General features: G+C 39.7%; 13 protein-coding genes and 17 non-coding genes across 42 annotated transcripts; 8 read left to right on the top strand and 22 right to left on the bottom strand.

Moving 5' to 3' along the window:
* Positions 1 to 10,782: 10,782 nt before the first annotated feature.
* On the bottom strand, positions 10,783 to 15,086 carry LOC130907274 (uncharacterized). The gene is made up of 3 exons (XM_057822154.1): positions 14,686 to 15,086; positions 12,214 to 13,472; positions 10,783 to 11,319 (listed from the first exon to the last, which is right to left on the bottom strand). Exons 1-3 carry the CDS (start codon positions 14,848 to 14,850, stop codon positions 11,259 to 11,261), a joined length of 1,485 nt encoding a protein of 494 aa, XP_057678137.1. The 5' UTR covers positions 14,851 to 15,086; the 3' UTR covers positions 10,783 to 11,258.
* A 23,557-nt stretch (positions 15,087 to 38,643) lies between these two features.
* Positions 38,644 to 38,715, bottom strand: trnah-gug (transfer RNA histidin (anticodon GUG)). Its single transcript has one exon. It is a non-coding gene; the product is annotated as a tRNA-His (tRNA).
* Positions 38,716 to 39,181: 466 nt separating this feature from the next.
* trnah-gug (transfer RNA histidin (anticodon GUG)) lies at positions 39,182 to 39,253 on the bottom strand. The gene has a single exon. It is a non-coding gene; the product is annotated as a tRNA-His (tRNA).
* Positions 39,254 to 39,659: 406 nt separating this feature from the next.
* Positions 39,660 to 39,732, bottom strand: trnar-acg (transfer RNA arginine (anticodon ACG)). Its single transcript has one exon. It is a non-coding gene; the product is annotated as a tRNA-Arg (tRNA).
* A 2,018-nt stretch (positions 39,733 to 41,750) lies between these two features.
* On the bottom strand, positions 41,751 to 41,823 carry trnac-aca (transfer RNA cysteine (anticodon ACA)). Its single transcript has one exon. It is a non-coding gene; the product is annotated as a tRNA-Cys (tRNA).
* A 3,556-nt stretch (positions 41,824 to 45,379) lies between these two features.
* trnar-acg (transfer RNA arginine (anticodon ACG)) lies at positions 45,380 to 45,452 on the bottom strand. The gene has a single exon. It is a non-coding gene; the product is annotated as a tRNA-Arg (tRNA).
* Positions 45,453 to 45,553: 101 nt separating this feature from the next.
* trnah-gug (transfer RNA histidin (anticodon GUG)) lies at positions 45,554 to 45,625 on the bottom strand. The gene has a single exon. It is a non-coding gene; the product is annotated as a tRNA-His (tRNA).
* A 13,479-nt stretch (positions 45,626 to 59,104) lies between these two features.
* Positions 59,105 to 59,176, bottom strand: trnah-gug (transfer RNA histidin (anticodon GUG)). Its single transcript has one exon. It is a non-coding gene; the product is annotated as a tRNA-His (tRNA).
* Positions 59,177 to 61,996: 2,820 nt separating this feature from the next.
* trnar-acg (transfer RNA arginine (anticodon ACG)) lies at positions 61,997 to 62,069 on the bottom strand. The gene has a single exon. It is a non-coding gene; the product is annotated as a tRNA-Arg (tRNA).
* Positions 62,070 to 67,706: 5,637 nt separating this feature from the next.
* Positions 67,707 to 67,778, bottom strand: trnah-gug (transfer RNA histidin (anticodon GUG)). The gene has a single exon. It is a non-coding gene; the product is annotated as a tRNA-His (tRNA).
* Positions 67,779 to 72,827: 5,049 nt separating this feature from the next.
* Positions 72,828 to 72,900, bottom strand: trnar-acg (transfer RNA arginine (anticodon ACG)). Its single transcript has one exon. It is a non-coding gene; the product is annotated as a tRNA-Arg (tRNA).
* Positions 72,901 to 74,962: 2,062 nt separating this feature from the next.
* trnar-acg (transfer RNA arginine (anticodon ACG)) lies at positions 74,963 to 75,035 on the bottom strand. The gene has a single exon. It is a non-coding gene; the product is annotated as a tRNA-Arg (tRNA).
* Positions 75,036 to 77,097: 2,062 nt separating this feature from the next.
* On the bottom strand, positions 77,098 to 77,170 carry trnar-acg (transfer RNA arginine (anticodon ACG)). Its single transcript has one exon. It is a non-coding gene; the product is annotated as a tRNA-Arg (tRNA).
* A 4,331-nt stretch (positions 77,171 to 81,501) lies between these two features.
* Positions 81,502 to 81,574, bottom strand: trnar-acg (transfer RNA arginine (anticodon ACG)). The gene has a single exon. It is a non-coding gene; the product is annotated as a tRNA-Arg (tRNA).
* Positions 81,575 to 83,636: 2,062 nt separating this feature from the next.
* On the bottom strand, positions 83,637 to 83,709 carry trnar-acg (transfer RNA arginine (anticodon ACG)). Its single transcript has one exon. It is a non-coding gene; the product is annotated as a tRNA-Arg (tRNA).
* Positions 83,710 to 85,433: 1,724 nt separating this feature from the next.
* On the bottom strand, positions 85,434 to 85,505 carry trnah-gug (transfer RNA histidin (anticodon GUG)). The gene has a single exon. It is a non-coding gene; the product is annotated as a tRNA-His (tRNA).
* Positions 85,506 to 86,623: 1,118 nt separating this feature from the next.
* trnar-acg (transfer RNA arginine (anticodon ACG)) lies at positions 86,624 to 86,696 on the bottom strand. Its single transcript has one exon. It is a non-coding gene; the product is annotated as a tRNA-Arg (tRNA).
* A 2,805-nt stretch (positions 86,697 to 89,501) lies between these two features.
* On the bottom strand, positions 89,502 to 89,573 carry trnah-gug (transfer RNA histidin (anticodon GUG)). Its single transcript has one exon. It is a non-coding gene; the product is annotated as a tRNA-His (tRNA).
* A 7,769-nt stretch (positions 89,574 to 97,342) lies between these two features.
* On the bottom strand, positions 97,343 to 139,790 carry gopc (golgi-associated PDZ and coiled-coil motif containing). Of its 3 annotated transcripts, none has more exons than XM_057823330.1 (9): positions 139,280 to 139,790; positions 135,311 to 135,475; positions 118,740 to 118,763; positions 112,183 to 112,358; positions 107,541 to 107,706; positions 107,365 to 107,460; positions 101,511 to 101,675; positions 101,270 to 101,441; positions 97,343 to 98,277 (listed from the first exon to the last, which is right to left on the bottom strand). In XM_057823330.1, exons 1-9 carry the CDS (start codon positions 139,538 to 139,540, stop codon positions 98,171 to 98,173), a joined length of 1,332 nt encoding a protein of 443 aa, XP_057679313.1. In that variant the 5' UTR covers positions 139,541 to 139,790; the 3' UTR covers positions 97,343 to 98,170. The 3 variants fall into 3 exon arrangements, with proteins under 3 accessions (XP_057679313.1, XP_057679312.1, XP_057679314.1); XM_057823329.1 differs by having other exon boundaries at positions 97,344 to 98,280; positions 139,280 to 139,787; XM_057823331.1 differs by lacking the exon at positions 118,740 to 118,763 and having other exon boundaries at positions 97,344 to 98,280; positions 139,280 to 139,785.
* A 7,760-nt stretch (positions 139,791 to 147,550) lies between these two features.
* Positions 147,551 to 163,689, bottom strand: alkbh1 (alkB homolog 1, histone H2A dioxygenase). 2 transcript variants are annotated; one of them, XM_057821985.1, is made up of 6 exons: positions 163,541 to 163,689; positions 161,315 to 161,426; positions 160,912 to 161,074; positions 158,622 to 158,712; positions 155,316 to 155,509; positions 147,551 to 148,559 (listed from the first exon to the last, which is right to left on the bottom strand). In XM_057821985.1, the coding sequence occupies exons 1-6, from the start codon at positions 163,676 to 163,678 to the stop codon at positions 148,148 to 148,150; spliced, it is 1,110 nt and encodes a 369-aa protein (XP_057677968.1). In that variant the 5' UTR covers positions 163,679 to 163,689; the 3' UTR covers positions 147,551 to 148,147. The 2 variants fall into 2 exon arrangements, with proteins under 2 accessions (XP_057677968.1, XP_057677969.1); XM_057821986.1 differs by having other exon boundaries at positions 147,559 to 148,559; positions 161,315 to 161,423.
* Positions 163,690 to 163,943: 254 nt separating this feature from the next.
* slirp (SRA stem-loop interacting RNA binding protein) lies at positions 163,944 to 171,202 on the top strand. Its single transcript, XM_057823363.1, has 4 exons — positions 163,944 to 164,033; positions 168,434 to 168,492; positions 168,591 to 168,698; positions 170,980 to 171,202. The coding sequence occupies exons 1-4, from the start codon at positions 163,967 to 163,969 to the stop codon at positions 171,043 to 171,045; spliced, it is 300 nt and encodes a 99-aa protein (XP_057679346.1). The 5' UTR covers positions 163,944 to 163,966; the 3' UTR covers positions 171,046 to 171,202.
* A 9,225-nt stretch (positions 171,203 to 180,427) lies between these two features.
* lbr (lamin B receptor) lies at positions 180,428 to 245,118 on the bottom strand. Of its 2 annotated transcripts, XM_057823248.1 has the most exons (14): positions 244,979 to 245,118; positions 232,508 to 232,675; positions 224,212 to 224,424; positions 215,654 to 215,737; positions 205,615 to 205,780; positions 197,265 to 197,461; positions 194,105 to 194,159; positions 193,674 to 193,868; positions 193,495 to 193,598; positions 189,683 to 189,808; positions 188,400 to 188,568; positions 188,231 to 188,311; positions 187,518 to 187,640; positions 180,428 to 182,198 (listed from the first exon to the last, which is right to left on the bottom strand). In XM_057823248.1, exons 2-14 carry the CDS (start codon positions 232,670 to 232,672, stop codon positions 182,038 to 182,040), a joined length of 1,839 nt encoding a protein of 612 aa, XP_057679231.1. In that variant the 5' UTR covers positions 232,673 to 232,675; positions 244,979 to 245,118; the 3' UTR covers positions 180,428 to 182,037. The 2 variants fall into 2 exon arrangements, with proteins under 2 accessions (XP_057679231.1, XP_057679232.1); XM_057823249.1 differs by lacking the exon at positions 215,654 to 215,737.
* An 18,949-nt stretch (positions 245,119 to 264,067) lies between these two features.
* LOC130907543 (protein enabled homolog) lies at positions 264,068 to 534,442 on the bottom strand. 8 transcript variants are annotated; one of them, XM_057822770.1, is made up of 14 exons: positions 534,073 to 534,442; positions 414,503 to 414,668; positions 399,843 to 400,020; positions 371,087 to 371,159; positions 337,028 to 337,365; positions 314,914 to 315,681; positions 303,381 to 303,715; positions 297,151 to 297,293; positions 291,994 to 292,042; positions 286,991 to 287,042; positions 284,481 to 284,553; positions 276,748 to 276,832; positions 272,025 to 272,082; positions 264,068 to 267,589 (listed from the first exon to the last, which is right to left on the bottom strand). In XM_057822770.1, exons 1-14 carry the CDS (start codon positions 534,075 to 534,077, stop codon positions 267,552 to 267,554), a joined length of 2,361 nt encoding a protein of 786 aa, XP_057678753.1. In that variant the 5' UTR covers positions 534,078 to 534,442; the 3' UTR covers positions 264,068 to 267,551. The 8 variants fall into 8 exon arrangements, with proteins under 8 accessions (XP_057678753.1, XP_057678752.1, XP_057678751.1 ...); XM_057822769.1 differs by lacking the exon at positions 534,073 to 534,442 and adding an exon at positions 478,028 to 478,599; XM_057822768.1 differs by lacking the exon at positions 534,073 to 534,442 and adding an exon at positions 429,232 to 431,815.
* Positions 433,650 to 435,053, top strand: LOC130907547 (antihemorrhagic factor cHLP-B-like). Its single transcript, XM_057822780.1, has 7 exons — positions 433,650 to 433,895; positions 433,980 to 434,090; positions 434,156 to 434,240; positions 434,310 to 434,479; positions 434,552 to 434,668; positions 434,742 to 434,822; positions 434,879 to 435,053. The coding sequence occupies exons 1-7, from the start codon at positions 433,683 to 433,685 to the stop codon at positions 435,020 to 435,022; spliced, it is 921 nt and encodes a 306-aa protein (XP_057678763.1). The 5' UTR covers positions 433,650 to 433,682; the 3' UTR covers positions 435,023 to 435,053.
* LOC130907545 (antihemorrhagic factor cHLP-A-like) lies at positions 438,482 to 440,008 on the top strand. The gene is made up of 7 exons (XM_057822777.1): positions 438,482 to 438,793; positions 438,875 to 438,985; positions 439,066 to 439,150; positions 439,218 to 439,387; positions 439,446 to 439,559; positions 439,696 to 439,776; positions 439,835 to 440,008. Exons 1-7 carry the CDS (start codon positions 438,497 to 438,499, stop codon positions 439,976 to 439,978), a joined length of 1,002 nt encoding a protein of 333 aa, XP_057678760.1. The 5' UTR covers positions 438,482 to 438,496; the 3' UTR covers positions 439,979 to 440,008.
* LOC130907548 (alpha-2-HS-glycoprotein-like) lies at positions 444,910 to 446,320 on the top strand. Its single transcript, XM_057822781.1, has 7 exons — positions 444,910 to 445,160; positions 445,244 to 445,354; positions 445,427 to 445,511; positions 445,580 to 445,749; positions 445,822 to 445,938; positions 446,012 to 446,092; positions 446,149 to 446,320. The coding sequence occupies exons 1-7, from the start codon at positions 444,948 to 444,950 to the stop codon at positions 446,290 to 446,292; spliced, it is 921 nt and encodes a 306-aa protein (XP_057678764.1). The 5' UTR covers positions 444,910 to 444,947; the 3' UTR covers positions 446,293 to 446,320.
* LOC130907551 (antihemorrhagic factor BJ46a-like) lies at positions 449,360 to 450,824 on the top strand. The gene is made up of 7 exons (XM_057822783.1): positions 449,360 to 449,630; positions 449,710 to 449,820; positions 449,887 to 449,971; positions 450,039 to 450,208; positions 450,269 to 450,382; positions 450,510 to 450,590; positions 450,651 to 450,824. Exons 1-7 carry the CDS (start codon positions 449,427 to 449,429, stop codon positions 450,792 to 450,794), a joined length of 909 nt encoding a protein of 302 aa, XP_057678766.1. The 5' UTR covers positions 449,360 to 449,426; the 3' UTR covers positions 450,795 to 450,824.
* Positions 458,004 to 459,796, top strand: LOC130907546 (antihemorrhagic factor cHLP-B-like). 2 transcript variants are annotated; one of them, XM_057822779.1, is made up of 7 exons: positions 458,004 to 458,256; positions 458,336 to 458,446; positions 458,516 to 458,558; positions 459,049 to 459,218; positions 459,289 to 459,405; positions 459,478 to 459,558; positions 459,621 to 459,796. In XM_057822779.1, exons 1-7 carry the CDS (start codon positions 458,044 to 458,046, stop codon positions 459,762 to 459,764), a joined length of 879 nt encoding a protein of 292 aa, XP_057678762.1. In that variant the 5' UTR covers positions 458,004 to 458,043; the 3' UTR covers positions 459,765 to 459,796. The 2 variants fall into 2 exon arrangements, with proteins under 2 accessions (XP_057678762.1, XP_057678761.1); XM_057822778.1 differs by lacking the exon at positions 458,516 to 458,558 and adding an exon at positions 458,897 to 458,981 and having other exon boundaries at positions 458,005 to 458,256.
* Positions 461,551 to 464,133, top strand: LOC130907552 (antihemorrhagic factor cHLP-B-like). The gene is made up of 7 exons (XM_057822784.1): positions 461,551 to 461,824; positions 461,903 to 462,013; positions 462,089 to 462,173; positions 462,242 to 462,411; positions 462,472 to 462,585; positions 463,818 to 463,898; positions 463,958 to 464,133. The coding sequence occupies exons 1-7, from the start codon at positions 461,627 to 461,629 to the stop codon at positions 464,099 to 464,101; spliced, it is 903 nt and encodes a 300-aa protein (XP_057678767.1). The 5' UTR covers positions 461,551 to 461,626; the 3' UTR covers positions 464,102 to 464,133.
* LOC130907550 (alpha-2-HS-glycoprotein-like) lies at positions 468,200 to 470,095 on the top strand. The gene is made up of 7 exons (XM_057822782.1): positions 468,200 to 468,476; positions 468,554 to 468,664; positions 468,729 to 468,813; positions 468,893 to 469,062; positions 469,124 to 469,237; positions 469,769 to 469,849; positions 469,918 to 470,095. The coding sequence occupies exons 1-7, from the start codon at positions 468,267 to 468,269 to the stop codon at positions 470,056 to 470,058; spliced, it is 912 nt and encodes a 303-aa protein (XP_057678765.1). The 5' UTR covers positions 468,200 to 468,266; the 3' UTR covers positions 470,059 to 470,095.
* Positions 534,443 to 537,475: the final 3,033 nt, after the last annotated feature.

Here is a 537,475-nt window from a genome sequence, read left to right as displayed (position 1 = left end):
TTTTTACATGGTAGAGATTGTAATATGTATATAAGTATTCAAAAATATAAACGTCCAAGAAAATCCTGTTAGTACTTTGATCTTACAAATGTAATGCTTTATGTTACATATGCAACCATTTTGTTTTACTTTACATTTGGCAATCAGCTATTGCAAATTAAAATATTCTGAATTATAATACCTTGTTATACAGATAGTTACCAAAACAACCATTGTATATATCATGTTGGGATAGTTTCATTTAAAGAAGAATATTTTTTTTCCCATATATTGCCATAGACTTCCACCATCTCATAGTGAAGTCTATGATAATGCCTAGGTATGCGATGGGGATTCAAAATCAGGTGAACTCGCACTTGGGTGCAAAAATATGCGATTGAGACATCTCTAATTGTAACCTTGTAATTGAAAAGTTACCTTAAAATAGTTTCAATTTATATAATTTGTTCATTACCTTCGCAGATCCTCAAGACACATTGGAACAATTGGTGAAATTCTCAGTTGGCTGGGAGATTCCATTGGAAGATATGCAAGTGGAGATAGTTGAAGCAGAGCATCCCACATCTTCAACTCGCCTCCCTTTCCTACGATTGCCCAGTCACTACACTACTCAACTTGAGGACTTTAAACAGAGTTGGAAGTATTGCAGTGCATCAGTAGATTATCTATTTTGGAATTATAGCGTATTGCTTTTGTATAACTGAGTATTAAAGCTAAACAAAAGAGGGAAAAAATGCGACTACGAGATTTAAGTCGTAGTATTAGTACAAGAAAAAAAAGTCATAACATTAGAAGAATGAAGTCATGTATTGCAATATTAAGAGGATAATCTCGTGGTCCTATTTTTTTTTTAAATTTGTTTGACCTGTCGTACTAGACCAGGGGTGCCCAAGTCCAGTCCTCGAGAGCCCCTATCCAGCTTGTTTTCCCATGTCTCCCTCCTTTAACAGACCAAAATCAAATGATCAGCTCATCAGCAAGCTCTGCAGGAGCCTGATAACAGTCGTGATTATTTGAGTCAGGTGTGTTGGAAGGAGACATGAAAAACAAGCTGGATAGGGGCTCTCGAGGACTGGACTTGGGCACCCCTGTACCAGACTGCTTTTGCTAGGGTGCTGATCTTCTTAAAATATTTGACAATGGTAAAACAGTAAATTTGTTACATGTTCCCTGTTCAATATGGAGGTCCAAAGCCACCAAAATTAAAATTTTTACCTTGATGCATTTCCATATATTTCATCTTTGAATCTTATGTTTCAATCATTCTCGTTTTCATATGCACTTTTATTTTTCCTTAATTTTTAATTTTTGCAGCACTGGTCCTCCATAGTACAAATGTTCCAAGAATTGCTAATGAAAAATGTTGGTGAAATAAAATGTTCAAAAGGTACGTCATGTTTCCCCCAATTTAAAGGGCGTTTAATGAAATTATACATATTCAATGTACATGCATTACAGTGTCATAAAAAATGTCTGCACCAAGATTACTTGATGTTAGTGGGTCCAAAGCATCAGCCAATCTAGCATGTTCTGCAGTCGTGAATTGGCATTCAATATGTGGTATGAAAATTCCAGAGTTTGGCTCACTTGTTGTCCCAGCTAAGCCGGAATCTAGATCCTGTTAAAATATAATGCACCAATTTGAGCAATAACACAAGAGGTAATACTGTATATGAGCATTGTGACATGGTTAAGTTGCAAGCAAAAATCCAAAGACAGCCATGACAAAATTCAGTGCATAATCATGACAGTCATACAGTTTATACACAAAAGTTTAATATTTACGGAGGAAATTATTCTTTGTCAATGATTTTTTTTTTTTTTTTTTTTTTTTTTTTTTTTTTTTTTTTTTTTTTGCTTTAGTTGCATTATTGAGTAGCAAACTAATACACTTGGCAGGCAATGATTAATGAATGCAGAAGAACAGTAGAATACCTGTGTGTGAAAGACCTTAGCTAGTTACGGTACGCGTCGTCGTTAGCTACTTTCTATCAAATGTTTTTCCAACTTCTTCCCATCCTTCGCGTACGTGTCACCCAGGACCTTACCAAGTTACTGTCCGTGGCCATGCAAAGGCAACATAGCTAACTGTGGCTAACTGGCTCGACATCGATTTTCGTGCCCTTCTTTAAAAATGCAAAATCAACTGATATTGAAATTGGGATTACATTTGCTTGAAAAATCATTTTAGTACATGACACACAAGAGAAAACAAAGTAAACTCCTTACCTAAGGGGTTTCGCCATTTCTATCATCATTATCATCTGCCATCATATGGAAGTGGAAGCAGAAGCCAGCAGGTCGGCAATGGTGTGTCCCGCCCTCCGCCTGAACAATCGCCGTTCTGATTGGTCAGAATTTTGGCTCACATGCTTACCCCGAAATTTAGTTGTCGGTCTTTTTTTTTTTTTTCTGGGGCTTTTTTTTTTTTTTTCCCCCGACTTTTTTTTTGTTTTTGTTTTTCTTTTTGCTTTGACAGAAAAAAATATTTCGTGTCCTTTTAGGGGCGCTATTTTTTTTTTTTTTAACGTCAACATTTTTTTTTCCTGTCTTTTTTTTTTTGTCTTCTTCCATGTCACCTTAGGGCAGTGCTTCTCAATTATTTTCTGTCACGCCCCCCCAAGGAAGACGTAAATGTTTCGCGCCCCCCCAAACTCTCTGCCGCCACTGTAAATAGTATCATTTGTCTATAAAATTACTATTATAAATACGCATCTGCCTAATATTGTGTCCTTTTTTTCTAATTTTTTCTAATTCTAAAAAGTAACATAGATCAACTTATAATTACGACGGAGGATTAGGGCCAAATCAAGGAGAGAGAAAAAAAAAAGAAAAAGGACGACGAGATTAAAACCGTACTGGTACTACAAGACTAAACTCATTACATAGCGTAACCGCTACGCACATTACGTACATGTACCGTAGCTGAGCGCTACGACGAAGCATCAATATAAAGCAATCTATTGATTATAATTTTATGTAGATGAGCCAAAAAATAATGTGTTTCTTTATTTATGAAGCAAATTATAAAATATAGGCTCAGGAAAAGCACAATATCACCCCAATACGCTATGACGTCACTTACGGCGTACGTAACGTAATATTGAATTGGAACAACAACGTGCATCTCGAGAGCGGTGGTGATTCTGTACTTCTGGATTCTGTTTCAAAAAGACGTTTTGGTGCATTGGCATCAAATTACAATCAATATAAAGAGTCATACACGTCGTGGCTCCCAGCCAAGGTAGGGTAACTTGTTATTTTAAGTACTTGACGTAATATCCATCGTAATCACGCACAAATCTTTCACTTCATTAAGTTTTCACCGTCAATTGCAGCCAATGAGAAAATACTGTGATAGGGCCAAATGTACGTTTTGCTCTATGTATTCATATTAAAAGCTAATAGTCAAACGTACGTTTTGCTCGATGTATTTCTATTAAAAGTAATAATTTATGTATCGTGAATCTTCACAATTCTTCTACATGGTGTGTCTGTATATCAATTTTTCATAGTTCTTCCCGAGCGCTTACATGTTTTGCATCTTCTCATTTTTGTCTTCCGAGTTCCCGATTTTCTTGTTTATTCAATTCCACTGATCCAAGATGGCAAAGAACTTGTTGGAAATTGTGACTTTCCTGAGACGTCGGAGTGTATCAGAGGAAACAATTGGATTGAACAGCAAAAGGTATTTCTTACTTTTTTTTACCTTTTCATCAGTCAGTTCATGTCATTTGTAAATAACAATGCTTCAATATGCATTTGTTTAGACTATTTCTCCGTCTCTTGTTACTTTTCTCATCCGCCTCTCCTCATATGCACTTTCCTCTTACCATCCCCATCTTCTCACCCGCTTCTCTACTTCACTTCTCACACAGTATCTCACAAAAGTGAGTGCACCCCTCGTATTTCTGCAGTATTTAATTGTCCTTTCACGGGACAACACTGAAGATATGGCTTTTTCAAAAGGTGAAAACGAGTCGGTGTACATCTAATAATACAGTGTAAATATATTCTCTCAAAATACAGCCATTAATGTTTAAACCACTGGCAACAAAAGTGAGTACACTCAAGTGAAAAATCCCCAAATCAGTACACCTTTTTCCCTCCCCAGCGTAACGTTAATCATTAGTGTTACGTAGAGGAGTTCCAAAAAATCGATTATTACATGCATCGCGATTCGACACGTGACGATTCGATTACGATTCATAAAGGTTAAAAAACGATTATTTTCACTCCTAACAACGCTCGTAGCGAAACGAAATTCAAGACACGTCTGCGGCCCGGACACCGTTAACGGACGCACACACAACGTTATGATGGATGCTCCCAGTTACTGGAAGATAGATTTACTCCTTTTTAAAAGACTGGAAAATAAATTTGTGTATATGGCAGGCAGGACCAGAAGCCGGTCGCGCTTTTGTGCGCATTTTTAGAGCGAGAGGGGAAGAGAGATAGTTCTTTGCTCGTTGCTCCTTGCCTTTCAGATGACCAGCTGTAGTTTTAAGGCATTTCAATTAAAAAAAATATCCTGAGTGTGTTGCTAAGACCCGTGTGCATCTATAAGAGGTGAGTACAAGAACCCTCTTGTACTGTTTAGCCTTTATTGTTGTTGTTTTTGAGATGTTAATAGTTAGCGCCGAGCGCTAAGCTAATGAGCTAATTCGCTAACGTGTATTTCATATGCAGAACTTGTAAAACCATGATAAAGTACAGTGGTAACACTACAAACATGCGAAATAGAAAGAGAAGAAAGTGCGCGCGCTGTAATGAGTGTGAGTGTAGCAGTGTCAAGACCAGTTGAGATTTCCACCTGTTACTCCAAGAGGTAACACTGTGAAAACAAAGTATATTGGTTAAAAGAAGTCTTATTTCTAAAGACACTTTGTTTGTGTCCAGAAAATGTCGAATTCATTCCACCAGTGTAAATTTCATTGCATTGTTGAGAGAAATGAGTACTCCCTTTAAAATAGTTAAGCATTTTGCACTTTCTTGGAAAACGAAATAAATAAAAAAGCAGCTTAAGGGCAGCTTTTTGTTGTAGGGGCATTATGCCATCTTTCCTGTTGAATCATAAGGATATTTTAAATAAATAATGGACATAAATTTGCCTGGCTGCTTTAGTAATCAGTGCTGCACGATGCATCGATAATCGTGATAACCGCGACAACCGCGATCATAGACGATATCGCGATAATCGATTAAAAATCGAATCGTGGCGTCCTGAATCGTAATCGAATCGAATCGTGGGGTGCCTAAGATGGCACACCCCTAGTGTTACGTGATCTTAGGTGAAAATACTGTAGGGAGCAAGAGTGTCAAATGTGGTATTACTGCTCCTCTCTCGTTCAACATTAATGGCTGTATTCAGAGACAGATCTGCAGTTTCGTGAGATACTGTACCTTCTCTTTTCCTACAAATCTCCTCCTCCTTTCTCCTCATTACCCCCTGAGCATTATAGTTACCTAGGAGTGATGTATACTAGGGCTGAACGATATTGGAAAAAACTGACATTTCGACTCTATAGGGGTTTACGATGTATGTTGTGATATTGAAACGAAAAGAATTTTCACCAAAGAACTTGCATAGCTCTATTTGGGAAGACTTTGGTTGACTCACCTTGACAACACTGTATTCATATGATACCGTTAAATCCAGGCTAAGGTGGTTCATCTGTGAATGATGAAGATTGCTGCAAATAAAAGGAATCCAGGAGGACATGTCTCTGCACTATTGCTGCTTTTATGATGCAAAACAAAAATATACATGTCCAAAAAAATAATAATAATGAAATAAAACAATCACACGTCCTGCGATGGGACAATTGTGCTTGCGCACATTGCAATGGCGATGTTCAAACGATATATTGTGCAGGCCTAATGTATAGCCATTTTAACTAAAATTGAGAAATGAAAATCGGGAAATTTGGAACGTTCTGGAAATCAGTGGACTTAATAGTGTTATGAAATAGAGTTCTGGATGAAAGTTACGTTGTCCTTTTTTTTCTTTATTATGATGATGTGTCTGTCTTATTTTCAGATTGACAGCGAGGTCATCCTACTGATGGAAGATGCTCAACTGGCGAATTATCTCCCATCATATGGAGACAGGATTGCTCTCTTTAACTTTTGCAATCACCAACCACAGTCATCAAAGCGAAAGCAGGGACTATTTGAAAAGCTAAGTGAGAAGCTCAAACTTAGAAAGGAAAACCATACAGAGAGTGAGGAAGCAATCACCTCCAATAAAACAAAAAGACCTAAACCAAAAACAAGAAAGCTTGAAATAGGGTGGATTCACACTGAAGGCCAACTGACCAAACAAATCAGAGCAAAACAAGGCGGAGGGACAAGAAAGATCTCAATTCGAAGTGAAGAAGGTTATAGTGAGATACTAAAACAAGGAAAAGTCACTTTTCTTTCGATACTTTTCTAGTCGATATTTTGACGACAGATGTTGCTGTCTGATTCCATTCAGTCTGAAATACTCAAACTGTTCTTTTCAAAATCACTCCATGAAGGGAATACTGTATTCACATAAAGATAATCAGAAACACAATTGTTCAATACCAACGTTTACAGTTTTACTACGTTAAATGTACAGTAGTCTGCTACTGCACCATATTTACAGAGATGAGTTTTACTGTTACACGTACAGTATATATCACATTACGATGTTGTGTACGATGTTACAGTTAACCTTTAAAGAAGACCAGTATTACAATGCTACATGTAAACAGTATATGTAACTGTGTTACAAATCATTCTTATTATTTACAATTTACCATTATATACCATGTTATATGTATATTTATGTAACATTGGCTTGGTAATGTAACTGTTTAACAGTTAATTATGCTATTTACAGATAATGTGAATCATTGCTTAAAATTTCACTGCTTCTTTCTTGGGGACCTTGGCTGAGTGAACATTTCAAAGGGTCGCTCGCATTTGTTTGTTTTTTTCCACAAGTTCTATTTACTTTATTTGTTCAATAAAAGGTTGTAAATACATCTACATTTTACTGTGGTACATCCATAAAGCATAGAGGAATGCCATTTCCAATATTTCCACACTTTATGTATGTTTGACTATTTCATTCCTTCATCGTGAATAGAGTTCTACTGCAGCATATGCATCTGAAGGAGCATTCCAGCCATTTTCCTCCATAAGGAGACTGCAAAGCTCAAAAACCGTCTCATCGCAGAGATATGGCCCTTTCGGGGTGCAATACTCCTTGCAAACAGCTATTTCCTTAGCATGGACAGGCTGCAGTTTGTCGTCTGCTGCATACAGCCATGCCATGCTGAACATGAGGATGGGCCGTCCTCCAGGCGTCCCATGGGCAGATCTTGGTCGTATTTGGTGTGTGTTCCAGCTCCTTACCACTTCATCCTATTCATCCTGCATGACAATTAATAAACAATTGATAACCAATCAATAGAACCACTGTAAACTTTAAAAAAGATAGTGTTTTTTTAACTGTAGTTGTGAAAAAGTAGCCTTACGTCACATTTCGTTTTGGCAGATGTTTCAAAGTATTTTTACAAATGATATTGGATTATTTCCATCAATTCGCCTGCTATATATCTCTGTGTATGTTTATTATTCCTCCTCTTTATGTCTCACTCTCTGTCTGTCCCAATCTTTGTTGATATTATTACAGTACATGGGCAATAACTTCCTTTGTTTATTGAAATAGAATAGATTACAACTATAAACATGAACTATTCCTTTTTAACCTCTGTGATGGAGGTGCAACATGTCATTTCTCGTAGTGGAAGTAACAGTATGACTTTTATTCTGGAAGTAACAGTATGACTTTTATTCTCGAAGTAACAGTGTGACTTTTATTCTCGAAGTAACAGTGTGACTTTTAATCTCATAGTAACAATTGGAGTTCTATTCTCGTACTAATAGGGTGACATTTTTCTCGTACTGTTACTTCAAGAATAAAAGTCGTATTATTTCGTTGGGCTAATGCTACTTACAGGGAGCTACGACAAAGTGTTGATAGCCTGTAAATAATGATGTAGATGAGCCAAAATATGAAGGATTTCCTTTTCCTTATTTGTAGATCCGATTCAAAAACACAAGACGCTTTCAATACAAAACAGTGTAAAAGCGACGTAAGGTAAGTAGCATTAGGACAACTAAATAATATGACTTTTTTGTCGTAGTAATAATATGAGAAAAAAAGTCATACTATTATTACGAGAATAAAAGTAATACCATTATTAGGAGAATAAAAGTAATACTATTATTAGGAGAATTAAAGTCATACTATTACTACGAGAATAAAAGTCGAACTGTTACTCCAAGAATAAAAGTCGTAAAATTACATTGCGGTGAAGTTGCTCTAGTCTCCCAGCACTGCGGTGAACCCCCGCAGTCTCCCAGCAGTTACGTCGCGCTCTACGCGCCTCTATTAAAATGAACAATATTGAGCATCTCGTGAGACAGTATTTTAGAATAGGTTTCTCAAATAAGGAAATCCTTCATCTTTTGGCTCATCTGCATCAAATTATAATCAGTATAAGGACTTTGAAAAGACTATGCAAACGACTATGTCTATTCAGAAGAAAGAACCACACGGATTTGGAAGAAATTGCCTCCTTTGTGGAAGGGGAGCTGGCTAGTAGCGGTCGACTGCAAGGTTATCGTTGGTTACATCTACGTGCCATTCAAAGGGGTTTCGTAGTTTCTCAGGAAACCATAAGGATGATAATCAAGATGTTTGATCCAGAAGGAGTCGAGCTTCGGCGAGCACGGCGTCTGCGGCGTCGCCAGTACAACAGTAAAGGGCCAAACGCATTGTGGCATATGGATTCATACGATAAACTGAAGCCTTATGGCATTGCGATTAATGGCAGTATTGACGGTTTTAGTCGTCACATAATGTGGATGGAAGCATACAAGACCAACAGTGATCCTAAGGTAATAGCGGACTATTTCATAAACACAGTGACGCGCATTGCAGGCTGCCCACAGAAAATTCGAGCCGACCCAGGTACGGAAAATGGACATGTTAGAGACATGCAGATGTTCCTGCGGAGGAATCACCAGGATCCTTTTGCGGGAAAACGAAGCTTCATTTATGGATGCAGCACGGCTATTCAAAGGATAGAGTCATGGTGGGGGATCCTGCGTAAACAGTGTGTGCAGTTTTGGATGGACATTTTTCACACTATCAAAGACGATGGGCATTTTACAGGAGATTTTTTAGACAAAAACTTGATGCAGTTCTGCTTCCTCGACCTCATACAGGTAATTCATAAACATGCAAACCCACATTTCACATGAGGTAGTAATACACTTAAGGCACTTATCTAACTCTTCAAAATTGCTGCCATTGCTCTCCCCCCATCTATGCATACACACACTATGCCTACGTGACTCAAAATGCATTGTCCATATGTGGAAGGCAGAAATGTATGAGGTTAACTTTTTCAAATTCCCCCAAATAGTCACTTGCCATATTAAGGGTAAAGGTTCATTTCACACAGGTGGGCTGCACACAACGATTATTTTTGTAATCAATTAATCGGACGATCAAATGAGCGATTAATTGGATAAATGTCACTTTTTTCAATTACCTTCCCACTTTACCTTGAAGTTGTTTCAGGCATGTTGTAAGTAACAATGTAGACAAAATGGATGACTATTTCCTTCAAAAATAATATCTTATTACAGCTTCCTGACTTAACTGTAGTCTACAACTGTATCAATTATCAAATTTGTTAGCAAATAATTTATTAATCAATTTAAATGATGAGTTGTTGTAGCCTTATTAAGAAGCTAGTTTAGACACAAGGACTTCCAAAAATTGGCAAAAATGTTGTTTTCCAAAGTAAAAGCAGATTTTTGTTCATGTCCTACTTTGACTTAAAAAAAGTAAAATGAAGAAATCTGGTATTTACAACTGAAATGTTATATGTATGTTATAATTTTGATAATTTAGACAAGTTTAAGGTGAAGAAGGTGCTACACGATAATTACTTATCAAAATAGTTGTACATTAATTTGCCATTTGATTAGATGTCTATTAAATGATTGATTGTTGCACCTCCATCACACAGGTTAAAAAGGAATCCTTCAAGTTCATCTATTCAATTTCAATCAACAAATTATAATAAGTTATTGCTTATGCACTGTAATATGAGTGAGAAATACAGAGGAATCATAAACATACACAGAGATAAATAGCAGGCGAATTGATGGAAATAATCCAATATCAATTGTAAAACTACTTTGAAACATCTGCCAAAACGAAATGTGACGTACGGCCACTTTTTCAAAACTACTGTTAAAACCACTATCCTTTTAGAAATTTATAGTGGTTCTGTTGATTGATTATCAATTGTATATTAATTGTCATGCAGGATGAATTGGATGAAGTGGTAAGGACATGGAACACACACCAAATACGACCAAGATCTGCCCATGGGACGCCTGGAGGACGGCCCATCCTCATGTTCACCATGGCACGGCTGTATGCAGCAGACGACAAACTGCAGCCTGTCCTTGCAGAGGAAATAGCTGTTTGCAAGGAGGATTGCACTCCGAAAGGGCCATATCCCTGCGATGAGACGGTTTTTGAGCTTTGCACTCTCCTTATGGAGGAAAATGGCTGGAATGCTCCATCAGATTCATATGCTGCAGTAGAACTCTATTCACGACTAAGGAATGAAATAGTCGAACATATATAAAGTGTGGAAATATTGGAAATGACAGTCCTCTATGCTTTATGGATGTTCCACAGTTAAATGTAGACATATTCACAACCTTTTATTGAACATATAAAGTAAATGGAACTTGTGGAAAAAAACAAACACATGCGAGCGACCCTTTGAAATGTTCACTCAGCCAAGGTCCTCAAGAAAGAAGCAGTGAAATTTAAAGCAATGATTCACGTTATCTGTAAATAGCATAATTACCTGTTAAACAGTTACATTACCAAGTCAATGTTACATAAATATACATATAACATGGTAAATAATGGTAAATTGTAAATAATAAGAATGATTTGTAACACAGTTACATATACTGTTTACATGTAGCATTGTAATACTGGTCTTCTTTAAAGAAGATTAACTGTAAGATAGTTACATAACATCGTCACGTGATATATACTGTATACATGTAACCGTAAAACTGTCATCTCTGTAAAGATGGTACCGTAACTGTAACATAGTTACATAACATCGTACATAACATCGTAATGTGATATATACTGGATACATGTAACAGTAAAACTGTCACCTCTGTAAGTATGGTGCTGTAACTGTAACATAGTTACATAACATCGTACATAACATCGTAATGTGATATATACTGTATACATGTAACAGTAAAACTGTCATCTCTGTAAATATGGTGCTGTAACAGACAACTGTACATTTAACATAGTAAAACTGTAAACGTTGGTATTGAACAATTGTGTTGCTGAATCTTATCTTTCTGTGAATACAGTATTCCCTTCAGTGAATGGTTTTGAAAAGAACAGTTTGACTTTTTAAAACTGAAAGAAATCTGACAGCAACATGTCGCCAAAATAGCGACTACGCAATATCCATTACCCTGACGTTGCTCTCGAGGATGGAATTGAACTCGCCGCGGAAGTCAGGGAAATGATCATAGATGTCAGGCAGTTGCAAGATCATACTACATGTTCGTCCAATAGGCCTTCTGGTGAAAGTAGTTTGAACAACAAACTCAATTTGAATAACACCAGTTACCAACAAATCAGAGCCTGTACAGAACCTCAAAAATCTCCCAAGCTTTTCCTCATTAAGTTCCCTGACATATCTTTTCAGATGATGTGCCACTTCCGACTGCTTTTGTGTCATATCTGTCGGAAAGTTTAATGTCTCTACCACTTTCTTTGGGGTTGGTTTGAGGTCACTGTACATTTTGGTCAGCTCCCCACAGTTTAAATGGATATGCGGCTGAATGATCTCCCTCCAACAGTCAATGACAAACATTGGTTTCTGCACCAGTTCCTTGTGAGATATTTCTTTCAAGATTTCTGAAAGAGAAGAAGCAGTGACCCTCTTTCTACATTCATAAGTATCAAGCACTTCTAGAAGGTCATCTTCATCAACAGCGCTAAATTCATGCATAGCATGCCTGAGGACATCTCGGTCTTGTGAGCCCACAAAATTAAGAAAACTCGTCTCCAGGTCACTGTAAACGGATCCCAAAAAAATTTCCTCAAGGAAAGGAGGGGCAAGTTTTATTGGCAAGTATTGACAGTCCTGAAATCCCTTTAGAAGAATTCTCCCGATTGATTTCCATGTAGCAGCACTGAAATCATGCCGGACAAAGGGAACTTTCCAAGTTGTTCCAAGAGTACAGCGTTCATAAAATTCTGCCCAGAAGCTAGAGAATACATCTCTGACTACACCTGAACCACTACCCATCTCAACAGAATTGTCAGGTAGTAGACGTCTGATTTTTAATTTTTTACCCAAAATTTCAGGGTCTGAAAATGTCCCAATCATTTCATTGAAGCTGTTCGTATGGTGCAAGAACAAGCACATGTCAGGAACATCAAGAGGGCCTTGAGGTAGCTCATCTGGCTCATAGATCAGTGTGTCACTAAGTGTGCCATCACTCACTGTTTGAGCTGCACCAAATATGATTTCAGGGTCATCTTCCAGAGCCCCATAGTTGGTATTTGTAGGGAAAGCCAGAGGATCACCAATGACACGGGTTCTATTTTCTTGGCTTGAACTCTCACAGTTTTCTGTTGCTGAAGTTTCTGTGACGGTTTCACTGGAAACAATTAACACATCTGGAAGGGAGTCATGGGACATTTCTGTCAAATATACTTCATCAGTTATGTCTATTGACAGTCCAATGTCTGGCTCATCAGCAATCATCAGGTCTCTGTCTGATTCTTCTGTTACATCAGAATCTTCTGTTGGCTCTGATTTGGGATATGTTGTGATGTAAAAGCGTAGAATTGGGAGTTTAACAAGTTCATATACCTGTTCAATGGAGAAATCCTTAGGAAAAGGATTATGCTTGAAATCCCAAACGTCAAAAACAAAATTGCATTCGGGACCTTTTGTTGATACGCCATCTGGAAAGAAAAGTGACTTTCCTTGTTTTAGTATCTCACTATAACCTTCCTCACTTTGAATTGAAATCTTTCTTGTCCCTCCGCCTTGTTTTGTTCGGATTTGTTTGGTCAGTTGGCCTTCAGTGTGAATCCACCCAATTTCAATCTTTCTTGTTTTTGGTTTAGGTCTTTTTGTTTTATTGGAGGTGTTTGCTTCCTCACTCTCTGTACGGTTTTCCTTTCTAAGTTTGAGCTTCTCACTTAGCTTTTCAAATAGTCCCTGCTTTCGCTTTGATGACTGTGGTTGGTGCTTGCAAAAGTTAAAGAGAGCAATCCTGTCTCCATATGATGGGAGATAATTCGCCAGTTGAGCATCTTCCATTAGTAGGATGACCTCGCTGTCAATCTGAAAATAAGACAGACACATCATCATAATAAAGAAAAAAAAGACAACATAACTTTCATCCAGAATTCCATTTCATAACACTATTAAGTCCACTGATTCCAAGAGCGTTCCAAATTTCCCAATTTTCATTTCTTAATTTTAGTTAAAATGGCTATACATTAGGCCTGCACAATATATCGTTTGAACATCACCATTGCAATGTGCGCAAGCGCAATTGTCCCATCGCAGGACGTGTGATTGTTTTATTTAATTATTATTATTTTTTTGGACATGTATATTTTTGTTTTGCATCATAAAAGCAGCAATAGTGCAGAGACATGTCCTCCTGGATTCCTTTTATTTACAGCAATCTTCATCATTCACAGATGAACCACCTTAGCCTGGATTTAACGGTATCATATGAATACAGTGTTGTCATAGTGAGTCAACCAAAGTCTTCCCAGACAGAGCTATGCAAGTCCTTTGGTGAAAATTCTTTTCGTTTCAATATCACAACATACATCGTAAACCCCTATAGAGTCGAAATGTCAGTTTTTTCCAATATCGTTCAGCCCTAGTATACATCACTTCTAGGTAACTATAATGCTCAGCGGGAAATGAGGAGAAAGGAGGAGGAAATTTGTAGGAAAAGAGAAGGTACAGTATCCCACGAAACTGAAGATCTGTCTCTGAATACAGCCATTAATGTTGAACGAGAGAGGAGCAGTAATACCACATTTAACACTCTTGCTCCCTACAGTATTTTCACCTAAGATATCGTAACACTAATGATTCACGTTATGCTGGGGAGGGAAAAAGGCGTACTGATTTGGGGATTTTTCACTTAGGGTGTACTCACTTTTGTTGCCAGTGGTTTAAACATTAATGGCTGTATTTTGAGAGAATACATTTACACTGTATTATTAGATGTACACCGACTCGTTTTCACCTTTTGAAAAAGCCATATCTTCAGCGTTGTCCCATGAAAAGACAGTTATATACTACAGAAATGCGAGGGGTGCACTCACTTTTGTGAGATACTGTATGAGAAGTGAAGTAGAGAAGCAGGTGAGAAGATGGGGATGGTAAGAGGAAAGTGTATAGGAGGAGAGGCAGATGAGAAAAGTAACAAGAGACGGAGAAATAGTAGAAACAAATGCATATTGAAACATTGTTATTTACAAATGACATGAACTGACTGATGAAAAGGTAAAAAAAAAAACAAAAGAAATACCTTTTGCTGTTCAATCCAATTGATTGTTTCCTCTGATACACCCCGACGTCTCAGGAAAGTCACAATTTCCAACAAGTTCTTTGCCATCTTGGATCGGTGGAATTGAACAAACAAGAAAATGATTTCAGTGAACTCGGGAGACAAAAATGAGAAAATGCAAAACATGTAAGCGCTCGGGAAGAACTATGAAAAATGGATATACACCATATATAAGAATAGTGAAGATTCACGATACATAAATTATTACCTTTTAATATAAATACATAGAGCAAAACGTACGTTTGGCCCTTTCACAGTATTTTCTCAGTGGCTGCCATTGACGGTGAAAACTTAATGAAGTGAAAGCTTTGTGTGTGATTACAACGGACATTATATCAAGTACTTAAAATAACAAGTTACCCTACCTTGACGTGTATGACTCTTTATACTGATTGTAATTTGATGGCAATGCACCAAAACGTCTTTTTGAAACAGAATCCAGTAGTACAGAATCACCACCGCTCTCGAGATGCACGCTGTTGTTCCAATTCAATATAACGTTACGTACGCCGTAAGTGACGTCATAGCGTATTGGTGTGATATTGTGCTTTTCCTGAGCCTATATTTTATAATTTGCTTCATAAATAAAGAAACACATTATCTTTTGGCTCATCTACATAAAATTATAATCAATAGATTGCTTTATATTGATGCATCGTCGTAGCGCTCAGCTACGGTACATGTACGTAATGTGCGTAGCGGTTATGCTATGTAATGAGTTTAGTCTTGTAGTACCAGTACGGTTTTAATCTCGTCGTCCTTTTTTTTTTTTTTTTTTCTCTCTCCTTGATTTGGCCCTAATCCTCCGTCGTACCTTAGGGCAGTGCTTCTCAATTATTTTCTGTCACGCCCCCCCAAGGAAGACGTAAATGTTTCGCGCCCCCCCAAACTCTCTGCCGCCACTGTAAATAGTATTATTTGTCTATAAAATTACTATTATAAATACGCATCTGCCTAACATTGTGTCCTTTTTTTCTAATTTTTTCTAATTCTAAAAAGTAACATAGATCAACTTATAATAAAGTATAACTTTATTATAAACATTGTTTTGTTTGTAACAGAGAAGACTTGATGTGCATCAATTTGCCTGAATTAAAAAAAAAAAATTCACATCCAAACTAAAAAATACACTCAAGGTACATTTTTGACCATTTGATACAGAAAAATAAAATGTAATAAAATCAGTAAACAATACCAAATTAAAATTGATTAGAAACATTCACTCATGAGGACAATGTGCCAAAAAATTTGACCGAAAAAACAAATCTGAATAAAAGGGGGGGGGGGGGGTGTCCTTGGACAGGACAGTTTTTATTTTTGCTGCTCACAGTATTTACCTCCTTTGCAATGATGTGGAGTTATTTTTCAATTAACATGCTAACAATGCTCACTGGCTTACTGATATAACACTGACAAAGCAGGACGATTGTTGGCAATATTCGGCACGTTTTCACTGAAAAAATCAAGCGGCTTAACAATGAGATTGGGGTCTAATGTCTTTAAGTGGCGTCTTAATTGATTTGGCTTCTTGCTGTCTGCTATAATTATTTTTAGACACAGTAAACAGTGGTCTTTCATCATCACCCACTGTATTAAAAGTCAAAGCTAAAAGGCAAACGGCACGAAAAAAGCGCATTCACGGCGGCCGAGGTAGAACCGTAGGTGAGGGCAGTCGTCGTGACGATCCCAAGCCGAAAATGGCACTTCTCGGGCGGCGACGTGAGAACCGGACAAGACAGTGGGTCGCTGCGTGAGTGAGTCCGGTCGGAAAACGGCTTTCGAAAACGGCGGTGGCACATCTGTTGTCTGTGTGTGCTGAGTGCTCTTCCTTAGTTCAAAAATACTGCGCGCATTCTGAAAATGAGAGCGCCACTGCCACCTACTGAGTGGATGTGCAAGTACACTTTATTCCAGTACGGCAAAAAAAAAAACCACATAAAACATGTTCCCCGAGGTCACATGCGCCCCCCCTGGCATTGCGCCCCACTATTTGAGAAGTACTGCCTTAGGGGCTCCGTAGAAAACACTTGTAGATCATTAAAGAAAAAACACCCGAAGAACTATTCACTAGATTGTGTTCTTAACGTCTTCTTTTGACCACGACTTGGAATGATATTTTTGTGTTTGTTTTTTTACAACAGATTATTTCGATGTACAAGTAGATTTTTTCATCTTTGGTTACAAGTGACTTTTGTCTCTGAAAACGCGACAAGGGGGAGACAAAACTTGCGAGGTTGTAAGCAAAGAAAAAACACCTGTAGAACAAAAAAAAATCACTTGTAAATGGAAAAAAAACACTTGTAGAATTTTTTTTATATTGTGTTTTTTTCATGTTTATTTCACAACGCAAAATTTGGAAATACAAGTTGTTGTTTTTTTGTCATACAAGTTAAAATTAGTCAAATGTACAGGTATGTTTTTATTTTAAGACTAGGTTACGAGTATCTTTTTTTGGCCCATAAAACTCGACAAGACTGTGACAAAACTTGTGCACTTGTAATTGGTAATTTTTAACCCGTAGTGATGAAAAAACACCTGTAGAACAAAAAAATCACTTGTAATTGGAAAAAAAACACTTGTAGAATTTATTTTTTACATTGTGTTTTTTTCATGTTTATCTCACAACGCAAATTTTGGAAATACAAGTTGTTGTTTTTTTGTTTTACAAGTTAAAATTAGTCATTTTACAGGTATGTTTTTATTTTAAAACTAGGTTACGAGTATCTTTTTTGGCTCATAAAACTCGACAAGAATGTGACAAAAAAACTTGTGTACTTGTAATTGGTAATTTTTAACCCGTAGCTAAGAAAAAACACCCGTAGAACAAAAAAATCACTTGTAATTGGAAAAAAAACACTTGTAGAATTTATTTTTTACATTGTGTTTTTTTCATGTTTATGTCACAACGCAAAATTTGGAAATACAAGTTGTTTTTTTTGTTTGTTTTACAAGTTAAAATTAGTCATTTTACAGGTATGTTTTTATTTTAAAACTAGGTTACGAGTATCTTTTTTGGCTCATAAAACTCGACAAGAATGTGACAAAACTTGTGCACTTGTAATTGCTAATTTTTAACCCGTAGTGAAGAAAAAAAAACCTGTAGAACAAAAAAAATCACTTGTAATTGGAAAAAAAACACTTGTAGAATTTATTTTTTACATCGTGTTTTTTTTCATGTTTATTACTGAAGGAATTTAGTCCTCCCAGCCCAAACCGCACGGGGAGGCCGGCAACAGAACGGAAATGTGCTCCGCCACTCGACGCCCCCGAGCGGAGCCAGGCCAGGAGGAAGCTAAACTCCGCGCGTTCCTGTGTTAACCCTTTGCACACTGACTCCATGTTTCAAAAGCTTGAAGAACACTCGCCGAAAACAGGTTGACAATTTATTCGTCGACAATGGTCAAAGACAAGGCAAAAACAGACGACGGAGGGACAATTCTGGATCCAAAACAAGGCTACATGTTTCCGAGCAGAAGAAAATCCGTCTTATCTCAGTGTCCAGTCTTTTTGAAGTCTTTGCTGACGCGGGTCTCGTCGAAGGCGTTTCTGGGCGTTGCTTTGGGGCCGCCCCCGCTGTGGCCGGTTTTGGGCGGTTTAGGTTCGTGCGCGGATTGGGACGCCCGCTATCAACTTTGCTGTCCGGGCTGGTGGTGCTTGTTTTAGGACAAAGCGCTTTGTCCTTGGAGTTTGCTGAGAGCAGATTCCCCGAGTATGTGCGTCACTCTTGTGATAAGACGGCATTGTGTATCTTTATTTCTTCTCCTTAAACTATGGTGTGCTATTTATTTTATATTAGTAGTGTAGTCCTACCGTAAATATGAAAATGATACACATTTCCTGATTAATTATATTACGTGTGTTAGCCTAATGCAAACAGTTAGACGGTGCCTACGAAAACCTGTACCATATGTATGTGTTAGACTATATATGTGTTAGACTAATGCAAACAGTTATATGGTGTGTGCGATGACGATATCGTTTCCCCTTCATTCCCCCTCTCGAGCCCCGACAGGGGATCGAAAAAACATGGATGTGGCCTTAGAACTTAGCTTTGTCAAGTGGTGGAAGAAATGTAGCAATTGATGAACAGTTTAAACAGGGATGTGCGAAATTTGTCCCCCTCAGGACTCCTGTTAAGTACTCTTTAAAACAATATGATACCGCCTCAAAGGGTTAATCCTTGGTTGTCTTCGGTCCCGTGGCTATAGGCATCAGCTCACAGTGCCCTCTTTGTACAGGTGCATTGAGACCGATTTTTCATGATCAAATAGACGGGCTACCCATCAAGTTATTCCTGTCGCCAGGAAAAATGAGATATACATTCAGTTAAATTAAATTAAATTAAATTAAAATAAATAAAAATAAAGTTAATCTTTAGTTAAGAAAAATGAGAGACACACTAAGCTAAATTTGGTCCATTGAATAACAACCTTTAAATCAGGAAAAGTGAGAACCGTACTGAGTTAAATTTTGGTCCAGTAAATGAAAATTTAAGTGCCCCTCTTTTCACTTCCGTAACGTTAGGGTCAACCACCACCTGTAGTAAGAGGGAACAGTGCGCAGCCCTGAAGAAAAAGGAATGCAACAGTGTGTCAAACATCTCAGAACAGCTTTTAAATGAAGAAAAAGAACAGCACTGGCAAACTACTACATCTAAAAACATAACACAGCAAAAACATTCCCCCATTGACTAGAGAATGGTGAAAAAGCGGTACTGTACAAAAGCGGAATGTTGCCATACAGAAAAACTTGGACACCATGAACTCGAAACTCGAAATAAACGTCTTCACCCCTTACCAGTTGTTGAAAATGATGGACACAGACGCCTGTAGGCAAACTTTATTCCACCCCAATTAAAGAAAAACTTTATTCCGCCCCATTGACCAAAAAATGAATAAATATCCTAATCAAAAGTATATAAAAATAATAAAAGTTATATTCTCCACCCCAAATGACAAATATGGCTAAAGGCTAAAGAATAAAACTGGGACTTAAAAATGGCACAAATCTACCGAGTACTATGATTTAGAACCTAACGAAAAAATAGTAGTCTTTGAACAAAAATCCCAAGAACGAAAATGAATCTATGGTGATTGTGGAGATGTAAAACAATCCAGTGATATGACATGTGTCGAGGAATTACAAAACCCAAATGTGACTGCAAAAGATCGAAAAAATGTGACGGAAAAAATAAACCCCACTACATAAACAATGTGTATTCCCACCACTTATCAACAACGCCAGGGGCACCTTTCCACACCACATTTCTAACAGCAACATCCGCATGTGAAATCAATAAAAGGGAAAAAAGGAAATAAAATCCAAACCTTTTAGCGAAAAATAATATTACAAAGAACAAATAAACGAGAGCACTATAGCGACAGGGACCATGACGCTAAACCTATTTATTTCCATAATCAATTGTCGCTTCCTAGGACATGGGTCGTATGGGAATTTGTTTATTTTCTCCCAGTCCGGATCCGTCATGGTTGCCCCCCACCCTAGTGGATCCTAGTGTAGCTGTAATCTGTTCAACTCAAAGGAATACAGAGCCTCCAACATATTTTAAAACACTCCCTAATTAAAGCATAGAACGACTTTGCCTTTGTGTAGAACACAAACAATGAGCTTAAGGTGTCTAAAATATAATGCGGTACCTACAGGAAAGTTAATCATTAGAAAGTGAAAATAAAATAATAAAAGTAAAGAATCTTAATCAAATACATCTGGGACTATGTGGTGTACTTAAAATATGCCACGTACTCACATGTTTTAGTTTTTTTCCTAATGCTTGTCGAGACGTCTGAGGCACGGTAATCTCTCTAACATTTAAATACTTTCTCAAATTCAAAAAGACCGGAAAACACTCACCCCGACGAAACACAGCATCGTCAGCTGGGGTGAGTATAAAACCGTGGGGACAGTCGTGACGGCTGTCCCTTGGCGATGAACCATTATTTTGTGAGCACCTGTTCTCACACAGCCACCAGCTCACGGCTCGTGCGGTACCGCGGTCACAGCCCTGAGGGAATAGGTGGGGTCTGGAATCAAACCTTTGATCCTCCAACCATTGGCGATCCCTTCTCCCACCCGCGCAACCGGTGGTCCGTGTGCCGGTGCGATGGCTCCGCTTGTCACACCTAGTCCCAGCCCTGCTAGCGTTCAGGGCGAATGTCCTCCCATCCTGTCAACATACACATCTGGTGTTTCAGGGGATCGATAAACAGAAATAAGGATAAACTTAAGAATAGACAATTTGTCATACTTACTTATCATAACTGGGCCTATTTGTAACCTTACCACCTGAAACGTCCCAACCGCACCAGTCTCAAAACTCCAACATGTGATGTGGCAGATTATTATCCTTAAACCTTGAAATCTTTTGGGAAACAATGTGGTCAGGGAAAACTTTAGATCGTTGTAATGGCCTCTGCGTGCTCCTAAAATATGTCGTGCTATTAAAGCTAAGTGAGATTATGAATAGTATTATGTTTATAATAATTTACTGTTTGTTGGGCCTAAGAACTGTATGTTTAGAGTTGAACAGACTGTACAGGTCAATAAAAATTTACAGTTGTCCGCATCCATATTAACTTTCAGTAATAATGTTGGTGTTATCTTGGCCCACTTAACCCCCTCTAGCCATGCCCACAATTGCAATTGTAAGCATGGCTATATCACTCATAGCTACTACTCAAAGTGCATTATGAATACCCAGTACATGTTATCATTCCCAAGTTACATCAGCTTGTGTGATACCCCAATTATCTAGACCAAATCAAAAACTATCCCCTATGGTGGTCTAAATGCCATCATTTGAGATTCTAACTCCTTTTTTTTTTTTTTTTTTTTTTTTTTTTTTTACCAATAAGCTTAATAATATTGATCGTCAACAACCCTAGTCACAAGGAATCATTTTGTCAAAGGATGGGAGTTGTACATTCATTTCTACGGTGTGTGGTTGTCTACTACACGTTTAAACTGTTCAATGGTTCCCATTGCAACAATCAACACAAAAACATTTATATGTCTTATTATTTCCAGTTTACAAACCCCTCATGTCCAATTCAGATCCCAAACAAAGCCACTCAGCAATAATTAAAATATTTATGTCTTGGAAAGTGATGCCTTTTCCTTTGTTCCTTATGTCATTCAAAATATGTATCTTTCTCCCCTTTTGTGAAACAATTAGGTCCCCCGAAAATAATTGCAAAATAACAAACCAGTGAATAGGATCAATAGAATAAATGCAAGTCAACCAGTTTGACTTTTTATAAAAAATGGAAAAGAATAGAAATAGATGAATAGAATTTTTAGAAAAAATTCTAAAAAAATATGAAAAATACAGTTAGCACAGACATGGAACTAAACAACACTTTCTCCACTCCTCCTTTTTTGTTTGTTTTTTTTAAATATTATTCAAGTCCTTAAAAATAAAAATCTGTTCCATAAAGGTGTCCAAAGGAATGGAAAAATATCACATGAGAGTAATTCATCAAAAGATCAAGAACAAAAATCCAAAATGAAAACATAAAAATTGTCTTATACTGGGGAAATTGTATTTATAGGCAGTAGACTTGGAAAGGTATTCTGAAATTAAATTAACTCATCTCTAGATTCTGTCTCATTATCGTTGTATCGTTCGAGTATTATTCTTAACTTTTAACATAAGCAACTTCCCCAGCATAATAAATTGCATTTGGCACGATGCCCGTGTTTGTTTACGTTCTCAAATTTAATTCCTCCCCTCTTATGTAATTTGTTAATTCGATTCCTACTGTGGTCTTTCTCTTAAAAAATTGGTTGCTAATTTCCCCTATAATTTCAAAGCACAAAATTTACCTACATTGGTCTTGTCTTTTCATCCCAGATCATGAAATTGGTGAAAATGTCTTATTCCCCTTTTCTATTTTATTTTATTCATTTCTTGATTTCTTTTTTGCAAGGATAGCCCAATTCTATCCGCAGGTGACCCAAAAGATTATATTTTAGTGAAATCTGGCATTTTCAAGTCTTTTTAAAAACCTAAATCCACTTTTACATTGTCCCGTATATCAAAATTAACACATATAGGAGATTCTCCCTCCGCATTCTTCCGGGAGTCAATAGTGGCTAGGGAAGGACTGTCTTATCTATTGTTTTACCAAAACAACCAGAGACTTGAGCTTGAGATGACCCACTTTAAAACTTTGCTCTTTCCTAAACTTTAACCCTTTAGGCAAGGCATCTCAAACTTAAATTAGCTTCTATAGACTCCAAATTAAACGGAACTACAAAATAACTCCAAAATCAGTTTTACGAAAGTGCAAAAGGAAAAGAAAATATACTAAATGAAATTATTTCCTTCAAGTGTCAACAATGAAAAGAAAATATCCAAGTTAAGATAAAAATAAAAACTAATAAGACTTACTATTTATCTCATTCTGGGAACGTTATCTCCGATGTAAATTTGGAATCGTGATAAGTGTTATGAAAGAACCATTTGCTTTTTTTTTTTTTTTTCTCAAAGATGTTCTAGTTACTTTAAGGGGTGTTATGAATGTCAATTAGCTCAAATATTTACAATTCTTATATTGCATTGTTACATGTTTTATTGTGGCCCCCTATTTGATAATTTGTCAATTAACTTTGGTCATGGCCTGTCTCGACAAAGTTGGCCACTTATTTCCTACTCTATTTTCATAACAGCAAAAATTAGTTCAATTTTAATTGTCTTCTTATATCAAAACTAAAATCAATAAAGTTATCCTGTTGTTCTTTGGATCCCAGCTGAATTCACGACAGCCAATTCTATCAACATGTGATCCAAAAGTGACACTTTCCCCATATTCATCATGCTTGAATCCCCTAAAAATTACATTTCAAACTATTCGTCATACTAGAAGCGAGCCATGATATCAATTCCCCGTTACTAATTTTAAGGTGTTCTTTGCTGGTTCGGTTTGCATGTTTGTTATTCTAATAATTGTAAGTTCGTGGTTGAACGCATCACTTTAATATTCTTTTGTTTCTCTACATTCTTTTGTGAGTAAAAATCTTCTTGTTAGAAAAAGCTTTTTTTTTTTTTTTTTTTTTTTTTTTTTTTTAAATCTATAACTTTACCAAACATCCAGGGACTTCAGCCCTCCTTGCTCTGCTTGGCCTGAACAAGAGCAAGAGGGGCCTCCCGCCCATCGGCCCGCGCACCTCATTTTGAACACTGTGTTCCTTTTCTAATCAGATCTACTGATTTTTTATAATTTTTTACATATTGTCCCTTTTTTGGCTCTCAATTTTATCTTAAAATGTTAAACAAGGACTGGAAAATTCCCAGCTTCAATTCTAGCCTCCCCTTATAATCAATTTTGGCAAACAACCCAGCGGATGCCGTCGAGGACCCCATGTTGCAAATAGGGGCCACCGACGGCCCGCCCTCCTTATTTTGAACACAGTGTTCTTTTCTAATCAGATAGCCCAACTCCAGGCGCCATGCCAACGGCTGTCTCCCAGAACGTTAACAGGGGCGCTTCCTATTTTTTCGGCTTCATTTCGAACAACACTAAGCAAAACAAAACGTCCACTTACTTTAACAAGAGACTACACGACACAACAACTCGTCTAATTTCTTCCCTGTACCCTCACAGCCCTCCTTAGCGCATTCATATAGCCATTTGTCACGGGTCCCTGACCTAAATCTCCGCTGGGCGAATGTGTTCATGGCCATGTTTATTGTTCTGCTTACCGCAAGCAGCGAGGCCCTCTTTGCTGTTGGGCGTCACTTCCAACAGCGGGCTTAATACCTTTATTCTTTTTTAAGGGGGGACCACTTCCTAGGGCCTCCACAACCCAGCTCTCAAACCTCCGACTCGTCAGCCCTGAGGTGCGGAACCGCTACGTTCCAGTCCCGGTGGCTTTGGCCCGGCCTGACGCTGCCCGCCAGCCAAACCACCACAACCTTCAGGACAAGTATATGTCTATCCAAATTTATATGTATACCTCTAAATATACATATAAATGCATACACATATTGCGCGTAACAGACCCCTCATCTAACTTAAAAAGTGGGTCGTCGCATCTACTCTATACTCAAATATACATGCCCATATCTATCCCATACACATATCTTTGTATGTATATGCATACATGCGCATGTATATATTACGTATGTCCCACCACATCAAATCGGGAAACAACAACCTGTTGTCTAGGAGCCAACCAGCCTGAGCGGGAGGGAAACGCTGTGTCCCAACCTGTGGTTGGGAAGCGCGAGTGGGGAGGGTGAAGTTGATAAAGGGGTGGGGGTCTGGTGTTCACGGAAGATTGGTGTTTAAGTATTTTCTAAATTATTGTTCTTTTATTTAATATTTAGGAATGAGTAGCCAGTAACTGGCTAATGGTTTTTTAGTTTTTAGTCTTAGAGTGTTTTTTTTTTTTTTTTTTTTTTTAGTATTTTCTAAATTATTGTTCTTTTATTTTTTATTTTAGCAGGATCCTCTTCTATATTTATTTTAGCATTTTATTTAGTATTTGTGATATAATTATAGTATTTTAGTATGTAGGAAAGGAATGGAGAGGGTCGCGCGGTTGCGAGCGCACATAGACGTGCGCGCGCAAGTGCGCGCGACAGGCGCAGGCAGCGGCTCACAACCTCTTTTGTGTTGTTAAGTTTCTCGCAATTTAATGAGGCTCCGGGGACACCGCTTCCTAATAACCTAAGCTTGTCCTGTTTTTTCTTTTTTTTTTTTTTTTTTTTTTTCTTCGCCCAGCCTAAACTACGCGACGCATGGCGTATATGTTGCACTCTTTCTGAATCTACCCCTCTAGTGCTAAGACTAATGAAGACTGATGTTACACTACACTTGTTTCCCCTTATTCCTTCAACCGAATGCACAAATCACAGTTAGACAAAACACAAAATGGTCGAAGGTCGCTTCAAGCCAACTTTCACCCGCCTTAAATTATGACAAAACGTCTTTTTACCTTTTCGGCTTTTAGCGGTGCACCTAAAAGGGCTCCAGTTGACTCTTCCGCAGCCGTTCGTCCATCCCCTCCGTCGTCTGGGCCTATCACGTCGTCAAACCATCACGTCAGGGTCACCAACTGAAGGAATTTAGTCCTCCCAGCCCAAACCGCACGGGGAGGCCGGCAACAGAACGGAAATGTGCTCCGCCACTCGACGTCCCCGAGCGGAGCCAGGCCAGGAGGAAGCTAAACTCCGCGCGTTCCTGTGTTAACCCTTTGCACACTGACTCCATGTTTCAAAAGCTTGAAGAACACTCGCCGAAAACAGGTTGACAATTTATTCGTCGACAATGGTCAAAGACAAGGCAAAAACAGACGACGGAGGGACAATTCTGGATCCAAAACAAGGCTACATGTTTCCGAGCAGAAGAAAATCCGTCTTATCTCAGTGTCCAGTCTTTTTGAAGTCTTTGCTGACGCGGGTCTCGTCGAAGGCGTTTCTGGGCGTTGCTTTGGGGCCGCCCCCGCTGTGGCCGGTTTTGGGCGGTTTAGGTTCGTGCGCGGATTGGGACGCCCGCTATCAACTTTGCTGTCCGGGCTGGTGGTGCTTGTTTTAGGACAAAGCGCTTTGTCCTTGGAGTTTGCTGAGAGCAGATTCCCCGAGTATGTGCGTCACTCTTGTGATAAGACGGCATTGTGTATCTTTATTTCTTCTCCTTAAACTATGGTGTGCTATTTATTTTATATTAGTAGTGTAGTCCTACCGTAAATATGAAAATGATACACATTTCCTGATTAATTATATTACGTGTGTTAGCCTAATGCAAACAGTTAGACGGTGCCTACGAAAACCTGTACCATATGTATGTGTTAGACTATATATGTGTTAGACTAATGCAAACAGTTATATGGTGTGTGCGATGACGATATCGTTTCCCCTTCATTACACAACGCAAAATTTGGAAATACAAGTGTTTTTTAGTTAAAATTGGTCATTTTACAGGTATAATTTTCATTTTACAACCTCACTTCTTTTGGCACTATTCTATCTCCATACGTTCCCCCGTCCTGCTCTCGCTCCGTATCTCGATTCCAGTGCTCGCCGTTTTTTTTCTCTGCGCGCTGAGTTGAGCAAACGCGTTACCAACGTGTCACGAAGCCAACCAATCAGAGAGCTGGTGGAAGTATACTGGCCCTCCAATTAGATCACTTGTTGCAATCGCCCGGAAAAAGCAAAGGTGACTGACTTCAACGGGAGAACGGCGACTTCGTTGAAACAACGTACGACACTATTTATTATCCTAATTACTGTCTCGTGTACTTTAGTGATGTAATATTAGACCTGCCTTATCTAGGTTTCCTCATATTTTAAGACGGTAGCATCCTGCTGTGACTGACGAAGACTTAATCCTTTCTGTTTTGGGAACCGTTAAGGGAAATAACGTCAGGCGAACAGCAACGACAACAACAACCGCCACATGTAAGTAACGTTACTTTGTGCTTCCCTTTTTTTTTTTTTTTTTTTAAACAAACTGTGTTATAAACATTTGTAAAGTTGTTTTTACGTTAGTTTTTAACCATTGTTGCAAACTAGCCGTTAGCTACCTCTAGTTAATGTAATGTCAAGTAGTAACTAATAATTCATGTCAAGATAGTTTCACATCTTGATTAGGCAAGTATTCATTCTATTTCCACAAATAACGGTTGAGGAAGGTACTTTAGTGTTGTCGGACATTTCTCTCTGCCAGTAAACAAATAAACAAAATTAAAGAAAACAGTCTTGATTATCTTCATGTAAGATTTAAATGTTCTAGTGTTGCAGTCAAATATGATTTGTAGGTATGCATCTCTTAAGTCATAATCATCTCTGAATAGTTTGGCATTTATTGAACTCTAAGAAAAAGGTTTTCAAGCACTTGCTGCAAGTCATCAATGATGCTAGAAGGGGTACTGTAAGTGTAACGTTACAAGCTTCCATTTGTCATGTCTGATGTTACAGAGGTGGACAAAGTAAATAGTAAAAATGTGGCAAAGTAGTCCTGTCATGCTTTGACACACTTGTGAACTGAAAACAAATTATTTCAGTGATTACCTTACCACACTTGGCTGATGAGTGCAGATGACATTTTTACTGTTTCCACCAGCATATCTATATGACTGCATAATCATGTTCCTTCATTACCTGAGTTCTTTCTGTTCAACAGAACTTGTTGAGACAGCAGTTGATGGAAGGACTTCTTACCAAACTGCAGTCTGCCATCAACCAGCAACCACTTAACTTGGATTATTTAGAGTTCTTGACTCGCCATCACCTCATTCTTTTTGAATCATTCTCTGAACAGATAGGCGGTTTATCGGAAATTACAGAAGCTCTACAGAACCTCCATCATGCTGTTCAGTGGGAAACGAATGTCAGCTCTGCACCCATTGTGGAACAGCAACTGGAAATTGGTCCAGGTCCTGGTCACCCAAAAATTGTAATAGAGAGAGAAAAAATAACAAGTCTGCTGGACACACATCTACCGGTCTCCTGCATTGCAAAATGCCTTGGTGTTTCGAGTAGGACTGTTTACAGAAGAATGCAGTCATTTGGCTTATCTATAAAAGGATCATACAGCACAATGACCGACACAGAGCTTGATGGCATTATTTCAGGTATTAAAGGTCAGATGCCAAATGCTGGTTATCGAATGGTTCAAGGCCATTTGGTTTCAATGGGGCACCGCATCCAGTGGTGGAGAATGATGGCCTCCATGCATCGTGTTGATGCAGCAGGGATCTTCTCACGGTTCTTAAAACTAGGGTGTGTTGTGAGAAGAAGTTATGCTGTTTGAGGCCCTCTCTCTCTGGTTCACATCGACACAAATCACAAACTCATAAGGTAAAATAGCCTGTTAATGGAAATAGCTACATACTGAATGTTTGAAGTATGGGGCATATCATAAGAACAGTCGTAGTTACATTGTCTTTTTCCCTACTTCAACAGGTACAATATTGTGGTCTTTGGTGGAGTAGATGGTTATTCAAGGAAGGTAATTCATTTATCCTTGCTCCCCGAGACACATGCTTGAGTTTAACTGTGCAGAATGATGTATGTGAAACAGTAGGCTACTGCCTTTTTTTTTTTTTTTTTTACCCGAAATGAAATATTTGCATTTTTATAGATTCTAGAATATTTGAGGGAACAGGTGTGGGTGTAATTTTAAGAAGACAATTTAACTGTGTGGAATAAATATATCAGACGTATTATTATTTAATGAAAAGTCAATGTTACGATATATGTCTGTTACTCATTATTTTGAGATATAAAATAATGCGCTTTGAGCGCCTTGAAAGGTGGAAAAGCGCTATATAAGTTTAACACCAAGTTTAACACCAAACATTCTAGGTGAACAGTAACATCTTTGTAAGGCTTGCAGCAAAGCTATTTACAGAAAAATTGCAGTTGCCAGTAGAAATCTGTATTATAAAGTACAAGGCATCTTAGGTGAGCAAATAACAAATGCCTTAAATATCTAAGCAAACTAATACAGATGCTTTAAAAATATCTTACATATTGCTTTGCAGAAAGCACACAAAAAAAAATATTTTTGTAGCTACTTTCAAATTTAAGTTGCATGTGGTCCCTATTAACAAACACCTGCTTGCAAAGTTTAATCATTCATGCAGCTGTATGTATAGGTATTTCAGATCAAATTAGTTTGAGTGTACATCTTTGTGTAAAGATGTCTGATCTACTTGTATATCGTTTTATGATATAATACTATAAGATGTAAACCATAAGTCTGATGGAACAGCTGAAAGATGCAGTTTTGTGTTTAAATTGCAGATCATGTACTTGAATGCTGCAACAAATAACAAAGCAGCAACAGCATTCGCATTCTTTATTAGATCAACCCAGGTTCATGGCTTACCATCCAGGTATTCTGCCAAAACACATAGATAAATGGTTGTTTTAGATGTCATATTTTTAAAAAATCATTTACTAGCAAAAATAACCCTCATTTGATGTCTTAAGTTAATGCAACCCTTGTTGGATCATTAAATGTATTGTCGTTAAAATATGTTTTCATTTTAGGGTCAGAGGGGATCAAGGTGTTGAAAATGTGGACATTGCATACTACATGTTTTCTACAAGGGGAACAGGAAGAGCAAGCTTTATCTCTGGAAAGAGTGTATACAATCAGAGGTTTTTGTTTTTTTTAAAATAAATATTGCAGATTTTGAATGCCTAATTATTGTAGTTGTTGCTGTATTATTGGTCAATAAAAGCATAAATTGCAGTATAAATTGAAGTTGACCAATTAAAATTTCTTTCTAGAATTGAGCGACTTTGGCGTGACGTCTGGGTTGCGGTCACCAGCAAGTACCATGATGTGCTACACTCTTTGGAGGAAGATGGCCTGCTTGACATTTCTGATGTGGTACACCTATTTGGTGTGCACTACATCTTTGTCCAGGCGGCCCTTGACACCTTCGTAAGAGGGTGGAATAACCATTCTTTAAGGACAGAAGGAGGTCTCACTCCAGAACAGCTGTGGTGTCTCGGACATCAACATCTAGATGAAGGGAAAAGACTTGAGGTACATCATTAAAATTATTTCACATAAGTATGGCAAGGTGATAGTGTATATGGTTATGTCTGACCTGGTTATGATTTGTTTAGATGGCACAGACAATTTTCACCAACAAACCGTAATGCCTTTGTTAGTTGCAGTGAATGAGAGGAACAAGATCATTGGCAACAGTTCAATAACCAGTTTTAATTTCTATATTAAGTATAAACAGACTAATGAAACAGGATTTTTTAAACAAAATACAAAAAACAGTGCAATATTTTTATAACAGTCTTTAGTCATTTGTCTTTCTGGATCTTGTAGGAAATTCAAGACCCAGACATTGACTGGGAAAGTGCCCTACTGCAACAGGACTCAAATGGAGCTGTTGTCGTTCCTGACATCGCATGCCCAATGGATGGAAGTCATGGAGGAACTTCGGAGAACTCTTGATCCTCTGGAACATTCTCACTCACATGGTCGTGACTTTTACATACAGTATTTACACAAGATGTCTGACATTAGAACATGAACATTATTAGAAACATTAGCTGCTTATAGTAAACTTTTTGACAGACATTTCCAGCCAATAGAATTCAAAATTTCTGAGAACTGTGAAATTAACAAATAAATGTATAACAAAACTTTAAAACCTGTGGGTTTTTTTTCCGTGTATAGCTAAACCTGTTACACTCTGTGGAATCCACCACCATATCGCAACGCTTCACTCATAATTCTTCTGAATTCCGTGTATGTGCCAAGATGCTGTATCGGAAAAGTCACAGTCTGAGTGCATGCACTCACAATTGGGTAACACACCAAGTGGTCTCCAAGCCTTTCCCCGCATTCATGGTCAAAGTTATATTTTATTTTAAAATGTCTCCTTTTATCAGGCAAGACAGGAATGTGGGATTAGGCTGTCCTGCCTAAACCTTTTGCACAGTACTGTATATACACACACACACACACAGAGAGAGAGATATCCCAATGAGAAATGTAAGAAGGTAATTTTATTAAAATTAAATGACGTTAGTACTGTCTTAAAACACTTACCGAATGATCCTCTCCCTGCTGTCCAGTTTGATCTGGCTGGTGTAGCCGCAGTTGATAATTTCATCAGCATAAGTCATTAGAGACTGGACATCTGTGGAATCTTGGACCTGAAATGTGCAATGTAGATGTAGAGATGATGCAAATAATACAATAGGTATGTATATTAGAATTTTTTTTATTATTGAACAATGCCTAAGAGCACTCACCCTGCTGATGAGTACACAGGACTCTGAATCAGCCACATCATCCTTAGACAAAGAGTGAAAATCAATCTCTCCCAGGCAGAGGAAGTTGTAGCACCACTCATTCAAAAAAGCAGGAGGTGGGCCACCTTGAGCAAGACTGACTGCCATTATTTCACCAATAGTTCTGTGTGGAAGGTAGAAAAAGTCTTACAAAAAAAAAATAAAACACACACACCAATTGGTAAGAAGTGCTACCAACCTGAAATTCTCATTATCAAGATCAGTTACAGAGTATTTGGGATTTTTTCCCTGGTTCTCAGCTCCTTCGAAAAATCTATTTTCAATACCTGAAATCATTTCTTAAGCAAAAGAGCGTCACATGGATTTTGATGATCAATTGGTTATCTTTGTTGTTTACATGACCAACCTACCAGTCAGAAACTCTTTTCTGAGTGCTCCTGTATCAATACCGGCCTCTCCTATATAGACCACCTTAAGAGCACTGGTAGGAGATGCAGCTTTCTTCCTTTTCCATTGGATAATAGCCCTGTCCAGAAGGTCTTCTCGGTCCACGCACAGTTTAAATTCTGTTGTGGTGTCAATTTGTTGTGCAAGAAGGAGCAGCACATCCTCCTCACTTAAGAGGACAAGAGAGGAAATGTTATTACACTTCCAAATACTCCAACAAAGTTTGTATACAATAAAATAGTTTGAAAGTATGTGATGGCTAGCTCTTGTGCAGGTGAAAACATGTTTACAGTGTAAATGTTGGTACAAAACGTGTTTACAAAAAATAAACACATGCAAAGGACATCTTAATACATCTTACCTTTTTGGTTTGGACTCTTGAGGTTGAGCACTTGTACTTGGACATTTCTCTGAAGACAGCGTGCATTCGAACCTGCACATGAAACAGTCTCAAACACTGGACACTGTACATACAGTATACAGTAGAGGTGTGCAAAATTTCCGATTCTTAGATTATTCGCGATTCAGCCGTGGAAGATTCGACAACGATTCCCAAACATCCAAATTCCGATTATCGAAATATGCGAAGTAAAGCGGAAGTACAACACACTCAACGCGCCGCGCGGTCTTCGGGACGCAATGAGGAACAAAGCGAGAGTAACTAAACATCATGCTTCTCATTACCCGGCCCCTCGGGTAATGCCAATGCTCAACTCACGGCTCTAGCTCAACTCATGCCACGAGATAAAAAAACACAACAACATACCTGACTGCTGCCGAAAGCTGCTACAAAGTACATCCACATAATGTTACAGTAGATATCATTTATATAGGACTAGATGCAATAATGATTCGGTAGCGTTAGCAGCACATCTACAAAAAGCTAAATGCAGGCGTCAGTAACCTTCCAAGCGAACCTAATTAACTTTTTATCTAAAATACTCCTAAATCGGTAAAATATTGACTTGAATCTATCTTTAAAATAGTTTTCAAACTTTCACATATCGAAAGTAGACAAAAGGGAAATTATGGAATAACGGGAGCAATTTTAACAACTTTAACGGTTGAGTCACAACATTGAATTAATTGAATGTAGTTTAAAGCTGCTGAAACAGAATGGGGACTGGAGTTTTTTTATTTACTGTTATTCTTGTATATTTTTTTACTGCTATATGTTAACTTGATACTATAATAGTAGTTTGGTTTAGCCTGAGAGTATTTTTGAACAATTTTGGAACTAATGTACAAAACATAAAAAAAAAAAAAAAAAAGAGGGGGGCGCATCAATAATCGTTTTATAATCGAATCGGAGCCTCTGAATCGTAATCGAATCGTTAGGTGCCCAAAGATTCCCAGCTCTAGTATACAGACGTTCTTAAGGTCATTTAGACTACGTATATACGGACCTTAGTCTATGGGAATGGTAATTATACAACCAGCCGGACAAAGCCGATTACCTCTCTCCACATACGCTCGCATGGACTGTAATCTCGTCTTCTGGGAATTCTTTCGTGCAGATTGGGCAAACCACCTGAAATTTAAAAAGAAAAAAAAAACTTGTTTAATGTTAAAGAAAAAAAAACAGCTGGTGCAAAGCAAACCAAATATATCTAGGATTTTAATGATATGCTATAGTTACCTTACAATTGCTGTCCACAACACATATGTTATCAGAGAACTGCAAGATAAAAGAACGGTAAATTAAACTGAATTGTAATTTATTTTAAAGAAAAAAAACAAGCAATTTGCACTCACCTCATCATCGTCATGATCCTCAGACATTGTGCCCATGCATGTCTTAAGTACAGTGTAAGTCAACGAGATCATAATATATCGTATAATTGTAAACTTATATTTATATAGCCTCAATTCATACCCTCTTGGTTGAGTCCAGCTTCAGGATGCGACCATATGTGGACGTAATCATAGCCCTCATCTCCCTTTCATGGCTCTGAATCTCAACTGCATGGGCAGTCTCAAACCACTGGGCTAGTGGCAGTGGGCAAAAGGGTGGTGGGTCAGCATAAAAAGCTGAGGACTGAGTAAGCACCGATTTCCTGTGAAGTTCACAGTCAGCAAGATAGTCAGTTGCACGCGGTGCCCAGTCCTCGCTGTGAAGCTCCTGTAGTGCCTGGTGGAGATAGCTGGAGCTGTTTCCCACATTTCTTGGCTTCAACAAGGTCATGCATTTCTTGTCCAGAGCATGGTGAGCTGTGAGTACTGCTGGGAATTTGTTTCTATGGGAAGCATGCAGTTGTTCAAGAATCTCAGGGCTCCATGGACATAGAGGGGTTTTACATTTGGCATTTCTGCAGCGGGGGTAGTCACCTCCCACCAGATAGTACCGGGTATCCACATCAATTACTTCCCTTACCCTTGTATAGATGCCAGAGTGCTGCATCATGCCTTTACAGCTCGGGCACCTTAGCGGGATGCCCCACATTCTCATGGGAGCCCATAGGAACATTCTTTGTCGGAAGTAACTCTGTGGATCTGGAGGTAATGTGGTTGGTTTTGGGGGAGCTGGAGGATGGAACCAATTAGCTGAGAAGTCTTGCTTGTACTGGCCCGTTCGATCATAAAGACACTGTGCAATCCACTCTAGGTCACCAGGTTTAATTACTCTGCGGAACTGCTCGGGAAGAAAGTGTACCCAATCAACACGAGGAGGCTGCAGTACAATAGATGTTCTCCCAGGTGCTGAAGACGCAGGCTGTGCTTGAGGTGCTTGTGGTGCTGAAGACGCAGGCTGTGCTTGAGGTGCCCGTGGTGCTGAAGATGCAGGCTGTGCTTGAGGTGCTTGTGGTGCTGAAGACGCAGGCTGTGCTTGAGGTGCCCGTGGTGCTGAAGATGCAGGCTGTGCTTGAGGTGCTCGTGGTGCTGAAGATGCAGGCTGTGCTTGAGCTGCCTGTGGTGCTGAAGATGCAGACTGTGCTTGAAGTGCTTGAGGTGCTGAAGACGCAGGCTGTGCTTGAGCTGCCTGTGGGGCAAGAGATGCCAGTGGCGCTGGACATGGTGCATCACTTAAAACTGTGTGAAAGGTTTCAATGTGTTCAGCCAGTCCTAGTGCCGCCCACACTTGAACACCGCACTGCTCACAACTCTCCTTGACATGATAGTCTGACAGATGAAGAGTAAACTCTAGTCTTGTCACACAGGCCGCATGTTAATATATCCAGCTTTTTAGCCGATTCTGTCGCTATGGGCTGGGAATTAACTATACATGGCACCTGGGAAGAGGCCATGTATTTGAGCCCTGTCTGCACAGATGATCTTTGTTGATCGCCATCAGTTTGGACGGCTTGTGTCTGCGCAGCTGAACTGGTCTCAGCATCCTGGTTTGGTGAGGCCATGGGGGTTTGCCCTGACTGTGGAGACATTTTAACTTCAGACTGACACTACAGAAATAATAGCAAGGATAATATTAACATTGGTGTACAACAAGCGCACAACCAACAACGTGACTGCATTTTTCTGTACAGGCTTACCTCAAGATGATATCCACAATTACATGCTATTGGTCTCCCAAATATATTAATTTTTTTTGCAGCCTGGTTAAAAGCAGGTGTCAAGGGACATAATTCGATCCGTTGCAGGACAGCCCTCCATCTCTTGCTTCCTGGCCTTTGGCCTGTGGAAAACCGATGTTTTCCTTTGGAATAAAGGGACATTATTCCTGCCCAATAGGAATCTGGCTTTCCAGTCTTTGTCATTCCTGCAGACAAAACAGAAATATAAAAAACGCTGACCATAAAGAAATAATATTGATGCATTAATAATCTTAATATAAATGCAATTCATGAAGATTAATCAATTGATCAGTCCAACATTATAAACAGGGATTCGACAATTTACTCAAAAGCGGGTTTGTACTTAATAATAATAATAATATTTTTAGTTTAAGTTTTTACTTTAAAGGAAGGACGGAAAAAGAACATGCTCCTAAGTTTACATTTTACACATGTCCTACCTTCAAGCTACATAACCATAGTGTTAGTTGCTGTGTGTTTACCAGTTTGTGCTTATGTATCTGGAGCTTCTCAAAATCAGCTGCACTTGAAAGTGGGCCAATGGTGAAAGAGATGAAAAAATTTAATATTCAAAGCAGCAGGGTTCATAAAGAAAACAAAAGGTCAAAGAAAACGTTATTTAACCCATTTGCTGCAATTGACTAGGTAGACGTCCAATTTATTTCGAGTGAGAGGAGTGGCTGTAAATGCGCAGGCTTAAATGACTGCTTCAGTGCCATTGACGGCGCTAATTATTTTTACTTGCCTCCCCACCCCACTATCAGTCAAAATGGATTGGACGTCTATCCACGGCTAACGATGATGTTTGAGCCAGGATTGCTAATATGTTTGAAAACCTGTACATTTCATGCAAAGCACAAGCAAAAATATTGGCAAATTTGCTTACTTGTTTATTGACTTTCTGCGTTTTACGTCGGGGATGTCGTTGGAGGACAATGAAGAAAAAACACAAAAAGTGTCTCCAGGTAAAGTGCTTCGACAACGGTGAAAGTATGCTGCTCTTCTCCAATGGGGCCACGCTCGTGATTGGCTGCGCAGACTTGGACTTGCTTGGCGCTATTCTTCAGCACTCGCTCGTGACTGGCTGCGCTGACTATGACACACTCGCCGGTCATCTTCGCATTTACTCGTGATTGGCTGTGCTACGTCGACCCGCTCGCTCCATCCGCTCTCTCGATTGGCACTTATGCCTTTCCCCCGCGGAAGTGTTAGCTTTAGTTATGAAAAACATTCGGATATATCGGACATGCATTAGGAAACGTTATGATATGTTAGGATTACTTTAGGATACGTTAGGTATACGTGGGCAGGCCAATCGGCGCAAGGTGCGGCCACTAGCCCTAAGCTGCAGACTAAGGTTCGTGTGTGCCGCTGTTGAAAAGAGCTGAACAAGCACGGGGAAGTCATTGGGAATCTTCCCAAAAGGTAAGGGAAATCAGAGTTGCCGTGACCATTATTTGAACCTGGGTTCCTGCGGCCACAACGCAGAGTACTAACCACTATACGATCCCGGCACTGGGTTTCCTCACTCAACTGGACTGTCTAGTAATGGAATGTCTGTCCAACAGTGATAGCCAAAGCCAAGCTTCTACAGGCAAAACAGCTTACAAGCTAGTCAGGAGTCGAACCTAGAATTTCCTACTTCCCTCTGCTGGTTCATGTGTGCCACGGTTGAAAATAGTTGAACCAGCAGAGGGATATGAGTTAGAATCTTCTCAAAATGTCAGGGAATCCAGAAGTGCCGTGACACGGATTTGAAACAGGGTTCCTGCGGCCAAAAGGCAGAGTACCAATCACTATTCATTCACAGCACTGGGTTCTCTCACTCAGCTGGACTGTCTAGTACTGGAAACTCTGTCAAACAGTGTTGGCGAAAACCAACCTTTTACAGGCAAAACAGCTAACGAGCTAGCCAGGAGTCAAACCTACAATCTCCGATTTCCCTCTGCTGGTTCATGTGTGCCACGGTTGAAAATAGTTGAACCAGCAGAGGGAATTGATTTAGAATCTTCTTAAAATGTAGGAGAATCCAGAGGTGCCGTGACACGGATTTTAAACAGGTTTCCTGCGGCCACAATGCAGAGTAGTAACCGCTATATGATCACGGCACTGGTATCCCTCAGTCAACTGGACTGTCTAGTAATGGAATGTCTGTCCAACAGTGTTAGCCAAAGCCAGGCTGCTAGAGCCGAAAACAACTGACAAGCTAGTCAGGAGTCAAACGTAGAAGCTCGTCATCTGTCCTCTGGAGCGTCATCCATTTTACCACTAGCCCTAATCTCAAGTTTTGACTTCATGTGTGCCACACTTAAAATGAGTTGAACAAGCAGAGGGAAGTCCGAATCTTCTCAAAAGGTAGGGGAATTCAGAGGTGCCGTGACAATACACAGAATACTAACCACGATACGATCACAGCACTGGGTTCTCTCAGTCAACTGGACTGTCTAGTACTGGAATGTCTGTCCAACAGTGTTAGCCAAAGCCAAGCGAGTACAGGTAAAACAGCTGACATGCTAGCCAGGAGTCAAACGTAGAAGCGCGTGATCTTTCGTCAGGAGCTTCATCCATTGCACCACTAGCCCTAATCTCAAGTTTTGAGTTAATGTGTGCCACACTTAAAATGAGGTGAACATTTAGTCAGTTAGAATCTTCTCAAAAGCTAGGGGAATTCAGAGGTGCAGTGACAATACACAGAATACTAACCACGATACGATCACAGCACTGGGTTCTCTCAGTCAACTGGACTGTCTAGTACTGGAACGTCTGTCCAACAGTGTTAGCCAAAGCCAAGCGAATACAGGCAAAACAGCTGACATGCTAGCCAGGAGTCAAGACTAGAAGCTCGTGATCTGTCGTCAGGAGCTTCTTCCATTGCACCACTAGCCCTAATCTCAAATTTTGAGTTAATGTGTGCCACACTTAAAATGAGGTGAACATTTAGTCAGTTAGAATCTTCTCAAAAGCTAGGGGAATTCAGAGGTGCCGTGAGCCGGAGTTCCTACGGTCACAACGCAGAATACTGACCACTATAGGATCACAGCGCTGGGTTCAACTGGACTGTCGAGACCTGGAAACTCTGTCAAACAGTGTTGGCGAAAGCCAAGCTACTGTGTGTGTGTTGAAAAGAGCTGAACAAACACAGGGAAATCATTGGGAATCTTCCCAAAAGGTAAGGGAATTCAGAGTTGCCGTGACCCGGATTCGAACCGGGGTTCCTGCAGCCACAACGCAGAGTACTAACCACTATACGATCACGGCACAGGGTTGTCTCAGTTAACTGGACTGTCTAGTACTGGAACGTCTGTCCAACAGTGTTAGCCAAAGCCAAGCGAATACAGGCAAAACAGCTGACATGCTAGCCAGGAGTCAAGACTAGAAGCTCGTGATCTGTCGTCAGGAGCTTCATCCATTGCACCACTAGCCCTAATCTCAAGCTTTGAGTTAATGTGTGCCACAATTAAAATTAGGTCAACATTTAGTCAGTTAGAATCTTCTCAAAAGCAAGGGGAATTCAGAGGTACCGTGAGCCAGAGTTCCTACGGTCACAACGCAGAATACTAACCACTATAGGATCACAGCGCTGGGTTCAACTGGACTGTCGAGACCTGGAAACTCTGTCAAACAGTGTTGGCGAAAGCCAAGCTACTGTGTGTGTGTTGAAAAGAGGTGAACAAGCACAGGGAAATCATTGGGAATCTTCCCAAAAGGTAAGGGAATTCAGAGTTGCCGTGACCCGGATTCGAACCGGGGTTCCTGCGGCCACAACACAGAGTACTAACCACTATACGATCACAGCACTGGGTTGTCTCAGTCAACTGGACTGTCTAGTACTGGAACGTCTGTCCAACAGTGTTAGCCAAAGCCAAGCGAATACAGGCAAAACAGCTGACATGCTAGCCAGGAGTCAAGACTAGAAGCTCGTGATCTGTCGTCAGGAGCTTCATCCATTGCACCACTAGCCCTAATCTCAAGCTTTGAGTTAATGTGTGCAACACTTAAAATTAGGTCAACATTTAGTCAGTTAGAATCTTCTCAAAAGCTAGGGGAATTCAGAGGTACCGTGAGCCAGAGTTCCTACGGTCACAACGCAGAATACTAACCACTATAGGATCACAGCGCTGGGTTCAACTGGACTGTCGAGACCTGGAAACTCTGTCAAACAGTGTTGGCGAAAGCTAAGCTACTACAGGCAAAACGGTCGACAAGCTAGCCAGGAGTCGAACCTAGAATCTCCTGATCCGTAGTCAGGCGCGTTATCCATTGCGCCACTAGCCCTAAGCTGCAGACTAGGGTTCGTGTGTGCCGCTGTTGAAAAGAGCTGAACAAGCACGGGGAAGTCATTGAGAATTTTCCCAAAAGTTCAGGGAAATCAGAGTTGCCGTGACCCAGATTCGAACCGGGGTTCCTGCGACCACAACACAGAGTACTAACCACGATACGATCACAGCACTGGGTTTCCTCAGTCAATTGAACTGTCAAGTAATGGAATGTCTGTCCAACAGTGCTAGCCAAAGCCAAGCCTCTACAGGCAAAACAGCTTACAAGCTAGTCAGGAGTCGAACCTAGAATTTCCTACTTCCCTCTGCTGGTTCATGTGTGCCACGGTTGAAAATAGTTGAACCAGCAGAGAGGTATGAGTTAGAATCTTCTCAAAATGTCAGGGAATCCAGAAGTGCCGTGACATGGATTTGAAACAGGGTTCCTGTGGCCACAAGGCAGAGTACCAATCACTATTCGATCACAGCACTGGGTTCTCTCACTCAGCTGGACTGTCTAGTACTGGAAACTCTGTCAAACAGTGTTGGCGAAAACCAAGCTTTTACAGGCAAAACAGCTAACGAGCTAGCCAGGAGTCAAACCTACAATCTCCGATTTCCCTCTGCTGGTTCATGTGTGCCACGGTTGAAAATAGTTGAACCAGCAGAGAGAATTGATTTAGAATCTTCTTAAAATGTAGGGGAATCCAGAGGTGCCGTGACACGGATTTTAAACAGGTTTCCTGCGGCCACAATGCAGAGTAGTAACCACAATATGATCACGGCACTGGTATCCCTCAGTCAACTGGACTGTCTTGTACCAGAATGTCTGTCCAACAGTGTTAGCCAAAGCCAGGCTGCTACAGCCGAAAACAACTGACAAGCTAGCCAGGAGTCAAACCTAGAAGCTCGTCATCTGTCCTCAGGAGCTTCATCCATTTCACCACTAGCCCTAATCTCAAGTTTTGACTTCATGTGTGCCACACTTAAAATGAGTTGAACAAGCAGAGGGAAGTCCGAATCTTCTCAAAAGGTAGGGGAATTCAGAGGTGCTGTGACAATACACAGAATACTAACCACGATACGATCACAGCACTGGGTTCTCTCAGTCAACTGGACTGTCTAGTACTGGAATGTCTGTCCAACAGTGTTAGCCAAAGCAAGCGAGTACAGGTAAAACAGCTGACATGCTAGCCAGGAGTCAAACGTAGAAGCGCGTGATCTTTCGTCAGGAGCTTCATCCATTGCACCACTAGCCCTAATCTCAAGTTTTGAGTTAATGTGTGCCACACTTAAAATGAGGTGAACATTTAGTCAGTTAGAATCTTCTCAAAAGCTAGGGGAATTCAGAGGTGCCGTGAGCCGGAGTTCCTAGGGTCACAACGCAGAATACTAACCACTATAGGATCACAGCGCTGGGTTCAACTGGACTGTCGAGACCTGGAAACTCTGTCAAACAGTGTTGGCGAAAGCCAAATTCCTGTGTGTGTGTTGAAAAGAGCTGAACAAGCACAGGGAAATAGTTGGGAATCTTCCCAAAAGGTAAGGGAATTCAGAGTTGCCGTGACCCGGATTCGAACCGGGGTTCCTGCGGCCACAACGCAGAGTACTAACCACGAAACGATCACGGCACTGGGTTGTCTCAGTCAACTGGACTGTCTAGTACTGGAACGTCTGTCCAACAGTGTTAGCCAAAGCCAAGCGAGTACAGGCAAAACAGCTGACATGCTAGCCAGGAGTCAGGACTAGAAGCTCGTGATCTGTCGTCAGGAGCTTCATCCATTGCACCACTAGCCCTAATCTCAAGCTTTGAGTTAATGTGTGCCACACTTAAAATGAGGTGAACATTTAGTCCGTTAGAATCTTCTCAAAAGCTAGGGGAATTCAGAGGTGCCGTGAGCCGGAGTTCCTACGGGCACAACGCAGAATACTAACCACTATAGCATCACAGCGCTTGGTTCAACTGGACTGTCCAGACCTGGAAACTCTGTCAAACAGTGTTGGCTAAAGCCAAGCTACTAGAGGCAAAACAGTCGACGAACTAGCCAGGAGTCGAACCTAGAATCTCCTGATCTGTAGTCAGGCACGTTATCCATTGCGCCACTAGCCCTAAGCTGCAGACTAGGGTTCGTGTGTGCCGCTGTTGAAAATAGCTGAACAAGCACGCGGAAGTCATTGGGAATCTTCCCAAAATTTAAGAGTAAATCAGAGTTGCCGTGACTCAGATTCGAACCTGGTTTCCTGCGGCCACAACGCAGAGCACTAACCACTATACGATCACGGGACTGGGTTTCCTGAGTCAACTGGACTGTCTAGTAATGGAATGTCTGTCCAACAGTGCTAGCCAAAGCCAAGCTTCTACAGGCAAAACAGCTTACAAGCTAGTCAGGAGTCGAACCTAGAATTTCCTACTTCCCTCTGCTGGTTCATGTGTGCCACGGTTGAAAATAGTTGAACCAGCAGAGAGGTATGAGTTAGAATCTTCTCAAAATGTCAGGGAATCCAGAAGTGCCGTGACATGGATTTGAAACAGGGTTCCTGTGGCCACAAGGCAGAGTACCAATCACTATTCGATCACAGCACTGGGTTCTCTCACTCAGCTGGACTGTCTAGTACTGGAAACTCTGTCAAACAGTGTTGGCGAAAACCAACCTTTTACAGGCAAAACAGCTAACGAGCTAGCCAGGAGTCAAACCTACAATCTCCGATTTCCCTCTGCTGCTTCATGTGTGCCACGGTTGAAAATAGTTGAACCAGCAGAGAGAATTGATTTAGAATCTTCTTAAAATGTAGGGGAATCCAGAGGTGCCGTGACACGGATTTTAAACAGGTTTCCTGCGGCCACAATGCAGAGTAGTAACCACTATATGATCACGGCACTGGTATCCCTCAGTCAACTGGACTGTCTTGTACCAGAATGTCTGTCCAACAGTGTTAGCCAAAGCCAGGCTGCTACAGCCGAAAACAACTGACAAGCTAGCCAGGAGTCAAACCTAGAAGCTCGTCATCTGTCCTCAGGAGCTTCATCCATTTCACCACTAGCCCTAATCTCAAGTTTTGACTTCATGTGTGCCACACTTAAAATGAGTTGAACAAGCAGAGGGAAGTCCGAATCTTCTCAAAAGGTAGGGGAATTCAGAGGTGCCGTGACAATACACAGAATAATAACCACGATACGATCACAGCACTGGGTTCTCTGAGTCAACTGGACTGTCTAGTACTGGAATGTCTGTCCAACAGTGTTAGCCAAAGCCAAGCGAGTACAGGCAGAACAGCTGACATGCTAGCCAGGAGTCAGGACTAGAAGCTCGTGATCTGTCGTCAGGAGCTTCATCCATTGCACCACTAGCCCTAATCTCAAGCTTTGAGTTAATGTGTGCCACACTTAAAATGAGGTGAACATTTAGTCAGTTAGAATCTTCTCAAAAGCTAGGGGAATTCAGAGGTGCCGTGAGCCGGAGTTCCTACGGTCACAACGCAGAATACTGACCACTATAAGATCACAGCGCTTGGTTCAACTGGACTGTCGAGACCTGGAAGCTCTGTCAAACAGTGTTGGCGAAAGCCAAGCTACTACAGGCAAAACAGTCAGGAGGCGAACCTAGAATCTCCTGATCCGTAGTCAGGCGCTTTACCCATTGCGCCACTCGCCCTAGGCTGCAGACTAGGGTTCGTGTGTGCCGCTGTTGAAAAGAGCTGAACAAGCACAGGAAAATCATTGGGAATCTTCACAAAAGGTAAGGGAATTCAGAGTTGCCGTGACCCAGATTCGAACCGGGGTTCCTGCGGCCACAACGCAGAGTACTAACCACTATACGATCACGGCGCTGGCTTTCCTTAGTCAACTGGACTGTCTAGTAATGGAATGTCTGTTCAACAGTGATAGCCAAAGCCAAGCTTCTACAGGCAAAACAGCTTACAAGCTAGCCAGGAGTCGAACCTAGAATCTCCTACTTCCCTCTGCTGGTTCATGTGTGCCACGGTTGAAAATAGTTGAACCAGCAGAGGGATATGAGTTACCATCGTCTCAAAATGTCAGGGAATCCAGAAGTGACGTGACCCGGATTTGAAACAGGGTTCCTGCGGCCAAAAGGCAGAGTACCAATCACTATTCGATCACAGCACTGGGTTCTCTCACTCAGCTGGACTGTTTAGTACTGGAAACTCTGTCAAACAGTGTTGGCGAAAACCAAGCTTTGACAGGCAAAACAGCTAACGAGCTAGCCAGGAGTCAACCTACAATCTCCGATTTCCCTCTGCTGGTTCATGTGTGCCACGGTTGAAAATAGTTGAACCAGCAGAGGGAATTGATTTAGAATCTTCTTAAAATGTAGGTGAATCCAGAGGTGCCGTGACACGGATTTGAAACAGGTTTCCTGCGGCCACAATGCAGAGTAGTAAACACTATACGATCACGGAACTGGTATCCCTCAGTCAACTGGACTGTCTTGTACCAGAATGTCTGTCCAACAGTGTTAGCCAAGGCCAGGCTGCTCCAGCCGAAAACAACTGACAAGCTAGCCAGGAGTCAAACCTAGAAGCTCGTGATCTGGCGTCAGGAGCTTCATCCATTTCACCACTAGCCCTGTTCTCAAGATTTGACTTCATGTGTGCCACACTTAAAATGAGTTGACCGAGCAGAAGGAAGTCCGAGTCTTCTCAAAAGGTAGGGGAATTCAGAGGTGCCGTGACAATACACAGAATAATAACCACGATACGATCACAGCACTGGGTTCTTTCAGTCAACTGGACTGTCTAGTACTGGAACGTCTGTCCAACAGTGTTAGCCAAAGCCAAGCGAGTACAGGCAAAACAGCTGACATGCTCGCCAGGAGTCAAGACTAGAAGCTCGTGATCTGTCGTCAGGAGCTGGACTGTCGAGACCTGGAAACTGTCAAACAGTGTTGGCGAAAACCAAGCTTTGACAGGCAAAACAGCTAACGAGCTAGCCAGGAGTCAACCTACAATCTCCGATTTCCCTCTGCTGGTTCATGTGTGCCACGGTTGAAAATAGTTGAACCAGCAGAGGGAATTGATTTAGAATCTTCTTAAAATGTAGGTGAATCCAGAGGTGCCGTGACACGGATTTGAAACAGGTTTCCTGCGGCCACAATGCAGAGTAGTAAACACTATACGATCACGGAACTGGTATCCCTCAGTCAACTGGACTGTGTTGTACCAGAATGTCTGTCCAACAGTGTTAGCCAAGGCCAGGCTGCTCCAGCCGAAAACAACTGACAAGCTAGCCAGGAGTCAAACCTAGAAGCTCGTGATCTGGCGTCAGGAGCTTCATCCATTTCACCACTAGCCCTATTCTCAAGATTTGACTTCATGTGTGCCACACTTAAAATGAGTTGACCGAGCAGAAGGAAGTCCGAGTCTTCTCAAAAGGTAGGGGAATTCAGAGGTGCCGTGACAATACACAGAATAATAACCACGATACGATCACAGCACTGGGTTCTTTCAGTCAACTGGACTGTCTAGTACTGGAACGTCTGTCCAACAGTGTTAGCCAAAGCCAAGCGAGTACAGGCAAAACAGCTGACATGCTCGCCAGGAGTCAAGACTAGAAGCTCGTGATCTGTCGTCAGGAGCTGGACTGTCGAGACCTGGAAACTGTCAAACAGTGTTGGCGAAAGCCAAGCTACTACAGGCAAAACAGTCGACGAGCTAGCCAGGAGTCGAACCTAGAATCTCCTGATCCGTAGTCAGGCGCGTTATCCATTGCGCCACTAGCCCTAAGCTGCTGACTAGGGTTCGTGTGTGCCGCTGTTGAAAAGAGATGAACAAGCACAGGGAAATCATTGGGAATCTTCCCAAAACATGAGGGAGTTCAGAGTTGCCGTGACCCGGATTCGAACCAGGGTTCCTGCGGCCACAACGCAGAGTACTAACCACTATACGATCACGGCGCTGGGTTGCCTCAGTCAACTGGACTGTCTAGTAATGGAATGTCTGTCCAACAGTGCTAGCCAAAGCCAAGCTTCTACAGGCAAAACAGCTTACAAGCTAGTCAGGAGTCGAACCTAGAATTTCCTACTTCCCTCTGCTGGTTCATGTGTGCCACGGTTGAAAATAGTTGAACCAGCAGAGAGGTATGAGTTAGAATCTTCTCAAAATGTCAGGGAATCCAGAAGTGCCGTGACATGGATTTGAAACAGGGTTCCTGTGGCCACAAGGCAGAGTACCAATCACTATTCGATCACAGCACTGGGTTCTCTCACTCAGCTGGACTGTCTAGTACTGGAAACTCTGTCAAACAGTGTTGGCGAAAACCAACCTTTTACAGGCAAAACAGCTAACGAGCTAGCCAGGAGTCAAACCTACAATCTCCGATTTCCCTCTGCTGCTTCATGTGTGCCACGGTTGAAAATAGTTGAACCAGCAGAGAGAATTGATTTAGAATCTTCTTAAAATGTAGGGGAATCCAGAGGTGCCGTGACACGGATTTTAAACAGGTTTCCTGCGGCCACAATGCAGAGTAGTAACCACTATATGATCACGGCACTGGTATCCCTCAGTCAACTGGACTGTCTTGTACCAGAATGTCTGTCCAACAGTGTTAGCCAAAGCCAGGCTGCTACAGCCGAAAACAACTGACAAGCTAGCCAGGAGTCAAACCTAGAAGCTCGTCATCTGTCCTCAGGAGCTTCATCCATTTCACCACTAGCCCTAATCTCAAGTTTTGACTTCATGTGTGCCACACTTAAAATGAGTTGAACAAGCAGAGGGAAGTCCGAATCTTCTCAAAAGGTAGGGGAATTCAGAGGTGCCGTGACAATACACAGAATAATAACCACGATACGATCACAGCACTGGGTTCTCTGAGTCAACTGGACTGTCTAGTACTGGAATGTCTGTCCAACAGTGTTAGCCAAAGCCAAGCGAGTACAGGCAGAACAGCTGACATGCTAGCCAGGAGTCAGGACTAGAAGCTCGTGATCTGTCGTCAGGAGCTTCATCCATTGCACCACTAGCCCTAATCTCAAGCTTTGAGTTAATGTGTGCCACACTTAAAATGAGGTGAACATTTAGTCAGTTAGAATCTTCTCAAAAGCTAGGGGAATTCAGAGGTGCCGTGAGCCGGAGTTCCTACGGTCACAACGCAGAATACTGACCACTATAAGATCACAGCGCTTGGTTCAACTGGACTGTCGAGACCTGGAAGCTCTGTCAAACAGTGTTGGCGAAAGCCAAGCTACTACAGGCAAAACAGTCAGGAGTCGAACCTAGAATCTCCTGATCCGTAGTCAGGCGCTTTATCCATTGCGCCACTCGCCCTAGGCTGCAGACTAGGGTTCGTGTGTGCCGCTGTTGAAAAGAGCTGAACAAGCACAGGAAAATCATTGGGAATCTTCACAAAAGGTAAGGGAATTCAGAGTTCCCGTGACCCGGATTCGAGCCGGGGTTCCTGCGGCCACAACGCAGAGTACTAACCACTATACGATCACGGCGCTGGGTTGCCTCAGTCAACTGGACTGTCTAGTAATGGAATGTCTGTCCAACAGTGATAGCCAAAGCCAAGCTTCTACAGGCAAAACAGCTTACAAGCTAGCCAGGAGGCGAACCTAGAATCTCCTACTTCCCTCTGCTGGTTCATGTGTGCCACGGTTGAAAATAGTTGAACCAGCAGAGGGATATGAGTTAGAATCGTCTCAAAATGTCTGGGAATCCAGAAGTGCCGTGACACGGATTTGAAACAGGGTTCCTGCGGCCAAAAGGCAGAGTACCAATCACTATTCGATCACAGCACTGGGTTCTCTCACTCAGCTGGACTGTTTAGTACTGGAAACTCTGTCAAACAGTGTTGGCGAAAACCAAGCTTTGACAGGCAAAACAGCTAACGAGCTAGCCAGGAGTCAACCTACAATCTCCGATTTCCCTCTGCTGGTTCATGTGTGCCACGGTTGAAAATAGTTGAACCAGCAGAGGGAATTGATTTAGAATCTTCTTAAAATGTAGGGGAATCCAGAAGTGCCGTGACACGGATTTGAAACAGGGTTCCTGCGGCCGAAAGGCAGAGTACCAATCACTATTCGATCACAGCACTGGGTTCTCTCACTCAGCTGGACTGTTTAGTACTGGAAACGCTGTCAAACAGTGTTGGAGAAAACCAAGCTTCTACAGGCAAAACAGCTTACAAGCTAGCCAGGAGTCGAACCTAGAATCTCCTATTTCCCTCTGCTGGTTCATGTGTGCCACGGTTGAAAATAGTTGAACCAGCAGAGGGAATTGATTTGGAATCTTCTTAAAATGTAGGGGAATCCAGAGGTGCCGTGACACCGATTTGAAACAGGTTTCCTGCGGCCACAATGCAGAGTAGTAACCACTATACGATCACGGCACTGGTATCCCTCAGTCAACTGGACTGTCTTGTGCCAGAATGTCTGTCCAACAGTGATAGCCAAAGGCAAGCTTCTACAAGCAAAACATCTTACAGGCCAGCCAGGAGTCGAACGTAGAATCTCCTACTTCCCGCTGCTGGTTCATGTGTGCCACGGTTGAAAATAGTTGAACCAGCAGAGGGATATGAATTAGAATCTTCTCAAAATGTCAGGGAATCCAGAAGTGCCGTGACACGGATTTGAAACAGGGTTCCTGCGGCCGAAAGGCAGAGTACCAATCACTATTCGATCACAGCACTGGGTTCTCTCACTCAGCTGGACTGTTTAGTACTGGAAACTCTGTCAAACAGTGTTGGCGAAAACCAAGCTTTGACAGGCAAAACAGCTAATGAGCTTGCCAGGAGTCAACCTACAATCTCCGATTTCCCTCTGCTGGTTCATGTGTGCCACGGTTGAAAATAGTTGAACCAGCAGAGGGAATTGATTTAGAATCTTCTTAAAATGTAGGGGAATCCAGAAGTGCCGTGACACGGATTTGAAACAGGGTTCCTGCGGCCGAAAGGCAGAGTACCAATCACTATTCGATCACAGCACTGGGTTCTCTCACTCAGCTGGACTGTTTAGTACTGGAAACTCTGTCAACCAGTGTTGGCGAAAACCAAGCTTCTACAGGCAAAACAGCTTACAAGCTAGCCAGGAGTCGAACCTAGAATCTCCTACTTCCCTCTGCTGGTTCATGTGTGCCACGGTTGAAAATAGTTGAACCAGCAGAGGGAATTGATTTGGAATCTTCTTAAAATGTAGGGGAATCCAGAGGTGCCGTGACACGGATTTGAAACAGGTTTCCTGCGGCCACAATGCAGAGTAGTAACCACTATACGATCACGGCACTGGTATCCCTCAGTCAACTGGACTGTCTTGTACCAGAATGTCTGTCCAACAGTGATAGCCAAAGGCAAGCTTCTACAGGCAAAACATCTTACAAGCCAGCCAGGAGTCGAACCTAGAATCTCCTACTTCCCTCTGCTGGTTCATGTGTGCCACGGTTGAAAATAGTTGAACCAGCAGAGGGATATGAGTTAGAATCTTCTAAAAATGTCAGGGAATCCAGAAGTGCCCTGACACGGATTTGAAACAGAGTTCCTGCAGCCGAAAGGTAGAGTACCAATCACTATTCGATCACAGCACTGGGTTCTCTTACTCAACTGGACTGTTTAGTACTGGAAACTGTCAAACAGTGTTGGCGAAAACCAAGCTTCTACAGGCAAAACAGCTTACAAGCTAGCCAGGAGTCGAACCTAGAATCTCCTACTTCCCTCTGCTGGTTCATGTGTGCCACGGTTGAAAATAGTTGAACCAGCAGAGTGATATGAGTTAGAATCTTCTCAAAATGTCAGGGAATCCAGAAGTGCCCTGACACGGATTTGAAACAGGGTTCCTGCGGCCAAAAGGCAGAGTACCAATCACTATTCGATCACAGCACTGGGTTCTCTCACTCAGCTGGACTTTTTAATACTGGAAACTCTGTCAAACAGTGTTGGCGAAAACCAAGCTTTGACAGGCAAAACAGCTAACGAGCTAGCCAGGAGTCAACCTGCAATCTCCGATTTCCCTCTGCTTGTTCATGTGTGCCACGGTTGAAAATAGTTGAACCAGCAGAGGGATTTGATTTGGAATCTTCTTAAAATGTAGGGGAATCCAGAGGTGCCGTGACACCGATTTGAAAAAGGTTTTCTGCGGCCACAATGCAGAGTAGTAACCACTATACGATCACGGCACTGGTATCCCTCAGTCAACTGGACTGTCTTGTACCAGAATGTCTGTCCAACAGTGATAGCCAAAGGCAAGCTTCTACAGGTAAAACATCTTACAGGCCAGCCAGGAGTCGAACGTAGAATCTCCTACTTCCCTCTGCTGGTTCATGTGTGCCACGGTTGAAAATAGTTGAACCAGCAGAGGGATATGAGTTAGAATCTTCTCAAAATGTCAGGGAATCCAGAAGTGCCGTGACACGGATTTGAAACAGGGTTCCTGCGGCCGAAAGGCAGAGTACCAATCACTATTCGATCACAGGACTGGGTTCTCTCACTCAGCTGGACTGTTTAGTACTGGAAACTCTGTCAAACAGTGTTGGCGAGAACCAAGCTTTGACAGGCAAAACAGCTAATGAGCTTGCCAGGAGTCAACCTACAATCTCCGATTTCCCTCTGCTGGTTCATGTGTGCCACGGTTGAAAATAGTTGAACCAGCAGAGGGAATTGAATTGGAATCTTCTTAAAATGTAGGGGAATCCAGAGGTGCCGTGACACGGATTTGAAACAGAGTTCCTGCGGCCGAAAGGCAGAGTACCAATCACTATTCTATCACAGCACTGGGTTCTCTCACTCAGCTGGACTGTTTAGTACTGGAAACGCTGTCAAACAGTGTTGGCGAAAACCAAGCTTCTACAGGCAAAACAGCTTACAAGCTAGCCAAGAGTCGAACCTAGAATCTCCTATTTCCCTCTGCTGGTTCATGTGTGCCACGGTTGAAATAGTTTAACCAGCAGAGGGAATTGATTTGGAATCTTCTTAAAATGTAGGGGAATCCAGAGGTGCCGTGACACCGATTTGAAACAGGTTTCCTGCGGCCACAATGCAGAGTAGTAACCACTATACGATCACGGCACTGGTATCCCTCAGTCAACTGGACTGTCTTGTACCAGAATGTCTGTCCAACAGTGATAGCCAAAGGCAAGCTTCTACAGGCAAAACATGTTACAAGCCAGCCAGGAGTCGAACCTAGAATCTCCTACTTCCCTCTGCTGGTTCATGTGTGCCACGGTTGAAAATAGTTGAACCAGCAGAGGGATATGAGTTAGAATCTTCTAAAAATGTCAGGGAATCCAGAAGTGCCCTGACACGGATTTGAAACAGAGTTCCTGCGGCCGAAAGGTAGAGTACCAATCACTATTCGATCACAGCACTGGGTTCTCTTACTCAACTGGACTGTTTAGTACTGGAAACTGTCAAACAGTGTTGGCGAAAACCAAGCTTCTACAGGCAAAACAGCTTACAAGCTAGCCAGGAGTCGAACCTAGAATCTCCTACTTCCCTCTGCTGGTTCATGTGTGCCACGGTTGAAAATAGTTGAACCAGCAGAGTGATATGAGTTAGAATCTTCTCAAAATGTCAGGGAATCCAGAAGTGCCCTGACACGGATTTGAAACAGGGTTCCTGCGGCCAAAAGGCAGAGTACCAATCACTATTCGATCACAGCACTGGGTTCTCTCACTCAGCTGGACTGTTTAATACTGGAAACTCTGTCAAACAGTGTTGGCGAAAACCAAGCTTTGACAGGCAAAACAACTAACGAGCTAGCCAGGAGTCAACCTGCAATCTCCGATTTCCCTCTGCTGGTTCATGTGTGCCACGGTTGAAAATAGTTGAACCAGCAGAGGGAATTGATTTGGAATCTTCTTAAAATGTAGGGGAATCCAGAAGTGCCGTGACACGGATTTGAAACAGGGTTCCTGCGGCCGAAAGGCAGAGTACCAATCACTATTCGATCACAGGACTGGGTTCTCTCACTCAGCTGGACTGTTTAGTACTGGAAACTCTGTCAAACAGTGTTGGCGAAAACCAAGCTTTGACAGGCAAAACAGCTAATGAGCTTGCCAGGAGTCAACCTACAATCTCCGATTTCCCTCTGCTGGTTCATGTGTGCCACGGTTGAAAATAGTTGAACCAGCAGAGGGAATTGAATTGGAATCTTCTTAAAATGTAGGGGAATCCAGAGGTGCCGTGACACGGATTTGAAACAGGGTTCCTGCGGCCGAAAGGCAGAGTACCAATCACTATTCTATCACAGTACTGGGTTCTCTCACTCAGCTGGACTGTTTAGTACTGGAAACGCTGTCAAACAGTGTTGGCGAAAACCAAGCTTCTACAGGCAAAACAGCTTACAATCTAGCCAAGAGTCGAACCTAGAATCTCCTATTTCCCTCTGCTGGTTCATGTGTGCCACGGTTGAAAATAGTTTAACCAGCAGAGGGAATTGATTTGGAATCTTCTTAAAATGTAGGGGAATCCAGAGGTGCCGTGACACCGATTTGAAACAGGTTTTCTGCGGCCACAATGCAGAGTAGTAACCACTATACGATCACGGCACTGGTATCCCTCAGTCAACTGGACTGTCTTGTACCAGAATGTCTGTCCAACAGTGATAGCCAAAGGCAAGCTTCTACAGGTAAAACATCTTACAGGCCAGCCAGGAGTCGAACGTAGAATCTCCTACTTCCCTCTGCTGGTTCATGTGTGCCACGGTTGAAAATAGTTGAACCAGCAGAGGGATATGAGTTAGAATCTTCTCAAAATGTCAGGGAATCCAGAAGTGCCGTGACACGGATTTGAAACAGGGTTCCTGTGGCCGAAAGGCAGAGTACCAATCACTATTCGATCACAGGACTGGGTTCTCTCACTCAGCTGGACTGTTTAGTACTGGAAACTCTGTCAAACAGTGTTGGCGAAAACCAAGCTTTGACAGGCAAAACAGCTAATGAGCTTGCCAGGAGTCAACCTACAATCTCCGATTTCCCTCTGCTGGTTCATGTGTGCCACGGTTGAAAATAGTTGAACCAGCAGAGGGAATTGAATTGGAATCTTCTTAAAATGTAGGGGAATCCAGAGGTGCCGTGACACGGATTTGAAACAGGGTTCCTGCGGCCGAAAGGCAGAGTACCAATCACTATTCTATCACAGTACTGGGTTCTCTCACTCAGCTGGACTGTTTAGTACTGGAAACGCTGTCAAACAGTGTTGGCGAAAACCAAGCTTCTACAGGCAAAACAGCTTACAATCTAGCCAAGAGTCGAACCTAGAATCTCCTATTTCCCTCTGCTGGTTCATGTGTGCCACGGTTGAAAATAGTTTAACCAGCAGAGGGAATTGATTTGGAATCTTCTTAAAATGTAGGGGAATCCAGAGGTGCCGTGACACCGATTTGAAACAGGTTTCCTGCGGCCACAATGCAGAGTAGTAACCACTATACGATCACGGCACTGGTATCCCTCAGTCAACTGGACTGTCTTGTACCAGAATGTCTGTCCAACGTTGATAGCCAAAGGCAAGCTTCTACAGGCAAAACATCTTACAGGCCAGCCAGGAGTCGAACGTAGAATCTCCTACTTCCCTCTGCTGGTTCATGTGTGCCACGGTTGAAAATAGTTGAACCAGCAGAGGGATATGAGTTAGAATCTTCTCAAAATGTCAGGGAATCCAGAAGTGCCGTGACACGGATTTGAAACAGGGTTCCTGCGGCCGAAAGGCAGAGTACCAATCACTATTCGATCACAGCACTGGGTTCTCTCACTCAGCTTGACTGTTTAGTACTGGAAACTCTGTCAAACAGTGTTGGCGAAAACCAAGCTTTGACAGGCAAAACAGCTAATGAGCTTGCCAGGAGTCAACCTACAATCTCCGATTTCCCTCTGCTGGTTCATGTGTGCCACGGTTGAAAATAGTTGAACCAGCAGAGGGATATAAGTTAGAATCTTCTCAAAATGTCAGGTAATCCAGAAGTGCCCTGACACGGATTTGAAACAGGGTTCCTGCGGCCAAAAGGCAGAGTACCAATCAGTATTCGATCACAGCACTGGGTTCTCTCACTCAGCTGGACTGTTTAATACTGGAAACTCTGTCAAACAGTGTTGGCGAAAACCAAGCTTTGACAGGCAAAACAGCTAACGAGCTAGCCAGGAGTCAACCTACAATCTCTGATTTCCCTCTGCTGGTTCATGTGTGCCACGGTTGAAAATAGTTGAACCAGCAGAGGGAATTGATTTGGAATCTTCTTAAAAAGTAGGGGAATCCAGAGGTGCCGTGACACGGATTTGAAACAGGTTTCCTGCGGCCACAATGCAGAGTAGTAACCACTGTACGATCACGGCTCTGGTATCCCTCAGTCAACTGGACTGTCTTGTACCAGAATGTCTGTCCAACAGTGTTAGCCAAGGCCAGGCTGCTACAGCCAAAAACAACTGACAAGCTAGCCAGGAGTCAAACCTAGAAGCTCGTGATCTGTCGTCAGGAGCTTCAGCCATTTCACCACTAGCCCTAATCTCAAGATTTGACTTCATGTGTGCCACACTTAAAATGAGTTGACCGAGCAGAGGGAAGTCCGTGTCTTCTCAAAAGGTAGGAGAATTCAGAGGTGCCGTGACAATACACAGAATAATAACCACGATACGATCACAGCACTGGGTTCTCTCAGTCAACTGGACTGTCTAGTACTGGAACGTCTGTCCAACAGTGTTAGCCAAAGCCAAGCGAGTACAGGCAAAACAGCTGACATGCTAGCCAGGAGTCAAGACTAGAAGCTCGTGATCTGTCGTCAGGAGCTTCATCCATTGCACCACTAGCCCTAATCTCAAGCTTTGAGTTAATGTGTGCCACACTTAAAATGAGGTGAACATTTAGTCAGTTAGAATCTTCTCAAAAGCTAGGGGAATTCAGAGGTGCCGTGAGCCGGAGTTCCTACGGTCACAACGCAGAATACTAACCACTATAGGATCACAGCGCTGGGTTCAACTGGACTGTCGAGACCTGGAAGCTCTGTCAAACAGTGTTGGCGAAAGCCAAGCTACTACATCCGTAGTCAGGCGCGTTATCCATTACGCCACTCGCCCTAGGCTGCAGACTAGGGTTCGTGTGTGCCGCTGTTGAAAAGAGCTGAACGAGCACAGGAAAATCATTGGGAATCTTCACAAAAGGTAAGGGAATTCAGAGTTGCCGTGACCCGGATTCGAGCCGGGGTTCCTGCGGCCACAACGCAGAGTACTAACCACTATACGATCACGGCGCTGGCTTTCCTTGGTCAACTGGACTGTCTAGTAATGGAATGTCTGTTCAACAGTGATAGCCAAAGCCAAGCGAGTACAGGCAAAACAGCTGACATGCTAGCCAGGAGTCAAGACTAGAAGCTCGTGATCTGTCGTCAGGTGCTGGACTGTCGAGACCTGGAAACTCTGTCAAACAGTGTTGGCGAAAGCCAAGCTACTACAGGCAAAACAGTCGACGAGCTAGCCAGGAGTCGAACCTAGAATCTCCTACTTCCCTCTGCTGGTTCATGTGTGCCACGGTTGAAAATAGTTGAACCAGCAGAGGGATATGAGTTAGAATCGTCTCAAAATGTCAGGGAATCCAGAAGTGCCGTGACCCGGATTTGAAACAGGGTTCCTGCGGCCAAAAGGCAGAGTACCAATCACTATTCGATCACAGCACTGGGTTCTCTCACTCAGCTGGACTGTTTAGTACTGGAAACTCTGTCAAACAGTGTTGGCGAAAACCAAGCTTCTACAGGCAAAACAGCTTACAAGCTAGCCAGGAGTAGAACCTAGAATCTCCTACTTCCCTCTGCTGGTTCATGTGTGCCACGGTTGAAAATAGTTGAACCAGCAGAGGGATATGAGTTAGAATCTTCTCAAAATGTAGGGGAATCCAGAGGTGCCGTGACACGGATTTGAAACAGGGTTCCTGCGGCCGAAAGGCAGAGTACCAATCACTATTCTATCACAGGACTGGGTTCTCTCACTCAGCTGGACTGTTTAGTACTGGAAACGCTGTCAAACAGTGTTGGCGAAAACCAAGCTTCTACAGGCAAAACAGCTTACAAGCTAGCCAAGAGTCGAACCTAGAATCTCCTATTTCCCTCTGCTGGTTCATGTGTGCCACGGTTGAAAATAGTTGAACCAGCAGAGGGAATTGATTTGGAATCTTCTTAAAATGTAGGGGAATCCAGAGGTGCCGTGACACCGATTTGAAACAGGTTTCCTGCGGCCACAATGCAGAGTAGTAACCACTATACGATCACGGCACTGGTATCCCTCAGTCAACTGGACTGTCTTGTACCAGAATGTCTGTCCAACAGTGATAGCCAAAGGCAAGCTTCTACAGGCAAAACAGCTTACAAGCTAGCCAGGAGGCGAACCTAGAATCTCCTACTTCCCTCTGCTGGTTCATGTGTGCCACGGTTGAAAATAGTTGAACCAGCAGAGGGATATGAGTTAGAATCGTCTCAAAATGTCAGGGAATCCAGAAGTGCCGTGACACGGATTTGAAACAGGGTTCCTGCGGCCAAAAGGCAGAGTACCAATCACTATTCGATCACAGCACTGGGTTCTCTCACTCAGCTGGACTGTTTAGTACTGGAAACTCTGTCAAACAGTGTTGGCGAAAACCAAGCTTTGACAGGCAAAACAGCTAACGAGCTAGCCAGGAGTCAACCTACAATCTCCGATTTCCCTCTGCTGGTTCATGTGTGCCACGGTTGAAAATAGTTGAACCAGCAGAGGGATATGAGTTAGAATCTTCTCAAAATGTAGGGGAATCCAGAGGTGCCGTGACACGGATTTGAAACAGGGTTCCTGCGGCCGAAAGGCAGAGTACCAATCACTATTCTATCACAGGACTGGGTTCTCTCACTCAGCTGGACTGTTTAGTACTGGAAACGCTGTCAAACAGTGTTGGCGAAAACCAAGCTTCTACAGGCAAAACAGCTTACAAGCTAGCCAAGAGTCGAACCTAGAATCTCCTATTTCCCTCTGCTGGTTCATGTGTGCCACGGTTGAAAATAGTTGAACCAGCAGAGGGAATTGATTTGGAGTCTTCTTAAAATGTAGGGGAATCCAGAGGTGCCGTGACACCGATTTGAAACAGGTTTCCTGCGGCCACAATGCAGAGTAGTAACCACTATACGATCACGGCACTGGTATCCCTCAGTCAACTGGACTGTCTTGTACCAGAATGTCTGTCCAACAGTGATAGCCAAAGGCAAGCTTCTACAGGCAAAACAGCTTACAAGCTAGCCAGGAGGCGAACCTAGAATCTCCTACTTCCCTCTGCTGGTTCATGTGTGCCACGGTTGAAAATAGTTGAACCAGCAGAGGGATATGAGTTAGAATCGTCTCAAAATGTCAGGGAATCCAGAAGTGCCGTGACACGGATTTGAAACAGGGTTCCTGCGGCCAAAAGGCAGAGTACCAATCACTATTCGATCACAGCACTGGGTTCTCTCACTCAGCTGGACTGTTTAGTACTGGAAACTCTGTCAAACAGTGTTGGCGAAAACCAAGCTTTGACAGGCAAAACAGCTAACGAGCTAGCCAGGAGTCAACCTACAATCTCCGATTTCCCTCTGCTGGTTCATGTGTGCCACGGTTGAAAATAGTTGAACCAGCAGAGGGATATGAGTTAGAATCTTCTCAAAATGTCAGGGAATTTAGAAGTGCCGTGACACGGATTTGAAACAGGGTTCCTGCGGCCGAAAGGCAGAGTACCAATCACTATTCGATCACAGCACTGGGTTCTCTCACTCAGCTTGACTGTTTAGTACTGGAAACTCTGTCAAACAGTGTTGGCGAAAACCAAGCTTTGACAGGCAAAACAGCTAATGAGCTTGCCAGGAGTCAACCTACAATCTCCGATTTCCCTCTGCTGGTTCATGTGTGCCACGGTTGAAAATAGTTGAACCAGCAGAGGGATATAAGTTAGAATCTTCTCAAAATGTCAGGTAATCCAGAAGTGCCCTGACACGGATTTGAAACAGGGTTCCTGCGGCCAAAAGGCAGAGTACCAATCAGTATTCGATCACAGCACTGGGTTCTCTCACTCAGCTGGACTGTTTAATACTGGAAACTCTGTCAAACAGTGTTGGCGAAAACCAAGCTTTGACAGGCAAAACAGCTAACGAGCTAGCCAGGAGTCAACCTACAATCTCTGATTTCCCTCTGCTGGTTCATGTGTGCCACGGTTGAAAATAGTTGAACCAGCAGAGGGAATTGATTTGGAATCTTCTTAAAAAGTAGGGGAATCCAGAGGTGCCGTGACACGGATTTGAAACAGGTTTCCTGCGGCCACAATGCAGAGTAGTAACCACTGTACGATCACGGCTCTGGTATCCCTCAGTCAACTGGACTGTCTTGTACCAGAATGTCTGTCCAACAGTGTTAGCCAAGGCCAGGCTGCTACAGCCAAAAACAACTGACAAGCTAGCCAGGAGTCAAACCTAGAAGCTCGTGATCTGTCGTCAGGAGCTTCAGCCATTTCACCACTAGCCCTAATCTCAAGATTTGACTTCATGTGTGCCACACTTAAAATGAGTTGACCGAGCAGAGGGAAGTCCGTGTCTTCTCAAAAGGTAGGAGAATTCAGAGGTGCCGTGACAATACACAGAATAATAACCACGATACGATCACAGCACTGGGTTCTCTCAGTCAACTGGACTGTCTAGTACTGGAACGTCTGTCCAACAGTGTTAGCCAAAGCCAAGCGAGTACAGGCAAAACAGCTGACATGCTAGCCAGGAGTCAAGACTAGAAGCTCGTGATCTGTCGTCAGGAGCTTCATCCATTGCACCACTAGCCCTAATCTCAAGCTTTGAGTTAATGTGTGCCACAGTTAAAATGAGGTGAACATTTAGTCAGTTAGAATCTTCTCAAAAGCTAGGGGAATTCAGAGGTGCCGTGAGCCGGAGTTCCTACGGTCACAACGCAGAATACTAACCACTATAGCAGGGGTTTTCAACCCAGTCCTCAAGGCACACTGTGGGTCCTGGTTTTTGTTCCAGCCGATCCAGCAGAGACAGTTGAACCAATGAGGCTTCTGCTAAAACAAGCCACACCTGACTGCAATCAACTGATTGCACTTGTAAAACACCAGATTGGGGAAAAAGTGTTGTCATCTTGTTTGGTAAGAATGAAATCCTGCACCCACAGTGTGCCTTAGTGGAATAGGTTGGGAACCCCTGCACTATAGGATCACAGCGCTGGGTTCAACTGGACTGTCGAGACCTGGAAGCTCTGTCAAACAGTGTTGGCGAAAGCCAAGCTACTACAGGCAAAACAGTCGGGAGTCGAACCTAGAATCTCCTGATCCGTAGTCAGGCGCGTTATCCATTGCGCCACTCGCCCTAGGCTGCAGACTAGGGTTCGTGTGTGCCGCTGTTGAAAAGAGCTGAACAAGCACAGGAAAATCATTGGGAATCTTCACAAAAGGTAAGGGAATTCAGAGTTGCCGTGACCCGGATTCGAACCGGGGTTCCTGCGGCCACAACGCAGAGTACTAACCACTATACGATCACGGCGCTGGCTTTCCTTGGTCAACTGGACTGTCTAGTAATGGAATGTCTGTTCAACAGTGATAGCCAAAGCCAAGCTTCTACAGGCAAAACAGCTTACAAGCTAGCCAGGAGTCGAACTTAGAATCTCCTACTTCCCTCTGCTGGTTCATGTGTGCCACGGTTGAAAATAGTTGAACCAGCAGAGGGATATGAGTTAGAATCGTCTCAAAATGTCAGGGAATCCAGAAGTGACGTGACCCGGATTTGAAACAGGGTTCCTGCGGCCAAAAGGCAGAGTACCAATCACTATTCGATCACAGAACTGGGTTCTCTCACTCAGCTGGACTGTTTAGTACTGGAAACTCTGTCAAACAGTGTTGGCGAAAACCAAGCTTTGACAGGCAAAACAGCTAACGAGCTAGCCAGGAGTCAACCTACAATCTCCGATTTCCCTCTGCTGGTTCATGTGTGCCACGGTTGAAAATAGTTGAACCAGCAGAGGGAATTGATTTAGAATCTTCTTAAAATGTAGGTGAATCCAGAGGTGCAGTGACACGGATTTGAAACAGGTTTCCTGCGGCCACAATGCAGAGTAGTGACGGGATCTGTCGTTCACTTGAGTAAACGAATCCATTCCGGTTCGTTCAGTAAAACGATTCGTTCAAACGAATCGTTCAACGAATCGTTCGCCCCCCTCATCTCCCTCCCCACCCAAATGAATCGTTCGGTTAGTGAACGGGAAGTGACGTTGCCGAACGAATCCCCAAAGACCGCTTCGCAGTATAACTGAACGGGAAGTGACATTGCTTGGTCCCTCCCTCTCTTGCACATTGACCACTCGTCGTAGTTTCAGAAATGAATGACAGGCGATATCATTCTGCTCTCAGAGACAGCCTCGTCTCCCTCCCGCTGCTGCAAAAGCGAGGGAGAACTTCCGCGTCGTCTGTCCTAGTTTAATGGGATCAAAGTCATGGCTCGTGCTTGCATTTCGATTGAGGACACGGTTAAACATTTTCCTTTTGTGGGGGGAGCGGGGGGTTGGGGTCGGGGGCGCACGGACTTTCTTTAGCATGATCTTGCTCACATATACAATGCTGCTGCTAACAGCCAACGCGGCATGCCTGCTGTCACGAAAACAAAAATAAATCGAAAGTTTAATTTCTAATTATGGAACGGCCAACACATCATATTAACCTCTCGCTCTGTTGTATTTTTGTTTTTTATTATTAAGATGATCGTTTTGAATTTTTGCACTGGTATTAATAAATAAAATAATCCGGTCAGCTCCCCTGTCGTCCCCGCATCTCAGATCGTCAAATGCTGACGAGAAATAATTGTTTGCTTTATGATTTCGCCTTTCTACTCTCATTAGTCTGTTAAGAAAAATGTAGACATATTGCGACATCTCCCGTGTCCGCGCGCTTTGTTTTTGGGGCGCTTGAGTAGCACATGATGGACGGATTGACATAATTTGTCAAACCAACCGACACCCTCTGACACGAAAAAAAAAAAAAAAAAAAAAACCACTCGGAAAAAATTGACATGTATATACAGTTTCATTGCAAATCAGTATTATGGTGATCATACTAAATATTTTTTTTCTGTGCACATATGAGGTACATATCGCTGCCATGAAGCCTCCATATAGTGACAGTTCTCTGCCCGCTTCACTGCCGTCACGCGACCGCAGCTCAGGTTTTGCTTGCCTCGTAGCTACGCGTGTTTTAAATTACTGTAAATTTGATAGTATATCGTCATAGGCACAGTCCCGAGTCTGTTGAGAAAAGTAGAACACTAAACCATGCTCGCTAGATTTGTGTGGTGTTTTTGTCTTTTTGAGCAGCATTTGATAGGCTCCACGTTAACAAATATGTGACAAAGTCGTTTCCTTTCATTTTATGACTCGTTCACCGCATAGTCATTACTGGAAAGTCAAGTTAGCAGCAAGCTAGGTCAGGAACCGGAGGACCGAATCACTGAACGGGAAGTGACAAAACTCAGTCTTTCCCCCCTGCCTGCACGCTGGCTGCTTATTGGCCACACGTGGAAATGAGTGACATACGCCATGATTCTGTTTCCGCTCCCTCCCCTGCCCGCGATGAGGCTGGCGTCTGATTGGTCGTGTGCGATGTCAGAAGACGCTGCCGCTTGCTCAACGCCCTCCCACGCAGCGAACAAGCGCCACCAACTTCATAGAACGAATCAGTGCAGATGGTGATTAGTTCGGTCTCGTTCACCCAAACAATTCGTTCAAAAAGAACGAATCGTTCGCGACCGATACAACACTAATGCAGAGTAGTAACCACTATACGATCACGGAACTGGTATCCCTCAGTCAACTGGACTGTCTTGTACCAGAATGTCTGTCCAACAGTGTTAGCCAAGGCCAGGCTGCTACAGCCGAAAACAACTGACAAGCTAGCCAGGAGTCAAACCTAGAAGCTCGTGATCTGGCGTCAGGAGCTTCATCCATTTCACCACTAGCCCTAATCTCAAGATTTGACTTCATGTGTGCCAAACTTAAAATGAGTTGACCGAGCAGAAGGAAGTCCGAGTCTTCTCAAAAGGTAGGGGAATTCAGAGGTGCCGTGACAATACACAGAATAATAACCACGATACGATCACAGCACTGGGTTCTTTCAGTCAACTGGACTGTCTAGTACTGGAACGTCTGTCCAACAGTGTTAGACAAAGCCAAGCGAGTACAGGCAAAACAGCTGACATGCTAGCCAGGAGTCAAGACTAGAAGCTCGTGATCTGTCGTCAGGTGCTGGACTGTCGAGACCTGGAAACTCTGTCAAACAGTGTTGGCGAAAGCCAAGCTACTACAGGCAAAACAGTCGACGAGCTAGCCAGGAGTCGAACCTAGAATCTCCTGATCCGTAGTCAGGCGCGTTATCCATTGCGCCACTAGCCCTAAGCTGCAGACTAGGGTTCGTGTGTGCCCCTGTTGAAAAGAGCTGAACAAGCACAGGGAAATCATTGGGAATCTTCCCAAAACGTAAGGGAATTCAGAGGTGCCCTGACACGGATTTTAAACAGGGTTCCTGCGGCCAAAAGGCAGAGTACCAATCACTATTCGATCACAGCACTGGGTTCTCTCACTCAGCTGGACTGTTTAGTACTGGAAACTCTGTCAAACAGTGTTGGCGAAAACCAAGCTTTGACAGGCAAAACAGCTAACGAGCTAGCCAGGAGTCAACCTACAATCTCCGATTTCCCTCTGCTGGTTCATGTGTGCCACGGTTGAAAATAGTTGAACCAGCAGAGGGAATTGATTTAGAATCTTCTTAAAATGTAGGGGAATCCAGAAGTGCCGTGACACGGATTTGAAACAGGGTTCCTGCGGCCGAAAGGCAGAGTACCAATCACTATTCGATCACAGCACTGGGTTCTCTCACTCAGCTGGACTGTTTAGTACTGGAAACGCTGTCAAACAGTGTTGGAGAAAACCAAGCTTCTACAGGCAAAACAGCTTACAAGCTAGCCAGGAGTCGAACCTAGAATCTCCTATTTCCCTCTGCTGGTTCATGTGTGCCACGGTTGAAAATAGTTGAACCAGCAGAGGGAATTGATTTGGAATCTTCTTAAAATGTAGGGGAATCCAGAGGTGCCGTGACACCGATTTGAAACAGGTTTCCTGCGGCCACAATGCAGAGTAGTAACCACTATACGATCACGGCACTGGTATCCCTCAGTCAACTGGACTGTCTTGTGCCAGAATGTCTGTCCAACAGTGATAGCCAAAGGCAAGCTTCTACAGGCAAAACATCTTACAGGCCAGCCAGGAGTCGAACGTAGAATCTCCTACTTCCCGCTGCTGGTTCATGTGTGCCACGGTTGAAATTAGTTGAACCAGCAGAGGGATATGAGTTAGAATCTTCTCAAAATGTCAGGGAATCCAGAAGTGCCCTGACACGGATTTGAAACAGGGTTCCTGCGGCCAAAAGGCAGAGTACCAATCACTATTCGATCACAGCACTGGGTTCTCTCACTCAGCTGGACTGTTTAATACTGGAAACTCTGTCAAACAGTGTTGGCGAAAACCAAGCTTTGACAGGCAAAACAGCTAACGAGCTAGCCAGGAGTCAACCTACAATCTCCGATTTCCCTCTGCTGGTTCATGTGTGCCACGGTTGAAAATAGTTGAACCAGCAGAGGGAATTGATTTAGAATCTTCTTAAAAAGTAGGGGAATCCAGAGGTGCCGTTACACGGATTTGAAACAGGTTTCCTGCGGCCACAATGCAGAGTAGTAACCACTATACGATCACGGAACTGGTATCCCTCAGTCAACTGGACTGTCTTGTACCAGAATGTCTGTCCAACAGTGTTAGCCAAGGCCAGGCTGCTACAGCCGAAAACAACTGACAAGCGAGCCAGGAGTCAAACCTAGAAGCTCGTGATCTGTCGTCAGGAGCTTCATCCATTTCACCACTAGCCCTAATCTCAAGATTTGACTTAATGTGTGCCACACTTAAAATGAGTTGACCAAGCAGAGGGAAGTCCGAGTCTTCTCAAAAGGTAGGGGAATTCAGAGGTGCCGTGACAATACACAAAATAATAACCACGATACGATCACAGCACTGGGTTCTCTCAGTCAACTGGACTGTCTAGTACTGAAACGTCTGTCCAACAGTGTTAGCCAAAGCCAAGCGAGTAGAGGCAAAACAGCTGACATGCTAGCCAGGAGTCAAGACTAGAAGCTCGTGATCTGTCGTCAGGAGCTGGACTGTCGAGACCTGGAAACTCTGTCAAACAGTGTTGGCGAAAGCCAAGCTACTACAGGCAAAACAGTCGACGTAGTCAGGCGCGTTATCCATTGCGCCACTAGCCCTAAGCTGCAGACTAGGGTTCGTGTGTGCCCCTGTTGAAAAGAGCTGAACAAGCACAGGGAAATCATTGGGAATCTTCCCAAAACGTAAGGGAATTCAGAGTTCCCGTGACCCGGATTCGAGCCGGGGTTCCTGCGGCCACAACGCAGAGTACTAACCACTATACGATCACGGCGCTGGCTTTCCTTGGTCAATGGACTGTCTAGTAATGGAATGTCTGTTCAACAGTGATAGCCAAAGCCAAGCTTCTACAGGCAAAACAGCTAACGAGCTAGCCAGGAGTCAACCTACAATCTCCGATTTCCCTCTGCTGGTTCATGTGTGCCACGGTTGAAAATAGTTGAACCAGCAGAGGGAATTGATTTAGAATCTTCTTAAAATGTAGGGGAATCCAGAAGTGCCGTGACACGGATTTGAAACAGGGTTCCTGCGGCCGAAAGGCAGAGTACCAATCACTATTCGATCACAGCACTGGGTTCTCTCACTCAGCTGGACTGTTTAGTACTGGAAACGCTGTCAAACCGTGTTGGCGAAAACCAAGCTTCTACAGGCAAAACAGCTTACAAGCTAGCCAGGAGTCGAACCTAGAATCTCCTATTTCCCTCTGCTGGTTTATGTGTGCCACGGTTGAAAATAGTTGAACCAGCAGAGGGAATTGATTTGGAATCTTCTTAAAATGTAGGGGAATCCAGAGGTGCCGTGACACCGATTTGAAACAGGTTTCCTGCGGCCACAATGCAGAGTAGTAACCACTATACGATCACGGCACTGGTATCCCTCAGTCAACTGGACTGTCTTGTGCCAGAATGTCTGTCCAACAGTGATAGCCAAAGGCAAGCTTCTACAGGCAAAACATCTTACAGGCCAGCCAGGAGTCGAACGTAGAATCTCCTACTTCCCTCTGCTGGTTCATGTGTGCCACGGTTGAAAATAGTTGAACCAGCAGAGGGATATGAGTTAGAATCTTCTCAAAATGTCAGGGAATCCAGAAGTGCCGTGACACGGATTTGAAACATGGTTCCTGCGGCCGAAAGGCAGAGTACCAATCACTATTCGATCACAGCACTGGGTTCTCTCACTCAGCTGGACTGTTTAGTACTGGAAACTCTGTCAAACAGTGTTGGCGAAAACCAAGCTTTGACAGGCAAAACAGCTAATGAGCTTGCCAGGAGTCAACCTACAATCTCCGATTTCCCTCTGCTGGTTCATGTGTGCCACGGTTGAAAATAGTTGAACCAGCAGAGGGAATTGATTTAGAATCTTCTTAAAATGTAGGGGAATCCAGAAGTGCCGTGACACGGATTTGAAACAGGGTTCCTGCGGCCGAAAGGCAGAGTACCAATCACTATTCGATCACAGCACTGGGTTCTCTCACTCAGCTGGACTGTTTAGTACTGGAAACTCTGTCAACCAGTGTTGGCGAAAACCAAGCTTCTACAGGCAAAACAGCATACAAGCTAGCCAGGAGTCGAACCTAGAATCTCCTACTTCCCTCTGCTGGTTCATGTGTGCCACGGTTGAAAATAGTTGAACCAGCAGAGGGAATTGATTTGGAATCTTCTTAAAATGTAGGGGAATCCAGAGGTGCCGTGACACGGATTTGAAACAGGTTTCCTGCGGCCACAATGCAGAGTAGTAACCACTATACGATCACGGCACTGGTATCCCTCAGTCAACTGGACTGTCTTGTACCAGAATGTCTGTCCAACAGTGATAGCCAAAGGCAAGCTTCTACAGGCAAAACATCTTACAAGCCAGCCAGGAGTCGAACCTAGAATCTCCTACTTCCCTCTGCTGGTTCATGTGTGCCACGGTTGAAAATAGTTGAACCAGCAGAGGGATATGAGTTAGAATCTTCTAAAAATTTCAGGGAATCCAGAAGTGCCCTGACACGGATTTGAAACAGGGTTCCTGCAGCCGAAAGGTAGAGTACCAATCACTATTCGATCACAGCACTGGGTTCTCTTACTCAACTGGACTGTTTAGTACTGGAAACTCTGTCAAACAGTGTTGGCGAAAACCAAGCTTCTACAGGCAAAACAGCTTACAAGCTAGCCAGGAGTCGAACCTAGAATCTCCTACTTCCCTCTGCTGGTTCATGTGTGCCACGGTTGAAAATAGTTGAACCAGCAGAGGGATATGAGTTAGAATCTTCTCAAAATGTCAGGGAATCCAGAAGTGCCCTGACACGGATTTGAAACAGGGTTCCTGCGGCCAAAAGGCAGAGTACCAATCACTATTCGATCACAGCACTGGGTTCTCTCACTCAGCTGGACTGTTTAATACTGGAAACTCTGTCAAACAGTGTTGGCGAAAACCAAGCTTTGACAGGCAAAACAGCTAACGAGCTAGCCAGGAGTCAACCTACAATCTCCGATTTCCCTCTGCTGGTTCATGTGTGCCACGGTTGAAAATAGTTGAACCAGCAGAGGGAATTGATTTAGAAACTTCTTAAAATGTAGGTGAATCCAGAGGTGCCGTGACACCGATTTGAAACAGGTTTTCTGCGGCCACAATGCAGAGTAGTAACCACTATACGATCACGGCACTGGTATCCCTCAGTCAACTGGACTGTCTTGTACCAGAATGTCTGTCCAACAGTGATAGCCAAAGGCAAGCTTCTACAGGTAAAACATCTTACAGGCCAGCCAGGAGTCGAACGTAGAATCTCCTACTTCCCTCTGCTGGTTCATGTGTGCCACGGTTGAAAATAGTTGAACCAGCAGAGGGAATTGATTTGGAATCTTCTTAAAATGTAGGGGAATCCAGAGGTGCCGTGACACGGATTTGAAACAGGTTTCCTGCGGCCACAATGCAGAGTAGTAACCACTATACGATCACGGCGCTGGGTTGCCTCAGTCAACTGGACTGTCTTGTACCAGAATGTCTGTCCAACAGTGTTAGCCAAGGCCAGGCTGCTACAGCCAAAAACTACTGACAAGCTAGCCAGGAGTCAAACCTAGAAGCTTGTGATCTGTCGTCAGGAGCTTCAGCCATTTCACCACTAGCCCTAATCTCAAGATTTGACTTCATGTGTGCCACACTTAAAATGAGTTGACCGAGCAGAGGGAAGTCCGTGTCTTCTCAAAAGGTAGGAGAATTCAGAGGTGCCGTGACAATACACAGAATAATAACCACGATACGATCACAGCACTGGGTTCTCTCAGTCAACTGGACTGTCTAGTACTGGAACGTCTGTCCAACAGTGTTAGCCAAAGCCAAGCGAGTACAGGCAAAACAGCTGACATGCTAGCCAGGAGTCAAGACTAGAAGCTCGTGATCTGTCGTCAGGAGCTTCATCCATTGCACCACTAGCCCTAATCTCAAGCTTTGAGTTAATGTGTGCCACACTTAAAATGAGGTGAACATTTAGTCAGTTAGAATCTTCTCAAAAGCTAGGGGAATTCAGAGGTGCCGTGAGCCGGAGTTCCTACGGTCACAACGCAGAATACTAACCACTATAGGATCACAGCGCTGGGTTCAACTGGACTGTCGAGACCTGGAAGCTCTGTCAAACAGTGTTGGCGAAAGCCAAGCTACTACAGGCAAAACAGTCGGGAGTCTAACCTAGAATCTCCTGATCCGTAGTCAGGGGCGTTATCCATTGCGCCACTCGCCCTAGGCTGCAGACTAGGGTTCGTGTGTGCTGCTGTTGAAAAGAGCTGAACAAGCACAGGAAAATCATTGGGAATCTTCACAAAAGGCAAGGGAATTCAGAGTTGCCGTGACCCGGATTCGAACCGGGGTTCCTGCGGCCACAACGCAGAGTACTAACCACTATACGATCACGGCGCTGGGTTGCCTCAGTCAACTGGACTGTCTAGTAATGGAATGTCTGTCCAACAGTGATAGCCAAAGCAAAGCTTCTACAGGCAAAACAGCTTACAAGCTAGCCAGGAGGCGAACCTAGAATCTCCTACTTCCCTCTGCTGGTTCATGTGTGCCACGGTTGAAAATAGTTGAACCAGCAGAGGGATATGAGTTAGAATCGTCTCAAAATGTCAGGGAATCCAGAAGTGCCGTGACACGGATTTGAAACAGGGTTCCTGCGGCCAAAAGGCAGAGTACCAATCACTATTCGATCACAGGACTGGGTTCTCTCACTCAGCTGGACTGTTTAGTACTGGAAACTCTGTCAAACAGTGTTGGCGAAAACCAAGCTTTGACAGGCAAAACAGCTAACGAGCTAGCCAGGAGTCAACCTACAATCTCCGATTTCCCTCTGCTGGTTCATGTGTGCCACGGTTGAAAATAGTTGAACCAGCAGAGGGAATTGATTTAGAATCTTCTTAAAATGTAGGGGAATCCAGAAGTGCCGTGACACGGATTTGAAACAGGGTTCCTGCGGCCGAAAGGCAGAGTACCAATCACTATTCGATCACAGCACTGGGTTCTCTCACTCAGCTTGACTGTTTAGTACTGGAAACGCTGTCAAACAGTGTTGGCGAAAACCAAGCTTCTACAGGCAAAACAGCTTACAAGCAAGCCAGGAGTCGAACCTAGAATCTCCTATTTCCCTCTGCTAAATTCATGTGTGCCACGGTTGAAAATAGTTGAACCAGCAGAGGGAATTGATTTGGAATCTTCTTAAAATGTAGGGGAATCCAGAGGTGCCGTGACACCGATTTGAAACAGGTTTCCTGCGGCCACAATGCAGAGTAGTAACCACTATACGATCACGGCACTGGTATCCCTCAGTCAAGTGGACTGTCTTGTACCAGAATGTCTGTCCAACAGTGATAGCCAAAGGCAAGCTTCTACAGGCAAAACATCTTACAGGCCAGCCAGGGGTCGAACGTGGAATCTCCTACTTCCCTCTGCTGGTTCATGTGTGCCACGGTTGAAAATAGTTGAACCAGCAGAGGGATATGAGTTAGAATCTTCTCAAAATGTCAGGGAATCCAGAAGTGCCGTGACACGGATTTGAAACAGGGTTCCTGCGGCCAAAAGGCAGAGTACCAATCACTATTCGATCACAGCACTGGGTTCTCTTACTCAGCTGGACTGTTTAGTACTGGAAACTCTGTCAAACAGTGTTGGCGAAAACCAAGCTTTGACAGGCAAAACAGCTAACGAGCTAGCCAGGAGTCAACCTACAATCTCCGATTTCCCTCTGCTGGTTCATGTGTGCCACGGTTGAAAATAGTTGAACCATAGTTGATTTGGAATCTTCTTAAAAAGTAGGGGAATCCAGAGGTGCCGTGACACGGATTTGAAACAGGTTTCCTGCGGCCACAATGCAGAGTAGTAACCACTGTACGATCACGGCTCTGGTATCCCTCAGTCAACTGGACTGTCTTGTACCAGAATGTCTGTCCAACAGTGTTAGCCAAGGCCAGGCTGCTACACCCAAAAACAACTGACAAGCTAGCCAGGAGTCGAACCTAGAAGCTTGTAATCTGTCGTCAGGAGCTTCAGCCATTTCTCCACTAGCCCTAATCTCAAGATTTGACCTCATGTGTGCCACACTTAAAATGAGTTGACCGAGCAGAGGGAAGTCCGTGTCTTCTCAAAAGGTAGGAGAATTCAGAGGTGCCGTGACAATACACAGAATAATAACCACGATACGATCACAGCACTGGGTTCTCTCAGTCAACTGGACTGTCTAGTACTGGAACGTCTGTCCAACAGTGTTAGCCAAAGCCAAGCGAGTACAGGCAAAACAGCTGACATGCTAGCCTGGAGTCAAGACTAGAAGCTCGGGATCTGTCGTCAGGAGCTTCATCCATTGCACCACTAGCCCTAATCTCAAGCTTTGAGTTAATGTGTGCCACACTTAAAATGAGGTGAACATTTAGTCAGTTAGAATCTTCTCAAAAGCTAGGGGAATTCAGAGGTGCCGTGAGCCGGAGTTCCTATGGTCACAACGCAGAATACTAACCACTATAGGATCACAGCGCTGGGTTCAACTGGACTGTCGAGACCTGGAAGCTCTGTCAAACAGTGTTGGCGAAAGCCAAGCTACTACAGGCAAAACAGTCGGGAGTCGAACCTAGAATCTCCTGATCCGTAGTCAGGCGCGTTATCCATTGCGCCACTCGCCCTAGGCTGCAGACTAGGGTTCGTGTGTGCCGCTGTTGAAAAGAGCTGAACAAGCACAGGAAAATCATTGGGAATCTTCACAAAAGGTAAGGGAATTCAGAGTTGCCGTGACCCGGATTCCAACCGGGGTTCCTGCGGCCACAATGCAGAGTAGTAACCACTATACCATCATGGAACTGGTATCCCTCAGTCAACTGGACTGTCTTGTACCAGAATGTCTGTCCAACAGTGTTAGCCAAGGCCAGGCTGCTACAGCCGAAAACAACTGACAAGCTAGCCAGGAGTCAAACCTAGAAGCTCGTGATCTGGCGTCAGGAGCTTCATCCATTTCACCACTAGCCCTAATCTCAAGATTTGACTTCATGTGTGCCAAACTTAAAATGAGTTGACCGAGCAGAAGGAAGTCCGAGTCTTCTCAAAAGGTAGGGGAATTCAGAGGTGCCATGACAATACACAGAATAATAACCACGATACGATCACAGCACTGGGTTCTTTCAGTCAACTGGACTGTCTAGTACTGGAACGTCTGTCCAACAGTGTTAGCCAAAGCCAAGCGAGTACAGGCAAAACAGCTGACATGCTAGCCAGGAGTCAAGACTAGAAGCTCGTGATCTGTCGTCAGGTGCTGGACTGTCGAGACCTGGAAACTCTGTCAAACAGTGTTGGCGCAAACCAAGCTTCTACAGGCAAAACAGCTTACAAGCTAGCCAGGAGTCGAACCTAGAATCTCCTATTTCCCTCTGCTGGTTCATGTGTGCCACGGTTGAAAATAGTTGAACCAGCAGAGGGAATTGGTTTGGAATCTTCTTAAAATGTAGGGGAATCCAGAGGTGCCGTGACATCGATTTGAAACAGGTTTCCTGCGGCCGAAAGGCAGAGTACCAATCACTATTCGATCACAGCACTGGGTTCTCTCACTCAGCTGGACTGTTTAGTACTGGAAACGCTGTCAAACAGTGTTGGTGAAAACCAAGCTTCTACAGGCAAAACAGCTTACAAGCTAGCCAGGAGTCGAACCTAGAATCTCCTATTTCCCTCTGCTGGTTCATGTGTGCCACGGTTGAAAATAGTTGAACCAGCAGAGGGAATTGATTTGGAATCTTCTTAAAATGTAGGGGAATCCAGAGGTGCCGTGACACCGATTTGAAACAGGTTTCCTGCGGCCACAATGCAGAGTAGTAACCACTATACGATCACGGCACTGGTATCCCTCAGTCAACTGGACTGTCTTGTACCAGAATGTCTGTCCAACAGTGATAGCCAAAGGCAAGCTTCTACAGGCAAAACATCTTACAGGCCAGCCAGGAGTCGAACGTAGAATCTCCTACTTCCCTCTGCTGGTTCATGTGTGCCACGGTTGAAAATAGTTGAACCAGCAGAGGGATATGAGTTAGAATCTTCTCAAAATGTCAGGGAATCCAGAAGTGCCGTGACACGGATTTGAAACAGGGTTCCTGCGGCCGAAAGGCAGAGTACCAATCACTATTCGATCACAGCACTGGGTTCTCTTACTCAGCTGGACTGTTTAGTACTGGAAACTCTGTCAAACAGTGTTGGCGAAAACCAAGCTTTGACAGGCAAAACAGCTAATGAGCTTGCCAGGAGTCAACCTACAATCTCCGATTTCCCTCTGCTGGTTCATGTGTGCCACGGTTGAAAATGGTTGAACCAGCAGAGGGAATTGATTTGGAATCTTCTTAAAATGTAGGGGAATCCAGAAGTGCCCTGACACGGATTTGAAACAGGGTTCCTGCGGCCAAAAGGCAGAGTACCAATCACTATTCGATCACAGCACTGGGTTCTCTCACTCAGCTGGACTGTTTAATACTGGAAACTCTGTCAAACAGTGATGGCGAAAACCAAGCTTTGACAGGCAAAACAGCTAACGAGCTAGCCAGGAGTCAACCTACAATCTCCGATTTCCCTCTGCTGGTTCATGTGTGCCACGGTTGAAAATAGTTGAACCAGCAGAGGGAATTGATTTGGAATCTTCTTAAAATGTAGGGGAATCCAGAGGTGCCGTGACACGGATTTGAAACAGGTTTCCTGCGGCCACAATGCAGAGTAGTAACCACTATACGATCACGGAACTGGTTTCCCTCAGTCAACTGGACTGTTTTGTACCAGAATGTCTGTCCAACAGCGTTAGCCAAGGCCAGGCTGCTACAGCCGAAAACAACTGACAAGCTAGCCAGGAGTCAAACCTAGAAGCTTGTGATCTGTCGTCAGGAGCTTCATCCATTTCACCACTAGCCCTAATCTCAAGATTTGACTTCATGTGTGCCACACTTAAAATGAGTTGACCGAGCAGAGGGAAGTCCGAATTTTCTCAAAAGGTAGGGGAATTCAGAGGTGCCGTGACAATACACAGAATAACAACCACGATACGATCACAGCACTGGGTTCTCTCAGTCAACTGGACTTTCTAGTACTGGAACGTCTGTCCAACAGTGTTAGCCAAAGCCAAGCGAGTACAGGCAAAACAGCTGACATGCTAGCCAGGAGTCAAGACTAGAAGCTCGTGATCTGTCGTCAGGAGCTTCATCCATTGCACCACTAGCCCTAATCTCAAGCTTTGAGTTAACGTGTGCCACACTTAAAGTGAGGTGAACATTTAGTCAGAATTTTCTCAAAAGTTAGTGGAATTCAGAGGTGCCGTGAGCCGGAGTTCCTAGGGACAAAACGCAGAATACTAACCACTATAGGATCACAGCGCTGGGTTCAACTGGACTGTCGAGACCTGGAAGCTCTGTCAAACAGTGTTGGCGAAAGCCAAGCTTCTACAGGCAAAACAGTCAACGAGCTAGCCAGGAGTCGAACCTAGAATCTCCTGATCCGTAGTCAGGTGCGTTATCCATTGCACCACTAGCCCTAAGCTGCAGACTAGGGTTAGTGTGTGCCGCTGTTGAAAGGAGCTGAACAAGCACAGGGGAATCATTGGGAATCTTCCCAAAAGCTAAGGGAATTCAGAGTTGCCGTGACCCAGATTCGAACCGGGGTTCCTGCGGCCACAACGCAGATTACTAACCACTATACGATCACGGCGCTGGGTTGCCTCAGTCAACTGGACTGTCTAGTAATGGAATGTCTGTCCAACAGTGATAGCCAAAGCCAAGCTTCTACAGGCAAAACAGCTTACAAGCTAGCCAGGAGTCGAACCTAGAATCTCCTCCTTCCCTCTGCTGGTTCATGTGTGCCACGTTTGAAAATAGTTGAACCAGCAGAGGGATATGAGTTAGAATCGTCTCAAAATGTCAGGGAATCCAGAAGTGCCGTGACACGGATTTGAAACAGGGTTCCTGCGGCCGAAAGGCAGAGTACCAATCACTATTCGATCACAGCACTGGGTTCTCTCACTCAACTGGACTGTTTAGTACTGGAAACTCTGTCAAACAGTGTTGGCGAAAACCAAGCTTCTACAGGCAAAACAGCTTACAAGCTAGCCAGGAGTCGAACCTAGAATCTCCTACTTCCCTCTGCTGGTTCATGTGTGCCACGGTTGAAAATAGTTGAACCAGCAGAGGGATATGAGTTAGAATCTTCTCAAAATGTCAGGGAATCCAGAAGTGCCGTGACACGGATTTGAAACAGGGTTCCTGCGGCCGAAAGGCAGAGTACCAATCACTATTCGATCACAGCACTGGGTTCTCTTACTCAGCTGGACTGTTTAGTACTGGAAACTCTGTCAAACAGTGTTGGCGAAAACCAAGCTTTGACAGGCAAAACAGCTAACGAGCTAGCCAGGAGTCAACCTACAATCTCCGATTTCCCTCTGCTGGTTCATGTGTGCCACGGTTGAAAATAGTTGAACCATAGTTGATTTGGAATCTTCTTAAAATGTAGGGGAATCCAGAAGTGCCCTGACACGGATTTGAAACAGGGTTCCTGCGGCCAAAAGGCAGAGTACCAATCACTATTCGATCACAGCACTGGGTTCTCTCACTCAGCTGGACTGTTTAATACTGGAAACTCTGTCAAACAGTGATGGCGAAAACCAAGCTTTGACAGGCAAAACAGCTAACGAGCTAGCCAGGAGTCAACCTACAATCTCCGATTTCCCTCTGCTGGTTCATGTGTGCCACGGTTGAAAATAGTTGAACCAGCAGAGGGAATTGATTTGGAATCTTCTTAAAATGTAGGGGAATCCAGAGGTGCCGTGACACGGATTTGAAACAGGTTTCCTGCGGCCACAATGCAGAGTAGTAACCACTATACGATCACGGCAATGGTTTCCCTCAGTCAACTGGACTGTTTTGTACCAGAATGTCTGTCCAACAGCGTTAGCCAAGGCCAGGCTGCTACAGCCGAAAACAACTGACAAGCTAGCCAGGAGTCAAACCTAGAAGCTTGTGATCTGTCGTCAGGAGCTTCATCCATTTCACCACTAGCCCTAATCTCAAGATTTGACTTCATGTGTGCCACACTTAAAATGAGTTGACCGAGCAGAGGGAAGTCCGAATTTTCTCAAAAGGTAGGGGAATTCAGAGGTGCCGTGACAATACACAGAATAACAACCACAATACGATCACAGCACTGGGTTCTCTCAGTCAACTGGACTTTCTAGTACTGGAACGTCTGTCCAACAGTGTTAGCCAAAGCCAAGCGAGTACAGGCAAAACAGCTGACATGCTAGCCAGGAGTCAAGACTAGAAGCTCGTGATCTGTCGTCAGGAGCTTCATCCATTGCACCACTAGCCCTAATCTCAAGCTTTGAGTTAACGTGTGCCACACTTAAAGTGAGGTGAACATTTAGTCAGAATTTTCTCAAAAGTTAGTGGAATTCAGAGGTGCCGTGAGCCGGAGTTCCTAGGGACAAAACGCAGAATACTAACCACTATAGGATCACAGCGCTGGGTTCAACTGGACTGTCGAGACCTGGAAGCTCTGTCAAACAGCGTTGGCGAAAGCCAAGCTTCTACAGGCAAAACAGTCAACGAGCTAGCCAGGAGTCGAACCTAGAATCTCCTGATCCGTAGTCAGGTGCGTTATCCATTGCGCCACTAGCCCTAAGCTGCAGACTAGGGTTAGTGTGTGCCGCTGTTGAAAGGAGCTGAACAAGCACAGGGGAATCATTGGGAATCTTCCCAAAAGCTAAGGGAATTCAGAGTTGCCGTGACCCAGATTCGAACCGGGGTTCCTGCGGCCACAACGCAGATTACTAACCACTATACGATCACGGCGCTGGGTTGCCTCAGTCAACTGGACTGTCTAGTAATGGAATGTCTGTCCAACAGTGATAGCCAAAGCCAAGCTTCTACAGGCAAAACAGCTTACAAGCTAGCCAGGAGTCGAACCTAGAATCTCCTCCTTCCCTCTGCTGGTTCATGTGTGCCACGTTTGAAAATAGTTGAACCAGCAGAGGGATATGAGTTAGAATCGTCTCAAAATGTCAGGGAATCCAGAAGTGCCGTGACACGGATTTGAAACAGGGTTCCTGCGGCCGAAAGGCAGAGTACCAATCACTATTCGATCACAGCACTGGGTTCTCTCACTCAACTGGACTGTTTAGTACTGGAAACTCTGTCAAACAGTGTTGGCGAAAACCAAGCTTCTACAGGCAAAACAGCTTACAAGCTAGCCAGGAGTCGAACCTAGAATCTCCTACTTCCCTCTGCTGGTTCATGTGTGCCACGGTTGAAAATAGTTGAACCAACAGAGGGATATGAGTTAGAATCTTCTCAAAATGTCAGGGAATCCAGAAGTGCCGTGACACGGATTTGAAACAGGGTTCCTGCGGCCGAAAGGCAGAGTACCAATCACTATTCGATCACAGCACTGGGTTCTCTTACTCAGCTGGACTGTTTAGTACTGGAAACTCTGTCAAACAGTGTTGGCGAAAACCAAGCTTTGACAGGCAAAACAGCTAACGAGCTAGCCAGGAGTCAACCTACAATCTCCGATTTCCCTCTGCTGGTTCATGTGTGCCACGGTTGAAAATAGTTGAACCATAGTTGATTTGGAATCTTCTTAAAATGTAGGGGAATCCAGAAGTGCCCTGACACGGATTTGAAACAGGGTTCCTGCGGCCAAAAGGCAGAGTACCAATCACTATTCGATCACAGCACTGGGTTCTCTCACTCAGCTGGACTGTTTAATACTGGAAACTCTGTCAAACAGTGATGGCGAAAACCAAGCTTTGACAGGCAAAACAGCTAACGAGCTAGCCAGGAGTCAACCTACAATCTCCGATTTCCCTCTGCTGGTTCATGTGTGCCACGGTTGAAAATAGTTGAACCAGCAGAGGGAATTGATTTGGAATCTTCTTAAAATGTAGGGGAATCCAGAGGTGCCGTGACACGGATTTGAAACAGGTTTCCTGCGGCCACAATGCAGAGTAGTAACCACTATACGATCACGGCAATGGTTTCCCTCAGTCAACTGGACTGTTTTGTACCAGAATGTCTGTCCAACAGCGTTAGCCAAGGCCAGGCTGCTACAGCCGAAAACAACTGACAAGCTAGCCAGGAGTCAAACCTAGAAGCTTGTGATCTGTCGTCAGGAGCTTCATCCATTTCACCACTAGCCCTAATCTCAAGATTTGACTTCATGTGTGCCACACTTAAAATGAGTTGACCGAGCAGAGGGAAGTCCGAATTTTCTCAAAAGGTAGGGGAATTCAGAGGTGCCGTGACAATACACAGAATAACAACCACAATACGATCACAGCACTGGGTTCTCTCAGTCAACTGGACTTTCTAGTACTGGAACGTCTGTCCAACAGTGTTAGCCAAAGCCAAGCGAGTACAGGCAAAACAGCTGACATGCTAGCCAGGAGTCAAGACTAGAAGCTCGTGATCTGTCGTCAGGAGCTTCATCCATTGCACCACTAGCCCTAATCTCAAGCTTTGAGTTAACGTGTGCCACACTTAAAGTGAGGTGAACATTTAGTCAGAATTTTCTCAAAAGTTAGTGGAATTCAGAGGTGCCGTGAGCCGGAGTTCCTAGGGACAAAACGCAGAATACTAACCACTATAGGATCACAGCGCTGGGTTCAACTGGACTGTCGAGACCTGGAAGCTCTGTCAAACAGCGTTGGCGAAAGCCAAGCTTCTACAGGCAAAACAGTCAACGAGCTAGCCAGGAGTCGAACCTAGAATCTCCTGATCCGTAGTCAGGTGCGTTATCCATTGCGCCACTAGCCCTAAGCTGCAGACTAGGGTTAGTGTGTGCCGCTGTTGAAAGGAGCTGAACAAGCACAGGGGAATCATTGGGAATCTTCCCAAAAGCTAAGGGAATTCAGAGTTGCCGTGACCCAGATTCGAACCGGGGTTCCTGCGGCCACAACGCAGATTACTAACCACTATACGATCACGGCGCTGGGTTGCCTCAGTCAACTGGACTGTCTAGTAATGGAATGTCTGTCCAACAGTGATAGCCAAAGCCAAGCTTCTACAGGCAAAACAGCTTACAAGCTAGCCAGGAGTCGAACCTAGAATCTCCTCCTTCCCTCTGCTGGTTCATGTGTGCCACGTTTGAAAATAGTTGAACCAGCAGAGGGATATGAGTTAGAATCGTCTCAAAATGTCAGGGAATCCAGAAGTGCCGTGACACGGATTTGAAACAGGGTTCCTGCGGCCGAAAGGCAGAGTACCAATCACTATTCGATCACAGCACTGGGTTCTCTCACTCAGCTGGACTGTTTAATACTGGAAACTCTGTCAAACAGTGTTGGCGAAAACCAAGCTTTGACAGGCAAAACAGCTAACGAGCTAGCCAGGAGTCAACCTACAATCTCCGATTTCCCTCTGCTGGTTCATGTGTGCCACGGTTGAAAATAGTTGAACCATAGTTGATTTGGAATCTTCTTAAAAAGTAGGGGAATCCAGAGGTGCCGTGACACGGATTTGAAACAGGTTTCCTGCGGCCACAATGCAGAGTAGTAACCACTGTACGATCACGGCTCTGGTATCCCTCAGTCAACTGGACTGTCTTGTACCAGAATGTCTGTCCAACAGTGTTAGCCAAGGCCAGGCTGCTACACCCAAAAACAACTGACAAGCTAGCCAGGAGTCGAACTTAGAAGCTTGTAATCTGTCGTCAGGAGCTTCAGCCATTTCTCCACTAGCCCTAATCTCAAGATTTGACCTCATGTGTGCCACACTTAAAATGAGTTGACCGAGCAGAGGGAAGTCCGTGTCTTCTCAAAAGGTAGGAGAATTCAGAGGTGCCGTGACAATACACAGAATAATAACCACGATACGATCACAGCACTGGGTTCTCTCAGTCAACTGGACTGTCTAGTACTGGAACGTCTGTCCAACAGTGTTAGCCAAAGCCAAGCGAGTACAGGCAAAACAGCTGACATGCTAGCCTGGAGTCAAGACTAGAAGCTCGGGATCTGTCGTCAGGAGCTTCATCCATTGCACCACTAGCCCTAATCTCAAGCTTTGAGTTAATGTGTGCCACACTTAAAATGAGGTGAACATTTAGTCAGTTAGAATCTTCTCAGAAGCTAGGGGAATTCAGAGGTGCCGTGAGCCGGAGTTCCTACGGTCACAACGCAGAATACTAACCACTATAGGATCACAGCGCTGGGTTCAACTGGACTGTCGAGACCTGGAAGCTCTGTCAAACAGTGTTGGCGAAAGCCAAGCTACTACAGGCAAAACAGTCGGGAGTCGAACCTAGAATCTCCTGATCCGTAGTCAGGCGCGTTATCCATTGCGCCACTCGCCCTAGGCTGCAGACTAGGGTTCGTGTGTGCCGCTGTTGAAAAGAGCTGAACAAGCACAGGAAAATCATTGGGAATCTTCACAAAAGGTAAGGGAATTCAGAGTTGCCGTGACCCGGATTCCAACCGGGGTTCCTGCGGCCACAATGCAGAGTAGTAACCACTATACCATCATGGAACTGGTATCCCTCAGTCAACTGGACTGTCTTGTACCAGAATGTCTGTCCAACAGTGTTAGCCAAGGCCAGGCTGCTACAGCCGAAAACAACTGACAAGCTAGCCAGGAGTCAAACCTAGAAGCTCGTGATCTGGCGTCAGGAGCTTCATCCATTTCACCACTAGCCCTAATCTCAAGATTTGACTTCATGTGTGCCAAACTTAAAATGAGTTGACCGAGCAGAAGGAAGTCCGAGTCTTCTCAAAAGGTAGGGGAATTCAGAGGTGCCATGACAATACACAGAATAATAACCACGATACGATCACAGCACTGGGTTCTTTCAGTCAACTGGACTGTCTAGTACTGGAACGTCTGTCCAACAGTGTTAGCCAAAGCCAAGCGAGTACAGGCAAAACAGCTGACATGCTAGCCAGGAGTCAAGACTAGAAGCTCGTGATCTGTCGTCAGGTGCTGGACTGTCGAGACCTGGAAACTCTGTCAAACAGTGTTGGCGCAAACCAAGCTTCTACAGGCAAAACAGCTTACAAGCTAGCCAGGAGTCGAACCTAGAATCTCCTATTTCCCTCTGCTGGTTCATGTGTGCCACGGTTGAAAATAGTTGAACCAGCAGAGGGAATTGGTTTGGAATCTTCTTAAAATGTAGGGGAATCCAGAGGTGCCGTGACATCGATTTGAAACAGGTTTCCTGCGGCCGAAAGGCAGAGTACCAATCACTATTCGATCACAGCACTGGGTTCTCTCACTCAGCTGGACTGTTTAGTACTGGAAACGCTGTCAAACAGTGTTGGTGAAAACCAAGCTTCTACAGGCAAAACAGCTTACAAGCTAGCCAGGAGTCGAACCTAGAATCTCCTATTTCCCTCTGCTGGTTCATGTGTGCCACGGTTGAAAATAGTTGAACCAGCAGAGGGAATTGATTTGGAATCTTCTTAAAATGTAGGGGAATCCAGAGGTGCCGTGACACCGATTTGAAACAGGTTTCCTGCGGCCACAATGCAGAGTAGTAACCACTATACGATCACGGCACTGGTATCCCTCAGTCAACTGGACTGTCTTGTACCAGAATGTCTGTCCAACAGTGATAGCCAAAGGCAAGCTTCTACAGGCAAAACATCTTACAGGCCAGCCAGGAGTCGAACGTAGAATCTCCTACTTCCCTCTGCTGGTTCATGTGTGCCACGGTTGAAAATAGTTGAACCAGCAGAGGGATATGAGTTAGAATCTTCTCAAAATGTCAGGGAATCCAGAAGTGCCGTGACACGGATTTGAAACAGGGTTCCTGCGGCCGAAAGGCAGAGTACCAATCACTATTCGATCACAGCACTGGGTTCTCTTACTCAGCTGGACTGTTTAGTACTGGAAACTCTGTCAAACAGTGTTGGCGAAAACCAAGCTTTGACAGGCAAAACAGCTAATGAGCTTGCCAGGAGTCAACCTACAATCTCCGATTTCCCTCTGCTGGTTCATGTGTGCCACGGTTGAAAATGGTTGAACCAGCAGAGGGAATTGATTTGGAATCTTCTTAAAATGTAGGGGAATCCAGAAGTGCCCTGACACGGATTTGAAACAGGGTTCCTGCGGCCAAAAGGCAGAGTACCAATCACTATTCGATCACAGCACTGGGTTCTCTCACTCAGCTGGACTGTTTAATACTGGAAACTCTGTCAAACAGTGATGGCGAAAACCAAGCTTTGACAGGCAAAACAGCTAACGAGCTAGCCAGGAGTCAACCTACAATCTCCGATTTCCCTCTGCTGGTTCATGTGTGCCACGGTTGAAAATAGTTGAACCAGCAGAGGGAATTGATTTGGAATCTTCTTAAAATGTAGGGGAATCCAGAGGTGCCGTGACACGGATTTGAAACAGGTTTCCTGCGGCCACAATGCAGAGTAGTAACCACTATACGATCACGGAACTGGTTTCCCTCAGTCAACTGGACTGTTTTGTACCAGAATGTCTGTCCAACAGCGTTAGCCAAGGCCAGGCTGCTACAGCCGAAAACAACTGACAAGCTAGCCAGGAGTCAAACCTAGAAGCTTGTGATCTGTCGTCAGGAGCTTCATCCATTTCACCACTAGCCCTAATCTCAAGATTTGACTTCATGTGTGCCACACTTAAAATGAGTTGACCGAGCAGAGGGAAGTCCGAATTTTCTCAAAAGGTAGGGGAATTCAGAGGTGCCGTGACAATACACAGAATAACAACCACGATACGATCACAGCACTGGGTTCTCTCAGTCAACTGGACTTTCTAGTACTGGAACGTCTGTCCAACAGTGTTAGCCAAAGCCAAGCGAGTACAGGCAAAACAGCTGACATGCTAGCCAGGAGTCAAGACTAGAAGCTCGTGATCTGTCGTCAGGAGCTTCATCCATTGCACCACTAGCCCTAATCTCAAGCTTTGAGTTAACGTGTGCCACACTTAAAGTGAGGTGAACATTTAGTCAGAATTTTCTCAAAAGTTAGTGGAATTCAGAGGTGCCGTGAGCCGGAGTTCCTAGGGACAAAACGCAGAATACTAACCACTATAGGATCACAGCGCTGGGTTCAACTGGACTGTCGAGACCTGGAAGCTCTGTCAAACAGTGTTGGCGAAAGCCAAGCTTCTACAGGCAAAACAGTCAACGAGCTAGCCAGGAGTCGAACCTAGAATCTCCTGATCCGTAGTCAGGTGCGTTATCCATTGCGCCACTAGCCCTAAGCTGCAGACTAGGGTTAGTGTGTGCCGCTGTTGAAAGGAGCTGAACAAGCACAGGGGAATCATTGGGAATCTTCCCAAAAGCTAAGGGAATTCAGAGTTGCCGTGACCCAGATTCGAACCGGGGTTCCTGCGGCCACAACGCAGATTACTAACCACTATACGATCACGGCGCTGGGTTGCCTCAGTCAACTGGACTGTCTAGTAATGGAATGTCTGTCCAACAGTGATAGCCAAAGCCAAGCTTCTACAGGCAAAACAGCTTACAAGCTAGCCAGGAGTCGAACCTAGAATCTCCTCCTTCCCTCTGCTGGTTCATGTGTGCCACGTTTGAAAATAGTTGAACCAGCAGAGGGATATGAGTTAGAATCGTCTCAAAATGTCAGGGAATCCAGAAGTGCCGTGACACGGATTTGAAACAGGGTTCCTGCGGCCGAAAGGCAGAGTACCAATCACTATTCGATCACAGCACTGGGTTCTCTCACTCAACTGGACTGTTTAGTACTGGAAACTCTGTCAAACAGTGTTGGCGAAAACCAAGCTTCTACAGGCAAAACAGCTTACAAGCTAGCCAGGAGTCGAACCTAGAATCTCCTACTTCCCTCTGCTGGTTCATGTGTGCCACGGTTGAAAATAGTTGAACCAGCAGAGGGATATGAGTTAGAATCTTCTCAAAATGTCAGGGAATCCAGAAGTGCCGTGACACGGATTTGAAACAGGGTTCCTGCGGCCGAAAGGCAGAGTACCAATCACTATTCGATCACAGCACTGGGTTCTCTTACTCAGCTGGACTGTTTAGTACTGGAAACTCTGTCAAACAGTGTTGGCGAAAACCAAGCTTTGACAGGCAAAACAGCTAACGAGCTAGCCAGGAGTCAACCTACAATCTCCGATTTCCCTCTGCTGGTTCATGTGTGCCACGGTTGAAAATAGTTGAACCATAGTTGATTTGGAATCTTCTTAAAATGTAGGGGAATCCAGAAGTGCCCTGACACGGATTTGAAACAGGGTTCCTGCGGCCAAAAGGCAGAGTACCAATCACTATTCGATCACAGCACTGGGTTCTCTCACTCAGCTGGACTGTTTAATACTGGAAACTCTGTCAAACAGTGATGGCGAAAACCAAGCTTTGACAGGCAAAACAGCTAACGAGCTAGCCAGGAGTCAACCTACAATCTCCGATTTCCCTCTGCTGGTTCATGTGTGCCACGGTTGAAAATAGTTGAACCAGCAGAGGGAATTGATTTGGAATCTTCTTAAAATGTAGGGGAATCCAGAGGTGCCGTGACACGGATTTGAAACAGGTTTCCTGCGGCCACAATGCAGAGTAGTAACCACTATACGATCACGGCAATGGTTTCCCTCAGTCAACTGGACTGTTTTGTACCAGAATGTCTGTCCAACAGCGTTAGCCAAGGCCAGGCTGCTACAGCCGAAAACAACTGACAAGCTAGCCAGGAGTCAAACCTAGAAGCTTGTGATCTGTCGTCAGGAGCTTCATCCATTTCACCACTAGCCCTAATCTCAAGATTTGACTTCATGTGTGCCACACTTAAAATGAGTTGACCGAGCAGAGGGAAGTCCGAATTTTCTCAAAAGGTAGGGGAATTCAGAGGTGCCGTGACAATACACAGAATAACAACCACGATACGATCACAGCACTGGGTTCTCTCAGTCAACTGGACTTTCTAGTACTGGAACGTCTGTCCAACAGTGTTAGCCAAAGCCAAGCGAGTACAGGCAAAACAGCTGACATGCTAGCCAGGAGTCAAGACTAGAAGCTCGTGATCTGTCGTCAGGAGCTTCATCCATTGCACCACTAGCCCTAATCTCAAGCTTTGAGTTAACGTGTGCCACACTTAAAGTGAGGTGAACATTTAGTCAGAATTTTCTCAAAAGTTAGTGGAATTCAGAGGTGCCGTGAGCCGGAGTTCCTAGGGACAAAACGCAGAATACTAACCACTATAGGATCACAGCGCTGGGTTCAACTGGACTGTCGAGACCTGGAAGCTCTGTCAAACAGCGTTGGCGAAAGCCAAGCTTCTACAGGCAAAACAGTCAACGAGCTAGCCAGGAGTCGAACCTAGAATCTCCTGATCCGTAGTCAGGTGCGTTATCCATTGCGCCACTAGCCCTAAGCTGCAGACTAGGGTTAGTGTGTGCCGCTGTTGAAAGGAGCTGAACAAGCACAGGGGAATCATTGGGAATCTTCCCAAAAGCTAAGGGAATTCAGAGTTGCCGTGACCCAGATTCGAACCGGGGTTCCTGCGGCCACAACGCAGATTACTAACCACTATACGATCACGGCGCTGGGTTGCCTCAGTCAACTGGACTGTCTAGTAATGGAATGTCTGTCCAACAGTGATAGCCAAAGCCAAGCTTCTACAGGCAAAACAGCTTACAAGCTAGCCAGGAGTCGAACCTAGAATCTCCTCCTTCCCTCTGCTGGTTCATGTGTGCCACGTTTGAAAATAGTTGAACCAGCAGAGGGATATGAGTTAGAATCGTCTCAAAATGTCAGGGAATCCAGAAGTGCCGTGACACGGATTTGAAACAGGGTTCCTGCGGCCGAAAGGCAGAGTACCAATCACTATTCGATCACAGCACTGGGTTCTCTCACTCAACTGGACTGTTTAGTACTGGAAACTCTGTCAAACAGTGTTGGCGAAAACCAAGCTTCTACAGGCAAAACAGCTTACAAGCTAGCCAGGAGTCGAACCTAGAATCTCCTACTTCCCTCTGCTGGTTCATGTGTGCCACGGTTGAAAATAGTTGAACCAGCAGAGGGATATGAGTTAGAATCTTCTCAAAATGTCAGGGAATCCAGAAGTGCCCTGACACGGATTTGAAACAGGGTTCCTGCGGCCAAAAGGCAGAGTACCAATCACTATTCGATCACAGCACTGGGTTCTCTCACTCAGCTGGACTGTTTAATACTGGAAACTCTGTCAAACAGTGTTGGCGAAAACCAAGCTTTGACAGGCAAAACAGCTAACGAGCTAGCCAGGAGTCAACCTACAATCTCCGATTTCCCTCTGCTGGTTCATGTGTGCCACGGTTGAAAATAGTTGAACCAGCAGAGGGAATTGATTTAGAATCTTCTTAAAAAGTAGGGGAATCCAGAGGTGCCGTTACACGGATTTGAAACAGGTTTCCTGCGGCCACAATGCAGAGTAGTAACCACTATACGATCACGGAACTGGTATCCCTCAGTCAACTGGACTGTCTTGTACCAGAATGTCTGTCCAACAGTGTTAGCCAAGGCCAGGCTGCTACAGCCGAAAACAACTGACAAGCGAGCCAGGAGTCAAACCTAGAAGCTCGTGATCTGTCGTCAGGAGCTTCATCCATTTCACCACTAGCCCTAATCTCAAGATTTGACTTAATGTGTGCCACACTTAAAATGAGTTGACCGAGCAGAGGGAAGTCCGAGTCTTCTCAAAAGGTAGGGGAATTCAGAGGTGCCGTGACAATACACAAAATAATAACCACGATACGATCACAGCACTGGGTTCTCTCAGTCAACTGGACTGTCTAGTACTGAAACGTCTGTCCAACAGTGTTAGCCAAAGCCAAGCGAGTAGAGGCAAAACAGCTGACATGCTAGCCAGGAGTCAAGACTAGAAGCTCGTGATCTGTCGTCAGGAGCTGGACTGTCGAGACCTGGAAACTCTGTCAAACAGTGTTGGCGAAAGCCAAGCTACTACAGGCAAAACAGTCGACGTAGTCAGGCGCGTTATCCATTGCGCCACTAGCCCTAAGCTGCAGACTAGGGTTCGTGTGTGCCGCTGTTGAAAAGAGCTGAACAAGCACAGGGAAATCATTGGGAATCTTCCCAAAACGTAAGGGAATTCAAAGTTGCCGTGACCCGGATTCGAACCGGGGTTCCTGCGGCCACAACGCAGAGTACTAACCACTATACGATCACGGCACTGGGTTGCCTCAGTCAACTGGACTGTCTAGTAATGGAATGTCTGTCCAACAGTGATAGCCAAAGCCAAGCTTCTACAGGCAAAACAGCTTACAAGCTAGCCAGGATTCGAACCTATAATCTCCTACTTCCCTCTGCTGGTTCATGTGTGCCACGGTTGAAAATAGTTGAACCAGCAGAGGGATATGAGTCAGAATCGTCTCAAAATGTCAGGGAATCCAGAAGTGCCGTGACACGGATTTGAAACAGGGTTCCTGCGGCCAAAAGGCAGAGTACCAATCACTATTCGATCACAGCACTGGGTTCTCTCACTCAGCTGGACTGTTTAGTACTGGAAACTCTGTCAAACAGTGTTGGCGAAAACCAAGCTTCTACAGGCAAAACAGCTTACAAGCTAGCCAGGAGTCGAACCTAGAATCTCCTACTTCCCTCTGCTGGTTCATGTGTGCCACGGTTGAAAATAGTTGAACCAGCAGAGGGAATTGATTTGTAATCTTCTTAAAATGTAGGGGAATCCAGAGGTGCCGTGACACCGATTTGAAACAGGTTTCCTGCGGCCACAATGCAGAGTAGTAACCACTATACGATCACGGAACTGGTATCCCTCAGTCAACTGGACTGTCTTGTACCAGAATGTCTGTCCAACAGTGTTAGCCAAGGCCAGGCTGCTACAGCCGAAAACAACTGACAAGCTAGCCAGGAGTCAAACCTAGAAGCTCGTGATCTGGCGTCAGGAGCTTCATCCATTTCACCACTAGCCCTAATCTCAAGATTTGACTTCATGTGTGCCAAACTTAAAATGAGTTGACCGAGCAGAAGGAAGTCCGAGTCTTCTCAAAAGGTAGGGGAATTCAGAGGTGCCGTGACAATACACAGAATAATAACCATGATACGATCACAGCACTGGGTTCTTTCAGTCAACTGGTCTGTCTAGTACTGGAACGTCTGTCCAACAGTGTTAGCCAAAGCCAAGCGAGTACAGGCAAAACAGCTGACATGCTAGCCAGGAGTCAAGACTAGAAGCTCGTGATCTGTCGTCAGGAGCTGGACTGTCGAGACCTGGAAACTCTGTCAAGCAGTGTTGGCGAAAGCCAAGCTACTACAGGCAAAACAGTCGAGGAGCTAGCCAGGAGTCGAACCTAGAATCTCCTGATCCGTAGTCAGGCGCGTTATCCATTGCGCCACTAGCCCTAAGCTGCAGACTAGGGTTCGTGTGTGCCCCTGTTGAAAAGAGCTGAACAAGCACAGGGAAATCATTGGGAATCTTCCCAAAACGTAAGGGAATTCAGAGTTGCCGTGACCCGGATTCGAACCGGGGTTCCTGCGGCCACAACGCAGAGTACTAACCACTATACCAGGGGTGTCCAAACTTTTTGCAAAGGGGGCCAGATTTGGTATCGTAAAATTCTGGGGGGCCGACCTTGGCTGACGTTTTTTACTTAGAACAATTAGGGCTGTCAAAATCATTGCGTTAACGGGCGTTAATTAATTTTTAAAAAATTAATCACGTTAATTATTTGACGCATTTAACGCACATTCCCCGCTCAAACAAATTAAAATGACAGCAAAGTGTCATTTCCAATTGTTACCTGTGTTTTTTGGTGTATTTCCGCTCTCTGCTGGCGCTTGGGTGCGACTGATTTTATGGGCTTCAGCACCATAATATTGACATCAACAATGGCAAGCTACTAGTTTATTTTTTGATTGAAAATTTTATAAACTTTATTAAAAAGAAAACATTAAGAGGGGTTTTAATATAAAATTTCTATGACTTGTACTAACATTTATCTTTTAAGAACTACAAGTCTTTCTATCCATGGATCGCTTTAACAGAATGGTAATAATGTTAATGCCATCTTGTTGATTTATTGTTATTGTTGCAATGTTGTTGCATAGTTTAGTGAAGAAATAGTCCAATCTTTGAAGCGTCGGCTGTCACAGTCAACTTTTTGTTGTTGTTGATTGTCGTCATTTTAGAAAATTGGGAGTAAAGGGTCACATGGGGTAATGTTGCTTAGAGTGCTGCTGCCTTTTAGTGGGTAAATGATGAGTAGCATTTAGTGTGTAAGCTACTTCATATGCTGGTAGCAGTACTGCTGACCAATTTATTAAGTCTGTGTGCGGGCCAGACGTTATTGATTTTAGGACAGAGGCTGGGGGCCGGATGAAATTTGACCACGGGCCGCATTTGGCCCCCGGGCCGGACTTTGGACATGTCTGCACTATACGATCACGGCGCTGGGTTGCCTCAGTCAACTGGACTGTCTAGTAATGGAATGTCTGTCCAACAGTGATAGCCAAAGCCAAGCTTCTACAGGCAAAACAGCTTACAAGCTAGCCAGGAGGCGAACCTAGAATCTCCTACTTCCCTCTGCTGGTTCATGTGTGCCACGGTTGAAAATAGTTGAACCAGCAGAGGGATATGAGTTAGAGACGTCTCAAAATGTCAGGGAATCCAGAAGTGCCGTGACACGGATTTGAAACAGGGTTCCTGCGGCCAAAAGGCAGAGTACCAATCACTATTCGATCACAGCACTGGGTTCTCTCACTCAGCTGGACTGTTTAGTACTGGAAACTCTGTCAAACAGTGTTGGCGAAAACCAAGCTTTGACAGGCAAAACAGCTAACGAGCTAGCCAGGAGTCAACCTACAATCTCCGATTTCCCTCTGCTGGTTCATGTGTGCCACGGTTGAAAATAGTTGAACCAGCAGAGGGAATTGATTTAGAATCTTCTTAAAATGTAGGGGAATCCAGAAGTGCCGTGACACGGATTTGAAACAGGGTTCCTGCGGCCGAAAGGCAGAGCACCAATCACTATTCGATCACAGCACTGGGTTCTCTCACTCAGCTGGACTGTTTAGTACTGGAAACGCTGTCAAACAGTGTTGGCGAAAACCAAGCTTCTACAGGCAAAACAGCTTACAAGCTAGCCAGGAGTCGAACCTAGAATCTCCTATTTCCCTCTGCTGGTTCATGTGTGCCACGGTTGAAAATAGTTGAACCAGCAGAGGGAATTGATTTGGAATCTTCTTAAAATGTAGGGGAATCCAGAGGTGCCGTGACACGGATTTGAAACAGGTTTCCTGCGGCCACAATGCAGAGTAGTAACCACTATACGATCACGGCAATGGTTTCCCTCAGTCAACTGGACTGTTTTGTACCAGAATGTCTGTCCAACAGTGTTAGCCAAGGCCAGGCTGCTACAGCCAAAAACAACTGACAAGCTAGCCAGGAGTCAAACCTAGAAGCTCGTGATCTGTCGTCAGGAGCTTCATCCATTTCACCACTAGCCCTAATCTCAAGAGTTGACTTCATGTGTGCCACACTTAAAATGAGTTGACCGAGCAGAGGGAAGTCCGAATTTTCTCAAAAGGTAGGGGAATTCAGAGGTGCCGTGACAATACACAGAATAACAACCACGATACGATCACAGCACTGGGTTCTCTCAGTCAACTGGACTGTCTAGTACTGGAACGTCTGTCCAACAGTGTTAGCCAAAGCCAAGCGAGTACAGGCAAAACAGCTGACATGCTAGCCAGGAGTCAAGACTAGAAGCTCGTGATCTGTCGTCAGGAGCTTCATCCATTGCACCACTAGCCCTAATCTCAAGCTTTGAGTTAATGTGTGCCACACTTAAAATGAGGTGAACATTTAGTCAGTTAGAATCTTCTCAAAAGCTAGGGGAATTCAGAGGTGCCGTGAGCCGGAGTTCCTAGGGTCACAACGCAGAATACTAACCACTATAGGATCACAGCGCTGGGTTCAACTGGACTGTCGAGACCTGGAAACTGTCAAACAGTGTTGGCGAAAGCCAAGCTACTACAGGCAAAACAGTCGACGAGCTAGCCAGGAGTCGAACCTTGTCAGGCGCGTTATCCATTGCGCCACTCGCCCTAAGCTGCAGACTAGGGTTCGTGTGTGCCGCTGTTTAAAAGAGCTGGACAAGCACAGGGAAGTCATTGGGAATCTTCCCAGAAGTCACGGGAAATCAAAGTTGCCGTGACCCGGATTTGAACCGGGGTTCCTGCGGCCACAACGCAGAGTACTAACCACTATACGATCACGGCACTGAGTTTCCTTAGTCAACTGGACTGTCTAGTAATGGAATGTCTGTCCAACAGTGATAGCCAAAGCCAAGCTTCTACAGGCAAAACAGCTTACAAGCTAGTCAGGAGTCGAACCTAGAATCTCTTACTTCCCTCTGCTGGTTCATGTGTGCCACGGTTGAAAATAGTTGAACCAGCAGAGGGATATGAGTTAGAATCTTCTCAAAATGTCAGGGAATCCAGAAGTGCTGTGACAAGGATTTGAAACAGGGTTCCTGCGGCCACAAGGCAGAGTACCAATCAATATTCGATCACAGCACTGGGTTCTCTCACTCAGCTGGATTGTCTAGTACTGGAAACTCTGTCAAACAGTGTTGGCGAAAACCAAGCTTTTACAGGCAAAACAGCTAACGAGCTAGCCAGGAGTCAAACCTACAATCTCCGATTTCCCTCTACTGGTTCATGTGTGCCACGGTTGAAAATAGTTGAACCAGCAGAGAAAATTGATTTAGAATCTTCTTAAAATGTAGGGGAATCCAGAAGTGCAGTGACACGGACTTTAATCAGGTTTCCTGCGGCCACAATGCAGAGTAGTAACCACTATACGATCATGGCACTGGTATCCCTCAGTCAACTGGACTGTCTTGTACCAGAATGTCCGTCCAACAGTGTTAGCCAAGGCCAGGCTGCTACAGCCGAAAACAACTGACAGGCTAGCCAGGAGTCAAACCTAGAAGCTCGTGATCTGTCATCAGGAGCTTCATCCATTTCACCACTAGCCCTAATCTCAAGCTTTGAGTGAATGTGTGCCACACTTAAAATGAGGTGAACATTTAGTCAGTTAGAATCTTCTCAAAAGCTAGGGGAAGTCAGAGGTGCCGTGAGCCGGAGTTCCTAAGGTCACAATGCAGAATACTAACCACTAAATGATCACAGCACTGGTGGTGGTGTTAACGGTGTTAAAAACTTTTTGCACTTCAAAAAAAAAAAAAAGTTTAAATGAAAATAATATTTTCAATTTAAAAAACAAAACATTTTTGGATACGATTTTTTCTTTGATTGAAAAATTTTTTTTTGACTGAAGCAACTTTTTGGGGGATTGAACAATTTAGACACCAATGTCCTACACATTATTTTTTGATTAAAGTGACTGTTTGTTTGAAAATACATATTTTGACCGAAGCAACTTTTTTTGATTGAATAATAAAGACACAAATCTACCTCCATATTATGGATTGAATAATAAAGACACAAATTTACCTCCATATTACTCAAGAGCTTTGTCTAATATTGTGTTTATATATGTGGTATTTGAACTGTATCAATACTGATGCTATTTGTTGCTATTTGTTTACTTAACCAGAATGAATAGAATGTATGAATTGCCTATGTTTGATATATAACCTCTAACAATTTTGTATGTGTACTCATCATAATTTCCAGCTTTTTACAAGCATTTTATTTGTTACTGCAGTCCCTGTAATCTGGAACAAGATGTATTTTTTTTTTTTTTTTTTTTTCTATTTGGCTTTTATTTCTATTGGCATTGCTCTAGCTAATGGATATTAAAAAGTTATTTGCTTGCAGCAAGGAGGAATGAGAGAGGTAAGCTACAGTATGTAACCCACCTCAAGGCAACATAAACCTCTTTTAGGTCACAACCTACCAGTTGAGAAACACTGATTAATTGCATAACCGTTACAGGGCTATATCCCCATTTCTATCCAGACAAAGTACATCAGCAAAGTGTAGAAAGAGGTGAAGGAGAGATGGAAGTTGATGAGCATGATCAGAGGTTAATGGACTATCAACTAGTGATGTCCCAATTTTGATTTTGAATATTGATGGCTAAAAAACAAACAAACAAAAAAAAACTTTTTTACGGAAACTTATTTTGGTTTGATAATGTATACGATAGACTTCATAATGATATTGACGGGACATATTCCCCAGACACTGCGCCACGCCTTCAAGTAGGGGGCCCTCCCACACTCTGCTTCAGTCTATCTAAGTCGGTCACAGTTAAAAAACATGCAGCGATCCAACGCCGGATTTAGGTTGAAAAAGTACGAAAGCTATACCGCATACAAACAGGAAAGATTGGCTCAGGAGTGATTTGTTCAAGGATTCAAGGTAAATATTATATTTTTTGTACCATGCATGCATTTTGAAGCGTGAAAAAAAATCAATGGGAAAAATTAGCCACTACGGCATTGGCATCATAGTTCGCAATATTTTTGTAAAATAAATGCTAACTGCACGTTTTTTTTTTTGCTTTTGAACTTAGGCCGAGTTTGACTTTTCGGGCAGGGGGGGCACAACATGTTGATGACCCTGAAATGCAGTGTCAGCAATAAAATTAACTGACAAGAATATTTATAATAATAAATTGACAATGAGCGTTTTTTTGTTTCCCATCATTCTTGAGGGGAATTCTAAATCCGGCTGCTTAGTCAATCCTTTTCGCCAAGATCGTCAACCATTGAATATGGTATGCCTGCCGGTGTTGTGCCAATGTAGTTACCCCCGTCAAAAATTGTATCCCCTGGGCGGAGCCATATGGAGGTAGATTTGTGTCTTTATTATTCAATCCCCAAAAAGTTGCTTCAATTAAAATATATATTTTCAAAAAAAAAGTCGCTTCAATCAAAAAAAAAAAAAACTTTGAATGCAAAAATAAATTTGAAACGCAAAAGAACGCACGTGAAAGTTATTTTTCCTTGATTTAATTTTTGGGGGGATTGAAGCAACTTTTTTGATTGAAGTAATGTTGATTTGTGTTTGGGCCACATTTTGGCTAGGACGTTTTTGTCTTATTCATAAAAAAATATATATTTTAAAAAAGAAAAAACACTTCAATCAAAAAATGAAAAAAAAGTCAGTCATAGAAAACGTTTTTGAATGCAAAAAAATATTTGAGATTGAAAAATTTGCATTTGAATTGAAAACTTAATTTTTCATTGAAAACGTTTTATTTCATTGAAGAAATCCTTTTTGGGTTTGGGCCATATTATGGGTAGGACATTTGTGTCTAAATCATTCAATCCCATAAAAAGTTGCTTCAATCAAAAAAAAAAAAAATCTTTTCAATCAAAGAAAAAAATCATTTAAAAAATAAAATTGCACTCCCCTCATTTTTTATTTTTTTTGAAAATTATATGCAAAGCAAATGACCGTCTAAGGTGCTATTCACGTGATCTGTTCAAAAAATGATTTTGACGCCATTATAAAAATATATTTTTTGTTCATTTCATTCATTTTTATTGCAGTTTTATTGCTTTAAAACCTTTATATACAGCAGGAGTGTCCAAACTTTTCGCAAAGGGGGCCAGATTTGGTGTCATAAAAATTTGGGGGGCCGACCATGGCTGACGTTTTTTACGTAGAACAATTAGGGCTGTCAAAATCATCACGTTAACGGGCGTTCATTAATTTTTAAAAATTAATCACGTTAAAATATATGACGCATTTAACGCACATGCCCCGCTCAAACAGATTAAAATGACAGCAAAGTGTCATTTTCACTTGTTACTTGTGTTTTTTGGTGTTTTTCCGCCCTCTGCTGGCGCTTGGGTGCGACTGATTTTATGGGTTTCAGCACCATAATTATTATTGACATCAACAATGGCAAGCTACTAATTTATTTTTTGATTGATAATTTTACAAACTTTATTAAAACGAAAACATTAAGAGGGGTTTTAATATAAAATTTCTATGACTTGTACTAACATTTATCTTTTAAGAACTACAAGTCTTTCTATCCATGCATCGCTTTAACAGAATGTTAATAATGTTAATGCCATCTTGTTGATTTATTGTTATAATAAACAAATACAGTACTTATGTACAGTATGTTGAATGTATATATTCGTCTTGTGTCTTATCTTTCCATTACAACAATAATTTATAGAAAAATATGGCATATTTTATAGATGGTTTGAATTGCGATTAATTACGATTAATTAATTTTTAAGCTGTGATTAACTCGATTAAAAAAATTTAATCGTTTGACAGCCATAAGAACAATATATTTAAGCAAAGTTTAGCAAGCCATTCTGTGCGTCACATTTGCTTTATTATTATTATTTTTATTATTTAATTAATAATTTCAACAATCTCACAAGTAGCCTTTGTGGCGTTCTCTTTCGACTCTCGGGCTCTTGCGAAATACTACTGTGAAATAAACTAGCTTGAAGTTGCTTCAATTTCACACAACGTATCTTCCCTGTAATCTTGTCGTACATGTCAGCGTGTCTTGTTTGGTAATATCGCCTCACATTGAACTCTTTAAAAACAGTGACTGTCTCTTTGCAAATGAGGCGGACACAGTTGTTGCGTATTTTAGTGAAGAAATAGTCCAATTTCCACCTATCCTTGAAGCGTCGGCCGTTACAGTCAACTTTCTTTTTTTTTTTGTTGATTGTCGTCATTTTAGAAAATTGGAAGTAATGTTGCTTCGACTGCTGCTGCCTTTTAGTGGGTAAATGATGAGTAGCATTTAGTGTGTAAGCTACTTCATATGCTGGTAGCAGTACTGCTGACCAACTTATTAAGTCTGTGTGCGGGCCAGACGTTATTGATTTTAGGACAGAGGCTGGGGGCTGGATGAAATTAGATCACGGGCCGCATTTGGCCCCCGGGCCGGACTTTGGACATACCTGATATACAGTACATAGGAAAGTCAATTTCATGTAATGACACCTTTCGGCCACCAGGGGGGGCCTGGCCCCCCTTGTCCCCACCTTAAAATACGCTTCTGCTTTTTGACCAAGAATCGAGACTGCTTTACCTCCATATATATGAAGAATTCCGGGTTTTAAGCATTTATTCACAAGAATTGTCAAGAATTTTATCTCTTTGTAGTGATAAGGTGGCGCTACAGTGGCTTAAAGACTAGCAGCACATTCGACATATTTACGTAAAATAAATGCTACATGCCCGGTATTTTGTTCTTTTAACAAAGAACCAAGACTGTTTTACATCCATATCTATAAAGAATTCAGGGATTTAAATATTTATTCATAAGAATTTTCAACGGAAAAAACTCTTTGTGGTGATAAGGCGGCACTACAGTGGCTCAAAGACATGCAGCACATTCGACATATTTACGTAAAATGAATGCTAACTGCCCTTTTTTTTATGGTTTTAACGAAGGATTACGAATGTTTTATGTCCATATGTATAAAGAATTCAGGGATTTAAGGATTTATTCACAATAATTTTCACCGTAAAAAGCTCTTTGTCTGTGTTTCCACCCGGACAGCTCTGCACTCTGTCAATATATTATGAAGTCTATGTATACAATTTTCGCACTATAAGGCACACCTGACTATATAAGCTGCCACCCACCAAATTTGACACGAAAACAGTATTTGTACATAGATAAGCCGCACTGGACTAAAAGCCATAGCTGTCCTCACTGTATTATGGGATATTTACAACAAAAGATATTAACCGGTAACACTTTATTTGACAGTGGCATCATAAGACCAAATGAACCACCATGAAACTTTGACTGCAAAGCTTCATTGCTTCAAGAATCTTCATTTGGTCATCACTGCTCCCTCGGAGGAGACAGTCAACCTTTGCTGCCACCTGCTGTCAACACTGTTGTCGTCCAACATGCCTCCTAGCATGCATTGCAGTGCTACAGATGTAAATAACAATCAAAATTCATGTTCTGTGCTAATTATTTCTTCAGTTACTGTTCCAGTTGTTTCATTGTTGTTCCGGCAAATGATCTCCCTTTTGAATGAATGTAAACGATCCGAGCTGGACATAAATGGAGTTAGTGACATAATTTACCGGATGACTCTTTATGACATCTGTCAAAAGCATTCATTAATGCCCATAATAGTGTCGTAATTATGATGGTCTTATGGCGGCCTTCTGATGCCATTGTCAAATAAAGTGTTATCTATTAACCCAAATAAATCAACAAGTAAGCCGCACTGGACTATGAACCGCAGGATTCAAAATGAGGGAAAAAAGTAGCGGCTTATACTTGCAAAATTAAGGCAGCTTAAAGCATTATTTCTGACTTTTTATGATATATATACTGCTAGCCAAAAGTATTGGCACCCCTGCAATTCTGTCAGTTGACGCTCAATTTCTCCTCAAAAATGATTGCAATTAAGAATGCTTTGTTAGTAATAGCTTCATTTATTTTAATTGCAATGAAAAAACATAAAAGAGAATGGGTGGGGGTGGGGGTGGGGGGTTGAATGATCATTTTACACAAAACTCCAAAAATGGGCCCGACAAAAGTATTGGCACCCTTTGAAAAATCATGTGATGGTTCTCTAATTTGTGTAATTAACAGCACCTGTTACTTATCTGTGGCACATAACAGGTGGTGGCAATAACTAAATCAGACTTGCAGTAAGTTAAAATGTTTTAAAGTTGACTCAACTTGTCCTGTGTCCTTGTACCACATTGAGCATGGAGAAAAGAAGATCAAAGAACTGTCTGAGAACTTGAGAAGCAAAATTGTAAGAAAGCATGGGCAATTTTAAGGCTACAAGTTCTTCTCCAAAGACCTGAATGTTGTGAATGTCTACCGTGCGCAGTCATCAATATGTGTAAAGCCCATGGCACTGTGGCTAACCTCCCTATATGTGGATGTAAATGAAAAATTGACGAGAGTTTAACGAAAGATTGTGTGAATGGTGGATAAAGAACCTCAACTAACATCCAAACAAGTTCAAGCTGTCCTGCAGTCCAAGGGTACAACAGCGTCAACCCGTACTACTTGTCGGCGTCTGCATGAAAAGGTACTCTTTGGTATGATACCCAGGAAGACCCAATTTCTGACCCAGAGACATATAAAAGCCAGGCTGGAGTTTGACAAAACCTACCTGAGAGAGCCAAAAACGTTTTGGAAGAACGTTCTCTGGTCAGATGAGATAGATGTATAGCTTTTGGGGAAAAGGCCACAACATAGATTTACAGGGAAAAAAACGAGGCCTTCAAAGAAAAGAACACGGTCCCCAGTCAAACATGGCGGAGGTTCCCTGATGTTTTGGGGTTGCTTTGCTACCTCTGGCACTGGACTGCTTGACCGTGTGCATGGTATTATGAAATCTGTAGACTACCAACACATTTTGCAGCATAATGTAGGGCCCAGAGTGAGAAAGCTGGGTCTCCCTTAGAGGTCATGAGTCTTCCAGCAGGACAATGACCCAAAACACACTTCAAAAAGCACAAGAAAACGGTTTGGGAGAAAGCACTGGAGACTTCTAAAGTGGCCAGCAATGAGTCCAGACCTGAATCCCATGGAACAGCTGTGGAGGGATCTGAAAATAGCAGTTTGGAGAAGGCACCATTCAAATCTGAGACTTGGAGCAGTTGGCCAAAGAAGAATGGTCAAAAATTCCAGGAGAGCATTGTAAGAAACTCATTGATGGATACCGGAAGCGGTTGTTCGCAGTTATTTTGTCTAAAGGTTGTGCGACCAAGTATTAAGCTGAGGGTGCCAATAGTTTTGTCCGGCCCATTTTTTGGGAGTTTTGTGTAAAATGATGATTATTTCTTGTCCCCATTCTCTTTTGTTTTTTCGTTGCAAGCAAAATAAATGAAGATATGAGTACCAAAGCATTTGTAATTGCAATCATTTTCTGGGAGAAATTGAGCATTATTTGACAGAATTGCAGGGGTGCCAGCAGTGTAATTGCTAAAAAAAAAAAAAAAAGTGGTTCGCTCACCAGTGCCCCAGTATTGTATTAGGTCTAGTGATGGCACTGCTCTACCCAGCAAAAAAAAAAAAAAAAAAAAAGGAAAAAAATCAAATTAATAACAGATCAAGATAGAGCGCAACTTTATTTAAAGGCAGGATAAATTGCTTGGAATACATTTACTAACAAAGAGGCATAAGAGTGAAAAGCTTCAGTACAAACAATAGGAACCAGATAAAAGCAAAACAACATCATGTAAACGTGTTAAGGTCAGCAAGTTTTGGTTTACTAAGATTTCCACTTTCAAGCGGGAGAAGCACACAAAGGTCTTTCTGCGATTTCCATGTCTGTGATATTCAGTGAGTCCGAGTCTATTACAATAAAATAACTAGAAAAAAATGTACATACAGTGGAAATAACGTGACAACACATCATTAAAATGTCAGGTAATGCTCAGAACGTTTCCCACTTTCAAGGTTTGCCATTTAAAACCTTCTAAAACTAACGTACTGTTTTTGGAGGGACTCAAAAGTACTTGGTGTTTCCTTCATGAAAGGGTTTAGATAAATAATTATTATTGTTAACAAACAACCTTTCCATTTACCGTGCTTTTTCTGTTAGTTTGGGACGACATGCATAAAGTTCTCATTCGCCCTTCGAACATCACTGCAGATCTCCATTGCTATTTGCACATATGTTAAGCCACTGCTATACATGCCAGCAAATTGGGTACAAAACTTGCAGACTGTAACAGAGCTCACGACAAAGAGTCGATCCTCTCGCCAACCGCCGAATGATCGCCACCAGCCCACTCGAAAACAACGCGTAGGAACATCAATAGAAAAGAAGGGAAAACAAACTACGTCCGCTTGCACAGACTTGATTGAGGACCGGAAAATAGATTTGCACAAAAAAAAACTCCTTGACTGGAGCAGCTGAGTGGGTTTAAGAGGAGCTGAGAGGGTTGGAGGGAGTTTCCTCTGACGGGGTTTCGTTGGCCAGTCTGGTGTCTCCGTTTGCTGTCCCGTTGTTCAGCGACATATTCTCCACACCTGCTGTGTACAACACAAAATCACAAAACAAAATCACCCGCTGACTGTTTCTGAACTGTTTATGATTTATTGTAGAATAGGGAGACATTTTGGCACCAAAATTCTGTGTTTTACATGTTAAAATTTATATAACATTTCAATCTAAAAACGACGAGGGCCAGATAGCCGGCAAGACATACTGAGGGAAGAGTGACATCGGAATTCAACCTAAATAAATTGTGATTGTATATAGAAAAATACAAAATTTGCTTTTGTTTGAGTACAATTAAGATGGCTCTGTATGCTTTCTTTAGGTATTAGGTTTCTGATGTGAAAATTGAGTCATTTATTAGCTGTTGAAAACTAATCAAAATTGCACTAAATAAAAATAATTGAAGTCGTTATTTCGGGCAAAACTTATATTTTAAATATTGCTATTGATGCTGAAAATATATGGTGAGGCAAATAAGTATTTAGTCAACCCTTAATTGTGCAATTGTCTCCCACTTGAAAATCTTAGAGAGGCCTGTAATTGTCAACATGGGTAAACCTCAACCATGAGAGACAGAATGTGGAACCCCCCCCCAGAAAATCACATTGTTTGATTTTTAAAGAATTTATTTGCAAATCATGGTGGAAAATAAGTATTTGGTCAATACCAAAAGTTCATCTCAATACTTTGTTATGTACCCTTGGTTGGCAATAATGGAAGCCAAACGTTTTCTATAACTCTTCACAAGCTTTTCACACACTGTTGCTGGTATTTTGGCCCATTCCTCCATGCAGATCTCCTCTAGAGCAGTGATGTTTTGGGGTTGTCGTTGGGCAACACACTTTCATCAACTCCCTCCACAGATTTTTTTATGGGGTTGAGATCATGAGACTGGCTAGGCCACTCCAAGACCTTGAAATGCTTCTTACGAAGCCACTCCTTTGTTGCCCTGGCTGTGTGTTTGGGATCACTGTCATGCTGAAAGACCCAGCCACATCTCATCTTCAATGCCCTTGCTGATGGAAGGAGATTTTCACACAAAATCTCTTGATACACGGCCCCATTCATTCTTTCCTTTCCACAGATTAGTCGCCCTGGTCCCTTTGCAGAAAAGCAGCCTCAAAGCATGATGTTTCCACCCCCATGCTTCACAGTGGGTATGGTGTTCTTCGGATGCAATTCAGTATTCTTTCTCCTCCAAACACGAGAACCTGTGTTTCTACCAAAAAGTTCTATTTTAGTTTCATCTGACCATAACACATTCTCCCAGTCCTCTTCTGGATCATCCAAATGCTCGCTAGCGAACCGCAGACGGGCCTGGATGTGTACTTTCTTCAGCAGGGGGACACGTCTGTTAGTGCAGGATTTGATTCCCTGGCGGTGCATTGTGTTACTGATAGTAGTCTTTGTTACTGTGGTCCCAGCTCTCTGTAGGTCATTCACTAGGTCCTCCCGTGTGGTTCTGGGATTTTTGGTCACCATTTTTGTTATAATTTGGACGCCACGGGGTGAGATCTTGCATGGAGGCCCAGATCAAGGGTTATTTAAGGATTATCAGTGGTCTTGTATGTCTTCCATTTTCTAATAATTGCTCCCACAGTTCTTTACACCAAGCGTTTTACCTATTGCAGATTCAGTCTTCCCAGCCAGGTGCAGGTCTACAATTTTATCTCTAGTGTCCTTCGACTAGGGTTGGGCATCGAGCATCGATGGCAACCGGTTCTAACACGCCGATGCTCCCGGAATCGTTCGAATTTTTAAATTTCGATTCCTTGTTTCGATGCCCTGACCGCCAAGCGGAAAAAATTTGCTCGAGTTTACAGACTGATATTTATATACAAGTTAAAATAAGCCCTGTGAGAAGTTCATCTAAAAAAAAAATCATCGAGAAGACTTTAATATAAACTATGCTCCTTTTTTTACGCTGCATTTTTTTTAACCCTGCCTCTTAAAAGAATCTTTATCCAGAATCGTTCAGAACCGAAATCGAAACGTGGAATCGGAATCGTTCAATTTCAAACGATGCCCAACCCTACCTTCGGCAGCTCTTTGGTCTTGGCCATAGTGGAGTTTGGAGTGTGACTGACTGAGATTGTGGACAGGTGTCTTTTATACCGATAATGAGTTAAAACAGGTGCCATTAATACAGGTAACAAGTGGAGCCTCGATAGACCTCGTTAGAAGTAGTTAGACCTCTTTGACAGCCAGAAATCTTGCTTGCTTGTAGGTGCCCAAATACTTATTTTCCACTCTAATTTGGAAATAAATTCTTTAAAAATCAAACAATGTGATTTTCTGTTTTTTTCCCCCACGTTCTGTCTCTCATGGTTGAGGTTTACCCATGTTGACAATTACAGGCCTCTAATCTTTTCAAGTAGGAGAACTTGCACAATTGGTGGTTGACTAAATACTTATTTGCCCCACTGTACGTAGATGATGATCTCTGCATTTGGTGATTTTTGTGCATCTACCGTAAAATCTGAGAATTTTATAGCCATTTTAAGTTTTGTTCTATAAAAAAAATAATTTTATTTGGGAAGAATTAATTTTTTGATGCCACTGCTCATGGAGACTCATATGTGCAGAAGAGAGGTGCCTGTTTTGGTTTTAGGTTGCTCGCGGCTTTGGTTTTGAAAATATTCTAATTTTAAGTTTTTGAAAACGGGCCTCCTACGGAGCAGCCCCGCGCCCCGTTTCCCATGAACTGATAGTGAAGTTTACGGGTGAGTTAATAAATAAAACATAATGAACAACCACAACTGGAGTATATCAGACTCCGACATTAAAACTGTTCAGACAAAAAGGACACTGAAGATTCCTATTCTCTTTGTCTAATCAACAAAACACGACAGGTTAAATAAAAAAATCTCACTGAGTGGTTCTTCTATATGTACATAACCCGACAGCCATTCCATCGTAAAACAATCATTGAAGTTGCAATTTTTTTTTCTAATTGAATTACTCAAATTAATCGATTAATCGTTGCAGCTCTAATCGGTGTATCTGTGATTGTGAACATACCCATTATTGACGCTGCTGTCGAGTTACCACTAGGTGGCGCTGTACCATTCTCCTCCAGTTCATCCAGGTAGAGTCTGTAGCGATGCCCGTTGTCGTCTTCATACTCCACATTCTCATCGTCGCTGTCCACCTCGGGAGCCACGTAGACGACTTCAAACTCGATCTGTCCTGACTGACATGGACGAGAAACACACGTAAGAGCTTCGAGGAAACAAGTGTTCCCCGCATGTGGTTTAAATACTTGTTGCGAGAGAATGGTGACAGCCTCCTTGTGTTTGGCATCCCGCAGATTGATGCTGTTGACAGCCAAGATGGCGTCACCGACATGCAAGCCACCGCACCGGTCCGCAGGCTGGCTCGGGTGGATCTCGGAGATGAGAATTGGAACACCGTGCTCCTTTCCTCCCTGAGTATAAAAAACTCAGTTAGCCCTACATGTTCAAAATTTCTTGATCTGGAGTCTTGCACCCAAGTCAAATTTAATGCTTCCACTTCATATCCTGTTAATTTTCCGTCACTTTTTCAGTTGAGGCTCCTGCAGAGCTTGCTGATGAGCTGATCATTTGATTCAGGTGTGTTGGAGGAGATAGACATGGAAAACAAGCTGGATAGGGGCTCTCGAGGACCGGAGTTGGATACCCCTGGCCTACACTAGCTATGAATAAAGTAGTGCTATCGTTAGCTAATTGTATTTCTGGTTGACACCATGTGGGGGGGCCTGATGACCGAAAAGAAAAAGATAAGGGGGGAAGTTAGAAAGAGATATTATTAGGTGGGGTGGAGCTTACACAAATCAGCAATGAGAGGTGCAGAACCCAGTATTAGGTCAACCACTTGTAAGTGTGGATATGTTGACATCCTATTGTATGCTGCCCGATCACTAATCCTGGCACTGATAATTTCTCAACTTGAGTGTCTAATTGCAACCAGTCATGCGTGAATCACATAAGACATGCGATAGTCCTGCAGACAAGTGGAAATGCTGCGCGGGGCCGCCCCAGGTGATGAGCCAGCGCAGCCCATCCCTCCGCTCGCAGCAAGGGGGCTGCCGTCATCCCCCGGGATCCAGGGTGGTCCCTCGTACCTTCGGCACCCCAACTACCCAGCTTTCAGGGAAGGGATGACGGGTCGCGCCACTGCCCTCCAGGACCAACCAGGCCACCCGGCCCACCAGCCACCGCCAAAACCCCACGACCGACACAGTACACTGCAGGATCCCCACGGCCCATTAGGCACAGTGCAGGACAGGGTCCCCACCTCGAGTGGGCGGCACCCCGCCGACCCACCAGCACACAGTCAGCGACCCGCACCGGAGTCCAAGGAGGATACCCGGGCAGAAAAGAGAGGGGAAGGCGGAAGCTGGAAAGCGCTGACAAGCCACCCTGGGGCAGCAAAGGACCATAGCCCTGACCATAGGCTGCCCAGATGAAGAGGAGGCCACACCCTGGGAGCCACGCCATAGGGAAAAAGTGTGGGATCCACCTACCGCCTCATTACTGTGGCTGCTAGGACCCCGACTGGTAGCCATTACCCAGTACCATGATGGGACTGCGTGGGGAAGGTAGTGCAGTGTATGCATTTAAATAGGAGAGCCCGGCTGTGGGCAGTGGGACCGCCGCATGAAGTTCTTTCCAACCGCATATCCCACCGCCACTCGCCGAAGCCTCCCTGTGAAGTGTAATGTATGTGGTGCGATGAAAGAGAGTGTGGGAATGGCAGGGTCTCCAACGGGAAGGCAACTGTCACTTCCCCGCACCCAAACAGACACCAGCCGCCCCATGTCGCCGGTGTATGATGCATTAAAATCAAGGGGGAACCGGCCCGGGACTCTACGGCCCCGTTCCAACTCTCCCCGGAAACATGAATGAGTGTGTAGGTGTTAAATTCTTTTTGTTCCCACTGCCATTTTTTTTTAAATACACTAGCGCGCATGCTAGCGCATATGCTAACACGTATGCCAGCGTGCATTCTAGCATATGTTTTCACGCGCCCAATAATGTGGTGTGCCTTGTGTGTGTGTTAGATATCGGGCTGTCCCAAACGACTAATTTTCTCCCGATTAGTCAGCCGACTATTTTTACGATTAGTCGACTAATCTAATAATTTAAAAAAAATGTTTTTGGTTTTTTTGTTTACTAATTTAGCAATGAAATTTTTGTGGCGCTTATCAATTCACAAAAAACATATGGGAACACTTCAATTATTGATTAAAGTACAAATAAACACGTAAATAACAATAATAAATCACAAATAAACAATGAGTTCAAATGCTGATAGAATTAACTAGTGTAGCATCCCAATTGAAAAGATGGTCTCTTAAACTGATGGTTTACAACTTTTATTCCATCCTTGATGTAATCACACCGTAAGAGCGACGGTGCACAAAAATAAAACAACACAATTAGAAATTAACAAAAACTTTTCACCTTTTTCCTTTTAAACCTTATTTATATATCAATGAATTGCCTATATGAATTGCCTTTACCATAATTTATTACCTTATCATTGACAATCTCTCCCTTGAGTGCAATCACTGTATATACTGTATATATTTATGACCGTTTAACCTTATATAATTTTCTATACCATAAAATAAACCATAACATGAAATAAACCTTTCAGTTAGCATTAAGAACAATACTAATAGCACTTATAGGCCCATTGTCAATGAAACATTATTATTTAGTAAGGCGACAGCATCCTCTGGTGTACAAAAACTGAAAAAACAAAAAAATTTTTTACAAACTGGGTGTCGGCGCTTGAGGTGTTTATTCACGGCCGACGTGCAACCAAGCTTGGCATTGAAGAGACAGGACAGAAGAGTGTACCCTTCTTTGTTTCTTTGAAACAAATCAATGTTTTGGACAATCTGGTGCGCTTTTTTTGGCTTTGTGCCGCTTTCCCCGCTTACATACAGAGCATCCAACATTCTGAACTTTCCACGCATATATTTTTTTAACCCTTCATTAACCGTTGACGGGATGTTGTGCTCGTCGACGGATTTACGTCATCGATGACGTCGACTATGTCGACTAGTCGGGACAGCTCTAGTTAAATACAAAAATATCACCTGAAAATGAGCCTGCCCCTTTTACAGTTTTTCTTAATTGCTTTGGTACATTTCTCTTATCAGACTTGCAATTCTAAAAACTACTTGTTGAATCCTCACAATATCGCATTACTAGTGCACATCAAAAAAGCAGTTTCTCATTCCTTTGAGCAAGTTGCAGTTGTTTTTGTGCATTCATGCAAATGATTTTGTACAATTCTCTGCCGTTTCCTACATTATCAGTTGCATCTGCCATGATGGTCAAAATGGATTATCATGGGTCTTACCACACAACATCTAGTCATTACTTCATTGCATGAGCCTTTGCATGCAAAATGGATGAACATATTGTCAGAATATGTCAACATGTGTGTGCTTATTTTTTGAGCATTTTCATTACTTATTTTACATAATTATTTCAACCTGCCAAAATTTGTAATAGTTTGGGGCAATTTGAGTTTCCACCACGCCAACATGATCAGGGAATGGTTTGCAACCCACAACAGAATGGTAATGGAGCTCCTAACACTATACTCCCAAGTCCTCAATCCCATAGAAGAATTTTTCTCTACATGGAGATGGCAAGTGTATCGCAAGTAGGCATGTGCCGGTATGAGATTTTGACGGTGCGATAACCGTGAGCAAAAATACTGCGGTTTCCCGGTATCGCGGTATTGCAGTTATTGCTCCAAAATTTTGAGATGTATGGGTTTAAAAGAGAAAAAAAAAAAAAAAATTTCCACTGAACAGGATTTTTTCCCCCAGAACATATTTGCAAATTGGAACATAAATATAATGTGAAAATAAATAAACAAAAAATAAATAATTGTTATAAAAAAAAAAAAAAAAAGTAAAAACACTTCTAAATAATATTAAAAAGATATATATTCTGTATTACTTGTTTTGAGGTGGGGAAGCTCAAGTGAAGTTTCGCCATTTTCAGCCACTGTGTCAACTCTAGTCTACATGATGTCATGCCTTTGTGTGAAAAAGAGCATAAAGAATTCATTAGTTAATAAGTTAGTTAAAAATTTATAAGTTAGCTTTATAAGTTAGTTAAAATGTAAATATTGTCGAGGAAAGGTTTCATCTAAAAAAAAAAAAAAAAAAAAAAAACATTTGGAGTGAGACCTCTTTTTGCAATTAGAGATCTTTGACGCTATCTTTTTTTTTTTTTATCCCCCTTCATTCAAGGTTGTTTCTCACTCAGCGGCTGTGAGACTTAAAACCTCGACGAAGCTGGTCTCCCAGCTAAGCCTAGGCTAACATTCGTCTTTGTAAGTTTTAGTTAGTTTGAATGTTGAATTTGAAAGGAAAATGTGTGTTTTGTTTTTAGCGAACTTTTTCATGGTGCTACACTGCTACTGCTAACCTGTTGAACCTACTCACACATGGAAAAATACAACTGTACAACGTTTTAAATGTATTCATTTTGTATATTTCACCACGATTTGAGAGCTCAATAAATTGAAGAAAAGTACGCCTTGTGTTTGTTTTTGGGTTTGCTGGCTGTTTAGCAGAATAGCTTCACTGACACACGGCAACAAACGGGAAGGGGTGAGCGCTGCTGCGCCAAGCCACTTCGGCTGCATTTTGCCACATGAAAAATAGCAAATACCGTACTAAGGTATGACGGAAAATTTTAGTGGTTTTGAAACCGCGACGTTTTGACACCACGGTAAACCGTGAAACCGGTAACCGGCACATGTCTAATCGCAAGCCTCACAATCAGATGGCACTCCTGGATGCCATGAATGCAGCATGCAGTGAGATCACAGCAAATGCCTGCAGAGGCTGGGTAAGGCATTCAAGAAGATCCTCTCCACGCTGTATAGCAAGAGGGGGCATCCATTGTGACGTGGATGAAAATTTGTGGCCAAACAGAGTAGCATCAAGATGTGTAGAAAGAATGGGTGAACAATGCTGACCGCATTTGAAGTTTAGTTGTACTGATTGTCTTATGTTCACATTTCTAATTTTGCTTTTATATTTCTTTGCAATACTCAGAGCTGTCTTTTGCTTTCTGTATTGCAATGACAACATGGTCTGTAAAGGTTGTAAAAACAGTAAAAGTGTAAACTGACTCTTGTCCAGTCTCTTGATATCAATCTCCCACTCACAAAGGTGTAACTTGCAATTTTCATCAAAATTAACGTACACCATCTATCTTTAGCATCAGAGCCTTCCACCAGAGTAACAGTTCAATTGAGAGCAAGACTAAGCAATTTGACTGTCTTGTCTGTACACAATGAAACAAGGACTTATCATTCTGACAGCAATGACATGTTCAATGACACAAAATTTCAATTATCTGAGAAACGTACCAAAGCAATTGAGAAAAACTGATATAAGGAAACATTGGCACTTTTCTCAGCATGGCTCTTGAATGCACCATGTACTGTAGTTGTGCGCACTGTGTCAAGAGAAATGCACGCTACTGAGTGATTAACTTTTCGGTTTCGGTGAAGAAAACATTTATTTAGGAATGACATAAAACTAAACCAACTAAAGGTATACATTAGCAGGGTTTCCCCTAGGATTTTTTGAAGCTGCGGTGGTGGGCTACATCGGAGTCGGACTGCCTCACCATGTCGTGCCACGGCAAAATAATTGTGTCATATCATGACAATTGTTTTTTTCACATTTTGTTTCCCAAAAAGAACCATAACAACGATCTATTTGAGCAATGACAATAAAGGAATTGAATTGAAGCATTTCATCACCCAGGCTAATGTCGTAGCTCTCAGCTACAGTTCATGTACGTAAAATGCGGAGCTGATTACAAATAGGTTGCTGCTGAAACCTACACACTAGGCTGACGCTAGTTTAAAACGGCCTTAATTAATTTCTTTTTTTTTTTTTTAACATTTCTTTTTCACGGCGTGGCGGCTTTTATTTTGGTGTGGCGGTGCGCCAAAATAGTTAATGTGTAGGGGAAATCCTGATTAATTAATTGGCTGCCATTGCTGGCAATAGACATCCTATGCATTTGAGCTGGGAGTCAAAGTGCATTTAATGCATTTTCTTTGTGGTTTTGTGCGCTCACCGTGATGGAGATACCAAGACCCTCATGGTCTTCTTTGATGAGTGAAACCTTCCTGATAGGTCCTACTCCCTGGGTTTTCTTCAGCAAGTCTGGATCCTACGACAGCAATCAAATGAAATTCAGCAAAATTACTCAGAGGGGAGTATGTCAGAACAAGGTTTTACATTGCAACCTACATGCCCAACAGGGGAGGGAAGCGGTTTCTTCGGATCATTGCGCCCCTTGCATGCCCTGATAACGGTCTTGTGGCGGTGAAGGTGTATCTCTGCTTCAAGTTGGTTCCACAGCTTGTCGTGTGCCGGCCCTTTCATGTCACGGCCCAGTAACTGAATTTGCTGCACTCTAGGGGGGAAAAAAAGACTTTGTTTTTTTTTCATGTTGCAGGAAAAAATAAATACAGGTTCGACATGGATTCTATTGAAAAAAAAAATCATGACTGAAACTTTTCCTGTTTTTTTTTGTTTGTTTGATTTGTTCAACATCGCTGGAACTAAACATGGGGTGGCGGTGTAATATTGTCTAGGTTGTATTCGAGGTGCACAGTTAAGGTAAATTAACCTGTTTTCACTGACTGTTTAATGTTTTCAGTGAAACTGTATTTCAATAACCATACAATACTTCAATACCTCATGCAGTTATGAACAAGAAAAAGTGGTGTAGCAGCACAATTGTGTCTCTTGAAATCAGTGCTGCAGCTATCGATTATTTAGGTAATCGATTAATCTATCAATTAGTTTGAATAATCGAGTAATTGGATTAGGAACATTTAATGTGTACCAAAGGCTTGCTAAGATTGCACTTTCAAAAGAGCATTAAATGCCAATACAAAATAAAATTCCCAAGCGTTTTTTTTCAAACGATGCAGAATTGCACTTTCATTTCACATGAGCAATAAATGCATTTAACAATAAATGACAATACCTGATCTTAAAAAAAAAAAAATTATAATAATAAATGAGAATGAACGTATAACAAAAGAACAATTGGCTGACTTGGATAGCAAAAGTCCGCTAGCTTACCGTAAATGCTATAAAATGTTTTTTTTTTTTTTATTTATTTATTTTTTTACAATGCTCATAACAAATTATTCAAACACATATTCCCATAAAAAACTGCTAAATATACTTCAAAACTAAATAACGAATGCATAAACAAATGTTGCCACTAAAGCAGTGATCCCCAACCACCAAGCCGCGGATTGGTACCGGTCTGTGGCGCATTTGCTATAATAAATCATTTGTTAACGACCGCAATCTGGCCAGTGACTGTGGCCTGATACATCAATATCCCTGTCTACTCTATAGACTAATCCAAGTAAAGCTTTGTGTAGGTCACCATCTTGTTGTCAGCTGCAATTACTGGTGTGTTTGCACCCCTATAGCAGCCTAGCGCCAGTCAATATAAACAGTAACTTTAGCTGCTGTTGGTTGTGTGTCTCGGGCGGCAACGTCTTTCGGCAGCTTCTTTATGGGGAAAAGGCCACCTGCTGAGCCAGAAGATGAGCCTACAACAAAGTCAATTGTACAGAATATGTGGCTAAAAACTAGAAAACGAGGAAACAAAAGCGAATGCACTGAACGCATCATACCACATGGCGAACTGTATTGCTAAAGCCAAAAAACCTCATTATGCTTGCGACCTCTGTTAAAAAAAGGTTGATTCAGCGTATGGTTAGTGACATTTTTCCTGCACTTAATATTCATTTTTAGCCCCGTCGTGTTATTTTATATTTACTGTCATTTTCTGCCACATATTGCCGGTCGTGAAAAAAAGGCCCACACCGCACCGCTCCGAGTTGCAAAAAAGGTTGGGGACCACCGCACTAGAGGACAGTGTATACACCCGAATCAATAAAATTAAATGCAACACTTTCAAAACAAACCATTTTAACGTCACTCTAATTAAATCCTCAAAGTAGCGAAATTTGATTCAAAGCATTTTTTCCCGGGCGGTATACCGAAAATTTACTGGTACCGAAACTCTTCACGATGACTGACGTAATTTTGACCATGTCGGTAAATTCGGTAATTTAATAAAACACAAAAATATAGTCTTTCCATCCCACTTTGACTCTGTGTTGTTCGGCTATGTTCATTCCCTTTTAAGAAAGCAGTCAGTGTGCTTACGTATGAAGTCACGTGGCTATCAGGAAATCAAACAAACAGAAGCCCGGTAGGCTAACGCTACAAGAAAACGTGATGGAGTCGGGCTTAAGGGAGCTTCGCCAAAACTTTCACTCGACATTAAGTAGACTCTTGGCGGCATCCAGACAGGCTTTCACCCACTGTCCTCCCTGGTTCTCACGATTTTAGGAGAGGGTGCCTTCTGTGCTTTTTACTAGTAGCCAGGCCACAGGCTAACGCTAGCGGCTAACGCTACAAATGAACGTGATGGAGTCGGATAGCGGCTCTAACCTTGTCGAAACAGCTGAACTAATGAGCGGATTGAGCAGACTGGATCTAGCAATCAGTATGTTGCGTTATTTGGTATGTCTGTGTGTGAGCGATTTCTCTGATAGCTTTTACGATGGTAAAGCATTCAGCATAAAGTATAATCCAACAGTGAAGCATATAATATGGCCACAGCTTTTTTTTTCTGTATGTGCTTACTTAAATCTATGTCATTACTACCATCATAAAATCTTAAATGTTTCATTGGCATAAGAGCAATATAGCTTTAATGTGGTTATTTCTGTGTGGGGGGGTCCATGTATTTAAAAAAATGGTATTTATAGAATGATTTTTAAAAACTCATATTCTATTCTTTGCACAAATGACGCTCCTAAAATTAGGACAGCATTGCACTTTTTCCGTCATGTACAGTACATATTTCAGTCTAAGCTATAATTATGCACTTATGCGTCTGGAGCATATATTTTTTCTTTTTATGCATGTACAATTGTTAAATTGAAAGCTGGTAAATAAATCAACGAAAAACGGTTAATTCACATTTCATGCATCGATTCAGATTTTCAAATTATATAACAGTCCGCTTGGTCGACTTTATTGTCATTTATAGTTATCGAGGTAAATCTGCTCAATTTATCGTGATACGTACTAGGGCTGGGCGATATGGCCTTAAGTACGTATCACGATAAATTGAGCAGATTTACCTCGATAACGATAAATGACGATAAATTCGCCCAAGCAAACTGTTATATAATTTGAAAATTTGAATCAATGCATGGAATACAAATTAACAGTTTCTCGTTAAATTTATTTACCAGCTTTCAATTTAACAATTGCACATGCAGTCTAAACATTAAGTATTAAAAAAATCTTGTAAACAATAAGAATTCTTGTGTGAACATTTATAACAGCTTGTATGACTTGAAAAATATCATCTCTTGAATTTCATTAAATTCATTCCGCATTGTTATACACTAGATAGTGGCATACGTTTAGATATTTAGAATAGATACAAATACGACACATCCACCCGCCCCCCAGAAATTATACTTAATTAAAAAATAAAATGTTTCACAAACCTTTCCTTTCTTTTATTCAGCTCAATTATTTACATCTTATGATTTTGGAAATCCTTACAGTATGCAATAAATAATATTCCTGTTCCCAAGCACTGTGCTTACTGTACTGTAATTTTTACAAAAAATAAACAATACATAGTTACTCCCTGTCATCTAGGACGAGCCACTTACAAGACTAGCATTGTCGTGTATTACAAATACTGCTTTGAACACATCTTCACAGACAAAAGCAATGACACAGGCTTAAAGAGGTCAACTTTAATTGTGTGAATCACACTTAATGACGACACGATCTCCTGGTTGAAATAGACGACATCCACTTACCGGTAATTCAATTGAAGATATGTAATGCCGAGGCAATTTGTCAACTTTACTTTTAAAAAGAAACGTGCACTGTTTATCCAGTAGATGGGGCTCTTGCAGTGTGTCAAACAGTGATTCAATTTAGGGCAATTGTCTTAAAAGTGGTTCATTGTTTCAGAAAGCCTCGGTTTTTCCATCCCTATCTGGAACCTGTCAAGAGTTTACTTAATGTCGGGTGAAAGTTTGGCGAAGCTAACTTAAGCCCGACTTCATCCCGTTTACTTGTAGCGTTAGCAGCTAGCGTTAGCCTACCGGGCTTCTGTTTGATTGGCTTCCTGAAAACCATGTGACTCCCAATGTAAGCACACTGTCTGGTTTCTTAAAGGGGAATGAACATAGCCGAACAACACAGAGTCAAAGCGGGATGAAAAGACTATACAGTATTTTCTTCTTTTATTAAATTACCGAATTTACCGACATGGTCAAAATTACGTCGGTCATCGTGAAGAATTTCGGTAACGGTAAATTTTCGGTTTACCGCCCTGCTCTAATACGTACTTAAGGCCATATCGCCCAGCCCTACAATGGAGCCTAATAAATGACGAGAAATTAGAAGCTAAAACCTAGCAGAGTGCTGTAACCACACAACTAACCTATCGTACAAAAAAAACATGACAAGACAGGATTCAAAAACAACTGTCAAAATCACTAATGCTTGTAAAACTAATCATAAGCCCCTTCTCTCCTCCATTAAGGCCCACCAGCACCCCTCGCTGATGGATTTGCGTCATTACAACAGAAAACTTTAACCCATGCAAAGCTTTCAATTGAAGCAGGAGTGGCATTCACATGAATGTCCCCTCCCTCTTAACACCTTACTTTGTGACTATTTATGTGAAATTGCAAAAGCCAGCATATTTTAATTTAATTTTTTTTATTTCAGGCACACTTGTCGTGCATCTCTATATGCACAATAGTTAAGATGTATAATTCATGTACTGCAACATTATTGTAGTTCTATTCCTTACCGGCCAGCAAGTTCTTTGTCCAAATATTTTGCAGCCAGTCGAGCACCGTACACCTCAGCCTGTAGAACCGCCATGTGTCGACGAAGAGCTTCATTTTCTTTCTTATAAAGTCTCACGTCAGCCTCAAGTCTTGCCTCTGCCAATTTCCCCTTCTTGCTGGCCTCCAGCTCTTGTTGCTAAAAAGCCCAGATCACATATAAGAAACACGCAGACAAATAAAAGAAATCTGAGGCAAACACATACATGAGTAAAACATTTTTCATGATGAAGCACAGAAAACAGAAAGGAACATTTGTTCTTCCATAATCAAGGGCTTCCCTTTACCTAGTGCAGAGATAATGATATACAGTATCTTGCCAAAACATATATATATATATGTATATATGTATATACTGTATATGCAGTGTATCAGAAAAGTGAGTTCAGCCCTTGCATTTCTGCAGATATTTAAGTATATCTTTTCATGGGACAACACTGACAAAATGACGCTTTGACACAATGAAAAGTAGTCTGTGTGCAGCTTATATAACAGAGCTAATTTATTTCCCCCTCAAAATAACTCAAAATATAGCCATTAATATCTAAACCCCTGGCAACAAAAGTGAGTAGACTCCATAGAAACTACGTACATCCCTAAATGTCGAAATTGAGTACTGCTTGTCATTTTCCTTCCAAAATGTCATGTGACTTGTTACAGGAGTGCTGTCAGCATTGCTGCAGAGATTGAAGAGGTGGGCGGGTCAGCCTGTTAGTGCTCAGACCATACGCCGCACTCTACATCAAATTGGTGTGCATGGCTGTCAACCCAGGAGGAAGCCTCTTCTGAAGACTGTACAGAAGAAGGCCAGCAAACAGTTTGCTGAAGACATGTCAACAAGGCACAATGACTACTGGAACCATGTCCTATGGTCTGATGAGATGGGCGGGCTTTCTTGTGTACCGTCTTCAGAAGAGGCTTCCTACTGGGGTGACAGCCATGCACACCAATTCGATATAGAGTGCGACGTATGGTCTGAGCACTAAAAGGCTGACCCCCCCACCTCTTCAATCTCTGCAGCAATGCTGACAGCACTCCTGTAACAAGTCACCGGACATTTTGGAGGGAAAATGACAAGCAGTACTCAATTTCGACATTTAGGGATGTACGCAGTTTCTATGGAGTGTACTCACTTTTGTTGCCAGGGGATTAGATATTAATGGCTATATTTTGAGTTATTTTGAGGAGGAAATAAACTAGCTTTATTATATAAGCTGCACACAGACTACATTTCATTGTGTCAAAGCGTCATTTTGTCAGTGTTGTCCCATGAAAAGATAAAACTTAAATATCTGTAGAAATGCGAGGGGTGTACTCACTTTTGTGATACACTGTATATGTGCACACACACACACACACACACCATCGGCATAAATCCCCTCTATTGCTACGATTGTCATTTATTAAGCAACAATCTTTTAGCACTGACTGGAATGCACTCTAAATTGGTGTAGCCATGTTCTTATTTGAAAAAAAAAAACAGTTATATGAGATGGGAATTGAACCAAAACTGCATGCTTCAAAAGCGGAGAATCCAGCACTACACCACCAAATATAAACTTGCGATTCGGAATTAAAACAGTGACTGACAATTTTTAAATTATGAAGTGGGTGAGCTCAACACAAGTACTACATTAGGTAAGACCTAGCTACGGACAAAAAAACAATATACATTGTGAATAACTTTCACAAACAGCTGCATTGCATGTTGGGAATTGCTCTTCCTGCAATGTTAAAGCAAAACAATATATGTCATCCAAAAACAGAACACAAACAGTCCAATTTGTTCCTGTGTTAATATCAAGTAATTGACGGAACGCTGGTGAAGTGGTTAACACATCTGCCTCACAGTTCTGAAATTTCAGGTTCAATCCTTCCTGTGTGAAGTTTGCATGTTCTCCCTGCGAGGGTTTTCTCTGGGTACTCACATTTCCTCCCACATCCCAAAAACATGCATGATTGGACACTCCTAATTCTCCATCGATGTGACTGTGAGTATAAGAAGTTATTTTCCCTATGATTGGCTGGCAACAAGTTTTGGGTGTACCCTGCCTCCAGCCCATAGTTAGCTGGGATAGGTTTCCATCCATTGTTGTGTTAATTTATTTTTACCAAGATCTTGTATTGAATCATTAAATCATTGTATTCAACATGACAGAAAATCGAATAGTATGCTGACAATGTTGATTTGTATTTTCTTGAAAGGGCATGTGCATTGAATGCATAACACATTTCGCAATATAGCATATATTATATATATATACTATGACTACTATTATTACTCTTACTACTACTACTATACTGTGTGCACTATTATTAGGCAAGTAAATCTTTTGACCATATGATCTCTTTTAAAGAATTCTACTGTAATGCATCTCGGATGAAGTGTATTTGTGTAACAAGAGAGGGTGTAGCATAAGGAAATCAACACCCCATATCAAGATTTGTATAGTAAAAGTTTTTAAAAAATAGTTTCACAGGGATTTAGCACGCTTAAAATATCCAGATAATGTGAGCATGAACCAGAACCCTCAAACACTTTGTTGCAAATAGTCAACAGTGTCGCAAGAAGCATGTTGAGAAAGGCGCAAATTAAAAGATTTGAGAAGAATCAAATATGAAGAAGCCAGGAACCCATTATTGGTTGCCATAATATGGTATATATATGGCATATATGGTTACCAGTGTTGCCATAGAAAAGGGCTGAAACACAACCACCTCGGAACTAGTGACAGGCAAATAAATCCTCATGAGTTCTTGACAGTTTCCCTCCCACTGGTTTAAGAAAAGGTTCATTTCTTGAGGCTTCATGTGCACACCATCTCCCTGCTGGTCAAAACATTTGCTGACATTTAAACTGTTTTTGAGCCCTCTTGGTGCATGGGAATCACTGCTGACATAAATAAAAACACCATCAGTTGATGAAGTATGGATCCATCCATCCATCCATCCATTATCTATTGGTTACTCCGAGGTAGGGTCGCGGAGGCAGCAGCTTTAGCAAGGAAGCCCAGAATTCCTTCTCCCCAGCAACTTCAACCAACTCCTCTAGATCTGGGATACCAAGGTGTTCCCAGGCCAGAAACTCTCTCTTCAGCGTGTCCTGGGTCGTCCCCGGGTCTCCCTCCGGTGGGATATGCCTGGAACACCTCTCCTGGGAGGCATCCAGGAGGCATCCGGACCAGATGCCCTATCCACCTCAACTGGCTCCTCTCAATGCGGAGGGGTCGCGGCTCGACACAGTCACTCACAGATGACCAAGCTTCTCACAATATCTCTAAGGGAGAGCCCGGACACCCTGCGGAGCAAACTCATTTCAGCCGCTTGGATCCGGGATCTCTTGTTCACGACAGTATCCTGATCCTAGGTGAGAGTAAGAACGTAGATCGACTGGTAAATCAAGAGCTGAGCCAAACTTCACCATGGTGGACCAGTGCAGAGTCCACATAACTGCAGACGCTGCACCGATTCGCCCTCCTTCCATGACTCGTGAACAAGACCCCAAGATACTTAAACTCCTTCAGTTGCAGCAGGATCTAATCCCCAACCTGGAGAGGGCACGCCACCCTTTTCCGACTGAGGACCATGGTCTTGGATTTGGAGGCGCTGATCTTCATCCCGACTGCTTCACACTCAGCTGCCAACCGCTCCGGTGAAAGTTCGAGCTCACGGCTTGATGAAGCCAACAGCACCACATCATCTGCAAAGAGCAGAGATGCAATCCTGATGCCACCAAACCGGACACCCTCAATTTTTCGCATGGAATGCACCTGTTTGCATCCATTCATCGGCACAAAATGTTCCCACATGGGAGAAAATGTTCTATCTCGCAGGTTCCATAGAAGAATAGCAGTTGTACCCACAAATCAGATCACCAACACAAACCCACAAAGTACGAGCGTCTCCATTACCGTACTTACATACGGGCAACCTCCTGATCCACCAAGTCTTTGAACGTCATCAGTGACGTCACTAACCTTAATGAACACATGCATTGATACGCGCTCAACTAAATTTCTCGACACAGTAAGACCCATCACTACTCTGAGCAAGACGTACAAGCTGAAATGTCAAAAATGGGCCAGGAAATATCTGAAGACAGATTTTCCAAGGTTTTGTGGACGAGTGAGATAAGACTGATGAACCAGATGGGTACAGTGGTTGTATCAGTAATAAACACAGAGCTCCACTAAGATGCTAGCACAGTGGCAGTGGGGTATTGACATGGGGCAGGTATGTTTAAATACCTGGAAGTTTAAAAAAAGGTCTGCATCTTCAAAAAACAATTGGGTTTTTTACGCAACACGTTGCGCCATCACATGCATCAAAAACTAATGGCTCTCTTCTTCACTTGAAAGTAAACCTGAAATGGGAATTTGCAGAATATGGTTAATTATTTTAACTCTTATTTAGCACTTTTTTTTACCTTCAAGGTACTCAAAGTGCTTTGACACCCTACTGAGGATGCAGGATCATGAGCAATGTTAATACTGCTGCAAATAGGTATTTGAACACCTATCTATTAGCTATAATTGTGAGCCTCGAAGACCTGTTAGTCGCCTTTAAAAAGTACAACAAATAAATGGAGTGGAGGTAGACTTTTCGAGTCAAGTTCTAGGCGGTTAGCTGGATATAAACACCTGTCCACCCCATACAACCAGCAAGACTCCAAGTTCTAACATGGTGAAGACCAAATAGCTGTCCAAAGACAGAATTGTAGACCTCTACAAGGCTGGAAAAGGTTACGGGGCAGTTGCCAAGCAGCTTGGTGATATAAGATCCACTGTTGGAGCAACTATTAGAAAATGGAAGAAGCCAAACATGACTGTCAATCTCCCTTGGACTGGGGCTCCATGCAAGATCTACCTGGAAGGGTCTCAATGATCCTAAGAATGGTGGGGAATCAGCCAAGAACTACACCGGAGGAGCTTGCCAATGACTCGAAAGGAGCTGGGACCACCATTTCCAAGGTTACTGTTCGTAATGCACCAAAACGTCATGGTTTAAAATCATGAATGGAAGGTAACCGCACATGTCCTGGCCCGTTTTAAGTTTGCCAGTGACCATTTAGATCAGGGGTGCCCAATCCCAGTCCTCAAGAGCCCCTATCCAGCTTGTTTTCCGTGTCTCCCTCCTTTAACACACCTGAATCAAATGATCAGCTCATCAGCAAGCTCTGCAGCAGCCTGATAACGATCCTGATTAGTCGATTCAGGTGTGTTAGAGGGAGACAGACATGGAAAACAAGCTGGATAGGGGCTCTCGAGGACCGGGACTGGGCACCCGATTTAGATGATCCAGAGGAGTCATGGGAGAAAGCCATGTGGTCATATGAGATTAAAATTGAACTTTTTGGTCTTAATTCCACTCATAGTGTTTAAAGGAAGAAGAATGATGAGTAGCATCCCAAGAACACCATCCCTCTGTGAAGCACGGGGGTGGGAGCATCATGCTTTGGGGGTGTTTTTCCGCACATGGGACTTGACGACTGCACTGTGTTAAGGAGAGGATGACTTGGGCCATGTATTGTGAGATTTTGGGGAATAACCACCTTCCCTCAGTTAAAACATTGAAAATGGGTTGTGACTCTATCTTCCAACATGACAATGGCCTAAAGCAAACAGCCAAAATTACCAAGGAGTGGCTTCGTAAAAAACATATCAAGGTTCTGGAGGGGCCTAGCCAGTCTCCAGACCCAAACCCAATAGAAAACCTTTGAAGTAAGCTCAAACTCCGTGTTTCTCAGTGACAGCCCCAGAAACCTGATTGATCTAGAGAAGATCTGTGTGGAGCAGTGGTGCAAAATCCCTGTTGCAGTCTATGCAAACTTGGTGAAAAGGTATTTGAAACGTTTGACCTCTATAATTGTAATCAAAGGCTACTGTACCAAATATTAACATTGATTTTCTCAGGTGTTCAATTAGATATTTGCAGCAGTATAATACAAATTAATTGTGAGAAATTTATACACCGTGATTTCGGGATTTTTTTTTTAACATTGTCGATCACAGTGGACAAGCACCTACCATAAAAATTTCAAATCCGCCCATCATTTCTAAGTGGGAGAACAAAATCGCAGGGTGTTCAAAATACTTTTTTTCCTTACTGTATATGGACCAATATTGGTTAATCATAGCATGACATTTCCTTTAGCGCAGCACCATCTAGCGTATGTATAACACAACCCCAACCACTACTACTAGTATTACTACTACTACTGCTGCGCCTTATAATTCGGTGTGCCCTACATATGAACAGTTTTAAAATAGGCTACTCATTGAAGGCGCGCCTTATTGTAAAATACGGTAATTCTACACGCTAATTGTTGTCTTATAACAACGTACATACAGAACCTTCACTTTTACACCTTTAATGTTCAGGTTTGAAGTTGTTTTAACAGTTTCGATTTACCAAAAGCACTGTTATTGTACAATAAAAATACTATCATAATCTAAAAAATACAACTTGCCCATTAATTGTGCACACTGTGTACTAATAAACGCATGCAGTACAAACTTACCATCTGTTCCAGTGTTGGTGCTGGCTTTAGTGGAAAAGAGGCAGAAGAAGAAGAAATCACAGATTAGAAGAAGAATCATATCAAGTGTCAGGATTCAGTTAACACTTTTAATACTTTGATTGCTGCTCTATTGATCAGATCAATGTAGAAGAAAAAGAAAGGACAAGACAAGATAAAAGAGTGCTTGAAGCCCAATCAAAGAATGACACAAGATGTAGCTGTAATAAAGAACCCGATAGGAAACTAGGGGTGGGAACCTAAGGGCACCCTTACGATACGACACAATTCGCGATATAAGGCCCACAATAACGATTATAGAGATTAGGGCTGCAGATATCAATTATTTAAGTAATCAATTAATTTATCAATTAGTTTGTTCGAATAACTGAGTCATCCAATTTAGAACATTTAATGCGTTGCAGAATAAATTTAGGAGATGTAAAACAGAGGCTTGCTAAGTTTGCCTTTTCAAAGGAGCATTAAATGCGAATACAAAATAAAATTCCAGAGTGTAATTTCAAAGTATGCAGAATTGCACTTTCATTTCACAAGAGCAATACATGCATTTCAAAATAAATGAAAAAGCTTAGCCTCAAACGATATAAAAAAGTTTATAAATAAGGATCGAAGGACAACAAAATAACAATTAGCTAACCTGCATCGCAAAAGTCAGCTAGCTAGTTTTTACAATGGTCTTAACTAATCGTTCAAATTTATAATCCCACAATAAAACTGCTTAATATACCTTTAAACTCAATTACGAATGCATAAACCATCAAAAAAAAAAAAAACTTACAAATTTTTTGGTGGTCTTAACTAGTGGTGTCAACAATAATCGATGCGGCGAAGAATCCCGATGCGGGGCATGGACGATTCGATTCGATGCGGGCAACAAGCAGATTCGATTCAGCGCATTTTAAAATATAGACGTACGTTCAAAAATCTTCCCTGTGCAATTCCGGTGATGCAGCGGATTTGGTTTCCCCATTTGAATTATTATTCTCATGTTTCATTTTTTACACAATGCCTAACTCTGGTCAAGTTTCCCACCAACCTCATAGAAGCCAAAATGTCTCCAGATGTCTGCTTTCAATGTCTTAGGTGCATCAATAATCTTTATCGCTCCTTCTTTCTCCGCTTCAGCCATTGTTATGTTATGTCCTATCTCTTAGAGGTTAGATCTTGTGCCCGAACCCGAACGGGTTGGGTCGTGCCCAAAATGTTAAGCATTCAGGTTCGGGTCGGGTCGGGCCGCTGCGCCGGACTAATAAATTATTTAAAAAAAAAAAAAAAAAAACATGGGATAAAACCGAGAGCAGGCTCTCTGTATTGTGCATTTGCTTGTGGACGCACATGAACGCAGTGGCACCGCCCGCTTTTTCTTCTTCTCCACCGCTGTGGCGCTTGCCATTCATTACGAAAGACACTTTTATTTATGCACACAAAGGCAACACAAATGTGATCCTTTTGAATCTTCTCCTCTGTGTGTCTGCAAAATCGCATGTTTTTTTTTTTTTAAATATTAAACTTTCCCAGCGTTATTTCGTTGTGTAAATGATTTTATAATGATCATAAAAATATGTAGACTATTTAAACACTAAGAAAACTTGCTTTTTTCTGCCAACTCGAAGAAATGAAAATAAATTGCTGCTGCTGCGTTTTTTTTTTCTTCCCGCGTCACTCCAAGCCGGGTCGGGCTTCAATACCAGCGGGCCGTGTGGGGTCGGGTTGGATTTTGTAGGTCCGATCTAACCTCTACTGTCTCTCTGCTCTCTCAATTGCAAAAAACTGATATTTCCTCATGTTGAAACAGATTGTTATGGCTGCTAAAATGCTGCTGCACTTCATTTTAATTCATTATTTTTTATTGTTATACATAGTGGGCTAGGCCAACATTTTACTGTTGTTTTACATTGCAATTTAGTTGATGTTTTGTTTGCAACTGAACTGATCCCTGGATTGATATTGCGATAAAGATGCTGCTGCACTACAATATTTTCTTTGTCGTTTTCTTTCATATTTACTTGAATATTTTTATTGATAGGTCGCTGTGACTAAAATACAGTGACTGTAATTACTGATTTTGCACAGGAGTTCAGATGTTGCACTGTGTGAAAGGCTGCTACTGTGTGTAAAAAAAAAAAAAAGAGAAAGGCCTGGTCTCATTCAAAGCACTAATTAAATGCTGTGATCAGTTTTTTTTTTTTTATTTTTAAATATATATATATATATGAAAGTATTTTCATTGGACTTCAACCAGGAGTGACACAAGAGCCAATAAAAAGTTGTTTAATGTCTGACCGCTTGTGTTGCCTCATGATTCACGAAAAATATGCATTGCTTTAGAATTTTAATGCATTCCAGGCTTTAAGGCATCACGATGCATTGCCGAATCGAACCGAATCGTGACCCTCTGAATCGTAATCGAATCGAATCGTGAGGGCAGTGCCGATGCACACCTCTAGTCTTAACAGGGAGCAGCTGGATCCAGCCAAGTAAATTGAGTTATATCATATTCACTGTTTCAACTACAGTGGGGCAAATACGTATTTAGTCAACAACCAATTGTGCAAGTTGTCCTACTTGCAAAGTTTCGTTGTGCTTTTTGTAACAATGACAATAAATATTCTGAATCTGAATCTGATTAGAGAGGCCTGTAATTGTCAACATGGGTAAACCTCAACCATGAGAGACAGAATGTGGAAAAAAAAAACAGAAAATCACATTGCTTGATTTTTAAAAAATTTATTTGCAAATCATGGTGGAAAATAAGTATTTGGTCAATACCAAAAGTTAATCTCAATACTTTGTTATGTGCCCTTTGTTGGCAATAACGGAGGCCAAATGTTTTCTGTAACTCTTCACAAGCTTTTCACACATTGTTGCTGGTATTTTGGCCCATTCCTCCATGCAGATCTCCTCTAGAGCAGTGATGTTTTGGGGCTGCCGTTGGGCAACACGATCTTTCAACTCCCTCCACAGATTTTCTATGGGGTTAAGACCTGGAGACTGGCTAGGCCACTCCAGGACCTTGAAATGCTTCTTACGAAGCCACTCCTTTGTTGCCCTGGCTGTATGTTTAGGGTCATTATCATGCTGAAAGACCCGGCCACGTCTCATCTTCAATGCCCTTGCTGATGGAAGGAGATTTTCATTCAAAATCTCTCAATACATGGCCCCATTCATTCTTTGCTTTACACAGATCAGTCGTCCTGGTCCCTTTGCAGAAAAACAGCCCCAAAGCAAGATGTTTCCACCCCCATGCTTCACAGTGGGTATGGTGCAATTCAGTATTCTCTTTCCTCCAAACAAGAGAACCTGTGTTTCTACCAAAAAGTTTTATTTTGGTTTCATCTGACCGTAACACATTCTCCCAGTCCTCTTCTGGATCATCCAAATGCTCTCTAGCGAACCGCAGATGGGCCTGGACGTGTACTTTCTTCAGCAGGGGGACACGTCTGGCAGTGCAGGATTTGAGTCCCTGGCGGCGAATTCTGTTACTGATAGTAGCCTTTGTTACTGTGGGCCCAGCTCTCTGTAGGTCATTCACCAGGCCCCCCCGTGTGGTTCTGGGATTTTTACTCCCCGTTCTTGTTATCATTTTGATGCCACAGGGTGAGGAGGGAGTTGAAAGTCCGTGTTGCCCAACGACAGCCCCAAAACATCACTGCTCTAGAGGAGATCTGCTTGAAGGTATGGGCCAAAATACCAGCAACAGTGTGTGAAAAGCTTGTGAAGAGTTAAAGAAAACGTTTGGCCTCCGTTATTGCCAACAAAGGGTACATAACAAAGTATTGAGATGAACATTTGGTATAGACTAGAGATGTCCTGATCGATCGTGAGGCCGATCGATCGGGTCCGATCACGTCATTTTCAAAGTATCGGAATCGGCAAAAAAATATCGGCCATGCCTTTTTTTAAACTATATATATTTTAATTAAATCGTTTTCTAATTGTATTTAACGTTACAGACATAATATGTTACACTCATCCAGAGTCTTTTGTTCAGGCTTAGCGTAGGGTTATCATAAATATCCCGAAAACGGCAGCTTTTACTTGATTGGTAAATGAGTCACGGTAAAGTATTTAAATCTGTTAATGTTTGCGCTATACGACCCTTTCATTTGTTTTCGCACTCAATCTGTTGTGACGCCATTTTGCCTACAAAGAGAGACAAACATCAGCATTAATTGAGTATAGTGAAATTTGGCAACCTTTGAAACCGTCTCTCATTTGATTATAACCTTGCAAAGTCTCTCCCTGTAAATAGAAGTGTCATGGGAAGCAATGTGGGGAGCCAAGGTGGAAATAACTCATTGTCTTTACACCATAACACATTATTTCCCAAAGCACAGATGGTATATCCATTGTTAGCATGACTCACAGTCATGGTTTTACTTCCCATCATGGTTCCACTTTCCCATCATGCCTTGGGGCATGCTGCAGTATCTGAACTGAAAGCTCAACAAATACACTAGATGGCAGTATTTAGTCACAATACACAAAGTCCCAAGTCTTTCTATCCGAGGATCCCTCTCACAGAAAGAATGTTAATAATGTAAATGCCATGTTGAGGATTTATTGTCATAATAAACAAATACAGTACTTATGTACTGTATGTTGAATGTATATATTCGTCCGAGTTTTATTCATTTTTTTCTTAATGCATTGCCAAAATGTATATGATCGGGAAAAATTATCGGGAATGATCGGAATTGAATCAGGAGCCAAAAAAAGCAATCGGATCAGGAAATATCGGGATCGGCAGATACTCAAACTAAAACGATCGGGATCGGATCGGGAGCAAAAACACATGATCGGAACAACCCTAGTATAGACCAAATACTTAATTTCCACCATGATTTGCAAATAAATTCTTTAAAAATCAAACAACGTGATGTTCTGTTTTTTTTCCACATTCTGACTCTCATGGTTGAGGTTTACCCATGTTGACAATTACAGGCCTCTCTAATATTTGCAAGTGGGAGAACTTGCACAATTAGTGGTTGACTAAATACTTATTTGCCCCACTGTACAGGGCAGTGTATCCACCCAAATCAATAAAACTAAATACAAACACGTTAAAAACAATCCAATACAATGCCACTCTAATTATCGGCTCCGATATTTGGAAATTTGACTTATATCGGTCTTTTTCTTAATCCGACCGGCCGATATTAAAAAATCAATTGAAAACTAGGTTATTGCGGCTCAGATGCCTGAGCCTGCTGTCTCCTGCACTAGTATTGACGCCGTCCTCTGATTAGTTAAATGGTAATGGTAAATGGAGTTACACTTGTATTGCCCCTTTCCACCTTTTTAAGTCCCTCAAAGTGCTTCACACTATATCCTCTTCTACCTACTGGTGACGCAGCACCAGGAGCAACGTGGGGTTTAGTATTTTGCTCAAGGATACTTAGATGAGGGTACCAGGGCTTTCTTTTCTGTGGAAAAAATCCAGAGAGCTATTTATTTAACCTTCTAGGAAATTCTAGGAAAGTCCAGGAAATTCAGGGACTTCCGGAGTTTATTTTCTATTTTTGTGATTCAATAAACAAGCTTTAGGCATTTCAATCAAGTTCAGTGTTTGCATTATTTATTTTTTTACATCAATTTTACGCTGTCACTGCAAATTAATATCGGCTCCATAAATCGGCTATCGGCCTCCTCTAACTACTACTAACTACCAGATCTCAGATGACCTCTCATGCACAGCAAACATAACAGCTATCATAAAGAAAGCGCAGCAGTGTCTGCATTTCCTGCATGTCCTCAGGAATAACAAGCTGGATAGGAAGCTGCTGCTGGCCTTCTACCACTCATCCATTGAGAGCCTGCCAACATACTGCATTTCCACCTGGTATGGGAGCTGCACTGCTGCAGACAGGGAGAGGCTTCAGAAGACAGTCAAGGCAGCACTGTCCTCTCCCCTCCCTGATTGACATCTACACCTCCAAGTGCCTCAGCAGAGGTCTAAACATCCTCAAAGACAGCTCACATCCTGGTTTCCAGCTGTTTGATCTGCTCCCTTCTGGGAGACGCTTTAGGTGTTTAAAAGCAAGAACAAACAGACTGAGGAACAGTTCTTTGCTAAAGCCATCTCCACACTGAACAGCCATATGTAACACCACATCACCCAATGTCCAATATTCATATACATGCAATACAATACGTGCAATACTTACTATGTGCAATATTCAATGCCTTTACTGTCAACTGCTACTACTTCACTTTAATTATTTGCACTGCCTGAACATGGGACTACCTCATCCATATTTTCAATTTATTTAGATTTTATACTTTTATTCTTGCAAGTCTCTTTTGAGATGTTTACTTGTCCTGCACTGTAAAGGGAGATGCTCCAAAATTTCCTTCGTTCTATGGGCTAAGCCCATCACTCTTTCTTTCCTCTGCATCTTTCCAATCTGCATCATCACCACCATCTACAGTGCCGAGTAAATCATTGTTATTTGACGCCTAGGTTCAAATAGTAATCCTAAATTGCTACTTTCGCTGAGAATGACCTCACACTTTCGGGCTTGGGAGGTAGAATTGTTGAATGCTAAAAAACTCGCCTCATGCAAATTCTACTTAAAGTTTTGCATTAGAAATTAGCCCTTTAACCCTATACACTCCGCGCTGTACAATCGGGGACGCCGGCGTCCCCTTGATTTCTGTGGGCCAAAACGTCTGCTGTACTCATTATAGAGGCGCAATTTTTGGCTAGTAGATATGAGTAGTAGATATTTCATTCAACACCAGATGGAAGCATTGTCGCATCATAACTAAATTAGTTTTCCCGAGGCGACTGGAAAAAATCCAGTCCAAGTTTGTGTCAGTGGTCACCATCTTGCATCCACTAAGTTTTATATCCTCTCTCTGCTGGCATAATCCATTTTTATCACAATCATATTGGAAATATGGCATAACAACGACAAGGCAGGGGTAGAAGAAGGTGTGGAAAACCAGGAGAAGACCATCCAGTCTGTAGGAGGCGAGTACAAGCAGTAAATAATGCTGAGTCTGATGAGGAGTCTTGAGAAAGAGGGGAAATGGATTCGGAGAAAGATGAGTTCATAAGCAATGGCATTGATCCCCTCAAAGAAGATAATAAAATGAAAACATTCGGGCGGTAATTAATTTTTTTAATTAATCGCGTTAAAATATTTGACGCAATTAACGCACATGCCCCGCTCAAACAGATTAAAATGACAGCACAGGGTCATGTGCACTTGTTACTTGTGTTTTTTAAGAGTTTTGTCGCCCTCTGCTGGCGCTTGGGCGCGACTGATTCTATGACCATGAGAATTGTGTAATTATTGACATCAACAATGGCGACCTACTAGTTTATTTTTTGATTGAAAATTTTACAAATTTTATTAAAACAAAACATTAAGAGGGGTTGTAATATAAAATTTCTAAAATTTGTACTAACATTTATCTTTTAAGAACTACAAGTCTTTCTATCCATGGATCGCGTTAACAGAATGTTAATAATGTTAATGCCATCTTGTTGATTTATTGTTATTATAAACAAATACAGTACTCATCTACAGTATGTTGAATGTATATATCAGTCTTGTGTCTTATCTTTTCATTCCAACAATAATCTATAGAAAAATATGGCATATTTTATAGATGGTTTGAATTGCGATTAATTATGATTAATTAATTTTTAAGCAAATTAACTCGATTAAAAATTTGAATCATTTGACAGCCCTAGAAAAAATATGACTACAGCAAAGATCCAGTTGAATTAGATAAGATTTGAGCTAGGGATGTCTTGATCCAGGTTTTTGCACTTCCGATCCGATACCGATATTGTTTTGCACTTCCGATCCGATACTGGCCGATACCGACCTATCTGAGCATGTGTTAAAGTTTAAAGTTATTTAGCCTCCTTACTTAGTTGTCAGACTCATGTTGAAAAAGGTTTTAGTACTCTTGATAACAACTAGCCAGCTGAATTAGGTGAGTTTGAATAACACACAACGGTTGGTAACAAGAAAATGACCTGTTTATTCAGTGACAAACACAAAACATTATAAATAACAAACAGAAATGGCATAGTCAGTCAGTAAAACGTGCAAATAATATTGTAAACTGCCTTAAAAAAGCTAAACACACCAACAACCTCAGTGGAAAATCCCCCAAATCCCCCAAGCTATTAGATGCTTTTAATGTTTCGTGCATTAGTTACAAAAATTGTATAAAAAGCCTCTCAGGTTTAAATAAATGACTATTTCAGTATCAAGTTAACATTTTAAAACACTAAATAAAATACTCAAGTCCCCATTCTGTATCAGCAGCTTTAAACTACATTCAATTCATGTAATTATGCGAATCAACTGTTAAAGTTGTTAAAATTGCTCCCGTTTTTCCATAATTTTCCTTCTGTCTACTTTCGACATGTGAAAGTTTTAAAACTGTTTTGAAGATAGATTCAAGTCAAGATTTTGCCGATTTAGAAGTATTTTAGATAAAAAGTGAATTAGGTTTGCTTGGAAGGTTCACAACAGCCTACTAGGGAAGTCTTCTGCTTTAAGATGGCGGCTGTTTACTAACGCATCTGGTTTTCAATACTTCAATGTTGCTAACGCAGTCGAGTCTGTCGTTTTGCATCTAGTTCTATATACATATGATATCTATTATCTCCAGTAAAACGACGTTGACGTAGTTTGTAGCCGCTGTCAGCAGCAGTCAGGTATTCTTGTGTTTTTTATCCAGCGGCATGAGTTAATCTAAAGCCGTGAGTTGAGCATTGGCATTACCCGGGTCTATGACAAGCATTATGTTTACTTTCGGGACGCAATGCGATCAGTTTCTCATTGCGTCCCGAAGACCGCGCTGTGTATTAGTTCTGCTTTACTTGACATATTTCAATAATCGGAATTTGGATGTTTGTGAATCGTTCTCGAATCTTCCATGGCCGAATCGTTCAAGGATGTAATGACGGCTGGGCATGTTGTACCGTGGTTCTAAGTGTTGGATGGTGCGTCTTTATTCACGAGAGATAATGGCTCGTCATCCAGAATGAATTCTTCGGCAATGACTCTTGTTATTCCCTGGGGTTTGGGACTGTCGAGTGCCAGTTTGTCACACATAGCAAAAGTTTCTTCCAGTGTTAGTTGCGTAGGACCTTTCTTTTTGTCTTCGGTTTTCTTAACATACTCCTCATATTGTTTGTGGTGGTATTTCGCTAAATGCTTGATTAGGTTGGTTGTATTAAAACTTCTTACAGCTTGACCAGTACGCTTGACTTTATCGTGGCAAATGTTGCACTCTGCCTCTTCGTCTTTGTCGTCCTTTTAGGTGAAATGATCCCACACAGCTGACATTTTTACCGATAAAGTCTCTCGGTAAATTGGGAGACGGTAATGTAAATGTAGTGTGTTTAAGGTGTGCCATAAAATGCGGACCGGATTTTAGGGAAACCGAAGCAAAAACTGGAATGGATTATGTAAATCGGTGTGCTGGAAAACCCGGACCGGACTTTATGTTTGAACTGTTTTTTTTTTTCACTTTCATAAATTGTCGTAGAAAAACATCTAACATCTTATTCAGCATCACATAGTGCAGGAGTTTATCTGTCTGAGATCAACCAAAAGGTGGACGGCCTACACCCTGACTGGTGGCGAGCAAGTCGCAGCACAGCTATAATGACTGACAACCATTCGCATTCACATGTCAATTGAGTGTGTATTGAACAAACACTGCTTGCGCTACTATTATTGTAGAGTTGACAGAACAAACAGCTAAGGGTGAACCAAGTGGCCTGCTGTTCAGTACAATTTTCACCACAGCTCAGTACAATGGGACCTTGACTTAGAAGCTGAATTCTTGACAACACGCGTTCTTAACACAGGTCACCTTAATCCTCTTTTAAAAACACTTCTTACTGAAAAGAATGGAAATACGATTAGCCTGTTCAAGCCTCTGAGAAAAAGAACTAAGATTATTTTTTACCTTGAGTAATTAAAAAAAAAAAAAAACAGCACTGTATAATGAAATCTAAAACAAAACCAAAAAAGGAGAATGAAGGGAAATAAACTGTTCCTGTACTGTGGTACATTCATATGTAGCAGTAATGAATAATCGGTCCCCTACATACAGTACACCATCTTGGGAACAGAACACATTACATTTACATTTAAAACTCTTAAGAAGAAAACATTACGTTGCTGCAAACTCTTCAGAAGAAAACATTACTTTGCTGCAACACGGTTGCAAGCAACTCCGTGAGCCGGAGTGCAGCGGACTCTCCTGCACAAATGCAAAATTGGTGTACTGAGGACTCGAAAACATTACGAACATCACATGACGAAAACTGGATGATAGGTTAGCAAACTCCCTGTGCATGCTGCGGCTGGATGGCATGATATAGTGATAGAGCTGAAACTTGCTAAAATGTTGAAACTCAGGTTACTTTACTATGTCATCAACAGACAGCATACACAAGGTGTCAACTCACCTGACTTCCATATTCAGTTATGTAATGTTGGTTGGCATTGTTTGAGTGGGTTATTGTGACGTTTATTTCCATCCACAACTGAGCATAATATTGCCAAACATAGCGACTTGCTGATACCAATGCAAATTGATGAATGACTGTTTGATTCAAAGTTCAACAATACTATATTTTGATAAGTGGTAAATAAAACAGATTTCAAATAATTAAAAATTTACTCAATTATTTCGCCCCTCGTTGCTGAAAAAAATCCTAGAGGAAACGTTATACACTCAAACTCACGTATACAGATACACAGTCATACTCGAGACGATTTTCATAAGTTCAGAACCTTGCACACTACTGAAGCCGGCGGCTTGTGGTTAAAAAGCCACCATAAAATAGACCAAACTAATGACAGGATGTGACTTTTCTTTTTAAGTGTTTACTTGTCCCTTCAACTCTTCCAGTTTTATCCTCTGTGTAAACCAAATGGAACATACTAGTCAGTTTTTTAATTTTTTATTTATTTATTTATTTTTTTTTTTTTAAAAAACTTCCTTGGAACCATACTGCGGTCATACTTACAGTACGTCGCACATATATTGTATGTGTGTGTAAACTGTATGAGGCAATGAACATCTTTAGAGGTCATTTTCTCTCCCTCTTCCAAATAGGCTTGTCCAGATGGAAAAAATACTTGTTGCTTGTCGGACAGTGGACCGCTCAGGCAGGCAATCGGGCGGACAACCTTTTTACATCTTCCAGAAGCTGCAGTTCCAGTTACAGTACAAGGGGACAGTGTGATAAAAACCACAACATTTTTTTATGTGGTGACATATGACACTACACTTTTTTCCCGGGGCCAGGTGTTGGAGGTTGTTGCTGCAGCAATTTTTCCTTCTGCGCCTTCTTTGCACCCACATGAAAGTGAGCCAATTCCTTTGCAAGATCCACCAAGAAGTCTACCCGTTTCTCTTGCCTTCCGGTGCATGCCTTATACAACACATATGCATTCAGTGCTGCCATGTCAATCATATTGTAGAACACTGTGACTGGCCAGCTCAGTGTTCCTCCGTGTTTGACAAGGTGACAGGCCAGCTCCGTGTTCCTCCGTGTTTGACAAAGCAAAGGGAGCCCTGAATTTGCAAATATTCAAGATGCTAATTGCAGCTATCCAGAGTGAAACACCCCCTTCACAACTAGGCAGCGACTATACAGGAGTGTGTAGGGGGGTTGTATGCTTTATTGCTTGTTTGAGTGGTCTATGGTTTGACAAAGTCAAGTAGTCAGTTTGGTATCAGAGTCATTTGACGCCTTTCTGGTCTTTATCGCCCAAAAAACCCAGGACTTTTAGTGTTAAAGCTCGCCGCGCACAAGCCACCGTCGACGCTTAAGTTCCTAGCATTGCTCACGCACACATCTTACCCTACCACATCCCTATCTATCCTACCCTCCCTCTTCTTCACCTTCGGTTACTAGGTGCAACAACACGGCTGCACTTATGCGCTGTAAATGCGCTCTTCATACAAAAACTCAACTAAACTCTGAAAAAGAAAACAAAAATTTAACCGAAATGGTGGAAAAATTACTTGATCCTTATAATTCTGCATTTATGAATGAACTGAATCTTGAAGCGGAAAAACTAAGCAAAGTGAATGAATGAATGGATGGATGGACAGACGGACGGACGAACGGATATTAAAAGAATATAGGATTACAATCTAGTACTTGTATTACAAGTATGCGCAAGTACATGTGCGTAAAAGTAAACGTACTTGGAGTAAAAGTACATGTAAGCAGGGGTCAAAGTAGATAGAATTTCTTGCCGTAATTGCTTTTGTCACAGTTATAAATATAGTACGGCTGTCAAAATTATTGCGTTAACGGGCGGTAATTAATTTTTTAAACTAATCATGTTAAAATATTTGACGCAATTAACGCACATGCCCCGCTCAAACAGATTAAAATGACAGCACAGTGTAATTTCCACTTGTTACTTGTGTTTTTTGGAGTTTTGTCACCCTCTGCTGGCGCTTGGGTGCGACCCATGAGCATTGTGCAATTATTGACATCAACAATGGCGGGCTACTAGTTTATTTTTTGATTGAAAATTTTACAAATTTTATTAAAACGAAAACATTAAGAGGGGTTTTAATATAAAATTTCTATAACTTGTACTAACATTTATCTTTTAAAGCGATCCTCTAACTTAAATACATGCAGGCTCTAATAAACCACAATTGTTCTCTTGTACTAAAATATGTTGTTAGAAACACATAAAATGTTTAATCAATGGCAATATTTTATGATATTTAGTCCATATTTTGAACGTTACTTTGCGCCATGGTTTGCGGGCTCGCAGTGATGACGTCATTGGGATCTTTCCAAATGTGTAGCGTGTTCAACAATTGCTTATTGCTGCCTAAACTCACGAAGTAAAATGCCACGATGTGCTGCTTTTGGATGCAATTTCCAGTCAAATGGAAACAAGGGGAGTGAAGTGAGTGGTCAAGGTGGAATTATTATTTTTAGAGAATAAATATGCATAAGTGGAAGCTTCTCCCCCTTTTTGGTCCCTGTATGCACGTATCCTACCCACCACGCGTTACAACTGGCGCCCGAACATTCTTCCTGGATCTTCAGTCAAGTAAGGGATCTGTCTATTTTCTGGATCCGACGGTCCCACCGCGTCTGCAATATTGGTTTCGGATCTGTCCATTTTTTTGATTCCGGATCTGTCCATTTTTTTGATTCGTCGGTCCCACAGCGGCTTTTCGGATCAGTCTATTTTGTGGAATCGACGGCCTGATCGCGGCTGCAACATTGCCATGTGATTGGTCTAATTCCTGGATCTTCGAGTGAGTAAAAAAACGCAGATTTGGATTACTATTGCTATCTTTTTTGTTGACTATTCTTCGTGGGAGTTTTCCCCAAATCATACTAAATAATTAAAGCACTATGGCACGCTACAGTGACGACAGTGACTCTGACGTGGACCTTACAACAATGTTGGAGCTTGTCAGGGAACGCGTGTTTGCGTACTGCTGAGCTCTCGAGTGAAGAGTGGTCAAGGTGGAAATATTATTTTTTGTGAATAAATGTGCATAAGTGGAAGCTTCTCCCCTTTTTGGTACTTTTATACACGTATCCTAGCTACCACGCGTTACAATGGACAAGACATGGATTACACAAGGTGTGCTCTTTGGCCTGTACTGTATGTAAAGCACACGACAGCTCTGGATGCTAACAATCTACATAATTATATTGGGATAAGTTTGAAAACGCAATATGCTTAGCTTGAATATCTGCTAATAAAACCAGACAGCATACACTCTCGCTCCCAACCGGAGTTCCCCACAGGCCTCTCTCGCATCACCAGTTTTGGCCAACTTTTGTTTTATCAGGTATTTGCTGCACGCAATTTTCCCTGAAGCTCGTCTTGTGAACGACCGACAGTGCTGTCCTGCTCTTCACTTTTCAGATCTGGTTCAAATAGGAAGGGTAGAACTGACGACATGTTGGGAAAGCTAACGAGTGACACGCTGGAATTTCGGCAACAGGACCGGTGACGTCAAGCACTGCGACGTAACAAGAATGGCGACCTATCACTTAAAATAATTTTACAAACCTTATTACAACAAAAACATTAATAGGGGTTTCAATATCAAATTATTATAACTCATAGTAACATTCATCTTTTAAGAATTATTTGTCTTAAAAATATAGGATCCCTTTAAGAGCTACAAGTCTTTCTATCATCTTACTATCTAACAGAATGTTAATAATGTTAATGCCATCTTGTTGAGTTATTGTTATAATAAACAAATACAGTACTTATGTAAAGTATGTATATATCCGTCTTGTGTCTTATCTTTCCATTCCAACAATAATTTACAGAAAAATATGGCATATTTTATAGATGGTTTGAATTGCGATTATTTATGATTAATTAATTTTTAAGCTGTAATTAACTCGATTAAAATTTTTAATCGTTTGACAGCCCAAAAATATAGCAAACAATATAACACAACAGGTTTTACACACAAAGAAGTTATAGCGCTAGAGGTGCGCGAAATTTCCGATTCTTAGATTATTCGCGATTCGGCAGTGGGAGATTCCAGAACGATTCACAAACATCCAAATTCCGATTATTGAAATATGCCAACCAAAGCGGAACAAAACAGTCGGCGTGGTCTTTGCGACGTAATGAGGAACGGACCGAGAGTAAACATCATGCTCAACTTACGGCTCTGGCTTAACTCATGCCAGTAGATAATAAAACAGTAATACCTGACTGCAGCCGACAGCCGCTACAAACTAGATCTTAGATCTTGAGCCCGGACCCGAACTCGACCCGAATTTCGGGCCGGTTCGGGCCCAAAATGTCAATTATTTACTTTCGGATCAGGCCAGACTTCCCTCTTGCTAACTTTTTAAAAATAAATATATATTCATATATTGATACTAAAAACGATGTATGGATTTTAAACTAAGGAATACTTGTTATAAAATAAATAATTTGGATAAAACAAAGAAGGCGCTGTACATGCCTGCGCACGTGAACGCCGTGGCCCTGCCCTCTTTTTAATCTTCCCCTCCTGCCCTGGCGCCCTCCACGAGTCCGCATCCTGGTATTTCCTTTTCGATATGAAGCAGCAAGAAGTGAAAAACAAACTAAAGACGGGGGAAGTGAAAAGAAAAACATGCACTGCGGTAAGAGTGGGGTATGGAAAGGCTTCAAATTAATTATTGAAGTTGTTATACAGAAACCTGTCTCAGCTTCGCTGAATGTAAACGAATTTGCTCTCATATAGAAAGATATGAGGGAAATATATTTAACAAACCTTTCCGGCGTTATTTAGTTGTGTAAATGCATTTATAATAATCATAAAAATATGTAGACTATTTAAACATTGAGAAAACTTGTGTTTTTTTTCTGCCAACTCGAGGAGATTAAAATAAATGTCAAATCCACTATACTATAGGCCTGATAGAACAGACACAAAAATATAAAAGATATAAATGTTTATTGAATATCCAACTTACATTCTTGTTTCCTTGGGAGAATTCGTTACAAAAGACAGGCTTTAATTTGTTATCATTATGCACAGGCATAGTCAAAAATGTGATCACACAAAACGCAACCACCCATCTCATCCCTGCATTACCTCCTCACAAACAAAACATATAATTTCGGTTTTTTTCGGGCAAATCAAGTTAATTGATCGGGCCAGGGCTGGGTCGGGTTTAAATACCCGCGGGCCGTGTCGGGTTGGGCTGGATTTTTTAGGCCCAATTTAAACTCTACTACAAACTACACCCACATAATGCGACGGTAGATATCACATGTATAAAGAACTAACATTGCATTGTTTTAACATTTAAACTAGCAGACTTTTGCTATACAAGTTAGCTAAGTGTTCTTTTGTTGTACTTAGGTCGTTATTTATTTATTATTTATAACATTTGAGGCTATTTTAAATTATTTTTAAATGAGAGTGCAATTTTGTATAGCTTTAAGAAACACTCGGGAATTTTGTATTGACATTTAATGCGCTGTTGAAAGTTCAAATTTTTGGCAAGCTTTTGTTTCACATCTCTTAAAATTTATTCTGCAACACATTAAATGTTCCTAATCAGATTACTCGATTATTTGAACTAACTTGATGATAGATTAATCGATTACTAAAATAATCGATACAAGCAACCCCAGTCAAAACTAATAGAGAATTAAAATGTAAATTTGTAAGTTTGTAGTTTTATGTGTTTATTATGAAAGTATTTAACTGTTAACCTGTGAAAATTAGAGGAAAACTTTGAATGCTGGTTTACAGTGTACGCCCCTGAATCTTCTGCTTGCAGCCCTTAAATCTTAAGTTAGGGTCTACTGTGCTCCTAGAAAAAAATGTTAGTCTGGAGCCCTGCAATGTCTGGAAAAAAAACTGATTCTTCTTTGCCAAGATGCACCCTCTCAGCGATTTATAGTCTGGGAATAAAGCCAGACGGACACCCAGACAGGTTCTTATGAATTATAGTCAAATGGAAAAAATGTCAGGTAATCTTGTGATGGGTGTGAAAGTGCTTTTCCAGTCGAGACAAACGTTTTCTTCCAGCTACTTACAAGTCTGTCTTTGATGGAGTCGGAGTCTGGAGCTTGCCCTTGCTTGTCGTGGAGCTGCAGCTGGAGCGCGTGAAGCTGCAGTAACTGGTCATGGACTTCTCTTTCAACAACGGCCCGCTCTGCCTTGGCTTCAGTTAGCTCAGAGCGAAGATCCAACAGCTGGGCCTAGAAGGACGGATAGAGTTGTCCACTAAAAAATGTTCTGTATGCTGGGTGACAAGTACAGTAGAAAGATTACTCTAATGTCTAAATAAGATGTTGAGTCATTTTACCCCTGACCAACTTTCTCCACCAAAAGACAGAACCCATTAGTAATATAACACTGTTGCATCATTGTTTTGAGTCAGAAATGTACTCTGGTTTTTTTTATTTTTTATTATTAATTAAAAACTTTAACAGGTTTAATCTACTTAAAATTGTATGGTTGCAGACTACAGTTAAGTCAGAAAGCTGTAAAAAAAAAAAAAAAGTATTTTTGAAGGAAATATTTAACCATTTTGCCTTCATTGTTACTTACTACATGCCTAAAACAACTTTAAGTCAAATTGTGAAGATTATTGAAAAAATACATTGGTTTAATTGGTAATGGTTTAATTAATAGTCCAATTAATGGATTATAAAAATAATCGTTAGTTGCAACCCCATTGTCTATGTTAATAATTGACATTCAATGAGGAATGTATGTAATTTAGTTCATTTGATAAAATGATTAGGGGCTGTTTTTTGCATTTGAAGGTTCTATACCCGCAGTTTTGAGACTTAACCATTCAGTTGAATGAGTATCTCAAAACGTTTGAAAAAGGATGTACAACCCCTGGCAAAAAAAAATGGAATCACCAGTCTCGGACGAGCACTCACTCAGACATTTTGTTATGTAGAACAAACTTTAAAAGCTTGAAAAAAAAAAAAAGAATTAGTTCAAAAGTGCAACTCATTGGCATTCAGAAACACTAAAAGAAATGAATAAAAAACATTGTGGAACATTGTGGTGGTCGGTAAATGTTACTTTTATAGAGCAAGTGCAAGGAAATAAATATAGAATCACTCCATTCTGAGGAAAAATATATGGAATCATGAGAAACAAACAAATAAATAACAATCAAAACACATCTCGAGTATTTAGTTGCACCACCTCTGGCTCTTATGACAGCTTGCAGTCTCTGGCGCATAGACTTGATGAGTATTCTTCATCAATTTGGTGCCAACTCTCTTCGACTGCAGTTGCCAGATCATCCTTACAGGTCGGAGCCTAGCTGTGGACCATTTTTTTCAATAGGGTTAAGATCTGGGCTATTTGCTGGCCATCACATTTCCTGGATGGGTCTTTCTCCAAGGAATGCTTTAACAGTTTTAGCTCTGTAGCATGATGCATTGTCATCTTGGAAAATGATTTCATTATCCCCAAACATATTTTCAAATGAAGGGATAAGAAAGCTGTCTTAAATTTCAATGTAAACTTGTGCATTTATTGAAGATTCAACCACAGCCATTTCCCCAGTGCCTTTGCCTTACATGCAGCCCCATATCATCAAGGACTGAGAGAATTTTGATGTTTTCTTCAGGCAGTCATCTTTGTAAATCTCACTGGAACGGCACCAAACAAACGTTCCAGCATCACCTTGTCCAATGCAGATTCTTGACTCATCACTGAAAATAACCTTCATCCAGTCATTCACAGTCCATGATTGCCTCTTCTTAGCCCATTGCAGTCTTGTTCTTTTCTGTTTAAGTGTAAAGATGGTTTCGTTTTAGCTTTCCTGTATGAAAATCCCTTTTCCCTTAGGCGATTTTGCGCAGTTCTGTCACATACCTTGACTCCAGCTTCCTCCGCTTTCTTCTTCATTTGTCTTGTTGTCCATCTTGTTTTCAAGACATATGGCCTTTAGTTGTTTGTCGTGATGTTCGGATGTCTTCCTCGGTCTATCAGTACACTTAACTTTAACAACCTTGCCATGTTGTTTGTACTTGGTCCAGATTTTTGATACAGCTGACTGTGAACAGCCCACATCTTTGGCAACCATACGTGTAGCGTTACCTTCTTCAATAAGTTTAATAATCCTCAACTTGGTCTCAAGAGACATCTCTCTTGTTGGAGCCATGATTCTTTAGAATCCGCTTAGTCCAGCAGCCCTCCATGGTGTGATAACTGCACTGTTCTTAACTGCTGACTAACGAGCAGATCTAATCTGAGGCAGGGGCCCAATTAAGGAAAGGAAATTGACTGGGTGTGTCAGTATTTTCGACTCAAAATGGAGTGATTCCATATATTTTTCCTCAGAATGGAGTGATTTTATATTTATTTCCCTGCACTTGCTCTATAAAAGTAACATTTACTGCCCACCACCATGTTTTTTATTCAATTCTTTTAGTGTTTCTGAATGCCAAGGAGTTGCACTTTTGAACTAATTCATTATTTTTTCAAGGTTTTTATCAGAGTTTGTTCTACATAATAAAATGTCTGAGTGAGTGCTCGTCCGAGACTGGTGATTCCATACTTTTTGCTGGGGGTATGTAGTATGCTCATGTCAAAGACCTACACAATTACAAGGTTTCATGCAACAATTCGGGGACATAAAGGGTTCATTAGAGCCAAACTAAAGACGTATCACTAACATTACTATTGGAATATGCAGATGAGGCTTCAATAAACATTATATGAACGTTTCATGGGAGTATCTGAAGAATTAAGAACGCTTGAGTAGTTTAAGCAGGGGTCCCCAAACTACGGCCCTCCACATTTAGTCCGGCCCCCTGAACAATTTTTTTTTTTTTTTTCAATAGTGTTATTTGTTGTATAGAGTTCCTTTTGCCTACACTTATATATTTGTCAAACCCTTTCTTTAATCCCAGGCAATAGTAGGTGGTTTTATTTACCTGACATGTTTCGGCGGGAACTTCCGCCTTCGTCAGAGGGTCACTGATGTTGGTGTGACGCGTCTTTATCAGCTGATGGATAAAGGCGTGACTCACCTGTCAGAATGACAGGCGAGTCACGCCCTCTGCGTCCATTCACTCTTCCAAGATGCTGTTCCAGGTCGTAGGCCAGAGTCATCCGCACCGAAGAAAACAAACATCAGCGCTGGATCAGGGAGGCCATTAAGATCCGCAAGCGGGGCCCGAGGACCATCAACAGGGACGAGGGGGCATACATGCTCTCTACAACCTGGAACAGCATCTTGGAAGAGTGAATGGGCAGCAGAGGGTGTGACTAGCCTGTCATTCTGACAGGTGAGTCACGCCTTCATCCATCAGCTGATAAAGACGCGTCACACCAACATCAGTGACCCTCTGACGAAGGCGGAAGTTCCCGCCGAAACATATCAGGTAAATAAAACCACCTACTATTGCCTGGGATAAAAGAAAGGGTTTGACGAAAATAGTGTTATTTATTTGCTGGCTTTTTTCTGTGAAGAACTCAGAGAGGTTTATTTGGTTATTATCTATCTAATTAATAGTGTTGTTATTATTTATTATATTATATTATGTTATTATTATTTTCATTTTATTTACTTTTCTTCCGTGAAGAATCCAGAAAGAGTTATTTGATTGTGGCTTTCTGAAAAACAATAAATTTTTACATTTAGGCACTCCTGCAATCGTCACACCTTTTCTGTTACAAACTGACCCCGGCCCCTCATCAGAGAAGGGAAAAGTTATGTGGCCCTCACAGAAAAAAGTTTTGATTTTAAGGGATGGAAGGCATGTCTTGGGTCACAACTTATTTGGTTTTCACTGTAAAACAGAGTTGCCCATTAATTACGAAATTTAAACTCGTCTTTGTGTTTTTCCCAAAACATTCTCTGTGTCATTATGGAAGTAAGTTCAGTCATTTACTTTGCTTTATTTCCAGGTGTGAATTTTTTTGTAGCGTTAACATGAGCAATTTGGAACAAATTCCATTCACATCACGATATCTTTGAGGTATTTTCGTTTTATACAGTATAACAGCGTGGCGATCCAGTTACTTACCTCTAATTTGTGGTTAAGTTGGAAAACAGTCTGAGATTTGTGGCACAGCTGAGCAAAACAAGAGCTAAGGCTGGTCATTTTCTGCCGACCCTCGTACGTAATGTCCACTTGGTCAGGGTCTATTTCTCCAAGCAGCAGATCCACGTCCACGAAGGCTTTGTCAAACTCCTTTTCGAGCACTTCTAGCCAGCGAAACATTGACATACCGGGGCCGAGGGCCGCGTTGTGGCCCGCCGGGGAGCATCCAGCAGAAGCGGACATTGCTAATACACAATAATCGCTGACGCTAGGTCACTAGCCACCCGACGTATGATTGTTTTGACGAGTTTTACTGGGAGGACCTTATCTTTGGTTTTAAAAAATATTAAAATCGCAATGATATCATGACACGACCATTGTGACATGAAACATCACGTATTATTTTTTCCTATGAGGGTACTGCTGACCAGGAAGTCCCTCATCATAACACTGGAGGCGATTACTTTGGTCTGGAATGATAGAGTCCAGAGCAAAGCAATGGATTGTCGATTATTCACTTACTCGTTCACATGAACGGAACAGGTTGATCTCCGCGCAAAATATGACAGGTCATCACATAGCTAGGGCGTAGGTTTGGTCTCAACATTGGTAGGGACTATATTACCGTAATGCACATAATGCAAACAATGATCCAAATAAGGGACAGCTAGCTTGACTTCGTTGTTCCTTGTGGAGGCTGGTTTGACCGCAGTAGTTTTGCAGGTTACCAAGTTTAATGTTCTGCTAACTCTGATGCAGGTCGGACTTTCAGTAGACAAATTAGTGGTATTTCCCCCACTTCTACAACATTGACGTCTTTTTACATAGTTTACAGTAGCTGCTGCTGGCCCGAAAAAAAAATCCAAAATCCCTTCGCCCCGAAGGGGGCGGAGGAGACGGCATGTTGTCGACATGAATCTGTTGAGCTGTGTGTATCTTTGTGGAGGGACATTCGTTTGGGGGGCAAATTTAGCGAGTGACAAGAGATAAATGAAAGTCTGAATATCACAGGCAGAGTTTAACTTTTGGGCCGAAGGGGGGCACAACATGTTGAAGACCCCAAAACGCAGTGACAGCAATAAAATTAACTTAGAAGAATAGTTATAATAATGAGATGAAGATGACCGTTTATTGTTTCCCATCATTCTTGAGGGGAATTCTAAATCAGGCTGCTTACAACAGCTATACTTTTCGCCAAGATCATCCGTTGAATAAGGTACGCCCGCCGGTGTCATGCCAATGTAGTTACCCCAATAGAAAATTGTATCCCTTGGGTGGAGCCATATGGAGGTAGATTTGTGTCTTCATTATTCAATCAAAAAAAATGTGTTTGAATGCAAAAATAAAATAGAAACTAAAAAAAAATGCAGTTGTAAGCTATTTTTCTTTGAATTTTTTTTTTTAATTGAAGTCTTTTTTTTTTTAATTGAAGCAACTTTTTTGATTGAAGTAATGTTGTTTTGCGTTCGGGCGACATTTTGGCTAGGACATTTGTGTCTTTATTATTCAAATAAGTTGCTTTAAACAAAAAAACATCTATATTTTCAAATGAAAAATCACTTCAATCAGAAATGATTTTTTTTTTTCAAAAAGTTTTTGAATGCAAAAAAATATTTGAGACTCAAATATTTGCATTTGAACACAATTTTTAATTCAAAAAGTTGTCTTTTATTTTAGCAATCCTTTTTGTGTTTGGGGCATATTATGGGTAAGACATTTGTGTCTAAATCATTCAATTCCCCCAAAAAGTTGCTTCAATAAATTAAAAAAAAAAAATTCTAACTGAGAAAAAAATCATTTGAAAAATAAAATTGCCCTCCTCGATTTTTTTTTAAATAATATGCAAAGCAAATGACCAAGGTGCTAGTCACATGATCTGTTCGAAAAATAATTTTGACCCATTATAAAAATATCTTTTTTTGTTCATTTCGTTCATTTTTGTTGTTTGCTTTATTGCTTTTACAACTCATATACAGTGGTACCTCTACATACGATCACTTCGACACACGATCTTTTCGACATCCGACGTAAAATTTGAGCCGCCATTTGTTTCTACATCCGACGAGTTGCTCGAAATACGACGACATGACAGCACTGCAAACGAACGCACGGTGGATTTTCTTGTGTGAGAAATCAACACAGTTTTCAAAAAAGGTTGATACAGTTGGAGGAACAAGGAAAAAAGTAATGCTTACCTTTGAAATGAAGATGCAAGTTATAGAAAAATATGAGCTTGGGGTGCGCGTCCCTGAACTGGCTCAACAATACAGCTCCATGGTCCTCTTCCGACCACCGTTCGCCACTATTTATAAGTTAAGGTGACAATTATTATTGTGGTAACATTGCCAAGGAAATCGCCAGCTTCGTCACGTTTTTATCATTTATTTAAGAACTTATCCAACACAAAACGCCCATTGTCTTAAGCAGTTGACTGCTCTCAAGAAAACGAAAGTATTATCTCTACCGCACCGACCTATCTCACTATGACGTCAGCTTCGCGGTGCGTTCAGGGACAGTAAAAAGTGTCCGCCATATTAGAATCCAATTCGTTAGGGGTTTTCAACCCAGTCCTCAAGGCACACTGTGGGTCCTGGTTTTTGTTCCAGCCGATCCAGCAGAGACAGTTGAACCAATGAGGCTTCTGCTAAAACAAGCCACACCTGACTGCAATCAACTGATTGCACTTGTAAAACACCAGATTGGGGAAAAAGTGTTGTCATCTTGTTTGGTAAGAATGAAATCCTGCACCCACAGTGTGCCTTAGTGGAATAGGTTGGGAACCCCTGGCAGGAATAATTATTAATTATTCTTCTTCTTATTATATTATTCTGACTTATTTATTTATAACTTATTTGTTTTTCTATGTTTAATTGCCATTTGTAACAGTGCCAGCAGTATTTATTAAGAATTTAGTGTATGTTTTTAGGCTTTGGAACGAATTAATGGAATTATAATGTATTCCTATGGGAAAATCCCGCTCGACATACGACCATTTCGACTTACAAACAAGGTCCTGGAACGAATTAAATTCGTATGTAGAGGTACCACTGTATATAGGAAAGTCAATTACATGCAATGATACTTTTCAGCCACCAGGCCCCCCCTGAACTCTGCATATGCTGAATATAATGAAAATAATTTACTTAATAATGGTAGGGTCTGTTCTATCATTACAACATATAGGAAGACAATCTAAATTAATTGTATGAGCCATAATGTCTATTAGTGTTTATTTGATAATGTTAAACTATTTCTTTTGTTTAGGAGCCTGGTTATCTTCCTTTGCTTAGTATTTGACTGTCTACTTTGGGTTCTAATTGGTAGGTGTGGGCGTGGTTTTAGGTAATCAGCCTTTGACACATTTCAGCTGTTATGCCTACTTCAAATTAGGCTGTCAGAAGGAGCCAAGTCAGTTGAACACACAGAGTGAGGAGGTTAGCTGGCTCAAGGCATGGTTTCTGTTGACCGTTGTTTCACTGCTGCACGTTATTGTTTTGTTCTGTTTATCTGATTAGAAACCACAAGAAGTATTGTTTGAATTTTGAGTTGGATTAAACACCTTAAACTTCACGTTCAGTTTATGTTGAATGATTCAACGAGTCAAGAAACTCAGAGCCTTCTAAGCCTCTCGGTGGCTATTTCTCAAAAAAAATAATCTCCACATTACCTATATAATATAACTGAACTCTTTATATAATGCAAATAATGTTGCTTAAAAGTTGGTGGGGACAATGTGATTATCCTGAAAAGTTGGTAGTGTTATGTGCCTACTGTCCCTACTCAAACCTACGCCCTTGCTACATAGAATTTATCTGCATAATGATCAATGTACTGTATATGGTTGTCTTAAAATAAATTTATATTGCAGTTTACTAATGAATCAATATTATCGCCAAATCAGAATTGGTGGGTGTAGAATATTGATGTTTCTGATCGTTTATGCAAGATAAAAAAGGACGAGATTTGTATATCTTTAAACATCACTACATACTGTAGTTTGGAAAACCAATGTAATGTGAAAGGGGGAAAAGGAAAAACACTAGCGATAATTCTGATTCTAAGCGGCATATAGTGTCATATAAAAAGTAAACGTTATATCTGACAAAAACATTTGAGCTTTTAGTACAAATGTGCGGTGGAGGATGAAGTACTGATTTTTTTTTTTACTTAAGTAAAAGCACAGATACAGGTGCAAAAAATTACTTAAGTAAAAGTACAAATATATAAAAAAAAATATTCAAGAAAAAAATTACAAAAGTACTTGCGTTAAAATTTACTTCACAAGTAAAAAGGATTTTCGCCCAATGCAAAAATGTAATATACGTATATACTATGTATATACTTAGGGTGACCCGAGTCAATATTCAAAGAACCAGAAAATTCATTGACGGCTAAATTTTATTTAAAACTGTGCAGAATGGAAAAAAATAAGCAATAAAATTGACTGCACTGTAAACAGCAGCTTAACAAGCTCAGAACTCCAAAACTTAGCTTAATGGCAGATTGCAAGCAACTATCAGGTGTATACTGCCACCTACTGTACAAGAGTGGGGTGGTTTTTATTGGTCAATATTTTGTTCACCTGCCTAATCTTGCCTATATAAGTGTTGCTGCCTCTAGTGCTCAGTTATGGTAAAGTTGCACGGGGCTCATCGACTGCGCCGGAGGCATGAAAACGAAACTATCAATTCACAATGAAAAACAAACACAAGTGGCATGTAACGCAGACGACAATTTGAAAAGTAGTGAAGTAAAAAGTACCACTTTATATTTGTACTCAAGTAAAGTGACGAATACACAAAAATGTATTTTAGTACAGTAACGAAGTACTTCTACTTCGTTACATTCCAACTCTGCAAATACGATTTTTTTCCCCAGAGAAAACCCTAATTAAAATTAATTCAAAAGGATTTATGCACTATACATGTGAACTAATGGCAGATTGTTTTAAAGTGAATAAATTAATAAAAGCCCTAATTTTAGAGGAGCATACATTTTCTTAGAATAGTAGATGTGGCCGCTCTCTAAACACAGACACCAGCAGCCGGCCGTCAACCCACGGCTCCGGAGCAGCATGCGCCTATTTGATCCCTCAGACTGTGTTCAGTTTTTAAAAATACAAAATGAGTATTTGCTTAAGATGTATTGTGGCGCTTGCCAGATTTAACAAAGGAATTTAGCTTCCCTTTCGTGAGCAGAACAAGTCAAGCTCACCCTGCCGACGTCATCCTCCAGCTGGGGGCACTAGAGCGCTATAATGCCAGACGGGGCTACACGGCAGATTAAAAGACTAATTTCTCGTCATCTGCGCTTTGCGAAATTGTTGTACATAGTTGAATCGTCTCAAAATAAGATTCTAATTCACATACAGTATAATGATATTTAAGATTTTTTTTAATGCTGTCAAAGGCACTTTGAGACCACATAAATAAAATAAAAATGAAAATTGGGGAGAAGGGTTAATCTCTGTTGACTCCATTTCTTGTAGAAAACACATACTACTTCCTACTCGAGCTTTGCAGGTTAGCAAATTCACACAGTTTAATGTTATGCTAACTCTGATGCAGGTCGGACTTTCAGTAGCAAAACTATTGGTGTGGTATAATTTCCCTCCTCTTCGAAGGGGGCGGCATGTTGTCAACATGTTGCATTTCTCTCTCGGGCTGTTAGTGCGTGTGGTAGGGGGCGGGGGGGGGGGGGGGGGTCAATTCGTTAGCCAATCAAACGTGTGTTTAAGGAGGGTGGGGGGAAATGGACCAGTACATTCAGCAAGTGAAAAGGGGTAAATGTAAGTCTGAAAATAATTCACTTAATAATGGTAGGGTCAATTCTATACTTACAACATATGGGAAGACAATCTAAATTAACCTATAAATCTCAACTCATTATATAATGCCAAATAAGGTTGCTTAAAAGTTGGTGGGGACAATTTCAGCATCCTGAAAAGTTGCTAGTGTTATGTTCCTACCCTCCTGATGCAAACCTATGCCCTTGCTAGGTGAGCATAAGTGTCAGTAGCCACGTTTACATGCTGACTTTTATTCATACCGATTCAAATCATTCCGAATGGAAATTTCAGATCAGCTGTTTACATGTCACTTCATCTATTCCGGTCCAGCGTTTACATGTGTCTGCCTTTATTCCGAAAGAACGTTTGACAACTGCCGTCTGACATGCGCAGATTTATCAAAACAAAGCCTCACGTTGCAAAACATGGAGATCGATCGTTAGATCAGCTGCTGTTTTAACTTTTCGAGTGGAAACAAAACTTCAGAATGACATGCTGTTCATTTAAAAAGCTGTGTGGGCTGGTGGAGGGATTCATGGATATAAACTTTCCGCCGGACTCCAATTAGGTGCGCTGTGCGTGTGCTTGGAAGCCATGTTGCAAGTGACGTTACTTACGTCACCAAGTGACGTCACCGCGTCAGTACGGAGCATGTGCAGAAAGAACGCAACCAGACACCATTCCGCTTCCCTGTTTACATGATATAATTTTACTTCTCAATCAATCAATCAATCAATCAATCAAATGTATTTATATAGCCCTTTACAAAAACCCGAAAGGCCCTCAAAGTGCTTTACAACAAAACATGGCTCAAGATAAATAAAAGGCAGGAAAATATTATACAATGACATTTAAAAAATAAAGTAAAACAAAGAGCGCATCACAATAAAAGTCCAGCAAGTAAAACAATAAAACCGATAAAATCGAAAAACATTTAAAAAAAAGTCCTTAAGCTAATAAAACCAGGCTATCCTAATCTTTGTAAAAGGCGAGTCTAAAAAGGTGCGTTTTTAGCCGAGACTTAAAAAGACCTACATCCGTGGTGGTGCGGATTTCGGAGGGAAGGCTGTTCCACAGCCTGGGGGCAGCAACTGCAAAGGATCGGTCTCCCCACTGTTTAAGTTTTGACCTCGGAACATCTAAAAAAAGCTGGCCGGTCGAGCGAAGAGTTCTGCCAGAGTTACGAAAAGTTAAAATTTCCGATAGATATGATGGAGCCTGGCCATAAATAGAATTAAAAACAAACAGTAAAAGTTTGAAATCAATTCTAAAATGGACTGGAAGCCAGTGGAGTGATGATAGCATGGGGGTAATATGCTCACGTCTAGGTGTACCTGTTAAAAATCGAGCAGCAGCATTTTGAACAAGTTGCAGCCGAGAAATCGAGGACTTGGGTAGGCCAACATAAAGTGCATTGCAGTAGTCCAGCCTTGAACTTATAAAAGCGTGAATTGCTTTTTCAAGGTCGTGGCGACTAAGAAAAGGCTTCACTTTGGCTAAGAGACGGAGCTGGAAAAAACTTGCTCTTACAACAGAACTAATCTGCTTTTCAAAGTTAAGCCTGCTATCGAATATCACTCCGAGATTTTTAACGTGCGTCTTAAAAATGTCAGCCGGAGCACCAGAGTTGGGCTCAAGGGCTTTCATCATGGAAGGTGTGCCAAAAGTAATAAATTCAGTTTTGCTCTCGTTAAGGTGTAAAAAGTTTTGTGCAAGCCACTGCTTCACATCAGATATGCACTCCATCAATTTAGCAAGAGCAGTTTTTTTGTTAGGTCTCAGGGGCAGATAAAGCTGCAGGTCATCAGCATAAAAATGAAAAGTGATATTATGTTTTTTTATAATTGATCCTAGAGGTAGGAGATAAAGCGCAAAAAGAACAGGCCCTAAAATAGAGCCTTGCGGTACCCCGCAAGACAGAGAAGATTGTGAGGAGGAAAATTCCCCAATCATTACCGAGAATGTTCTATGTTGTAAATACGATTTAAACCATTTTAAAGCGTTACCACGGATACCTATGAAATGTTCTAAACGAGATACAAGGACTGAATGGTCAACTGTATCGAATGCTGCTGTGAGGTCCAGTAAAACAAGGATAGCCGGGTTTCCATTATCCACTTCTAATCGGTTTGGGAAAAGGAATATTCCACCCCTGTGAATCGGAATGAAATTCCATTCGGTTTGGGCCTGTTCATTCCGAATGAGGTGTTTATATGGAACACATTTATTCGGTTTGAACATCTAAACCGATTGTAATTGGAATATTTGGCTCCATGTAAACGTGGCTAGTGTCTTAAAAACTTGTGGGTACACCTTCCAGCACCGTGATAGTTGGTGAATTTATGACTGACCACAGACCTACACCATACCCAACGAAACAACAGTAACCGGATGATGCAGATAGTATTACTATGATACAATTGATTTGTGAAGAATGTGGATCCACGAAAAGCCAAATAGTCCCCGATTTGCAATAGAAATGTTTATTTTCATAGTTTTATGATATATTGTTTTACATACTGAATCTCACAAAATATAGTCACCTGGTTCTTTGAAATATCACAAAATAATTCTTTAAATGTATTCAGTGTGATCTAAACTCATGAAAACCATGTCACAGAATATTTTTTCCCACAGCAGCAGAATTAAGCTTTTTTTTTTGCTTCTTTGACAAATATTAAATAATCCTGTTTAATTTAAATAATACACCCTTGGCGTCATAGCACTGTTATATGACCATCATAATTATGAACTGACACTGTCATGAGCGTTAATGAATGACAGATGTCATTAAGTGTCATCCGGCAAATTATCTCACTTTTGAATGGATTAAAAAGATGCAGACTGGACATAAAGGGAATTAGTCGCTGTCATGTGACATGTCATAATTATGACAGTCTTATAATACTATTGTGAAAAAAAGTATTACCACTCTTACTTATTCAACTGAATGCTGAAAACTCTCAAAACCTATGACCTCGTTCTTATTTTGAGCCTTGGAAAGTTTACAAAAAGGACACTTTTTGTAAACAATATAAATAAATGTCCTTGCAAAGTCTATATCAGGTCTCTTCAGTCATAAATGAGTCACTTTTACGTCTTCTTTTCGAACAGTCTTCTTCTGCTTGGTCCTCCTCTTTGTTGCCAGGAACAGGAGGTGTTTCTGGGAAGCTCTGCCCTTGACCGAGTACCTGTCTTACAGTGATGTTAATCCTAGAACTATGAATGTACCTGGAGCATACAGCCCAGTCCTCTTCCGATACCTGCTCCACCACAGCACTGCCCTGCAAACTGCATCGATCAGTCCCAAGACCTGCCACTTCCTGGTGTGCCTGGACAATGCGAGGCACTGCGTGATAAAGAAGGCGGCTCTGTCCAGACATGACCATCAGATCCCCGCTGTGCATGTACATGGCGGTGGGAGCGTCCTGTCTTTGCGTGCCGCCAAGGAGGAAGACTGCTGACTGGCCAAAACTGATCAAAACATTTATGTTTAGTTTGTTTACTGTACTAGCACAAAAACACACAAACACTGCATGTATAGAGGTGGGTAGTAAAGCGTTACATTTACTCCATTACATTTACTTGAGTAACTTTCGGAGAAAAATGTGCTTCTAAGAGTACTTTTACCATGCCATATTTTTTACTTTTACTTGAGTAGATTTGTGAAGAAGAAAAACTATTAAGTTGCTACTTTGGGCTACACTAGAGTCCTTATATTTTTCTTCTTTATTCTACCCATTAGATTTTACTTTATTTTTGCCAGCACAGTATCTCTACCAGTTTCAGTAATGCGACGTCGCAACAATGATCATATGACTCAGTTATATCCATCGGATGTAACAATACTTTCACACAACCACAGCAAGCTTGCAATCAGAAGTCCTATGTTCACGCCGTCCTATTCAATCACGTAGTGTCTTTAAAGCGCCGTAAAAAATGACACAGAGCACTAGCATCAACATTCCTCGAAAGTAGGGCTGCAACTAGCGATTATTTTCATAATCGATTAATTGGACTATTAATAAAACAATTCATCGATTAATTGGATAAATGTGACTTTACAATTACAATTACATCGTTGTGTGAATCTCAGCAAAACGACGACTGAAGACTGCCACATTTTCTTTTTGAATTACAAAGAACTTTGGTTGCTCATCTGGCTCATCTTTAGATTGAGCGTTCGGTGAGCGGTAAAAGGATTGTGGTGCTGTCAACTCTGATCGGCCCGTGCGGTCCCCCGAGCGAGATTGGCGTGCAAACTATGCTAGCAGCAAGACGGCGGATACCATACACGCTAAACTTATGAAACGCTAAACTTAAAAAGCGTTGTAAGGAATCAGACGGACCATAAAAAAAAAGTGGCGGAAAAAAGGCCAGGAAATGGGACCGAAAAAAAAACCCAATCGTAGAAGACTCGGAGGAGATAAAAAGAACACTGGAGTTTCTCTCGCAGGACGTGAACAACATTAAAATAAAGCAAGATATGATTCTGAATCTTGTAAAAGAGGTCGCCGATCTACGTGCGCGGCTTGTGGAAAGAGACAAAAAGGTGGCGGAGCTGGAAAGAAAGCTCGAAGATCTGGAGCAACACTCGAGAGCGAATGATGTCATTGTGACTGGATTAAAGCTTCAACCGCGTTCATATGCTCAGGCGACAACAATGGGAACAAGACAAGAGGTGCAAATAAGTGACTCGGACAGCAGCTCTGCAGAACAGCAGGTGATGGCTTTCCTTGCATCAAGAAACATACACGTGGATACCAATTCGATTGAAGCGTGCCATCCTCTTCCCATGAAAGGTGAACAATCTATCAGCAGTGATCATGAGATTCACAAACAGGAAGAACAAAGTAGCTCTGATGAAACAAGGAAAAAAGCTCAAAGGTACTAATGTCTATCTAAATGACCATCTAATCAAAAGAAATGCTGATATCGCCAAAAAAGCAAGAATCTTAAGGAAGCAAAACAAAATTCAGAATACTTGGGTTATGAACTGTAAAGTATATATCAAACTTAATGGCCCACCCGAAAATGCTAAAATACTAGTTATTAGAAACATTGAAGAACTGAACAAGTATGAAGGAGTGCAATAGTGGGTCAATAAGGGTGAAACAGCTCACCAGATATTATACAGGTATTTTCGTATAATGTCACCAATCTGAATTAGTTATGTATGTCCTTCTAGAATCCTTGATTCAATGTTAAACACTCCAAACGAACAGATAGCAATTAAGGACATGGATATGGTTAAAAAAAATTCTACAGCATGGACAAATGGAACTGGAAACTGTGAAAAGATATGTGGACACTATGAATGAAGTAGAGGTTGAAAGAGACCCGGATAAGAATTTCTTTTCTTCTATAGTTAAAAGCTGTAATTATTTCACCCAAGAACAGTACAGGAACAGTGTAAAATCTGAGAACAAACTGTCAATCATACACTTTAATAGCAGAAGTATGTATGCTAATTTTGAATCTATCAAGCAATATTTGAATACTTTTTCCCAACCTTTCAAGATCATAGCTATTTCCGAAACTTGGTTCAATATGGAGAAGGGTATACATTTTTTTCTTGATGATTATGAGTTAGTTTATATGAACAGAGCAAATAAAGTAGGGGGTGGGGTGGGCCTATATATTCATAAATCCATTAAATTTACTGTCCTAGCAAATATGACGTTAGCAATTGATGGAGTAATTGAATGTTTATCTGTAGAGATTATAAATGATAAAAAAAAGAATATCATTATATCGTGCATATATCGGATGCCAGGTTCGAATATAGAAACTTTTAATGAATGGATGGATACATTGTTTTCTACTCTGAATCACAAAACATTATTTATTTGTGGTGATTTTAACATTGATTTGTTAAATCCCATGAAACAAAAAGGCATTGATGACTTCCTTGATACGATGTACAGTTTGAGTTTATACCCAACAATTACAAAACCTACCAGAGTAACATCACATAGTGCCACAATAATTGATAATATTTTTACAAACATTATGGAAAATCAAATTACCAGTGGCCTATTTATTTGCGACATTACTGACCATCTGCCTGTCTTTTCCCTGTATGATTGTAGTTTTTAAAAAACCAAAGATCCTTTAAAAACTGTGATTAAACGTATAGTAACGGAAGAAACTATTAATTCCTTGAATACTAGTTTAGCAAGTCAAAACTGGGGCGCAGTATATATAACAAATCAGAGGTGAACATTGCCTACAACAATTTTTTGGATATATTCACTTCATTGCAAAACAAGCATTGTCCATTAAGTGAATGTTGTATTAAGAAAAAATGTATAAAAAGCCCTTGGCTTACAAAAGGAATAAAGAGCGCTTGTAAAAAGAAAAACAAACTCTATAAATTGTTTATCAAATTCAAAACAATAGAAGCTGAAGAACGTTATAAGAAATATAAGAACAAATTAACTGATGTTATAAGAAGGAGCAAACAGTTGTATTACAAAAACAAATTGTACGAATATAAAAATAACATGAAGGGAACTTGGAACATACTGAACAGTTTGATTAAACATGGACCACCAAAGTCTACATATCCCAACTATTTTTTAGATAAAAGTGGAGAGAATTATGAAATGAACGAAATAGTGACTAAATTCAATAATTTTTTTGTAAATGTTGGCCCAAATTTGGCTGCTGATATTCCTGACCCAGGTTCTGACAAACACTTCTCAAATATTACGCATAATCCATGCTCTATTTTTCTTTCAGCAACAAATGAACAGGAAGTGATAAACACTGTACTTAAATGTAAAAGTAAGATTTCTACTGACTGCCATGATATCAATATGAATTTGGTTAAAAGAGTTATTTTAAACATTGCAAAACCCCTAACATACATATTCAATTTATCATTCCAATCTGGTTGTTTTCCGGCAAAGATGAAAATTGCCAAAGTAATCCCATTATTCAAAGATGATGACAAGCATTGTTTTTCCAATTACAGACCAATTTCTCTGCTGCCCCAGTTTTCAAAAATTTTGGAGAAACTCTTCAATTCCAGACTTGAAAAGTTTCTTGACAAACATCAGATAATACATGAAGGACAATATGGTTTCAGAACCAATAGAACGACATCAATGGCAATAATTGATGCATTTGAAGAAATCACGACTGCTATAGACAAGAAAAAACATGCCATCGGTGTTTTTATTGACCTTAAAAAGGCGTTTGATACAATAAATCATTCAATTCTACTAAATAAGTTGGAAAAATATGGAATTAGAGGTGTGGCTGGGGACTGGGTGAAAAGCTATTTATCAGAAAGGGTACAATATGTTAAGATGGACGAGAACATATCTGGCACACTTCACATTAGCTGTGGTGTCCCTCAAGGGTCTGTGTTGGGACCAAAACTTTTCATTGTGTATATGAACGATATCTTCCACGTATCCAATGCATTAAAACTTATCTTATTTGCTGACGACACCAACATATTCTATAGTAGTGATAATTACAGCGAGCTAGTAACTACTGTTAATAAGGAACTAAAAGCCATAAAGAAGTGGATGGATATAAATAAATTATCCCTAAATATTAAGAAAACAAAGGCAATGTTATTTGGTAATCAAATAGCTAATTCTGAGTTGAAAATAATAATTGAAGGTCTACCAATTGAAAATGTAAATGAAGCTAAATTTCTCGGCGTTATAATTGATAACAAGCTGTCATGGAGACCCCATATCGGATACACGAAAAACAAAATCTCCAAATGCCTGTCAATCATAAATAAAGCAAAACAATACCTTGATGTAAATGCACTTCGGATTTTATACTGCACTTTGGTACTCCCATACTTTTCATATTGTGTCGAAGTATGGGGGAACACTTACCAAAGTGCATTATATCCATTAATTACATTACAGAAGCGAGCAATTCGGATTATACATAAAGTGGGTTTTTTAGATCACACTCATGATTTATTTACTCAATCAAAACTGTTGAAATTTAATGATCTTGTGAAATACAACACATCAATATTTTTATTTAAAGCATTTCATAAGTTATTACCCCTCAATTTACAATGTCTTTTTACAGTGCAACAGCAATCTCATAATCTGAGAAGATTTGCCAACTTTTCACAACCAAAATTTCGTACTACTCTTAAAGGATTCTGCGTGTCTGTATGTGGGGTAAAACTCTGGAACAGTTTGGGATTACATTATAAGCAATGTCAAAGTATTCAGAAATTCAAATTGCTGTATAAACATCAGGTCTGGTCACGATATACAGAAAGAGGTCTTTAATAGTCTTGGGTGTATGCAGAAATATTACATGTTTTATGTATAATATTTTGTACATATGTAATAGTTACTCATGTATTATTAGTGATGTGTATGTACATGTATGTATGTGTATATATGTATATATATATATATATATATATATATATATATACACATATATAATGTGTATATATTGGTGTTATTATGATTACTGCAACTATTATTATTATTATTATTATCAATGTAACCATTATGATTAGTACAGCTGTTGTAGGGAAGTGACTGCATTCCTATGGAATTTTTGGAGTGAAATGGGGGTGGGACTCAAAAAAGCTCGGCTTCTTCCCACTCCTTTTCGAGCTACACGTGTATGTATTGTTATAATTTTTGTTACATTCATCATGACTGTTTAATTTTTATTTTATTGTATTTTATTTTTTCCATACTTGTTGTTTTTTGTTTTTTGTTGTTATTGCTCGAAATAAATAAATCAAAAAAAAAAAAAAAAAAAAAAAAAAAAAAAAACATTCACAATTTAACTCGTTGTTTTAGGCATGTTGTAAGTAACAATAAAGGCAAAATGGATGAGTATTACCTTCAAAATTTTTTTTATTTCAGCTTCCTGACTTACCTGGAGTCTACAATTGTACTGTTTTAAGTACATATAACTTTTAATAAAGGTTCTGAGTATAAAACATAAGAATTTCTCAGTGCACAAATCAGACAAAAGCCCTGTTCATTCAAATAATAAAACAGTGCCGCTGATTTTTTTCCTTGTGGGTAAAGCGCTGATAAAAATTGTGTCAATGACTCATTTATTCCCTTTAAACAAACTTAACAACAAAATTGAATAAGAAGGAGGCAGACTGTAATGAATCAGTCGTCTTAATAAACAGTTGTTCCTAAATACAAACCAAATCAAATTTCAAACCACACTCATTTGTATGACAATTTACAGTTTGAATGGGAGTTTGAGTTGAAAGGAGGCTCTAGGCTGTTATGTGAATGGGATTATGTATGTGGTGTCTTAATGAAATGAGACAACTTTACTATCTAACAATAACAAGTGCTAATGTGCATCTCCAAAACACAATACAAATGGACACTTAACTAGCATAATCGCAAACTAGCTTAGCGCTCCGTGCTATATAGTAACATCTCATCAACAAAGAATACAAACAATTCAATTGGCTTCATTTACTCACGTCTGACCAAGGCACATTGGATCTAACAACACAAAAGGCAATCCAACTCAACACTTTGGAATACAGTATTATTGATTCAGCAGTGAACTCCCTCTCTCCTGCTGTAATTACTAGCACTCTCACAGGCAGCCTCACATTACACACAAACAAGGACCCAAACAGGACTGCTCATAACTGTTGGCAAAAATCGAGTATCAAATTCGTTGGCAACTTTAAAATGTATTTATCGGTTTTAATAGGTTTAATCGATTAGTTGTTTCAGCCATAATCGAAAAGTGTGTGTTTCAACCTCTCTCCCAGTTTTTATTTGGGACCGATTGACCACGGAAAGCAGGACATATGATCGTTTTATTTAACTGTAGGAAATATTTTTTTCTATTAGAGGGCACTCAAGCTCTTTGGACAGGTTTCATTTCTATATATTTTAGAGTCGGAATTCAATGACTTTATTTATTTATTTATTTTTTTTGCCTAATATGGTCATGTAATATGTTTTAGTACAGTGCAATAATAACAGTTCGTATAGATTACGTTGTGATGATAATTTTTTTTTACGTTGTTTAAAAAAAAAAAAAAACTGACATTGTAAACTGTTGCGACTTGTACTTGAGTAAATTTTTGGGATGACTACTTTTACTTTAACTTGACTCATTATTAATTATTTGGAAGAACGCTACTCTTATTTGAGTAAAGTTTTTGGCTACACTATCCACCTCTGTGCACATATATAAATACGATAGTACTTTCAGTTAACTCTATCCACATACCTGAAAGACAGCAACGGTCGGCTATGATCTAATTCAGATTCATCCACATGGATTCCTAAAGAGGAATCCGACCTGTAGTAGTTCAGGATCCCAGCCTCTGCATTGAAACCCGGGAAGCCGCAAGCAGTTGCTATTTGGCCAGACAAGATGTGGAGCTCAGCTGGAAATGGAGTGTGGTGATTTGCAGAGTAGGTCTATGAAAAAGCAACAACGAAACATTTTACACATTGACCATAAATGTGGTTTCAGTATTATGGTGGTTACTCTTGAGCGTATTGCTCCCCTTCTCAAGTACGGATGTGACTATATATTGAAAAGGTGATATAACGCGATACTTTGTAACCCAAAAGGTTATTGATATGCTCCCGCCAAAAATCAATACAGTCGTACCTCTACATACGAAGTAAATTCGTTCCAGGACCTTGTTTGTAAGTCGAAATTATATTTATTATAATTTATTATAATAAATATTAAATATTATAATTTATCATAATTTTATATATAATATTATAAATAAAAATCGAAATAATAATAGTAATAATAATAATACCTGTAATAATGTAACAAATCGGGTTCTAATGCGGCAGTAGTATTTTGTGTGGTGTACCTGAACGCACCGTGGGGCTGACGGCAGAGTGAGAGAGTGGAGTTGAGATATTCCTTTCACTTTTAAAGTGCATACGACATTAGAAAAAAAGTCTTAAATAGGATTATTATGTGAATTAGAATCATATTTTGAGATGATTCGACTATATACAACAATTTAGCAGAGCGCAGATTACGAGAAATTAGTCTTTTATCTACCGGTTAGCCACGCCTACCATTATAGGGCTCTAGCGTCCCCAACAGGTGGATGACGTCAGCGGGAGAATGGGCTCATCGGTTTTACTATTCAGCCCATTGAAGGGGAATTATTCAGTACGAGGTAAACACGACGAAGATAGCCGCAAAATGTCATTGTTTCTGTCTCTCTACTTCAATATTTTTACAGGATAATCTTTTTATCCAAGTATTTTCCCCAATTGCTAAATAAATGGCTTGAGAAGGACCAGTCAGACCGTTGAGGGGAATTATTCACAACGAGGAAAACGCAACGAAGAGAGCTGCAAAAGTCATTGTTTCTCTCTCTCTACTTCAATATTTTTACAGGATATTCTTTTTATACAAGTATTTTTCCCCAATTGCGAAATAAATGGCATGGTCATGACAAATAACAGTCATGTGCTAAATGGAATATGAAATAATAAAAATGCACTTATTCAGGACGACATGGCAAAATTACTCCATAATGGTCAAAACTGTCGACTTCACCTTTACTGTCGCACCTCCCGAACGATATTTTATGACACCTAAATCGGGCTTCTGTCATTTCCCTTCTCCGGCTTCGGAGAATGTATGTTTCAAAGTCTTCGAAGCGGAAAATCACACATAACTTGCCCGGAACATTTCACATGACGACTGGGTTGTCAATTGTCTTTGCCAACCAGCAAACCACCCGGCGGAGACCAATTTTACAGCTCGTTCCCCGGAGGGCGGCTGCAATTGTTGTGCAGCTAACGTGCAGCTAATGTGCATGAGGAGAGTTTTTACATGCCTATCAATGATCAAATGTAAGTAGTCCTTTATTTAAAGAGAGTTTGTAGTGTTTACTTTGTATTAGTACTGGGAACCTTTTGAAACCCCAAAAAGGCGCACACGTTTCTCCCTCGTACAGCAAGAGTTTTCTGCAGCCGTTTGGCTGGCGTGATGCGAAAAATAAACGTATTAATCCGCAAAATCAGCTGAATCATTAGTCCTTCTCATGCAACAGTACGACTGTATAGTGAAGGGGACTCCTTCTACCGTACACGTCACAGCGCCCTCTTTCTCAACTCGAGACTGTTGCCGGAAGTCACTCATTTTCATGGCGCGGTATTAAAAAAACTAAATAAATGCAGCGATCGCTTCCACACACATCCAAGCGGTCCATTTCATTCAGGAGCATAAAATACCGCGTGTATTATGAAATAAACATACTTTTTCGTGTCACAGGCACTTTAACGTCCTATTGTTGCGGGCTGTTGGCGTGTTTTTTTTTAACAAGTTCTGAAATAAATGATTAAAAACCTGACAAAGCTAGTGATCTCTTTGGCGATGGTTGTCACCTTTACCTATAAAAACTGGCAAACGGAGGTCGGAGGAGTATTGTCAAGCAGTTCATGGACGTGCACCCCACGCTCACATTTTTCCATTGTTAAGCCTCACGTTTTTTCTTTTTTTCGCCACCTGCTTTAACATTCTTGGAATCATGTTGATTTCTCTCACATGAAAATCCGCCATGTGTGTGTCTTGCGGAAAAACGATAAAATTGCGACGCTGTCATAAATCGTCGTATTTTAAACATTTCGTCGGATGTAGAAACAAATGGTGAGTTAAAATTTACGTTGGATATCGAAAAGATCGTATGTCGAAGCGATCGTATGTCGAGGTACCACTGTCTATCATTTTTAAAAGGTGTCACTGTTTAAAAAAAAAAAAAAGATAGAAAAGGAACCAATAAGTGGCAAACAAAATCTTCCATTAGAATAATGTCTACGTTTGCTCACTGGCTGCAGTCAACAGAGCGTGAAATCCAATTCATTTTGACTGGATTGGATGTCTAATGCCGTCAACGGCACTGAAACCAGAGCATTCATGTCCCGATCACGTGATCGGATTGGGATATCCCTAGGTACAACTGTGCTAAAAGCAGTTTTTATCTGCGTTTCGGTGGCTTTAGGACAGGGGTGGGCAAACTATTCCACAAAGGGCCGCAGTGGGTGCGGGTTTTTGTTGAAACCTATCAATAGGAAACCTCTTCACCAATCTGGTGTCAAACAAGTGCAATCAGTTGATTGCAATCAGGTGCATCTTGTTTCCCTGGACCTATTATTGGTGAAACTGCATGTGCTTGATCAGTTGTAACAAAGACCAGGACCCACTGCGCCCCTTAAAACCGGTTTGCCCACCCCTGTTTAAGGAGAATTGAACCGCCCCGCACCAAAAACAAAAAATCTGGCTCTGTGGCAACCTTTATGTCAGGGGGGTTGTTGCGGCAAGAAATTGTAGCCGCTTTCACCCCTGGGCTTAGGTGAAGTTGATCCTAATTACCATAAGTCAGCTTTCCCAAAAAATGTCTTCATCTCGCTTTACAATTTTTAAAACATCAAAGTGTGGAAACCATTCAAAAAGAGTTTGAATTTGAGACAGAGCAAATACCTTTTCTAAAAGAATTGCACGAAATCACAGTAATAAAGACTTAAAGAGGAATCTGTCAAAACCTGTTACCTTGCTATTCCAGTTGTAATGATAGCCCAAGGTGACCCAGCGCAGCCTCTCTAACAGGGTTCTAGGCTCTCTTTTTCCAACAGAAGGACAACTAAAGAGAATTCAAAAATGTTTTCAAAAATGATTAAATGGATATTTATTACAGTGATGTACTATAACATTATAATCTACAAGAACGGCTAATTCGCTTGAATGAAGATAGAACTTGTTTCTGTACCTATTTCCTTATTTGGGTGACACGCAAAAAGGGTTTGTTGTTAAAGGGAAAATATGTAAGATATGCACTTCAATATTTATTAAATGGCCCTAAATATTTCAATAGATATTAAAGAAACATGTTTTTTGGAAATACTTGGAACACGGTTCTCAATGGTTGAGCTGAGATGTTCCCATTTTAAAAGTCGATTGTCAGCCCGTAAAAGTTGGGGGAAAAAAGAGCAACAAACAACCTTCAAAGCTAAAATAAGAGGTCTCATCCCTGCATTAAGGTAAGGTCTATCTGCAGCAGTGTTGTTTCACGAAAATATTTTGTCTATGAATGCTTTTTTCATGACGATGATGAAACGATAACGAGCTAAAAACGTGTTTTGGGAGACAAAAACATAACGAGATGAATGCCAGCTTTTGTCTGACGAGTACGATATGAAAATGTGCAGTAGTTTCCGTCACATGTTGACAATGTGTGACATTTGATGTGTCACATCAAATGTGTCACATGTGCCTGCATCGTAGCAGTGTCTGGATGTGTCACTCATGTGACGTGCTGTGCCCCCCCCCCCCTCAATTAACCTGTGTGTCTTCTCCAGTCTCCATGCAGGCTTGCAAACAGGTAAGATTTGTTTTCTTATCTTGGCCAGGGAGAATATGCAAAGTTGCTAGAGCCTTTAAGGTCTGTGCTAAGTGATTTTCACAGACTGGTAGCATTGGCATCAGTGTTGTTAATAACGAAGTTAGAGTATAATGGCGTTATTTTTTTTCAGTAGTGAATAATCTAATTAATTACTTTTCTCGTCTTTGTAACGCCGTTACCGTTACTGAGGATGTAAAGGCATGCGTTACTACTTTGGTTGAATGACGCGAGTAATGTCTGAGACAAGGAGAAAGCAAAGCGGGAGTGGGCAGGAGGAAAGGGAGTTGCGACGCCGTTGCAAACGCGATGCTAGGTGGTTCCAATAATACCTGACTGCAGCCGACATCGACAGCCTACAAACTACGCCCACATGATGCTACGGTAGATATCACATGAATATAGAACTAGATGCGAAATGACTGATTTGGTGGCATTAGTAAACAGCCGCCATATTAAAGCAGTCGACTTCTCAGGAAGGCTCTGTTGTAGAGGACCTTCCTAGTGAACCTAAGTAACTTTTTATCTAAAATACTCCTAATTCGGCAAAATCTTGACTTGAATCTGTCTTTAAATGATGAAACAGTTTTAAAACTTTCACATGTCGAAAGTAGACAGAAGGGAACTAATGCAATAACGGGAGCAATTTTAACAACTTTAACGGTTGATTCACAAAAAACTTCACATAGTGTGACCAATGTTTTTGTGCAATTAATGTAAACATATTTGATGTGAAAGACGTTATAGAATGGATCATGTAATAACGTGTAAAACATGAAAAGTAAAACCAGGTACTTTTCCAAGTAACTAATTACTGTTACATTGAGGTAACTGAGTTACTAACTCAGTTACTTTTTGGTAGAAGTAATTTGCAACTGTTATTAATTACTTTATGAAAGGAAGATTAACAACACTGATTAGCATAGCATAGCATTCGCATTAGACTAATGCTAACGGCGAGCGTTCTCTTAAACTCTCAAACGTCTTTGTTTTTGTGCATAGTTCGTGACGCACAGGTGGGTATAGTTAATTAAAAATAATGTACGGTTTTCCTGCTGAGCGTGTATTGTTGTCGTTGTCCTTGTAGACGCTACAATATGTGCTCATCGATCTATCAAAATATTTGGAAACCTTTATCTATTCATCTATTTTTGGAGCAAATTTTTTTTTTTTTTTTTTTTTTTTTAAATCTTACAGATTAAAATATTTTTAGTAAACGTCTACTAAAACTTGTTGAAATCAGTCTTGAGTTTTTGTCAACAAAAACTAAACGAAGACAAACACATTTTGAGATGAACAAAATAGGAATAAGAATGATATTATAGTCCAAAAGACTAAAACAAATACGAAAATTAAACGGGCTGCCAAAAACAACGCTGGACTCTGCAGACATCTCGCTTTGGTTTTTGTACACTGAGAGACAGTTATGTACACTCGCCCCACCTGAGGTTGTGTAAACTCTTGGCCCAGATATCCTGAGTATCAGTGGGAGACATGTGCATGTCTAGGTTGCAGACATTTGGCTTCTGAGGGTAAATCTTCAAACACTGTCGAATCCAGAAGGGCTGCGAGCCGCTAAGAAACGGGTTTGTGATGAATATGAACCCTGGAAAACACACAATTTATGCAAAAGCAAAATGAGCATAAATAATAAAATTGTATTAATATATAATAATTATATAATTCATGTTTCATGTGATACATTATACCGTATAGTCCTAATAATATATATATGAATTCTTTTTTTTTTTTTTAATTGATCACTAATAAATAATACCAAAGTCTGAGCTAGCCGTTCAGTATTGTCATGATCTTGAGGTTGGAGTAAGAATCTTGATCCATTTACCTGGGTAGCCCTGCAAGTTGTACGCTCTCCAGTCTTTGACAGGATGTAGTCCAACCTTGGCAGCATCTCCATCACTCACCACAGCTGGCTCTAGTTTCACTGGAACTATCTGCTACATTTAGTATACGTACATGTAAAATCACTGCTTGCCCTCACCAACATTTCTTCATGTATAAAGTACAAGGAAGAAGAGAAGTTTGCAAAACAAAATATACTGCTCACAAAAATTAAAGGAACACTTTGTTCCTTTAATTTAACTTTGTTGAAATGGTGATATATCGTAATACTTTGTATCTCAAAAGGTTATCAATATGCTTCTGCCAAGAATCGAGATTTCGTTTTAAAAAGGTGTCAATGTCTAAAAAAAAAAAAGGAACCAACAAGTTGCTACCAAAATTTTCCACTATTATAGTGTCTCAGTTAACTCTAAGGCTGCATTGACGGTGCACGGCGCCCAATCCATTTAGACTGGGAACGTTTGTTCATTCAAAACCAGAGCATTCACAGTCTTTCTGTTCGATTTTTAGGGCATTTACAGGTCATTTCCTGTTGAGTTTGAGTCACTGCCTATTCATTTGGGTGATTCCCAGCTCACTTTCTGTTCTTTAACTCAAAATAAACAGGAAGTGACCCGTAAAATACCCCAAAATCAACAGGAAGTAACAGAAAATCAACAAGTACATGACCTTAAATAGCCCAAAATTACATCAGTGCCTGGCATTGGCTGCCACTGACGACCATAGACGTTCAATTCGTTTGAAGTGGGAGGGATGGCAGCGAACCCTCCCAGTTCAAATGGATTGGACGTCTACTAGTGATAAACTCATTCCAATTCATAGCAGAAGCTTGTTTTTCTGTTTATTGGTTGTTTGTAGAATATTCTAGAATGATTTACTGACCAATGTATCGATAATCGCTGTATCGTCATATCGTCAAATCATCGTTACCGTGCGCTTTGTATCGCAAATCGTATCGTATCGTGAGGTACCAAGAGGTTAACACTCCTACTTAGTTCCATTATTTTTTGTGAGCAGTATAGATCAGACAAAGTCGTATTTAAAAAAATGTTGTTGGGAAGAACCTAGCTTCCTGGATACTCCTGAGTCACTTTCAAACAAGGGACCGTACTAAAGCTGCAACAATAATCAATTTTGGCCGGCAGCTAAGAGCAGACCCGTTTGGGTCCTTCTTTGTGAGTAATGAGAGGCTGCGGGCGTGTGCGCCAGTGATTAGAGCGAGAAAGACAGAGAGACAGGGAGTTCACTGCTACACTCAGGTTGTGTTACTGAATCAATAATATTTACGCAAGAGTTGGATTGTCTTGAGTCGTGTGTATTGTTAAATCCAGTGTACCTCCGTCAGAGGTGAATAAAGGAAGCCAATTCTTCAACTTCAACTGAAAAAGTGCCTATATTGCATCACTAAATTTATTGTTGTAATCAAAATAGTACAAACATTAGTTTTTTTGTATCAAGTGCAAGTGCATATAGCCAATAAGGCACTGCCATGTCACATATGGCTCACTCACCGCTTCTAGCTCAAAATGACAACAAAGGCACATAGCTTCAGTACAGTGATTGAGGTACGTAATGTAATTATTGTTCATTTAATTTTTGGACCATGAATGCAAATGGTCTGTTTACATAACAAACCCCAAGCATCTTAGTTTGCAGACATCTAATGGTCAATAAGCATTACTGCTGTCCTAAGCTGTGACCAGCCCTTAAACAAAGGCAGATGTCATCTATAATGATTTGAAGCCAACCTGCATATTGGCCCAAGAAAAATAATGAAAAACCGATGTCGATATTATCCGATATAATTTTAAAAGGATATTAACTCGAATAAATTATGGAAAAAAAGAAGTTTCTTTAACCGTCAACTTTACATAATATTTATTGCCTTGAATATTTAGTTTAATGCTTTTTAGGGCCTGAATTTTGACATAATCTATTTAATGACTTTTAATGATACACATAAACCCTGCTCTCTATTGGAAATGTAATAATCACAATTTATAGCAGACACATCACTACAAAAGCAGATATTCGCAATGACTTTTACAAGTTTACGCTCATAATAGTGTATAAAAATAAATATTATTATTTGAAAATAAATAAAGTATTTAATATGATGCATTTAGACCACAAAGTATTCTTTTCTTCAGATTAGAATTTCTTAAAGGCTCAACAAATTACGTTGTTTAGAATAAAATATCAAAAATACCTTATCATTCGTCACGCATTTGGAAAAATCAATAACATCGCCAAAATCCGGCGGAGGGTTTTTGCGCTTGTACAACTTGAATATTTTTCTGAACGCATCCTCTCCAGTCTCCACCACGGACGCCGCCATCTTGGCCATGTTTTGGTTTTTCACTTCTTCTTCTCTTACGTCAAAACCTCGTGTATCACTGCCATCAGCTGGTAGAGAAGCGGTATTATCCAGGACTCCCATATCCATAACTGAGATTTTATCAAGTGACGAGTGAAGAAATTTAAATAGTTAAGTTATAAATAGTTTCATAAAATTGCTTTAGAATTCTGTATGTGATAATTATGTGCTTAATTTCTTTTCAATTAAAAATTAAATTAAAAAGCGGAAGTTGAATATTGCTTCCTATGTCAGAGGTGTCAAGTGTCAGATCGAAACATGGCGGCGCCCGCTAAGAAAGTGTTCGAGGTGTTCGTTTCGAAGCTTCCATGGACAGTCGCTAGCAGTAAGTTGATGATTTATTTAGATGTATAATTTCTTAAACGTGTCGTTTTCAAGTGTGTTTTTCTACTAAATGTTGAAAATCCCTACGTGTCTAATGGGCCCTCTGCAAGTTAACATACTCATTTTTCGGAGGAGTACTAAAATGTAATTGTATTGTATCAATTTTTAAATGACGGTTAAAAGTATCCACCGGCCAAATAAACATATTTATTGAAGATGACACAACCCTCTGAGCTTTTATTGAACGTGTCCTTATCATGCTGTGCTTGATGCTGCCTTCAAGTCTCTGGGAAAAACGATGCTCACCAATTCAATTCAATTTTATTTGTATAGCCCTAAATCACAACAACAATGTCTCAAAGGGCTTTACAGAAATGAAGCAACAAAAATGAATAGATACAGTTCAAGTCCTGGGTATCCCCTATCCTTAAGACCCTCCATGCCGGCAAGGAAAAACTCCAAAAACTCCAGAGTCAATTGGGAGAAAAATGAGAAACCTCGGGGAGTACCACAGTCAGGAGAGATCCACTCCCAGGACGGATAGACAGGAACCCCAGAACTGCTAGTGGGAATTAGCAAGCGAAGTTACAGTCCGTAAAAATACAGTGGAATAAAGGAGCAAGAAGAGGTCCATCTAGCCAGATGAGACGGGGGAAGCAGCGAGGGGAAGCAGCGAGGACGTCTATCCAGCCAGGGGTCCGGACAGTCAGGAGGCTGCAGCTGTAAAATAGCCCCTCCCCAGAGGGGAGGGGGGAAAGGGGACACCGGGTGACTAGTGATGAAGAGACTAGACAACTAGATATTAACATTGGAAAATAGAAATAAAGTAAGACAAGTGGTAGGTAGAGTAAGAAAAGGAGATAGAACTCAGCGGCTGTACTTCCCCCAGCATTATAGCTTCTAGTGCAGCTTAGACTAAACTGTGAGTCTACTCCGACTTCAACTAGCCTAACCATTAGAGCTGGGAATCTCTGGGCACCTAACGATTCGATTACGATTACGATTCAGAGGCTCCGATTCAATTATAAAACGATTATTGATGCAACCCCCCTTTTTTTTTCTCTTTTTTTTTTTTTTTATGTTTTGTACATTAGTTCCAAAATTGTTCAAAAATACTCTCATGCTAAACCACACTACTATTTCAGTATCAAGTTAACATATAGCTGTAAACAAATATACAAAAATAACATTAAATAAAAAACTCCACTCCCCATTCTGTATCAGCAGCTTTAAACTACATTCAATTAATTTAATGTTGTGAATCAACCGTTAAATTTGTTAAAATTGCTCCTGTTATTCCATAATTTCCCTTTTGTCTACTTTCGACATGTGAAAGTTTTAAAACTATTTTAAAGATAGATTCAAGTCAATATTTTACCGATTTAGGAGTATTTTAGATAAAAAGTTAATTAGGTTTGCTTGGAAGGTTCGCTACAACAGCCTTGCAGGGAAGTGTACTGCCTTAAGATGGCGGCCGTTTATAACGCCCGCATCTAGCTTTTTGTAGATGTGCTGCTAACACTACCAAATCTATATTGCCTCTAGTCCTATATAAATGATATCCACCGTAACATTATATAGATGTACTTGTAGCAGCTTTTCGGCAGCAGTCAGGTATGTTGTTGTGTTTTTTTATCTCGTTGCATGAGTTGAGCTAGAGCCGTGAGTTGAGCATTGGCATTACCCGAGGGGCCGGGTAATGGGAAGCATGATGTTTAGCTACTCTCGCTCCGTTCCGTCCCGAAGACCGCGTGGCGCGCTGAGTGTTGTGTACTTCCGCTTTACTTCGCATATTTCAATAATCGGAATTTGGATGTTTGTGAATCGTTCTCGAATCTTCCACGGCCGAATCGCGAATAATTTAAGAATCGGAAATTTTGCACACCTCTACTAACCATAAGCTTTGTCGAATAGGAACGTTTTTAATCTAATCTTAAATGTGCAGACTGCTTCTTTAATACTAGTTGGAAGCTGATTCCATAAAACAGGGGCTTGGTGGCTAAAGGCTCTAGCTCCGACAGTACTTTTAGAAACCCTGGGAACTACCAGTAGACCTGCATTCTGAGATCGGAGTGTTCTGTTGGGGCGGTATGGAACCAGAGCATCGGTGAGAGAACACCACTGGCCAATTGGTCATTACGACTACGCCATGTTCACATGTAGCAACAAACAAACAACAACAAAAACATGGCAGATGCAGGCTTCATTTCTGTTTGTTGATTGGGCAAAACTGCCCCCCCCCCAGGCATATTAATTCATCTACTACAACAAGAAGAGAATGCATCAAAATGCAATGTTTTTGTTTGTAACTGAACATTTTTTATCAAACACTTGGTTAATAAAAAATAAATAAATAAATTTAAAAAAAGGTAATGAATGTGTACACTACGTCTTATCATAAAAAAAAAAAAAGAAAGAAAAACGTGAAAATTGTTGTTAAATCTTCTTTAAAAACTTTCACAACCTCTTGTTTGCGCGCCGCCATTTTGAAAAGTAAAAAGTCATCCCATATCGGAAACCCTAGTACAGTGGTCTCCAAACTATTCCACATAGGGCCGGAGTGGGTGCAGGATTTCACTCCAACAAAACAAAACCACACACTTATAAAACACCAATCTGGTCTTTTATAAGTGTAATCAGTTGATTGCAGTCAGGTGCTGCTTGTTTTAGTAGAAACCACATTGGTTAAAAGGTCTGTGCTTGATTGGTATGAATAAAAACCAGGACCCACAGTGGCCCTCGAGGACCGGTTTGAAGACCCCTGCCCTAGTATCATAATACAGGGTACCCGCGGGTTATTAAAAGTATTAAAAAAGCATTGAATTTAGTTTTCCATTATAAAAGGTATTAAAAGTATTAAATTAGCTGTCGTAAGTCTGGAATTTTTTCACCGTGGTTTTAATTTTGAAGAACATCTCAGTGCAACCTAAATTATATCCGTGACAAAGTTTTTTTTTTTTTTTTTTTTTTAATCCATAACGAAGATGACGCATAGAATTTTTACGATGCACTGCACTACAAATCATAATGCACCTCATGCGTGTGCGCTGTTAGCATCATTAGCATCAACATCACAACAGCAGGCAATCGCACAGTACTGTGTGCTAACGTAAGGAACTGCTCAGATGCCTTAGTTGTTATGTTCGACGAAAGCCTAAACAAGACAACCAAGTTCAAACAGTTGGACCAGCATGTGAGGTATTGGATCGGCGACCAAGTCGCATCCAGATACTTTGGGTCGCAGTTTATGGGTCATGCAAAGGCAGTGGACCTGCTTAACATTTCAAAGTAAGTTGCCAATTTCTCCAATTAAAATGTGTTAGATGCAATAATGTATTTCTGCACGGTTTGCCTTTCGAATGAATGTGAATTTCGTAGTTTTAACTTAAGAGTTAGCCATGTTCAATGGGGTATTGGCAGGTGCACTAGCCTTAGCATGGATAAACCGGAGTCGTAGATCCACCATCACCCTCAGATACACAACACTGTTGACACTATTATTGGAACGGGTGCGGGGTAACGTTGATCTGAATAACATGGCATGGTGATAGGCAAATTATAATGTAGGTGATAGTAAAACACCTCCTGGTATATTTAAATGTTTTTTCTTGATTGAATAAGAGTATGGATTTTCTCTATCTGATTAAAAGAAATGTCTTCAATAGCTAAAAAAGGATTAACATGTGTTTTTTATACTTCTTGTAATGTGATTAGAAAAAAACAATTACCAAGGGAAATGGTCATGTGTAGCTTTTTTATTTTGTGGTATTTAATGGTAAACTACTGCCATTTAGTGGCTGTTTTTTAAACTTTCACTGCCAATTGCAAGATTTTCCCAAGCACTTTACAGTTAAGGTGACCAATTTGACAATCACCAGTTAAGGTGAACAACTTGACAATCACCAACCTACCACCTTGACTAGGTCCTCTTAAAAGGGAAACCTGTTGTATTGCAAATGTAATTTCTGAAGTTGCTTTACAAAAATAGTGTAAAATCCATTTTATCCTGAGGAAAAAAATCTGAAAGACCTTATATTTAAATGTGTTTTAATAGTATCTTCAGTAAATGCATTCTTTTGTCAAACACACTTAGTAATTGAGGTTAAATTTGATGTTCAGTGCTTTATTTTTTAAAATATGATTCAATATTATCTAAATAATGGGTGCGAGAAAAGTGTTAATTTTCAGTTGAAATGGGATTAAAAAAGGTCTTAAAAGTCTTGAATTTAGATTTATCAATCCTGGGGGGACCCTTTAATAAAATCAGAGTTCTCCTGGGCATTCACATGCAATTGTCGACTCAACAAGTAGTATTTACCATGATTTCGACACTTTATGAAGGCATCATAGTCCCGATTTATTGATTGATGATTATGATGTACGGAATGGCTTGTTTTCCAGAGGAGATGAGGGAGTACTTTGGACAATTTGGACAAGTCAAATGGTGCCGACTCCCATTTGTAAGTAGTTCCATAGAGGAGTCTTCTTTGTAACACCTCATTGTTAGTTAGATCGTCTTCCTGTATTTTAGAGTGTTGGACGTTCTGTGCTTTGACAGGATAAAGAAACTGGCTTCCACAGAGGATTCGGTTGGGTTGGATTCAACTCGGAGGAGGGACTAAACAATGTACTGCAGAAAGAGCCACACATACTAGAAGGAGCAAAGGTAAAAATCAGGGCTGTCAAAATTATTGCGTTAACGGGCGGTAATTAATTTTTTAAAATTAATCACGTTAAAATAATTGACGCAATTAACGCACATGTCCCGCTCAGACAATATTCTGCCTTTTGGTAAGTTTTACAGCAAGGCTTTTTGTGCTGTCTAACAGCGAACTCTTGTGGTCGCTTTGCGACATGGTTTATTGTTTTCTTGCCAGTTCAATATGGCTGCACGACGTCTCGGGCTGACGCCTACGTTGTAATGTTGTGCTTATATGATCCTTGGACAAGATTTGTCCGTAAGTATGGTTGTTGTAAAGAATGTACATATTATGTTAGTAAGCGAAATGTTATATTTTTTGTATGAGACGCTTTTTGTTTGTTTAGTGAACCTGTATAGCGTGCTAAGCTAACGTTGTTGCTAATGCAATGCTTGTGTACTTTTTTTTGTAGTTTTACGATGGTCTAAAGAGGACAATAGTTTGAGACCATTTTATTAATAAATCAGATGAAAAAGAAAGAAGTCTGATTATTAAGGCGTCGTTCACTAGCTGTCTAGCTGTGGAAAAAGTAGACGCTTCGGAGTGAGGACAGCATAGACAGATTTAAATGACAGTAGAGTGAAATGCCCACTACAGTCCCTATGTACCGTATGTTGAATGTATATATCCATCTTGTGTCTTATCTTTCCATTCCAACAATTTATTTTACAGAATATATATATAATTTACAGAAAAATATGGCATATGTTATAGATGGTTTGAATTGCGATTAATTGCGATTAATTACGATTAATTAATTTTTAAGCTGTAATTAACTCGATTAAAAATTTTAATCGTTTGACAGCCCTAGTAAAAATGTTTTTGTTTGGACAAAAGAACTGATTCAATGTGAGGTCATCATTGTCAAAAAAACAAACAAAAAAACGAAAGCAAATACAGTGGTATGAAAACATTTTGGCAGCTCTGATAATTTCCATTACTTTTAAAAATCAGCTTTCAGTGTTTATTTTTTTGTTTGTTCTAATATATAAAAAGTAATAGATATAAAGTCTGGTTCACACACTGTGTGCCAATGTTGATCCTATTTTTAATATTATCAAATTAAATTAATTTCTATAGCCCTTTACAAAAAGGCAGGAAAGTATTATACAATGACATTGAAGAGAAAAAAACACATCGCAATAAAAGTCATAACAGCAAATAAAACAGATAAAATCTGGAAACATTATAACCCTTAAGAAATAAAACCAGGTTACCCTAGTTTGTAGGCCAGGCGAGTCTCAAAAAGTGGGTCTTTAACCGCAATTTAAAAAGGGTAAGATTTGTGATGGCGCGGATTTCAGGGCGTAAGAGTTTAGCGTTAAGAGGCCCCTGAAGAAGAGCCCTGCCAAGGTTAGGGAGGGATAAAATCTCCGACAAATAAGAAGGAGCCTGGCCATTAATAGAATTAAAAACAAACAGTAAAAGTCATCATTTACTGTAATTTTTGGACCAAAAGGCACACCTGACTATAAGCCACCAAATTTGACATGTAAACGACATTTGTTCATAGATAAGCTGCACTGGACTATAAATTTCTGCTGACCTCACTGTATTATGGGATATTTACTCCAAAAGATATTAACCGGTAACACTTTATTTGACAGCGGCATCATATGACTTTCATAAGACCAAATGAACCACCATGAAGCTTTGAAGCAATTAGCTGCAAAGCTTCATTTCTTCAAGAAGCTTTATTTGGCCATTGCTGCTCCCTTGGGGGAGACAGTCAACCTCTGCTGCCACCTGCTGTCAACACTGTTGACATCAAACACACTTCCTAGTATGCATTGCAGCACTGCAGATGTAAATGGCAATCAAAATCCATGGTCTGTGCTAATTGTTTCTACAGTTACTGTTCCAGTTGTTTTTTAATTGCTAGTTTTGGTATTTTGGTGACACTTAAATTGACGGTGGCGCCATAAGACTGTCATAAGACAATCATAATTATGACATGACACTGTTAGAGCATTAATGAATGCTTATAAAAGAACAGATGTCATTTAGTGTCATCCGGCAAAACAACAATGGAGGTTTTAAAAAAAAAAAAAAAAAAAAAAGTTGAGCCCTTGCTTCCATAATAAACGATTTACTTTTCACCTACAATGAATTTTAACAGAATTTTCAGGTCAACTCTAAATTGCACTAATTAAAACAGGTCATGTTTAATTTTGTATGATGTAAAAAAGTGAGTAATATCTTTTAAAAAGGCCTCTTACTAAATGACTAACTTTTTGTGATTTTCAGCTTCAGGTTCAGAAGAACAGGCAGACGTTTTCTGGATGGAAATCAATCAAAAATGAAAGTGACTGAAGCTCCATTTTATTCCTACTTTTTTTTTTTTCTTTGTGCATGATACATGTCTTTTGTGGGTCTGAGTATATCTGAATTCAACATACAAAATATTTCTCTTTACCATTAAGTCATACCAATGCAAATTTTGTCCAAATAAAAACATTGTGGATGAAGAGTTACAAGAGTTATTCCTTCAGCGTGTCCTTAACTTAAAAAAAAGTTGATTAAAATGCATGATATACAGTACAACTATGCAGAATGTATTCCTATAGTTGTTACGCATTATTATTGTTATACTGTGACTTCACCAATCGGCCAAAAAAGGAATTTCACCTTGTGAATTATGCAATTAAAAAATCATTTTGATTACATTAAAATCATCAGGTACATTTCCTCTGCCTTATTATTTATCAAGGCCCATCTTTTGAAAACACTGCAGTTTTGGAAAGCATTTTGTCCAATTGTCTGTTGATCATAAAATGCAATATTTAAACTAAACATTTTAATCCAAGATGAGAAGATACACTGAAAGTGGTATGAAAAAGTATGTGAATCTTTTGGAATTTGGAATTCTACATGAAATCACCATCAAATGTGATCTGATCTTTGTCAAAATCACACAGATGAAAAAAAAAACTGCTTTAACTTTTTTACAGGTTTTCATATTTTAATGAGGATAGCATGCAATGACATAAGGTGGAAAAATAAGTGAACCATCTGCCTAAGGTGACTTATAGAGCAATTGAAACCATTTTTTTTACCAAACTATTTAAGTCAGGTGTGTGCCCAATCAGTGATGAGTGGTTTAAATCTGTCCTGCCCACTATAAAACACACACATGGTTAGAATTGTCTAATGTACATCATGGCTCGGTCAAAAGAGCTGTCTAAAGACCTGCGATCAATGTTGATTTGTATAAAGCTAGGAAAGGATACAAAACGATCTCTAAAAGTCGGGATGAAAAACATGAAAAAAAAAAAAAAAAACTGCTTTAACTTTTTTACAGGTTTTCATATTTTAATGAGGATAGCATGCAATGACAGAAGGCGGAAAAATAAGTGAACCCTCTGCCTAAGGTGACTTATAGAGCAATTGAAACCATTTTTTACCAAACTGTTTAAGTCAGGTGTGTGCCCAATCAGTGATGAATGGTTTAAAGCTGTCCTGCCCACTATAAAACACACACCTGGTCAGAATTGTCTGATGTGCATCATGGCTCGGTCAAAAGAGCTGTCTAAAGACCTGCGATCAATGATTGTTGATTTGTATAAAGCTAGGAAAGGATACAAAACGATCTCTAAGTCTGGATGTTCATCAATCAACAGTCAGAGAAGTTGTCTACAAATGGAGGGTTTGGCAGTGTTGCTTTTCTCCCAAGGAGTGGCCGTCCACCAAAGATGACGCCAAGAGTATTCAGAGAGGTAAAAAAGAACCCTAGCGTGTCTGCTAAAGACTTACAGAAATCACTGGCACAGTCCAATATCTCTGCGCACACATCAACTATTTCTAAAACTATAGCCAAGAATGGTGTTCATGGGAGGACCCCACGGAGGAAGCCATTGCTGTCCAAGCAAACATTGTTACTCGATTTATGTTCACAAAAATGCACTTGGACACTCTGCAGAAGTTTTGGCAAAATATTTTGTGAACTGATGAAACCAAAGTTGAAGAACAAACCAAATGTTTGGGAGTCGTGTGGTAAAAAATGGTACAGCTCACCAACATCTACACCTCATCCCCACCATGAAGCATGGTGGAGGGAGCATCATGATTTGGCGCTGTTTTGCTACCTCAGGGTCTGGACAACTTGCAATCATTAAAGGAAGAATGAATTCAAAAGTTTATCAGGATGTTTTGCAGGAAAAGCAGAGGCTGCCTGTCAGACAGTTTAAGCTAAAAAAAAAAAAAAAAGGATGGATGCTGCAACAAGACAATGATCCAAAACACAGAAATAAATCAACTTCAAAATGGTTTCAGAATAAGAACATCGCTCTGGATAGGCCAAGTCAAAGTCCAGACTTGAACCCCATTGAGATGCTGTTGCATGACCTAAAGACACAGATTCATGCCAGACATTCCAGGAATCTGACTGAACTACAGCAGTTTTGTGGAGAAAAACGGGCCAAGATTAGTCCTGATTGATGTGCCAGACTGATCTGCAGCTACAGGAAGCGTCTCGTTGAAGTTATTGCTACCAAAGGGGGGACCACAAAATATCAAATGTGATGGTTCACTTATAGTTTCCCCCTTTTGTCATTGTTTGCATACTATTCTTATTAAAATATAAAGACCTATAAATGGGTGGTTTTAGTTGAAGCAATTTTTTCATCTGTGTGATTTTGACAAATATCAGATCACATTTGATGGTGATTTTATGCAGAAATGTGAGAAATTTCAAAAGGTTCAGATACTTTTTAATACCACTGTAAACGAAACGATGCAGCTTGATATGCCAGGGCCACAAAAGGATACATCACGAAATATTACAAAATGGTTAAAAGAAAATAATCATAATTATGTCATTAAAACATCTTTTTTTTTCTCAGTTGCACATGTAAATGCAGTCGAGACTACAGTATAAACGCAATGGCAATCGTGTGTCATCTCGGCTTTTAGGCTGAGAAACAATGTTTTGTAGAGGTGGTGAAATACTGCATGTACCACCAAAAAAAAAAAAAAAACATTTAAAGCCAGTCTGTGGGAAATATTTTATTTCTAAATGAAAATGAGTAAATATATGCGCTATATAAGTACTGTCCATTTACTTATAGCACTTGTTGCATTTTGTTCGTTAAACTAATAGCCTTGGGAGAGAACTTCTGCTGCCACCTGCTGTTAACGCTCTTGTCATACAACATACTGCTCTGTATGCCTCATGCCTCCCAGCATGCACTGCAGCGCAACAGATTTAAATAATGTTCATTTTCTGTTATTTCTTCTGTTACTGTTCCAGTTGTTTATTAATTACTTGTCGTGCTAGTTTAATATGTGATTATTTTAGTTTTGAAACTGAGTTTGAATGAGCTTTGATTTAATGACAAGCTATTAGTTGTCACCATTCGTGAAAAGGTCCACCCTGTTCTTCAGCCTACACATTATGAGCGGGAACTGACCCTCCCTGCTTCCTGAGTGCCACATAATGGCTTGTGGCTACTTGTGATGAAGTTGCTGGGTCAGTGCAGCAATTTTACTAAAATGTGTGTGGGCCATATTGATCAAACCATGTTATAGTACATCTAATCCGTCATTAGGAAGTCCCCAACAAAGCAAATACGCTTGTAAGAAGAATAAAAACACAAAGACAAATTCTGTCTGTAAAACTTTATTTGGGCTGCACCATGTATACAGATATTTAACCCGGTAAATTATTGTGTTGCAGTAGTACTTTGATATTCTGCTTCTTCTTCCAAACATAGAAGTGCAATTGCTTAAATACATTGTAATGAAATATGGCAGATTCCATCTGTAAACAAAACTACATTGGCCCAAATCATAATAAAAATGGCAACATTAAATATCCATCAAGACACATTACTAGCTCATATTTTGTCCCGTCAATGAAGAATAAAAGAGCAAAAATATTTACAGGTCCTTCGAGTTCAAACATTGCTACCTTGGAGCTGCTAAATACTGAGCTTGCAAACATCGGCGTTGCAATTCACCTCTGCATGTTATCACAGTATAAACGTATCATAATGACATGAATTTAAAGCTTAAATATGTTATCATTGAGGTGACAGGAAAACAAACAGTTGATAAAAGAATGCTTCAAAGGATCAAAAAAGAAAAAAGCTGTTTTTGATAAAGTAGAAGAAATGAGACGTATAAAATGATTTTACCATGATCGTCGCAACCATAAGGTTCTAAATCACATCAAATCCACTATGGAAACCATAATGTCAGGAGTTAAAAACAACTCTCAAGTCAAACGCTACGCTTCTATACAAAATTTGAGACTGTACAAAATTTTTTAATGCAAATTTCTGTTATACTTGCAGGTCCTGAGAAATAGTTGTCGTTGCAGTATACAGCTTATTTACAGTAAAGTTGAAACCACAAGTTTACTAACGGGCAACAAAAATACGTGTTTTTTTTTCTTTTTAAATCCACTAATGTTGGCTCTGCATACGAGACCAAATTTCATGACATAGGTGTACAGAAAATCAGGCTCCCACATCTCTTTAAAAAAAAAAAAAAAAACTATTTTCCATCTTTTGTCATGCAGGAATAGGGAACAGAATACGTAAATTTGGCTGGTCGCATGGTTGCTAATAAATGGAGGATAATACACTTGCTGATAGCCACATTTGGCCCATGCTTGAACCAACATCGTCCCTGAATAGCGTACCGCACGATTGCTATTTTTAGATCGCAACATCGGAATCGTAACCCGGAAGTGGATCAACATAGACACGCCCTCGCATAAAACCCATGTTATTACTGCTGGTTTTCTGCCAGTAATCTTTCAAAAAGAACATGCTGAGTAAACACTGCTGCTATGGAACTTTACGACTCTAGACATTATGACATATGAAGGATCTTTTCTTCACACGTTTCCCGAAGCCAAAAAAGAGGAACAAATGTGAACAATGCATCAACTTGTGCAGATATCCAAAAGACCAGTTTAATGGTAGCAAGGTGAAGCCATTCACCTTCATATGTAGTAAACATTTTGTTGTAGGCCATGGTCCTTCAGAAGACGAAGAGGTAAGCCATTTTGATTTTTTAAAAACTTATTTTATAGCGTGGCTTTGGCCGTGCTGCTTCTGTCTGACAATGAATGACCAGAAAAAAATTAAAATGTTATCTGACTGCCACTTGTTACATTTTCTGTTGTAAAAAAACAACTTTAGTTAGGGGGAAGTGTAAATAAATTATAGAATTAAGATTTGCTAGTAATGAAAACATTTTAAGTGTTCGTTGGCTGTCACTGAGTAGCATTTGCAATCGTTACACAAAACTAGCAATGTCAATTACCCCCAAGAACGGTCAGAGACATAAGACAACCAGAGGATATAATATATAAAAAAAGACTAGAAGAATATCATCCTCAGTGGCATAAGGCAATGCACACAAGAAAAAGGTATCGATAAAAAAGCTACCTCTGGATCAGGTCGGCTCTCTTTTTCAGCCATCAACATTTAAGCCATCTCTTTAACTGAACATTTGTATGTTCTTCCACATCTTTAACAGTGAATTTGGCACGAGCGAGATCATTTTCGGACAGAATTGGTAGGTTTAGCTCGGTAAACATCTCGTTCGTACACTATTTAGATGCATCTAGCATGAGGGACAAACGCAAGTTTGACCCCGCCCTAGCAACAGTTGCTAACGTCATGAATATTAATGAGCTAAGGTGATGTGTTACGTGCTGTATGCTATTGACTCAGACACCAAGAATCGTGAAACCTGTTGTTGAAAACAATTTCCCCCCCTCACCGTTTCATGCATAATACAGGGAATCCTTGGGTTACGATGTCCTCAACCTATGACGTTTCTGCTTCAGTAGTGCATGGTGCTTGTCTGTGTTTGTGTGGCGGGAGGATCTTTGCCTTTTTCAACCTACAACAACTAATCAATTAAATCCATTAATTGATTAATAAATTAGCCAACGAATTTGATAATCGATTTTTGCCGGCAGCTATGAGCAGTCCCGTTTGGGTCCTTGTTTGTATGTAATGTGAGGCTGCGTGCGTGTCAATGATTAGAGCAAGAGAGAGTTCCCTGCTACACTCAGGCTGGGTTGCTGAATCAATAATACTGTATTACAAAGTGTCAAGAGTTAGATTGTCTTTTGTGTTGGTGGATCTAGTGTACCTCCATCAAAGGTGAGTGAATGAAGCCAATTGTATTGTTTGTATTCTTTGTTGATGAGACGTTACTATAAAGCACTGAGCACTAAGCTAGTTAGCGATTATGCTAGTTAAGTGTACGTTTGTATTGTGTTTTGGAGACGCACATTAGCACTTGTTATTGTTAGATAGTAAAGTTGTCTCATTTCATTGCCAAATAGTTAGCAATTCTGCTAATCAGTGTCTTGTGTTTTAGAGAAGCACATTAGCACTTGAGTTATTGTTAGATAGAAAAGTTGTCTCATTTCTCATAATTAAGAAACCACATACATAAACCCATTCCTACAACAGCTTAGGCTAAGTTCATACCGCAGGTCTTAATGTACAAATCTGATTTTGTCGTGATTTTCCGACTCGAGTGAAGCTTTAACTTCTGACGATCTGAACGAGACAGATCGCATCGAAGTGGACCATTTCAAATCCCATCTGGGTCACTTTCGTATGTGGTTGAAATCCAATCTGGGCCACATTTTTCCAGAATATGGCAGTGGTCTGAACTGTCAAATCCCCCAAATCTGAATTCATGCAGCAATTAGGTCAGTAAAGAGCGAGAGAGAAAGAGCGCTATGGTGCCGATACAGCTGTGCATTAGCGTTAGCGCCTAGCTTGAACGCGGCTTTTAGAGAAGAGGCGGGCTTGACAACATTAATGAAAATACATTTTTAATTTTGGGGGGGGGGGGGCATTACTCCAAATGAGCAATATTTCAAGATTGCTTACACGGCCGAGAGTCGGGACAAAATGTCCGTATGTCTGTGCGTCATGCACGCACAGTGCGTGCAAGCTATCCATCCATATAAACTTTGAATATAAGACTAAATGGGGATTATTTATCGTATTTTTCGGATTATACGTCGCACCTGAATATAAGTCGCGCCAGCCAAAATATGTGAAATGAAAATGGGAAAAAAAACATATATAAGTCGCACCGGAGTAAAACTCGCATTTTTTGGGGGGTAATTTATTTGATAGAATCCAGCACCAAGAACAGACATGTCAGCTTGAAAGGCAATTTAAAATACAATAGAGAACAACAACAGACTGAATAAGTGTACGGTATGCTAACATTACATGACGCTAGAAGTTAGATCGGGCCTAAAAAAATCCAGCCCGACCCGACCGGCCCGCGTGTCTTAAAGCGACGCGGCCCGAGCCCTATCAATTTACTTGGTTTGCTTGTCCAAGCCCGAAAAAAAAAAAAAAAAAAACACACGAAATTTCGTTTTATTTATAGGCACGAGCCCGAAAAAACAACAACAAAATTTTATGTTTTATTTGTGAGGACTCAGGAGAAGGAGGAAATGCGGGGATGCAATGCATGGTTGCGTTTTGTGTGATCACGTACGCTTATGACGATGCCGGTGCATATATCCATAATGATAACAAGCCTGTCTTTTGTAACGAATTCTCCCTGTTAAACAAACCTGTAAGATGGGTATTCAATAAACATTTATATATTTTATATTTGTGTGTCTGTTCTAACAGGCGGATAGTGGATTTGAAATTGAATCTCCTCGAGTTGGCAAAAAAAAAAAAAAAAAAAAAAACGCAAGTTTTCTCAATGTTTAAATAGTCTACATATTTTTATGATCATTATAAATGCATTTACACAACGAAATAACGCTGGAAAAGTTTGTTAAATATATTTCTCCTACCAAAGCGCCACATTCGATTACATTCAGCGAAGACGACACAGGTTTCCGTATAGCATTTTCAATAATCAATATGAATCCTTTCCATATCCCACTCCTACCGCAGTTGTTTGCTTTTCAGTTCCCCTGTCTTTAGTTTGTTTTTCACTCCTATAGCTGCTCCATATCAAAAAGGAAATACCAGATGCTCGCGGAGAGCGCCGGGCCACGGGAGAGGAAGATTGAAAAGAGAGCGGGGCCACTGCATTCACGTGCGCAGGCATGCACAGCGCCTTCTGTTTTATCCAAATTATTTATTTAACATCCATACATGGTTTTAGTGTAAATACAGTGCCTTGCAAAAGTATTCGGCCCCCTTCAATCTTGCAACCTTTCGCCACATTTCAGGCTTCAAACATAAAGATATGAAATTTAATTTTTTTGTCAAGAATCAACAACAAGTGGGACACAATCGTGAAGTGGAACAACATTTATTGGATAATTTAAACTTTTTTAACAAATAAAAAACTGAAAAGTGGGGCGTGCAATATTATTCGGCCCCCTTGCGTTAATACTTTGTAGCGCCACCTTTTGCTCCAATTACAGCTGCAAGTCGCTTGGGGTATGTTTCTATCAGTTTTGCACATCGAGAGACTGACATTCTTGCCCATTCTTCCTTGCAAAACAGCTCGAGCTCAGTGAGGTTGGATGGAGAGTGTTTGTGAACTGGTCTTCAGCTCTTTCCACAGATTCTCGATTGGATTCAGGTCTGGACTTTGACTTGGCCATTCCAACACCTGGATACGTTTGTTTTTGAACCATTCCATTGTAGATTTGGCTTTATGTTTTGGATCATTGTCCTGTTGGAAGATAAATCTCCGTCCCAGTCTCAGGTCTTGTGCAGATACCAACAGGTTTTCTTCCAGAATGTTCCTGTATTTGGCTGCATCCATCTTCCCGTCAATTTTAACCATCTTCCCTGTCCCTGCAGAAGAAAAGCAGGCCCAAACCATGATGCTGCCACCACCATGTTTGTGGGTCAGTGGGTCATGTCAGTGGGGATGGTGTGTTCAGGGTGATGAGCTGTGTTGCTTTTACGCCAAACATATCGTTTTGCATTGTGGCCAAAAAGTTCAATTTTGGTTTCATCTGACCAGAGCACCTTCTTCCACATGTTTGGTGTGTCTCCCAGGTGGCTTGTGGCAAACTTTAAATGAGACTTCTTATGGATATCTTTGAGAAATGGCTTTCTTCTTGCCAGGCCAGATTTGTGCAGTGTACGACTGATTGTTGTCCTATGGACAGACTCTCCCACCTCAGCTGTAGATCTCTGCAGTTCATCCAGAGTGATCATGGGCCTCTTGGCTGCATCTCTGATCAGTTTTCTCCTTGTTTGAGAAGAAAGTTTGGAAGGACGGCCGGGTCTTGGTAGATTTGCAGTGGTCTGATGCTCCTTCCATTTCAATATGATGGCTTGCACAGTGCTCCTTGAGATGTTTAAAGCTTGGGAAATCTTTTTGTATCCAAATCCGGCTTTAAACTTCTCCACAACAGTATCTCGGACCTGCCTGGTGTGTTCCTTGGTTTTCATAATGCTCTCTGCACTTTAAACAGAACCCTGAGACTATCACAGAGCAGGTGCATTTATACGGAGACTTGATTACACAACGGTGGATTCTATTTATCATCATCGGTCATTTAGGACAACATTGGATCATTCAGAGATCCTCACTGAACCTCTGGAGTGAGTTTGCTGCACTGAAAGTAAAGGGGCCGAATAATATTGCACGCCCCACTTTTCAGTTTTTTATTTGTTAAAAAAGTTTAAATTATCCAATAAATGTTGTTCCACTTCACGATTGTGTCCCACTTGTTGTTGATTCTTGAAAAAAAAAAAAAAAAATTCATATCTTTATGTTTAAAGCCTGAAATGTGGCGAAAGGTTGCAAGATTCAAGGGGGCCGAATACTTTTGCAAGGCACTGTATATGAATATATATTTATTTTTAAAAAGTTAGCGAGAGAGAAGTCGGCCCGACCTGACCGAAAATAATCACACATAAGTCGCTCCAGAGTATAAGACGCACCCTCTGCCAAAGTATGCAAAAAAAACGGACTTATAGTCTGAAAAATACGGTATGTCTGTTATTTGTGTCCTCTTTTTGGAAATCAAAATATGATCACCCTTGAATGACGTTGAGCCAGCATGTGTAGTCATTTGTTTTGATGCTCCTGCGAATGCGGGTCAGTTTGCTAAGCGCATTTCGGACTGCGAATTAGTGCGCATGCGTGATACTTGAACGGGCTCAATGGATTCAGACAGTCTGAATGGCCACACCCAAATAAAAGATATGACAAAAAATCGGAACTGAGCATTAAGACCAGCAGTATGAACCTAGCCTTAGAGTCTCCTTTCAATACAAACTCCCATTCAAACTGCAAATTGTCATACAAGAGAGTGTGCTTAGAAATTGGGTTTGGATCGTATTTATGAACAACTGTTTGATAAAGAAAACTGATTCATTACAGTCTGACTCCTCATTCCATTTTGTTGGTGGTTGTTTGGTTGGTTAGTTTGTTTAAAGAAAATAAATGAGTCATTGACAATTTATATCAGCACTTAAAAATTTTATGTAATTAAAACAGTACAGTTGTAGACTACAGTTAAGTCAGGAAGCTGTCATAAAAAAAATATTTGCGGAGGACATAGTCTTTGATTTTATCTTCATTGTTACTTACATCATACCTAAAACAACTTCAAGTATCCGCTTAATTGTTTAAATAATCGTCCGATTAACCGATTATAAAAATAGTCGTTAGCTCAGTTGCAGCTATAGTGTTGACACAAACCTTACATCACTTTACAAAAAAAAAAACTGTAACGAATTGGTTGCAAGTATGCTTCAGATATGTTCACTTATTTTTTCTTGGCTGTCCCTAAACGCACCGCGTCTCTGATTGGAATAAGAGAGGGAAGGGTGGCCAGAGTGAGAAGGCTGTTCTCAGTCGTGTTCAACGTTTTGGTTGTAAATAAACCAATGAGAATCCTAACTCTTTCAGCAGTAATGGTAAGTAAAGCATCACATTTTTTTCCCCGACATGTGTTCTTTGTAAACTTCTAGTTTCAACTCTACATCCCATCCTTTAAAACGAGTGATTACTCATACATTTAAAAAAAAAAAAAAAAATGTCGCAAAAAAAAAGAACAACATGAGTGGTTTTGTTTTACCTGAAGTATAAAAAAAGCATATATACAAAAATATACATCCACGCACTCTCCTTGCACAGGTATTAATTGTGTTGTAAAATATATTTTTTTCCTGATTTCATTGAAAATAGTTCATGATTCAAACAAATCTCTGTAAAAATTTCTTGAAATGTACTGATTCACTAAAAATTCACAATCAAATTCGCTCTAAAATGGTGAACCAAATTATGACAAAATGGCGTTATTGCTGTGTGAGATTGGCGGCATTAATACTGGGTCAAAAAGGGGCTTTGGCTCACAAGTCTTCAGCAGCAGTCCCCTCAGTAGACACGTGGGATGATCCGGTAGCGGACAGTTCGGCAGTATTCGTCCCACGCTGAGCCATACTTCCTCCTGCAATCGCTCATGTCTCGAGAGTCTCGGTGGACCAGAAGGATGATGAAGTAAATCATGTAATACCACGGCAGGAGGTGGCTGAAGCCTATACGTGTGTTGATGAAGATTTGAGAATTGTTATTTTTCTAAATCACAGTGGAAGGAAAAAATGAAGTGATCTCTTTGAAATTTCTTGAAACTCTATTTAATCAGTCATAAAATGTGTTTCGTAACCCGAAGACTGTGACCCAGAAAAACGCTAACTTTTTAGCACTCCAATAAAAAAACCACAAGTGATGGAAGAAATATATTTATTCACAGTAATGTAATTGCAACCTTAAAACATGCCATTTAAGAAACAATTATGGAATCTTAAAGTGCCTATGACAGCAAAAAGCATGTTTATTAAATATTTCCCGCGGTATTTTATGCTCCTGAATTAAATGGACCGCTTGGATGTGTGTGGAAGTGATCGCTATATTTACAGTGCCTTGCAAAAGTATTCGGCCCCCTTGAATCTTGCAACCTTTCGCCACATTTCAGGCTTCAAACATAAAGATATGAAATTTAATTTTTTTGTCAAGAATCAACACGTGGGACACAATCGTGAAGTGGAACAACATTTATTGGATAATTTAAACATTTTTAACAAATAAAAAACTGAAAAGTGGGGCGTGCAATATTATTCGGCCCCTTTACTTTCAGTGCAGCAAACTCACTCCAGAAGTTCAGTGAGGATCTCTGAATGATCCAATGTTGTCCTAAATGACCGATGATGATAAATAGAATCCACCTGTGTGTAATCAAGTCTCCGTATAAATGCACCTGTTCTGTGATAGTCTCAGGGTTCTGTTTAAAGTGCAGAGAGCATTATGAAAACCAAGGAACACACCAGGCAGGTCCAAGATACTGTTGTGGAGAAGTTTAAAGCTGGATTTGGATACAAAAAGATTTCCCAAGCTTTAAACATCTCAAGGAGCACTGTGCAAGCCATCATATTGAAATGGAAGGAGCAACAGACCACTGCAAATCTACCAAGACCCGGCCGTCCTTCCAAACTTTCTTCTCAAACAAGGAGAAAACTAATCAGAGATGCAGCCAAGAGGCCCATGATCACTCTGGATGAACTGCAGAGATCTACAGCTGAGGTGGGAGAGTCTGTCCATAGGACAACAATTAGTCGTACACTGCACAAATCTGGCCTTTATGGAAGAGTGGCAAGAAGAAAGCCATTTCTCAAAGATATCCATAAAAAGTCTTGTTTAAAGTTTGCCACAAAACGCCTGGGAGACACACCAAACATGTGGAAGAAGGTGCTCTGGTCAGATGAAACCAAAATTGAACTTTTTGGCCACAATGCAAAACGATATGTTTGGCGTAAAAGCAACACAGCACATCACCCTGAACACACCATCCCCACTGTCAAACATGGTGGTGGCAGCATCATGGTTTGGGCCCGCTTTTCTTCAGCAGAGACAGGGAAGATGGTTAAAATTGACGGGAAGATGGATGCAGCCAAATACAGGAACATTCTGGAAGAAAACCTGTTGGTATCTGCACAAGACCTGAGACTGGAACAGAGATTTATCTTCCAACAGGACAATGATCCAAAGCATAAAGCCAAATCTACAATGGAATGGTTCAAAAATAAACGTATCCAGGTGTTAGAATGGCCAAGTCAAAGTCCAGACCTGAATCCAATCAAGAATCTGTGGAAAGAGCTGAAGACTGCTGTTCACAAACACTCTCCATCCAACCTCACTGAGCTCGAGCTGTTTTGCAAGGAAGAATGGGCAAGAATGTCAGTCTCTCAATGTGCAAAACTGATAGAAACATACCCCAAGCGACTTGCAGCTGTAATTGGAGCAAAAGGTGGCGCTACAAAGTATTAACGCAAGGGGGCCGAATAATATTGCACGCCCCACTTTTCAGTTTTTATTTGTTAAAAAAGTTTAAATTATCCAATAAATTTTGTTCCACTTCACGATTGTGTCCCACTTGTTGTTGATTCTTGACAAAAAATTAAAATTTTATATCTTTATGTTTGAAGCCTGAAATGTGGCGAAAGGTTGCAAGGTTCAAAGGGGCCGAATACTTTTTCAAGGCACTGTATTTAGTGTTTTGAATCCCGTGCCATGAAAATGAGTGACTTCCAGCTCCAGTCTCCAGTTGAGAAAGACTAAGGATTCAGCTGATTTTGCGGATTAATTTGTTTATTTTTCGCATCACGCCAGCCAAACGGCTGCAGAAAAATTTTGCTTCACCACGGAGAGGCGTGTGAGCCTTTTTGGGGTTTCAAAAAGTTGCCATTCACTGGTGGATATTGGCCTAAACAAGCCCTACTACTGTGGGACCATTGGAACTTAAGAGGAAGTGAGTAAACATCGTGTTTTGTATTATGTCAAATACTTGGATCATTACTGGGATCATTTTAATACGTAGGTGGCTAGCATTTTGTGGCTGACATGCTCTTTGTCCACTTGGCCGACGACCGAGTCGCACACCCCCACCCCACAGGGAGAGCACTATACTCGGTTTATTGCCTCTTCATGTGCCCGGTGTTCTGTCAAATTTTCAACCCCATCAGAAATTGCAACTTTGTGTTAAAATGGCCGCGAATACAGCGATTATAAAGTAAACCCCACAAACTTTTTTTTAAATAAAGGACTATTTACTTATGTTTCATCATGGATGGGCGTGTAGAAAAGATCTCCTAAGACACATTCTGTCTGTCATGTTAGCTGCACAACTGCATGCCGCTCTTTGTTTACGTTGTCGCAGTGTAGTTAAGCTTTATTTTTCATTATATTCGTGTTGATCATGTGGGAGCTACGCGTTCCTCTACGGCTGCTTCCCCGGCGAACTCTCCTGTCTTTAGTAGCAGGGGAACGAGCTGTAACTTGCTCTCTGCCTGGCGGGTTGCCGATCGGCGAAGACAATCGACAACCCCGCCGCAGTGTGACATATTCCTGGCTAGTTTTGTGTGATGTTTCGCTTCGAAAAGCAAAAATAAGATTGAGACGTCACTTGGTTCGGATTAGCATGTCGGCTAGCTGTCACGCCTCTTGGTTTGTTTACATTCTCCAAAGCCGGGGAAGGGAAACGACAAAAGCCCGACGACGTGGCATAAAATATCGTTTGGGAGGTGTGACAGTAAAGGTGGAGTCAACAGTTTTGACCATTATGGAGTAATTTTGCCATGTCGTACTGAATAAATGCATTTTTATCATTTCATATTCCATTTAGCACAAGATTGTTATTTGTCATGACCATTTTATTTAGCAATTGAGAAAAATACTTCGATAAAAAGAATATCCTTTAAAAATATTGGAGTAGAGAGACTGAAACAATGACATTTTGCGGCTCTCTTCGTCGCATTTTCCTCGTTTTGAATAATTCCCCCTCAATGGGCTGCATACCAAATCAGATGAAACCATTCTCCCGCTGACGTCATCCACCTGTTAGGGAAGTCACTATGCTGGTAACGTCTGGCAGAATCTCCTATCAGAATGAGCTTCAACACACACCTCCGGCAGAACTTCTCCCTTGTCCTGTGAGAGGTGGGGGACAGAGTCTAAGTGGGCCATGTTCCGCACCTCCATTGTTGAGGCGGCATATCAGAGCTGTGGCCGTAAGCTGGTTGGTGCCTGCCGTGGCGGCAATCCCCGAACCCGCTTGGTTGACACCCGTGGTAAGGAATGCCGTCTAGCTGAAAAAGTCCTACTGGGCCTTTTTGGCCTGTGTGACTCCAGAGGCAGCTGACAGGTACCGGCTGGCCAAGCGGACTGCAGCTTTGGCGGTCGCTGATGGAAAAACTCGGACATAGGAGGAGTCTGGCGAGGCCATGGAAAATGACTTCCGAAAGGCTTCAGGGAAATTCTGGTCCACCATTCGGCATCTGAGGAGAGGAAAGCAGTGCACCATTACCACTGTGTATAGTGGAGATGGTGTACTGCTGACCTCGACTCTGGACATCGTGAGTCAGTGGGGAGAATACTTTGAAGACCTCCTCAATTCCACCGACACGCCTTCCTTTGAGGAAGCGGAGTTTTGGGACTCCGAGCTGGGCTCTCCTATCTCTGGGGTTGAAGTCATTGAGGTAGTGGGAAAGCTCCTCCGTGGCAAGGCCCCGGGGTTTGATGAGCTCCGCCCAGAGTTCCTAAAGGCTCTGGATGTTGTGGGGCTGTCGTGCCTGACACGCCTTTACAACATCACGTGGACATGGGGGACGGTGCCTCTGGATTGGCAGACCGGAGTGGTGGTCCCCCTTTTTAAGAAGTGGGACCGGAGGGTGTGTTCCAATTATAGAGGGATCACAGTCCTCGGCCTCCCCGGTAAAGTCTATTCAGGGGTGCTGGAGAGAAGGGTCCGTCGGGAAGTCGAATCTCTGATTCAGGAGGAGCAGTGTGGTGTTCGTCCCGGCCATGGAACAGTGGACCAGCCCTACACCCTCGGCAGGATCCTCGAAGGTGCATGGGAGTTCGCTCAACCATTCTACATGTGTTTTGTGGACTTGAAGAAGGCGTTTGACCGTGTGCCTCGGGGAGTCCAGTGGGGAGGTGCGCCAGAAGTACGGGGTACCGAGCCCCTTCATAAGGGCTGTTCGATCCCTGTACGACCGGTATCAAGAGTTTGGTCCCCTTTGCCGGCAGTAAGTCGAATTTGTTCCCAGTGAGGGTTGGACTCCGCCAAAGCTGCCCTGTGTGACCGATTCTGTTCATAATTTTTATGTACAAAATTCCTAGGCGCAGCCGAAGCGTTGAGGGGGTCCGGTTTCGTGGCCTCAGCATTGCATCTCTGCTATGGCATCTTGTTCGGATGCCTCCTGGACGCCTCCCTGGAGAGGTGCTCCGGACATGTCCCACTGGTGGGAGGTCCCGTTGACGACCCAGGATACGCTGACGAGACTATGTCTCTCGGCTGGCCTGGGAACGCCTTGGGATCCTGCCGGAGGAGCTGGTTGAAGTGGTTGGGGAGAGGGAAGTCTGGCCTGCTAAAGGTGCTGCCCCCGCGACCCAACCCCGGATTAAGTGGCAGATGATGGATGGATAGATGGATGGATGGATGGATGGATGGATGGATAGTGAATTCAGGATGAAATTCACAGAATCCCAGCTGAGATGTTTCAAACGAAGATTTCAAGAATGCATGGATACAAGAGGACGACATTTAATTGGCGCTGTTGTTATTGTTGTTTTTTTTTTTTTTTAAACGAAAAACCCATTTTCTTAAATGGCTTTTTTAATGTTATAAGTACTATGAATAAAATATTTTTCTTCCATCACACTTGGTTTCATTGGATTGTTAAAAAGTTTTTCAACAACCGTGTTCTGGACTGGCCTTTTCAAAGACCTGATATCAACTTGGTTGAGATGCCATGGCATGACCTCAAGTGAGCTATTCATATTAATAAACACTAACTTACCACAAGGTAGTGACCAGGCCAGAGCCATGATGAGGTCTCCTAAGTAGTTGGGGTGTCGAACAACTCCCCACCAACCAGACACCAGCAGACTCTTTCCTGTTGCTGTGGGAATTGTCTTAAGGTCTGGAGAAAAATGCAAATATTGAAACGGGTCTGGTCATTAGTAATGTGTTTTTATAAAATACAGCATCACAAGCTATATGAGACAGTGTCAATATTATTAAGAGTAACGGTATTTGTATTCGTCGCATTCCACCGCGGTTAGGTGCACGCCATCAGATGGCATCAGAGGCGCAGAGCTGCCAGTGTTAGTTAAACATTTCTACCAGGGCTTTCGCATTTAACGTATTGACAACCCGTTTCAACCTATTGCTAACCTCCCACTTTTTACATTTTACAATTTTTTAAATAAAAAAGTCACAAAGGTTGCCAACTGGTGAATGCTACCTGACTTTAACTGTGACTTCAGTCGATCCCGACAAAAAATGGTGTGTTGCCTATTTTTGCACATAAACTGTGAATTTTAGAAGGTTAGAACAATAAAAACACAAATTCACAAGATTGATGTTTTCTTCAATTATTTAGCGCTTTAACAAGAGCTGCTTTTAGTTTTAGCCAGTAGACCAAACTTTCACTTTAAAATCCCAGTACCAAAACGTGACTTGTGTGTACCGTTACACCCCGGTTATTTATATTAGAAACTAAAAACTTACATGCCAGTTTGGGGTCTGATGGGTTTCTTCTGAAGGCGTTTTTCTCAGAGTTGGATTTCCTGAAGATGTAGTAGCCAACAACTAAAAGAGAAATTACATGGAGAAAATGTTTTCCTGCATTCCTGTAATAATGAATTTCCAAAATTGGCAAGTTGAGTTTTCCTCTCACGTTTGAGCAAGACGATGGCAGCGACGGCCGGAAGGCTCAGTGCATTTGGGTGGCTGACCAGATAATAGGCCTGCAGGGTATAGGTAAAAGGCACCCATACCAGATCTCCAAAAGCCAACATGAAGCCAAAGCCATCATGCATCAAATCCATGGTGGTCAAGATGGCCTCCTGAAAAGTGTGGTTTTATGCATTACATTCCATTCATGTGATTATAAATGAGGAGTGGGAACCTCTGGGTAGCTCACAATACGATATGCGATACTGGCGCTACAACAATTATCTACTGTATACAAGGTTCCGGAAATCATTCTACGATATTTTACAATCAGGGCCGGCCCAGCCTATACGCAGACTATGCAGCTGCATAGGGCCCCTGACCACTAGGGGGCCCCCAATCTGGCAATTATTTAATTTATATTCTATTTTGTTTAGTAGTTTGCTTTATTTGGCTTTTGTGAGTTTTGATACTTAATAACAAGCTTAAAAAAAAAAAAAAAAAGTTCATTGGCGCTACCTACTGTAAGTACTGACAATCATTTGGGGTGAGAAGTTTGAAGTATGCAGTGCAACAAAATCTGATTGATATACAATGGACGTATGGGTTGGATTGCATGTATGGGTTTCACAGTACACTGTGACGAAATGGTGGGCCAAAAATATGGGCCCCTTTGCATTATTTTGCTTAGGGCCCCCATATGGCCTGGGCTGGCCCTGTTTACAATGCAAATACTAAACAGAAAACAAGTTCTTTTGATTCGTCTGCTGTGAAGTGAAAATTAGCACTAGTAAACGTCCAATCCGTATTGGGCGCCTATGGCCGTAAATGGCAGGCATTTAGTTAATTTTGGGGCATTTCAGGTCAATTCCTGTTGATTTGGGGGCATTTCTGGGTCACTTCCTGTTTATTTTGGGGTATTTACAGGTCATTTCCTGTTGATTTTTGGGTTACTGAATAGGAAGTGACCCTGGAATATTCAGAAATGAACAGGAAGGGACTCAAAAGTGAAGTGACCAGTGAATGTCCCCAAAACCAGAAAAAACGACTGTGAATGCTGTGGCTTCAGTACCATTGAGCTAAAATCCACACTATTCTAGTGGAAGATTTTGGTAGCAACCTGTTGGTTCCTTTTATTTTTAGACAGTAAAACCTTTTTACAACAATATATCGATTCTTGGTGGGAGCATAAGGCTAACCTCTTGGGACACAAATATCGCAATATATTACAGTTTCGATATATTTTCACACTCAAATACAGGATCAATCTATGAGTCACTTGCATACCTCATTCCATAGGCCATCCACTACATAGAGGAGCTGGAAGACATTTACGAGGATCATAGCATGAGAGGGATAGTCCAATTCCTGCTGCTTCTTCTCCGCCAACGCGAATGCAAAGTTGATCAAGCACTGAAAAACACATCCATGATTATCAAGATGCATATAAACAGTAGCTTGCATTAATGGGCTCAATCTTATGTTGTTAGTAGAGCTGGGAATCTCTGGGCACCTAATGATTCGATTACGATTACGATTCAGAGGCTCCGATTCGATTGTAAAACGATTATTGATGCACCCCCCTCCTTTTTTCTCTCTCTCTTTTTTAAAAATTTTTAAAAATGTTTTATACATTAGTTCCAAAATTGTTCAAAAATACTCTCAGGCTAAACCACACTACTATTTCAGTGTCAAGTTAACATATAGCAGTAAACAAATATACAAAAATAACATTAAATAAAAAACTCCAGTCCCCATTCTGTATCAGCAGCTTTAAACTACATTCAATTAATTTAATGTTGTGAATCAACCGTTAAATTTGTTAAAATTGCTCCCGTTATTCCATAATTTCCCTTTCCACCGTAACATTATATGGATGTACTTGTAGCAGCTTTTCGGCAGCAGTCAGGTATGTTGTTGTGTTTTTTTTATCTCGTTGCATGAGTTGAGCTAGAGCCGTGAGTTGAGCATTGGCATTACCCGAGGGGCCGGGTAATGGGAAGCATGATGTTTAGCTACTCTCGCTCCGTTCCGTCCCGAAGACCGCGCGGCGCGCTGAGTGTTGTGTACTTCCGCTTTACTTGGCATATTTCAATAATCGGAATTTGGATGTTTATGAATCGTTCTCGAATCTTCCACGGCCGAATCGCGAATAATCTAAGAATCGGAAATTTTGCACACCTCTAGTTGTTAGTAGAGCTGGGAATCTTTGGGCACCTAACGATTCGATTACGATTCAGAGGCTCCGATTCGATTATAAAACGATTATTGATGCACAACCCCCCCCCCCTTTTTTTTTTTTTAAATGTTTTGTACATTAGTTCCAAAATTGTTCAAAAATACTCTCAGGCTAAACCAAACTACTATTTCAGTATCAAGTTAACATATAGCAGTAAACAAATATACAAAAATAACAGTAAATAAAAAACTCCAGTCCCCATTCTGTATCAGCAGCTTTAAAATACATTCAATTAATTTGATGTTGTGAATCAACCGTTAAAGTTGTAAAAATTGCTCCCGTTATTCCATAATTTCCCTTTTGTCTACTTTGGACATGTGAAAGTTTTAAAACTATTTTAAAGATAGATTCAGGTCAATATTTTACCGATTTAGGAGTATTTTAGATAAAAAGTTAATTAGGTTTGCTTGGAAGGCTCGCTACAACGGCCTTGCAGGGAAGTGTACTGCTTTAAGATGGCGGCCGTTTACTAACGCCCGCATCTAGCTTTTTGAAGATGTGCTGCTAACGCTACCAAATCTATATTGCATCTAGTCCTATATAAATGATATCTACCTTAACATTATGTGGTTGGACTTTGTAGCAGCTTTTCGGCAGCAGTCAGGTATGTTGTTGTGTTTTTTTATCTCGTGGCATGAGTTGAGCTAGAGCCGTGAGTTGAGCATTGGCGTTGCCCAAGGGGCCGGGTAATGAGAAGCATGATGTTTAGCTACTCTCGCTCCGTTCATTGCGTCCCGAAGACCGCGTGGCGCGCTGAGTGTGTTGTACTTCCGCTTTACTTGGCATATTTCAATAATCGGAATTTGGATGTTTGTGAATCGTTCTCGAATCTTCCACGGCCGAATCGCGAATAATCTAAGAATCGGAAATTTTGCACACCTCTAGTTGTTAGTATTAAAATTACAAATGGACCGATTTTTGGCTGGGCTGATTATCGGCGCCAATATTTGGAAATCTGACGTATATCGATATCAGCCTTTTTTTTTTTTTTTAAATCCGACCGGCCGATAAGAAAAAAATTCAATTTAAAACAGTTCTGTTAGCTCAGACGCAGCCACGCCTCTCTGTCCTGCCTTCTGTCTCCTAGTAGATATCCTGTCCTCTGCTTGGTTAAATGGTAATGGTAAATGGAGTTCCACTTGTATTGCGCCATTCCACCTTTTTAAGGCCCTCAAAGCGCTTCTCATATCCTCATCTACAGTGGTATAAAAAAGTATCTGAACCTTGTGGAATTTCTCACATATCTGCATAAAATCACCATCAAATGTGATCTGATCTTTGTCAAAATCACACAGATGAAAAAAACTGTTTTACCTAAAACCACTCAAACATTTGTAGCTTTTCATATTTTAATGAGGATAGTATGCAAACAATGACAGAAGGGGGGGAAAATAAAGTGACCCATCACATTCAATATTTTGTGGCCCCCCATTTGGCAGCAATAACTTCAACCAGACGCTTCTTGTAGCTGCAGATTAGTCTGGCACATTAATCAGGACTAATCTTGGCCCATTCTTCTCTACAAAACGGCTGTAGTTCAGTCAGATTACTGGGATGTCTGGCATGAATCGCTGTCTTTAGGTCATGCCACAGCATCTCAATGGGGTTCAAGTCTGGACTTTGACTTGGCCACTACAGAACGTGTCTTTTGTTCTTCTGAAGTTGATTTACATCTGTGTTTTGGATCAGTCTTGTTGCGACATCCATCCTCTTTTTAGCTTCAACTGTCTGACAGACGGCCTGATGTTTATACTGCAAAACATCCTGATAAACTTTTGAATTTATTCTTCCAATATTGATTGAAAGTTGTCCAGGCCCTGAGGCAGCAAACAGCCCCAAATCATGATGTTCCTTCCGCCATGCTTTACGGTGGGAATGAGGTGTTGATGTTCCATTTTTCCTCCACACATGACCTTGTGTGTTACTCCCAAACATTTCAACTTTGGTTTCATCATTCCACAAAATATTTAGCCAAAACGTCTGTGGAGTGTCCAAGTGTCTTTTTGCAAACATTAAATGAGCAACAATGTTTTTTTTTTTTTTTTTTTGACAGCAGTGGCTTCCTCCGTGGAGTCCTACCATGAACATTATTCTTGGCCATAGTTTTACATATAGTTGATGTGCGCACAGAGATATTGGACTGTGCCAGTGATTTCTGTAAGTTTTTAGCAGACACTCTAGGATTCTTTTTTTTTTTTTACCTCTCCTAGTATTCGGCGCTGAACCTTTGGTTTCATCTTTGGTGTGTGCCCACTCCTTGGAAGAGAAGCAACAGTGTCAAACTCTCTCCATTTGTAGAAAACTTCTCTGACTGTCAACTGATGAACATCCAGACTTTTAGAAATGGTTTTGTATCCTTTCCCAGGTTTATACAAATCAACAATCCTTGATTGCAGGTCTTCAGCCAGCTCTTGACCGAGCCATGATGCACATCAGACAATGCTTCTCATCAAGACAATTCTTAACAGGTGTGTTTTATAGTGGGTAGGGCTTTAAACCACTCATCAGTGACTGGGCACACACCTGACTTGTTTGGTAAAAATTGGTTTCAATTGCTCTTTAAGTCTCCTTAGAATGAGGGTTCACTTAATTATTTTCCCCCTTCTGTCATTGTTTGCAAGCTATCCTCATTAAAATATGAAAACCTAAAAATGTTTGGGCGGTTTTAGTTATAACAGACACTGTTTTTAAATCTGTGTGATTTTGACAAAGATCAGATCACATTTGATGGTGTAACTATTGTAAAACTTGGTGTCAGAGTCTCTCAGCAATGAATCAAGTAGTATTCAAAATATTTGATTATCATTAGTCAATCAGTCAATAATCGAGGCAACCCTAATTGCCCTTTATATCTACTCACCCAGCCGATTAGTCCTGGACGCATTTCACAGAAAAATTTCAGATCGAAATTTTTAATGCGGGGATTGAGTTCATGTCCCTTGAAGAAGTCATAAATCACATTGCCTGGAAATTAATGAATAAAATTATTTAGTATGGCTGACAGGACATAATGATATGAAACATTGTTTTCTCCCTTACCAGAGCTTCCCCCAAGTGCCTGCTGGTCTGGGGGAGCATAGCGGGAGCGGATGTATAGGTAGATGCTGAGCAGGACGGAGATGAGGAAAGTGGCCACAGCAAGTTGCAAAAAGTGGCTGTGGATGTAGGTGAGGTCAATTCCCAGATGGACAGCTGCCACAACCACTGTAGCACTCATTACAATGGCAAAGAAACCTGAGAAACATTCGAAGATTGGACATTAACCTAGCACAAATACATTGTGATGCCACACTGGCTTGTATTTGGGTAAATCGTAGCAGTCATTGCCATGGAACACCTTCTTTTAAGGGGCATAAAGTGATGTTCCCGGTTGTATAGAAAATTGACATTTACATCATATGGTATAGACCAATGATACTGAATAGCATTTAAATGTTGCTAGTATAATGTCAAGACTCCAAGCAGCTCACCATTAGTTCTGTATTTCAGCCTTTCACCAGACCTCAGTGGCATGCCCTCACTCAGCTACAAAAATAGAAAAGAGAGCGATAATCAACAGTTTCACTCATGGCGAGAGGCAAATATGACAGCGATTTAGCCACAGCTTGAATGCATTTCAAACTTCTGTTAAATGATGTTTCAAAACGCAGTGATGTAAGTACAATGTATGTTTTGGATAACTTGAGATCTGAAATAAGTCTGCACCATTTCTAGGGTTGGGCATCGATATCAATGGGAACCGGTTCTAACACTCTGGTGCTCCCGGAATCGTTCGAATTTTTCAATTTCAATTCCTTGTTTCGATGCCCTGACCGCCGAGCAGAAAAAAATTGCTTGAGTTTAAAGACTGACATTTATATACAAGTTATAATTAGCCCTGTGAGAAGTTCATTTAATTTAAAAAAACGTCGAGAAGTTAAGACGTTAATATAAACTGCAATTTTTTGGACCCTGCATTTTTTTTTTTTTTTTTTTTGACCCTGCCTCTTTAAAGAATCGGAATCGGGAATCGTTCGGAACCGGAATCGAAACATGGAATCGGAATTGGAACCGGTATCGTTCAATTTTAAACAATGCCCAATCCTAACCATTTCCCCATTTGATCTGAGGGGGAAAAGGTAGCATTGTATCTCACAAAACCCTAATAAAATGTAGAAATTCAGTTTTTCAGGTGAGATGTCTTAAGTTACGATCAATGTCAAGCTGTTGTTTGATGTTTTTATTTATTAATAACATTATATATATAATATACTTTTGACCAAGTGAACTTTGGGAAGTTGTTTATGAAATTAAGCCAAACGGGGTTCTCAATGACATCAAAAGAATTCTTTCATATTGGTATACTCCAGGGGTGGGCAAACTATTCCACAAAGGGCCGCAGTGGGTGCGGGTTTTTGTTCATACCCATCATGAGGACAGCCTTTCACCAATCCTGTTTCTTACAAGTGCAATCAGTAGATTTCAGTCAGGTGCTTCTTGTTTCCACTGATACCTCATTGGCTAAACTGTCTGTGCTGAATAAGTTTGAACAAAGACCAGGACCCACTGCGGCCCTCGAGGACCGGTTTGCCCACCGCTGGTATACTCATCAAACTATGGAGGTGAAGTGGGACCATTGTATATCTGCCCCATTCCAAGTTAGCAATGGGGTCAGACAGAGGAGCATCCTCACTGCAAATGTATTCATTTTTCATATGAATGATCTGTCAAAAAAAAACTGTACAACTGGCTGCATGGTTGGTGGTGAACCATCTAATGCAGGGATAGCCAACTCCGGTCCTCGAGGGCCCCTATCCAGCTTGTTTTCCATGTCTCCCTCCTTTAAAATACCTGAATAAAATGATCAGCTCATCAGTATGCTCTGCAGGAGCCTGATAATGATCCTGATTATTTGAGTCAGATGTGTTGGAGGAGGGAGACATGGAAAACAAGCTGGATTGGGGCCATTCGAGAACCGATGTTGGCTATCCCTGATCTAATGTATGCAAGTGATTGTGTGTCGAAAATGGCATCTGCTGCGAAGGGACATGCTAACGAAGCCCAAACTCAAGGCTATCACCTACGCGGAAAAAAAAGAAACTGCCACCTATGGTAGCATTTAAGAGAAAGATGCTCTCTAAGACAAGTTTCCAGTCGGAGTCATCGTGAAGGCCAATCAAAAGGACTGGATGGACGAGGAGAAGATGAGAGATTGGCTGAGGGGAGTGTACGACAAGTGACCACATGGTTCCACGCGTCACCATCCCTGTTGATCTGTGACTCCATGCGCGCCCATCTCACACCCCGCTGTGAAAACCAAGTGCATCTGATGAACTCGGAGCTTGCCATCATTCCGGGAAGGCTCGACGAAGGAACTCCAACCGCTCGACGTAGGTGTTAACCGGCGTTCAAAGTCAAGTTACGGCGTGGGAGCAATGGATGATAATTGGCGGACACAGCTTTACAAAGACTGGGAGGCAGCACAAGGCGAGTTACGCCACATTTTGGGAATGGATTGTGGATGCTTGGGCTAAGGTGTCTGCTTGCACTGTTGTTCGTGCTTTCGCCAAAGCCGGAATAATTTCTGAATAATTTCTGAGTAGGAGGAGACACACGGCACTCTGACAACGACAAGAGGGAGCCTGCCGTGTTTGATGGAGACCTCGCATAGCTGTTCAATTCGGATACAGAAGATTAGGACTTTGATGTATTTGTGGATTGATTAAGATTTATGTTGACCTCAGTTTAGCTCCTTTAAAAAAAAAAAAAAAATGCTAGCGCAAATGCTAGTGTGCATGCTGGCCTATGTTTTTCATGCGCCCAATAATGCTGTACGCTAGGGCTGAACGGTATTGGGAAAAAACTTACATTGCGATACACTGTGTTATGTATTGCAATCTTAAAATTAGAAGAATTTTCACCAGATGACTTGAATAGCTTTGTTTGGGAAGACTTTCGTTGACTCATCATGACAACATTGTATTCATGTAATACAGTTTAGCCCAGGTTAAGGGGACGCCTCTGTGAATGATGAAAATTGATGCATGTGAATAAAAGGGATCCAAGAGGTCATGCCTCTGCACACTTGCTGCTTTTATGAAGAAGAAAAAAAGTTTGTGTTCCAAAAATAAATAAATAAATGTTTTTTTTTTTTTAATTTAAATTTGCACGTCCTGCAATAGGACTATTGCGCATGCACATACTGTATCGTGATGGCAATGTTCAAACGATATATTGTGCAGGCCTACTGTACGCCTTTTGTGTGTATTAAATACAAAAATATCACTAATTTTAATACGGTGCGCCATATAATCACGAAAATACGGTTATATTATTTAAATTCTATGTTGTTGCATGTCAAATGAACACCAGTTTGCCTTCTCCCTCTCTGTCACCCCATTACATTTGCCTGACCTGTAATTTCATTCCCAGCTCCAGCGTGAGCTCCCGTGATGAAAAATCATGTGCCCGATTACGTGCGTCCTTCATGGATGAGTTTGCGACAGATTTGACTTGACAAGTTAAAAACAAGAACCATAGGAAAATATGTAAAGAAATTATATTTAAAATAATATCAGATTTGTTTGAGTTCTGTTTTATTTAATAAATACACAGAAATTGTTGTCTACTGTTCAGAGCTGCTTTACTCACCTTTCCGACAGGCAGGATGTAGAGGAGGACCTGGAATAAGATCCATAGAATGACGAAGCCAAACGCCCGAGAATCCCATAAATCCTCAAGGGTGGGTACAGGAGGTGGAAAGTTGACTAAACTTGGGTCCTGCAAATTGACTTGAAGAATCACAAAAAGAACCCAGGATGGCAAGAAGAGCAGCCAGAAATACGCCCCTGCAAAACGAGAAACATACAGTAATAACAAAGGTTAGAAAACCACAGATCTGTCACATCTGTACATCTAAAAACATTATCATAAAACAACACAAACATTTCAATACCATATAATACAAAATGAGGAGTATTTGGAACTAATTTAAAAATTTGAACCATTTTATTGGTCTCCCTTGATGTATTTTACGCTTCATAACGGCCTGCACATTCAAAACACTGACTTTGGAAAGGCCAGTATTGTACGGAGGTAAATTTGGTGCGAAAGGTAACTTGGGAATATTTTGGTCATGGCAAAAATACTGTATTTTTCAGACTAGAGGGCATACTGGATTATAAAATGCATTTGTGTTTCAATTTATTGCATTTGTTATGTTTTTTTTAAATTAATCTTTTAACATTGTAGTTTTGGTTTTCTTTATTAATTCATTCTTTTTTTGTTTTGTTTTATTGTTGTATTCAAGGATTGGAGAAATGATGAATGTGTGTCTTGAACACTTTACTGGAGCAGTAGAAAACAACTACGGCTCCAACAAAATAGTTTTTAGGTCAATAAGCAAATACCAGAATTCATGGTGGCGCACTGGATTTCAAGCGCGCCTTGTAGACAGAAAAATCTGGTAGTTTATTTATTTATTTAAAATTACCGGTAATTAATTTTTTTACTTCTTTTATTGCTTTATTTATGGGTTTGATGAATGATGATTGTGTGTCTGAAAATTTTACTGGTACAGTATAATAGTTATGCTCCAACAAGATAGATTTGGGGTCATTCAGCACAATCAGAATTCATACATAAGTCTAGAGCTGAAACAATTACTCAAATAATTTGAGAAACTCGATTATAAAAATTGATAAAGGAATTTTTTCAGCCTCAAGGAATCGTTGCGCGCTGACGTCATGTACGTACAGGAAGAAGACAGAAACGGCGGATATATTTGATTTCAACCATGCATGAATATAGAGATAACGATGAAGACGCCGACGAAAGCAAAGAGAAAGACACCAAGAAAAAGCAGAAAATGTCAAAAGTGTGGGAGCATTTCAAGCTGGACCAAGGCTAACACTGTTTAATGTATTCACTGTAAGACAGCACTTGCATAACACTACACCACGTTTTCAATGCGGCAGCTCCACCGAAGGCCCCCTGTTTACTTCGAAAGCAGAGGAGTGATACTCGAGACAAGGTAAAATTAAGTCAACGTAGTTCTGATTAATAAAAATAACTGTACCTTGCTAACGTAACGTTAGCCCTGCGGGGAGCTAGGTTTCAATTAATTATGACTACTGTCGATGCATGGCTAACGTGTCTTTCATACAGGCTTTATTTAATCTGTAAAAACAGCGCTGTAGAGTGATGAAGGTGTAAAATAAAAACATAATGAAGAAAACTGTCAAATTTAGTTCAGTAGTCATTGATGGATAAAACACCTATTACCAGTATGTAGTAGTAGTAGTATGCTCCAATACAGCAGGTATCATACATTTACAGTGGGGCAAATAAATATTATAATAAATAAATATATAAATATTTAGTCAACCACTAATTGCGCAAGTTCTCCTAATTGAAAAGATGAGACAGGCCTGTAATTGTCAACCTGGGTAAACCTCAACCACGAGAGACAGAATGTGAAAAAATATCACAGTTTCATTTTTAAAGAATTTATTTCCAAATTAGAGTGGAAAATAAGTCTTTGGTCACCTACAAACAAGCAAGATTTCTGGCTGTCAAAGAGGTCTAACTTCTTCTTACGAGGTCTAACGAGGTCTAACGGGGCTCCACTCGTTATCTGTATTCATGGCACCTGTTTTAACTCATTATTGGTATAAAAGACACCTGTCCACAATTTCAGTCAGTCACAATCCAAAGTCCACTATAGCCAAGACCAAAGAGCTGTCGAAGGACACCAGAGACAAAATTGTAGACCTGCACCAGGCTGGGAAGACTGAATCTGCAATAGGTAAAACGCTTGGTGTAAAGAAATCAACTGTGGGAGCAATTATTAGAAAACGGAAGACATACAAGACCACTGATATCTCCCTTGATCTGGGGCTCCATGCAAGATCTCACCCCGTAGCGTCAAAATGATCATAAGAACGGTGAGCAAAAATCCCAGAACCACATAAGGGGGACCTAGTGAATGACCTACAGAGAGCTGGGACCACAGTAATAAAGGCTACTATCAGTAACAAAATGCGCCGCCAGGGACTCAAATCCTGCACGGCCAGACCTGTCCCCCTGCTGAAGCCAGTACACGTCCAGGCCCGTCTGCGGTTCGCTAGAGAGCATTTGGATGATCCAGAAGAGGACTGGGAGAATGTGTTATGGTCAGATAAAACCAAAATAGACCTTTTTGGTAGAAACACAGGTTCTCGTGTTTGGAGGAGAAAGAATACTGAATTGCATCCGAAGAACACCATACCCACTGTGAAGCATGGGGGTGTGGAAATATCATGCTTTGGGGCTGTTGTTCTGCAAAGGGACCAGGACGACTGATCTGTGTAAAGGAAAGAATGCATGGGGCCATGTATCGAGAGATTTTGAGTGAAAATCCCCTTCCATCAGCAAGGGCATTGAAGATGAGATGTGGCTGGGTCTTTCAGCATGACAATGATCCCAAACACACAGCCAGGGCAGCAAAGGAGTGGCTTCGCAAGAAGCATTTCAAGGTCCTGGAGTGGCCTAGCCAGTCTCCAGATCTCAACTCAATAGAAAAGCTGTGGAGGGAGTTGAAAGTCTGTGTTGCCCAACGACAGCCCCAAAACATCACTGCTCTAGAGGAGATCTACATGGAGGAATGGGCCAAAATACCAGCAACAGTGTGTGAAGAGGTACAGAAAACGTTTGGCCTCCGTTATTGCAAACAAAGGGTACATAACAAAGTCTTGAGATGAACTTTTGGTATTGACCAAATACTTCTTTTCCACCATGATTTGCAAATTCTTTAAAAATCAAACAACGTGACTTTCTGGGGGGGTTTCCAACTTCCACATTCTGTCTCTCATGGTTGAGGTTTACCCATGTTGACAATTACAGGCCTTTCTAATATTTTCAAGTGGGAGAACTTGCACAATTAGTGGTTGACTAAATACTTATTTGCCCCACTGTATTTTGAACACTGCAAAAATTCAACATCCTATCAGGACTAACAATTTAGACTAATTTAAAATTTAAAGAAACACTTTGTATCTTTTCAATTTGGGTCAATTTTAGCGACGCCGGTGGACAAAAGCGGTAGTGTTTTGCCTTAAGGAAGACTGCATTTTCCATGAGGACCAGCGCACAACCGCAGTGTCGTAAAATCATAAGTCGATCAAAAATCAATCTCCCGGTCGCCTGCAGATGGATTAAACAACATTTCTGTTTCCTGCAGCTGTGTGAAGGATGAATACTAATAAGGTAATGAATCCAGTTGTGGCTAAAAAATAGCCCATTATAGTTTTTTTTGTGTGGCAGCGATATAGACCCACTCAAGATATAAAAGAGTTGTCATTAAACTAGTTTTTGGTCAACATATTTACACAAATGTTATGAAAATAGTGATGCACGATAATGCATTTTTCAACCGATACCGATAACCGATAATTTCCTCCTCATTCCAACCGATAACCGATAATGTCAAGCCGATAATTCTATTAAAAGATTTCTGTAAAATTTTAAAGTATACACAAAAGAAAATATTACTGTGCAAAAATATAATTTATTGCTCTTTTTTTTCAACATAAAGTATGAACAAGTCGTCAATTCAAACATCTAAATAATGACAGATTGTCTGACATTGTGTAATGGTAAACCTTTGGCAACAATTACAGAGTAAATACCTAAGTTACACAAAAATGCGTTTAAAAGTAAGCCATTCCTAACATATATAACATTAATCCGCTGCAAAACACACCTCCTTAAAACTAGTCAGTTTTAAGTGTAAATCTATTGGCAATAAGTGAAATTATCTGCGATCGCTTCAAGTGTATTTCTCTCAGATTTCTTGGAAGAAAAATAGCTAGCTGAAAATAATCTTAACAGCCTTGTTTTAAGCAATACATTATTATACTTAATCCTAAAAAAAAAAAAACTTGAAGGAAAGATTTTGAATAATATTCAGGCATGAAAATGGGTCAGGGGTTAAAAAGGTGAGAAGGGTGTGGAGGAAATATGTTCCGGCGTTCTGCCAAAATGTCCTCCGTCGGCGATACATGAGGCGAATTTGACAATTTTAATTTTTCACATAAGGCTTAATATTCAAATTAGCAGGGGTTTAATTAGTTGAAGGAGTTGATTTCAACCACCATTGACTCGCGCTCTCACTCCGAAGCCCTGAAACTATCAAATAACTGGCAAACTGCACAGAATTTGTTCAAATCAACTCCAGCGACTAATTGAACCCAGGCTAACTCAAAGATTAAGCCTAATGTAAAAAATTCTGAACTTCCCCTTTTAAGTATAGACCATTGAATATGACCATTAAAATGTTGTCTATAAAAGTTTTAGAGCAATAAAACAACAAAAATGAATGAAATGAATAAGAATCCTTCAAAGTATTTCATAATGGGTCCAAATTATTTTTCGAACAGATCCTGTGACTATAGCACCTGAGAGACAGCCGTTTGCTTTGCTTAGCCAAAACTACAGCTGAGGAGGCAAGATGGATATTTAGAATTTCTTTAAACCTAAGCTTTCAAAACCCTCAACAACAACTGAGCTTGAACAGAGGATTGAGCACGAGCAGTATCAAAAAGTCCTGGCTGTCTTGTTACCCGTTGTGCTGTAATTCCAGGTGGTGCTTGAATTGGATGCTTTAGCGGTCAACAGTCTTTTAGAGCCAGCGCAAGGAGATATTTTTGTCATCTTTACTGGACAAAAATGTGAAGTAATGGCTGTGTTTCCAGTGTGCAAATGCAGCCGTTTGTAGTACAGTATATCTCCTGCCTATTTAATTGCATCCTGGCGAGATAGCAAGGCAATGTTGTTTTGACCGCAAATTCCCAGCGCTCACGGCTCACGCATCATGGTAAAACACGTCACCTGTTTTTTTTCCATCCCCGATTAGAAAATGTGACACGTGATGTCACTCCCATGACTACAGTATTCTTCATTATACATACATTATGGGGCAATAACAAAATAGTAACGCATAGGCATCAAGGAAAGTAACTTTAATCAGATTACGGATTTAGAAAAATGAACGCGTTAGATTGCTCTTTACTGAAAGAAAGTAATCAGATTACTGTTACGCATTACTCACATAACGCGTTACTGACAACACTGCTTTTATATTACCATTAAATACACAAGCTTGACGCTAACTTAACGGGAGCTATTTTTTTCACCAGAGATTTGGCTAGCTCTGGTAGTGTTCAATGCTAGCTGGAACGAACGGCAGTAACTTGTCATAACGCAAAATATGAAAACGATTGAAACCATTACTCACCAAATTCAATATGCTGGCAAATGCATTCATCTAAAAAAAAAAAAATGGGAGTGAGACCTCTCCTCTTCCAGCGAACGTGAATTTGTGCTTAGAACAAGATCATCTGTCGCAATTAACGATCTTTGACGCTCTTTTCTCCCCCCTGCATTCAAACTTGTTTCTCTCTCAGCGGCTGTGATTAACCTCAATGAAGTTGCTCTCCTTGCTAAGCCTTGCCTATCATTCTGCTTTGTAAGTTTTTAGTAACTTTGTGTATTGAATTTGAAAGGAAAATGTGTGGGGGTTTTTTTTGGCGAACTTTTTCATGAAGCTAAACTGTTGAAGCTACTCACGCTTGGAAAAATACGATTGTACAACGTTTTAAATGTATTCATTTGGTATATTTCAGTTGCCACGATGTGAGAGATCAATAAATTGCAGAAAAGTACGCCTTGCGTTTGGACTGCTTGTTTTTGGGTTTGCTGGAATAGCGTCACTGGCACACGCAGCATCAAACAGGGGAAAGGGTAAGCGCTGCCGCGCCAAGCCACTTCTGGCTGCATTTTTGACACATGAAAAATAACGATTACATACTACTGTATGACGGAAAATTTTAGTGGTTTTGTAACCGCGACGTTTTAATAGCATGGTAAACCGTGAAGGTAACCGGCACATGCCTACACCCGACCCCCCCCCTTAAAAAATTTCTCCTCGGATCTACACGATTCACGTAGGTCATCCTTTTTTACTTCAAAACGGCGAATTTCGCCGAAAGGTGAGAGATTTTCATGCCTGAATATTTGTGGCTACAGAATATTGATTTAAGAATTTGATTATCTACTGTGACTGTAATTGAGCAGACAAATAAGTTAAATAATTAGAAAAGTGATTGCTAATGTTATATGCTTTGTTGCACACTGTGAAAATGATTACCTCAAAAGAGCGAGATGTCATGTACCCATTCTGCAGCGCTTTGTTTACATTTGCGGCTTTCACGACATTTGCGTTACAGCAGCTAAACTGCTACACGGCAGTACTATTTGGTCAGAGTTGGAGCTCGCATCCGCGTGCGTGTTGTTTTGTGCCTGAGTTTTATTAAGCCGAAAATAAAGGCAGCGTTACAAAGTCATCTGACCGCTCGTCATTTCACATTCTGAATGCATTATTGACTGGCTGACTTCGTTTTCTCCATGTTTAAATGATCTTATAACCACTGTGCCGTCATGATAAGCTTGCTTACCGGACATCACTTTTTCATGAAGAATGGTGGTCGTATAAACTGCATTATTTCTTTTATCCAGGGCTTTAGTTCTCGGGTCATTAAGGTAAAAAAAAAAACAAGTGTCTCGTCTCGGCGGCGGCGGCAGCTACATTCGTACCGGATAATCCGCCCGCCCCGGCCGGTTCGCCGCGGCGTATTCGGGTCCTGGCTCTGCTCGCACGCCGTGGGGGAACGCTCGAGAAACCGGGGTGTTCGCCGGAGGTCCAGAGGCCGGGGAACCGGGCTCGGCCCGCCCCGCCTATGGCGAGGCGGCGGCGGCCTGCCGGACTGGCCAGAGCGGCGGGCTCCGTCGGAAGACGGCTACTTGCCGACTATCGGTCTCCAGTAGTGCCGGTGTTTAGCCTTAGATGCGAATTTACCACCCGCCTTGGGCTGCATTCCCAAACAGCCCGATTCTGTATCGTCACAAGCCCTGTAGTTTAACTTAGTGTTTACAATAGCTTTAGCATTCCTGCTAGCAGCAGCCTCGTATTTGTTCCAAAATTCTTTATGATGCATTTTTAAATGGCCGCTGGGTTAGTGGTTTTGAATGAGGACGCGTTCTTTCTGCCTCGTGGAACTTATACGGTACATGTTTCGCAGATGGCGAGAGCGTCGTTTTTTCAGTAACAGCCGCCATAATATTCAACTACTTCTTGTCTTGTAACTCCGCCTCCTCAACCCCTCCTCCCTCAGGGGCTTCAGAGAGGGGAGGGGTTGAGGAGGCGGTGTGCTGAATTCTTTGGTTGCGCACATTTGGAGGCAAAATCAAGTATATAATTATCGGATTGCATTATCGGTTGAATTTTTTTATTATCTGGATTATCTGTGTGACGTCATAATTGCCATTATCGGCCGATAATTATCGGTGATCGATAATATCGTGTATCTTTAGAAAATATTTTTAAAAGGTTGAAAAGTTACCAAGTGCTTAAACTACAACTTAAAAATAACTTGACACAAATGAATTCCAATCGAAACACTTGGGGAAAAACACCTAGATTTTAAGTGATGTGTATTATCAAGTGTAATGACATTTTTAGGAAAGAAATTTGATTTTAATAAATCTTACATTTTTTGAAAGAAGTGATTTTTATTTTATTTTTTTTTATTTTATTTTTTTTAATGGTCACAATCTGAGATGCAATTTTTGCCTGTTTTCAACAATGTACATCTAAAATAAAGACATTGATTGTCTAAAAATGGTTCAATATTAGGTGAAATGTCTTGTTTTCTCATTTTGATGGAACTTTCAGTCGCATACTTGATTACTAAAATATTCGCTAGCTGCAGCCCTACATAAATCGCACTGGATTATAAGACTTTTTGGAAAAAATAAAGAGTTTTAAATGCGCTTTACAGTCTGAAAAGTACGGTAATTTAAATATGTTGAAAAATCTAAGTTGTCACCGAATTCCTCCGCTAGAAGCCACACGAGATTAAAATGAATGTAAACATTTACTGTATCAGTTGACCCAGGAACCTACCAAGCTTTCCCCCAAAGTCAAGTGGAGTTGAGACTGTTACTGCAGGAGCCGAAAACACTTTTGTATCGTCCGGCTGTTGAGGTTTGCTGTCAGCTTCGGCCTTTCTGCGGCGCAAATTGTAACGACTCTGATTCCTCTCAGGCTCTGGCTCCGTCTTTGCCTTGGACTTAAGAAGATAAGACAGAATTTAAATCATCAGGAAAAAATTGACTAGTTTTCCATAACGTGGCTATACATATATAAGATACAGACACAAAGAACACAAAAATTTCCTAGTCTAGAACACAACTTTACAACACCTAAGTGCAGGATGGAGGAAGTAATTATAAGTAAATGGAAAGGATCAATAGTGAAATTCCCTTCGTAATGCATCGGGGGAAAAAAAACATAATAATTCGAAAGAAAAGCATCTGCGGAAAAAAATAGAAACCTTAAGAACAGTGTTGTTTTCGTCAAAAATGACGACAAAGAAAATATTTCGCCGACGAGCAATTTTTTCATAACGATGGTTAGCTAGCTGGGAGAATAGAACATAATGAGACGAATGCCAGTTTTTGTCTGACAGTTTCTGTCATATGTTCACAATGCGTGACATTTTCATATTGTACGTCAGCCTGCATCGTGGCAGTTAGGCATGTGCCGGTTACCTGTTTCATGGTTTACCGTGGTGTGAAAATGTCGCGGTTTCAAAACCACTAAAATTTTCCGTCAGACCGTAGTAAGGTATTCGCTATTTTTCATGTGTCAAAAATGCAGCCAGAAGTGGGGTGGCGCGGCAGCGCTCACCCACTCCCATTTGTTGATGTGTGTGAAAGTGACGCTATCGGCTAGACAGCCAGCGAACCCAAAAACAAATACTCCAAACATAAGGCGTTCTTTCCTTCAATTTATTGAGCTCTCAAATCGTGGTAAGTGGAATATAAAAAATGAATACATTTAAAATGTTGTACAATTGTATTTTTCCATGTGTGAGTAACTTCAACAGATTAGCACCATAAAAAGGTTCACCAAAAACAACACACACATTTACCTTTCAAATTCAATATACAAACTAACTAAAAGGTTACAAAGACGAAAGTTAGCCTAGAGTTAGCTGGGAGGGCAACTTCGTTGAGTGTTACAGCCGCAGAGTGAGAAAACAAGCTTGATTCGCTTGAATGAAGGGGAAAAAGGGATAGCTTCAAAGATCGTTAATTAGGAAGATGATCTTGCCCTAAGCACAAATCCACGTTCGCTGGATCAAGGAGAGGTCTCACTCCCAATGCTGTAGTTTAAAAAAATTTTTTTTTTTTAGATGAAACCTTTCCACAACAATATTTACATTTTAACCAACTTTTACATTTTTAACAAACCTGTTAAATTATGAATTCTTTATGTTCTTTTTAACACAAAAGCATGACATCATGTAGGCTAGAGTTGACACAGTGGCTGAAAATGGCGACACTTCACTGGAGCTTCTCCACCCTTAAAAAAAAGTCATGCAGTATACATTTTTAAATATTTTATTCAGAAGTGTACTTTTTATAGAAATTATTTTGTTCTTGCTTTAATCTTGACCAACCTGAGCTGTAGCTGTGGGTATAGTCTATGAGTTATATTTTAATTTAATTGATGGGGTTTTTTTTATTGATAATTTATTTTAACAATATATTCATGTTCCAATTTGCAACTATGTTCTGAAAAAAAAAAAAAAAAAAATCCTGTTCAATGAAAAAAAATTTTTTTTTTTTTTAAACCCATACATCTCAAAATTAGGGCTGTCCCAAACGACTAATTTTCTCCCGATTAGTCAGCCGACTATTTTTACGATTAGTCGACTAATCTAATAATTTAAAAAAAAAATGTTTTTTGTTTTTGTTTACTAGTTTAGCAATGAAATTTTTGTTGACGCTTATCAATTTACAAAAAACATATTGGAACACTTAAATTATCTACTAAAGTACAAATAAACACGTAAATAACAATAATAAATCACAAATAAACAATGACTTCAAATGCTGATAGAATTAACTAGTGTAGCATCCCGATTGAAAAGATGGTCTCTTAAACTGATGGTTTACAACTTTTATTCCATCCTTGATGTACCGTATTTTTCGGACTATAAGTCTCACCTGACTATAAGTCGCACCAGCCATAAAATGCCCATTGAAGAGGAAAAAAACATATATAAGTCGCACTGGAGTATAAGTCGCATTTTGGGGGAAATTTACTTGATAAAATCCAACAGATAGAACAGATATGTCATCTTGAAAGGCAATTTAAAATAAAAATACAGTAGAGAACATCATGCTGAATAAGTGTACAGTATGATAATGTTACATGATGCATGAACAACAAAATGTGAACGTGGCCGGTATGTTAATGTAACATAGCTATTAAGAGTTATTCAGATAACTATAGCATAAAGAACATGCTAACAAGTTTACCATACCATCAGTGTCACTCCAAAACACCAAAATAACATGTGAAATGATATCATAATGTGTTAATAATTTCACACATAAGTCGCTCCTGAGTATAAGTCGCACCCCCACCCAAACTATGAAAAAAACTGCGACTTATAGTCCGAAAAATACGGTAATCACACTGTAAGAGCTATGGTGCACACAAATAAAACAACACAATTAGAAATTTACGAAAACTTTTCACTTTTTCCTTTTAAACCTTATTTATATATCAATGAATTGCCTATATGAATTGCCTTTACCTTAATTTATTATCATTGACAATCTCTTCCTTGAGTGCAATCACTGTATATACTGTATATATTTATGACCTTTTAACGTTATATAATTTTCTATACCATAAAATAAACCTTTCAGTTGGAAATACTAATAGCACTTGTAGAGCCCATTGTCAATGAAACATTATTATTTAGTAAAGCGACAGCACCCTCTGGTGTACAAAAAATGGAAAAAAAATTTTTACAAACGGTGACGGCGCTTGAGGTGTTTATTCACGGCCGACGTGCAGCCAAGCTTGGCAGTGAAGAGACAGGACACAAGAGTGTACCCTCCTTTATTTCTTTGAAATAAGTCAATGTTTTGGACACTCTGGTGCGCTTTTTTGGCTTTGTGCCGCTTTCCCCGCTTGCATACAGAGCATCTGACATTCTGAACTTTCCGCGCATATTTTTTTTTAACCCTTCATTAACCGTCGACGGGATGTTGTGCTCGTCGACGGATTTACGTCATCGATGACGTCGACTATGTCGACTAGTCGGGACAGCTCTACTCAAAATAACACATTTTGGAGCTATAATTGCAATACCGTGATACCGTGAAACCGCGGTATTTTTGCTCACGGTTATCGTACAGTCAAAATCTCATACCGGCACATGCCTAGTGGCAATGTTTGGGTCGTGTCACTCATGTTAGATGTGCTTTGCCTCTCCCTCCTCACTGGAGTTTAGGATGTATCTCAAGCTAGGCCGTGCTCCATCTTGCTTGTTTGGAAACACTGTAAGATTTGTTTTCTTATCTTGGCAAGAGAAAATATGCAATGGTGCTTTAGCCTTTAAAGCTCTGTGTTCAGTGGTCATCACACGCGAAATAGTCTTCCTGTCCCCTCACCCCAAGTAAACAAAAAAAAAAAAAAAAAAAAGGTGACCATTATCACCCAAAAAAAGAAAGAAAATTTGTAAATTTATTGTGTAAACCATCATGTAGATATCTATATCTGCTGTCCTTGCTCGATAGAAAATGGCGTTGGTTCGCGCATACGTAGAAGCAATCAGTTGCGATCCGTTAGTAGCCCATCAAGATCGGATAGTGACAGAAACTGTTCATGAAAATTTTTACCGCAATTTTCGCACCTTGTCTGCTTATTAAGAGTAATTAGACAACATAGCAGTTACATTGTTGCATTGCTATGAGCAGGTATGAACTATTACTGTACTTATATTGTCTTTCATATGATGAATAAATTTTCGTAATATGAAGCTTAGAAAAAAAAAAAAAAAATTCCATGCACTGAAGTAAATGTATCTCGAGTTACCACAGTACTAAATACTAAACTAATAATTATAAAAATAAAAAAGGGGAATGAACTTAGAATATATGTTTTTCAATTATTTTATTCATTTTTAATGTGTTTTATTTAATGATTTTCATGGTTTACAATTAAAAAAGTGTCAATATTGTCATGGTTTTTTGTATTAAAAACAATTCAAAAAAGGAGCTAAAGCAAATATTATTATTAATAATTAAAAAAAAATTTTTTTAAATGTTCGTTTATTTATTTATTTTTAAAAGGGGGGGGACAGTATTATTATTAACATAATTCCAGTTTGTATTTATAATTTATTTGTTTGTGTGATTGCTATTTGTAATTGTACCTGCAGCATTTACCATATTGGCCCGAATATAAGACGGCCCCCTGATTATAAGAAGACCCCATTTTTTCAAGAATCAAGTTCTAAAAAAAGACTTTTTGAACATCAAATTAATTTTTATTCAGAAAATAATTACAGTACATCTGAAACAAATAATTATAACAATATATCTGAGAGAAAAAGCATGTTATTTTGCCCCATTCAAATCTTAATATCTGAACATTTAAATATGTAAACAAAAGTGCAATCACATTCGTAAACAGTGTTGGGCACGTTACTTTAAAAAAGTAATTAGTTACATTACTCACTACTTCTTCCAAAAAGTAACTGAGTTAGTAACTTAATTACTCTATAGTAAAAGTAACTAGTTACCAGGGAAAGTAACTATTTCCGTTACTTTAAAAAGAACTTGTTGTATGTCAAAGAATTTGAAATTTTCTGAGCAGTATTCGAGTCAGCGGAATAGAGAAGAACAGACAGGTAGTTAACTTGTTAGGTGCTTCAGCAGATTTGAATTGCTTACCACAGATGTCGACAAAAGCTTTGCCCCGGGACATAAATTACACATTACATGCAGGTTCTTTCCTTTAATTTCGACAAACTTGAAATAGTGTCTATATCTCCACCTCTTAAAAGACAATTTTTCTTCTGAATGCTCTGCCATCCCGACCCTGTGCATCTGTTTTGCGTATGTTTGTTTGCCGCACGCGCTGTTCCACTTTGCTTGTGAAATCACTGGCTCTGATTGGCCTACCACTACACATGACTCTAACCCTCAGCCAATCACAATCACTTCCATCGCATCTCTCCAGGGGCTGCATTTAGGTAGGCTCGTTTCCCGACAATTCACGTCACCTTCAAAGCGCCTGCCGTCCTCAAGATGGAAGCAGAATTATTGCTGTAACGCTGTAACGGCGTAAAACTTCTGGTTTTTGAAATGTAAATAAACCGATCTATTGTGATAAAACAACAAAAAATTGCAATAACTGCATTAACTCTCAGAGTGAAGTCTAACTGTAACTGTAGTCATGAAACAAATCTGAATAAGTAAAAATATTGCAATAAAATAATGCAAACTGGTTAAACTAGTAGCTGAGAGCTGTCACGACAGAACATCGCTTCAATGATATCTGGCGTTATCTAGCGTCGTGAATGGGTATTATGTCTGCGACCGCGAACATAAGACGACCCCCTCTTTTTCAATCTTATTTCAATGCAAAAAACACCGTCTTATATTCGGGCCAATACGGTATATTAAGGATTTCATGTAGGCTTTTGAGCTGTAGAACTATCGAATTCTAATGTATTCTTATGGGAAAATCCCGCTCTACATATGACCATTTCGACTCACGAACCAGGTCCTGGAACGAATTAAATTCATATGTAGAGGTACCACTGTACTTCCACTGCCGGTTCATGATGTTACGATGTTTATGATGGTTAATGATTTAGTGTGAAATTATGTTATTGCCATGTGGCAGAAAAGGCTTTACTTTCTTTATTTCTAGATTGTTATCTGTTAGACCATGAGTCGATTATTATCAAGATCATTATTTGTTTAATGATGGAGGATACACTGCCCTCTGGTGGCAGCGTTGGTCTGGCTGGACTGTCACTTTATCACTGAGGAGAAGACTCTCGTCTGACATGGATAAAGGACAGCTGCTATCTGGTTTGGCCCACATAAGGCTGTAAGTTGTTTCAGCTAATATATGTTTGTGTATGCATTTGTAAATAAGTTTACAGCTACAGTTTGTGGAGTTATGTGTGAGCGATTTGCGATGAGAATTGTAGCTACGTTAGCATTCATAGCATTTAAGCTAGCGGACGTTTGTTAGGCAAATTAGGCTAATTTAATCTATTAAATTTACATATTGATCAGACTAGATGGACATTTGAACACCAATAGTTTTGTGTCAAGTGTTTTATTGTTAAAATGTATGTCATTTTAAACATAAGTGTACATATTTGTGTTACAGCTAAAAAAAATTCTCATGTAGACTAGAGGAAGTAAAAAGCTTCAAAAAGCACATTTGCCTTGTTTGATGTCCGTAAAGCTGAACAACTTCACATTTAGTGAGTACAGAACATGTCACATTATTAAAGTAAAGTAAAAAATAAGATACTGGGAAGTACAATAAGGTACTGTTTATGCGACTTAAAAAAATAAATAAAACAACTACAGACAGAGACTCCGATGTCCTGAAGTCGAAATCGCGTAAATCGAGTACGTGGTAACCCGGTGACTACCTGTATAACTAAAAAAAAAAAAAAAAAAAAACTTGTGCTGGCTACAGTCGCCACTCCGTAGAGCCAGTTCACATTTTACCGCACGTTACTGCAACATTGTGGTCATAATATCAACTCAAATCAAATTTATTTCTATAGCCCTTTACACGAACCCGAAAGGTCCTCAAAGTGCTTTACAACAACGACAAACATAGTTTATGATAAATAAAAGGCAGGAAAGTACTATACAATGTTTTACATCTAAGATTTGTATTTTATTGGAGGATATACAATGTTAGCTGGGTGTCGGGCAGTGCAAAAGGAAACGCACTGTTTTTTTTTTGTTTTTTGTTTTAAAGCTAAAAACTAATCTAGAAATACATGTTATGTAATCATTTAATCTGCTACTGAAGGACATTTTTAATAAATCTAAAAGAGCCAATCCTCCATGTTCAACTGTACCTCAGTTAATTTTTTCACATTACTACAACTGAGAAAGTAAAGCAGGAGCACGTGGTGGCATCCCTTGTGACTGGCTGAATGGGCAGGATCTTGTGAGGGGAGCCTCTCTCGGCACGGCCCCCCTAACATGCATGCATCATGACATTCCATTAGCTCTGCCTTACCTCTAAGCCCTTTCACACGCAGAAATGTCAAGTGCTTGTGATGATAATATTGTCTATATGACTACACGCTTTGCAAATAATTTATAGAGGTTTGACCACAAAAAAGTAAAGGCATTCTAGGTGATATGAAATGTATTTATAGTCATGACTGTTTAAATTAATATTTACATTTTGCCTTTATGATCAGTAAATAATACAATATCTGCAATATTTCCTTAAAAGTATTGGCTTTTGTATTTTTTTTTTCTTTTTAGAGAGGTAGAATTACTGATACTCGCATTCAAACATTATACATAGTTTTTAGGAATAGCTCATTGATAGGCATTGACATTTAATCATATTCAAAACATTGTTCTTATGTTTTAGACCAGTGGTGTCAAATGTACTACCCAGGGCCTGGAAACGGCCCAACAGAGGGTCCAATCTCACCCGCAAGGTTGTTATGCCTGACAGGTAAGATGTAGCTCATTCATACTGTACTACAGAATCACATGCTTTTACTCTGACATTGGCGCCGCAAAACCTTAAATAGCGTACTGCACGAATGCTATTTTTCGACCGCAGGCTGTGTGACGTCACCATCATAAACCGGAAGGGGGTCAACATAGAGGCGCACTAGCAGACAACCCATGCAGGTACTACTTTTTTTTCTGCCTGTGATCTTTCAAAAAAGAACATGCCGAGTAAAAACTGCTTCTATGGAACTTGTACAAATAGGCTGTATTGGCTGAGCGAAATTGTGTTGGTTCGTTCCACTCAAATGGATCTACATGAACTCTGCTTTATAATATTTACATATTTTGCTAATTAGTACCAAAAACAAAGTTCTACTCACGGTTTCCAGTCATATTTTTAGTAATTAGTGTTTTTGTGTCGGTCTTCAAGAACAGTTGTAGAGACGCAAGACAACCAGAGGATATCAAATATAAGAAACACTGTGGATTCGACGGCCTGATCGCGACTGCAACGTTGCCGTGGGACCGGTCTACTTCCTGGATCTTCAAGTGAGTTAAAAAAAAACGCGGATTTGGATTACTATTATCTTTTTTGTTGACTATTCTTCATGGGAGGTTTCCCCAAATCATACCAAATAATGAAAGCACTATGGCACGCTACAGTGACAACAGTGACTCTGACCTTACTTTTATGTTGGCGTTCGTCTGGGAACGCGTGTGTGCGTACCGCGGAGCTCCCGAGTGACGAGTGGTCAAGGTGGAATTATTCATTTTTTGTGAATAAATGTGCATAAATGTGGATTACACTCGATTCCAGGATTTGTTACCGTCAGATGACGAATTTAATGAGGACAGTCAGCCACGAAACGACTCCGATCCTGACTATCACACTTGTGCATTCATAGTTTTATTACCTTCAGTGAGAGTTTATAATGCCAATAGTCATGAAAATAAAAATGCACGAATGACAAGGTGTGTTCAAACTTCTGGCCTGTACTGTATGTAAAGCACATAACAACTCTGGATGCTAACAATCTACATGATTATACTGGAATAAGTTTGATCACGCAATAGCTCACCTTGAAGATCTGCTAACAAAAACCGGAGTTCTTACCAGCATACACTCTCTCGCTCCGTTGTCATTGAGACGCACTTGCCGCGAGTACCTCACCAGTTTTGCCCAACTCTTGTCTCATCAGGTATTTCCTGCTCTGCATTTTGCCTTTGCTGCTCGTCTTGTGAACGACCGACAGTGCTGTCCTGCTCTTCACTTTTCCGATCTGATTCAAATTGGAAGGGCAGAACCAACGACATGTTGGGGTAGCTAAGAGTGACACGCTGAAAGTTCGGCAATGGGCCCTGTGACGTCACGCACTGCGACGTAACAGGAATGTGACGTAACCTATCACTTAAAATAATTTTACAAACTTTATTAAAACAAAAACATTAAGAGGGGTTTTAATATCAAATTAATATAACTCATACTAATGTTTATCTTTTGAATTACTTGTCTTAAAGATCGAGGATCACTTTAAGTCATATTTTAGTCATCTCAAAATGTGTTTGTATCCATCTAGTTTTTGTTGACAAAAACTCAAGACTAATTATGTCTAGTTTTAGTCGACGTTTACTAAACGTTCTTGTTATGTCGCAGTGCGTGACGTCACAGGGCCATTTGCCGAACTTTCAGCGTGTCACTCTTATTGCGCATTTTCGTCTTGTTATGTTTTAGTCTCCCAAACCACGTTTTTAGCTCGTTATCGTCTTGCCATCATCATGAAAAAAAGTGGTCCATGACGAAATATTTTCGTTGTTGTCATCGTTGTCGAAAACAACACTGCTGGAAATGCCCTAAAATAAACAGGAAATGATTCAAAATTTTTAGAAAGATCTTAAAATCCCATTACGATAGACGTCCAATTCACATATAACTGGAAGGACTGACTGTGAATGCTTACCTTCCAGTGCCATTGACAGCGCTCAACATTCAATCCATTTTGATTCATTCATTCATTCACCTCTTCCTAGTCAAAATTGATTGGATGTCGAGTACCATCAATTGCAGCCAGTGAGTCAACTTATTTGTCCAAAAATAAACTAGTCCGGCACACATGAAATCTAATTGTCATAAATGGCCCGCAAACAAAAAACGAGTTTGACACCCCTATTATAGAGTCACATTGTGAAAGGTGAACCTGTGATGTACCTTGAAAACAAAAAAATGTAAGAAACACCTGACGCTAACACACTCTCAAGCTTGTCAGCTACTGCCTGGAACTTCTTGGTCATTATAGTGTATTTTATTTTAGAAGAGGAGAATTGCTATAAAGTATAACAAAAGACAAGATGATCATTAAACTGTGGAAAACACTGCTTTGTGACTAAGTTAAACTCACCTCATTGACTTTGTTTGAAGTATTATTTTCTTTCTTTTCATGCTTATTGTTGCTATTGTTCTCAACAGCCATTTTGGATGGGTGCTGTCAAACAATGGAGGGAGAGTATTGGAGACAAAGAACAAAAAGACATGGACAGTGCAAACGTGACAGTGTTGTGGTTGACAGCATGACTAAAAAAAACTAACCATGACTGATTAAGACTCAAATGAAATTAGAGCTGAAACGAATACTCAAGCAACTCGAGTTTAAAAACTGATCCGAGTAATTTTATTCACCTCGAGGAATCGTTTAATTTTGCCAGCTCTAAGCATCACGTTTTGCCCGGACTACTTTTAATGCGGGACAACGCGCTGACGTCAGATGCGTAGAGGAAGAAGCAATAAAAAATTATCTTACTGCAGCCGACAGCCGTTACAAACTGCGCCGACGTTGCTAAAAAACTACGCCCGCATGTTGCTACAGTGGTAGCAGCCTACCAGGTAGTGTCTGATGTGTGTCATAGATATCACATGTACGTAGAACTAGATGCGAAATGACAGACTCGGCGGCGTTAACAAAACAGCCGCCATCTTAAAGCAGTACACTTCTCGGCGCTCATAAATAAGATTAACGTTACTTTCACTCGCTCACGTAACTTTATCCCTGCGGAGGGCTAGGTTTCTATTCATTATGACCACTGTCAATGCGTGGCTAACTCTTACATACAGGCTTTATTTAATCTGTGAAAACAGCACTGTAGAGTGATTAGGGTGTAAAATAAAAACATAATAATGCTAACTGTCAATTTTAGCTCAGTAGTCATTGCTGGATAAAACACCAAGTAGCACTGGTGCCTAATGTGCTCCAATACAGCACAGCATTTACTTTGAACACTGCAAAAACTCAAAATCCTATCAGGACTTACAGTTTAGACTAATTTAAAACTTAACAAGACCTTATAGCTTGACACAAATGGAAATTCAATTGAAACACGTAGGAAAAAGACCTAACTTTTGAGTCATATGTGTAATCAAGCGTAATGACATTTTTAGGTAAGAAATATATATATACTGTATATATATATAAGATCTAAAAAAAATTTGGAGTGAAAGCAGTGAATTAGTCTTTTTTTTAAGTCACATTTGAGATGCAATTGTTGGCTGTTTTCAACAATGTACATCGAAAATAAAGACATTGATTGACTGAAAATGGTTCAATATTACATGAAATGTCTTGTTTTCTCATCTATATGTATAATTGCTCTTTACCTAAAAAAAAAAAAAAGTTTTATTCGATTAATCGATAGAATTTTCAGTCGATTACTCGATTACTAAAATATTCGAAAGCTGCAGCCCTAAATTAAATATCAAATAATGGATGAAGTAAAGCAATGGAATTGGGCCAGGTATTTACAAAATATATATACAAGAAAAATACTGGAAAAGTCACGCTGTGTACAGACTAAAAACGGAAACAACTAACCGATTAAATCGATTAATAAATTAGTTCCCAACAAATTTAATAACCGATTTTTGCCGGCAGCTATGAGTCCCGTTTGGGTCCTTGTTTGTGTGTAATGTGAGGCCGCGTGCACGCGCGTCAGTGATTAGAGCAAGAGAGAGAGAGTTCACTACTACATTCGATGGGTTGCTAAATTAGTAATATTAAGAAGTATCGAGTTACATTGTCTTCTGTGTTGATAGAGCCTGTGTGCTTCTGTCAGAGGTAGGGATGGGAATCGAGATCCGGTTCTTATAGAGAACCGGTTCTGTGTGTTCCAATTCCATGGAATCGTTTGACAATTTATCTAACGATTCTCTTATCGGTTCCAATCAGCACAATTTACGTTTTGACATGTACGCATATCATGTTTGATTCGGCAAACAAACTTACAAAATCACTCATGTAAAAACTGAATTCGCGTTGACAATTAGAGGACAAGTCATTATTCATGAGACTAGGCATGTGCCGGTATGAGATTTTGACGGTACGATAACCGTGAGCAAAAATACCGCGGTTTCACGGTATGACTGTATTGCAATTATAGCTCCAAAATTTTGAGATGTATGGGTTTTTAAAAAAGAAAAAAATAATAATAATAACTTTTTTTCCATTGAACAGGTTTTTTTTCAGAACATATTTGCAAATTGGAACATGAATATAATGTGAAAATAAATTAATGTGAAAATAAATAAATTAACAAAAAATAACAAATATTTTATATAAAATTAAAATAAATAGAATCTAGACTATACCCACAGCCACAGCTCAAGTTGCTCAATATTAGAGCAAGAACAAAATAATTGCTATAAAAAAGTAAAAACACTTCTAAATAAAATTAAAGATATATACTGTTTGACTTTTTTTTGAGGGGGAGAAGCTGAAGTTTCGCAATTTTCAGCCACTGTGTCAACTCTCTTCTAAATGATGTCATGCCTTTGTGTTAAAAAGAACAAAAAAATCATAAGTTAATAAGTTAGTTAAAGATGTACAAGTTAGTTTTATAAGTTAGTTAAAATGTAAATATTGTTGAGGAAAGGTTTCATCTAAAACAAAAAGTGAGGAGTGAGACCTCCTTTCGCAATTAGCGATCTTTGACGCGATCCCTTTTTTTTTTTTCCCCCTCCCTCCTTCATTTAAGCTTGTTTCTCACTCAGCGGCTGTGAGACGTCTATGAAGCTGCTCTCCCAGCTTAGCCTAGGCTAACATTCGTCTTTGTAAGTTTTAGTTAGTTTGTATATTGAATTTGAAAGGAAAATGTGTGTTTTGTTTTTGGCGACCTTTTTCATGGTGCTACTGCTATCCTGTTGCACCTACTCACATGTGGAAAAATACAATTGTCTAACGTTTTAAATGTATTCATTTGTATATTTCACCACGATTTGAGAGCTCAATAAATTGAAGAAAAGTACGCCTTGTGTTTAGAGGGTTTGTTTTTGGGTTGCTGGCTGTTTAGCAGAATAGCGACACTGACACTCACGGCAACAAACGGGAAAGGTGAGCGCTGCCGCACCAAGCCACTTCGGCTGCATTTTGGCACATGAAAAATAGCGAATACCGTACTAAGGTATGACGGAAAATTTTAGTGGTTTTGAAACCGCGACGTTTTCACACCACGGTAAACAGTGAAACCGGTAACCGGCACATGTCTACATGAGACTACTTAAAGAAATGGTGATATTTCCCAAAAAGTCTATTATTGGGTCTATCGTATTCCTCGTCGAATACTCTGTAAGAAAAATAGCACATATATGCATCTGAAATAATCCTAAATGATTTTATTAGCAATTTTAATACTCCTGTTAGAAAGATTCCATTGTATTAGAGGTGGGAATCTTTGGGCACCTAACGATTCGATTACGATTCAGAGGCAACAATTCAATTATAAATCGATTATTGATGACACCCACAAACCCCCCAAGTTATTAGCTGCTTTTAATGTTTCATATATTAGTTACAAAAATTGTACAAAAAGCCCCTCAGGCTTAAATAAACGACTATTTCAGTATCAAGTTAACAGTACAAAACAGTAAATAAAATATTCAAGTCCCCATTCTGTATCAGCAGCTTTAAACTACATTTAATTCATTTAATGTTGTGAATCAACTGTTAAAGTTGTTAAAATTGCTCCCATTATACCATAATAATCTTCTGTCTACTTTAGACATGTGAAAGTTTTAAAACTGTTTTAAAGATAGTTTCAAGTTGAGATTTTGCCGATTTAGGAGTATTTTAGATAAAACTTAATTAAATTCGCTACAACAGAGCCCTCTAGAGAAGTCTCCTGCTTTAAGATGGCGGCTGTTTACCAACGCCGGCAAGTCTGTCATTTTGCATTTAGTTTTCAATACATGTGCTGCTAACGCCATTGAATCTGTCATTTTGTATCTAGGTCTGTATACATATGATATCTATTACCTACCGTAACATGATATGGACGTAGTTTGTAGCGGCTGTCGGCAGCAGTCAGGTATTATTGTTTTTTTATCAAGCGGCATGAGTTGAGCCAGAGCCATGAGTTGAGCATTGTCATTAGCCAGGTAATGACAAGCATGATGTTTACTCTCGGGACACAATGCGGTCCGTTCCTCATTGCGTCCCGAAGATCGCGCTGACTGTGTTTTAGTTCGGCTTTACTTGACATATTTCAATAATCGGAATTTGGATGTTTGTGAATCGTTCTCGAATCTCACACGGCCAAATCATGAATAATCTAACAATCGGAAATTTCGCACATCTATAATGGGCATGCGTTCATTCCCATAGCAACCAGTCAGTTACCTTCTCTTATTGTCCTACATCATGCGCGCTGTGTATTCTGGGACCGAGAAAAGGCGTAAGGTGCGCATTTCGAGCAGAGAGTAATCTGTATGCGTCCATGAACGAATGGAAGTATTTCCTGTCACAAAGTTCTTATGATAAGTTAGAGCTGTTATCTGCCCTACCGTTTTGTGTTTCTACTGTTACGTCGGCTGGTTGCTCCCGCTCGTGCACGCTGCGTCGAGGAGAGCGTTGTTTACATTATATTCGCGTTGCACATTTATGTTAAGAGGGAATGTGTTAGTTTAGCATCTTATGTTGTACATCCATATGAGTGTAAAGTGCTTAGTTTTCGCAACTTTTATGGCCAAGATGACCGCACGTGCACGCAGCGTGCTTCCGGGTTGTGCGCCCCCCCACACACACACACCTTTGTGTCATTATAATATTATGAGTCATGTATGTGTGTTATTGACTACTTTACAGTCAATTTGCATTGTTTATTGCATCAGCACTAATATGATGTAATTTTCTTTCCTTTCAGAACCACACATATACCCAAACATTCCAGTCTTCTTCCACACACAAATACATAAACATCTTTCCACGCATGCTCTCATCTGCTCATTGAGTGATTGTCATATCAAGTGCCATTGCCTGTATATAGTCGTGCCTGTTGCCAAATTGGATTAAAAGTGCCAAAGACCAACTCCACTCTCCGCTCCTTGTGTTCTAACCGACACCCCGAGTCGAATGAACCATAAAACATATTGAACCCAGAACCTCATACAGTCCATTAGTCCAAATTAGAATCGAATCGTTAAGCAATTTCGATAATGGAATCAGAATCGTAAAAATCTTATCAATTCCCATCCTTAGTCAGAGGTGAGTAAATGAAGCCAATTGTATTGTTCTTATTTTTTGTTGATGAGATGTTAGTACTTAGTAAGGATGCAACGATAAAGTTAAGTCATGGTTCCGTACGATTTTCGATACGAGGGACACAATTTTCGATTCAATTCAATGCATTTAATGCTCTGAAACAAAAAATGGAAGTATTATTTGACACTGTTGATTGCTATTGCTCTCTTAGCAGATATGTTTACCACGTGAGCAAAACATCCTATTAGTGGTCCGAGTCCATCTGTGTTACATACTGAATTAACAATATTTGCTGCATTATCTATAGTCACTGGCATGGATTGATTTGACCTGCTTAACTTCCATTCAGTCACGGGGGTTATTCATTTATCGATGTAGTAAATGGACTACACGTCCCATGATCACTCTGGGCTCACGCAGCCAATGGCATGGGACTTGGGGGGATCTAACCTAGCACATCTAGGTTGCTATTTGATGATATGTGTGCGCGAGAGTGTTGTCGGGCATTAAAAAAGTTAACAAACGCCACAGAAGTCACGTATGCACAACATAAACAGGACGAGTTTTAAGTACAGCGCTCTTAATTTGCCACTCATTGTTCATCATGTAACCGTGAGTTAGCGCTCTGTGTCCCAGGGACAAGCTGCCTGTTGTGAAAGCAAGGTAATTCGTAGCAGTCACGTCGGCAACAATATTTTGGCGGATTTTGTTGTATGTATCCGTAAAGACAGTCTTTGTTAAATATGTACCAGTGGGGATAGCATCTCAGCTCACCCAAAATGCTGCCATACAACGGGTCTGTACGACATTGAAACTGGCAAGCCACCTCCTTAAGTGTTTGTCTTGCCTCACGAGCAATGATGATCCTCGTGCGCCACAGCTCCCACCTATCAGGCAGTTGGGGAGAGAAGTGGAGGAGGGGAGCTGCTAGCAGCAGAGTTTGTTATGTCAAAGCTACGCCGGACATTTTAGCGAGACAGACGACAAAAATAAATTCAGAAAATACATTTCGGGAGATTTTCATTTGGATCGAATATTTTTGCGCCTTGAATCGAAGAGGGCATAGAGAACGTTTCAATATAAAACCGAGTATTGTTGCATCCTTAGTACTGAGCAGAGAGTGCTAAACTGGTTAGCGATGATGCTTATCAGTGTCTTAAGTGTCAGTTGGATTGAGTTTTGGAGAAGCATATGAGCACTTGAGTTGTTAGATCATAAAGTTGTCTAAGTCTTTTTATAAGTAAGTATTCGACTGAAAATTCTATCGATTAATCGAGTAATCGGATACGTTTTTTTTTTTTTTTTAAGGTAAAGAGCAATTCTAAATATGAGAAAAAAAGACATTTAATCCAATATTGAACCATTTTCAGTCAATCAATGTCTTTATTTTCGATGTACATTGTTGAAAACAGCCAACAAGTGCATCTTAGATGTGATTAGAAAAAAAATGCACTGCTTTCACTCAAAAAACTTCTAGATCTTATAAAAAAAAAAAAACCACATACTGTATTTCTTACCTAAAAATGTAATTACGCTTGATAACACACATCACTTAAAAGTTAGGTGTTTTTCCCACGTGTTTCAGTTTAATTTCCATTTGTGTCAAGCTATTTTTAAGTCCTAGTTAAGTTTTAAGTTAGTCTAAACCGTAAGTACTGATAGGATTTTCAGTTTTTGCAGTGTTCAAAATAAATGTGTGATATGTACCTGCTGTATTGGAGCACATTAGGGACCAGTGCTACTTGGTGTTTTATTCAGCAATGACTACTGAGCTAAAACTGACAGTTAGCTTTATTATGTTTTAATTTTACACCCTCATCACTCTACAGCGCTGTGTTTTTACAGATTAAATACAGCCTGTATTTAAGACACGTTAGCCATGCATCGACAGTGATCATAATCAATAGAAACCTAGCACTCCGAAGGGCTAACGTTACGTCTACGTGAGCGAGTGACAGTAACGTTATATTTATTAGCAATGATAAGTCTACTGCTTAAAGATGGCGGCTGTTTACTAACGCTGCCCAGACGCGGCTGAGTCTGTCATTTCGCATCTAGTCTTAAATGTATGCGATATCTATGAGACGCATCGGACACTACCTGCTACCAAACTAGCATCATGCAGGCGTAGTTTTTAGCAACGTCAGCGTAGTTTGTAGTGGCTGTCGGCTGCAGTAAGTTTTTGGTTTTTTTAAATTGCTTCTTCCTCTATGCAAGTGACGTCAGCGCATTGTCCCGCATTAAAAGTATTTCGGGCAAAACGTGATGCTTAGAGCTGGCAAAATTAAACTATTCCTTGAGGTGAATAAAATTACTCGGATATGTTTTTTAACTCTAGTTACTCTAGCTGCTCGAGTATTCGTTTCAGCTCTAAAAGAAAGCAAACACACAAGCCCATTCATATAACAGCTCCTTTCAACACAACCTCCCATTCAAACTATAAATAGTCATACAAGAGAGTGTGCTTTGAAATTTGATTTGGATTGTATTTACAACATTATCTGGGCCTTTCCCATAGGGAAAGACCCAGATAATGAACAACTGTTTCATGAAGAAAACTGAATCATTACAGTCTGCCTCCTCATTTGATTGTGTTGTTCGGTTTGTTTAAAGAAAATAAATGAGTCATTGACACAATATATATCAGCGCTTTGCCCACAAGACAAAAAATGTCAGTCAGCAGCACTTGTTTTATCTGAATGAACAGGACTTTTCTGTGATTTGTGGACTGAGAAATTCTTTTTATGTTTTACACCCAGAACCTTAACCTTACTTAAAACAGTACAGTTAGACTACAGTTAAGTCAGAAAGCTGGAATAAAATATTATTTTTGAAGGAAATAGTCATTCATTGTCTTTCTTACTTACAACATTCCTAAAACAACTTCAATTTAAATTGCGACGATAAAACGGACATTAATCCAATTAATTGCAATTTATCGTCTGATTTATTGATTACAAAAAACAATCATTCATTGCAGCCCTAGTCCCGATCCTATTGCATGATCAGAATCCATCACGTGTTTGCTGACTCGATCGGAAAAAGACATTGTCTCCCAATCAGGACTCTGATAAATATATGAGGTTATTTTCATAGCTTTTTATTTGATATGGAATAGATGGAACAGATTGAGACCTCATTACTTCATACAGCTAAGCATGCAGCATGACGTCACTTTGCTACAGTGACACTTTGGCCAAATTAAGCAAGCAAAACAAGGAAATGGCTACTAGTGCGAATATTTCGACTGTGTGGAGGCATTTTAAGGTAGGTAGGTGAAAATAACCCTGCGCTTGCCAAATAAGAATGCAAATTAGGGATTTAAGATGTGGCAAGGGAACAGCAAACTTTATACATCACGTCAAAAACAAACACGCTGCTCAATGCAGCAAGTCAAGAAAGGCTTAATTAAGGCGGCAGGCTAGTTCTCTTACCATAGGAGTGAGTCTCACTTCAACCATTTCCTTCAGCTTTGAATCCTTGCGTGATGACAATGACTCGCTCTCCGTTATCGCTGCAGCAGCGACCGCCGCCGCCGTACGTGAAGAAGAACGACGCGTGGTCCTCGCCGGGGAACGAGAGCGGCTGCGACGGCGGCCAGGTGATCGGGAACGAGAGCGGGACCGTGGGTGGAAATCATGAGAATTCTGGAAAAGGTGAAAAAAAAGTTAAAAGCAAAGAGATGTGAATGATGTAATTAAATCAGGGCTGGTTGATACTGTATGTGGAAAAAAACAACAATAATATAACTTTTTTTTTCATATCGTTCCCTATTAAGCCTGAACAATATATCGTTTAAACATCGCCATCGCAATGTGCGCATGCGCGATAGTCCCATCGCAAGGACGTGCGATAGTTCCCCCCCCCCCCAATCCACAAACCTTTGATCTGCTTCATTCGCTCGCACAGCCTCTCTCACCCCCTTTCCCAGCTCTCAGTCACTGCGGCACTTGCTTATTAAAGTTAACGATGGCTTTGATCTGGTCAAAGAAGCCGGGCAGCAATCTGTCAATCATCATTTAACTTGTTAAACAGTTTCTGCAAAGAAGCGAGGGCTGGAATGAATGTGTGTGTCTGTGGGGGGAGAATGTGGATATATATATATATATATATATATATATATATATATATATATATATATATATATATACATACATATACATATATACATACATTTTTTTTTTCTTTCTTCTTTCTAATATCGCAATCTGATTTCGCAATATATCGCAAACCCCCCAAAAAATCGTAGCAATAGTTTTTTCCAATATCGTTCAGGCCTATTCCCTATCGATTTTCGAAATGCGTATCACGATATGAAATTATCATTTAGGAATTGCATTTTATATTTCCATGGGTTGTCTCTGTGTGTCAGTAAAACTGGTTTGATTAACTGAAACATTTGTGTATGATAAATATTAGGGATAGGGCTGGGCGATATGGCCTTAAACATGTATCACGATAAATTGAGCAGATTTATCTCGATAACGATAAATGACGATAAATTCGCCCAAGCGGACTGTTATATAATTTGAAAATCTGAATCAATGCATGAAATACAGATTAACTATTTCTTGTTGATTTATTTACCAGCATTCAATTTGATATACTGTATTTAACAATTGTACATGCAGTCTAAACATTAACTTTATAAAAATTAGGGCTGTCAAAATTATCGCGTTAATTAATTTTTTTAATTAATCACGTTAAAATATTTGACGCAATCAACGCACTTGCCCAGCTCAGACATATTTAAATGTCACTAGAGTGAAAGGCCCACTTGTTAATTGTGTTTTGCGGAGTTTTGCTGCCCTCTGCTGGCGTTTGGGTGCGACTGATTTTATAGTGTAAGTAATTATTGCCATCAACAATGGCGGGCTACTAGTTTATTTTTTGATTGAAAATTTAACAAATTTTATTAAAACGAAAACATTAAGAGGGGTTTTAATATAAAATTTCTATAACTGATTTAGAACTGATTTATTGTTATAATAAACAAATACAGTCCTTATGTACCGCATGTTGAAAATATATATCCATCTTGTGTCTTATCTTTCCATTCCAACAATAATTTAGAGAAAAATATGGCATATTATATAGATGGTTTGAATTGCGATTAATTACGATTAATTAATTTTTAAGCTGTAATTAACTCGATTAAAAATTTTAATCGTTTGACAGCCCTAATAAAAATGTATTGTAAGCAATAAGAATTCAAGTATGAACATTTATAACAGCGTGTATGACTTGAACAATGTACATTGTCAAAATCAATATGCCTGTGCAAACATGTAATTGTAACACAAATGACTTGCAGCTTGAACAGTACACTTCAAAAAGACAACTTATTGTTAATGGCTGCTGTGATATAATTATTAAATACAAGTGTTTACTTTATGGTTTAAGGGTTTTTTTTCCCCCCCCCAGTGCATTTTTTCATAAATGCACGCACAATAAAAATAGCTGGGGCCATTTCTCGGTCATTGTAAGTTTCGCCGTTGGATTGTACTTTATGCAGAATTCTTTACCATCACAAAAGCTATCAGAGGAATCACACACACAGACAGATACAAAATAACGCCACATAGTAATTGCTAGATGCAGTCCGTGCCCAATCCACTCATTAAGTTCAGCCGTTTCGACAAGGTTAGAGCCTCTATCCGACTCCATAACGTTCATTTGTAGCGTTAGCCGCTAGCTAGCGTTAGCCTGGCTACCAGTAGAAAGCACTGAAAGCACCATCTCCGGAAATCGTGAGAACAAAGGAGGACAGCGGGTGAAAGCCCGTCTGCATGCCACCAAGAGTCTACTAAATGTCGGTTGAAAGTTTGGTGAACCTCCCTTAAGCCACACTCCATCACGTTTTGCTTGTAGCGTTAGCTGCTAGCGTTAGCTTACCGGGCTTTTGTTTGATTGGCTTCCTGATGATCACGTGACTTCCTACGTAAGCACATTCACTGCTTTCTTAAAGGGGAATGAACATTGACGAACAACACAGAATCAAAGCGGGATGAAAAGACTATTTTCTTGTTTTATTAATTTACCGAATTTACCGACATGGTCAAAATTACGTCGGTCATCGTTAAGAATTTCGGTGACGGTAAATTTTCGGTTTACCGCCCTGCTCTAATTAGGGATGTTCCCAATCCAATCGTGATCGGGAATCGGGCCGATCGTGCCATTTTTCAGAGGGTCGGAATCGAGTGAAAAGGATGCCTGATCGAAATCCTTTTTATTGGCTTATTCTTTTTGTTAATCAGCCGATGTTAGAAGAAAAAGTCCATATATAGGCCTGATGTATTGGCCGGCATATATATATCGGTCCTCCTCTATTCTTGAGTTTTGTATCGCAAATCATGTGAGCTACCCAGAGGTTTCTGCCCGTATTAGCTGTATTATTAATATACAGTTGTGTTAAAAATGATTACCATTTTGAAAAAAATTTTTAACCAAAATGATAGTAAACTGTAGGGGTGTAACGGTACACAAAAATCTCGGTTCGGTACCTACCTCGGTTTTGAGGTCACGTACAGTACAGTAAGAAAACAAAATGCAAAATATAAATGTGCTAGTTGTTTATTGCACACTTTTGTGCTTTCAACAATAGGAACATTAGCCTATACCAAGCTAGAATTCTGCTCAAAAATAGAAAATATAATATTCTGAAACGTAGATATTTTGAAAAACAAAATAAAAATAACTTTGGCGAAGACTTTTTCTTTAAAAAAAAAATCTGATGTGCAAAATTGAACAGTTGCAACACTGGACAGTTACAAGTTTCTCATATTAACTTTATGACCACAGCCTCGAAAAGTATGGGTTATTAGGGCTGTCAAATGATTTAAATTATTAATTGAGTTCATCACAGCTAAAAAATTAATTAATCGTAATTAATCGCAATACAGACCATCTCTAAAATATGCCATATTTTTCTGTAAATTATTTTTGGAATGGAAAGATAAGATACAAGATGGATATATACATTCAACATACTGTACATAAGTACGGTATTTGTTGATTATAACAATAAATCCACAAGATGGCATTAACATTGACATTCTTTCTGTTGAAGACATTTTCTTTTTCTCAGCAAAAACAAACACACAACAGAGCCTTAGAACAGTAACAAAAACAGTATCATTTATAATGTGTGCAAAGTGTGTGTAGTGTACACATAAATGTGGCCCTCTTCCCTACTCATCCTCTAGCCAGTCGCTGAGGTGAGGCAAACCAACTAATTTACATTTTCTAACAGTTGTTCCATCTATATTCTTTTTTTATTTGAATTCCCCACCCAGAGGGCCACCCTGATTTTCTTCCACGTTTACATTTAACAGTTACCCACGCTGCTCACTGCACTTTTGAGTGGTGCGACGGCCCAGGCCATTTAATTGTTATCTTTTTTGAGACTTCAGTCAGCTGATCGTCGCGTCCGCCAGCTGGCTGCCTCCCCTCCCATTGTGACTTACTCTGATTGGCGACGGACGGGCAGACGGCGTCGCTGCCGCTGATGGGCCACCCGAGGAAGGGTGCCAACTTCAAAAACTAGCTGCTGTCTGTCATGTATCCATCGTGCAGCGCTTTGTTTACATTTGCGGCAATAAAGACACTTGCTTTACGGCAGCTAAGCCAATACAAGGTAGTTTGAGCTCGCATCCCCGCGTGTGTGTTGTATTGTGCCTGAACCTTGTTAACCAAATAAAGGCAGCGTTAACAAAAGTCATCTGACCGCTTGTCATTTTACAGTCAACACTCTGAGAGTTCGCAACTTTGCATTTGACAGCAACCTCCTCACCAGCTGTTTGCTCGCCATTCATTCACCTGTGCATTTGATAGCTATTTTGTTACACTCTCGCTTTTTCGGTGAAGGATTTTGTGTTCTTTCGTTATTGGATCGTTTTTGTTCACCACTGTTTAGTGAAGAAGCCAGGGTAGTGGCTGTCTTTTTGTTCTTTCCTTTTTACGATCAGGGTTTACTTAGCGGGTGGGGTTTAAGTGTAGTTTCATTTTGTTTGTTGTTTTGGCCTGGGCTTACGCTGAAGCCAGCTTCTTCCGCATTTTGTATATTTTGTTCATTGCGAGTTCGACTTGTGGGAATAAATTTTTGTCCACTTGCAACTTGTGTATGTGGCTCGTTTTATGTTACGCCCTTAGCGAGCCGTCCGTGGGACGTAACAGTGGGATTATGGGATGCATGAGCGGGCATTCTGCACTTGCGTTAAATGCCTCAAATATTTTAACGTGATTAATTCAAAAAATGAATTACCGCCCGTTAACGTGCTAAATTTGACAGCACTTTACATTATGTCAGAAACTCGTTTGGTACGCCTCCGTTTTGAACCGAGCACCCCGTACCGAAACGGTTCAATACAAATACATATACCATTACACCCCCAGTAAACTGTCATCACATTGTCATAAATTCTTTCTATTGCCACTATCATCAATTTGGATAACATATTATAAGAACACATAGTACACAACTCTACAGTGCTATTATTTTTTAAAACAGTGTAGACCAGGGGTGTCCAAACGTTTTGCAAAAGGGGCCAGATTTGGTATGGTAAAAATGTGGGGGGCCGACCTTGGCTGAGGTTCTTTACGGACAACAATATATTTAAACAAATTTTAGCAAGCCATTCTGTTTCACGTTTGCTTTTTCATGATAATTTCAACAGTCTTAAGCATGTGTTTTTTTGTTAAACAGAATTGTATTTGAGTGCAAATTACATTTGAAAAATGAAATATAACAACATGGCAGTTCAATGTTCACAGAACTTTTGAATATAATATTAGACAAATGAGAAAGTGACAATCATGCAAGGCTCATTTGGAATTTGAAATATCAGTAATTAAAAACGTTGATTGAACTTTTAAAAGTTTATTCTGGAGTGAAAACTGATAACCTGTCTGAATTTATGACCTATTTTGATCCTAACAAACAAAATCAATTCAGCGACTTACTGTAAATGACATGACTTATTGTAAATGTCGAATGACTTGCCTCCATTAATGTGACGGGTGATATTGAGATCCGGACTCCAGCACAAAGGCCAGGTCTGGCTCAAAGGCAGTGGTATTGATGAGCAAGATGTCTCACAAGTGAGTGTCCGTTAGCCGTGTCCTCACACGGCTCTTATTTAAGTTCATAACCGAGAATGTCTTCTCACACAAATACGTCGACCCAAACAAGCTGAGCATTTTCTTAGCAAATGCTCATATATCTCAAAACCAGTTCTTAACCAGCTGTCCGTAAAAGTTGACGGGAGAAAGTTGCTGGTGCCGACTGCGTTCCTTCCCTGCAATCTTGTCGTACATGTCACCGTGTCTCGTTTGGTAATGTCGCTTGACATTGAACTCTTTAAAAACAACCACTGTCTCCTGACAAATGAGGCAGACAAAGTTGTTGCGTATTTCAGTGAAGAAATAGTCCAATTTCCACCTATCGTTGAAGCGCCGGCCCTCACAGTCTACTTTCCTGTTTTTGTTTATTGTCGCTATTTTAAAAAATTGGGGGTAAAGCGTCACACGCAGTTATGTCACTCATAGTGCTGCTGCCCTCTAGTAGGTAAATGAGGAACAGCTTTTAGTGTAAGCTACTTCATATGCTGCTCAATTAAGTCTTATGTGCGGGCCAGACATTATGGGTTTTATGACAGAGGCTGCGGGCCAGGTGAAATTTGACCACGGGCCGCATTTGGCACCCAGGCCGGACCTTGGACATGTCTGGTGTAGACTGAGGAACAGCCACTAGATATCCCCATACCATCAAACCAAGGCTATAATAATTCACCACACATCACAAACATATTTGGCATTTTTGGCAGCTATCAATGTTGATAGTGAATGATCCTGTTTCAGCGCCAGCCTTCCCAGCTGAAATGGATTGAACAGTTCTAAAAGGGTAAGCACACTTCAGCAACTTTCAAATTTCAGGTTTTTTTCATGTAGCGTTGTCAGTTTGTCACGAATAGATCACATAAGCCATGAAAAATGTTTGAACTGATTTATCTTGGTCTCACTTTTTATATACAGTGCCTTGCAAAAGTATTCGGCCCCCTTGAATCTTGCAACCTTTCGCCACATTTCAGACTTCAAACATAAAGATATGAAATTTAATCTTTTTGTCAAGAATCAACAACAAGTGGGACACAATCGTGAAGTGGAACAACATTAATTGGATAATTTAAACTTTTTTAACAAATAAAAAACTGAAAAGTGGGGCGTGCAATATTATTCGGCCCCTTTACTTTCAGTGCAGCAAACTCACTCCAGAAGTTCAGTGAGGATCTCTGAATGATCCAATGTTGTCCTAAATGACCGATGATGATAAATAGAATCCAAATCTGTGTAATCAAGTCTCCGTATAAATGCACCTGCTCTGTGATAGTCTCAGGGTTCTGTTTAAAGTGCAGAGAGCATTATGAAAACCAAGGAACACACCAGGCAGGTCCGAGATACTGTTGTGGAGAAGTTTAAAGCCGGATTTGGATACAAAAAGATGTCCCATGCTTTAAACATCTCAAGGAGCACTGTGCAAGCCATCATATTGAAATTGAAGGAGCATCAGACCACTGCAAATCTACCAAGACCCGGCCGTCCTTCCAAACTTTCTTCTCAAACAAGGAGAAAACTGATCAGAGATGCAGCCAAGAGGCCCATGATCACTCTGGATGAACTGCAGAGATCTACAGCTGAGGTGGGAGAGTCTGTCCATAGGACAACAATCAGTCATACACTGCACAAATCTGGCCTTTATGGAAGAGTGGCAAGAAGAAAGCCATTTCTCAAAGATATCCATAAAAAGTCTCGTTTAAAGTTTGCCACAAGCCACCTGGGAGACACACCAAACATGTGGAAGAAGGTGCTCTGGTCAGATGAAACCAAAATTGAACTTTTTGGCCACAATGCAAAACGATATGTTTGGCGTAAAAGCAACACAGCTCATCACCCTGAACACACCATCCCCACTGTCAAACATGGTGGTGGCAGCATCATGGTTTGGGCCTGCTTTTCTTCAGCAGGGACAGGGAAGATGGTTAAAATTGACGGGAAGATGGATGCAGCCAAATACAGGAACATTCTGGAAGAAAACCTGTTGGTATCTGCACAAGACCTGAGACTGGGACAGAGATTTATCTTCCAACAGGACAATGATCCAAAACATAAAGCCAAATCTACAATGGAATGGTTAAAAAATAAACGTATCCAGGTGTTGGAATGGCCAAGTCAAAGTCCAGACCTGAATCCAATCGAGAATCTGTGGAAAGAGCTGAAGACTGCTGTTCACAAACACTCTCCATCCAACCTCACTGAGCTCAAGCTGTTTTGCAAGGAAGAATGGGCAAGAATGTCAGTCTCTCGATGTGCAAAACTGATAGAAACATACCCCAAGCGACTTGCAGCTGTAATTGGAGCAAAAGGTGGCGCTACAAAGTATTAACGCAAGGGGGACGAATAATATTGCACGCCCCACTTTTCAGTTTTTTATTTGTTAAAAAAGTTTCAATTATCCAATAAATTTTGTTCCACTTCACGATTGTGTCCGACTTGTTGTTGATTCTTGACAAAAAATTAAAATTTTATATCTTTATGTTTGAAGCCTGAAATGTGGCGAAAGGTTGCAAGGTTCAAGGGGGCCGAATACTTTTGCAAGCCACTGTATATATGTATATATTTTAAAAAGAATTGGAATAGAAAGAGGGCTAGGCTCTTTAAATATTCTTCTCCTACCTTCATGTCCTGCTCCTTGAGCTCAAGCTCAGTTCCATCCTTGTAGATGACTGTGTACAGTTGGCTTTTGACTTCAAAGCCAAGCACCTTCACTTCATAATACAGGTTGCTGCCAGGCCAGCGTCCCATTACCATGTCGCCTTTATGGTACTTCACACTTGGCATTGTCTTCTCCAACAATGTAGGATGGAGGATGGGGGTTGAGGTGGACAAGAGAGTGAGAAAATGAAACAAAGTTTAAAATATCCATTGAAGAAAGCAATAAGATCGAGGTGGTAATTGGGAAAATATTTTTTCTAAGTTCGAGCTCGGTGATCAGTCTTTTCGTATTTAATCTAACCTAACATGCTGCTGATGGACACTGACAGGTTTTGAAGATTTTGAACAGTACCTCAAAAACAGTCCATTGTTGGTGGTTTTCAAGGTTTATTACACTCTACTTAAAAGAATGAATACCAACATTCACAAACGCCACATTTTTTGCGATAGACAAGATATATGCCAAAAACAAGTTATATTAGCCATCTACTATTGAAAATAAATGAATAAATAAATAAAAGACATCAAGAAAAGCACAATTGATCCATTACCACCACTACGACTGTAATACCAGCGCTGCTCTGCGAAGGGTTGCCTCCTAGTGGACAAGTTGCGCGCACACTTAATGCTGGTCTTGTACGACAAACTGAAAGGATTTTTTCACCCTGCTACAATTCATTTTCATTTATTTCATTTGTTATAATTAGTGCTGCAACGATTAATGGATTAACTTGAGTAATTGTTATTTTAAAAAAAGCTTTGAATCAAATCTGTTTAGAGGATTTGTTCAATTAGTGTCCCATTGTAATGGTTTGTTTTGAAAGTGTTTGCATTTAGTTTTATTGATTTGCGAGGATACACTGCCTTCTAGTGGCAAAAGTGAACATGGCATAACTCATCCAGCATGGCTGGATCCAGCTGCTCCCTGTTCAGACCAGCATGAGGTTGTAAGTTTTTGTTTGAGCTAATATGTTTGTGTATGTATTTGTAATTTAGTTTAGAAGTTTATTTAGGTTTTTTTTGTAGGAATATGTGTTTGAACGATTTGTTAAGAGCATTGGAAAAAAATAAAAAATAAAGTTTGCATTTTATAGCATTTAAGAAGCGAGCTTTTGCCATGCAAGTTAGCCAATTGTTCTTTTATTGTACTTCGATCCTCATTCACCGTATTTTTCGGACTACAAGTCGCACCTGAGTATAAGTCACACCAGCAATAAAATGCCCAACGAAGAGAAGAAAAACAAAACATATATAAGTCGCACCGGAGTTTTGGGGGAAATTTACTTGATAAAATCCAACACATAGAACAGACATGTCATCTTCAACGACAATTTAATATAAAAATACAATAGAGAACAACATGCTGAATAAGTGTACAGTTTACAGTGCATGAACAACGAAATGCGAATATAGTGTCCTCACCAGGACGCTACGGCTCAGTCCTGGTTATTCAGCGGGCTAAACTCCCAAATGACGATGCTGGACGTCCGTATAATTTGCTGAATCAATTTCGTCCTCGATACCAAACAGGTTTGCATCAACGTAATTAAATGATAATTAGGTGCTTTTACAGCAATGACAAAAACAGTTAGCATGCGTTTGCTAGCCTCGTTCAAACAACCACTCAACTCGCTCTAAGTGTCTGATCGCGGGTGGAAAACACACAACAACAACAGTAAAGATGATACACACAGGCGTTGCCTCTGTAGAGGTATTTTACAAGCATAAACAATGAACGTAGGTTCGCAGCCGTGTTTCTCTCTCGCTAACTCGCCCACTCACTCAGAGCTACATAGCTGTCGGTCTTCTTCTGGCGTGTGAGCGCTCTTCTTCACGTAAACAAGTGCGAGTGCACCCCCACGTGGGCGTGAAAGCGCCACAAGCTGAAAGCATGCATTTCAGTATAAAATAGTCAATAATACAATTGAACACACATTTTCAAAGGCAGAACGCGAACGTGGTCATAGCTATTAAGAGTTATTCAGATAACTATAGCATAAAGAACATGCTAACAAGTTTACCAAACCATCAGTGTCACTCCAAAACACCAAAATAACATGTGAAATGATATCATAATGTGTTAATAATTTCACACATAAGTCGCTCCTGAGTATAAGTCGCACCCCCCAGCCAAACTATGGGAAAAAACTGCGACTTATAGTCCAAGAAATACTGTAGTTATTTTTTTAAATACCGTTTAAGGCTAAGATCAGGTATTTTAATTTATTTTCAAATGCAGTTATAGGGTTAGGGTTTTTCTTTTAATTCAAAAAATTATCTTGTACACATTACCACACGCATTCACACAGCTTGCAAAGACAAAAATGAAAAATACTTCTGTATATAGAAGACATATAGAAGTAACTATATTCTAAGATCTCTTTAGACTGTGGATACAATGTACATGTATGTGTCCCATAATTTTACAAATTCTTTTTGTTTTCCTTGAGCGATTTAAATCAGTCTTTCCATTCATATGCCTTCCGAAAGTTCCTTAATGCATTGTCTTAGCGAGGGAGGTTCCATGTTCTTAACACTCTGGAATTTTATTTGGTATTTGCATTTGATGCTCTTTTGGAAGTGCAGTATTAGCAAGCCTTTGTTTTACATCTCCTAAAATATATATTCCGCAACGCATGAAATGTTCCTAATTTGATTCTTCAATTTGCCCTTAAAGGGTAGCCGTTACTGCTAGAATGCTAAAATGCACAACAACTGAATCAAACTTAGACCCTATATTACGCGTGTTCCGCAATGTACTGTTGTTCATTGGGTGCCTTAAAGTCAAAAACAGTATGTGTATCATCCACCTCTTTGATTTTTTTTGCTAAATATTAAGTTTCTTGCATGTACTGTAGAAGAATGCGGTTTCATGCTGGAAATCTAATCTACAGTGGTAAAATCCCACCATAGTATACACTACTGGGTACAATAAGGTAGGCCCCGGCAAGGTCAGCAATATGCATCATTAGCGACAAGGGAGGTTCAGTGTGTTGAAAACCAACACTAATGCAGAACTGCTGACAAGTCTGTCCCTGATGGGTTTAACCAGAGCCATGTGTCATTCGGGTAAGGTCCATCCAGCCACTTCTGGCAAACAACAGCGCTGCCCATTATACCAGTCAATACAAAGACAAAATGGTTAATCTTTTACCATCAAATGACAATATGAATCACCTATGTGAAATTAGCCCCCCATCGCACGCAAATTTATAGAGAAAATTATGTCATTTGTTTGTGCAAGGTTTGCGCTCAAAATTTTTCAGTTGTGCTGCTATCGTAATTTAAAATTAGTTTGGAGTGATGATGTCACACAGCCCCCCAAAATGGACACAAAATGGTGCCATTCGTTTATGCTTGTTTGTGCTGTAAAAAGTTTTGTTTGTCCTTATATTGTTTATAGATATTGAGATATTAATTTCGAGTGATGACATCAATCGCAGCACCTCCGTCGCCGCTGACGAAGCTTACCAACTCTCTCAATAACAGATGCGTGTCCCAACAACTAGCACAAAGAAATGGCCCTCCTTCAGGTCCATTTTGCAGTAAATGGGAGGCTGCAAGTCACGTCATCACTCGAAATTAATATCTCAAGAATAAAATAAGATAATTGTTAATATCTCAAAAATGATAGCAACACAGACGAAAAAAAAAACTTCAGCACAAACAAGCACAAACGTATAACACTTTTTCTATAAATTTGCATATGATGGGGGCCAACTTCACAGAGGTCTCATACTCCCCCCTCCCACATACAGTCAACACATATTGTTTCTTTTTTACACTTTCTGGAGCGCTTTACATAGCGATCCAGCAGGCAGTTCTGCCTTTGCCTGGCACGGCCTGACTCCTCTCCCTGTATTTTTCAAACACTATGAGAATGGTCTGGGACCCACCTCCTTAATTGCCTCTCGAGCCGAACAAAATCATCCGTGCAATCAGATTCAATTATTTGCGTGACGTGTTCTTAACGAGCAACGTCACTCTTGCGCGTCTCCACAACAACACAGAAGGCGAACGGGAGAGCCGAGAATATGTTCCAATCCGTTGCAAAATCAGTTTTAAATGACCAAAAACACATCGACACAAGTCATTGACAACAGTCTCGCGCTAGCCATGTTAAATAAAGTTCTCCGTTCTCCACTCGCGCCGCTCTAGAGTTGTCGCTTTACCAACATGTTTGCCTGTCGCTGATTGGTCCACTCCGCTGTCTGTTTGCTGTGGTCTGCTCCGCTCTGGGAATTTGATCTGCGCTGGAACAGCGGTGAGTCGGGGGTTCCAGGCTAGTTGGGCCTACGCTATGTAATATGACATGTTGTAATTGTCTCGGTCGGGCTGAACCTGGAATGACATTTCGTTTCACTTGTGTAATGGCAAATAAATAAACCAGGGGTGGATAATATAAATGGCCTGGTGGCCTGGACGTACTTTTAAAACCATCAGGGCCACCAGAATACTCCAAACACTGGCCTAGTGGGGCCAGTAAGAATAATGCTGCGGTTGATAGAAAAAAAATAAAAAAATTTAAATCATATTTCACATTAATTCCCAGTGATTCCGTGTTTTGATGACGTTACGCTAAGACAACCTTACAGTCTATGCAGCCAGCCGTTGCTAGAGCGTTAACACACCTCATTCATTCACTCGCTCGCTCGCTCCCGCTTGAACGCGTGCAACCTTATTACTGCTGCTGATTGATTGTCAGTATCTCAGTACCCACCTAACGTTATACTACAAGACAACATATTTCTGAAACCCCCAGCACCCGGCCAATTACCGAGGGGAAAAAAGATCACTCAAGAAAAAGAAAATCACCGGATGAGTTAAGCGGAAGCGAAATCCAATATAAAAAGAAAAGGGAGATAAAGTTTCAGCCCCAGTGGCGATACTGTGAAATGTGAAGATCAATGTCCACATATGCAGACAAATAAGTTAGAGAAAAGTTAACAAGTACGAAACCTATGGTATGAAAATTACGTGATAATTAATAGAGGTGAGCAAAATTTCCGATTCTTAGATTATTCGCGATTCGGCCGTGGAAGATTCGAGAACGATTCACAAACATCCAAATTCCGATTATTGAAATATGCCAAGTAAAGCGGAAGTAGATGGTTAGTAAACGGCCGCCATCTTAAAGCAGTACACTTCCCTGCAAGGCTGTTGTAGCGAACCTTCCAAGCAAACCTAATTAACTTTTTATCTAAAATACTCCTAAATCGGTAAAAATATTGACTTGAATCTATCTTTAAAATAGTTTTAAAACTTTCACATGTCGAAAGTAGACAAAAGGGAAATTATGGAATAACGGGAGCAATTTTAACAACTTTAACAGTTGATTCACAACATTAAATTAATTGAATGTAGTTTAAAGCTGCTGTTACAGAATGGGGACTGGAGTTTTTTATTTACTGTTATTTTTGTATATTTGTTTACTGCTATATGTTAACTTGATACTGAAATAGTAGTTTGGTTTAGCCTGAGAGGATTTTTGAACAATTTTGGAACTAATGTACAAAACATTTAATTAAAAAATAAATAAATAAATAAATAAATAAAAAAAGGAGGGGGGGGTGCATCAATAATCGTTTTATAATCGAATCGGAGCCTCTGAATAGTAATCGTAATCGAATCGTTAGGTGCCCGAAGATTCCCAGCTCTAATAATTAATCCGTGTGACTATAGAGAAAATAATATTGTCATAACGACAGTCTATCATGAAAATCGTGAGCCATATTTGCATTATTCATCTCTTTGACTTCTAAACTGTTGCCAAGACAACTGAGCCGGGGGAGACTTCTAGAGGGCAGTAAACTGAAGACAGGAAAGCTTTGCCCATTGCTCCCACGGGCCTGCCTCACCCTGGAGCTCTCAAGAAATGTTTTGGGGGCTATACTGGAGTTATTATGGCATTGAAATAGGATTATATGCAGTAGATTGACGTTTTGCACCATTTTGCTGCACTTTTCATTAAATTTCCCTTCCAAAAAAAATGTTATTCAAGCAAATTGTTCTATTTTTTTGATTATTTGCAACAATTAATGACGCGTTGAGCTGGGCCAGTGGTTTTGATCGTGGCGCAAGTGAACTTAAATTGATTTCCCTTATTGCATACCCCTGGAACTATAACATTTTTACATGTGTTTTATGGTAACTTGTAGTGCTGCAATGCTGAATCAATTAACTTGAGTAATTCGATTAGAAAAAAGTTTCAAATTAAATTTTGCTGCTTTGAGTATTTGTTTCATTAAAGTGTCATTGTAATGGTTTATTTTGGAAGCGTTTGCATTCAGTTTTATTGATTTGGGTGGATACACTGCCCTCTAGTGGCAACAATGAATATGATATAACTCATTTCACATGGCTGAATCCAGCTGCTCCCTGTTTAGAACAATATGAGCAAAGTTTTTGTTTGAGCTAATGTTTTTTTTAATGCATTTGTAATTTAGTTTATGGGTATATATAGCCGTTTTTGTGGTAATATGTGTTTGAACCATTCTGTAAGAGCATTGTAAAAAAAATATCATTTTTTTTAAGTTGGCATTTTATAGCATTGAAGCTAGTGGACTTTGGCCATGTAAATTAGTCAATTGTCCGTTTGTTAAATAGAAATAGAGATTTCACAGCTGATGTCATCTAGTAGCAGAGGGGCAGGCATGCTTACTGTATATCAGTGCTATCAAGTTGTTTCGCCGGATGGATACACACAGATCATGGCCGACGTAACCTTGATAAATTTTTTAAAGTTTTGCGAGCTCTGGGATACTGGTGTTTATACTGGGATATGACTGATACCTCTCCTTGCTAAGCTAAATGGTACCTGGATGTGCGTTTGTGTGGGAATGTAGTTCACGAAGAACAAAAGAAACTATTCACCTTCTCACTAAAACTTGTAAAACACGACTATTAAAATGCCCACTATTCCTTGAAATAGAAACAGTCACTGTTTTCTTATGCAGCAATGAAAAACAAACGTATTAGTGCTTGGGAGTATAGTAAATATGCTTGCTGCTTTTCACTTCCTGACAGCATCTACAACAGGCTATGTGGCTCCTCCCGATTTGCGCTTGCCGGAGACCACTCTTCACACTGGGCTGACTTTTTTTTTTTTTTTTTTTTTTTTTTAAATTACAGTTAATGCAGAGGTGAAGCAATGAGTAGGGAAAACTTCAATACCAACTTCAACTTCAAAACCAAAGAAGCAAATCAAATGCTTAGTAGCAAAACAACTAACCCTTACTTGAAGAAAAAACAAAGCTTTTAAAACACGAATACTTACTAGCAGGTTGGCTCACCACGATTATTAGAGTCAGTCAGGCAAAACCAAACAAAATTCAGAGAAGGACAGGACACACCCAAAGTTGCTCCTACCACTAACATGTGTGCTGTTCCATATGGGACGCAGTTCCCATCAAATGGCTTAAGGCCAGGCTGTTTGAACGTGTGTGTGGGGGGCGGGGAAGTTCAAAACAGTCATATCCCCTCCTTGCTGAAAACGTCTAGCTCCATCTGGTATACCTTTATTATATGCAACATGTGAAGCAGATTGAAAAGGGTTCAACTTTGGATCTGATAACAAACATAAGGCAGCTCATTTTATGTGCCTTATAGAAACAAGAGATGTCCTGATCACATTTGTAGCTCGACAAAGTATTCAGGATAAAAGAGCACATTCAAAATTTTTTCCAGCAATACTATCGCAACATGACAGACATATTAAATGTTTAGTGCAGCAGTGGTTTAATCCAAGTAAACAAAATATACAAATCTTTTTTTACAATCAGATGCGTAGCACAAAATAATGTTGCAAACAAATAACGTTTGAATATTCTTTCTTACAAAATAAACTTCTAAAGAAATTACACTGAATGTTAGGGGTGTGAAAAAATATCGAAATGGTGTCATATCGTGATATTTTGTATCACAAAAGGTTATAAATATGCTCCTGCCAACAATCGAGATATCGTTTTCAAAAGGTGTCAATGTTTAAAAATAAGTAAATAAAATAAAACGAAACAAGAAGTTGCGACCAAATCTGTTAAGTCAATGGCTGCCTTTGATGGTGCTCGACGCCCAATCCACTTAGACTGGGAGGGGCGAATGAACGTCATTCAAAACAAGAGAATTCACAGTCAGCCTTTCTGATTTTCAGACCATTTACAGGTCACTTATTTTAGGGCATTTATGCATCGCTTCCTGTTGAATTTGAGTTACTGACAATTCATTTGGGAGATTCCCGGGTCACTTCCTGTTCTGTAACCAAAAATGTCTCAAAATCAACAGGAGGTGACCAATAAAATGCCCCAAAATCAACAGGAAGTGACTGAAAATCAACGCTTGATGACCTGAAATGCCCCAAAATTACCTCTTTGCCTTGTATTGGCTGCCACTGACGTAGAGTCGGGCGACAAACCGAAAATTTACCGTTCTTCACGATGACCGACGTAATTTTGACCATGTCGGTAAATTCAGTGATTGATACTTGAAAATAAAGTCTTTTCATCCCGCTTTGACTCTGTGTTGTTCGGTTATGTTCATTCCCCTTAAAGAAAGCAGTCAGTGTGCTTACGTATATAGTCATGTGGTTATCAGGAACTCACACAAATATGAATAGATATGACATATCTTCAGAAAATACTAATAAGTCTGTGATATCCAGTTGACTTTATAGTTCCATGGTTTATTATTACTAGGCCTGCACGATTTATCGTTTGATCATCGCTATTGCGATGTGCGCCTGCTTTTGTCTGATTTGTGTACTGAGAATGTTTCATACTTACAATCTTAATTAAAAAACTTTTAACAAATTTTATGTACTTAAAACCGCATACAGTTGAAGACTACAGTTCAGTCAGGAAGCAGCAATAAAATATTATTTTCGAAGGAAATAGTCATCCATTTTGTCTTCATTGTTACAGAAAACATGCCTAAAATAAGGTGAAACTTGGTGAAGAAGAATGCTGTCTTTGTAGTAGCCTAGTAGTAGTACATAAACCATCCAGCATGTGTACTGCCATTGTGCACGTCAAGCATGGAGAAAACACGTGACAAGCCCATAGACTGGAGGGCATATGTTGTCCCGGGTCTCAGGAACATAGGGGCCTCTGAATGAACCTTAATTTATTTTACTTTACATTCACATATTTCTTTTTTATTTAATTCATTGTCTGATTAAATATTATGTTCTACTCGATATTAGGGCTGGGCGATATGGCCTTAAACATGTATCACGATAATTTGAGCAGATTTATCTCGATAACGATAAATGACGATAAATTCGCCCAAGCGGACTGTTATATAATTTGAAAATCTGAATCAATGCATGAAATACAGATTAACTATTTCTTGTTGATTTATTTACCAGCATTCAATTTGATATACTGTATTTAACAATTGTACATGCAGTCTAAACATTAAGTTTATAAAAATGTATTTTAAGCAATAAGAATTCAAGTATGAACATTTATAACAGCGTGTATGACTTGAACAATGTACATTGTCAAAATCAATATGCCTGTGCAAACATGTAATTGTAACACAAATGACTTGCAGCTTGAACAGTACACTTCAAATAGACAACTTATTGTTAATGGCTGCAGTGACATAATTATTAAATACAAGTGTTTACTTTATGGTTTAAGGGTTTTTTCCCCCCTTTGCATTTTTTAATAAATGCACGCACAATAAAAATAGCTGGGGCCATTTCTCGGTCATTATAAGTTTTGCCGTTGGATTGTACTTTATGCTGAATGCTTTACCATCACAAAAGCTATCAGAGGAATCACACACAGACAGATACAAAATAACGCCACATAGTAATTGCTAGATGCAGTCCGTGCCCAATCCACTCATTAAGTTCAGCCGTTTCGACGAGGTTAGAGCCGCTATCCGACTCCATAACGTTCATTTGTAGCGTTAGCCGCTAGCTAGCGTTAGCCTGGCTACCAGTAGAAAGCACTGAAAGCACCATCTCCGGAAATCGTGAGAACAAAGGAGGACAGTGAGTGAAAGCCCGTCTGGATGCCACCAAGAGTCTACTAAATGTCGGTTGAAAGTTTGGTGAACCTCCCTTAAGCCACACTCCATCACGTTTTGCTTGTAGCGTTAGCTGCTAGCGTTAACTTACCGGGCTTTTGTTTGATTGGCTTCCTGATGATCACGTGACTCCCTACGTAAGCACATTCACTGCTTTCTTAAAGGGGAATGAACATAGACGAACAACACAGAATCAAAGCGGGATGAAAAGACTATATTTTCTTGTTTTATTAATTTGCCGAATTTACCGACATGGTCAAAATTACGTCGGTCATCGTTAAGAATTTCGGTGACGGTAAATTTTCGGTTTACCGCCCTGCTCTACTCGATATATACTTAAAAACTTTAACATATTAAATATTTCAAATATATTCTTTTTCCTTTTTTTGCACAAGACCCCCCCACGTCTTAGCAGAGAATGGTTTGACCCGGCTCTAGCGCACTCAAGTGCTACGCATTTTCTTGTCTTTGCCAGTTAGGAGAGCGAGCCTTCAGTAAAATGAAATAATAAAAAACTACATACGCTCCATTATATCACAGGGCACGCTTAACAACCTCGCCATTCTCACCAAACTGTACTTTATGGTAAGTTGCGGTGCTCTCAACTCCGCCCCGTAGTGTGGAGTGGACGGGTGGACCGCTCGTTTGTCATTAGTTCGTCCATGTCTTCCTTCAGGAAGGTGGGAATATGCATATAAACGCAGAGACACGTCGGATGCAGCGATTTTGCTGGAACTTCTATTAACAATGGGGGACAGCCACTCAACTCCGAGCTACCGCGCAACAACTCACAACAACTCCTATCTCACCCCCTCACGCTCGACCACCTCTTCGTCTTTGCCAAATTGTAGAGGACAGCGGCCCCTTGGGGATAACGGTACACCATGCTCTCCATTGAGCGTGAGCTTGCTCAAACACTCGATTTCACTGATGTTATAAATGACTTTGCTGTCAAAAAATCCAGACGCATCACTGTTTGAGGGCTTGATAATCCCAGGGATGTGGAGGGGGCAGACACAGGATGTATAGTTATACTGTTTTGTTGCTTAGCAGGCAGGCATAGCACTCTCAGTTGTATTGTATCCTACATGGGACAATAATTGGAAATTGTTTATTTATATTGTGTCACATCACATTACGGTCTTTTAAATTTAACCTCAAATTAAATAATTTTAAAATTTACACTGTCTTTGCTTGCAAAGCATTAAAGTACTACATATGTTGTCGTGACAAGCCGGTGGCAGGGGCGGGGGGGCCCTATAATGGTTTCTTGTCCCCAGGCCCCTGCAAGTCTGTTGACAGCCCTGCACGTGAGTATGACAAATTTGGAATGAAACGGCTGTTTTACATGGGAAAAACAAAAAAAGATCTTCCAGTGCCCCTGGGATCGGGACTCGGTATCGGCAGATTCTCCTAATGAGGTGACTCGGACTCCAGTGCAAAAATACGTAATCGGCACATCCCTATGTTCAATACATTCAGAATCCACTATCACTCAATCTTATTTGGACCACAAAAAGTAATGGGATTCATCATCGTGTCAATGGGCCAGTTATAGTGCACTTTCCCACCTATAACTCTCTTTCTACTTGGAATTTTTAAATGAAAAAACAAGGGACATCATTGCGTATGTGAGCACTGCACAATTCAAGCAAGAATTTGTAGAAAAGCTGACTTATAAATTTTTGTCCAAGTGCCTAAGTATTTACATGCTTATATGCATACGCATATAATATCATTATAGAGCGTCGATAGCGTAGTAAATAAACAGCACACGGTCGCTGTTTCTTTAACGTGAGCTTTAAACCCGAAGTAGTCCCGCTCGGCTGACAGAAGGGAGGGAAAACGTCATGCATTCAAATTGTGTCGAAGAAAAAAAATGACGAAAAATGTATTCAGCCGAGAGCCCACCCATTACCGGCGGCTTGGAGGGGGGGAAAAACAGAAACAAAACGTTCACCTCAAGAGACCTTAGAGAACCCTAGACAAATACATAGTAGCGCGATATTAGCGTTTGCTTTCAATCTAATGTTGAACGTCTTATCTTGAGTCGAGTGGCAATGTCTAATATCTGAACTTTGTACATGAACGTTGATGCATTTCAGTCGTGACGTTTATACATTTCTAACAACGCAGCGGTTCCCATGATGAATAGCGGGGTGAAATACAACGAAATGACGTCGGGTTGGAAAATATGATGCGACAGCTTGGTTCAAATCTTCACTAAAACGAGCAAAAAGAATTCATTATTTCAGGAAGTAGTCAGAGTCACTAAACCACAGCGCTAACCCCAGCTCAGAGAGCTAGCTGCAGCTAAAGCCAATAAAGTCCCGACGAAGAGAAACGGGAAGCGGTTCATCGAGTGCATCACAGACGCGAGCGAGACACGGTCGCACTTACCTCTTACTGCAGTAAATCCAAATATGGCAAAATGAAATTTGAAAAAAAAACTTGCAGAAACAAAGTTAGGACTCAGAAAATCAATCTCAATATTTAGAAATATCAAGTCCGCTAACGTTTGACGTAGTCGTGTATTGCCCGCCCTCTCGACAAAAGCCACTGGCGACCGGGAAGGCGCGAATGCATCTGATTGGTCAGCTCTCCATCATTTCAAACTGTTCTCTGAAATTTCATTGGTTGACGCGAGATTTCAATTCGGTCAGGACGCGCGCGCGCAGACACAAATAAATACAACCCGTAGCAAAAAGTATGGAATCACCAGTCTCTGACAAGCACTCACTCAAACATTTTATTATGTAGAACAAACTCAGATAAAAAGCTTGAAAAAATAATGAATTAGCTCAAAAGTGCAACTCTTTAGCATTCAGAAACACTAAAAGATATGAATAAAAAACATTGTGGTGGTCAGTAAATGTTACTTTTATAGAACGAGTGCAGGGAAATAAATATAGAATCACTCCATTCTGGGGATAAATACTGTATATGGAATCATGAGAAACAAACAAATAAATAACAAAACACATCTCTAGTATTTAGTTGCACTACCTCTGACTTTTATGACAGCTTGCAGTCTCTGAGGCATGGACTTTATGAGTGACAAACGGTATCCTTCATCAATTTGGTGCCAATTCTCTTTGATTGCAGTTGCCAGATCATCCTTGCAGGTCGAAGCCTTGCTGTGGACCACTTTTCAACTCCCCTTTTTTCAATAGGGTTGAGATCTGGGCTATTTGCAGGCCATGACATTGACTGGATGAGTCTTTCTCCAAGGAATGCTTGAAACAGTTTTAGCTCTGTGGCATGATCCATTGTCATCTTGGAAAATCATTTCATGATCCCCAAACATATTTTCAATTGAAGGGATAAGAAAGCTGTCTAAAATTTCAATGTTAACTTGTGCATTTATTGAAGATTTAACTACAGCTATCTCCCCAGTGCCTTTGCCTGATATGCACCCATATCATCAAGGACTGAGGGAATTTTGATGTTTTCTTCGGGCAGTCATCTTTGTAAATCTCACTGGAACGGCACCAAACAAAAGTTCCAGCATCATCACTTTGTCTAATGCAAATTCTTGACACATCTCTGAAAATAACCTTCATCCAGTCATTCACAGTCCACGATTGCCTCTCCTTAGCCCATTGCAGTCTTGTTCTTTTCTGTTTAAGTGTTAATGATGGTTTCCTTTCAGCTTTCCTGTATGAAAATCCTATTTCCTTTAGGCGATTTTGCACAGTTCTGTCATATATCTTGACTCCAGCTTCCCCCATTTCTTCTTCATTTGTCTTGTTGTACATCTTCTGTTTTCAAGACATATGGCCTTTAGTTGTTTGTCATGACGTTTGGATGTCTTCCTCGGCCTACCAGTACACTTAAATTTAACAACCTTGCCATGCTGTTTGTACTTGGTCCAGATTTTTTGATACAGCTGACTGTGAATAGGCCAAATCTTTGGCAACCATACGTGTAGCGTTACCTTCTTTAAGAAGTTTGATAATCCACTCCTTGGTCTCTAGAGACATCTCTCTTGTGGAGCCATGATTCTTGTCAATGCACTTGGTCCAGCAGCCCTCCAAGCTGTGATCACTGCACTGTTTTTAACTGCTGATGAACGAGAAGATCTAATCTGAGGCAGGGGCCCAATCAAGGAAAGGAAATTGACTGGGTGTGTCTGTATTTTCTACTCAAAATGGAGTGATTCCATATATTTTTCTTCAGAATGGAGTGATTTTATATTTATTTCTCTGCACTTGCTCTATAAAAGTAATATATACTGACCACCGCATTGTTTTTATTCATTTCTTTTAGTGTTTCTGAATGCCAAGGAGTTGCACTTTTGAACTAATTCTATATTTTTTCTCAAGCTTTTTATCTGAGTTTGTTCTATATATTAAAATGTCTGAGTGAGTGCTCCTCCGAGACTGGTTAATCTAATACTTTTTGCTAGGGGTTGTAGATGAAGGAATGCTTGTGTACTGTACTCATTCAGAAACGTCTACAGTGGTAGGAAAAAAAAGTTTATCCACCCCTGACAATTTAACATATTTCCATTCATATATAATTATAGTTCTATTCAAGGGCTTAAGTTTGGTGTCAACATTGGTAAGGGATGATATAACAGCATAACCTGAATGTATACGTTTTGCTGGGGACGGGACATTAATAAGTCCAAACAGATTGGGTGAACGGGGGTCAGGGCTACATTTCTCACGAATATGAACCTAATTAATTGATAGGCTAAATGATTAATGCCAAATAAATCTGGAATGACTTTTACTAACTGTCATGTGTGTTGGTTCAGGTGATACACTGTTCGATTCAACCCTTTGTTTCAAAAACAACTAGAGAAAATTTTTGAAAACCTACAAATAGAATGCTCTTTATTGTCATTGTCAACAGACAAATGAACATTGCGAAACAACAAAATTTGACATGGCATTCCAGTATAAGCATATCGAATGATTTAAAAGGTAGAAAAAATGTCTTTTGTTGGAAAAATCTTTTTTTTTTTTTTTTTTTTTTTTTCCACTTCAGCTTGACCCCCTGCCAGAGCTCCAAGGGCTGAGAGGGCGAGAAGTAGAGCCAGAGGCCAGAACAGACCCCTTCCAGGTGTAAAAGATGATGTTTCATTTCATTTCATTTAATAGAAAATGTTCTTTTTCCATTGTCATGACAATAATGTCTATTGTTTACAAACTATTGTCAAAATTGCTGTTTGTAGAATGTAAATTACTCCATGCTCATTTGCTCAACCTTGATGTGCAATATGTCAAATTAAAGCTAAAATGTTAATTTTTTTGTGATCAGTTGTCAAAACCTGGCTGAGATTAATAGTTTATCAGTAATCAAGCAATGTTTGTGATTTTCCATTTTTGGCATTTGAAAGTCTTCAACTTTAGCTGGATATGACACTTTTAAAAAATGTACAAATTTGGGTAAAAAGTTCATGATATAATATTTACATGATTTAGGAATAAAAAGATGTGCAACAAGGCATGTTTGAACTGTTTATTTTATAAATACTCATAGAAAAATCTCCCTATTTTATCAAAAAAAATGCTCATGAGTCTATGGGGTTAACATACAGTACAGTATGTGGTTATTTCATGAAAATAAAAATCAATTGTTGACAGTATATAATAAAAGGGCACGACTTCAAAGTTAACACTATTTTGTCTATACAAAGTGTATAGCTACATTGAGATATACAAATTAAAAAGTTGAAATCAGCATGGCAATTTTGGTTCTAATCAGCATAAAAATATACCACTTTTTTGGGGGTGGGGGGGTGTTTCAAATTGTTCCTCTGCGTTGCACCACCAACGGCAGCATGTGATTGCCCCAATGTAAACTGACTGGAGAACCACAAGCCAGATGCACGCTTTGTTTTAAATTCATAAATGCTTCATGTTTCGAGTTGCCCAAGCCAATTACCATGAGACAGGGAGCTCAGACTGTTTTCCTGTTTCTGCAGTGCATAGCATAACATGGCTGCAAGTCAGTCAAAACTTCAAATGGCCTTTAATGCACTAACCGACTGCAGTATGTCCCGCCCACATGTACAGAAACTTTTTACAAGCAATAAAATGGAGGACACTTCCTTTCATGCTTGAACTGACATTCACACCTGTAAGAAGCTTGTATTTTTATGAGAATATAAGATCGAGGGTTAAAATCCTGCGAGAATTTTACACCATTAATAATACACTGCTGGCCAAAAGTATTGGCACCCCTGCAATTCTGTCAGATAATGCTCAATTTCTCCCAGAAAATGATTGCAATTACAAATGCTTTGGTAGTAAAATCTTCATTTGTTTTGCTTGCAATGAAAAAAACACAAAAGAGAATGGGAAAAAAAAACATCATTATCATTTTACACAAAACTCCAAAAATGGGCCGGACAAAAGTATTGGCACCCTTTAAAAAAAAAAATCATGTGATGTTTCTCTAATTTGTGTAATTAACAGCACCTGTTACTTACCTTTGGCACATAACAAGGGATGGCAATAACTAAATCACACTTGCAGCCAGTTAAAATGGATTAAAGTCGACTCAACCTCTGTCCTGTGTCCTTGTGTGTACCACATTGAGCATGGAGAAAAGAAAGAAGACCAAAGAACTGTCTGAGGAATTGGGAAGCATAATTGTGAGGAAGCATGGGCAATCTCAAGGCTACAAATCCATCTCCAAAGACCTGAATGTTCCTGTGTCTACCGTGCGCAGTGTCATCAATAAGTGTAAAGCCCATCGCACTGTAGCTAACTTCCCCAGATGTGGACGGAAAAGAACAAAAGATTTCAATGAAAGATTGTGCGGATAGTGGATAAAGAACCTAGACTAACATCCAAACAATTTCAAGCTGTCCTGTAGTCCGAGGGTACAACAGTGTCGACCCGTACTATCCGTCGGCGTCTGAACGAAAAGGGACTCTATGGTAGGATACCCAGGAAGACCCCACTTCTGACCCAAAGATATAAAAAAGGCTGGAGTTTGCCAAAACTTATCTAAGAAAGCCAAAAACGTTTTGGAAGAATATTCTCTGGTCAAATGAGACAAAAGTAGAGGTTTTTGGGAAAAGGCATCAACATAAAGTTTACAGAAAAAAAAAACGAGGCCTTCAAAGAAAAGAACACGGTCCCCACAGTCAAACATGGCGGAGATTCCCTGATGTTTTGGGGTTTGTTTGCTTCCTCTGGCACTGGATTGCTTGACCGTGTGTATGGCATTATGAAGTCTGAAGACTACCAACAAATTTTGCAGCATAATGTAGGGCCCAGTGTGGAAAAGTGTGGGTCTTCCTCAGACGTCATGGGTCTTCCAGCAGGACAATGACCCAAAACACACTTAAAAATGGACTACCAAATGGTTTGAGAGAAAGCACTGGAGACTTCTAAAGTGGCCAGTAATGAATCCTGACCTGAATCCCATTGAACAGTTGTGGAGAGCTCTGAAAATAGCAGTTTGGGGAAGGAACCCTTCAAATCTCAGAGACCTGGAGCAGTTGGCCAAAGAATAATGGTCTAAAATTCCAGCAGAACATTGTAAGAAACTCATTGATGGATACCGGAAGCCGTTGCTTGCAGTTATTTGGTCTAAAGGTTGTGCAACCCAGTATTAGGCTGAGAGTGCCCATACTTTTGTCCGGCTTATTCTTGGAGTTTTGTGTAAAATGATCATGATTTAAAATTTTTTTCATTCTCTTTTGTGTTTTTTCATTGCAAGCAAAATAAATGAAGATATTTCTATCAAAGCATTTGTAATTGCAATCATTTTCTGGAAGAAATTGAGCATTATCTGACAGAATTGCAGGGGTGCCAATAATTTTGGCTAGCAGTGTTGATCTGAAACTGGCCATTTCCACAACACCTTCTGTGGTACCTCGTGAGAACGACAAATTCCTTCATCTGTTTTACGCGTAATCCCGACACTACAACGTTTTAATGATAATGGTATCATAATTTATTAATTTTATGTTCATTTATTTATTCATGATATATGTTATCATTAAGTAGGTTTATTTGTAACAGAATATTCATTTGTGGGGAAAAGGTGGACATTATTTGTTCACAGTATTTTTGTTGCAAAATGCAGTGCCACAAAGCAGAATATTTATGGCTCTAAATGTGCAAACAAATTTGGATAAAAATTAATAAATGAAAAATACAAATCCCAGTTCTTCGTACAACTTTTATCTTGTGGGGAAAAAACAGCATGTAACAGGTGCATATAAAAAATGGAAAATGCTTTTTGCAAATAAAAAGACACTGATGTGATCATTGTTTTTTTGTTTTTTAATATTACGCAAAAAAAAGTATTTTTTGGTATTTCTATTATTTAGAAAAAACAAAAGAGACTCCTACCAACAACTACTCCCAGGTCTGAAGTTGGTAAGCGGCTAACCACTAGCATGCTAATACAAACAACAAGTGAATTCATGAATTTCCTTTTGTCAACCTTTATGGTAACTACAGTGAATGACTCATTTGTTGACAACATATGCCAGATGTTGAGGTAAAATAGCACTTCCCTAAGTGTTAAACATTGCCTACGTGTGGTTGCTCGCAATGCAGAGAGCAGTCGCAAAGAAACTGGAGTTTGTTGCATTTAGGTGCAGCTGCATAAGGAACCTTGATACCGTACGGGGCATTAAAATGAAGGACAGTCCTGGCTAAAATCATTAACGAATCATAAGTACTGCTACTGTAATGTCCTCTTTATTTTATGACATTACTATATTAAATGTATCCAGGTTTGAATAGAGGCAGTGACATTAAAGCATGCAGACATAATGTGCAGCTTTGCAGGCACATTTTCTTCCTGTTGTTTACTGAAGGTGGATCTAAGACAAACAAATGCACAATTTCAAATTCTTCAACTAAAGTGTGACAACAAAATCCCAACAAGGTAGTGTACTGACAGTGGTATGAAAAAGTATCTGAATCTTTTGGAATATCTCACATTTTTGCATGAAATCACCATCAAATGTTATCTGATCTTTGTCCAAATCACACAGATGTAAAATCAGTGTTTGCTTTAACCAAAACCACCCAAACATTTATACTGTAGGTTCTCATATTTTAATCAGGATAGCATGCAAACAATGACAGAAGAGGGAAAAAAATAAGTAAGTGAACACTCTGCCTAAGGAGACTTAAAGAGCAATTGAAACCAATTTTTACCAAACAATTTAAGTCCGGTGTGTGCCCTATCACTGATGAGTGGTTTAAAGCTGCCCTGCCCACTATAAAACACACACCTGGTAAGAATTCTCTTGATGAAAGGCATTGTCTGATGTGCATCATGTCTCGGACAAAAGACCTGTGATCAAGGATTGTTGATTTGTATAAAGCTGGGAAAGGACACAAAACCATCTCTAAAAGTCTGGATGTTCATCAATCGACAGTCTGAGAAGTTGTCTACAAATGGAGAGAGTTTGGCATTGTTGATTCTCTCACAAGGAGTGGCCGTCCACCAAAGATGACGGCAAGAGTGTAGCGCAGAATACTCAGAGAGGTAAAAAATAGAACCATAGAGTGATCATCATCCACATTCTTCTTCCTCCAAACACTACGAGTGAAATTAAGACCAAAGTTCCATTTTGATCTCATATGACCACAGGACTTTCTCCCATGACATCTCTGGATCATCTAAATAGTCATTGGAAATCTAAAACGGGCCTGGACATGTGCTGGTTTAAGAAGGGGAAGCTTCCGTGCCATGCATGATTTTAATCCATGTCTTAGTGGATTACCAACAGTAACCTTGGAAATGGAGGTCCCAGCTCTTTTCAGGTCACTGCCAAGCTCCTCCTGTGTAGTTCTTGGCTGATTCCTCACCATTCTTAGGATCATTGAGACCCTATGAAGTAGATCTTGCATGGAGCCCCATTCTGAGAGAGATTGACAGCCATGTTTAGCTTCTTCCATTTTCTAATAATTGCTCCAACAGTGGATCTTATATCGCCAAGCTGCTTGGCAATTGTCCAGTTACCCTGTCCAGTCTTGTATAGGTCTACAATTCTGTCTCTGGTGTCTTTGGACAGCTCTTTGGCATTGCCCATGGTAGCAGTTGGATTATCACTGATTGTGGGGTCCACAGGTGACAATAATGAGCTCAAACAGGTGGTGGGTGTGTTGTTACTCATGGCCATTTTCTAGTGCTTTTGGAAGTGTGTTTTGGGTCATTGTCGTGCTGAAAGACCCATGACCTCTAAGGGAGACCCAGCTTTCTCACACTGGGCCCTAAATTATGCTGGAAAATGTGTTAGAAGTCTTCAGACTTCATAATGCCATGCACACGGTCAAGCAGTCCAGTGCCAGAGGTAGCTAAGCAACCCCAAAACATGTTTGACTGTGGGGATTGTGTTCTTTTCTTTGAAAGCCTCGTTTTTTCCCCCTGTAAACTCTATTTTGAAGCTTTTTCCTAAAAAGCTCTACTTTTTTTCTCATCTGACCAGAGAACATTCTTCAAAAACGTTTTTGCCTCTCACAAGTAAGTTTTGGTAAACTCCAGTCGGGCTTTTTTATGTCTCTGGGTCAGATGTGGGGTCTTCCTGGGTATCCTACCATAGAGTCCCTTTTCATTCAGACGCCGACGGATAGTACGGGTGACACTGTTGTACCCTCGGACTGCAGGACAGCTTGAAATTGTTTGGATGTTAGTTGAGGTTCTTTAGCCACCATCCGCACAATCTTTCCTTGAAATCTCTCGTTAATTTTTCTTTTTAGTCAACATCTAGGGATGTTAGCCACATTGCAATGGGCTTTACACTTATTAATGACACTGCGCACGGTAGACACGGGAACATTCAGGTATTTGCAGATAGACTTGTAGCCTTGGGATTGCCCATGCTTCCTCACAATTTTTCTTCTCAAGTCCTCAGACAGTTCTTTGGTCTCCTTTCTTTTCTCCATGCTCAATGTGGTATACGCAAGGACACAGGACAGAGGTTGAGTCAACTTTAATCCATTTTAACTGGCTGCAAGTATGATTTAGTCATTGCCACCACCTGTTATGTGCCACAGGTAAGTAACAGGTGCTGTTAATTACACAAATTACAGAAGCATCACAATTTTTCAAAGGGTGCCATTTTTGTGTTTTTTCTCTGCAAGCAAAAAAACATGAAGATATTACTACCAAAGCATTTGTAATTGCAATCATTTACTAATACTAATACTTTTGGCCAGCAGTGTATATAGTATTTTTGTCCCTTATCTGTGCTTTTATTTAAGTAAAAAAAAAAAAAAATAAATAAATAAATTGAGTACTTCATCCACAACTGCTATTTGACAATACATTAGAATAGAACCTTACCCAAAAAAAAATCCACACAGAGCCGATTTGTGTACACTCTACCCCTTTCAATCACGTAGCTTATAGACTCCCCCACCCCGTCCCCCTCTTTCCCTGGTCAACAGGCCCCCCACATGGTGTCAACCGGAAATACATCTAGCTGACGATCGCACCAACATAGTAGTTAGTCTCTAGATGTTCAATGTATTTCTTGTTGTTGTTTGTATTTGTTTTCTTTCTTCTCTTGTGTTTCTTTTCTTCTGTTCCCCCATAACCCCTTCCTGTTCGCTGCTTTGTCATGATAAACGAGGTATGTTGAATAATCACAATGGGAGTATGTCATACTCTCATTGTGAAACATTAAAACTGTTCGGATTTAACTTCCATTCTCCGTGTCAAACAGCAGAACAGGACAGGTTTAAAAAAAAAAAAAAAAGTCAATCTTGGAATTTTGAAAATTTGTCAAGATTTTGAATTGTTTTTCTTCATAGAAAATCAAGCAATTGGAAATAATTTGTCCCGTCAACATGCCATCACATATTGGTGGCCAAAAGTATTGGCACCCCTGCAATTCTGTCAGATAATGCTCAATTTCTCCCAGAAAATTATTGTAATGAAAAATTCTTTGGTAGTTATATCTTCATTTATTTTGCTAACCATAAAAGATTCAAAAGTTGTGGCACATAACAGGTGATTGCAATAACTAAATCACACTTGCAGCCAGTTAAAATGGATTAAAGTTGACTCAACCTCTGTCCTGTGTCCTTGCGTGTATCACATTTAGCATGGAGAAAAGAAAGAAGACCAAAGAACTGAGGACTTGAAAAGCATAATTGTGAGGAAGAATGGGAAATCTCAAGGCTACAAGTCATCTCCAAAGACCTGAATTTTCCTGTGTCTACCTTGCGCAGTGTCATCAATAAGGCTACGTTCATACTGCAGGTCTTACTGCACAAATCTGATTTTTTGTCAAATCTGTTTTTTGGGCGTGCCCGTTCAGATTGCATTTGTCCATTGAGAACGTTCAAGTATTACACATGCGCATTAATTTGAGCAAGAAGACCCGCGATGCGCAGAAGCATCAAAACATCCTTTTTTGGGAAAAGGAATCAACATAAAGTTTATAGGAAAAAAAAAAAACGAGGCCTTCAAAGAAAAAACACGGTCCCCACAGACAAACATGGCGGAGGTTCCCTGATGTTTGGGGTTGCTTTGCTACCTCTGGCACTGGCCTGCTTGACCGTGTGCAAGGCATTATGAAGTCTGAATACTACCAACAAATTTTGCAGCATAATGTGAGAAAGCTGGGTCTCCCTCAGAGGTCATGGGTCTTCCAGCAGGACAGTGACCCAAAACACACTTCAAAAAGCACTAGAAAATGGTTTGAGAGAACGCACTGGAGACTTCTAAAGAGGCCATACCTGAATCCCATTGAACGCCTGTGGAGAGATCTGAAAATGGCAGTTTGGAGAAGGTTCCATTCAAATCTCGGAGACCTGGAGCAGTTGGCCAAAGAATAGTGGTCTAAAATTCCATCAGAACATGGTAAGAAACTCATTGATGGATACCAGAAGCCGTTGCTCGCAGTTATTTTGTCTAAAGGTTGTGCTACCAAGTATTAGGCTGATGGTGCCAATACCGTAATTTTTGCACTATAAGGCGGACCTGAATATAAGCTGCCACCCACCAAATTTGACACGAAAATGACATTTGTTCGTTGATAAGTCGCACTGGAATATATGCCGCCGCTGTCCTGACTGTGTGTGGGATATTTACACAAAAATATATTAACCGGTAACACTTTGACAGCGGTATCATACTACTGTCATAACACCAACCACCATGAAGCTTTGAACCAAGTGGCTGCAAAGCCTCATTGCTTCAAGAAGCTTCATCTGTCATCACTGCTCCCTTGGGGGAGACAGTCAACCTCTGCTGCCACATGCTGTCAACACTTTTGTTGTCCAACATGCCTCCTAGCATGCATTGCAGTGCTAGAAATGTAAATAACAACCAAATTCATGTTCTGTGTGAATTATTTCTTCAGTCACTTTTCCAGTTGTTTAATTAATTGATAATATAATAATAATGATGGTATTTGGTTACACTTTATTTGACAGTGTCGCCATAAGACTGTCATTAGACAATCATAATTATGACATGACACTGTCATGAGCATTAATGAATGCTTATAACAGATGTCATTTAGTGTTATCCGGCAAATGATTTCACTTTTGAATGGATGTAAAAGATCTGAGCTGGACATAAATGGAGTTAGTGACATAATTTTCCGGATGACACTTAATGACATCTGTAATAAGAATTCAACAATGCCCATGATTGTGTCATGTCATACTAATGACAGTCTTATGACGTCGCTGTCAGACAAAGTGTTACCTATTAACCCATAAAAATCAACAAATAAGCCGCACTGGCCTATAAACCGCAGGATTCAAAATGAAGAAAAAAAAGTAGCGGCTTATAGTTCGAACATTACGGTACTTTTGTGTGGCCCATTTTTGGAGTTTTGTGTAAAATGATAATTTAATGTTTTTTTTATCTTTCATTCTTTTTTGTTTTTTTTTTTCATTGCAAGCAAAATAAATGAAGATATTACTAGTAGGGCTGTCAAACGATTAAAATTTTTAATTGAGTTAATCACAGCTGAAAAATTAATTAATCGTAACTAATTGAAATTCAAACCATCGCTAAAATATGCCATGTTTTTCTGTAAATTATTGTTGGAATGTAAAGATATGACACAAGACGGATCTATACATTCAACATACTGTACATAAGTATTGCATTTGTTTATTGTATCAATAAATCCGCAAGATGGCATTAACATGATGAACATTCTTTCTCCTAAAGGGATCAACGGATAGAAAGACTTGTAGTTCTTAAAAGATATATATTAGTTCAAGTTATAGTAATTTTATATTAAAACCCCTCTTAATGTTTTCATTTGAATAAAATTTGTAAAATTTTCAATCAAAAAATAAACTAGTAGCTCGCCATTGTTGGCGGTGACGTGACATAGGCTCCCTGCCGTTCTTCCACAGTGTCTTTAACTACGTAAGGTAGTGATTGAAATACACCACAAGGTGTCAATGGCGCGTTTTAAATTACAGTGGTACCTCTACATACGAAGTTAATCCGTTCCAGGACCTTGTTTGTAAGTCGAAATGGTCGTATGTCGAGCAGGATTTTCCCATAGGAATACATTATAATTCCATTAATTCGTTCCACAGCCCAAAAACCTTCACTAAATCCTTAAAAAATACTGCTGGTACTATTACAAATGGCAATTACACATAGCAAAACAAATAAATTATAAATCAAAATCGGAATAATAATAATAATAATACTACTACTAATAATAATAATTCCTGTATTAATGTAACGAATCGGGTTCTAATGTGGCGGACGTTTTTTGCTTCCTTAACATTAATAATCAAAATGGTGAAGGCGTGTGTGGCTGTTGGTTGCACTAACAGTGAAGATGGAAGGAGAGACTTGAAGTTTTACCGTATTCCGAGGGATCCAAAGAGAGCGAAATGGACGGCTGCAATTCGACGTGAAAACTGGGCACCAAAAAATCACCACAGACTATGTAGTAGTCATTTTATATCCGGTAAGATGCATTTAAGATATACTTAGAGGGTTTTGGGCTGACAAATAACCACAATTAAGATCATTGCGAGGCTAATCGCCGACAACATACGACGTAGTACTACATAGTTTCAAATTCAAGATGTTTGTGACTTCCCTTTCTTCCACCATCGTTATTTTTTGAATAATATTTAGCTGGTACCAAGTGAAAGAAACTGGCCTCGTCTACGGGGCTGACAAATAACCACAATTAACATAATTGCGAGGCTAATTGCCGACAACATACGACGTAGTACGACATAGTTTCAAATTCAAGATGTTTGTGACTTCCCTTTCTTCCACTATCGTTATTTTTTGAATAATATTTAGCTGGTACCAAGTGAAAGAAACTGGCCTCGTCTACGGGGCTGACAAATAACCACAATTAAGATCATTGCTAGGCTAATCGCCGACAACATACACGTATGTATGTAGTGAGAGTGCTATCGCTAAACCATATAAACATTAAAAGCCTTAACTCCATTGTGACAAACGACATGAAATACATTAGACTTGACAGTGGATGTTAGCAATAACAAAAGATTTTGAATTGAAAATTTCGTAACTCACCTTTCCAAGCACAAGATAGATTCCTGCCGAATTTTCGTGGACGAGGACCTGTTTCACCCAACCAGCAACGAAGTATTTATAAGCCTCCAAGCTCTTGAAGTTTTTCATATTTTCGTGAGAATAGGCTGATTTAGTGTGGACAAGATAATTGTAAATATCTGCGTAGCAGATGTCAGGCAGACAGGGCGAAGACAGTGGGTCGAAAAACATTGATTTGGGCATCAAATATGGATCTGGCGACTGTATAGAACGAAGCTTTTCCTCATAACGCCTTTTATGCAACAGATCCAGTGAGTTTGCAGCATCAGAAAGCACCGGGTCTTCCATGAAATGCATTTTAAATTCCGCCATCAATTGAAAACAATGCTAATACAGAGTCAAAATGACGGACAAGTGGGCGGAACCATACAGCGAGCACGTGGTTTTGTGACGTAGGTGGGTAGGGTCTATTGCGGCAGACAGAAGGTGTTTTTGTTTTGAATAAGTTGTGAAATAAATGATAAAAACGTGGCGAAGTTGGCGATTTCTCTGGAGATGTTACCACAATAAGAATTGTCAGCTTAATTTATAAAGACTGGCGAACGATGGTCGGAGGAGGACCGTGGAGATGTATTGTTGAGCCATTTCACGGATGCCCACCCTACGCTCATATTTTTCTGTCATTTGCATCTTCATTTAGAAGGTAAGCGTCAACTTTTTCCTTGTTTCGCCACCTGTACCAACCTTTTCTGAAACCGGTGTTGATTTGTCACACAAGAAAATCCGCCGTGCATTCGTCTGCGGTGCTGCCATTGTCGTCGTATTTCGAACATGTCGTCGGATGTAGAAACAAATGGCGACTCAAATTTTACGTCGGATGTCGAAAAGTTCGTGTGTCGAAGCGATCGTATGTAGAGGTACCACTGTACTTAGAAATGAAGTTAATGAGTGTGTTTTGTCACTCGACTGACGCCGTACTTCCCTGTATACTGGTACTTCACGGTCATTTGAGTGCTGGCTTCACAACGTACGAGACCTCTGATAGTTTGCATATTGTGACTAAATATTGCTATCCAGTGTATTTGTTGAACTAAATGAAATGTTTGAATAGAGTATGACCAAAGTCTGAGTAAGTTTTATATGTATTTTGCATAGCTATTTTGATTGGAAATGCCAGTTCTCTTTGCATTGTCATTTAACTGTGTGAGAATAGGGCCTCATTAATACAGATTGAAGCGCTTTTCTTTTTGTGAATATCATTTTTTTTCAAGAGATATGAATATTATTTTTGTTGTGCTTTCAATAAATGATACTTATGTAGTTGCCGAAGCCTATATACCAATAAACGGTGCCTATGTCCACTCGCCTTTCTCTGCCTCTTAGCTCTCATTGTGCAAAAAACAGCGTCTTTGTAATCTGTTTGAGGCAATGCACGAGCGGGTCGTTCCGCGCATGCGTTAAATGCGCCATTTAACGTGAATAATTTTAAAAAATTAATTACCGCCCGCTAACGCAATAAATTTGACAGCACAAATTACTACCAATGCATTTGTAATTGCAATCATTTTCTGGGAGGAATTGAGCATTATCTACATAAGCGGATTTTAAGGGGGAGGGGGGGCCTGGTGGCCGAAAAGTGTCATTGCATGTAATTTACTTTTCTATTTACACCAGTATAAAAATTGTAAAGCAATAAAACTCCAACAAAAATGAATGAAATGAACAAAAAAAGATATTTTTATAATGGGTCAAAATTATTTTTCAAACAGATCATGTGACTTGCACCTTAGATGGTCATTTGCTTTGCATATAATTTTCATTTAAAAAAAATTAATATTAGGGGAGGGCAATTAAATTTTTTCAAATGATTTTTTTCTTTGATTGAAAATATAATTTTTTTTTACCGGTGCAACTTTTTGAGGGATTGAATGATTGAGACACAAATGTCCTAACCTTAATATGGTCCAAACACAAAAACGATTGCTTCAATCAAAGAAAACTTTTTCAATTAAAAATTAAGTGTTCAAATGCAAATTTTTCAATCTCAAATATTTTTTCGCATTCAAAAACATTTTCTATGATTGAAGCAACTTATAATTTGATTGAATAATGAAGACAAAAACGTCCTAGCCAAAATGTGACCCAAACACAAATCAACATTACTTCAATCAAAAAAGTTGCTTCAATCAAAAAAAAAAAAAAAAAAAAAAAAAAAAACAAAATCAAAGAAAAATATGCAATCCAAAAAAAGTTGCTTCAATCAAAATATTTTCAAACCCCCCAAAAAATGTGTTTGAATGTAAAATAAAGACACAAATCTACCTCCATATAGCTCCCCTCAGGGGATACAATTTTTGACTGTGGTAACTACATTGGCACGACACCGGCGGGCGTACCATATTCAATGGATGACGATCTTGACATAGTAAGTATGAGTAAAGTATTGCCTAAGCACCCTGGCTTAGAATTCCCCTCAAGAATGATGGGAAACAAAAAAACGTTCGTTGTCAACTTATTATCATCAATATTCTTGTAAGTTAATTTTATTGCTGACACTGCGTTTCGGGTTCATCAACATGTTGCCCCTGCCCCAAAAGTCAAACTCTGCCGATGATTATGTGACAGAATTGCAGGGGTGCCAATACTTTTGGCCAGCAGTGTATCTTTTATTTTCCTGTATATTGAGGTTATAATGCAAATAGACTATATATAGATAAACAGCTAGTAAAGAGGTGAGGGCGACAAGTCGACTTCCTGTAATATACACACACACACACAAAAAAACCGTCATATTTTCTTAACAGTTGTTATAACTTATAACCAGTAGTGCATAATGAATCAGCTACATGGAAAGCGAAACTGTAGTAATAATGGATGGACAACAGACTTTTGTGTTTTGTATTGCAACTTTATTTAACTTGCTCAAACAAAACAAAGATGTTAGCATGTAAGAAAAGACTAATTAATATGAACACAGTATAGTACACAATGTGGATGTTAAAAGAACAAAGTCTGGAAACCCACCATTTGAAACGTGCTGTGCCTTCAAGCTCTCTAAAATTCTCTACAATTCACAATTCTTTTCCCCGCATGACAACAACCAAACCTAAACAAATGTTTCCATCATCAGACTGACAATAACACGTGAACAGAGGCGTTCCTAGTCCCGATTCCCAAATTAGGCAAAGAAAGCAAATTCGTTAAACACATTTAACTGGCATGAGGGTTGTTTTTTAATGTAACTGTTGGAGGCCAACATCTGATTGTACTTCATAGCAATAAGAAGGGGGTGAAAAAAAAAGATTCAACTTGCTGGAAACAACAAAAGAGATCTTGTTGCACAGATGTTTCCTGGTGAGGAACAGTACCGAGGTCATTGAACTCTCTCTTAAATGGAACATAGTATACTTTGCACACTATAGAAATACATGTGTATTCAATGGACAAATATTATTACTAGTCATCTATTAAATGCAACTTCGGAACAAGGCACAAACCACATGGATTCAACAGAGATTGCAACATTGAACATGTCCAATAAGTGGATGTACTGTTGATTAACGATATGATTCTGCTTTTAAATCTCTTGACATTGACAAGTGAAAAATACGCAAGGCGACTTAGTTGAGCGTGATTGTTTGTTGGAGTCCTTTGGTGAGAAATAGCCACACTGTAGTTGCGACGCGTTTGAGTGTGTTTTCGTTCTAAAGTGCAATCGAAGAAGCCTCAAAGCACTGGTAGCCTCTTGGTTGATATTTATATTAAAATAATGGATTTCAAGATGAAGTATTAAAAGAGAATTCAAACCTGTATGTTGATGCTGCTTTGGCCTGAATATCCAATATGTTTTAAAGGATAGAGTGCATAAAAAAAGATGGTGACAGGTGCAAATGTTCCCCTGCTAACCACCAAATAAATTGTTACTACGCCAACCTATACTGCATATTTTCACATACTACTAATTAAAGGAGCAATGTGTAAGATTGGTGACCAAAAATGGTACTGCAACCAAAGATTTAAGCGCACAAAATCCCCTTCCCCTTTGGACTGCCAGATAAGTTCTTCCCAATGATGAATCAAGCTCTGTAGAAATTGCGTGGGTAGCTTTGCTGTGCTGGTCGTTATACTTGTAGTACAAGTACATGCAATTACACATACTTCTAGTATAATTACACACAAGTAGACATGCTTGTAGTACTAGTTCATATAGTTTTGTACTAGGACACGCAAGTACACTAACTTGTAGTACAAGCACACGCAAGTACATGTACTTGTAGTACATGTTGTACAATTGCATGTGCTGGTAGTACAAGTACATTTGCGTGTAGTGCTAGTGCACACCAGTACGCGTGCTTGTACTGCATGTTAATGCAAGTGCAAGTATTTGTAGTACAAGTATACATACTTGTAGTGCAAGTACACAAACTTGTAGTGCAAGTACATACACTTGTAATACAAGTACTGTACATGCGCTTGTAGTGCAAGAACACACAAGTACACAAACTTGTAGTACAAGTACACGCAAGTGCATGTACTTGTAGTGCAAGTACACAAACCTGTAGTACAAGTACACAAACTCATAGTGCAAGTAGATGTACCTGTAATGAAAGTACACGTGCACTTGTAGTACAACTGCACGTGCGTGTAATACATGTACACATGCTTGTAGTACAAGTACACGCAAGTATATGAGCTTGTAACACAAGTACACACAAGTACACATGCTTGTAGTAAAAGTACACAAACTTGTAGCACAAGTACATGTACTTGTAAGGCAAGTAGACGTACTTGTAGTGCAAGTACACATACTGGCAGTACAAGTAAACATACTCGTAGTGCAAGTACACATACTTGTAGTACAACTGCACGTGCGTGTAATACAAGTACATGTGGTTGTAGTACAAGTACACGCAAGCACACATACTTGTACTACAAGTACACGCAAGTACACATGCTTGTACTACAAGTACACGCAAGTACACGTGCTTGTACTACAAGTACATGCAAGTACACGTGCTTGTACTACAAGTACACGAAAGTACACGTGCTTGTACTACAAGTACATGCGCTTTTAGTACAAGTACACAAACCTGTAGTACAAGTACACGCAAGTGCATGTACTAGTAGTGCAAGTAGACGTACTTGTCGTGCTAGTACACTAACTTGTAGTACAAGTAAACATACTCGTAGTGCAAGTACATGTACTTGTAGTACAATTACACGTGTGCTTGAAGTACAACTGCACCTGCTTGTAATACAAGTATACGTGCTTTCAGTACAAGTACACCCAAATAAACATACTTGCACTACAAGTACATGCAAGTAAACAATACAAGCTTGTAGTAGAATTGTACACACACGTATACATGCTTGTAGTACAAGTACACATACGTAAAGTAAAAGTACACACAAGTACATGTACTACAAGTACATACATGTACTTGTACTACAAGTAGATGTACTTGTAGTGCAAGTACATGAACTTTTGGCGCAAGTACACAAACTTGTGGTGCAAGTACATGTGCTTGTAGTACAACAGCACATGCTTGTAGTACAAGTACACACAAGCACACATGCTTGTAGTACAAATACACGCAAGTACATGTACTTGTAGTACACGTGCATGACTGATATGCATATCCTTGTCTTATTTCTGCAACCTTAATTTAGGAAGCCTACAGAATCTGTGTGGCAACCTGGACAAAGAACTGATCTAATAAATGGCTGATTGGTGGTGGGCGGGACATGCTTTGTAAACACAGTATCAAACCAAAAATAACGAAAACAGGATGAGTATTTTAACTTTTTAAAATGGAAAAAAATCTCTGCTTAACCATTGAGAAACGTATTAGAAGTATTTCCAAAAAACATGTTTCTTATGTCTATTGGAATATTAGGGCCATTCAATGAATAATTGAAGTGCATATCTTACATATTGCTCCTTTAAAACTAAATCCATTCCCTGGCAAAATCTTCAGTGAAAGTAAAATCTTATTTGTTGAAAGAAGACAATGAAGTGGCAAATGACAAAATGACAACATTCCATTTATTTTTTATTTTTTAAATGAGGCATATTTCTGATTTTATTAGACAATTTTAAGGAAATGTGATGTTTTGGCTATGAAATAGATTCAAACAGTAGATATAAAGTTTATAATAATTATGAATGTTTAACCTTCACAATAGTATACACATTCTTTTGACACTTCAGGCTAAAACAACCATTCAACAGATAAAAATTCACTTGAACAAAAAATTTCCCCAGTATGGCAAATTTATGGCTTACATTTAGAAGATATTTTTCCACAAATTTCAATTGTGTTCTGCAGATTATTTCATTGTTTTGTGTCTACTGTATGTTTGACGCAGTTGAATACTTAGTGAACGGAATTAGTACAAAATTTTCTATAGTTTGGACCATGGCTTTTGAGCTCATTAAATTATGTCAAAATATGAGTAAAAACATGTTTACCTAAATTATCTTAAGATTTTCTTGTGTTACCTTAAGGCAAAAAAAAAAAATTGTAAGCACGCACGGGTGAAAGACTGAATGGCACGTCGACATCCTTGAAAACACTTCACACAAAAGATTGTACTCGAGTAGTACATTTTTGTGGAAAATGAAAAAAAAATCAGACAAAAATCATTCCAACATCAAATGACACCAAAGATACAGAATGATTGGATCTTACAGACGGAAATTAGGTTGATCCATGAAATCGTGCTCTTTAGTGAGCAAACAAACCTTGCGACGTCACTGCACAAAATAACTTTCCATTCACAAACATGTTTGAAGGGGCGTTACAATAGATGCTACACTTATTGCTTATTATAAATTTGAAAATGGATGAATTTTCTTGGCAAATTTACTTTCAAACAGAAAAGATACAATTTTGAAAATAAGGAGGTACAGTCAGGACATAGAGGAAGGACATTTTAAGTCCGATCTACAGTGACCATGCTGAAGTAGCATGATGGATGTGAGCAAAATAGCACTTTTTGCTTGCTAGAGAGCTACCATGGCTGCTGTCTGACATGCAGCTTCCCTTGCCAATCAACAGAAACATACTGTAGGATGAATAGATGCAATCTGATTACAGAGGTGGGTAGCGTAGCCAAAACATTTACTCAAGTAAGCGTAGCGTTACTTCAGAGTGATATTACTCAAGTGAAAGTAGTCATCCAAAAAATGTAATCTAGTACAATTAAAAACGTATTCAGTGAAAAGAATACTCAAATAATGAGTAACAATGTCATCTATGTGAACTGTTGTCATTATACCTCAATCTATTACATGACCATATACGGCCAAAGAATTGGACAAAAATTGACAAACAATACTACTGTCAAACAATACGTCTGTCATTGTTTGCATACTATCCTCATTAAAATATGAAAACCTATAAATGTTTGGGTGGTTTTAGTTAAAGCAGACACTGTATTTTCATCTGTGTGATTTTGACAAAGATCAGATCACATTTGATGAGGATTTTATGAAGACATGTGAGAAATTCCAAAAGGCAAACAATACTTATGTCATTGTTTGCATATTATCCTCATTAAAATATGAAAACCTATAAATGTTTGGGTGGTTTTAGTTAAAGCAGACACTGTATTTTCATCTGTGTGATTTTGACAAAGATCAGATCACATTTGACGAGGATTTTATGCAGAAATGTGAGAAATTCCAAAAGGTTCAGATACTTTTTCATACCACTGTAAGTGCTTTGAGCAACATTTGAGGGTTAAATATCTTGCTCAAGGATACTTAGACGAGTTCATCAGGGTGGAGAACTGAACCTACAACCTCTGGGTTGTGGACTGTCTACTCCATAGTATGCAAACAATGTATTGTTTGCATGCTATCCTCATTAAAATAGGAAAACTTATAAATGTTTGGGTGGTTTTAGTGCAGTGGTGGAATGTAATGAAGTCAAAGTACTTTGTTACTGTACTTATGTACATTTTTGGGTAGCTGTACTTTACTTGAGTACACATGTGAAGTGGTACTTTTTACTTTTACGTCACTACATTTTACAGCACGATCTGTACTTTCATGCCACTACTTTTCAAATTGTTGCCTGCGTTACACAATAGTTTAGGTTTTTTTCACATTGTGAATTGACAGTTTTGTTTTCATGCCTCTGGCACAATCGATCAGCCCCGTGCTACTATACCGTAGTTGAGCACTACAGGCAGCAACACGTGTACAAGAAAGATTAGGCAGGTAAACAAGATATTGACCATTAAAAACCACTACTCTCTTGCACGGTAAGTGGCGGTATTCACCTGATAGTTGCTTGCAATATGCCATTAAACTAAATTTTGTAGTTTTTGAGATTGTTAGGGTTCTGATTACAGTGCAGTCAATTTCATTACTTTTTCCACCATTTTGCAAAAAATAAAACTGAGCATCAATTAATTTTCTGTTTCTTTCTTTGAATATTGACTAAGATCTCATATATCACATATTTTTTGCATCGGGAGAAAATACTTTTACTTTTTACTCGTAAATACTAAAGCAAGTACTTTAGTGCTTACACTTGAGTAATTTTTTTCTTAGATACTTGTACTTTTACTTAAGTAAAAAAGTGAGTACTTCATCCATCCACCATTGCTGTATTGTGATGTCTGATTGGTATAACGAAGTCATGTGATTAGTGTCGCGACCTCTCATTGGTGAAACTGGTAGAGCCATTGTGAGGTTCTATGGCAAAAACAAGTAATTCTCAGAATAAAGAGGAAAAAAGTAGCAGAATGAGAGTAGCGTTTTTGTTTCACAAATCTACTCAAGTAAAAGTGAAAAGTATAGCTTAAAAGTTAGTCAAGTAAATGTAACGCATTACTACCCACCTCTGTCTGATGATGATTATGGAGCTACTTGATATGGCCTTCGATCAACAGGCTCAAACAGGTACATGGTTTTCTAAATAATTTCTTCTCTTTTTGTACATATTTAGGTTAAAATAGCATTTGAGGAAGACGAGCGTAAGAGCATCCGGCAGTGGCCGAGCGCCCCATTCACATTCATTCACACTCATTTGCTCACCCCTACACACACACGCACGCTACTGCTATGGCAATACGGGAGGGGGTTTGTGGGGAATTTTCCATCCATACTTTATATTCCTGCTCTTAATAAAACGTGCCTTTGATAGAAAAATGACTAGAATGACTTCTGATTTTCTTATGCACCAATGGTCTTTACAGTATCTTTGAAGAGTTCTTTTTTCCCTTGCAAAAATCATTTGCATTAAGACATGCACTTCTCTTTCAGACTCCTGAGTCCTCCAGGATGCGATGTCCTTTGCAGGAGGGTTGAGGGAAAGTGATACAAACATCACTCAGGATTATGTTGCTCCACTCCAAATACTGTGCCCTCGTAGGTATATGTGTTTCTTTTTTTTTTTTTTTTTGTCTTCATTGTCATCATCGCTACTATGTTAATCTTGATCGTGGCCGGCTGTATTGTCTTTGAGTGACTGAAGGGGATTGGGTTTGTAGAAGGTGTATGGATCATCTATGCCGTACTGGACCTGCCGAGTTCCTCCCTGATTGCTTGGGACACACAGGAACAATTGAAAAATAAGCTAAATGCATGTTAGAGGAGCAGCCAAATTCAGGACTCATTCATAGACTTCATTACTATTGACGTGTCACTTTGTCATTGTTTGCCTAATGCCTTAACAGAGGGGGCTGAGCTTCATTTAGGTAAAAGCCGTAGGCGGCACGCGCTCATATCGGATTTACTTACGAATGGATTTAACTAGGAAAGCTGTACCGCATACAAACAGGAAGGATTGCCTCAGGCAGGGGTCGCGTTAACCGGATATTTTCCATCGTTGACCGGTTTTTTAAAACGGTGACGGAAAAAGCTGAAGTCCGTCCGTCATTTTGACAGGTTGCAATTCACACCCCAGACCACAGGGTGGCGAGTTAGCATATTAATTAGCTATTGTCTCTCTTAATGCATGACATCGTTGGCTCTTCTGTCAGAATATTGTAGCGTCACCGGGGTCTGGCGGCGGCACCGTGATTGACACATCACCGCGAGGTTCTTATTGGTGCACCCGGTGTGCCAGTGCGTCATCCAATTGATGGACAAGATTGCCAACTGTGTATAGACCCCTATCACATGACGTCACAACTCCGCCCCCCTGACTGGAGCCGCCATATCGTCATGTTTACACATTACCGCTGCGTACATGCCTCCTATTACAGCGTGTTTTTCTGCTCGTTAATATTAATAATCAAAATGGTGAAGGCGTGTGTGGCGGTTGGTTGCGGTAACAGAGAAGATAGACGGAGAGACTTAAGTTCTACCGTATTCTGAGAGACCCGAAGATGAGAGCGCGATGGACTGCTGTAATTCGACAAGAAAGCTGGGCACCAAACGATCACCACAGACTATGTAGTAGTCATTTTATATCTGGTAAGATGCATTTAATATATATTTAGAATATTTTGGGCTGACAACCACAATTAAGATCATTGTGTGACGTTGGTGATTGGAGTCTATATCGTTGCCTCTTTTTCTTTGGGGGCGGAGTTGTTGGCGGTAAGCAGAGTAAAAATACCACGACTTCCGTGTCTAATTTTTCGCCGCCAAGCAAGCGTTACAATATTAATTACAAATGAATAAAAACTAAACTATTGAATATGTCATCATTATCATTTTAAAAATTTAAGTGACGGGTAAAAATAGACTATGACCGGATTTTTATGACTCTGTCAGTCAAAATGACAGACAACGAAAATGTCTAGCGCAACCTCTGGCCTCAGGAGTGATTTGTTTGAGTATTCCAGGTAAATTTTTGTACCATGCATGCGTAATTGAAGCATTTATTCGCAGGAATTTTCTTCTTTGTTTACACATGGAGGCGGCTACTTTTTGTAACTGACTAGCCTCATAGTTAAATTTTAACCATGAATCAAGACCGTTTTATATTCATATCTATGAAGAATTCATGGATTTAAGCATTTATTCACAACAATTTTCGCCAGAAAACCTCTGTTTACGCCAGGCGGCCGCTAGCCTCATTCGCTAACAGACTAGCATTGTACTTCGACAATGTACGTAAAATAAACGCTAACTGCACTGTTTCTTTGCTTTTAACCAAGAATCGAGACTGCTTTACGGCCATATCTATGAAGGATTCGGGGATTTAAGCATTTATTCACAAGAATTTTCGCCAGAAAAGCTGTTTACGCCAGGCGGCCGCTAGCCTCATTTGCTGAAAAAGTAGCATTGTACTTCGACAATGTACGTAAAATAAACGCTAACTGCACGGTTTCTTTGCTTTTAACCAAGGATTGAGACTGTTTTACGTCCATATCTATGAAGAATTTGGGGATTTAAGCATTTCTTCACAAGAATTTTCGCCATAAAAGCTCTTTTCATGCCAGGCGGCTGCTAGCCTCGTTTGCTAACAGAGTAGCATTGTACTTCGACAATGTACATAAAATAAACGCTAACTGCACGGTGGTTTCTTTGCTTTTAACGAAGAATCAAGACTGTTTTACGTCCATATTTATGAAGAATTCAGGGATTTAAGCATTTATTCTCAAGAATTTTTGTCAGAAAACCTCTGTTTACGCCAGGCGGCCGCTAGCCTCTTTCGCTAACAGACTAGCATTGTACTTCGACAATGTACGTAAAATAAACGCTAACTGCACGGTTTCTTTGCTTTTAACTAAGAATCGAGACTGTTTTACGTCCATATCTATGATGGATTCGGGGATTTAAGCATTTATTCACAAGAATTTTCGCCATAAAAGCTGTTTACGCCAGGCGGCCGCTAGCCTCATTTGCTAACAAAGTAGCATTGTACTTCGACAATGTACGTAAAATAAACGCTAACTGCACGGTTTCTTTGCTTTTAACCAAGAGTCGAGACTGTTTTACGTCCATATCTATGAAGAATTTGGGGATTTAAGCATTTCTTCACAAGAATTTTCGCCATAAAAGCTCTTTTTATGCCAGACGGCTGCTAGCCTCGTTCGCTAACAGAGTAGCATTGTACTTCGACAATGTACATAAAATAAACGCTAACTGCACGGTCAGTTTCTTTGCTTTTAACCAAGAATCAAGACTGTTTTACGTCCATATTTATGAAGAATTCGGGGATTTAAGCATTTATTCACAAGAATTTTTGCCAGAAAAGCTCCTGTTCACGCTAGGCGGCCGCTTTCCTCATTTGCTAACATAGTAGCATTGTACTTCGTCAATATTCGTAAAACGCTAACTGCACGGTTTCTTTGCTTTTAACCAAGAATCGAGACTGTTTTACGTCCATATCTATGAAGGTTTCGGGGATTTAAGCATTTATTCACAAGAATTTTCGCCAGAAAAGCTCTGTTTACATATGGCGCCCGCTAGCCTCATTCGCCAACATAGTAGCATTGTTCTTCGACAATATACGTAAAATAATCGCTAACTGCACGGTTTCTTTGCTTTTGACCAAGAATCAAGACTGTTTTATATCCATATTTATGAAGAATTCGGGGATTTAAGCATTTATTCACAAGAAGTTTTGCCAGAAAAGCTCCTGTTCACGCTAGGCGGCCGCTTTCCTCATTTGCTAACATAGTAGCATTGTACTTCGTCAATATTCGTAAAACGCTAACTGCACGGTTTCTTTGCTTTTAACCAAGAATCAAGACTGTTTTACGTCCATATCTATGAAGGTTTCGGGGATTTAAGCATTTATTCACAAGAATTTTCGCCAGAAAAGCTCTGTTTACATATGGCGCCCGCTAGCCTCATTCGCTAACATAGTAGCATTGTTATTCGACAATATACGTAAAATAATCGCTAACTGCACGGTTTCTTTGCTTTTGACCAAGAATCAAGACTGTTTTATATCCATATTTATGAAGAATTCGGGGATTTAAGCATTTATTCACAAGAATTTTCGCCAGAAAAGCTCTGTTTACATATGGCGCCCGCTTGCCTCATTCGCTAACATAGTAGCATGGTCCTTCGTCAATATACGTAAAATAGACGCTAACTTCACCGTTTCTTTGCTTTTAACAAAGAATCGAGACTGTTTTACGTCCATATCTATGAAGAAATCGGGGATTTAAGCATTTATACACAAGAATTTTCGCCAGAAAAGCTCCTTTTACGCCAGGCGGCCGTTAGCCTCATTCGCTAACAGTATATAATGGTATAACGATAATAAAGGGCTATTCTATTCTATAATAAGTTATGATTGTACATACAATTTATTAATAATCTATTTAGATATTACTTATAATTGATTCTGCATGTTTTCCTCAAGTATTACGTTTCTGATGTTAAATTGAGTGATTTACTAGCTGTTGAAAACTAAAAACTAAGTTGCTATTCTGGTCAAAAACCTAAATGATATGTTAAATATTGCTATTGATCCTGAAAATATAGGTGATTATCTATACATTTGGTGATTTTTGTGCATCTAGTGTAAAATCTGATACTTTTATAGCCATTTTAAATTGTGTTATTCTTATATAAAAATAATTAATCTGGATTTTATAAGGGGACGACTTTAAATGTTTTTATGTTGGTGCTCATGGAGACTCATATATGGCTAAGGTTGGTGCCTGTTTTGGTTTTAGGTCGGTAGCAGCTTTGGTTTTGTAAATATTTGAATTTGAAGTTTTTGAAAATAGGCCCCCTAAGAATTGGCCCCGTTTCCCGTGTCATGTCAATACGTTATGAAGTCTATGCCCCAAATTAAATCACCTCTCGCGTTTCATATTACAAAAATATCATGCAAGTTTGCTAAGAATCCCTTTTATATACAGGTTGTCCCTGGGTTACGAACAATTTCCTTTCCTACGCTGGCAACGTAACCCGAATTTCCACTTATGGCGGAATTAACCCTTTAGGTGCGCCTAAATACCTCAAAATCTAAAAATAACTATCAAAAAACATGTATTTAGCATAAAATTGCTGCTAAAGTTACTATTGAAGTTCAGGTGTAAAAGACAAGAAGAAAACTCATTTTACCATCAATGAGCTCTTCTTTTAGCTTCGACAGCTCCTTCCTCATCTCATCCAGAATGTCCTAGAGTGACACAGCATAATACATTTTCATTCCACATCCTCCATGTGTATAATCCAACCACTATTGTGGCTTTACTGTCCCATTAATAACTTTCACTTGCAATCACATGGCAAAAATGGTTTTAATTACCGTATTTTCCGCACTATAAGGCACACCTTAAAGTTTTCAATTTTTTTCAAAAACCAACAGTGTGCCCCATAATTGGAGGCGCCTTATTTATGGATCAATATTGGTTAATCATTGCATGACATTCCCTTTAGCATAGCTCCATGTAGTGGATGCATAACGCAACCACTACTACTACTACTACTACTACTACTACTGTGCCTTATAATGTGGTGTGCCCTATATATGACAACAGATTTAAAATAAGCCATTCATTGAGGGTGCGCCTTATACTCCGATGCGCCTTGTAGTGCGGAAAGTACGGTAGTTATGCAACTAAATGAAATTAGCGTCATTTTTGGATTGTAAGGTGCTACTTTTTTCTCTTCAATTAAACCCTGCGGCTTTAAAAGCGTAACAGCTAATTAATGGATTATTTGGGAGGGGCCAAGCGAGATTCGTGTTTTTTCATAAAATTTTTTTTTTTTTTTAAATCCATTTTGTTTTCGCTCAGTGGCGCCGTGTATTGTGATGACTTTGCCAATTTAGGTGGGATCATAGTCTCTACTGACTAGTGTGAGTATTTCATAATAGCCACTTTTGGATCGTAGGAACCTGAGTACTCAGTTCCGAGGTCATTTTTTAATACGGTGCCATTTGGACATAACAGAGTGGACACTAACAGAGGGGACATTTAGTGCTAAAGTAAGCCCTTAGCCTAGCTTTGCGAGCATAGAGACGTGAAAAAATTAGGACAACCTATGGAAGCCTGTGTGTTTTCTAACATATTTGGTCATATGGATATTTTAAATTTTAAAGGGAACCACGGATAAAAAGACATGTAGTTCTTAAAAGATAAATGTTAGTACGAGTAATAATAATTTGATATTAAAACCCCTCTTAATGTGTTTGTTTTAATAAATTTTGTAAAAATTTAAATAAAAAAATAAACTAGTAGCTTGCCATTGTTGTTGCCGTCGCAGGGCGGTGATGTCACAGGGCCACGCTGCCGTACTTCACAGTCACTAAATATGTAAGGTAGTGATTTAAATACACCACAAGGTGTTAATGGTGAGTTTCACAATAATAAAACATCAAGCCAATAAGTGCGTTTTGTCCCTCGACTGACGCCGTCGCTCCCTGTTTTTGTTGTTGTTGTTTTTTTAGACTGGGTCCATTGCGATTCACGTTCATTTGAGTGGGTTAGACTCCTGAAAATGGCTCCCAGCATCATAGTTTGTGTATTGTGACTAACTATTGCCATCCAGTGTATTTGCTGAGCTAAAGGAGTTGCTGAAATGTTTAAATATAGTTTGACCAAAGTCTGAGTAAGTTTTATGTGTACTTTGCGCATCTATTTTGGTTGTGAATGCCAGTTCTCTTTGCATTGTTGTGTTAACTGTGTAAGAATAGGGCCTCAGTAATACAGATTGAAGCCCTTTTCTTCTTGGTGACATTTTTTGAGAGATATGAGTATTCGCTTTGTAGTATATTCACTATATGATACTTATGTATGTTGTGAAAGATTTGCCGAAGCTTATGCCAATAAATGGCGCGGTACGAGCTCCGAATCTGAATGCCTGTGTCCACTCTCCTTTCTCTCTCCCACTGTGGATTAAAGAAATTACAGCGTCAATAAAGGAAAAAAAAAAACGCACTCATTGGCTTGATCCCTAATTAATGTAAAACTCGCCATTGACACGTTGTGGCATATTTAAATCACTACCTTACATAATTAAAGAGTTCCATTTTTTTTTTTTTTTTTTTTTTAAAAGAGTGACAGGTGGAATTCTGGCCACGGACCTTGTGACGTCCCCGCGCTGCGATGTCAACAACAATGGCGACCTACTAGTTAAAATAATTTTACAAATTGTATAAAAACAAAAACATCAAGAGGGGTTTCGATATTAAATAAAATAACTTGTACTAACATTTATCTTTTTAGAACCAAAAGTCTTTCTATCCGTGGATTCCCTTTAAGAATCTTGAGAGAGTCAAGTAATAGAACTAAACAATTAAAACTGAATAAAAGATTTTTTATATCTTTTTGTAAAATCTCATTTTAAATTGCTGTTGAGGAAAAATTAGCACACCCCCACATTCATTCCTACTTAAAAAATCACACAACGGTGTATCACATCAAGTGCACATGATTGGAACATCATTAGCATGGTGGCCACAGGTAACGGGGAATCGGGGTTCGATTCCGTAGAGGGAGCCTGAGAAACGGCTACCACATCCAAGGATGGCAGCAGGCGCGCAAATTACCCACTCCGGATTCGGGGAGGTATACAGACATTTGGTGTATGTGCTCGGCTGAGGAGCCAATGGTGCGAGGCTATCGCCGTGGGGTTATAACTGAACGCCTCTAAGTCAGAATCCCACTAAGTGTTTTGAAGAAGGCTTGCCTTATTTAAACCCCACATTTAGTTTGGTGTGCCCCTGACTATTGAAGTAAGAGAAAACACCATGGTGAGATCAAAGGAGTTTTCTGAGGCCTTCAGAAAGAAGATTGTAGATGCTTATCAGTCTGGTAAGGGATTTCAAAAGATCTCAAAAGAATATAAAATCAGCCGTTTCACTGTCAGGAAAATAGTCTACAGGTGGAGGACATTCAAAACAACTGCCAAAATGCCCAGGTATGGCCATCCAAGCAAGTTCACCCGAGAGCAGACCGCAAGATGCTAAAAGAAGTCTCAAAAAATCCTAAAATGTCATCACTGTCCTTACAGCAGGCTCTTGCTACTGTTGATGTGAAAGTGCCTTGACAATCAGAAAGAGACTTCTCAAGCTTAACCTTAATGGGAGGTGTGCAAGTAGGAAACATTTGCTCTCCAAGAAGTACATGAAGGCCGGACTGAAGTTTGCCAGAGTGAATGCAGACAAAGACCAGGACTTCTGGAATAATGTTCTTTGGACAGATGAATCTAAAATTGGATAATTTGGACACAAGAACAGAGGTTATGTTTGGCTTAAAACCAATACAGCAATCCAGGAAAAGAACCTCATACCAACTGTGATGCATGGAGGTGGAAGTGTCATGGTTTGGGGATGCTTTGCTACAGCAGGATCTGGCCAGATCACCATTATAGAATCCACCATGAATTCTGTCGTGTATCAGAGGGTGCTTGAGGAACATATGTGGGATCATTTTTTTTAAAAATTAAAGCTGAAGCAAAACTGGACCCTGCAACATGACAATGACCCAAAACATACCAGTAAATCCACTAAGGACTGGCTGAAAAGGAAGAAATGGAAAGTGCTGGAATGGCCGAGTCAGAGCCCAGATCTTAAATCCCATTGAGATGCTGTGGGGTGAGTTGAAACAGGCTGTACACGCAAGAAACCCCTCACACATCTCACAGCTGAAAGTATTCTCCGTTGAGGAGCGGAGCCAACTTTCTTTAGTCCGATGTCAAACACTTGTAAATGGCTAAAAAAAGCGTCACACTGAAGTTATTTCAGCCAAATGGGTTAACACTAGTTTGTAGTTGTAGGGTGTCCAAACTTTTTCCTCAGTTAGAATATGCATTTTGTTGATAAATTTGGTTTAATGAGTAAAACAATGTTTATTTTTGTTGTTTACCTGCAATTAAATCACTTTCTTTTCCCGAGATAAAGAAAACAAGATCAGACATTGATATGTGAACATTTCTTAATAAAGAACTGAATATTTCATGGGGTGTCCTAACTTTTTCAAATGACTGTAATAGCTAACATGACCCTGGACATGTTTTACAAATAAACATTTTGAAATGATTCAATATCTTTGATCGATAGCTTAAACAGAGTGGACACGTTATGATCAATCACAATGAACGTACTTCATAAAACTGCAAAATCACATTTTTTAATTAAATTTTTTTTTTCTATTTTGTAAAAGAATAACATAACATTGCTTACTACAGTTGAATTTCCCAACACTAGTGTGATGTTATTGCAGAGGAGTGATATCATTAATAAATGTGGAATTTTCTTAAAGGGACACCAACACAACAGAGTGGACGGTGACAGTGGAGATGAATCGAAAACCTTTTTTTAAATTAGGTAATGTATTCTAATTTAAAAACAACACATGATTAAAGATAGGATTTTATTGTCCTGGATAAACTAACGCCTATTTGGGGATCTTTTTTTCTACTTTCTACTCTACTGAGTTATTCTATTGACTGAATTTGAATGAAACACACTGGGGACATAGCAAAATTAAAAAAAAAAAATAGAATTTAGGAGCCTGAACCTTTTAATTTATCATAGACACAAACAAAAATAATTTTAATGAGTATTTGTTCAAATTAAGTGAGAATACAGCTTCATTTATAATGGGGACACAAAAGGCACCCCTATCAAAAAAATGACCCTCCAACAACTACAGGCCTCGCGAGCATTTAGTATAGGAACCATCCTTTGCCTCATGTTTGCACATGAGTAGGGTCATATTTTCTCGTGATGAAGCTTCTATTGTGAAAAACTCGTACGGTGAGGACTCGGAGCTCGTACCGTGAGGGTCCACTGTATTTGGAAATCATGTTCAAAACGACATACAACATGTTCACCAACCTGTTTCAATCTGTCATAGTCAACAACCTCTGTTGGCACACCATTGGCACTTAAGGATGCAGTAGGTGTTGGAGTAGATTTAGGTCTGAAAGAGATAATAAGTAGCAGAGTTTAACTCACTGTGAAAAGAAAGAGCAGGAACAAAAACATCCATATGAAATCTTTGTGTTGATTATATTTACTACAACCCAAACCAAACGTAGCATAAACGAATGGCACCATTTCAGGTCCATTTTGCAACAAATGGGGGGGCTGGTTGACCTCAGATTGACCTAATAATTAATTGTTAATACCTCTAAAACGATAGCAGCACAAACACATTTTGTTTCATTATAAACAAGCACAAACCTAGCACAAACGAATGACATTATTTTTCTATAAATTTGGGTCTGATTAGGGGGCCAACGTCATTGGGTTTAACCATTGTCATGAAAAAAATATTCCACTAAATGAAGTGAGGTTACCACAATTTGATTGAATATCTCGGTGATCATTTACCACAATTTGATTGAATATCTCGGTGATCATTTGAATATAATAATAAATAGAAACAATATCAACTAATTTGGGGGCATGTATGTATTCACCTCAACATGCAATTAAAACACACCAGACTACACGCACACACAACCCCTGAAATTTCTTTGTCGCATGTCTGTCTAAAATCTCAAGAAAATCCTGTTGCTTTAAAGAGGGAGAGGAAGTAAGAGAGGAAGTAGACATGCAATAAAAGGAAATAAGCTTGCTGATGGATCAGTCATTTTGTTTGTATTCTTGGTTAAGAATCTTTGATCAAGGAACACGTTAGCATCATCGCATACAGCACAGTAATATACAGTATAGTACATATAGTACAGTGCTGCTCAAAAGTTTGTGAACCCCCTCAACATTTTGGAATTTTCTATTATTTCAACCTGATTTCCTAATCAATCAATTCAGTAGTTTTTTTTGTTTTTTTAACAGTTGTGTTGTCGAGACTAAATTAAAAAGAGTTTTCATCAACTGATGTAGGTGCAAAATTGAACTGTTTGGTCACAACCAAAACCGCCATGTCTGGCGAAAAGTCAACACTGCATACCACCAAAAGAACCTTCTCCCAACAGTGAAGCATGGAGGTGGGAATGTCAAGATCTGGGCTTGCTTTTCATCCTCAGGACCTGGACAACTCCACATAGTCCAGGGAATCATGAATTCTGAGGAATATTGTCAAATCCTAGAACATAACCTGACGCCATCTGTTTTGAAGTTAAAGCTTGGCAGAAGGTGGATCATGCAACATGATAATGATCCAAAGCATTCCAGCAATACAACCAAGGAATGGCTGAAAAAGAAGAAGATTCGTGTTCTGGACTGGCCCAGTCAAAGTCCTGACCTAAATCCCATTGAAATGCTGTGGCGGGACCTGAAGCGAGCAGTTCATGCCAGACGCCCATCAAACCTCTCTCAACTGACTGCGTTCTGCAAGGAAGAATGGGCAAAAATCCCCCAAAGTAGATGGGAGAGGCTGATTAGTCACTACAGAAACCGTTTGGTTGAGGTAATCTATGCAAAAGGAGGCGCAATATCCTATTAACTGAAGGGGTTCACATACTTTTGCACACATGATATCTGAGTTTTTCTTAAATCAACCACTTTTGTTCAATAAAGAATGACAATATAACTATTTCTTTTGTTTCAGTCCATTATTTGGAATGTCAGTATTGTGGATTTGGGTATAACTTAACATTTAATAAGGTTATTTTAGTTTTTTTTTACAAAAAATCTGACCATCGCTGTGGGGTTCACAAACTTTCGAGCAGCACTGTATATGTACAGCATAGTACATGATAATGATATTATATAAGCAGAGGTGGGTTTTAACGCGTTACATTTACTCTATTACATTTATCAGTGTAACTTTTTGAGAAAAATGTACTCCTAAAACTAGATTTACTAAGCCATAATTTTTACTTTTACTTGAGTAGATTTATGAAGAAGAAACACTACTCTTACTATGCTACTTTGGGCTATACTAGTCATGTTCTTCCTGTTTATTCGACATATTAGATTTTACTTCTTTTTTCGCCATAGACACCAACAGTGGCTCAACCAGTTTCACCAATGAGACATCGCAACAATAATCACGTGACTCCATTATACCATTCAGACTGAAGCTTGCCATACTATGATCACGCCGGCCTATTCAATCACGTGTCGTCTTTACAGCACCGTAAAAAAAAAGTATTTGACATAGAGCGCTGCAGTCAACATGGCTTGAACGCGTAGATTTTAATCCTTCTCCCAGTCTTTATTTGGCACCGATTGACCACGGAAAATATGATCCTTTTAGTTTCATTGAGGTAGTTCACTGGTAACGACGTACCCAATTTACGTGATTTCGACTTTACGACTGGACGAGTCTTGTCTCCAGCGTTTTTTAAAACATTTTTTTAGCGATGTTGACTTTTGTTTTGTGATGCATGCTTTTATTTTGGCACAGAAAGCATAGAGCAGGTAGTACAGCGATCCCTCATTTTTCACGGTTAATGGGGACCAGAACCCACCGTGATGAGTGAAAAACCGCGAAGTAGCGAACCCCCCCAACCCGAACAATAAATAAATAAATAAATAAATATATATTTTTTTTCTTTTGTGTGTTCAATATTTAATCAGATGTAGCATTGGAAAGAGCTACATATGAGACATGTTTTTCACTTTTTTCCCCCTCAGTGTATGATTAAAAAGATTGTATCTATATATTTTAATAAATGTTTTTTAAGCACTTCAAATGTAATAGTTATGATAAGTTTTAAGCAGCTCATTCAGCGGCTGAGCGGCTCACTTACACACAATGAGTTGCCACAGCAACTGTTTAACAAGTTAAACGATGATTGACACATGCTTCAGTAGTTCGTGACTCTGGCAAGATCAAACACATTCATCTGTCAATCTTCGTTAACTTTAATAAACTACTCCAGTGCATGCGTACAGCCTGCCTGACGAACAAAGAGCAGGGAGTGGGAGGGATCGAGAGGGAGACTGTGCGATCGGCTCGGGACCGCTCATCTGTATTTTTCTTTTGAATTGAAAAAAAATCCACGATGGATTGAGGGTGCAAAGTTTGAAGGGCAAAGTAACGAGGGATTACCGTACTTCCGCACGCAAGTATAAGAGCACACGTACACAGGAAGAACAATCTATTTGCGCACACGAAGAGCGCACGCACAAGGAAGAGCGCATTTGCAGCTAGTTATAAACTTAAATTTGAATTGCTGTTATTGAAGATGAAATAGATTTCTTTAATTTTTTATTGAAGTTTCATTGTGCAAGTGTTGATGTCACGATAAGATGAATAAAGTCAGAAATCCACGTCTGACATCGAAATTTCAGAGCTTAGCTCGCTGTCTAGCTAGGGCTTAGTTCCAACGTCTTGGCGAGGACAGTACAATGACGTATAATAAATGTTTTTGGAAGTTATTTCGAGATATCGGTGGTATTTAGGGGTTAAATGTTCCGAAAGGGTTAATTCCGATTTACATGTAAATTCGGGTTACGTCACCAGCGCAGGAACGGAACTCAAATAATGCTTAATTTCTGTAGATTTTTTCTCTCGCCGGGAATCAAAGTTTTTTATTTTTTTCTTTGGTTTGATGTGGTTATGTAATATATAATTGTACAGTTCATATAGATAACTTTATGCTGAAAAAATACCATTGTTTAAAAAAAAAAAAAAAAAATCAAACATCTTAAACAGTTGTTCACAATGTTACTCATTACTAATTCTATTTACCAAATACTTTTTCACTTGTACATGAGTATATTTTTTGAATGACTACCTTTACTTTTGGAATATTATTTTGAAGTAACGCTACTCTTACTTGAGGAAAATTTTTTGGCTGTTCTACCCACCTCCGTATATAAGCTCTCCATACACTTTTGAGAGCACTCTGTTCAACTTAATGTCCTTTAACATCTTTTTATTAGGGGTGTCAAACGATTAAAATTTTTAATCGAGTTAATTACAGCTTAAAAATTAATCGTAATTAATCAAGATGGATATATACATTCAACATACGGTACATAAGTACTGTATTTCTTTATTATAACAATAAATCAACAAGATGGCATTACCATTATTAACATTCTGTTAAAGCGATCCATGGATAGAAAGACTTGTAGTTCTTAAAAGATAAATGTTAGTACAAGTTGAAGAAATTTTATATTAAAACCCCTCTTCATGTTTTTGTTTTAATAAAATTTGTAAAATTTTCAATCTAGTAGCCCGCCATTGTTGATGTCAATATTACTTACACAATGCTCACGGGTGCTGAAGCCTATAAAATTAGTCGCACCCAAGCGCCAGCAGAGGGCGGCATAACTCCTAAAAACACAACAAGTACACCTTTCACTGTGCCGTCATTTTAATCTGTTTGAGCGGGGCATTTGTGCGTTAATTGCGTCAAATATTTTAACGGGATTAATTTTAAAAAAATTAATTACTGCTCGTTAATGCGATAATTTTGACATCCCTACTTTTTATACGTAATTTTGCACAGCTATTTCTCCCAAATCTCAGTTTTAAGGTTGTAAATGATCCGTTTTTCCCCCGAATCATATTTATTAAAAAAAAAAAAAAAAAAAACACACAAAAAAAACACACAAAAAAAAACCTCACAAAGTATATTCTTTATAAACAACTAAAGTGAAGTTGGCGCACAAACTGTACATGCTAACAGTCGATCCCTGACTCACGCACATACTGTGAGAGCCCTTATCTCTGGATGCCTGCTGGTGCAACAACGATAATTACTGTGCCTAGTCTCTACTGTACTGGGTGTTCCTCTATATTTAGCGGAAGGGCATACAGAAGAATGTGACGCACATATGGATTTCCCTTTTTTCAGTTTGGAGGGCAGCAGGCGGAGCAGCATGCAAAAACTATGTCACACTGGCAACGGATTAGAAATAATGCACACAATCGACAAGCAGAGCCGCATGGCAGGTTGTCAAGTAAAGTAGTCTAACAACAAAGACAAATACGGACTCATTCCAAATGCTTTTATCAAAGCATTTCAAAGTACTGTAATTGCTTTCCAATAAAACCAATTCCATGACAAAAAAAGGGGAAGGACTTTGAAGAAACAGGGTTATGAAACGCTCGCAAGTCCTTAGTCTACCTGTTGGAGCAGTCTGTTGCAATGTGATTTCTCCACGGAGAATCTCGTCTGTGTGAGCAGCAGAGACACTGGCTTAACAAAGGGCACTTTAGCATCTGTCTGCACCATAGGTGGGTACGCCATTATTTTTACTTAACTTTTTAAGAGTAGTTTTACCACGCCGTACTTTTTTACTTGAGTAGAAGAAATGCTACACATAAGCCCCTTTCACAAACATATCCCGATAAATTCCCGTATAAGGTGACCAGGGCTGTCAACAGACTTGCAGGTGCCCGGGGACAAGAGACCATTATAGGGCCCCTCACCACCACCCCACCCCACTCCTGCCACCGGCTTTTCACGACAACATACACAGTACTTTTAATGCTTTGCAAGCAATGACAGTGTACATTTTCAAATTGTTTAATTTGAGATGGACAGTTAAATTTAACAGACCGTAATGTGATGTGACACAATATGAACAATTTCCATCTATTGTCCCATGTAGGCGACATTACAATACAACTGAGGGTGCTATGCCTGCCTGCTAATCAGGCATGCTAACAATAACAATAATCCTACCTAAAATATGGGTTTTTCGCAACAAGTGACTCTCAGGCGCCAAGTCCTTTCCGCATAATAAGTGTCCAAAAGCTAGCTAAGGAGGCAGTGAAGCCTTCAAAGCTGGTTGGGAAGTAGGAGATGAAGCATCCTGGATAAATGGTGATTTTTTTAAAGGTAAAAGGCGAGCACAAAGGACAGAAACAATTACTGAGGGCGACCACATCAACAAAAGTGAATGCACTGAAAGCATACCTTGTGGCAAACCGAAACCTTTCACGATTGGAATAGTTATTATTCCTGTGACCACGGATAGTCATTACACCTACAGTGGGGAGAACAAGTATTTGATATACTGCCAATGGGTTTTCCCATTGGCAGTGTATCAAATACTTGTTCTCCCCACTGTAGATGGGACCATCTCTTCTCAACAAAACAAGCTCAGGCCTTCTACTGATTAAGAATATAGTGAGTTACATTTTCGTTCGTTCGTTTTAAGCCCCATTGTATTATTTTAAATTTGCTCCATTTTTCTGACACACATTGCCGGTCCAAAAAGACCTATGTCACACTGTTTGTGGTGCAAAAAAGGTTGGGGACCCCTGCTTTATACCAATTAGACATAACAATACGGTAACATGACTCCGTACAAGCTTGCAGTCCAAGTCCAATGCGCCACAAAAAAAAAAAACAACAAAAAAAACAAAAGCAAACTATCTCAACTAAGTGAATGTCTCAGGCAGCAGAGACTCCATGAGAGTTAAGACAAGGAGGAGCAGACAACCTGGAGGGGCAACCTCTACGTAGGAATGTACCACCACCAAGCAAGACATTGCTGATATCAAGATATATTACCAGTGGCTGGAGTACACTGGACTGACAAACAGTACAGAGACTCTGAGCATGGCTGTACAAGGGCTGTAGAGACCAAGATCTACCAGAACTGATTAGACCTTAGGTGCAGGCTGTGTAAAGATGCTCTGGAAATAGCCCAGCACATCATAGCAGGGTGGTAAGAGACTAGCTGGATCAGTGTACATGGAGAAGCACAACCAAGTTATTGAGACCAATACAGAAACATCTGTTCAGGAATAGAAGTGCCCAGATCCCAATGGGCCATGCTACATAGGGTGGCTGAGAACAATAAGACTTCAGCTTTCAGACTGACAAACAGCTCCAGGTTAAGCAACCGGACATTGTGGTGGAGGACAAAGAGCAGAAGAGCGTGACGTTGTGGCAATACCAGTGGGCGCCAACATCAGGAAGAAGGAACACTAGAAGGTGGAGAGGTACCAAGAGCTGAATTAGCAGATGGAGCTGATGTGGAAGGTGAAGATTAGCGGTTCCCATAGTAGTGCGAGCACTCAGGGCAGTAATCACCAAACTGGGAGAGTGGGTCCAACAGATCCTAGGAACAACATCTGAAGCCTCAGTCCAGAACAGTGCAGTTTTTGGAACAGCTTAGATACTGTGCAGAACCCTCAAACTCCCAGGCCTCTGGTAAAGTACCTGATCTTGATTGTAAAATCAGTGGGCCTTCTAGAGAATATGCCTACAAAAGATGCACCAATAAGATTGAAATAGGAGAGACTATACTTCAACCATAGCACCCACAGTCAACTTCATTCATTCATTCATACATCATCTGTTCTGTTTATCCTCACAGATATTTCAAACATCAATTTCAAAGACAACCCACCTGAAAAATTGCCTCATACTTGTCTCATCGATCGAAAACTATGCCACAACTGACGTACTGATAAACCGCAGTTTTCAACACTTCTGCTCATACGCAAGCAATAAACTAATAATCAGATGAACATGTTATGCCAATATAAGCTTTAGTGATGTTAGCAAGCACTGGGCAACCCCAACAGTGCATCATGCTGAACTGAGCCAAGGATACTTCAGCAATATGCCAACAGACCCACATTTTTCCAGTTATGAAGCATTTTTAGAACTATTTAAACCAAACAATGAATAATTGAAATAACTTTTGGTTAAAGCATCAGGTGAGTGGTTGAGAAGGTACCATACCTTCCTATAACTGGTGATTTGCTACCATTCATAGTACTGTTGTTTGTTCTTTCCCATGGCTTCCTTGGCATGTCTGCAGAGGAAATAGAAACAACACAAATACTGTCAGTAAAGGAAAAGGTGTGTCAAACCGATTCAACAAAGGGGGTCCTGGTCTTTGTTCCAACCGTTCCAGCACAGACAGTTCAACAAATGAGGATTCTGCTAAAACAAGCAGCACCTGACTGCAATCAATTGTAGTACACCAGATTGGTGAATGCTGTCCTCCTGTGGCCTGTACTACGAACGGAGTTCAACCTCCCCAGAAGTAATCTTGCTCACCATCGGGTAACCAGAGTTGACAAAACCTGGTTACCTCGTTTGTGGTCAATCGGTGCTACGATGCTGATTATGAGGTTGATTAGTCGAACCTGTGCCAACCCAATCAGGGTTACTGCGCGTTCACGTAAAAGGGGGCGGAGACCAGAGTCAAACATTACTTTTGACGAAGGCACGGGAACCATACTTCACAGACAAGGAATGTGCGATAACTATACAGGGTTGTGAGGAATTTAAATCCACCCTCGCCGTGAAATCCAACACCGCTTCAGCAAGTACAGCGCGACTGGTCTGTTGGCAGCGAATTAACAGATCGTGTGAATGCGTAAGTATGCCAGTTTTACTTATGTCAGTTAAAAGAAATAAAGCCTGGTGTCAGGACAATGAAATAAGATTTGGTACATTAACTGTAAGAAATAATTTATCGTATGTCCATCACCACATGAAGCAGGAGGATTGTATGTTTAGTCCCCTTGACTGTATGAGCCTATGTATGTCCTTTGAACATCTTTAGAGGCAACAGCAGCAGAAAACGCACCTGGCAACAGGTCAAAATGAAATATGATATAAGATGAAATGAATGAATGAAATAAGAATGTGGCGCTTTCCTCTCATACGATAAATGTATTTCACAAACTTTTCAAGCGTTTTTTCTTTGTGTAAATTTATAATAGGGCTGTCAAACGATTACAATTTTTAAATGAGTTAATCACAGCTTAAAAATTAATTAATCGTAATTAATCGCAATTCAAACCATCTATAAAATATGCCATCTTTTTCTGTAAATTATAGTTGGAATGGAAAGATAAGACACAAGACGGGTATATACATTCAACATACTGTACATAAGTACTGTATTTGTTTATTACAACAATAAATCAAGAAGATGGCATTAACATTATTAACATTCTGTTAAAGCGATCCATGGAAAGAAAGACTTATAGTTTTTAAAAGATAAATGTTAGTACAAGTTATAGAAATTCTATATTAGAACCCCTCTTAATGTTTTCGTTTAAATAACATTTGTAAAATTTTTAATCAAGAAATAAACTAGTAGCTCGCCATTGTTGATGTCAATAATTACACAATGCTCATGGTGCTGAAACCCATAAAATCAGTCGCACCCAAGCGCCAGCAGAGGGCGACAAAACACCAAAAAACACAAGTAACAAGTAGACATGATACTGTGCTGTCATTTTAATCTGTTTGAGCGGGGCATGTGCGTTAAATGCGTCAAATATTTTAACGTGATTAATTAAAAAAATTAATTACCGCCCGTTAAAGTGATGATTTTGACAGCGCTAATTTATAATAATCATAAAAATATGTAGACTATTTAAACATTGGAAAACTTTTTTAGAAAGCGTTTTTTTTTTCTGCCAACTGAAGAGAATAAAAATAAATGTCAATTCCACCATCCGCCTGATAGAACATACACACAAATATCAAAGATATAAATGTTTATTGAATATGCATATTACAGTCTTGTTTAACTGGGAGAATTCGTTACAAAAGATTATAATTTGTTATCATTATGCACAGGCATCGTCACAAATGTGATCACACAAAACGCAACCATGCATCGCATCTCCACATTTCCTCCATCTCCTAAGTCCTCACAAATAAAATATAAAATTTCCGGGTTTTTTGGGCTCGTGCCTACAAATAAAATATACAATTTTGGGGGTTTTCGGGCTCGGGGCTCCAAAACAAGGTAATTGATTGGGCTCGGGCCAGATTTTTTTAGGCCTGATGAAAGGCCTATAAGTGCCAGGCCAGTTTTGGAGGAGGTAGAGGGGTAGCAGTCCACCCCTGGTGCAGTGGAAATGTCAAACCTCTATGTGCAAGGGCATTGAGGTTGTAATACATGGCGTGGTTGATCGGAAACCTGGGGTTAAGCAAGATCTAACCCTGAGACGACCATGTTTGACATGTGGCGTATGTTGCCATGGCAACATTCCAATGTTCCAACATATCCACCTTTCGTGGTCCCGGTTAGCCTGGAAGTTAGGCTGCACGTGATGAAGTTACTCTCGGAGTTACCCTGATAAGCCAGAAAACCGGCTTCGTAGTACAGGCCACTGATGGGTTTGGACAAAAACCCGCACCCACTGCGGGCCTTTGAGGACCAGTTTGACACATGTGCTGTACACCATACAGACATATTTTTTCTTTGTTATCCTGGCGCTCACCTGGCGTGCTACATGCTGACACCTTCGGGGTCGTGGTTACCTCACCCTCCTCCTGTTGGACACAGAGGAGAGAGTTCAAAGGTCAGATGTATTCACACAGAGTACAAAACAAAAATAACCGGTTTCTGTCACCTAAAAATTTCGCTTACAGCTTTTTACTGCAACCACCGTGCTTCGGTGTAGGGATAGTACTTCAATACTTCAATTTTTGTCTCATCTGTAGGAGTGTGACAAGATATCGAAATGGTATTTGATACACTGCCAATGGGTTTTCCCATTGGCAGTGTATCAAATACTTGTTCCCCCCACTGTATATCGTAATGTATCCCAAAAGGTCATCGATATGCTCCTGCCAAGAATCAATATATATTGTTTAAAAAAGTGTCACTGTTTAAAACAAATAGGAACCAACAGGTTGCTACTGAACTTTTCCACTAGAATAGGCTGCCAATGAACGTTTGTTCAATCGCCCCTCCTATTCAAAAGAGACTGTATGTCTAGCGCCATCAATGGCACTGAAAGCAGAGCATTCACAACCAGTCTTCCCAGTTTTGGGGCATTTACAGGTTACCTCCTGTTCATTTTAGGGCATTTACAGGTCAATACAACTGGAAGTGACCCATAAATCCCCCAAAACCAACAAGAACTGACCAAAAATCAACAGGAAAAAAAGCCTAATATGCCCCAAAATTAACTGTGGGAGGGTTGGCAGAGAATTTGCTGCCACTCTCCCACTTCTATTGGATTGGACGTTTACTAGTAATAAATTCATTACAACTTACAGCAAGGATAAAAAGAGCTAGATGTTGTTTTTATTAGTTGTATTGTATTGTATTGTTGAATATTGGAGTGATATAATCCTGACCAATGTATCGATAATTGTTGTATCGCCACATCGTGAGATAATCGTTATCGTGAGCCTTGTGTTCACAAATCCTATCATGAGCTAACAAGAGGCTTCCACCGCTATTATAAACTGTAGTAGTATCAGGGGTGTGAAAAAATATCGAAATGGTTATAAATCGTGATACTTTGTATCCCAAAAGGTTATCGAAATGTTCCCACCAAAAATTGAGATATCGTTTTTAAAGAGTGTCAGTGTTTGAAAACCAATGAGTTGCAACCAAAATATTCCATAATAGTGTCTCTGTTAACTCTATGGCTGCCATTGACGGGCCTAGACGTCCAATCCACTTAGACTGGGAGCCCCAAATTCAACAGGACATGACTGAAAATCAACAGCAAATGATCTGAAATGCCCCCAAATGAAACTCATTGCTTGCCCTTGACTGCAATACACTGGGAGGGTGTATTCGTTCATTCGGTGCCATCCCTCCAAGTTCAAATGGATTTGACGTCTAATAGTGATAATCCTACAGCAGAAGGATGAAGATAGCTTGTTTTTCTGTTTATTAGTTGTTTTGTAGAATATCCTAGAATGATTTCACTTCAATGTATTGATAATCAAAGTATCGTCATATTGTGAAATAATCGTTACCGTGAGCTTTGTATTGCAAATCGTATTGTATCGTGAGGTACCAAGAGGTTCCCACCCCTGATTTGTATGGCCTGGTTCCCTGCTGACAGAAGCAAGAAATGTACAAATCAAGTACTACTGATTAGGGTTGGGCATCATTTGAATTTGAACGATTCCGATTCCACATTTCGATTCCTGTGCGAAACAAGTCTCGATTCCGATTATTTTAATAGGCAGGGTAAAAAAAATTGCATAGGTTATTTTAATTTCTTCTTTAACTTCTCACTTATTTTTTAAACTGTTTCAGTTAACTTTGCTATGGATTTCTCACTGGGCCATTTTCAACTTGTGTATAAATATCAGTCTTTGAAAACTAAACATCAGTCGATGTTTAGTTTTCAAAAGCTCAAGGAGAAAACATTTACACATATTCTTTTGCCTATGTTTTAGAGTGTCTTATGCTGCAGGCATTTTTTGTATTGCATTGTTTGTTTTAGGTGGTATTTCGACAAGTTAGTTAAGGGCTGAAATCTTGCAAATGTCAGGCAGGGAGTGTTCGGTCTCTTGATCTTAAATTGACTGCTTTATAAGGTTGATGTCTTTCTAAACTAATATACAGTGGGGCAAATAAGTATTTAGTCAACCACCAATTGTGCAAGTTCTCCTACTTGAAAAGATTAGAGTGGTCTGTAATTGTCAACATGGGTAAACCTCAACCATGAGAAACAGAATGTGGAAAAAAAAAAAGAAAATCACATTGTTTGATTTTTAAAGCATTTATTTCCAAATTAGAGTGGAAAATAAGTATTTGGTCACCCACAAACAAGCAAGATTTCTGGCTGTCAAAGAGGTCTAACTTCTTCTAACGAGGTCTAACGAGGCTCCACTCGTTACCTGTATTAATGGCACCTGCTTTAACTCATTATCGGTATAAAAGACACCTGTCCACAACCTCAGTCAGTCACACTCCAAATGCCACTATGGCCTAGACCAAAGAGCTGTCGAAGGACACCAGAGACAAAATTGTAGACCTGCACCAGGCCGCGAAGATTGAATAGGTAAAACGCTTGGTGTAAAGAAATCAACTGTGGGAGCACTTATTAGAAAATGAAAGACATACAAGACCACTGATAATCGCCCTCGATCTGGGGAGCCATGCAAGATCTCACCCTGCGGCGTCAAAATGATATTATAACAATAATGATAATATATAATGAAATTCTGCACTGCCAGACGTGTCCCCCTGCTGAAGCCAGTACACGTCCAGGCCCGTCTGCGGTTCGCTAGAGAGCATTTGGATGATCCAGAAGAGGACTGGGAGAATGTGTTACGGTCAGATGAAACTTAAAATAGAACTTTTTGGTAGAAACATAGGTTCTCATGTTTGGAGGAGGAAGAATACTGAATTGCAGCCGAAGAACACCATACCCACTGTGAAGCATGGGGGTGGAAACATCATGCTTAGGGGCTGTTTTTCTGCAAAGGGACCAGGACGACTGATCTGTGTAAAGGAAAGAATGAATGGGGCCATGTATTGAGAGATTTTGAGTGAAAATCTCCTTCCATCAGCAAGGGCATTGAAGATGAGACGTGGCTGAGTCTTTCAGCATGACAATGATCCCAAACACACAGCCAGGGCAACAAAGGAGTGGCTTCGTAAGAAGCATTTCAAGGTCCTGGAGTGGCTTAGCCAGTCCCTAGATCTCAACCCCATAGAAAATCTGTGGAGGGAGTTGAAAGTCCGTGTTGCCCAACGACAGCCCCAAAACATCACTGCTCTAGAGGAGATCTGCATGGACGAATGGGCCAAAATACCAGCAACAGTGTGTGAAAAGCTTGTGAAGAGTTACAGAAAACGTATTAAGATGAACTTTTGGTATTGACCAAATACTTATTTTCCACCATGATTTGCAAAAAAAATCTTTAAAATTCAAACAATGTGATTTTCTGTTTTTTTTTTTTTTTTTTTCGCACATTATGTCTCTCATGGTTGAGGTTTACCCATGTTGACAAGTACAGGCCTCTCTAATATTTTCAAGTGGGAGAACTTGCACAATTAGTGGTTGACTAAATACTTATTTACCCCACTGTATTGTTCATCTGTCCACAAGATGTCACTATGGTAACTCCGGACTCTACAAGTTTTCTTTGGTTTTGCTATGTACGCTAGGCTTCCCGTATTGGTGACTTACTGGAAGCAGCAGGCAAAAAGAACTTATTACTTTAGTTGGAAAAGAATCTTTGAGGTGTACACAAACCTCCTCTGCACTACATATCGTTGGGAACCCTTGATAAAACAAAATCTGTAAGTTTTCTGTAAGTTTTCACGTTTTAACAGAGGGTCTGATATCATTTTGGTGTGTTTATTCTGTTACTTTGCTGTAATTTATGTGAAGCGACGCAACACGTTTTTGTGCTAAGCTAAATTAGCCACTTCATTTGATTTGTTCAAAACGGAGATAGTCTTCATGTGGCTCCTCCTTCGTGGTGTTCAGCAGTTATTTTGCCGGTCGGCGGTCAGGGCATCGAAATTTGGAATCGAAATAAAAAAATTCGAACAGTTCCGGGCGAACCGGAGTGTTAGTCCCAGATCCCATCGATGCTTTATCCCAAACCCTACTATTGACAGACTATCTTCATGAAATGGGCCTGAATAAGACAGCAATGGGCCATGTGAAAAAAGTTTTGAAGTAAACAACAGCAAATGCACGTGTATGCCTTAACATTATTTGTATGGATTATTAGCAACACCCTCTTAGAACTAGGAAATGCTCTCCTGAGATGAGTGGGCTTTGAGGAAAAATGGAGTGGGCAGGTCCTTTTATAATAGCGTGATTTTAAATTGTCACCAATTTCAAATCTGGCAGTGGTTTGACATAGGAAAACAATTGAAATCAAATCGGGAAAGAACGAAAGAAAATTCATCCAAGTCACACATTAATTTTGACCTTTTATATGCATGAATTGTGGGGAAAAAAATACCAATCTGAAAACAAAGATTGGCTTCTATCTGGAGTTCAGACAGTGATAATTGTTTTCTTTGTCTACTCCTTTCTCCCCCGGTAGCTCAGTTTAGACAGGTGGCCAACTCTATGAAGAGGTCATTCCGAAATTGTTTCCATTTACGGATTGTGGTAGCCGCTGGCCTTATTAAAGTTGCAGACGTGTTTCTGTACACTTTCACAGATCTGAGTTGTACAGACAATCCCTTAGACTAAAATAAACACCTGCCTATGTTTGCTCTGACACGCACGACCAACTGCGGGACCTTATATAGACATGTATTCCTTTCCAAATTGTATCATAATTTTACAACAGGTAATCTCTGATTAAGCTAAAAACAACAAACCCAAAAAACCCATCGAGGATGACAAACAGAATATATCCAAGCTAAATTCTGAGATTCACAGTACCCATCCATCCATTTTCAACACCGCTTATCTAAACACGAAAGAAGTGAACAATATGTTCGGACAGGAATGCTGTCAGTGTATTATTAGTGAAGGGGAACTCTGATTAAACTTACCGATCTCTGGTCGGGTTCAGGTGAAGAGCCCTTCTCGGCAATTCTTCTTCTATGGAGGACAAGAGCAGCATTGAGGGATTCGTTATATTTTTTTCATCTGTTATTTCTGATTATTTGTGACACATATAAATTAGCCGAACCATGAAACAAAGATGATAGCAAGAAGAAAATAATGAACCTTTGTGACGTTGACCCCCCATCAGATGCAAATATAGATAAAAATGATGTCAGTCGTTTGTGCTACATTTGTGCTGCTATCGTATTTAAGATATTTACAATTTTTTAAATAAGTCAATGTGAGGTCAACCTGCCCCCCATTTTGATTAAAAAATGGCTAAAAATGGTATCAATCGTTTATGCTTCGTTTGTGCTTTAAAAAGTTCCGTTTGTGCTGCTATCGCGCAAAACGGACCTAAAATGGTGCCATTCGTTTATACGTTTATGCTGTAAAAAAAAAAAAATGTTTGTGCTGCTATTATTTTACAGATATTGAGATATTAGTTTTGAGTGATGACGTCAATCGCAGCCCCTCCGTCACGGCAATGGTATTGACGGGTCAGATCGGTCATGCACTGCGCCTCGCCTTCAAGTAGGGGGCCGCCCATATCAAGAGGAGCTATTCACAAACACACGCATGCAGCGATCTAATGCCAGATTTCTGTTGAAAAAGTACGAAAGCTGTACCGCATGCAAACAGGAAGGATTGTCTCAGGACTAATTTGTTGGAGGATTCAGGGTAATTACTATATTTTTTGTACCATGTATGCATGCATTTTGAAACGCTGTGAATAAAATCAATGGGAGGAATTAGCCGCTACTGCATTGGCATCATAGTTCGCAATATTTACATAAAATAAATGCTAACTGCATGTTTTTTTTTTGGCTTTTAACCAAGAATCGAAACTGCTTTACGTCCATATCTATAAAGAATTCAGGGACTTAAGCATTTATTCACCTGAATTTTCAAAGGAAAAGCTCTGTTTATATAAGGCGGCCGTTAGCTACATTCACTAACCGACTAGCATAGGACTTCGACATATTTACGTAAAATAAATGCTAACTGTACGTTTTTTTGTTGTTGTTGCTTTTAACCAAGAATCTTTTCACCGGAAAAGCTCTGTTTAGATAAGTCGGCCGCTAGCTACATTCACTAACCGACTAGCATTGTACTTCGACAAATTTACGTAAAATAAATGCTAACTGCACGTTTTTTTTTTTTTTTTTTTTTTGCTGTTAACCAAGAATCGAAACTGTTTTACATCCATATCTATAAATAATTCGGGGATTTAAGCATTTATTCACATGAATTTTCACCGGAAAAGCTCTGTTAACATAAGGCGGCCGCTAGCTACATTCACTAACCGACTAGCATTGTACTTCGACATATTTACGTAAAATAAATGCTAACTGCACGTTTCTTTTTTTTTTTTTTTTTTACTTTTAACCAAGAATCAAAACTGTTTTACATCCATATCTATAAATAATTCGGGGATTCAAGCATTTATTCACATGAATTTTCACCGGAAAAGCTCTGTTTACATAAGGCGGCCGCTAGCTACATTCACTAACCGACTAGCATTGTACTTCGACATATTTACGTAAAATAAATGCTAAGTGCACGTTTTTCTTTTTTTTGCTTTTAACCAAGAATCGAAACTGTTTTACGTCCATATCTGCAAAGAATTCAGGGATTTAAGCATTTATTCACAAGAATTTTCACGGGAAAAGCTCTGTTTACATAAGGCGGCCGCTAGCTACATTCACTAAAGGACTAGCATTGTACTTCGACATATTTACGTGAAATAAATGCTAACTGCACGTTTTTCTTTTTTTTGCTTTTAACCAAAAATCGAAACTGTTTTACGTCCATATCTATAAAGAATTCAGGGATTTAAGCATTTATTCACAAGAATTTTCACGGGAAAAGCTCGGTTTACATAAGGCGGCCGCTAGCTGCATTCACTAAAGGACTAGCATTGTACTTCAACATATTTACGTGAAATAAATGCTAACTGCACATTTTTCCTTTTTTTGCTTTTAACCAAAAATAGAAACTGTTTTACGTCCATATCTATAAAGAATTTGGGGATTTAAGCATTTATTCACAATAATTTTCACGGGAAAGCTCTGTTTACATAAGGCGGCCGCTAGCTACATTCACTAACCAACTAGCATTGTACTTCGACATGTTTACGTAAAATAAATGCTAACTGCACGTTTTTCTTTTTTTTTGCCTTTAACCATGAATCAAAACTGTTTTACGTCCATATCACCGTCACCACGTGATGTAATCACTCAAGACTAATATCTCAAGCCCCCCCATTTCCTGTAAAATGGACCTGAACGAGTGCCATTGTTTGTGCTACGTTTGCGCTAGTTGTTGGGAGACCCCTCTGTTATTGAGAGAGTTGGTACGCTCCATCAGCCGTGAGAGTTGGATACGGAAAAGCTGCAATAAATGGGGGACTCCGTGACGTCATCACGCGAAATTAACATATCAATATGTATAAAACAATAGCAGCACTAACAATTTTTTCTACAGCATAAACGTAGCGTAAACAAATGGCACCATTACTGGTCTATTTTGCATTAAATGTGTGGCTGCGTGACATCATCACTCAAAATTAATATCTCAAAAATTAGCATCTCAAAAATAATAGCAGCACAAAAGAAAATGTTTACAGCAGTGTTTTTCAACCTTTTTTGAGTCATGGCACTTTATTATATTGGAAAAAAACTCGAGGCACACCTCAAACTACAAATGTTCCAATATTACTTTCTGTACAGATATTTAAAATAATCTCTCAGTATTTATACTTACTCAGTGTGAAACTTGAACCTGTTTAGATGAACACAAAGCCAATATCCTGGCAGGAATTGAAGAAAGACACACACGAAGCTCTTCAACAGCTCTCAGTCTCTCTCTGTTTTTATTTTTTTTTTATAGCAGTTAGGCTTGAAAAGCTCGGAATTATCAGACATGGGGAACTTTAGCAATGTCTTCATCCGCATCCGGGCCGAGCATCTCGCTGTCAATGGCTTTTCAGGCAGGAAGTACTATATTAATGTTTAGGCTACAGTGGCCTGTTTGTCTGTGTTTTCACGAAGGCGAATAAAATAGTACATCGACTTGTTTTGAAGCGACGGGTGTTTTGTTTGGAGATGACGTTTAAGCTTACTTGGCACCACAGCGCTGTTGGATAGCTGCTCGTGTCACGTTCAAGAACTGCTCGGATTTCTTGCCATGGGCCCCCTTGCTGTCCTCGACAATGTGTTGGAACAAAAGACTGGGAGGATTGACGGCTGTCACATATGGATAAAATGGAAAGGACACTTTCGTGTATATTGACACCTGATGAGTCTAATCAAATGATGTACAGAAGACATGCTGGCGTCCACATTGTCGTGGACAACAAGGTGGCTGATGGCTAGAAATCTGAGCAGTTCTTGAACGCAACACAAAAACTTCGCTCATCTGCACACAAATGAAACCGAAACCTTCCACCAACTCTTTCCTTCCTACTGCAACGCGGCCCCACGACGTAACAAAAAAAAAAAGTGATATTGGAGAATTCCTCACGGCACTCCTGAGGATCTCTCACGGCCAGTGTTAGGCACGTTACTTTAAAAAAGTACTTAGTTATAGTTACTCACTACTTCTTCCAAAAAGTAACTGAGTTAGTAACTGACATACTCTATAGTAAAAGTAACTAGTTACCAGGGAAAGTAACTATTTCCGTTACTTTAAAAAGAAGTTGTTGTATGTCAAAGAATTTGAAATTTTCTGAGCAGTATTCGAGTCAGTTGAATAGAGAAGAACAGATAGGTAGTTGTGTTATAGAACCTTGTAATATTTATTGCACCTCACCAGAAACAGATTTATCCTACACTTGAAGTGCAACAAAAATAAACAAATTTGAAATGCTTACCACAGATGTCGACGAAAGCTTTGCCCGGGACATAAATTACACTTTACATGCACGTTCCTTCCTTTAATTTCGACCAACTTGACATAGTGTTTCTATCTCCACCTCATAAAGGACAAATTTTCCTCTGAAATGCTCTGCCATCATATCCCTCTGCATCTGTGTTGCGTGTGTGTGTTTGCCGCACGCGCTGTTCCGGTTTGTGTGTGAAAACACCGGCTCTGAAGTTGTTGTTTTTTTAAAAAAATTATTATTTTTATTTATTTATTTATTTTTTAAAACAAACTTTATTAACATCAAATACACATATACTTGGGCTATTAGGCGCGAGCATTTACGTCACAGAATGGGGGATCACGTGAGATTTGACAACAACGCAACAATATTGGAAGCAGGTCTGGCTCGCGGGACATTAAACTTGCCAGTTCGATAAAGAGACAAACTCGTTACTAAGCTGAAGAACAGATATGGAATCAAACTTAAGGATGTGAACAATGTTGACCCTTACGAGCAAGCCGAAGACAAATGGAGTAAAGATGTCGACGGGCTTCCACAACTACGCGAAATGGACATTCTGCTGTATTTATTGTTTGATGTATATTACTAAACTCATCAGCGATTCCAAAATTACAAATCGCTATAAAGCTACGAACAGTTTTGCTGCGGATGGGTGCAGGACCTGCACATTATGACCGTATCAAACGGCAACTCCATCATTCTTGCAAACGTAGGCTATGTGTGTTTACTATTTTCATTGCCATGAACCTGAACGCACCCCAAGTCTTGGATGACAAATAAACAAAGCAGAGTAGACTCGCTACGGCTGGTAGTTTCTTCAATTTGTTCAAAGTAACGCAGCGATTTTGACCGTCAGTAACGGTAACGGCGTTGTAACAGCGGAGAAAATAATTAGTTGGATTACCCCGTTATTGAAAAAATAACGTCGTTATGTAACGACGTTATTTATAACGGCGTAATTCCCAACACTGCTCACGGCACACTAGTTGAAAAACACTGGTTTACAGCACAAACGATTAACATAATTTTTAGCCATTTTTAATCAAAAGGGGGGGCTGGTTGACCTCAGATTGACCTATAAAAGAATTGTTAATATCTAAAACGCGATAGCAGCACAAACGTAATTTTTTTTTCAGCACAAACGAATGACAATTTTTCTTTGAATTTGCATCTGATGCGGGGCCAACTTCACGGAGATAATCAATGATAGTACCTTCTTGCCAAAAGTGCGCTCATCTCCTCCATTAGCCCGCCTCCTCCAGGTAGAGGGCCATTGCCTCTCGACTCCGATTTGGCCCCCGTACCCCCGACTGTCCCCAACAGGGCTGCTGCCAGAGCTGCCCCTGCATCATCACTCTGTAAACATTTTCCAAACGCATGTTATACAATTTTGGATAGAAATATTGGTCACTGGTTAATGTTTATGCAGTTGTTTAATTGTGTAGAAAAATAACAACTCATAGACAAACAAAGATAACAAATCATATTCAAATATTAGACAAAAAATCCCCACTACTATAATTGGTTAAATAAAGGAATTTAAGAGGATGTCTTACATGAGACCCATAGGTACAGAGAATACATACAAAAGTTACAGGACAGCTGTCTAAAAGTACCCTATTTTCCGCACTATAAGGCATATCGAAATATAAGGTGCACCTTCAATGAATGGCCTATTTTAAAAGTTTTCATATACACAGTAGACCGCATCGCATTGTAAGGCTCAGTAGTAGTAGTAGTAGTAGTAGTGGTTGGGGTTGTGTTATACATCCACTAGATGGTGCTGCTCTATAGGGAATGTAATGCCATGATTAACCAATATTGATCCATATGTAAGCATAGGTGGAGATTGAGCGGGGCAGGGGGGCGCTGTCATTGCATGCAATTGACTTTCCTACAAATTTGAAGGGGAAGGTCAGACTTTTTGACATAAAGCTTAATTTGAGTTAGCAGGGGTTTAATTAGTCAGTGAAGATGATTTCAACATATTCTGTGCAGTTTGTTAGTCTCAGGGCTCCGGAGTGGCTAAGCTAGCGCGAATCAATGGTGCCAGCTTAGCATTCCCCCCAAAAATACTACAATTATTGACATGCAATGGTAAGGTTATAACTTTATTTTTAAAACATAGCCAACATTGTTGATTGCAAGGGTCATCAGTGGTTCTCATGCGCGCATGTTTTTAAAAAAATTTATTATTATTATTTTTTTAAATTTAATTAAACGGGGGTCTCCAGGGTGAAACGGACAAATTAAAAAGTTCATTAGTTCGGGCGCTTGATGCGCCATGAAACTGCTATGGCAGCATATAGACATATTGTTCTATCAAACACAACAGTTCCTTTGGGTTAAAATACAGTAGTTTATTTTAAAGAGGGGTTGCAAGAGCAGAAACTGCTTTTTCAGCCTTGTCTGAGTTTTCTTCGGATATCTACCTCATAACTATCACTTAATTGTATTTTTTTTTTTTGTTACTGTCGCATTTTCTCCCATATGTTAGATAAATAATTGATCCAAACAAAAAAAGTTGAAAAAAAAGTTTAAAAGGGTAAATATATGAAAAAGAAAATCTCGACCAACCATTGATGTCTGCGATTTTTGCATCGCGACCCTTGTTATATTAATCACCCATTAAAATCCCCCAAAAATCCAGCTGTGGCCATTCACAGCTGTGTCTTGACACTCAGTTGCCACGTTTACATGGAGCCAAATATTCCAATTACAATCGGTTTAGATGTTCAAACTGAATAAATGTGTTACATATAAACACCTCATTCGGAATGAACAGGCCCAAACCGAATGGAATTTCATTCCGATTCACAGGGGTGGAATATTCCTTTTCCCAAACCGATTAGAAGTAAAATTATATCATGTAAACAGGGAAGCGGAATGGTGTCTGATTGCGTTCTTTCTGCACATGCTCCGTACTGACGTGGTGACGTCACTTGGTGACGTAAGTAACGTCACTTGCAACATGGCTTCCAAGCACAGCGCGCCTAATTGGAGTCCGGCGGAAAGATTGTATTTAATTCAAACTTTAAAAGAATTGAATATAATTGCTCGCTTAGACGGGCGTAAAACGAGGAACAGTGAACTATTTAAAAAAGTTCACGAGAGGTTACACGAAGCCGGAATAGACCGGAGCGTTGACCAGATTAGAAATGGTGGAAAACGCTGACAACCGGCTACTACAAGGCAAAAGAGCAAAACAGCAGAAGCGGATACGACCCCACAAACACAACAAGTGGGTTAAAGTTAAAACAGCAGCACTCTGAAGATCGATCTCCATGTTTTGCAACGTGACGCTTTGTTTTGATTAATCTGCGCATGTCAGACAGCAGTTGTTAAACATCCTTGTGGAATAAAGGCAGACACATGTAAACGCTGGATCGGAATAGATGAAGTGACATGTAAACAGCTGATCTGAAATTTCCATTCGGAATGATTTGAATCGGTATGAATAAAAGTCAGCATGTAAACGTGGCTACTGATACATGCTACATGGAGTTTTTAGATCGAAACAAAGTAGGTACGCGATAAATTTAGCTAACTTTCAAAATTGTCCGATATGCATGTGTGATACATCATTGTAAAGCTTAAAATTAGTGCTGTCAAACGATTAAAAAATTTAATCTAGTTAATCATATGTCAACTGTGTGATTAGGCATGATTAATCTCATTTCCCTCGGGATGAATAAAGTATAGAATAAAATAAAGATGAAATGTATGATGTGTGAATGAATTAATACTTAACCAAATAGAGTTTTAAAAATTTTTTTAACAACTTAGCTCGTATAAAATAAAAAATAAATTGTCTGTATTATACACCAAAGAGTTTTAACGGATTAAAGTGCCTCAGACTAACAATGTGGCTCAAGTACCGTTTGGTATATTACCCAAAATTAACTGCCAATTTAAAGAGCAGACAAGCACAATGCAGTAACAATAGTGTTTAAAAAAATGTGTAAACAACTTGACTGTTAAATTGAACATTTCACACAAATAAATGCAGCATTTGCAGTTTTACACTAAATGGCCTGAAAGCTGTGTGAGATACAAAAAAATAAATTGTCAATTTTCACACACTTAACTGAAAAACATTACACTAAACTGTGTGTAAAGGTGTTTAGAAACACTGCTTAAGTTAGCCATACTCTTATTATTATTATTTTTTTTTCAACCAACTGCTCAGGCAAACTAGCTTGCTGACATTTTAAGATAACAGAGCAGACCTTTTCTTTAGAACAGTGTGCCCTGTCAAAGAAAACAGTCTCTCGCAAGGAACATTTGTGGCAGGTGTGACCAGATACTTTTTTTGCTAGGTGGGCCAGCTTACTGTGGGCACCATTGTGCGCAGACCACCGCTGTAGTGGACATGAACCCATGCTGGCACTGCCTTGTACCTGTCTAGTGGTTTGTCATTGGTTGTTGTTGTTGTTTGTTGTCATTGGATTTTCAAGGTCCTCCTCTTCGACTATGTTAATGGGTCTACACTCAACAGTCTCTGGCTACCCATGTAGCGATAGCAGCAGTCAACCTACTTGTTGTCTTTTTGTTGGCAAGTCCGAGTCCGCACTCTGCCAGTGTAGCTTGATGACTGCGGCATGTTCCCACAGTGTTAGCGTCATTGCTAACATTAGCGAAGAGGTGGTACTTTAAGCTGGTTGAGCTTCGATCAAAGGACAGTTCATTACATCAGTATATGCACACAACTTTGGTTTTATCCAGATTTCTATTAGGCAGCTTTTTAAAACGGAATTTGGTCATCATCCTCTTTCATCCTCACTCATCGTGGCTGGCTGCATTATGTCCTGCATTGCCGCGCGGAGAATGTAAACATCAGCGTGTGGGACTACGGGAGGCAGTTGTGGCCAAACTTAGTGTGAGCGGTAAATTGCGTTTCTTTTTTTTAATGCGTTAATATTTCCAGATTAATCATGGTCGTTAACGCGTTATTGTTGACAGGCCTACTAGGGCTGTCAAACGATTAAAATTTTTAATCGAGTTAATCACAGCTTAAAAATGAATTAATCGTAATTAATCGCAATTCAAACCATCTATTAAATATGCCATATTTTTCTGTAAATTATTATTGGAATGGAAAGATAAGACACAAGATGGATATATACATTCAACATAATGTACATAATTACTGTATTTGTTTATTTTAACAATAAATCAACAAGTTGGCATTAACAATAACATTCTGTTAAAGCGATCCATGGATAGAAAGACTTGTAGTTCTTAAAACATAAATGTTAGTACAAGAAATATATAAATTTTATATTAAAACCCCTCTTAATGTTATCGTTTTAATAAAATTTGTAAAATTTTCAATCAAAAAATAAACTAGTAACTCGCCATTGTTGCTGTCAATAATTACACAATGCTCATGGTGCTGAAACCCATAAAATCAGTCGCACCCAAGCGCCAGCAGAGGACGACAAAACACCAAAAAAACACAAGTGGCAAGTGGACATGACACTGTGCTGTCATTTTAATCTGTTTGAGCGGGGCGTGTGCGTTAATTGCGTCAAATATTTTAACGTGATTAATTTAAAAAATTAATTACCGTCCGTTAACGCGATAATTTTGACAGACCTAATATACATATACAGTGCCTTGCAAAAGTATTCGGCCCCCTTGAATCTTTCATTTCAGGCTTCAAACATAAAGATATGAAATTTAATTTTTTTGTCAAGAATCAACAACAACTAGGACACAATCGTGAAGTGGAACAACATTTATTGGATAATTTAAACTTTTTTAACAAATAAAAAACTGAAAAGTGGGGCGTGCGATATTATTCGGCCCCTTTACTTTCAGTGCAGCAAACTCACTCCAGAAGTTCAGTGAGGATCTCTGAATGATCCAGTGTTGTCCTAAATGACCGATGATGATAAATAGAATCCACCTGTGTGTAATCAAGTCTCCGTATAAATGCACCTGCTCTGTGATAGTCTCAGGGTTCTGTTTAAAGTGCAGAGAGCATTATGAAAACCAAGGAACACACCAGGCAGGTCCGAGATACTGTTGTGGAGAAGTTTAAAGCCGGATTTGGATACAAAAAGATTTCCCAAGCTTTAAACATCTCAAGGAGCACTGTGCAAGCCATCATATTGAAATGGAAGGAGCATCAGACCACTGCAAATCTACCAAGACCTGGCCGTCCTTCCAAACTTTCTTCTCAAACAAGGAGAAAACTGATCAGAGATGCAGCCAAGAGGCCCATGATCACTCTGGATGAACTGCAGAGATCTACAGCTGAGGTGGGAGAGTCTGTCCATAGGACAACAATCAGTCGTACACAGCACAAATCTGGCCTTTATGGAAGAGTGGCAAGAAGAAAGCCATTTCTCAAAGATATCCATAAAAAGTCTCGTTTAAAGTTTGCCACAAGCCACCTGGGAGACACACCAAACATGTGGAAGAAGGTGCTCTGGTCAGATGAAACCAAAATTGAACTTTTTGGCCACATTGCAAAACGATATGTTTGGCGTAAAAGCAGCACAGCTCATCACCCTGAACACACCATCCCCACTGTCAAACATGTTGGTGGCAGCATCATGGTTTGGGCCTGCTTTTCTTCAGCAGGGACAGGGAAGATGGTTAAAATTGACGGGAAGATGGATGCAGCCAAATACAGGAACATTCTGGAAGAAAACCTGTTGGTATCTGCACAAGACCTGAGACTGGGACGGAGATTTATCTTCCAACAGGACAATGATCCAAAACATAAAGCCAAATCTACAATGGAATGGTTCAAAAATAAACGTATCCAGGTGTTAGAATGGCCAAGTCAAAGTCCAGACCTGAATCCAATCGAGAATCTGTGAAAGAGCTGAAGACTGCTGTTCACAAACACTCTCCATCCAACCTCACTGAGCTCGAGCTATTTTGCAAGGAAGAATGGGCAAGAATGTCAGTCTCTCGATGTGCAAAACTGATAGAAACATACCCCAAGCGACTTGCAGCTGTAATTGGCGCAAAAGGTGGCGCTACAAAGTATTAACGCAAGGGGGCCGAATAATATTGCACGCCCCACTTTTCAGTTTTTTATTTGTTAAAAAAGTTTAAATTATCCAATAAATTTTGTTCAACTTCACGATTGTGTCCCACTTGTTGTTGATTCTTGACAAAAAAATTAAAATTTTATATCTTTATGTTTGAAGCCTGAAATGTGGCGAAAGGTTGCAAGGTTCAAGGGGGCCGAATACTTTTGCAAGGCACTGTAGGTTAACTGTATTGGTTAACACTGTGTTTCAGGGTCATTAACATGTTTTGCCCCCCCCCGACCACAAAAGTCAAACTCCGCCTATGTATATAAGGCACATCGGATTATAAGGCGCACTGTCTGCTTTCGAGAAAATTGAAGACATTTAGGTGCGCCTTATAGTGTGGAAAATACTGTACATATTTACTGTGACTCGTCAACCTAGCACTCACCCTTGGCACTTTGCGGAGCTTGGCTCCTGCGAGGGCGGCAGCCAACCCTGAGGAGGGACGGTCTTCTACAGGAGAGAATAGACCGGCGGGAAGGGGAGGTGCCGGGGGAGGTGTTGGTGTTCCGAGAGGAGGAGGCTGCCCGGGCGGGCTGGTAGGGGTCCCGGTCGGAGTCAATGAAGGAGGAAGAGGTGGAGGCGGCGGTGGGGGAGGGTGTCCTGACGGTGTGGTGGGGGTGGCGGCCGGCGTGGCAGCCACAGATGTCACAGTAGAACCGGGTGGCAGGGGTGGAGGTGGGGGAGGGGTGGGTGTGGTCAGCCCCGCCGGCTGAACAATATCTGTTTATGGGTGAAGTGGGGGTGGAGAAACAAAGACAAAGCCTGGGGATTAAAACGGTTGACCTTACAATGAAAATTTGTCCCAAAAAATTTTGTGTACAATTTACTATCTTGATTGGTACAACACCCCCAAACAAACATGATCCAAGTCATTTTTGGACAGCATGCAAGAGTGCGAGTTTAATAGTTAAATCACAGTGGTGGAATGTAACGAAGTAAAAATTACTTAAGTACATTTTTGTGTATCTATGTATGTAATATGAAGTGGTACTTTATACTTCACTACATTTTACAGCAGGTACTCCACTACTTTCTTAAATTGTTGGCTGCGTTACACGTTACTTTTGGTTGTATTCTTTTTTTTTTCTCATTTTGAATTGATAGTTTTGTTTTCATGCCTCCAGTGCAGTCGATAAGCCCCATGCAACTATACCGTAACTGAGCACTAGAGGCAGCAACACGAGTACAAGCAAGATTAGGCAGGTGAACTATTGACCAATAAAAACCACCTCACTCTTGTACAGTAGGTGGCGGTATGCACCTGATAGTTACTTGCAATCCGCTAAATTTAGAAGTTTTTAAGCTAGTTAAGCTTCTGTTTACAGTGCACTCAGCAGGACCAAGAACCAAAAGTGGTATTTGCCATGTGGCATTCTTTTGCCATGTAGCAAAATTCATTTTGCCATGTGGCATGTTTTGTAAGCTTGAGAACGATAAACCGAAACGACCGGATATCTGGTTTTACAGGCGAGAGATACAGCTGTATCGATAGTAAAGTTACCATTCGACAGTAATTAGCCATTAAATATTCAATAAACCGTTAGTAGAGATAGAATTCGGCTATCGCGAGCACAAGAATCGGCTTCTAATGCCTTGTTCAATGCATTGCCTAATATGATAATAATATAGCTTTTACCTCAAATGCTGCGCTTGTGTCATTCACCACACAGCGCACTTAGATTGTGACCGCCGTCGTGGTTGCCGCAACTTCACATTCATTTCGGCAGAACCGCTAGTAGTCGCCGTCATTACCCGATCGTCACGGGCGTGTCACAACAACGCGAGAGCTAACAAAACCACTGTAACGCACGCTCCGTAGCGTTTTCTTCACAGCCCAAAACGAAACTCGTAGTGGCAACGAAGCAACATGCTAAAACAATGGACAGTTTGCGCACCACGCCAGCGACGTGCAGCGATTGATTTTCAACGCACCCCGGAAAACAAAAGTCGGACTTTGAAGTGACGAAGGCAGCCAGATCTGTTCGCATGGGACAGAGCTAGTGTGAAGCGGTACAGAGATCATGAGTTTTTAACCCTGAAAATAACCCACTACAATGGTGGAAAAGGCGGTATATTGTTTCCACGGAACGCAGTCTACTTAAACATGAACATGTGGATCAGTTGATCTTCCTCAAGAAAAATCTGCCCATCAAAAAAGATATAGACAGTGATGAGGAATAAAAAAAAAAGTGTAAGCACAGGCATAAGTGAATGACTTTCCTGTGTATAAGGTTAAAGTAATGATTATAGAACTGTCTGTCTCAAATGCCATGTTTTTTTCCCCCCAGTTATACCAGTGGTAAAGCATAATTTATTATTTATTTCTGATAACACTAGCAGGTTTAATTCTTTTTTTCTGGAGCTGCTGCATGTAATTAATATTTTTTGCTTGTAAGATGTTTACGTTGAAAGTTTGCACTTAATTACTTACCTATTGTGTTCAAAACACCAGGAAATACACTAATTAAATTACTGCACTTTATTGTTGTCTGTCACTGGAGTTTTATTTTATTATCAATCCCATCCAACAAAATGACGGTCATATAGTAAGCTTTGTTTTTTTTCTTAAAAAAATAAAAGAAAACATTGGTATGAAATTTTGTTGTTTAATTTAATCTTTAATCTTTTTTTTATATGTTTAAAATACTGTACGAACACACACAACAAATGTTTACTATTGTATCGTTTTCACTCTGTATCAAACCGTATCGTTCTTAACGATATCGAATCGTATCGAATCACTCGGCCTTAAAAATGTATCGTTTTTTTAATCGAATTGTAACCTGTGTATCTAGATACATATCGAATCGGCTTCATGCCAGAGATTCCCAACCCTAATTGTTTTGCATGTTATTGTTTGATATTAGAACAGTACTTCTCAAATGGTGGGGCGTGCCCCGCCAGGGGGGCGCAGAGCGATGCCAGGGGGGGCGCGAGTGACCTCGGGGAACATGCTTTTATTTATTTATTTTTTTTGCCGTACTAGAATAAAGTGTACTTGCACATCCACTCCGTGGGTGGCAGTGGCGCTCTCATTTTCAAAGTGCGTGCAGTATTTTTGAAGTAAGCAAGAGCACACGGAAGAGACTCATGCAGAGCTGGACTCACGCAGCGACCCACTGTCTTCTTCGGTTCTCACGTGTCCGGCCGAGAAGTGCCGTTTTCGGCTTGGGATCGTCACGACCACCGCCCTCACCTACGGTTCTACCTCGGCCGCCGAGAATGCGCTTTTTTCGGGCCGTTTGCCTTTGACTTTTAATATAGTGGGAAATGAGGAAAGACCACTGTTTACTGAGTCTAAAAATGATTATAGCGGAGAAGCCAAATCAGTTAAGACGCCACTTAAAGACATTCGACCTCAATCTCATTGATAAGCCGCTTGATTGTTTTTCAGCGAAAATGTGCCGAATATTGCCAATTGTCACAATCGTCCCGCTTTGTCAGTGTTATATCAGTAAACCAGTGAGCACTGTGGTGAATCAGCGAAAATTAAAACTTTCCTTCTGTCCAAAGACTTTTTTCCCCCCCTTCTATTCAGTTTTGTTTTTCGGTCAAATTTTTTGGCATGTTGTCCTGAAGAGTAAATGTTTCTAATCAATTTGAATTTGTTATTATTTACTGATTTTATTACATTTTATTTTTCAGTATCAAATGGTCAAAAATGTACCTTGAGTGTATTTTTACAGTTTGGATGTGACTTTTAAAAAAAAATTTTTTTTTTAACTTCAGGCAAATTGATGCGCGTTAAGTCTTTTCTGTTACAAGCAACACAATGTTAAAAAAGTTATACTTTATTATAAGTTGATCTATGTTACTTTTTTTCTTTAATAGAAAAAAAAAGGACACAATGTTAGGCTGAGGCGTACTTATAATAGTAATATAGACGAATTATACTATTTACAGTGGCGGCAGAGAGTTGGGGGGGGCGCGAAACATTTACGTCTTCCTTGGGGGGGCGTAACAGAAAATAATTGAGAAGCACTGTATTAGAACAACATATGGCTTTAATTATAATATTTTCTTTTTTAGTGCAAACCTGATTTAGTCCAAAACTGCTTAAATGCAGGATTCCAAATAGTCCATGGCTCCGTTTTTGCACTCAAAGCCAAAATGAGCCCAAATTTCAGCCTTCTAAAAGAACTAATCCAAGCAACCACTAGAGGGCGACGTACACAAATCTCTAGTCGGATTAGTCTAATGTTATTGTTACTTAAGCAAACTGTAAGGCTACGCTGCTGCGCGCTGCCAACTACTAGATGGGAATAAAAGTGCAACCACTGAATTGTTTATTTTCACCAGAAACACTGGTGTAAGGATCGATAGAGGCAGATTTTGAATCGATACGAGAATTGTGTGACGTAATATCGCGATATATCGCGGAATCGATTTTTTTTTAACAACCCTACTTAAGTACATTACTGTTTTCGCCCAAAGAAATCTAAGCAAAGAGCTAATTTTCAAAATGTAGCTGATAAAAGTACAACTTCTTCCTATTTTTCAGAACATTTTGCCCTACAACACTAATGTATTCTAATGTGGCCATGATGGTGGTTTTCTTTGAAGTAGTACTTGACTGTAGAGGGCAGCTTTTGCTAGTAATGCATTACATTTACTCCGATAAATTTACTTTAAAAAAAAAAAGGATTTCTAAGAGTAGTTTTACCATGCCTTACTTTTACTTGAGTATTTCAGTACTTTTACCTGAGTAGATTTATGAAGTTTATGAAGCTTGTGTTATCCTCTTTATTCTGCATATTATATTTTACTACTAGTTTTTACCAGTGGGATGTCGCAACAAATATCACATGACTCCATTATACCAGTTAGCCGTAACGATACAGTCACATGACCTCACAAACATGCAGTCAGAAGTACTACGATCACGTGGTGTCTTTAAAGCACTCTAAAAAATAAACGTCTTAACAGAGCGTCAACCTGACTCGAAAGCGCCGATTTTAATCTCTTTTCCAGGTTTTATTTGGCACCGATTGACCACGGAAAAACAGAGAAATTATTGTTTTCATTTCATGGTAGGAAATCTGTTTTCTCCACTGGAGGGCCTTCATGCTCTTTGGACAGGTGATTCATGTTGTTGTCCAACATGCCTCCTAGCCGGCATTGCAGCGCTACAGATGTAAATAATAATCAAAATTCAAGTTCTGCGCTAATTATTTCTTCAGTTACTGTTCCAGTTATTTCATTAATTGCTAATTATGGTATTTGCTAACACTTTGACAGTGGTGCAGTAAGACTGTCATTAGACAGTCATTATTATGACATGACACTGTCATGAGCATTAATGAATGCTTATAAAAGATGTCATTTATTGTTATCCAGCAAATGATCTCACTTTTGAATGGATGTAAAAGATCCAAGCTGGACATAAATGGAGTTTGTGACATAATTTGCCGGATGACACTTAATGACATCTATCATAAGCATTTAGTAATGCCCAAGACTAGGGATGGGAATTGATACGATTTTTTACGATTCCGATTCCATTATCGATATTGCTTAACGATTCGATTCTTTATCGATTCTCTTATCGATTCTAATTTCGGGAAAAAGAAGAACAAACATTTTGATTGGCATCGAGTTTGTTTAACCCTTTAACACCGAACGTGTCGGCAGCGACGTGTTTACGCATGTCGTCTTTGAAGCTTAGTCACGCTGTAATTACATCACCCACGCGCCGCTGGTTGGTCTCATTTGAAAGTACGGAAGTTGATGTCCACACCAGTTTTTATTTGAAGTCAATCGACTAAGAAAAACGGGAGATAATGTCATTTGAATTTTATAGTTTTATTGCACTCATAAATATGCATTAAAACGCTGCATGTACCATGTATCTATCTCCATATTTCCATCATTTCTTGTCCTTTTTCAAAACCGAAAGCAGCACAAGACTACATATCCCAAGATCCGTTGTGATGTCAAGAAGGACGAACCGAATGTGAACATTTTTAATAAATTGCCGAGCTAGGCGCCAACTAAGGAAAAGGAGGCATGAACACCGGTTGGATTGCGCGAGCGACTTTGAAACGTGCAGAATGAATCGAAAACTAATTTTAGCGCAAGCTAATGCACTTTTTCATCAACTCAAGGAATAGGATGAGCTGTATTTGTCGTTGTTTTCCTCTGATTAGTTGGCGTCTCGGCGAGTAGAAGTGACAGCAGCGCTCAAACGGCAGAAGAGTAGGCTGTGTGACGTTGTATGTGACGCAGCTCAGTGGCCTGTTCAAAAACAAACTTTATTGAGTGCGCAAAAAAAAAAAAAAAACTTTATCGGGTCACATGCCTGAAAAAATGGAATTGAACTGAACTACTTGTCAATATTTTTGAAAATACTTTTTTTTCAATGTTATATATATATTTTTTCTTCACTATGAATCTTTTTAATTTTTATATAGATGTGTGTTCGAGAAGCTTGATTTCATGTACGTATGCTTAGATAAGGTGATGGGTATAATACCTAACTTCACAAAGAGATATCCTATTTTGCACTGTATATAACCTGTATTGACCATAGTATGTGTAAAGGCCAAAAACGCCTATGACCATACCCGCTGTTTGTGTTGAATAGTCAAACATAAAACTATTCAATCTAATTTTTTTCTATTGAATGTTTATCCTAACAAGTTGAATAAATATTATCAAGCTTCAAAACGGTTGTTCAAGCATGTTTGGTTGTCAATGGGACACCAACATTAAAAATTTTGAAAAAATATTTTGGATTTTTTTTGTCTTTTTGGGTCCAAAATGTGGATTATAATTGGTCAGTGAAAAAAACAACAGTTTGGACATAAAGTTCAAGGTGTCCTGAAAAAAGGGACCCAACTTGGCCATTGTGAACAATTTTTTCTTTGAAATATAAAGGCAACATCAAATGCATGCAAATTCGGCCAAAACAGGCTTAGGTGTTAAAGGGTTAATCAGAAGTCATAACCTTACAAACTCACAACGAGGTCAAAAGAGGCCCAAAGCCTCAATGTTAACTGTGGCAATAAGTGGCAAATGCACAAGAATGTGTAACATTTTACTGAAAGATTTTTCTAATAGAAATAAAAAATATTGGTATATATTGGTATATAGGTCGTTGTTCTGCCTTTGGCAATATGTGTTAAAGCAGGGGTCCCCAAACTTTTTCCTGTGAGGGCCACATAACTTTTCCCTTCTCTGATGAGAGGCCGGGGTCAGTTTGTAACAGAAAAAGTGTGACGATTGCAGGAGTGCGTAAAGGGAAAAAAATTATTGTTTTTCAGAAAGCCACAATCAAATAACCCTCTGTGGATTCTTCACGGAACAAAAGTAAATAAAATAAAAAAAATTATATACTATAATAATAATAAAATAATAACAGCACTATTAATTAATTAGATAATAACCAAATAACCCTCTCTGAGTTATTTACAGAAAAAGGCCAGGAAATAAATAACACTACTGAGAGAGGAAAAAAAAAAAAAAAAAATTCAAAATGCTCTCTGGTATTGTTCAGGGGGCTGGACCAAATGTGGAGCTGCGGGCCGTAGTTTGGGGACCCCTGTGTTAAAGTGTATTATTTACTATTATATTGAAATGCATGCCTTTTAGTTTTTATGGCGCTTTCACGCTCAAGTGGGGGCGCCCTTGCGCTTCCTCACGCGAAGAAGAACGCGCTCATGTGAAGAAGAGTGCGCTTACACGCGGAGAACAAGTCCCGCATCCAAGCGAGTGAGCGAGTTAGTGAGAAAGGGAAACGCTGCCACGAGCCTACCTTCTTTGTTAATGTTTGGAAAAAATCTACAGAGGCAACACCTGTATGTATCATCTTTTGTGTTGTTGTTGTGTGTTTCCACTCGCGATCGGACACTTAAATCCAGTTGTGTAGTGGTTTGAACGATGTGCTAATGCTAGCGAACGCATGCTAACTGTTCGTTATTACTGTATTAGCAGCTAATCATCGCTGATTTACGTTGATGCAAACCTGTTTGTTATTGGGGACGAAATTGATTTGTTTCATCTCTATTTTTAGTTTCACTCTTCAAGTGATGGTTGAATAAAGTCAGCAAATTAGACCAACATCTTCTGCATTGTCATTTGGGAGTTTAGCTAGCTGTATAGCCAGGACTGAGCCTTCGCGTCTCGGTGAGAACAGTGCAGTCTATTCCCTCCCGATGCAGTTATCTCCACCTTGCAATGACTGCAAGTCGCATTGTTGTAATTTTTCCTCGTGAAGTGAAGACACTTTCGAGCGTTTGAACCTACGTGCTGTCATTGTTATGTTTACGGCGGCAAGGCTCATGCTAAACTATCGTAACCTTTCATTTTCACCCTCTTTCCTGGTGAAGTGTAGCCAAACTTTGGAGCGAGTGGTTCTTGGCGCCATGCTAGTTTGATGCGTCTGGACAACAAGACACGTCACGACGCAGTATGCGTCTTTAGGAATCGTTAAAGGGTTCGTTAAGGCTTTTTCATTGTGATGTCGAGGCCTCGAAACACTCGGAACCGGTTCGGAATTGGAATCGGATTTCGATTCCCATCCCTACCCATGACAGTGTCATGTCATAATTATGACGGTCTTATGACAGTCTTATGACGCCGCAAATAACCCAAATAAATCAACAAACAAGCCGAACTGGACTATAATGAAGGAAAAAAGTAGCGTCTTATAGTCCGAAAAATACGGTACTAGGTTACAGTACAGTTTAATAATAACAGTTCATATCAATGACGTACTGAGAAAAATATATAATATTTAGCAGTTACTCAGTGCTTGAGGATTCTTTTCACCGAATACTTTTTTACTTGAATGTGAGTAAATTTTTTGGATGACTACTTTTACTTTAGTAATATTATTTTAAAGTAACGCTACTCTTACTTGGGTCAAATTTTGGCTACTCTACCCACTTCTGGTAAAATGTGAGAACAAGAGGTAAATGTTGTTGAAGTTATAAACTAAAATACTGAGCCTTCGATTGAAAATATTTCAAAAACATGAACAAACAAACAGTAAAGTGATATGTACATTGCTGGATGACAGACATGCCGTTTAAAGACCAGACGTTGCAATTTCATTGAACTGTCAACCAGCTGGACGTTGACTTTTAAGCTGACACACACACGCACACATACAAGTAACTTTTAAGAGTGGCAAGAACTAAAATATTTCATCAACGAACAATTTTTTCAGGACGATGACGAGCAAAAAACGTGACTAAAATATTACGAGATAAATGCTAGCTTTTGTCTGACGAGACGAGAATGAGACGAAAATGTGCAAGTTTCCGTCACATGTTTACAATGTATGACCTTAATATGTGTAGTTAGCTTTTATCTTAGCAGTCCCTAGTTATGCCACTCATGCGACCAGAATTCTTTCTCTCAGATAATGTACTGTTTTCCTGTTCAGTGTATATTATCAGGAAGTTGGCGTCATTGTAGACGCGACAATATGTGCTAATCTCTCAATTCGAAATACAGGTAGTTACGACGTACCCGACTTATGTGATTTCGAACACTGGGCAAGAATATAAGAATTGAACTAGAAGGATCTGGAAAATGTTACTTGAAAGCAAGATACAGTGGTATGAAAAAGTATCTGAACCTTTTGGAATCATTTCTGCATAAAATCCCCATCAAATGTGATCTGATCTTTGTCAAAATCACACAGATGAAAAAAAACCGTCTGCTTTAACTAAAACCACCCAAACATTTATAGGCTTTCATATTTTAATGAGGATAGAATGCAAACAATGACAGAAGGGGGTAAAATAAGTAAGTAAACCCTCAGTTTCAGTTTATTCACATATCATATCAAGGTACACACAAAAACGTGGTCGTATACAAGCGGTTCCTCTGATAAGTTGCGTGAAAGGGAGACTCCGAATAAGCTATTTAAAGCTTTTAGTAGGGACCCACTGCCTAAGGAGACTTAAAGAGCAATTGAAACCATTTTTACCAAACATTTTAAGTCAGGTGTGTGCCCAATCACTGATGAGTGGTTTAATAGAAGTCCCAGAGAATTCTTGTACTCCTAATAGTCCCCAGCAATGGCCGATTTGGCTTCTACCCCGGAAAAAACCCAGAGGTGGCCAAAATGACCCAAGTGCTTTTGAATTGGCAAGTCGTTGTCCCACAGACAAGAGCCATTCATAAATGGGAATATTAGGAGTATTTGTCTTTGGGAAAGGCCGATTCGGCCATTGCTGGGTATTCTAGTGTTAAAGCTGCCCTGCCCAGTATAAAACACACACCTGGTAAGAAATATCTCAATGAGAGCCATTGCAGCTGCTGCTCCCCGTCTGTCGAAAGCCCTCCCAGACCACCTCATAGCCCCGCAGACGGTGGATGCATTTAAGAAAGGAAAGAAAGGACTAAAAACTCACCTTTTAAAAATTATTTTTGTATGATTTGTATCTGATTTGATCTTTGCTTTTGTCTGTTTTTGCTTTTACTCTTTTATTCTTAGTCTTTTTATCATTTTTTGGGCATGTGCACTTTGAGATTTGTTTTTCAAATGTAAAGTGCGTTATAAATAAAATGTATTATTATTATAATTATTGTCTAATGTGCATCATGTCTTGGTCAAAAGAGCTGTCTGAATACCTGCAATCAAGGATGTTTGATTTATATAAAGCTGGGAAAGGATACAAAACCATCTCTAAAAGTCTGGATGTTCATCAATTGACAGTGAGAGAAGTTGTCTACAAATGGAGAGAGTTGGCACTGTTGCTTCTCTCCCAAGGAGTGGCTGTCCACCAAAGATGACGCCAAGAGTTCAGCGCAGAATACTCAGAGAGGTAAAAAAAAAACCTAGAGTGTCTGCAAAGACTTACAGAAATCACTGGCACAGTCCAATATCTCTGTGCACACATCAACTATATGTAAAACTATGGAAAGGAAGGGGGTTCATGGGAGGGCTCCACAGAGGAAGCCACTGCTGTCTAAGAAAAACATTGTTGCTCGCTTAATGCTCGCAAAAAGGCACTTGGACACTCCATAGACGTTTTGGCAAAATATTTTGTGGACTGATAAAACCAAAGTTGAATTGTTTGAGAGTAACACACAACGTCATGTGTGGAGGAAAAGTGGAACAGCTCACCAACATCAACACCTCATTCCTTCCGTGAAGCATGGTGGAGGAAGCATCACGATTTGGGGCTGTTTTGCTGCCTCAGGGCCCGGACAACTTTCAATCATTATTGGAAGTATGAATTTAAAGGTTTTTCAGGATGTTTTTCAGGAAAACCTGATGCTGCCTGTCAGACAGTTGTAGCTAAAAACAGACTTTTTAGGATGCTGCAACAAGACAATGATCCATAACACAGAAGTATATGAACTTCAGAATGGTTTCAGAAGTACACATTGTGGAGTGGCCAAGTCAAAGTCCAGACTTGAACCCCAATGAGATGCTGTAGCATGACCTAAAGATTCAGACGGAACTACAGCGGTTTTGTAGAGAAAAATGGGCCAAGATTAGTCCTGATCTATGTGCCAGACTGATCTGCAGCTACAGGAAGCGTCTGGTTGAAGTTATTGCTGCTAAAGGGGGGCCCACAAAATATTAAATGTGATGGTTCACTTAATTATTTCCCCCTTCTGCTTCTGTCATTGTTTGCATACTACCCTCATTAAAATATGACGACCTGTAAATGTTTGGGTAATTTTTGGTTAACGCAGACACTGTTTTTTTATCTGTGTGATTTTGACAAAGATCAGATCCCATTTGATGGTGTGATTTGATGGTGATTTTATGCAGAGATGTGAGAAATTCCAAAAGGTTCAGATACTTTTTCATACCACTGTAGGAGATTCGATAACTTTTCTCAAAGACGACAAAACTTCTTAGGAGAGAATGAATAATAGCTGTTAGTGTGTAAGTCAAAGTCAGTGAAAGACAGCAGGGAGTAAGGGAGAAGGAAGTGGACTTGAAGCCTTACCCTGGGGCTGAGGCAGATCAGAGGACCCTGAATGCAGTTTGTGGGTTTCTTGGCCTGCTGCTGCTGTGTCTGGATCCCCTGGGCTTGACGGGCCCTGGCCCAGAGGGAGGGTGAGGTGCTCGGTGGACGCAACTGCAGTGACAGAGGGCGCTGTGGAGGGAGAGGGCAAACCAGGAGCATGGGATGAGGAGGGGGGAGACGAGACGCACGAAGAAGTGAATGGTGGCGGGGTTGGCGGTGGCGGAGGGGTGGGGCAGGCTATGCCGGCAGGGTGGCTGTGTGGCAAGATGGTGACCGGGGAAGGGGCAGGAAACATAGGTGGGCCGTTGGGAGACGGCGAGGTGGACTTCTGGGAGAGCGGAGACGGGGCCGCGATGGGGATGAGAGGCCGTGGGCCGGCAGCCTTCCCTGGTGGACTGCTGATCATGACCGGAGGTGACGGGGGCAAAGGTGTGAAGTTGTACGCTGAACACACCACAGACTTGGCTGCGGCGGCAGGGTTGGGGACCGGAGCCGGAGCAGGAGGTGGTACCTGGGAGAACGCCTGCTGTCTCCTTGGAACAGTGGCGTAGTGGGGAAGGACAGGGTGGAAGGCCGAGCCAAGCGATGTGGCAAAACGGGACGCAGAGTGCCTTAATGGCGGTGTAGGGGGTGTCGTGGAGGAGGACAAAACGCCTCCCGGGATTGAATGTGCGGATGGAGATGTGGGCGTGGATGATGTTCTGCTATACTCCTGAGGAGTGGGACTGTACAGAGTGCTTTCAAATGCTAGTTGGACAGACAGATATGTTGAAGGACAACAACAAGGGACAGTAGGGAAGGCACCGACGCAGGAAGGAGGCAGCCATCGTGCATACAACAGAAGGTCAGGAGAGAGGTGGAAGGAGGGGGGGAGAAAATGGAGCAGATGAAGCAAGAAAAAGAGCACATAGCTAAACAACAGTTTGATTCAAGGGTGTTTACATTATATCAATTAGCTGAAATGATGCTGCTTTGTTAGTAGACAGAAATCGTTATAAAGTGCAATATAGACAAAGCTTTTATTGACTGGCTGAGAGAAATGACAGAAAAGACGGATGTCAGAATCGGGGAAATGCAACTCATCTAGCCAAGCAAATGGACACAAAAAAGCTTCATTTACTCCAACAGAAGAAATATAAAGTACATCCATCTGTTTTCGTACCTCATATCCTATTAGGGCTAACTTAAGATATCCTAGTGCACTTTTGGCGAGAAATAGTTCACATATAGTTCATGTATATATATATATATATATATATATATATATATATATATATATATATATATATATATATATATTTTAGGGCTGTCAAACGATTAATTTTTTAATCGAGTTAATTACAGCTTAAAAATTAATTAATCGTAATTAATCGCAATTCAAACCATCTATAAAATATACCATATTTTTCTGTAAATTATTGTTGGAATGGAAAGATAAGACACAAGATGGATATATACATTCAACATACGGAACATAAGGACTGTATTTGTTTATTATAACAATAAATCAACAAGATGGCATTAACATTATTAACATTCTGTTAAAGCGATCCATGGATAGAAAGACTTGTAGTTCTTAAAAGAAAAATGTTAGTACAAGTTATAGAAATTTTATATTAAAACCCCTCTTAATGTTTTTGTTTTAATCAAATTTGTAAAATTTTCAATCAAAAACTAAACTAGTAGCCCGCCATTGTTGATGTCAATAATTACTTACACAATGCTCATGGGTGCTGAAGCCTATAAAATCAGTCACACCCAACCGCCAGCAGAGGGCGGCAAAACTCCATAAAACACAACAAGTGAGCGTTTTACTGTACAGTCATTTAAATCATTCTGAGCGGGGCATCTGCGTTAATTGCGTCAAATATTTTAACGTGATTAATTAAAAAAATTAAATAACGCCCGTTAATGCGATAATTTTGACAGCCCTAATATATATATATATATAAGGAAAACAACAACCTAAACAGGCATGTTTTTATTTTTGTACATTTGCATTTTAAAATAAAAATATACTGCTCAAAAAAATAAAGGGAACACTAACAGAACACGTTGTGGATCTGAATGAATGAAATATTTTTTTATTAAATGCTTTGTTCCTTCCATAGTTTAACGTGCTGACAACAAAGTCAGACAAAAACTATCCATGAAAATGAAATATATCAACCCATGGAGGTCCGGATTTGGATTCATACACAAAATGAAAGTGGAAAAACACACTACAGGCTGATCCAACTTTGTTGTAATGTCTTTTAAACAAATCAAAATGAAGCTTAGTAGTGTGTTTGGCCTCTGCATGCTTGTATGACCTTCCTGCAACACCTGGGCATGCTCCTGATGAGGTGGCAGATGTTCTCCTGAGGGATTTTCCACCCAGATCTGGACCAGCACATCACTGAGTTCCTGGACAGTCTGAGGACCGACCTGTCATCCTGTAGGATTCCAGGACACAGGTACTTACTCCATGAGACAGGGCCGTAGAAGATCCTTAAACCCCGAGCAGGATCGGTATCCACTCCTTTGTTCAAGGAGGAATAGGATGAACACTGCCAGAGCCCTACAAAATGACCTCAAGCAGGCCACTGGTGTGAATGTTTCTGACCAAACAATCAGAAATGGGCTCTATGAGGGTGGTCTGAGGGCCTGACATCCTGTAGAGACCCCTGTGCTCACTGCCAATCACCGTAGAGCTTAAGACGCATTTGCCATAGACCCCCAGAATTTGCAACTATGCCAGTGACTATGTGCTTTTCACCAATGAAAGCAGGTTCAACCTGAGCACATGCGACAGACGTGAAAGGGTCCGGAGATCCCATGGAGAACGTTATGCTGCCTGCAACATCATTTAGCATGACCGGTGTGGTGGTATGTCAGTGATAGTCAGGGGAGGCATATCCCTGGAAGGACACATAGACCTCTACAGGTTAGATGATGGCACCCTGACTGCTATTAGGTATCGAGATGAAATCCTTGGACTCATTGTCATAAGCTACGCCTGTGCAGTGAGACCTGGGTTCATGACAGTCCATGACAATGCCCAACTTCATGTGGCTGTAGTATGCAACAGTTCCTGAAGGAAGAAGGAATTGATAACATAGACTGGCCCCCATGTTCACCTGACCTAAATCCAATAGAACACCTCTGGGACATTGTGTTTAGGTCCATCTGGCAGAGCCAGGTTGCTCCTCAGACTGTCCAGGAGCTCAGTGATGCCCTGGTCCAGACCTGGGAGGAGATTCCCTAGGATACCCTCCGTCGTCTCATTAGCAGCATGCCCAGGCTTTGTAGGGAGGTCATCCAGGAACTTGGAGGCCACACACACTACTGTGCCTCATTTTGACTCGTTTACATGAAAGTTGAATCAGCCTGTAGTGTGTTTTTCCACTTTCGTTTTGAGTATAACTCCAAATCCAGACCTCCATCGATTGATACATTTGATTTTCATTGATAATTTTTGTGTAATTTTGTTGTCAGCACATTCAACTATGGAACGAACAAAGTATTTAATAAAAATATTTCATTCATTTATATCGGCAATGTGTTACGTTAATGTTCCTTTTATTTTTTTTGAGCAGTGTATAAGACTAGGACAGCAAGTGACCTGTTAATGCCCTAACATCCACAGGAAATGACCTGAAATGCCCCATAATTTACTCAATGTCTGCCCATGACGGCCATAGAACGAATGTTCATTTGCTGCCATCCCTCCCACTTCAAAAGGATTGGACATTTAATATTTATAAACTATAAATTTCAATTCACAGCGGAAGGATAAAAAGTAGTGCTGTCAAATTTATCGCATTAACGAGCGGTAATTTTTTTGAATTAATCATGTTAAAATTAGGGCTGTCAAAATTATCGCGTTAACGGGCGGTAATTAATTTTTTAAATTAGGTTAAAATACGCAATTAATTGATGAAATTAACGCACATGCTCCGCTCAAATTGATTAAAATGACACCAGGGTAATGGCCGCTTGTTACTTGTTTTTTGGTGTTTGGCGCCCTCTGCTGGCGCTTGGGTCCAAATGATATTATGGGTTTCAGCACAATGCGTGAGCATGGTGTACTTATTGACATCAACAATGGCGAGCTACTAGATTATCTTTTGATTGAAATTTTTTAAAAATTTTAATAAAAAGAAAACATTAAGAGGGGTTTTAATATAAAATTTCTATAACTTGTACTAACATTTATCTTTTAAGAACTACAAGTCTTTCTATCCAAGAATCACTTTAAGAGAATATTAATGTTAATGCCATCTTGTTGATTAATTGTTATGATAAACAAATACAGTACTTATGTACCGTATGTTGAATGTATATATCCGTTTTGTGTCGTATCTTTCCATTCCAACAATAATTTATAGAAAAATATGGCATATTTTATAGATGATTTGAATTGCGATTAATTACGATCAATTAATTTTTAAGCTGTAATTAACTCGATTAAAAAAATTTAATCGTTAGACAGCCCTAGTTAAAATATTTGACGCATTTAACGCATGAGCGAAATGACCCGCTCATGCAATGCCTCAAAAAGATTACAATGACGCTGTTTTTTGCATATTGAGAGCTAAGAGGTAGAGAAAGGTGTCTTGTTTTGTGCTTTTTCTTAACAAAGGTATACCACACATGACATGCTGGCACTTTGTTTCTTTATTACTACATTCAGCTTCAACATTAACACAGCTTACGGCTCTCGGCAGGCTGTAACTCTAACTCACTCCTGCATCATGTGAGTAAACAATATTGGCGCCGCATGCACTTCAGGGTGCCTCGGATAATTCTATATCAGAATATTACAAAAGGCGAGTGGACGTTCATTGGACGTTTATTAGCATAAGCTTCGGCAACTCCTTCGCAAAAAACATAAGTATCATTTAATGAAAGCACAACAAAAATAATATCGCTCATAAAAAAAATGTTAACCAAAGACAAGCGCTTCAATCTGTATTAATGTGGCCCTATTCTCACACAGGTAAACAACAGTGCAAAGAGAACTGGCATTCCCAAACAAAAAAAGCTATGCAAAATACACATAAAACTTACTCAGACTTTGGTCAAACTCTATTCAAAACATTTCATTTAGCTCAACAAATACACTGGATGGCAATATTTAGTCACAATATACAGACTGTCAGAGGTCTCGTACATTGTGAAGCCAACAACTAAATGAACGTAAGGTACAATGAACCCGGAAACTACGGCGTCAGTCGAGGGGCGAAACGCACCTTTGGCTAGATCTCTATTTCAATCACTACCTTTCATAGTTAAAGACACGGTGGAAGAACGGCAGGGAGCCCATGTGCCAATAGGGAGCTACTAGTTTATTTTTTGATTGAAAATATTACAAATTTTATTAAAACAAAAAACATTAAAAGGGGTTTTAATATAAAATTAGTATAACTTTTACTAACATTTATCTATTAAAAACTACAGGTCTTTCTTTCCGTGGATCCCTTTAACAGAAAGAATGTTAATAATGTTAATGCCATCTTGTGGATTTATTGTTATAATAAACAAATACAAAATTTAAGTACAGTATGTTGAATGTATATATTCGTCTTGTGTCTTATCTTTCCATTCCGACAATAATTTACAGAAAATTATGGCATATTAGAGATGGTTTGAATTGCGATTAATTAAGATTTAATTTAAGCTCTGATTAACTTGATTAAAAAATTTAATCATTTGACAGCCCTAATAAAAAGCACTTGCTTTTCTGTGTATTAGCTGAATTTTAGAATGTCATAGAATGATTTCCCGATCCACGTATTGATAATTGTTGTATCGCGATATCTTTAGTTAATGAGCCTTGTATCGTATCGTATCGTATCGTGAGGTACACAGAGGTTCCCACCCCTACTTTTTGATACCACTGCGCCACTGATTATAACAAACTAGTGTTGAGAAGACCCATCATCTAGAGGCTTGAGGCTTTTATAAAGCAAACATGAATTGATACACAAACACACACAAAAGTGAGATGCATGGGAGACACCACTTAAAAGACAGCAGAGCTGATGTATTCATTGGACTGACTGGCTTATCTACATGTGTGACTTCTCCAAGTTAAATGCTCTGACATCTCAGGCCTAGCTACACTACATCCATTGCTTACCACAACTTGTACTTCAATACTTGCACACACGATTTCTTGCTTCTTTTCATCCTCCATACTTTTTCCATATTTACTAGGATTTTTGTTTTTATAAATACTATTATTGTTTCTTTCAATATTTTTGCCTTCATAATCTTTACTCCTATTTTCTTTCTCTTTGTTCACCTGAACATACAATGGACCATGTTACCAAGAAACACCATCTGATAACATGCATACAAATAACATTAAAGCAAACAAGAGAGATGAAATTAATTCTTCAAAAACTCTCCTTAAACTAAATTAAATTTTCACCAATTTAACAGCGCACTATAGCAGATTGGTGGGCAACAATGGTAGTGCAACAAGGATCAAAATATTGAAGCGCACAAAATCCCCAGAGGTTGTGGGTTTGATTCTCCCCCCTGATGAACTCGTCTTAGTATCCTTCAGCAAGATACTTAACCTCACTTTGCTCCTGGTGCTGCGTCACCAGTAGGTAGGTGAGGATACATTGTAAAGCGCTTTGAGGACCTTAAAAAGGTGAAAAGGCGCTATACAAGTGTAACATCATTTACCATTTAGTAAACACAAGTACACGAGGATGTAGCACAAATACACTTGCTTGTACCACAAGTACACGTACTTGTAGTACAAGCACACGGAAGTACATGTACATGTAGTGGAAACACACGCAAGTACGCAGACTTGTAAAACAAGTTCGCGCATGTGTAGTACAAGTACATGCAAGTACACGCACTCGTGGCACAAGTACATGCAAGTACACGCACTCGTGGTACAAATACATGCAAGTACACGCACTCGTGGCACAAGTACAGGCAAGTACACGGACTTGTAGTACAAGCACACGCAAGTACGCGGACTTGTAGTACAAGTACACTTAACTACACGGACTTGTACTAAAACTACACGCAAGCACACGCACTTGTAGTACAACCACACGAAAGTACACATACTTGTAGTAAGTACACGTACTTTTAGTAGAACTACCTGCGAGTACATGTACATGTAGTAGAAACACGCGCAAGTACGCTGACTTGTACTACAAGTCCACGCAAGTACACAGACTTGTAGTCCAAGTACACACAAGTACACAGACTTGGTGAACAAGTTTACGCATGTGTAGTACAAGTACATGTAGTACAAATTCACGCAAGTGCACGTACATAAAGTACCAGCACACGCACATACAGACTTGTAGTACAAGTTCACGCACTTGTGGTACAAGCACATGCAAGTACATGGACTTGTAGTTCAAGCACACGCAAGTACACACACTTGAAGTATAACTACACGAAAGTACACGTATTTATAGTACAAGTACACGCAAGTACACGTACTTTTAGAAAAAGTACATGCAAGTACATGTACGTGTAGTACAAGCACACGGACTTGTAGTACGAGTAGACATCAGTACACGCACTTGTAATACAGATAACAATAGTTGAGTACAATTAAGTACAGGCTTTTGTAGTTTAAAGTAACGTACTTGTGGTAGGTCTACAAGTGCATGACGTATACTGTATGCATATTATTGTCTTAAATGGGTGCAGCCAAATCAACTTACTATTCCGGTCTCATTACAGCTAATCAGCACAACTCTAAAAACCTGTACTCACTCCTAACCAAAATCAATAGACCCCTTAATCCACTCCCCCGTCTCATGTGCTCTGCTAATTTTTGTGAAGCAATCCTTACATTCTTCTTCACTAAAATTACTGACATTCACCAATCCCTGACTCACCAAGGAGCTGCAGTTTCTGGGACTGATCCTACTCCCTTTCATGTTCCTCCCATCAGCCCCCCTCTCCTCTCTTTGGTGACATCATCACCAAATCCAAACCCACTACCTGTCATCTTGATCCTCTTCCCACTGCCCTCATCAAAACCCGTTTTCCCTCAATTGTCCCCCTCATCATTACTATCATTCACTCCTCACTCATATCCTGTACAGTTCTTCCATCTGTCAAAACTGCTTCCATGTCCGATTGCCTCTAACCACCTTTTCATCCCCTCTTCTTCTGATTATAACTTTCGGATATGGCACGATAAGGGTATCAAATCATTTGCTGACATGTTTGAAGATGGACACTTTGTATCATTTTCTCAATTGACTGAGAAATATCATCTGCCCAGAACTCACTTTTTTCGTTATTTGCAAGTCAGGCATTATGTGCGCTCGAATGTGCCCAATTTCCCCTTAGTACCCAGTCCTAATCCATTCGACCAGTTTCTCTCCTTTGATCCACTTTCTGAAGGTGCACTGTCAAAACTGCAAAACTACATTTCATTATCACTGGGTTCAGCGATTGATAAGGTAAGGGCAGCTTGGGAACAAGATTTGGGGCATCTCCCTGATAATCTGTGGGAATCTATATTATCTTCAATACATAAATCATCAATCTGTGCTAGTCACTGCCTTCTTCAGTTCAAGGTGGTGCACAGGGCTCACATGTCCAAAGCTAAACTGTCCAGTTTTCACCCGAACATAACGGCCACCTGTGATAAATGCAAATTTGGGGACGCTACATTGATACATACGTATTGGCTGTGCTCCAAAATGCAGAAATTTTGGTTTGATATTTTCCAAACTCTGTCCATAGTACTAAATAAGAATATTAACATCAATCCTACCCTTGCTTTGTTTGGTATTTTTCGTGAAGATAATGATCACTTGTCATCTACAGAACAACGTATGATCAATTTTGCTCTGCTCTTGGCTAGACGCACAATTTTGTTACATTGGAAGGGGGCTGCTCTGCCCACGCTTGTCCAGTGGCGTCGGGACTTAATGGCTTGCCTCAAACTAGAAATGTTGCGCTTCTCTTTGACTAGGTCAAGGAGAAAGTTCCAAACGATGTGGGATCCTTTTCTGACGCACTTTCACAATACTCAAACAAAGCCATGAGAGGTGCTCAGATGTTCGGAGGGAACCCTTGAGACGTATGGATAAATATAATCACTCTCTTCCTATTTTTTCTTTTTCTCTCTCTAAAGATGAAGATATATACAGATATGGACATAAATGCAACAGCTTTTATTTTGTGATGCATTGCTTTTAACTCATCATTGGTATGGGATGGCGTGGCTCAGTGGTCGAGTAGTTGTCCCCCCAACCCACAGGTTGTGGGTTCGATTCTCTGCCCTGATGAACACGCCTAAGTATCCTTGAGCAAGATACTGAACCCCACATTGCTCCTGGTGCTGCGTCCCCAGTAGGTAGATGGCGATGTAGTGTGAAGCGCCTTGAAAAGGTGGAAAAGCGCTATACAAATATAACACCATTTACCATGTATTTGTTTGCTTAAATACTATAGTTATTCAGGACATTTGGGGTTGTGGGTGGGGAGGGTTTATCTTGTGTTATCCTGTTTGTAAATTTCTGTTTGTTTATATACATGGAAAAATTGAATAAAAACATTTGAAAAAGAAAAGAAAAGAAAACTGCTTCCATCACACCCATTCTGAAGAAACCCAACCTGGATCCCACAAATTTCAATAACCTCCGCCCCATCTCCAACTTACCTTTCATTTCCAAAATTCTTGGAAAAAACGTTGCATCCCAAATCCATAACCACCTAATTACCAATGACATTTACAAGCAGTTTGAATCCGGTTTCCGCCCCCTCCATAGCATAGACTCTGGTCTATTATCAATCCTTGTCCTTCTCGATCTCACTGCCGCCTTCGACACCATTTCCCACACAATCCTTCTCGACCGGCTCTCCCTTGGTATCGCCCACACACCCCTTTCGTGGTTCACTTCCCACCTGTCCGACCGCACACAATCTGTCAAATTCGGCCCCCATAAATCCAAATCCCTCCCTGTCTCTGCTGGCGTGCCCCAGGGTTCTGTTCTGGGGCTGCTCCTCTTTATCATTTACATTCTCCCCCTCAGTTCCGTCTTCCGCAAACACAACATTCACTTCCACTATTACGCGGATGACACCCAGCTCTACATTTCCTCAAAACCAACCTCCTCCCTTTCACCTTCCTCCCTCACCCTGTGTTTAGATGACATTAACTCCTGTTTCTCCTCTAATTTCCTCCAACTCAACAGCTCAAAAGCAGAAGTCCTCCTAGTTGAAACAGCCGCCATGCTCTCTCAAGTCAGAAAGTTCTCTATCACCATCAACAAAGTACTGATCTATTCTTCTACTCAGGCTAAGAGTCTGGGTGTCATCCTCAACAACACGCTCTCCTTCTGGTCACATATCAATGGAATCACCAGATCAGCCTACTTCCACCTTTGCAATATTTCTCATCCCCTCCCTTCTCTCCCCCACCATACTGCTTCCACCCTGGTCTGTAGTCTAATAATCTCCCGGCTCGATTACTGTAACTCACTGCTCTTTAGTCTCTGAAACAAGTCCCTCCAAAAACTGCAGCTCCTCCAACACTCAGCAGCAAGCCTCATCACTCGGACCCCCGCCACACACCACATCACCCCCATCCTCCGTCAACTTCACTGGCTTCCAGTCAAACAAAGAATCAATTACAAGATCGTCATCATTACCTTCAAAGCACTCCATGGCTTGGCCCCTCCCTACTTTTGCAATCTACTCTGTTTAAACAATCCACCCCGTCCACTTCGCTCTTCCACTATCCTCCACCTTTCCGTCCCCCGTGTCCATCTCTCCACCTTTGGTTCCAGAGCTCCTGACCCCCTTATCTTTGCATTACATCTACCCTTTCACTTTTCAAATCCAGACTCAAAACACACCTTTTCACTCTTTCTTACCCACCATGATCCCTAGCTCTGTTATATCTTTACGTCTCTTTATCGTGCTTTTAAACATTTTTTATGATTGTTTTGTTGGTACTGTGATTCCATCTCTCTTGTGAAGCGTCTTTGTGTGGCTTGAAAAGCGCTCTAGAAATAAAATGTATTATGATCATTATTATTGTTACTCCTTCTGCAATCTTTGTTTACGAAGCCTACAGAGTTCTGGCAACCCGGATGAACTTATCTCTAACTTGGCTGATGGTAGAAGGCCGGATATCCGTTGTAAATACAGAATCAAAATAATAACAAATTTTACAGGCTGACAATTGACTCTATAAAATAGGAAAATCTGGGTTTTACCATTGAGAACACTTCTTTTTAATGCCTATTGAAATATTAGGGCCATAAAATGAATAATTTAAGTGCAAATCTTACATATTGCTTCTTTAATCACCAATACAAGTTTATTCTTCCTAAAATCTTCATCAAAATACTGTACCTATTTCAGCAAGTAAATAAGCACAGTAGGTGCACTGACGATCAAATCACTGTGTACAGTGGGCCAAATAAATATTTAGACAACCACTAATTGTGCAAGTTCTCCCACTTGATTATATTTGAGAGGCCTGTAATTGTCAACATGGGTAAACTTCAAACATGAGAGACAGAATGTGGTTTGATTGATTTTTAAATAATTTATTTGCAAATCATGGTGGAAAATAAGTATTTGGTCAATACCAAAAGTTCATCTCAGTACTTTGTTATGTACCCTTTGTTGGCAATAACGGAGGCCAAACGTTTTCTGTAACTCTTCACAAGCTTTTCACACACTGTTGCTGGTATTTTGGCCTATTCCTCCATGCAGATCTCCTCTAGAGCTGTGATGTTTTGGGGCCGTCGTTGGGCAACACGGACTTTCAACTCCCTCCAAAGATTTTCTATGGGGTTGAGATCTGGAGACTGGCTAGGCCACTCCAGGACCTTGAAATGCTTCTTACGAAGCCACTCCTTTGTTACCCTGGCTGTGTGTTTGGGATCATTGTCATGCTGAAAGACCCAACCACGTCTCATCTTCAATGCCCTTGCTGATGGAAGGAGATTTTCACTCAAAATCTCTCGATACTTGGCCCCATTCATTCTTTCCTTTACACAGATCAGTTGTCCTGGTCCCTTTGCAGAAAAACAGCCCCAAAGCGTGATGTTTTCACCCCCATGCTTCGCAGTGGGTATGGTGTTCTTCGGATGCAATTCAGTATTCTTTCTCCTCCAAACACGAGAACCTGTGTTTCTACCAAAAGTTCTATTTTGGTTTCATCTGACCATAACACATTCTCCCAGTCCTCTCCTGGATCATCCAAATGCTCTCTAGCGAACCGCGGACGGGCCTGGACGTGTACCGGCTTCAGCAGGGGGACACGTCTGGCAGTGCAGGATTTGAGTCCCTGGCGGCGCATTGTGTTACTGATAGTAGCCTTTGTTACTGTGGTCCCAGATCTCTGTAGGTCATTTACTAGGTCCCCCCGTGTGGTTCTGGGATTTTTGATCACCGTTCGTGTTATCATTTTTGATGCCACGGGGTGAGATCTTGCATGGAGCCCCAGATCGAGGGAGATTATCAGTGGTCTTGTATGTCTTCCATTTTCTAAAAACAGTTGATTTCTTTACACCAAGCGTTTTACCTATTGCAGATTCAGTCTTCCCAGCCTGGTGCAGGTCTACAATTTTGTCTCTGGTGTCCTTCGACAGCTCTTTGGTCTTGGCCATAGTGGAGTTTGGAGTGTGACTGACTGAGATTGTGGACAGGTGTCTTTTATACCGATAATGAGTTAAAACAGGTGCCGTTAATACAGGTAACGAGTGGAGCCTCGTTAGAAGAAGTTAGACCTATTTGACAGCCAGAAATCTTGCTTTTTTGTGGGTGACCAAATACTTATTTTCCACTCTAATTTAGAAATAAATTCTTTGAAAAAATTAAACAATGTGATTTTCTGTTTTTTTTTTCCACATTCTGTCTCTCGTGGTTGAGGTTTACCCATGTTGACAATTACAGGCCTCGCTAATCTTTTCTAGTAGGAAAACTTGCACAATTGGTGGTTGACTAAATACTTATTTGCCCCACTGTATATCATATGTATGATGAAGTTTTTCTGCTCATTTCTGGATGAAATCAATAGGTAAAAAAAGCATAGTATGGAAGATAATGGTAAACAGGATGCTCGCACGGACAGGCACATGATAAAAATGAAATGTGATAAAGAAGAGTTAACAGTAAAGAATACACTCTATATAACAATGTTGACACCCCCACTCCCAAAAAGCAGTGTAATTTTGCATCCTCTGTGTTTTCCCTTAACGCGTGATCTCACCCCACCCTCGATCTGGACAATTTTGTAAGCAGTCACACACACAATCTCCCCTGAGGGTCTCACCAGCATTTTCCCTGATGTATTTTTAGCTTGTGAGTAACACTGCCGAACTGTGTCAGCCTTCATGTGTGGTCATGCGTGCATATGCTAATAGGGCGAACATAGCAATGAAGCGTGCCACAACACTGTCATCTTTCTGACCCAATACTGAATTGTAATTCCCTTCTTACGGTTGAACGAAACCCTCGTCCGTTTCATTGTCAGTTTGCCATGAATTATAGGCACTGAGTAAGCACCGTACTGTGCTTCTCTGCTTGATGCAAGTGTCAACATTTTAATGTAATATGGGAACATTTGTAATACTGTGTTCTTTTAAGAGTTCCAAATATAGTCAGATAGTCATGATGCATGGATGTCATGGCAAAATGAGCTTTTGATTATCTTTTTTGTGTGTATTTGTGTTTAATTTGACCCCATTTAAACCCACAATTGATTAAAAAAAACAACAACAACAAAAAAACCCTACAGCGCTCTCCACCTCCCCCTTTCTTTTTGTATTTGCCTGTCACCTTGCATCACCTCAACACTCTCAAGACTGTGCTGGGAGACACAGCAAATTCTGGATGTGCCAGCAATACCTGACCGATCAACTTCTGCTGAATGCAAATGAAATTCTCCAGAACTAGGCAGAAATAAGCCAGAAAGGATAACAAGAATTGCCCCTCTACCATAGACTTCATAATGATATTGACGGGACATGGGCCATTAATCAATTGTTCGCGTGGCGGTCGAAGCTGACCGAGTGGAATCACAGACAAAGAGCTTTTTTCGTTAAAAATTCTTGTGAACAAATGCTTAAATCCCTGAATTCTTTATAGATATGGACATAAAACAGTCTGGATTCTTGGTTAAAAACACAAATAAAACCTGGAAAAAAAACGGAGCAGTGAGCATTTATTCACACAAATATTGCGAACTATGATGCTAGTCGTTAAGCAACTTAGCGGCCGCCATATGTAAAGAAAGACCTTTTTCCGTTGAAAATTCTTGTGAATAAATGCTTAAATCCCTGAATTCTTTATAGATATGGACATAAAGCAGTCTGAATTCTTGGTTAAAAGCACAAAAAAAAAAAACCAAAAAACGGGGTAGTTAGCATTTATTTTACGCAAATATTGCAAACTATGATGCTAGTCGGTTAGCAAATTAGCGGCCGCCATATGTAAACAAAGAGCTTTTTCTGTTGAAAATTCTTGTGAATAAATGCTTCAATCCCTGAATTCTTTATAGATATGGACGTAAAACAGCCTGAATTCTTGGTTAAAAGCACAAAAAAACCCACAAAAAAAAAAAAGGGCAGTTAGCATTTATTTTATCCAAAAATTGAAAACTATGATGCTAGTCGGTAAGCAAATTAGCTGCCGCCATATGTAAACAAAGAGATTTTTCCATTGAAAATTCTTGTGAATAAATGCTTAAATCCCCGGATTCTTCATAGATATGGACGTAAAACAGTCTCGATGCTTGGTTGAAAGCATAAAAAAAAGTGCAGTTAGCATTTATTTAACGTAAATATGTCGAATGTGCTGCTAGTCTTTAAGCCACTGTGGCGTCGCCTTATCACCACAAAGAGTAGTTAGCATATATTTTATGTAAATATGTCAAAGTACTACGGTAGTCTGTCAGTCAATGCGCTGCCCGGCATATGTAAACAGAGCTTTTCCGGTGAAAATTCTTGTGAATAAATGCTTAAATCCCTGAATTCGTTAGAGATGTGGACATAAAACAGTCTCAATTCTTGGTTAAAAGAAAAAAAAAGTGCCGTTAGCATTTATTTTACGCAAATATGTCGAATGTGTGGCTCGTCTTCAAGTTCACTGTGACACCGCCTTACCACAAGCAAGAGCTTTTTACGTTGAAATTCTTGTGAATAAATGCTTTAATACCTGAATTCTTTATAGATAAGGATGTAAAACAGTCTCGGTTCTTGGTTAAAAGCAAAAAAAATGTGCAGTTAGCATTAATTTTACGTAAATATGTCGAAGTACGATATTAGTCTGTCAGTCAATGCGGCGGCCGCCAAATGTAAACAGAGCTTTTCCCGTGAAAATTCTTGTGAATAAACGCTTAAATCCCTGAATTCTTACAGATATGGACATAAAACGGTCTCGATTCTTGGTTAAAAGCAACAACAAAAAAAGTGCAGTTAGCATTTACGTAAATATGTCAAAGTATGATGCTAGTCTGTCAGTCAATGTGGCGGCCGCCATATGCAAACAGAGCTTTTCCGGTGACAATTCCTCTGAATAAATGCTTAAATCCCTGAATTCTTTATAGATGTGGACATAAAACAGTCTCAATTCTTGGTTAAAAGCAAAAAAAAAACGTGCAGTCAGCATTTATTTTACGTAAATAGGTCAAAGAATTATGCTCGTCTGTTAGACAATGTGGTGGCAGCCTTAAAAAAATGAGCTTTTTACGTTGAAAATTCTTGTGAAAAAACGAAAAATATAATAATTACCTTGAATCCTCGAACAAATCACTCCTGAGACAATCCTTCCTGTTTGTATGCGGTACAGCTTTCGTACTTTTTCAACATAAATCCGGCGTTGGATGTTCCCTGCATGTGTCGCTGCGACCGACTGCGAATAACTGAAGCGGATTGTGGGATGACCCCCTACTTGAAAGTGTGGCGCAGTGAAGGTCGAATCTGACCCGTCAATATCATTATGAAGTCTATGCCTCTACTTAAGCTGATATCCTTGAATTGTAATGGACTCAGTGTTGTTTTTGTCAACGATGACGACAACGGAAATATTTCGTCAACGAACACTTTTTTTCATGTCGATGACAAGACGATAAGGAGGTAAAAACGTGTTTTGGGAGACTAAAACAAAATGAGAGGAATGCCAGTTTTCGTCCAACGAGACAAAAATGCACCCTAGTTTCTGTCACATGTTCACAATGTGTGACATTTTTTTCTAGTTAGCCTGCATCGTAGCAATGTCTGGTTGTGTCACTTGTTACGTGCCAGTATCCTCTCCAGTCTCCAGGCTTGCACACATGGTATGATTTTTTTTTCTATCTCAGCCAGAGAGAGTATCCAATGTTGTTTTAGCCTTTAAAGGTCTGTGCTGAGTGATCATCACCAGTGTTGTTAATCTTACTTTAAAAAGTAATTACAGTTACAAACTACTGCTCTCAAAAAGTAATTGAGTTAGTAACTCAGTTACCTGAATGTAAGAGTAGTTAGTTGTTAGCTGTTTTTTTTGTTGTTGTTGTTTTTTTTAACATAGGTCACACTACGTGGAGTTCAAAAGGTTTTTGGGACTAGCCCAATTCTTTAACCTAAACTTAACTTGACACAGGTGTATTGCAATAGCTAGATAGTAACCTTTGCTATGTTTGGAAGTCATTTAATGTTGTGAATCAACTGTTAAAAAGTTGTTGAAATTGCTCCCGTTGTTGCATTAGTTCAGGTCTACATTCAACATGTGAAAGTTGTGAAACGGTTTCATCATTTAAAGATAGTATCAAGTCAAGATTTTGCCGATTTAGTATTTTAGATAAAAAGTTACTTAGGTTCGCTAGGGGGTTCTCTACAACAGAGCCTTCCTGAGAAGTCTACTGCTTTAAATGGCGGCTGTTTACCAATGCCGGCGAGTATCATTTCGCATCTAGTTCTCTATACATGTGCTAACGCCGCTGTGTCTGACATTTCGCATCTAGATCTATATTCATGTGATATCTACCATAGCATCATGTGGGCGTAGTTTGAGGCTATCAGCTACAGTCAGGTATTATTGGAGCCACCTAGCATGCCACAGACAAGCGCATAAACCACACAACTAAACTTACGCATGACACTAGAGTCATGATTTTCCTTCTAAAGAAATTGCAACCCAAATGCGTTGTCTTGTGTGTGCGGTAAAACATGAAAGGGAAACGCAACTGAAAAGAAAGTACGGCTGGCTGGATCATTGAATTAGAAAACATGGCTCAATCCAGTCAGCAAGCAGACAACAATAACATAAGGATTGCGTAAAAGGGTTTATTGAACACACAAACCACGCAATCGCGAAGAGGGAGACACAAAAAGGGTCTGTGACAGTAGGTAGGGATCAATAAAAACAAAACAAAAAATCAAGGGAAAACCACGGTGAGAGGCAGACAAACGAAAAAAACAAGGCAATGATGCAACTAGAAACGAAGGGATATACAAAATGTCCAATGGCAGCAAGTCAATTTTTCGGCAAGCCGCCTAGGATTGATTTAAAGACACTGCTGATGAGCTAGAATTAGATGCCGGTACAACTCATACCACAGCTCTGTAACAAAACAATCTGACCAGCAGCAGAATATGATAAAATCATGCCAGTCGCTTGCTTACTAGCTAGCACACCTATTCTCCCAGTCCAGGCCAACCGCGTCATCACCCCCAGCGTGCATTGCGCGCGTAGTACATACTCCATAGGTCAAAACATGTACTAAATATTATAGATTTTTTAATTAATGGCATAATATACTGTATGTGTTTTTAATAACATATTTTAGTAAAAGAGAACAATTGTGGCTTATTTAGGGGCTACAAGTCCGAGGTTCACTTTAAGATTAGGAAGGGTGAAAGAATGTTCGTTCCTTCGAAACCAGAGGATTCACAGTCACTCTTTTTGATTTTCGAGGCATTTACAGGTCACTTTCTGTTCATTTTAGGGAGAGAGAGTTTGAGTCACTGCCTATTCATTCACAGGTCATTTCCTGTTCTGTAACCCAAAATCAACAGGAAGTGACTGAAAATCAGCAGGTAATGACCTGAAATGGCTCAAAATTACCTCGTTGCCCATCACGGTTTCACGGTATTGCAAATACAGCTCTTACTTTGAGATATCTGGGTCTTTTTTCCATTGAACAGGATTTTTATTCTTCAAACCATATTACCAATTGGAACATAAGTATAATAAAAACAAAATAACAAAAAATAACATATATATATATATATATATATACAGTATATACAGTGCCTTGCAAAAGTATTCGGCCCCCTTGAATCTTGCAACCTTTCGCCACATTTCAGGCTTCAAACATAAAGATATGAAATTTAATTTTTTTTGTCAAGAATCAACAACAAGTGGGACACAATCGTGAAGTGGAACAACATTTTTTGGATAATTTAAACTTTTTTAACAAATAAAAAACTGAAAAGCGGGCGTGCAATATTATTCGGCCCCTTTACTTTCAGTGCAGCAAACTCACTCCAGAAGTTCAGTGAGGATCTCTGAATGATCCAGTGTTGTCCTAAATGACCGATGATGATAAATAGAATCCACCTGTGTGTAATCAAGTCTCCGTATAAATGCACCTGCTCTGTGATAGTCTCAGGGTTCTGTTTAAAGTGCAGAGAGCATTATGAAAACCAAGGAACACACCAGGCAGGTCCGAGATACTGTTGTGGAGAAGTTTAAAGCCGGATTTGGATACAAAAAGATTTCCCAAGCTTTAAACATCTCAAGGAGCACTGTGCAAGCCATCATATTGAAATGGAAGGAGCATCAGACCACTGCAAATCTATCAAGACCCGGCCGTCCTTCCAAACTTTCTCCTCAAACAAGGAGAAAACTGATCAGAGATGCCCATGATCACTCTGGATGAACTGCAGAGATCTACAGCTGAGGTGGGAGAGTCTGTCCATAGGACAACAATCAGTCGTACACTGCACAAATCTGGCCTTTATGGAAGAGTGGCAAGAAGAAAGCCATTTCTCAAAGATATCCATAAAAAGTCTCGTTTAAAGTTTGCCACAAGCCACCTGGGAGACACACCAAACATGTGGAAGAAGGTGCTCTGGTCAGATGAAACCAAAATTGAACTTTTTGGCCAGAATGCAAAACGATATGTTTGGCGTAAAAGCAACACAGCTCATCACCCTGAACACACCATCCCCACTGTCAAACATGGTGGTGGCAGCATCATGGTTTGGGCCTGCTTTTCTTCAGCAGGGACGGGGAAGATGGTTAAAATTGACGGGAAGATGGATGCAGCCAAATACAGGAACATTCTGGAAGAAAACCTGTTGGTATCTGCACAAGACCTGAGACTGGGACGGAGATTTATCTTCCAACAGGACAATGATCCAAAACATAAAGCCAAATCTACAATGGAATGGTTCAAAAATAAACGTATTCAGGTGTTAGAATGGCCAAGTCAAAGTCCAGACCTGAATCCAATCGAAAATCTGTGGAAAGAGCTGAAGACTGCTGTTCACAAACACTCTCCATCCAAACTCACTGAGCTCGAGCTGTTTTGCAAGGAAGAATGGGCAAGAATGTCAGTCTCTCGATGTGCAAAACTGATAGAAACATTACCCAAGCGACTTGCAGCTGTAATTGGAGCGCTACAAAGTATTAACGCAAGGGGGCCGAATAATATTGCATGCCCGACTTTTCAGTTTTTTATTTGTTAAAAAAGTTTAAATTATCCAATAAATTTTGTTCCACTTCACGATTGTGTCCCACTTGTTGTTGATTCTTGACAAAAAATTAAAATTTTATATCTTTATGTGTGAAGCCTGAAATGTGGCGAAAGCTTGCAAGGTTCAAGGGGGCCGAATACTTTTGCAACGCACTGTGTATATATGTGTATATATATATATACATATATATATATATATATATATTTTAGAGCTGTCAAAATTATCGCGTTAACGCGCGGTAATTAATTTTTTAAATTAATCACGTTAAAATATTTGACGCAATTAATGCACATGTCCCGCTCAGACAGTATTCTGCCTTTTGGTAAGTTTTACAGCAAGGCTTTTTGTGCTGTCTAACAGCGAACTCTTGTGGTCGCTTTGCGACATGGTTTATTGTTTTCTTGCCAGTTCAATATGGCTGCACGACGTCTCGGGCTGACGCCTAAGTTGTAATGTTGTGCTTATATGATCCTTGGACAAGATTTGTCCATAAGTATGGTTGTTGTAAAGAATGTACATATTATGTTAGTAAGCGAAATGTTATATTTTTTGTATGAGACGCTTTTTGTTTATGTTTAGTGAACCTGTATAGCGTGCTAAGCTAACGTTGTTGCTAATGCAATGCTTGTGTACTTTTTTTTGGTAGTTTTACGACGGTCTAAAGAGGACAATGGTTTGAGGCCATTTCATTAATAAATCAGATGAAAAAGGAAGAAGTCTGATTATTAAGGCGTCGTTCACTAGCTGTCTAGCTTTGGAAAAAGTAGACGCTTCGGAGTGAGGACAGCATAGACAGATTAAAATGACAGTAGAGTGAAATGCCCACTACAGTACTTACGTACCGTATGTTGAATGCATATATCCATCTTGTGTCTTATCTTTCCATTCCAACAATTTATTTTACAGAATATATATATAATTCACAGAAAAATATGGCATATTTTATAGATGGTTTGAATTGCGATTAATAGCGATTAATTAATTTTTAAGCTGTTATTAACTCGATTAAAAATTTTAATCGTTTGACAGCCCTAATATATATATATATATATATATATATATATATATATATGTCCCCTGCCTACTGCCCATAGTTAGCTGGGATAGGCTCCAGCACCTCCGCGACCCATATACATATACTGTATGTTGTGTGTGTGTGTGTACTGTATATATCTACGTTTAGGTGAGCCTAAACCCACAGCTCAACATTATTACCATCAGAACAATAATAAATAAATTGTTATCCATAAAAAGCATGTGCGTATGACTCGTATCATGTTTAAATTATACACACACTGTCTTTCTCAATACAGGCAGTTGCCAGACAGAAAAAAAAACATGTTTTACCACCGCTAGACACGCTAAAAACGCTGGTGTTAACTCTCGTAGCTTTTGGGAAATGTTCATGACCGTGTTTACTAGGCGAAATCATACTGGAGGTATTGCCTCCCCAGCAGCCACCCTTTGCGAACATATTTTACATGTTGGTTGGTGGCCCTCCTCTCAGCCGCGGCCGTCTGTAACTTTTCTGTAGCCAAATTATTCCCATACCAGCGATTTCGTTTTCTTTAAGGGGGGAAAAAGTTCAGGAGTTTAACCTCATCCAGCCTCATGTAGCACAGCTGACTCACTGACACTGATCAACAACCGGTGGGGGAGGGTGGAGCCTTACAGCTGCAAGCGAGGGATTTCTCCTTGCATTTTTGGACAGAACAAATAGCTAATACCTTGGGCACGGTATGAAGAAAAATTTTGCAGTTTTTAAACCTTGACGTTTTGATACCACAGTATACCTTCAAACCGATAATCGGCACATGTCTATTTGTAATATGTTCTAGAATGATTTCCTGACCAATGTACTGATAATTATTATATCGCGATATTGTGAGCTCATCATTATCATGAGCTTTGTCTTGCAAATCGTATCGTGAGGTACCAAGAGGTTCCCACTTCTAATTTAGAGTGTTCGATCAGCCTACCATACATATTTTGGGGATGTGGGGGAACCGGAGTATGCGGAGAAAACGTACGCAGGCATGGGGAGAGCATGCAAACGCCACACACAGGAAGGCCCGGGATTGAACCCTTGATCTCAGAACTATGAGGCTAACCACTCTGCCACCATGCCAAACTACTCTTTCAAACAATCAGGATATTTACAGACAAGTATGAAATACATTAAAATGCCATTCTCTGGACTCACAATATGAGCTTCGTGTTAGTGAAGGTTCATGAGCGTACTGAAGCATAAAAAGCAGCCATGCCCAAAAGTGTTAATCAATTGCAGTGGCATTTGTGTTAAAATAACACATTTATCAAAGAATTACAAAAGGATTAGAGGAAAATATTGATACAAAGACTCAATACCTAATGGACTGCAAAATAACTGTTAAAAGTGCAACACTCACCAGCATTCGAGATGCGTCTCCCTCTTTCCCAGTCTTGCTGCTCTCTGTCCAACTGTTCTTGCTGCTCCTTTTCCTGCCTCTCTCTCTCCACCTTCTCCCTCTCCATCCGCTCCTGCTGCTCCTGACGCTCACGCTCCAGTCGCTCCCTCTCGGCCTGCGCCTCTCTTTCGCGTAGCTCCCTTTCCTGACGCTCCCGTTCTTGACGTTCCTGCTCCTGACGTTCTCGCTCTTGCATCTCTCGCTCCAGGCGCTCCCTTTCCTGACGCTCCCGTTCTTGACATTCGCGTTCCTGGCGCTCCTTTTCGATCTCCTTCTGCTTCTGGAGCTCCTGGAGCTGCCTGGATATTAAAAAAAGAAAAAAGGACAACAGACAACGATGAATAAAAATGCCTTAATTCATACTGACTTCTTCAACTAAAACCAAGAAGTCGTGGTTGAAACAACTACAAGTTGTAGTGGTTCTGTCTACTGTGTTGGAGTAAATTAAGTTAATTAGCGGCGGGCCCATTTCTTGACCCTTTTGACCACCAAGCAAGTACTGTTGGCATTACATAACGCACATTATTATATAATACTTGCTACAAGGCATAACAGGCATGTTATGCAACCTAAAATTTAGGTAGACGTTGAGTTGAATTCTGCACTGACCGACAGGAGGAACCTAAGATATTAAAAAATAAATCATGAATTCTTCCTAAAATAAAGACAGACATCCGAAGCGTTTAAAATGTGAACATATTGAGCTGGATGGATGCCATGGAAGATTCACTGTCTCTGCATTAAATGCATTGTGTGAAATTCAACATCTGGTCAGTAAGTGGCAGCAGAAGGCAGCAGAATGTAGCGTGAGGGATGGAACGACGTCACAGGTTTGAGACATAAAGTCGACTTTCTGCTGGCTCGTGTCTAATTTGATGAAACTGCAATAATGCCTGTGGAGAATTAAGCTGTCACTGCAGCATTTGGCTCACACGCTGACAGAATAGAAGCAATAAGAACTTTTATCAACAGTCATTTTCAATTTTCTGTAAGAGGCTTTGTCATTGCTTTGCTGAAAAGCACATGAGAAATATTAACTTCAAGTCAGAAACTCATTTGGTATGAATAAAGTGGATGTTTGAATGTATGTGGCAATGAGAATTCACGACAAGCAATTATATAAATGTACAGTATATACAACCCCTAGCAAAAAGTATGGAATCACCAGTCTCGGACGAGCATCCACTCAGACATTTTATCATGTACTGTAGAACAAACTCTCCAAGGAATGCTTTAACAGTTTTAGCTCTGTGGCATGATGGAAATGTCTGGAAAATGACAAACATATTTTCATTTCAGGCAATCATCTTTGTAAATCTCACTGGAACAGCACCAAACAAAAGTTCCAGCATCGTCACCTTGTCCGATGCAGATTCTTGACTCTTGACACCTTGTCCAATCATAGGCGGAGTTTGACGTTTGGGGCATGTTGATGACCCCGAAACGCAGTGTCAGCAATAAAATGAACTTACAAGAATATTTATAATAATAAATTGACAATGAGCGTTTTTTGTTTCCCATCATTCTTGAGGGGGATTCTACATCAGGCTGCTTAGGCCATACTTTTCCCTAAGATTGTCATTCATTGAATTTGGTAAGCCCGCCGGTGTTGTGCCAATGTAGTTACCCCAGTCAAAAACTGTATCCCCTGGGCGGAGCCATATGGAGGTAGATTTGTGTCTTTATTATTCAATCCAAAAAAACAATTTTTAAAAAAAATGCTTCAATCAAAATATATATTTTCAACCCAAAAAAAGTCGCTTCAATTAAAAAAAAAAAAACGAAAAGTGTTTGATTGCAAAAATAAATTTGAAACTCAAAAAACAAAACAAAACAAAAAAATACTTGTGAAAGCTATTTTTGGCTAGGACATTTTTGTCTTTAATATTCAATCAAAAAATAAGTTGCTTAAAAAAAATATATATATATATTTTCACAAGGAAAAAACACTTCAATCAAAAAAAAGAAATTCAATCATTGAAAAAGTTTTTGAATGCATAAAATATTTGAGATTGAAAAATTTGCATTTGAACACTTAATTTTTCATCGAAAACGTTTTCTTTGATTGAAATCCTTTTTGTATTTGGGCCATATTATTTTTGTCTAAATCATTCAATCCCTAAAAAAGTTGCTTCAATCAAAAAAATATTTTCAATCCAAGAAAAAAATCATTTGAAAAATAAAATTGCCTTCCCCTAAATTTTTTTGGTTGAAAATTCTTTGCAAAGCAAATGACCGCCTCAGGTGCTAGTCGAATGATTTGTTCGAAAGATAATTTTAAACCATTATAGAAATACATTTTTTTGTTCATTTCATTCATTTTTGTAGCAGTTTTATTGCTTTACAACTTATATAGGGATGTCAATTACATGCAATGACACTTTTCGGCCACCGTGGGGGCCTCTGCCAACCCCCCTGGCAGCCCCCCCCCGAAATCCGCTTATGTGTCCAAAAGCGCTATATAGGTATAACACCATTTACCATTTACCAAGGTGATGATGCTGGAACTTTTGTTTGGTGCTGTTCCAGTGAGATTTACAAAGATGACTGCCTAAAGAAAACATCAACATTCCGTCAGTCCTTGATAATATGGGGCTGCATGTCAGGCAAAGGCACTGGGGGGATGGCTGTGCTTAAATCTTCAATAAATGCACAAGTTTACATTGAAATTTTAGACTTTCTTATCCTTTTAATTGAAAATATGTCATTTTCCAAGATGACAATGCATCATGCCACAGAGTTAAAACTGTTAAAGCATTCCTTGGAGAAAGACTCATCCAGTCAATGGCATGGCCTGCAAGTAGCCCGGATCTCAACCCTATTGAAAACCTCTGACCTGCAAGAATGATCTGGTAACCGCTATCATAGAGAGTTGGCACCAATTTGATGAAGAATATTCATCAAGTCCATGCCTCAGAGACTGCCAGCTGTCATAAAAGCCAGAGGTGGTGCTACTAAATACTAGAGATGTGTTTTGATTGTTATTTCTTTGTTTGTTTCTCATGATTCCATATTTTTTTTCCTCAGAATGGAGTGATTTCATATATATTTCCGTGCACTTGCTCTATAAAAGTAACATTTACTGACCACCACAATGTTTTTATTCATTTCTTATAGTATTTGTGAATGCTAAAGAGTTGCACTTTTGAACTAATTAAATTTTTTTTCCAAGCTTTTTATCTGAGTTTGTTCTACACGATAAAATGTCTGAGTGAGTGCTCGTCTGAGACTTTTTGCTCGGGGTTGTATTAAGGTCAAAAAAAGGTCACTCTAACTGGTACCAGTGAAATCCGACTCAGCATAAATGTTGTTTGCTTAAACACAGTTCCCTTTTTCCTTCTGTTGAAGAAATGGTGTCACACACAGTACTGCTTCACTATTTCATCACTTTAGTACAGTGGTGCCTTTTTTAGTGGAATTAACCAATTCACATGAAGCAACCAACCACCCTTTTTCTGGACTGCTTATACTCAGCAAGGGCGTCGGTGAGGGACGGTAGGAACATAACACTACCAACTTTTCAGGATGCTTAAATTGTCAAATCCCCACCAACTTTTGGGCAACCTTATTTGCATTATATAATAACTTCAGTTATATAGGTCATTTAGTCCTCCCATATGTTGTAAGGATAGAATAGACCCTACCGTTATTAAGTGAATTATTTTCATCATGTTCAGATTTACTTTGACTCCTTTTCACTTGCTGTATGTGTCAGTCCATTTTTTTGCCTCAAACTATCGTTTGATTGGCTGATGTTCAGTTCAGTTCAGTTTAAGTTTGTTGTCCCCTAAGAAGAGGAAACTTATCTTACAAGCAATGACAGTGTATCTTTTCAAATTATTTAATTTGAGATGGACAGTTAAATGTAATAGACCATAATGTGATGTGACACAATATAAAAAAACAATTTTCATCTACTGTCCCACGTAGGCTACAATACCATACAACTGACAGTGCTATGCCTGCCTGCTAAGCAGCAAAACAGTATAGCTTAACATCCTGTGCCTGCCCCCTCCACATTCCTGTGGTTATCAAGCCCTAAAACAGTGATGCGCCTAGATTTTTTGACAGCAAAGTCATTTATAACATCAGTGAAATCCAGTTTTTGAGCAAGCTCACGCTCAATGGAGAGCATGTTGTTACCGGCATCCCAGAGGGGCCGCTGTCCCCTACGATATGACCGGCTTCACTAATTTGGCGCAGACAAAGCGGTGGGCGAACGTAAGGGGGTGAGATAGGAGTTGTTGAAAGTTGTTGCGCGGTAGCGCTGGGTTGAGTGGCTGTGAGTCCAACTTGATAAAATCCAACACATAGAACATATATGTCATCTTGAAAGGCAATTTAATATAAAAATACAATAGAGAACAACACGCTGAAAAAGTGTACAGTGTACAGTGCATGAACAACGAAATGCGAATATACTGTCTTCACCAGGACGCTACGGCTCGGTCCTGGCTATACAGCGAGCTAAACTCCCAAATGACGATGCTGGACGTCCGTATAATTTGCTGAATCAATTTGGTCCCCGATACCAAACAGGTTCGCATCAACGTAAATAAATGATAATTAGGTGCACTTACAGCAAGGACATAAACGGTTAGCATGCGTTCGCTAGCATTAGCACATCGTTCAAACAACTACACAACTGGCTTTAAGTATCTGATCGCAGGTGGAAAACACACAACAACAACAGAAAAGATTATACACACAGGCGTTGCCTCTGTAGAGATATTTTAAAAGCATAAACAATGAACGTAGGTTCGCAGCCGTGTTTCTCTCTCGCTAACTCGCCCACTCACTCATAGCTACGTAGCTGTCCGTCTTCTTCTGGCGTGTGAGCGCTCTTCTTCACGTAAACAAGTGCGAGTCCGCCCCCACGTGGGCATTAAAGCACCACAAACTAAAAGCATGCATTTTAATATAAAAAAGTCAATAATACAATTGAACACACATTGCCAAAGGCAGAACGCGAACGTGGCCATAGCTATTAAGAGTTATTCAGATAACTATAGCATAAAGAACATGCTAACAAGTTTACCAAACCATCAGTGTCACTCCAAAACATCAAAATAACATGTGAAATGATATCATAATGCGTTAATAATTTCACACATAAGTCGCTCCTGAGTATAAGTCGCACCCCCAGCCAAAATATGAAAAAAAAACGCGACATATAGTCCGAAAAATACGGTACTCACTTACTACACACTTTTATTCACAGATAAATTGATTGAAAAAACATTGAATAGAAATTAATTTATGATTTGCGCCAATCTTATCAAAAAGACTTGTGGGTACACCCTCCGAGTGACAACCACGACTTTACATAGTTGGTGAATTCATGATGTGAGTGTTCCGCCAGTAAACATACCACACAGTAAGCCTGACTAATAGGAAGTTAAATTTCTTTGTTAAAATCTCATAAGTGCCAGAATAAAATTATAATCAAATATTTATTTAATTTGAAACTGAGCTGCATACAGCTCTGCAGTCACGGGTTGCCTGGCCCTGAACTTGATCCTAACCAAGTGGTCTTTGTGCGAGAAATATGTTACAAAATGGATCAACCTCCATGAAGTTGGCCCCCAATCAGACGCAAATTTAAAGCAGTAATGTGAAGTAATTTCTTCACATGCCAAATGGGGTCACAAGTAAAGTAATTAAACATTGTCCAACAAATAAAGCATGAAAAAATGATTTATATGTTGTATATTTGACAAAATAATCGCGTTTCCGAAGTTCGAGCCTAAAAGGGGACGAACCCGGAAGTGATACGTCTCACCGGGAACGTGATGGCGCCTCCATACATACAGCCGCCATACAAAGCCCTTCAAACAATGATTCAAACAGCGATATAAGCGATAGATCAAGCGCAAGGGAGGAGATCCAAGTTTTTGAAGAGTTGGAGGAAGAAGAGGAGATTGGAATTTTATGTTATTAGCCAGACGCTAATCAGGATGCAAACAATGTGCCTAGACTACCTGACATGGAATGGATACAAGACCCATCGAGATTACAACATTGGTAAGATATAGGCTGTTATTATTTTCATGATTTGAAGATGAAGGCATTTGCACTTAATTTTATGTGTTTGTCTATCTGATGACATTGTTAAAAAAATAAATAATCAGACTTCATGTTCATTTTGGCAGATCCGGCAGCTCTCGTGCATATAAAATAATAATATAAAAACGTTGGGGGGAAAGAAGGAGATGAGTCGTTGTTATATCTTGACCGAGTGACCCACACGACACCTTTATTTGCTTTTACAACTTTACTCAACATCTTGCCAAGTGACTCTGAACAACAACTTTTCTCTTTTAGTGAAGGAGTAAGGCACAAACAATAACACATCTAAATGACATGAGTACACTCTACTGGTGAACTCCCGTATTACAACTAAAAATATCCACTATATCACAGTCGCCGATGGCTTTCTCCACTTTATTGTGGCAACAATAAGAAAACAAAGTGGCGTCTAATGGCGTGAGGAAATGTAGTTTTTTCACACAAGCAAACAATTACAAAGCACCACTTCAGTGTTGTCCCGAGACTACATTTCCCATGAGTCACTGCGTGGCCTGCGCGCTCGCTGATTCGCTGCCAGCAGACATTAAAAGCAACACTTGTCACCTGTCAGCGGCTCTCGCGAAGCGGCGAAACACATACTAGACGGCTATCAAGCGATCACCATGAAAGAAACGGCGAACCGTACCAATGCAATGCAATGCTTGAAGCATGAAGGTGGAAATACATAATACAAATACAAATAAATGTGCAAAAACTCACCGGCGGTGTGTGTCTCTTACTGCAACGTGACCATGAATTACCGCGACGCCGACCCGCTTATGTGCACATCCACACCCCTTTCCCAATTGACAGTGGATTAACCCTTTCGGACAAGATCGTAGATGACGCACAATTTAAACACGCTTAACCTAGCGAACACAACAACAACTATGATCGGGGATAGCCTCGGCTAACGTCGCTAGCTTATACTGTTCATTCCACAACAGTTGGCAGCTCTGCTTTGACAAAGTCATCAGTCATCTATCCAAAAATCACACTTACTTTTTGGCAAATCCTTGATCATAAGCAGACCGGTTGAGGAAGCAGGCATCTTCGAAGTGTTTGCAGCAGAGAACACTACTCGATGATGGCATGAAATTCATTCGCTTCGTGCGAACGAAAGATGTCCATTTACGTGCCCTGCTATCCTTTGGCCACTCATACAACTTTTCGTTTGAGTGACAACAAAACATCGCCACACACCGCTGTGGCATCTTACCGAGAAGCAATGCAACAAACAATAGTGTTCTATGGCGGACTTCCCTCGCACTTCCCGGTGTGACGTAATTTCCAAAGATTGCCGAAGAAAAGCATTTTCGTTGTCAAGGGCGTTGCTATGGGTTAAACAAAGAATCTGGAAGGGTTGCGTTAAAAAAAAAGTTAAAAAAGAAAATATGCTTATAATTGTTTAGCCATTGATATTATTCAAAAACATGGTTGGCCAACCTTAGTTCACATTTCCCCTTTAAAGAAAAATGAAGTAATTAGTTTGTGCTAAAAAAATTTTTGTTTGTGCTGCTCTCATTATTGAGTTATTCACAATTCTTTTAGAGGTCAATCTGAGTTAAACCAGTCCCCCATTTTGATTTAAAAAAAAAAAAAAAAAAGACTAAAAATGGTGTCAATCGTTTGTGCTACGTTTGTGCTGTAAAAAAATTCGTTTGTTGCTATTGTTTTTGAGATATTGAGATTCGAGTGCTGACGTAACTCGAAGCCCCCCCCCTTACAGCAAAATGGACCCGAAGGGGTGCCATTTGTTTGTGCTACGTTTACAGTAGTTGTTGGGACACCTCTCTGTTATTGAGAGGATGCGTCAGACGCGACGGAGGAGCTGCGACTGACGTCATCACTCGAAATTAATATCTCAAATACAATAGCAGCACAAACGAATATTTTTACAGCACAAACTCTGCACAAACGATTGAAACCATTTACAGTCATTTTTAATCAAAATGGGGGGCTGGTGACCTCAGATTGACCTATGAAAGAATTGTTGATATCTAAAAAAAACTATAACAGCACAACAACAAAAAATTCTGCGCGAATGAGCACAAACCTAGTACAGACGAATGACATAATTTTTCTATAAGTTTGCATCTGATGAGGGGTGAACTTCAAAAAGGTAATGGATCATAATTAACAGTGCATGCACTGTGCCACTCAGTTCCAGTGGTTATTTCAGACAGCACATGATAGCGATGTAAACCTTATTCTTAACCCAGCAAAGCCATCTCTCGGCGGGATATACTGTAGTTGCTCCACTTGGTTCTCCACCCCCCCCCGACATTTTGCTCTCATAGTAAATGAGGTCCAGTGGGATGATCTGCACTGTAATAACAGCAGAAGAGCATCCACATGATTAAATACAGCACATGATGTAATTGAGTAACGGTCGTCAAGTCAGTCTAATTGGGCAGATCAGAGAAGGGACGTGCCTTATATCTATTAAACAACTGTGTATAAAAATGGTCACATGGTCCAAATTTATGACAGATTTTTTTGGTAGGGATTAGGGATTCACTTGTGTAATGGGGTTAGAAAATAACAGACCATACGGACCACTTTCACAAAAATTGGGTGTTTAACATGCAAATATACGGATAGAAACAAATTGCAAGTTTTTCCAGTAAAATAATACCGTAACAGTACATTATGTACGCAAATTTACTTGTATTTTAAAAATCTTTTGATTTGGCCCTAGAACAGGCATTCCCTTACATTCTCATTTCCTTCAAATCATTTCAAAATGTGACAATATTTATGAATACATGGAGTAATGTCCGCAAGACATGACCTCACACCTGCCAATGACGAGCTCTCCCACAACTCCTCATGAGACAAGCCAGGCGGTTGCCTAGGGCACCATCTAGTGGAGAGGGCGCCAAATTGCTTTGGGGGAAAATAATACTCAGGGAGAAAAACCCAGCAGGGCTGAGAACGAAAAGTGATATTTGGTATGTGGCAAAATGGGTTTTGGCATGTGGCAAAATGGATTTTGCCATGTGGCATTTTTTTGCCATGTGGCAAAATTGATTTTGGTATGTGGCATTTTTTTGCCATGTGGCAAACACATACCAAAAAAATGTCAGATGTCAAAATCTATTTTGCCACATACCAAAAAAGAAATGCCACATGGCAAACAAAAAAAGCCACATACCAAATACCACTTTTCGTTCTTGCTGTCTCTTAAAAAAATGTACGCAACGCTTTCTATCAGATCAAGTACATTTCAATATGCTACATGAAGATACACAAAATTAAAATAACGGCAAAGAGCCACTTTTACGTTGATGCGTAAGATCATTATCGTGTAACCGTGGCCTCAGTTTCACCAATGAGATGTCGCAACAATAGCCACATGACTCCATTATACCATTCAGAGGTAACAATGTTTTCTCTCCACTAGAGGGCACTCATGCTTTTTGGACAGGTGATGTTTCACAGTGTTGTTCTTGTCTGAATTCGATGATTTTTGTGTCATCTTTTTGGCATAATATGGTCATGTAATAGGTTATAGTACCGTATAATAATAACAGTTCATATAGATTAAGTTGTGCTGAGGAAAAAAATATACCGTTATAAACTATATCAACAATACTGTATCTAGTCATGTATTGAATAGAAATCAAACAAACAAGAAAAACACATTTTATAACCAGATCTTAACTCAGTGTGACATTTGGGCTTGTTTTATTGGAGTATGTATCACTGCATCCCTGTTGAAAGTTAATCTCGCTATGGTCAGTTCTTCTTTACAGTCTATCATAAATCCCAATGAAAGATAGATTTTGCATACTGTATTGCCTCACTCCAGAGACTGAGAGGAAACAGTCTTTGCTTACTTTTGACCGCCACTCAAGAACTTTGTCCAGTTCTGAGTTAACATCTTTCCTTTTTAAAAATATTTTCCATCGCTGTCACTTTTAATAGTTTCGCCAGCGAGCTGCTACCGCTAGCCGCTACTGCCAGCCCAATGCCATTCTTAAAGGGTTACACGGATTTAAAGACATGTAGTTCTTAAAAGATAAATGTTAGTACGAATTATAATAATTTGATATTAAAACCCCTCTTAATATTTTCGTTGTAATAAAATTTGTAAAATTTTAAATTAAAAAAATTAACTAGTAGCTCGCCTTTGTTGTTGACGTCGCAGGGCGGTTACGTCACATGGCCACGCTGGTAGTGTAGGTAGTGATTCAAATACACCACAAGGTGTCAATGGCGAGTTTTAAATTAATAAAAGATCAAGCCAATGAGTGCATTTTGTCCCTCGACTGATGTTGTAGTTTCCTGTTTAGTGGGTCCATTGTGATTTACATTCATTTGAGTGTTATCTTCACAACAAACAAGACCGTAAACTGCCAACAAAAAACAAGAAGAAGAACAACAAACAAGACTCCTGATAATGGCTCACAGCATCATACTTTGTATATTGTGACAAAATTTTGCCATCCAGTGTATTTGTTGCGCTAAACGAGTTGTTAAAATGTTTAAATAAAGTTTGACCAAAGTCTGAGTAGGTTTTTGCATATCTATTTTGATTCTGAATTTGTGAATGCCAGTTCTCTTTGCATTGTTGTTTAACTGTGTGAGAATAGGGCATCATTAATAAAGATTGAAGCACTTTTGTTTTTGTTAACATTATTTTTTTTTTTTAGCGATATGATATTTTTTTGTTGTATTTTCACTATATGATACTTATGTTTGTTGTGAAGGAGTTGCTGAAGCTTATGCTAATAAACGGCGTGGTCCGAGCTACGAATCTGAGGGCCTGTGTCCACACTCCTTTCTCTCTGCCTTACTCCCCACTGTGGATTAAAGAAAAACTACGGCGTCAGTCAAGGGACAAAACGTACTCATTAGCTTGATCCGTAATTAATTGAAAACTCGCCATTGGCACCTTGTGGCGAATTTAAATCACTACCATACATATTAAAGAGTGACACCGGTTTTGTTTCTTTAAAGAGTGACACGTAGATTTCTGGCGTCACAGCCCTGCGACGTCAACAACAATGGCGACCTACTAGTTAAAATAATTTTACAGATTTTATTGAAACAAAAACATTGATAGGGGTTTTAATATCAAATTATTATAACTCGTACTAAGATTTAGCTTTGAAGGACTACATATCCTTCTATCCGTAGTTCCCTTTAACTCTTACGCATAACTAAACAAAGTAATTAGCTACCTATTGACACTTACTGACATGGAAGAACATTGCATGATTACCGACCTTTGGACAACACAGACACCTGATTTTGTGGAATTCATTTTCCCCCATTTTTTAAATTTTATTTTACATCAATTAGATGAAAGTGGATGGTTTTTCAAGGCACACCAGACACTACGCCACAGCACTGTAGTGTGCCGTGGTACAGTGGTTGAAAAACAGTGACTCTAATTAGGATAAGCGGTACAGGAAATGCATAGATAAAGCCTGAAAATTGCTAAATATTAGCCACATTTGTGAAGAAAACAAAGAACCCTATAAGTGCCCTTTGTAGCCTTATTTTGAATTCTATACACCAGTTAATGAAGTGAGAACCCTTGAATACGTTCTCATGAGAAAAGCAACCTCAGCTATTCTAGTGTCTCGACGCACAGACTCCATTGTGCTAGTAAAAAGGCTCTTCTGGCGAGCTCAGAGGTTTTTAAAAGACATCAGTGTTTGCCAAATGTAACAGAAAAAGGCCAACAAAGCTGGTAATTGTTTGCTTTGACCACATTGTAATCTTTTCAACAGAAGAGTTTGACTATGAAAATTGGAAATCAATGTTTCAAATATCTACTTGATTCATTGTACCCCACGGTGCTGTCATTCATCAATATGACACATTTGGTTTCTCGTACATTTTGACTGTTGGCTGATGTCACGCGACATATGAGGCTATTCCAAGTTCTAACATTATACTCAAATTCTTGAACAGTGAGAGCAGCGTCTCCCCAACTGCCAAAAGTTTAAAAGTAGAGCACAGCTTCATCAAGATTGGCAGACGCACCATGTATTCAGGACTCAAAGGTCCTTGAACATAAAACTGGAAGCACAAAGAAGAACTTATAAGCAATATCCTCTATTATTCTCAAAGTTATGCATTTGAAAAGGGAAATCTAATTAATACTAAACACCCTGAGGCTAACAAATTGATATCAAAATGATAGCCTAAACCTGACAATGCAGGTAGTCCCCGGGTTACGACATATTAAAGTGATCCTCTAACTTAAATACATGTAGGCTTTAATAAACTACAATTGTTCTCTTGTACTAAAATATGTTGTTAGAAACACATAAAATGTTAAATCAATGGCAATATTTTATAATATTTAGTCCATATTTTGCCCGTTAGTTGGCGCCATGGTTTGCGGGCTCGCAGTGATGACGTAATTGGGATCTTTCCAAATGTGTAGCGTGTTCAACAATTGCTTATTGCTGCCTAAACTCGCGAAGTAAAATGCCACGATGTGCTGCTTTTGGATGGAATTTCCAGTCAAATGGAAACAAGGGGAGTGAAGTGAGTGGTCAAGGTGGAATTATTATTTTTAGTGAATAAATGTGCATAAGTGGAAGCTTCTCCCCCTTTTTGGTCCCTGTATGCATGTATCCTACCCACCACGCGTTACAACTGGCGCCCGAACATTTTTCCTGGATCCTCAGTCAAGTAAGGGATCCGTCTATTTTCTGGATCAGACGGTCCCACCGCGTCTGCAATATTGGTTTCGGATCTGTCCATTTTTTTGATTCGTCGGTCCCCCAGCGGCTTTTCGGATCAGTCTATTTTGTGGAATCGACGGCCTGATCGCGGTTGCGACATTGCCATGGGATCGGTCTAATTCCTGGATCTTTGAGCGAGTAAAAAACGCGGATTTTGATTACTATTGCTATCTTTTATGTTGGCTATTCTTCTTGGGAGTTTTCCCCAAACCATACTAAATAATTAAAGCACTATGGCACGCTAAAGTGACGACAGTGACTCTGACGTGGACCTTACAACAATGTTGGAGTTCGTCAGGGAACGCGTGTTTGCGTACTGCTGAGCTCCCGAGTGAAGAGTGGTCAAGGTGGAAATATTATTTTTTGTGAACAAATGTGCATAAGTGGAAGCTTCTCCCCTTTTTGGTACTTTTATACACGTATCCTAGCTACCACGCGTACAAGACATGGATTACACAAGGTGTGCTCTTTGGCCTGTACTGTATGTAAAGCACACGACAGCTCTGGATGCTAACAATCTACATAATTATATTGGGATAAGTTTGAAAACGCAATATGCTTACCTTGAATATCTGCTAATAAAACCGGATTTCCAAACAGCATACACTCTTGCTCCCAACCGGAGTTCCCAACAGCACTCTCTCGCATCACCAGTTTTGCCCAACTTTTGTCTTATCAGGTAATTGCTGCACGCATTTTTCCCTGAAGCTCGTCTTGTGAACGACCGACAGTGCTGTCCTGCTCTTCACTTTTCAGATCAGGTTCAAATAGGAAGGGTAGAACCGTCGACATGTTGGGAAAGCTAACGAGTGACACGCTGGAATTTCGGCAACGGGACCGGTGACGTCACGCACAGCGACGTAACAAGAATGGCGACCTATCACTTAAAATAATTTTACAAACTTTATTAAAACAAAAACATTAAGAGGGGTTTTAATATGAAATTATTATAACTCATACTAACATTTATCTTTTAAGAATTACTTGTCTTAGAAATAGAGGATCCCTTTAAGACTAGGCATGTGCCGGTTATCGGTTTCAAGGTTTACCGTGGTATGAAAATGTCACTGTTTCAAAACCCTCCCTCTCCGGTTGTTGCTGTGTGTGTTAGTAACACTATTCTGCTATACAGCCAGCGAACCAAAAAAAGAAACACTCCAAACACAAGATGTATTTTTCTTGAATTTATAGATGTCTCAAATCATGGTAACTGAGATAAACAAAATGAATACATTTAAAACATACAATAGTATTTTTACACATGTGAGTAGCTTCATTAGCACAAACACAGCAGAATGTGAGGAAGTCATATCCATGAACACCATGAAAAAGTTCGCCAAAAACAAAACACACATTTTCCTTTGAAACTCAAAATACAAACTTACTCAAAACTTACAAAGACGAATGTTAGCCTAGTCTTAGCTACAAGAGCAACTTCGTCGAGGTTATAAAGCTCACGGCCACTGAGAAACAAGCTTGAATGAAGGAAAAGGGATAAAATCAAAGGTCGCTAATTGGGACAGATGATCTTGCTCGAAGCACAAATGCACGTTCGCTGGGCAAGGAGAGGTCTCACTCCCAAAGTTTTTTAGATGAAACTTTTACACAACAATATTTACATTTGAACTAACTTATACGTTTTTAACTTAATAACACAAAGGCATGACATATAGACCAAAGTTGACACAGTGGCTGAAAATAGCGAAACTTCACTTGAGCTTTTTGCCCCCTCAAAAAAAAAAATGACATGAAAATGACAAAAGTGGACTAACTTCGGTGGCTTAAAATACCGTTCGGGAGGTTAAGAAGTAGTCAGTTTTGACCATTATGCAGTAATTTTGCCCTGTTGTACTGAATAAATGCATTTTCTTATATTTCATATTCCATTTAGCAAAGACTGTTATTTGTCATGACCATACCATTTATTTAGCAATTGGGGAAAATTACTTAGATAAAAAGAATATCTTCTAAAAATATTGGAGTAGAGAGATTAAAACAATGAGGAAATTTTGTTGCTCGCATTATCCTCGTTCTGAGTCTTACCCTCAATGAGCATTTGAATTCTAAATCAGCTGAAATCGTTACTCTGCCGACGTCATCATCCAGCTGGGGACGCTAGAGCGCAATAATGACAGGTGTGGCTAAACGGCAGATTAAAAGACTAATTTCTCGTCATCTGCGCTTTACCAAATTGTTTTATATAGTCTAATTGTCTCAAAATAGGATTTTAATTCACATAGTGATGCTATTTAACATGTTTTTAAGGCTGTCACAGGCACTTTAACACACTGATTAGCATAATCGCTAACTAGCTTAGCGCACTGACAGTAGCATACAGAAGTACATAAACAAAAGACAGTGTTAGAAACAGTGCTAGGAGTGTGACAATATATCGCGATACTTTGCAGCCTAAAAGGTTATCGATATACTCCCACCAAGAATAAATATATCGTTTTAAAAAGGTGTCACTGTTTAAAAAAAAAATAGGAACCAACAGGTTAGCTCACTGGCTGCCATTGACGCCGCTAGACATCCAATTCATTCTGAATGGATTTGAAGTCTAGCGCCGTCGTTAGCAGTGAAACCAGAGCCATTCACAGTCAGTCTTTTGTGGGCATTTACAGGGCTGCCCCCCTCCCAGTTCAAATGGATTAGACGTCAACTAGTGATACACTCAATCCAATTCAAAATACAAGGATGAAAATATACCCTAAAACTGTATGTTTCTTTTCCATTCATCTCCAATTTGGTGGGAAATATGGGAGGGTTCAAAGCTGTGAAAGGCCCTCTGCTCTGTTTAACTGACGCTCACTCGCCCCCTGACAAGAGTTGCCGAGGAAACCATTGCCAAGGGAGCGTGGGTGGTGGCAAGGTCTGAATTGCTATGTATACATACATGTAACTGACATACAATACATGTTTCTTTCCTCCTTGCAGTAACTACATCTAAACCCCTAATATTACCACAGTTTAAGCAGTCAAGCGTTCTACAAAACCAATTATTAATTAACTTTAGAAAAAAAAAATACTGCAAAAATGTGAAATGACTGTATTTTCCGCACTACGAGGCACATCGGAGTATAGGGCGCACCTTCAATGAATGGCCTATTTTAAAATTGTTTTCATATATAGGGCGCACCGCATTATACGGCACAGTGGTAGTAGTAATGGTTGGGGTTATACATCCACTAGATGGTGCTGTGCTAAAGAGAATGTCATGCCACGATTAACCAATTTTGATCGATATACAGTACATAATGTGCATCGGATTAAAGAATGTCTGCTTTGAGAAAATTGAAGGCTTTTAGGTGCACCTTATAGTGCAGAAAATAAGGTAATCCAACTTTAATTAAAAGTCTTTCTCTTGACAACAACAACAGCTACTGTATTTGTCAGAATACAAGGTGCACATAAAATCCTTTTTTCCCCTCGACATTCACAGCGCACCTTATGTATGAATTCTGGTTGTGCTTAATGACTTCCAACCTATATTGATGGGGCCTAACTATATTATACTGCTCCAGTAAAGTGCTCAAGACACATTTATCATTCATCCAAACCCTAAATGAAAGAAATAATAAATAAACAAAACAATAATTACAATGTTAAAGGAGCAATATGTAAGATTGGTGGCCAAAAACGGTACTGCAACCAGGATCAAAATACTGAAGCACAAAACATCCGCTTCGCAATGGAAAATGAAGCTGCTTTGTCCTACAAATGTTCACTCAATCAGACACTGAAAATGCAATATCTGGAGAAATTCTGTGGGTAGCTTTGCTGTGCTGGACAGCAGGGTTTGCCCAACATTTAAAAGATTGTGGCGCACCACCACACCAAAATAAAAGCCGCCACGCCTTGCAAATAAGATGTTTTTTATTTTATTTTATTTCTTTTTTAAAGGCCGTTTCAAACTAGCGGCAGCCTAGTGTGAAGGGTTCAACGGCAACCTATTCACTGCGTATTGTAATGTCCGTAACTATTCCCGGTCCTTTAAGAGATGATTGGACTGGGGAGCTGTGACGTAGGAGGAAGCGAGTAGGAAGAATGGGAGAATGGGCAAGATGGCGAGAGATAGCGGTCACATGTCGCGACAGCCAGCTGTTATTTTGTTACTGTTTTTCTTTATTATTGTTGCCACTGTAAAGTGGGTAAGCCAATACCGACTCCTCTTCTTGTTCTTCCCCCCTTTCTGGGCATTATAGTATTTTGGATCGGACTTTTCAGCAAAAGTGAGCGGTGGACGGCTGTCTTGGACGGAAGTTTGAATGAATTTGTGCCGAGAGGCGGGGACAAAAATAGAGCCTTGCTCTATTTTCAAAGCGCCGCCTCACTAACGTCAACAACGCATCCAATAGCAGAGGTGCATGTGTACTTATATCTGTGCTATCAGGCTGTTTCGACAGACGGATATACGCAATCACAGCTGACGAAAGATAGATAAATTTAATGTAATGTAGTACATATTAGGGCCAAATTAAAGGAAAAAGAAGGACTACGACATGTAAATCATACTATTGCTACGAGAAAAAAAGTGGTGTCATTACGTAGAGTAATGTGGCTGTAATCAGCTACGCATTTTACTTCCATGTACCGTAGCTGAGAGCTACGACATTTCTCTGGCTAATGAAATATATCAAATAGATCTTTGTTACGGTTCTTCTTGGGAAAACAATGTGAAAAAAAGAATTCTCATTTGTCATGATATGACGCAATTTTGCCTCGGCACGACATAGTGAGACTGTCCGACTCTGATGCAGCCCACCACCACAGCTTCAAGAAATCCTAGGAGAAACCCTGGACAGTAATCTTATAGTACAAGTAGACGCAAGTACACAAATTTATAGTACAAGTACACGCAAGTGCACTTGATTGTCGTACAGGTAGACACAAGTACACATACCTGTAGTACAAGTACACTCAATTACACATATTGTAGTACAAATAAACACAAGTGCACTTGCTTGTAGTACACGTAAGCACAAGTGCCCATACTTGTAGTACAAGTAGACACAAGTACACATACTTGTAGTACAAGTGCACTCAAGTAAATGTACTTATAGTACAAGTGCATGGCGTACATGCATATCTCTTATTTCTGCAACCTTAGTAAATAAAGCCTACTGAGCTGTGGCATACCACAAGGAGAAATAACTTCTCATAGTTGGTCGATTGTGGAAGGTGTACAAGCAAGTACAAATACTTTTAGCACAAGTACACACAAGTGCACGTACTTGTAGTACGAGTAGACATAATAAAACGTACTTGGAGTACAAGTAAACACAAGTACACCTACTTGTGATACAAGTACACATAAGATAACATTCTTGTAGTACAAGTACACGCAAGTGCACTTGCTTGAAGTACAAGTGCACATGCAAGTACACGTACTTGTACTACAAATAGTTAAACAGTACATCACTAAAATTAAGTGCACATTCTTGTAGTATAAGTAAACGTACTTTTAGTGCAAGTGCACGACGTATACTGTATGGATATATTTGTATTATATCTGAAACCTTAGTATCTAAAGCCTACAAAGCTCTGGCAACCTGGACAAAGACATCAAATTATCTCGGAGTGATTGGCTGATTGTTTGACAGTGGGACATCTGTTTTAAACACGGAATCAAAACAACTTTTACAAGCTGACAACAGACTTTTAAAATGAGAAAATCTCGGTTCAACCATTGAAACCTGTTTTAGAAGTATTTCCCAAAGAGTTTTTTAAAAAAATGCTATTTATTGAATAATTGAAGTGCAAATCATATATATTGCTCCTATAAAAGATAAAGAACAAAGGTCTAATGCAGTACAACGATGCAGTAGTGCGCCTTAAAATCAGCTGCGCCTTATGTATAAAAACAAACTTGTTCATTAAAGGTGCACTTTATAAACCGCCTTATAGTCCGAAAATTACGGTAATCACAATTGCAAAAATGGAGGGAGAATAGAGCAAAATGGCTGCATATTATAAGCAGTTTTAGCAGATGCCACTGTTAATCATACGAAGTGATATTGTTATTTGCTTTCTAGTTATGTTCCCACTACCTGTCTGTGACGCCTTAAGGCCGAGTTATACTTCCGCGTTGGACCTGCGCCGTCAAGGAAGACCTGATTTACGACCCTGCGCCGTAGCCTGACGCGCTCCTATTGATTTTTCAAACCCTAGCGTCAGCCTAGTGTCACGTCAACGCATATGACGTGGCGGAAATGGACTGTGATTGGCTCGCTCAGACTGTTGTTTCCGGTTCAGCGTGAAATCACCACCATTGTAAAACATTATTTTTCTACACGCAAAAATGGACCAAGCCGACGGGAGTATCATCGAAGAGCAAGTCTCGTCAAGACACTGTTATGATTGCCAAATGGCAAGGTCGGCGATTGAAAAAAAAAAAAAAAAAGAAAATGGAAGAATCACCGAGACGTGTGTGTTCGGAATCGAGTGGCCACATGAAGCGGTGACCCAGTTGGCCAAAAACTGCCAGCTTTTTATTACTTTATGTCGTATTTTTGGTTGGTTCACTTCATCATTTATTGTGTACATATGTTTGCTGTGAGTCTGTGACTTATTTACGTGTCACACTTCAAGTATATGAAGAATAAAGCACCGGTTTGGTGTCAAAAGACTTGTTTTGATCTTTAATTTTCAATAACAGTCAGTTCACACACGATACATCATCACTGATTGAGAGTGCCTCGGTGCTTTTTATAATAACGTTAAAATCAAGGCTCCCAATGCAGTTTGGGAAGTTCCATAGACGCCAGAAATCTGCTATGGCTGGTTGTAGGACACGGCAAACAAATCGGGCTGGAGGGCTTTGCAGACCTTGGACGCAGTGCTCGACGCCAGTTTGAAGCTAGCCGCCACAGCTAGCTGTCTCCACCCGAGTCTAGAACTCTCTGTGCGGCATCAAAAGTCGGCCAGACCGCCTCGAAACAGTCTTCTGCGTCGCCAGCCCCTCAACATTTGTATTATCAACATTTATTCAATGTTGATGAGCAGAAGATTAACATTCTAGCGTTCCATCTTGCATTGTTTATTTTTTCTCCGTTAAAATAGACTAGCCGAAGTCAACAAGCATGCCCCAAAACCGTACAAACATAACGCCACACCCCTCTAGTGGCTTGGTGGTGAATTACAGAGCAATGCGTTCCCTAGCCGCAGAACTATCGAATTGACGCCGTAATCACTTTGCCGTCACCGCAACGCAGGAGTATAACTCAGGCTTCATAAGGTACGTACAGTGTTACTCTCTACAAGAAATGTTAAGGGACATAAACATTGAGTTCGTAAAGTTAACAAACGTAAATGATCATTGCACTTACTACACTGCATAATGTAAAACCAAACAGCTAGACAACCTGTTACATGAATCAGACTGTAGAGCAGTGATAAGCTCAAAGCTGTTTCAGTGCAACAACCTCCCTCTGCTCTGTAAAACATATTTATGCCTCAGGGGTTTACCCATGCTGGAGAGACATGCATCCGTTGCTGGATATTAAAAATGAGTGTTGTGATTAGTTGTTTCAAGACAAAAGCAAAAACCCGGGATGTGGTGCCCCAGACCGGCAAAACCTGATGGAAATGACTTTGTCATCAGTATGATATGAGATGAGACACTACAGCAACGCAGGTAGTTTCAGCCGTTACATTTGATGAGTTTTTATGTATTCCGCAATTTAATAGGGCAGTTAACGGATGTTCTAAAAATTTTAAATCGGCTTTTCATTAGAAAATGGCTTCCTAACCCTCCAGTAAATGTGGCATTAATAGCTGAGTCATGACAACGCATTTAACTATAATGGATATGAATGAGGCGATAGGTGACATAGGTGTACGTGAGGAGTCACGGATCGTGTCCAAAGAGTCATGAAAAATTACAACATAAACACACCGGTCAAACCACACACAAAACTCCGCCAGATATTAGTCCATCCAAAGGACAAAATCCACCAAGAAAACAATGTAACTCCATATATGAAATTCCATGCAAATCATGCAGTAAATCATACATCGGGGAGACTGGGAGGAGCTTTATTACAAGAACAGAACACAAGAAGGAGTGTGAGAAGGAGACAACAATGAGACATACAAGGGCAATAAAATAACAAGCACAACAGCAACAACACAAGTCAGCCATCACCGATCACTGCAAAAGGGAAAACCACGTTATGGACTGGGAAAAGGCCAGAGTCATCTGCACTGAAGAATACAAACATCAGCGCTGGATAAGGGAGGCCATTGAGATCCGCAAGTGGAGCCCGAGAACCATCAACAGGGACGAGGGGGCTTACACGCTCTCTACTACCTGGACCAGCATCCTGGTGAAGCTGATAAAGACACATCACACCAACACCAGTGACTCTCTGATGAAAGCGGAAGTGTTCGCCAAAACATGTCAGGGAATTAAAACAACCTATAACTACTGCCTGGGATGGAAGAAAAATTCAACAAATGAATATTGATACTACTGTTTTCTATTGAAATGTGATTACCGTATTTTCTGAACTATAAGGCGCATCGGAGTATAAATTGCACCTTCAACGAATGGCCTATTTTAAAACTGTTTTCATATTTGGCATAATAAGGCGCAGTAGTAGTAGATGCGGTTGGGGTTTCATTATGCATCCACTAGATGTAGCTGCGTTAATGGGAATGTCATGCCATGATTAACCAATATTGATCCATATATAAGGCACATAAGGTGCACTGTCTCATTTTGAGAAAATTGAAGGCTTTTAGGTGCGCTTTATAGTGCGGAAGATACAGTACTAGAGCTGTCCTGATCACATATTTTGTAACTGAGTTCGAGTCACCTGATTTTGAGGATCTGCCGATACTGTGTAACGATCCAAGACCTCAGCAATTTAGTCAGTTATTTAATCATTCATTGGAAAACATACATTTTTTAAAAACTATATCCTTGTGCATCTTGATTACATTAGTGCTTTGTAGCCAGTGGTGCTGGAAGTGGGGTGCTGCAGCACCCCCTGGTGTTGGGGAGAAAAAAAGTATTTTGTTAGATTTATTTTATTTATTCATTGTTTATTATTTATTTATTAATTATTTTATTAATTTATTGTTGTTTCAAAGAAAACATATTGAAACAAGAGCGTATTTAACATTGGGGATTAAATATATATGTTGAAAAGGCTTTTGTTTTTTTTCTCAATAACATGGTCGCCACCTTGCTTGCTACCAGGTCACGTTGGATAAGACGCTACAGGAACGGAAAGGTAACTGCCTTAGAGGGACAAGATACAGTGGTATGAAAAAGTATCTAAACCTTTTGGAATTTCTTACATTTCTGCATAGAATCACCATCAAATGTGAGCTGATCTTTGTCAAAATCACACAGATGAAAAAAACAGTGTCTGCTTTACCTAAAACCACCCAAACATTTACAGGTTTTCATATTTTGATGAGGATAATTTGCAAACAATGACAGAAGGGGGAAAAATAAGTAAGTGAACTATCACATTTAATATTTTGTTGTTTTGTTGTTCAAACAGATTCCTGGGATGTCCGGCATATATCGCTGTTTTTAGGTCATGCCACAGCATCTCAATGGGGTTCAAGTCTGGACTTTGACTTGACCACTCCGGAATGGGGTTTTTGTTTTTCTGAAACCATTCTGAAGATGGTTTACTTCTGTGTTTTGGATCATTGTCTTGTTGCAGCATCCATCCTTTATTTTTAGCTTCAACTGTCTGACAGACGGCCTCAGGTATTCCAGCAAAACATCCTGATAATCTTTTGAATTCATTCTTCCATTAATGATTGCAAGTTGCCCAGGCCCTGAAGAAGCAAAACAGCCCCAAATCATGATGCTCCCTCCACCATGCTTCACTTCACGGTGCGGATGAGGTGTTGATGTTGGTGAGCTGTTCCATTTTTCCTCCACACATGACGTTGCGTGTTACACCCAAACAATTCAACTTTGGTCTTATCAGTCCACAAAATATTTGCCAAAACTTGTGTGGAGTGTCCAAGTGCCTTTTTGCGAACATTAAACGAGCAACAATGATTTTTTAAGACAGCAGTGATTCCTCCGTGGAGTCCTCCCATGAACACCATTCTCGGCCATTGTTTTACATATAGTTGATGTGTGCACAAAGATATTGGACTGTGCCAGTAATTTTTGTAAGTCTTTAAGACACTCTAGGGTTATTTTTTACCTCTCTGAGTATTCTGCGTTGAACTTTTGGCATCATCTTTGGTGGACGGCTACTCCTTGGGAGAGAAGCAACAGTGCCAGACTCTCTCCATTTGTAGACAACTTTTCTGATTGTCGATTGATGATCATCCAGACTTTTAGAGATGGTTTTGTATCCCTTCCCAGCTTTATACAAATCAACAATCCTTGATCGCAGGTCTTCAGACAGCTCTTTTGACCGAGCCATTATGTACATCAGACAATGCTTCTCATCAAGACAATTCTTACCAGGTGTGTGTTTTATAGTGTGGACAGGGCAGCTTTAAACCACTCATCAGTGATTGGGCACACACTTGAGTAAATTGTTTGGTAAAAATTGGTTTCAATTGCTCTTTAAGTCTCCTTAGGCAGAGGGTTTACTTACTTATTTTCCCCATTCTCTCATTGTTTGCATGCTATCCTCATTGAAATATAAAAACCTATCAATATTTGGGTGGTGTTAGTTAAAGTGGGCAGTTTTTTCATCTGTTTGATTTTGACAAAGATCAGATCATATTCTATGGTGATTTTATGCAGAAATGTGAGAAATTCCAAAAAGTTCAGATACTTTTTCATACCATTGTATTGTATTATATACTGGAGCTTTATATATAGTAGTAGAAAGTTATTTCATCATCTTGTTTTGCCACAAGTAACAACTGTGCTAAAGCTTCCGCGACACTGAAATCTGGTCGAGTGGGGTGGCCAGCTGGATTTAGACACTTCCCTGGTTAGCTCAGAGAAGCAGGAAATGTCAACTGCATGGATATGAGTGCAGATGGACCATATGGACCGACTTCAGTCCAAGGATCCCGTCAGTATTCTTCACACAGACTCTCCATGTGGTGTGTTCCCTACTAACTAAACACCATAAATGTTATCTGAGCCAAAAGCAAGCACATTGTAGTAAGAGCAATCATGCGCGTGTGCATGTCCAAGTGCGACTGCCTTCAGTATATCTGCCAATGTCAACATGTTACAGACACAGCTCCATTAGCTGCCTGTTCAGAGCATTCCATCATATCTCTTTCATTCAGCACATTTCCACTCCCCCTCACCAATAGGCTTGCTCACCCCAACACACTCCCACGTGCTGCACAGCTATTTATACTGCAGCCTATTATTTGCTGCTCCTGTCTTCTTAATCTGAGGGTAGCGCCCCGCAACACTATGCAAGTGGTATATCTTTCCACTCCCAACCTTTCATTAATGTGCTCACACGTGTGATAAATGTGTCCATCAGACATGCAGTCGCCCTTAAAGGGTCATGACCACGCTCGGCATCTTCAGCCTCTTTCATTCTCGCAATGAAAAGGAGGATTAAAGCAAAGTGCGTTGGAAGCTCGGTGAGGGAGTGCAGGGATGATCAATTTTGCATTACAAACACGGTGCTGTTGTTTTGCTCTGTTCTATCTGTCGCCTCTCAAACCTCATTCTGACCGAGGGTATTTCCAGTGAATTTTCATCTCAAACAAACTTCAAAAGAAAGAATATATTTAACTCCTGTTTTGTCATGATAAGGCATAGATGCCTCATATTTTATGACTAAGCTGACAATCAGGACAGGTTATAAAACAAAACAAACATAAAAATCCCCACCACTGTTATCTTTTCAGCCACCTGCTAATACGGCAACATCAACTTTTGATAGCTGACAAGTTATTGTCAGCAAAAAGGTGATTGCATACATCCCCCGGTAATGTGTGTACTATATGTATACAACCCCTAGCAAAAAGTATGGAATCACCAGTCTCGGACGAGCACTCACTCAGACATTTTATCATGTAGAACATATTCAGATAAAAAGCTTGAAAAAATAATGAATTAATGAACATCAAAAGTTTTGATGTTTTCTTCAGATAGTCATCTTTGTAAATCTCACTGGAACAACACCAAACAAAAGTTCCAGCAGCATCATCTTGTCAAGATTCAAGAATCTGCAATGGACAAGGTGTCAAGAGTCAAGAATCTGCATTGGACAAGGTGATGATGCTGGAACTTTTGTTTGGTGCTGTTCCAGTGAGATTTACAAAGATGACTGCCTGAAGAAAACATCAAAATCCCCTCAGTCCTTGATGATGTTGACAAGGGTTGTTCCGATCATGTTTTTTTGCTCCCAATCTGATCCCGATTGTTTTAGTTGGAGTATCTGCCGATCCCGATATTTCCCGATCCGATTGCTTTTTTTTTTGCTCCCGATTCAATTCCAATCATTCCCGATAATTTTTCCCGATCATATACATTTTGGCAATGCTTTAAGAAAAAAATGAATACAACTCGGACGAATATATACATGCTTATTATGACAATAAATCCTCAAGATGGCATTTACATTATTAACATTCTTTCTGTGAGAGGGATCCACGGATAGAAAGACTTTTGACTTTGTATATTGTGACTAAATATTGCCATCTAGTGTATTTGTTGAGCTTTCAGTAAATGATACTGTAGCCATGCCCAAATGCATGATGGGAAGAGGAACCGTGACTGTGCGTAGTGCTACCAATTGATATATCTTCTCTGCGTTGGGAAATAACATAAGGTGTTAATAAAAAGATCAATTGCTACCTTGCATCCCCACATTGCTTCCCATGATATTTCTAATCGTAGGGAGAGGGATTGTAAGGCTTTAGCCAATTAAAAAAAGGCTCCAAAGGCTGCCAAAATTCACTCTACTCATTTTACGCTGCCTTATATCTCTCTATATAGGTAAGACGGCGCCATTACAGATTGAGCGCGACAATGCGTGAGTGGGTCGTGCAGTGCATGCATTAATTGTGTTAAATATTTTAACGTGATACATTTTTTAAAAAATTAATTGCCGCCGTTATCGGGATAAATTTGATAACCCTACCTTGAGCCTAAACTAAAGACTCTGGATGAGTTTAACATATTATGTCTGTAACGTTGAATACAATTAGAAAACGATTTAATTAAAAAATATATATATACAGTATATATTAAAAAAAAAAAGGCATGGCCGATATTTTTTTGCCGATTCCGATACTTTGAAAATGACGTGATCGGACCCGATCGATTGGCATCATCTCTAATGTTGACTAAATACTTATTTGCCCCACTGTATTTAACAAAACATTTTGGGGATTTTTTGGTGTTTTTGGGTCCAAAATGTTGATTAAAATTGGTCAATGAAGAAAACAATAACTTGAAAATGTACCTTCCTTTCCTTCCATAACATTCTATTTCCCCCCCTTTTCCTAATCTGTTCAATCTTCCCTCACTCTGCTACTGTGGCTGATTATTCAAGTGTCCATCAGCAGATGACATCAGCAACTGATCAATAATGTGTATTTGATTGAAAGTGTGTGTGTGTGTGTGCGCGTGCGTGACGAAAATAGGAAATGGAAACTGCCAGTATTATGAGGCACGCATACTTTGTGTTCCTGGCAATTCAACTAAAAAAACAGTCAAAGCACTGACTCACACCTGGAGAATGCATTACTACTGAGTCATGCCATAGTATTTTTTTAGTCATAGCAATGATTAGTGTTGCACGGGGGCAAGCCAGACCCCTTAGATTTGTAGTGTTCGTATTAACTTTATTTCATTGAGATGAGATGAGCTCATTCAATGACTAATGAACAAGGCAATAATGGACTAAGTGTCATAGGTCGCATTTGGGCCGTGAGGCTGATTAATTTGTATACAGACAGTTTCTTTCCAAGTGCTGTCACCACACTGAAGTTTGCACTGAACTGTCACTGTCATTGCACTGCTAATGCCACAACATTTTCAAAATTTTCATGGTAGGTGCTTGTTCAATTTGAGAAACAATCTAAAAAATAAAATCCAGAAATTAAAGTATATTTTTTTAAAACAATTTATTCATATTATACTGCTGCAAATAAGTATTTGAACACCTGTCTATTAGCTAGAATTGTGAGCCTCAAAGACCTGTTAGTCGCCTTCAAAAAGTCCAACTCCACTCCACTTATTCTCCTAAATAAGTGGAGTGGAGGTGGACTTTTTAAGTCTGACTTTTTGACCTGTTTGAGGCAGTTAGCTCATTCACCCCCAGCCATTTTCACCGGAGCAAGGCCTTTCGCTCCCGGCCGTTTTACTGGATTTTGACTGATTTTGCAAGGGCCACTGAAAATCCTGTTCTATTGCTATATAAACATGGAATCCACCAAAAGAAGGATTAAACTCTCTTCTTTCAGCAGAAAAAAACGTTAGTTCATATCTTTTTCCATTCTTTAGAAATCAACATTAGAAAATAGCTTAGTTTGAGCAATTTTCCAATTTCTGATGAAAAAACAGAGGAGTTGAGCTTTTTGTAAAAGCATACATTTCAAACATAACTTTGACTTTAACACAGCTATTTTTTCGCTTTTGTGACATCCCAAACATCTGAATAATGTTTTCCTTCGACAAAATAACATAAACAACAAGACAAATAGAGCTTTTGATCGCAAAGTAACAATTTATTTACACATAACTAAACTATTTAACTGTTGAACTATTTGCGCACATAACAACAGGGAAGGCTCTCGGCTGCTCCCAGTCGAATGAGGTGGCTCCCAGTAATCTGATGGGTCCGGATCAAGATTGTTCTCACTTTTTTCATCATCTTCATCATTGGTTTCAACCTCGGGCTCAGGAATAACGCAACGTGAGCTCCGCAGAACGCGTGTGGAACCTGACGCTGTTGTGGCCATCACCGTCTGTCTCATCAAGATAGATTTTTAAAAAATCCTTCTTTCAAAACACTCCTCCAGTGTCTTTTGCCTTTCTTTTTTGTTCGATCGTTCTCTACATTTTTCTCAAATTCTCACACGTCTTCACAAGATCCCTCCAACTTCCGTTTCCTGACTTCCTTTCTTGGCCCGAGATGAGTTCTTACAAAATGTGCTACTGCCCTCCAGTCAGATCAATGAGCTGTCCAAAGACACCAGAGACAGAATTGTAGACTTCGACAAGGCTGGACAGGGTTACGGGGAAATTTCCAAGCAGCTTGGTGATATAAGATCCACAGTTGGAGCAATTACTCGAAAATGGAAGAGAGCTAACATGATTGTCAATCTTCCTCGGACTGGGGCTCCATGCAAGATCTACCTTATAGGGTCTCAATGATCCTATGAATGGTAAGGAATCTGAACTGAAAGGAGCGGGCACCACCATTTCTGAGGTTACTGTTGGTAATACACTAAGACGTCATAGTTTAAAATCATGCATGGCACGGAAGGTTCCCCTGTTTAAACCAGCACATGTCCAGGCCCGTTTTAAGTTTGCCAATGACATTTGGATGATCTAGAGGAGTCATGGGAGAAAGTCATGACATCATATGAGGTCAAAATCAAAATTTTTAGTCTTACTTCCACTCACAGTATTTTGTGGAAGAAAAATGATGAGTACCATCCCAAGAACACCATCCCTACTGTGAAGCATAGGGTGGTAGCATCATGCTTTGGGGGTGTTTTTTCTGCATATGGGACAAGACGACTGCACTGTATTAAGGAGAGGATGACCGGGGCCATGTATTGTGAGATTTTCGGGAATGACCTCTTTCCCTCAGTAATAGCATTGAAAATGGGTCGTGACTGTGTCTTCCAACATGACAATGGCCCGAAGTAGACAGCCAGAGTAACTAAGGAGTGTCTTCATAAAAAGCATATCATGGTTCTGGGGGGCCTACCCAGTTTCTAGACCTAAACCCAATAGAAAATATTTGGAGGAAACTCAAACTCCGTGTTTCTCAGTGACAGCCCAGAAACCTGATTGATCTAGAGAAGATCCGTGTGGAGCAGTGGTGTAAAATCCCTGCTGCAGTCTGTTCAAACCTGGTGAAAAGTTACTTGAAATGTTTGACCTCTTTAATTGTAATCAAGGTTAACTGATTTTCTCAGGTGTTCAAATACTTATTTGCTGTAGTATAATCCAAATAAAATGTTAAAAAATCATTCACTGTAATTTTGGGATTTTTCATTTTAAACCTACCATGAACAGTTCAAGCCCACCCATCATTCCTAAGTGGGAGAACTTGCAAAAACACAGGGTGTTCAAATACTTATTTTACTCACTGTAGTAATATGTTCTCAGACAGCTGTCTCATTCTGGGTGCTGCATATGCAATATTTGCACAGTTAAATTATAGCATTTTTGCACTGTTACATCAATATCTATTCACAAACTGTCATTTGCACTATCATATCAAGTCAGTCATCTGCCTCTAGTGCTGTAATTGTCATATACGCATTATTACAAAACCACTTTGTCACCACTTTCTGCTAGTCACTTATTCACTTTACACCCAATCTGTGTACACTGCAACCTGTGTTTCTATATTTGCCCTATTGTACTTTTGTTTTATGTGGTGCACGCAGGGGTGAAAGTGGGCCGGAACGGTCCGGAACGCCGTTCCGGTATTTGATTCAGGGCCGGAACGTGCTGGAACACCTTTGATCCCAAAAATATGGCGGCAACAGTCAAAACCTTCTGTAAAAAAAAAAAAAAATGCCAGGCTGCCACACATGCCAAACAAGAATAAGCTCAAGCTTCTTGATTTGATGCGATACAAAAAGTAACAGAAAATTGATCGGATCTTTAGGAGAAAGGAGAGACTTGAAGTATGGCGGACCAAGAGTGCAAAAATTGAATAAATAAATAAATACACAATTAAATAAAATTATTAAATGTGTCATTAAAATGCTTCAATTTCAATATTTATTTATTTCATTATTGATTTAAATTTTTAATTTAATTTATAATTAAACACCTTTTTTATTTCGATTTTTTATTTATTTAAATTTATATTTTTTTATTTATATTTTTCTATTTTTATTTAATGAGTTCAACATTTATTTCCATTTGTATTTATTTATTTATTCCACTATATACAGTATTTATTTATTTCAACATTTATTTATTTTTTCCAACTTTTATTTATTTATTTCATCATTTATTCATGTATTCATTTATTTATGTCAACATTTATTTATTTCGCTTTTTACTTAATTAATTCTTGCACTCTTGTTCCTCTTGTCCTGTATGAAATAATTTTATCTGTCATTGGCCCATCAAACTTAGGTGTGAACTACTCAAGCTACATGGTTCTGTAGTGAAGCTATTGCTTCGTCAATTTCTTAATTCTAGTCACTTTCACTCCTGGGTGCAAGTTATAGCGAAGCGCTGTTTCAATGAGCCCCCGCTGCGTAAAAACACTTTTCGAACCAACTTAAGACTTGCTACTAACAGTCAACAATCACCTTTGTTGTTCTTTCGTTTCGGGTGCTGATTTGATGGGCCAAACGCTCGTTGATATATGTTCCTGCTCATAAAAGCATGTGTGTTAAGCACAAGCTTGACACAGGCTGCAGTTACGCATTATGCCAGAGGTAGCAGTCACGTGTAAAAACTTGACAAACTCCATATAGCATGTCTAATTAGATACAGAGTTTCCCATACTAACTTATCCTGAGGCAAAACAGTGTTTGAGGACACGCTGAGATTTTGCTAGTCCATTACAAAAGTCAACAAGAAAATGTGGTCAATTAGTTATTTAATGGAATATTTAATATTTGATAACCCTGATATCAAATATCACAGGGAGTTATGCTATGCCACACTGAGTCTGAGTTCGAAGGTTAACCCTTAGATGCATAAGTGGGTCCAAAATGACCCGGTGAGATTGTTTTCTTTAAATATCTTTGGAATAAAAAAATTGTTATCAATTCATATTCCAAGTATTCATCAAAAAACATGTTTTTGATATAATGCCATTCAAATTTTTGATGAACTTTTTATACATTTGAAGAAATTGTCATTTTTGTATTACTACCCTAAGCTTCCACTAGTGAGTCCAAAATGACCCACATGCATTTTCTATGGAATCCAATGGGAATCTTTCGTTCTTATCAACTTTGGCTGTCAGGAATACATTTACCGTGGACCACACAGACTAGGTATGTAAAAAGTGACATCCCTTAAGAACATTATTTTACACAGCAAGAGCTGATACGTGTACTGGAAGTATTATGTCCATATAGTATTTTGTGTGTGTGTGTGTCTTTCATGAATCTTTATTATTATTTATCAACAAATTAACCTACTTCATAATTAGCTAGCTAACTAAGGCTAGGTTCATACCGCAGATCGTAATGCACAATTCCGTTTTTTTGTCATACCTGTTTTTTTGCCGTAACCGTTCAGACTGCCTTTGTCCATTGAGCCTGTTCAAGTATCACACATGCACTCTAATTCGCAGTCCGAGATGCGCTGAGCAAACTGGCCCGCATGCACAGGAGCATTGGAGCAGAGAGAAAACCGAGTATTGTCAGGCTTATTCTCAACCCATTTTATTTTTTTATGACTGTTGTCAAGCCCGCTCCTTCCCCAAAAGCCGCGTTAAAGCTAGGCGCTCACGCTAATGCACAGCAGCACTGCTACCGTAGCACCCTGTCTCTCTCGCTCTTTGCTGATGTTAATTGCTGCTGTCTCTCTCACTCTTTGCTGATGTTAATTGCTGCATGAATTCCAATATGGGGGACTTGACAGTTCGAACCGCAGCCACATCCTGGAAAAATGTGGCCCGGATGGGATTTTAACCACATACGAAAGTGACCTTGATCGAATTTGAAAATGGTCCACTTTTATGCGACTTTTCCCGTTCAGTCGAGACGGGGTTGGACTCAAGTGTCCAAAATTTCTGATGATGAGGACTAGGGATGGGAATCCAAATCCGATTCCAATTCAGAACCGGTTCCTAGTGTTTTGAGGCCTCGACATCACAATGAAAAAGCCTTAACGATCCCTTTAACGAGTCCTGAAGATTATTGCGTCGTGAGTTTTGTTGTCCAAACGCATCAAACTAGCATGGCGCCAAGAACCACCCGCTCCAAAGTTTGGCTACACTTCACCAGGAAAGAGAGTGAAAATGAAAGGTTACGATGGTTTAGCACGAAGCACGAGCATTGCAGCCGTAAACATAACAATGGCAGCACGTAGGTTCAAACGATCGAAAGTGTGTCTTCACTTCACGAGGAAAAATTACAACAAAACGACTTGCAATCATTGCAAGGTGGGGATAACTGCATCGGGAGGGAATAGACTGCACTGTCCTCACTGAGACAGTTATACAGCTAGCTAAACTCCGAAATGACGATACAGAAGACGTTGGTATAATTTGCTGACTTTATTCAACCATCATTTGAAGAGTGAAACTAAAAATAGAAATGAAACAAATCAATTTCGTCTCCAATAACAAACAGGTTTGCATCAACGTAAATCAGCGATGATTAGCTGCTAATTCAGTAATAACAACACAGTTAGCATGCGTTCGCTAGTATTAGCACATCGTCCAAACCACTACACAACTGGATTTAAGTGTCCGATCGCGAGTGGAAACACACACAACAACACAAAAGATGATACATACAGGCGTTGCCTCTGTAGATATTTTACAAGCATTAACAAAGAACGTAGGGTCGTAGCAGTGCTTCCCTCTCTCACTAACTCGCTCACTCGCTTGGATGCGGCATTTCTTCTTCGCGTGTAAGAGCGCTCTTCTTCGGGTGAGCGCGTTCTTCTTCGCGTGAGGACGCGCAAGGGCGCCCCCACTTGAGAGTGAAAGCACCATAAAAACTAAAAGGCATGCATTTCAATACACTGGTAAATACACTTTAACAGGGGGTCCCCAAACTACGGCCCGCCCCTACATTTGGTCCGCCCCCCTGAACAATACCAGAGAGCATTTTGAATATATATATATATTTTTTCTCAATAGTGTTATTTATTTTCTGGCCTTTTTCTGTGAAGAACTCAGAGACGGTTATTTGGTTATTATCTATTTGATTAATAGTGTTATTATTATTAATTATTATTGTATTATATTATTATTTTTATTTTATTTACTTTTGTTCCGTGAAATATCCAGAAAGGGTTATTTGATTGCGGCTTTCTGAAAAACAATAATTTTTTACATTTAGGCACTCCTGCAATCGTCACACTTTTTCTGTTACAAACTGACCCCAGCCCCTCATCAGAGAAGGGATAAGTTATGCGGCCCTCACGGGAAAAAGTTTGGGGACCCCTGCAAGTTTAACACATATTGCTAACGGCAGACCAACGACCTATATGCCAATATATACCAATATTTTTTATTTCTATTAGAAAAATGTTTCAGTAAAATGTTAAACATTCTTGTGCATTTGCAATTTATTGCCACAGTTAATATTGAGGCTTTGGGCCTCTTTTGACCTTGTTGTGAGTTTGTATGGTTGTGACTTCCGATTAAAAAAACTCGATGCCAATCAAAACGTTTGTTCTTCTTTTTCCCCAAATTACAATCGATAAGAGAATCGATAAAGAACCGAATCGTTAAGCAATATCGATAATGGAATCAGAATCTTAAAAATCCTATCAATTCCCATCCCTAATGAGGACCCACACTATTGTCCAGGTGGCAGTGGTAGTTGTCCACCTGGAAATCCAACTGAACAGGATCAATCTGACTCATAAGATTCCACTTATGTGTCCTCTGAAGAAGAAAGTCTCCAAATCATGGCCAACAGAATGAGTTGGTAGGGCTCTTATTAGAGAGAATTACCTCCCACCCAGGGCAGAACACATAGCCACAGTATCCTCAGAAATCGGTAAGTGCCTCCCAAAGGGCTTAGCACCGCTGTCTCACCAAAAAGATGCATGGGAGCTCTTCATCATTGATGATGAAATACAAGGTAGGATAAAGTCTGTTGCTGTTCTGTTTTTTTTTTGTTTTTGTTTTTTTCCCAAAAAATATTAATTGAATCATAAAGATATTCCAAGCATGAAATTAGTCTTATGTGGCCCTAAATATCCTACTAAATAATATAAAAATGATTTTTCTTCACCAAAATGGCATAAAAACACATAGCTTCTAATATGGGTCATTTTTGACCCACTTATGGAAGAGTGTAGGGTCCAGTAACTTGTGCATCTAAGGGTTAAGCTGGCCATGAGAGACCAGGGTTACTAAAGTATATATTTAGATAACATAATAAAGAAAAGGAAGAAGACAATAATAATGTGTAAGTGTGTGCTCCATACCTTCTTCGAAAATCTACTTCCTCTTGCGCAGGGCCATTCTGAACATTTTGGGACTGCCTGGGCAATGTGGGACCTGCATATGGCAAAAGATAGAAAAATTCAGAGATATGAGGTGTGTGAGAAAAGAAATCAAGGATTGTGTCATAAAATATATACTTTAAAATCAAACTACAAAATAAAAGTTTCCCCATTCAATGTGGACCAGATGATTAATCAATACTTCTACAAATACATCCTGCAGAATTCAATCGATTGTGAATCTGTGCCTGATCGAATAGAATACTGCCAACTTCAAACGGATTAAACGTCTAGGACCGTCAGTGGCAGTCAATGCCAGGCAATGAGTTCATTTAGAGCGTTTTACATCATTTCCTGTTGATTTTCGGTCACTTCCTTTTCCTTTTGGGGCATTTTCGGGTCACATCCAGTTAATTTTGGATTACTGAAAAGGAAGTGACGCAAGAATGTCCCCAAATGGAAGTGACTCCAAATCAACAGGAAGTAACCTGTAAATGCCCAACAAAAGACTTCCTCTGCTCTGAGATCCAGTAGCAAATTAATTTCGTTATGTGTCCAGTTTAATTTTGCTATTTCCAATTTGTCAGTCGACCAGGGAAATTGCTTTCAGACATAAGAGCTACCTGTTAAAATCCAGTGAATTAAACAGAGTTCAGCGTATTGAAAGGAGCTCCAGTGTTTAGTATTTCACTTTTTCTTATTGTTGGACAGTGTTGTGGATCAACGCATTCAATGAACGATCATTCATGAACACGTTCATATCTTGGGCGAACGTGAACTGAACAGATCATATTTTTGTCTCATGAACGTAACTGTGAGCTGCGTTCATAACCTCGCTCATTGTCAAGTACTGGTGTTGTGCAGCAAACAGCATACATGACTTTATATGGTGTCGAAGGTAGGGATGTCCCGATCCAGGTTTTTGCACTTCCGATCCGATACCGATATTGTTTTGCACTTCCGATACCGGCCTCTCTGAGCATGTATTGAAGTTATTTAGCCTCCTTACCTAGTTGTCAGACTCATGTTGAAAAGGGTTTTAGTAGTCTTGATAACAACTTGCCAGCTGAATTAAATGAGTTGGAATAACACATAATGGTTGGTAACAAGAAACTGACCTGTTTATTAAATGATAAACACAAAACATTATTATAACAACCTCAAACTATTAACTATTACACACTCCCTTTGATTTGCTTGCCCAGCCCAAAAAAACCCAAAATTTTATGTTTTATTTGTAGACACGAGCCCGAAAAAAACAAAATTTTATGCTTTATTTGTGAGGACTCAGGAGCAATGCGTGATTACGTTTTGTGTGATCACGTTTGGTGACACCAGTGCATATATGCATAATGATAACAAATTATAGCATGTCTTTTGTAACAAATTCTCCCAGTTAAACAAGACTCTAAGATGGATATTCAATAAACATTTATATGTTTTATATTTGCATGTGTGTTCTAACAGGTGGATAGTGGATTTGACCTTTATTTTAATCTTCTCGAGTTGGCAGAAAAAAAAACGCAAGTTTTCTCAATGTTTAAATACTCTACATATTTTTATCATTATAAATGCATTTACACAGCGAAATAACGCTGGAAAAGTACATACTTACATACATCGTTTTAGTATAAATATATGAATATATATTTTTTGAAAAAAGTCTGCCCGATGCGTCTAAATCCCACTTTACTCACGAGAGATAATGGCTCGTCATCCAGAATGATTCCTTCGGCAATGACTTCCCTGGGCTTTAGGACTGTCAAGTGCCAGTTTGTCACGCATAGCAAAAGTTTCTGCCAGTGTTCGTTGCGTATGACCTTTCTTTCTGTCTTCGGTTTTCTCCTTATACTCCTCATATACTCATACTCCTTGTATTGTTTGTGGTGGTATTTCGATAAATGCATGATTAGTTTGGTTGTATTAACACTTCTTACAGCTTTACCACCACGCTTCACTTTATTGTGGCATATGTTGCACTCTGCCTCTTCGTCTTTGTCGTCCTTTAAAGTGAAATAATCCCACACAGCTGACATTTTTACAGAGTCTCTCAGCCATTTGGGAGACGGTAATGTAGTGTGTTGAAGGTGTGCGTAAAATGCGGACCGGATTTTAAGGAAACCGAAGCAAAAACTGGAATGGATTATGTAAGTCGGTGCACTGGAAAACCCGGACCGGGCTTTATAAAAAAAAAACTGGATCGGAAGTCTGGATCGGAATTTTCCCGTGTCGGCCAATCCGATACCGATACGCATTTTTTTGCCCATATCAGCGTCCGATCCGATCCAGATATCGGATCGGGACATCTCTAGTCGAAGGTATATGTGATGTCCACTCTTTTTTTTATGCACCGTAATGCTCGCGCACATCTCCTAGGTATCATATAACAGAACAGTGATTTCCCTCATCCCCCAAGTCTCATCCAATTGGCTGTGTGAACCCAGGATGATCATGGGACACTTCGTCCGTATACCACATTCATGAGTTCAAAATTAGAGTCTTTCGGATAAAACTGCAGGTAAAGCCATAGGTTAAAAAAAAAAAACAAAAACAACAAAAAAAACCTTACAGCGGAAAATTGTCCAACCTGGCAACTCAAGCTGCCTGAGGCTGTCACTGCTGTGTTGTTTTAGCAAAGATGGGAGCTTTTTACATTCAGTTTGACTTTAAATATTATCCAAAGATGCTAAAAAAAGAAGTTGTGTCATAAACATACTTCTGTAACTTTTTTTAAGTAAATGCTTAACCGCACGGGGAAGACGTGCTGAGAGAGAGAGAGCTTTCCTTGGTGTGCGTCCATGACCAAACATAAGTACATAATTCCTTTATTCATAGAAAGTTTTTGGTGTTTACTTTGGAATCGCTGCATTTGCTGCCGTTTATATTTTTACCCGCGTTTGCTGAACCAGAGGTGGGTAGTAACGCGTTACATTTACTAGAGTAAGTTTTTGAGTAAAATGTATTTTTTAAGAGTAGTTTTACCACGAAATACTTTGTGCTTTTAATTGAGTAGATTTGTGAAGATGAAACACGACTCCTACTCCTCTACTTTGGGCTACACTAGAGTCGTAATATTGTTTCTCTTTATTCTACACATCGACTTCATTTTTACCTGAGATGTCGACAGTGGCTCTACACGTCTTACCGATGAGATGTCGCAGCAAAAATTACATGACTCCATTATACCAATCAGATATAAAAATACAGTCGCATGACCAGACGCAGGTTTGGAGTTGGAAGTCATATATTCACGCCGGCCTGTTCAATCAAGTCTTTAGAGCGCCATAAAAATTTAACTATTTGACATAGAGTCAACATTACTCGAAAGTGCGGTTTTACTTAAAACTTTCTCCAAATTTTTATTTGGCAGCGATTTATTTGAAACCAGTCGTTTTTGTCAACGATGACAATAACAAAAATATTTTGTCAATGAACATTGTTTCATGACGATGAAGTCACGATGACGCGCTGAAAACGTGTTTTGAGAAACTAAAACATAACGAGATGAAAGCCAGTTGTCATCTGACGACACGAGAACGAGTGATCTGAAAATTTGTGAACTGCAATTTGAACTAGTTCTTGTAGAAAATGAACTTTCCCAACACAACTGTTAGGCATAGAGCAGCAGGAATAATTCGTTCATCAGAAAAACTAAGGTTGGCATGTTACATTGCAAACAATGCAATTGATAATGCCTGAAAATATGTGATGTAATATTACTGGGGTTGGAGCTATGGATAATTTTAGTAGTCGATTAATCGAAGAATTAGTTAGTTCGAATCAAGCCAGTCGACGGGGGGGGGGGTCAACCGGGTATGTTTTCCCGGGCCTGAGGACCATAGTGGCCCCTGAATGACCCTTAATTTATTTTACTTTACATTCACATATTTTTTTATTTTAAATCATTGTCTGATTAAATACAATGATAGTATAACATAAACATATAAAATATTTCAAATATATATTTTTCCTTTTTTTGCACAACGCCCCCACCCCCTCTGTCTTAGTGTCTTAGCCCAGCTCTGGCGCACTCAAGGCTACACTACGTACGTGCCCTGAAGCGGGAAATTAAAATCTGTCATTGTTATAAACTCTAAACATGGTAAGTAGTCATAAATCGGGTGCGCAGAAAATTAAAAAGAAAAAAGAAAATGAGATGAAGATCATAGAGGTGAACGAGAAAAAATGATGTTTTTAAAAGGGGGACAAGAAGTCAGAGAATTAGGGCTAGAGTTGGCTGTGGACGGTGATGACGGTGATGTCGGTAAGTGAACAACAGCCGCTAACACAACGTTTACATTCGCGATCACCTTGACCAAAGCCCGATTCGAGTCCCGCTTGTAGCCTATTGAGCTACGGTATGACAAGACATGCTGCTCGCGTTGAGCCGAGGAGAGAGAAGACTCGGGTCCGGCGGCTGGATTTATCTTGGGTTTAACACACACTGTGTATTATAGCAAACGCTAATACGAACACGTTACACACTGTTACACACATAGCACACTGCTACACATTTTCTTGTCTTTGCCAGTGACTGTAACTGTAGGAGAGTGAGCCTTCAGTAAAATGAAAATAATAAAAAACTACCTACGCTCCAACATATTACATGACAGGCTTAACAACCTAGCCATGCTCTCTATGGAGCCCGAGCTTGCTCAAAAACTGGATATCACTGATGTTATAAATGACTTTGCTGTCAAAAAAATCTTTGTTCATCACTGTTTGAAGGCTTGATAACCCTAGGGATTTGAAGGGGGCAGGCACAGGATGTTTAGTTATACTGTTTTGTTGCTTAGCAGGCAGGCATAGCACTCTCAGTTGTATTGTATTGTAGCCTACATGGGACAATAGATGGATATTGTTTGTTCATATTCTGTCACATCACATTATGATATGTTAAATTTAACTGTCCATCTCAATTGAAATAATTTGAAAATTTACACTGTCATTGCTTGCAAAGCGTTAAAAGTACTGCGTATGTTGTCGTGACAAGCCGGTGGCAGGGCTGGGGTGGGGAGCCCTATAATGTTCTCTTGTCCCCGGGCCCCTGCAAGTCTGTTGACAGCCCTGGTTCAAATAATCGAGTAATTTGATAAGGACCATAAAATAATTAAAATACCTGAGCTGAGCTTCAAACGGTATAAGAAAATAAATAAGGATCTAAGTACAACGAATGAACAATAGTCTAACTTACATAGCAAAAGTCCGTTAGCTTAAATGCCACAAAATGCAAACTTTTTATTCTTCATTTTTTACAATGCTCTGAACAAATACTTCAAACACATATTTCTTCAAAAAACAGTTAAATATACCTATTAAAAAAATTACGAATGCGTTAAAAAAAACATTAGCTCAAACAAAAATTTGGCTTATGTTGGTCTTAACAGGGAGCAGATGGATTCAGCCATGTCAAATGAGTTTTGTCATATTTACTGTTGCCACTAGAGGGCAGTGTATCAACCCATATCAATAAAATTAAATGCAAACACTTTCAAAACAAACCAATACAACCCCACTTTAATTAAATGAATACTTGAAGCAAAATTTAATTAGAATCTTTTCTAGTCGAATTGCTCAAATTAATCGATTAAAACTACCAGAACTAGCTTAGTGGTAACAAGAAATAAAGACACACCGGCCATACGCCCATAGAAAATTAAATTAGCATTTCCCCATCTGCTTAGAAACAAGATTCTTTCCGCTGGGATGCACATGATAAGGGTGTTGTCTGTCCCTTTAAATAATGTAACAATACCGTAACGAAAGCTAAATGCTATTTTCACAACTAATATTACTAGCCGCCAGGTCCCAAATCCCCTTTATGTTCTATTTACGTACATGAAGGCAGCAGTAGTGTTGGCCTCTTCTGGCAGCAAACATAGCTCCACAGTCCGAGTGGGGTCCCGTCTGACCCATTGCGAGGTCTCAGTGATACTTCCATTCCTCTGTTACCAGCTTCACTTACAAGGCCAGTAGCTCCAGTACATTCCTGAGAGCTCACGTACAAAACCATAGCTGAGCTGTCAATTTCCCGTGTGGCTTAACAATGAATGACCTCAAGTTCCCTGCCACAAAAATATATAAATTAAAAAAAATCTCCTCAGTTGCAGAATACAGGCATGGTACCTGCTGTGCAATCGGCTCTGTTTGTAGACTACTAAAGACGGCGCACAAATGCTGGGTGTGGTTACTCTGTGCTGCTTCTCCACCAGAGTACAGTGTTAACAAAGGAGGAGGAAAGATGCGAGAAGAGAAAGATGGATAGACGCATCTCTAGAAGTGAATGCAATGTAGCTGACATGTTAAACAGGGAGATGGAAAGAAAGGGGGGTGGATAAAGCATGAGAGGGAAAAAAGAAGGAAGAGAGCTCTCTTCATTGGTTGCTACTTCCTGGACACAATCCATAATTCATACACTGGATACATAACCGGGAAGGATACACAGCTGATGTCTCTGGTAATACACTGACTATCATGTGAAGCCGGCTAACCTCTAACTAGTTACGATTTTTAAAAAATTCAAATGGAAAATAATCTTTCATAAAGTTTTACAGTGGTACCTCTACATTAGCGGTGGGAACCTCTTGGGACCTCACGATATGATTTGCGATACAAAGCTAACGGGAAAGCTCTGTTTACATCAGGCGGCTGCTAGCTACATTCACTAACAGACTAGCATTTTACTTTGACATATTTACGTAAAATAAATACTAACTGCCCATTTTTTTGCTTTTAACCAAGAATCGAGACCGGTTTACGTCTAATATATATATATATATATATATATATATATATATATATATATATATATATATATATATATATATATATATATATATATATATATATACTTATATATATATATATATATATATATATATATATGCCCGTTTTTATTTTTATTTTTTTTTTTAAACCAAGAATCGAGACCGTTTTCCGTGTAATATGTTATATATACACATATACTGTATTGGCCCGAATATGAGACGGTGTTTTTTGCATTGAAATAACACTGAAAAAGAGGGGGTCGTCTTATATTCGTGGTCTAGACATTATCCCCATTCACGACGCTAGAAGGCGCCAGATATCATTGAAGCAAGCGATGTTCTTACATGACATATCTCAGCTACTCTTTTTAGTTTAACCAGTTTGCATTATTTTATTGCAATGTTTTTCCTTATTCAGATTTGTTTCAAGACTACAGTTACAGTTAGACTTTGACGGTTAATGCAGTTATTGCAATTTTGTTGTTTTATTCTCTTACCATTACCATTCTCTAGTCAATGGGGGAATGGCTTTTTGCTGTACTGTTTTTAGATGTAGCAGTTTGTCAGCGATGTTCTTTTTTCCTCCTTATTCGGAGGTTTTTGACACACTGTACTCTGTTGCATTCCTTTTTGTTCAGGACTGCGCAGAGTTCCCTCTTACTACAGGTGGTGTTTGACCTTAACGTTACGGAAATTGACAAGGGGAGACTTAAATTTTAATCTACTGGGCCAAATTTCTCACTTTTTCCTAATGTAAGGGTTTTTATTTACTGGACCAAATTTAGCTTAGTGTGTTTCTCATTTCTTCCTAACTCAAGACTAACTTTATTTTTATCCATGGGGCCAAATTTAACTCAGTGTATATCTCATTTTTCCTAGCGGCAGGACTAATTTGATTGGTAGCCCGTCTAATTGATCATGAAAAAATCATTCTCAATACACCTGTACAAAGAGGTCACTGTGAGCTGATGCCTATAGCCACGGAACCAGAGATAACCAAGGATTAACCCTTTGAAGTGGTAGTAAATTGTTTTAAAGAGTATTTAACAAGAGTCCTGAGGGGCACTTGCAAATTTCGCCCATCCCTGTTTAAACTGTTCATCAATTGCTAAATTTTTTCCACCACTATCCACTATTTCCTCCTCCCTGACCCTTACCCATTGGTTGACGACCAGCAGGCTATACTTGATTATACTTGATTAACTTATCTGGGTTTTGCACTGATTTATGACTGTTTTTAACTGGTATATTTTTGCTCTGCACGTTAGCACTGACATGACCTCATGCTGCTGTGGAATCTTTGTTGTACATATGTCCAAAACTGTGTCAATGTTAACACTGGGTACTGAAGGGTATTTATTTTATGGGTTTTGCACTTTACCAACTTAGCTGCATGAGCTGTATGGATGCGCCAAATAAAGTTTTGTTGTGCTTTTTGTAACAATGACAATAAGAATTCTGAATCTGAATCCCTTGCTAAAGCTAAGTTCTAAGGCCACATCCATGTTTTTACGAGCCCCGACAGGGGATTGAAGGGAATAGGTACAGTTCTCGCACACACCATATAATTGTTTGCATTAGTCTAACACAGTGGTCTCAAACCGGTCCTCAAAGGGCCGCAGGGGGTACTGGATTTCATTCCAACCAAACGAGACAAATACCTTTTCACCAATCTGGTTTCTTACAAGTGTAATCAGTTGATTGCAATCAGGTGCTGCTTATGTTAGTAGAAACCTCATTGGTTGAACTGTTTGTGCTGGATCTGTTGGAACAAAAACCAGGACCCACTGCGGCCCTTTGTGGAGTCGGTTTGAGACCGCTGGTCTAACACATTCATCTAACTATAGTTTAGGCAGACTTCACTCCATGCCCTTGAACACAGAAAAGTGAATCACCTTCTCGGGGCTCATGAGGGGGAAATGGAAAAAATGGTACCGTTTCTCGTAGGCACCGTCTAACTGTTTGCATTACTCGAACACACGTAATATAATTAATCAGGGAATAGTATCATTTCTCATATTTACGGTAGGACTGAACTACTCTAAACACACCTAATATAAATTAAATAGCACACCATAGTTTAATGAAAAGAAGCAGAATAGATACACAATGCCATCTATCACAGAAGCCCATCGTGTACGTCACGAGCAAGGTTGACGCACCAACTACCGCAATCCTGGCCACAACAAGGACAAAGAGTAGTGCGCTTTGTCCTAAAACAAGTAGAGCCACCCCGGATAACAAAGTTGATACCGGGCGCTTGGGACGTCAAGACCAGCGTCGGTCGCTGTGGCAACCACGTCCCATCCACAGACAACCTAACCGCCCAAAACCGGCCACAGAGGGATGGTCCCGAAACAACGCTCAGCCACACCTTTGGCCCGGCTTACTCCACCACGGACTTAAAAAACACTGGACACTGAGATAACACAGATTTTGCTGCCTGGAGACTTTTCTATGTAGCCTTGTTTTGGATTTAACATTGTTCCTCCATCGTCTGCTTTTGCCTTGTTTTTTGACCGTTTTCGACGAATAAATTGTCAACCTGCTTTCGGTGAGTCTTCTTCAAACTTTTGGAACTTGGAGTCACTACAAAGGCTTAACATAAGAGGTGAATGCGCGGAATATCTGCCCTACCGGTTGGCACACGGAAGCGGTAAGCAGCGGAGCAACATTTCCGTTCGGCTGTCGCTGTTTCCGCGCGGCTTGGATGGGGGGGGGGGATTCCAACAATCATAATAGATTGGTTTATTTACATTTCAAAAACCAGAAGCCATTCATTCACAAATGTGATTGCACTTTAGTTTACATATTTAAATGTTCAGATATTAAGATTTGAATGAGGCAAAATAACATGCTTTTTTTCTCAAATATATTGTTATAATCATTTGTTTCGGATGTACTGTAATTATTTTCTGTATAAAAATTAATTTGGTGTTCAAAAAGTCTTTTTTCAAACTTGAGTCTTGAAAAAGAGGGGGTCATCTTATAATCAGGGCCATCTTATATTCGGGCCAATTATTATTAATGTGGCGGTTGTGTTTTGCATGCTGTTCCTGAAAGCACAGTATGACTGACGACAAAGTGAGAGAGGTGCGTTAGAGTTTTTACTTTCACTTTTCACGTTCTGTTGTTGTTGGCGTCAGCTACGGTGGACAGTAGCCGTGTTGTGTTGCACAAGTTTTGAAATAAATATAATATATAATAAATTTCAACTAGTGCTGTCAAATTTATCGCGTTAACGGGCGGTAATTAATTTTTTAAATTAATCACGTTAAAATATTTGACGCATTTAACGCATGCGCGGAATGACCCACTCATGTATTGCCTCAAACAGATTACAATGATGCCGTATTTTGCACATTAAGAGCTAAGAGGCAGAGAAAGGCGAGTGGACACAGGCGTTCATCGGACCGCGCCGTTTATTGGCATGAGCTTCAGCAACTCCTTCACAACAAACATAAGTATCATTTAGTGAAAGCACAACAAAAATAATATTCCTATCTCTCCAAAAAAAAAAATGTTCACAAAAAGACGCTTCACGCTTCAATCTGTATTAATGAGGCCCTATTCTCACACAGTTAAACAACGATGCAAAGAGAACTGGCATTCCCAATCAAAATAGCTATGCAAAATACACATAAAACTTTCTCAGACTTTGATCAAATTCCATTCAAACATTTCGTTTAACTCTCGTTTAGCTCAACAAATAACTTGATGGCAATATTTAGTCATAATATACAAACTATCAGAGGTCTCGTACGTTGTGAAGCCAGCACTAAAATGACAGTGAAGTACAACACTGGATGGACCAGTAAACAGTGAACTACGGCATCAGTCGAGGGACAAAACACACTCATTGACTTGATTTCTAAGTCATTTAAAACTCGCCATTGACACCTTGTGGTGTATTTCAATCACTACTTTAGGTGTTTAAAGACACTGTTTATTTATTTATTTTTTATGTGTCATCTGTGACGTCACCGCTCGGCGACGTCAACAATGGCGAGTTACTAATTTATTTTTTGATTGAAAATTTTATATTCATTCATTTTCCATGCCGCTTTTCCTCACGAGGGTCGCAGGGGTGCTGGAGCCTATCCCAGCTGACTACGGGTAGTAGGCAGGGTACACCCCAAACTGGTTGCCAGCCAATCGCAGGGCACAAGGAGACATACAACCATTCACGCACACACTCATACCTACGGACAATTTAGAGTGTTCAATCAGCCTACCACGCATGTTTTTGGGATGTGGGAGGAAACCGGAGTTCCCGGAGAAAACCCACGCAAGCACGGGGAGAACATGCAAACTCCACCCGGGATTGAACCCTTGATCTCAGAACTGTGAGGCGGATGTGCTAATTACTCAGCAACCCGTGCCACCAAAATTTTGAAAATTTTACAAATTTTATTAAAACGACAGCATCAAGAGCGGTTTTAATATAAAATTACTATAACTTGTAGTAACATTTATCTTTTAAGAAGTACAAGTCTTTCTATCCGTGGATCCCTTTAACAGAAAGAATGTTAATAATGTTAATGCCATCTTGTGGCTTTATTGTTATAATAATCAAATACAGTACTTATGTACAGAATGTTGAATGTATATATCCATCTTGTGTCTTATCTTTCCATTCCTACATTAATTTACAGAAAAATATGGCATATTTTCGAGATGGTTTGAATTGCAATTAATTACGATTAATAAATTTTTAAGCTGTGATTAACTCGACAAAAAAAAAATTATCGTTTGGCAGCCCTAATTTCAACACCTGCACTAACCTTCTCGGGACCCACGTTGAAAAGAAAACTGGAGACAAAATGGGGGACGAGACTCCAGCGTCGTAAAGTCAAAATCACGTAAGTCGGGTACTTCATATGTATGTATATAGACAGTCGATCTGACGCAATCATTTCAAATGTCAGTCGTGCGGCTTGTCTATTTTGTGGAAACTGAATCAAAAAGGCTCTACGTGTTTAAGGTTGCCAACCCCTGATCTACAGTATATACAGTACATTTCCCGATTGTCTTTACATGCACGGTGGTCTTCTAAACAAAAAATAAATCCTGCAGCGGGACGTGAAATCAGAGTTGAAAGAGGTTTAGTTGAGATGAGTGGAAATACTGAGTCTGTCAGGGACCACTGGTGTGAAGGACAGGGTCAATGTGTTTCTTTTTACCTGACCACCTAAGTAATGAGCAGAGAAACAATCTGTCATCAAGCCTGCCAATCCTCACAGTATGTTTGGGTATATGTCACTGGATGAGTATTGGAAACAGAGCGCAAAGTATGCAAGCACTATATATGATTCATGATGTTCGTTTACTATTCGGCAAATGCTTTGATCTACACGCCCTGACAGTATCCTGAGTGTGAACATTTTTAACATGTGACACTGGCAGGAAGTGAGCACATTAACTCAACCCACACACACACACACACAGATGTAACTAGTAAACCTTTGTAGAGAGACAAAGAAAATTCCACGCGTCCTCACACTGTCACAGTTATGCAAACCGGCAGGCAAAGACAGCAGGATTATAGTGTGATGTTCCAAAAATCATATTTGCCTCATAACATCAGAGCATCCGAGACTTGCTCTTGGATAAATACGACAGCATCAATAATTACGGACGTTTCTGCAATGTCTGATGACTTCTCAGCATTTTTCCTAATATAAAATAGATCCTTGAGTTCTATCAATAACCATTACGCCGGAACGTTGGTTCCCTGGCACATAAATACTTCCTTCTAAATTTGGCTTCCTACACTTTCCATCAGTTCAGTGAATCAATTTACTTTTAAATAACCTTTCTATTTTGCATGGGCCTAACGGATATCAAAATCGAAATAAATTTTCAATAATCTTCACTTCTGTCTGACCTTTCATGAAATTCTGGAATAGCAAGCAATGTCCTTCATAAAATTGGCTCACAAATCTTTAAGCTAAAAGCAGAATTACTGTATTTGTCCTAATGCTGGGTTGTACAGTAAGTCATTGATTAATTTATCAATTAGTTAGTTCGAACAATCAAGTAATGGGATGAGGACTATATAATGCGTTGAAGAATCAATTTTAGGAGATGTAAAACAAAGGCTTGCTAAGATATTAAATGTGAATACAAAGTAAGATTCCTGAGTGTTTTTTTTTTCTTCGAACTATGCAGAATTGCACTTTCATTTCACAAGAGCAATAACTGCATTTAAAAATAAATTAAAATACCTTATCTCAGCCTCAGACTGTATAAAGAAATTAACAATTGAGCATTGAAGTACAATAAAAGATAATTTGGCTAAATTGCAAAGCAAAAGTCCTCTAGCTTAAATGCTATAAAATGCTAACTTTTTTTTTTTTTTTTTTTTTTTTTACAATACTCTTAACAAATCATTCAAACACATAATAACACGAGAAAAAAAAAGCTAAATATACATCTAAACTAAATCATGAATTCCTGAACACTCACATTAGCTCAAATAAAAAAATATAACCTTATGTTGGTCTTAATACTTAGATAAAAAGGATATCCTGTAAAAATATTGGAGCAGAGAGATTAAAACAATGACATTTTGCTGCTCTCTTCATCCAATTTTCCTCGTTCTGAATAATTCCCCTTCAATGGGCTGAATTCTAAATCAGATGAAATCATGACCCTGCCGACGTCACCCTCCAGCTGGGGATGCTAGAGCGCTATAATGACAAGCAGGGCTAAACAGCAGATTAAAAGACAAATTTCTCATCATCTGCGCTTTGCCAAATTGTTGTATAAAGTCAAATCATCTCAAAATATGATTCTAATTCAAACCTTTAAAACCGCTCCATCTACATGTGTGTTCCCTTTAGCAACAGGTCGTTTTAGTAGACTGTGTGTTACAGTTCTCATTTTTGCGGCAAGGTAAATCCACCAATCTCAATACGTTCTGGCCAATGTTGGTGAATATTAGTGGTAGACCTCTCGGACTACTCTCAGACTAAAAACTACCAATTTTTGTAACACAAATATTTAGAAAACTGAATTAAATGTACTGAATGTATACTTTGATCTGGTTACAGCCCCCCTTTTTGTGGTACTGTAAATCCACAATTCTGAATATATTCTGGCCAGAATTGGTAAATATTAGTCGTAGACCTCTCTGACTACTCTCCTTCTCAAAACTATGCATTTTTACTGTATTGATATTTAAACAATTTGAATTAAAAGTCCTAAATGTGTACTTTGTTCAGGTTACAGTTCTCTTTATGTTATAGTTTACGGTATTGTATCAATGACCTGTTTGCATTAAAATCGTGCTTTTAAATCACTACACTGTTGTAATTATTTTACTCTAGGCTAATTAAGGGCTCGGGTTATTGTTTACTAGAGGTGGGCATCGGCACTGCCCTCACGATTCGATTGGATTACGATTTGGAGGGTCACGATTCGATTCCATTCCATTCAGAGGGTCACGATTCGGTTCGATTCGGCAATGCATCGCGATGCTTTAAAGCCTGGGATGCATTAAAATTCTAAAGCAAAGCATATTTTTCATGAATCATGAGGCAACACAAGCGGTCAGACATTAAACAACTTTTTATTGGCTCTTGTGTCACTCCTGGTTGAAGTCAAATGAAAATACTTTCAGACATATATATTTAAAAAAATTTTTTTTTTTTAAAAACCCAGATCACAGCATTTAATTGGTGCTTTGAATGAGACTAGGGCTTTCCCTTTTTTTTACACACAGTAGCAGCCTTTCACACAGTGCAACATCTGAACTCCTGTGCAAAATCAGTAATAACAGTCACTGTATTTTAGTCACAACGACCCATCAATAAAAATAATCAAGTAAATATTAAAGAAAATGACAAAGAAAATAATGTAGTGCAGCAGCATCTTTATCGCAATATCAATCCAGGGATCAGTTCAGTTGCAAACAAAACTTCAACTAAATTGCAATGTAGAACAAAAGTAAAATGTAGGCCTAGCCAACTATATATGTGCAATCAACTTAGAAATGCAATCAGTAACTACCACATAACAATATAAAATAATGAATTAAAATGAAGTGCAGCAGCATTTTAGCAGCCATAACAATCTGTTTCAACATGAGGAAATATCAGTTTTTTGCAATCGAGAGAGCAGAGCGATAGTAGAGGTTAGATTGGGCCTACAAAATCCAGCCCGACCCGACACGGCCCGCTGGTATTGAAGTATTGGAGTGACGCGAAAAAAAAAAACGCAGCAGCAGCAAGTTTTCATTTCTTCGAGTTGGCAGAAAAAAACGCAAGTTTTCATAATGTTTAAATAGTTTACATATTTTTATGATCATTATAAAAGCATTCACACAACGAAATAACGCGGGGAAAGTTTAATATAAAAAAAAAAAAAACTTGGGTTTTGCAGACACACGGAGAAGATTCAAAAGGATCACATTTCTGTTGCCTTTGTGTGCATAAATAAAAGTGTCCTTCGTAACCAATTCTCAGTTGGCAGAAAAAAAACGCAAGTTTTCTTAATGTTTAAATAGTCTACATATTTTTATGATCACTATAAAAGCATTTACACAACGAAATAACGCTGGGAAAGTTTAATATTAAAAAAAAAAAAAAAAAAAAAAAAAAAAAAACATGCGATTTTGCAGACACAGAGGAGAAGATTCAAAAGGATCACATTTGTGTTGCCTTTGTGTGCATGAATAAAAGTGTCTTTCGTAACGAATCGCAAGTGCCACAGCGGAGAAAAAGCGGGCGGCGCCACTGCGTTCATGTGCGTCCGCAAGCAAATGCACAATACAGAGAGCCTGCTCTCGGTTTTATCCCTTTTTTTTTTTTTTTTTATAATTTATTAGTCCGGCGCGGCGGCCAGGACCCGACCCGACCCGAACGTGAATGCTTAACATTTTGGGCCCGACCCGACCCATTCGGGTTCGGGCACAAGATCTAACCTCTAAGAGATAGGACATAACATAACAATGGCTGAAGCGGAGAAAGAGGGAGCGAGAAAGATTATTGATGCACCTAAGACATTGAAAGCAGACATCTGGAGACATTTTGGCTTCTACGAGGTTGGTGGGAAACTTGACTAGAGTTATGCAGTGTGTAAAAAATGAAACATGAGAATAATAATACAAATGGGGAAACCAAATCCGTTGCATCACCGGAATTGCGCAGGGAAGATTTTTGAACGTACTTATATATTTTAAAATGCGCTGAATCGATTCTGCTTGTTGCCCGCATCGAATCGAATCGTCTATGCCCGGCATCGGGATGCATCACCACATCGATTATTGTTGACACCACTATTGTTTACTATATGTTTTTTTGTCCAAAACAACAGCAAATGCCCTTTTTTTCCCCTCAAGGTACAGGTACAGGTACTTGTGTTGCGGGCCGGATGGCTTCCAACATCGTCCATGAAGTGGGCCGGTCTTTTAATGACTTAATGACATATCCAATTGAGTTCTACAGCACTTCAAACTATAACCATAGATTGTTATCCAACAACCTCCTATGTCAACGATGTTATTTTGAGTCTCACGGGAGTCTGGGTGTCGAGGAATGCTGTAAGATCCCGATAGACAGCTTCACGATCATATTGCTAAGCTGGAACAACACCGTATGGATGGGATCTGATTACATCTGCCTGGTGAGAGTATCTACAAGAATATCTACATGACGTAAGAACGATTATGCTAAAAGCAGAGTAAGTGACACAACCTAAAAATGTGGACATCAAGTTTCAGATGCCAGAGAACAAGTGTGAGGAGCAATAAGATGACCAATCGGGGCTCATGTAAACACTTATCTGGTTACTGAGGTGTTATGGGTTAAGTTCAACACGAGGATAAAAAAAGATCAAAGGTCAAAAGTAGCACACCCACTTACCGTGTATTACGTACAGTTATTATTTCAAGTATTATATCTTACATGGTTTAATACAAACCGTAGTGTATAATATGGGATTTTTCATTATGTACACTACGGTTCAAAAGTTTGGGGTCGCTTTGACCCCAAACCTTTGAACAGTAGTGTATGTGCCTGCCGGTGATGAATAGACAGATGAATAGACAGCAATGAGCTCCAAATTGCCAGTTACTATCCCTCTCATTTTGTATAGGTCAGCAAGGAAAAAAGCTGGAAGTAATGATGCTTTAAATCAGTGTTTTTCGATGTTTTCTGAGTCACGTCATGTTTTTACATTGGAAAAAATCTTGCGGCACACCACAAACCTAAAATGTTCCAAAATGATTTTCTGTAGAGTATGTTTAATTGGATCAGTTGATATAAATCCCTTTTGTATCCAGAGAAGTGTCATCTGACCCTAATCATCTTTTGTGAGCATTGAGGTCCTCATTAGTCATTCCCATTCACACTCGCAAAACCACAGGGTTGGATTGCTCTAATTAGCATCTTGAGTGTTTGCAGGGCAGGGCTGCCTTGGCTTGGACCACTCAGGCAGGCAATCGGGCGGACAACCTTTTTACATATTCCAAAAGCTGCAGTTTGCCTACAGTACAAGGGACGGTGTAATAAAAAACAAAACGTTTTTTTATGTGGTGACATATACTTCGCCCTTTTACCAGGGCTAGGTATTGGAGGTTGTTGTTCTTTGCACCCACATGAGAGTGAGCCAATTCCTTTGCCGAACCCACCTGCAGTAGAAGTCCCCCCGACTCTCTTATATTCAAGATGCTAATTGCAGCTATCCAGAGTGAACCCCCCCCTTCACACCTAGGCAGCGATTCTACAGGAGTGTGTAGGAGGGTTGTCTGCTGGATTGCTTGTTTGAGTGGTCTATTGCTTAACAAAGCCAAGTAATCAGTTTAGTATTGAGATAATTTGACGCCTTTTTGGTCTTTCTTTATAGCCTGAAAAAACCCGGGACTTCCAGTGTTATAATTTCTCAACATTTATCCTTACTCAGTGTGATATTTGATGGACCGTGAAGCATAATGGAGTAGGTTTCGTCTCATCCCCGGTGAAAGTAAATACGAACGAAACATAGCTTTTACTGTATTGCCTTGTCTTTGAGCTCTCCGTCTTCGCTTTAAAAAAAAAAAAAAAAATTTTTCTTAAACCACAACCCATACTAGAGCCTTCATCTGGGTCAGAATCTAGTCCAGGGCTCAGTTTGGATTTTGAAGTTGTCCTTTTTAAAAACTTATCTATGATTATCACCGCGACTTCCGCGTGCGTCACAAGGAAGGTTCTCGGTTGCGTGCGGGCGAGCGAGGTAATTGCTCGTCTTGCGTTCAAGAACTGCTCGGAATTATAGCCATCAGACACAACACATTGTCATGGACAGCAAGGTGGGCACATGACCGAGAACCTTCCACCTACTCCTTCCTTACTTCCTTCCTACTGCAACCACGCCCAACGATGTCCGCGTGCTGTTAACAAGGCTGAGTGTCCTTCAAAATACCGCAGGGGCCACGCTAATGATATAATAAATAAACAAATAAATAAATAATCGATATTGGATCATGTCTCGTGGCACACAAGTTGAAAAACACTGCTTTAAATTATTTACAAAATAAAAAATTAGGACACCCTATGGAAGCCTGTGTGTTTTCTAACATATTTGGTCATATGGATATTTAATATCAATTTTAAAACATTTTGAGAGATTCAAGTAATAGAACTAAACAAAAAAAAACTGAATTTTAATTTTTTTTTTATACCTTTCTGTAAAATGTAATTTTAAATAAATGCAATTTCTGTTGAAGAATAAATTAGGACACTCCTATAACACCACCACCACCCACTTAAAATGGCTAAAATCACACAAAGGTGTATCGCATCAGGTGCACATGATCACAACATCATTACCCAGTGTTTTGAAGGAGGCTTGCCTCATTTAAACCTCACATTTAGTTTGGTGTGCCCCTTACTGTTGAAGTGAGGGAAAACTCCATGGTGAGATAAAAGGAGCAGTCTGAGGCCTCCAGAAAGACAATTGTAGACGCTTATGAGTCTGGTAAGGGATTTCTAAAGAATATAAAATCAACCATTCCACTGTTCGAAAAATAGTATACAAGTGGAGGACATTCAAAACAACTGCCAACATGCCCAGGTCTGGCCGTTCAAGCAAGTTCACCCCGAGAGCAGACCGCAAGATGCTAAAAGAAGTCTTCAAAAACCCTAAAATGTCATCACGGGACCTACAGCAGGCTCTTGCTACTGTTGATGTAAAAGTGCATGCTTCTACAATCACAAACCTTGACTGCAGACAAAAATGGCGGACGAGACTCCGGCGTGGTAAGTCGAAAACGTATAAGTCGAGTACGTCGTAACCCTGGAACTACCGGTATAAGCGTTTTCACCCTGTTTCACCCTCCAAGTGTCTCTAAAAGATTTTACTGCGAAATTATCAAATGTGGCCTATAGTAATAGCTACTTCTCCAGGGTTAAAAGCAAAAGTGCTCACATTGTAATAAATCTGTTCATTCCTCGCAAATCTGTGTGTGTGGGTGGGTGTGCATGTGACGAGCAAGGCACTCCTGACTTTGTCCTAAAACGGAATGACAAACAGCCCATCAGGAAGCAAAAAGAGGCGCTCTCAGGTCATGTATCTCACAAGTCATTTACCACAATAAAAATGACAACCACTGCAACGTGGTGATCCAACAGGCTAACAGCTAACCCAGCTTATTCTATTTCTTCAGCTCGTCTTTGTTATTTCTGTCAGTTGGGATGCTGCTATAATACCATTTGCCGCTCACAGTTCAATCTCGTTACTATCATCCATATTGTTGTTTCAAAATGTTAAGATGTAAACAAAGGTTGCGTTTCCCATTAACAAGATCCATTTACTGGTACATGGCGGAAAACACTTGCAGTTCTGCTCTGAGATCCCCAATTTGGCCAAATTTCCAAATTGTCCTATATGCATGTGAGATACATCATTGGAAAGCGTAAAATCTCAATTTTCTGAGGGGAGAACATTTTTGAATTGGAGGGCATTTTTAAAAAAATATTTATTTTTAAACAGAAAAACCCTATCTTGAGGTGAGAGCACGCGACAGCAGAATTAAAGACGCCATGATTTTAACGAGATATTATTGCATACTTACCTTGATTCGATCCAAAAGCTCCACGTAGCATGTATCACCGAGTGTCAAGACACAGCTGTGAATGGCCACAGCTGCATTTTATGGGTGAAACATGGTAATATAACAGTTGCCATGCAGACATCAAGGAGTGTTTGAGATTTTCTTTTTCATATGAGTGGCCATGGAGCAGTTGGCAGCCGGAGTCGTCCTTGGACCGAAGGGTCAGTGATTCGATTCCTGGCTACGACTGCCTACTGTCGAGGTGCCCTTGGGCAAGGCACTGAACCCTAATTTTCCCCCAATTGGTTGACCACGCCTTGCATGGCAGCAGCACCATTGGTGTTTGAATATGTGCGTGAAAGGGTAAATGTGTGCTAATGTAAAGCGCTTTGGGCATGGCAACCATGTAGATAAATGCGCTATATAAGTACTATACATTTACCCTTTTAAACGCCCCCCCCCCCCCCCCCCCAATTTTTGTTTGTTTGGATCGATTATTTATCATTTAAAATATCGGGGAAAATGCGACAGTAACAACAAAAAAAACAATAAGCGATAGTTATGAGGTAGATATCCGTGACCTGTTTACATACACAATTTTTTCTTATTGTGACATAATTTGTTTAAAAGTTTAAAAAAATGCCAGTGAATAATTTTTTAAAGTTGTTTTATTTTTTAAACTAAATATTAGACATCAATTAATCGATTCTAAGCTAAAAATGACAGACATTTCGAATAATATATATAATTACCTAGCTTGTTTTAGCTTCTTCTTTTTAGCCCCCTCTGCAAACGGGGGTCCTCAGGGTAAAATGGACGAATTAAAAATAGTTTGGGGGCTTCATGTGCCATGAAACTGCTATGGCAGCATATAGACATATTGTTCTATCAAACACAACAGGTCTTTGGGTTTAAAATACAGCAGTTTATTTTAAAGAGGGGTGCTAGAGCAGAAACTGCTTTTTCAGCCTTGTCTGTATTTTCCACCATAAATATATATAGCATCATATACATCATTTTAAAAATATACATACAGGGATCTGAGTCAATATTCAGAGAAAGATAATTCATTGACTGCTCACTTTTATTTAAAACTGTGAAGAATGGATAAATAAGCAATAAAATTGAATGCACTGTAACCAGCTTAAACAAGCTCAAAACCTCCAAAGGCTTTAGCTTAATGGCAAATTGCAAGCAACTATCAGGTGCATACCGCCACCTACTGTAGAAGAGTGTGCAGCACCCATCTGATGGCGCGCTGCTCAACCTGTTGGTTTTTATTGGCCAATATCTTATTTACCTGCCTAATCTCGCTTGTACTCATGTTGCTGCCTCTAGTGCTCAATTACGGTATAGTTGCACGGGGGTAACCGATTGTGCCAGAAGCATGAAAACAAAACTATCAATTCACGAAGAGAACAAATTAATGTAATGTGTAATGCGGGCGATAATTTGAAAAGTAGTAAAAAGTAAACATGCAGTAAAATGTAGTGAAGTAAAAGTACCATTTCCTATTTGTGCTCAAGTAAAGTACAGATAAACAGATAAACTTTGTAACATTTCACCTTTGAAAATGTTAAGATGTAAACAAATGTTGCGCCTCCTATTAGCAAGATCCATTTACCTGTACGTGCATTGTGAATTACAGTAGACGCATTAAGTCACATTCTATTCACAAACAAAGCAAATGCTCTTACTCACTTCTGAGGAAGATTTGAGCACGACTAATCTTGTGATGATCCTCGGTGAATATCTGAACTCTTGCCACAGAAGGCATGATGGACTTGCCTGTTTAGCTCGAGCGGCTGAATAAATTGAAAATTGGTTGACCTGTGACTTGTCTTACTCCATCTTTTTACTTCATTATCTTGCTGCGCCTGGTATAGCAAACTGTCAAATTTCACTACCTGCTCTACTACTACACTTCTATCACTGACCTCTTTCCACTTTCACACTTTAGCTTTCTGCCTAAAACCTATTTGATTTTCTTCCTTCTTCCAGTCTGTATGCACTCTTGTCCAGTGATGGTACAGTTTGTAGTCACCCACTTTGGTGTATTGATGTCTAAGACTTTATGCCCAGAAAAAAATATAGGCCAGACAGAAGGGGGAGTGGGATTCTACTAATATAAGTTTGCTCACATGCTATCATGATCCAAATTCTAAAAATGTTTACACCACACTCTCAAGCACATGACCTGTAAAATAAAACTAGTAGGCTGTTTCTATGCGCTTGAAGAGTCTTCTCTGGAAATCAAACACAAACATCTAACTCAGGTTTCACTCCTTCTCCACATTGATTGCTAAATGGAGTAGTGCTGTCAGGGACCATGAAGGTTCCCAAAATAAATGATGTTCTCAAGTTAGTAACTCATCAAATTTTGACTTGGAGACTAGGGGTGTGACAAAATATCGAAATGGTGATGTATGACGACACTTCGTATCCCAAAAGGTTATTGATATGGTCCTACCAAGAATCGATATATTATTTAAACTCATTTGCTCCCAAAAACGTATAAATATGTTCTATTTTTAATTGTTTCAGTGTCCCAAAGACGTATTTATACGTCTTTTACGTTTTTTGTTTGTTTGTTTTTTTTTAACAAGAGACATCTTTGGGTTCTGATTCAATTTAGTTCCAAAGCACAAAACTGAAAATCCATTTTAAAGCAATAAAACTGGCCACTGGAGGGCAGTAGCGCATTTGGTAAGACCCGCAACCCGATTCAACGGCAACGAACCGCCGGGAAGATGACCGAATGGCGTCCAGGATGCCAGGCAGCAGACGACCGAGAAGAACAACCTAGAGGATGCCCGGGATGCCAGGCGCTGGACGACCGAGCAGAACGACCGGGACCACCAGTAGAGCGGACGATGCCGCTGAGTCCGTGCTGCTCGCCGAGCAGACCCCGCAGAGACTCAAAAAAATCCATCTTTATGAGACAGGCGGCAATGAGGGAAAAGTTAACCCGGCTGTCGCGGCCACAACAGTGTCATCTCTCAGTTAGTTATGTGTAAATAAATAGTTTGCTATCAAAAGCTCTATTTGTCTTGTATCAAAAGCTCTATTTGTCTTGTTGTTTATGTTATTTTGTAAAACATTATTCAGATGTTTGGGATGTAACTAAAGCAAAAAATACCTGTGTTAAAATCAAAGTTATGTTTGAAATGTATGCTTTCACAAAAAGCTCAATTTCTCTGTTTTATAAGAAATTGGAAAACTGCTCAAACTAAGCTATTTTCTAATGCTTATTTCTAAAGAATGGAAAAAGATATGAACTTACTTTTTTTTCTGCTGAAAGAAGAGAGTCTAATTTTTCTTTTGGTGGGTTCCATGTTTATATAGCAATAGAACAGAATTTTCTGTGGGCCTTGCAAAATCAGTCAAAATCCAGTGAAACGGTCGGGAACGACAGGGGTTGCACCGGTGAAAATGTCTGGGAGTGAATGAGTTAAAAAGAAGTCACTATAGGAAAAAAAAAAACAACTTAATTTTCACTCGAATAGTGTCTATGTAAGCTCATTGCTTGCCGTTGACAGCTCTAGATGTCCAATTCATTTTAACGCTTAAAATGGATTGGACATCTAGCGCACTTAATGGCACTCACACACGACTATGGCTGCAGACATCGATTATTTTAGTAGTCGATTAATCTATCAAATAGTTAGTTCGAATATTAGTGTAATCGGATTAGGGAAATTTAATGCGCTGCAGATTCAATTTGAGGACATTTAAACAACGGCTTGCTAAGATTGCACTTTCAAAAGAGCATTAAAATACAAAATAAAATTTGCAAGTGTTTCTTCAAACTTTGCAGAAATGCACTTTCATTTAAAAAGAAATTAAAATACTGGAGCTTAGCCTCAAATGGTATTAAAAAAATATATTTTTTAAAGGATCTAAGTACAACAAACGATTTTGAATTGGCTAACTAGCTTAAATGCTATAAAATGCTAACTTTAGTTTTTAAAATGCTCTTAACAAGTTGTCCAAACACAAATTCGTCGGAAAAAAAACGGCTAAACATACCTATAGACTTAATAACGACTGCATAAAAAACAAACGAGCTCAAACAAAAACTTACCTTATGCTGGCCTTAACAGGGAGCAGCTGGATTCAGCCATGTTAAATGAGTTATGTCATATTCACTTCTGCCACAAGAGGGCAGTGTATCCACCCCAATCGATAAGACTAACTGCAAACACTTTCAAAACAAACCATTACAATGTTAGTCTAATTAAACGAATACTCGAAGCAGCAAAATTTGATTCGAAGCATTTTTCCAATCGAATTACTGGAATTAATCGATTAATCGTTGCGGCACTAAACACAACCACTTCCCAGTATTTACAGCTCAATTCCTGTTCATTTTTAAGGCAATTTACAGGTTATTCTTGTTCATGTTGAGTCACTTCCTATTCATTTGGTGACATTCTTGGGCCAAAATTAACAGGAAGCGACCCATAAATGCCCCAAAATCAATAGGAAGTGATGGGAAATCAACAGGGAATTATGCGAAATGACTCAAAATTAACTCATTGGCTGCCAATGACAACCATAGACATCCAATCCGTTTAAAGTGGGAGGGATTCGTTCATTCGCTGCCACCCTCCCAGTTCCAATGGATCGGATGACTACTCATGAGAAACTCATTTCAATTCAAAACTATTTATTAGTTGTACTGGAGCCTGTATTTGATGGGGCAAAACAGACAAATTAAAAATAGTCCTGGGGCATAATGAGTGATGAAACTGCTATGGCAGCATATAGATATGTTGTTCTATCTAACGCAACAATTCTTTTGGCTTAAAATACAGTAGCTTTTTCAGCCTTGTGTGTATTTTCCACCGTTTATTCTTGAGTCTATTTGGGTTTACATAATGGAGTAATGTCCTGTTGGTTGAACGGTGCATTTGGGGGCAGAGCATGCAGTTCTTTCAAGTGTAAAGCGGGACTACGATATCATTAACATCAGCAACATTTTCATTTAGACGATAACGGTTGTGTTGGAGTGGATTGTCCTTTGATCAAAGGGTTGTTACTTCAGCCTGCGCACATTGTTACTGTATTTCTGGGCAAGACACCGTTACCGTCGTTACCCCTCGGCTCTGTGTGTATATAAGCTCCCAGTTTCTTTTCACTCCTTGTTGCGTCATTGTCAATGTCATAGGCAAAGTCCTGTCCAAGCCCTCGTGTAGTAGTCTCTCCGATAAAGTAAGTTTTGTTTGAACCTTGCCTTTTTGATCCTCAGTACTTTTGGTTGTTCCTTGTGTTTTTGTTAGTTATTATTAAACCGTTTTTTGAGATCACCGCCACCTGCCTGGCTGCTTTTGTTTCCCTGCATTTGGGTCCACACAACCTGCCTGCCTGCGTTTTCCTGACAAGATAAGCCGCACTGGACTATAAGCCGCAGCTGTCCTCATTGTATTAAGGGATATTTACACCAAAAGATATCAACCAGGAACACTTTATCTGACAGCAGCATCATACGACTGTCATAAGACCAAATGAACCACCATGAAGCTTTGACCCATTAGGCAAGAAGCTTCATTTGGCCATCACTGCTCCCTTGGGAGAGACAGACAACCTCAGCTGCCACCTGCTGTCAATATTGTCGTCATCCAACATGCCTCCTAGCATGCATTGCATCAGTACAGATGTAAATAACAATCAAAATTCATGTTGAATGGACGTAAAAGATCCAAGCTGGACATAAATGGAGATAGTTTACACAATTTGCCGGATGACACTTAATGGCATCTGTCATAAGCATTCAGTAATGCCCATGATAGTGTCATGTCATGATTATGACGGTCTTATGACAGTCTTATGACGCCGCTTTCAAACGAAGTGTTGCCTATTACCCAATTAAATCAACAAATAAGCCACAGGATTCAAAATGAAGGAACAAAGTAGCCTCTTATGGTCTGAAAATTACGTTACCATTCCACTTTTACTTTGGGTAATTTTTTTCTTAGATATTGGTACTTTTACTAAAGTAATTTTTTGCACCATTATCTGTAATTTTACTTAAGTTAAAACCAAGTATTTCTTCCACCAGTGCTGTCCAATGCATTTGAGTTGCATGCACAAAAACACTCCGTAGAGCAGCATAACAACGCAAAACAATGAGGTATGACTTTGAGGTTAATTAGAAGATAGGATTATTAGCGGATGAGAGACGAGCATTGATGAGCATTGTAAAGAGGAGAGGCCACGGGGCACAGTGGGTCGTGTGGAGCAATTTTTGCCGCTGTAATTACCGTATATACTCTGCTTGGGATTTGTTGGATTATAGGTAAAAAAACAGAATAGCTTCAAATGTATTAGCAGATGATCAATCTGTGTTGAAAGCAAGGCACAAGGACACATTTAACGATCCGCAATGATCCATATTACAAGGTCAAGGTCCCTTAACTCTTTATCCATTTCTGCATGCCAACACATGCACATTCAGGTATGCCGCCAGAGGATGAGACGATGTAATGAGTGCATGAGTCATAAAGCAAGGCTAATGTGTATCACCAAGGTCACAGCCAGGGAATATTTGTAACATAATTTAGCACAACTATGAATACCACAGTGCTCCAAATGTGCGATGCCTGATCAGCAGGCTCTCACCATGAGGTCATCCCTGTTTGGGAATATTTTTAAACACTAGATATGATATTACAGTGGTTTCACAGTCCAATTGACTGACATAGCCAGTCTTTTATGAACAATTTATCTTGTTAGGACTCTGAACATTTATCACTTTGTCTAGCATGCTAGCAATTAATTATAGACACTTTAAACAGCACTGGCACAGCACATTCAGAATGTTGTCGAGTTTTTAGTCTGAAGTACTGGACACCCTAATACCGCATATGTTCTAAATCCACCTGTGATCTTTACAATAACAGACATCCCAAATTCCAAAAACTCATTTCAGAGAGATTCAACAATTGGACCCCCCACTATCCATCGCAACAAATTACCCCCACTGTGCCTCATACATACAAACTTCTGCTATTAATTTCCTTTTTTTGTAGAATACTTCCATACAATGAATGTGCTGCCTTTGCTGCATCAATGTTGTTTGTGCAAATTGCCTAAGTACAGTGCCTTGCAAAAGTGTTCGGCCCCCTTGAACCTTGCAACCTTTCGCCACATTTCAGGCTTCAAACATAAAGATATAAAATTTTAATTTTTTTGTCAAGAATCAACAACAAGTGGGACACAATCGTGAAGTGGAACAAAATTTATTGGATAATTTAAACTTTTTTAACAAATAAAAAACTGAAAAGTGGGGCGTGCAATATTATTCGGCCCCCTTGCGTTAATACTTTGTAGCGCCACCTTTTGCTCCAATTACAGCTGCAAGTCGCTTGGGGTATGTTTCTATCAGTTTTGCACATCGAGAGACTGACATTCTTGCCCATTCTTCCTTGCAAAACAGCTCGAGCTCAGTGAGGTTCGATGGAGAGTGTTTGTGAACAGCAGTCTTCAGCTCTTTCCACAGATTCTCGATTGGATTCAGGTCTGGACTTTGACTCGGCCATTCTAACACCTGGATACGTTTATTTTTGAACCATTCCATTGTAGATTTGGCTTTATGTTTTGGATCATTGTCCTGTTGGAAGATAAATCTCCGTCCCAGTCTAAGGTCTTGTGCAGATACCAACAGGTTTTCTTCCAGAATGTTCCTGTATTTGGCTGCATCCATCTTCCCGTCAATTTTAACCATCTTCCCTGTCCCTGCTGAAGAAAAGCAGGCCCAAACCATGATGCTGCCACCACCATGTTTGACAGTGGGGATGGTGTGTTCAGGGTGATGAGCTGTGTTGCTTTTACGCCAAACATATCGTTTTGCATTGTGGCCAAAAAGTTCAATTTTGGTTTCATCTGACCAGAGCACCTTCTTCCACATGTTTGGTGTGTCTCCCAGGTGGCTTGTGGCAAACTTTAAACGAGACTTTTTATGGATATCTTTGAGAAATGGCTTTCTTCTTGCCACTCTTCCATAAAGGCCAGATTTGTGCAGTGTACGACTGATTGTTGTCCTATGGACAGACTCTCCCACCTCAGCTGTAGATCTCTGCAGTTCATCCAGAGTGATCATGGGCCTCTTGGCTGCATCTCTGATCAGTTTTCTCCTTGTTTGAGAAGAAAGTTTGTAAGGACGGCTGGCTTGATGGCTTGCACAGTGCTCCTTGAGATGTTTAAAGCTTGGGAAATCTTTTTGTATCCAAATCCGGCTTTAAACTTCTCCACAACAGTATCTCGGACCTGCCTGGTGTGTTCCTTGGTTTTCATAATGCTCTCTGCACTTTAAACAGAACCCTGAGACCATCGCAGAGCAGGTGCATTTATACGGAGACTTGATTACACATAGGTGGATTCTATTTATCATCATCGGTCATTTAGGACAACATTGGATCATTCAGAGATCCTCACTGAACTTCTGGAGTGAGTTTGCTGCACTGAAAGTAAAGGGGCCGAATAATATTGCACGCCCCACTTTTCAGTTTTTTATTTGTTAAAAAAGTTTAAATTATCCAATAAATGTTGTTCCACTTCACGATTGTGTCCCACTTGTTGTTGATTCTTGACAAAAAAATTAAATTTCATATCTTTATGTTTGAAGCCTGAAATGTGGCGAAAGGTTGCAAGATTCAAGGGGGCCGAATACTTTTGCAAGGCACTGTATGTTATTGACGATGAATCGAAGCCATGCATTAACCTTCGCAGAGACTTGGAAAAGTGTGGACTAATTGACAAATTGGTTCAATCCCTACTTTGTACTGAATTCTATCCTAGAAAAAGCAAAAAACGATTACACAATCACTGGCCAATTATAAACGCTATGCTTGGAAACAATCGGAACAAATTTCACCCAACATCGAACAAGCAAACTAATATACAGTTGACGCACATGCGTGCACAATGGGGACGCTACCTGTCTCCTGGGAGTTCAACACTTCCAGGGCATGCATCATGGCACTGGCAAACACGTTGGCATCCTCCTTGCTGCCAAAATTCAGGCCGTAGACCTGCCGAGCATCTCGCCACTGGTGGAAGGTCTGTGTGGCTTGGTTGTACTTCAACCCCTTAGGAATGGCACAGTTTATCACCACCTGGAGAGGGTAGGAGATAACAGAAAGAAACCTTTTACATCAGATTGGATCTTCATTTAAGTCAGTTAGAGTGAACTGTCTTCATGTGAAAGGGTTGCTCAAAGTATTTAAGTATGCAAATGGAGAATTTCTTAGACCTCTGATAATACAAGAATTAATTAGCAATGTAATGAGGTGCACCGAGGCTTTGAAACGTGTGTGGACTAATGAACAGGGTTGTTAATCTTGCTTTTAAAGAGTAATTACTCAGTTACCTCAATATAAGAGTAATGAGTTACTCAGCAAAGTAAATGACGTTACTTTTCATGTTCCATACATTATTACATTAGGCATTATATAACATCTTTCACATCACAGATGTTTATTAACTGATTGAATAATAAAAACAATAAACACAGTATTTTAGAACATTTGGTATTTATTTGGATTAAATACACTGCTGGCCAAAAGTATTGGCACCCCTGCAATTCTGTCAGATAATGCTCCATTTCTCCCAGAAAATGGTTGTAATTACAAATGATTTGGTAGTATTATCTTCATTTATTTTTCTTGCAATGAAAAAACACAAACGAGAATGAAAATGATCATTTTACACAAAACTCCAAAAATCCTCAGCCTAATACTTGGTAACACAACCTTTAGACAAAATAACTGCAAACAACCGCTTCCGGTATCCATCAATGAGTTTTTTACAATGCTCTGCTGGAATTTTAGACCATTCTTCTTTGGCCATCTGCTGCAGGTCTCTGAGATTTGAACGGTGCCTTCTCCAAACTGCCTTTTTCAGATCTCTCCACAGTAGAGATCGGGATGCCGATTGATCGGGTCCGATCACGTCATTTTCAAAGTATCGGAATCGGCAAAAAAATATCGGCCATGCCTTTTTTTAATATATATATTTTTTAATTAAATCGTTTTCTAAATGTATTTAACGTTACAGACATAATAAATTACACACATCCAGAGTCTTTAGTTTAGGCTTAAGGTTCCGATAACGGCGGTAATTAATTCTTTTAAAATGTATCACGTTAAATATTTAACGCAATTAATGCATGTGTTGCACGACCCACTCACGCATTGTCGCGCTCAATCTGTAATGGCGCCGTTTTACTCATTTAGAGAGATAAAAGGCGTAGAGTAGAGTGCATTTTGGCAACCTTTGGAGCCTTATTTTAATAGGCTAAACCTTACAATCCCTCTTCCTGAGATTAGAAATACCATGGGAAGCATTGTGGGGAAGCAAGGTAGCAATTGATCTTTTTCTTAACACCTTATGTTATTTCCCAACGCAGAGAAGATATATCCATTGGTAGCATGACACACAGTCATGGGTCCACTTCCCATCATGCATTTGGGTTGAATGGCTGCAGTATCATTTACTGAAAGCTCAACATATACACTAGATGGCAATATTTAGTAACAATATACAAAGTCACAAGTCTTTCTATCCGTGGATCCCTCTCACAGAAAGAATGTTAATAATGTAAATGCCATCTTGAGGGTTTCTTGTCATAAACAAATACATTACTTATGTACTGTATGTTGAATGTATATATTCGTCCGAGTTTTATTCATTTTTTTCTTAATGCATTGCCAAAATGTATATGATCGGGAAAAATTATCGGGAATGATTTAAATTGAATTGGAAGCAAAAAAAAGCAATCGGATCGGGAAATTTCGGGATTGGCAGATACTCAAACTAAAACGATCAGGATCGGATCGGGAGCAAAAAAAAACATGATCGGAACAACCCTACTCCACAGGTGTTCTATGGGATTCAGGTCTGAGCTAATTGCTAGCCTCTTTAGAAGTCTCCAATGTTTTCTCTCAAACCATTTTCTAGTGCTTTTTGAAGTGTGTTTTGGGTCATTGTCCTACTGATAGACCCATGACATCTAAGGGTGACCCAGCTTTCTCACACTGGGCCCTACATTACGCTGAAAATTTGTTGGTAGTCTTCAGACTTTATAATGCCATGCACACGGTCAAGCAGTCCAGTGCCAGAGGCAGCAATGCACCCCAAAACATCAGGGAACCTCCACCATGTTTGACTGTGAGGACCATGTTCTTTTCTTTGAAGGCCTCGTTTTTTTTTTCCTGTAAACCCTATGTTGATGCCTTTTCCCCAAAGGCTCTACTTTTGTCTCATCTGACCAGAGAACATTCAAAGCGTTTTTGGCTTTCTCAGGTAAGTTTTGGCAAACTGAAGCCTGGCTTTTTTATGTCTCTGGGTCAGAAGTGGGGTCTTCCTGGGTATCCTACAATAGAGCCCCTCTCGTTCAGACGCCGACGGATAGTATGGATTGACACTGTTGTACTCTCTGCCTGCAGGACAGCTTGAACTGTTTGGGATGTTAGTCGAGGTTCTTTATCCACCATCTGCACAATTTTACGTTGAAATCTCTCGTTAACTTTTCTTTTAAGTCCACATCTAGAGAGGTTAGCCACAGTGCCATGGGCTTTACACTCATTGATGACACTGCGCACGGTAGACACAGGAACATTCAGGTGCTTGGAGATGGACTCGTAGCCTTGAGATTGCCCATGCTTCCTCAAAATTTTGCTCCTCAAGTCCTCACACAGTTCTTTGGTCTTCTTTCTTTTCTCCATGCTCAATGTGGTACAGAAAAAGACACAGGATAGATGTTGAGTCAACTTTAATCCATTTTCACTGGCTGCAAGTGTGATTTAGTTGTTGCCACCACCTGTTATGTGCCACAGGTAAGTAACAGGTGCTGTTAATTACACAAATTAGAGAAACATCACATGATTTTTCATAGGGTGCCAATACTTTTGTCCGGCCCATTTTTGGAGTTTTGTGTAAAATGATAATGATTTTTTCCCCCATTCTCTTTTGTGTTTTTTTTTTATTGGAAGCGAAATAAATGAAACCAAAGCATTTGTAATTGCAATCATTTTCTGGGAGAAATTGAGCATTTTCTGACAGAATTGCAGCGGTGCCAATACTTTTAGCCAGCATGGTAACATCTTTCACATCAAAGATGTTTATACCAACTGATGGACGAATAAAACAATAAACACAGTATTTTAGAACATTTTGTATTTATTTGGATCAAATATATCAGTCTGTTAGGACAACACAAATGTAAACCGACCATTAACTAGTGCAAATCTCAAACTCAATGTTAGGCCTTCAGCACAATAAGAAGAACACTATCCTTAAATATTCCGTAAAGTAACAATATTGAATATTAAAGATGTCCCAATCGATCGGCATCCGATCACGTCATTTTCAAAGTATCAGAATCGGCAAAAAAATATCGGACATGCCTTTTTTTAATATACAGGTAAATATATTTTTTAATTAAATCGTTACAGACAAAATGTCTTACACTCATCCAGAGTCTTTAGTTTTGGCTTAAAGTAGGGCTATCAAATTTATCGCGTTAACGGCGGTAAATTTTTTAAAAAATTAATCACGTTAAAATATTTAACGCAATTAGCGCATGCGTTGCACGACCCACTCACGCATTGTCGCATTCAATCTATAATGGCGCCGTTTTACCTATATAAAGAGCTAAAAGGCAGCGTGAAATGAATAGAGTAAATTTTGGCAGTTTTTGGAGCCTTTTTTTAATTGGTTAAAGCCTAACATTCCCTCTCTCAACAATTTGAAATATCGTGGGAAGCAATGTGGGGAAGCAAGGTAGTAGTTGATCTTTTTCTTAACACCCTATGTTATTTTCCAACGCAGAGAAGATATATCAATTGGTGCCACTACGCACAGTCATGGTTGCACTTCCCATCATGCATTTGGGCAGAACAGTTAAATGACTACAGTATCATTTACTGAAAGCTCAACAAATACACTAGATGGCAATATTTAGTCACAATATACAAAGTCACATTTATCCTTTAAGAACTACAAGTCTTTCTATCCGTGGATCCCTCTCACAGAAAGAATGTTAATAATGTAAATGCCATCTTGAGGATTTATTGTCATAATAAACAAATACAGTACTTATGTACTGTATGTTGAATGTATATATTCGTCCGAGTTTTATTCATTTTTTTCTTAATGCATTGCCAAAATGTATTTGATTGGGAAAAATTATCGGGAATGACTGGAATTGAATCGGGAGCAAAAAAAAACAAAAAACAATCGGATCAGGAAATATCGGGATCGGCAGATACTCAAACTAAAACGATCGGGATTGGATCGGAGCAAAAAAAAAACATGATCAGAACAACCCTATTAAATATTGAAAATAATTCAAGTACATAAAAAAAAAAACAATACCCCAAAAGGTAAACTTAGGTAAAAGGACTCATTCTTGCCTTTAATTTCAATGAGCGAGAAGCACTTCTGTTGATTTGGTCTCCCCGTTAAATTGATATTAAAAATGCTAATCAGAGTAGAATATTATTCAAAGTAATTTATAAGCCTGCTAAAATATGCTACTTCTAGTCACAGTCTTATTTAAAGGACGTTATAAGCCTATGCTACTGGAATATTACAGTATTTACAAGACGTTATATGCCTGATAAACTGTCCAACCGCTCTACCAATAATCTTAGTGTTTCGAAAGTGGTAGTATCTAATAAAGTATCTAATATAAACGTGTCAAAACACAAGGTAGATTTGTTCGACGGAACAGCTTGCATCGATAGTCCCCGCCGTTGAGTTAAGCTGCTGTCAACAACGGGCAAGGCAAAGCAAGGCAAGGCAAATATATTTGTATAGCACAATTCAAATTGCTTTACATCACATGAAGGTCTACAAGCACAAATAAAATGATTCGTAAAAATCACATTAAATCGAGAAGAAAGTTAAAAACAAAGTCCCGCGCGGCATTTCCATTCGTCTGCAGGACTAACACATGTCAAATGGGATTCATGCATGACTAGGTGCAATTAGTCACACTCAAGTAGAAAAACTCAGTTTCAGGATAAGTGATCAGGCGGCATTGAATAGGATGCCAACATACTCACACTCACAAAGGATTCACACAAATATTGGGTTCCACACCTCACATGGCTGATTTGTGTACACTCCACCCCTCCCAATTACTTATCTTTCATGTGATTGCTTCAGGAAATGTTTCAGAGATTGGTGCACGGTTTCACAGCTAGTAACTTAAGCCCCTTTCAGACATACTAGTACAGTGGTACCTCTACATACGATCACTTCGACACACGATCTTTTCGACATCCGACGTAAAATTTGAGCCGCCATTTGTTTCTACATCCGACAAGTTGCTCGAAATACGACGACATGACAGCACTGCAAACGAACGCACGGTGGATTTTCTTGTGTGAGAAATCAACACAGTTTTCAAAAAAAGTTGATACAGTTGGAGAAACAAGGAAAAAAGTGATGCTTACCTTTGAAATGAAGATGCAAGTTATAGAAAAATATGAGCTTGGGGTGCGCGTCCCTGAACTGGCTCAACAATACAGCTCCATGGTCCTCTTCCGACCACCGTTCACCACTATTTATAAGTTAAGGTGACAATTATTATTGTGGTAAAATTGCCAAGGAAATCGCCAGCTTCGTCACGTTTTTATCATTTATTTAAGAACTTATCCAACACAAAACGCCCATTGTCTTAAGCAGTTGACTGCTCTCAAGAAAACGAAAGTATTATCTCTACCGCACCGACCTATCTCACTGAGACGTCAGCTTCGCGGTGCGTTCAGGGACAGTAAAAAGTGTCCGCCATATTAGAATCCGATTCGTTACATTATTTACAGGAATAATTATTAATTATTCTTCTTATTATTATATTATTCTGAATTATTTATTTATAACGTATTTGTTTTTCTATGTTTAATTGTCATTTGTAACAGTGCCAGCAATATTTATTAAGAATTTAGTGTATGTTTTTAGGCTTTGGAACGAATTAATGGAATTATAATGTATTCCTATGGGAAAATCCTGCTCGACATACGACCATTTCGACTTACAAACAAGGTCCTGGAACGAATTAAATTCGTATGTAGAGGTACCACTGTATATCCCACTACATTCATGTGTAAGGTGACGCAGGATGCAATTCAGTATTCTTTCTCCTCCAAACATGAGAACCTGTGTTTCTACCAAAAAGTTCTATTTTGGTTTCATCTGACCATAACACATTCTCCCAGTCCTCTTCTGGATCATCCAAATGCTTTCTAGCGAAACGCAGACGGGCCTGGACATGTACTGGCTTCAGCAGGGGGACACGTCAGGCAGTGCAGGATTTGAGTCCCTGGGGGCGCATTGTGTTACTCATAGTAGCCTTTGTTACTGTGGTCCCAGCTCTCTGTAGGTCATTCACTAGGTCCCCACGTGTGGTTCAGGGATTTTTGCTCGCCGTTCTTGTTATCATTTTGACACCACGGGGTGAGATCTTGCATGGAGCCCCGGATCGAGGGAGATTATCAGTGGTCTTGTATGTCTTCCATTTTCTAATAATTGCTCCCACAGTTGATTTCTTTACACCAAGCGTTTTACCTGTTGCAGATTCAGTCTTCCCAGCCTGGTGCAGGACTACAATTTTGTCTCTGGTGTCCTTCGACAGCTCTTTGGTCTTGGCCATAGTGGAGTTTGGAGTGTGACTGACTGATGTTGTGGACAGGTGTCTTTTATACCGATAATGAGTTAAAACAGGTGCCATTAATATACAGTAGGTAACGGGTGGATAGTCGTTAGACCTCGTTAGAAGAAGTTAAACCTCTTTGACAGCCAGAAATCTTGCTTGTTTGTAGGTGGCCAAATACTTTTTTTCCACTCTAATTTGGAAATAAATTCTTTAAAAAAATCAAACAATGTGATTTTCAGTTTTTTTTCCACATTCGGTCTCTCATGGTTGAGGTTTACCCATGTTGACAATTACAGGCCTCTCTAATCTTTTCAAGTAGGAGAACTTGCACAATTGGTGGTTGACTAAATACTTATTTGCCTCACTGTTCATAACCAGGATGGGGTAACTTGCCATTAGCAGGCCCGTGCACTCCATAGGACCAGTTAGGCAGAGACTAGCGTGCACAAATTTATTGGGACAGCAAGAAAAAAGTGTTCAACTAATATTTGGTGATAACAGTATAAAGAAATATTCAAATGATTTAAACAATGATTAAATCATTTTCCTAATGTGGTTTTCTCCCTGTTTCCTGCATTGTTTCCTGCTGTAACTTTGCCACACTCCCTATCTCACTAACCCCTCGCTGCGCTACCTGACGGTGTTATTTTTAGCCTGCTGTCTTTTGCAATTGACACTGAGCAATACTAGCTGTCTAGCTAAACAGCATTTTATTGTGAAAAGAAAAAAGCCCTGCGGATTGAATTTCAGCGAGAACAAAAAAAAAGGAGGAGAAGTGTCAAAGAGACAGTGGTTTGTTGTGATGAAGAAAAAAAATACTTTTTAGAATTGCTTTAGCACATCATTATTTCCTACATTTGCAAGCTAGTGATTATTTACATGGGGGTTCCATGACATCAACCTTATTGCTAAGTTACATGATTAACCTGTTGTTTAGTACTGTCAGTATTTAGGTGTGGGTTAATGTCAGCTAAAGTTACTCCCAGTCCCATTTTAGAGAAAGGTGGAAAGACCGAAAGTGTATGGAGGACTAAAAGTGCCTAAATTCAAGAAATAATTACGCTATTAAATGTGCAATTACATATTTTATGGTTCTGTTCTATGGCGTACTAAAAGGGCCATGAGTTTCAATATGCGTTTCCCATTAAATGTGTCATTAATTCATGACCATATCATTTGATTTCGTGTATAAAAAAACAAACAAACAACACAACACAATTATTTCACAATTTGATTCATAGTTATTTTATTTGCTAAGGTTGCCCATCAAAATTAGTAGCCGGACCATATAAGCTGATCGATTTTTCTTTTTTTTTAAATAGGGTGCCTTTTTTGTCCCCAGTATAAATGAAGCTGTATTTTCACTAGTTGGACAAATACTCATTAGAGCCAGAGCACCAATGCAGATTCTTGACTCTCGACAAGGTGATGTGGCTGGAATTTTTGTTTGGTGCTGTTCCAGTTAGATTTACAAAGATGACTGCCTGAAGAAAACATCAAAATTCCCTCAGTCTTTGATGAGATGAAAATCGAGACTGTTTTACGTCGATATCTGTGAAGAATTTGGGGATTTAAGCATTTATTCACAAGAATTTTCACCAGAAAAGCTCTGTTTACATCAGGTGGCCACTAGTCTCATTCGCTAACAGAGTAGCATTATACTTCAACATATTTACGTAAAGTAAACGCTAACTGCACGGTTTCTTTGCTTTTAACCAAGAATCTAGACTATTTTACATCCATATCTATGAAGAATTCGGGGATTTACGCATTTATTCACAGGAATTTTCACCACAAAAGCTCTGTTTACGTCAGACGGCCGCTAGCCTCAGTCGCTAACAGAGTAGCATTGTACTTCGACAAATTTACGTAAAATAAACGCTAAATGCACATTTTTTTGCCTTTAACCATGAATCAAGACTGTTTAAAGGGGATGTAGCGCCCTGGGAAAATTTTGATATTCCATCATTTATCCATAAACGCATGCCTTTTGTATTCATATCATGCCACTTCGTGTAATTACACACAAGAAAATGAGAGAAATTTGGCTCGATTGTCAAGCTAAAACGACCGGCGCCCGAGATCTGGCAGATTGTGTGCGTGACGTCACGTCAAGTGAAGAGAGTGCCACCGGCCACTAGGGGGGCAGCGCCTGTCTGCATCAATATAATTCCTTCTAGTGTGGGGAGAATTAGGGGTGTTTTGAGCTGTTTATGCTGATGCATTGTGTTCGTCCTGCACATATTCCAGGTTCCCTCATGAAGAAACACCGCTCGTTGTCAATAAAAGAGAATTCAGAGTTGGCAGTGAGGGCTGTTTCTTCAACAAGAAAAAGGCTCAGTGCTTTAATACTGAATGGCGGCGATGATGGCAGTCAATTTCGTTTCTAGTTTCAGCGACGAATCCGACGTAGAAGGACGTAACGAATGTTCATCTAATGGTGACGAGGAGAGTTGCAAAGCTTTAATCGGTGTTATAGGTGACCAATTTGAGCCCAAACGAACGCCAATGCAGCGTAATGAAACGGTCATTGAGGGGAGCAATGACACTGATGAAACATCGGCAGCAGATCGTGTGGGAAACACCAATGATTTGTTTAGCATTTCTTTTTGTGAAGCTGATACACCGTGACTGCAAAATAAAGGAATGCATAGAATAATTATAATTTATTGCGCTATCATAGCTTTTCGCTCTGCCAACAGACACAAATATGAACGGGATCAGAGGATTTGTTCTATATATTTTACGAACGATCATTTATACATGTGTCGAGTCCTGTATCCAAAGGCGTGACATTTTTTTTTATTAATTATAAAAGAGTACTCACTCTGGCCATTTCAAGCTTGGCTGCTCCCTTCTTTGCGTAGCTTTAGCCTCCTTTAGCAGTCATCGTCTCTCTCTTGATATCTCGGGACATTTAGGTGGCTGTGCATCTATGGTCGGCACCGCATCTCCTTTGAGCAGCAATCTTTTAGCAAAACCCGATTTCTCTTGTCCATAGTTCGAGAAGCTTTCAGTTGGAAAATGCGCACCACAGAAAAGCGTGCCGGAGGCTGTGTCTAGAAAATTAGCCCTCTTTGCACGGACGAACTTTACCCATTTTCTGTGTAGTCCAGCTTTTTTTTTCGCGTTCAGGAACTCATGGATACTATATTCCGATAAACAACTATTTGTACACCACATAGCACAGCAGTTTTGAACCATTGTTGTGATGTTTTGGTCAAACAAACCCCAACGCTACTCTCTCGTCGTTAAAAAACAATGGCACCTAGCTCCGCCTCGACTTTCAATCACTTGTCGTGACGTCGCCGCCCCATTCGGCTGTTTCCGGAACACTTTCGGTAGTGTTCGTCATTTTCGATCTATTTTCGATAATTGCTCATTAATGTGATTGATTTTTTTGTTAACTTTATCAATATTTGTTATCTTGGCGCATAACGGTTCTATTGATGTCTCACACCCCCTTTGCCGAAACATCCCCTTTAACGTCCATATCTATGAAGAATTCGGGGATTTAAGCATAAATTCACAAGAATTTTTTCCAGAAAAGCTCTGTTTACGTCAGGTGACCACTAGCCTCATTTGCTAACAGAGTAGCACTGTAATTCAACATATTTACGTAAAATAAACGCTAAATGCACGTTTTTTTGGTTTTTTTTTGCTTTTAACCAGGAATCCAGACTGTTTTACGTCCATATCTAAGAGGAATTCAGGGATTTAAGCATTTATTCACAAGAATTTTCACCAGAAAAGCCCTGTTTACGTCAGGCGGCTGCTAGCCTCGTTTACTAACAGAGTAGCATTGTACTTCGATGTATTTATGTAAACTAAACGCTAACTGCACGGTTTCTTTGCTTTTAAACAAGAATCGAGACTGTTTTACGTCCATATCTATGAAGAATTCGGGGATTTAAGCATTTATTCACAAGAATTTTCACCAGAAAAGCTCTGTTTACGTCAGGCGGCCGCTAGCCTCATTCACTGCAACTATATAACTCTAACTATACAACTGTATAATGACAACAAAGGGCTATTCTATTCTAAAATAAGTTGTGATTGCATATAGAATTTATTAATAATCTATTTATAAATTATTTATAATTGATTCTGCATGCTTACCTCAAGAATTAAATTTCTGATGCGAAAGTGGAGTGATTTATTAGGTGTTGAAAAAAATTCAAGTTGCTATTTTGGGCAAAAACTTATATGATATGTTAAATATTGCTATTGATCCTAAAAATATAGGTGATTATCTCTGCATTTGATGGTTTTTGTGTATCTCGTGTAAAATCTGAGAATTGAATAGTCATTTTAAATTTTGTGATACTTACATAAAAAATAATTAATCGGGATTTTATAAGGGAACAACTTTGAATTTTTTGATGCCGCTGTTCATGGAGACTCATATATGGCTAAGGTAGTTGCCTGTTTTGGTTTTAGGTCAGTAGCAGCTTTGGTTTTAAAATTATTTGAACTCGAAGTTTTTGAAAATAGGCCTCCTACGGATCGGCCCTGCGCCCCGTGTCATGTCAATATATTATGAAGTCTAAGCTAAGACTAATAAGTATTTTTGTCCAAAAGACTAAGATGAAAATTAAAATGGCTGCCGAAAGCAACACTGCTATGGTCCATGTAACTTGCTATGACCCAAGGTTTTGAACAGATTTGGCCTCAACAAACACATCTGATGTTGCTCACAGTGGTCCTCAGTGTGCTCAGGGAGCTTGTGTGTCTGCTCATACACATAAAAAATTACAAGGAACATTGGTTCTCGGTTTTCTTGGTTGCCGTTTTAAACTGTCGTAAAAACAAACAAAAAAATACTGCATTTACGTATGCATACTGTAGGGTTTGGTAATGTATGCGTATATGGCAGCATGTACTTTGGGTGACGAAGTACCACTATTAAAAGTTGAGCTGTCTGTAATTTCAAATACAGAAAACTAATACACCTACCACGTCAAATGCAAACTGATACTAGTGTAGCTCATTTTAATAGGTACACACCACTGAGTATGGAGTACTGTACAGTATGGAGTGCAGTAAATACCAGTGTTAAGGTTTTAAAGTCCTGATCCGCAGCCATGAAGGGAAGCCTCAAGCGCCTCCTGCTACTATTTCACTCCCATATGCTCACAATACAGAATTGTTTTGACTGAAATATTTATGGCTGTCATAATTTTGCATCATCCAATTTGGGGATGATGTACACACACACATCATTTTGTCTCTTTTGATCTGATAAAGCGTTAATACCCAGAAAAGATGTGTAGTGCACTAAAATCCTTTAATCTTTGAGTCATCTCATGTTCAGACTAATGAAAAAGAATTCAAAACAGTCTCCCATAGTGGTGAGGATAACTTACCAGGGCCCCTGGGTTGCAGAGGACTTTGCAAAACTAATGGGGGAAAAAAATCTGAAATAGCACATGGTTTGGCTTGAAAAATATAATTTTCTTTAACCAAGTCCGGTCAGCTACTTTCTGAAATATAAAGTCAAGTGATATACAGTAAAGTAAAAGTGAATTTGTCAGTTCTTTCAAAAAGAAGAAACAACATTTCAGTACTTTTACGAACAGATGGAAACTTAATATTTTAAATGTTCCCGAAAGTCTTGATTAATTAGGAAAATATACAATTCAAATCATTTTGGGGGAAAAAATCTAGCTTAAACAAGCGGTGTAGTCAGAGCTTGCGCTTACCACTAAATTCCCAAGTCGTGGAGTCATACAGCATAAAACTGCAGGATTTGATACACCATATTTGGTAAGTTTTTATGAACTCAAAGCCTCCTTGGTATCTGGCGGGAAACACTTTAATTTTAGGTCAAATGCATCACAAAGACTCTTTAATCTGTTATAGAGACACTCATTGTTGAATACAGTGTTCTTGCACCCTTTTATAAGTCAAATTTAATGCTTTTAAAGACATTTTTAAGATTTTAAAAATGTAATTTAAGACCAAAACTTGTCCCAACAATTTCTGATGGGGAAAAAAAATCACTGTACACATTTTTAAGATTTTAAACATGTAACTTAAGACCAAAACTTGTCCCAACAATTTCTGTTGAAAAAAAAAAAAATCACTGTAACTGGTGTTTTTCTCCTTTTATCTGCGACTCGACTGCTTTGACACATATTGTCCCTAACGAAAAAATCTTTTTGCAGATTTTGCACTAGTAGTGGGAACCTCTGGGTATCTCGTGAAACGATACGATTTGCGATACAAGGCCTACGATAACAATTATTGATACACGAGTCAGGAAATCATTCTAGGATGTTCTACCAAACAACTAACACATAGAACAGAAAAACAAGCGGTGAATTGGAATGAGTTAATCACTAGTAGACGCAAGCCCATTGACGGGGTGGGGGGGGGGGGGGGGGGGTAACCGGCCATGTTGTCCCGGGCCTCAGGACCACAGGGGCCCCTGAATGACCCTTAGTTTATTTTACTTTACATTCACATATTTCTTTTTTATTTGAATCATTAAACTGTAACATATAAAATATTTCAAATATATATTATTTCCTTTTTTTGCACAACGCCCGATCCCCCGCCCCCAAAAAATATCTAAGCGCATCACTGTTTGAGGGGCTTGGTATCCCCAGGGATGTGGAGGGGGCAGGAACAGGATGTTTAGTTATACTGTATACAGGCAGGCATAGCACTCTCAGTTGTATTGTATTGTAGCCTACATGGGACAATAGATGGAAATTGTTTGTTTGCATTGTGTCACCTCACATTACGGTCTGTTAAGTTTAACTGTCCATCTCAAATTAAATAATTTGAAAATTTACACTGTCATTGCTTGCGCCAAAAGTACAGCATATGTTGTCATGACAAGCTGGCGGCAGGGATGATGGGGGGGGGCTATAATGGTCTCTTGTCCCCGGGCCCCTGCAAGTCTGTTGACAGCCCTGATTAGACGTCCAATCTATTTGAGGGTGGCAGCGAATAAATGTTCGTCCATTCGCTGCCACCCTCCCACTTCAAATGGATTGAAAGTTGATGGCCATCAGTGGCAGCCAATGCCAGGCAACAAGCTCATTTTGAGGAATTTGATGTCATTTACCACTCATTTTTCAATCAATTCCTTTTCCTGTTGAGGCATTTAAGGGTTACAGGTAGTCCCCGGGTTACGAATGAGTTCCGTTCCTACGCTGGCGACATAACCGCGTAAGTTCCGGATTTTTGACATTAGGCTTAAACGCACTTTTTAAAATCTCGTCGTGACGTCCTGGTGTGTTTAATTATTTTGAAAATAATGTACTGTTCTTGCTGAATTGGTATAATCATAAAAAGAAGTGCCAAGTTTGTAGGTTTGTAGTCTCAAGTCATCATTGTATATTTGAAGGTTTTAAAGCATTTTTTTTTTTAAATTGCCTTTTATAATCTACATGCTTTTTTAAAAGGTGTATTGGCCTCAAATATCAGCTTACAAAATTGGCTTTGGATATCGGCTGGGCTGAAATTTTTTTTTAGATATCGGTATCGGCATTTGAAGATCCCATATCGGTCGACCTCAGTTCAGGTTGCTATGATGAGAGTTTTGTGTTTCCTGTCCCTAAATGCATCGCGTGTCTGACTGGAGTGAGGAGTGGCTGGAGCGAGAAGGCTGTTCACAGTAGTCGTGTTCCGTGCTTTTGGTTGCAAATAATGAAAACCCTCTCCATCGACCTCTCAGCAGTAATGGGAAGTACAACATCTTATTTTTTTAGTTTAATGTATTATAGTTTTTCTTTTTTTTTCTACACAAAGCAAAGCCAACTTATGCGAAAATTTGGGTTACGTCGCCAGCATAGGAATAGAACTCATTCTCAAGGATTCCATGCATTAGGTTTTGAACCACCAAATACGAACACACTGCAGTTGCATAGCTGAGACAAATTGATCTGACCTCCACATCAAATCAACAGTTATCATTACGTACTGACCTGATGATCTTGAATTTTACGGCCGACCACACGGAAGGCATTGTTTCCAGTGTGGTGGTAGATGTGGACTCTGCTAAAGCCAGTCGAGCCGCCCGCCGGCACCCACTTCTTATTGGCATCATCGTATACCATAACAGCAGCTCGCGCCTGGCAGATACTCTGTTCACTGAAAAGAGACCAAACAAAAACAAGAAAAGGTCAAGAACAAGTTTGTTTTATGCAGGAAAGATTATCAACCAATAGTTGCTCTGTGACTTCTAGGTCCGTTACGTTGTAAGGTAGTTGACTTCCGTGTGCTCATGTTGTTCCCAACTCTTAAAACACTCTCATCATTCTAAAATATAGAACAGGACCATTGTCATTATTTAATGAAGGAAATAAAGTCTGATCCTTAGACTTCATTACCTATTGACGTGACACTTCGTCATTCTTTGCGTCACGCCCTATCAGAGGGGGCCGAGCTTCATTTAGTTTAGTCAGGCGAAAACGGCACATGCTCATGTCTAAGCTGGATTCAAGCTTGGATTTTTGAAGAACTACGAACGCTGTACCGCATACAAACAGGAAGGAGTGATTTGTTCGAGGATTCAAGGTAAATATTATATTTTTCGTACCATGTATGCATTTTGAAACCTTGTGAAAAAAATCAATGGGAGAATGGGAACCACTACGGCATTAGTGTCATTTTTCGACATATATACGTAAAATAGATGCGTAACGGCCCGGTTTTTGTTGTTGTTGTTGTTGCTATTTTAACAAAGAATTGAGACAGTTTTATGTCCGTATCTGCAAAGACTTCAGTGATTGAAGCATTTGTACGCAGGAATTTTCTTCTGTTTACACATGGAGGCGGCTAATTTTCGTAACTGACGAGCCTTATAGTTGGCAATATTTACGTAAAATAAATGCTACCTGCACTTTTTTTTTTTTTGCTTTTAACCATGAAACGAGACTGTTTTATAACCATATCTATAAAGAAGTCAGGTATTTAGGCATTTATTCACATGAATTTTTGCCAGAAAAGCTCTGTTTACGTCAGTTGGCCGCTAGCTTCATTCGCTAACAGAGTAGCATTGTACTTTTACGTATAAACATAAAATAAACGCTAACTGCAAGGTTTCTTTGCTTTTAACCAAGAATCGAGACTGTTTTACGTCCATATCTATGAAGCTTTCGGGGATTTAAGCATTTATTCAGAAGAATTTTCACCAGAAAATCTCTGTTTACGTCAGGCGGCCACTAGCCTCATTCGCCAACAGAATAGCATTGTACTTTGACATACTGTACATACATAAAATAAATGCTAACTGCACGGTTTCTTTGCATTTAACCAAGAATCAAGACTTTTTTTCCGTCCATATCTATGCAGAATTCGGGATTTAAGCATTTATTCAAGCTCTGTTTACGTCAGGCGACCGCTAGCCTCATTTGCTAACAGTACATAGTGTATAATGATAATCAAGGGCTATTCTATTCTATAATAAGTTGTGATTGTATATAGAATTTATTAGTAATCTAGTTACATATATTCATAATTGATTCTGCATGTTTTCCTCATGTATTATGTTTCTGATGTTAAATTGACTGATTTATTAGCTGTTGAAAACTTGCAGTAAATAAAAAAAAATATAAGTTGCTATATTGGTCAAAAACTTATATATGTTAAATATTGCTATTGATCCTGAAAATATAGGTGATTATCTCTGCATTTGGTGATTTTTGTGCATCTAGTGTAAAATCTGAGACTTTTATAGCGATTTTAAGTTGTGTTATACTTATTTAAGATAAAATTAATTGGGATTTTATAAGAGAATGACTTTGAATTTTTTGATGCCGCTGCTCATGGAGACTCATATATATAGCTAAGGTAGGTGCCTGTTTTGGTTTTAGCTCGGTAGCAGCTTTGGTTTTGAAAATATTTGAATTTGAAGTTTTTGAAAATGGGCCCCCTCCAAATCAGCCCTGTTTCCCTTGTCAGGTCAATAGGTTATGAAATCTATGATTCAGGAACCCAACAGCAGCAGCAGTTGCAGCAGTGAACTCGCTCTCTCTCTCTCTCCCTCTCCCTCTCTCTCTCTCTCTCTCTCTCTCTCTCTCTCTCTCTCTCTCTCTCTCGTCTTCACATTTAAGTGGAACATTTATTTGGAAATATATATTCATGTTGGTAAATATTGTAAATGTGCAAAAACAAAACATTGACACCACATTTTAAATACTGTTTGGTGCTAAATGTAAAAGAATGTTGCTGTTATTTTCAGCATATGCGGTTTTACAAATGGCGCCCTATATGCAAGAAGCGCATGGTTTTTAGGTCATTCTTGGCAAGTAACTGACAAAGTTGTATTGCTGAAAAATACTAGTGAACAGGAGCTTTGGCTGTAAATCTGTGGAGAGTCTCCACCATGAGAGTTGACGAACTCAAAGAATGGACACTGAAGAAGTAAATTGACGGTGAGGATGGAACTTATTAAAGCAGAAGTGCAGTAGGGTTGGGCGAAGAGGAAGGAGAAAAAGAACAGAGGAGCTCTAGGGAGGGTCCTGGATACATCTGCATCCTTCCTCTTTTGTGGTAAATCTTTTCCAGTTAACTCCCTGGGGCTCATGGCGTTCTGACACTCATCGCCCATATCCAAACCCAGCTGCATGTCTTCCAAATGAGTCTTGTGCTTTATCATCAGTATTTGCAAATAAGATTTTTAATGTGCAAAAAATGTTTTGGGCTGGAGTGAACAAGTAAGTCAGCATGAAATGGGGATAGAAATGAAAACTCTTATATAAATGCACTGCATATAAAGTCAACATTTTCTCACATAGGACACCCAGGTGACTACTTTTAAATCTATTGAAACATTTGCTGATGGAGCCATGAGAAAATACCCTCTAAACATAAGTATGAGTCATCTTTACCAGATGGTAGAGGGGAAAAAAGACAGAGCGAGAGAGAAACGACACATGGTATGATAGCGGGAAAAACACCCCAGGTGTGACAAAACAGACAGCATCACAAGTGGATAATAGAGTGGCTAAGAATAATCGTGCAAAATGCACAGCGATGGTGGGGGAATGGCTAAGTGTGGCAGGACAATGAACTGGCCTTCCAGCAAAATGAATATTTTATTTATTTATTCATTCATTCATTTTCCATGCCGCTTTTCCTCACGAGGGTCGCGGAGGTGCTGGACATTGTGATTTAAAAAAATAAATAAAAATTCATGAGTGATGTTTGGCAATACGGTGATTCAACTCACTTTAGAACAAGCAATAAATACTCCTTAAAAACTTCAGGGTGGTCCAAGAACAATGCTATACAGGTAATTTTTTTTCTTATAGGGTGCCATTTAGATGTAACAGAGTGGACATTAGCAGAGGGGACATTTTGTGCTAAAGTTAGCCCTCAATCTAGCTTTGCTAGCATAATAGTCACTTTGGATACTTGATGAGAAACCTATCATTTTACAAATAAACCTTTTGAAATGATTTGATTCAATTCATTTCGTTGATTTATAGCTTTAACAGAGTGGACACGTTATGATTAACCACACTGAACGTACTTCATAAAACTGCAAAATCAGATTTTTCATTTTATTTTTCATCTAACAAAAAATAAAATTGCTTACCACTGTTAAATTTTCCGCCACTGGTGTGATGTTATCGCAGTTTTCATTAATAAATGAGGAATTTTCTGAAAGGGACACTAACACAATGGTAACATTTTACAATAAGGGTCCCTTAATTAACATTAGTTAATGCATTTTTAGACAATAACTAATGTTTAAGTAACATTACAATAAACTACAAACTGCAATTTCTGGACATTTCAGGGACAAAAGCAGGTCACATTCTGCTGATTTGGGGACATTTGGGGGCGTAGCCTGGTCATATCTGGTCATTAGGGGATTTTTGGGGGGCCCGGTCATATCAGGTCATATGGAGACATTTGGGGGGCGTGGCCTGGTCATATCAGGTCATTTGAGGACATTTGGGGGCATTGCCTGGTCATATCAGGTCATTATGGGACATTTGGGGGACGTGGCCTGGTCATATCAGGTCATTTGGGGACTTTTGGAGGGCGTGGCCTCATCAAATCAGGTCATTTGAGGACACTTTGGGGCGTGGCCTGGTCATATCAGGTCATTTGAGGACACTTTGGGGGCGTGGCCTGGTCATATCAGGTCATTTGGGGGCTTTTGGGGGGCGTGGCCTGGTCATATCAGGTCATTTGGGGGCATTTTGGAGGCGTGTCCTGGTCATACAGGTCATTTGGAAACATTTGGGGGGCGTGGCCAAGTCATATCAGGCCATTTGGTGACATTTGGTGGGCATGGCCTGGTCATATCAGGTCATCTGAGAACATTTTGGGAGCAAAAGTTGTAAGACTAGATACATTTTGAAACTTTTTTTTCCGGAAAATTGCCGTTTACGGGCGAATGGAAAATTTTTCGGACCGTTTGAAAAATTCCCTGATTTATATCGTACTCTTGTTTATTACCTAGACCATCAAATTATCTAGTTAAGCTCAAGTCTTGTTTAATGAGTAGAATACATGCAATCCTCCTGGATTCAATTAGTTGTAGCAAGTCACGTACAGAAACCATTAGCTCAATTATGAGGTAGCGCCCTAGAGGAAAGATCAACATGTAGCTGTAGAGTTTTATTGCATGGAATAACTGCTCTTTCCAATACTGATATAATACCTTCCTACAAAGCAATATCAAGAATTCCCACAACAAAAGATCTTTCAAAGACTAATATAACACAAAATACAACAACAATAAAAACAGTATAATATACAGTGAGGTAAATAAGTATTTGAACACCCAGCAATTTTGCAAGTTCTCCCACTTGGAAATGATGGCAGGGTTTTAAGTTTTCATGGTAGGTGCTTGTCCACTGTGAGAGACAATATTTGAACACTTGAGAAAATCAATGTCAATATTTGGTACATCTGCCCTTGTTTACAGGTTAGGTTTTCTGTAACCTTTCACCAGGTTTGCACAGACTGCAGCAGGGATTTTGCACAACTGCTCCACACAGATCTTCTCGAGATCAACCAGGTTTCTGGACTGTCACTGAGAAACACGGAATTTGAATTTTCTATTGCTTTCAGGACTGGAGACTGGAGAGTACCATTGTACTTCGACAATATAAGTACCGTATTGGCCCGAATATAAGACAGCCCTGATTATAAGACGACCCCCTCTTTTTCAAGACTCAAGTTTAGTTCAGAAAATAATTACAGTACATCTGAAACAAATGATTACAACAATATATTTGAGAGAAAAAGCATAATATTTGCCTCATTCAAATCTTAATATCTGAACATTTAAATATGTCCAATCACATTCGTAAATGAATGGCTTCTGGTTTTTGAAATGTAAATAAACCAATCTATTGTGATAAAACAACAAAATTGCAATAACTGTGTTAACCACCAAAGTGAAGTGTAACTGTAACTGTAGTCCTGAAACAAATCTGAATAAGGAAAAACATTGCAATAAAATAATGCAAATTGGTTCAACTTGAGAGTAGCTGAGATCTGTTATGACAGAACATTACTCCTCACAAACATCCTCTGCCAATGATATCTGGCGCCATCTAGCGTAGTGAATGGGTATGATGTCTAGACCCCGAATATAACACGACCCACACTTTTTCAGTCTTATTTGAATGCAAAAAACACCGTCTTATATTCGGGCCAATAAGGTATAATAAACGCTTACTGCGCGGTTTCTTTACTTTTAACATAGAATTGCAACTGTTTTACGTCCATATCTATGAAGAATTCAGGGATTTAAGCATTCACTCACAAGAATTTTCGCCAGAAAAGAGCTGTTTACATCAGGCAGCCGCTAACCTCATTCGCTAACAGTATATAGTGTATAATGGTTATAAAGGGCTATTCTATTCTATAATAAGTTGTGATTGTATATAGAATTTATTAATAATCTATTTATATGGTATTTATAATTGATTATGCATGTTTTCCTCAAGTATTACATTTCTGATGTTAAAATGAGTGATTTATTAGCTGTTGAAAAATTGCAGTAAATAAAAAAAAAAAAGTTGCTATTTTGGTCAAAAACTTATATATGTTAAATATTGCTATTGATCCTGAAAATATAGGTGATTAGTGGTAGGTGCCTGTTTTGGTTTTAGGTCGGTAGCAGCTTTCGTTTTGAAAATATTTCAATTTGAAGTTTTTGAAAATAGGGCCCCTACAAATCAGCCCTGTTTCCCTTGTCAGGTCAATAGGTTATGAAGTCTATGGTCAAACCCTATTTACTTTTTTAGCTCAACAATTACACTGGGTGGCAATACTCAGTCACAAAATACATATAAAATACAATGCTAAGAACCATTATTGGGAGTCTTGTATGTTGTGAAGACAACATACAATGAGGCACAAGGCACAATGGACCCACACTAAAAAGGAAACTACGGCGGCAGTTGAGGGACAAAACGCACTCATTGGCTTGATATCGAATTAATTAGAGGTCATTTTCTCTCCCCCTTCCGAATAGGCTTGTCCAGTTGGACATAACTGTTGTTGCTTGTCGGACAGTTGACCGCGCAGGCAGGCAATCGGGTGGACAACCTACAGTACAAGGGACAGTGTAATAAAAAACAAAACATTTTTTATGTGATGACATATGACACTACAGCCTCTTCCCGGGGCTAGGTGTTGGAGATTGTTGCCGAGGCAATTTTTTCTTCTGCGCCTTCTTTGCGCCCACATGAGAGTGAGCCAATTTCTTTGCAAGACCCACCAAGAAGTCCACCCGTCTCTCTTGCCTTCCTGTGCATGCCTGATACAACACATATGCATTCAGTGCTGCCATGTCAATTATATTATAAAACACGGCGACTGGCCATCTCTGTATTCAAGATGCTAATTGCAGCTATCCAGAGTGAAACCCCCCTTCACACCTCGGTAGCAACTGTACAGGAGTGTGTTGATTGTTGATTGGTTGTTTGAGTGGTCTATTGTTTGACAAAGCCAAGTAGTCAGTTTGGTATCGGGGTCATTTGATGCCTATCTGGTATTTCTTTATAGCCCAAAAAAAAACCCGGGTCTTCTAGTGTTAAAACTCGCCATTGACACCTTGTGGTGTATTTAAATCACTACCTTACATAGTTAAAGAATGACACTTTGGATGTACGGCAGCGTACCCATGTGACGTTACCGCCCTACGAGGTCAACAACAATGGATAGCTACTAGTTTATTTTTTGGTTTAGAATTTTACAAATTTTATCAAAACGGAAAAGCATTAAGAGGAGTTTTGATATCAATTATAACTCGTACTAACATTTAACTTTTAAGAGCTACATGTCTTTCTATCTGTGGTACCCTTTGAGTACAGTAACGAAGTACTTTTACTTCGTTACATTCCATCATTGGACTTTAAAATATTTATACAAAGAAACATGATAGAATCAGGTATTGAACCATTACTGGGAAACTTTACAAAAAAAGGCTTTTTCTTCCATCCACATTACGCAAGTCCGGCACAAAGCTGAGCACACTTAAGTGTCAGGTCACGTTTAACGATGCACTGGCACGCCATACAAGTGCTATGCACAGACGTAGGTCTTTTTAGGGTGTTTCCAAAGTTCAAAGTGCAGGTTGGGTGTTAAATGGGTGACTGGTACATTTTAACAAGACGTTTAATCTTGTTACTATTCACACAGGCACAGGGAGCACATTGACAAGCGAGCAAGTCTGGACTGTATTACATTGCACACCTCTAGTATTACCTGTGGGAACCAACAAATAGTGCCTTCAAATGAACTACTGCATAGGTTTATTGAATCAGTAATGATAATAGTTAATGATGTAAAATTCCCTTTGGGATCATAAAAAATGTGTGAAAAGGGGTGCTGTCTAAAGTTTGCATGTCAAAAAAATAAAAGGTAGTATAAGGAGCATTATTTTAACATAAATTAAACAAAGACTAAACGGGGATGCCATTAAAGGTCACGTACATCGTTCTATTCATTTCTAATGGCAAACATTTCCCCGTCTTTTTTAATAGCAGGAAAACATGGGATGTGATTTTTGACCACTCCCCATTACAGCCCATTGACATTCAACTGGGGCCCATGTAAGTCAGTGCAATTGACAGCCATGTACATCCAAATTTCCCATTCATTTTCAATGGCAGAAAAACCTGTGGGGTTGTGATTTTTCACCAAAACCTTTACCATTACAGCCCATTGGCATTTAACTGACGCCCAAGTAAGTCGATGCTATTGACAGCCACGAACGTCCATGACATTTACAGCCATGTACGTCCAAATTTCCCATTCATTTTCAAAAGCAGAAAAACCTGTGCGGTTGTGATTTTTGACCAAAAACTTTTACCATTACAGCCCATTGGCATTCAACTGACGCCCATATAAGTCGATGCCATTGACAGCCACGCACATCCATGACATTTACAGCCGTGTACGTCCAAATTTCCCGTTCATTTTCAATGGCAGAAAAACGTTTGGTTGTGATTTTTGACGAAATACCTAACATTACAGCCACTGGCATTCAACTGATGTCCAAGTGCGTCGATGCCATTGACAGCCACGCACGTCCATGACATCTACAGCCATGTACTTACAAATTTTCCATTCATTTTCAATGGCAGAAAAACCTGGTGGTTGTGATTTTTGACCAAAAACTTACAGTCACGTTACAGCCCACTGACATTCAACTGGTGCCAGAGTAACTCGATGCCATTGACGGCCAGGTATGTAAAAATATCAACAGCAAGTGACCTTATATCAACAGGAAGTGTGCCCAAAATGTCCCCGAATCAACAGGAAGTGACCTAATAGATCTGTATCTACCAAAGCAAAGCCCCATCGTAATTTCTCCAAAAATTGCAATTTCCAGTTGCAATATGTAATTTTACCAGCAGTATTTATTAAGGTTTTAGTATAGGTTTTTGTGGAACGAATTCATCGAATCATAATGTATTCTTGTGGGAAAATCCTGCTTGCCGTATGAGCATTTCGGTTTACAAACCAGGTCCAGGAAAATATTAAATACGTATGCAGCGGTACCAGTGTAAGTAGTTTTTCTGTTTAAAAACTACTCAAAATGTATTAAAAAGGTGTTTGGTAACTAGTGCTGCAACGATGAATCGATTAACTCAGGTAATTCGATTAGAAAAAAGCTTCGGATAAAATTTTGCTGCTTCGAATATTCGTTTAATTAGAGTTGCGTTGTAATGGGTTTGTTTTGAAAGGGTTTGAATTTAGTTTTACTGATTTGAGTGGATACTCTCCCCTCTAGTGGCAACAGTGAATATGACATAACTCCAACTGCTCCACTGTTAAAGTTTATATGTTTGTTTATGCATTCGAAATTTAGTTGCTATGTATATTTAGATTTTTTTTGTTTGTTTCAACGATGTGTTAAGAGCTTTGTGAAGAACAGGAAAAACTTTAGCATATTATAACATTTAAGCTAGCGGACTTTTGCTATTGCTTTTGTCATATTTAGATCCTTTTTTTTTTCTTTTTTTTTTAATACCGTTTGAGGCTAAGCTCAGGTATTTTAATCTTTTTTGCGAAAGTGCAATTCTGCATAGTTTGAAGAAAAACTCAGGAATTTTATTTGTATTCGCATTTATTGCTCTTTTGTAAGTGCAATCTTAGCAAGCCAAAATAAGTATTATTACAAGCATAAACACTTCCCAAAAAATATTCTGCAAGACATTTAAGTTTGTAATGCGATACGACTATTCAAATTAACTTATCAATAGATTAACTGATTACTAAAATAACTGATAGCACCAGCCCTATTGGTAACACACAAATATGCCAATACCTCAAGTTCTCAACTTTTAAAAAGTATCCAAGAACAGGCAATTTTGTCATTTTTGCAAGACACAAAAATTGGGGGCACATGATTTCCTTTCTTTGGCCAAACAAAATCATGTAACTGTGCTGGATCTGGCCCTCGATCCTTTAGTTTGACAGTCGCTTTTTACATACTGTAAATAAAAGTCACTAGCGCCTGTTTAGAACAGAATGTTGTTTCAAACTCTTGTGCACTCTATAAACAGGCCTTTAATTCACATATTAAAATTGGCACGGGTGAAAACATTCTCTCAATTAGTGTTTCATTTGTGGTGGCATTTTAATGGAAATTCTTTTAAAAATCGTTAGCAAACAAAACTCTCACGCATACATAAACACACCTGGTTTTCATGAAAGAAGTCTTAACACTGTCGCATGCTATTCATGATTTTAAATCACAAATAAAAAGCTGTGGTGTGACACTGTTACTAGCATAAATTCTACAAAAAAAATGTACCAAAGCATTTAGAAATTTTGGATTCACTGGAGTGAACATGACTTAATTCTCATGGAATGTGTCATCCCAGTAATCCTTACATGTACATCAGCCAGACAAGATGGATTTGTTTCTTGTCATGTTATGAAACTGTATCTACAATCTTCTTCATAATTAACAAGTGTCTTATGTCGCTGCAGCTAAATGTGGAAGTTGGCAATGTAGGTAAGCTGCATCTGAAGCGGGCCTGCAGGGTACTGGCAGCGCTACAAAGAAGGAAGGGAAATCCTAGGGAAGCACTGACAGTAGCAACCTCTGACAGTTCAGACACAGGGGAGAAAAAGGATTCCTCACTGTTCATAGCCCAGATGCAGAGTAGGAAGTAGGACGCTCTCTGTCAATAATTAAACTGACTGCAATTATCAATGAAAGACTTTTACCATAGATGAAGCAGGTTCACATTTGAATAATTTTAGGACCTTTAATTTTTCACAAAAATTAAAGGTTATACTAGTGCTGGGCGATAATGCCTAAATTTGCTACTCGACTCAATTTCTGAAATGAAAGTTAAGAAATATACCAAACTGAACAAGATATAATTAGACTACTTCATACATCCATACGCGGAGTTTGAGGGGGGCATGCCACCTTCCCCTGGTGGCTGAGAAGTGTCGTTGCATGTAACTGACTTTCCAAGATATGATTTTAAAATTAAGAGTTTTCCGGTAAAATATTGTCTATGAAAGTTGTAAAGCAATAAAACAAACAACAAAAATGAATGAAATGAACAAAAAAGATATTTTTTATAATGGGTCAAAATAATCTTTAGACCAGATCATGTGACTAACACCTTAGATGGTCATTTGCTTTGGTTAGCCAAAACTATGGGTGTGACAAAATATCGAAATGGTGATATATCGTGATACTTCGTATCACAAAAGTTTATCGATATGCTCCTGTCAAAAATCGGGATATCATTTTAAAAGGGTGTCAGTGTTTGAAAAAACAACAACAAAAAACAGAAACAAAAAAGGAACCATCAAGTTGCTACCAAAATCTTCCACCATAATAGTGTCTCAGTTAACTCTAAGTCTGCCATTGACTGTGCTCAACGCCCAATCCATTTAGACTGGGAACATTCGTTCATTCAAAACCAGAGCATTCAAAGTCATTCGGTCCAATTTCCGGGGCATTTACAGGTCACTTGCTGTTAATTTTAGGGCATTTACACAACGTTTCCTGTTGAGTTTGAGTCACTGCCTATCCATTTGGGTGATTCCATGGTCACTTTCGGCTCTGTAGCTCAAAATAAATAGTAAGTGACCCATGAAATACCCCAAAATCAACAGGAAGTAACTGAAAATCAACAAGTAAATGACCTTAAATGGCCCAAAATTACCTCATTGCCTGGCATTGGCTGCCAGTGATAGCCATAGACGTTCATTCCGTTTGAAGTGGGAGGGATGGCAGCGGATGAACGAATGTTCATGAATAAATGAACGAATGTTCATTCGCTGCCACCCTCTCAGTTTAAATGGATTGAACGTCTACTAGTGATAAACTCGTTCCAATTCACAGCAGAAGCTTGTTTTTCTGTTTTTTAGTTGTTTGTAGAATATCCAAGAATGATTTCCTGACCAATGTATCGATAATCGTTGTATCACCATATCGTCAGATCATCGTGATCGTGAGCTTTGTATCGCAAATCCTATCGAATCGTGAGGTACCAAGAGTTTCCCACTCCTAGCCAAAATCACTCAAAAAAATGATCAGGCAGGTTGTAAAGTTTAGTAAAAGACAGTGTGCATTTTCAGCAAGAAACCATCATGTTTCCAAGGTCAGCATGATTGAATCATGCAGTCTTTACATAAACATGAACAGTGAATGAGGAGCTTGATTAGATATTGTTGATGCAACATAATGTTAATGTGTCTTTCCAACTAATTGCAATAGTCTCGTGATTTCTCGCGACATTTAAAAGTAGGATTGCCAACTCCCTGAAAAAGTAAGGGACACCTCATTGGTACCGTCACCATTTAATTATTATTTTGTTTGTGAAAAGTGTTTTTTTTTTTTTTAATTAGATGGGGCTTTGCAAGGCACAGACCCAGCTAGTAAAATTCCTCAACTTTATTTTTATTTATTTATTTATTATTATTTTTATTTTATTTTATTTTATTTCTTTCATAATCTTATTATCCACATTTTTTCGGCACACTGGAGACTCAAAACCGTTTAACCGACCGGCACCGTTTAAATATCAAAATGACCGGAATTCCATTCATTTTTAATGGCAAACATTTTCCCTTCATTTTCAATGACAGGAAAACATGGGTGGTTGTGATTTTTGACCACTTACTATTACAGCCCATTGACATTGAAGTGGCGCCTAAGTAAATCAATACCACTGACAGCTATGTACGTCCATGCCATTGACTATCATGAATGGCGCTACTATTGATGCCAATGTACTGGATTCCATTGAGGCATATATAAATTGATGCCATTGACAGCCATTTACGTAAAATTAGGGCTGTCAAACGATTAAACATTTTAATCGAGTTAATCACAGCTTAGAAATTAATTCATCGTAATTGATCGCAATTCAAACCATCTCTAAAATATGCCATGTTTTTCTGTAAATTATTGTTGGAATGGAAAGATATGGACAATATGGATGTATACATTCAACATACTGACATTAGTACTGTATTTGTTTATTATAACAATGAAGCCACAAGATGGCATTAACATTATTAACATTGTTTCTGTGAAAGGGATCCACGGATAGATTGTTAAAGGATAAATGTGAGGTTGTATATTGTGACTAAATATTGCCATGTAATGCATTTGTTGAGCTTTCAGTAAAAGATAATGTAGTGACAAAACTGTTCTGCCCAAATGCATGATGGGAAGTGGGTAACCATGACTGTGTGTAGCGGCTGCAAATACTATATCGTCTCTGTGTTGTGTACAATGTAGGGTGTTAAGAAAAAGAGCAATTCCTGTTAGTCTTCCCATGTTGCTCGCCTCAATAGTTAGTATTGTTGTGGCTTTAGGTAAATAAAAGCACGGTTCAAATGAATGCCTGCATCCAATCTACTCACCTGTCACTGCCTCTTAACTCTGTATATGCGTAGAACGGCACCATTGTAGTTTGTTTGCGGCAATGCATGAGTGGGTTGTTCCGTGCATGCGTTAATTATTTGAACGTGATTAATTTAAAAAAAATAATTACCGACCGTTAACGCGATAAATCTGACAGTCCTAGTTCTGCCTTATGTTGGTTGAACATGTGTGCTTTAAGTTAAAGGAACACAATTGCTTAATACTGAAGGAAAGAAATTTAATCAGGTGCAAATTATGTATTTCTTTAATGTCGGTTCAACATGTATTTTGGGGTGAACATGAGTGCCTTATGTTGGCTCAACAAGAGTGCGTTATGTTCGCGCAACATAAGTGCCTAATGTTGGCGAGACGTGTGCTTTATGTTAAAAGGACACAATTGCTAAATGCTGAAGGAAAGCAATATTATCAGGTGCAAATTCTTTCCATAATTTTTTTATGTCAGTTCAACATCCCATTTTTTTGAGTGGACCGAAGAGGCAAGATTGATACACGTAATTTTTTCAAACCAAAGCTTTCAAAAGTGACAACAACTACTGAGTAAGTACCATGGATTGAAAATCTGGACCATGAAATGCCAGAAAGCACCACCAAAATGGTGAGCGGAGTTTGTCCCACTAAAGACGCTAATTGTACAACAGAGCCACCACCGGCCGGCGTACCATATTCAATGGATAACGATCTTGGCAAAAATTATAGCTGTCCTAAGCAGCCAGATTTAGAATTCCCCTCAAAAATGATGGGAAACAAAAAATGCTCATTTTCAACTTATTATCATAAATATTCTTGTCAGTTAATTTTATTGCTGACACTACATTTCGGGGTGCAATTAATGCAATTCCTTGACATTTTTGCAAGCATAAACACTTTTTCATTTGTTTTCATCTCCTAACATGTATTCTGCAACACATTAAATGTTTGTAATCCGATTACTCGATTATTCAAACTAACCAATCGATAGATTAGCTGATTACCTAAATAACTGATAGCTGCAGTCCTACAACAAACAGCGACTGACAGCGTGTAAAAAAGATCATTTTCATTGGAAAGCTAGGGGAACCATCTTAACAGACAAGTTTCAGGTAGGAGTCTCAAGAGCGCATTTAGATACAGCCGCTATCTGTTCTGGGACAAACAAAACCAGAGCATTTCAAACTAGAATAAACACTCTGGCAGAAAGAAAAAAGAATGAATGTCAAATGAATATCTCAAAGCCCTGGCAAGCACATTGAGCCGGAGAAGAGCAACATGAATGGAAAACAAAACAAAACAAAACAATGAGTCATCTGAAAACCATCTTTAGCAACCTACCGATGGATTTCCATTTTGGATGCCAGTGCGCATCTTTCATTGAGGACGAAAGTGGACGATTTGCAATGTGGAGCAGAATACTGGACCTGCATGACCCACGCACAGGTTATCTTCTAAAACCCAACTAGCCCAAGCAGTCCTTAGGGTCTGTATCTAATATGCTACAAACCGAAATTTCCACCCTCCCTTCTCTTCCAAAATTTGCGGGTGGTATTCCCGGTAATCTGACAATTTCCTTCTGTCTACCAAACCGTAGTCCTCTTCCCCATGGCAAGATTCCGGTCACCTCCTCCCGCAGAGTCTAGGAAAAGTCACTGTATCAGGGGGATTTCCTTACTTATTCATACGTGCCGTGTCAGCAAGTCAGCCAGTAAGTGAGGAAAGCGAGAGAGCCATCGAAAGAGTCGGCGGTGCTTTTCCCATGGCAGCGGCGCCCGCCGACAAACATACACGCTTCATTCAGTCTTGGCTTTCCCACTGCAGCCGCAACACAATTCAGGTATCCAGGCAACAGGCTCTCGCGATCTGTCACAGAAGCTGTGGGAAAGCCGCTACGGGGGGAAACACCCCATCGCCAGCTCTGCTCAGATGTAGAGGGTTCAAGATCGGTAGGGAGTGGCTGTCCCTCTCTCACGTTGCTCGGATCCCACTTGATCTGACTGTCTTTCATCTGTTGGCGGTTTCCTCCCTTATCTTCGGTTGCAGCTGATCTGCAAGACTCGCGTTATTTGTAACCCGCCAGACGCCCACTTAACTCAGCTCCCGCTCTCTCACTCGCAGAGATATAAATATGGGAAGTTAGGGACAACTGAGCAAGACATAATTAATGTTTGGTATGAATCAAACTATGCTTTGGTGACACAAACCCTAGGGTATGTGAAAAGTAGGTGTGTGACAATAAAATTGTACCTCTACATATGAAATTTATTTATTCCAGGACCTGGTTTGTAAGTCGAAATGGTCATATGTCGAGCTGGATTTTCCCATAAGAATACATTATAATTTGATTAATATGTTTCACAGCCCGAAAACGTATGCTAAATCCTTTATAAATACTGCTGGTACAATTGCAAATAACAATTACTCATAGCAAAACAAATAAATTATAAATACAAATCGTAATAATAAGAGATGTGACTGAAAATTCGACGCCGAAAACTTTTGATACTTCCAGCTGTGGTAGTGCAAATTCTGAAATCTGAACCCCGTCATCATCCATAAATCAGTCACTATCACTGAGAGAATTTCAAGTTTTCCAAGGAGGAGGGGCTTTGCATTCAGTCCATTGTTGAGTATGGAAACATACTTGATGTGTGGAGTGTTTTGTTTTACATGCTGTCTGTAAACGCACCACGTGACTGATTGAAGAGAGAGGGGAGGGCTGGACGAGTTTTCGGGAGTGCAGAGGTTGTTGTTAGTTTTTCTTTGTTGACGTCGGCTACGGATTACAATAGTCGTGTTCGCTAATAAAGTTGTCCTTATAGACGCTACAATATATATGTTCAGTTTTTTTTTTTTTTATTTACTTTTGTGTTTTCCATTCTGATTTTTTACTGTACGTCATATCCTTTCAAAAGATTATAAATCCCCTAGAAAATACAGGCAAATCGTACGAGTTGACAGGCATGTTATACTGTATACTTTCGCTCGCCTTCGCACACCAAAGGATGACGGCGACTCTACCACCTGCACCAATGTTGCCTTACCAAAGAAAAATGGAGTGCTCCATTCAACAAGGCACAACTGAGCTCAACTTTCTCCTCATGATATATTCTGTCCATTACATGAAAACATATTGCAAATATGGAAAGCCTTCAGTATTTATTAGCAGTGTCTCCGATCTGATAATGCGTCATAAATCAGGCCCGATCACGTTTTTCAGAGACTCGGAATCAGGCATATAAAAGATTGTTTTCAATAATGTATTTATTCATTCATAAGTGTTAACTCATTGGCTGCCATTGACGGAATGACGGTATTAGACGTCCAATTACGTGAATGGATCTGGGATATCCCTTGATGGTATACATAATCGTAGCCAAAGTAGGATTTGCTGAAGATGACAGAAGAAGTAATAGAATTTTTGGGTAGTAAGCAGTTGTACATCATTTGACTATGTGTGGGGTTGTGGGTTTATATTTGTAGGTCATTTGCAAATCTCTACTGTCTAAATATCACTAGCCTGGGACAATCTTTAAAGCATGAACACTGTAAAAGATATGACAGCTGTTACTAGCTAGATCAAACAATCGAACTTTGCTGTAATTGCTTAGCAATGTATTCATGTGATCAAGTGTGTCGTGTTCTCGGGGTAGGGCATGAGATAATGAAAACACCGGAGAGGGTACTAACACACACGCTTTGACACATGTACACAGATTTAAAATAACAGGACTGGAAGGGAACACAACCAAAGTCTCAGGGGTCGAACAATAAAAGCTTGAGGATGTTTACAGTATGTACAAATAGTTGTGCCTTTTTCAAACACTAAACGACACACCGTTGATGAATTGAGTGCCTTCACAGCATTAGCATACAGAACATGAAAAGTGGCCGATTCGTAGGCGGGCTATTTTCAAAAACTTCAAATATCTACAAAACCAAAGCTGCTACCGACCTAAAACCAATGCAGGCACCTACCTTAGCTATATATGAGTCTCCATGAGCAGCGGCATAAAAAAATTCAAAGTCATTCCCTTATAAAAATCCCGATTAATTATTTTCTATATAGGTATAACACAACTTAAAATGGCTATTTAAGTCTCAAAATCACCAAATGCAGAGATAATCACCTATATTTTCAGGATCAATAGAAATATTTAACATATATAAGTTTTTGACCAAAATAGCAACTTAATTTTTTTTTTTAACTGCAAGTAAATAAAAGCTAATAAATCACCCGATTTAACATCAGAAACGTAAAACTTGAGAAAAACATGCAGAATCAATCATAAATAATATGTAAATAGATAATTAATAAATCCTGTATACAATCACAACTTATGATGGAATAGAATATCCCTTTATTGTCATTATACACTATATACTGTTAGCGAATGAGGCTAGCCTGGTGTAAACAGAGCTTTTCTGGCGAAAATTCTTGTGAATAAATGCTTAAATCCCCGAATTCTTTATAGATATGGGCGTAAAACAGTCTCAATTCTTCGTTAAAAGTAAACTATGAGGCTAGTCAGTTACGAAAATTAGGCGCCTCCATGTGTAAACAAAGACGAAAATTCCTTTTAGCTTAGAATCATTAATTGATGTGTAATATTTCGTTTAAAAAAGAAGAAAAAAAAAACGACTTTAAATAATTATTCACTTGCATATTTTAAACTTTCAAACAAGTTACGTCACAATGAATAAAAAAAACTGGTGACTGTAAATAAGTCACGGCTATCTACCTCATAATTGTCGCTTAATTGTATTTTTTTTTTGTTACTGTCGCATTTTCCCCAATATGTTAGATGATAAATCATTAATCCAAACAGAGAAAAATTGAAGAAAAAAAAAAAAAAAAACGTTTAAAAGGGTTGCTATATGAAAAAGAACTTCTCGACCAGTCCTTGATGTCTGCGATTTTTGCATCACGACTCCTGTTATATTACCATGTTTCACCCATAAAATCTCCCAAAGATCCGGCTGTGGCCATTCACATCTGTGTCTTGACACTCGGTAATACATGCCACATGGAGTTTTTGGAGGTAAGTAGGTAAGGAGGTAAGTACGCGATAATATCTCATTAAAATCACTGTGTCTTTAATTGTGCTCTCTCATGCTCTCACCTCCAGTTAGGGTTTCGCTGTTTATTTATTTATTTTTTTAAATGCCCTCCTGTTAAAAATTTTACTTCCCCCAGAAGATTGAGATTTTAAGCTTTGCAATGATGTATCACACGTGCATATTGGACAATTTTGAAATTTGGCCAAAATTGGGGTCTCAGAGCGGAACTTCAAGTCACTTGACTGTTTTCCGCCATATACTACTGTATATATATATATATATATATATATAAATATATAAATATATATATATATATAAATATAAATATATATATATATATATATATATATATATATATATATTTTTTTTTTTTTTTTTTTTTTTTTTAACTTTAACTTTTCTGAAATAAATTGATCTTTCAAGGGCAAAATAAGTTCTTAAAAATATTACTTGACTACAATAATTTTCTTGAAAAAAATATAACTTCTCTTTTAAACAAAATTGTCCACATTAAAAAAAAATAAAAAATAAAAACTTCTCTTCCTATTCTTCCTATATCTTATTTTTTCCTCCCATGCAAAGCTGAGTCTAATTAAAACAAAGGCACTAACTAGGCAGCAGGTGCCAGCCGTTTGTCCTGCTCTGTGATTGGTCATCCCACCTCACTAGCCAGCCTAAAAACTGTGTTTGGCTGTCCTAAACTGACCTTCCTGGCTCCAGCTTTCAATATGGCGGTTCACCCGCTTGCTGTCCTGCTAGTTTGCTCTCTGGCTCTTCCCGGTCTCCTAGCGACCACTCTGACGCCGTCTAGATTTAATGTCACATGCAGTGAGGACAGCGTGAATGTGGCGGCTGGCTTTGCTTTGCGATTCATCAACAAGCATCACAAGCATGGCTTCAAGTTCAAGCTGCACGAGGTCCAGAGCAGCAAATATACACAGGTAAATAACATGATTGGGTTTTTATTTCTCTTGTGTCAAATATATTTTACATTTCTAAATCTGTTTAAAAACACCTGTGTTCAGTTTTCTGGGGCTTGCCACATTGCTGTGAACTTGAAGCTGGTGCAGACCAGATGTCACATCTCCAACCCTAAATCTCACCAGGAATGTGAGCTGTGGCAAAGGGAAGAACGGGTAAACTGTTTTAACTCTTTAAACATCAGATTCCATTTGGTGTCTTAATCTTTGCGTGTTTTCAGGGTGCACTGGCCACCTGCAGCGTGGAGTTTTGGGTTATCTGGAGCAAGTCCAAAATCACAAAACTTGACTGCACCACCAGACCAGGTCACGAGGCACCTGAGCTGCTGCGTCTTGGCTTAACACAAATGTGTTAATGTGTTTTTCTGGTTTCAGAACGCACCAATGATGAGATGCAGCTAATTTGTCCTTCCTGCCCCAAGTTGTTACCCCTGGATGACCCGGTCGGGGTGAGCGCAGTGGAGCAGGCGGTAATCAGTTTCAACCAAAAGAGCAAACACAGCCGTTACTTCGGCCTAATGGAAGTGGCTCGGCTGACTAGCAGGGTGACTGAGCGTTTTGTTGGCAGCCTCACACGCCTGTTGGCTGCTTTTTGAATGCCTTCTTGTCCTTCCCAGAAATTGGTGTCCATCGGCACAGTTACCTGGTTGAAGTTCGCCCTGGTGGAAACCACGTGTCCCAGAGAGGCCAGTAACACACTAGTGGCCTGCACACCTCTCTGCCCAGACAGAGCTGTGAGTTATGCCCCTCTTCTGGACAACTTTGGCTATTTGGGTTTCCAGATACAATGACTTGTCTATTTTTCAGCATCATGTCTTTTGCCAAACTGCCTACTACAATGCTCACAATCAAGTGGGAGAACTGGATTGTGAAATGTATCCACCAAAGGTAAGTCTTATTCAATGTGTACTGGCAGACTGTGACGTTTTTGCTCGTTTCCGTAGGATTCTGCACCGCTGCCGTTGGGTGAGAGAGAACCAGTGTGCGGGCCCTTATTCCACGACAGTGCGGAAGATTGTATTTGCAAGGCCAAACTGAAAACCACAGATCCGGCTATCCACCACATTTGTCCCTTCCCGCTTCAGTAATGGCATGGCTAATAAACGAGATGTAAAGTTATTCCTGTTTTTGATCTTATTAAGCAATGACACAACTATTTTACGCCTGTTCTGTTAAACTTTGGAGGAGTGGGGCAGTAAAGTAGTACAAGGTTTTCGAATTGCGGGTTAACTAAAGGGTTAATTCCAACTCGCGCGAAAATTTAGGTTACGTTGCCAGAACAACTCGTTTGTAACCCGGGGACCAATGTTCACTTGAAGCTGTGCACTGCTTGCATATACTGCAAGCAGTGCAAAATTAAATGATGTAGCACATCAAATTTAAAGTGTTGTAACGTCACTATGACTATTTGTCAGTGCGACACCCCTCTTGGTGGGTTACTACACCACGATTGGACATGCAGTGGGGCAAATAAGTATTTAGTCAACCACCAATTGTGCAAGTTCTAGAAAAGATTAGAGGCTTGTAATTGTCAACATGGGTAAACCTCAACCATGAGAAGGTGGGGAAAATGCAGAAAATCACTAATTTTTTTTTTAAAGAATTTATCTTCAAATTAGAGTGGGGAAATGGTTATTTGGTCACCTAACAAGCAAGATTTCTGGCTGTCAGAGGTCTAACTTCTAAGAGGCTCCACTTGTTACCTGTATTAATGGCACCTGTTTTAACTCATTATTGGTATAAAAGACACCTGTCCACAATCTCAGTCACACTCCAAACTCCACTATGGCCAAGACCAAAGAGCCGTCGAAGGATACCAGAGACAAAATTGTAGACCTGCACCAGGCTGGGAAGACTGAATAGAAAATGGAACATACAAGACCACTGATAATCTCCCTCGATCAGGGGCTCCATGCAAGATCTCACCCCGTGGCGTCAAAATAATAGTGAGCAAAAATCCCAGAACCACACAGGGGACCTAGTGAATGACCTACAGAGAGCTGGGACCACAGTAACAAAGGCTACTATCAGTAACACAATGCGCCGCCAGGGACTCAAATCCTGCACTGCCAGACGTGTCCCCCTGCTGAAGCCAGTACACGTCCAGGCCCGTCTGTGGTTCAATAGCATTTGGATGATCCAGAAGAGGACTGGGAGAATGTTATGGTCAGATGAAACCAAAATAGAACTTTTGGGTAGAAACACAGGTTCTCGTGTTTGGAGGAGAGTACTGAATTGCATCCCAAGAACACCATACCCACTGTGAAGCATGGGGGTGGTGACATCATGCTTTGGGGCTGTTTTTCTGCAAAGGGACCGGGACGACTGATGTGTGTAAAGGAAAGAATGAATGGGCCATGTATCGAGAGATTTTGAGTGAAAATCTCCTTCCATCAGCAAGGACATTGAAGATGAGACGTGGCTGGGTCTTTCAGCATGACGATGATACCAAACACACAGCCAGGGCAACAAAGGAGTGGCTTCGTAAGAAGCATTTCAAGGTCTTGGAGTGGCCTATCCTGTCTCCAGATCTCAACCCCATAGAAAATCTGTGGAGGGAGTTGAAAGTCTGTGTTGCCCCAAAACATCACTGCTCTAGAGGAGATCTGCATGGAGGAATGGGCCAAAATACCAGCAACAGTGTGTGAAAAGCTTGTGAAGAGTTACAGAAAATGTTTGGCCTGCGTTATTGCCAACAAAGGGTACATAACAAAGTATTAAGATGAACTTTTGGTATTGACCAAATACTTATTTTCCACCATGATTTGCAAATAAATTCTTTAAAAATCAAACAACGTGATTTTCTGTTTTTTTCCACATTGTCTCTCATGGTTGAGGTTTACCCATATTGACAATTACAGGCCTCTAATATTTTCAAGTGGGAGAACTTGCACAAATCGTGGTTGACTAAATACTTATTTGCCCCACTGTAGTTGTGAGCAGTGTTAATCTTGCTTCATAAGAATTACAAATTCCCCAAAAAGTAATTGAGTTAGTAACGCTTACTTGAATGTAAGTGCAATTAGGTGGAAAAGTAACTGTTTTTTTTCCCCTCAAAAGTCACACAATGTGAAGTTCAAAGGGTTTTGGGACAATTGGCTTTGCCCAATTCTTTAAACATGACTACACAGGGGTATTATAACTAGATGGTAAGCTTTGCTATGTTTGAAAGTCATTCAATGTTGTGAATCAACCGCTAAAGTTGAAATGGCTCCCATTATTGCATCAGTTCCCTTCTGTCTACTTTCGACCTATGAAAGTTTTAAAACTTTTTCATCATTTAGATTCATGTCAAGATTTTGCCACTTTAGGAGTATTTTAGATAAAAAAGTTAATTAGGTTCGCTAGAACGGTTCTCTACAGCAGAGCCTTCCTGAGAGGTCTACTGCTTTAAGATGGCGGCTGTTTACTAACGCCGGCGAGTTATTTTGCATCTAGTTCTCTATATGTGTCCTCACGACGTCGAGTCTGTCATTTCGTATCTAGTTCTATATTGAAGAAATCTGACCTTTGAGCCAGATTGACGGAATAACGCCAGCCGAACAGTCGGACCCGCGCTGGCGCAGCTCCAATGACCCGGGCCCCCGACAACCCGTCCAAAAGGCCAAACTCCGCGTGTTCACCTTAGTCTTAATGCCTTGTATTGACTCCATGTTGAAAGCTGGAAAAAGGCTTCGAAGCATAAGTTGACAATTTATTCGGGTCGACAGCGATCAAACGGCAAGGTGAAACAGATTCGGGCAAGGAGGCAGACTCGTTCCGAGGTCACTATATCACAAGTCAAAAAAAGTTCCTGAGAAAAATAGCTACCACTAGTTAAACATTGTATTTTTGAAGGCTCTCGCGGGGCGGGCTGTGGGCAGACGAACGGTGTGCTTAGGTATTGTTTAGGATTATTGTCTGTTTGTGGATTGGACAGGAAGATTCGGAAGTTACTGTTGTCAGAGCAACTACGGTTGTGTCTTGGCTCGGTGAACCACTAATTTGGCTTGTTCTCAGATGAACAAGTTGAGAAAGGAAGTTTTGATATAGAGGTTGAAGGAAAAAAAGAGGCAAAGAGCCAGAAAGTGTTGATGACAGTGTTGATTTCTATTCACTGTCCCCCCTCCCTTGCCAATTGAAGTTTGTCACAGTCACAGCCAATTATACTGTAAAGCTGGTTAAACTTGAAGTGATGTTGTTGTAAGATGTACTAAATTTTTGTTCATGTGCCCCTTTTGATATGTGAGCATATGCCCCTCCATTGGTCTCTGCGCAGCATTTCTAGATAAGATTTTTTTAAAAAGAAAAAAAAAATCCATCCAATTCAAGGTCAATTTTTTTCACTGCAAAAAAACAATAATACAATCATTTTCTTGAACAATATGATTTTGAATGAAAAGATAAAAGCACCTCTTCCTTATCAGATTCCAGTATATTTTTTTTCTTCCCAGTGAACAGCTGAGGCCAATGTGTTGCAATCACACCTTGGCAGGAGAGCCCGCCCAACACAAATTAGGCAACAGGTGAATGTTTTGTTCCTCCTCTGTGATTGGTCATCATAGCTCCTCATCCAGGTTAAAATGGGCATGCAGTTGTCCTACACTGTCATTCCTGGCTCTATCTTTGCTGGCCTCACTTGTGATTTTTCTATCCCTTGCGTCAACGTTGTCATCATGATGCTGATGGTGGCGGCGCAGCTATTTGCTGTCCTGCTGGCTCTTCCTGGCCTTCTTGCAGAACAATTATCACCTGATGTCACTTGCGATGAGGACAGCGTGAAGGCGGCGGCGAGCCTTGCCGTCCAGCATATCAACAAGCATCACAAGCACGGCTTCAAGTTCAAGCTGCAGGAAGTCCAGAGCAGCAAATATCAACAGGTCAATAGCACTATTGTCCTGTTTCTCGCGATGTATTGTACTTTGGATTTCTAATGCTGTCTATTAACTCCTTTTGCTCAGTTTTCTGGTGGTTGCCACATTGATGTGAACATGAAGCTGGTGCAGACCATGTGTCACTTCACCAACCCCAAACCGCTTGAGGAATGTCCACTGTGGCGAAGGGACCAGCGGGTATGCCTGTTACTACTTGAACTCTACACCTCTTAGCTTTGCTGCCTCCCTTTTAGTGAGGGTTTTTGTTGTGCTCTTAGGGTGGGACGGCCGCCTGCAGCGTGGAGTTTTGGGTCATGTGGGACATTGCCAAAATCACCAAATATGACTGCACCACACGACCAGGTCATATGCCACCCCAGCTAGCACATCTTTGCTTGAAGCAACTGGTCAACAGTTGTTCTGCTTGCAGAGCGCACAAATGATGAGATGCAGCTGATTTGTCCATCCTGCCCCAAATTGTTACCTCTGAACGACCCAATTGGAGTGAGAGCTGTGGAGCAGGCGGTGCACCGCTTCAACCAGAAGAGCAGAGAACAAAGTTACTTCACCTTACTGGAAGTGGCTCGGCTGACTAGCTGGGTATGACTTGTTCTCAAGGTGCCAAATGTCTTTCTGAACACTTCCTTGTTCTTATCAGGACGTGGCATCCATTGGCAACATTACCTGGCTTAAGTTCGCGCTTGTGGAGACCATGTGCCCCAAGGAGGCCAAGAACACTAGGACCTGCACACCTCGCTGCCCAGACAGAGCAGTGAGTTTTTCACCTTTCTTAAATGAATACTAGGAAGGTTGGTACACTTGACTGGGCGGTAGGTGAAATCTTCTGCTTCTTAGTTTACTGATAAATGATTCATATCCCTGGTTCAATGAGTTCTGACCTTTTTCAGCATCATGTCTTTTGCCAAACTGCCTACTTCAACACACACAATCAAGTGGGAGAACTGGAATGTGAGATCTATCCACCAAGGGTAAGTCAATGTCTAAGGTTCAACATGTACTGTTAGCTTGACATGTGACATTCCATAGAATTTGGAGCCGCTGCTAGAAGGTGAGGCAGAACCTGTATGCGGTCCCTTGTTCCACCAGAGTCCGGAAGCTTGCGTCTGCAAAGAGAGGCTGAAAAAGCCAGAGTTGTCTGTCCACCACATTTGTCCCTTCCCGCTTAAGTGATCACACGGCTAATAAACAAAATGAACTTCATGCTTGGATCTCATTATACAGCCTCACTTGTTGCTAAATGAATGACTGGAGAAGGTGTTTCAGGCTTTTTGCCAGGAAATGGACACATCTAAGACTTTCTATTTGCAAACAATTTTGGCCAGCTTGGCATAAATGTTGACACTTTCCATTGTAAGCAGAGGTAGGTAGACAGAAGTACTCTGATAGCATTCAAAATATTACGCGAAGAATTGAATGAAACTAAAGTACTGAGAAATTCTTTTAAAACAAAAGCATTTTCTCAGCACAAGGTGCTCTATATGAATTATACGCACACCTAATTAGATGACTACATTAGGCCCAAAATCTAGCAGAATCATCAAACTCAGATTGGGGGGTCACCTGTCCCAAGAGTCCTCTAGTGGATGAAACTTTTCCATGGTCTATCTGCCGAATAAAAACTGGAAGATGGTTAGAAATCTGCACTTATTTTTGACGGCAGCTTTCCGAAGTCTTTAAAGTGCCGTAAACATGTTCGAACACGGATGTGATTAGAAGACTAGACCGCAAGCTTGTGTGATTTAACTATTGTCACGTCTAATTGGTATAATGGAGACTATTGTTGGTGCATCTGGAGAGCCACTGTGCTGCCAAAAATAGTCAAAAAAGTGACTAGTACAGTCAAGTGTTTTTCACAACCTAAAATTAAAAATATGGTGTGGTAAACCCACTCTTAGTACATTTGTCTGAAAAAGTTTAACTGAATATAACTTGTTACTACCCACGTCTGTAAGGTTTTACAATTGTGTTTAGCATAACTTTTGGTCATTTTCAAATAGGATATTGCATTCAAAAGGGGCTAATGCATGTCAAGTCTGAGTAAATAGGCCGCACTCTCTAAGTATTGCACATTCACACAATGTTCCAGGAAATTTTTTCAGAACTTATTGGGAAAATTTCCTATTGCATTGTTAAAAATAATTATAAAGGAAGAAATTGCCTGAACGAAATTGGAAAAAACGTGATTTTAGGGGGGGCTGTGATATATTGCGATATTAAACCGAAATGTCACCAGATAACTTGACCTCTGGGATCGGCCTGAATGATTTCAACTATTTTTTACTTTATTTTCTGAATATGATGTATAATACATGATTTTGGATAGTTATTTTAAGAATAGGGGGTGTTTGGGGGTACTTTTAACACCGGACATGTTAGCAACACTAAGCCTGTCGCAATATGCAATAATTCCATTTATCGCGCGATATATAAAAAAGGTGGTAATTTTTCCGCTGCGATTTATCGCCTCGCGTGCACGTGCGTGCGCGCGTGCGGCAGACGTGCTGTTAAAAGTTCGGATTCCTCGTTATCAACTGCGCAAAATGCATCTTCGTTCCAGGTCCGGCAAAAACTAGCGCCGGAGCCAATCGTTCCCATTATATCCTATTGTTCAACGTATACCGGCCACGTCAGTGCTCCGGAGTGACTGTGGACCATCTACGGCGCGCCGGTGCTGTTGACGTGTGGCCACTCCCGTCAGGAGTGACATTTCACGCGGGGCGGCTATTTTTCAGCACAACGCCGGATATTTACAACAAAGTCCGCCAAAACATTGTTACCGACTTGGCTGCGACGAACAACATCGCTTTGACAACGAACAGCTGCGAGAAATTAAGAGCGCTGTGCTTCAAACGCGTCCTGTTTATGAAAGTCGATTGTCAAATGCTGGTTGTGAGTAGTAATGAGCAGAGGTGACTTCAGCGGCGCTTGCTAACTTTTTCAATGCGCCCACACACTAGATATCATGAAATGGCAAACTAGATGTCCTACGTCCCATGCCATTGGCTACGTGAGCCCAGAGTGATTATGGGACACGTAGTCCATATACTACATCGATGAATTCTAAACTGTCATGACTGAATGGAAGTTAAGAAGGCCAAATCAATCCATACCATTGACTATAGATAATGTTGCAAATATTGTTAATTCAGTACGTGACACAGATGGATTCGGACCACAAATAGGATGTCTTGCTCATGTAGTAAACCTAGCTGCTAAGAGAGCTGTAGCAATCAACAGTGTGCCCTGCCTCACTTTACAAACAGTAAAGATTGTTCTCAGCACTTTTCTATAAATTTTTTTCATATCAGTAAAAAGTAAGCACAGAAATATTATGCACTAAAATGCATGTTTATATGATGGCAATTTAATTTTTGCTCGTTAGCAAAAAAAAAACAAAAAACAAAAAAAAAACAAGAACAAAAAAAAAAAAAAAAAACGAAACAAAAAATATAATTGTTATTTTTTTACAGAGCATTAAATGTATTGAATCGGATCCAAAATCGTGTCCCCCGTATCAAAAATCATACCGAACCTTGACTTAACTGTATCGTTGCATCCCTATGGAACACCATTGCAGAAGCTATGACGGGAAAAGTTTTCATTTGCCTAAATGCTTAAGTTATTAAGTGCATTTTTTTTTTTTTTTTTTTTAAACACATTTTATTTATTCTGTGTTTCTGTGCGGTATCAATATTGTTGATTTTTACTTAAGAGGGATGGTCTATTGTTTTAGTTGTGATTTCTTTAAGAGTATTTTTGAATTTGAGAGTAAATATTTATCGCATTTAAATTGGTGTACTTAATCTATTAATATATACTGTATTCTCACTGTGTTATTGTAAATTGGTTAAAAAAAATATGGGGGGGGCGCAATAATATCGCATATCGCAATAATTTATGAGAATAATTATCGCACACTAAAATTTGTTATCGCGACAGGCCTAAGCAACACGTTTACGCATATCATCTTTGAAGCCTCGTCACACTGTAATTACGTCACCCACGTGCCGTGGTCTCTTTTGAAAGTTGAGGTCCACGCCCGTATTTACTTGAAGTTAATGGAATAGGTAAAATGGGAGATAATGTTTGAGTTTTATAGTTTTACCCATATTTATAAGCATTAATACGCTGCATGAACCATGTGTTTATGTCCAGATTTCTATAATTTCTTGTCCTTTTTCAAAACGTAAAAAAGTACCGCGAAAGACTACATATTCCAGGAGCCATTGTGAGGTCAAGAAGGATGGATGTAATGTGAACATTTTTAATAAATTGCCGAGCGGGGCGCCACCTAAGGTGAGGGAGAAGACGTAGCGAGCAACAGCCGGATGGATTGAGCGAGCGACTTTGAAACGTGTGGAATGAATCGAAAACTAAATTTCGCGCAAGCTAATGCATTATTTCGTTAACTTGAGGAAGAGGATGGACCAGATTTGTTGTTTTCTTCAGATGAGTCGGCGAGTTGGGAAGAGTAACAGGCTGACAGCGCAAACGGTGGAAGAGTGGGCTGTGTGACGAAGTGTATGACGTAGCCCTATGACTTGCTCATGGGGAAACTGAGTGGCACGCCTGGAAAAATTGAACTAGTTTACTGTCAATATTGTAAAAAAAAAAATTTTCTTTTAATGTTAGATTTGATTTTTTTTCACTATCATCTTGTCAATTTGTATATAGATGTGTGTGTTTGAGTTGCTTGATTACATGTATATACTTTTGATAAGGTGATGGGTGCAATACCTAACCTCACAAAGAGATATCCTCCAAACCCTTTTTCTGTCTGATGGTGTATATATGTATTTATATATTATTTTCACTATTTTCCACAGTTGGTCTACTGTATATAACCTGTTTTGACCATCGTATGCGTAAAGGCCAGAAACACCTATGACCATACCTGCTGTTTGTCAAATACAAAAAAAAATTCAGTCAAATATAAAACAATTCAGTGTTATTTTTTTCTGTTGAATGTTTATCCTAACAAGTTGAATAAATATTATCAAGCTTCAACACGGTTCGTCGAGCATATTTGGTTGTCAAAGGGATATCAATAGTACAAGTTTTGACAAAAGATTTTGGGATTTTTAAAAAAAAAATTTTAATATTATTATTATTTTTTTTTTTTGTCTTTTTGGGTCGAAAATGTTGATTATAATTGGTCAGTGAAGAAAACAAGGGTTCGGACGTGAAGGATATGGTGCCCTGAAAAAAAGGACCCAACCAGGCCATTGTAAACAATTTTGTTATTTGAAATATAAAGGCAAAATCAAAGGCATGTAAATTCGGACAACATAGGCTTAGGTGTTAAAGGGTTAATTCCTATTTACGTGGAAATTCGGGTTACGTCGCCAGTATAGGAATGGAACCCGTTCATAACTTGGGCACAAACTGTATATTGCCAAGGTTCTGCACTTACTTTTTTGCATTGCACTGGTGCGCCTAACTTTTTTCTTAAGTTGCACAAGCACAAAATTTAGGCGCACATTTTTGGACATCTAGCGTTGTCAGTGGTACTGAAACATGAACATTGCCACTCCTCCCAGTTCAAGTCAACTACCATCAATGGCAGACATAAGAGGGGTAATGTATTTATATATTTGAGTAGATCAAATGTATATTTACATCTATTTCTGTATTTTCTTTTTAATTTTTAAATTCCTAAAATAAAAATGCTATTGTATATTAAGGAAATATTTGTTTTTAATTTTGACTCCAAAACAAAAACACAGTCTTGAAAAATATTTTTTAAAATTATCCAAACAATATTTCTTCCCTTGAAAAACTTTTCTGGAAATAAAATAACTTTTTATGGGGAAAATAAGTTCTTAAAAATATTCCTGGAAATGCATTACTTTTTTACTCCACAAAACAAAACAAATACATAAAAAAAAAAAATTTTAATATAACTTTTCTTTAAAAAAAAAAAAAAAAAAAAAAGGGCCTTCCTTGGAAATAAAACACCTATTTCTCTTCCTTTCCATCTTATTTCTTCCTCCCATGCACAGCTGAATCCAATGAAAACAAAGGCTCCTCAGCACTGCAGGTGTCGGCCGTTTGTCCGCCTAAGTGATTGGTCATCTCAGCCTGCTTAAAAACTGTGTTCGTCTGTCTTAATCTGTCCTTCCTGGCTTCAACTTTCAGTATGGCTGTTCAACCATTTGCCATCCTGCTGTTTTGTGTGCTGGCTTTCCCCAGCCTCCTGGTGACAACACTGACGCCGTCTAGATTTAATGTCACTTGCAGTGAGGACAGCGTGATTGTGGCGGCTGGCTCTGCTTTGCAATTCATCAACAAGCATCACAAGCACGGCTTCAAATTCAAGCTGCAGGAGGTCCAGAGTAGCAAATATCAACAGGTAAGTAGCATGGTAGGCTTTTCATTGCTTTTGTGAAAATATTTTAAAATTTCTAAATCTGTTTTAAAAACACCTGTGTTCAGTTTTCTGGTGCTTGCCACATTGATGTGAACTTGAAGCTGGTGCAGACCAGATGTCACATCTCCAACCCCAAACCTCACCAGGAGTGCGAACTGTGGCGAAGGGAAGAACGGGTAAACTGTTTGCTACTCTAACTGCTTGCATCACCTTTCGTTTGGTGTCTAATGGTTTGTGCATTTTTTTAGGGTGCGCTGGCCACCTGCAGCGTGGAGTTTTGGGTCATCTGGAACAAGTCCAAAATCACAAAACTTGACTGCACCACCAGACCAGGTCACGAGGCACCTGAGCTGCTGCGTCTTTGCTTAACACAACTGAGCTCGTGTTTTTTCTGGTTGCAGAACGCACCAATGACGAGATGCAGCTGATTTGTCCTTCTTGCCCCAAGTTGTTACCCCTGGATGACCCAGTTGGGGTGAGCGCAGTGGAGCAGGCGGTAATCAGTTTCAACCAGAAGAGCAAACACAGCCGTTACTTCGGCCTAATGGAAGTGGCTCGGCTGACTAGCAGGGTGACTGAGTGTTTTGTTGGCAGCCTCACACGCCTGTTGGCTGCTTTTTGAATGCCTTCTTGTCCTTCCCAGAAATTGGTGTCCATCGGCGCAGTTACTTGGTTGAAGTTCGCCCTGGTGGAAACCACGTGTCCCAGAGAGGCCAGTAACACACTAGTGGCCTGCACACCTCTCTGCCCAGACCGAGCTGTGAGTTATGCCCCTCTTCTGGACAACTTTGGCTATTTGGGTTTCCAGATACAATGACTTGTCTATTTTTCAGCATAATGTCTTTTGCCAAACTGCCTATTACAATGCTCACAATCAAGTGGGAGAACTGGATTGTGAAATGTATCCACCAAAGGTAAGTCTTATTCAATGCGTACTGGCAGACTGTGACGTTTTTGCTCGTTTCCGTAGGATTCTGCACCGCTGCCGTTGGGTGAGAGAGAACCAGTGTGCGGGCCCTTATTCCACGACAGTGCAGAAGATTGCATTTGCAAGGCCAAACTGAAAACCACAGATCCAGCCATCCACCACATTTGTCCCTTCCCGCTTCAGTAATGGCATGGCTAATAAAGATGTAAAAATACTCCTGTTTTGAGCTCATTAAGAAACTACAGGACTTTTGGAATCTCATGCCTTTTGTGTGTGAAGAAACTTTGGGGTAGTGGGGCAGTAAAGTAGTGCAAAATTTGGAGTTAAAGGGTTAATTCCGACTTGCGTGGAAATTCAGGTAGCTTTGCCAGTGTAGGAACGGAACTCTGGTAAACCGGGGTCCAATGTTTCCTCTGAGCAAAAAATGCAGCGCCCAAAAGTGTAGTGTCGCAAGGGCTAGGTTCACACATATCTTAATGTAACAATCGGACCCCCCCCCCCCCCCCCGACTCGAATAAGGCATTAAGTTGACTGCCTGAACAGGTCTTATAAGTGGACCACTTCAAATTCGATCTGGGTCATTTTATGTGGTTTAAACCTGACCTGGGCCACATTTTTCCAGAATGTGATCTGAACTGTCAAGTCTCCCAAATTTGGAATTCATGCAATTATGTCAGAGCAGCAGGAAGGATGTGCATTAGCGTTGGCGCCTAGCTTGAACTGTGCTTTTATGCAGGGCTTGACCAGACATCTAAAAAAAGATAAGCCTGAAAATGCTTGTTTTTCTGAGCAATTTTTATGAGCAATATTTCAGTATTGCTTACAATGCCGAGTTGGGGCAAAATGACACAAGGCTTGTGTGTGTGTGTGCGTCGCGCATGCGTTCTATCAATCCACATAGACTTTGAATATAAGACTAAACTGGGATTAATATTGTCATGTGTGTTCTTTTTGGATATCAAAATATGATCACCCTGGAATTATGTACGTACAGCCAGCATGTGTAGTCATTTGTTTTGATGATTTTGGTAAGTTTGCTCAGCGTGTGTCAGACTGCAAATTATTGCGCATGCATAATACTTGAATGGCCTCAATGGACTACCGCTGTCTGAAGGGGCACACCAAAAAAACCATGAGACAAAAAAGTCTGAAACGTGCATTAAGACCTGCAGTATGAACCTAGCCAAGGACTAACGTCGGCGCTATAGTGATATGTCGGTGCGACAATCCTTTTGGTGGGTTACTAAATTACAATTGTATATAGTTGTGAGGTGCATTACCTGGGTGGATGCAGAGAAAAATAAAGGGTGAAAAGTCAGCTAGATGTTTTACTGAAGCAACATTTTGCTGCCAATTTTTGCAAGTGTTACAGTAATATTCGAACTGACATAATTTAGACCAAAGTTGCTTTCTTTACCATTTTGCAAGGTAACTCAATAAGCCAATAATAAGATACAGTTCACTTACACTACACAGACAATTGTGGCATTGACACTGTTTTGGATATTTGTGTGCAAGTTAGCTAACAGTGAGGAGGAGTTAAGACGCAAATGTTAACACCTTATCATAATGAAAGGTACAGGCAGCGATACTAAACTCATCAAGCCAAAGTAAAAAAGGAATATGGTTATTTTAAAGGGAACCACGGATACAAAGACTTGTAGTTCTTAAAAGATACATGTAAGTATGAGTTCTAATTGATATTAAAACCCCTCCTGATGTTTTCGTTTTTATAAAATTTGTAACATTTAACTACTGGTCACCATTGTTGACGTCGCGATGCACTGTGGGCAGTGACATCAACGAGTTGTGCTGCCAGAATGGCTAACGGACTATGTGCAAATAGAAGAACAAGCGTTGAAACTGTGTGAAACGGTAAATGTAATCCTAGCGCTAGCGTAGCATTTGCGGTCGCGTTAGCATTAGCTTCAGAATGGCGAACGTCCTCTTAAAACACTGGCCAATCCAAAGCAGAGTCAAGTGGCTTTTCTCGTCATACGTCGAGGGCAGACATGTCCAAAGTCCGGCCAGGGGGCCAAATGCGGCCTTTGGTCAAATTTCATCCGTCCCCCAGCCTCTGTCATTAAATCAATAACGTCTGGCCCGCAAACAGGCTTAATAAATTGGTCAGCAGTACTGCTACCAGCATATGAAGTAGCTTACACACTATATGCTGCTCTTCATTTACCCACTAAAAGGCAGCAGCACTCTAAGCAACATTACCCCGTGTGACCCTTCCAATTTTCTAAAATGGCAACAATCAATCAATCAATTTAAAAAAAAAAAATAAAGCAAATGTGACACACAGAAGGGCTTGCTAAAATTTGCTCAAATATTATTGTTCTACATGAAGGACGTCAGCTAAGGCGCCCCCCCCCCCCCCCCCACACACACACACACACACACATTTGGTATGGACACCCCTGGTCTAGGGGATGCTAAACACTCAGACAACTTTTTTTTAACATACAGTTCGTTGCTTCTAGGTATGATTGGTTGAAAATAATGTACTGCTTTTCCTGCTGAGTGTGTATTATCATAACATAGATGGCATTGTCGGATTAAAACTTTGATTTTGAATTTTACAGACAAAAACACTTTGAGTGACTTGACTAAAACTAGACAGAATTTTGACAAGATTTTGTCGACTAAAGTTAGACGAAGAGGAAAACATTTTGAAATGACAAAAATATGACTTGGACTAATAAGTATTTTCGTTCAAAAGACTAAGACAAAAATTATAACGCCTGCCAAAACAACACTGCACTGGTGCCTGTACCAGCAAAACCAATATTAAACACAATAAATCCAGCAGCACCATGCTGGGTTTGTTAGGTTTGGTACTGGTCTTGCTGGTACAGGCACCAGCACATGCTGGATTTTCTTGCAGGGATTATAACATTGAACATCAGAGACCATTGGTTTGTGATGTGCCAAAAACTATGTTACTCAAAAGCTTTTCTAAATAAAGGAAAAGGGGGAAAAAAACATTCCATCCAATTCAAGGTATATTTTTTTTTCTGTACGAAACAACAATAATACAATAATTTTCTTGAAAACATGAAGCACTTCTGCCTTAGCAGATTCCAGTATTTATTTTGTTCTTCCCAGTGAACAGCTGAGGCCAATGTGTTGCAATCACACCTTGGCAGGTGAGCCTGCCCAACACTAATTAGACCACAGGTGAAGGTTTTGTTCCTCACCTGTGATTGGTCATCACAGCTCCTCATCCCGGTTATAATGGGCATTCAGTTGTCCTACACTGTCATTCCTGGCGATTCATTTGTGGTTTTTGTAGCCCTTGCGTCAACGTTGTCATCATGATGCTGATGGTGGCGGCGCGCCTATTTGCTGTCCTGCTGGCTCTTTCTGGCCTTCTTGCGGAACAATTGTCACCTGATGTCACTTGCGATGAGGATAGCGTGAAGGCGGCGGCGAGTCTTGCTGTCCAGCATATCAACAAGCATCACAAGCACGGCTTCAAGTTCAAGCTGCAGGACGTCCAGAGCAGCAAATATCAACAGGTCAATAGCACTATTGTCCTGTTTCTCGCGGTGTAATTATACTTTGGATTTCTAATGCTGTCTAACTCATTTTGTTCAGTTTTCTGGTGGTTGCCACATTGATGTGAACATGAAGCTGGTGCAGACAAAGTGTCACTTCACCAACCCCAAACCGCTTGAGGAATGTCCACTGTGGCGAAGGGATCAGCGGGTAAGCGTTTTACACTTCTTTACACTTTGCTGCCTCAGTTTAGTGAGCTTTTGGTTGTGCTTTTAGGGTGCGACGGCCGCCTGCAGTGTGGAGTTTTGGGTCATGTGGGACGTTGCCAAAATCACCAAATATGATTGCACCACAAGACCAGGTCATATGCTACCCCAGCTAGCACATCTTTGCTTGAAGCAACTAGTCAACAGTTGTCCTGTTTGCAGAGCGCACCAATGATGAGATGCAGCTGATTTGTCCATCCTGTCCCAAATTGTTACCTCTGAATGACCCGATTGGAGTGAGAGCGGTGGAGCAGGCGGTGCACCGCTTCAACCAGGAGAGCAGAGAACAAAGTTACTTCACCCTGTTGGAAGTGGCTCGGCTGACCAGCTGGGTATGACTTGTTCTCAAGGTGCCAAATGTCTGTTTGTAAACACTTCATTGTCCTTCTCAGAACGTGGCGTCCATTGGCAACATTACCTGGCTTAAGTTCGCACTCGTAGAGACCATGTGCCCCAGGGAGCCAAAGAACCCTAGGACCTGCACACCTCGCTGCCCAAACAGAGCTGTGAGTTTCTCCCTCCCTCGGACACTTTTAAAAATCCGTATTGGGGAGGTGGACACTCTTCTGAATTTTAGTTCACTGATAAGATTCATAACGCTGTTGGTTCAATGAGTTGTCTGACCTTTTTCAGCATCATGTCTTTTGCCAAACTGCCTACTTCAACACACACAATCAAGTGGGAGAACTGGAATGTGAGATCTATCCACCAAGGGTAAGTCAATGTCAAAGGTTCAACACGTACTGTTAGCTTGACATGTGACTGTTTCCATAGAATTTGGAGCCGCTGCTAGAAGGTGAGGAGGAACCTGTATGCGGTCCCTTGTTCCACCAGAGTCCGGAAGCTTGCGTTTGCAAGGAAAGACTGAAAAAGCCAGAGTTGTCGGTCCACCACATTTGTCCTTTCCCACTCAAGTGACAGCATGGCTAATAAAAAGGATGTGAAGTATTGCTGTTTGTAATCTAATTAACTCCGTGGTCTTCAACCGGTGTTTCATGCGAAATTGTAAAATGTCGTTGGGTGGAGTTGCAGTTGGTAGAAAGTTGTCGTGTGCAGATGAGCCAAGTGACTTCTAGCTATCAGCCACCTTGTCTGTGACAATGTGGACCCCAGCAGGTCTTCTGTAGATCATTTGATTATTTGTCAAGTGTAAATGTACATGACAAAGAACAGACTCAAACTGCGGTAAAGCCAGCGGGTGTTTTTTGGTGAAATGAGAGGACCTTAAAATTGGCGCTCCCTTGTAATCCAAGCATTACATTAAGTGTTGGAAACACTCAGAACTCTAGAATGCCACCATTGTCAGTACTTTGTCACACTCGATCTTAAAACCGCTCCATCCATTACATGCGCTGTGATGCCAGTACAATATGTGATTCCTCTGAGCTTGTTTTTCAACCTTGGTCACGGCACGTTTTTAAATAGGAAAAGTTGTGGCAAACCAAAAATGTTCCCAAATTTCTGTACACTACATTATCCAATGTCTCAATATTTTAACTGACTTGAGCCTGTTTTAGATGAACACAAAGTCGATATTCTGGCTGGAATTGAAGCACACGATGCTCAACAGCTTTTTTTTTTTTTTTTTTTAATCTCAGGGTTAAAGCTCTGATTATCAGACGGGGACTTTGGCAATGTCTAAACGCATCAGGGCAGAACATCTCGCTGACAGTTTGCAGGCAGGTACTGTTCTGTGTCACAGTCTGGGACTTTTTGAATTTAGCAACAAGGTAACTGGCTTTGGCTTTCTCGTTTACCTTTAGTTTTTCTCAAAGTTGCTCGTTTCTCTGTCTTCACGAAGGCAAACAAAATAGTCGACTTGTTTTGAAGTTAGGGGTGTTTTGTTTGGAGATGACTTTTAAGCTTATGTGGCACCATGGCGCTGTTGGATAGCTGCTCGTGTCGCCTTCAAGAACTATGATTTCTAGCCATTGGCCAACTTGCTGTCCCTGACAATGTGTTGGAATGAAATACGGGGAGAATTGACGGTCGTCCCATATGGAAAGCCCACTTTCGTGTATATTGACACTTAATTCTAATCCAATGATGTACAGTAGACATGCTGGTGTCCACATTGACAGCAAGGTGGCTAGAAATCCGAGCAGTTCTTGAACGCGACATGAGCAATACCTCGCTCATTTGCACACGACTGAAACAAACCAGTTAAAAAACACTGGTTTAGTAGGTGGTAAGTTACAGTTCTCATTTTTGTGGCACTGAATATCCATAAATAAGTACTGGCCAAGGTTAGTGAATCTAGTAGTGGACCTCTCTGACTCTTGCCATACTCAAAACCCTGCATTTTTTACTGAACTAATATTTGGAAAAATGAGTTAAAAGTCCTGCAGCTTTTATCCGGTTCTCATTTTCCGTGGTACTGTAAATCTATAATTTTGAAAAATTGTGGCTAAGACTGGTGAATATTAGCAGTAGACCTGATGGTGCTGCCTACAGTATATCAGCTGGTATTAGGAGCTCTAAAAGAAGCAGCCTAGCATTATACAGTATATGACAGAGAACCTAATGAGGGGCCAAGTCGAGAGGAGTTTGACCCAACTACTGTCTAGACTGCTAGATGAATTCAGCCAAGCGTGCTTGGCGACTTGACTATAAGAAATGGGACAACAATGTTTTTGTCCAATATAGTACATGTACAGTATGTTCATTAGGTGTTTATAATAAAAGTGCACTATTAGCTATCAAAAAAAAAAAAAATCTGTGCTCCTAAATATTTTAAATTTGTGAGCACCTGTGCCCCTGATGAAAAAACTACAAACAGACTGCATACAGGCCTGTTTCGGCCGGGAGATCAGCCGCTTCCTTGTTCTCATGCTGCTGCTGCTGCTGCTGCTGCTCCCCCAGCGCCTGCACCCACTCCTCTTGCAAGTCTTGATCCGTTTGAGTTCAGACGGCTAACTCTCTTTGATAGAGCTGATGCTGGCGACCTGAGCAGCCATAATATCCCCCCTTTCTCCTCCCTACTCTTTCTACAGCACCCTTTTCTCTCAGCAATGCAACTCACTCGTGAGTAAAGACCGGATAGTCATTGAATATAACAGCATTTAACACAATGTACCTCACAGAATCTTATTTTTTACTTTATTTTATTAATATGACAAATAATACATGTTTTTGGATAGTTATTTTAAGATTTATGGGATATTTAGGAGGACTTAAAAGATTCATTCCGACTTAAACGGAAATTCGGGTTACGTCGCCAGCATAAGAACTGAACCCGTTTGTTACCCAGGGACTACTTGTATATTGCCAAAGATCCGCACTTACCTTTTTGCATTAGTTGCACTGGTTTGCCTAGCGTTTTTCTTAAGGTGCACCAGCACAAAATTTAGGTGCACATTTTTGGACGTCTAGCGCCGTCATTGAAACATGAACAGTGCTACTTCTCCCGGTTCAAATCAATTGTCATCAATGGCAGGCATAAGATAGGTACTGTATTGACATATTTGAGTAGATCTGATATATATTTTAAGCAACATTAGGTAACTCTTCAGTTTTGGTCGATTTTAGCGACGCAGGTGGACAATAGCGGTAGTGACTTGCCTTAGAGAAGACTGCGTTTCCCATGAGGACCAGCGAACACTCGCAGTGTCGTGAAATCATGATCTCCCGGTCGCCTGCAGACGGATTACACGACATTTCTGTTTCCAACGGCTATGTGAAGGATAAATAGTAATAAGGCAATGATTGAATCAAGTTGTGGCTAAACACTAGCATATGACGGTTAGCAACTGTGTGGCTTAGTGTGGCTAAACTTGTCAGTACTGATGAGTTCGGTTAAGGGTGCGTGGTGTCACACGAGCAAGTGAAAGCCGGGTCAAAGTTTATTCTTTCTTGAGTATCCTTTTATCCTGGCAGCGTTTTCTTTTTTTTCCTCCACGGACAAAACTTTTTGTCTCTTTTGTTGCTATACCATCTTTGCAGAATTTACGCAAAAGCGTTCGCATCGACTTCCGTCTTTATAATGAATGGGGAAAGGGGGAAGTGACTTATGCCTCATAGCAGTCAGCACATTTGTAGTTTTTTTGTGTGGCAGGGTTCCTACTAGAGGTGGGAATCCTGGGGCACCTCACGATTCGATTACGATTCAGAGGCTACGATTCGATTATAAATCGATTATTGATGCACAACGCCGTACATTAGTTACAAAAATAGTACTAAAATTCCTCTTAGACTTAAATAAACAACTATTTCAGTATGAAGTTAACAGTTCAAAACAGTAAATAAAATACTCAATTCCCCATTCTGTATTAGCAGCTTTAAACTACATTCAATTAATTCAATGTTGTGAATCAACCGTTAAAGTTGTTCAATGCTCCCATTTTTCCATAATTTCCCTTCTGTCTACTTTCAACATGCGAAAGTTTTAAAACTGTTTAATCATTTAAAGATATATCTACTAGTGTTGCACCGATACCATTTTTTGGCCCCGATACCGATACCTGGCTGTGCAGTATCGGCCGATACCGATACCATACGGATACCAACCTGTTTATATATATAAATATATATATATATATATATATATATATATATATATATATATATATATATATATGTATAATCCCCCCCCCAAAAGAGCTACATAATTGAATGTGAAATCATTGCTATCAAGGCTTTGTCAGGCTGTTGCTTACCTTTGCAAAATAGGAAAAAGACTAGTACAAAGTATAATACTAGCCCAACAGTAAGAAACTAAAAATAAATTCATAATATTAAACTTTGAATGAACTGAGTAAACTTTTTTAAACCTCTCAAAGGCCAAACAGTGCGACTTTCATGAAATTATTGTCACATTCTGCTGCTGGTTAGATTGTGTTTTGCTGCTGGGCTGTTAGTGGGGGCGTTCCTGACGTCGCACCTGAATCCAATGCAGGCTCATCAACGCAGCATTTAAGCACGGGTGATCGCAGAGAAGGCTGCTGAGATATTTGCTTTGCTGATCGCCATTTGACATCTCGCACTATAGTCTCACTACATTTGCTTGTTACGCCCCTGCATTGGGTTTTTTCTGTGAGTGTGCTGCACTCGTTTGTAACCTCTACCCTGTGCAGGTATTTGAGTGTTTTTATTTTGGCTTTTTGGCTCGCTGCCTATCGTCTTAGTTAACCTTTGAGTTTGTAGTATTGAGCTCCTCGACCTGCTGTCACGGACTCCTTTTGTTATTTCTACTACCCCGCGATTGCGTGTTATTTTTTGTTTGCAATCATTAAACCCTTGTACGTATCCCCTGCTTGTTGTCCGCGTCGAGGTCCAACCTTGTTTCCGCATTTGCGGACGCTAACAATTATAAGTAATAATAATTGACCACAGCCTCCCATCTCTCTATTAGCCTCCTTTTTTTTTCCCCCTTATTTTTTTTTCTGAAAGGTGCCAACCCTACCTTGGAAACAGTTCCCAAATTACTGCAGCATTTCTTTAAGTAAAAGACAAAGTTGACGTAGTGAACTGACCAAAGATTGTTGCACCGGTCCAGCGCCCTTCCTCTGGATAGCAGTCCTGCTCTTGCAGGCTCAAACTCGTTGTGTTCGTTCACGTTTCGTCTTCAAATGTTTTATCAGGTTTGAGGAATTGAAACTGGCCGATTTAACTCCACATCTCGAAACTTTCAGGCCGCAAATCTTGCATGCAGCCAATGATTTTAATCGACGGGATTTCTATTTTGAAATATTACCCGACCGCCGCCATTTCTCCTGGTTTATTTTACCTTCATATGAAAAAGCAGCCTTGTGATTGGTCAGGAGTGGCTATTGGCCCATTCTCATTGGTCTGGAGCAGGCCAATTGCGATAGCTGCTTGGTGTTCACGTGTCATCACACAACACAGAGACAGAGTGTAGTGAGCGCCAGGAGAAAAAAAAGGCTGCGGTCAAATGTTATAATAATGGACCGGTAAATGGTATCGGCGCCGTCTTTGTTGGTACTCGCCGATACCAATACCACCATTTCGGGCCGGATCGGCGCCCCCTGCCGATACTAGTATCGGTATCGGTGCATCTTTAATATCTATTGATAGATTCAAATCAAGATTTTGCCGATTTAGGAGTATTTTAGATTAAAGGTTAATTAGGTTCGCTCGGATAGTTTGCTACAACAGAGCCTTCCTGAGAGGTCTACTGCTTTAAGATGGCAGCTGTTTACTCATGCCAGCGAGTCTGACATTTCGCATCTAGTTCTCTATACATGTGCTAACTCTGCCGAGTCTGTCATTTCGCATTTAGTTCTATATGGCGGAAAACACAGACAAGGCTGAAAAAGCAGTTTCCGCTCTTGCAGTTTCTGCTCTTTAAAATAAACTGCTGTATTTGAAGCCAAAAGAACTGTTGTGTTTGACAGAACAATATGTCTATATGCTGCCATAGCAGATTCATGGCACATAAGGCCCTGGAACTATTTTTAATTTGTACGTTTTAACCTGGAAACCCCCGTTTACAGACGTTGCGCAACCGCTTTTGTTTCAAACTAGCTATAAAACGAAGCTAAGTAATCGAATTTATTATTCAAAATGTCTGTCATTTTTAGTTAAGAATCATGAATTGACGTCTAATATTTAGTTTAAAAAAAAAAAAACGACTATAAAAAAATTATTCACTCGCATATTTTAAACTTTTAAACAAATGACGTCACAATGAAAAAATGAGCGTCTGTAAAAAAGTCACGTGTACTGTATCTACCTCATAACTATCGCTTAATTGTAGTTTTATGGTTGCTGTCGCATTTTCCCTAATATTTTAGATGATAAATAATCGATCCAAACAAAGAAAAATTGAAAAAAAACGTTTAAGGGTAAATATATGAAAATGAAAATCACCACTCCTTGATGTCTGTGATTTCTGCATCGCGACCCATGTTATATTAGCCTGTTTCACCCATAAAATCCCCCCAAAATCCTGCTGTTGCCATTAACAGCTCTGTCTTGACACTCAGTGATACATGGAGCTTTTGGATCGAAAAGAGGTAAGTTCGCAATAATATCTCGTTAAAATCATGGCATCTTTATGCTCTCGTGTGCTCTCACCTCCAGTTAGGGTATTGCTGTTTATAAAAATTTGTTTAAAAAAAATATTAAAAAATGCCATCCTGTTCATAATCTGTCTTCCCCCAGAAAATTGAGATTTTGAGCTTTCCAATGATGTGTCACACATGCATAGAAGACAATTTTAAAATTTGGCCAAATTGGGGGTCTCAAAGCAGAACTTCAAGTCACCTGAGTGTTTTCCGCCATATACATGTCATATCTACCGTAGCATTATGCGGGCTTAGTTTGTAACAACGTGGACGAAATTTGTAGCAACTGGGCCTTGTTTGAAGCGGCTGTTTGCGTTTTTTTTTTTTTTTTATCTAGTGGCATGAGTTGTGGAATGTGGATGTTTACTCTCGGTCCGTTTCTCATTGCGTCCCGAAGAGCGCACTGTGTTTTAGTTCCGCTTTACTTGGCATATTTTTATGATCCGAATATGGATGTTCGTGAATCATTCCCAATCTTCAGCAAATCGCGAATAATCTAAGAATCGGAAAATTAACACACCTTTGAAAGCAATAGAGACCCCCTCAAGATATAAAAAAGGTGTCATTCAACTAATTGCCAGTCGACATATTTTATAAAGGTTGAAAGTGTATCTAGTGTTGCTTTAAATCTATTACTGTGTACATATATTTTATCATTTTTTTAAATTTCAAAAATAAAAACGCTATTGTATTTTAAAGTTGTTGTTTTTTTTACTCCAAAGATAATTCTTACAACAAAAACACTGTCTTAAAAAACATTTCTATAAACTATATAAACAATATTTTTTCCCTGAAAACACTTTTCTGGAAATAATATAGTTTTTCATGGGGAAAACATGTCCTCAAAAATATTCCTGGACATGCATTAGTTTTTTACTCCACAAAACAACACCAATACAATATTTGTTTTTCTTTTTTAATATCTTTTCTTTTGAACAAAATAGCCTTCCTTGGAAATACAACACCCATTTATTTTTTTTTTCCTCCCATGCACAGCTGAATCTAATGAAAACAAAGGCACTAATTAGGCTGCAGGTGTCAGCGGTTTCTCCTCCTCTGTGATTGGTCATTCCGGCTCACCAGCCTGTTTAAAAACTATGTTCGAACATCCTAAACTGTCCTTCCTGGCTCCAATTTTCAATATGGCGGTGCACCCACTTGCAGTCCTGCTGCTTTGCGCGCTAGCTCTTCCTGGCCTCCTGGCGACAACACTGATGCCATCTAGATTTAATGTCACTTGCAGTGAGGACAATGTGAATGTGGCGGCCAGCTTCGCTTTGCAATTCATCAACAAGCATCACAAGCACGGCTTCAAGTTCAAGCTGCAGGAGGTCCAGAGTAGCAAATATCAACAGGTAAGTAACATGATAGGCTTCTTATTGCTTTTGTGAAAATATTTTGGAATTCTAAATCTCTTTAAAAACATATGTTCAGTTTTCTGGTGCTTGCCACATTGATGTGAACCTGAAGCTGGTGCAGACCAGATGTCACATCTCCAACCCCAAACCTCACCAGGAGTGCGAGCTGTGGCGACGCGAAGAACGGGTAAACTGTTTGCTTCTGAAACTCTTTAAACCAGTGCTTCTCAATTATTTTCTGTTACGCCCCCCCAAGGAAGAAGTAAATGTTTCGCGCCCCCCCAAACTCTGCTGCCACGGTAAATAGTATCATTTGTCTATAATATTTCTATTAGAAGTACGCCTCTGCCTCACATTGTCATTTTTTTCCTATTACAGAAAATAACAGATCAACTTATAAAGTATAACTTTATCAACATTGTTTTGTTTGTAACAGAAAAGACTTAACGCGCATCAATTTGGCTGTTTAAAAAGTCACATCAAAACTGTTAAAAATACACCCAAGGTACATTTTTAACATTTGATACTGAAAAATAAAATCAGTAAATAATAACAAATTCAAATTGATTTGATATTTGAGAAGTACTGCTTTAAACATCAGCTTCCATTTGGTGTATTTCTAATTGTACATTTTCAGGGTGCGATGGCCACCTGCAGTGTGGAGTTTTGGGTTATCTGGAGCAAGTCCAAAATCACAAAACTTGACTGCACCACCAGACCAGGTCACGAGGCACCCGAGCTGCTGCGTCTTTGCTTAACACAACTGTGCTAATGTTTTTCTGGTTGCAGAACGCACCAATGATGAGATGAAGCTGATTTGTCCTTCCTGCCCCGAGTTGTTACCCCTGGACGACCCGGTGGGGGTGAGCGCAGTGGAGCAGGCGGTACTCCGGTTCAACCAGAAGAGCGAACACAGCCATTACTTCGGCCTGATGGAAGTGGCTCGGTTGACTAGCAGGGTGACTGAGCGTTTTGTTGGCTGCATCACTCCTGTTTTCTGGTTTTTGAATGCCTCCTTGTCCTTCCCAGAAATTGGTGACCATTGGCACTGTTACCTGGCTGAAGTTCGCCCTGGTGGAAACCACATGTCCCAAAGAGGCCAGTAACACACTAGTGGCCTGCACACCTCTCTGCCCAGACAGAGCTGTGAGTTTTACACTTCCTCTCGACCACTTGGTTATTTGAGTTTCCAGATACAATGACTTGTCTATTTTTCAGCATCATGTCTTTTGCCAAACTGCCTACTACAATGCTCACAATCAAGTTGGAGAACTGGATTGTGAAATGTATCCACCAAAAGTAAGTCAAATATTTAATTTGTGTACTGGTAGACTGAGTATGTGAGAATTTCTTGTCCACAGGATTCTGCACCACTAACATTGGGTGAAAGGGAACCAGTGTGCGGGCCGTTGTTCCACGACAGTGCAGAAGATTGCATTTGCAAGGCAAAGCTGGAAACGACCGATCCGGCTATCCACCACATTTGTCCCTTCCCGCTTCAGTAATGGCATGGCTAATAAACGAAATGTAAAGTTAATAGTACTCGTTCTCCTCATTCATTAAGCAACCGCAGGGTGTCAAGACTTTAGGGGGTGTAAGGTAGCACAAGGTGTTGACAAAAAAATTCTCAGCTTCTGAAGTTCTTTCTGACTAATGTAGCAAACTTTGCTTGATCTTGACAGCCACAAAGCTTCGTGTGAGATCAGTGTGGTCTGGCACACAGTAATGTTTAGTAATGATCATGGAATAGGGCTTCCTGTGTCAAACTAAAACCTCAATGGGTCACTAATCAATACGTGCTCACTTGCCTCAAGGTCTTTGTTCCCTCTAAAAACATTTGGGTAGTGAGAATTGCCATTTGCTGCACTTTAATGCACACCTTGAGTGCATTACAGGGTGTAATGGTAGGGATTGGCAGCGTTATGTATCCACTAGGTCAGTACTTAAATTGAGGAGCGATGCTGGGGGAGGCGCTTCTGACCCCGGAACATCTTTGCCGTACCAAAGTAATTGCACATCCACTCACTGGGTGGCTGTGGTGCTCTAGTTTTTTTTGTTGTTGGGCTTCACCAAATAAGAGCATACAGCAAAGAGCACTGGAGATATGAAGAGCAAAGTTGGGGAAATATGACAAAGCGTATGTACCTTTGACTTTTAATACAGATGTATGGTGATATTTTCCCCTTCATGTTTTTAGCCCTGTTTAACAGTAGTACCTCTACTTAATTGGTTCTGGAAGTAGTTTTGTAACTTAAATGCATCTATTTACAGAATTTTTCATGTAAATGCCGTAATCTGTTCCAAGCCCCCCAAAATTCAGATATAAATCATAATGCAACAAAATGTAACCCGTTACAATTAGATTATTGCACAATAGACATAAAATCTGAGTTGTGCATAATGTTAAGAGTAAAGTTAATACTCATGTAAAGCTGTTGGAACATGAGGGGTGAATGAAGACGCTGGGATATACACACAGTAGAGGTCCCGCTCAGCCAACTGGATGCCAGGAATTCTAGGCAATAGCCAATGGCATAGCAGCTATAAGCATGTTATGTTCAGTAAACTCTGGGAGCTGCGAGTACCAGACTTTCGTATACTAAAAATGTTTTGATAGGCAATATTTTCCAGTTGAGGCGTGTCTTAACCTGAAAATTCTGTAGAGACGTTCGTAAGTCGAGGTACCACTTTACTGTAATTTTCTGCCACACAATGCCAGTCTGTGGTGCAAAAAAGCTTGACCACTGGGCTATAGTACAGTATAATAAGAGTTAATATAGAGGAAGTTGTGCTGAGAAAAAATATGTACCATGATTAATAAAAATCGGACACTGAAGTTACAATCTTACGCATTACTTGAGTATTCTCTTCAACGAATATTTTTGACTTGTATTTAAGTACATTTTTGGATGACTACTTTAGTATTAGAAGTAACACTATTGAGTAAAACTTTGGGCAACTCTACCCACCTCTGCCTAAAACATGTTAATCGCTTTTCTAAAAAACTAAAATTGAAAAACCATTCGATCATATTCAAGGTAATTTTTTTTTTTCCCCTCTACAAAACAATACATTTTCTTAATTTGAATGAAAAGAAAAAAACACCTCTCATCATATTCCTGTTAGGTTTTTTTTTTTACCCCAGTGAGCAGCTGAGGCAAATTTGTTGCAATCACACCTTGAGAGGAGAGCCCGCCCAACACTAATTAGGCCACAGGTGATTGTGTTTTTTCTCCTCTGTGATTGGTCAACACAGCTCCTCAAACCAGTTCAAATGTGCATGCATTTGGCCTAAGCTGTCATTCCTGGCTCTGTCTTTGCTGGCCTCACTTGCAGTTTTTGTAACCCTAGCGTCAACGTTGTCGTCATGATGGTGACGGCGTGCCTATTAGCTGTCCTGCTGGCTCTTTCTGGCCTGTTTGCGGAAGAATTGTCACCTGATGTCACTTGCAGTGAGGAAAGCGTGAAGGCGGCGGCGAGCTTTGCTGTCGAGCACATCAACAAGCATCACAAGCACGGCTTTAAGTTCAAGCTGCAGGAGGTCCAGAGTAGCAAATATCAACAGGTCAATAACACAGTTGTCTTGTTTGTTTTGGTGAATTATTCTTTCAATTTCTAATGCTGTTTAAACTCCTGTGTACAGTTTTCTGGTGGTTGCCATATTGGCGTGAACATAAAGCTGGTGCAGACAAAGTGTCACTTCACCAACCCCAAACCTCACCAAGAGTGCCAATTGTGGCGAAGGGACGAGCGGGTAAGCCTTTGAGTACTTCCATTCTACACTTCCTTCCCTTTGCTGCCTCCCTTAGTGAGGTTTTTGTGCACTTAGGGTGCGACGGCCTCCTGCAGCGTGGAATTCTGGGTCATGTGGGACGTTGCCAAAATCACCAAATATGACTGTACCACACGACCAGGTCATATGACACCACAACTAGCTCGTCTTTGCTTGACACAATTGGTCAACAGTTTGTTCTGGTTGCAGAGCGTACCAATGATGAGATGCAGCTGATTTGTCCTTCCTGCCCCAAATTGTTACCTCTGGATGACCCGATTGGAGTCAGAGCGGTGGAGCAGGCAGTACACCGCTTCAACCAGAAGAGCAGAGAACAAAGTTACTTCACCCTATTGGAAGTGGCTCGGCTGACTCTCTGGGTATGACTTGTTCTCAAGGTGCAAAATGTCTGTTTGTAATGACTTCCTTGTCATTCTCAGAACGTGGCGAGTGTCGGCAAAGTTACCTGGCTCAAATTTGCTCTGGTGGAGACCATGTGCCCCAGAGAGGTCAAGAACACACGGACCTGCACTCCTCGCTGCCCGGACAGAGCTGTGAGTTTTTTTCCCACCTCCTGACGCTTAAAAATTCTTATTGGGAAGGTTGGTGCGCTAGGCCAGTGTTTTTCAACCTTTTCTGTGTCATGGCACGTTTTTACATTGGGAAAAAATGCACACCACAAACCAAAAATGTTCCAAAATTACTTTCTGTACAGTATATTTAATTATAAAATCTCTAAATATTTATACCTGGTGTGAAACTTGAACCTGTATGGATAGTCGATATCCTGGCAGGAATGTTCAACAGCTCGGTCTGTTATATTTTTGCAGCAGTTAGGCTTGAAAAGCTCAAATTGTCAGACAGGGGACTTTAGAAATCTTTAATCGCATCTCACTGACAATGGCTTTGCTGGCAGGTATTGTCGCTTTTTGGATTCAGCAACAAGGTAACTGGCTTTGAGGGCTTGCTCATTTACCTTTGTAGTGTTTCTAAAAAAAAAAAAAATTAAAAAAAAAAATTGCTATGCTTTAATGGAGGCAAACAAAATGGTCAATCGACTTGTTTTGAAACGAGAGCAAATGCAACTGCTTGCGTCACGTTCGAGAACTGCTGATTTCTAGCCATCAGCTACTTTGCTGTCCTCAACAATGTGTTGGAATAACACGGAGGATTGAGTCTCGCATATGGATCAAATGGAAAGGACATTTTCGTGTATACTGACACTTGCCGACTCTAATCGAATGATGTACAGACGTGCTGGGGTCCACATTTTCGCAGGCAGCAATATGGATGACTAGAAATCTGAGCAGTTCTTGAACGTGACACGAGCAATACATTGCTCATTTGCACACGACCGCAACCTTCTACCTATGTACTCCTTTGCTACTGCTACTTATGATGCGTGCATAAACGTAACAAAAAGGGAAAAGCTTATGCATTTATTCACAAAAAAATAATAAATCCACCTTGACCACTCGTCACTCGGGAGCTCAGTGGTTCGCACACGCGTTCGCAGATTAACTCAAACATAAACGTAAGCAGCAGCAGAACATTCAATGTAAATAAAGCAGCGCCACTGCGTGGTGGGTGTCAGTAGGAACACAATTTATCGAGGTGACTGTTACAAACTCCGCCCGACATTAAAAAAAATGCGATAACTTCTCGCGGCACACCTGACAATCTGTGTGCCGCGGCACACCGGTTGAAAAACACTGCGCTAGAAGACTCTTCTGCTTCTTGGTTCATTGAACAGATTTGTTTCAATGACTTATCGGAATCTTTTCAGCATCATGTGTTTTGCCAAACTGCCTACTTCAACACATACAATCAAGTAGGAGAACTAGAATGTGACATCTATCCACCAAAGGTAAGTCAATGTCTAAGGTTCAACATGTACTGTTAAACTGACAGCATGTGACTTTCCAGAATTTGGAGCCACTGCCAGAAGGTGAGGCGGAACCTGTATGTGGTCCTTTGTTCCACCAGAGTCCGGAAGCTTGCGTTTGCAAGGCAAAGCTGAAAAAGCCAGAGTTGTCTGTCCACCACATTTGTCCCTTCCCGCTTAAGTGATTGCTTGGCTAATAAACAAAGGAAGTTCCAAATGCTTTGTGATCTCTATGCACTGACATGACTGGTTATGAATCACGTTCCTGTTTGGTGAATGTCAATGGGGAAAAATACTTAAATTATTTGAGGCTTTTGCCTGAAATGCAAGATTCAGGGTACTTGACTACCTCAGACTGCAAGCAAATTTGGCGATCTTAGCTTGAGAACGATGACTTCTAAAACTTGACACTTTCAAGCTTGTTACCTCCAAAACTAGAATTTTGTAGTGTAGGTTAATTTGGCCTTGAACTAACTGACTTGTGGGGAAACTGGCAGCATTAGGACCCAATTGACCCATTGGACTATTTCAAAAGGACATGAGATGGAGCTGCCAATAGTTAAAAATCCTTTGGATTTTTTTTTTTTTTTTGGTGTACTGTAAGTTTCATACATTTAAAAATGTACTGTAATGTAATTTTTGGTAATATAAAATGCTTTTACCAAATGGTATACCTGATGTTGCTGCCTAATAGTCACCAACCTTGGCCAGAATTAAATTATGGATTTACAGTACACAAAAATAACTTCACATGCAGAACTTTTAATCCGTTATTCCAAATATTGGTACGGTAAAAATGCATGATTCTGCGTATGGCAATAGTCAGAGGTCTACTACTAAAGGCGATATTATACCGGACATGTTTGCAGTCCAGGTCCGCCACGCTCTGTGACTGCGTGCCCCGAAGTACATCAAAAATGGGACAAAACATACCGGCTGCGCACAACTGCAGTCCAGCAGCTCTGTCCCGTCGTGTGCTCTCGCGTGATCGGAAGTGATAATGTGCCATAAAAGTAGGTACTCAAAAGCAGAGAGAGGTGGACTTCATCTAACTGAACATACAACCCCTAGCAAAAAGTATGGAATCACCAGTCTCGGACAAGCACTCAGACATTTAATGTAGAACAAACTCCGATAAAAAGCTTGAAAAAATAAGGAATTAGTTCAAAAGTTCAACTCTTTAGCAGAAACACTAAAGCAGTGGTCTCCAAACTATTCCACATAGGGCCGCAGTGGGTGCAGGATTTCACTCCAACAAAACAAGACCACAGCTTTTCACCAATCTGGTGTTTTATAAGTGTAATTCATTGCAGTCAGGTGCTGCTTGTTTTAGTAGAAACCACGTTGTTGAAAAGGTCTGTGCTAGATCGGTATGAATAAAAACCAGGACCCACAGCAGCCCTCGAGGACCAGTTTGGAGACCCCTGCACTAAAGGAAATGAATAAAAAACATTGTGGTGATCAGTAAATGTTACTTTTACAGAGCAAGTGCAGGGAAATAGAATAACTCCATTCTGATGAAAAATATATGGAATCATAAATAACAAAATACATCTCTCGTATTTAAGTTGCACCACCTCTGGCTTTTATGACAGTTTGCTGTCTCTAAAGCATGGGCTTCAGTATTCTTCATCAATTTGGTGCCAACTCTCTTTTATTGCAGTTGCCAGATCATCCTCGCAGGTCGGAGCCATTCTGTGGACCATTTTTTTCAATTTCCACCGCAGGTTTTCAATAGGGTTGAGATCTGGGCTATTTGCAGGCAATGGCTTTGGCTGGATGAGTCTTTCTCAAAGCAATGCTTTAACAGTTTTAGTTCAGTGGCATGATGCATTGTCATCTTGGAAAATGATTTCATTATCCCCAAACATATTTTCAATTGAAGGGATAAGAAAGCTGCCTAATATTTTAATGTAAACTTATGCATTTATTGAAGATTTAACCACAGCCATCTCCCCAGTGCCTTTGCCAGACATGCAGCCCCATATCATCAAGGACAGAGGTAATTTTGATGTTTTCTTCAGGCAGTCATCTTTGTAAATATCACTGGAACGGCACCAAACAAAAGGTCCAGCATTATCACCTAGTCCAATGCAGAATCTTGACTCATCACTGAAAATAACCTTCATCCAGTAATTCACAGTCCATGATTGCCTCTCCTTAGCCCATTGCAGTCTTGTTCTTTTCTGTTTAAGTGTCAATGACGGTTTCCTTTTAGCTTTCCTGTATGAAAATCCCATTTCCTTTAGGCGATATTGCACAGTTCTGTCACATACCTTGACTCCAGCTTCTTCCCATTTCTTCTTCATCTGTCTTGTTGTACATGTTCTGTTTTCAAGACATATGGCCTATAGTTGTTTGTCATGACGTTTGGATGTCTTCCTCGGTCTATCAGTACGCTTAATGTCAGCTCTAAAATAACTAGGGATTGTTTGTTGTAAGCTAAACGCATTTTACAGGAGCAAAATGTCAAAGGGGTAAAATCTGCGCTCGTGCTCATGTCTATAGATATACAGTATGTGAAATGTATACAAGATGAAATGTTTCTATTAGTAGTGGGAACCTCTTGGTACCTCACGATAAGATACGATTTGCCATACAAAGCTCACGATAACGATGATCTGACGATATAGCGATGCAACGATTTTCTATACATTGATACATTGGTCAAGAAATCATTCTAGGATATTCTACAAAAAACTAATAAACAGAAAAACAAGCTTCTGCTGTGAATTGGAAAGAGTTTATCACTCGTAGACGTCCAATCCATTTGAAGTGGGAGGGTGGCAGCGAATGAACGAATGTTCATCCGCTGCCACCCTCCCAATTCAAACGGATTGAACGTCTTTGGCCGTCAGTGGCAGCCAATGCCAGGCAATGAGTAATTTTGGGCCATTTAAGGTCATTTACCTGTTGATTTTCAGCTACTTCCTGTTGATTTGGGGGTATTTTATGGGTCACTTGCTGTTTATTTTGCGTGACAGAACAGGAAGTGACCTGGGAATCACCCAAATGAATAGGCAGTGACTCAAACTCAACAAGAAATGACCTGTAAATGCCCTAAAATGAAAAGCAAGTGACCTGTAAATGCCCCGAAAATCGGACCAAATGGCTGTGAATGCTCTGGTTTTGAATGAAAGAATGTTGCCAGTCTAAATGGATTGGGCGTCCAGCACCGTCAATGGCAGCCTTTAAAAAAAAAAAATAAATAAATAAATAATTTGTAATTGACACCTTTTTAAAACTATATCTCGATTCTTGACAGGAGCATATCGATAACCTTTTGGGATACAAAGTATCACGGTATATCACCATTTCGATATTTTGTCACACCCTTAGTTTCTATACATATATTAAAGTTTTAAAATAAATACATTTAAATTCATTCATTGAGATTTGCGTCATTGCTGCTGTCAAAAATCCTTGCAAAAACACTGCATTCCATCTCTTACTATCACTGAGGCCATATCCACACGAAGCAGGGTATTTGGCAAAAAGAAGATATTTTTCTACGGTTTGACCTATCATCCACACGCGCACCAGGGTTCTTAAAAACGACGGGGAAGGTGAAGATTTGCGAATTCTGCGTTTGTGGCTCCATCAAGCGGACACTGATAACCGAAGATTTACGTCACTGGCTGCGACAAATTTTGTCCTCACGTCACACATGAGACCAATTTTTACATTTGGAGTATATTAAATAGGCGCTTTTTTGCATCCATGCTTTTTACAAACTCTTGCTGTGCTTCGTATTGAATAATGGGTATTTTGGACAATTATTTTATTGTTTTGAATGTACTTAAAAATGAATAAAAGTGGTTGGCTGTGGAAGTTTTTTTTTTTTTCTACACAAACGTGCAGGTGTGGACGCAATTATTTCCCCCCGACGTATTAGGGCAGAATCGTCATTTTTAAAAAACCCTGCTATGTGTGCACATGACCTAAGTGGGGACTGAACCCACGTTGCTTGCTCCAAGGTCAGGCCAATGTCCCACAACACTGTCAGAAACACCTCTATGTGAACCATAAATTGTGGCGTACGTCAAACTAGAAATTTCTCAAAGGTTTTCCTAAAAAAGGACGGAATAGAAAAAAGAAAAAACTCAACTCCAGGTTATTTTTTCTTTTCCTAATGAGCAGCTGTGGCCAATGAGTTGTAACCACACCTTGCCAAAAAGCCCGCCCACCACTAATTAGGCCACAGGTGAAGTTGTTTTTCTTCCTCTATGATTGGTCATCACAGCTCCTCAACCTGCTTTAAATGTGCGTGCATTTGTCCCAAGATTTCATTCTTGGCTCCATCCTTGCTGGTCTCACTTGTGATTTTTGTAGCCCTTCTCCGTTGTCATCATGATTGTGGCGGGGCTCCTATTTGCTGTCCTGCTAACTTGTGCGCTGGCTGATTCTGACTTACTTGTGGAACAATCGTCACCTGATGTCACTTGCGATGAGGAAAGCGTGCCGGTGGCGGCGAGCTTTGCCGCCCAACACATCAACAAGCATCACAAGCACGGCTTTAAGTTCAAACTACAGGAGGTCCAGAGCAGCAAATATCAACAGGTCTGTAACATAATTGCATTGTTTTCTAGTGGTATATCATACTTTGGATTTCTAATGCTGTCTAACTTCCTGTTTAGTTTTCTGGTGGTTGCCACATTGATGTGAACTTGAAGCTGGTGCAGACAAAGTGTCACTTCACCAACCCTACACCTTACCACCAATGCGAACTGTGGCGAAGGGATGAGCGAGTAAGCCATTTACTACTTCACCTCCATACTTTTTTCTGGCTAATTTTTGTTGTTGTGCTCTTAGGGTGCAATGGCCAGCTGCAGTGTGGAGTTTTGGGTCATGTGGGGTGTTGCCAAAATCACTAAATACGACTGCACCACCAGACCAGGTCATAGGCCACCCCAGCTGTCATGTATTTGCTTGACACATCAGTGCTAATTTTTTTTTTTTTTTTTTGGTGATTGCAGAGCGCACCAATGATGAGATGCAGCTGATTTGTCCCTCCTGCCCCAAGTTGTTACCTCTGGATGACCCAATTGGGGTGAATGCAGTGGAGCAGGCAGTGCTCAGATTCAACCAAAAGGGCAAACAACAAAGTTACTTCACCCTGTTGGAAGTGGCTCGGCTGACTAGCTGGGTATGACTTGTTCTCAAGGTGCCAGGTTATTGTTTCTAAATGTTTCTTTGTTTGTTCTCAGAACGTGGCAGGCATTGGCAAAATTACCTGGCTTAAGTTCGCCCTGGTGGAGACCATGTGCCCCAAGGAGACCAAGAACACTCGGACCTGCACGCCTCGCTGCCCCAACAGAGCTGTGAGTTTCAGCTTATAATTTATGCTGAATGCTTTACCCCCATAAAAGATGTCAAAAGAATCAGATGCAAAATAACGCAATTTGCTAATTGCTAGATTCAGTCTGTGCCCAATCCACTAAGTTCAGCCGGTTTGACAAGGTTAGAGCTGCTATCTGACGCCATCACATTTTTTATAACCTTAGCCTGTGGCCTCGCTACCAGTAGAAACTCCTGAAATCTTGAGAAGCGGGTGAAAGCCCGTTTGGAGTCTACTTAATGTCGGGTGAAACTTTGGCAAAGCTCCCTTAAGCCACTCATCACGTTTGCTTGTAGCGATCGCCGCTAGCGTTAGCCTACCAGGCGTCTGTTTGAATTCCTGATAATAATGTGACTTCATACATAGGCAGACTGCTTTCTTAAAGGTGAATGAACAGTCAAATCGGGATGAACACATTTTCTTTTAAGTTACGTCAGTCATCGTGAATTTCGGTATACCGTCCGGCTCTACATGGTTCACTGAAATGTTTTGGTTTAATGACTTTTTTTTTCAGATTCATGTCTTTTGCCAAACTGCCTACTTCAACACATACAATCAAGTGGGAGAACTAGCTTGTGAAGTCTATCCACCGAAAGTAAGTCAATGAATGAGGTGTTAGTTAATAGTGCACGGACCATGTGACATTTTCTCTGGTTTCTGCAGAATTTGGAGCCTCTGCCAGAAGGTGAAGCAGAACCTGTATGTGGTCCCTTATTCCACCAGAGTCCTGAAGCTTGTATTTGCAAGGAAAGGCTGAAAAAGCCAGAGTTGTCCGTCCACCATATTTGTCCTTTCCCCTCTTAAGTGATTGCATGGCTAATAAACGAAGGATGTGAAGTTATTCCTGCTGTTTGTGATCGCATTAGGATACAACTGGTTTGTGTGCGCGCTCACACAACTAGCAAAACATATGGAATCGCCAGTCTCTGACGAGCAGTCACTCACATTTTAGAACAAACTCTGATAAAACGCTTGAGAAAAATAATGAATTAGTTCAAAAGTGCAACTCTTTAGCATTCAGAAATGAATTTTTAAAAAAAACAATGTGGTGGTCGGTAAATGTTAGTTTTGTAGCGCAAGTGCAGGGAAATGTATATGGATTCATGAGAAACGAAATGACAAAACTCTAGTATTTAGTAGCACCACCCCTGGCTTTTATGGCAGCTTGCAGTCTCAGGCATGGACTTGATGAGTATTCAAGTTTGTGCCAACTCTTCGATTGCAGTTGCCAGATCATCCTTGCAGGTCAGCCTTGCCGTGACCATGTTTTTCAATTTCCACCACAGGTTTTCAATAAGGTTGGGATCTGGGCTATTTGCAGGACATGAGACTGGATGAGTCTTTAAGGAATGCTTGAAGTTTTGGCCCTGTGGCATGATGCATTGTCATCTTAAATGACATTTTCAATTGAAGGGATGTCTAAAATTTCAATAAACTTGTGCATTTATTGATTTAACCACAGCCATCTCCCCATATCATGGACTGAGGGGAATTTTGATTTATATATTATCTTTGTAAATCTCACTGGAACAGCACCAAACCAAAGTTCCAGCATCTTGCCCAATGCAGATTGACTCTTGGAAACCTTGTCAAATGCAGATTCTTGAGTCTTGACAAGATGTTGAGTGACAGGGTGCTGCATAACCATGTTGCTCACACAAAACATTCACACAACGTAATCATTATGTACATTAAAGTTTGTTTTTTTTTGGGGGGGGGGGGGGGAAGCCGCGAGCTACCCACATGCATTGCGAAGTGATCGATGTAGCACCCCTGATTTAGCATATCAATTAATTAGGTTCATATTTATTAGAAATGTAGCCCTGACCCCCGTTCACCCAATCTGTTTGGTCTTATTAATGTCCTATTGTATTCTGAGCAAAAAGTGTACATGCCGGTTATGCTGTTATATCATCCCAACTAATGTTGAGACCAAACCTACGCCCTTGTCAAAAAGATCATACTCTTGAGTGGGAATTTCAAATTAAAAGCACGCTACAGTATAAATGCGCGTAAGACAATTCACACACACATTTGATAAATGTGTGTGTTTTGTGGGATATGTGTTTACAAATCGTACAATGCGTGTGTTTCCTGTTAGATGTGTGTGTTCAATATGAGACTGATCTAGCCCCATACACACGTTCTTAATGAATAAAGCTTCGAGTAATGAACCAATTTTCAACACAGTGGGCCAAAAGGGTTCAAAGCTCAATGGCACCCCGTTTGGACATCATTGGTGGCCAAAAATGGTACTGTAACAAAGCATCAAAATATTGAAGTGCACAACTTCCCTTTTGTACTGCCAGGTAAGTGCTTTGCAAAGTATAATCAAGCTCTTATTACACCATTGCTGCATTTCAAAAACTGAAGCTAACAAACTACACACAAACATTGGCAATGTTCCTGTGAACATACAGTATGTCTAGTCTAAAATGCATTACATACCAAAAATTAAATGAGTATATGCTACAGTCTTGGAAGTGGTAGCACAAATACATGCTGTTGCATCAACATTATCCTCAACATCAAGTTGTCCTTAGTTTTTCCCCATCTTTTTATTGTCCATAAAATTGTTTTCCCGCTGCTGTCATTCTAACAATTATCAGCGTGTTTTCCCAGATTTACTTCAAAGAGCCTGCTTGTTTTGTTCGTGACCGTCTCATCTTTACGAGCAGCTCATATTGCGAGTTGCAGCGGGACTAAAAAAAAACCTTATTACCAAATGACTCTTTAAAACCCACTAACTATCAAGACTACAATCTGTCCATGTCAAAGTGTCACCAATATATATATATGACTGCATATTAATGGAGTATAAAACAGCTTGATGATAAAGCAAATTGGCATGAGTCAACTCTACTTCCAACATGAGCCGTAATACTTGTGTATTTTTACAAGTGCATGTCAGGGACTATTAAGACACTTTGGGCTTGTTCTAATTTGTGAGGAAATTGATGGTTTTAATTAACAGCTGTCAAAGCTATTTGAGGAGGACAGTGGGACGCCATTTGTTCGGTGTTAACTTGCTATAAAATACCTGACCCCACAGTAAACCCCACAATAACTCGAGGGAAAAGCACAACAAGTAGGTTCCATATCAGGTGGCAGACAGATGCACCAAAACCATAAGGCATTCACAAATGACAATGTTCTCGATTCCCATCCCTAGTGACAACAGTGCTCCTAAAACTGTGTCATGAGTAAGTAAATAGCAAGATACATCAATATGCCACTTTTACTTTATTGCGTGAGATCATTTTCATGTAAACGTAATTCATATTATCATATTAATTACCATTGATTTTATTTTTTAAATGGAGTCTACAGTACTACTTAAGCAAACTGTAACAACAATAAATGGTAATCTGTCGAAAGTCATCCTTCTTCATTCTAAAAAGCATTGATTACCATATGTTACATAACCAATCAACAACCTAATAAGACAGCCACTATTCTTGTGTTTCATTTTTTAAAGTGTAGATGGGGGGGTATGATGTCAGCAAACAGGGGTGACACTCTCAAGATTTTGGGCCTCCGGACGCAAAATAATTTTCAAAAATACAAGAAGTCCTTGGTTTAGAAGAGACACAATCTAATTTGGCATGCATTTACAAGCCACTCTATAACGCTACCTTTGGGATTTCTATGATTAAATAATGTCAATACAAATATTAGTTCTGACCAAGCCATTAAGACTTGGGTCAAAAAATCAGAAGCGTTTGATTCACAAGGCCACGGCACTTGCAAGCAGCAACACACTGCAATTCTGGTACACATGATCAGCAGCATAGCTCTGTGTTGTTGTCATATGACCTGCACCTTTTCTGTTGCACTGCCTGGACAATTATGTCATTGTTGCTGGGTGAATTTGCCTCATATGGCAAGTCTGACACCATGTTGGAAGATGCTTAGTACAGTATTTTTTTCAAAGCAGGAAAGTCTGTGAGCTCTGTTGACTAGTTTGATCAAAAGGTGAATCAGATTTTTTTTTAGCTCTCAAGTTCTCACTCACTTTGTTGTTGTTCTTCTTCCTGGGGATGATGCTAACTAAAATTGCTACTCCTCTGTTATTCGCAAACAAACCAAAACTATATTTAGTAGGTGTATTCTAGGGATGTAAACACACTGATCCTCGGAGCCGGCTTTTTATTATACTGTCCCAAGGCTCAATTACATTAAGTAATTGGGGACTTGTTGACTGTAGGTTCAGAGTTAGTCAGTAAAGGACATGTGCGCTCTTCGGTTGTGATGTCGCTAGACTGATGTTAAATGAGCAGGCCGGGCGGTTGTAGAACATTTTAACTGTCAATGTGCACTTTGGACTTATATTTGTTTATTTATGTTAGCCTAGTTTTTCATGTCCTTGTGATTAAAAAAGTCAATGTTTGCGCGATCTTCAAAATATATTCAATTTCACTATGCATAATATAAGTCATTTGTATTTATTTTTCTGAATATATGTTACTTATATCTATTATTTAAAAAAAAAACACAACTACAAGTAAATGTTTACATTATCTTCAATTTTAATAAACATGCTATGTTCTTAAGTAGTTAAAATTGAGATTTGGCATTTAGTATGTGAGGAAATGTGGGAAAATAAAAATTAGGAGATGGAGGTTGGGGTTATATCGGTTTTTGTTAACTTTTATTTTGCAAATCATTGAAAAAATACAATTTTGAATGAAAATCAGTTTTTGGGATGTGTTATAGAAACAACTGACCAAATCAGTGTTCTTTGCATTTCAGTATTTTTGACCCCACCCCCCCACCCCCCAAAATAGAAAAAAATTAAAAATTAAAAAACAAAAAAATTTCTGGCTCCGTGGCGACCTTCAAGTCAGGGAGTTCCGGCAAGAAATTCTAACCACTTACACCCCTGGATAGCAGCCCGTTTGTTGGTAACAAATGCATCCAGAAAAATGACATAAAAGCCTTAATAATGAAATTTGAGAATAATTAGTCTTCCTTTCTCAGCTGCCTTGGTCCCACCAACTAAAAAAATCTCCAAACAGAAAATGTCACAACTAGAATGAGCTGCTGATGTTTGCACTCTGCTAGCATGCTAGCCACAGGCTTTCTATTCTTTTGTTGCCATGTGACAGTTTTGTCAATCTTTCATAAAGTACTAGCACAACACTAGAAAGTAGTGTGTGACAAAATATGGAAATGGTGATATATCGTGATACTTTGTATCCCAAAGGGGTATCGATATGCTCCTGCCAAGAATCGGTATACTGTTTTAAAAAAGTGTTGCTACCAAAATTTTCCACCATAACGGTGTCTCTGTTAACTCTTTGGCTTCCATTGACGGCGAAATAGGCCCAATCCATCTGGACCGGAAGGGGCAAATGAATTTGAAAACCATTCATTCGTCCAGTTCATTCGAAACCAGAGCATTCACAGCGAGTCTTTCTGAATTTTGGCGCGTTTATAGGTCTTTTTGTGCATTCTACGGCATTTACAGGTGACTTCTTGTTGAGTTTGAGTCACTGCCTATTCATTTGGGCAGATTCCCTGGTCACTTCCTGTTCTGTAATGCAAAATAAACGAGAAATGACCCATAAATACCCCATAATCAACAGGAAGTGACCCTGGAATGCCCCAAAATCAATAGGAATTGTCTAAAAATTAGGGGTGGGAACTGGAAGCTCACGATAACAATGATCTCACGATCTGGTGATACAACGGTTATCGATACATTGGACTGGAAATCATTCTACAAAACTAATAAACATAAAAACAAGCTATCTTCATCCTTCTGCTGTAAGTTTATCATTACCTGCTGATTTTCAGTCACTTCCTGTTGATTTGGGGGCATTTTATAGGTCGCCTCTAGAGGTGGGTTTGGATGTTTGTGAATCGTTCTCGAATCTTCTACGGACGAATCGCGAATAATCTAAGAATCGGAAATTTCGCACGCCTCTAGTCGCTTCCTGTTGATTTGGGGGCATTTTATGGTCTATAACACAAAATCAACAGGAAGTGACCCGGGAATGAATAAGCAGTGACTGAAATTCAACAGGAAGTGACCTGAAAATGCCCTAAAATAAACCGAAAGTGACCAGTAAATGCCCCAAAAATCGGAAAGAAGGACTGTGTATCCTCTGTTTTCACCTTTCACTGTCTTAATGGATTTGGCGTTGAGCGCCGTCAATGGCAACCGTAGAGTTAACTGAGACACTCTTATGGTAGAAGATTTAGGTAGCAAGTTGTTTTGGTTTTTTTAAGCATTTTTTAAGCATTTTTTTTTTAATCTTAATTTTTGGCCTGAGCGCATCGATAACCTTTTAGGATGCAAAGTATCACAATATATCACCATTTCGATATTTTGTCACACCCCTACTGAAAATCAACAGCAGACATCCTGAAATGCCCCCAAATTAAACTCATTGGTTGCCACTGACTGCCGTAGACCTTGACTAGTGATAAACTCATTCCAATTCACAGCAGAAGGATGAAAATAGCTTGTTTTTTTTTTTGTTTATTAATGTTTTGGGGGAATGTCTTAGAATGATTTCCTGACTGTGAGGTCATCATTATTGTGAGCTTTGTATCGCCAATCGTATCGTATTGTGTCGTATCAAGAGGTTCCCAGTCCCACCAAGTGTTGGGCATTAAGCATCGTGCATCGATGGGATCCGGGACTAATTTTCCCAATACTGTTCCAATTTTTATATTTCGATTCCAAGTTTTGATGCCCTGACCACCGACCGGAAAAAAATAGCTGCCAAACACCACGAAGAATAAGCCACATGAAGTGTGTGTTTCTGCATTGCAACTTGATTTCAATCGTAGTCAATGTGCAGCAGCACTCAAAAGTTTGACTCAACTTCACAAAGAAAAATGACAGCTCAGCTCAGTGCAACATTGGCAACACAGCTATATCATGCAAAGGTGGCTAAACGACCAATATGATTAAACACCTACGGCTTCATTGAGTACAAGTGCAGAGTAGCACATAGCTGAGTGACACGTATTTGACGTGCTGCGCCCGACCTCTAATCAGTCAGAACCAGGTAAGTAAAACAATAAATTATGTCTGTCTTCTGCTGTCCCAGCAACCCGACCCCAGGTTAAGCAGTAGATGATGGATGGAATCGTACGAGAATAAGTCCTATTACTACGTCGGGCTAGTGTAGCTATAAAAGTTACGCCCACATGATGCTACGGTAGATATCACATGTATGTAGAACTAGATGCGCAATGATAGACTCGGCGGCGTTAGCACATGTATAGAGAACTAGATGCAAAATGACAGACTCGCCGGCGTTATTAAACAGCAGTAGACTAGCTTAGCAGCTTTACGTAGCGCATTGACGCCTTCGTTAAAATCAACAGTATTAAAAGATCATGAAATTATAATCAATAGAAGAATTTATACTAATGCTTCTTGTAGCTCCCAGCTAAGGTCCATGTATGTAAAGTGCGTAGTAGGGCTGCAGCTATCGATTATTTTTGTAGTCGATTAATCGATGAACCATTAATTCGAATAATCGAGTAATCGGACAAGGAACATGAAAAATTTGAATTACCTGAGCTTAAACGGTATAGAAAAAAATAAATAAATGAGGATCTATGTACAACAAAAGAACAATTGGCTAACTTACATTGCAAAAGTTCGCTAGCTAAAATGCAATAAAATGCTAACTTTTTTTTTTTTTTTAACAATGCTCTTAACAAATGGTTCAGACTCATTTTCCTACAAAAATAGGCTAAAAATACCTATAAACTAAATAACGAATGCATTTAAAAAAAACATCTCAAACAAAAACGTAGCTTATGTTGGTCATAATAGGGGGCACCTGGATTCAGCCATGTGAAATGAAGCAGACTAGAAGGCAGTGTATCCACCCAAATCAATAAAACTAAATGCAAACACTTTCAAAATAAACCATGAAAACGCCACTTAAACTAAACGAATATTAGAACCAGCAAAATTTTATTGCAACTTCATTCATGCAAAATAAGTGTACTGGAGCACGTGTTTTGATGGACACACCGTGGAAATGTGATTAAAACATGTCACGAAAACATATTTCACATGTCATTAAGTTGCACAGTCTCCGAAAAACATCAGTAAGTGGATTTACATCGTTTTTCTGACGTTGAAACATTGAAAAGATTAAAACAGAACAAATACAATTGGATTGGAGCACACAAATACCATATGAGACTCCCCATAACTAGAGAAAACATCTCTGTAAAGAGCTTTTTAATGTGTTTTCTCTTCTGCGCAACTCCTTTAGGAAATTACAGCAACTTCAGAGGCAGTGGAGGAGAAAAACGACTCTTATCACCACATGTTGTGACGAGAGCCATCTTCCACCAAGAAGTACAAGAAGAAGAATCTTCCTCTGATTGGACTCAGAGGAGTAGAACAGTCACAGCTGTTCTATAAATATAAAGAGTCCCCATCTGGTGAGAGAAGCCCTTTAAGACTCCAAATAATGAATGAATAGATGATGGCACTTAAGGCTAAAGTTAGTCACTCATCTGAGCGGAAAGGGGGGGGGGGGGGGGGGTGTCAAAGCAACGAACAAAAGTACAGTCAGACTGGGAGCAGTGAAACCTCAAGATCACTAATCTTCTATCATAAAGCAGCCTTTTATATATACTGGAGCACTGTAAACCAGCTCTACAGGGTTAACACTGTATAAGGCGGTGTTTCATTTATAGAGGATCGCTGAATCCTTAATTTAACATGACCTAGATTAGCATTTGATCCTGACGCCCAATAATAACTGCAACTGAACAACCACAAACTTACGAGTCACGAGTCATCTTGGCCACAATAATTGGTGAATCCAGCACCGCCACCAACAAAAAAATTCTGTCGTTGGAAATATTTGTTCTGACTTTTGAGATGTCCGCTTTCTATACAGACTGCTTGACTGACTGACTGACTGACTGACTGACTGGCTGACTTCAGGGTTGAGTTTAGACCGGCAGTGACAGTGGGAGGGCACCTACCCAAACTGCCAGCTGGAGACTGCACCCAACCACACTCACTCACCTCACTGGAGCCCGGGCTAAAAGTGGAGTGGCTAGGGGAGGGTGAACTGTGGGGTGCAATTGGTGTACTGCTGGGGGCTGTGAAATTCTTCTGCAGAATGTATCTCTACTCTTCACCAAAAATAGATATTGTGACCTGCATGCATCATCAGCCAGGATTATCCAGGGGATTTGTCGGGAGCCACCAGCACAAGGTCTCGTCATTCTATCCAGATGATGACATTTTTATGGAACAGAAGGAAACAATTGATGATGCCATCACGTTGGAAAGTGGTTGAGGACACTGATTTGGACAGTTTTTAGTAATAATTAGGGGGGTGACAAAATATCGAAATGGTGATATATCGTGATACTTTGTATCACAAAAGGTTATCGATAGAGATGTCCCGATCGATCGGGATGATCGGGTCCGATCATCCCGATCGATCGGGATGATCGGGTCCGATCAGGTCATTTTCAAAGTATCGGAATCGGCAAAAAAATATCGGACATGCCTTTTTTTAATATATATATATTTTTTAATTAAATTGTTTTCTAATTGCATTTAACGTTACAGACATAATATGTTACACTCATCCAGAGTCTTTAGTTTAGGCTTAATGTAGGGTTATCAAATTTATCCCATTAACGGCGGTAATTAATTTTTTAAAAAATTTATCACGTTAAAATATTTAACACAATTAACGCATGCGCTGCACGACCCACTCACGCATTGTCGCGTTCAATCTGTAATGGCGCCGTTTTACCTATATATAGAGCTAAAAGGCAGCGTAAAATGAGTAGAGTGAATTTTGGCAGCCTTTGGAGCCTTTTTTTAATTGGCTAAAGCCTTACAATCCCTCTCCTTTCGATTAGAAATATCGTGGGAAGCAATGTGGGGAAGAAAGGTAGTAATTGATCTTTATCTTAACACCCTATGTTATTTCCCAACGCAGAGAAGATATATCAATTGGTACCACTACACACAGTCATGGTTGCACTTCCCATCATGCATTCGGGCAGAACAGTTAAATGGCTACAGTATCGTTTACTGAAAGCTCAACAAATACACTAGATGGCAATATTTAGTCACAATATCCAAAGTCACATTTATCCTTTAAGAATTACAAGTCTTTCTATCCGTGGATCCCTCTCACAGAAAGGATGTTAACAATGTAAATGCCATCTTGAGGATTTATTGTCATAATAAACAAATACAGTACTTATGTACTGTATGTTGAATGTATATATTCGTCCGAGTTTTATTCATTTTTTTCTTAATGCATTGCCAAAATGTATATGATCGGGAAAAATTATCAGGAATGATTGGAATTGAATCGGGAGCAAAAAAAAAAAAAAAAAAGCAATCGGATCGGGAAATATCGGGATCGGCAGATACTCAAACTAAAACGATCGGGATCGGATCAGGAGCAAAAAAACATGATCGGAACAACCCTAGTTATCGTTATGCTCCTGCCAAGAATCGAGATATCGTTTTAAAAAGGTATCAATGTCTGAAAAAATAAATAAATAAAAACCAACAAGTTGCTCCCAAAATCTTCCATCATAATAGTGTCTCAGTTAACTCAAAGGCTGCTTGACGGTGCACAACGCCGAATCCATTTAGACTGGGAACATTCGTTCATTCGAAACCAGAATCCGTTTGAACTGGGAGAATGTTCATTCGCTGCCACCCTCCCACTTCAAATGGATTGGACGTCTACTAGTGATAAACTCCTTCCAATTCAGAGTAGAAGGTTGTTTTTCTGTTTATTAGTTGTTTGTAGAATATTCTAGAATGATTTCCCGACCAGAGTATCGATAATCATTGTCTCGCCATATCGTCAGATCATCGTTATCATGAGTTTTGTATCGCAAATCGTATCCTACCCTGAGGTACCCAGAGGTTCCCACTCCTAGTAATAATGCACGTTATATCTACTTGAGTACCGTATTTTCTGTACCATAAGGCAGGGGTCCCCAACCGCCGGGCCGCGCAATACTGGCGCATTTGCTACCGGGCCGCAAAAGAAATAATAATTTATTAACGACTGCTTTCTGGCCAAATTAACTTTGGCCTGTGCCCCTTAACACACCAATATCCCAGTCTACTCTAGATATAATACTACAGGATAGAATGTCATCCTTGAAATCCACTGATTGGACTGCTAGCAGTACATCTTGTTTTGTATATGGCAGAAAACACAGACAAGACTGAAAAAGCAGTTCTGCTCTTGCACTCCTCTTTAAAAGAAACTGCTGTATTTTAAGCCAAAACAACTGTTGTATTTGATAGAACAATATGTCTATATGCTGCCATAGCAGATTCATGGTGCATTAAACCACCCGAACTATTTTTAATTTGTCCGTTTTACCCTGAAAGCCCCCGTTTACAGACGTCGGGCAACCGCTTTTGTTTTAACCCAGCCATAAAACTAAGGTAATTAATTATATTTATTATTCAAAATGTCTGTCATTTTTAGCTTAGAATCATTAATTGATGTCTAATATTTCGTCTAAAAAAAAAAAAAAAAAAAAAAAAAAATTATTCACTCGCATATTTGAAACTTTTAAACAAATGACGTCACAATGAAAAAAATGGCATCTGTAAAAAAGTCACGGATATTTACCTCATAACTATCGCTGAATTGTATTTTTTTGTTACTGTCGCATTATCTCCGATATGTTGGATGATAAATAATCGATCCAAACAAAGAGAAATTGAAAAAAAAAGGTTTAAAGGGGTAAATACAGTATATGAAAAAGAAAATCTTGACCACTACTTGATGTCTGCGATTTCTGCATCGCGACCCTTGTTATATTGCCATGTTTCACCCATAAAATCCCCCAAAAATCCAGCTGTGGGCATTCACAACTGTGTCTTGACACTCAGTGATACATGCTACATAGAGTTTTTGGGTCGAAACAAGGTAAGTACGCGATAATATCTTGTTAAAGTCATGGTGTCTGTAATTCTGCTCTCGCGTGCTCTCATCTCCAGATAGGGTTTTGCTGTTTAAAAAAACTTTTTTTTTAAAAAATGCACTCCTGTTCAAAATTTTCCCTTCCCCCAGAAAATGGAGATTTTAAGCTTTCCAATGATGTATCACACATGCATATCGGACAATTATGAAATTTGGCCAAAGCATGGGTCTCAGAGCGGAACTTCAAGTCACCTGAGTGTTTTCCGCCATATCAAAGTGTGCTTGTCCTCGATAATAATGTATGACATCGGGCGGGTATGGAGGACCAGGAGTGCAAAAATTCAATAAATAAATACACAATTAAATAAATAATTAAAAGTGTCATTAAAATGCTTTTATTTCAATATTTATTTATTTATTTCAATATTTATTTCATTTTTTATTTATTTATTTCAATTTATATTTATTTATTTCAATTTATATTTATTTATTTCCATTTTTATTTATTTATTTCGATTTATATTTATTTATTTAGATTCATATTTATTTATTTCAATTTGTATTTATTTATTTCAATTTATATTTATTTCTTTCAAAATTTATTTCGATTTTTATTTATTTATTTCAACTTTTATTCTTTTATTTCAACTTTTTTTATTTATTTCAATTTATATTTATTTCATTTTATATTTATTTATTTCAAAATGTATTTCAATTTTTATTTATTTATTTCAATTTTTATTCATTTATTTCAACTTTTATTTATTTATTTCAATTTTTATTTATTTATTTCATCATTTATTTATTTATTTCAACATTTATTTATTTCCCTTTTTATTTATTTCATTCTTGCACTCTTGTTCCCCGTGTGGCCACATGAAATAATTTTATCTGTCATTGGCTCATCAAACTCGGTGGGCGGGCGTGTACTAGGCGGGGTTTGAGTTGATTGAGTAATAAGCGATTGCTTCGTCCTATTTCTTCCCAACACGGCGGCATTATCTGAGATGTTGCATGAGCTCTCTTGGGACATGTTAGATTTCTCAGAACAAATTGAAGCAGGACAATTGGACCCTCAGTACGTGTCCTACAAAACAGAGCAATTAATTAACGTTATTGGCATCATCTCGGCTCTGTCAGATCAAGATGTTGATCGAAGAGTTTTCGATAGTTTAGAACTGCGGTCAAGCCAGCCTCCACTCGTAAAAACGAAGTCAAACCAGCCGCCCCTCATTTGGATTATTGTTTGCATTATGTGCATTACGGTAATGCAATGCGCTGGCTTCAGAATGCAATGAGGTGGCTTCAGAGCGCAAGTCCCTTTATTAAATATACAGGGGGAAAAAACGGTGACCTATTCGACAACGGGTCCACATTAGAGAGACACTGGAGCACCCCTAGACCCAAACTAAATCATTATCATGTAAAAATGATGTCGGAGTTCAGAGTAAAACTACTTAGAAAACTGCTACTTATTTCTGTCATTTAGCCTTATTTCAAAACTTGATAAAAAATAAATAAATAAAATCTGGTAAATATCCAAGGACCGTTCCACTTCTGAGTTATACTAGAGTTTCCCGTATGCGGACATCAGCCCGTTTAAAGGCGCTGGCCCGCGCGATGTAAAAGCCACAGACTGGACTCCACCATGGGCTGCTGGTGGAGTTCTCCTCAGAGTGTCCTCGATTAAATTTGCTGCTTCTCTGGGCACATTTTGGACATATGTATGTTTTGCTTGGACAACACGCGAAATGCGTCAAAGTACTACCGCTACACTGACCACGTTACTAATCTTCGTCGTTTTTGTGATTTTGAGGGAGCAATTATTTTTCAGATTATACGGATCTACACTGCCACCTTATGTTTCGGGTGTACATAAAAATTAGCCAATGCCTCAGGCGTCAATCTATTATCTGAGATCGACTAGTTAAGACTTGCTTTGCTGAGCAACCAATCAGACGTTAGAAACTTTGACGAGCAAACGTGACAGATAAATTTATTTCATGGTTGCACCTCCAGAGGAACAAGAGTGCAAGAATGAAATAAATAAAAAGTGAAGTAAATAAAAGTTGAAATAAATAAATAAATGATGAAATAAATAAATAAAAATTGAAATAAATAAAGAAAAATTGAAATCAATAAATAAAAATTGAAATAAATAAAAGTTGAAATAAATGAATAAAAATTGAAATAAATAAATAAAAATCGAAATAAATTTTGAAATAAATAAATATAAATTGAAATAAATAAATACAAATCGAAATAAAGAAATATAAATTGAAATAAATAAATATAAATCGAAATAAATAAATATAAATCGAAATAACTAAATATAAATTGAAATAAATAAATAAATATTGAAATAAATAAATATAAATTGAAATAAATAAATATAAATTGAAATAAATATTGAAATAAACAAATAAATATTGAAATAAAAGCATTTTAATGACACTTTTAATTTTTATTTAATTGTGTATTTATTTATTGAATTTTTGCACTCGTGGTCCTCCATAGGCAGGTGCATCACATTTGTTCCTGGAAATAATTAGCTCCCACACTAGAATGACTGGAAAACAGACGTCTTTGGACAGATTTTTTTACGGGAAAAAGGGCACCTGACAAGCCAAAAGATGAGCCTACAACCACAAACATAACAAAATCTACTCTACTTTCCAAACATTAAAGACCAACGAACTGCAAAGGAGTGGATTTGTGACCCATTTGTGAATAAACCGAGTGATTCGAGCATGTCTGTGCAACAGGAGGATCAGCTTGTAGAGATCACAAATGACGGCGACCTTAAACGTACATTTGAGACAACAACTCTACCAAGATTTTGGATTAAAGTCATTCCGGAATATCCTGACATCGCTAGGAGAGCACTGAAAACCATGCTATAATTTCCAAAATCATATCTTTGTGATCACTCTCCCATCACACCTAGATGGGACCATCTTGTCTCAACGAAACAAGCTCAGGCCTCCCACTGATTCAGCGTGTGAGTTATATTTTCCCTGCACTTAACACGACGGGGCTAAAAACAAATGTTATTTTATATTTGCTGTATTTGACTGCCGAACATTGCCGGTGTTCTGACAAATTTGGCATGCGCGTAACGTTAAAAATGGCCGCGAATGCAGCGATTCTAAAGTAAACACTACAAACATTCTTTAAAGAAAGGAATGTTAACTTACGTTTGCCATGTTAGCTGCACGCAACAACTGCACGCAGCTCTCTCACTTAACAACTTCGCAGTTTCGTCAAGCATTAATTTACACTATTTTCGTGTTGCACATGTATGTTTATGATGTAAATAGTTTTTTTTTAGCACTGTTGGATAACATTGAGAGTCCAACTAAATATAAAAGAGGGCTTTTTCACCACCACAAAAGCTTTGCGGGAGAAAAATTTTATAAGGGTGCAAAATTTGACAGAACACCGGTCCGTGAAAAAAAGACCCAAATCACACCGGTCTGTCACACCTAAATGCCTTCAATTTTCTCATAAGCAAGCAGTGCGCCTTATAATCCGATGCGCTTTATATAGGGATCAATATTGGTTCACCATGGCATGACAAATATTTGGCTATATGGCATATAAATATGACATTATATGTAATATACACGTATAAATATAGAACGATGACAATAACGAAATATTTTGTCTACGAACACTTTTTTCATGACGATGAGACGATAACGAGCTAAAAACATGTTTTGGGGGACTTAAGCCTGAGTTATGGTCCTGTGTTGCGGTGTCGGCGAAGTGACTACGGCGTCAAGGAGCATTCGATAGTTCTGCGGTGAAGGAACGAGTTGCTCTGTAATTCACCACTAAGCCGCTAGAGGGGTGTGGCATTATGTTTGTACAGTTTTGGGGCATGCTTGTTGACTTCCTCTAGTTTAACGAGACAAAATAAATAAACAATGCAAGATGGAACGCTTGAATGTGGATCTTCAGCTCATCAACATTGAATAAATGTTGATCATACAAACGTTGAAGCGCAGGCGACGCAGAAGACGGTTTCGAAGTGGTCTGTCTGACTTTTGATGCCGCACAGAGAGTTCTAGACTTGGGTGGAAACCAGCAAGCTGTGGCGGCTAGCTTCAATCTGGCGTCGAGCACTAAGTCCAGCGTTTTGTCCGAGGTCTGCAAAGCCCTATGGCCCGATTTGTTTGCCGTGTCGTGTATATTTTAGATTCATTACACACAACTGAAGTAGTTCAAGCCTTTTATTGTTTTAATATTGATTATTTTGGCAAAAAAGTCAAGAAAAAACAAAAATCCCCATCTCAAAAAATTTGCATATTTTATCCGACCAATACAAAAAAAGTCAACCTTCAATTAATTATATCAGCTATGCACTCAATACTTGGTCGGGAATCCTTTTGCAGAAATGACTGCTTCAATGCGGCGTGGCGTGGAGGCAATCAGCCTGTGGCACTGCTGAGGTGTTAGTGTTGGGTCTGGTGTCTCTCAACTTCCTCTTCACAATATCCCACAGATTCTCTATGGGGTTCAGGTCAGGAGATTTGGCAGGCCAATTAAGCACAGTAATGCCATGTTCAGTAAACCATTTACCAGTGGTTTTGGTACTGTGAGCAGGTGCCAGGTTGTGCTGAAAAAAAAATCTTCATCTCCATAAAGCTTTTCAGCAGATGGAAGGATGAAGTGCTCCAAAATCTCCTGATAGCTAGCTGCATTTACCCTGCCCTTGATAAACACAGTAGACCAACACCAGCAGCTGACATGGCACACCAGACCATCACTGACTGTGAGTACTCGGCACTGGATTTCAGGCATTTTGGCATTTTCTTCTCCCCAGTCTTCCTCCAAACTCTGGCACCTTGATTTCCAAATGACATGCAAAATTTGCTTTCATCTGAAAAAAAGTACTTTGGACCACTGAGCAACAGTCCAGTGCTGCTTCTCTGTGGCGCAGGTCAGGCGCTTCTGCCGCTGTTTCAGGTTCAAAAGTGGCTTGACCTGGGGAATGCGGCACCTGCAGCCCATTTCCAGGTTTCCAGGCCCCCCAAGGTCTGGAATCGGCCCTTCTCCACAATCTTTCTCAGGGTGCAGTCACCTCTTCTGGTTGTGCAGCGTTTCCTGCCATACTTTTTCCTTACCGCAGACTTCCCACTGAGGTGCCTTAATACAGCACTCTGGGAACAGCCTTTTCGCTCAGAAATTTCTTTCTGTGTCTTAGCCTCTTGCTTGAGGGTGTCAATGATGGCCTTCTGGACAGCAGTCAAGTCGGCAGTCTTGCCCATAATTGCGGTTTTGAGTAATGAACCATGCTGAGATTTTTTATAAGTCTCAGGAATCTTTTGCAGGGGTTTTCAGTTAATTTGTTGATTCAGACGATTAGGTTAGTAGCTTCTTTAGAGTACCTTTTCATGATAACCTAATTTTTTTTAGATAGGGATTTTTGGTTTTTCTTGACTTTTTTGCCAAAATCATCAATATTAAAACAATAAAAGGCTTGAACTACTTTAGTTGTGTGTAATGAATCTAAAATATAGGTAAGTCTAATGTTTATCAGTACATTACAGAAAATAATTAACTTTATCACAGTATGCTAATTTTTGGAGAAGGACTAGTATGTGCTTGTCTGTCAGTGATCATTCGGAATAGTTGGAAACCTTTATTTATTTATTTTGGGAGTCTTTTTTTTTTTTTTAATTACTGACGAAAATATTTTTCGTAAACATCAAACTGGACGAAATTAGTTTTCGTCAACAAAAACTAGATAAAGATAAAACAATTTGAGATGACTAAAATATGACTAAGATTATTATGTATTATCATCTAAAATAATAAGATGAAAATTAAAAAGGCTGCCAAAAACAACACTGTTTACAGCACTGTATGAAATGTTGTTTTTTTGTTGTTGTTTTTTTTTTAATAAACGATGAGAACTACTGTATATAGCCTACTATATGAACTACAATTCCTGAGTGATCATTTCTTAATTTGTGAAAGTTTTCAAATATAAATAATCCACACTTGATTGGATTGGGGATGGCGTGGCTCAGTGGTAGAGTAGTTGTCCCCCAACCTGAGGTTGTGGGTTCAGTTCTCTGCCCTGATGAACTCACCTAAGTATCCTTGAGCAAGATACTGAATCCCACATTGCTCCTGGTGCTGTGTCACCAGTAGGTAGATGGCAATGTAGTGTAAAGCACTTTGAGCACCTTGAAAGGTGGAAAACTGCTATACAAGTATAACACCATTTACCACTTAATTCACATATTGAATACTTTATGTTAAATTTCATTCTAAACACGCTGTATCTGAATAGAGTGATTAAGTATGAATATTTACTCGCAAAGCCTACATTTATTCACTCGCTTTGGCCCAACTAAAATGTATCATTACTATTATTATTATATCTGACGAAAAACTAGCCTCTGCAAAGAGTATGACAAATACAACTGTTTTTTTGTTGTTGCTGTACTTAGTTGAAAATTGGGTTGTGTAATCAGTCCCTAAAGCATCCCCTAACAGTTAGTTCAACAAAAGAAATAGAAATTCTTTGTATTCTCTGTGTGCATGAGTTATTTCTTTTATTAATCTTTCCAGAAAACTGTTGTTCACAATGTACTACACCCAAACATTACACTACAGACAGATAAGGAATTTTCTGCCATGTTTTTACTCCTGTGGCATAAAGTGTCATTTCAATCTATACAGTAGCATACTTACTGTATGTCAACTTGATAGTGCTAGGCCAGGCTATCACAGCACCATTAACGCTGTAAGAATGCCTCTTTCTGTCTTATCTCCATAATAGAATGGCATTTTCAACCTTGATGCTCAAAATTAAGGTCAGCATAGAATACAGTGGCACAACCTTTGGATACAGTTTTGGGATTCTGACAGGTTGTCTGAAAAGGACGGCCATGCTAATGTTGTATCAGTGGGGAAGCTATAAAGCACCCTGGGAAATTTAGTGTCACAGAGCAAATTACTGTAAGGAAGAGCAGAGAGTTTATCTTTTTATAGTCTGCCTCTGTTTACCCTGCATACTCTTTGAGATAAAACCGTGAAAATCAAATCTCAGAGGAGGCCATTTACAAATATACTGCTGTTTTATTTAGACTACCAAGGGGCACTTTTTGAATTTGCTGTTGCTTTCTTGTTTGCAAAATAAATTAAAAACAAAGCATTTCATTCAATAAGCTAAAGTCTAAACATAGACTTCATAATTGCATTGACGGATAATTTCCGTCAGCAACTGCACAATGCCTTCAAGTCGTCCTGCAGTTCGCTTAAGTTATTCGCAGTCGGTCGCAACACATGCAGGGATCCACCCCGAATTTAGGTTGAAAAAGTACGAAAGCTGTACTGCATACTAACAGGAATACTAACAGGAAGGATTTTCTCGGGAGTGATTTGTTCAAGGATTCAAGGTAATTATTATATTTTTGTACCATGCATACATGCATTTTGCAATGAGAAAAAAATCAATGAGAGAGATTAACCGCAGCGGCATCGGCGTCATTCTTCGAAATATTTACGAAAAATAAATGCTAATTGCCCGTTTTTTTGCTCTTTTAACAAAGAACCGAGACTGTTTTACGTTCATATCTAGGAATAATTCGGGGATTTCAGCATTTATTCACGAGAATTTTCACCGGAAAAGCTCTTTGTTGTGATAAGGGGGCTGTCACAATGGCTGACAGACGAGCATCATTCTTCAACATATTTATGTAAAATAAATGCTAACTGCCCTTTTTTTTGGTCTTTTAACCAATAATCGAGACTGTTTTACATCCATACCTATGAATAATTCAAGGATTTAAGCATTTATTCACAAGAATTTTCACCGGAAAAGCTCTGTTTAAATATGGCGGCCGCCACATTGACTAACAGACTAGGATCGTACTTCTACATACAGTATTTACGTAAAATAAATGCTAAATGCATGTTGTTGTTTTTTTTATTTTAGCCAAGAATCGAGACTCTTTTACGTCCATACCTATAAAGAATTCAGGGATTTAAGCATTTATTCACAAGAATTTTCACAGCAAAAGCTCTGTTTACATATGGCGGCCACCACATTGACAAACAAACTAGCATCATACTTTGACATACTTACGTAAAATAAATGCTAACTGCACGTTTTTTTTTTTTGCTTTTAACCAAGAATCGAGACCATATAGAAGAATTCAGGAATTTAAGCATTTATTCGCGAGCATTTTCAACGAAAAAAGCTCTTTGTCTGGGATTCCACTCGTCAGCTTTGACGGCCACGCCAACAATGCAGGCCCCCTCTTGGTAAATGGTAAATTTACAGTGGTATGAAAAGTATCTGAACCTTTTGGAATTTCTCACATTTCTGCATAAAATCACCATCAAATATGATCTGATCTTTGTCAAAATCACACAGATATAAAAACAGTGTCTGCTTTAACTGAAACCACCCAAATATTTATAGGTTTTCATATCTTATGGAGGATACCATGTAAACAATGACAAAAGGGGGAAAAATACGTAAGTGACCCCTCTGCCTAAGGAGACATAAAGAGCAATTGAAACCAGTTTTTACCAAACAATTTAAGTCAGGTGTGTGCCCAATCACTAATGAGTGGTTTAAAGCTGCCCTGCCCACTATAAAACACACACCTAGTAAGAATTGTCTTGATGATAAGCATTGTCTGATGTGAATTATGACTTAGTCAAAAGAGCTGTCTGAAGACTTGCGATCAAGGATTGTTGATTTGTAAAAAGTTGGGAAAGGATACAAAACCAACTCTAAAAGTCTGGATGTTCATCAATCGACAGTCAGAGAAGATGTCTACAAATGGAGAGCTTTTGGCACTGATGCTTCTCTCCCAAAAAGTGGCCGTCCATCACAGATGACGCCAAGAGTTAAGCGCAGAATACTCAGAGGAGGTTTAAAAAAAACCTAGACACTTGGGCACGCCACAGAAGTTTTGGCAAAATATTTTGACTAATCAAACCAAAGTTGAATCGTTTGGGAGTAACACACGATGTCATGTGTGGAGGAAAAATGCAAAAGCTCACCAATATCAACACGTCATTCCCACCGTGAAGCATGATTTGGGGCTGCCTTGTTGCTTCAGGGCCTGGACAACTTGCAACCATTAATGGAAGAATTAATTCTAAAGTTTATCAGGATGTTTTGCAGGAAAACCTGAGGCCGTCTTTCAGACAGTTGAAGCTAAAAAGAGGATTGATGCTGCAACAAGACAATGATCCAAAACACAGAAGTAAATCAACTTCAGATTGGTTTCAGAAGAATAAAATGCACGTTCTGGAGTGGCCAAGTCAAAGTCCAGACTTGAACCCCATTGAGATGCTGTGGCATGACCTAAAGACAGCGATTCATGCCAGACATCCCAGGAACCTGACGGAACTAGAGCAGTTTTGTAAAGAACAATGGACCAAAATTAGTCCTGATCGCTGTGCCAGACTGATTTGCAGCTATCTGCAGCTCCTGGAAGCGTCTGGTTGAAGTTATTGCTGCCAAAGGGGGGTCAAAAAATATTAAATGTTATGGTTCACTTTTTTATTTTTCCCCCATTGTTTACATACTATCCTCATTAAAATATGAAAACCTATAAATGTTTGGGTGGTTTTAGTGAAAGCAGACACTGTTTTTTCATTTGTGTGGTTTTGACAAAGCTCAGATCACATTTGATGGTGATTTTATACCGAAATGTGAGAAATTCCACAAGGTTCAGATACATTTTCATACCACTGTATCAGCAGGAAGTGACTCAAATTTTCTGCGTAAAATTGATTTTCTGATTGAAAAACAGCAAAGGTTTTTTTTCTTAATTTGGTGAAAAGAAAGTGGCAAGTCAGATGATGAAGGAGTTTTTCTGTCCATCAAACTCAACACCCAGCTGCATTGAAGGAGAATTTAAAGAGCAATTAAACAACTAAAACCTACTTAAGTATTCTTGAGAGGAAGAGCGACAGCAGCTGAATAGAACAAGCTACACTTTATCTCACCAAGTGCTGAATGACTCATGCGCATTAAATCTCTGTAATTTGATGGGAATACTAATGTAAAACAAAATTGGCATGAAAAAAGGAAATGGGGACAGAACACAAAGAACCGTGGGGAGGGAGGATATAAAGCCGAGGGTAACAAAAAAAGGAGGCAGATAAGGTGAACAGCTTGAGTGAAGTTCTCTTTATCTCTGCTGATAAGGGCAGACTTGGCTGACACAGAAGAACAGACATTGCTTCAGGTTTCCAAGACTAAAAGACATGCAGAGGTCTCCGGCCTGACATTTAAAAAGTTTTGTTGTCTTATTGTCCTCGACAAAAAAACAAAACAATGTTTATACATTATGGAATAAGAGACGCCTCTCTTAATCAAACACTTTTTTAAAAAAACGCCGTAAACTTGTGTCGTATAGGCCACACATAGTTGCACAGGATACGATACTACTATAGTAGGGCTATATGTCACCGGAGAAAATTGACAACATCGCATATTTCTATTGCCAGTGCCCCTACGCAGTTCAGTAGTTAGCAAACATGTCTCAAAAAAGTGTTCTTGCTTCAAGCTGTTATTAGTTACTCCTGTAAAATACTGTGTGTGTTGTATTTGTATAGAATAGAAGAGAATAGAATACAAAAGACACTAGGCCTGCAAAGCAGGACTGAACGGGCCCTCGCAATCTAGCGCGACTCGGACGTCACGCAACTCGGACAGTGTGCAGGTCAGGGTGGTGGCAGATCCTCCTCTCTAATCCTCTCATTAGAACCTAACATGCTCGAAAGTCGCCTCTTTACATTCACACACCTAAGAGATAAAAACCCCTATTGGAGAGAGTAGTACAAAAAAGGAGCCACTACTGAGCTGTGCAGCCAAGCCCTTATTCAAAACCAAAATGAATCTTCTAACTGGGCCAATTCGACCATGTGTGCCAAATTCTGTGGCTCTATAAGCTGCCTGAGTCTCTGAAAAAAAATATTTCCTTTTAATGGCGAACAAAGGGTCGTCACGGCAACAGACAGACATGTGGACATGGGCCGTAAAATAAGTATTTCAAAATGTCTTGAAACTACAATGACCAACCTGAAAAGAGCTGGACATGTATTGGAAAAACGAGTGACTTTCTATTGCCACTAGTTGGCGCTCTAGGGTTGATGCAAATGACCCCTACAGGACCCTTCAGAGTATGACTCAACAAGCACGAGATGTTTGGCGCAGATATGTTGTAGAAGTTATGACTGTTCAAAACTTGTGGTGAGACGAAATGGCTTCAGTCATTTTCACTTCTCCTGTTGGACTCTTCTGCTTCAACCAAACCTCAGTATTTTTCATCAGGCACCTGAACACATGTCCCCTGATGCAGGTTTCAGGTGAATATATTTTTTTCCTTGGAGGAGGAGCCTGTTTAGTAAAAAAAGGCATTTCCTGTTTCCACGAGGGGGCACTAGGCCTAATGGGTAATGTTTCAATGCGCTCGTGTTAAGGGTAGGATCCCGCACATACATGCCAGATATGAAAAAGATTGAACGTTGTGTCAAGGAGTTATTAGTCTTTTACTGAATTTTTCATTTTGCCAAAAAAATGGCCGACTTTGGCACCACGCCCAGGTCAGACCCATGAATGAAAACGTACCATTTTAAAAATTTTAGATCTCCTATGTCTCCTGAATAGTCTCACCAATTTTGAAGATGATCCAACTAACTCCCTCTGTGACAAGGTCTCAAATGTGCACCCTGTTAATTGATAAAAATTTCACATTCGATCCAGAATACCCGATTTCCTGTTGGGTTTGGAATATGGGTTAAAGAGACATTTTGGAGCAGTTTTGCACAAGATATCGACTCCCCAAATTTCAATGCCCTACGTTAAAAAAACCTAATAGGAAACGACTTTTTGAAAAATTCAAGGGGGCGCCACTGAGCTATTTTGTCACATTTTTTTGTAACATTGCAAGATTATCAAAATCCATGCAAAGCCGCATGTATTTGCAAAATTTGGTGAGTTTTTGTGCATGTTCAGGCCTCCAAATATAAACTACACTACAAATGGATAAAAATTTCACATTCGATCCAAAATACCCGATTTTCTGTTTGATTTGGAAAATGGGTGCAAGACACTTTTGGGAACAGTTTTGCATAAGGTATGGACTCCCCAAATTTCATTGCTCTACGTTGAAAAAAACCAATAGGAAAGGCCTGTTTTAAGACTCCTTTCTGTCACCACTAGTTGGCACTGTAGAGTTGATGCAAATGACCGTTACAAGACTCTTCAGGATATGACTCTCAACAAGCACGGGAAGTTTGGCGCAGAAATGTTGTATATCTGCTGAGTTATGACTTCAAAGTTTTTAGCGAGACAAATTGTTGACGGTCATTTTCACTTTCCTGTTTGGACCCCGCCGCTTCAACGAAACCTCAATATTTTTCATCAGGCGCCTGAACACAGGTCTTAAGGCTCCCCTGATGCAGGTTTAAGGTCAACAGATTTTTTTCCCTTGAAGGAGGAACCTGTCTCGTAAAAAAAGGCATTTCCTGTTCTCACTAGGGGGCGCTAGGCCTAATGGGTAATATTTCAATGCACTCGTGTTAAGGGTGGGATACCGCACATACATGCCAGATATGAAAAAGATTTAACGTTGTGTCAAGGAACTATTAGTCATTTACTGAATTTGTCATTTTGCCGAAAAAATGGCCGACTTTGGCACCACGCCCAGGTCAGACCCGTGAATGAAAACGCACCATTTTCAAAACTTAAGATTTCATATGTCTCCTGAACAGTCTCACCAATTTTGAAGATGATCCAACTAACTCCCTCAAGGTCTCAAGGTCTCAAATGTGCACCCTGTAAATCGATAAAAATTTCATATTTGATCCAAAATAACCGATTTCCTGTTGGGTTTGGAATATGGGTGCCAATGCTTTTTTGGAGCGGTTTTGGACAAGGTATAGACTCCCCGAATTTCATTGCTCTACGCTGACAGACCCTAAGGTTATAGGCCAATTTTAAAATTTCAAGGGGGCGCCACAGAGCCATTTTGTCAGATTTTTTTGCAATGTTGCAAAATTATCGAAATTTACAATTTTCCGCACGTATGTGCAAATTTTGGTGACTTTCCGTGCATGTTCAGGCCTCCAAATTGGCCGTTTTCATTTGCCCTGAAAAAAAAAAAAAAAAAATTGTTTGCAAAACAATAGGGCCTTCGCACGCTTAGTGCTCGGGCCCTAATTATGGCTAATATAAAAACACAGGTTACAGTGTACCCATATTGGGAATATACTAGTGAATAAGTGACTAGAAGCAAGTGGGGATGTAGTGCAGTGCTTCTCAATTACTTTCTGTTACACTCCCCTCCAGGAAGAAAGAAAAATTGCAAGTTGTCCAGGCCCTGAGGCAGCAAAACAGCCCCAAATCATCATGCTCCCTCCACCATGCTTCACGGTGGGGATGGGGTGTAGATGTTGGTGAGCTTTTCCATTTTTCCTCCACACATGACGTTGTGTGTTACTCCCAAACAATTCAACTTTGGTTTCATCAGTCCACAAAATATTTTGCCAAAACTTCTGTGGAGTGTCCAAGTGCCTTTTTGCGAACATTAAACGAACAACAATTTTTTTTTTTTAGACAGCAGTGGCTCCCTCCGTGGAGTCCTCCCATGAATACCATTCTTAGCCATAGTTTTACATATAGTTGATGTGTGCACAAAGATATGGGACTGTGCCAGTGATTTCTGTAAGTCTTTAACAGAAACTCTAGGGTTCCTTTTTACCTCTCTGAGTATTCTGCGCTGAATTCTATGCGTCATCTTTGGTGGATGGCCACTCCTTGGGAGAGAAGCAACAGTGCCAAACTTCTCCATTGGTAGACAATTTCTCTGACTTTGGATTGATGAGCATTAGGGATGCAACGATACAGTTAAGTCACGGCTTGGTACAATTTTTGATACGAGGGACACAATTTTCGATTTGGTTCAATACACTTAATGCTCTGAAACAAAAAATACAAGTGGTTTTTTTTAAAAAAAAAATTTCATTTTGCAAACAAGCAAAAATAACCTTGCCATCATATAAACATGCATCATAGTCCATAATATTTATGTGCTTACTTCTTACTGATCTAAAGAAATTTTGTATAAAAGTGCTGAGAACAATCTTTACTGTTTGTAAAGTGAGGCGGGGCACACTGTTGATTGCTACAGCTCTCTTAGCAGGTATGTTTACCACATGAGAAAAACATCCCATTTGTGGTCTGAGTCCATCTATGTTACGTACTAAATTAACAATATTTGCAGCATTATCTATAGTCACTGGTTTGGATTGATTTGGCCTGCTTAACTTCCATTCAGTCATGGCGGTTTTTAATTCATCGATGTAGTATATGGACTACGCGTCCCATGATCACTCTGGGCTCACGCAGCCAATCGCATGGAACTTGGGGGGATCTAACGTAGCACATCTAGGTGACTATTTGATGATATCTTGTGTGTGCGCGCGCGAGTATTGTCGCTGTTGTTAAAAAAAGTTAACAAACGCCACAGAAGTCACGTCTGCTCATTACTGCACAACATCAGCATTTGACAATTGACTTTCATAAACAGGACGAGTTTGAAGTACAGCGCTCTTAATTTGCCAGTCATTGTTCATCATGTAACCGTGAGTTAGCTCTCTGTGACCCATTGTCTTAATCTGTTGTCAAAGCGAGGTTATTCGTAGCAGCCAAGTCGGCAACATTACATAGGCGGACTTTGTTGTACGTATCCGTAAAAACAGTCTTTGTTTAATATGTATGAGTGGGGATAGCATATTAGCTCATCCAAAATGTTGCCAAATAACGGATCTTTACAATAATGAAGCCGGCAAGCCGCCTGCTTAAGTTTCTATCTTTCCTCACGAGCAATGATCCTCGTGCGCCACAGCTCCCACCTTTCATGCAGTTTGGGGTAGGAGCAGAGGAGGGGGGCTGCTAGCGGCAGAGTTTGTTTTTCCAAGGCAAAGCTGCGCCGGACATTTTGGCGAGAGAGATGACAAAAATAAATTCGGAAAATACATTTTGGGAGCTTTTCATTTGGATCGAATATTTTTGCATACTGAATCAAAGAGGGCGTATCGAACGGTTCAAAATAAAACTGAGTATTGTTGCATCCTTAATGAACATCCAGACTTTTAGAGATGGTTTTGTATCCTTTCCCAGCTTTATGCAAATCAACAACCATTGATCGCAGGTCTTCAGACAGCTCTTTTGACCGAGCCATGATGCACATCAGACAATGCTTCCCAGCAAGACAATTCTTACCAGATGTGTGTTTTATAGTGGGCAGCTTTAGACCACTCATCAGTGATTGGGCACACACCTAACTTAAATTGTTTGGTAAAAATGTCTTTCAATTGCTCTTTTAAGTCTCCTTAGGCAGAGGGTTCACTTAATTATTTTCCCCCTTCTGTCATTGTTTGCATGCTCTCCTCAATAAAATATGAAAACCAATAAATGTTTGGGTGGTTTTAGTTAAAGCAGACACCTTTTTACATCTGTGTGATTTTGACAAAGATCAGATCACATTTGATGGCGTATTTACGCAGAAATGTGAGAAATTCCAAAAGGTTTAGATACTTTTTTATACTATGAATAATGTAACTGTGCAAATATTGCATATGCAGTACCCAGATTATGCAGTACCTAGATAGAAACAGATGTCTGACAATATTTTACTTAGTGACATGCATGTGACAATGTGCCATTAGAACTGCAATGACAGTGACATTTCAGTTTAAACTTGAGTTGAGTCTGGTGACAGCTCTTGGGAAGAAACACTCTCTTAGTCTATTTTTAGGCTGTTATGACCCTGTAGTGCCTGCTGGAGGGCAGTATTTTGCCCCCTTCATAAAAAGAAAAGCCAAGACCCCACACAGCAACAGCATTGCAAAAGAACAACTCTTTTGAGTGAATGAGACTGAACATATCACTTTAAAAATGTTTTGTGTGTTGGTAGTTCAACATTTTTAAATCTAATTAAAGATTCTTTTCTCAAGTTATTTGGTAGGGGAGGAACTGTAGTGTCATTTCACTTCCTGTTCACGTACGAACCGAATCACTAAATGAAACACCTTTCTCAATCAGTCTGTCAGAAACATGTCACTTCCCGTTGACGTACGAATCACTGAAATGAAACACCTCTGTCCAGTCAATCAGAGCGTACTGTCTGCCATGAGTGATCCACTTTTTTCACTTTTATCGGTCACTCTCATGGAAATACACTGCAAATATAATGTCCTCCATGATGGTGGCTTATTTGGAGGCAAACCACAAAAAAGAAGCAGACATATAAAGGATGGAATATAATGTATATGGCGGAAAACACTCAGGTGACTTGAAGTTCTGCTCTGAGACCCCCAATTTGGCCAAATTTCAAAATTGTCCGATATGCATGTGTGATACATCATTGGTAAGCTTAAAATCTCTGTTTTCTGGGGGAAGAATGAAAGACGCCACGATTTTAACGGGATATTACCGGACACTTACCTCTTTTCGATCGAAAAACTCCATGTAGCATGTATCACCAGGTGTCAAGACACAGCTGTAAATGGCCGCGGTCGGATTTTCGGAGGATTTTATGGGTGAAACATGGTAATATAACAAGGGTCGTGATGCAGAAATCGCAGACATCAAGGAGTGGTCGAGATTTTCATTTTCATATATTTACCCTTTGAAACGTTTTTTTCTTTGGAGCGATTATTTATCACCTAAAATATTGGGGGAAATGCAACAATAACGGAAAAAAAATACAATTAAGCGATAGTTATGAGGTAGATATCCGTGACTTTTATACAGATGCCAATTTTTTTCATTGTGATGTAATTTGCTTAAAAATTAAAATATGCGAGCGAATAATTCTTTAAAGTCGTTTTTTTTTTTTTTTTTTTTTAAATAAATATTAGACACCCATTAATGATTCTAAGCTAAAAATGACAGACATTTCGAATAATAAATACGATTACTTACCTTCTTTTTGTGGCTAGGTTGAAACAAAAGCGGTTGCGCGCCGTCTGTAAACAGGGGTTTCCAGGGTAAAACGGATAAATTGAAAATAGTTCAGGGGCTTAATGCGCCATAAATCTGCTACTGCAGCATATAGACATATTGTTCTATCAAACACAACAGTTCTTTTGGCTTAAAATACAGCAGTTTATTTTAAAGAGAAGTGCAAGAGCAGAAACAGCTTTTTCAGCCTTGTCTGTGTTTTCCGACATATACATCTGTGTATTTTGTGTGTAATTCCACACTAAGAAACCACATCTTGAGCAAGGTGCGTGAGGTCATTGCCTTGCTAAAGAGCCCCTCGACCAGCGTCACCAGATGAGAAAGACAGTCTCCAGCACAATCATATCATAAAATCCACCCAATTCAATACAAACCAGCCCAAATGACAACCTCTCATTCAAGATAAGATGTTTTGCCTAATACAATCCCAGGAATATTTTTATATTAATTCATCTTCTGAACCACTTATCCTCACGAGGGTCGCGGGCAGGGGTGAAAGTGGGCCAGAACGGTCAGGAACGCAGTTCCGGTATAAGATTCAGGGCCAGAACGCAGTTCTGCTGAAGATTCAGGGCTGGAATGCTGTTCCGGTATAAGATTCAGGGCCGGAATACTGTTCCGGTACACGGTGCTTTGATTCCGAAAATATGACGGCAACTGTCAAAACGCTACGTTTAAAAAAAAAAAAAAAATTAAATGCTAAGCTGCCACACATGCATTTCATCTCCAAGAAGAAAACAATCTATCAACATAAGATTTACATACTGTACACAGGTGTTAAGAACAAGCATAATAAAGTGACAAAAAACGGCAATATAACATAAAATGGATCAAATGTTTAAGCGCAAAGAAAGAGTTGAGGAAGCTGATTTATCATATTTAGTTTTATTTGCTTGATGGGGAGGTTCAATCTTAGCTGTCAATGTGCACTTTGGACCTATATTAGTTCATTTATGCTAGGCTACTTATTCATTTCCTTATGATTTAAAAAAAAAAAGTCCATGTTTGCGTGATCTTCAAACTATATTCCATTTCACTCTGCATCATATACTGTAAGTCATTTGTACTTATTTTTGTGAATGTATACCCGTATTTTTCGAACTATAAGTGGAAGTTTTTTTTCATAGTTTGGCTGGGGGTGCGACTTATACTCTGGAGCGACTTACAGTGCCTTGCAAAAGTATTCGGCCCCCTTGAATCTTGCAACTTTTCGCCACATTTCAGGCTTCAAACATAAAGATATGAAATTTAATTTTTTTGTCAAGAATCAACAACAAGTGGGACACAATCGTGAAGTGGAACAACATTTATTGGATAATTTAACCTTTTTTAACAAATAAAAAACTGAAAAGTGGGGCGCGCAATATTATTCGGCCCCTTTACTTTCAGTGCAGCAAACTCACTCCAGAAGTTCAGTGAGGATCTCTGAATGATCCAATGTTGTCCTAAATGACCGATGATGATAAATAGAATCCTACTGTGTGTAATCAAGTCTCCGTATAAATGCACCTGCTCTGTGATAGTCTCAGGGTTCTGTTTAAAATGCAGAGAGCATTATGAAAACCAAGGAACATACCAGGCAGGTCCGAGATACTGTTGTGGAGAAGTTTAAAGCTGGATTTGGATACAAAAATTTTCCCCAAGCTTTAAACATCTCAAGGAGCACTGTGCAAGCCATCATATTGAAATGGAAGAAGCATCAGACCACTGCAAATCTACCAAGACCTGGCCGTCCTTCCAAACTTTCTTCTCAAACCAGGAGAAAACTGATCAGAGATGCAGCCAAGAGGCCCATGATCACTCTGGATGAACTGCAGAGATCTACAGCTGAGGTGGGAGAGTCTGTCATAGGACAACAATCAGTCGTACACAGCACAAATCTGGCCTTTATGGAAGAGTGGCAAGAAGAAAGCCATTTCTCAAAGATATCCATAAAAAGTCTCGTTTAAAGTTTGCCACAAGCCACCTGGGAGACACACCAAACATGTGGAAGAAGGTGCTCTGGTCAGATGAAACCAAAATTGAACTTTTTGGCCACAATGCAAAACGATATGTTTGGCGTAAAAGCAACACAGCTCATCACCCTGAACACACCATCCCCACTGTCAAACATGGTGGTGGCAGCATCATGGTTTGGGCCTGCTTTTCTTCAGCAGGGACAGGGAAGATGGTTAAAATTGACGGGAAGATGGATGCAGCCAAATACAGGAACATTCTGGAAGAAAACCTGTTGGTATCTGCACAAGACCTGAGACTGGGACGGAGATTTATCTTCCAACAGGACAATGATCCAAAACATAAAGCCAAATCTACAATGGAAAGGTTAAAAAATAAACGTAACCAGGTGTTAGAATGGCCAAGTCAAAGTCCAGACCTGAATCCAATCGAGAATCTGTGGAAAGAGCTGAAGACTGCTGTTCACAAACACTCTCCATCCAACCTCACTGATCTCGAGCTGTTTTGCAAGGAAGAATGGGCAAGAATGTCAGTCTCTCGATGTGCAAAACTGATAGAAACATACCCGAAGCGACTTGCAGCTGTAACTGGAGCTAAAGGTGGCGCTACAAAGTATTAACGCAAGGGGGCCGAATAATATTGCACGCCCCACTTTTCAGTTTTTTATTTGTTAAAAAAGTTTAAATTATCCAATAAATGTTGTTCCACTTCACGATTGTGTCCCACTTGTTGTTGATTCTTGACAAAAAATTAAAATTTTATATCTTTATGTTTGAAGCTTGAAATGTGGCGAAAGGTTGCAAGGTTCAAGGGGGCCGAATACTTTTGCAAGGCACTGTATGTGTGAAATTATTAACACATTACTAAATAATTTCACATGTTTTTTTGGAGTGACACTGCTGGTTTGGTAAACGTGTTTGCATGTTCTTTATGCTATGGTTAACTGAATAACTCTCAATAGCTATGTTACCAGGCATGAAAATGGGTCAGGCGTTAAAAAGGTGAGAAAGGTGTGGAGGAAATTTGTTCCGGCGTTCTGCACAAAATGTCCGCCGTCGGCAAAACGTCCTACATGTGGCAAATTTGACCATTTTAATTTTTCACATAAGGCTTAATATTCGAGTTAACGGGGGTTTAATTAGTTGAAGGAGTTGATTTCAACCACCATTGACTCGCGCTAGCTTAGCCACTCCGGAGCCCTGAAACTAACAAATAACTGTCAAACTGCACAGAATTTGTTCAAATCATTTCCAACGACTAATTAAACCCCGGCTAACTCAAAGATTAAGCCTAATGTAAAAAATTCTCAACTTCCCCTTTAAAATAAAGACCATTGAATATGGCCCTTAAAATGTTGTCTATAAAAGTTTTAGAGCAATAACACAAACAACACAAATGAATAAAATGAACAGGAATCCTTCAAAGTATTTCATAATAGGTCCAAATTATTTTTCAAACAGATCATGTGACTATAGAACCTTAGAGACAGCCGTTTGCATTGCTTAGCCAAAACTACAGCTGAGGAGGCAAGATGGATATTTAGAATTTCTTTAAACCTAAGCTTTCAAAACCCTCAACAACAACTGAGCTTGAACCGAGGATTGAGCACGAGCAGTATCATAAAGTCCTGGCTGTCGTGTTACCTGTTGTGCTGTAATTCCAAGTGGTGCTTGAATTGGATGCTTTTAGCGGTCGAGAGTCTTTTTGAGCCAGCGCAAAGATGCAGCGCACAGGGATATTTTTGTTATCTTTACTGGACAAAAATGTGAAGTAATGGCTGTGTTTCCAGTGTGCAAATGCAGCCGTTTGTAGTATATCTCCTGCCTACTGATTTAGAAAAATGAACGCGTTAGGTTGTTCTTTACTGAAAGAAAGTAATCAGATTAGTTACGCATTACGATACCACGTTATTGACAACACTGCTTTTATATTACCGTTAAATACACAAGCTTGACGCTACCTTAACGGGAGCTATTTTTTCACCGGACGCTCCGGCAGTGTTCAACGCAAGCTGCAACGAACGGCAGTAACTTTGTCATACCACAAAATATGAAAACGAAAACCATTACTCACTAAATTCAATATGCTGGCAAATGCATTCATCTAAAAACAATTGGGAGTGATACTTTACCTCCTCCAGCGAATGTGAATTTGTGCTTAGTACAAGATCATCACTCGCAATTAGCGATCTTTGACGCTCTTTTTTTTTTTTTTCCTCCCCGCATACAAACTTGTTTCTCTCTCAGCGGCTGTGATTAACCTCAATGAAGTTGCTGTCATAGCTAAGCCTTGCCTATCATTCGTCTTTGTAAGTTTTTAGTAACTTTGTGTATTGAATTTGAAAGGAAAATGTGTGTTTTGTTTTTGACGAACTTTTTCATGAAGCTAAACTGTTGAAGCTACTCACATGTGGAAAAATACGAGTGTACAACGTTTTAAATGTATTCATTTGGTATATTTCAGTTACCACGATTTGAGAGATCAATAAATTGAAGAATTTACGCCTTGCGTTTGGAGTGCTTGTTTTTGGGTTTGCTGGAATAGCGTCACTGACACACGCAGCATCAAACAGGGGAAGGGGTAAGCGCTGCCGCGCCAAGCTAATTCTGGCTGCATTTTCGACACATGAAAAATAACGAATACGTACTACTGTATGACGGAAAATTTTAGTGGTTTTGTAACCGCGACGTTTTCATAGCATGGTAATCCGTGAAGGTAACTGGCACATGCCTACAAACGACCCCCCCCCCCCCTTAAAAATTTTTCTCCTCGGATCTACACGATTCACGTAGGTCATCCTTTTTGACTTCAAAACGGCGCATTTCGCCGAAAGGTGATAGATTTTCATGCCTGTGTTACGTTAACACACCGACCACGTTTGCTTTTCGTTGTTCAAACATCATGTAACATTATCATACTGTACACTTATTCAGCATGTTGTTCTCTATTGTATTTTTATTTTAAATTGCCTTTCAAGATGACATATCTGTTCTGTGTTGGAATTTATCAAGTAAATTTCCCCCCAAAATGCGACTTATACTCCAGTGCGACTTATATATGTTTTTTTCCTGTTCGCTGGGCATTTTATGGCTGGTGCGACTTATACTCAGGTGCGACTTATAGTCCGAAAAATACGGTGCTTACATCTTTATTATATAAAAAAACAAAGAGTAAATGTTTTCTGAATTTATTGTACTTATATCTTTGTTATTTAAAAAAAAGTAAATGCTTACATTAACTTCAATTTTAATATACATCCTATGTTCTTAAGTAGTTAAAATTGAGATTTGGCATTTAGTATGTGAGGAAATGAGGGAAAATAAAAACTAGGAGATGGAGGGTGGGGTTATTGCTGTTTTTGTTAACTTTTATTTTGCAAATCATTGAAAAAATAAAATTTTGAATGAAAATCTATTTTGTATGTGTTATAGAAATAACTGTGCTAAAACAGTTTTCTTTGCATTTCAGTAGTTTAAGAGGTTTGACACCCCCCGCCCCCAAAAATGAAATAAAAAATTAATAAATAAATAAAATTTCTGGCTCCGTGGCGACCTTCACGTCGGGGAGTTCCGGCAAGACATTCTAGCCACTTTCACCGCTGGTCGCGGGGTACTTTCATATTATAACCCAAAAAAAATATGTCAGCAGTGGAGGGCATATTGTAGTGGAATCATTGCTTTTTCATTGATCAGCATCATAAAGCGAGCTCCAATGTCCCTAATATGATGAGAGCACACAATGTCCCGTTTTCTGCTTTGGACCAAAAACAACCCAATTACAACTGAACATCTAACTAAAGGGCAAAGCTGTTTCTAGGAAGGAACACATGGTTTATGGAGCCTTACAGAAGGTAATTTGTGAGTCTCGACCTGAGCAAAAAACAACAGGCACAGACAGCTGCCGGGTACAAGAGCAGACAGATGGACAAACACAGAAGCCACCTGTTTTAGTGCTCACACATACTAGTACACGTGCCAAACCCTGATTCATATAAATTGCACAGGCAAAAAAATACAGAGTAACTTCCCATGTTGACACCTCTTCAAGATTTGGTCAAAAATGACAATTAAATTCATGGGTTCAATGCGTTTTCATATAATTTGTTCAATTATGGTTTTTATTCCAATCAAGCAATGTTCTTATACTTACTTGTCTTTACCAGCCACGCTCATAGTCCTATTTTGAAAAAGGTACATACAATTTTCAGTCTCTTATAAAGTTGAATAAAAGGTTAAATAAATAGCTCTCCAGACGTTTTGAACATGTTACTGTCCCGCCTTGCCGCCTTCATAATGCAAATTATTTTTACACAAGAATAACGTAGAAAGATTCTTGTCTTTATTAAATGCTTAATTTAGTGTGTCCCGTCAAATCCGCTCACTGCTGAAAACAGCCGAGCACACACACACAATGAATTGTCACAGCACACTAACGTTTAACAAGTTACACGATGATTGATACATTTGGCATCTTTGAAGGTAGCGCTGCCAAGCTTCTCTGGCAAGATCAAAGCTTCAACGCCTGTCAATCATCGTTAACTTTAACAAGCAAAACTTGCAGTGCACTGCTGACCAATAAAAGCAGCAGGAGGGAGAGTGAGGCTGCACGAGCATGAAGCAGAAACACAAATACAGTGGTACCTCTACATACGAATTTAATTCGTTCCAGGACCTTGTTTGTAAGTCGAAATGGTCGTATGTCGAGCAGGATTTTCCCATAGGAAAACATTATAATTCCATTAATTCGTTCCAAAGCCTAAAAACATACACTAAATTCTTAATAAATACTGCTGGCACTGTTACAAATGGCAATTAAACATAGAAAAACAAATAAGTTATAAATAAATAATTCAGAATAATATAATAATAATAAGAATAATTAATAATTATTCCTGTAAATAATGTAACGAATCGGATTCTAATATGGCGGACACTTTTTACTGTCCCTGAACGCACCGCGAAGCTGACGTCTCAGTGAGATAGGTCGGTGCGGTGGAGATAATACTTTCGTTTTCTTGAGAGCAGTCAACTGCTTAAGACAATGGGCGTTTTGTGTTGGATAAGTTCTTAAATAAATGATAAAAACGTGACGAAGCTGGCGATTTCCTTGGCAATGTTACCACAATAATAATTGTCACCTTAACTTATAAATAGTGGCGAACGGTGGTCGGAAGAGGACCATGGAGCTGTATTGTTGAGCCAGTTCAGGGACGCGCACCCCAAGCTCATATTTTTCTATAACTTGCATCTTCATTTCAAAGGTAAGCATCACTTTTTTCCTTGTTTCTCCAACTGTATCAACTTTTTTTGAAAACTGTGTTGATTTCTCACACAAGAAAATCCACCGTGCGTTCGTTTGCAGTGCTGTCATGTCGTCGTATTTCGAGCATGTCGTCGGATGTAGAAACAAATGGCGAGTCAAATTTTACGTCGGATGTCGAAAAGATCGTGTGTCGAAGCGATTGTATGTCGAGGTACCACTGTATATATTTTTTTTAATTAAAAAAAAAAAAAAAACGATCCCTTTCACCAGATTCCGATCCTCTGGATAATGGCGGATCCCTAGTCCCTATCAATAGGTTTAAATTGACTTTTTTATATCGGCCGGTCAGATTAAACAATAGGCCGAAACCAGTATTCGTTAAATTTCCTAATATCGGGCCTATCTCATAGTATCTGCATATACAGTATACATATTGCAGTATTGGCCAGAATGTAAGACGGCCCTGATTATAAGACGACCCCGTCTTTTTCAAGACTCAAGTTTGAAAAAAGGACTTCTTGAACACCAAATTAATTTTTATACAGAAAATAATTACGGTACATCTGAAACAAGGTGGGCCACCCAGGACAGAAATGCCAGGGCCATTTTTCGGTTCCAGTCTACCCCTGCATGTGCATTCCCATTATATTAAAATAATCCATTATAATCCAACATTATTTTCAAACCAAATAATGATCAGCTGTAATTCAAACACCCGATTCAGACAGGCTTAAGCAGGCAAGTAGTATTTATATACCATTTTAAAAAGGCACTTTTTGGCAGTCATTCCCTGACTCAATGAATGCGAGAGGAAGCAGAGAGCATCTAGTTTGGACTGGATTATCAAACAGCTCGCTCAAAAACACACACCAACACACAAAGCCTAGCTGGCAGGGTCTGGGGCATTAGGATGTAGAAGGCATTACAGCCTGCCATGCAAGCCTCTTCCAGGCAATGACATCTGCTGCCCGAGGTTACATGTATGGTTCAGCACATACTCTGATAATAACTCAAAACAAAAATAGTCAAGCTGAATATCTTGTACTGAAATAGTCACGATACATTTTTATTCCTCTGTCAACAAATTGTGTTAACAGTCAAGGGAAAACCTAAGATTAAGGAAGAGAACAAAAGTTGTCTAGAGTTATTTGAGAAGGAGTGAGTCCCTTGGAAAATACTAACAAACGCCCAACTGTGTGTACACCTTCTCAAGTGTCTTAAGTGTGCTCACCTGGCAGCTCACGGTTTCACAGCTGTTGCACAAAAGCCACCAGAAGACAGAGGGAAAGCATTGTACTCAAGACCACTGAAAGTTTCATTATTGTAAAGTCTCATTTTTTGAGATGAGCGCAGTCTCCTCGAAGGTCAATTTCCTTACCATTACAATCAACAAACCAAGAGGCAAACAAATCCAAGATTATATCAGTACATAATGTTATGACTTTAATCTTCCTTATCCTTCCATTAACCGGCAATGAAAAAAATCCATGCAGAAAATTCAAATAAACCCATAGCTGCCGTGAGCTGGGTGCAAAATGCTCCCTTAGCCAACCTAAATGAATTATTCAGCATGCGCACACAGTGCTTGTCGACATTGCAACGGGGTAGTGGCGCATGTCTTATTTTGGATCAAATCAATTGGAAAACAATGTTCTAAAATACACTCTGCTTTGGATTAGAGGGCATTCGAAGGTTTGTTGATGCTGATGTTTGAACATCAGTGTTGTTTTCGTCAACGATGACTATTATGAAAATAATTTGCCAACAAACAATTTTTTTCATGACGAGCTAAAAACATGTTTTGAGGAACTAAAACATAACGAAATGATTACCAGTTTTTGTCTGACGAGACGAGACGAGAACGAGTCGGAAATATGCAATAGTCTCCGACACATGTTAACAATGTGTGACATTTAATGTGTAGTTAGCCTGCATTATAGCAGTGTCTGGTTGTACCACTCGTGACATGCCTCCTTAGATTCGCCAGTGTCCTCACCAGTCTCCAGGCTCGCACACACGGTAAGATTTGTTTTCTTATCTTAGCCAGAGAGAATATGCAATGTTGCTTTCGCCTTTAACTCATTCACTCCCCGCCATTTTCACCGGTGCAACCCCTTCACTCCCGGCCGTTTTACTAGATTTTGACTGATTTTGCATGGCCCACAGAAAATTCTGTTCTATTGCTATATAAACATGGAACCCACCAAAAGAAAGATTATACTCTCTTCTTTCAGTAGGAATAAAAAGTTAGTTCATATCTCCTTCAATTCTTTAGAACTCAGCATTGGAAAATATCTTAGTTTGAGCAATTTTCCAGTTTCTGATGAAAAAACTGAGAAATTGAGCTTCTTGTAAACGCATACATTTCAAACATAACTTTGACTTTAAAACAGCTATTTTTTGCTTTTGTTACATCCCAAACATCTGCATAATGTTTTCCTTTTACAAAATAACATAAACAACCATAACCATAACACCATAACAAGACAAATAGAGCTTTTGATAGCAAAGTAACAATTTATTTACTCATAACTGAGAGATGACGCTGTTGTGGCCGCGATGGCCGGGGTAAACTTCTCCCTCCGCCTGTCGCATAAAGATGGATTTTTTTTTGTCTTTCCAGCACGGACTCAACGGCATCGTCCGCTGCACTGGTGGTCCCAGTCGTTCTGCTCGGTCATCCAGCGCCTGGCATCCCGGACATCCTCCCGATTGTTCTGCTCGGTCGTCCGCCGCCTGGCATCCTGGACGTTCATTCGGTCGTCTTCCGCCCGCGCCCCGGCTGTGCGGCCGGCCGTTCGTTCCGTTGAATCGGGTTGGAGGGGTCTTACCAAATGCGCTACTGCCCTCTAGTGGCCAGTTTTATTGCTTTAAAATGGATTTTTAGCTTTGTGCTTTGGAGCTAAGTTCAATCAGAACCTAGAGTATCTCTTGTTAAAAAAAACGTAAAAGACGTATAAATACGTCTTTGGGACACTGAAACAATTAAAAATAGAACGTATTTATACGTTTTTGGGAACAAATGAATTAAAAGACTAATATGAGTGAGCATGACACACTAAATGTAGGCACATGGAAAAAAATTTAGAATTCATAATTTTCTGTAATTTTTTGCTTGAATCCTACAAGGCTCACTGACTAAATGATGTCACTTTTAATTTCATTTAAAAATTCCAAACAGAAAAAATGTTATAGGGGGAAAACTGCACTAATAATTGGCCCATTGACACAATGACAAACACCATTACTTTTTGTGATCCAAATAAGGATGAATTATAGTTGATTCTGAATGTTTCAGCTATATATCAGTAAATTTTTACATATGTTAAATCAAATTTTCAGTACTTAAAGTTCATGACATGTACATCATGTACTTGTATATTTGACCCGACAATTTGACCTAATTAGGGACAACCCTCAACCTCTTACTAATCCAAATAAAGATTCACAAATAGGTCCACATTTTTGGTGTCAAATCATCCTCTTTGACATTTATATTGTATTCCTGAAAAATAATGGCATATTACTTAACTTGTGACCTTGACTTTTGAACAATAAAATGATCTACTTTAAAAAAATACACACTTCATACAAATATTCTGTTTCTAACCATAAGGTACATTCTTATTTTCTGTTTAAAAATACCCATATTTTTAATTTTAAAAAATCTAGATAACATTGAAATATGAAATAAATGTTAGGTGCCATTTCAGTGCAATTTCATACAATTTTGATAGATTACAGTGGTCAGAAGAATAAAATGGATTTCAAAACTGTATGCCATTTAGCCAATACAGCTAGGCCTGGCACTATAAGACATCATCATGGCAACTTTATATTTCAAATACAACATAAAACATAAACCACAACCTAGCAGGTAAAACCACATCTATAGAATTTTACATCATTCACTATCACTTTAAAAAGTCCCCAATACCCAAATTATTAATAAGTGACCTTAACTAACCTCATTGTTCTTAAAATTAGCATTGGTCATGTAGTCAGCTTCAAAACAAAAGTCTGACCTTGAATTAGGAGTAAACAATAAAGTTTCTGTGACTATAGTTTAGAGGCTTCCCACAAGAGGGCATGCAGGACTGGAGTCACTAAAATGTGACAAATCTGGGGACGCCATTTTGTCGCTCGGGGGTGGGTTTTCGCAAGTGCCTATTAAATATAACTCGTTGCGTTGACATAGCATTCGTGTTAGGCTAATGCTAACGGCAAGCGTCCACTTAAAGTTTCGGACAACTTTTTTTATACACAGTTCGTGGCGTCCAGGTGGGTATAATAGAGTGAAAATTATGTTTTCCTGCTGAGTGTGTATTATCATTAAGTTGGCGTTGTCCTTGTAGATCCTAAAATATGTGCTCGTCTGTCAATGTTCATTCGAAATAGTTGGAAACCTTTATTTATTTATTTATTTTTGGATTACATTTTTTTTTTTTTTTTTCCAGACGAAAAAATTTTCAGTACGCATCAACTAAAACTAGACAAAAATGGTCTTGAGTTTCTGTCAACAAAAACTAGATGAACACATTTTGAGATGACCAAAATAAATATTATCGTCCATAAGAATAAGACGAAAATTAAAAGGGCTGTCAAAAACAACACTGTTGAACATTCATTATTTTCCTCATATATGATAACTGTTGCAGAATACAGTCAAACCTAAAAAGTCAAAAGCCCTTGAGGTCACTTAATTTTGACATTCTACAGAAATTCATGGTAAAATAGACTTGGGATGATTTTAAGGGTTCGTGTTTAATAAGTCTCGTGGGGTGCCAGGCTTTCCTTGCCTTTCTTGCAGACAACCCAAGTTCCAAAAACTAATTTCAAGGAGATGTTTATCGACCCTATCCAAATCCTTGCAATAAGTCCATAGTGGGCAAGGCTAAAGTCACTGCTGCACACAGTGCAACTCACCACAATTGTCATCATTCTTAACTTTAACTATACAAGGATATACTTTAGTATATTCTGCTGTAAAGTAAGTTTTGTATTTTCGTTTCTTACCGAAGGATTCACGCTCTGCCATCTCGCGGGCTGCCCAAACTGAGCAAGTGAGTACGGTAAAAATGTATGCCTTATAATAACAATATGGTGTAATTCGTCACCATCTAAATATACAGTATGTGAACCTGCCTGAATTTTCCTCTCTGTTAGGCATGTGCCGGTATGAGATTCTGACGGTATGACAACCTTAAGCAAAAATATCATGGTTTCACGGTATCATGGTATTGCAATAACAGTTCTAAAATGTGTTACTTGGATTTCTGGGTTAAAAAGACAATAATAATAAATTTCCATTGAACAGTATTTTTATTTTTCAAAACATACTAGCAAATTGGAACATAAGTATAATGTTAAGTTAAAATAAATAAAATATATATGGTGGTAAACACTCTGGTGACTTGAAGTTCCGCTCTGAGACCCCCAATTTGGCGAACTTTCAAAATTGTCCGATATGCATGTGTGATACATCATTGGAAAGCTTAAAATCTCAATTTTCTGGGGGAAGAAAAAAATTGAACAGGGGGGCATTTAAAAAAAAAAAAAATTTAAACAGCGAAACCCTGTCTGGAGGTGAGAGCATGAAAGATCAGAATTAAAGACGCCATAACTTTAACAAGATATTATCGTGTACTTACTTACTTACTTCGCGCACGATCCAAAAACTTCATGTAGCATGTATCACCGAGTGTCAAGACACAGCTGTGAATGGCCACAGCTGGATTTTTGGGGGATTTTATGAGTGAAATATGGTAATATAACAAGGGTCGCGATGCAGAAATCGTAGACATGAAGGAGTGGTCGAGATTTTCTTTTTCATACATTTACCCTTTTAAGTGTTTTTTTTTTCTTCTATGTTTGGATAGATTATTTATCAACTAAAATATCGGAGAAAATGCAACAGTAACAAAAAAAAATACAATTAAGCGATAGTTATGAGGTAGATATCCGTGGCTTTTTTACAGACGCCATTTTTTTCATTGTGACATAATTTGTTTAAAAGTTTAAAATATGCGAGTGAATCATTTTTTATAGTCTTTTTTTTTTTTTTTAAGCGAAATATTAGACATCAATCAATGATTCTAAGCTAAAAATTACAGACATTTTGAATAATAAATAAAATCAATTACCTTCATTTTATGGCTGGGTTGAAACAAAAGCGGTTGTGTGACGTCTGTAAACGGGAGTTTCCAGGGTAAAACGGACAAATTAAAAATAGTTTGGGGGCTTAAGGCACCATGAATCTGCTATGGCAGCACATAGACATATTGTTTTATCAAAAACAATAGTCGTTTTGTCCTAAAATAGAGCAGTTTTTTTTAAAGAGGAGTGCAAGAGCAGAAACTGCTTTTGCAGTCTTGTCTGTGATTTCCACCATATATATATTCTCAATAAAATTAAAATAAATGCAGTCCTTTAGGTGAGCGTAAACCCACAGCTTAACATTATTATCATCAGAACAAAAAAAAAAAGAATTATTTTCCATAAAAAGCACGTGTGTATGACTCGTATCATGTCTACATTAGACAAACACTTTCTTTCTCAACAGACAGTTGCCAGAGAGGAATAAACAGATGTTTTACCATCGCTAGACACACTAAACACAATGGAGTTAACTCTCGTAGCTGGTGGGAAACGTTCATGATAGTGTTTACTAACCTTTAATTTTGTATAAATGTGAAAACATATTAGAGATATTGCCTCCTCAGCAGCTAAGCCCTCCTCCTCTAAGCCGCAGCCATCTGTAACTTTTCTGTGGCCGAAGTATTCCCATACCAGCGATTTCGATTTCTTCCAATGGGGGAAAACGTTCAGGAGTTTCACCTTCTCCAGCCATCATGTAGCATTGCTGACTCACTGACACTGAGTAACAACCAGTCTCCCTGCATTTGTGGTACATAAAAAAATATCAAATACCTTCGGGACGGTGTGACGGAAAATTTTTGCAATTTTAAAACCCTGATGTTTTCATACCACGGTAAACCTTGAAACCGGTTATCGGCACATGCCTACTCTCTGTACAGTTGTTGAACAAAGCTGATGGGTAAAATTGTTCTTGCATGGATTGACCAGAGGAATGGTGTTCATGTTCGGTTCATTATGGAGCCCAAATGATGCATGACTAGCAAGTAAATCAAGAGAATATTCATCAACGAACAGTTTTCAACAATATCCTTGATTCTTAATGATCAATTGATCGGTCAATTACTTGTTCCAAAAATGTACATTGATTAGTCATTGGCCCAGCATTGAGCACACTGTGAGATGCCACTGGTTAGGGTTGTACAACATGAAGGCCAGCATCTACTGCAGGGGTGTTCAAACTTTTTGCAAAGGGGGCCAGATTTGGTGTGGTAAAATTGTGGGGGGCCGACCTTGGCTGACGTCCTTCACGTAGAACAATATATGTAAGAACATTTTAGCAAGCCATTCTGTGTGTCACATTTGCTTTATTTTTTTTTTTTTAATCAATAATTTCAACAATTTCGCAACTAGCCTTTGTGGTGTTCTCTTTCGACTCTCAGGCTCTTGCGTAATACCGCTGCTGTGAAATTAAACTAGCTTCAAGTTGCTTCAATTTCTTGCAGCGTTTCTTCCCTGTAATCTAGTCATACATGTCAACGTGTCTTGTTTGGTAATATCGCCTTATATTGAACTCTTTAAAAACAGCAACTGTCACTTAGCAAATGAGGCAGACACAGTTGTTGCGTATTTTAGTAAAGAAATAGTCCAATATCCAGCTAACCTTGAGGCGTCGGCCGTCGCAGTCAACTTTTTTGTTGTTGATTGTCACCATTTTAGAAAATTGGAAGTAAAGGGTCACACGGGGTAATGTTGCTTAGAGTGTTGCTGCCTTTTAGTGGGTAAATGAGGAGCAGCATTTAGTGTGTAAGCTACTTCATATGCTGGTAGCAGTACTGCTGACCAATTTATTAAGTCTGTGTGCGGGCCAGACCTTATTGATTTTATGACAGAGGCTGGGGGCCGGATGAAATTTGACCACGGGCCGCATTTGGCCCCCGGGCCGGACTTTGGACACATCTGCTCTACTGCTTTACAGGTTCATGAAGTGAAAACTTCAACATCTGACAGTCAATTTAGCCAAACTTTCAGCCGACAATGTTAGCTGACGGAAGTGTTTGTAAATATTTTCCAAACATCCACAGCTCTGGGTGTTTAGAAAGTGACAGCCACTCCAAGAGGCAAGACAAAAAAAAAACTGTGCAGCCTCTGCAAGTTTTATGTTTCCGAGTTAACCCCGGTCTTCGTCTAGACACCCGACTGTAAGTTCACAGCATTCCATGCTCTCATTCCCAGTATATGATGTCAGTGGCAGGAACTTACCAAAGCCGCAAGATGGCGAGGACACCTTCTTGCGGGTTAAACAAACAACTTTCCTGTCAATCGCACACAACCTCAGGAAATATTTAGGGCTTTGTAAACATCGGAGCTGTAGTCACACTGATGCTATTGTTTCCACTTGGGTGACAGTTTGAGAAACAAATATTATTCCTGTTAAATATAAATACAAAATCCACAGAGTGCTCTATCATTTGTAAGTCACATTATAGTATAGGAGAGTCTTTTTTGACGTCATTGTTTATATTTCTCACGTTGCATCATAGCATGCGGCCACCATATTTATTTATATATCAATTTATCCAATGACTAAGTTAATCGTTTAATCAATCGTCCGATTAATCGATTGAAAAACAATTGTTTGTTGCAGCCATAGAGTGTTGTCTAAATTTATGAACCAGCAGGTTCCACTTATAAGCCTCAGCGATACATTGGGTTGAACTCGGAAAACAGTCAGTCACTCTGCAGTCAGCTGCCAAATAACAAAAGACATTTAACTGGGAATATGAAGAGAACTCAGGAATGGATTATCAGAAAAAAAAATGAGGAAAGAGATGTGGGGTGTGAAGTGAAGGAAGCAGCTGATCCAAATCTCTCTAAGAACTTAAAAGGAAAGTGCAGCAGCACAGAGACAATCTTCATGAATGATTTTACTGGTATACTCGGTTTGCATGAATAGTTTTGAGCCGTCGTCTTTAAATATAAAAACATCGACATAAGAGCCCTTTTCAGTTATTCTTAGTTTCTTCAAATGGTCTCAATGCACAGTACTTTAGTCATGTGTACATCAAGGTGATGGTCATCTTTCTTATATTCAGATTTCATTCATTCAAACCCTTTTTGATAATAGGTAATCCACCACGCTGACTCGAAGAAAAACTCATTGTGGACACATTTTCTGATATAGACACAATGTTTACTGTGAGGCCATTATTTCATAGGGTCCCCAGTATAAATGAAGCTGTATTTTCGCTAAAGTTGGACAAATGCTCGTGCAATTAACAGTATTTGTTTGGGTATTATCATTGTCGTCTATTATGAATTAGAGGGTAGAGGCTCCTAAATTCTATTTTTTAAATTCAATTTACTTCTGGTAAGAGGTTGTTATGGAATTTCGCCATGTCGCCAACGTATGTCATTCAAATTCAGTCTATAAATGGACTAATATAACTAGAAAAAAATCCAAAATAATTGTAATGATTTTACTGTCCCTACTAAACTATGTTTAAAAAAAAAAAAAAAAAAAAAAGGCTTTCTCTTCGTCCCCACCGTCACTGTCCACTTTTACTTGAGAAGATTTCTGGAGAAAAAAACGCTACTCTTACTACACTACTTTGGGGTACAAAGGGGGGGTCGTTACATGTTTCCTCTTTATTCTACATATTAGATTTATTACCGTATTGGTTTGAATATAAGACGGCCCTGATTATAAGACGACCCCCTTTTTTTCCATACTCAAGTTTGAAATAAGACTTTTTGAACAGCAAATTCATTCTTATACAGAAAATAATTACAGTACATCCGAAACAAATGATTATAACAATATATTTGAGAGAAAAAGCATGTTATTTGACCTCATTCAAATCTTAATATCTGAACATTTAAATATGTAAACTAAAGTGCAATCACATTCGTAAATGAATGGCTTCTGGTTTTTGAAATGTAAATAAACCTATTGTGATAAAACAACAAAATTGCAATAACTGCATTAACCATCAAAGTGAAGTCTAACTGTAACTATAGTCTTGAAACAAATCTGAATAAGGAAAAACATTGCAATAAAAAATTGCAAACTGGTTAAACTTGAGAGAAGCTGAGATCTCTCATGACAGAACATCGCTTCAATGATATCTTGCGCCATCTAGCGTCATGAATGGGGAGAGTAGCTGAGATCTGTCATGACAGAACATCGCTTCAGTGATACCTGGCGCCATCTAGCGTCGTGAATGGGTATAATGTCTAGACCGCGAATATAAAACAACCCCCCTCTTTTTCGGTCTTATTTCAATGCAAAAAACACCGTCATATATTCGGGCCAATACGGTATTTTTTTGCCAACATAGAGATGTGAGAGTAGAGACGTGCCTGGTGTATTACCAGGGTAGCTCTACCGATTTCACCAATGAGACGTCGCAACAATAATCACATGACTCCATTATACCAATTAGATGCAAGTTTGCCGTTCTATCTTCATTCCAGCCTGTTCAATCTTGTGGTGTCTTTAAAGCACCTTAAAAAATGAAGTATTTGATATAGAGCGCTGCCCTCAACATGACTTGAAAGCGAAGATTTTAATAATGCTTCATTTGTGTAAAAAAAAATATATATATATATATATATATATATAATATATATATATATTTTTTTAAATTTCTTTGGCTTAATATGGTTATGTAACGGGTTCTTGTACAGTATCATTATAACAATAGTCCAAATTAGGCAAGTGCCGGTTACCGGTTTCAAGGTTTACCGTGATAATAAAAACGTCACGGTTTCAAAACCACTTAAATTTTCCATCACACTGTAGTACGGTATCAGCTATTTTTTATACCCCAAAAATGCAACGGGAAATAGAGCGGGAGTGCTCACCCCTTCCCCTGCGGTTGTCCGTCAGTGACGCTCCACTGTGCTATTAGGCTCGAGCGTATGACGTGGCTCTCGCGAGGTTTCCGCCGCTATTGCCATTTTGGAAGCGGGAAACATAAACAGTGAGGCATTTCAACACAGGTCGCTCTTTAAAAATGGTTGGAAATTATTGTGCGGTAAAGAATTGCAACAACCGATCGAATAGAAAGGAGAATGTACAGCTCGACGGAACACCATTGAGTTTCTTCCTGATCCCTACATGGAGAAAAGGTGAGGGAAAGGTCATATCTGAACTTACCAAACGTCGAAGAATGGCATGGGTGGCCTCGATCAGAAGGAAGGGCATAACATTTGATTCTCCAGTTACACACAGAGTTTGCTCGATGCACTTCCACTCCGGTAAGTTATTTTCGTTTGTCTACGCAAATTTCGGTAACTTTATGCCCTAAGTCGTCCTGTTGTTAGCTATAGCTACAGCTAAACAACTAGCATGCATACATGTGCATTGTCTTCATAAGACATAATTCCTGTCGTTGCCAAATGAAAAAGCTGTAATATTTTGACGTGAGAGAGTGGCAAAGAATTTGTACACAGGCTACATTTTCTGCAACAAAAAATTTGTACATCCGTGGTCACAGACTAATGTAAACACACATTGGTCATAATGTGCAGATCCTGCACCCATCTGCAGCAAAACTGTTCGTAGCTTTGTAGCGATTTGTAGTTTCGGAATTGCTGATGAGTGTAGTAACTTACACCAAACACTAAATACAGCATGATGTCCATTTCGCGTAGTGGTGGACGCTTGTCGACATCTTTATTCCATTTGTGTTCGGCTTGCTCGTAAGGGTCAACATTGTTCACATCCTTAAAATTGCTCACATATCTGTCCTTCGCCGTGGTAACAAGTTTGTCTCCGTATCGAACTGGCAAGTTTTCCTTACTTTTTTCCATCTTTGGCACTCGTAGTTGAACTGTATTTGCCGTTAAGTTTAAATGTCCCGTGATGCAGACGTGCTTCCAAAATGGCTGCGTTGTCGCAAATCTCGCATGATCCCGTGCTGCTGTGACGTAAACGCTTGAGCCTAATAGACTAGAGCTGAAACAATGGCTGGGAAAAAACAAAATCGCTTGTATGGGAGTATTTTGGCTACTGAAAAGAAGCAGAGGGCCGCGGATGAGAGGAGGAAGGACATCCCACGTGTAAGAATTGCTTGCAGAGAGTGGCTGTAAAGGGGGGGGGCAACACCTCAAACTTGATTTCACATTTACGTAACCATCATTCGTCACTTTATACAAAATTGAAGGTAAGTAAACGCTGTCATTTACGTTTCCCACCAGCTACCAGAGTTCTCTCCAGAGTGTCTAGTGTGTCTAGCGATGGTAAAACAAATATTAACTATATATAAATACTAAATATTTCAATAGCTTGTTAACGAGGTAGATAATGTGGCTAGTTAGCATGCTAGGACGGCTAACCGGGTTCCTCTCTACCATTAGCCAACTTTTCTAAAGTTTTCCGCGCTAGGGTACTTGCCAACCGTCCCAGATTGTGCGGAAGTCGCGGCAATCTGGAAAATAGGAATTTCCTATTGGCACTGCCGACAGAATCAAGCTGAACTTCCTATATTGCAGGTTGCCCCCACACAATCCGCGACTGTTGGCAACCTTAATTCTTTCTCCATTGTAAACAGCGGTTCAAAATAACATTTTCATAATACAGCTTGTTGTGTTTTTTCTCTCTGGCGACTTTCTGTGTTGAGAGGGGGTGGGTGGGTGGTTGGGTGGGTGTGTGTGTGAGTATAATGTGTAAATAATGATACAAGTCACACGCTTGCTCTCGGTTAATATTTAACTACCTAATATTAATAGTGGTCAGGGTTTCACCTACGTATTAAATATTGTGGCGCACCGCCACAACAAAATAAAAGCCGCCACGCCTGCAAAAGAGATGTTTTTTTTTTTTTTTTTTTAATTTTAAGGCAGTTTCAAACTAATGGCAGCCTAATGTGAAGGGTTCAGCGGCAACTTATTTATTGTGTATTGTAATGTCCGTAACTATATGGGACCACCTTAAAAAGAGACGATCGGACGGGGAGCTGTGACGTAGAGGGAAGCGAGGAAGCTCGTTATTATTTTGTTATTCCTTTTCTTTATTATTGTTGCCACAATAAAGTGGCTAAGCCAATACAGACTCCTGTCCTTCTTCCCCCCCATTACTGTATTTTGGATCGGACCTTTCGGCAAAAGTGAGCGGTGGACGGCCGTCTTGCACGGCAAGTTTGAATGAATTTGCGCCGAGCGGCGGGTCAGAGTGCCGCCGCGCTAATGTGTCAACAATGCACTCAATAGCAGAAAATGCAGGGCTGTTACAGCGGACGGATATATGCAATCACGGCTGACGAACCCTTGATAAGTGCGCTTTTTTCCCCCAAGTTTCATGAGCTCTGGGACACTCGAAAAATGTCTCTCATACCTCTCCTTGCTTAGCTAAATGGTACCTCGATGTGCGTTTGTGTGGAAAAGTAGTTCAAGAACAACAACAAAAAAGAACGATTCACCTTCTCATCGAAACTAGTACAACTCTTTACACGGCAATTAGAATTTCCCCCTGCACCTTGAAATGGCTCCATTACAAGGACGTAGGTTTGGTCTCAATATTGGTGGGGACGCTATAACCTGCATGTACAGTTTTTGCTGGGAACAGGACATTAATAAAACCAAAACTGATTAGGTGAACGGGGATCAGGGCTTAATTTCTCACCAATATGAACCTAATCAATTGATAGGCTAAATGATCAATGCACAAATAAATCTGTATTGACTTGTACTAACTTTCACACTGCAAATTTATAACGTTTCAATCTGATGATTTTTCTTAAATCTATTCGAATATTTTTTTCCATCTTGTTTTGAGTGTTAAAGACCAATTAACAGATTAATGGGTCAGATTATTCAATTTACTTTTGGTAAATATTACCATTTGTTATTATTAAGCCTAGACATCTAAAGGTTGGTCATTTTTCACCAAAATCAAGGGGGGAAATGATTTCAAATAATGTTTTGAACAATATCATTTCTTGAAAGAAGAACATTTCTGATGAAAAAAAAAGCTTTTTTTAAAGATTAAATATACTCACTTTTTTCTTAAAATAAGAGTGTTAAGATTATTTTCAGATAGCTGTTTTTTCATTTCAAGAAATCTGAGTAAAATTTACTTGAAGCACTGGCAGATAATTTCACTTATTTCTAGTAGATTTACACTGAAAACAAGCGAATTTAACTCGTCATCAGCCAATCAAACGTGCGTTTGAGGGGGGAAAAATTGTGTCATTGTAAGTCTGAACATAATGAAAGTAATTCATGGTGGGGTCAATTCTATCCTTACAAAATATGTGAAGACAATCTAAATGACCTCTATAACTGAACTCATTATATAATGCAAATAAGGTTGTCTAAAAGTTGGTGGGGACAATTTGAGCATCCTGAAAAGTTCCTAGTGTTACGTTCCTAACGTCCCTATGCAAACCTACGCCATTGGTCCATTAACAGAAGGACTAGTATTGTTGTGTTAATGTAGTACATTAAGGACTACGTGATGTAAGTAGTACTATTGCTACGAGAAAAAAAAGTCGTATTATTACGTAGTGTCATGTAGCTGTAATCAGCTGCGCATTTTACGTACATGTACCGTAGCTGAGAGCTACGACATTAGCCTGGCTAATGAAAATATTCCAAATAGATCTTTGTTATGGTTCTTCTTGGGTAACAAAATGTGAAAAAAAATTTAATTTGTCATGATATGACGCAATTTTGCCGTGGCACGACATGGTGAAGCGGTTCGACTCTGATGCAGTCCACCACCGCAGCTTCAAAAAGTCCTAGGGGAAACCCTGGTGGTAGTGGACACATCCTCACCTTACCGCTCCAAACTTAACCCAGAAAAGGTGAACATGCTCACATTCCTGCATCATAACTTGGACTGAGTGAGAAATATGAAGAAAATGTGCAAGTCTCTAAAAATGTTGCAGTGCCTGCAAAATATATGTATATATTTTTTCAATTTTATTTAGAAGTGTTTACTTTTTTATGTAAAATAATTATTTTTGATCTTGTTCTAAATAATGTTGAGCAACTTGAGCTGTGGCTGTTGGTTTAAGTGAAGTTCTATTTATGTTAATTTTATTTAAAACATTTGTTATTTATTTTTTGTTATTTCATTTTAACATTATATTCATGTTGTTTGTAATTTGCAAATGTGTTCTTAAAAATAAAAAAATCGCGTTCAATGGAAAAAACTTTGGAAAATGGGAAACTTTTACTTGAGTAATATTATTTTGAAGCAACGCTACTCTTACTTGAGTAAAATTTTTGGCGACTCTACCCACCTCTGGTGTTAATGTCCCTTTAAGAAAATTCCCCATTTATTGACATCAGTCTTCTGCAAAAACATCACATTAGTGGTGGGAAATTCAACCCTGGTGAGCAATTTAATTTTTTTTTACCCCCTTTAATAAACAGATTTTTCAGTTTCATGAAATATATTCGGTGCTGTTGATCGCAACACATCTACTCTGTTAAAGCTATATACGTACTAAGGCTGCAGCTATCAAATATTTTAGTACTCGATAAATCAATGAACTAGTTAGTTCGAATAATCGAGTAATCGGAAAAGGAACATGAATAATTAAAATACCTGAGCTGAGCCTCAAATAAATAAATAAATGAGGATCTATGTACAACAAAAGAACAATTGGCTAACTTACATGGCAAAAGTCAACTAGCTTGAATGCTATAAAATGCGAACTTTTTTTTCCAATGCTCTTAACAAATGGTTCAGACTCATATTCCCACAAAAAACGGCTAAATATACATATAAACTAAATTGCGAAAGCATGAAAAAACATTAGCCCAAACAAAAACTTAGCTTACGTTGGTCTTAACAGGGAGCAGTTGGATTCAGCCATGTGAAATGAGGCAGACCAGAGGGCAATGTATTTTTCCACCTTAATCAATAAACTAAATGTAAACACTTTCAAAATAAAACATTACAATGCCACTTTAATTAAACGAACACTCGAGGCAACAAAATTTAATTCGAATATTTTTTTCTAATCGAATACTCGAGTTAATCGATTAATCGTTGCAGCCCTAATACGTACAAAAATGAATTGAATTGAATCATTTCAAAAGCTTTATGCGTAACATGATAGTTTTCTCATCAATTATCCAAAGACTTGCTATCTATTATGCTAGCAAAGCTAAGCTGACAGCTAACTTTGGCACAAAATATCCCATCTTTTAGTGTCTACTCTGTTACGTCCAAATAAAAGTCCCTAAAAAAATGACCCTGTGTTATTTAATTAGTTCTCATTTAAGAAGGACATGAACAATTTAGAGATGAAACTATTTGTTTACAAACATTTTTGCTTACAAGCTTTAATATTGCATTAACCGATTATCGGTGGGAAAAAAAAACATTTACTTAATCCCTTTAAAGGTCATTAATAGTAGATGGAATCATAGCGCAAAGCTGATTCAGTCTTACTCAAAGATTATAATGCTCGAATTTCTCCTGCAACTTGAGTTGAGCAGTCATCTCAATTGTGACACATACTGTATATGACGCATTGTGTCACGAGGTTACACTGTGGCAATTACTGTACAGTTAAAAGTGCTAAAGGATGTTCTGAGTGTGTTAAGTTGCTACAGTAACAACACTTTTTCAGATGTGATGGAGGTCTGAAAGCCACTGTTGACACCCAATCAGGTTGAGGGAACTTCAAAGCCGTGATATTAAGAAATCGGCAATTATTTGCATTCCAAATTGGCCTCGGGCTGATTACATTAACGTAATAGCTCTGACAGTATTACTGGTCGTAGTGGGCCAACTCAAACCCATGAGTTCCGATACTGCAAGTAAACAGGTCTCCGGTTCTGTCATTTATCTGTGGTGTCAACTGCAGCGCCTGGGAGGCATAATGCCTGTCCACAGTTGTCAAGGCTTGTTACCATGACTCGTCACAGTGCAGTAACCCTGACGATGCCTCTTATCTTCCTCGCCTAGATAAGCCGACATCAGCGTTATGTACGGCTTGACGCGTTGCAGGCATATCAACTGACTCCCACCATTTTGTTATGCTCATGATTTAGGTATGACCGCTGTCCAGGTAACATTGACCTTAACATACAGTATCACAGCACGGTGAAGAAGACCCATTCTGAACTTTGTCCCGCTTTTAATAAAAGTTACAAAGAACTGTGATTGTCAATTTTTTAACCCTCTGGTGCATAGTGGTCACTCTAGTGCAGGGGTCCCCAACCTTTTTTGAACCACGGACTGGTATTATTTGGATCTTTTTTTCACGGATCGGTGTTCTGACAAATTTTGCAACCCATCAAAAATTGCAACAATGCGGTTCTGCACATGCGCGTAACGTTAAACATGGCCGCAAATGCAGCGATTCCAAAGTAAACACTACAAACTTTCTTTAAAGCAGGGGTCCCCAAACTACGGCCCGCGGGCCGGATACGGCCCGCAGCCACATTTGGTCCGGCCCCCTGAACAAAACAAAAAAAAAAAAATTGTAAAAAAAAAAAAAAAAAAAAAAATTTTTTTTTTTTTTTTTTTTTTCCCCAATAGAGTTATTTATGTCCTGGCTTTTTTTCTGTGAAGAACTGAGCAATGGTTATTTGGTTATTATCTATTTAATTAATACAGTATTATTATATTATATTATATTACATGATATTATATTATATTATATTATATTCAGGGGAGCACATAAGTGGTCCGCACATGCGTACTGGACGTAGACAAACGCGCTGGCCCTCAACGGCTTCCATACGCTTTTGCGTACCGATGGCTGACCACTCTATTTGCGGCGGACACGAGAAAATAACTTCTCAAAATGTCGATGAGGCAGGCCACACTGAGTAATTACTTCCGTGTTCCCCCACCCCCGTCAAAAGACAGACAGACAACAGAGACGTCACCGGAGCTACCGAAAAAAAGGACTTTTGCTGAAAAGTGGCTACAGGAGGTACCATGGCTAGAAGCGAATGATGCTCGCACGGAAATGCGGTACAAAATGTGCCGTGAGAATCCCAATGTCGCCGATTAGAGCAACGCATTTTATGTAGGCTCAAAGAATTTCAGCCATCCAAACTTTGAAAAGCACGAAAAAAACAGAGAGCATGTGGCAATTAAGCAAACTATCGATGTCAAACAGGACCCCACTCGCCCTATGGACATGTGGCGGAATAGGGCGGAATAAAGGTAATGAACAGCGACATGCACTGACAAACGTGTTTTTGCTCGCATTTTACAAAGCTAAACATGCACGTTCAATGAGGTCTTATGAGGAGGACATCCCACTTTTAAAAAGGCTTGGAGTTAATGTGGGAGCCGCATAATGCCCTTTATTTTGAATTGGTGCTTTTATGTTTATTTCTTTACATTTCACTTCAAAGTAATGGCAATTTTGTTGTGCCAGTTGATGTTAATCAAGCATTAACTGTTAATATAATTAATCAAAGTTAATTGGCTCTAAGTAAAGCTTGTCATAAATTTATCGCATCAGGTGGGTCGGCTCTCAAGCTCAATGAGGACCAAGTCACATCTCCAGGTCCTCCTCTGAGAACCTGGGAAAAAAATTATGTGCACCCCTGATTATATTATATTATATTATATTATATTATATTATATTATATTATATTATATTATATTATATTATATTATATTATATTATATTATATTATATTAAGGGCTGTCAAAGTTATCGTGTTAACGGGCGGTAATTAATTTTTTTCATTAATCACGTTAAAATATTTGACGCAATTAACGCATATGCCCCGCTCAAACAGATTAAAATGACAGCAGTGTCATGTCCACTTGTTACTTGTGTTTTTTGTCTCCCTCTGCTGGCGCTTGGGTGCGACTGATTTTATGCACCATGAGCATTGTGTAATTCTTGACATCAACAATGGTGAGCTACTAGTTAATTTCTTTGATTGAAAATTTTACCAATTTTATTAAAACGAAAACATTAAGAGGGGTTTTAACATAAAATTTCTATAATTTGTACTAAAATCTATCTTTTAAGAACTACAAGTCTTTCTATCCAGGGATTGCTTTGACAGAATATTAATGTTAATGCCATCTTGTTGATTTATTGTTATAATAAACAAATACAGTACTTATGTACAGTATGTTGAATGTATATATCCGTCTTGTGTCTTATCTTTCCATTCCAACAATAATTTACAGAAAAATAAGGCGTATTTTAGAGATGTTTGAATTGCGATTAATTATGATTAATTTTTAAGCTGTGATTAACTCGCTTAAAAATTTTAATCGTTTGACAGCCCTAATTATATTATATTATATTATACTATATTATATCATTTTTATTTTATTTACTTTGGTTCCGTGAAGAATCCAGAAAGGGTTATTTGATTGTGGCTTTCTGAAAAACAATATATTTTTACATTTAGGCACTCCTGCAATCGTCACACTTTTTCTGTTACAAACTGACCCCGGCCCCTCATCAGAGAAGAGAAGGGTTATGTGGCCCTCACAGGAAAAAGTTTGGGGACCCCTGCTTTAAAGAAAGGAATATTGACTTATGTTTGATCATGGAAGGACATGTAGAAAAGATCTTCTCAGATCCATCCTGCCATGTTAGCTGCACACAACAACTGCACACCACTCTCACCATTAACGACTTCGTCTTGTCGTTAAGCATTAATTAAGAAGCCCGCTTCACAAAGATACGATGTTGGAAATTGTAACAAGGTTTTCAATGCTCTCGTAGCGATGTCAGGATATTCCAGAATGACTTTAATCCAGAACCTCGGTAGAGTTGTTGTCTCAAATGTACGTTTAAGGTCGCCGTCATTTGCGATCTCTACAAGCTGATCCTCCTGTTGCACAGACATGCTTGAATCACACGGTTTATTCACAAACGGGTCACGAATCCACTTCTTCACAGTTTGTGGGTCTTCGAGGTTGTAGGCTCATCTTCTGGCTCGTCAGGTGCCCTTTTCGCCGTCAAAATATCTCCAAAGAGTTCTGTTTTCCAGTTATCTTCGCTCGTGTGGGGGCTAATTATTTCCGGGAAAGAATGTGCTGCGCCCGCGGCCTTGTAATACGTTATTATCGAGGACAAGCGCCCATAGATATATAATATACACAAAACAAGATGTACTGCTTGCAGTCCAATCAATGCATTTCTATGACGACATTCTAATCTATCCTGTAGTATTATACAGTATCTAGAGTAGACAGGGACATTGGTGTGTTAAACAGGGGCACAGGGTAATTCGGCCAGAATTCGGTCATTAATATATTATTATTTCTGTGCGGCCTGGTAGCAAATGCGCCGGTACCGGTCCGCGGCCCAGCAGATGGGGACCCCTGCTGTAGTGGACAGCTACTGAAATTTCTGAAATTAAAGTTTCCCCTACATATAAAAGATTGTGGCGCACCGCCACACCAAAATAAAAGCTGCCACGCCTTGCAAATGAGATTTTTTAAAAAGATTTAAGCATACATTCTAATATATAATTTGCATAATTTAAAAGAATATATATAGCGCTAGTGCTGCAACGATTAATCGGTTAACTTGAGTAATTTGATTAGAAAAAAGCTTCGAATTAAATTTTGCTGCTTTGACTATTCGTTTAATTAGAATGGCATTGTAATGGTTTGTTTTAAAAGTGTTTGCATTTAGCTTTATTGTTTTGGTTGGATACACTGCCCTCCAGTGACAACAGTGAATATGGCGTAACTCATTTAACATGGATGTATCCAGCTGCTCCCTTTTAAGATGAAATAAGGTAAGTTTTTCGTAATTTATAGGTATCTTTAGCTCTTGTTTTTTTTTGTGGGAATATGTGTTTGAACAATTTGGTAAGAAAGTTGTAAACTAACGTTAGCATTTTATAGCATTTAAGCTAGTGGACTTATGCTATGCAAGTTGGCCAACTGTACTTTTGTTGTACTTAGATCCTCATTTTTTTTATTTCTTTTATCCCGTTTGAGGCTAAACTCACTATCAATCCTGGTTAGAAACAGAATGCATTTATTGTCGTTGATCAGAATCACACTCACAGAGCACACGTTTGTATCTGTTATGAATTATTGCTTTGAAATGTTCCTCCATTTTGAAATGGCTCCAAGGAAGTAGTCTGCTTCAACAGCACAATTATTCTGGAAAATATGCATCCCTTTGACAGGTGGCAGATGCGCTTCCTAATATACACTCAGTTTTACAGCTCATTCAGTGACAAGCAAGACAGTGAACGCATTGGTCACAAGCGATGGAGTGGATGGAGTGACTCAATTGGTCACGTAACATTTGGTTAAAGCGGTACACGCACCAACACGAGGCTTCACCTAATGAGCTTGACGCATGCGCAGGTGTCTCTTGACCAATCACTATCTTCAATTGTTCTTATGTAGTCAGACAAAGAGTCTTTTCTACTGTAGAAAAGTCGGCATCTACCTGTAAGTAATGTAACTGCCTTCTCAAAAACGTAGCCTAAAGAATACTATCCTAACAACAAAGTAATAATAATAATAGTAATAAACAAAGTTTCGTTGTGCATTTTGTAACAATGACAATAAATATTCTGAATCTGAATCTAACAAAAATGCGGCAACAACTGAGCACAGAACACTTGAATACTCAGAGTGTTACATAATGTGAGAGTAGGGAAAAATTATCTTATCGTCTGTATTAAGCTGTCTTCACTTGCTCTGGGAAAGATGATCCTTACCACTTGCTAGTTAGTAATTTCAAGTGTGTCCTGTTAATGTGTTTTTGTTGTCATAGCAAAAAAAAAAAAGACACGGACAGACACGGACGTCGTTTCAGTTTGTAGCACGTCGGCAGCCTGTCATTGGTATGTGCTGTAAACAAGTACATTTACCTGAGTGTTCTTCTCAGACTGCCAGCCAAGTTCTAACCCGTGTCTTTTGCTATGTAAAATTAAAAAAGAACGCAAACAATTGCTTATAAAAAAAAATAGATGTTTTATAAATGTGTAGCCGACATTACTATTTTGGGTCAAAAAAAGTGAAACTAATGACAAATCTTCCCCAAAAAAGTTCTCTGGTTGTTCACAACTACTTGTTCGCGCTCAGTTCAGATGGAATTTGAAAATTTCAAGGTCATCCTATCTCAGAAACTCAGATATATTATCATAAAATCCTAGTTCTCCAGTAAAAACAATACGACTTGAGGGGGCGTTCAGATGCAATTTTCGACTAGTAGAGGAGTGCGAAATTTCCAATTCTTAGATTATTCGCTATTCGGCCGTGGAAGATTCGAGAAGGATTCACAAACATCCAAATTTGTAAACATCATGCTTGTCATTACCTGAGTAATGACAATGCTCAACTCACGGCTCTGGCTCAACTCATGCCGCTAGAAAAAAAACAATAATACCGGACTGCTGCCGAAAGCCGCTACAAACTACGTCCACATAATGCTATGGTAGATATCACATGTATAAAGAACTAGATGCGAAATGACAGGCTCAGCGGCGTTAGCAGCACATGTATAGAAAACTAGATGCGAAATGACAGACTTGACGGCGTTAGTAAACAGTTGCCACCTTAAAGCAGTAGCTTCCCTGGAAGGCTCTGATGTAGCGAACCTTCCAAGCGAACCTAATGAACTGTTATCTAAAATACTCCTAACAGTTGATTCACAAAATTATATTAATTGAATGTAGTTTAAAGCTGCTGATACAGAATGGGGACTTGAGTATTTTATTTACTGTTTTGAACAGTTAACTTGATACTGAAATAGTCAAGAATCGAGACTGTTTTACGTCCATATCTATAAAGAATTCGGGGATTTAAGCATTTATTCACAAGAATTTACAATGAAAAAAGCTCTTTGACTGTGATTCCACTCGGTCAGCTTTGACGGCCACGCCAACAATGCAGGCCCCCTATTAATCGGCCAAAATGTATATGATCGGGAAAATTTATCGGGAATGATTGGAATTGAATCGGGAGCAAAAATAAGCAATCGGATTGGGAAATATCGGGATCGGCAGATACTCAAACTAAAACGATCGGGATCGGCTCGGGAGCAAAAAAACATGATCGGAACAACCCTCTTATCTGCCGATCCCGATATTTCCCGATCCGATTGCTTTTTTTTTTGCTCCCGATTCAATTCCAATCATTCCCGATAATTTTTCCCGATCATATACATTTTGGCAATGCATTAAGAAAAAATTAATAAAACTCGGACGAATATATACATTCAACATACAGTACATAAGTACTGTATTTGTTTATTATGACAATAAATCATCGAGATGGCATTTACATTATTAACATTCTTTCTGTGAGAGGGATCCACGGATAGAAAGACTTGTGACTTTGTACATTGTGACTAAATATTGCCATCTAGTGTATTTGTTGAGCTTTCAGTAAATGATACTGTAGCCATGCCCAAATGCATGATGGGAAATGGAACCATGACTGTGCGTAGTGCTACCAATGGATATATCTTCTCTGCGTTGGGAAATAACATAAGGTGTTAAGAAAAAGATGTATTGCTACCTTGCTTACCCACATTGCTTCCCATGATATTTCTAATCGTAGGGAGAGGGATTGTAAGGCTTTAGCCAGTTAAAAAAGGCTCCAAAGGTTGCCAAATTTCACTCTACTCATTTGACGCTGCCTTTTATCTCTATATAGATAAAACGGCGCCATTACAGATTGAGCGCGACAATGCGTGAGTGGGTCTTGCAGCGCATGCATTAATTGCGTTAAATACTTTAACGTGATACATTTTTTTAAAAATTAATTACCGCCGTTATCGGGATAAATTTGATAACCCCACTTTAAGCCTAAACTAAAGACTCTGGATGAGTATAACATATTATGTCTGTAACGTTAATACAATCAGAAAACGATTTAATTAAAAATATACCAGTATATATAGTAAAAAAAGGCATGGCCGATATTTTTTTGCCGATTCCAATACTTTGAAAATGACGTGATCGGGACATCTCTAATGGGAACATTATTATGCTGGCGTAAAAAAAGTGGAAACTAATGATAAATCTTCCTAAAAAACTTGTTTCTTTAGAAATTGTAATCTTTGCACGCCAAAATAAATATTATTGCAAGCATAAACACCTGTTTAACATCTCCTGAAATTTATTCTGCAATGCTTTAAATTAGGGCTGTCAAAATTATCGCGTTAACGCGCGGTAATTAATTTTTTTTATTAATCACGTTAAAATATTTGACGCAATTAACGCACATGTCCCGCTCAGAAAGTATTCTGCCTTTTGGTAAGTTTTACAGCAAGGCTTTTTGCGCTGTCCAACAGCGAACTCTTGTGGTCGCTTGGCGACATGGTTTATTATTTTCTTCTTTTCTTCATTATGGCTGCACGACGTCTCGGGCTGATAATGTTGTGCTTATATGATCCTTGGACAAGATTTGTCCGTAAGTATGGTTGTTGTAAAGAATGTACATATTATGTTAGTAAGCGAAATGTTATATTTTTTGTATGAGACGCTTTTTGTTTATGTTTAGTGAACCTGTATAGCGTGCTAAGCTAACGTTGTTGCTAATGCAATGCTGTGTACTTTTTTGTTGTTGTTTCACAACGGTCTAAAGAGGACAGTGGTTTGAGGCCATTTTATTAATAAATCAGATGAAAAAGGAAGAAGTCTGATTATTAAGGCGTCGTTCACTAGCTGTCTAGCTTTGGAAAAAGTAGACGCTTCGGAGTGAGGACAGCATAGACAGATTTAAATGACAGTAGAGTGAAATGCCCACTACAGTCCTTATGTACCGTATGTTGAATGTATGTGTCCATCTTGTGTCTTATCTTTCCATTCCAACAATTTATTTTACAGAATATATATATAATTTACAGAAAAATATGGCATATTTTATAGATGGTTTGGATTGCGATTAATTGCGATGAATTACGATTAATTAATTTTTAAGCTGTAATTAACTCGATTAAAAATTTTAATCGTTTGACAGCCCTAATTTAAATGTTTGTAATCCAAATATTTGATAAATCGGACTAACTGAGAGATTAATTGATTAGTGTGGATTTCAAGCTCTCTCCCAGTTTTTATTTGGCACCAACAGACCACGAAAAAACAGAGAACTGATTGTTTTCATTTCATGGTGGGAAATGTTTTCTCCACTAGAGGGCAGTCATGCTCTTTGGATGAATGATGTTTTATTTCTGTACATTTTTCTAGTCTGAATACGATGATATTTGTGTATTTTTTGGCCTAATACGGTCGTGTAATATGTTATAATACAGTAATATAATACCAGCTCATATAGTTAGCGTTGTGCTAAGAAAACGATAACACCATTTAACCCTAACCCTTTAAAAAAAATCTGACAATGTAAGCAGTTACTCTGTACATACATATTCTTTCCACCGTATACTTTTTTACTTGTACTTAAGTAATTTCTCAGCGATGACTACTTTTACTTATGTAATATTATTTTGAGGTAATGTTACTCTCAGCACCTCAGAAATAATGACAAAAAGCAATAATAAAAGAACTGAGTATTATACTTTGTAGGTTTCAAAGAGGAGACTGAATTCTGAAGTACAAGCAGAGCGAGTTTATACAAATGTTAAGTAGGGCTGTGCTGCCCATCTGCCGCTCAGTGTCCTGCATGAGTCAGCTGTGAGCAGCTGGGACTGCCATTCATACAAAGAGACACATGTTACACACCAGATACAGACACAAAAATACCCCTCTTCTGGATAAAGATCTGCCTCACTGGAAGAATTAAATGATGTTTATAGGCCAATTCTTCTCTGCTGTCATCACTTTTTCAGTGATGTCAGCAGAACACACTTTCAAAAGACACACATTTTCAAATATCATCCTTCAAAAATGATGACACTGTACTGATAAGAAGAGAATGGGAACCATCAGAAGGACAAAAAAAAGGAAACTTGTTTTCATTCTGGAACATGCACAACAAACTGTTCTTAAGCAACAACTAAAGCTTTTGTTCACTTTAGTTTGGCCTACAGCTGGATTCAATTAAGGCCATTCTTTAAACCCAAAAAGAAGACCACTCATCCCCTCTGCATGTCTCCTATTTATCACAAATTCACAATCACTTTTCTCCCAGATAAAAATAAATCTAAACCACACGTTTGCACTGAAGTTGTTCGGGAATGAAATAAAATGGAGCGGATGCATTCCTGTAGCTTGGGATCATTGTTGCCCTTTGAAAAGACAGCCTGCATCATGTTCTTTAGTATTCTCCGGATAGCAGTGTGACCGTGTTACACAACAAAATTTGCTTCAAAATGAACACCTGATGTCATGCTTGAAGGAGAATCTCACTTGCAACTTTAAGTGTCAAACATGAACCCTGCACATTTAATTATCATTTACAGTGGTTTGAAAAAGTATCTGAACCTTTTGAAATTCCTCACATTTCTGCATAAAATCACCATCAAATGTGAATCTTTGTCAAAATCACACAGATGTAAAAACAGTGTCTGCTTTGACTAAAACCACCCAAACATTTATAGGTTTTTATATTTTAACTCATTTGCTCCCAAAAACTTATAAATAAGTTCTATTTTTAATTGTTTCAGTGTCCCAAAGATGTATTTATACGTCTTTTATGGGGTTTTTTTCATAAGAGACATCTCTGGGTTCTGATTCAACTGAGCTCCAAGCACAAAGCTGAAAATCCATTTTAAAGCAATAAAACTGGCCACTGGAGGGCAGTAGCGCATTTGGTAAGACCCGCAACCCAATTTAACGGCAACGAAAGGCCGGGCCACACGGCCGGGGCGCCGGTGGAAGGATGCCAGGCGGCGGACAACCGAGCAGAACAACCGAGAGGACGCCCGGGATGCCAGGCGCTGGACAACCGTGCAGAAGGACTGGGACCACCAGTGCAGCGGACGATGTCATTAAGTCCGTGCTGCTCGCCGAGCAGACCCCGCAGATCACTCAAAAAAATGTTGCAGCCACAACAGTGTCATATCAGTTAGTTACGAGTAAATAAGTTGTTACTTTGCTATTAAAGCTCTATTTGTCTTGTTGTTTATGTTATTTTGTTAAAAGAAAACATTATTCAGATGTTTGGGATGTAACTAAAGCAAAAAAATAGCTGTTAAAGTCAAAGTTATGTTTGAAATTATGCGTTCACAAAAATCTCAGTTTCTCTGTTTTTTCATCAGGAATTGGAAAAAAATAACCTATTAATAAGCTATTTTCTAATGCTGATTATAAAGAATGGAAAAAGATATGAACTTACTTTTTCCTGCTGAAAGAAGAGAGTCTAATCTTTCTTTCGGTGGGTTCCATGTTTATGTAGCAATAGAACAGAATTTTCTGTGGGCCTTGTAAAATCAGTCAAAATCCAGTAAAATGGCCGGGAGTAAAATAGCTGGGAGTGAATGAGTTAATGAGCATAGCATGCAAACAATGACAGAAGTGGGAAAATAAGTAAGTGAACCATCACATTTAATATTTTGTGGCCACCCTCCCTTTGGCAGCAATAACCTCAACCAGACGCTTACTGTAGCAGCAGATCAGTCTGGCACATCGATCAGGACTAATCTTGGTCCATTCTTTTCTACAAAACTAAATGTTTGGGTGGTTTTGGTTAAAGCAGACACTGTTTTTCATCTGTGTGATTTTGACAAAGATCAGATCAAATTTGATGGGGATTTTATGCAGAAATGTGAGAAATTCCAAAAGGTTCAGATACTTTTTCATACCACTGTAGATGGCCTTGTGCTGAGAAAAAGTATACGATTGTTTAAAAAAAAAAAAAAAAACATTTTAAAAATCAGACAGCGTAAGCAGTTACTCATTACTTTAGTATTCTTTTCACCAAATACATTTTGACTTGTACTTGAATAACATTTTTTTGGATGACTACTGAACGGCCATTCAAACCGGAGATGCTCATGTTTCAGTGCCATTGATGGCATTAGATGTCCAATCCATTTTGACCGGGAAGGGGGAAAGAACATTCATTGGACGTCAAGCGGCGTCAATGGCAGTCAGTAAGTTAACCTATTTGGCCAAAAATAAACTAGTCCGATCCACATGATATGTATTTGTCATTAATGTGGCCTGCAAACCAAAATAAATTTGACACCTCTGTTGTAAAGGTATCATTTTATCCACGTGTGTCTTTGACATCCCACGGTCATTCAGTGGGCATTTTCTCCTTTAAATGCACATGTTGGCTGGTGCACAAAAAAATGGGATGATCAACTCCTTTCATTGCATTTTACTGACTGTATCCGCGTTGTGGAGGGGTGTCTAATGTTGCATCAAATACACGGCACCCCATCATAATCCCCCCTGTGTTGTGTGGGAGTAGCAGCAGAAAACAGCACACACGCCATTCCAAACCCCCTCGTCCAAAACGCTGCACAAGCAAGTTAACCGTTCAACAAGGCAGTTGGCGTTCACAAAAATAACGGTTTTTCCACACATATTTCTTTGTAACAGCCTTCCACTAATGTCACCGTGTGAATATTCTGGAATCCTAATTATTATACTTTAGTAAGCATTGGTGTCTTGCACACGTTTAGCTAGTCTGCGCTGTTGTTGCGCTTAATATGCTGCTCACAACTTCCATCATGTTGACCGACGGCACTCATTTCGTCGTTAATTCCAACACAAATTATGACTTCTTACCTCATGATGAAAGTGTTGTCACGTCGAATATGTAGCAGGCGGATTTATATTTCGACGATACGTGACTTGCTTGGTAGTTTTCCCCAAAAAAGTTGATGGCTTCGAGGCTACAAGGCGAAGAAGTGAATGAGACGGGCGGCGTGCCAGCAGCTCTCAGTTTGTAGACCAGTTGATGAAAGTACCCCAAAATAAATAAAATTAAAAAAAATAAATGGGAAACCTTTAGCGGTCAAATCCTACATGGTCTAGTATGTTGCTGCTCCACTTGCGGTGACGGCTCACTGGAAGTAAAGTAGGAGGAGGGGGGAAGAAATCGCAGTTCTCGGGGTTTCGTGACGTACTTGAAGAGATGTGATGCGGCGCCGAGCCGCTCGGATACCAGGCGGCTGCAGCTGAGCGGACTCTGTAACAAGTGGTGCGTTCAAGGACCTGCCGTAAACTTTACAATAATTTACGCGCCCTGAATTCTGGAATTGAAACCCTTTAATTGATTTTTCTTTGCCTTTTCTGTTTAACTTTTCACTGTCACTGCCATTGCTTTTAACGAAAGGAATGGTCTGTCAATAAAATGGCGTTTTTTCCAACCAGGAATACATACCTGTCAACCCGAGGCCGTTGGTAATCTTACAAATAGTGATATATGCCATAAACGGATTTTAAAGGGCGGCCAAGGGGGCCAGCCCCCCCGGTGGCCGAAAAGTGTCATTGCATGTAATTGACTTTCCTAAATACGTATGTAAAATATTTTTTTGTGATTGAAGCAACTTTTTTTTGGGGGGGGGGGGGGGGGGTTGAATGATTTAGACACAAACATCCTAATCATAATATGGCCCAAACACAAAAAGGATTGCTTCAATCAAAGAAAACTTTTTCGATGAAAAATTAAGTGTTCAAATGCAGTTTTCAATCTCAAATATTTTTTTCGCATTCAAAAACTTTTTCTGTGATTGAAATTTTTATTTTGATTGAAGTGATTTTCTTTTTGAAAATCTATATTTTTTAAGCAACTTATTTTTTGATTGAATAATAAAGACAAAAATGTCTTAGCCAAAATGTGGCCCAAAAATAACTCAACATTACTTCAATCAAAAAAAATTTTTTTTTCAATTTTTGAGTTTCAAAATTACTTTTGCATTCAAACACTTTTTTTTAATTGAAGCTACTTTTTTTGTTGAAAATATATATTTTGATTGAAGCAACTTTTTTTTTTTTTTTTTTTTTTTTTTTTTTTTAGTGAAGCAACTTTTTTTTTTTTTTTTTTTTGGATTGATTGAATAATAAAGACACAAATCTACCTCCATATGGCTCCGCCCAGGGGATACAATTTTTGACTGGGGTAACTACATTGGTAGGACACCGGCGGGCGTACCATATTCAATGGATGACAATCTTGGCGAAAAGTATTGTCTCATTGTCAACTTATTATGATAAATATTCTTGTAAGTTAATTATATTGCTTACACTGCGTTTCGGGGTCATCAACATGTTGTGCCCCTCTGCCCCAAAAGTCAAACTCTGCCTATGATGCATGCCCTTACAAAATGGTGACTAATCTTACAATGTTTCATAAAACGTGCAATATAAAACAAAAATAAAACTCAATTTTTTTTAAATAATATGAATGTATTGGTAATATTTTCACATATAACCTGGTGCAATCAATATCTTCAGCTACATCATGATTACTAAAATCTAACAGTGACTTTTGTTATAATTGTATGTAGCACTTTTGGCAATTTCTATCATGTCTTTTGATGGCTGCACTTCATGATACTTCAGCTTGCAATTCAGTTTGACTTGAAGGTAGTCCGTTAGTGTGTCCAATTATAAAAATAAAAAGGTCATTTGATAAAATTAACTTACCGATGCAATCTTTGAGTCAAAGAACATTTCTTTTGCTAATTTTGAGAAGTGATCAGCAATAGTTGCAGGCAAATTGTGTTCAGCAACAAATTGGCAGAATAAAATCTCCGCTTTCGGCACTTTTCATTCTGCAGACTTCAGCTTTATGACCAGTGTTGTTAACCTTACTTTTAAAAAGTAATTAATTACAGTTACAAATTACTTCTGCCAAAATGTAATTGCGTTAGTAACTCAGTTACCTGAATGTAAGAGTAATTCATTACTTGGCAAAGTAACTGGTGTTACCTTTCATGTTTTTTTTTTTTTTTTTCATTAAAAAAAAAAAAAAAAACAGTAACCTTTTCTATGTTTGAAGGTCATTTAATGTCAACTGTCAAATCAACTGTTGAAGTTGTTAAAATTGCTCCTATTTTTGCATTAGTTCCTTTCAGTCTACTTTCGACATGTCAATGTTTTAAAACTGTTTCATCATTTAAAGATAAATTCAAGTCAAGATTTTGCCGATTTAGGAGTATTTTAGATAAAAAAGTTACTTAGGTTCGCTAGGAAGGTTCACTACAAAAGAGCCTTTCTGAGAAGTCTACTGCTTTAAAATGGCAACTGTTTACTAACGCCGCCGAGTCTGTCATTTCGCATGTAGTTCTATATGCATATGATATCTAGGCGTAGATTGTAGGCTGTCGGCTACAGTCACGAAATATTGTAGCCACCTAGCCTAGCGTCGCATTTGCAACAGCGTCACGACACTCTTCCCTCCTTCCCACTCCCACTTTTCTCTCTCCGTGTCTCTGACTTTTTTCGCGTCATTCAACAAACGTAGTAACGCATAGTAAAGCACATTGTCACATTGCCGAAACGGTGACAAAATCCGAAAAGAGAAAAAAAACGTAATGAACGAAGAACAGATTGTGAACGTACGGCATGCACATTTGAAAATCAGTCCTCACAAGTACATATTACGCCGAAACCGTACAACTTGACAGGTATGGGAATAGTAGTCAATAACTCTTTATTGACTATTATGACCAGGGTTGTCAACTGACTTGCAGGGGCCCGGGAACAAGAGACCCTTATAGGGCCTCCCTACCCCACCCCAGCCACCGACTTGTCACGACAACATACACAGTACTTTAATGTTTTGCAAGCAATGACAGTGCGAATTTTCAAATTATTTAACTTGAGACGGACTGTTAAATTTAACAGACCATAATGTGCTGTGACACAATATAAACAAACAATTCCCATCTATTGCCCCACGTAGGCTAAAATACAATACAACTGAGAGTGCTATGCCTGCCTGCTAAGCAACAAAACAGTATAACTAAACATCCTGTGCCTGCCCCTTCCACATCCCTGGGGTTATCAAGCCCTCAAACAGTGATGCGCCTAGATTTTTTTAACAGCAAAGTCATTTATAACATCAGTGAAATCCAGTTTTTGAGCAGGCTCACACTCTATGGAGAGCATGGTATGACCAGCTTTACCAATTTGGCGCAGACGAAGAGGTGGGCGAGTGTAAGGGGGTGAAATAGGAGTCGCT

This window comes from Corythoichthys intestinalis, chromosome 19, assembly GCF_030265065.1.
Source record: "Corythoichthys intestinalis isolate RoL2023-P3 chromosome 19, ASM3026506v1, whole genome shotgun sequence".
NCBI lineage: Eukaryota > Metazoa > Chordata > Actinopteri > Syngnathiformes > Syngnathidae > Corythoichthys > Corythoichthys intestinalis.
This window is presented reverse-complemented; position numbering and strand designations above follow the sequence as displayed.

Bases quoted from the DNA above. Each gene is read 5' to 3' on its own strand.
- LOC130907274 (XM_057822154.1), bottom strand. From the start codon at position 14,850: ATGTTTTGCATTTTCTCATTTTTGTCTCCCGAGTTCACTGAAATCATT. The intron at 13,473-14,685 runs GTATTTCTTTTG...TCTTATTTTCAG, and splicing joins ATTGGATTGAACAGCAAAAG to ATTGACAGCGAGGTCATCCT. The intron at 11,320-12,213 runs GGAAATTTTTTT...ATATCACATTAC, and splicing joins CTTGCCCCTCCTTTCCTTGA to GATGTTATGTACGATGTTAT.
- gopc (XM_057823329.1), bottom strand. From the start codon at position 139,540: ATGTCCGCTTCTGCTGGATGCTCCCCGGCGGGCCACAACGCGGCCCTC. The intron at 112,359-118,739 runs GTAAGTTTGTAC...TGGGCTTTTTAG, and splicing joins CACCAACACTGGAACAGATG to CAACAAGAGCTGGAGGCCAG. The intron at 101,442-101,510 runs GTATTTAAACCA...CGTCCATGTCAG, and splicing joins TCACCATTCTCTCGCAACAA to TCAGGACAGATCGAGTTTGA.
- alkbh1 (XM_057821985.1), bottom strand. From the start codon at position 163,678: ATGGCCAAGATGGCGGCGTCCGTGGTGGAGACTGGAGAGGATGCGTTC. The intron at 161,075-161,314 runs GTAAATGGATCA...TGTGTTTTCCAG, and splicing joins CAACTTGCAGGGCTACCCAG to GGTTCATATTCATCACAAAC. The intron at 148,560-155,315 runs GTATGTGGATAG...TGTTTTGATCAG, and splicing joins CGACCGTTGCTGTCTTTCAG to TTTTGGCCAGTCAGCAGTCT.
- slirp (XM_057823363.1), top strand. From the start codon at position 163,967: ATGGCGGCGCCCGCTAAGAAAGTGTTCGAGGTGTTCGTTTCGAAGCTT. The intron at 164,034-168,433 runs GTAAGTTGATGA...CTTGTTTTCCAG, and splicing joins TCCATGGACAGTCGCTAGCA to AGGAGATGAGGGAGTACTTT. The intron at 168,493-168,590 runs GTAAGTAGTTCC...GTGCTTTGACAG, and splicing joins AATGGTGCCGACTCCCATTT to GATAAAGAAACTGGCTTCCA.
- lbr (XM_057823248.1), bottom strand. From the start codon at position 232,672: ATGCCAAGTGTGAAGTACCATAAAGGCGACATGGTAATGGGACGCTGG. The intron at 193,599-193,673 runs GTAAGGGAGAAA...ATTAATTTCCAG, and splicing joins GGCACTTGGGGGAAGCTCTG to GCAATGTGATTTATGACTTC. The intron at 189,809-193,494 runs GTGAGTAGATAT...TGTGTTTTTCAG, and splicing joins GTCCAGGACTAATCGGCTGG to TGCTTGATCAACTTTGCATT.
- LOC130907543 (XM_057822768.1), bottom strand. From the start codon at position 429,323: ATGCAGGTCCAGTATTCTGCTCCACATTGCAAATCGTCCACTTTCGTC. The intron at 414,669-429,231 runs GTAGGTTGCTAA...GTCTCTTTTCAG, and splicing joins TCCAAAATGGAAATCCATCG to TGAACAGAGTATCTGCCAGG. The intron at 315,682-337,027 runs GTGAGTGTTGCA...CTGTCCAACTAG, and splicing joins GAGACGCATCTCGAATGCTG to CATTTGAAAGCACTCTGTAC.
- LOC130907547 (XM_057822780.1), top strand. From the start codon at position 433,683: ATGGCGGTTCACCCGCTTGCTGTCCTGCTAGTTTGCTCTCTGGCTCTT. The intron at 434,091-434,155 runs GTAAACTGTTTT...GCGTGTTTTCAG, and splicing joins TGTGGCAAAGGGAAGAACGG to GGTGCACTGGCCACCTGCAG. The intron at 434,480-434,551 runs GTGACTGAGCGT...TGTCCTTCCCAG, and splicing joins TGGCTCGGCTGACTAGCAGG to AAATTGGTGTCCATCGGCAC.
- LOC130907545 (XM_057822777.1), top strand. From the start codon at position 438,497: ATGGGCATGCAGTTGTCCTACACTGTCATTCCTGGCTCTATCTTTGCT. The intron at 438,986-439,065 runs GTATGCCTGTTA...TTGTGCTCTTAG, and splicing joins TGTGGCGAAGGGACCAGCGG to GGTGGGACGGCCGCCTGCAG. The intron at 439,151-439,217 runs GTCATATGCCAC...TTCTGCTTGCAG, and splicing joins TGACTGCACCACACGACCAG to AGCGCACAAATGATGAGATG.
- LOC130907548 (XM_057822781.1), top strand. From the start codon at position 444,948: ATGGCTGTTCAACCATTTGCCATCCTGCTGTTTTGTGTGCTGGCTTTC. The intron at 445,939-446,011 runs GTGAGTTATGCC...TCTATTTTTCAG, and splicing joins CTCTCTGCCCAGACCGAGCT to CATAATGTCTTTTGCCAAAC. The intron at 446,093-446,148 runs GTAAGTCTTATT...TCGTTTCCGTAG, and splicing joins GTGAAATGTATCCACCAAAG to GATTCTGCACCGCTGCCGTT.
- LOC130907551 (XM_057822783.1), top strand. From the start codon at position 449,427: ATGATGCTGATGGTGGCGGCGCGCCTATTTGCTGTCCTGCTGGCTCTT. The intron at 449,631-449,709 runs GTCAATAGCACT...CATTTTGTTCAG, and splicing joins AGAGCAGCAAATATCAACAG to TTTTCTGGTGGTTGCCACAT. The intron at 450,383-450,509 runs GTGAGTTTCTCC...GACCTTTTTCAG, and splicing joins CTCGCTGCCCAAACAGAGCT to CATCATGTCTTTTGCCAAAC.
- LOC130907546 (XM_057822778.1), top strand. From the start codon at position 458,044: ATGGCGGTGCACCCACTTGCAGTCCTGCTGCTTTGCGCGCTAGCTCTT. The intron at 458,447-458,896 runs GTAAACTGTTTG...GTACATTTTCAG, and splicing joins TGTGGCGACGCGAAGAACGG to GGTGCGATGGCCACCTGCAG. The intron at 459,559-459,620 runs GTAAGTCAAATA...TCTTGTCCACAG, and splicing joins GTGAAATGTATCCACCAAAA to GATTCTGCACCACTAACATT.
- LOC130907552 (XM_057822784.1), top strand. From the start codon at position 461,627: ATGATGGTGACGGCGTGCCTATTAGCTGTCCTGCTGGCTCTTTCTGGC. The intron at 461,825-461,902 runs GTCAATAACACA...TCCTGTGTACAG, and splicing joins AGAGTAGCAAATATCAACAG to TTTTCTGGTGGTTGCCATAT. The intron at 463,899-463,957 runs GTAAGTCAATGT...GTGACTTTCCAG, and splicing joins GTGACATCTATCCACCAAAG to AATTTGGAGCCACTGCCAGA.
- LOC130907550 (XM_057822782.1), top strand. From the start codon at position 468,267: ATGATTGTGGCGGGGCTCCTATTTGCTGTCCTGCTAACTTGTGCGCTG. The intron at 469,063-469,123 runs GTATGACTTGTT...GTTTGTTCTCAG, and splicing joins TGGCTCGGCTGACTAGCTGG to AACGTGGCAGGCATTGGCAA. The intron at 469,238-469,768 runs GTGAGTTTCAGC...TTTTTTTTTCAG, and splicing joins CTCGCTGCCCCAACAGAGCT to ATTCATGTCTTTTGCCAAAC.